The following is a 576,716-nucleotide window of genomic DNA, read 5'->3' as shown; positions in this document are numbered from 1 at the left end:
GGAATCCATTTTGTTTTTGTTTGTTTTTGTTCCCTGCTTGGGGGCCTTTAATAGCGCATTTTCCCGCTTGCTGCGTGCAAAATGCAGGCCTGTTGTCAATTGTCAGGCTGATTTTGGAGATAAATTGCTTATCTCTACTTTTCGCGGCTTAGCGTGCGTTTTTTTTATCGCCGGCACTAAGATTTTATCGCCATCCCTAAGCGCCGGAACTGATTGTTATCGCTGGCTAGCGGCACCTTGTTAATACGTCGCTACGGCGGCGATAAAAAAAAGACTTCGCCGGCGATAAGATTTTTCGCGCTAACAGCGCTTAGCGATAATTATTGCTATTTCTTGTTGATATACCCCAGAGAGAGTATGAGCACCCATGAGAAAATGCTGGTACTGACATACTTGAGGCATTAATGACTTTGCAGCACCTTTTGTATAGATACAGCATAAATTGCAAGCATCTGATGCAGGAATACTGTAAGTAATTTTTGCCATTAGGGGTTACGAATGGCATATGTGGGACACCCATGACAGAATGCTGCCAATGACACATCGGAGATCATTCTCAACATACAGGGCCACACCCATAGAAATTCTGAACAAAACAATTCACTGGATTAAGCATTGCACCCCATTACTTTAAAAAATCACTAGCGCACCAATTCTGTTTGAAACAGTGACAACAGGACACCTAACAGGGCATTTTAAAGGATAACAAAAAAATAAGGGCAATACTGAACTAAAGTGGTAAAGGACAAGTTTTTTTTGGCCTGGAAGGACAGAAGACAGGAGTCACACAGGAGCTGAGTTGAGAGAGAGTTGAAATGCTTCGCAACTAGAGAAGAAAAGGCTTAGCCTGCAATATGTGCCGTCCTCATTTTTGGAATGTGTGAAAGGTCAGATGCTGCATAGGATAGGGTTCTGGAAGAAACATGCTGAAGAAAAAGATTAACTGTTTTATGGAATGCACAGTGACAAATCCACAACAACTTGAAGATTGATCTTTTGGCGACTGAAAACGAATGGGTAGCAGAAATGTGAGAAGGGATGGCAGACTAAGGGGGCAGCCCGCTGATGAATTTCCAACAGTTTTAAGACAATAAGAGGGAAGAAAAGGGGTGGCGTAGTATAGCATATGGATGCAATGAGAGCAAGTGGAAAAAACACAACAGACCTGTTCAAAGAAAGAGATACATTTTCTGAAAAATAATCCAAGATTTTTTGCTGACACAGCCAGCGTGGGCTATAGGCCCAACTCCGCTGGCCACCAAAGAGAAGAACATATACTAGGAGGCCATCGATGGATGAGGGCCTCTGCTTCGTCACTTATTACTTTTAATTAGTATTCATCCAGAAGGCCAATGGCCAGATGCTCGACCAAGTGTTCTCTTGGGCAAAGCTCAGATAATCACTAAAGGCATTCATGATTTGGGTATCACCTGTGTAGGGCATCAGAGAGAAACCAAAGGATTCTATTAATAAAGCTAACAGGATAAGATCAGGAAAAAAATATTATAGGGCTCAAAGAGAAGCCCCAAGACACTCCACAAGTGAGAGGTTTGGAACTTGGCTGAAAGGGGGGGAGGTAGACTGCTTGTGACCCCTCAGATGCAAAAGAGGTAGGCCAACACAGATCAGCACCTTGAATCATACCTCATTCTAGTTGATTGATACGAATCAATCGATGAGCTCCAGGGGCTGCATTATGAAAAGGGTGTACTGCCACTGTTTGCAATGTAACGCACATTTAACCAGGTGCGCAAGGCCCAACTAGTTCTGTTTCCCTTAAATTCACCCTTTCCCTCTTCCTCTCTCCCAGACAGCCTCTTCCCTTTTCTTGCTGTGCGTCTACCCTTCCCACCTCAAACTTTCCCCATTCTACTCTATACTTCTCATTTCTCCTAAGCCTCCTACCTTTTGTCATTGGTTCTGTCCCTCTGATATCTACCTCTCCCCTTTCCCTCTACTTCTCTCTTTACCTCTTTCCCCAGTCTGTTCCATTTTCTTGTTGAATCTGCCACTCGTACATCCACATTTCCTTGCTCTAATCTATACATCCCCTCTCTGTCCCACTTACACCCACTTCCCCTTCTGAGCCCTACTCTCTAGTTCCCAGAACTCCCCAGACTCTTATTGTTTCTTTTTACAGCTACCTCTTCCTGTACCCTCTTTCTCTCTTCTCCCAGTCGCTTGCCTTCTCTTGCAGGTTCAGCCCCTCTTATGTCCACCCTCCCATCCGTCCTCTACTTACCTTTTTCTATTTTTAGATCTCGCCTACGCAGCACGCATGCGCTGCATAGGAGAAAGACCTTTAGCCATCAATGCACCTTTTAAGCCAAAAACATGCACGCGTTGCATTGCTTTTAATGGCAACGCAGGCACGTCTGCCGATTTCCTTGCGGGAGCGAGCTTTGACACCATATGTTTGTAATTAACTTGCAAACATATGGGTCCCCTGCTCGTTCCCGGAAGGGAAACAGGCGCAGGCCCCCTCCTGGCTTCCCTCCCCCTGCTGCCTTCTTCTTTAGCGCGAGGCGCGCGCGCTTTTTTACTTGTTTTTTTTAACTTTGAAACCGAGCGCGGTGTCCTTCACACCACGCTCGGTTTATTGATATATTTCTGAACTTTAGCATTGAGCGCGGCGCCCACTTCAAGGACACCGCGCTCAGTGTTGAAGTTAAGAAATATATAAAGAAACCAAGCGCGGTGTCCGTGAAGCAGCGCCACGCTCAGTTTTAAACTTAAGCATTTGCAATGCAATCGGATTGATTACATTGCAAATGCTTGTTAAGAGTGAGACTGAAAATCCGTCTGTTGTTCGCTTGTCACCTGTGCTTCCCTTGCATCTGCCGTTTACAAAGACCACTCTTCCATCTGATTCCTTCAGTTCCTGGTACGCTTCCGCTGCGTCGTTTCTACAGGAGTTTTGGCTGAGCGACGCCATTGTGAATCGGAGGCAGAGATCGTTAAATGAGGGGATGGCGACTTCCGCGCCTTGGTAGAAGTGCGGCCACCATCCAATCTGCTCCCACCACACCAATGTGAAGAAACTTCTGTGTTCTTTGTACCCGCACCAATTATTTAAGAGTCTGTTTCTGCCCTTTTAAAGTGCTCATTTCCTGCTTGGAGAATCAGCTTTGTCTCTGATGAAATAATAAGGCTGTGACCTTGCTCCAGGGTCAGACAGACAAAGATACGGCAGGCAGGGAGGGCCATGTGCCGCTGGTTGTGAGCACTGCTTAGGGAGCGAATGAACGTGTAAAGAGTGGACAGGCACTGGGAAGGAAAGTGTGCGTTTGGCGGTACAACCAAATTGTCCCATTTAATGCCCTATTTAATGCACAAACACATGAACATAAGTATACCACCTGCATAAAATTCAGACCACACGCCATCTCATCGTCCTAAGCTCCCTTGGACATCATGATCTCCAGTTGCCGTTTTGGAGCTCTTCTGGGCCCTCAAAGGCTCAAACCACTTTCCATTTTGCTTGAACTCAAGGTTGTGCCCACTTCAAACCAGAATCCAATTCTACCCCAAAACATTAACTACTACTGTGTAACTAAATGTGGAAATGTTTCCTGGGTCCCTGCCTTGTAACTGCAATAAAACAAACCAACCTAACATGCTTGACGATAATTATGTACAACATAAACCTTTCCATCTAATGTCAGTCATTCCACAACCCAGACCCTCCATGTACCAGTCCATGGTTACAATAACAAGCATTGGCATAGCCAATAGGTCTCGCCTTTGGGACCTTATAAGTGTTTAGCTATCAAGCACAATATCCTTGGTGCAACAACATCAATTGTTGCATGGCTAAACACTTATACGGTCCCAAAGGCGAGACCTATTGGCTATGCCAATGCTTGTGTCTATTGCCCCCAGTCTAACTTGTTCTTGCTGGTTCTGCCCATCTGTACCAACCTCCCCCTTCTCCTCTGCCGCAGTCTTACCTTTTCTCATTTTCTTCCTCTCTTACATTCACCTCTCCCCTGCATCCATTTTCTGCCCCTCATGCATTCACCTGTTCCCTTCATCCGTTTCTCCTCATCTGTCATTTCTCCCCCTGACTCTTACTTTCTTTGGCTGGTCCTGTCCTCATACTTCCATCTCTGTTTTTCCCCTCTCACTCTATCCCCAGCTTCACAGATTCTCTTACTGGTTCAGCCCCCCTACTCTTGCCTCTTACATTTCCTTCTACTTTTCCCTTCTCCTTTGCTTTTTACCTTCTCTTGCTGTCTATGCCCCTTTCCTCAACTGAGCTCTCCTCTCCATGCTCTACTCACCTCATCTCTCACCAACCTCGCACATTCTCTTGCTGCTTCTGGTCACCTACTCTTCTCTCTCTCTCATTTTCCTCTCCCTCTTTCCCCAGCCTCTTACCTTCTCTTGCTCGTTATGTCCTTTCTGCACTCTTCTCTTACCCCCTTCTTGCTCCCAAAGCCTCTTACCTTCTTTTGCTGTGTCTGTCCCTTTCTTTCTATCTCACTTTCCTCCTCATGTTCTACTCACCTCATCTCTTCTCAGTCTCTTACATTATCTGTCGGGTTCTGCTCTGTTTACACCCACCTTTCCCTTCTACGCTGTACTCCTCACATAGGATTGCTACCAGGCCAGTGTGATATACACATGACAAATATTTTTAACAAAAGGCTAATAAAAAAAGCTTGAAATCTCAGCAAAACTTGGAATGTTTTCTTGTTAGAAACATTCGGTATAAAATTATTTCCAAGCTTTTTATTTTAAGTTCTAACCGATAACTAATGCTAACAGATGCAGCATTGTAATGTGAAATGGGAATGCAGTGGATTTTACGCAAATTGATATGTAAGTACCACATCCATGCCCATCCAGAACCCTATCTTCACCTACCAATCCTCCACTTGAAATTCACCGCTCTCCTCCATCTTCCGCTCTGCTGATCTTTCCCTCAGCCCAAGGGAACAGTGCCCACTGTGATAGGAGTTCACTCCTTTTCTGATTACTGATTATTGGCTTGATTTCACACCCAAAGGACAGTTTAAGAGCACCTCTTGTCACTGTTGTTGTGAATATACAGTGGATAGGCCAAGAAATGTCTCGGCCAGGGAAGGAATAAGGATGAATGCAGAGGCTTTCTTGTTGCAACATCACTTCTTTAGAAGGGCCAGTGCAATACCCCGGATGCAGGGCTCAAGTCCTAAAAAAATAAGTGGGGGGACTCACCAAGTTAGGCAGAATGGGTGCGACATCACTGCACGTGACATCACTGCGCGAGACATCACATGTGGCATCACAGGAAGTGGCATCACAAACCATGACCTCACAGGAAGTGACATTAGATCTTGAGACCTCACATATGTTTAGCAGGTCTATCATTAGTACAATGGAGCGCATTACAGTTTTTATCAAATTAGATTTTGCCTTGAGGTTGTGCCAAAATATTGACACAACCCCAAAGCAAAATCTGGGCCTCAACTAATACATTTCTTTTTTTAAACCCTGCCACAAAGAAATTGGCAACAAGGAGAAACTTGACAGTAAATCTGTTCTGCTTAATTGGTAGCAATGTCTGTATTTAAAAATATCTTATGGGGTTAAGACACATGTTGCAGAGAGCTTTGTGTGCTAGATCAATTTCAGAGAATAATATTTATGCTAAGATAACTCTGGAGGATAATGTATTTGCTGGAGAGATCTGTGTTTTGCCTAGTTCTAGTTTTGGATCAAAGTAGCACAGAGGGTTAATATGTCTTCTGCAAAGCACATTATGTAACACACAGATGGACACATTTTTATTTTATGGAAATGGGTAAGTGGGTTACTGCTTTTAAGACAGTGATCCTTTTGTTACTGGAAGTTCATAAATTGGAATCCTTCTAATATAGCACTTTGGGGTCTAAAGGACATTTGGCTCCTACACCTTGTAACCTGCACTGTCTTATGTAACACATCCTTTATATTGATGTATACACATTTTTTTTATAAATGTCTTTATTGATTTGTTCCTCCAAATCAGCGGGTCATGTACAGAAACAATCATACATCTCGTCCACCTCAGCAGAGGTGGTAAACGTTTCAACAATAATACATGTCAGCGATTAAAACTAAGCTCGCATCTTCGGAGGTTTCTCAGTCTTCATTGTTCACTTCGTTTTTTTGCGATTCATCATAACTCAACTGTAATTAAACTCCCCGCCACCTCCCTTCCAGCCTCCCCTCAAACTCCCCGCCCCCCCAGTGCCACCCCTCCCCCCTTCTGCCGGGTCTGTATAACTTGAGGTCTATGCATCTTAGTGTTCATATTGGGTCTCCTTGAGTCTCTCCCCTATGACCTGGGGCTGTCCCCCCCGTGGAAGGCATCTCCTCTGACCTTTCTTGTGTGGGTTGTGGTGCCTGTCCCGCTATCTCTTGAATCATTGCTCCCCACGCTATTAGTACCTCGGGCAGTTTGTCATCCCTCCTGGTATTACACATGTGCCCTTCCTCTGCCAGAGCCCACTCCTTCAGATCTGTCCTCCATTTCGCCAATAGTGGCCCCTGCTGGGTTAACCAATGGATCGCGATGCGCCGCTTGGCTATAACAAGGCCCAGAACCAGGAACCGCCTACTTGTTTTACGTTTAGGATCTTGTGGAATCAAGCCCAGGAGACAGGCTCGCGGGTCCAGGGCAATTGTCCACCCTGTTATCTTGGTCAAGTCCTGTAGGACCGCCATCCAGTACGTCTGGATCGTTGGGCACGTCCACACCATATGTAGAAAATCCGCCTGAGCGTTACGACATCTAGGGCAGTGTGGGTCCCTGGAACTATCGATGGCCTGAAGCCGCCTGGGTGAGAGGTAGGTCATATGTATTATATTATACTGGATTTGTTTGAAGCGATTGCATACCGACACTTTCCAAACACTCTCGTGTATCTTTTCCCAGTCCCGTGGTGTGATCTCCTGCGGACACACCTGCTGCCATTTTTCTTCTGTTTTTAGGGGGCCATTCTTTTTATCATCCCGCAGTGCCCTGTAGAGCTGAGTAACAAACTTCTGCCCCCCATTTTGGTTTCCAGCGCCACTCTGGAGTCACGAATAGCTTCCAATATATCGGCCTTGTCACGGGCCGCAGAGCCCATGTGGGTCCCCTGCTCTGGGTCTGTTCTGAGGCGGTCCACCGAAGCCGGACCTGGAACCGTGTATTGCATAATTTTATTTGTTTGGACGCATCTAAGGGGTCGGTCCTTCCCCATGGCCAGCGCGGCTGCCTTAGGGTGCTTCCTGGTGTCCCCTCAGTTCGGAAGTCAATGATACCTTAATTAGTCCAGAGGGGATCCTCCAGGCGTACTACCTCGCCTCCAAATCGGGGCCCCGGGCCTCAATGTCGTTGACACTGTGCAAGCTGTCCCTTCCGCTGGACGGGGCAGTTATTTGGCACCACCGGCCCGCTCAGTTAGCACTGCCACTCGATTCAGTCTTTATTCACCTCCCCCGGACTGTGGTTGGCCGGCCCTCCGCCGATCCGTGGAGCGAGTGCCCCAGGCCCACTCCCGCACCACTTGGCCCCGCCAGCACCAGACCTTTGAAGTGATAAGATGTGAGCCTTTGTTTCCCCTCCATTGCATCTGGGTGTGACGCTTGCGATAGCTCCCAGCCAGGATACTCCAACAAAAAGAGGCCTCATGGCCCCTTAACTCCGGCTTTTGTTATGGGCAAAGCTGGAATCTGATAAGCCTCTTCCCCGCCTGCATGTGGCAGCTCAGAACAAAAGCGGACAACGTGCAGGCCCTGCTGAATGTGTCCCAGTGTCAGAAAATTACACCAGGACAAGATCAGCATATGTGAATTCCAGGAGAAGTAGGAAAGGAACATGTCACTCTGCTGAAAGTGTCCAGTTTTGCAGCATCGTAGACAGCGTCACCCTGCATCTACCCTTGACTCGAGCCCTACCCGGATGAACCTGGATTACCAACTGACAGCCCAGCTCAGCTGACTTCATCAAATAGTAGGGTGGTGCAGGGACTGAAGAGAAGCCCTTTCAGAGCAATTGTCATTGTGTGCATGAGCATCATTTTCCCCACCACAATGTTCTATGTTTGTGTGGGTTGGAACATTGCATGATTGACAATGTATGTATGTGTAAAAGTCCAATTGGTCGCACACTGCTCTACCTACCAGCGTGTTGCCCCAAAGAATTGTGGTCCCTGAAGTCAGCGTCGGCGGGTACGCCTATGCCCGAGTCATGAGTCCAAGAAAGTGTAGCGTTAGCCATCCCTGGACACGTGTTTCGAGGTAGTTGCCTCTCGTCAGCAGGGAGTAGGTGAGTGTGTAGGGTTGCTGTGTAGGCTGCTAAAATAAGTGTTCTCAGGTAAAGTACCTCTCGTAGCGCGCAGGTGCGTAACCATGAGCTCGTCAGCTCCACCGGCTCAAGGAGCCTGAATATTAACAAAAGTCCAATTGGTCGCACACTGCTCTACCTACCAGCGTGTTGTTGAGAGGTACTATACCTGATAATTTTTGGCAGTCTACAGCACCCCGCATACGTACCTGCTCCCTGCTGACGAGAGGCAATTACCTCGAAACACGTGTCCAGGGATGGCATTTTAAACTTTTTACTCGTGGCATAGGTGTACCCGCCGCTGTCACTACATTCTCCAGAATCCTATGGGGCTATTTGCTAGTATGACGAGCGGTGTGCGACCCACTTCGCATTTTGTATTTAAAGCTCCCTGAGCTATGGGTTGACGAGCCCGGATCCCGCACCCGCGCGCCGTGAGAGGTACTATACCTGATAATTTTTGGCAGTCTACAGCACCCCGCATACGTACCTGCTCCCTGCTGACGAGAGGCAATTACCTCGAAACACGTGTCCAGGGATGGCATTTTAAACTTTTTACTCGTGGCATAGGTGTACCCGCCGCTGTCACTACATTCTCCAGAATCCTATGGGGCTATTTGCTAGTATGACGAGCGGTGTGCGACCCACTTCGCATTTTGTATTTAAAGCTCCCTGAGCTATGGGTTGACGAGCCCGGATCCCGCACCCGCGCGCCGTGAGAGGTACTATACCTGATAATTTTTGGCAGTCTACAGCACCCCGCATACGTACCTGCTCCCTGCTGACGAGAGGCAATTACCTCGAAACACGTGTCCAGGGATGGCATTTTAAACTTTTTACTCGTGGCATAGGTGTACCCGCCGCTGTCACTACATTCTCCAGAATCCTATGGGGCTATTTGCTAGTATGACGAGCGGTGTGCGACCCACTTCGCATTTTGTATTTAAAGCTCCCTGAGCTATGGGTTGACGAGCCCGGATCCCGCACCCGCGCGCCGTGAGAGGTACTATACCTGATAATTTTTGGCAGTCTACAGCACCCCGCATACGTACCTGCTCCCTGCTGACGAGAGGCAATTACCTCGAAACACGTGTCCAGGGATGGCATTTTAAACTTTTTACTCGTGGCATAGGTGTACCCGCCGCTGTCACTACATTCTCCAGAATCCTATGGGGCTATTTGCTAGTATGACGAGCGGTGTGCGACCCACTTCGCATTTTGTATTTAAAGCTCCCTGAGCTATGGGTTGACGAGCCCGGATCCCGCACCCGCGCGCCGTGAGAGGTACTATACCTGATAATTTTTGGCAGTCTACAGCACCCCGCATACGTACCTGCTCCCTGCTGACGAGAGGCAATTACCTCGAAACACGTGTCCAGGGATGGCATTTTAAACTTTTTACTCGTGGCATAGGTGTACCCGCCGCTGTCACTACATTCTCCAGAATCCTATGGGGCTATTTGCTAGTATGACGAGCGGTGTGCGACCCACTTCGCATTTTGTATTTAAAGCTCCCTGAGCTATGGGTTGACGAGCCCGGATCCCGCACCCGCGCGCCGTGAGAGGTACTATACCTGATAATTTTTGGCAGTCTACAGCACCCCGCATACGTACCTGCTCCCTGCTGACGAGAGGCAATTACCTCGAAACACGTGTCCAGGGATGGCATTTTAAACTTTTTACTCGTGGCATAGGTGTACCCGCCGCTGTCACTACATTCTCCAGAATCCTATGGGGCTATTTGCTAGTATGACAAGCGGTGTGCGACCCACTTCGCATTTTGTATTTAAAGCTCCCTGAGCTATGGGTTGACGAGCCCGGATCCCGCACCCGCGCGCCGTGAGAGGTACTATACCTGATAATTTTTGGCAGTCTACAGCACCCCGCATACGTACCTGCTCCCTGCTGACGAGAGGCAATTACCTCGAAACACGTGTCCAGGGATGGCATTTTAAACTTTTTACTCGTGGCATAGGTGTACCCGCCGCTGTCACTACATTCTCCAGAATCCTATGGGGCTATTTGCTAGTATGACGAGCGGTGTGCGACCCACTTCGCATTTTGTATTTAAAGCTCCCTGAGCTATGGGTTGACGAGCCCGGATCCCGCACCCGCGCGCCGTGAGAGGTACTATACCTGATAATTTTTGGCAGTCTACAGCACCCCGCATACGTACCTGCTCCCTGCTGACGAGAGGCAATTACCTCGAAACACGTGTCCAGGGATGGCATTTTAAACTTTTTACTCGTGGCATAGGTGTACCCGCCGCTGTCACTACATTCTCCAGAATCCTATGGGGCTATTTGCTAGTATGACGAGCGGTGTGCGACCCACTTCGCATTTTGTATTTAAAGCTCCCTGAGCTATGGGTTGACGAGCCCGGATCCCGCACCCGCGCGCCGTGAGAGGTACTATACCTGATAATTTTTGGCAGTCTACAGCACCCCGCATACGTACCTGCTCCCTGCTGACGAGAGGCAATTACCTCGAAACACGTGTCCAGGGATGGCATTTTAAACTTTTTACTCGTGGCATAGGTGTACCCGCCGCTGTCACTACATTCTCCAGAATCCTATGGGGCTATTTGCTAGTATGACGAGCGGTGTGCGACCCACTTCGCATTTTGTATTTAAAGCTCCCTGAGCTATGGGTTGACGAGCCCGGATCCCGCACCCGCGCGCCGTGAGAGGTACTATACCTGATAATTTTTGGCAGTCTACAGCACCCCGCATACGTACCTGCTCCCTGCTGACGAGAGGCAATTACCTCGAAACACGTGTCCAGGGATGGCATTTTAAACTTTTTACTCGTGGCATAGGTGTACCCGCCGCTGTCACTACATTCTCCAGAATCCTATGGGGCTATTTGCTAGTATGACGAGCGGTGTGCGACCCACTTCGCATTTTGTATTTAAAGCTCCCTGAGCTATGGGTTGACGAGCCCGGATCCCGCACCCGCGCGCCGTGAGAGGTACTATACCTGATAATTTTTGGCAGTCTACAGCACCCCGCATACGTACCTGCTCCCTGCTGACGAGAGGCAATTACCTCGAAACACGTGTCCAGGGATGGCATTTTAAACTTTTTACTCGTGGCATAGGTGTACCCGCCGCTGTCACTACATTCTCCAGAATCCTATGGGGCTATTTGCTAGTATGACGAGCGGTGTGCGACCCACTTCGCATTTTGTATTTAAAGCTCCCTGAGCTATGGGTTGACGAGCCCGGATCCCGCACCCGCGCGCCGTGAGAGGTACTATACCTGATAATTTTTGGCAGTCTACAGCACCCCGCATACGTACCTGCTCCCTGCTGACGAGAGGCAATTACCTCGAAACACGTGTCCAGGGATGGCATTTTAAACTTTTTACTCGTGGCATAGGTGTACCCGCCGCTGTCACTACATTCTCCAGAATCCTATGGGGCTATTTGCTAGTATGACGAGCGGTGTGCGACCCACTTCGCATTTTGTATTTAAAGCTCCCTGAGCTATGGGTTGACGAGCCCGGATCCCGCACCCGCGCGCCGTGAGAGGTACTATACCTGATAATTTTTGGCAGTCTACAGCACCCCGCATACGTACCTGCTCCCTGCTGACGAGAGGCAATTACCTCGAAACACGTGTCCAGGGATGGCATTTTAAACTTTTTACTCGTGGCCTAGGTGTACCCGCCGCTGTCACTACATTCTCCAGAATCCTATGGGGCTATTTGCTAGTATGACGAGCGGTGTGCGACCCACTTCGCATTTTGTATTTAAAGCTCCCTGAGCTATGGGTTGACGAGCCCGGATCCCGCACCCGCGCGCCGTGAGAGGTACTATACCTGATAATTTTTGGCAGTCTACAGCACCCCGCATACGTACCTGCTCCCTGCTGACGAGAGGCAATTACCTCGAAACACGTGTCCAGGGATGGCATTTTAAACTTTTTACTCGTGGCATAGGTGTACCCGCCGCTGTCACTACATTCTCCAGAATCCTATGGGGCTATTTGCTAGTATGACGAGCGGTGTGCGACCCACTTCGCATTTTGTATTTAAAGCTCCCTGAGCTATGGGTTGACGAGCCCGGATCCCGCACCCGCGCGCCGTGAGAGGTACTATACCTGATAATTTTTGGCAGTCTACAGCACCCCGCATACGTACCTGCTCCCTGCTGACGAGAGGCAATTACCTCGAAACACGTGTCCAGGGATGGCATTTTAAACTTTTTACTCGTGGCATAGGTGTACCCGCCGCTGTCACTACATTCTCCAGAATCCTATGGGGCTATTTGCTAGTATGACGAGCGGTGTGCGACCCACTTCGCATTTTGTATTTAAAGCTCCCTGAGCTATGGGTTGACGAGCCCGGATCCCGCACCCGCGCGCCGTGAGAGGTACTATACCTGATAATTTTTGGCAGTCTACAGCACCCCGCATACGTACCTGCTCCCTGCTGACGAGAGGCAATTACCTCGAAACACGTGTCCAGGGATGGCATTTTAAACTTTTTACTCGTGGCATAGGTGTACCCGCCGCTGTCACTACATTCTCCAGAATCCTATGGGGCTATTTGCTAGTATGACGAGCGGTGTGCGACCCACTTCGCATTTTGTATTTAAAGCTCCCTGAGCTATGGGTTGACGAGCCCGGATCCCGCACCCGCGCGCCGTGAGAGGTACTATACCTGATAATTTTTGGCAGTCTACAGCACCCCGCATACGTACCTGCTCCCTGCTGACGAGAGGCAATTACCTCGAAACACGTGTCCAGGGATGGCATTTTAAACTTTTTACTCGTGGCATAGGTGTACCCGCCGCTGTCACTACATTCTCCAGAATCCTATGGGGCTATTTGCTAGTATGACGAGCGGTGTGCGACCCACTTCGCATTTTGTATTTAAAGCTCCCTGAGCTATGGGTTGACGAGCCCGGATCCCGCACCCGCGCGCCGTGAGAGGTACTATACCTGATAATTTTTGGCAGTCTACAGCACCCCGCATACGTACCTGCTCCCTGCTGACGAGAGGCAATTACCTCGAAACACGTGTCCAGGGATGGCATTTTAAACTTTTTACTCGTGGCATAGGTGTACCCGCCGCTGTCACTACATTCTCCAGAATCCTATGGGGCTATTTGCTAGTATGACGAGCGGTGTGCGACCCACTTCGCATTTTGTATTTAAAGCTCACTGAGCTATGGGTTGACGAGCCCGGATCCCGCACCCGCGCGCCGTGAGAGGTACTATACCTGATAATTTTTGGCAGTCTACAGCACCCCGCATACGTACCTGCTCCCTGCTGACGAGAGGCAATTACCTCGAAACACGTGTCCAGGGATGGCATTTTAAACTTTTTACTCGTGGCATAGGTGTACCCGCCGCTGTCACTACATTCTCCAGAATCCTATGGGGCTATTTGCTAGTATGACGAGCGGTGTGCGACCCACTTCGCATTTTGTATTTAAAGCTCCCTGAGCTATGGGTTGACGAGCCCGGATCCCGCACCCGCGCGCCGTGAGAGGTACTATACCTGATAATTTTTGGCAGTCTACAGCACCCCGCATACGTACCTGCTCCCTGCTGACGAGAGGCAATTACCTCGAAACACGTGTCCAGGGATGGCATTTTAAACTTTTTACTCGTGGCATAGGTGTACCCGCCGCTGTCACTACATTCTCCAGAATCCTATGGGGCTATTTGCTAGTATGACGAGCGGTGTGCGACCCACTTCGCATTTTGTATTTAAAGCTCCCTGAGCTATGGGTTGACGAGCCCGGATCCCGCACCCGCGCGCCGTGAGAGGTACTATACCTGATAATTTTTGGCAGTCTACAGCACCCCGCATACGTACCTGCTCCCTGCTGACGAGAGGCAATTACCTCGAAACACGTGTCCAGGGATGGCATTTTAAACTTTTTACTCGTGGCATAGGTGTACCCGCCGCTGTCACTACATTCTCCAGAATCCTATGGGGCTATTTGCTAGTATGACGAGCGGTGTGCGACCCACTTCGCATTTTGTATTTAAAGCTCCCTGAGCTATGGGTTGACGAGCCCGGATCCCGCACCCGCGCGCCGTGAGAGGTACTATACCTGATAATTTTTGGCAGTCTACAGCACCCCGCATACGTACCTGCTCCCTGCTGACGAGAGGCAATTACCTCGAAACACGTGTCCAGGGATGGCATTTTAAACTTTTTACTCGTGGCATAGGTGTACCCGCCGCTGTCACTACATTCTCCAGAATCCTATGGGGCTATTTGCTAGTATGACGAGCGGTGTGCGACCCACTTCGCATTTTGTATTTAAAGCTCCCTGAGCTATGGGTTGACGAGCCCGGATCCCGCACCCGCGCGCCGTGAGAGGTACTATACCTGATAATTTTTGGCAGTCTACAGCACCCCGCATACGTACCTGCTCCCTGCTGACGAGAGGCAATTACCTCGAAACACGTGTCCAGGGATGGCATTTTAAACTTTTTACTCGTGGCATAGGTGTACCCGCCGCTGTCACTACATTCTCCAGAATCCTATGGGGCTATTTGCTAGTATGACGAGCGGTGTGCGACCCACTTCGCATTTTGTATTTAAAGCTCCCTGAGCTATGGGTTGACGAGCCCGGATCCCGCACCCGCGCGCCGTGAGAGGTACTATACCTGATAATTTTTGGCAGTCTACAGCACCCCGCATACGTACCTGCTCCCTGCTGACGAGAGGCAATTACCTCGAAACACGTGTCCAGGGATGGCATTTTAAACTTTTTACTCGTGGCATAGGTGTACCCGCCGCTGTCACTACATTCTCCAGAATCCTATGGGGCTATTTGCTAGTATGACGAGCGGTGTGCGACCCACTTCGCATTTTGTATTTAAAGCTCCCTGAGCTATGGGTTGACGAGCCCGGATCCCGCACCCGCGCGCCGTGAGAGGTACTATACCTGATAATTTTTGGCAGTCTACAGCACCCCGCATACGTACCTGCTCCCTGCTGACGAGAGGCAATTACCTCGAAACACGTGTCCAGGGATGGCATTTTAAACTTTTTACTCGTGGCATAGGTGTACCCGCCGCTGTCACTACATTCTCCAGAATCCTATGGGGCTATTTGCTAGTATGACGAGCGGTGTGCGACCCACTTCGCATTTTGTATTTAAAGCTCCCTGAGCTATGGGTTGACGAGCCCGGATCCCGCACCCGCGCGCCGTGAGAGGTACTATACCTGATAATTTTTGGCAGTCTACAGCACCCCGCATACGTACCTGCTCCCTGCTGACGAGAGGCAATTACCTCGAAACACGTGTCCAGGGATGGCATTTTAAACTTTTTACTCGTGGCATAGGTGTACCCGCCGCTGTCACTACATTCTCCAGAATCCTATGGGGCTATTTGCTAGTATGACGAGCGGTGTGCGACCCACTTCGCATTTTGTATTTAAAGCTCCCTGAGCTATGGGTTGACGAGCCCGGATCCCGCACCCGCGCGCCGTGAGAGGTACTATACCTGATAATTTTTGGCAGTCTACAGCACCCCGCATACGTACCTGCTCCCTGCTGACGAGAGGCAATTACCTCGAAACACGTGTCCAGGGATGGCATTTTAAACTTTTTACTCGTGGCATAGGTGTACCCGCCGCTGTCACTACATTCTCCAGAATCCTATGGGGCTATTTGCTAGTATGACGAGCGGTGTGCGACCCACTTCGCATTTTGTATTTAAAGCTCCCTGAGCTATGGGTTGACGAGCCCGGATCCCGCACCCGCGCGCCGTGAGAGGTACTATACCTGATAATTTTTGGCAGTCTACAGCACCCCGCATACGTACCTGCTCCCTGCTGACGAGAGGCAATTACCTCGAAACACGTGTCCAGGGATGGCATTTTAAACTTTTTACTCGTGGCATAGGTGTACCCGCCGCTGTCACTACATTCTCCAGAATCCTATGGGGCTATTTGCTAGTATGACGAGCGGTGTGCGACCCACTTCGCATTTTGTATTTAAAGCTCCCTGAGCTATGGGTTGACGAGCCCGGATCCCGCACCCGCGCGCCGTGAGAGGTACTATACCTGATAATTTTTGGCAGTCTACAGCACCCCGCATACGTACCTGCTCCCTGCTGACGAGAGGCAATTACCTCGAAACACGTGTCCAGGGATGGCATTTTAAACTTTTTACTCGTGGCATAGGTGTACCCGCCGCTGTCACTACATTCTCCAGAATCCTATGGGGCTATTTGCTAGTATGACGAGCGGTGTGCGACCCACTTCGCATTTTGTATTTAAAGCTCCCTGAGCAATGGGTTGACGAGCCCGGATCCCGCACCCGCGCGCCGTGAGAGGTACTATACCTGATAATTTTTGGCAGTCTACAGCACCCCGCATACGTACCTGCTCCCTGCTGACGAGAGGCAATTACCTCGAAACACGTGTCCAGGGATGGCATTTTAAACTTTTTACTCGTGGCATAGGTGTACCCGCCGCTGTCACTACATTCTCCAGAATCCTATGGGGCTATTTGCTAGTATGACGAGCGGTGTGCGACCCACTTCGCATAATGTATGTATGTGTGTGTGTAAGAAAAAGGGTGAGGTTGGTATATGTGGTATGGCCACTGTGAGTGTGATATCCAAAACAAAAAAGGCCAGACTACTGGTTTTACCAGTTCTTGTACAAAATGTTTATGTGCTGGTCAGGGAACTCTTAGCCAAGCTGTACCCTCTTGCTTTCTGCAATTTGGTGGCTGCTATGACAACATTTTCTGGTGCTGCTTTTGCTACACAGCTCAACGATGGCCACAGTGCCGGATTGACCATTTATCCCATTGTGCATTTTCCCGGGCGGCTGGAGCCAGTGAAGGCTGGTTTTTGAGGGTGGAAAGCTACTGTCTATGTCTCCAGCTCCTGGGAATTAATGGAAGCAGACAAAGCTAAAAATGAATGCCTGATAGACAGACAGACAAGAATTGTTTGGGAACTTGGACTGCTTTTGGTTCCCAGTATGGCCCTGCCTGGTCGGTTAGTGTGTCACAACCAGCCAAAGAGTAACATATCTGGGAATATACAACTGGCCCGGCTGTCGCTATGCAAAGGCAAGGCTGTTCTTCCACACATTTTGATGCATCCTGCGTGCGTGTTGCCCTACAGCAGGGATACTCAAAGTACGGCCCGGGGGCCACATGCGGCCCTCCTGACCATTAATTGCGGCCCCTGGTGAACAGCAGCACTGGCCTGCTGTTCACTTGACAGAGCAGGAACATTTGGGAAGCTGTGAAATTGCCATACTTCATTTTCAGGTTAACTAACCTAAAAGTAAACAAGCAAAGAATGTTTTCTAGACAACTTATCTTTATCATGCATCTGCTTTGCGTACCCCTACGCCCTATTTCCACCACCCTGACCCTCCCCTGCTGGCATTGGTGTGGCCCTCGGGAAGCCAAAGACGGTACTTTGTGGCCCCCGGGTAAATGTTTGTGAGTACCCATGCCCTACAGTGACCAACAGGAAAAGTAGCACGCAGGCAGGCTGGACCATTCATGATTGGAGAGCGCTGCGCTGGGCACCGGTGGGCAGCGTCAGAGTCCACAACCAGACAGCAGCACGTTCCATGTCTTCCCCCTCTGCTCCTTGAATCGTGCAAGCGGGAAATTAGAACATCTAATCTAGTGCCTGTGGGAGTTTGGAGCTGTTCGTCAGCGTAGGTGCTGCACGAGGGCCAGCCCACACGTTTTCTTTACGCACACAGTGGGGCGCTCTGGTTACAAGTGTAACGAGTCTGAGGAGGCTGAAAGGGTGACGTAGGGTGACGCTGGTGCTGCGCGGCGGTCGAGGGACGGGAGAGTTGGAGTGAGAAGTCACAGGGAAGAAGGATTCAGTCACACAAGAGACATCTTGAGAGTGAGGCTCCGAGCGTGCCCAACACCACTGCGCACAGCTGGAAACTAGACACGAGTCACAACATTATTGTGTGCTGGTGTGACGTCAGTTAGTTGAGCTGAGTGGACTTGGGAGACGGGTCAACAGCAGGGACAGTTCAAGAAAATATACCGCGTTTACTTGCTTACTTATTGGTTGTGATGTTGCACTGCTTCGCGTTCTGCTTGCTGTGTATTTTGTTGTGTCTTGTTTCAAGCGGACCTGCTTTGCTGTTCGCAAAATGTGGAAGATATTCCTAGAAGGCGTATTTGAACCTGGGTGAGAAGTGCTAGCTGGCAATGTTTGGTGCGAACCTGCATATAGCTGTGTGGCCACAAACGGGACTTCTGCAGGGTTCTTGTGTTGCACATTATTCAGGTGTGTATCTTTAGTCCACGTGCATATGGTGCTGCTGTTCGGCCTTTACACAGTGACTGTACCATTTTGTCCTGTGATTGCCATTTAGAGAATGGGTTACGATGCCACAAAAATCGCAGTTGGTGCCATACAAAGGCGAGTAACACAACAATTGAATGATCCCTTCAAGACCAGAAATCTATGTCTTGGCGTAAAGGCCGTATTGCGCCATTAAGCCTTTAAGTGATGTTTAGAGTCCAGTATTGACCTCAGCTGCCACTGCAACCACATGCATGCTTAAAGATGGATTGGGTTCCAAGAACAAGTTTGGTACACTTGCATGGTGTTACAATCCAGTTGCTATATAACTTAAGACCTTTATTTACTTAGTTTGTATGTGTTTTGCAAACACCAGACTAGTCAATTATTTCGTATGGTATCAGAAATTTCATTTGAATTGCAATTGTAATAAATTGTGCTTTTAGCTGGATGAACAGGTCATGAGACTCAGGGTCTGACACAGGCCCGGCTCCAGGAATCTTTATTTGGGTGGGCCAAGGGTGCATTTGGGTGGGCCACTGCTGTCTCGATTTGTCGCATATATGTCTAATCAGGCCTGCTTCAGGGCCCTCCTTTATCTCTTCTTAGTCTTACAAGGCCCAGTAAAACGCACTCTTTTCCAAATCTCTTTCTAAATATTATCACTCTCAAAAAGTGTTTTTTCCATGTAATGTTCCTTTGATGGGAAGAGGAGGTTTCTGAGGTGGGAGTATCAGGCAAGTGACACTTCTCGGGCTCCCTCTCTGCGAGCCTTCAGGGAGAATCCCTCTTCATTACTACCTCCACCTGACCCCGGACTCTGCAACACACTCCCTTACAGGCTTGATTATCCACTACTCCTCTCCAGTGCACCTTATCTCACAGCTGACCTTGGGCCCAAGCCCCATATCCGGCACCATCGGGCTCCACTTTCATTTTTCCTGGTAAAAACATTAGTAAAATCACCTTCAAACTTAAAACATTGAATATAGCTGTAAATATAATTAGTGTGCACTTCAAATTATGTTCCACAGTAGCCCTTATGACCCGACTGCTAATTAATTAAACAAAAACAGAAAGGCCATGACAGGGCCGGCTTTAGCGCTGATGTGAAAGTCTTTTTTGGTGCCACACCAATAACCTCTTTCTCTGTAAATACCTTTACTACCACCTTCCAACAGTGGCCCTCATCCCTCCATGGCCCCCCCTATTGACCTTCTCCTCGGATTCCCTCACTGCCTCACGCCACAAGTGCCCCTCATCTTTCCATAGCCCCTCCCCCTCATGACCTCCTCCTCGGATTCCCTCACTGCCACCCTCCAGCAGTGCCCCTCATCTCTCCCTAGCTCCTCCCTCCACCCCATGACCTCCTCCTTGGATTCCTTCACTGCCACCCTCCAACAGTGCCCCTCATCTTTACATAGTCCCTCTCTCATATGCATTTCATTTGTTGTATAGCGCTACTCATATCAGTGAGTGTGTGTCAGTACTTTACACCACGCACACATTATACAGAGACAACGAATCATACAAGTATGTAAATCAGTCTATAGGGAATGTCAAATAAGCCAATGAGGATTACAAGGTGTATGAATCACATGTCATCCATACCGGTGGGCAGTATATTTTACGGGGGTTTGGTCTGGAGAAGCACAAACTCAGGATTTAAAGAGTACTCCAGTGGTTGGGGTTGGCTTTACTGATAAAAATGTATATAACTGCCCAAACATACTAATTTTAGCAACATTAGAATAATGAAAGCCTGAGGAAGTTCTAACTATATCACAAAAACAGAAAGCGAAGTTCTAACTATACCATTCATGTTTGTATGCAGCTCTTTGGTGACAGTTCATTGGTCAGTGTCCTATGTTAGGATTGTAACTTCTGAACTGCAAGCAACACAAGGATCTCTGTGACAAAGGCAGTAACCCACTGAGCTTCCACATAAAATACAGTTCATCTACATTTAAAAACTACTAACAGACAAATGATTGCTCTCCAGCAGGATCATTAATCACCAGCGTTATCTGGGTATTTTGTGTTGTCTTATTGTTGTCCTGCATCAGCCATGATAATGATAAAAACTGTTTAAATGAAGCACACACGAGGTATGTGTCCTGCTGGTCCTGTGCAGATTTATAAAAGAAAAATAAATAGTAACACATTCTCTTACCTACTACTCCATAAGTCAAACTTTGTGTCACAGCCTGATGTGATAAGCAGCTGCAGGGGTCCGGAAAGGTGAATCAAAATAAATAAACTTCTTTTCTCCTGCGCTGCATAGAAAAAGAATTATCAACGCAGCAAGACAGTAGGCAACGGTTACCCTTGTCAAAGAAAGGATTTGTCACCTTTCGCCATGTGGAGATGAAGGGATGAAAAAATAAACAAAGCCTCGTTAACATGTAAATGGTCTTGTAAAGACCTGTGAAGTACTCGGGTGAGGCTGCGATAATCTCAAAAACTGTCTGTGTGTGTCCGCCCGTGAAGCTGTCTCAGCCGGGCGCACACGCACATACAGACAGCCCTTTGAGCCCAATGCCGTTGCGCACCTGCCTTCAAGCCCTCACTGCGAGGGCTAAAGCTTCTGTTTGGGTGGGCCAGGCTCATGTTTGGGTGGGCCTGGCCCACCCGGCCCACCCGCTAGAACCGGGCCTGGTCTGACAGACAGAATATAATCCCAGGCTCCATAATAAAAGTGCCCCTTCTCCATTAGCGAATCAGATAGCTATAAACGTGTCCCGCATTTGCAAATTAGGGCAGTTTTGAATTTGTAAACACATGCTGTTTAAGTGTTTTGCAAGGTATTAGAGACTGCAAGTATTTGTGCCTGCTACAGACAGTGGTTGTGATAATATCAGGGAAACCAAGAGTAAAAACGGGCCCACCAGACCAAGAAACATGCCAACACCCAAAAATAAAATGGCCCATACACTGACCTATCAGACCATCCCTTTGGGCATTGCCAAATTGCCCGATAGGCCAGTCCAACCCTGTCGAGAGTGGAACTTCTTCCAGAGTCAATGGCCCTGGCACAAAGCCATCATGATCTCGACACAGGCGCAGTTTCATTCAGATAACAGGCCATGTGTGAGATGCTCCGCAGCAGCACTCATTGGATGGTCGACACTCCTTCTTATGTACTGTGCTTGAGAAGAGACTTGATGTGATGGAGAGTTTGTCTCAGCCACCATTAATGTGTTTTGACTGCATGCACTGCTCTGTGAAGAACAGAAATTCTGATCTAAAAAACATTCATGGCAGCCCAGTTTACGTCTAGGCCTGAATATTGCTCACAGGTATTCGTCTAGAAGCTCACAAAAAATGCCAAGGGTAAAGCCAAGTTGCTGATTCACAAAATCAGAGCTGTAGGACATTTCCCTCCCAAACAGGATTTGGCGATTTAGAAATTCTGCATGTATATTGGGATTTACGGATTTGAAAATCTAGAGCTAGAATTAGGGTCTGTGAGGTGGTGTTCCTGAGTGGCACTACCAGGCTGGTGATCAACAGCAAACTTGTAGGTATGGCAGTACTTAATTTGTAAAATATGAAGTGCCGGGGCCCTGAGCAGGAGGCCACTGCAGCTTGCGCCAGCCATTGCCCCATCATCGCTGCCAATGACGCCACCAAAACAACTACTATTTCTCTCGCCTGCAAGTGCAACAGTTCATATTATTCCAGGTCCCCAAAGCTAGAGGAATGGCTGGGGAGGCAAGTATTAGTAATTATCAGTGTATATTGTATTCATAATCAATAGGTGCTCTGCTCATTTCTAAATCAAATGAGCAGCGCCACCATGTGGCAAAGTGTCATATGTGTAATGTTTAAATTAAGTGCCGGTGCCGAGCCCCACAAACCAATTAAGTGCTGGTGCCAAGCAACAGAAACCACCGGCTCAAATTAAGCACTGAGGAATTTATATAGTGCTGACAAGACCCTTGAATATCAGAGTGCTTTACAGATTAAAAAGTGTAGCATAGAATTACCATAGCTGATTAAAAGATGATGCATGCAGTTAAATACAGAGACATGGAAATTAGCAGAAAGAAATGTTACCATATTAGTTACCGGACTGAAATGAGCAATTATAACTTTCCCAAAAGGATTGTATAAAAAACAAATGTACAATGATCCATGTTGGTTTTGTTAAAAAGAGACCCCTCACTGAGGGTTGAATCTACTAAAATCTGCTTGGTGTGCTAGTAAGAAAACCGGTCTTTTTGCAGGTGGCCCCCCACTTTTTGCTCCATATGGACTACTAGAAGCTGGTTTTAGACTCTGACAGTGCACTGAAGCCTGCTAACTAGGCCCCATTACAAGTGCTCTTTCCCTAAAACTGTGATATGTGAATTGGCAACCACAATTGGCAAGGACTTTAACCCCCTAAGCCCCTAGTATATGGTACCAGTGGCACCCAGGGTATGGGTGTTAAAGTGGTCACCAGGGCCTGAAACACCTGAGTGACCCAGTTAAACTGATGACAGCAATCCTGTCATTGCAAACTGCAGGAGCAGTGCAAACTGCTCGACCTCGACTTTGCCCTCACCATGTGTGTCAAAGTCAATGCACTATTTTTAATATATGCTGTCACCCCTAAGTAAGGCCTCCTGAGCCCAGAAGCAAGGTGCATTATATTAAAGGTATAGACATGTAAGCGAAAGCTTATATGTCCCTATAGTGGCCTTTTCCATTAAAGGCTTCTATAAGTGATCAGCGTTCTATAAGATGACATGGGCTGGCACCCGGGCAAACTCCAGGTCGCCAGCTCCATTATGGGACTGATAGAGCGAGATGGTGTTCTTTCATTTGTAGGGGTGCATTATAATCATGAGTAGTTCGCACCTACATTTAATCCTTTGTCATGTTAACCTGTGACACTAAAATGTGTACTGTAATATTATGATATGTGATGTGTTAGAGACATTTTTCATATAAACGTGGAGAAATTAATGTTGCAATACATGCATGTCTAGCTGAAAACATTAACGTGTACATTTGTGCTAACTGTTTGCATTTATTCACGTATCTGATGTGCCTATGTAACCTGTTGATTTAGAAATGCTCAGTGCAGGAGTGCATTTATATATAAACCCACGAGGCCTGGGTATTATTTTCTTATGTTGACTGATTTCTGTAGGCCTGAAGTGCATTCTCCCTGGTGCTCTTAGTTATAGAAGATGTTTGAATTTCATGTGCGTGTTAGATTTGTTCCTCTCTCACGTTTCTGTTGCAGGTGGAAAAATCCACCTTTGTTAGTTAGAATAACGCTTTTGTTTAGGAGTTAGGCTCATGGAGGTAAGAATACATTTACCCAAGAAAGCGCTGATAACGTGGGATGGATTTTCTTTCACACTGGAGAAGGCCTGGGAATCAAGGCCATCGAGCCAGGAGCTGGGAGTATCGAAACTAACTGGAAAATCACCATGAGGATCGCCCAACTGGATGGGGTGATCAGAAGATGAGTAAGGGGGCATGATCAGAGATTTTGGTGTTTGAATTAGGGGCAATGCCCTGGGGGTTGAGTCAGGAGAGGACAGGGGATCAATGAGGAGAGATGGAGCATATTAGAACGAGTTCTGTAGCCTTTGTCTAGTTGACCCATACAACGTGAGTGTACTTCTTAGGAAGTCTTCACATGCTGACACCTTTTCCTGACTTGCCTGGGGAATGCAAAGTAGGGATGTCACATTAGTGGTAGAGTAGGGACAGACTAATGCTTTTTATTTACGAACCTCCAATGAAGACCGATCTAGATGTGGGGGTACTTATTGCCTGTGTTCTGGTTTTGGAATTTGTCATCCGGTTCAGATACAACTGCCTATATAAAACTTAGCAGTAATCCCATTAAAGCAACCACAGACATTGTGGAGAAACGACTGAGACACTGGCTGGATCTTTGTCTGATCTCAGATCTAGAATTTAAATATCTGTTTAATGACAAGAACCCAATCCCTGTATCTACTGTCTTCCCAAGATACATAAGGGGGGGGGGTCCTTTGGGAAGACCCGTCATCTCAGGTATTGGGTCACCTACGGAAAGAATTTCTGAGTATTTAGACCTGTTTCTACCACCTTTAGTGGTTAATTTACCATCCTATATTAAGGACAAACAAGATATTTTAAGAAAAATTGCTGATGTGGAATGGATGGAGGGTCACCTGCTGGGAGTACGTTGAGGACCTTAATGTACGGTGGGGGGAGTAGAACTGGAATCTCTTCCTGATGTACAAGGCGCCTATGCCACGGAGATCCTTAAAAGTCAGGACCATAGCCTTAAAGTGGATCCTCTTGCGAACTTGGAGCCAATGTAGGGTTTTCAACTGTGAGGAAATCCGTGCCCTTGGGACAAGCATGAGTATTGCTCTGGCTGCTGCATTCTGGGCCACCTGCAGCCTTGCCAGTACATACTCCGGCAGCCCTAGGTGCAGTACATTTACGTAGTCCAACCTGGAGGCTATCAGTGCTTGGACTACAGTTTTCCTGTGTGTAATAGGCAGGAGGGGCAGAAACTGCTTTAGCATTTTCAACATGCCAAAGCAAGATCCGACAACTGCCTGAATCTGTGACTGCATGGAGAGATTCTCATCCAGCTTCACCCCTAAATTTTTCACTAATTTTACAGAAGTTGTGGGAGGAGACATGTCTAATGGCCACCAGTTGCGCCACACGTTACTGGGGGGGCGGCCGAAGAAGATGATCTCTTACTTTTCAGGATTACATTTAAGTTGATTAAGCTGGAGCCAATGTTTCCATTGTTAGTGAAAACAGGAGATGCTCGAAAGAGGAAGGAAGAGGACGACAGTGATACCGATGACAACTTGCTAGATAGGTTGCTAGCAGAACATCTTCCTTCATATAATCCAGATTCAGAAGAGGGAAAACGGGCACTCACAGAGAAAACAGGGGAACCACAGGCGACCTCCAGTGCAACAGTAGTGGGAAAGATGTCAACGGAAATGGAAGGAGCAGGGATGTCAGCACCGGAAAGTACAAGGACGCACGTAGTCAATATTCCTACACGGTTGCCAGAAGCCCTTACGGTACCGGTCACCATCGGACCCTTAGTATCGGTATACGATCCAAACCAAGGAGAAACCAGCAGCTAGTCATGGTCAGGAGTAGGGAAATAATTGATTCCAGAGGGAATTGTACTGTGAACGGGAATGCCATTTCTGATGCACATAGAAACTAGTACTCCACTGCCAGCCACTGCAGACTCCTCAAGAGGGCACGTAGGGCCAAGTGCAGTAAGGTCAGTGTCATTAGCGGTCTCGCGTTCTGATTTAAGGATGTGGGAACCTCCAGTCAGGGGACCCACGGAGAATGTGTCAGAGATGGGAAATGATTAGGGAATTTCTGAGAGTCAGAATGTTTCACAAAATTTGACAGAAGGGAATCCTTGCAGCAATCAGAGTAGCGACAGTGAAGAACTGAACAGTGCATTAAGTCAGGGAACAATCAGGGCAGCAATAAAAGCCAAGGTGTTAGATGTGGTGAGGATAATAGTAGCAGTAGATGAGATAATAAGTGGAAATTTGCCTCTGGAAAGGATAGAACTGTATGAACAAGATGAGCTGCTGTTTGTGGCGAACGATGTGACCCGTAAGGCAAGGAAGGCCCATGAGAAGCTGACAGAATTAGCACAGAGGTATGATGTGGATTTGTCCAAAACGAAAATGTTACAGGGAGGTCATAGGCTAAATTACAGCGATCAAGAGTTTTTTAGAGAAAAAGGTCATAGGATTGAAAACCCATATTCGTGAATTGATTGTAGGGATACGCACGTGGAGCATGCTTGACAAGTGGGAAGAAAAGTGGTCTAAGAAAAAGAGTGGCAAGAAGGGAATAGGAGACAAGTCCATGTGCCTTGGAGCAGGGGTGATTTGGCAGCATTTACAAATGATTTTCCTCAGCTGAGGGAAAAGCCTGTTGAGTGGTACAAGCAGGCTGATCACTTTGTCAAGATCTCAAAAGTATTGTCGGTTGACTTGAATACTTTTTTTGACATCGCGGTACCCAGCGATTTGTTATCTGCGTTGAAAATTGCTGTTGAATAGCCAACTTCCGAGCCTGACGAGACCCCATAATGCATTATCCTTCACCCATAGTTCTGAAAAAGTTTGAGCAGGTATTCACATGGCTACAGTCAAAAATGTTGCCACAGGATATTGATGGGGTTAAAATCGATCGAACGACCCAGGCGCCCAAAGAATCAGTACACGCTTATCATGAACGGCTCTTGCAACCCTTTAAGCAGTACAGCGGGCTGCACACATTATAATCGAAGGATATGGGACAGTTTGTGTTAGGGTTGATGTAAGAAACTGGCTCTATATATACTGCACCAAAGTGAGGTACAGTGTATAGAGTCCAAGAGTCTCCAGAGGTTTGGCAGAGGTTTAAGTTAGAAAGAACCTTACTCTCTAAAGTGGTAGCTTGGTCGAGCAGTAAGGCAGTATCAGAGGACAATGTAAAGCATTTGATGTACACACTCAGTCAGCAAATGGTTTCACACACTCAAGAACTGAACTCTAGGTCAATTGTTTTGTATAAAAAAAATATACTGTTGTTTTATTTCTAGAACCAAGCAAGTCAGGTACAGGTAAGCATATAAATACTTTGCACTAGTGATTGTCTTGTTTGAAAACAGTTCAGAATTGCAGTATAACTGGTACTGGTTTTGATTACAGATTTAAGAAAGCAGATTGCAACACATTGCATGTATAGTACATTCCATTGAATGGGCTTTTTAAGTAAAATGCAGTTAATTACTTTTCAGATTGCTTTTCTAACCACAGGACTGGATCCTAGATTCAGCCCTGGGACATTTCCTGAAAACAGGTGAGTAAATGCGTTTTGGTTTAAGGTATGATTTTTAAGGAATATTATTGTATTTCAAAAGTTGACACAAACCTTTTCACATTGAATCACCAATGTCTTCCTATGGGAAGAAATTCACTTAGCAGGTAAGTTAGGTTATCGTTACTTTTTCTTACTCAGTGCTGGATCCTGGATTCAGCACTGGGACATTTCCTGAAAACAGTTGAGAAAATTCATTTTGGTTAATCGGCTGATTTTTAAGGAATATTTGCAGTGTTCAAAAGTCGACAGAAACTTTTTGAGAGAAAAAGTGTCAATGTTATCCTATGAGGAAAAATTAGTTATCGGTTTCAAGGTAAGTAATCGGTCTTTTGAGTTAGGGTTCTGGGGTCAGACTCAGGGGTCTCTCAGGGTCAGTGATGCACAGTTGTTGCACCTCCAGCGGCACTCGGGCGGCCGGGTGCAGAGTGTTGAGGCCCAATGTTATCCTAAGGGGGACAGGGGGACTCCGGTTGGTGGCTGCTGGCAAGCAGGCCACAGGGTTGTGGGAGCAAAGTTCCTAGGGTTAAGCTCAGGGCACGTTGGGGACCAAGTTAGCACCAAAGGGGCACCCTCAGCGGCGCTAGGGCAGCCGGGTGCAGGGTGCAGTTTTGAGGTCGGGTGCCCTGTTGAATTCAATGGAGATTCGGGACAAAGGAACACTGCAGGCTCGGGGACGAAGATCTTGCAGGAGTGACCACCACTTCGAGGGGTAAGTTGAGATGTAGAGGGATGGTTAGGCACCACTGGGTTGGACACACAAGGCCGTGGGGCGTCGGGTGCAGGGTTGCCTTTAGATGTCGGATTTTCTTACCCGCTCCGGTTGCGGTAGGGGGGGGTCTCCTGGATTGAGGCTGCAGGTGTCGTCTGGAGGCTTAAGGCAGGTCAGAGGTCGCCGGATCTCGGGTCAGGATCGCCGGGGGGACCTCCTTGTGGTGTTTGTTCACTCAAACACAGGCCGGGCTCGGCGGGTGGAGAGTGAGCTGGATTCGCGGTTTCTGGCTGGCACCAGAAGCTACAGTTCAAACACGTCCGGTGTTCACGGTAGAAGCAGCTTGGAAAGTGAATGCAGGCAGGTCCTCTGGGGTTTTTGAGGTTGCTGGCCACTGGACGCGCCGGGGTTTTGCAGGAGCAGGTTCGAGGGTAGACAGGCCTGTAGGGCTGGGGCCAAATCAGTGGGCGTCGTCCTCTTGTTAGCTCTGCATGGCTTCTCGTCCTACTTCTTCTTTTTCTTTTCTTGTGGTTGCTGGATCTCCAGAAGGAAGGCTCAGGGTGCCCCTAAATGCTAAATTTAGGGGCGTTACAGGTAGGTAAAGGGCAGGGACTAATGGGTCCCTTCCCTGGGGTGGGTACACCCCTATTCTGACACTCTCCAGTGGGAGGGGGCAGGAGCCTGTCCCTGGTTGGCTGGGTCTCCCCATCCTCAAGATGGTATGGACTCGAGGTTGTGCTTCACCTCGCCTCCCCACCTTAGGGGTGGAGTTGGCAGAGGTGGGCACACCTCTCTTCCTCACTTTGTTTTTCCCGCCGGGTCTCCTGCCCAAAGTGGGGGGTAGAACCAGTGGGGACCAGTTGCTGAGTACAGCAAGTGGTCTGGAAAAGCTTACAAAGGCGGCATGCCTTTGAAGCTTCTCCTTCGTGAACCCTGCCCATCCTGGGGGAGGAAGCTTGGCACCTCGTCCCAGGATGTACATTGTTTCAGGTCCCTGAGAGCAGAAAGCTCTCGACCCAGGAGTCCAGAAACATGTCTGGTGATGGCAGCCTGCACAGCCACTCAGTCAGGTCACTGGTAGTTGGTCGAGTTTCTCTAAGATGCCCTCTGTCGTGCATTTTACATTAAATCCCACACTGGCATCAGTGTGGGTTTAATGTGCTGAGAAGTTTGATACCAAACTTCCCAGTCTTCAGTGCAGCCATCATGGTGCTGTGGAGATCGTAATGACAACCTCCCAGCACCATATACTCTGAATGGCAGCACTGCACTTTAGGGGCGGTGCGTCCATTGTGCGCTGGGGCATTGCCCACCTGTCACATGCCCCCATGGCCCCAGGGCCCATCGTTCACGCTCTACGCAGTACTAGTAGAAGAGTTGCGTCACCCACGCGGCTGTTCCGGGAGTCGGGACGGCACCTGACCGGGCCATGCCCACTTGCCTGGTGGTGACTGACAGGAGACAGCAAGCAGTGAGTGCAGCAATAGTGCGCATGTTCGGTTTTGGGCATAGTCGTTTTTACGACCAACCCAAACATGCGCACTACTACTAGCCACTGCCTTCCCCTTAGGAGAGCGAGGGACCTGGGTTGCGTGCTTTATGCATGCAGCAGCCCCGCCCCCGTCTCCTAATGGGCGGGAGGCACCTCTGCCCTCTAACCAATCCTGACGCTGCCAAGCTAATGCAGCGTCTGGATTGGCTGAGAGTGCTGCGCGTGGGTGGCACAGCAGCACTGCCACACTTGAAGCGCATATGGCCAATCACTGTGTGGCTTATGTGAAGCCATGCACAGTGATTGGCCATTTTGTGGTGACACTTGTCATGATGACATGACGCCCACGTTGTTGCAGCAGACCGTCACTATGCAGATACTCTCTGTACGAACACTGATCCTGCCACAGGGCCTTGGTGTGCCTCAGTACTGTTACCAGAGGTCCTCTGCTCAGTACCACGACTCCCCCTCTTCCAGCTCAGGTGTAACACCAGTACGAGGGTCCACACCTGTTCTGCACTCAGAGCCACCGCTCCTGCAGGTGACAGGGGTGCTCAGGATCAAACGTCTCCTCCCAGCCAGGCCCTTAAGCATAATGCGGGTTTTGGTCAGACCTCTGAGTTTCAGTGGCAGTATGTTGTCAGTAAGTCTTCTGCCTGGCCCCTTACATCCACCAGCCCTGCCTCTGGACGATGGGTCTGCCTTCACACCGAAGCCACGATGGGCTAGCCTCAGCTCTGCCTCTCCCTACCCGTACCGGCCTGGGGTGCTGGGCAGCATTTTCTGCTCATTGACATGCCGAATGCCCCGGGGGGAGATGAAAGACGGGCTCTGTCCTTACTCTGGGGTAATTGTGTGGCCCTGAAAGGACGCTCCACGCACAAAGGTGCAGCCACTTCAAACGGGCCTAATTGAATGCCTGCACGGGGCCTCCTGAGTGCGGGGAAAGGCGCTTTACAACCGCTCCCCAGAGGACCCACCTTCAGCAGACCTGCAGATGAGGCTTACTTTATTTGTGGGTGCTCTTACCGCCCCCATGCTGCTTTTACCATGAGAAATCTCACACTTCCCCTAGAAAGACGGGCATAACTATACCGACCCAAAGGACTAAAGCTAGCATTAAAGGACTGTGTACAAACGCACCCAATGCAGAAGTACTAATCTGTCACATAGAGACCATCTAAATCCAAACACCCCACAACCAACAAACCTAAAACAGTTATTATAACTGTTGAATTTGGATGTAAAATTATTTTTCATAAAGGTTCTCCTGTAGATAAATCGAATTAGCTCACTTCTCTCATCCCTTCCTGATTTTATAAATAAGAGATTCCATGTGAGACGTTTATTTTTGCAGCCTATTCCATGTTTATCTATGATTTGCCCTGCAGAAATGCTAATGCCGTTTCATCACATTTACATTTAACAAGCAGGCCTGATAAGCTCTGCGCATACTCGTATGCACGCTGTGAACAAGAGTGGAGGGATGTGGGGGTGCAAAGTGGGTTCAGGAACATTGATTTGCGCTTGAATTCTACCACTGCGTGTAGCTCACTTTGATTGGCACAATGTCACATCACCTGACAGCATTTTAGGGGAGCACAGAAAAAAGCACGCCCCTTTGGGGAGCCGTACCACCACGGTCCTCGCTATCAGATATGAAGGAAATAATTCCAGGTGCCAGGAAAGGATTGGTGATAAAACAAAATCATTTCTGCTTTCGTGGCAATGGAGTTCACCCCGAGGCAACCGCTTGGATACGGGCAGAACAGTGGCAGCACGTGATCCGGAGTGTAGAGAAGTTGAGCGGAGTTAGGTAAGTTTTCTTTATTTTAATTACCGTTCCCCGCGCAACACTCTTCCCCCCCACCCGCCCGTCTTGCCGCCCACAACTGGCTCTGCATGCACTTTGTGTTGTTGCCCTTTCCCGGCACTGTACACTCCCTCCCCATATACAGTTGCCCATCTCCGTGTCCTGCTGCTGCTGCCCCGCAGCTTCTGTGGTAATTCTGTCGCCCATTGCTGCACTTTACATTCCCACTCTTTTTAACTTATGCCTAGAGCTCCCTTCGCTTCCCGCCATTAACCAATTGAGTTAACTTGATCTGAATCGCTCTCCTTTTTGTTCTCTTGCACTCTAAAGAATTCTCGTGTCCCGACCACCACTTCTACCTTCCCCTTTCGCTCGTTTGCCGCCCCTCTCTCACTATCTCCCTATACCCCACCTTTCACTCAGCTGGTAATGCCGTTTACCTCGCCCTCTCTGCCTAGATATCCCTCTGTCTCACATTCGCTCCATCTCTTTTCTTTCACCCCCTTTCTCTCTTTCCTCTTGTTCTCTGTTTCTCTCTTGTTCAATTCTCCTTTCATTTCTCCTCCCTCTCTTTTGCTAATTGCTCTCCCACACTCTTGACATCCCCGCCTCTTTCTCTCGAAGCATGCTCTTCTTTCTCTTACAACACCCTTTCCCTTCACTTCTATCTCTCTATTTCTCTGCACTTCTAGCTCCGGTTTCCGTCTAGTCGGCCTTTCCCTTTCTCTCTGCCTGGAGCCGTCTATCATGGGAGTGTGTGTTTCCTTGATTTTCCTAATAGTCTTGCTGCCACACACTGTTTCTTCTTTTTCCATCCAAGTCCCTGTTGCTCCACTGTTCCTCTTTTCATCCGACCCCCTCCTTGCTCAGCTGTTGTTCTCATATGCCATCCACTTTGAACCCTCCCCCGGCCGCTCATTGGTTGCTTCCCATATTGAAATTCCATTTAGATTTTCTTGTTTCGCTGGGTGAATGAGCAGCAAATATGCAGAAAATAGCCAGGTCCTCATTGCTTTATAACAATAATACAGACCTTGACGATCACAATTCAAGTTGCGCCTAGATTTCTACTGCAAGTGGATTAACCCTTCAAGTATCGTAAATACTAAGAGGGTATTGAGGATTAAGTTGAGGGGGTGCATTTCAGTGGAAGTGTCTGGTAATTACATTTGTTTCGGTGTTCACAACATCTGGTACATAAATACAACCGTCACATAACGAGTTACTTGGTCTGGGATAGCTAAAATCATCAGAGGTACTCAGCAATGCATTGTATCTCGAAGTCTGTTATGAAGCTCTGTGGTTATACTGAATAAGCAGCTGCCTATGTTATATGACATCTCTTTGTTAATGTAATAACTGCACTTTCACAATTGCTTTATTAACCTTCCTGCTTTCTCAAATTTGTTTGAAAATGCACCATTTGTCCACTCTTTTTTCAAAATTTTCACGGGGAAAAACCCCCCGAACCCCTCGTAGGTTGTTCCGGCTCGCTCGCTACGCTCGCTCGCTAAGGTGCAGTAGGACAATCATTTTATTTTTCACCACTTTCAGATGTCACCAGCCGCCACTGCTGCACTTACAGGGCCCAGGGATGGGCCTGGGCACTGTAGAGGTACAGGGCTCATGCACCTGTACCCTCACCACTGGCATAGGGCACCCAGCTAGAGGGGTGACTGATGTATGCCAGGGCAGTGGTTTGTGGGCATGGCATACAGGGCTGTGTGCCATGTCGTCTCTTTGTTTTGTTCTGCACCCAGACACTCGGCCTGCAAAGGCAGTGTGTGTGTGTCAGGGTACAGGGCCTCTAAGGGTGGCACAATAAGTGCTGCAGCCCTTAGGGGCCTACTCTGGTCACAGTGCCCTGGGTACCTATGGTACCATTTACCAGGGGCTGACATGTGGCCAGAGATGCCAATTGGGTTTAGGCTTCAATGCAGTTTTAGGGAAGGAACACAGGCCCTGGGTACCTGATTGGCAGGAGCCCAGGACACACTCAGTCAAAGTACATCTGCAATTCAGCAAAACGTGGGTGCATACCATGCAAGAAAGAGGGCACTTTCTCATACAATCCCCCCCAAACGAAAGATAATGAGACTAACCTTGCCCTAGAGAGTCTTCATTATCTAAGTGGAAGAACCTGGAAAGTCCATCTGCATTGGTATGGGCAGCCCCAGGTATGTGTTCCACTTCAAAGTCCATTCCCTGTATGGAGATGGACCACCTCAACAGTTTAGGATTTTCTCCTTTCATTTGCGTTAGCAATCTGAGAGATCTGTGGTCAGTTTGAACCAGGAAGTGAGTACCAGACAAGTATGGCCTCAACTTCTTCAGGGACCAAACCACAGCAAAGGCCTCCATCTCAATGTCACTCCAACGCTGCTCCCTGGGGAGAAGCCTTCTGCTTATAAAAGCAACAGGCTGGTCTTGGCCTTCATCATGGGTCTGGGATAGGCCCGCTCCTATCCCTAGCTCAGAGGCATCAGTCTGCACTATGAACTGCTTGGCATACTCTGTAGCTTTTAGAATTGGTGCTGAGCACATTGCCTCTTTCAGGGTGTCAAAAGCCTTTTGGCAACTAACAGTCCAGTTAACCTTCTTGGGCATTTTCTTGGAGGTGAGTTCTGTGAGGGGAGCCACAATGGACCCATATCCCTTCACAAAATTCCTGTAGTACACAGTCAAGCCAAGAAATGCCCTGACTTGTGTCTGGGTTGTTGGAGCTGCCCAGTCCAGGATGGCCTGGATCTTGGGCTGTAAGGGCTGTACCTGGCCTCCACCAACAAGGTGGCCCAAGTACACCACAGTGCCCTGTCCTGTCTGGCATTTGGATGCCTTGATAGTTAGCAGGGCTTTTAAAACCTTCCCAAGGGGGATCAGGTGATCCTGCCAGGTGGAACTAAAGAGACCAATATCATCAAAATAAGCTGCACTAAAGGACTCCAACCCAGCAAGGACTTGATTCACCAACCTCTGGAAGGTGGCAGGGGCATTCTTTAGACCACAGGGCATAACAGTGAACTGATAGTGCCCATCAGGTGTAGAGAATGATGTTTTCTCTTTTGCTCCTGGGGCCATTCAATCTGCCAGTACCCTGCAGTTAAGTCAAAAGTACTGAGAAATGTGGCTGCCCCAATTTGTCTATCAACTCATCTGCTCTTGGAATGGGATGAGCATCTGTCTTGGTGACAGGGTTGAGCCCTCTATAGTCCATACAGAACCTCATTTCTCTCTTTCCACCCTATTGATGAGGTTTGGGGACTAAAACCACTGGGCTGGCCCAGGGGCTCTCAGAGGGTTCAATAACCCCTAACTCCAGCATCTTGCTGACTTCAGCTCTGATGCTTTCCTTGACTTGGTCTGACTGTCAATAGATCTTGTTTGTGACAGGTGCACTGTCACCAGTGTCCACATCATGGGTACACCAGTTGGTCAGACCAAGGGCCAGGGAAAAGAGCCCAGCATACTGTTGTAAGGCTTGCTTGCAGTCAGTCTGCTGTTGGGCAGAGAGGGTGTCTGAAAAGACAACTCCATCTACTGACCCATCTTTTGGGCTGTAGGAGAGGAGATCAGGGAGAGGTTCACTCTCTGCTTCCTGTTCCCCATCAGTCACCATCAGCATGGTGATGTCAGCCGTGTCATTGTGGAGCTTGAGGCGGTTCACATGGATAACCCTTTTGGGTGTCCTGCTTGTGCCCAGGTCAACTAAGTAGGTGACCTCACTCTTTTTCTCTAGGATAGGGTAAGGACCACTCCATCTATCTTTTAGTGCCCTTGGTACTACCTGCTCCAAAACCCACACCTGTTGCCCAGGTTGAAATTCAACCAGTGCAGCTTTTTGGTCATACCAGTGCTTCTGAAGCTCCTGGCTGGCCTCAAGATTCTTGGATGCCTTTTCCATGTACTCAGCCATTCTGGACTTTAGGCCAAGGACATAGTCCACAATATCGTGTTTGTGTTCCTGGTGAGGCCTCTCCCAACCCTCCTTTACAAGACAAAGAGGTCCCCTCACAGGATGGCCAAACAGAAGTTCAAAGGGTGAGAAACCTATTCCCTTCTGTGGCACCTCTCTATAAGCGAAAAGCAGACATGGTAAGAGGACATCCCATCTCCTTTTGAGTTTCTCAGGGAGCCCCATAATCATGCCTTTAAATGTCTTGTTAAATATATCAACAAGGCCATTGGTTTGTGGATGATAGGGTGTAGTAAACTTGTACTGCACTCCACATTCCTTCCACATGTGTTTCAGGTAAGCAGACATAAAGTTAGAACCTCTGTCTGATCCACCTCCTTAGGAAATCCTACCCTGGTGAAGACACCAATGAGGGACTTGGCTACTGCAGGAGCTGTAGTAGTCCTAAGTAGAATTGCTTCAGGGTACCTAGTAGCATGATCCACTACCACTAGAATGAATTTGTTCCCTGAGGCTGTGGGAGGTTCAAGTGGACCCACTATGTCCACACCTACCCTTTCAAAGGGAACCCCACCACAGGCAGTGGTATCAGGGGGGTCTTTGGGTGGCCACCTGTCTTGCCACTGACTTGACAGGTAACACAGGAGCTGACAAACTCCTTCACTTTTTGGTGCATCTGGGGCCAGTAAAAGTGGCTAACTAGCCTTTCCCACGTTTTGGTTTGGCCCAGATGTCCAGGTAGGGGAATGTCATGAGCTAAAGTTAGGAGGAACTCCCTCTACTTCTGTGGCACTACCACTCTCCTGGTGGCTCCAGGATTGGGGTTTCTTGCCTCAGTGTATAGTAATCCCTCTTCCCAATAAACTCTGTGGGTACCACTGACATGTCCCTTTGCTTCTGAAACAGCTTGCTGCCTCAGGCTTTCAAGAGTGGGACAGTCTTGCTGACCCTGGCAGAGCTCTTCCCTAGAGGGTCACCCTGGGCCCAAGAGTTCAACCTGGTAAGGGTCAAGCTCCCTCTGGGGTGTCCAAGTCCTCTCCCTGAGGAGAGGGGTCCTGATCTTGTTGCTGAACAGAGGTTGGTTTCCCAGTCTTCTTACCTTTTCTCTTGGTAGGTTGGGCCATTCTTTCAGGCTCCAACAGTTTTTCACCCTGCCTTTTTCTCTGTGCTCTTGTTTTTACACACACCAATTCAGGGATATCCAGCATTGCTGCATGGGTTTTTCGTTCAACCTCAGCCCAGGCTGAGGTTTCCAGGTCATTGCCAAGCAGAAATGCAGCTGGTAGCTTTGGAGAGAAAACTACCTGTTTCAGGCCAGTAACCCCCCCCCACCCCCCCACCCCAGTCTAATGTCACCATAGCCATTGCATGATTAGTGGTAACACTGTCAGCATTGGTGACTGGGTAAGTACGCCCAATCAAATATTGCTCAGGGGAAAACAGAGTATCTTTCACCATAGTGACACTGGCACCTGTATCCCTCAGAGCTTCTTATCTAGTTCCATTGATCCAAGGGTACTGTTAAGTATTTCTTTAAGTTGGGTGGCCACACAGCTACAGTGGCAACCTCAACATCCCCCTCTGAAATGAGAACTGCTTCAGTGTGCATCCTGATTTGCTCTGGACACACTGGGGCCTTGTTGTGAGGGCAAGACCTGTCTACAGTTAAGTGTCCCAACTTCTTACAGTTGTTACACCAGGCCTTTGAAGGCTCAAAGTTCTTCCCCCTACAGTGCTGTGGCACATTGGGAGTAGTTTGGGACCTGCCCCCCTTTACAGGTTTTTGGGGCCGTTTGGAAGACTCAGACTTTTTATCTTGGGGATTCTCACCACCTTTCCCCTGGGGAGGTTATGTAACCACCTTCTTCTGGTCACCCCCAGTGGTTGGCCTTGTCACCCTAGTCTTGACCCAGTGGTTTGCCTTCTTTCCCAATTCTTGGGGAGAAATTAGACCTAGGTCTACCAAATGCTGATGTAACTTTTCATTTATGCAATTACTTAATATATGTTCCTTCATAAACAAATTGTAAAGTCCAGTAAAGTCATGCACATTGTGTCCAGTTAACCAACCATCCAGTGTCTTTACTGAGTAGTCTACAAAATCAACCCAGGACTGGTTCTGGGTTTTGTGAGCCCCCCTGAATCTAATTCTCTACTCCTCAGTGGTGAGCCCAAATCCCTCAATCAGAGTTTTCTTCATGATATCATAGGACCCTGCATCTTGCCCAGAGAGGGTCAGAAGCCTGTCTCTGCAGTTACCAGAGAACAGCTCCCACAGGAGTGCCCCCCAGAGAGTTTTCTTCACCTTCCTCATTTCACAAGCCCTCTCAAAGGCTGTGAACCATTTGGTGATGTCATCACCCTCCTCAAATTTAGGGACAATCCCTTTGGGGATTTTAGGATCAGAGGATTCCTCCCTGTCCTTATTGTTAGTATTGCTGCCACCATTGATGGGTGCTAAACCCATCTCCTTTCTTTCTTTTTCTAGAGCCAGGAGTCTGGACTCTAGAGCCAATCTTTTGGCCAGCCTTGCTAAAAGGCTGTCCTCCTCATTGAGGCTGTCCTCAATGCCCTCACTGGAACCTGTACCACCTGTGTGGCTTCTAGGTCCCCAGGAGTTGATTCTTGGAGTTAAGGGTCTGGGCACCCTTTCCTCCCTAGGTATTATTGGGGGTGGGCTACCAGCCCTGCTTTCCTCATCCCCTTCCTCATCTGACTGGTCATCACCATTCTCAGATGGGTGGGCCTGGGCATACTCAGCCAGGAGCTCCTGGAGCCCTTGTTTGGTTGGATGCTGGCCCATTGGCATATTTAAAATTTTACATAAGGACCTTACCTCCCTGAAAGATAAGTGAAGGTAAGGGGTGAGGTCGAGCTCCTCAGCCATGTCCTGTATGATATCTTGGTTATCTTCACTAATAGCTGGGTTCTGTTTTTGAGGGGAAACATCCTTTACCACGCAACCATTACAATGCGGTATGGTTACATCGTGGTTTTTACAACGAAAGTCGTTACACCGACTTGCACTGGAGGGCGCTCTAGACTAAGGAATAGTGTGAATTACTATTCCAACACCTTCCCTACTGTACGTAGACTGGAGTTGGAATAGTAATTCACACTATTCCTAAATCCAGCGCCCTCCAACGCAAGTCGATGTAACGACTTGCGTTGTCAAAACCGCGATGTAACATACCGCGTTGTGATGGTACGCGTTGTATCGTCATACATCCGTTTTTGAGACATTCTAATAAAAAGTTCTAATCTCTCTACCCTTGACTATAGTGACTTTTATTTTCTAAAATTCTAAAGGGACTTAAGCAAGACCCTAACAAGACTTTTAGTAGTTTGGTAAAAATGCCAATTTGTAAAAATCTGAATTCTAAAGGCATTTTAAGAGTTCTGTCGTGTGATCAGATGGTAACCAAGTAGTGCCAACAAATGCAAGTTTGTGTCCCACCGCTCATCCACCAATGTAAGAAACTGGCTCTATATATACTGCACCAAAGTGAGGGACAGTGTGTATAGAGTCCAAGAGTCTCCAAGGTTTTGACAGAGGTTAAAGTTAGATAGAACATGGGTCGCTTCCCTGGGGTGGGTACACCCCCTATTCTGCCACTCTCCAGTGGGAGGGGGCAGGAGCCTGTCCCTGGTTGGCTGGGTCCCCCTATCCTCAAGATGGCGGGGACTCGAGGTTGTGCTTTACCTCGCCTCACCCACCTTAGCGGTGGAGTTGGCAGAGGTGGGCACACCTCTCTTCCTCACTTTGTTTTTCCCGCCGGGTCTCCCACCCAAAGTGGGGGGTAGAACCAGTAGGGACTAGTTGCTTAGTACAGCAAATGGTCTGGAGAAGCTCACAAAGGTGGCATGCCTTTGAAGATTCTCTTTCGTGAATCCTGCCCATCCTGGGGGAGGAAGCTTGGCACCTCATCCCAGGATGTGCATTGTTTCAGGCCCCCGAGAGCAGCAAGCTCTCGACCCAGGGGTCCAGAAACATGTCTGGTGGTGGCAGCCTGTGCAGCCACTCAGTCAGGTCACTGGGAGTTGGTCGAGTTTCAGGGGGCATCTCTAAGATGCCCTCTGTCGTGCAATTTACATTAAATCCCACACTGGCATCAGTGTGGGTTTAACGTGCTGAGAAGTTTGATACCAAACTTCCCAGTCTTCAGTGCAGCCATCACGGTGCTGTGGAGTTCGTAATGACAACCTCCCAGCACCATTTACTCTGAATGGCAGCACTGCACTTACAGGGCCCAGGAATGGGCCTGGGCACTGTAGGGGTACAGGGCTCATGCACCTGTAACCTCACCACTGGCATAGGGCACCCAGCTAGAGGGGTGACTGACATATGCCAGGGCAGTGGTTTGTGGGCATGGCACACAGGAATGTGTGCCATGTCGTCTCTTTGTTTTGTTCTGTACCCAGAAACTCAGTCTGCAAAGGCAGTGTGTGTGTGTCAGGGTTCAGGGCCTCTAAGAGTGGCACAATAAGTGCTGCAGCCCTTAGGGGCCTACTCTGGGTACCTATGGTACCATTTCCCAGGGGCTGACATGAATGAATGAATATAAGTTTTGTAGAGCGTGAACTTAGCCCAGGGGCATCAAGGCGCTGCGGAAAGAGATCAGAGTAAGAGATGTCTATAGAGTTCAGAGTTTAAAGGTTAGGACAGGTGAAAGATTAGGACAGGTGAAAAGCCAGGTCTTCAAGGACTTACGAAATGAGGAATGGGTTTCCAGAGTGGAAATTGGGGAAGGAAGGGACATGTGGCCAGAGATGCCAATTGGGTTTAGGCTTCAATGCAGTTTTAGGGAAGGAACACAGGCCCTGGGTACCTGATTGGCAGGAGCCCAGGGCACACTCAGTCAAAGTACATCAGCAATTCAGCAAAAAGTGGGGGCATACCATGCAAGAAAGAGGGCACTTTCTAACAGTTGAGAACTGAGATAAGCTTTCTGATCCAGCAACATCTGATCTGTTGGCAAAACAAGTCTGTGGACGAGATTGTTATGATCTCTGTAGAAAGACACCTGGAGCCAGGAGGTATTCTTAAGCCATCTTTATTCAGTCTCCAGTTCAGGTTACATCTGTCTCTACTCCAGCCAGCCTAGTGTGGTACCAGCCCCACCAGGAGCAGCCTCCCTAGCTGCTCAGCCCATCTTCAACTGCCAACACTCATCCACTCAGACACCCAGGCATTCCATGCATCACAGGCACACCAACATTCTATGTCCATCTCACGCTCTGGCTGAGCAGCTAGTGGCAGCAGGGCTGGACTACAGGTTAATCAATTAAGTAGGATATAACATTATCCCTTTTTCTTCAACGAAAACAAACATGCAAGTGAAAAAACATCAAGGAAGAACTATCGACAAGAAAAATAAATAATGGTACAAGTCCCACGGATGCAAACATAAAATTAAAACATCGCAGGAGAAAGAACCATTATACAAAGAACGGATAAGATAAATACATTTGATAAACAATATCTCCCATCCCTCTCTTAAAGAAATAACAAACATTTTGAAGCAAGAATAACATTACCCGAAATACATTTGAAGCATTATGCATTAAACACTGTGACGTAATGCACTACAACAGAAAGGGTAAAAGACCCCACACAACCAATGCCCAAAGTCATAACCTAGAGTAGCACTAAAGATAGCATACCCTACTACTACAATCCCATAAGAAAGGGAACCAAACATGTATATGGGTCGTCACCCATAGAAACTCCCGTGAAGGGATGTACATTAATAATGCGCGCAACTATTTATGGACTAAGCCAAAACCCAACCCTGTGTGAGGGTTAACCATGAAAAGATGTACATCAATACTGCGCGCAACTAACTATGGACTAAGCCATAACTCTAGCCTGTGTGAGGGTTAACCTAGGTACCATGCATATAAGGGAACTGAACCAATGTCCCAACCTCCTTGTGGAGATTACGTACCCCCATGTAGGAGTAGCCAAACGAAACTGATAAGAGCTCCTGACCCCCTTGTGGAGGTTACACACCCCATGTAGGAGTAACAAAACAAAACTGAGCAAAGGGATGTTACCCACAACCTTCCCTCGTGTAGGGAAACAGTTTGATGACCACCCACAGGACTAATGGAAGACCCTTCCACAAACTGTAATCCTGTGGCATCACGACATCAAATGTGCTGTAAAAGAAAACACATATTAACTGAATACACACTTAAGCACAATATCTAAACATGCCCTTCGAAAACAAACAAAGATGCCACTTTACAACCACCGGTGAGTGACTCCTCACCCGAATTTTGCCGTACAAAGACTTCCCCTGCGTAAAATGGCACAAAAACCACTGCACACCTACATCCAGACTGCACAAACGACTACAAATCTAAGCAATGCCAACCCTCTGACATGAGATATAGACCATACTGTAAGTGAAAATAATGGAGCATGTTCATGTGTACGGTATAACTCCCAACTTTGTTAAAGCAAACTCGATACACAGACAGGTTGTCATGACTTGCCAGATAAGGCTCTGAATAAATACAGGCAGCTAGTCTGAAACAGCACACTTGCAAACGCTGTCCAAATACATAAGTTGAAGTCACTACCAAAGTACAGAATTTTGTCACCCTCATGACAACTTCGCTGCAAAGATAAGCTGGTGGCAAAAAAAACAACACATAGCAAGAAAAATGGTTGTGACGTGTGGCAAGCAGGAACACTGTAGAATACCTCCGACATACATGAAACGGAGGATCTACATGAAACTTCCAAAATCGACGATTCCAGATGCTGTTCAAGTCGTGAAGACACCGCGTTGTCCCCGGCCCTCAAGTCGACCTTCACAAAACTTTATTGAAATCACTGTGGTTGTCAGAAAATCGCGTGGTTGGCAACCCTGCAGCAAACAGGAACTACGGAAAGGGAAAAGACAAAAGCGGCCGTCCACCTCAAGATGGCGGGACGCTGTCTACGTTGCTGCCGAATGGCTCAAGGTGCGTCCGTGCACCAAACGTCCACAAGAGCCAGAAGACGAAGGTGAAGCAGCCGTGCATGTCACACTGAAGATGAACACAGGGAACTGCGCCGCAGGACTGCACGCGACCAGTAGCTTGGCAAAGGTAAGCGCGTGCGTGTACATTTGAAAATGAAGGCTGCAGTTAAACTGACAAAATACCAAAGGGCAGCCAAGAACCGTAAAAACCAATAAAATGGCCTACCCCCATACTCGCACCAATAAAGATGATGGCAGGGAAACGTTGATTCAACAACTGCCTATAATAGCATGAGAACAGAATAAAAGTCCACTGCTAACTCTGTGCTTGGGAGTTACACGGCCGGTCTTCGTGCCTGCTCCAGTGCAGATAGGAAACATGACACCTTCCGTTTAGTGTCCTTACAAAGAGGCTGACCCTCATTTTCCCAAACCGCAATCTCCAAACCATCACAATCCAGGGCAAAGGTACTATTTGTGCACCTCCTCTCCTCACACGATGTAGCAAGAATACACAAATGTGGCAACAGTGTGCTTAACAATTTCTTCCATCTGAGCAGCCTGTACAAAGTACCACAATGTATGCCTTTTCCTTGATGTCACTGCCGTCCTAGTAGAACGATGCGGGTCACTGTGGTATTGGAGGCACTCCAAATCGCTGCAACTATCAATAAAGCACCCATAAATTCTCCATCTGAGCAGCGACAGCACACTGGTTCTTACATCTTTATGACTAAAACTCCCAAATTGTCTTTTTCATCCTCTTTGTGGCTGGAACACCATATGCGGTTGTAGTTGAACTACTCCTCCAACTCACTATAATCCTTTATGTTTGATGTGGCTGGAACACCAAATGTGGCTGTAGCTTAGCTACTCCTCCAACTCACTGTAATCCTTTAGATATGATGTGGCTGGAACACCAGATGTGGCTGTAGCTTAGCTACTCCTCCAGCTCACTGTAATCCTTTAGATATGATGTGGCTGGAACACCAGATGTGGCTGTAGCTTAGCTACTCCTCCAGCTCACTGAAGTCCTTTAAGATGTTTGTAGTATTCCCAGGCTGCAGTGTCCTTTTATGATGACACATCTCTGTGAGCTGTCCAATGGAAAGGACACTGGTGGGGCTGGCGCTGGCTTTCCTGGGAATTCTTTCTTTGTAGATTGTAGTTGCTTTAAGGATCTCTTAGTTTCTCCTTTATTTCCTTTATAGTTCCTTTGTTTCAGTGGTTCACCAAGAGTCTCTAGGGTTCAAAGTCCGCTCGTCGCCAAAATAAATGTTATGATCTCTGTAGAAAGACACCTGGAGCCAGGAGGTATTCTTAAGCCATCTTTATTCAGTCTCCAGTTCAGGTTACATCTGTCTCTACTCCAGCCAGCCTAGTGTGGTACCAGCCCCACCAGGAGCAGCCTCCCTAGCTGCTCAGCCCATCTTCAACTGCCAACACTCATCCACTCAGACACCCAGGCATTCCATGCATCACAGGCACACCAACATTCTATGTCCATCTCACGCTCTGGCTGAGCAGCTAGTGGCAGCAGGGCTGGACTACAGGTTAATCAATTAAGTAGGATATAACAGAGATCCTGTGACAAAATGGAGTTGAAGCATAGAAAATTGAAGGATAAACTGATGCTGGTAGAGATGAGGAATACAGACAGGGTAAACCAAGTGCAGTCGAGTGGAGGAATACTGGGATGAAGACAGGAAACAATCATGGAGGTGCTCAGAATGCAACGGGCCAGGGAAGAGGGAAGCCCGTAGATCCCAAGACAGGGATAGACGTTGGTACCCTAAAGAAAACTACTGTCTGTCAATATTGCACAGAATTGGGGACTGGAAGCGTGAGTGTAAACAGAATCCAGCCAATCACATTCAAGATGAAGAGGTAGTACAGGTATCGGAGGTTGTGAATACGATGACACGGCCCAGGTCCATGCAGGGAGGGGGCTTGAGTCCACAAGTGCAAGTTCCCCAGCCTCACAGAATTCCACAGGGAAATTGAGTGTATCAGCAGATGCCCTTTTCTCAAAACATCAGATAAATTCGACCCTGGCCCGTTACAATGACTGTGCCTGAGGGGGAAGAAGACTGTACCCTTGGAGAAGTCATAGAGGTAGACCAGAGAGGACCGTATGTGGAGGCAGATGTGGACTGTCATCCTTTTACATTCTTGATTGATGCTGGTGCTGCCCATTCTACTGTGAGGTCCACAGTAGTTCCAAACCTACCCCTCTCGGGAGAATCTATCCAAGTTGTAGGAGTTTCTAACAAAAGAATGACAAATCCATTGACAGACGAGATACCTGTGAGAATAGGAACCTTTCAAGATCGACACCAATTTGTGGTGTGCAATTGGAGTCCGGTGTGTTTGTTGGGTCGTGATCTTCTGTGTAAATTGAACGGCACCATTTATTGCACACCCAAAGGAGTGGAGTTGCAGACGAATAATGATGACATTGCATTCAAACTGGTGAACCAGAATCTCTGCATTAAGATGTTTTCCCTTTTGACGGTTAACCCCTTCGCTGCCAGGCCTTTTCCCCCTCCTGTGCCAAGCCTTTTTTTGGCTATTTGGGGTAGTGCGCGATGAGGCCCCTGTAACTTTGAGACCACATAAGGTATCCACACCAAATTTGCATCCTTGGGATTCTAAAGGTACTCAGGGTTTGTGGATTCCCCTGGAGGGGTCACAGAAATGAGCCAAAATACAGCAACATTTTGTTTTTTTTTGGAAAAATGGGAAAAACAGGCTGCAAATGAAAGCATTCGGGGTTTTCCCTGCAAAATGTTATCGAAAAAGGGTTTGTGGGGTTGAAATCACCATTTTCCCAGCTTTTAGGGGATACCAGACTTTTGTCAGAAACCCAACATTTTTTACACAGTTTTGGCATTTTTCTGGGACATAGCCTATTTTTGCTATTTTTGTGCTTTCGACCTCCTTCCAGTTAATGGTAGAAATGGGTATAAAAGCAATAATGGATCCAGGAAAGCTATACATTTTGGAGAAGTAGACAAAATTCTGAATTCAGTAAGGGGTCATTTGTGTAGATCCATCAAGGTTTCTTTATAGAAACTAACAGTTAAATATAGGATAAATTGAAAATTATTTGAAACAAACAGCCTTTTGTGTCAACGTTTTCACCTGTAACTTCTTCTAATTATGACAGCTCTTTGAGAGCAATATACCGTTACATCCGCTGGACATTACTGGTTATGGGGATATATAGGACTTGTGGGTTCACCAAGAACCCGACGAACCCAGAGCCAAAAACTGAGCAGCAACTTGCAATGGTTTTTATTATGTACTGGGTATATAGTAATTATTCTGTAAAAATGTGTACATGGAAAAATCGGTATGAAAGACACCTATGTATTTCTGAAATGGGAACAAAATATAGAGTTTAGAAACAGTAGATATTTGCACATTTCCGAAATTGGAAATACTCAAACTAGCATGAGAATTATCAGTCATTTTTTAGCATTACTTCTTTTTTACACAATGTCTTTCATTTGGAAGGCAGAAATGCATCGAAAGTCAATAGTTAATAACAGTTCCTTTACAAAACTGAATTACCCTAAGTCTTCCGATAAAAATGGTACCTCACTTGTGTGGGTAGACATAGTGCCAATGACAGGAAATGACTCAAAATCCAACGTGAACACACCACATTTTCACAATGAAAATGTACCCTTTTTTTGCGAAGTGTCTAGCTGTGGTTTTTGAACACTAGCTCTGCCGGCACCTAGTGAAATGTTGCAAACCTATACATTTTTAAAAACTAGACACCCAGGGGAATCCAGGATGGGGTGACTTGACTGCCGCCCACCAGGGTCTGTTACCCAGAATTCCTTGCAAACCTAAAAAATTGTAAAAAAGAACATTTTTACTCCACATTTCTGTGGTGGAAAGATCCGGAATCTGTGTGGATCTACAAATTTCCACCCACCCCGCGTTTCCCAAAGTCTTACAAAAAACATGGTACCTCACTTGTGGGGGTCGGCCTAGTGCCCGCGACAGGAAACGGAGCAAAACGCAACGTGGTCACACCTCAATTTCGCAGTGAAAAATTACCCTTTTTTGGCAAAGTGCCTAGCTCTAGTTTTTGAACCCTAGCTCTGCGGGCACCTTGGGAAACCTAGCAAACCTATACATTTTTGGAAAGTAGACACCCAGGGGAATCCGGGATGGGGTGACTTGACTGCCTCCCACTATGGTCTGTTACCCAGAATCCCTTGCAAACCTAAAGAATTGTCAAAAAACACTTTTTCCCCACATTTCTGTGGTGGAAAGTTCCGGAATCTGCGTGGATCAACAAATTTCCACTTACCCCGCGTTCCCCAAAGTCTTACGAGAAAAATGGTACCTCACTTGTGGGGGTCGGCCTAGTGCCCGCAGCAGGAAACGGCGCAAAACGCAACGTGGTCACACCTCAATTTCGCAGTGATAAAAAATGACCCTTTTTTGGCAAAATGTCTAGCTGTAGTTTTTGAACCCTAGCTCTGCGGGCACCTTGGGAAACCTAGCAAACCTATACATTTTTGAAAACTAGACACCCAGGGGAATCCAGGATGGGGTGACTTGACTACCTCCCACCAGGGTCTGTTACCCAGAATCCCTTGCAAACCTAAACAATTATCCCAAAAAACAAATTTTCCCCACATTTCTGTGGTGGAAAGTTCCGGAATCTGCGTGGATCCACAAATTTCCACCCACCCCGTGTCCCCCAAAGTCTTGCGAGAAAAATGGTACCTCACTTGTGTGGGTCAGCCTAATGCCCGCGACTGGAAACGGCGCCAAATGCAACATGGTCACATCTCAATATCGCATTGAAAAATGACCTTTTTTGGCAAAGTGCCTAGCTCTAGTTTTTGAACCCTAGCTCTGCGGGCACCTTGGGAAACCTAGAAAACCTATACATTTTTGGAAAGTAGACACCCAGGGGAATCCGGGATGGGGTGACTTGACTGCCTCCCACCAGGGTCTGTTACCCAGAATCCCTTGCAAACCTAAAGAATTGTCAAAAAACACTTTTTCCCCAAATTTCTGTGGTGGAAAGTTCCGGAATCTGCGTGGATCAACAAATTTCCACTTACCCCGCGTTCCCCAAAGTCTTACGAGAAAAATGGTACCTCACTTGTGGGGGTCGGCCTAGTGCCCGCAGCAGGAAACGGCGCAAAACGCAACGTGGTCACACCTCAATTTCGCAGTGATAAAAAATGACCCTTTTTTGGCAAAATGTCTAGCTGTAGTTTTTGAACCCTAGCTCTGCGGGCACCTTGGGAAACCTAGCAAACCTATACATTTTTGAAAACTAGACACCCAGGGGAATCCAGGATGGGGTGACTTGACTACCTCCCACCAGGGTCTGTTACCCAGAATCCCTTGCAAACCTAAAAAATTATCCCAAAAAACAAATTTTCCCCACATTTCTGTGGTGCAAAGTTCTGGAATCTGTGTGGAGCCACAAATCTCCATCCACCCTGCGTTCCCCAAAGTCTTACGAGAAAAATGGTACCTCACTTGTGCGGGTCGGCCTAGTGCCCGCGACAGGAAACAGTGCAAAATGCAACGTGGTCACATCTCAATATCGAATTGAAAAATGACCCTTTTTTGGCAAAGTGCCTAGCTCTAGTTTTTGAACTCTAGCTCTGCGGGCACCTTGGGAAACCTAGCAAACCTATACATTTTTGGAAAGTAGACACCCTGGGGAATCCGGGATGGGGTGACTTGACTGCCTCCCACCAGGGTCTGTTACCCAGAATCCCTTGCAAACCTAAAGAATTGTCAAAAAACACTTTTTCCCCACATTTCTGTGGTGGAAAGTTCCAGAGTCTGCGTGGATCCACAAATTTCCACCCACCCCGCGTTCCCCAAAGTCTTACAATAAAAATGGTACCTCACTTGTGCGGGTCGGCCTAGTGCCTGCGGCAGGAAACGGCGCAAAACGCAACGTGGTCACACCTCAATTTCGCAGTGAAAAATTACTCTTTTTTGGAAAAGTGCCTAGCTGTAGTTTATGAACCCTAGCTCTGCGGGCACCTTGGGAAACCTAGCAAACTTATACATTTCTGAAAACTAGACACCCGTGTGCTTCCAGGGAGGTATGGCTTGCGTGGATCCCCCAACGTTTCCTTACCCAGAATCCCCTGCAAACCTCAATTTTAGCTGAAAAAGTCACATTTTTCACACATTTTTGTGTGGGAAAGTTGTGGCATCACCAGGCTCACTCAAATTTCCCACCACCCAGCATTCCCTCGGGTCTCCCGGTAAAAATGGTGCCTCACTTGTGTGGGAGGTCCAAGTACGATCGACAGGCAAGGGCCCAAATCGTAGTGAGGCGACATCAAAATTGCCTATCTCAAAACCACCTGGTTTTTCAAGGGGGGTCACTTGGGTTTTTGGCCCGGTGCTCGACGGCCATCTAGGGAAACCTACCAAAACCATACATTTCTGAAAACTAGACACCCGGGGTCTTCCAGGGAGGTATGGCTTGCGTGGATCCCCCAACGTTTCCTTACCCAGAATCCCCTGCAAACCTTAATTTTAGCTGAAAAAAATCAAATTTTTCACACATTTTTGTGTGGGAAAGTTGTGGCATCACCGGGCTCACTCAAATTTCCCACCACCCAGCGTTCCCTCGGGTCTCCCGGTAAAAATGGTGCCTCACTTGTGTGGGAGGCCCAAGTACCTGCGACAGGCAAGGGCCCAAAACGTAGTGAGGCGACATCAAAATTGCCTATCTCAAAACCACCTGGTTTTGCAAGGGGGGTCACTTGGGTTTTTGGCCCGGTGCTCGACGGCCATCTAGGGAAACCTACCAAAACCATACATTTCTGAAAACTAGACACCCGGGGTCTTCCAGGGAGGTATGGCTTGCGTGGATCCCCCAACGTTTACTTACCCAGAATCCCCTGCAAACCTCAATTTTAGCTGAAAAAAATCAAATTTTTCACACATTTTTGTGTGGGAAAGTTGTGGCATCACCGGGCTCACTCAAATTTCCCACCACCCAGCGTTCCCTCGGGTCTCCCGGTAAAAATGGTGCCTCACTTGTGTGGGAGGCCCAAGTACCTGCGACAGGCAAGGGCCCAAAACGTAGTGAGGCGACATCAAAATTGCCTATCTCAAAACCACCTGGTTTTACAAGGGGGGGTCACTTGGGTTTTTTGCCCGGTGCTCGGCGGCCATCTAGGGAAACCTACCAAACCCACACATTTCTGAAAACTAGACACCTGGGGGATTCCAGGGAGGTATGGCTTGCATGGATCCCCCAACGTTTCCTTACCCAGAATCCCCTGCAAATCTCAATTTTAGCTGAAAAAATCACATTTTTCACACATTTTTGTGTGGGAAAGTTGTGGCATCACTGGGCTCACTCAAATTTCCCACCACCTAGCGTTCCCCCGGGTCTCCCGGTAAAAATGGTGCCTCACTTGTGTGGGAGGCCCAAGTACGATCGACAGGCAAGGGCCCAAAATGTAGTGAGGCGACATAAAAATTGCCTATCTCAAAACCACCTGGTTTTGCAAGGGGGATCACTTGGGTTTTTGGCCCGGTGCTCGGCGGCCATCTAGGGAAACCTACCAAACCCATACATTTCTGAAAACTAGACACCCAGGGGCTTCCAGGGAGGTATGGCTTGCGTGGATCACCCAACGTTTCCTTACCCAGAATCCCCTGCAAACCTCAATTTTAGCTGAAAAATATCACATTTTTCACATGTTTTTGTGTGGGAAAGTTGTGGCATCACCAGGCACACTCAAATTTCCCACCACCCAGCGTTCCCCCGGGTCTCCCGGTAAAAATGGGGCCTCACTTGTGTGGGAGGCCCAAGTTCCCCCGACAGGCAAGGGCCCAAAACGTAGTGAGGCGACATCAAAATTGCCTATCTCAAAACCACCTGGCTTTACAAGGGGGGGTCACTTGGGTTTTTGGCCCGCTGCTCGGCGGCCATCTAGGGAAACCTACCAAACCCATACATTTCTGAAAACTAGACACCCGGGGGCTTCCAGGGAGGTATGGCTTGCGTGGATCACCCAACGTTTCCTTACCCAGAATCCCCTGCAAACCTCAATTTTAGCTGAAAAAATCAAATTTTTCACACATTTTTGTGTGGGAAAGTTGTGGCATCACCGGGCTCACTCAAATTTCCCACCACCCAGCATTCCCCCGGGTCTCCCGGTCAAAATGGTTCATCACTTGTGTGGGAGGCCCAAGTACCCGCGACAGGCAAGGGCCCAAAACGTAGTGATGCGACATCAACATTGCCTATCAAAAAAATGATCGTTTTGACATAATTAGTTGTTTGTTTCTACAGGGTGAGAATTTTGGCACAATATTGCAAGGAAAATGTGACAGACATTTTGAGGTTTGCAGGACATTGTGGATAAAATAACATTTTGGAATTCACAAGAGAGACATCACCATGAACTCCCATGGGTTTACGACAATATCTACAGTTGGTGGGTTATTCTTACATGGAACATACACCTTGGCAGAGAAACTAAAAAGACAAAGATTCCTGCACAGCCATCTATTCCTCAAACACACACACACATACTGGTTTGATTTGGCACGAGGGCGAGTGATGGTTCAGTATATTAAATTTTATTAACAAGAGATTTAACAAAAATGAAATGCACTGTCAATAATTAAATGGACAAAAAACTGAACCAATGACTCGCAGCTCGTGAGCTGTAAAGCCACGGCAAGGCACCAACCGCTTTACAGGCCATTCAAACACCTTTCATACGTGATACACACAAGACCATTCACACCACCAGGCACAAAACCAACACATCACAACAGGCACAAAAAGGGACAAGGTACACCCTGCTTCAGGAAGACAAAAAAGACAAATATTACTGCACAGCCATCTAATCCTAAAGCACACACACATACTGGTTGGATTTGGCACGAGGGTGAGTAATGGTTCAGTATATACAATTGTATTAGCAAGTGATGTCACAAAAATGAAATGCACTATTAATAATTGAAAGGACGAGAAACTGAACCATTGACTCACAGCTCGTGAGCTGTAAAGCCACGACAAGGCACCAACCTCTTTACAGGCCATTCATACACCTTTCATACGTGTGACACATACAAAACATTCACGCCGCCAGCCGCGGGCCCATCACATTACAACACTCAGACCTGCAGACAGCGCCATTCAAGGGCCCATCACTTCCACACGCCCACATTCCTGACACAGCAACAACACAAACTGATGGATTGTGTGGAGTGGCGCTCAGCTAGCAGTGTGTGTAGTGACCAGCAGCAAGTCACTACTCACACACCGCAAAGCCGAGTGCCAGTCCACACACACCGCCAGCCAAGCGCCAGTGCACGCACATCGCCAGCCAAGCGCCAGTCCTCGCACATCTCCAGCCAAGCGCCAGTCCACGCACACCTCTAGCCAAGCGCCACTCCACGCACACCACCAGCCAAGCGCCACTCCACGCACACCGCCAGCCAAGCGCCAGTCCACGCACACCGCCAGCCAAGCGCCAGAACACACACACCGCCAGCCAAGCGGCAGTCCACGCACACCTCCAGCCAAGTGCCAACCTACACACACCACCATCACATTTAGGATTTTATATACAAAAAAACACAAACAAATTGCAAATAGATACAAATCTTTTAACACAAAATCTGAAACTAAATACATTGCACTAATGCCAACCTTGAAACGGAATAATTGTTTAAAAAAATACAGACCAGGCAGTTCACTTTACCACTCATGGAAGCTCCCAAAATTTCTTTTGCGTGTGGTATGCTCTAAAACAAGCAGGCATACACATCCCAGGGTTAGAAGGGCACCCGGGACAGAAATAACGAGAATCCTTCCGCGTATCTCTTGACCAACAGACTCTACATCTCCTAGTGGGAAAATCTTTTGAAGGTGTGGGAGGGATGTAATCAGGAAAGTGGCAATCTGTTCGCCATAAGTTGGCAGGGTATGCTCAGACGTGAGTCCCTTGCTCACTTTGCCACTGGATTCAAGCAAGCCTGGCTGAAGACGGCTGAAATGCCAGAGACCGGTCCTAGGAAGCTTGTTTCCGGTCCAGGGAAGACATGGCTTGGCAGTTCAGGCTGGACTGTTCCCATGAGGCACAGGGTCAGACTGATTTGCATATGGCCATGTCTGAACTGGGGTGGCAGAGTGGGCTAAAGAACGGTGGTGGATTAAACCCAGATCAGTTGACTGGGGGTGAGTGCTTGCAATGTTCAACACTCCGGCCATCCTTTCCTTTGGTTTTGCTTTGTTCGCCATAAGTTGGCAGGGTATGCTTTGCCACTGGATTCAAGCAAGCCTGGCTGAAGACGGCTGAAATGCCAGAAACCGGTCCTAGGAAGCTTGTTTCAGGTTCAGGGAAGACATGGCTTGGCAGTTTGGGCTGGACTGTTCCCATGAGGCACAGGGTCAGACTGATTTGCATATGGCCATGTCTGAACTGGGGTGGCAGAGTGGGCTAAAGAACGGTGGTGGATTAAACCCAGATCAGTTGACTGGGGGTGAGTGCTTGCAATGTTCAACACTCCGTCCATCATTTCCTCTGGTTTTGCTTTGTTCGCCATAAGTTGGCAGGGTATGCTCAGACGTGAGTCCCTTGCTCACGTTGCCACTGGATTCAAGCAAGCCTGGCTGAAGACGGCTGAAATGCCAGAAACTGGTCCTAGGAAGCTTGTTTCTGCTCCAGGGAAGACATGGCTTGGCAGTTCGGGCTGGACTGTTCCCATGAGGCACAGGGTCAGACTGATTTGCATATGGCCATGTCTGAACTGGGGTGGCAGAGTGGGCTAAAGAACGGTGGTGGATTAAACCCAGATCAGTTGACTGGGGGTGAGGGCTTGCAATGTTCAACACTCCGTCCATCATTTCCTTTGGTTTTGCTTTGTTCGCCATAAGTTGGCAGGGTATGCTCAGACGTGAGTCCCTTGCTCACTTTGCCACTGGATTCAAGCAAGCCTGGCTGAAGACGGCTGAAATGCCAGAAACCGGTCCTAGGAAGCTTGTTTCCGGTCCAGGGAAGACATGGCTTGGCAGTTTGGGCTGGACTGTTCCCATGAGGCACAGGGTCAGACTGATTTGCATATGGCCATGTCTGAACTGGGGTGGCAGAGTGGGCTAAAGAACGGTGGTGGATTAAACCCAGATCAGTTGACTGGGGGTGAGTGCTTGCAATGTTCAACACTCCGTCCATCATTTCCTCTGGTTTTGCTTTGTTCGCCATAAGTTGGCAGGGTATGCTCAGACGTGAGTCCCTTGCTCACGTTGCCACTGGATTCAAGCAAGCCTGGCTGAAGACGGCTGAAATGCCAGAAACTGGTCATAGGAAGCTTGTTTCTGGTCCAGGGAAGACATGGCTTGGCAGTTCGGGCTGGACTGTTCCCATGAGGCACAGGGTCAGACTGATTTGCATATGGCCATGTCTGAACTGGGGTGGCAGAGTGGGCTAAAGAAAGGTGGTGGATTAAACCCAGATCAGTTGACTGGGGGTGAGGGCTTGCAATGTTCAACACTCCGTCCATCATTTCCTTTGGTTTTGCTTTGTTCGCCATAAGTTGGCAGGGTATGCTCAGACGTGAGTCCCTTGCTCACTTTGCCACTGGATTCAAGCAAGCCTGGCTGAAGACGGCTGAAATGCCAGAAACCGGTCCTAGGAAGCTTGTTTCCGGTCCAGGGAAGACATGGCTTGGCAGTTCGGGCTGGACTGTTCCCATGAGGCACAGGGTCAGACTGATTTGCATATGGCCATGTCTGAACTGGGGTGGCAGAGTGGGCTAAAGAACGGTGGTGGATTAAACCCAGATCAGTTGACTGGGGGTGAGTGCTTGAAATGTTCAACATTCCGTCCATCATTTCCTTTGGTTTTGCTTTGTTCGCCATAAGTTGGCAGGGTATGCTCAGACGTGAGTCCCTTGCTCACTTTGCCACTGGATTCAAGCAAGCCTGGCTGAAGACGGCTGAAATGCCAGAAACCGGTCCTAGGAAGCTTGTTTCCGGTCCAGGGAAGACATGGCTTGGCAGTTCGGGCTGGACTGTTCCCATGAGGCACAGGGCCAGACTGATTTGCATATGGCCATGTCTGAACTGGGGTGGCAGAGTTGGCTAAAGAACGGTGGTGGATTAAACCCAGAGCAGTTGACTGGGGGTGAGTGCTTGCAATGTTCAACACTCCGTCCATCATTTCCTTTGTGTTTGCAATCTTTCAATCGAGCCACATCCTCCACCACTCCAAATCTAGGAACACTTGCCTGTTCCACAACAACAAGGCTAGCTATCACAGTGCTGAAACTGAAGAAATGTCAACTTTGACGCAGGAGAACACTCCTTGAACACAATAAAAGCATTGAAACTTGCTAATTCGAAGAAATGGATGGCCAACTTCTTATACCAAACATAAGTCTTCTGAATAGCAGAGTAAGGTTCCAACCTCTGATCTACTCTGTCAACACCACCCATGTGCTTGTTGTAGTCTAGAATGCACACAGGTTTGCGCACTTCAGCAACCTGACCCCAAACTCTCATCATGGATGGTAGTCAGCATGTACACATCCCTACTGTCCAGAAATGTTACAGCTAGTAGTTCATCACTACGCAAGGAACTGCACTGCCCCATCTGAAGTTTTTTGCAAACAAGCTCTTTCGGATAACCTTTACGGTTAGAGCGGATTGTGCCACATGCAAAAGTGTCCACTTTATACAATTCCTTAAATAATTGCACAGCAGTATAGAAGTTATCAAGGTACAAATGGTGGCTTCTGTTAAACAGTCTTCTAGCAAGATCCCACACAATTTTCTCTGAAACTCCAAAAGTGGACGGACAACCTGGGGGGTCAATAGTAGAATCTCTACCAGTGTACACACGAAAATTAAAAACATATCCTGTCATACTCTCAGACAACATATACAGCTTAATTCCATAGCGTGCCCTCTTGCTAGGGATGTACTGCCTAAAAACCAAACGGCCCTTGAACCAGACCAAAGACTCATCAATAGATATTTCTTTCCCTGGAGTATATATCTCAGAAAATCGATCTACAAAGTGATCAAGAATGGGCCGAATCTTAAAAAGACGGTCACAGTCACGATGATCTCGTGGCAAGGCCATAGAATTATCAACAAAATGCAGCATACGTAGCAAAAGTAAATACCGATTACGAGTCATAACTGCAGGAAATATGGCAGTTGCCAACAAGGGGCTAGTAGACCAATATGAAGCCAAGTTTGGCTTCCTTACCACACCCATCAATAAAGTCAAACCCCAAAACTTCTTAATCTCTTCCAGATTTGTGGGAGTCCACCGGGTAGCTCTAGACTGAGGCCTAAGTTTGTCACTGTTGTCCCTCAAAAACTGTTCAGCATACAAATTCGTCTGCTCAACAATCTCACCCAAAAATACATCATCCATAAACAACTGAAAAAACTGTATAGGCAAAAAATGTTCACAATCCACTCTACACCCTGCATCACCACTAAAGGCAGGCAACACCGGCTGCACCATGTTTGGATCAACCCAAAGTCCAGCACTTCCAGTAGGAAGCCTAGCAGCCTCAGACTTCAATCCAGATGCCTCTTGCACCATCGGCACAGCACTTTCCTCCTCTGAGACAGGCACTTCATCCGCACTGAGAGTTGCTTCATCCACACCAAGAGTACCTTCATCTGCACTGAGAGTACCTTCATCATCCGATCATTCCATGTGGAGAGAAAACTCACTGCCAGAATCTTCCCCTCCCTCCTCTCCCTCAGACGCACTGTCAGTCTCATAATCATGCTCAGAGGAAGATTCAAGAAGCATACCAACCATCTGTTGAGCAGTCATTCTACGGCTAGCCATAATGCTTACTAATAAAGGTAATTTGTCAAACAAGTCAACAACAAACACTTTGTAAAATAAGTAATAAACAAAAAGCACCTTTATCAAAAACACATATATACTCCAAAACAATACCACTCACTTGCCAGAGGCAGCTAAACTACTCACCACCACCTACTCTGCACAGACACAGTATGGATCAACAATATCCCACTAAAAAAGAAAGAGAAAAGAAATTACACATAAGACTATGCAAAACACATCGCAAAGAATTTCATGTTCAAACCACTAACTAAATATGCTGCCATTATGACATCACTTACAAAAAAATTCATTCAAACATCACAATATTACTCCTTTGGAGTAAATACAACAAAAAAAAAATTCTTACCAAAAAAATGCAACTACACAAAACTGCAGAACAACCACTGTCGAAACCGGAAACAGGAATCAAAAGCTTTAGACTGGAATAAAAAGGAGAAAAAAACATTAATGTCACATATGCATATAATGCTCCAGACCATCACGTACTGCACAAAATGTATTGCTTGAACCTCCCACTTTCAAGAAGGAAAGATCGATGGCCCAATCCTTTACAGGCAACGCGGCGAGAATATGGAACTCAGCCTCAGCTCCGGACCACCCCCTCTTCCCAGTCCTTCAAAACTGACCTCAAAGTTCTCCTTCTGCAAAGACACTTCCAAACTTAATTCACACCCTCTCTATTGTCTGATGGAAGTCTTTACATTATAGGAAATTCTGTTCTCCATGCCTATAGAAGTGCCTTCCCAGTGTGTTCCTGTGTTTTGAGTCTGCCATTTATTGCACTTTTATACCTCTACTTGTACTTTGTACTCTTTTGTAACTTGGACACATGCCACTTTTCCTCTTGTAACGTATTGTTTGCTACCTCTTGTATTTTGTTTGCTTTTGATACATGCACAATTACCACCATTGCCTCATGTAACGTAACGTTTTCTCTTGTTTTCTGAGTGTCTGCCATTTATTGCAGTATTTTACCTCTACTTGTATTTTGTACTCTATTGTAACATGCACACATCACTTTTTCCTCTTGTAACGTATTGTCTGCTACCTCTTTGATTTTGTTTGCACTTTAAAATATTTAAAAAATAATGTGGCCATAAGGGGAGCGACCCTTGCCTAAGGGGCTGCTACCACAAACAACCCCAAACCTAAAAAAAGAAAAAAAACCCTGGCGCTAGTGGCCATTCCTGCTGCACGATCGTGCAGCAGGAATGCATAAAAGAGACATCGGGGGCAGAGGCGTAGCTAGAGCTTGTGGCGCCCGGGGCAATCTCTCAGATTGCCACCCCTGGGGAGGGGGGGTTGCTGGGGAAAAAGGACGGCGACCACTTGAATCATCTACATCTGACATTAAATGACCATTCATCATGGTCCCCCCATTAAAGCAGTGCACTTTGTGATCTGCATGGTACATGTTCTTTGCAGCAGGCACATTAACCCTCTGTGCTACCTTTCCAGGAGTCAACCCTTCCACTAGACAAAACTCCATCTCTCTCTAGGAAGAACATTAATCACCAAAGTTATCATGACATTTTTATTGTTTCTGAAAATTGCTGGAGGCCAGGAAGGAGGAAGCAAGTTTTTTTCAAACCATAATATACTTGCAAACACTAGGCACCCACACGAAAAAGGTACCGGGTGAGGTCACACCGTTCGCATCGCCCTAACCTGTTGCTATAGGGTGTGCTGCTTCGTAGGCCTGCCCGCAAGACTGGAGATGAACTTCAGTATGGATTGTGGTGGACAGGCCGTCAAGGTTAACCCACAATTGACGCCACTAGGGTACACCTGCTTGTGCTAAGACATCAAGCCTTCTAAGGTCTAGTGGGGCCTTCTACGGTCTAGCATGGGAATGTGCTCCCTCAGTAGAGTGGTCTGGTGGACTGGTCATGAAGGCTGAACCCAGTTCCCCAGTTCCAAATTCAACAGCTCTGGCCATAGTGCCACATCCTTTCCCCCACTGAACACCATACTTCCCCACTGAGAGAAACTCGCACTGCCTTCAGCTATAACCTAATTGTGCCCGCTATAAACACTTGGATGTGGCTCAACGCAAATTATGCACTTGATAAGAGTAATATGCTGCCTAAAAAAAAGTAAAAGCAACCACTCATAGGGAATGCAAGATTAAGTAAAGCATGTGAAATGTAAGCAGAAACAACATGGTTACCTTAACGATCTCTCACTCACTATTCAGAAATCAGCAAGTGGTTTTACCTGAAAAGTTATGGACATGACTAGAGGGCCCTGAACGGAACCGTTTCAATGTCCATTGCTTATATCCTTACAAAACGTAAGCAGTATGGTATAAAAAGACAACAACAATAAACACAGAGCCATGGTACACATTGTGTTTTCCAATCCATCCATCAACCAGGTATTGCAGTACCCTCAGGAATGGTACACTTTCCCACCTGGGAACAACAATGCTGTTCAAAGAAAGACGAGAAAATGAAAGTAGCGCTTCACTGGCAAACTCTGTAAAGTGATGCTGATGTATTTGGATGTAAATAAAACCAATCTGGCCACTTTGCAACCCCTCTGTCTTGCTTTATTTTGTTATGTATTTATTTTTCATATTTAAACCTTCTATTTCTCTCCATCCTGCTGCACTTTGGAAGAGAAAAATGTCAGAAAAAAGGGCATTTCTCGGAAGAGTGTTTTTCTTTTTTGGATCCATTTCCCAGGGAAACAACTAAATGAAAGAAGGAAAGAGAGGCTGTGACTCGTTTCTTCAAGTCACGGTTTTCAGTAAGTGATGAGCAAGACAGAAAGAGAGGGAATAATAGGAAGAGAGGTGGGGACAGCTGCCAGCACAAAAAAAGAAGAGGACATTGCCCGAGTCCTATTCCCTCTCTGTCCGTCCCCGAACGTCCGCTAAAGCAAGCCGAGCCCTGAATGCCTTTGTCCTCCCCCAAAATAGTGCCCCCACCCTAACTACGCCATTGATGGCCGAAAATTCCCCCTCCCCAGCCCCAAAACTCACCATTCCTCTCCGACGCGCAAATGGCTTCCTGTGCGACGGAGAACAAAGGGGAAACCTCCAATGACGTCAGCGTGGCTCGCGCGCTGACGTCATTGATGACGCGGGAGGAGAGGGACCGGGGGAGGCAGGGGAAGGTCTTCCCCTGCCTTCCCAGTAAAAAAAAAAGGATCGACCACTCACGGGGGGAGCGCCAGCGCTTCCCCCGTGGGTGGGTGTCATGACGAGCTGGACTCGTCATGGGCACGTCGCGACTGTGCTCCATGACGAGTCCAGCTCGTCATGGGCACAGAACGGGTTAAAGACCTGCATACGACCTGAGGAACTCAGTCACTCCAGAAGTGTGGGATTTCACAGGGGAGGACATAGGACTAATCTGAGGGGTTGAGCCAGTAAAGATACAGATCAAACCAAATGCTACATTTCTGAGAATGCCCCAGCAAAACCTGACGCCGGAAATGGTGGTGGGAATCAAGCCAGTGATTGAATCCATGATCGAACAGGGGATTCTAAATGAAATAATGGGGAGTCCAAGTAATTCTCCTATAATGGGACTGCAGAAGCCAAGTGGGAAGTTCAGGATCGTGCATGATCTGCGAAAGGTCAACACAATTGTAGTTCCATGTTGTCCCTTAGTACCGAATCGATCAGTGATTTTGTTTCAAATTCCTAGTGCGCTGAGTGGTTTACTGTGATTGATTTATGTCAAGCATTCTTTTCGATACCCCTACACGAGGAAAGCCAATTTTTATTCCCTTCCCCCTGGAAAATCGCGTGCGTGTTAACGTGGTGTCGTTTCCCACAAGGGTACAAAGAGAGTCCATCGATTTTCAATCAGATCGTGAAAATGAATCTTCAGAGTCTGGTACTGCCGCAAAATTCAGTTTGTGTGTAGTACATCGACGATCTCCTGATCACATCAGAGACAGAGGACGCTTGCAGTATTGATACTGTCGCAAAGTTAAATCACCTGGCAGAGAATGGACACAAGGTGTCACCAAGCAAACTAAAGTACTGCTTGTCTGAAGTCCAGTATTTGGGTCATTGAATTGAGAAAGGCAAGCAGAAGGTGTCACCAGACTGCATTGCGGCGATCATGAACATGAATGCGCCTACCACACAAAAAGAAGTCAGGATGTTTTTGAGAATGGTTGGGTACTGCCGTCAGTGGGTCCCCAACTTCTCATTGACAGCAAAACCTCTACAGAGGTTGACACGCAAGGATGGGAGTGATCCGGTACCATTGGATAATGACTGTTTGGTTGCCTTTCTGGAGCTGAGAGAAAGCTTGTGTCGTGCTCCGGCTCTAGGAATGCCTGATTACAAGAAAGCATTCTTGTTACTTTGTTGCGAGAGAGGGTTGTACACTGTCAGTACTCACGCAGACTCATGGAGGTGTCCATAGACCAGTTGTCTATTTTTAGCTACCTTAGATCCAGTAGCTTCAGCATTGCCCGGATGTCTCAAGTCCGTTTCTACAACAGGAGTCAGCACTGATTGATGTGAAAGTATTGTGATGGGTCATCCTCTTACTGTATATGTTACACATTCAGTTGAGCTTCTGATCAAGAGAACCAAAAAGCAGCATTTGACAAATAATATACTCACAAGCTATGAGCAAGTCATACTTGCCTCAGAGTATGTGACTCTGAAAAGATGTTCTGTATTGAATCCTGCTACTTTGATGCCTATTCCAAATGTTGATGATAAAGATTGTGAAGACCATGACTGCCTTGATGTGAATGAACTATGCACCAAACCGAGACCCGACGTTGTTGATGAACCTCTGCCTGTATCAGATGAAATCCTTTTTGTAGACTGTTAGACCTGGCACCATTGGTGTGAGTCTCCCTTTCATTTTTTCGCTGTGCCTCCTCCGTGTTTTTGGTGATAGATGCTCTGGGCGCTGCGCCACTGCCATTCAGTGCCGCAGCGTGGATGCTCCCTGTGTAAAGATGACATATGAATTGATGTATCCCTGATTGGCTTATTTGGTCTACCTGTTAGTCCACAGTAATGTGGCATGTGTGTGCCCAGGGCTGGTAAACCAAATGCTGCTGGTGGGCCTGCAGCGCTGGTTTGCGCCACCCACAGAAGCAGCTTGTAAAGTGTGTCTCAGACCTGCCACTGCAGTGTCTGTGTGCAGTCTAGAACTATATATTCACATTAAAGGTTAAATGAAAAAACTTTTTTCAATACCTAGAAGGGTAGAGAGGTTTCAGAGTTAGAGTAACTTCTCCTGTTTATAATCAATTAGTCACTTAAATTACTCTAACAAATCAAAGGTGTTTGCTTCATCATCGGGTCAGACAGATCCCCGGTATCCCTTTATTTTTGGGTCTGTCTGGGCACTAGGGTCTTAGGACCATAAGACTCCCAATAAGACCCAATATTCTTTTTTAATAACCCAGACAGACCCAAAAATAAAGGGATACCGGGGATCTGTCTGAGGTGTTTTAATCCTTCAGCCCCCCCAGGTCAAAAAACTTCTAACAAGAGCTCCCAACACTGTGGTTGAGCCCACCCCGACTTATAGGCGTCGGGGTGACCCGATGATGAAGCATGACACCACTAGGGTGTGTGAGGGTAAATAAACAAAAAGGAAGATTTTCCTTGCTCACCTTTTGGTGAAGAAAAAATAGTTTACCTTATCTAAAATCCTTCACATCTCTCCCCACTAAAGTGCATCCATATCAACCACGTTTGATTTGTTAGAGTAATTTAAGTGACTAATTGCAGTCTAGAACTGCCATCTTGGCTGTGAAGTGCACCTACTTCCCAGCCCCTGAACCTTCACTTGGCATCATGTAAGCCACCCCTATTGTAGGGTGCATTGTATGCGTAAGGTAGGACATGCTCTGATGTGTGCAGCATGTCCTGGTAATGAATTACACCCAATTTCGTTTTTCACTACTGTAAGACTACCTGTTCTCCATAGGCCAGAATGGGAGGGTTGGCTATTACATTCTATAGTCCTAACTGACCCATAGAACATGGTAGAAAAACAAATTTAGTATGCCTGAGCTCAGAATATTGAAATACATCTTTTAGTGAAGTTAATTTTTATATTCTGGGTTTGAAAATACCACTTTTAGAAAGTAGGTATTTTCTTGCCTAAGCCTTCCAGTGTGCTCTGCTGTTATGTGTATTGGCTGTCTGGTTTTGGAGGGACAGGGCAGGCTGAGTCAGACCTGGGTTGAATAGAGAGATCTGCATTGGATTGTGGGGAGGGGTAGCTCCTGGACCTGAATAGGGCTGTGCCTGTCAAGGTGAATGCTGGCTTCACCACCCACTGTGCGTCTGATGGCAGACACCCTCTCTCTGAAAGGAAGGATGCAGCCTTGTAAACAAAGTGCTCCAGGGCTGGGCAGAACTGGTTCTGGCTGGGTTCAGTGACTTGTAGCTTCTAAGAACAAAGGGCCCGATTCACAGAACTAACTTAAGACAAAATCCTAAACTTACTACCATTTTGGTGTTCACAGAAGGCACTTACTCATTTCGGTATTCACAGAAGGCACTTACTCATTTCGGTATTCACAGAAGTTAGGAGTCCTAACTTTAGGACTCCTAAATGCCTTCTGTGAATACCGAAAGTCTTAAAATTAGGATTTTTCACAGTTTAGTAGTAGTATAGTAAGGACTCCTAAGTTTAGGACTCCTAAATGTCTTCTGTGAATACCGAAAGTCTTAAAATTAGGATTTTTCTCAATTTAGTAGTAGTAAAGTTAGGACTTCTAACTTTAGGACTCCTAAATGCCTTCTGTGAATACCGAAAGCCTTAAAATTAGGATTTTTCTCAGTTTAGTAGTACTAAAAATTAGGAGTCCTAACTTTAGGACTCCTAAACTGAGAAAAATCTTAATTTTAAGACTTTCGGTATTCACAGAAGGCATTTAGGAGTCCTAAACATAGGACTCCTAACTTCTGTGAATACCGAAATGAGTAAGTGTCTTCTGTGAATAGCAAAATGAGTAAGTGCCTTCTGTGAATACGAAAATGGTAGTATGTTTAGGATTTTGTCTTAAGTTAGTTCTGTGAATCGGGCCCATAGACTTTTAGGGTATAAATAGCTGTGCTGAAACACCTACATGTTGTATTGCCCCTGGATCTCAAGACCAACCTCTGTCCGTGGAACTGAAGGAAACTGCAGGAGAGGCCTGTCCTGGTGTTGTGTGCTGTTCCCTGGATTGGCCTGCAGTAATTATCATTGGACTGGAAAGAAGAGGGAAAAGGAGCTGTAAGAGAACTTTTTAATCTTTAACCTGCAATCACCCAAGGGCTAGAGAGAGAACTGGCCTCCTGACTGAAGTCTCAGGCCCAGTAGACTTCATTTCGTCGCTAAAGCCTGTTAGCGAGCCACCGCAGCCGAGGAGCCTCAAGAAATTCGTCGAACTGCTGCTGCCGAGTGCTCGCTGGCCAAATCATCACCCCGCACATTTGCGGGCCTCGAAATCATTGCTAAGGCCTGTTTGCGAGCCGCCGTCACCAAGATCGTGAGGAAAAACATCGCGCTGCTGCCGCTGAGTGCTCGCTGACCCGATCATCGCCCCACACGTTTGCGGGCCTCGAAACCATCGCTAAAACCCAGTTGCGAGCCGCCGTGACCAAAAGCGTAAGGAAAAACATTGCGCTGCTGCCACTGAGTGCTCGCTGACCTGATCATCGCCCCGCACGTTCGCGGGCCTCGAAACCATCGCTAAGGTCCGTTTGCGAGCCGCCGCAGCCAAGGGCGTGAGGAAAACCATCGCTATCACGCTGTAGCGGCATTTTGTGGATTATTGACATCAACATCCAGGAACTGTGAGTACAAGGGTCGCAGAGACAACTGCCCTGACTGAACTTTGCATTCCCCATTGGAACTATTTTTGCAGCATCAAGAGAGTATTATTTTTGTACAGTATTGTAGCTTTCTCATTATTTGGTCTTGTGATAAGCCTTTATTTAAAGATAACTACCTGTGTTGGGTCCCTTTGTAGTGTTTCTCACTGTATTACTGTGTATGGTCATTGATGCTTAACACACTGCCTCTGAGATTAGCCTAACTGCTTGTGCTACGTTACCACAGGGTGGAGCAGGGGTTGTCAAAGGGGTGCAGCCCTTCACTCTGACTTGGAAAAAAGGGTCCCTGCTTGGACAGTGGCCAGCCACTGCCAACCAGAGACCCCCATTTCTAACATAGACAGTTCATGCTTAAGAGACAATGAGGGTTGTCTGAGAGCAACATTAGCTGTCTGTACAATCTCTGGAGTTTTGGAAGCTGCTTGCTTACAGGGAGTACACTTGGCACAAGTAGCTGAAATCATTGCCTTGACACGTGCATGGCTGGTCTCTGATCAGATCCGAGTCACCATCTACACCGATAGCCAATAAGAGTTCGGTGTGGTTCATGACTTTGGACAGCTATGGTATCAGAGGGGGTTCTAACGGGGAATGTGTAAGACAACTGTTGGAAGCTTTGCAACGTCCAAAGGAAATAGATGTGGTGAAGTGTGGAGCTCATGGGAAGGGAAATGATTTTGTGACTCTCTTCAACAGGTACGCCGATGAGATTACGCGTTTCTGTGCTGACCAAGGATGCATTTTTGGGGGGTGTACACTGGAGAGAACACAGAGAGAACTGAGCTCAGCATGATGCTAGCCATAGCAGACACTTGGGATGAAGTCAAGCATCTGCAGGGAGAAGTGTCAGAACAGGAGGAAGCTGGTTGGATTAAAGCAGGTTGTGAGAAAAGAAATGATGGCATTTGGGGTTCAACTGATGGTCGAGCAGTGTTGCCAGATGATTTATTGAGCCCTATGGCGGGGCAGATTTATGGAGCAGTTCATATTGGAAGGGGTGTCATAGTGCGAGTGTTCAGACAAACGTGGTTCAGACCACGGTTTTGTGCATTTGCTGAAGCAGTGTGTCACAGGTGTGTTACGTGTCAGCAAATGAATGCTGGGAAGAAGACTGTGGTTGCCTTGAATCAAATAGGGAGATCTGGAGGTCTCTTCAGCAGGATCCAGCTTGACTTCATAGAGATGCCTAGGTGCAATGAGTTGAGGTGCATTCTAGTAGTGGTGTGTGTTTTCTCATGGTGGGTGGAAGCATATCCAACGAGAAGCTGGGATAGCCTCACAGTCGCGAAGTTGCTACTTAGAGAGCTTATACCACAGTTTCTGATTCCCAACCTAATTGGAGTCGGATAGAGGAACTCAATTCCACAATGAAATAATGAAGCTGCTTTGTGCTGCCTTACAAGTTGATCAGAGATTGCATTGTAGCTCCAGGCCTGAGGCATCTGGCCTGGTGGAACAGATTAAAGGTACTCTCAAGATGTGAAGGGCAAAGGTCTGTTCATACACGTCCCTGAAATGGCCTAATGCATTGCCTTTGGTGTTGATGAGTGTGCGTAGCATCTCCAAAAGGAGGACAGGACTCTCGCCACATGACATTCTAATGGGGAGGGCGATGCGCTTTCCAGCAGTGCCAGCGACAGCGTTGATAAACATCACAGATGATTTGATCATTGATTATTGCAAAGGACTGGCTGACGTGGTCCGTTCTTTGTCTCACCAGGTTGAGGCTGCGACTGCCCCAACCTCGAAAGATCTCTACCACGACCTATGTCTTGGTGACTGGATACTTGTTCAGAAACATATGAGAAAGAGCTGCCTTGACGCTTGCTGGAGAGCTCCGTATCATGTAATCCTTGTGACCAATACAGCTGTAAAGTGTGGAGGCTTGCCGAATTGGATCCATGCCTCCCACACCTGCAGAGTTTCAGGACCCCTGAAAGAAACAGCTCCTCTCCCTGAAGAGAATCCAGCCGTGGCTGCGTGGCCACTGGAGAGGACTAGCCAAGCTGTGGGGGTTGCTGACGATGCTGGTCACACACCAGAAGGAGCTGAGGGGGTTACGCTACGCAAGACCCAGATAGTGACTCTGAGGGAGATGGTAACGTTGCAAGTGGTACGGAGTTAGACTCAGCTGGAAGAGCTGGTGTGGAAGGTGATTGGGTGCAGAGGAGAAGAGCTGAGTTTGCAAGAGAATCGTGGCCTGTGAGACAAAAGAGGCAAAACCTGAGACTGGCACCCGAGAGAGATTTTGCTCCTGTGTCTGAAACGTCTAAATCAGAGCTAAGTGACACAGAACAAGCACAAGAGGGTCTGAGGAGAGCAAGAAGAGTGAGGGTGCCTTGCCAGAAGTACGCGGCCCTAAAGTAGATCTGTCTGGTTACAGATGCCGGGAGCAGTGGGGACGGGAGACTGAGGTCTTCGCAAGTGGTCAGCAGAGCTCCAAAACTGATCATTGAAATCAAACTCTTGGTCCCTGGAATAGATGCCGTTGGAGTGTTAACGATGGATGTACCAAGGCCTCTGATTTTGAGCAGGGTGCAAGTTTTGATTTTGCAAGATCTGTCTTTTACCACCTTTGGATATCAGCCACCGGCTCAAGAGGTTGCAGCAGTTCGTCTTGAAATTCTACAGAATGTCGTTGCTGAAATTGGCCTTGAGCTAGTGAGAGACTATTAATTCAATTGTGGACTGTGAATAACATTTGCCTGTAAGAAGATAACCTGGGCCTGAGTGGAAGAAGAATAAAGTTAGGGACTTCCATTAGAAGAAGAAAGAGGGCTAGGGAAATCTTTTGGACTGTGTAAATAACTGTACAACAAACTGTGAATTAATTTCCAGAACTCCTATGAACTGTGAATGAACTTTGCTGAACAGCAATAGGAGGCATAAAAGAGACTTTGTGTTGAATCCTCTTGCTGTGTGTGAGCAGTTGGCCTGGTATATGCTGTCCACTACTTAAAGTGGGCACCCAGTACCAGTCCAAACAACCCCTTATGGTGATAGGTTAAAGACAACCTTTATTGAGAGCTATCCTAGTGGTAGCTATGGAGAGCAGCCTTCAGGCTATGTCTTGAAGGAATGTAAAGCAGCTTGTTTTACCAGTCTATAATCTCTTGAATGACCAAATGAAAGGACCAAATGAAAGGACAACCATACCAGGTATATATTCTAAATATATGTATTTAAGATAAAACACACCCCTCTAGTCTCTTTATGAGGCTGGAGTTCGAAGTACTTAAGTTACAAGTCAGTATTCAACAGTAAAAGCACAAATACACATTTGGGCCCTAGGGGCGTACCAAACCATATACCAATAAAGTGGTATAAGGACCACGACTGAACTAGACACAAGGCCTAGAGCCTTTAGAAGCATTTGGACCCCAAGGAACCACCCAAGGTAGTGACGTAGGGGACCCATGGGGTCCAGGATATATGTTGCAGAGTTTTGTCCAGGGTAATCTTAAGTCTCAAAGACTGGGTTCCAATACTTATACTAAGTTTGGGGGTTGGACATACTCTGGGGATCCACCTATGGGAGGGTTTGGAAAGAGGGGTGGTCACACCCATTTCCTTTGTCCAGTTTTGTGCCAGAGCAGGGGCAGGTAGCCCCTGCAACTGGTTTGAACTGGACTGTGCACAGGGACACCAAGTGTGCCCCCAGTGCAGGACTTCAAAGCACCAGAGAGTGCTCCCGCCCAGCCCCAATACACATCTGCCTGTCAGGGGAGGTGGTTACACCTCCCTGGGTGCAGGAAACCTATTGTCCAGGCCTCCCCTGCTGGAGTTTAGGTCAGCAGCAGGAGGCCAGACCCATGTCTGTGGCAGTGTAATCCATTTTGTGATGCCAGGGCTCTAGAAAGTCTTTACCGGTTAGACCAGTGTGTACATGTCTCTCCCTCTAGAAGGGTGGAATGCTACCCCCGCCGCCAGAACTGGCGGGGCGGTAGTATTCCAAAGTGTTTGCCACCAAACCGACATGTTTCTGCCAGTCCAAAGTTAACATTTACCGCGAGGTTATAATGCACTTAAGAGTATATGGTCAAGCTGCACCACAAACAGCATCAGAGGAGGTACTCCGAACGCTGCAGAGGGGCTCTGCTCATGCAGGGGCACCATCTCACATAAAAACCAAGCACTCTGCCTTCAGGATTGTCAAGGCCTGCCATAGGAGTGACTTATAGGTTTTATATGTGTGTGCTATGGTAGTGATATAGGTAGCCTATATCACAGTAAGGAATGCATGCACCACCTTACCCAGGCTGCAGTAGCAGACCTGTGGTGTCATTTTGAAGTGCTTCCCAGGGGTGGCGTAATACATGCTTCAGCCCCTGGTAAGCCTCTGAGGTACCTATGCCCTGGGTACATAGTATACCATATACTAGGGACTCATAAGGCACTCCAGAATCCAATTAGAGATGTACCTAAGGTACATGGAAACCATTTTAGAGAGGAAGCAGCTAGGCAGGGGTCCTGATTAGCATGTCCACAGCCAGACTAAGGTCGAAAAACAGTGAAACACCAGCAAAAAGTGGGGTACCCATGTGAAACAGATCCTACTCTCCTACACAACCCCCCCCCCCCCCAACGCAGGGACATTAGACTAACCTTGACCAGTTGAGTCTTAATGTTCTAAGTGGAAATACCTAGAGAGTCCATCTGCATTGGCATAGTTACTCCCAGGTCTATGTTCTACTGTAAAGTCCATCCCCTGTAGGGAAATAGACCACCTAAGCAGTTTGGGGGTTTCACCCTTCATTTGTTTTAGCCATAAGAGGGGCTTATGGTCTGTCTGAACAAGGAAGATAGTACCAAACAAGTATGGCCTCAACTTCTTCAGAGCCCAAACCACAGCAAAGGCCTCCCTCTCAATGGCTGACCAACGTTTCTCTCTAGGGGTCAGCCTCCTGCTTATGAAAGCTACTGGCTGATCCTGACCTTCATCATTCAGTTGTGACAGTACAGCCCTTACCCCCAATTGAGATGCATCTGTTTGGACAATGAACTTCTTGGAGTAATCAGGACTCTGTAGAATGGGAGCAGGACACATGGCCTGCTTCAGGTCATCAAATGCCTTTTGACAGCTAGCTGTCCACTGAACCATTTTGGGCATTTTCTTAGATGTTAAGTCATTCAGGGGTGTCACTAGTGATCCATACCCCTTGACAAATCTCCTATAGTACCCAGTCAGGCCTAAGAAGGCTCTCACCTGAGTCTGGGTGGTTGGAGCAATCCAGTCCATGATGGTCTGGATTTTGCTCTGCAGTGGTTGAACCTGGCCTCCACCTACAAGGTGGCCCAGGTAAACAACTATCTGGCACTTGGTGGCTTTGATAGCGAGGCCTGCCTTTTGCAGGGTCTCCAAAACATTCCTCCCAGGTGGAGCTAAAGACAGCAATATCATCTAGATAAGCTGCACTGTAGGCTTCCAGACCTGTGAGAACTGTATTCACCAACCTTTGGAAAGTGGCAGGTGCATTCTTCAAACCAAAGGGCATCACCACAAATTGGTAGTGCCCACTTGGGGTCAAAAATGCTGTTTTTGGCTTTGCATCATCAGCTAGTCTGATCTGCCAGTACCCAGCTTTCAAGTAAAATGTCCTAAGGTACTTGGCTGAGGCCAAAGTATCTATAAGCTCATCTGCCCTTGGAATTGGATGGGCGTCAGTCCTAGTGAGTGCATTGAGACCCCTGTAGTCCACACAAAACCTCATCTCTCTTTTCCCACCACTGGTGTGAGGTTTTGGCATAAGGGCCACTGGACTAGCCCAAGGGCTATCTGAAGGTTCAATAACTCCCAAATCCAACATTTTCTGTCCTGATACAGTCCCTGACATGGTCAGGTTGCCTATAAATCTTATTTTTAATAGGCAGACTGTCCCCAGTGTCCACTTCATGAGTGCACCTGGTCGTTCCTAGGTCTACTAAGTAAGTAACCTCTCCCTTCTGTTCAAAAATAGTATGGGGTTCACTCCACTTGTCTTGGAGAGCTGCTGGGGCCACAGGCTCCAACACCCACACTTTCTGTCCTGGCTGGTAAACAGTCAGTACAGCCTTTTGGTCATGCCAGGCTTTTTGCAGTTCCTGGCTAGCCTCAAGGTTGTTTGTTGCCTTTTTCATGTACTCAGCCATCCTGGAGCGGAGACCAAGTACATAGTCCACTATGTCTTGCTTTGGGGGCTTGAGGGGTAACTCCCATCCTTCCTTCACCAAACACAATGGACCCCTGACAGGGTGACCAAACAAAAGTTCAAAGGGGCTGTAGCCAACCCTCTTTTGTGGCACCTCCCTGTATGCAAACAAAAGGGAGGGTAAGAGAATGTCCCATCTTTGCCTGAGCTTTTCTGGGAGCCCTTTTATCATGCCCTTTAAGGTTTTGTTGAACCTTTTAACCAAACCATTGCATTGTGGGTGATAGGGTGGGGTGAACTTGTAAGTCACTCCACACAACTTCCACATTTATCTAAAGTAACCAGGCATAAAGTTTGTATCTCTGTCTGATACTACCTCCTTAGGAAAACCCACTCTTGAGAAAATTCCCAACAGGGCTCTTGCCACCTCAGGTTCTGTAGTGGTCCTAAGTGGAATAGCTTCTGGGTAACTGGTAGCATGATCCACTACCCGCAGGTTTGAGGATCCATGGGACCAACAATGTCAATTCCCACCCTTTCAAAGGGCACCCCCACCACAGGTAGTGGTATCATGGGGGGCCTTTGTAGTGCCACCTGCTTTGGCACTGGCTTGGCAGGTTACACGGGAGCGACAAAACTCCTTTGTGTCTTCAGACATGTGGGGCCAGTGAAAGTGAGGGAAAGGTCTGTCCCAAGTCTTGTTCTGGTCCAGGTGACCTGCTAAAGGGATATCATGGGATAGGGTCAATAGGAAGCCCCTGAACTTCAGAGGTATAAACAACTTCCTGGTGGATCCAGGCGTGGGGTCTCTACACTCTGAATACAGGAGTCCATCATCCCAATACACCTTATGAGGACCACTTGCATTCCCAGCAGCCTCAGAAGCAGCTTGCTGTCTAAGGCGTTCAAGAGAGGGGAAGCTCTGCTGCTCCTGGCTCAGATCTGTCCTGGAAGGGCCCCCTGTCCCCAAGAACTCAACCTGATCAGGCTCAAGCTCCTCTGGGACAGTTCCTTCTTCAGGACTGTGAACATCTCCCTCAAGAGACTGATCGTTCTTCTGAGTCAGGGGGAAAGGCTCTGCCTTCACCCTTCTGCTCCTCCTCTTGGATGGCACTTGGTCCATTGTTCCAGAATCCAAGGTCTGTTCAGTTTCAGACATTTTGGCCTGTGACCTGGTCACATCAAACACATCTGCAGGGATGCCCAGCATTTCTGCATGAGTTCTGAGCTCTACTTCTGCCCAAGCTGATGTCTCTAGATCATTGCCAAGCAAGCATTCGACAGGTAGGTTTGCACTCACCACAACCTTCTTCAGGCCAGTTACCCCTCCCCAGGAGAAGTTAATGCCAGAGAATGGTCTGTTCTGGCGTTGCTAGCATTGGTCACTTGGTACATTTCACCAAGTATAATCTGCCCAGGATCCACAAGATCTTTTGTCACCATAGTGACACTTGCTCCTGTGTCCCTGAATGCCAAAGCCTGTACGCCATTGATTAAAGGCTGTTGCCTAAACTTGCCCAAGTTACTGGGACTCACAGAGGGGGTCCTATCCATGCCCCCATCACAGACAAGAACAGCCTGAGTGGTTTCTCTGACTAGGCCAGAGCCCAACTCAGTACCCAGAGTCAACCCTACTAAACCCTTGGCTTGTGTACTCCCACCACCAATTGTAACTGCCCTAGGGGGAGCAGGTGCCTTAAGGGCATTGGTGGGGGCTGGAGTATTCTCTTTGGACTTGGTGCAATCACTGGTCCAGTGTGTCTTTTGCTTACAGACTTTGCACCATGGTTTCTTTTGGCCTTTACCTTTGTTAGACTGTGAATCCCCACCTGAAGAAGATTTGGGGGGCACTTGTGAAGACTTCTGGTCTTTACCCTTCTCCCCACCCTTGTCAGAGTTCTTAGAATCTTGCTTCTTAGAGTCACCACCTTGGTTCTGTACCTTCTGCCTCACCCTGGTTCTGACATATTTGTCTGCCTTCTTTCCCAATTCTTGGGGAGAGGTCAGATCAGAGTCTACTAGGTACTGGTGCAACAGCTGATTTTGACAGTTATTAAGAATTTGCTCCCTCATTATCAGATTGTACAATCCTGTGAAGTCACACACCTTACTGACCAATAACCAACCTTCCAGAGCCTTAGCAGTACAGTCAACAAAGTCCACCCAGTCTTGATTTTGTGCCTTCTGGGTATCCCTGAACTTTAACCTGTATTGTTCAATGGTTAGGCCAAACCCATCTATCAGTGCACTTTTCAAGACCTGATAATCATCAGCATCCTCTTCTCTTACAGTGAGGAGCTTATCTCTACCTTTGTCTGCAAAGGAGAGCCATAAGATTGCTGCCCACTGCCCTTGGGGGACACTCTGTACTTTACAGGCCCTCTCCAAGGCAGTTATCCATTTGTGGATGCCATCCCCACTCTGGTAGGGAGGGACAATCTTACTGAGGTTTCTGTGGTCATAAGACCTCTCCCTATCTCTAGGGAAGTTGCTGCCACCATGGGACTCTAGTCCCTCCTTTTTTCTAGCTCTGTAGAGCTCTAGGGCTTCCTTATCTAGGGCCATCTGCTGTTTTCTGAGGTGAAACTGAGCTTGCTCATACTCCAGCAGTCTCTCTCTCCTCTCCTGGGAGGTTTCCCTCCCTCTGTGAGAACAAATAGAGGTCCCTACAGATGAGGTTGACTGGACAGACTCCCTTGAGAGAGATCTATCCCTTCTAACCCTACCTTCAACTCTTCCTGGAGGGACAAAGAGAGGAGCATTGTGCTCTTCCTCATCATCCTCGTCCAGTGGAGCTGGGTTGTCCAGATCCTGATCATTGTCATCAGTCTGGTCAGCAGCAGAGGTTGGGCCATGGGGAGTTCCACTCCTAGGTCCAACCTCAGCTGCTGCCCCACCCACTCTGCCTACCCCTTCAGGCCCACTAGGCCCTGAGAGATCATCCAGCCTGAGTATCTCCAAGAGATGCTGGGTGGTTGGGCTTTTTACCTGTCTTCAGCTTCCTAATAGAACATAAGGCCCTAAGCTGAGCAAAGGTGAGATCCTCATAGTTATAGGGGAGAAGCTCACTGGCTTCTGGCAGGGACCCACTGATTCCTGGCTGATTAGACATTACTAGTGTGGTGTGGTGTGGTGTGGTGTGGTGTGGTGTGGTGTATTGCACTACCTACACTAGTGTGACCTACTAAACTCTCTTGCGTTGTAGAAAGGGTGTGCTAAGCCCTTGACACACAACTCTAAGTTCAGTAGAACTTACTGTATACTAAGCTTGATATTATATGTACCTAAGGTACCTTTAGTGGTTTTCAGTTGATCAATTCAATTGAGATTATCTGGTAAAACAATAGCAAGCTGGAATCCCACACGCTGCACACCAATGAAAAAAGTTGGCCTGGTATATGCTGTCCACTACTTAAAGTGGGCACCCTGTACCAGTCCAAAGAACCCTTTATGGTGATAGGTTAAAGACAACCTTTATTGAAAGCTATCCTAGTGGTAGCTATGGAGAGCAGCCTTCAGGCTAAGTCTAGAAGGAATGTAAAGCAGCTTGTTTTACCAGTCTATAATCTCTTGAATGACCAAATGAAAGGACAACCACACCAGGTATATATTCAAAATATATGTATTTAAGATAAAACACACCCCTCTAGTCTCTTTATGAGGCTGGAGTTCGAAGTACTTAAGTTACAAGTCAGTATTCAACAGTAAAAGCACAAATACACATTTGGGCCCTAGGGGCGTACCAAACCATATACCAATAAAGTGGTATAAGGACCACGACTGAACTAGACACAAGGCCTAGAGCCTTTAGAAGTGTTTGGACCCCAAGGAACCACCCAAGGTAGTGACGTAGGGGACCCACGGGGGACGCGTGCGGGGTTAGAACACAGGCGCGAATCGCCGTTGGCTTCTATGGGGAAAGTTGCGGTTGGAAAATTACAAGTTAAGGACACTTTGAGGATGACTACAAGCAAACCCTTTTGGACTTAGAGGTGTCTAGGGCCAACACCCATGGAAGTATCGAAGTACTCGAGTTACCTCACCCAGGGAAGCCGGTTGCATAGGTGTCTTTTGGTGTCGGGTTGCGGCATTGTTTTCAATTGCAGCTGGCAAAGAAGTGCTGCTGCCGTGAGGAAGAGAAGTGTCTGAAGAGATCCAAGCCTAGATCAAGGATGGACGGAACCTGAAAGCAGAGGGGACAGAGTCTGGGTCACTTACCAGTGACCAGAGCCACGATAGTCCAATGCCCACAGATGTTGTGTGCTTCAGATGAGTTGATGGGTGTCTTGACTCTTCAGCCACGAGGTCCAGGAGGTGTCAACGATGACCAGGAGCTGGATTCAAGCTGTCCCACGAAGTTTATCAAGTGCTGCGGTGTCGGCGACCAGAATGAACCCAACAAGCCTTGGCAACGGCAAGTCAAGTGGAAATAGAAGAAAGACGTTGGTGCAGACCAGCAAGGTCTGGGGGACTCACCCAGCAAGGGTAAGTCAGGGCACATCTGGAGCAACCAGGAAAGCCCAAGCTGAAAAGGAGTTGCCTTCGTGGGGACCCACTAGCCAACGGGCTAGCGATCGCGAAGGAGCCTCAAGCAGTCGCACTGGAAACTGGCCCACGGGTCACTCGTGGAGTGGAAGCCAGAGATCTTCAGTGCAGTAGGTGCTCAAGGCGGGGGCTACTCTGAGCCCAAAGCACAACTTCAAGGAAGACCAGGAAGATGATGTACCTGCAAAAGTTAACGGTGTCCAGGGGTCACGGTTCCACGTCACCCACGATAGCCACGGGCTTCAGCTTTGCTGTGGACTCAGGCTAGCCTCGGGGAAGTCTGGAAATCCCCCTCTGGTGATGCAAAGACTTCGGTGTCCGGCAGGAGCTTCACAGTTGCAGACCGGACAGTTGCTTCTTTGGTGCCTGTCAAGCAGGAGAGTCACTCCTTGACCCCAAGGGAGATTTCTTCCATCTTCTAGTTGAAATAGAAAGTCTAAGGTCCAGGATATATGTTGCAGAGTTTCGTCCAGGGTAATCTAAAGTCTCAAGGACTGGGTTCCCATACTTATACTAAGTTTTGGGGTTGGACATACTCTAGGGACCCACCTATGGGAGGGTTTGGAAAGAGGGGTGGTTAGACCCATATCCTTTGTCCAGTTTTGCGCCAGAGCAGGGGCAGGTAACCCCTGCAACTGGTTTGAACTGGACTATGCACAGGAACACCAAGTGTGCCCCCAGTGCAGGACTTCAAGGCACCAGAGAGTGCTCCCGCCCAGCCCCAATACACATCTGCTTGTCTGGGGAGGTGGTTACACCTCCCTGGGACAGGAAACCTATTGTCCAGGCCTCCCCTGCCGGAGTTTCAGTCAGCAGCAGTTGGCCAGACCCGTGTCTGTGGCAGTGGCATACATTTTGCGATGCCAGGGCTCTAGAAAGTCTTTACCGGTTAGACCAGTGTGTACATGTCTCTCCCTCCAGAAGGGTGGAATGCTACCCCTGCCGCCAGATCTGGCGGGGGCTAGTATTCCAAAGTGTTTGACACCAAACAGAACATGTTTCCGTGCAGCCAGTCGAAAGTTAGCATTTACCGCGAGGTTATAATGCACTTAAGAGTATATGGTCAAGCTGCACCACAAACAGCATCAGAGGAGGTACTCCGAACACTGCAGAGGGGCTCTGCTCATGCAAGGGCACCCTCTCACATAAAAACCAAGCACTCTGCCTTCAGGATTGTCAAGGCCTGCCATTGGAGTGACTTATAGGTTTTATATGTGTGTGCTATGGTAGTGATATAGGTAGCCTATACCACAGTAAGGGGTGCATGCACCACCTTACCCAGGCTGCAGTAGCAGACCTGTGGTGTCATTTTGGAGTGCTTCCCGGGGTGGCATAATACATGCTTCAGCCCCTGGTAGGCCTCTGAGGTACCTATGCCCTGGGTACATAGTATACCATATACTAGGGACTCATAAGGCACTCCAGAATCCAATTAGAGATGTACCTAAGGTACATGGAAACCATTTTAGAGAGGAAGCAGCTAGGCTGGGGTCCTGATTAGCAGGGCCACAACCAGACTAAGGTCGGAAAACAGTGAAACACCAGCCAAAAGTGGGGGTACCCATGTGAAGCAGATCCTACTCTCCTGAACTGTGCCGAACCAAACTCAGAAAAAATGGAGTCTGGAAATCCGAATCATAGAGGAAAGTGTGTAATAGGCACACTCATAGTAGGAGTGATATTAGTAATAACAGTAGTCATTATGGTTTATGTAAAAATGTCACATGATGCAGAAGTTGAGGAAGTGGTAGTACAAGGAACGTTTACACCTGTTACTTCTAGCACAAAAGAGGGTATCGTAGAAGCTGAAAAGGCAATGCTAGATCAAACTAGTCATATGTTACACATAGATTTATTTAAAGGGTATTATATGCTTAATGCTTACGCAAAGCTGCTATATGAGTATGTCAATACGATGGATGTGAGAGATTGTTATGTGTGTATGCAATTGCCTACGTCAGTGGAGGAGGGTGTTCGTTATCATCACCTACCCCTGACTAATGGAATTTCATGTAGTTTATTGCTTAGTATGTTTTACGGCAAGGGTTACTATGAATATTATTTCTCCAACTATGATGCAGTGTTGTCTGAAGTCCCAGCTTACAAGCACCTGAATAAGTATGATTATTACAAGCGGGAAGAGAGAATAGGGAAGTATTTCATACCTACCGTTACCCTAGATACAGCTTATGCTCATCGTCATAATTTGACATGCTTACTAACGGATATAGAAAAGAAATGTATAGATCAAGTAGAAAATAGACATAGACAATTAGCTGTCAAGTTAAATAGTAGGCAAGGGAAGTTTGCATGGACCCAGGAGAAGTTGGCCCAATAGGCAAAAGGGAGTTACGGTCCCATAGCTTTAGATTTTGAACAGCGAGGAAAACGTTGCATTAGACAGGTGCAGACCTATTATGATAATATTTTTGTAGGACAAAGTGTGTATGATCACATCTTCACAATTGAAGCTACTGCGAAGAAGTTCTTGTAAGATGCAGTGCAAATGGTGCCCAATGTGTATTTTGTGTGTGGAAAGAATTCATATGTGTGGCTGCCACTGAATTGGTCGGTACATGCTATGTGGCTGTTGTGTTTCCCAAGATCTATCATATTGAGGATTTGGGCCCGTTGGAAGGTGGATTACATCATAGGGAAAAGCGAGGTGCAAGTGCAGGTGAGATTGTTGGAGATGTGTTTGGAGCAATGATACCAAGTTTGGGAGCAGTTTTGAATGATATAAAGATTAGAAGGGTGTCAACTATTGTGGATAAGCTGTCAGCAAACACAGCCCAATCTTTGTTGCTGGTGGACGCACAGATGATGTAAAAGAGGGCTATGGTGATGCAGAACCGCCTTTCTCTAGACGTATGTTGAGGGTCCAACAGTGCTGTACTTATATCCTAGACCATAGCAAGGATCTGAGGAAACATATAAGTAACATCACTGAGATTCCCCATAAGGTCCATGACTTGGCAACGGAGGGAGTTTGGGACAAGGTTGGAAAAGGACTTGGAAAGGTTGGAAGTTGGTTTGCAAACCTTGGTAAGTGAATCCTTGGTTATATCTTGAAACCAATCATCATAGTGGTGGTTTGTTTGATTCTTTTGATTGGATTTATAAGAGCCTATAAATGGCATAAGGCAGGATAGGCTGAAAGATCCCTTAGAGAGCGGGAGAGGAGAATGGAGTGACTGCAAGACAGTCAATACGATAATTTCAAGAGTCTAGAAAAGTTCCGGCAGGGAAAGCTGGCTACAAATTCTGTTTAGGTTGGTTCTCTCTACAGGGAGTTATAGATGGTTGTGATAACACTTGTCATCAGAGGGGGGACTGAGAGAGCGCAAGGGTGCTCTTTCATTTGTAGGGGTGCATTATAATCATGAGTAGTTCACACCTACATTTAATCCTTTGTCGTGTTAACCTGTGACAGTAAAATGTGTACTGTAATAATATGAAACATCATGTGTTAGAGACATTTTTCATATAAACGTGGAGAAATTAATGTTGCAATACATGCGTATTTGGCTGAAAGCATTAACGTGTCGATTTGTGCTAACTGTTTGTATTTATTCATGCAACTGATGTGCCTATGTAACCTGTTGATTTAGAAATGCTCAGTGCAGGAGTGCATTTTTATATAAGCCATGAGGCCTATGTATTATTTTCTTATGTTGCCCGGTTTCTGTAGGCCGAAAATGTATTCTCCCTGGTGCTCTTAGTCATAGGAGATGTTTGAATTTCATGTGTGTGTTAGATTTGTTCCTTTCTCACATTTCTGTTGCAAGTGGAGAACCCAGCCTTTGTTAGTTAGAATAAAACTTTTGTTTAGGAGTTAGGCTCAGAGAGGAAAAAACACATTTACCCAGGAAAGCGCTGATAACATAGGACGGTGTTCTTTCTCACTGGAGAAGGCCTGGGAATCAAGGTCATCGAGCCAGGAGCTGGGAGTATCGAAACTTTCTTGAAAATCACCATGAGCAGTGAATTCTTGACGTGCAGCACCAACTTTGTGATATACATTCTAGTGTGCCCATGCAAACTGAGGTATGTAGGTAGTACGACTTGCATGGTTAAGAAAAGAGTTCAGGAGCACCTACGGGCCATTACCAACAAAGATTTACATTATCCGATTGCCCGTCACTTCCAGGAGAAACACCAATCTAACAATTCTTTGTTGAGATTTTTTGCCATTGAACAAATCAACACACCCAAAAGGGGCGGTAATAGGGAACTAGCTCTTAAGAGAAAGGAATCAAAATGGATTATAGAACTAGAAACTAGATTTCCAGGAGGGCATAATCTTGACGAAGAGTTGGCAAGCCATTTATATGATGATTAGTTCTTGTATATACTGTTGCTTTTATTGAATCTGAATACTGTAGTGTAAATATTGTGTTTTTAATTGTGTGCTCTGTTTTCTTTTGTTGTTTTAGGAGGAAAGGAAGGGACCCTTCAATGGCACTGGTGGGCATAGTTTTCACGGGCACCCTACCCTTTTCTTCATCCAGAATCATCCAAGCACTCTCCAACAAGTAAAGTGACAAAACTTTTGGTTATTCTTTACCTTCTTAGAGACTCATAATTATCCACTTTTTTCTTGTCTTTCACGGGTTGGGGGTCTTTTATTTTGCATAGTTGCCTGGGGAAGTAATTACAGGATTCATGTAAGGTATCTACACTAAGCCACTAGAGCGCGTATAAAAGGGTTCCACCGATTGTGTATAATCAACAGTATTGTTGCAAGGGCACTTGCCGGTTAAACAATCTATGATGTTTGAACTTTAATTAGGCTCAAGCAATCGATACACAGGCATGTATAATCATGGTTGAACATCGTTGTGAAATTGTCTCATGGGTACTTATACCGTTTTTAATTTAGGACAATAGCATATACAGTATAATTATGTATCAATATGTGCATTTTGTTCAAGATCATACGTTTTGTGTATCATTATATACCAACTGTGGGTACTGTTCCAAGATGGATGCCAAAAAACGGAGCAGGAAGGGCTTGCTCCCAATGTAGTGCCTTTTCTATGTTTCCTGTTTACTTATACGAGTCTCGTAGCACTGTGAAAATCGTGTGATCAAGACACTTCCTGTGTCGAAACGCGTAGCGGTTCACTTTATTAAACCTCTATGGTTGCAATGGACTCCCGAGTGAGCGTCATTATTTGAAGTTTTTGATATAATATATATATATATATATATATATATATATATAGATAGATAGATAGATAGATAGATAGATAGATAGATAGATAGATGGATAGATGGATAGATAAAAATATGTATAAATATATATATATAAATATGTATCATCGATGCAATCAACTTCAAATAATCAACAGTGGCTATATGTTGTATGTTGGCAAATTGTAGTTTCAATTTCCTTTCTCACAATATTGTTTATGTATGTACATTTATACGACAAATAATAAACCTCATTTAGTTTTTAGCCAAAGCCATATTCCAAATGTAACCCCAGTGGGTGGTGAAAACTGCCGACTCCAAAAGGATGAAAAGGAAGGGAGGGTAAACATCACCAACAAATGCACATTATTACAGAAAGGTAGCTAATTCCTCATCGATGTTATGTCCCTGAGGTTGTTTCATGTTGAGGTCAAGAAATTATCTGCTTTCCAATTGTCTCAGGGATTTCTCACAATCACCTCCTCTTATGTTCATTTTCACCCTGTCAATCGCACAGAATTTTAACAAGTCAGAGTTACGTTCATGAAATCTCTCATAATGCCTTACTATAGGATAGGTACTGTCGGACTTCCTGATAGCTCGTAGATGTTCCAATCCTCATTTCTTAACAGGGAAAATTGTGAAGCCCACATGTTGCATATCACACAGGCATTTCAAAACATACACACATTAGCTAGAGTTGCACAAAAGATGCTCAGAAATTTTCTTTTGTTTACAATTAGGCAACAAATAGGAATCAAAATTTGTGGTCTTTTAACCAGTGAGTTCACAGTCCCAGGAATCAAGCAATCCAAGGCCTGCAGGATTCCTGATGCGGGGGGTGTTAGCAGGCCCGCCGGAGTGGAGACAATGCCATGTCCAGGTAGCCATGATGAGGGTCCAACTACAGTTACATGGTCCATTGGCGCCTCGGACCTGACATGAGGGAGAAGGCTTCAGCATAGAGGTCAGAATGTTCATTAGTTGGTAAGAGGCAGTGCTGCAGATGATCACAGCAAATCATCAGCCATTTGCAGTGTAACAGAGGGGTGAGCAATAGACAGTACACTCAGCCAGGAAATTTCAGATTCCACATTAGAGCAGGCCTCTTAAGACCCCTCCATGATGCAGGCCGTGGTGGGGTCCTGTAGATGGGATGCCATGGCCAGGGCCGAGACTCTCTCGTGGTGCGCCTGAGCAGATGATGTTGCCCCAGAGACACTAGCATTAGCCGTGTCTCTGGGGCATCTCTGGGCTTATCTACTCCATTTCCATCTGCCCCATTTGGGGAGGGTCAAGAGCCAACCCACGCAGTGTCGGGTCACTGTTGTGGGAGGAAGTGTGCTTCTGGTTTTCAACCCTGTCCATGCATCTCTGTGAGGAAGTATATTTTGCCACTTAACATTACTTTAAGTTTCACGGGGAACAAAAGAGAGTACTTCAGCCATTCCTCTTGCAGCTTGCGCTTCACGCCTGTGAAGGATGCTCTCTGTTGCTGGACCACCAGCGTGTAATCTGAAAAAAGGAGGTTCGGAGCATTGTCAAATGTGACACAGGCCATTCATCCAGTGGCTTATAACACTGTGTTGTGGTCCCTGAAGTCAACAGTTTAACCACCACAGGCCTCAGAGAAGCTCCAGGTGGGGGTATGTAGGCACTCTGTGTGCACATTCGACCATAAGATGGGTAGGCCTAGGCGGTGAACTCTGTTCTGTTTGCAGATTTTAATGCAATCTGCGGAGCACATGGAGTTCTGAAAAACTTCCCTACGCTTAGCGTAGCAGAGTTTTTACCTCGCTTGTGCTTGCCAACATTGAGAAGGTGAGTGTGAACAAGTTAAATCAAATGTTAGACCACCACATAGCGAGATTTCTCAACACCGGCAGACGCGGATGGTCGTGACCGCTCACGTCGAGAAACCTTCCGCTCTCGTTGAAGAAGCTGCCGCTCGAGTAGAACATCCATTTGAGTGTCAGAAAGAAGCAGAGCCCTCTTGCGTTGCGCATGGTGCTGTTCGCTCAGATTTTCTAGTGTGGGACAAACACCTGGCGCTAACAATCAGCACAAATGGCGGGACTGAACGCACTCTGCCACTTTCGGAATACTGTGTAGCACAGCAGAGGTTTGTGGTCTCTTTGTGGAACTCTGCGAACTCCGCCCAGGCCTAAAAGTAGGTAGAGAGTCCCTCAGGTGTTATTTTCGTAGAGAGACAGACTTCGAAGAAGGCCGTGGGGTCGCCTCCCTCTGCCCCCTCTGGGGAACCAATGATGTGGCTAATATTGCGGCTGGAACAAACCTCCAGGTCATCCAATTTTCCCTCCAGTTGCCAAATCCAACCAGTAGGATCTCCAACTTGCGTAGTGAGGGAGTGGGTTTTGGGCTGCAATTCAGAAATGGCAGATTCCACCCCTTTCACTCTATCCAAGAGTGTCTTCTGGTCCTCGCGCAACAGTCTCATTTCAAGTGATATGGCATCGACCCTGCCTCCAGGTCTAACTGTGTCACTGTGATGGCATTTACGATAGTATTTAGCTTTGCAGCCAACGGCTCTATGCCCGGCTGGGTCTGTTCCCGGGTGGAGCAAAAGGCAATACCCCCTCCACAATCAGGCCTCCACAGTAGTTGTGTTATGGATGTCCTTCCTGTCCACTGTCGCACCATTGCTGCCCCCTCATGATGGCCCCTCCGAGAACAAGGGGGGACCCTCTCAACTACAAGCAGCCCAAGAGTGGGGAGGCAACATAATATTCAGGCCCACCATACCCTGGAACCGCTCTCCAGGTCTAGTGACACCGGGGAGACAGGTGAAGTCTAGCGGTGCTTCTATGGCATGACCCTCTGCGGGGAAGGAATAGCGCCCCGCTCCGCAGGGGCCAGCAGTGACCCGGTCTGGGCACCCCACAGGCAAGGCAGAAATCCAGAGGGGCAGCGGCACAAATCTGTCACCAGGCCTGGATCACAGTCCACTGGGGGGAACCAATGAAGGAGAACAACGTCCAGATGGTAGACTCCATCAGCTGCATCTCCTAATCCCCTAAGGCCCCGCCCACTCCTCGCAAGGATCACCGTGTGACACTCAGATTCGAGGGGGGAGAGAAGGAAAAGTCCCAGCATGCCACTGCCTCATCCTCTCAGGCGAGGCGTTATCTGCCTGATGGGCCCAGAGGTCCTGCCACCAGACCTTCGATGTCACTGCCCTCGGGATCAACACATATGTAGGAGTGGGAGCCCCTAGGCCCCTTCTGGGCCGTCCAGAACTCTGAGGCTGGCCCTGCTATAACAAGGCCCCTCACCTCTGTCCACTCTCACAGGGGGATACTGTAGCACTGCGCAGCCCACGGCAAGGGTCCCTAGCCCCCTCCAAGGGCGTCCAGGCACACAGGGAGCTCCCACTTGCAGCAGCAATGTCCCTCCTTCACCTCCGCTCCCTTTGATGAGCTCAGAGGCCCTGCCACCGGAGCTTCACCACCACAGTCTCTGAGATTGCCACACTGTCAGCAGCAGAAGTCCCCAGGCCCACCCCGAGCCACCTGGACACTTGAGGGGACACCTGTCAATATGACTGATGGCCCCCTCCTGCCATGCCCCCAAGTCCCTTTGCATCCTTGTAGAGTTTGCTGTTTTTCACCATCCACTGGAGTTACAATTGGGAAATGGATCTGGCTAAAAAGTAAATTAGGTTTATTATTCGTTGTACAAATGTATATATATATATAAACAATGTTGGGAGAAAAGAAATTGAAACTACAATTTGTCAACGTCTGACATGTGGCCATTGTTGATTATTTGAAGTTGATTGCTTAGATGATACATGCATATTTTGATGCTTTTTTATGGTGAATTTATCATGTTTAATTTATACTTTATAGCAATTATGTAATTTTTTAACACTTGAACTTTAAGAACAATTGGAATCATGAAATGCACCTTAGGGATTTAGTAATACTGAAAACTTGAAGTTTAAGTTATTTTCTGGATTTGACATTACTACTGTGTATTTGTACCAGAAGGACAGTTGGGTATAGAGCACTAACGCAGCACCAGTATAAACAGTAACACCAGTAAATTTGCAGTAATTATGTAAATCTGTGCGCAGGTTCTGAAAACACCCACTGCCCAGGGGTGCTTCCTTTAAAACATGAAACAATCAATGCAATACTAGATCAGAACCGCACCACCTTTCTTGGCACAAATGCAAGAAAACTTAAATGCCCATGTTAATCCAATTGGATACAGATGATAAAAGAGAATTCACTTGTCCCAACAGTAGATTTGTAATCTCCTTTATTTTCAATCAAAAAACCTTCAGCCAACGCGTTTTGTCCCACTCAACTGGGACTTCTTCAGGGCTGAAATTTTACAAAAATGAATACATAAAACACTTATTCCATTCTAATATATACAAAACATAAAACAACAAATCACAAATTTACTTTTTTAAGAAGAATTTTTACCGAACATATTATATATTTACAAACTCATTAAAAGACACAAGTCCACATATTACCTTAAATTCTATATTTTTGCATCTACTGCACAATATAGTATTCATTTCATAAACACATATACAGTACACCAACTCCAAAGTGACTGTCTAGTAAAAATCAATTATAAACAACTGTAACGGACTCATTTTCGATAAGCCTCCAATTAAAATGAACTTTAGTTCAACAAGCATCAATTATAGAGGCATTCTTTTGCAAAAGCTGAAAATACTATAATAACTTAAGCAGCTTCAGAGATATGAATGTTATATTCAATAGGGAATAAGATAACCATCACCAAAAGGGCAGGGAGAGAGCACATCACCTAGAGTAAAGGAAAGTCTGCTAGAACCAACCAAACAGTCTTAAAACACCCACAGTGCACTAAATAAAATATATACACACCATAGAAAAAAGCACCCATATTTTCTAAATCAAAAATCTACATACCAATTGTATTGTTTGTACAAAAGCATTCAGATTGGGAACGACCATTCGGTATCAAATAACCAATAATCTTCAAAAGCTGATAATTCTGTCATATAAGCAAAGTTGATAAAATCAAACCCCTGCTGTGTTATAATATATGACATGTGACGAACAAGACATGTCCATAGGGCCTACCTCAGCTGTTTCATATGTTGATATATTTAAAGCAATCCAAAATGCATAATTAGTAAGGGTGGCTTTTCTCCAGTCCCAACGTTGTCCAATATAATAACCAGTAGCAGCAAAATAGTAAAACATGTAACAAAAATTCTTTTGATGCACATATTGATGGATTTTCTCCACCCAAAGGATGAGGTCCTACAAGGACAAGAGATGTGAGTCAGGACATGAAAGGCAATCCAAAGGTTTCCAAAATCATATAGTTTTTTATATAGCAATCAACTAGTTATCATACGTTATCAGGAGCATTATATATCGAGAACGCGACTGTTACCAACCGTTACACACGGTTTTCCAGTAACACAGAACCCAAACCCAATCAACAAGTGGCCACAGTAAGGTTAACCCACCATTTATTACAAAAGGGTGAAAATAGCAATAAAACCAAAATGGGGATACTTCTTTAGAACCCGATTGTCAGTATATTATATATCTATATGTCAGGCACAGTGAGCAAGCATGAGCCAGATCTGTATAAGAGAATCTGTTCACGTAGGGCACCGATCTAAACAGTGGCTGACTCAGTTCCCAAGTGAGACAAATAGATTGTGCACGTCCCAACCGAGGTGCACACAAACTGAAGTGAAGTGCACAAATCAAAGCACAATATGACCAACATGGGAGAGCTCAGTAACGCCATAGTAAAGGCGCCAAGCAAAAGACATACGTTGACCCAAAAAAACGCCCCCAAACTCCATTGTGTAATAGTAGGTATTACAGCACAACGCGATGCAAAGTAAAGATCATACCATTGGGACAATGCACTCAACCAAAAACAGATTGCATACATCAGCATCTAGAGTAGCCCAGAACGCTATGGAAATTGCGCCGTGAACGAAGCACGCTAACTGAAAGTGCGCTCGCAATCTCTGTTGTTTGAAAGTGTGTATCACAAAATAACGTGATACGCAATAGGGTACATATCATAAAAGCAATACACCCCTCGTACTAGGGTCTACGTCCCATTTACTTTCCATATAAACACCATACATAAGGCCCCCAGAATTTGCTCACCTGTGACCGTGACACACAGCGACGTCGCCCGGTTATGAGTAAAAAAGTGGATAAACACCAAGTCTCCTTTACGCGCTGCTATTTAAATATGACCTCAGGAAACGTGTGAACGCGATGACGTCATATCCTACCCATTTGCACTAAAACTCCATTATCTCCAGAGTAGGCGCCATATTTAAGTGGTGTAAAACGTTTTATTATATTTATAAAACGTTTTTGGCATACTACTATTTGAAAGCAACATCCAAACATGTAAAGAAACGATGTACGACGCATCATTATGTTGATAAAATCTCTTTTACGAATTACTATTTGAGTACAACATTCAAGTATGTGTAGACATGGTAACGTCATATTCTGCCTATTTTGTCTAAGCTCACTTATCCTAAAACTGAGCGCCATATTTAAACGGTGTGAAAAGCGTCAAAATATTTGTAAAACAGACACGGTGTTAACCACAATATGATATTAGTGACTAATTCAATATCATATTGTGTATTTTAGTCAATTTAGCATGAGATGTAAGTTGTCTATATTTAATAAACCAACAGAGTATGATCAGTAAAATAGCTGACAATACGAAAAAATTTAACAACCCAAGAGCGCACAAGTTGAAAGTTACTAAGAAACAATATCCTCTATTTATTAGATATTTGACCCCATAAAGATAAAAGGATCGGAGAGATAATATATGAAATGTGATAACAGCCAGGGCAAGAGTGCATATATATATATATAAAAGACACAAATGAGTGGTGCAGAGATAGGCGAAAGAAGAAAAAAGGATGAAAGGGATGGGACACACAGAGTATTTAGCTTCTTTAAATTGTCACATAAAATCAAACTGATATTAACAAGAGGAAGAAAACACATGTGCCTATCTAATCATTTACAGATACAGAGAATATACATCCAATTATGGGTACCCATCTAAGTGGACCGATGCAACTGTTTATTGATAAAAACTTTTCATCATTCAAAGTGTATTTATATTAGTTGATGTTTTGGCAACAATAATTCAAATGATGTGAACACTTGAAGTTAATTTAGGTACTTCTTCAGCACCATATACAATTTTAAACAAATTAACTGAACCCAAGCATCTGGTAAACAGAAATCCAACCATGAGAATAATGATATATGAAGAGCCCTTCGTATACAGAATCATAAATAGTAATGCATCTCATCATCAGTATTGTGTCCCATTTCAGTGCATCTCAAATGACAAATCCAACTGGCTTCCCTAAGTCTTAGTGCCAATTCACGATTCCAACCACGTAATGACACCGGGATGTGATCTATCCCATGAAACCACACTTTACAGACACCATCATGTTTCTCCCCCATGTGGTATGTCATGGGATGCCTTAAGTCATTGTGTTTGAGTGCACATATGTGTTCTTGAATACGTATCTTCAGGGGCCTCAAAGTACTACCCACATACATTTTGTTACACTCACAGCCCAGTATATATACAACATATTTTGTATTACAATTTACGAAGTGTTTGATGGTATATTCCTTATTGGTGTTATAGGTAAACCTCTTCATTTTATCCTTAGCTAGGGCACATACATTGCATGCATGACATCTAAAAAAAACATCCGGGGTTGTCGGCAACCATGTATTTGTCACAGTTCTTTTAATGTAACTGGGGCATAACATATTTCTCAACATTCTCCCCCTACGGAAGGTGACCCTGGTATTTATGGTCAGATGGTCCCTAAGGTTAGGTATGGCATACAAAAGGCCCCTATGTTTTTTTAGGATATTGAATACTTTACTGCTATTATTTGTATACTGGGTAGTAAATGACACATTAACATTGAAGTCATCATTGGGTTGTACTCTAGATTTCTTGGTTAGCATATTGGCTCTTGTAGCTTTACGTATCCTGGAATCAGCTTTTGAGAGGGTCTTCTCGGTATATCCTCGCGATCTGAACCTACTTTTGACTTCCTCAATGTTCTTTTCAAATCCAACCTCAGTACTACAATTGCGGCGAACCCACACCCTCTCCCCGTACGGTATATTTCTAACCACAGAGTTAGGGTGTGCGCACGCCGCATGTAGTATGCTGTTACATGATGTTGGTTTTCTGAAAATAGTACTATGGATACTGCTGTGCTCCACGTAAAATTTTGAGTCAAGAAATTCAATCTCGGTGGAGCTATACTGTATTGTAAGGTGGACATTATAAGGGTTGTCATTAAGAAATGTATGGAATTCAAGTAGTTGACTGACAGAGCCTTTCCATAGCAGTAAAATATCATCAATATACCTCCCCCAGAAGACAATCATGTCTATCCAGGGGGAAGCATATTTGCCCCAGGCATGCTCCCTCTCCCACCAGCCCATGAAGAGGCAGGCGTACGAGGGAGCAAACCTGGAGACCATCGCAGTGCCCTGCAATTGGTGATGCAATGAACCATTGTGCAAAAAATAATTTTTCGAGACAATAATCTCAATCATGTCCATTAGCATCTCATTATGTTCCATGTGATCCGCTGTTATAGTTTTCAAAAATTACTGTATCGCCATGCTACCAAATTGCTTCTGAATACAAGTATATAGACTGGTGACATTCATTGTAACAAACATAATATCAGCTGACCAAGAGAGACCCTCAAATTTCTGAAGGATGACCCTGGTATCCTATATGTAGGATGGCAAGTTAGTTACAAAAGGTTGAAGAAATTTGTCTACATACTGCGATAGACGTTCTGTGGGTGAGGCTATACCCGAAATTATGGGTCTTCAGGTGGAAATGTGCCCCCTTTATGAATCTTTGGAAGAACATAAATACAAGGTGCCACAGTATGATTTACTGTGAGATAGCCATGTTCCTCCTCAGGTAAAAGGCCATGTTCACGCCAGTCATGTAACCTTGAGTTAATATGAATTGCAAGGGGAGCAATTGGATTCGTGACTATCCGCTCATAGCAGATTGAGTCTGCAAGTTGTCTGTCAATTTCGGCCATATAGTCAACTGAGTTCATAATCATCACATTGTCCCCCTTGTCCGCTTCCCTGATAACAATTTACTCATCCTTCATTAATCTATCTAAGGCAAACCTTTCAGTTTTTGTTACATTTTGTCTTCGATTGGAATATTTATTCCGATTGTCCATTAATGTATAGATGTCCCTAGTAACCCTATCCCTGAAAAGGTCAATATTCACATGTGTATTATTGGGCATAAATTTAGATCGTACTTTAAGCCCACTGTTGATTTGAAAATCCTCTACGATATTAAGGTCTTCCCCAAGAGCCTGTAAAGAGAATTGCATGTTATCAGGAATGGTGAGCCCCATCTGTAGGTCCTGAAGGTCAGAGACAGTATGAGATACATTGGACACAGATGTTGTAAGAGGACGCTTATTAGATGTATTTGAAGCAAAAAAATATTTTAATTTCAAAAGGCGAGTAAATTTATACAAGTCAATCAAAACGTCAACCGAATCTCCCCACTGTGATGGGCAGAAACCCAAACCTTTCTGCAACAAGTTATTTTCCACTTGAGATAAGGTGCGGCAAGATAAATTAACAATAGTCAATTCGTTAGATGCATTTTTACCAACATCACCCTCTATGTTGTTTTGGATCGGGTTGTCATTCCTGCAGTCGTTTCTTTCTTTCTGTCTTTTTCCTCCCCTCCTTGTTTTTGATCTCTTTTCATTATTCTGTTGCCTAGCCTCAGCCTCTCCATTTCCAATAAAAAATTGGGTCGCCTTGGGGATGTTAATGAAGTAGCCACACCATTACCCGACAAATTACTGTCAATTGAAGAAATTGAACTGCTGCTTCCTGATATTGTTTCGGTAAAAATTCTTCTTAATAAAGAAAATTTGTGATTTGTTGTTTTATGTTTTGTATATATTAGAATGGAATAAGCGTTTTATGTATTCATTTTTGTAAAATTTCAGCCCTGAAGAAGTCCCAGTTGAGTGGGACAAAACCCATTGGCTGAAGGTTGTTTGATTGAAAAAAAAGGAGATTACAAATCTACTGTTGGGACAAGTGAATTCTCTTGCATCATCTGTATCCAATTGGATTAACATGGACATTTAAGTTTTCTTGCATATGTGCCAAGAAAGGTGGTGCGGTTCTGATCTAGTATTGCATTACTACTGTGTATGTATAAGCTATTAATTTTAAAGTATTAATTATGAAATTACTACTTATTGTATCTTGGTTTTTCATTCCTTATTGTAATGTGTATTACTAATTTGTAATGGTTTGTGCTTGCAAAGAAGATTACAACCCAGAATCAGAGATGGTGCAATGTGTCAATATGGTGGAGCCTTTGCAGCTCTGAGAATTTCCAGTCCTTTTTTATTGTTCACCAATTCATCACTTTTTGTACTGAGAGGAAAAAGGGCACAGACATTTTTGTGGAAGGCTGGCACCGAAACGCATCACATCTTTAAATAAATTATGGAGTCGTGATTCCTGGAGAGCTGGCTTTTCTGTTTGCATGGGAGCAACTGGGGATTTCATATTGTATGGAAACTGTACCTGTAGTGTGGAGTGGATGTGGTTGGTTTGTGCAGTTTGGTATGATTCTAATATCTTATATTGCATTACAAAAAAATTAGAATCACACTGAAAGAAATACAGGTTAAATCAATGTTATATTTAGGTAAAAATGCCACATAAAACATACAGTTTTAAATTTACAAAACCACTGAAAATGAACAGTAACAGTAACCAAGGGGCATATTATCAAGACAGGCGATAAAATTATCACCACTTTAGTGGCAGAAAACTACCTCTAAAACGGCGATAATGGGCTTGATAATATGCTCTATGGAATTCCAATTGAAGCTCAGGTTAGATGTCCTTGACATCTAACATGGGCTTCAATTGGAATTCCGTAGAGCATATTATCAAGCCCATTATCGCTGTTTTAGCAGCAGTTTTCTGCCGCTAAATCGGCGATAATGTTATCGCCTGTCTTGATAATATGCCCCCAAGTAACTGTAACTCGTGCCCTAACGCAAATATGACTCATGGCCCGACCGTGCACAGTTCTCTCATCAATACTTTTATTGCAAATGTTGCAGTGTTATTATCAATGATGTCATAGAAGATGTCATGACTGATGTAATATGTGGGCTAATTAGCAGTGCGTGGTGAGGGCAAGAGTTATAGTTACATTGAGGCATGAGTTATAGTTTCCTGAGGTAAGTATAACTATAACTGCTGAATTTCTGTGGTTTTGTGTGTGTAAAATCTGAACCTAACTATAATGTACCTGTAACCTTTAGATTTTTGTGTGAATTTCTAAGGTTTTTTTTTAAATTCTTTTTCCTAACTATAACGACCATGTAACCTTTGTTTCTTTAATGAATTTCTAAGGTTTTTAAATTCTATTTCCTAACTATAACATCCCTGTAACCCTGTAACCTTCGTTTTTTTGTGTGGATTTCTAAGGTTTTTATAATTCTATTTCCGAACTATAATGCTCATTTATCCTTACTTTTCAGTGGATTTCTAGTTTTTTTTAATGTAAAGTAATGTTTAATGACCATGCGCTAATCCAACCGCTGCAGGCGCACGGCTTTCAGCCTGCGGCCAGTCACTAGTCCAACTCCCCAAACGCAGCTAAATCATGGACCCCCACCCCGGGCTTCTTTTAACCTTGGGGACCCAACCCATGTGACCTGACACATTTTGTAGGGGAGTGGTACATGGCCCCCTCCACAGTTTTTGGCTCCGGGGACCCCATCCCACCAGGGCCTTACCTTATTCAAATGTGGGATCAGGCACACGGCCCCCCGGGCTGATTTCAGCCCCACAGAACCCCATCCTCCAGTGCCCAGCTAATTGCTAAAGAGGGAGGGGGCTGCACGGCACCCCTCCTTTCTTGGCCAGCCCTGGGAGATGAGGTCCCCGAGGCTGAAATCAGCCCAGGAAGGGGGGGTCGCGTGCCTCCCTTTAGTTATTGGAAGGGCCCCAGGGGATGGGGTCGCCAGGGCAAATATCGGCCATGAAGCTGTGTGCCCCCTCAACTTTTAATCATTAGCCTGGTGCCGGGGGATGGCCGAACCCCAGGAGATGGGGCCCCTGGGGCCGAAATCAGCCCAGGGAAGTGAGCTTCGCAACCCCCCTTCCCCTTTGTATTATCGGCCGGGCACCAGGAGATGGGGTCCCTGGGGCCAAAATGGGCCTGGGAAAGGAGGTCCTGCATAGCCCCCTCCCCTCAAATCTATACATCCCCCCCCTGGACCTGGCCCACCAGAGGGGCATTAAAAAAAGACAAGTGCAGGAAACCGCCCCCTTATGTTTTTTGGGGGGGGGTCACCCGAGTCCCAAGGAGGCTGCCACCACTTCCTTGTTGAAGTGGTTGTAGCCAATCAGATCTCATCATGAGATCTGTCAGAATGGCAGAGCATCCGTGTTGACATAAATCTTTTTTCTTTAATAACTCTAAAACTGCTGAATACATTTACACCAAACTACAAAAAGGGCTCTTTCGGGACCACATTTGGTGTAATACCATCCAGCGGTGGCACTGTAGATGTGTCGGGGCATGAGAAATTGCATGGGGAAAATGCATTGTGGGAGCCCCCTTTTTTCTCAGCCACTGCTAGATGAATCACCACAAAACTTGTTTGCATCTTAACTCGGACACTTGTCCAGCACTAGGGAAGACAGTTTTGAAATGTCTTCCCACTGCAGACAGCAAGAACAGTTTGGGATGAACTCAGCAAATGGGCACAAAATACAATTTTTTGCTTTGCAGTAGAATGTGGAAATTACAACTATGTTTGGATGGCACCCATGAGCACACCTGTTTTGTATATTTTGTTACCCGTAGTATATTCGAGACATGTTATGAATTTAATAGCAATTTGATGTACTATAGCCTTATTTCTTTTTAATTGTAACTTTATGCACTATGAGCTGTACTCACATCATGAGTCTTTATTTCCCTGGAAATTGTAAAGTCTTTCTTGTATGTCCATTAACAATGACTGGAATTGTTAATAGGAGAGAAGCACTTCAGGGAGCTTGAAGTGACTTCGAGGAAGAGCGTGTTGCTCAAAAAGCGTCAGTCATTAAACTGAATTCTCCTTTAATCCTTGAGTGTGGCTCTTCTCTTGCACGGCAACAGCACGTGAGTGTTTGCTAATTGAGATGCGTGACCTGCGCCCACCGAGCCGGCACCAACCTTGCGTGGTGGAAGAGGTCAGAAGAAACAGCAAGGGCTGTTTGCCAGGATGTATATTATATATATATTATATATATTACAGCCAAGAACTCTCCGAACCTCCACAGCAGCGCAACAGCAACAGAGGCGGCGAACAGAGGGAAACAGACCCTGATAGCGATGGCAGCTAGAATTTATTTTATATATATATATAATCACTGAAATTCTCCCCAAAGGTAAGAGAAAGTGGCACTCCCGGTATATCTTTCACCCTCTTTTATTTTATTACAAGGATGCACCAATCCTGATGCATTTCGGTCTCAACAGACCTTGATCACAGGTGACGGCACTCATGCACTGATAGCTACCACAGTCCCGCTTCCAAAAATGCAAAGTACTTTCCAAGTGGCTACCTTGTGGGTCGCAGATGCATGATGGGACCTGTAGTCTGCCACACAGTTCCATATAGCCCAAGTGGGCAATCAAATCAACTGTCCAATGCAGCAAAAAAAAATCATCTGTTGGAATAGCAGCCATAAACCGATAGTCTAGCAGTCCCCAACCTAAAGGCTGCTCGGATCCAAGCCGCGCTGGTTCACGGCGGCACAACAGCCTTATGTTGCTTCAAACAACTTCCTCCAAAAGTGGTCCAAAAAGGTATTTGTGGTGCTCTTAATGGTGGTGCAGACTCACGGTAGGACCACGCCATTTAACACAACTGAAATTCTCCTCAAAGGTAAGAGAAAGTCGCACTCCCGGTATATCTTGCACACTCCTTTATTTTATTACAAAGCTGCACCACTCCTGACACGTCTCGGTCTCAATAGACCTTGATCACAGGTGACAGCAATCATGCACTGATGGCTACCACAGTCCTACTTCCAAAAATGCAAAGTACTTTCAAGTGGCTCCCTTGTTGGTTGCAGATGCATGATGGGTCCTGTAGTCTGCCACACTGTTTCAAGCTAGTTTTGAAAATGTTGTGAAGATTCGTCAAATGGCGTCAAAGTTAGAAGCAAACCAAAAACGCTTTCCCTGTGGTAAGTAGGTCCTAACTATAACTACCTACTGGCAACCACCAGTGGGTAAATAAATATATATATATATATATATATATATATATTACCTACTGGCGGTCGCCAGTAGGTAGTTATAGTTAGGACCCTGTTTCCATAGGAAAACCGCAACATTCTATTTGGAATAACTTTGGCGCCGGTCGACGAATCCTCGCGAAATTTTCAAAACTAATGGGGCGCTACGCTCCGCTCCTACCCTGAAAGTCTCGGGGGGATTCGTCAAGCGGGGGCTGAGAAAAAAGGGGGGTCCCAAAACGCGTTTTTCCCATGCATTTTTCCATAGGACCTTTAGACACAGCTACAGCCCGAACGGCTGAACAGAGTTACTTGAAATTTGGCAGAGAGGTAATCTACAGGTCAAGGAAGTGCCTTTTGTAGGTCTGGTGTAAATCTGTTCAGTAGTTCCTGAGAAAATAGCATTTAAATCAATATATATATCTGTGGCAGCTTACGGTGCGCTTACCGTGCGCTTACGGTAAGCTTACCGTACGCGTACGGTGCCGTGCGCGAGCGCGATTCTGATTGGCTGTTAGATCTTAGTAAACAATCGAATCGGTCGAAACCAGGAAGCGGCGGCCGCCATTTTCTCTCTCGCACTCTGAGGGGGGGAGGAAAAACAAAGGTTGAAAACATGTAAAGGGGCAGGTTAGACAGCTCTTAACCACCTAGCCTTGATTAAGGTGTCCCAAAAGAACCCCCAAGGCAAAAAATTCAATTTTATATTTTTTCGAAAAAACGGCGATTACGCTTACCGTACGCGTACGGTAAAAATCAATTATAAAAAAAAAATTATTCACATTTTCCCCACCACGTGTGCAAAAGGTGCCCGCAGGGCACATTTTGTGCATGGCATATATATGAATGGAACATTTAATAGTTTACCTTTCACAACGAAGCGCATAATATGTCCTCCGTGTGCGGACAGTGCGCGAAGCGCATCGTGCGTACATGGCCCATCCAGCGTAACGTGGGCACGCGGTGCGCGTAGCGCACCGCATGCCCACCGTGCGTGCACGGCACTAACTGCGTAAAGTGGGCGCGCGGTGCGCGAAGCGCACCGCGTGCTCACTGTGCGCGCACGGAACGAACTGCGTTAAGTGGGCGCGCACGCCACGAACAGCGTAAAGTAACTTAGCATTTAAAAAACCGTACAAATTCACTGAAAAAACCATAGGTTTCACACACGTTATAGTTAGGAATTAGCATTTAAAAAACCTTGCAAATTCACTGAAAAAACCATAGGTTTCACACATGTTATAGTTAGCTGGACATTTTACTCATAAAAAACCAATGAAATTCCCCCGTTATAGTTAGTGCAGGCAACTATAACTCACGCGACCGCAATCCTCTGCTGATGACATATGTGTCTTTATGAAAAAAAAATATTTGTAATATATGTATAGCTAAAATTTAATGGAAGAAGACATGGGCAAATAAGTGTCTAAATACAGTATTAGCATCAGCAGAGGATTGCGGTCGCGTGAGTTATAGTTGCCTGCACTAACTATAACGGGGGAATTTCATTGGTTTTTTATGAGTAAAATGTCCAGCTAACTATAACATGTGTGAAACCTATGGTTTTTTCAGTGAATATATATATATATGATTTACAAAGTCCTTCACAATGCACAATAATGCAAGCAGCAGGAACAGACCACACCGTGGCTACAAAATAAAGTGCTTTATTCTTCTAACAGCAGCATGACGCGTTTCGACCGGGGAACCCGGTCTTGATCACATGACATGTACAAAGATCATAGAGTTTAAATAGCGTGTAGAATGCCGCCAAAACTGCTAACCACAAAATAAAAATAGAAAACATACTATTAGCAGAAAATCATTACAGGTCTGACATATTCTTTTGCGAGGGATTTTTCATCCAAACGTTCTAAAATTAAACCAACAGGCTAAAACAATAGATTTAAAATATATAATTCCATATATTGAATATATATTTTTTAATATTCTATTAAACCCCTGTAAACAGTATCAGCGAAAAAAATATATAATAAATATATCAAATACATATCAGAAAAATATCACGCTACAATAAATACAGAAAAATGGGGGGATAAAAATATCTTGGGCAAGTGCCCATAGACTGTCGGTAGAGATAGAGTTGCATGTAAAGCAGGTCAGACCTGTAAACCTGATTCAGTTTAACAGCTCAACGCATAATAATAAATCCACATAAAAAATTATTAATAAATCAACAGACGAATGTTAAAACATACTCGATGATGAACAGAAGAAAAATTCTGTGAGCAAAATAGTGCAAATGTAACAAACTAATAAAGTGATTGTCAAAAATAGCAAAAGTAACCCGAGCCCAGCACTGTGCAAGCAGATAATGCATCATAGTAGAAGGTTTGTCCATAGAGCAAATTCCAGAATTTAAGATAAGTAAATTCATAAAATATATACATTCATTTATGAAGAACAGTACAGAATAAATTCTATTATATAAATTATGTACTAAACAATCCCAATGGAAAGGGCAACGAACTGGACAAATACCTACAATCATATAGAATATATCTCAAACAGTAGAGTAGACAAAATGGTGGTATACCATGATTCCCGATCTAATAACCACCAGCTAAAAATCATTCCAATCACAAACACCCCATCAGTATCGAAAATAAAACCGGTAAAATCACAAGATAAAACCAGCTAAAAACGACACAGAAGGAGTATAAAATGATCGAAATAAAACCCAGCTTAGTGGAGAGAGAGGTCTAAAATCTAATATAGCATAAAATGTACAAGAAGAAAATTTGTATAGAGTAGCAATAACAAAAAAACGTCTACAGAATCATAATGATTAATCAGTTCAATCAGTCAAGGATATTAAATAAGGAAAGATCAATTCATTACACATTATAGGAAATTATGAAGGTCTTCCCCAGTATTTAATCCGTTAGGAATCTTGATGTACAAAAGTAAAATGTAGTGGCTTTCCAACTGTCTAAGTCTTTTTTCTCTATCTCCACCTTTCTTGGAGATCGGGACAGCGTCAATAACAAAATAGCTAAGATCTTTCAAGTTATTCTGGTGAACTAATTTGAAATGACGCGCTACTGGATAGCTTGAATCAGAGTTAACAAGAGCTCTGAGATGTTGCAGGATACGATTAAAAACTTGAAGTTTGGTGCTGCCTATATAGCGGAGATGGCAAGTGCATTGAAGCACATAGACTGCATGGTCTGTTTTGCAGGTGAAAAAACCTTCAATTTTGTTGATATCTTGACTAAAGGCATCACTATATTAACAAGTATTAACACCAAATTTACATGCCCTGCACGAGCTACATTTAAAAAAACCTTTCCGGTTGGAAAGCCAATTGGTTAATTTGTAAGATTCGGGACTGGCTTTGACTAAAGCATCTCGCATAGAAGGAGCCCTTCTAAAGGTTTGCCAGGAATTTCAGAAATGAGAGGAGCAAGGGTTATGTCAGTTTTCAAAATAGACCAATTAGACTTAAGGATATTCCTAATTCTTTTCTCATAACAACTAAAGGTGGTAATGAGTCGTATGGTCATGTCTTCATTATTAGAAGGTCTAGTGGCCCTTGAGATCGTAACATTAGTGTTAGAAACCTGAGAAGAGTCATTTATGATGCTCCTCAGTTTATGCATAGCATCATAAAGAACACCTCTTTTGTAACCAAGACCCAAGAATCTTTGAAAAGATTCGTCACGACATTTTTTACGATCAATTTCATTGCTACAAATTCTATGAATTCTTAGAAATTCCCCATAAGGGATACTTCTGATAAGATGTTGGGGGTGAGAGCTTGAAGCATGAAGGATTGAGTTACCTGCCGTGCTTTTTCTATGCAGTCTGGTTTTAATTTCATTATTAGCAACATAGATTTCGACATCTAAGAATTCCACTCTTTCTTTGCTAATAGTAGCAGTGAATTCTAAATTGAGATCATTAATGTTGATGTCAGCTACAAATTTGTCGGCAGTTTCTCTAGATCCGTTCCAGATAATAAACACGTCATCTATGAAACACCACATGTGAACAATGCTATAATCTAGGGCCACTGAGGCGTGGCCGAGGACATGCTCCTCCCACCAGCCCACATGTAAACATGCGTAACTGGGGGAGAAGCAAGCCCCCATAGCCACGCCCCGCAACTGCTGAAAAACCTCATTATTAAAGAGGAAATAGTTGTTACAAAGGCAAATCTCGATCATTTTGACTAACATCTTACTATGTTCATAATGACTGATGTTTCTATGAGACAGATAGTATTGAATAGCACGCCGTCCATCTTGGTGGTTGATAGACGTATAAAGGGAGCAGATGTCCATGACAATGAAATAGTTATTCGGATTCCAAAGAACATTATTCAGTTTAGACAAAAAATGACCAGTGTCTTTGATGTAAGTAGGGAGGGACTCCATGTAACTGTGTAAGAAAAAATCAACATATTTAGAAATGGGTTCAAGTAACCCATTCTGTGCAGAAATAATAGGACGCCCAGGTATAGGGGACACACCTTTATGTATTTTTGGCAAGAGATAAAGGGTTGGAGTAATAGGGTGATCTTTTTTCAAAAATAAATACTCCTTTTTATTAATTAAGCCCTGTCCTTTCCATTCAGATAAATATCTGTGAACTTGTTCTTTAACTCGATTGAGCTCAGAAAAGGAGGCCTTTCTATAACATTGGGAGTCGTTAAGTTGTCTTTCTGCTTCAGTAATATACACATCCCCTGGCCACAAGACCACATTACCCCCTTTATCTGCTTTATTAATAACAATGTCACCATGGTCATTGATCTTACGCATAAGTTTGGAATATTGTATTTCAGTATAGCTCCGCCGTTTACGATTTAAAGAGGTGGAGCGGTTTAGTTGTTTGAGATCATCAATCATACGGTCACTGAACACATCAATAGCATCCCTGGGCATCATGGGAACAAATGTGGAGCGGGGACAGAAGGGACTAAATCCCGCACTACTACTATGTATACCCATAGAAGTCAGTTCTTCCTGAGTACTGGAAGAGATATTATCACCAGTATTAGAGAGAGAGTGTAAGGTTTTCAGGTATATATGAAAGCAATACCCTTTCAAGCATAGAATACCGCATAAATTATGCAAAAAAAGAAGCACGGAACTTTGGGTAGTTCCCAAGTTTTTGTGGAGAGCAGCTCTTGTAAAGAGCACCCAATAACACTAGCGACACTCTAAATCTGCTCACCTCAAAAGTCTGCTTTCTAGCAGAGCTTTTAAGCATAGGAGTAGCACAGTGCTATCCACGCCAAGCAAGAAAGGGACAAAGTATTTTGCCACTTCTACGGCAAAGCCTCTAAGCATAGGATTAGCACAGTGCCATCCAAGCCGAATTGTAAAATTACAAAACCCTTGTACCACTCCAGTCACAGTATTACAGCTTTAGATTGGTAAAATAACAACCAAGTCAACCTGGAATGTAAAAAAGCAACCACTGACACGTAACTCAATGTCATTACAGCTCTTACGAGAGAAACTTTTTACCACAATATTATAATCACTATTAATAGGTATTATTATAACCTCCCTTCAGCTGTACTCATTTTGTTGACTCTAAAGTGAACGATTGGTTGGCTAAAACAATATTTTATTTTCTCCCACTTTATTGTGGAAGAATGGAGAGCCTTCTTACAAGCTACACCTGTTAGCCAAGTGTAGTAGTTTAAAAGATAGGCAAGCAAGGTCAAGCAGTGCTTAAGTTGTGAAAAAAATAATAAGTATATGTACACAGGCCAATGTGTCTCAAGATTGCACATCCTGCCTATTTTCTTCAAAGCGTTAAACTTTGTGAACCTTTATCTCTCTTTTGCAGGTTCTTTTTCATCCCCGTTTTCTTCCTTTCACTCTGTTTTCCTATTTTTCTCTGCCTCCATCTTTCTTCCTTTTCTGTCTTTCTTTTTCTCTTGGTTAAAGTCTGATGAAGAAAAATAAATCCTAGTCTGTCAAATGAGTGTGGTACCCACTACCCCCAACCACCTTGGTACACATTAAGAACATGTGTCAAGAGACCTGCTAAAGAGATCTATGTGTAGCCTGCAATATTAAGCCTACACAACTACTAAAATGTCTCAGTTGCTTAATGCAGCTGCTGAAGAGACCAGTGTGTAATCTGCAGGCCACAGATTTAAAACATAAAATGCTTGGAGGGTTAATGTGCCTACTGCAGAGAACATTTTGTAACTTGCTGATCACTGGTTAGAATTCTTGCTCACTGAACTTAGGAGTTTGTTGCAGAGATCTTTATACGATTCATGTTCAAAGCTCCAGCTCAGTCGGTTATAAGACAGATGAAGCCATTTTCATGTGCATATGGTTGAACTCGTATATGGCTAACTCAAGCAATCTTTATTTTTAGGTCCCTAAATAAAGAATTATAGATGGGTAACAGTGATTTACTGGGATGCTTTTAACCAATGGCCCACAAAATTATCTGGCTGGTGTTCAACTTCTATGCAGGCAGAGGACTAACCGGGGGGCTATACATAACACAGCCTCCCCTCCCAGTCCCATGTTAAAAACAAAATACACACGGTACTTCCACCTACCCACACCACATCTACATCATACCCGTGAATAACTGGACTTAGAATTCAGTTATTCACACTAATGCCTCTCTATGAAAGCCATAAATAATAAATAGAATTATTGTATTGTGCAGCAGTTAACACTTATTATGGAGCTCCACTGAAGAATTGAGTTTGTATTGTGCACTATGTAAATGGTCATTATTAGATTAGTTATGCATATAGACCTCGTAGTATCACACCTTGCATATATTGTGCATTGAATAGGCACTGTTTTCCTTGTCTATGCTGAAGGCATGAGGCAGCATTTCTTCCACATTTGCTGCTCTTCGTTATGTTTTAAACTCCCACTACATGTCACACACAATTTTTTTATTCTTTTCAATGGAGATTGCTTGTTTTCAACAGAGCTTGAGATTCTGGAAGCATTTGGCAACTCTATAATTACAAGAACACATTGTAATAAAGGAAGGACTGGGGGATAAGCAATCATACCTTAGACGAGACAGGGGCACTGATTCACACGTGTATCTTGTGTTTATTAAGGTGCAAGGGTTGATCAATTATACCACTTCACACAATTAGTACGAGTTAATATTTAGAATGATTACGTAATTAATATTTCATGCAAAAATAGAGAAGGTATAAAAAAAAATCTTTACCTGCTCCATCAATCCCCCCTTTGGTGATTTTTAACATCACCACAAATCCCACTAAATGTAAAAAAATAAAATCCCCCGGAAATGATTACTCAGTTCCCTTACACTTGGTTACGTTAAATCATAGTATCTCCCATCTCATCTTCTCTTGTTTTCTTGTACATGTTCTCTTTCCATTCTTCTAGTTCTATATCTCCTACTTCTCTTTCTCTTATTTCCTTCTCCTCTCGTTTCGCAACTTCTCTTTTTATTCTATTTTGTAATTTTCTTCTTTTTATACATACACATCCTAATCTTAAGATCAGTATTAGCATTTCTACACTCGTCACTGGTATTAGTATCTTACCCACAAATGAACTACCTAATTTTGTTAATAATCCCTTTATAATTGATACGCCTTTACCAAGCTTCTCCCAAACACTTTCAACCTCCAATGGAACAATTTCCTCATGCAAATCAGTTATATTCTTAATGTATTTCTTTAAATTTTGGCTCTCGTCAGGAATATAGGTACAGCAATCTTGTACCTCAGCATTCCATAGACTCCTCCCTCTTTGGCTAATATAATATCAAGGGCAAGTCGATTTTGCATAATCATGGCCCTCATGGCAACCATTTCGGTATTTACCATTAAGAACCCTCCAGCGGTGCTTGTCGATGAGCGATCCACAACTGTAGACAATTTTCTAATTTTATGTGCATTCAGAGATATTCCAACGGATGGTATCAGTGCTCCAAAAATACCAACTCTCCCTTCTTCTACGTGTTAGTTGTCTATCTATTTCGTGCAAACCGTCCTCTCCCCTTACCACATGAAATATTTTTGGGAAGACCAGGCCTAGGTAGCATGTACCATACCAGTGGTCCGGTAACCTATAATAAGCCCTGTTCCCACAGATATAATATATTCCAGGGAATACCGGATCATTCCCTACTTTAAATACCCATCCTCCCATGATCTTATATACATCATGGCATTCACTTGCACCTACAAAATAATTATCATAAACAGTGTTATCTCTACTGATGCACAATTTCCCTCTCTGAGGCCAATCCAAAGCCATTGCAGGATTTGTTTCTCTCTTTAAATGGTTTTCCCTTTCAGCATCCCAAAATGTTGTTTCCATCTTTTCCCCAGACACCTTTCTTTGCATCTTAATTCTCCACTCTTCTACCATGTCCAAGAAAGTCTTCTCTTCTTTTCTCAGACTAAGATTGTTCTTAAACACTTCTTCTAAAGTAAATTCTCTAGTTTCTAAGAAAAATTCACCTTAAGTTCTACCAGGAATCACCTTATTTAGTTCAGGAACTACAGGTACCTGTGAGAAAACATTATCTACATCAGTATAATAATATTCGAATTTCCCTGTTCTATGGAACAAGCTCGCTAATACACTACATGTTATTCCATATGTCAAAGGAAGGTGATAATAGGTGACACCCTCTGATACCGATGCAGGTAACTGCATACAAACATAGCAATCTCTAACTTCCATAGTCTTTACATATTCATACAGTAACTTTGAAAAAACATTATTAGAAAAATCAATTATAGACCTATCCTTATGGAAATCTAGTCTATCTACCAGTTTAGTCGCATGAGTATCATAAACCTCTTCTCTATCAGTGCTGTTCTCAGTGTGGCTTTCTACCCTTTCGAATGTCACTTTAAACGAAATTGTTATTGCTAATATGATCCATAGAAGCATTAGTAATCCTGTACAACAACAACACACTTTGCACCATCTTCGGAGAAACCCACATGTAGGTTTTCTACCTTCTGTGTTTGCCATTTCGGAAATGATCAGTGTCTTTTGACTTAGCCTCTTTTATTCACGACTTAATTTCATCTAAACCCAAGGCTTTAAGTGCCTACTTGGTTCTTTCGATTACGTGTCTTGTCCAGTATTTTAAATTCTCTGCATCTTTCTTTGTCACTTCAATCCGGAGTTTGGTTTTCACAATCTCTGTTCAGAACTTCCTGATCATCCGTCTCTTCTCTGATATCAGATATGATAACTCTCAGGATTTCCGAATCTTCTTCTTCTTCAACCACTTCCGGTACAGTCACTCCTAGGCTTCCTTGGCTATCTGCTTCATCTTGTATGTCAGGAAGTGCCACATACGTCCACTCCGGTGACTTGTACTTCTGGTTGGGTTTCTTGAATCTATTCTCTCTTTTCAAGTGTGCCTGATCAGTGTCTTCTGATTTCTCTTGACTAGACAATTCATTCACTTGTTCACCGTTAGGAGATCTTACTCTCGTCAGTCGGTATCTCAATCTCTTAAGTTTATTCGGCCAAATTTCCTCTTTCGACGGTCTTTTCAACCTGTTCCCCTTCTCACCTCGCTCTGTTTTCCAAGCTCTTTTCCTCAAGATTCGTCCTCCTTGGCCTTCTCCTTCACTTTCTTCTGATTCTGTATCGGTTTGACTTTTACTTTCTTTGGATTTTACTCTCAAGACCTCAGGTTCACTATCTACGGTTTTCCCTCCTCGTGTTTCTTCCATGCAATCTTCCTGATGACTAACTGTCCCTTCCTCTACCTGGATGGGTGTTGTCCCTACACCTCCTCGGGTGTCTTCCGCAATAATCTTACCCTCACTCTCTGTATCTAATTCCTCACCTTCTATTTCTACGATTTCAGGCGGAATTTCTCTTGTGCTTGCACTTGGTGCTTCTTTATCAAGAAATTCTTGTTCAGTTTCCTCAATATTCTCTTTTATTCTTTCTTGTATTCCCACCTGTTCAGTCTCTGATTCGGAGCTAGTGTCAGAAATTTCCAGTCGTCTCCTCAGTGGTATGTTCTCCGGCTCCGCAACTTGGCTCAACTCCACTTCTCCCACTCTTGAGTTTTGTCTTGTTATTGTTTCTTCTGACTCTGACTCAGAACTGGTATCGGACTCTTCCAAATACTCTTCCTCAGGTCTATTTATGGGACTAGGGATTCGAAGAGTATGACTAGCATGAATCCAATTCTTTACTCTGGCACACTTCACAGCAGTCGTCGTAGTCAGAATCACTTGACGTGGTTTTCCCCAGCGTGGGACCAGACAATTTCTCCTTCTATGCACTTTGATCCGCACCCTGTCTCCAGGACTCAAATCATGAGCTGGCTTCTTTTCAGGGGTGGTTGCATCCGGTCCAACTTGGTGAAACACAGAATGAATGGAATCAGCCAACCCCTTGCAATAATCCAAAACGAAGTCATCAGATATAGGCAGTAGTTTGTTGACAGGAATGAAAACATGTCTCATTGCTCTACCCATAACAATTTCATGGGGGCTAAGGTCAGTGTTCCTATCAGGAATCGACCTAACAGACATGAGCACCAGAGGCAAGACATCTGGCCATTTTAGACCTGTGGCCAAACACATTTTTCCCAATCTGTTTTTAATGGTGCCATTCATTTGTTCCACCACTCCAGAAGCCTTTGGACAGTAGGCACAATGTAGTTTCTGTTGTACATTCAATGCTTCACAAATCAATTTTATAATTTCGTTCTGAAAATGCTTTCCTCTATCTGACTCAATCGTTACTGGGAAACCAAATCTAGGAATGAACTCTCTCAATAGGAGTTTCGCTACAGTAACTCCATCACTCCTTCTAGTCGGGTAAGCTTCCACCCAACGTGAAAACAGGCAGACAACTACTAGGACATATCTTAGTTGATTACACGGGGGCATTTCAATTAGATCAATCTGCATTCTAGTGAAAGGACCTCCCTCCCGTCCTATGGTTCCCAAACTCACCACTGTTTTCCTTCGTGGATTATGTTGTTGACTTATAAGGCATCTTTGACAAAGGCTCTCAGCTACAAGCCAGAACTTGGCTTTATACCAGGTCTGTTTGAAAAGTCTAATCATGGCATCCCTACCTACATGTGCCTGTCCATGGCACATCCGTGCCATGGTAGAGATCATGCTATCAGGCATTACTGGTCTTCCATCCCGATAAACCCAAACCTTATCTACCTCGCGTGGTGCACATCCTGATTTTATCCACTGTTTCTTTTCCTCCTCTAATGCCTCTTCCTGTAACTGCCTCACCTCATCCCAGGTATTCACAGTGTTAGTAAAAAGCAAGGGACATGAGTTCATTTCCTTTTCCCGATTTTGATTCAAAGAGTTTTGGTTTCGCGCACAATACTGCAAATGTCATTTGCAAATTCGTTGCCCGCAGACACATAGTCTGCACCCTTCGAGTGGGCTGCGCATTTTACAACTGCGATTTGCTTAGGCAGCTGTATCGCCTCAAGCAATATTCCAACCACTTCTGCATTCCTGATCGGAGTTCCACTCGACGTCAAGAACCCTCTTTGTGACCAAATTTGTCCAAAATCATTCACCAGTCAAAATCCATACTGACTACCGGTAACCACAGTGACTCGCAGATTCTTTCCCAACTTACACGCTATGGTCAATGCAAACAATTCCGCAACCTGAGCTGATTTTACTCCTTTCAGGCAAGATGCTTCCAACACAGCCGCTACAGTACATACTGCATACGCAGCACTCAGAATTCCTTCTTCAGTTCTCAGACATGACCCATCCACATCACTTTTTTTCAGAGGCACATCTTTTATGTCCGGACGCGGCTTAGTGCAAAAATCAAGCACTTCCAAACAATCATGATCCACGTCATCCTTCACTTCCACATTCACAGCATCAGGTAGCAATGTTGACGGATTTACATTAAGGCACCTCACAAGGCTCACATTTGTAGCACCCAGAATGACCTTTTCATATTTAGTTAGACGACTATGCGTCATAAACTGTGTGTGGCTTCTTGTCAAAAGGATTGCAAGGTAATGGGGAACAAACACTCTCACAGGATATCCCATCACAATTCCTTCACTCTGCTCCAAACTCTTACAGGTAGCAGCCACTGCTTTCAAACAACCAGACAAAGCTACGGCTACAGGATCTAATACAGCTGAGAAGTATGCAACCGGTCGTCTTAATTTTACATGCCTCTGTACTAACACAGAGAGTGCACATCCATTTCTCTCACTGCAATAAAGCTCAAATTCTTTTTCTTAATCAGGCATTCCAAGAGCTGGTGCTTCACAAAAGCTGTCTCTCAGTTGGCTAAAAGCCTTCATCTCCTCTTTATTCAGTTCAAGGGGGTCTTTCACGTCACTTTTTGTCAAGCGTACCAGAGGTTTTCAATCAGTGAAAGGTTGCCGATCCACTGGCGACAATATCCCACCAAGAAACATTCTCACTTCTCTCTGAGTCATGGGTGCTCTCATTTCTTTTATTATCCTGATCCTGTCGGCAGTCACTTTCCTCAGTCCTTTCTCAATCTTATGACCTAAGTATTGTACTTCCTTCTTACAAAATTGTAATTTTGATGGGGATACCTTAAGTCCTCCATCCGCCAAATGATTCAACAACACAACTGTGTCCACCACACATGCCTCTCGCGACTTCGATGCCACCAATAGGTCATCGATGTATTGCACAAGCACTGAACTTTCGGGCATTTTCAAATCTTCTAAGGACTTCTTTAGAATCTGATTAAATATTGATGGACTTTCTGTGTACCCCTGTGGGATACGGCACCATGCCAAAGGACGTTCGCCGAACCGGAACGCAAACATTTGTTGGCTATCGGGGTGCAATGGGATAGAAAAGAAAGCACGACACAGGTCGATGACTGTGTACCATCACGCATCATGGGGAATCTTGATACAGGATTACCGAAGGGTTCGGTACAATGGGACAGCAGGGTACAACAATTTTATTCACTTTTCTCAAATCTTGTACTATCCTGAAACTTCTTCTTTACACCCATGATCGGAGAATTACATGGACTACTCATTATTTCTCTCAAAATTCCCTGTTCAATCATCTTGTCTATTACAGGTGTCACTCCTGCAACTATTTCTGGTGTCAATTTATACTGGGGAATATTCGGGTAGCTTACTCCTTCCTTTACGGTTATTTTCACCGGGTCTACTTTCTTCATCAGTCCCATATCTTCTCCTGTGAAATCCCATACTTCGGTTTTCACTGTTTTCTTCAATTCCTGAGGCAATTCCTCCGGATCAAATACAACAAATGCCTCAGTAATTTCGGGTTCCAAATTGGCCATTGTCATTCTATACAGTACATCCTCTTCCGGAGTTTCAAAGGCTATGCCATCAGGGGTACAGAAGATAGTGCAATTAATTTTACACAACAAATTTCTCCCTAACAAATTCATGGGGCGAGTGTCACACACGACAAATTGATGCATGTCAGTGAATTTCCCTATTTTAACTTTAACAGGATCAGTAAGATAAGTCTTTATCTGTCTATTTGAGACTCCTACTACTTGGATTGTGTCACCAGAGAGAGGAAGATTTTTAACGTCAGCTGATCTAGCACCAGTATCTACCAGGAAAGTAATTTTTTCATCATTTACCTTTCCATCCACAAAGGGTCCTGTCTGGCCTACCTCTAGAGTTGCGCCAAGTACGCACTCCTCTTCCTCTCCTAGGCACCGTCAATAACTCTCTTCTGACTCACTCTCATCACGCTGCAGCCAATACTGCGAAACAGCACTAGCGCGCGGTAGCTTCGTTACCTGTTCCTCGGTGTTGAATCCTGTCTCATTACTGTATCTCTGAGGATTTACGCTCTGTGGAAAAGGTGGTTTTGGCACTTGACACTGTTGGGTAACAACCTGCTGCTGTCGCAGCGGTTGACAACTCACCTCATTCTGCGCCTGTGGATTCAATGATGCATTATCACCATTAGCACTCAGGGGCAATTTACAATTTACAATGCCCCAATTTTCCGCAATTATGACATGACCATTTCTTTTTTGCTTCCTCTAAGCTGATTTGTCCCTTTCGTTATTGAATATTAGGCTTTTGTCTAACTTGGCCCATGCCATTAGCCTGCTCAATAAACTGGGCTTCTTGCCTCTCCGCTACCTTAACTTGTGCCCACATTGCCTTCTCTTTCAGTTTGCGTTGTTTTGCTTCGATTTCATCACTAAAATATTTTGCATGTCGTAACACTTCATCTATCTTTTTATTTTGCTAATCCACTGTATGCTGTTTGATCATTTCGCTTACCTCAGGACTTAATCTATAAACAAATCGATATACAAAATGACTTAAATCTTTCTCACTCAATTTCTCAACACCACTGTATTGCTTAAAACCTAACAGTAACCTTTCATAATAGGCGTGAACAGATTCTTTAACGTCCTGGTGAGTTCTATCAATTTTTACCCAATCGGCTTCCTTTGGCAGCACTTTTTTAAAAAAAAAGTAATTACATGTTCATATTTTCTCATTATTTCCGGATCAGGGGCTCCCGTCTTAGGATCCCTAGGGTACTCTTGAGTTGGCCAACCTATTGTAATCTTACATTCTGCCCATAAGTCTGCAGGTACAATTATATCAAAAAGACCATTCAAATCTATCCACAACACTTTTGATAATTTAACAAACCTTTCCACCTGTCGATACCACTCAACGGGTTTTTCTCTTAACCTTGGAAAATCATTGGTAAATGACAAAATGTCCTGTCTAGTCCAGGGGACATGCACATAACCCCCTCCTGGGATCTCCCTCATTGAACATTCAGTTACTACTGGCTCCTTTTCTCTTACTGGAAATGCTGAAAAGGTCTTATCTGTCGTATCCTCTCTTTTTTGAAACCACCTACTTTTCCACCTGTCTACATCACCCCATTTCCTTAACAAGGCAATCAGTTCTTTAATTTGAGTCAATCTCCCTACAGTATTCAGATTTTCAATATCTTTCTCAGAAAAATCCACTCTACATGGTTTCTGTAATGATCTTATTTTCTCAAAGTCAATCCCCATTTCACTCGCTGTCTCGTCAAGTTTCTCATGCAAACTTCTCGCTCTCCAAGTTATACTTTTGCAGAGAAACATTAGCTCCTCGTCCTGATATGCTTTTAATTTTTCAGTTGGAATGGTCCCTACTATTAATTCTTCCAAAGTTACTTTCAATTTTGCCCCATCTAAAGGTTGAGGTTCTGTATCTTTCCGCTGTAAACTTCTTAACCAATCACTTAATTCCTCAGAAGTGGGACCTACAGGGATTGTCTCGCTTCTTATTCTATCCGTATTTCTTTCTGGGGTTTCTGGTGCCAATTCTGTTGTCATCAGCGTCTTACTTGCTGAACTTTGATTTATAGTCAGATTTTTAGGAGTACTTAAACCTGCTGTTCCTGCCATTTTTCCCCATGCATTTCCTCCAGATCCACTTCTTTCTGTCTCGATACGTTTATTACTATTGTAGGGAACTGTTAAACAATGCTCACTATCTTTCTGTTTATCAAAGACAGGCATCACTGGCCCTATAGTTACAGGTACAGTTACTGCTTCCATATTTTTGGTTAATTCTCTAATTTTCTCAGTTAATTCCAGAGTAGTTCTAGCTAGTTCAGCCGAATTTTCATTTCCAGTCCTAACAGGTCGTGCCATTTCAGAGTCTCTAAATGGATTATTTTTCCCTAAATCAGGTGGCGTTTGCTCAAAATTTTTATTTAGCAGGGTTTCTTTTACTGGCGCACTCGGCGTCAGCAACGAAGAATTTGGTTGATACAGGGGAGGACTTTTATAAAACAGGTCCTCTAGCACTTCATCCTCCGATTCATTCACACCATACTTATAACCTTCTGACCCTGTATTGCTCCTCTTTTCTGTACAGTTTCTGCCACTTGTCTCTTCAACATTTCTCAAAGGAAACATACCATCAGTCATGTTTGCATTCCGCCATCTTCTGATTCGATCCTCATGACTTTCCTGACCACAATGTCTACCAAACATGTAATTATACCTTCTTCCGGTGCCTTTCCCTTTCATACATCTCTTCTTCCCACTTTGTCAAAGCCTCGAACTGAGTAGGTCTAGGTCTCGGTTCTAACCTCATCATTCTTTCTCTTAAGTTCCTTAATACAGCTAAACTAAACAAACCACTTTCTGGAAACGCTAGGACTCCATCCTCTTTTGTATACTTTGCCCAATTCTCTAGCCAAATACATGTATGGTACCCATATTTCGCGACCATAAAAGATGCAGGCGATTTCGGTGGAGGAAGTATCTGCCCTTCCCTAGTCACAATCGGCTTATCCTTTTTTAATAGACTTTTAATCTTTCCAAACCATGATTTTTCTCTTTCTCAGGTGGATCGTAGTACATCATTTTATCTTTCCTAGTTATGTATCACTAGATTTTTCAAATCACTTCCCTTGCGACTATTCCGTATTCTCTCCAATCCCAGTGCGACTCACACTAACGCACCAATCCTGTGCGGCTAAGTCACTCCTGAAGTTCTCCAATTCCATCGCGACTCACACTAACGCACCAATCTGGGGCGTCTATGTCACACTGGCAATTCTCCACTCCTAGCGCGGCTCACACCAATGCACTAATCCGTGAAAGCTTCGTCTCTCTTCGGCTGGCCAATCCCAGCGTGGTCTTTCTGACGTCAGCGTTTCTTGCTACTCCTGCTTCTGCTGACCCCTCCTTTACAAATTTTATCAGCAAACGTTTCTTACCATTGCATGTTTCGCTAAGCCAAAGAGATAGTTTTGTTCATTTACACAAGAATTCTGTATTTCCAGAAGGCAGCGCTTACCTCTACCCTACCACAAAATTATTCAGTTTCGCCGATAAAGTAGCACTTCCCTCTACCTTACTCTTCTAACAAGCAAAAAGGCTAACCGTTTCTCTGGGGATAAAACACATGTGGAGACTACACTGCTCCTGAGAATTAAGGCCAGAGTTTCACGAGAGAACCTGTTGCTATTGCACTCACACACATTCACACAGAAATGTCCCTAACGATAACACACGACGATGTCATCAACTCGAAACCAGACAATGCGTTGTGCGACTTCACTTGCCACACATTTCCCCGTGTACATACAAGGCAACCGGACAATACTCCGTGCGACTTCACTTGCCAGACATTTCCCCGTCTACATAGAGGGGAACCAACTTCCTACGTCCCGGAAGTCTTCAAAACAACATAAAATGCAACACGACTCAACATAGAATGTTAGAACATAAATCAATAATCACCAAACCAATGCAATAAAACCATACCTCTGCTACCAGAAAACTGCTCCAGCGGAAAAGGGCAAATTTACATATCCTCTCTGTGTCACAGACCCATCATCACACTTACTCATTCACACACACATTCATTTGTGGGGCCAATAACACCAACACACACACACGTCTCACTCGAGTCTGCACACCGGAGGAAAAGAAGCGCTGGACATGTGGGGGTACCTTGTTACCTATCGGGAGTAATTTTCTTTTATATTATATACATTATATACATTTGTACCTATAGAATCCTAACTTTAACATCAAGGCACTCCACCACTTGTTCGATGGACCAATTAGTTGGACTGGTTGATGGTGATTTAGAACCAGCTAAAACACATTTAAAGCTTAGGAACCTTTTGATTAGCTTTTCAATACCTTTTTAAAGAATCACAAACTCGTTTCTTATTAATCAAAGTTAGTTTATCTAATTAAGTCACTTTGTGTTGGCATATTCAGGACTACAGTTCAACAATTTCTCTTTTGAGCGATTTCCAGTCTTTGATCTCTAACATAACTTGGCATAACATATATATGTACCTGAATTTGGACATTGGCGACCACCTCTAGAAGAACCCGTCAACCCACAGCAATAAAATCCCTTCAGATGGAATCATCCTCTTATCATCAAAGAGAAACCCAGGTAAGTCCAGGAAATCTCCCTCAGCACGACGCAGTCCCCACGATTTAGCCAAGGGACCAAGCTATCGCACCAATAAACCAACAATCCAGCAAATCGATTCTCCACACCAACAGCCTAACAGCAATAAGGATAATGATGTTGATATACTTCTAAACCCCCCCCTTTTTATACTCTTTTTCTCCTTACTTTTAGGACAATGTATAACAATTTAGCGGTGGAAAGTGTTCTGATTTGCAAGTCTATTCAATATTCCCAGGTTTGCATGTTTCCCATGAGACCGGGCATGACATCTTCCCAATTGTATTCTTTTTTGTAGTTTCACAGGTGAAAGTTCCAAAGTAACAACATGTAAGCCTTCTTGTACAGGTCATTCATTGTCCCCTCAGTCATTCACATTAGTTTGGGTCTTGGCAGTCCTCCACGTTCCTATCCTTGGCAAGGAACATTTTGTTTCTCATCGGAGGTCGCTTGGAGACCTTCAGAGACATCCGAGTCTGCGCAGTGGACATCGCGCTCACATGACGGTGGCCACTTCCAAACTCCATTTTGTGTACTGCGGCCTGGTAGGCCCGAATGCCAACTTAAGCAAAAACAAACATAATAGTAATTAATATATGGAAATGAAGATTCTTATGTTAAAGCCTACATTAATCCCAATATATATTAGTATTTTCCTAGCGTGGAGCAACATTTAAAGCAATAATATTCACCATTCTGCAACACTGGAAGCACAAACCATCACAAAAGCAACATTAATCATGCAATTCTCTATTTCAACACATCCTACAGTTAGTTTGCGTACCATAGTTAATTATTTAATTATTAGCCATGCAATTAGCATTTTAGTCCCACGTGTATCTTGTGTTTATTAAGGTGCAAGGGTTTATTAATTGTACCACTTCACACAATTAGTACGAGTTAATATTTAGAATGATTACGTAATTAATATTTCATGCAAAAATAGAGAAGGTATACACATTTTTCTTTACCTGCTCCGTCATATATCAGGCATCTCCAACAAGTAGCTCATGAGCGTAGCTCTCCGGGTATCTGTAAGTAGTTCTTCTGAGGGCCATCAAGCCTACTAAAGTAGAATCTTTTGCTTGGCTGAATTAACAGATGTGTATCAAAACTGAAAAGTGTGTATGCAAAATATGTGTATTTTTAGAAATCATAAGCTGATGTTTGAAAAATGACTGAATTTCCTAAATAAATTTAAAACTGATATTTGAGAGATAAATCATGTAGCGCCAGGGAGACTTATTACTAATAATATTACTTAAGTTCCAGGAGCATGGCAACTATGGCTGTTATATATTAACCATGTAGAGGCAATTCCACATTAACAAAGCATTTTTACATTACTGCTGGCAACCCGTTCTCAGGAGATCAGTGCTGGTAGTCTTGCAATGGTGGCCACTAACGTAATCTTGGCCGATGTGGTCACTATTACAATTCTAACAATATTAGTAGCTCGGGATGATTTTCATTGAACAGAAGTAGCTTTTATTACTCTAAAGGCTGGAGATCCCTGTCATGTATCATCTTGAGTGTCATGCTGTGCAGCTTTCATTTGCCGTGCGACAGTGTTATGCAGTAGACTGATATAGCATCCTGCAGGCCTACAAGGCTAATATATAGACTCTAGCAGTATCTGAACTTTCAAAGTTACTCATATCTCAATGCCACCTTCATAGGCTATAAGGTTTGGTTTCAAATTTGTGAATTGTCACATACCTGTGTGCCATGCCAAGCATTCTGTAACAATTGAGTTTGTGAATACATATGTTAATAACTTTTAGTGTTAATAAATTCAAAGGATATCGTCCACTGAATGTGGCGTTACTTCGGGAGGGGGTCCGAATTCCTAGTTGTCTCAGTTCTTACAGTCATCTTCCCCTTCATCTAGTGGAGGATATTTATCGATTGTGTGCAGTGCAGATGCCAGTTCAATAGCGGATTGCAAACCCTTTCACATCTGTGCCAGGGATGGCAAGGCTTTCCGGGGTGTGTGTTCTTCTCAAATGCCGCCTACGGCACGAGCTAGGGTGACTCTCGGATGCGGTGGCTCCCTCCTGGCAGTCCATCTCCCCAGGTTGATACTGTTCTATCCAAAACCATGCATCCACAGGCTCCGCGGAGAAGTTGACGCATTACTCTGTCATCATCTTCAGCTGGGCCATAAAAAAAAGAGTATACCTCTGGCCGAGTTCAAACAGATGACTGAAAGGATGCTCTGCGACGTTGATCCCGAAGGGTGTAATCTGGAAAGATCATCACTTTAGTGTTCCCCTCTTTCATTTGACTGGCTGTTCTAGATGTATGTGATATAACATCTCTGTCAGAATATAGTTTCATATTTTAGTGACAGTTGGTTGGTACATGTAACCAGTCAATATAGGGGTGCAAGCAATCTATCGTATTTCAATGTTGGTGACCAATGGGGTCTGCTCCCATGCAACAGTTTCATTTACAGCAAGTCGCGTTACACCATGCGGTGTTAATCAATCCCCATGTGTCTTTTTCTCAGTTTAGGAGTAGTCTTACTACCCCTAAACTGAGAAAAATCCTAACTTTAAGACTTTCGGTATTCACAGAAGGCATTTAGGAGTCCTAAAGTTAGGAGTCCTAACTTTACTACTCCTAAACTGAGAAAAATCCTAACTTTAAGACTTTCAGTGTACACAGAAGGCATTTAGAAGTCCTAAAGATAGGAGTTCTAACTTTACTACTCCTAAACTGGGAAAAATCCTAACTTTAAGACTTTCGGTATTCACAGAAGGCATTTAGGAGTCCTAAAGTTAGGACTCCTAACTTCTGTGAATACCGAAATGAGTAAGTGCCTTATGTGAATACCAAAATGAGTAAGTGCCTTCTGTGAATACCAAAATGGTAGTAAATTTAGGATTTTATCTTAAGTTAGTTCTGTGAATCGGGCCCCTGATCCTTATTTAGGCATTAGCCATGCTATCCAAATACAGGCATGGTCACCTACATTCGTCCATCCCCACGTCAAAACGAGTTCTTAGAAACCAGACCCTTAAGCCATTGGGACTTTCCCTAGCTAGGATTATTGATTTCTCAAAGAACTCATCTATTATGCATGAACTACTATTCCTTAGGGGTTCATTCATGAGGTCTTCCTCTGCCCGACTTTACGTCAATGCTAACATTCCTAAGCACCTTCCTGGTATAAATATACCTTCCTTTACCATGGCAAACCACGGCTCGGCTACACAGCTCGATACGGCTCGTAATGGCAATTCGGAAGAATTTGACTCCCCCCTGACACACTGACCAGACGCTGTCATCCCTGCTCGCAGAGAATCCAGCTTCCAGTGTTCTGACTCCCTTCGTGGGGTGATAGAGTTTGAGACCCGGAAAGAGATTCCCACCTCTCTTATTCTAAGGTATGGAGTTGACTAGAACCTAGAGGGACTCTTGGCCTAAAGGCTTGGCATACAAATGTGGCATATGCAATACTATAGCATACAGCACCTACTGCTTACCTTGCACTACACTTAGGTTAGGTACACTGGGGTGGAACAATTTAGAAGTATCAAACGAGTATCCACTTTTTAACCTATGTTATTTATGTATATATATATATGAATATATGTCATAGCTAGAAGACAATGCTATTACAGTAATATTCCTTCTTACTGCTTACGCTGTGCGTATTATATTTCGCATACTGTCTTGCGATTGTAACAGCTCATATCTCTTACACGAGAAACAAGACTGTTCAATAAATCCTTTTATTGAAACGCTATCTATCTATTTCTGTGTAACTCTGAAGAAACGAAGCATGCGCGATTGACTAAGTGAAACTGTTATCTGTTGTTTCCACGATTCTGAGACATGTTCCGATTCTAAGGGAAACAAAGTTGTCATGTTTATGCGGTTGCCAGAAACTACTCCCTTCTTGTTTATTCAAGGAGTTTCTAGTGGCCTCTGAGTTAGCTGGCACACAAAGTAATTAAGTTTAATGTACTCGATAGAGGCATACTTACCTCAGTCCTATGCCACAACTATAATGTATATTATTCCAATGCGCAGAGCCTATAAGGGAAATAGGAACTACACTACATGGCACCCAACGGGTTTAGTAATGCTCTAATTTAACGCTAGATACTGAAGTAACTCAGTCGTGCTTTTCTCAGAGACCCCTACTCATAATACTTCATATGACGTCTGGAGTGGGTAGGGTTAATATCCACCATAGCTGAGTAGGACGAAAATCCTATGTATTAGCTGTTTGGTTTGTTCAACATTGTTCCAAAATATTGTGCACCTTATCTTTGTTTCCTTGAAACTTGTTCTACATTTTCTTTTTTAAAAACAATGTCCCAAAACGGGGATAATAATACCGTGACCGGTGAGGCTGTGACTAACCAAGTCGTAACAGCTTTTAATCTTACAGGTTTAAATGAAACCGATGAGAGTGTTATAAACATCCATCCAAATTTAAGGAAAGCCATCACTCTAAAACGTATAAAACATGGCCTAACACTGAGAGGTGGTAGAGCAATTTTTGTGATAGAGGCACATGAATCTTTTCAGACAGAGGTATTCTATTCATGGATAGTATTCCCAGAATCAAATCCAGTAACAAAAGTGTTTCACTTCTATAAAGAAGATGAACCACCCGAGGAATATATTCCTTTCGAGGATGATGAAATTCCACTCACATACCAGGAGCATAATCTCTGGTTTAAAGGTGCCCTAAAACATTACAATCACATTACCAGGCTCGGTCCACTAGGTAGACCAGGAGTAACATGGCCGATTTTAGCCGGCTACACACCTCATCCTGACAATGAAGCAATGTCAGACGAGGAATTACTTAATCAAATACAATAATTAATAGAATTACACAGTTAAACCACAACTGTCTGAAGGTCCTGAGAAGGACTCTATTAATCAAAATCCTACATCTTCTAAAAATGAGTGGGAAAATAACAAACAACATTCAAAAGAGAAACGTTCTCAATCCCGAGGTAGGTCTCCTCAAAAGGAGCCCTCTGAAAGGAGGTATAATCTCAAGAATAGGGATAATTTGAGAAAACCTGACAGGTATCAAGATACTGATACACGTTCCTCTCGTACCTTTCAAATAGCGTCCAGACATCCGAAAGAAGAGGACGGTCAGATCACAAAGAAGAACGCGTAAAGTCCAAAGACGATCAACACGTTCAGAAAGACAAACCAAAACCTCAATTTACTAAGAAGAAGGTAGCAGGTCTGAAGATCAGACATGCCGAGAATTCTGAGAACACAACTAAAGAACAGAGAATGGGCTCAGACAATGCTGGACAGTGCAGCAGAAGTAACAATAGCTCACCAGAAACCCTAGGAACTTCTGGAGATAGTGGACTTAAATGAGTACATCACTGTTGAGGCTGTAGACACCAGGGTTAGTACTCCACAAAGGTTATATGAAATAACACTCCGGATGGAAGGAGACATACCAAGAAAAGTGAGAGCACTCTTTTGGGAAAAAATGTCAAGGGGTTATGATATACTTCTAGCAGAACAGGACTGGCCACCAGAATTTGTCAGGGAGTGCCCACATGGCGAAGACATCATTATGGGCTAAATCAATGAGAACTAGTCTGTCAAGACGTGATGAGAAAACTCAAAGCTGTGTGTTGTTAACAAAAAAAGAAAGTAAGTCTTCTTTCTTTTTTTATGAATCCCTCACCCACCAACCTAGTTGGTGGCATGCTTCATCATCGGGCCCACCTGGTGACACTGAGTGTGTCCCTGGTGTGCTACAACGCCTGTATTACAGTGGAGCTGGTATATTTACTGAGTGTGCACTGGAGGTGACGTAAAAGTGAAATTTAAAAACTGTCCAGTGGTCCCATTACCCGAAATGATTAACTTTAATATTTGGGCCTCTGGCAGCAGTAAAAATAAGGCAACGGATGTAGGTAGAGTGGTATTTAGGAGACTCCTGCATCCAGTGGGTGGTCTACATGTTTCAGCCAGGCCTTTACTATAAACTGGCTTTCCTTAGGACCTACAAAGGTGAAAAGTGCGATCTATACTCTCTATTGTGTATGGATCGAAATATGTGTGGCACGCGCTAAGGTGCCCTATGTGTGAGAAGGCAGTTCCTTCTCAAAGCATTCACTAGCAATTAGCTATGAACGCCCCATGAGATTCCGGCAGAGGTACTGGCATACTTGTATGCTCTGGACCTGCTTTAACACCTATGTTGATGTGTCGGATCTCCGTAGATCTACGCGTGCTACACATATTTCGATTCATACACATTAGAGAGTATAGATCGCACTTTTCACCTTTCTAGGTCCTGAGGAAAGCCAGTATATAGTAAAGGCCTGGCTGAAACATGTAGACCACCCACTGGATGCAGGAGTCTCCTAAATACCACTCCACCTACATCCGTTGCCTTGTTTTTACTGCTGCCAGAAGCTCAAATATTAAAGCTCATCCCTTCGGGTAATGGGACCACTGGACAGTTTTTAAATTTCACTTTCACGTCACCTTCACTGCACACTCAGTAAATATACCAGCTCCGCTGTAATACAGGTGTTGTAGCACACCAGGGACACACTCGGTTTCACCAGGTGGGCCCGATGATGAAGCATGCCACCAACTAGGTTGGTGGGTGAGGGCTTCATAAAAAAGGAAAGAAGACCTTACTTTCTTTTTTTGTTAACAACACACAGCTCTGAGTTTTCTCATCACATCTTGACAGACTAGTTCTCATTGATTTAGCCTATGTCCTAGGGAATAAGGACTAGCTCTCTAATCCTCACTCTACCTTTGATATTATTATGAAGACATCATTATGCCAGCCTTCTCCAACCATGTTCCAATACACTTAAAACATACATATGCCAAGAAATGGGCAGTTGCCCAGGCCCCAGCATTATACAAAAATCATGTAGGATGGCATGAGGACTCACCTCACCACAAGATACAGTTAAAAAATCAACCTACTGCACAAAGGCAGTACCCAATTAAACAAGAAGCTAAAAAACAGATCAGGGAGATCTTAGACCAACTTGAATACCAAGGGGTGATTGAAATGTGCACCTCATCAATGAACAATCCTTTGTTTCCTGTCTCCAAACCAGACAATACATATCGTCTAGTTTTGGATTACAGACACCTGAACACTTGTTCTAAGACATTTGCTTTGCAAAATGCACACAGTACAGCATTAATGAATAACATTGTGCGTAAAAAATATAAAACCACATTAGACATTTCAAATTGTTTCTTTTGTCAAAACATAGCACCTGAAAGTAGATACTTGACAGCTTTCTCAATAAGGGGGACCCAGCGTCACTTTTGACGACTCCCTCAAGGGATCCACAACAGCCCGGGGTTATTCTCAGCAAGAGTAACAGAGTTTCTACAAATTTATGATGACGAGGCATTGTCATATGTCGATGATATCTATCTGACAGACGATCACCTGGATAGGCACTTGAACAGGGTGAATACCATTATACTGGGCTTCGCCTCTGAGGGCTATAAATTCAACTTTAAAAAATCCAGAATTGCCCATCTCAATGTCCTTTTCCTAGGATATGAGCTTTCAAGTGAAGGCAAAAGCCTGTCAGCTAACTTTTTAGAAAAGTGTGCGCTCCTCCAACCTCCAAAAACACTGAAAAACTTACAGTCGATTCTAGGTTTCCTGAATTTTGGAAGAACTTACATTTTAAATTATGCAGAAAGGGTTAAAGCTCTCTAAGAATTAATCAAACCTGATTTCAAAATCAAAAATTGGACACAGGAACACACAGATATCCTGCATTCACTACAAGCTGGCATGTTAGCAACAAACCACTTACAAACACGCATAAATACACGCAATTTAGTGATCTGAATAATTTCGGGTCAATGTGGATTCACCTACTTAACTTTTAATGAAGGTGAAAAAGTACCAATTGCATACAAATCACGTTTGTATACACAAGCGGAAATGCGCTTCACTTCAACAGACAAAATTCTGACAGCAGTTCAAACCGCTGTAGCAAAAGAAAGAGCTCTAGCTCAGGGGAAACACATTATTGTCGTGACTCCGGTACCAGCCTTAGAGGCAGTTACAAAAGCGAGCATTCCAAATGCAAAAGCTTTACATCTAAGATGGATACAATGGGTCAATTCTCTTGCTGCAACAGATGTTGAATATGTTTTTGATCCTTATTTAAAAACACAAGCATTCGTGCAATATGAACATGAATGTACTCTGCCTATTGAGATTCTCCCTCTTGATCTGTACGAATTTATAATTTATACTGACGGATCAGGACAACCCGCTATGGAAAGTAAGCAAGCTTACAGTGCAGCGTGCGCAATCGTTAAAGGTTGCATGCGCGATGGTAAATTCCGACCAATGGTCACTAAAACACAATCTCTAGGAGATTGTACAGCTCTGCGAGCTGAACTACAAGCATTCAAATTGGCACTTGAAAATACGGATCACGAATTCCCCACACTTATAGTGTGCGATTCTTTTTACTGTGTTCAATCATACAATGAATATTTACAGAATTGGCTTCAAAATGGTTTCAAAGATGCAAAAGGTGGCACAATCAAGCATAAAACACATTGGGAACAAGTAGTTCAGTTGCGAAATGGACTACAAAACACTCAAGTGATACACACGCTGAGTCATCAACGTGATGGCGTTCACGTTGTAGGGAATTCATTGGCTGACGAAGTCGCGAAGGGGGCTGTGCAAACGGCTTCCATAGCTGCGATCACTCGTTCAAAAACGAGAATAGACAGTGAGATATTATTGGCTGTCAATGCTTCAAGCAAAGGCAGCGGTGCAGCGTTACCTAAAAAGTTTCCACTCAAATACTCGTATTTAATTGATGCGAACAACGTTCCGTTTGCTCGAATCCCTGGAGTGGGGGATAGGGTAATTCCAAACATGGAACATAGATTAGGACTAATCCTAGCAGCACATGAAGGGATAGCCTCTGCCCATGCAGGTATTTCTGCCACAGTATCGTTATTAAAACAGAGATATTGGTGGCCCGGCATTAGGAAACAGACCAAAAACTATGTTTTGGAATGTGAAATATGCCAACAGATGAAAGTCTCTACAGTGAAACGTCCCACGCAGACACCCCTGTTAATTTCAGATAAACCATTAGCTTGTGTTTACCTGGATCACTGCGGTCCCTTGCAAAGGGATGGTAATTATAAATATATCATGGTCGCAGTGGATTCGTGTTCAAGGTTCCTATGGATGTGGCCTCAGCGCTCGGCTGACGCTCGAACTGTTATAAAAGATTTGCGAGTCTTTATCGGTACATACGCAATTGGCACACTACATTCTGACCAGGGCCCTGCGTTTAGCTCTCGAGCTTACAAAGAAGCCATGGCCAGTTTGGGCGTTGCATTGCGGTACTCCACTCCATTCCATTCTGAGGGAAATTCTGTTGTGGAAAGGAAAAATCGGGACATAAAGCAGTCTATAACAGCTAGGGTATTAGGTTCGGGTGATGGGTGGGTCAAACATCTTTATGGGGTCCAACGCTCATTAAACAATTTGCCAAGAAGTTCTCTGGGGGGTCACTCCATATGAGGTCCTATTTGGGACAAGAATGTGGGTTCCAGATCTCGAATGTAAAGGCACAGTGGTGGAAAATAAACCATTTGATATCAAAGATCGTTTGGCTGTTTTACAGGACTTAAATGAACTAAAAGCAACGTGTTCCTGAAGCCAACCACCACTGCGGAAAATCCAGCCCTCCCCGCAAGGCCTGTCTGGATCCCAAAGCTTGGGGATCTAGTCAGAGAGAAGATGGCAGACAAGAAGGAATTTGGGCCTTCTTACAGACAACCAGTACCTGTCCTAGCCATCCACGGAACAAGAACAGTACTTCTGCCGCCCCTTGCTGGAAAAAAGGAGAAAAGATTTGTGTCCATCGACCTGATAAAACCACACTTTGTGGCCAATACTAAGCAGTAGGCCTTGAGGACTCCGACTAAGTAGCAGACGCACTCCTCTAGCTACCATTCAAGAGGTTCAAACTGAAAGACTCATCACCATCGATGAGTCAGCAATAAGAAATGAAGGACTATGCTATGGAACTCATTCCTCTTGAAACCCAAATAACAGTTCATCATGATACACCTGTCTACATCAATGTAACACGTGATCAACTGGTGCCAGGGATTTCAATGAATCCTGATGCAATTTCAATCATTGATAGAACTGCCTCTGGCTATTTCATTAACTTTGATACGTTTTCTGAGGATCCAAGCGAGCCTGAAACGACGCCAGTGAAAAGAACTTTCAAAGAACAAGCACAATACTTTTTTCATCTCCTGAAAAAGTCTTATCTGGTTTCACCATGGATTGAACAATAGATTATTTCTGGATAACTTTTCTTTCTGCTTTGGCTAGCTTTAGTAATGACTCTGAGCATGCTGATAAATGGAAGATATATTCACTTGGACTCAGGAAGTAAAAATGTGAACTTACTTTTGAAACCACACAAATCATTCCATCGTGAAGCAAGAGACTTGTCAACAGTGAACATCACAGCCGTTCCTATACAAGATGGTATAGTTTGGGACAAAACGGATTATGATATATTTGGCCCGTCGGGAACTTTTGAAGATTCCACACTTATTTAAAATTCCATTAAGTGACTTTATTACCTCCAGTACCTATTCTGATGATTGGGACTTTGAGACTGTTAATAACATGATGTCTGATCTAGAAAGGTCTGCTGCATTCTCTAACCATGAATACTTAGAGGGTTCAACAGACTATAAACAGCTTTATTGTTACAACCACTATGGTCATCATTTCTTGCATAGATCTGCAACACCTAGAAATGTATTTATGTATAACCAATGGGAACATTGTCCTACACCACCAAGGGGTAGTTCAAAAATGTTTGCAATGAAGTTTCCATATTTTTCAGGGTACAATACATCCAATCCAGAAACATTTTACTTTAAAAATGTGAACAAATCAGGAACGAAAAATATGTTAACTAATACAAAACAGATTTATTCTGCAGCCTTTATTGCCCAACTGTATAGACAGGGTTTTGACTTTTGGAAAGACACAATTGACACAAAATCTGTCTGGGGTACAACAAATTGGCAAGTGCAGGGAATAGAAGCTTTGTTTAGAGCCTGCATCATCCCACAGCAAATAATGTTTTTGAATGACATTGTCCAACAAACGTCTTGCCTTGGGTTAGGCAAGATCAAAGACATGAACACACAGTCCATACCTACACCTGCAAGTAATAGCACTACACAGGGGGAGGTCGACGTACATACAATTTTACAAAACAACAGATCAGATCCTGAATGAAAAGAATGGTTGCTCTGGCCCTCAGACACAAACATCTGTCAAGAAAGATTCCTGAACAGAATACAGGGTTTTACAATTAACAGGCCAGACCCACGTTATGTTCAAAGACAGCATCCAGGGGTAGTAACAACATACAGTGTAGGAATATTATGCCTTGATTGGCTACAGTCATCTACACTAGAGGATGTGAAACAACACTTATCTTTACTTAAAGAAGGCGAAGACCTTAGGGATTTCTTGCTAGGTCCAAGAAAACCGCGTCAAAAACATTTCATATTTGCCGGCATCTATGTTGCTTTTAATGAAATATGGAAGGTTACCCAAGTAGACGCCGCAGAAAGAATACGAGAAATTGATCATATTAATTTAGAGAAATCTCTCGCTGTGGTCGACAATGGGTTAACGACTCTGTCATCCAGGATTTATTCACTGGGCAAGATTGTATCCTCTGCTATAGACATTGTAGAACAAGATTTGGTCCTGCTGCAACAAGGCCAGTCTCAATTACGTCCTATTCTGTTATTAGGCTGGACGTTACAAAACATGCGTGCAGGCTATGTGCCTTGGCATTTCATCAAAAAGTCGTCTCTGTTTGCAGAATACAATCTCAATGGTAAACAGATCGAACTGGTACAAAGGGGAGCAAAGTATACAGTGCTGAGCATTGAAAAACTGGAACAATTGCCATTTACAGTAGCAGAAAAACCAGCTACCAAATGGATCATTCATGGCAAAATAACTCTGCCTGTTACAACTTACCTGTGATTGATCCAACATTTGGCCAACTTTCAAATGGGAGTTTCCTCATGTTGAATGATCAGAGCTGTTGTGGCATGTTGCCAGGTATCCCATATCTAGTAACGGTTGGCTCCAGGGTCACTTGCTGTATGCAAGTTTTGTTCCCCCAAATAGACACAGTCAGGGAGTCCCCTTTATGGACTTTACTGAACATCTCTTCTATACGAATTGATACTTTAAGCAGAATGAAAGCCATTCTTTTACAACAGACCGTGCCTAGGACTTCGGCTGTGATACAGGCTCTGTTTCGTACAAACTGCCCTACACATTTCACAGAAATGTTGGGACGTATCTTAAACATGTCTGATACGAGCGGTATTGTGCATGTATTTAAGACCATATGTTTAGGACTGTTAACACCTTTTCAAGCAGTCCCCGGAATCATTCCAAACTTCTTGCACTCGGTGTTTGGTGGTCTGCCGCTAATTCTAGCACTCGTTGCAGGAATCCTGTTTTCCTTCCTACTACTACGCTATGGCAAGCCAATTCACCAGCGTCACTCCCAGCACCTTGGAGAAAGCTCTCCTGGAAAGGAAGTGTCATGAGCGCATAGTACAACTTTTGGGCTTACCTCATCTACGAGAATTAAATACCACATGGTTTCTGTCATTCAGACCAATCTGGCAAGATTGTATCTTACCTGCTGTTCTACGCTGCCTGCTTTGCAGTGAAGAATGCATGCTAGACATCTGTCTGACACTCCCATCAGTCATGCCAACGGATATCGATACTCTGCTGGACCCGATAATGGCCCACGCTCTGTGTTGTCCCCAGCAGCTACCAATCCTGATGACGGCATTCGTTGAGATCTCACAGACGCAAAATGCTACTGCTGAGGTACGAGATGGATCAACTGGCACACAGGTAACATCGGAAACGAACATTGCTACTGGCGATGCTTCACATCTATGTGCAGTTGATCTTCTAAACGAGGTATTCCAACTATCACCGACATCAGTAGATGATCTTTTGTCTACAGGAATAGAGGATTTCATGTTTTCACATGATCCTTACACTGACTTATGATTCGGCTCACAGTGTACCGGGAAAGCTATGAATTTGGCCTTCGTTTTTCAAAACAAAGGCAAAACCTTGGAACTTTTTCATATGATAATTATTTTTTTCTAAATTTGAATTTTGCTTTTTATGGCAAAGTAATCTGCTTACAGTAGAACTATTCATAGAGAACAGACTTCTTTGAACACTTGCAGGGACACATTGTCACCTTTAGTCACCACAATTTCATTTATGTACCATGACATGAAATGGCTTTGACTTTTTCTTCTTTTCAGAAGAAAAAGTCATACAATAATGAAAATACAGCCATTTCATTACTGTATATATTAATGTTCATTCATTTAGCATTTACTGTACACATATGCTTAGAATGGAACATTGCTTTGAATATGTACAGCACCTTTGCAGTTCATGTCGAGCAAAGGTTTTTAGCTACGACTTATTTTAGTATGCTTTTTACAAATGTTTTTAGCAACATGTGGTACTCAATTTGATATGTTTAGCATTTTAATGTTTAGCATTTAGTACTATCAATCATTCGAAAGTGGAGTGGGTGTTGTGTTTCCATTTAGATGCCCGTACATAGGATTTCCTAAATCATGCCCTTATATAGGCACAATTCGCATTGCCCTTATTTAGGCATAGAATCCTAATCCTTATATAGGCATTAGCCATGCTATCCAAATACAGGCATGGTCACCTACATCCGTCCATCCCCACGTCACAAAGAATTCTTAGAAACCAGTCCCTTAAGCCATTGGGACTTTCCCTTAGCTAGGATTATTGATTCCTCCAAGAACTCATCTATTACGCATGAACTACTATTCCTCAGGGGTTCATTCATGACGTCTTCCCCTGCCCGATTTTACATCAATGCTAACATTCCTAAGCACCTTCCAGGTACAAATATACCTTCCCTTACCATGGCAAACCACGGCTCGGCTACACAGCTCGATACGGCTCGCCATGCCAAGTTCGTAAGAATTTGAGTCCCCGCCTGACGCACTGATCAGACGCTGTCATCCCTGCTCGCAGAAAATCCAGCTTCCAGTGTTCTGACTCCCTTCGCGGGGTGTTAGAGTTTGAGACACAGTAAGAGATTCCCACCTCTCTCATTCTAAGGTATGGAGTTGACTAGAACCTAGAGGTACTCTTGACATACAGACTTGGCATACAAATTTGGCATATGCAATAATATAGCATACAGCACCTACTCCTTATCTTGCACTACACTACACTACACTTAGGTTAGGCACACTGGGGTAGAACGATTTAGAAATATCAAACGAGTATCCACTTTTTAACCTATGTTATTTATGTATATATATATATATGAATATATGTCATAGCTAGAAGACAATGCTATTACAGTATTATTTCTTCTTACTGCTTACGCTGTGCGTATATTTCGCATACTGTCTTGCGATTGTAACAGCTCATATCTCTTACATGAGAAACAAGACTGTTCAATAAATCCTTTTATTGAAACACCCGTCTACCTATTTCTGTGTAACTCTGAAGAAGCTAGGCATGCACGATTGAGTGAGTGAAACTGTTATTTGTTGTTTCCACGATTCTGGGACATGTTCCGATTCTAAGGGAAACAAAGTTGTCATGTTTATGCAGTTGCCAGAAGCTACTCCCTTCTTGTTTATTCGAGGAGTTTCTAGTGGCCTCTGAGTTAGCTGGCACACAAAGTAATTAAGTTTAATGTACTCGATAGAGGCATACTGACCTCAGTCCTATGACACAACTATAGTGTATATTATTCCAATGTGCAGAGCCTATAAGGGAAATAGGAACTACACTACAACCCCCCTTCCCACCACCAACAACCAGCCAACCATCACCACATGGAAACCTGCTACCATCGAAGACAGCACCACGACCATGATGAAAACCCACTCAGGAGCCCTCACGGACCCCTGCCTGCCACACATCTACCACAGAGCCATCACCGCCATAGCACTCGAGCTAGGCCAGACCATCAACGCTTCCTTCGAATCCGACATCTTCCCCGATGACTGGAAGCGGGCAAAGGTCAAGCCCCTTCTCAAGAAGCCCTCGGCCAACCCGACGGACCTGCAAAACTACCGGCCCATCTCTCTCCTTCCCTTCGCAACCAAAGTCACCGAGAGATTCGTCAACGCCCAGCTGACCACCTTCATCGAAGATAACGCCATCGTCGACTCCTCCCAGTCCGGATTTCACAGCAACCACAGCACCAAGACCACCCTCCTCGCCGCCACCGAAGACATCCGCATGCTACTCGACCAGGGCCACGCTGCGGCCCTCATCCTACTAGACCTCTCCACAGCCTTCAACACCGTCTCACACCGCACTCTCGCAACGAGACTCCACAACGCCAGTATACGAGGAATCGCCCTCGACTAGGTCTGCTCCTTTCTCTTTGGCAGAACCCAAATGATCAGACTCCCACCCTTCCTCTCCGAACCACCAGAGGTCAACTGCGGAGTACCCCAAGGATCCTCGCTCAGCCCCACTCTCTTCAACATCTACATGGCCCCCCTCGTCGCCATCGTCAGACAGCATGGGCTCAGCATAGTATTCTATGCCGACGACACCTAGCTCATCCTCTCCCTCACAAAGAACCCCGAAGACACCAGACTCTGCTTCCAGAAAGGAATGAAGGACGTCACAGCCTGGATGAACAACAGCTGCCTGAAGCTCAATTCAGAGAAGACAGAGGTCCTCGTCCTTGGACCCTCCTCCACCGCCTGGGACAACACCTGGTGGCCTTCCGCCCTCAGAAACCCACCCACTCCATCAGACCACGCCCATAACCTCAGCATCATCCTAGACTCCTCCCTCACCATGATCCACCAGATCAATGCCGTTGCCTCCACCTGCTTCAACTCCCTCCGCATCCTCCACAAGACCGTCAAGTGGATTCCCCCAAAGGCAGAAAGACCGCCACCCACGCACTCATAACCAGCATACTGGACTACGGCAACGCCCTCTACGCTGGAATCAACAGAACCCTGCTACACAAGCTCCAAACCGTTCAGAACACTGCAGCCAGACTCATCCTCGGAACCCCACACCATGAGCACATGACCCAGCACCTACAAGACCTCCACTGGCTCGCCGTCGAGAAGAGAGTAACCTGCAAGCTACTTACCCACGCCTACAAATCCCTCCATAATACTGGACCCAAATACCTCAACGAGAGATTCTCCTTCCACGTACCCAAAAGGAACCTCAGCTCCTCTGACCTCGCCCTGGCAGTGACCCCACCCATCCGCAGAACCAGAGCAGGCAGAAGAGCCTTCTCCTACATCGCAGCAAAGACCTGGAATGAGCTCCCAGTCAACATCTGACACTCCCCTACTCTACACACCTTCAGGAAAGGCCTCAAGACCTGGCTTTTCAACTGATCCGGAGCTGCCTCCCCTCACCTCCCCAGCGCCTTGAGACCCTTACGGGTGAGTAGCACGCTTTCAAAAACCCTGATTGATTGATTGACACCAATCACAATGCTGCATTGTGATTGGCTTAGGGGAGGGAGCCTGGCTACCTGCTTCCTGTTCCTGGAGTCAGAGGCAGGAGAGCAGGTGCAGAGACGCGGGACCCAGCTTTAAGGTAAGTTTATTTTTTTTGTATTCCTCCGTGCGTGTGGCCCCCAATGATCCCCCTGCGCCCATCCCTCTCCACCCCCCTACAACCCCTGCACCCGCCCACCACCCCAACGCCATGCTGGCCACCACTGATAGGAACCTTTCCTCCAGGGCTACAAGGCAATCTTTCATTGGTGGACCTATATGTAGATCTACTCACCAGGCTGGAGGTTGTGGCAAGCTTCATTCTGACATTCCGATGGTCCTGCGCAGACTTGGGAATGGAAACTGCTTTCTTAATCAAGCAGATAGGGGTATTGGTCAAACTCATGGTGGGGACTAAGACTTCTCGCTTTACTAGAACTGCGATGATAGATCAACTTCCAGCTTCTGATTCCAGGTGTAATGGATATTGTGGGATGCGAGGCAGTTTCTGAATGGTAATTACCCTTAATCGTAGCTTGATCAGCAGATAGTTAATATCCAGCGGAATTCGCTTGTTCGGATCATAAAGAAAAAGGTACTTATTTGAACAGTTTCTCAGACAAGTTTATATTACACATTTCCATTTTGTCACCCAACCCCGTCAAAAACCCGTTCAGAGAGCCATGGGACAAGCAGGAGCTACTGGATCAAACTGTGGGGGTTGAGGTCTTTTACTCCTTACCTCCTATGGGTCTGAGCAACTGGGCCAAGTACCCCTTCAGCACTTGACTGTCAGTGGCAGCGCAAATCAATTACTCCAAGCCGTCTATGGGGAGGTAGACACAGGGGGTGAACACAGGTTCACAAGTCAAAATACGCTCAGCAGTAGCAATAAATGATTGTCATGTCAAATACTTGCTTTTCTGAAAAAAAGGACTAAGTAAATACAAACACAAAAGTAAAATACAGCCTTCACAAACAATATGCACAGTCCCCTGATGTCGGAGTTCTAGTGTTTAACAGGCAGGTCCCTGAGTCTCACTCCCCTTTCGCTGGTGTTAGCGGTTATTCGCCTTTCACTATAAGAAACATTCAGCTTAAGCCCCACTAATAGTAGTCCCACTCAGACTCTCAGACTCTTCCAGCGCTGAAGCACTATATGGCAGGCAAGTTCCTCTGGGGCTGTGTGGTCCAAAAATCAGTCTTACTCACACCAGCAGGAATTAAATGATCAGAGTATCTGTCTCTGAAGCTGCAGTGGCTGTCTCAAGTAAGTTCTTCACATGCAGCCTGGGAGGGGCTGTGATCCAGTGTCCTTGAATTCCACACATTCAGTCCTGCAGAGGCAGTGGCTGGCAGGTCCTTGAAGCTCCTCCGATGATGGCAAGTTTCTCGGACTCCTACCCACATGTGATGACTGGTGTAACAAACCTGGTGCTGATCCTCATTCAGGGCTTGGGCCTACTTGGGTTACTACAGTTGTCTCCTCCTCAAGATCATGGTCTCTACCAGACCTTGAACCTTGCCTTGTCCTAGTGGCTCCCCTCTGGCATAGAGGGTCACCGTCCTCACCCTGTACATGGGTTATGGCCTGAGGGGCACAGCAGCAATCTTCACTGTGGACCCACCTTGCATACTGGGTCTCAGACTATGCTCTGCACATGGGCTTTGCCCCGATCAACATGGCAGCACTCTTCAGGGCAGCCCCACCAGGCACATGAGGGGGTTGCCGATTTCACTCGGCACATGGGCTGTGGCCCAGTCGGCACAGCAGTAATCTTCATGGCGGCCATACCTGGCATATGGGGTCACTGATCTCCAATCTGAACATGGGCAATGATCCGATCCCTGTAGCAAAGTTCAGGGCTCACTTCACTCCTTTGGCATACAGGGGTCACCAACCTTTCCCTGCACATGGGCAATGACCTAATTGGTGCAGCGCAGGCAGCGGCAGAAGCAGGACACTCTCATCTCTCCGCTCTTTGGAATTCATTCAGTGACCTTGGTTTGACTAAAATAATTTACCGGCCCTGATTTTTGTAGCTGAACAAACCACAGCTGTTCCTCGAGACACTGGCTAATTAATTCAGCCTTCCCATCTTTACCACGCACTAACGTGAAGTTTACCATAATTTCCCGTGTTGCCAATTCAAACCGCAACAACACTTGAATTCAGCTTGCTCACCTGTTAAATGTCCTGAAGATGATCTCGAACAATTGAGATCGAAACGCAGTCAACCCCCTACAACATGAACTCCTCTCAGTCTGTAAAACATTTTTGAGGAATCTCTATTATTGTTGTCAATGCGGTGTCTTTATTTTAATATCACCATCACCTTTCATGTCACCCTTATTTTCACTTACTGTGTGAGAACCTGAATACTATTGTTTTGGAAATAAATATCTGTTATAAACTGACATATATGTCTCTGTGCACATTAGAGGAATTCACTTCCTAATCTCCAACACAGTGCCCCCCACAGGGTCACTTTTTGTATGGACCTTTTGGCCACACCAGAACCATTGTTTTTCTAAAACACTTCTCCACCCCAGGTTCACGTATTGGGGCACCCTTGTTTCTCTCTATACATACCAATTGGTGCCGCAGCTGTCTCCTCACACCTCGCTAGAGTGATTCTAGAATACCCTCCTGGCTTTTGCTCACTCCAGCCCTCCTCTTTCTCACAGAGCACACTGGTCTTGGCAAGCAGGCAGGCACTGGTGCTACAGGCTGCAGAAACAGGTGGTCTTGGATTCCCTGGGTGATGTCCTCTCACCCAGCTGTGAGGCTGCCGCCCCCAGTCCTGGTCACAGGCAAAAGACTTGTAGAGTTTCTCCTCCTCGCTCAGCCCAACTGGCTGCTTGTTAGTTGACAATTTTGGGTGCCTCAAGCTCACCTTCTTAAAGTCCATTTCCAGACACAAAATGTTATTTACAGTCTGAGTCTTTGAAGTTTATGTTAGAGATCTGATTCCTTTTGAAGTGCCCTTTCTTCTGCCTTGCCCTTCCTTCGGAAGGGAGTATATTACAGCAGGAGTGACTCCAAATCTGATAACACCACAACACAGGCCATTAAAGTGACTATAGGTGCACACCAGGATGTCAGCCACAGTGATATGTGTATCAAAAGGTTACCCCAGGGCCTCAGCCCTATTCTTTATGATTCCCATATCAGCCGCATCTCCTTCCTGAGATGTGCTCATGGCCCTTCCTAGTGGCCACTCTGTGTATCCAAGAGCACCCTTTGAAGTATACTGAAGAGCCTGGCTCTCCTTTCCTCCAATGTGTCCCACCCAGGGCACAGGAATGCAGCATTCCACAAATCTGTCTGGGGGGATTCCTCTACCTCCTCATGTTCATCCAGTTAGCCCTGGGTCTTCCAAAATAGAACCCAGAATCTTTGGAACCCACAATGTATTGTACCATTCATAGGCACACTTACTTCTAGCACATATGCATATATCACACACTGCACAGCACTACATCTCCCATGTATTGTACCATTTACAGGTACACATACACCCAGCACATATATAGGGGAATATAGGAGTTCTGTGGATTCATCTTGGTCGTCCTCATCAATGTCTCTATAAGATGGTGTATGTAGTCTGTCCCATGTGTAAACATAGGGACTCTAGCTAGTTGGCTCGCAGTGCACCTAAGACTATACAGGATAATAGCCGGACAGCACTCCTAAGCTGTTTGGGGTCTAGCTTAGAGTGATAATACACAAGGTCTAAATCAGGAGTGTGGGGCTGTTGAGTCTGCCTCTCGTCTTGCACAACGTTCGCTGTCCTCTAGCACCTGTCTACTGGTCGTACCATCAGTCGTGTGTCTCGTTGTGTTTGCTGCTGTGCTGGCTTGTGCGTTGCCTCCTTATATCCCTGGTGCAGGCTAGGCAGACACTGCTGCCCCATTTCTGGGTGCTCCAGCTGAAGCACCCCAGCATTACCTGCTGGCATGGGAAAACTTAAAGCATCCAGTATATCCTCCAGCTTTCTTTCGGTCTAATTTGTCAGCTATAGTTTGGGGAAACAAGTAAGAAGGAGAAGGTGAGGCTGGGGTACACAAGCCTTAACTCTATCTATCAAGTGGTCGATTTGTTATTGGAGTCTCATTTTGGGTCTGAGTCATCCCATGCGTTTTGACTCAAGCTTTCTTTACTTAGCTTCCTCATATCAATCCATCATTTTATGATCCTTTAACTGGTTTCTTGGATTGCTTAAATGTTCTAAATCAAAGTTACCTTCCTCCGGAAATGACGTATTTCGATCTTCACCAGTAAATCTCACCCACTGCTTCAGAAGCCTGCCCGGGCTTTTTCTGTACTGGTGGTACAGGACATGAATGTGCGTCCCTTTTGCCAGCGGGCTCTTCAGCATGGGCGTCCGCAGGGGGGGGCAAGGAGGGGCACTTGCCCCCCCCTAGAGCGCCCCTCTTTGCCCCCCCCTGCGCACGCCCATGTGTAGGCCTCAGATTTGTTTTTTTAAACCCGTCTTTCTTTTGTGATTCAAGCTTTGATGAAATAGCTCCGGAGGGAGGCCTGGCGCCGGGGCTCGCCCTCAGGCAGGACATCACGGGGACCCCTCCAGGTGCTGGTGGTTCAAGGGGCGGGGTGATCCTCGGTGTTCAGATGGAAGCAGGGGGCTAACGATGACAGAGGTGACAAGTGCAGGCGCCCTGCAACCCACTTATCACCACCACGTGAAGAAAGAGGCGAGTGCTGGGAAAAGAACCCGATCAGATCGTCGACCCAACTTCCCCCCCAAAAAACGTCAGACCTAACAAAGAAACGGGCTGGGGGGGGGGGGGGATTCACACCCCTCAGAATGACAAATACCACTTCTAGCTGGACTCAGCGTGTGATAGCTCGGTCCGGAGTCAGCGGGTGATAGCTCAGTTAGGGCTTAGCAGATGATAGCTCAGTCAGGGATCGGCGGGTGATAGCTCAGTCAGGGCTCAGCGGGTGCAGCACAGTTAGGGCTCAGATGATTTACATTCATTATGCATTGGTGTCCACTGTAGGTTCAGGGTTGTAAGATCATAGTTTGATTACAAGGATATCCAGATACATTAAGTCTGCGTATATTGAACCTAAATAGAACTCATTTACAAAGCCTGCGCTTATGCTGCATGCAAATCTGGCATTAGTCTGAAACTCTTGGACACCCCTGATTTACAGGATACACCATACACCGTGAAGTAGCAAATGCATATGTAACTGCGTAATAACAGGGTTCTGTGTAGCAACAGGGTTGTGTATCTGACGTGAAAAATTGTATGTGTACAGCATTATGATTTGTTGTCATAGAGATGGGACATTAAACGCTGTTTAAAAATTGGTTCATAAAGGAGTTAGACCATGGACCCCATTGGCGTTAGATACCTCGGTCTGTTGTCAGAGAGATGCCACAATGTTAACAGCATTTCAGAAAGTACAAAGAGTGCTCCAGGTGCTGGCATAAAGGGCATATTTGAAACTGTGCTTTTCAAAGGGGTTGGGAACACTGACTGAGACATCCTAATCCTCTTTGCGTCGGAAGGTTATGTTAAAAAAGTGTCATGACGCAGCAAAGTTTTAAAGTATCTCCCATGTGTAGGCCGCAGATTTGTTTTTTTAAACCCGTCTTTCTTTTGTGATTCAAGCTTTGATGAAATAGCTCCGGAGGGAGGCCTGGCGCCGGGGCTCGCCCTCAGGCAGGACATCACGGGGACCCCTCCAGGTGCTGGTGGTTCAAGGGGCGGGGTGATCCTCCGTGTTCAGATGGAAGCAGGGGGCTAACGATGACAGAGGTGACAAGTGCAGGCGCCCTGCAACCCACTTATCACCACCACATGAAGAAAGAGGCGAGTGCTGGGAAAAGAACCCGATCAGATCATCGTCGACCCAACTTCCCCCCAAAAAAACATCAGACCTAACAAAGAAACGGGCTGGGGGGGGGGGGGGGATTCACACCCCTCAGAATGACAAATACCACTTCTAGCTGCCTCGTCATGGGGTGGGAGTGGGAAGATGTGCACAGCAGGGGGAAAGGGATGGCCAGTGCAGGTGACGCTTTTCATTTGTATAGGAATTTCTGCTGGCGTCATAGCCCAGGGTTTGCTGTCTGTGCACTTGTATAGATGTGTATTCCATACAAGTGCACATACAGCAAACCCTGGGCTATGACGCCAGCAGGATTTACTTTACAAAGGAAAAGCGTCACCTGCACTGCCATCCCTTTCCCCCTGCTGTCTGTGCACTTGTATGGAATACACATCCACAGCGCTGCTCACCAGATAAATGGTGAACAGGGCCATGGATCTGTCTCTTTTTGCATCCAAGGGCACCGAAGAGGAAGCAGAGGAGGCCCAGGCAAGAAGAAACCAGGAGACATTTGACCCACATCTATCTACACAGTGAGACCTTCAGGAGGGGCTGGATGCCAGGACGACAGTGCTGCTGATCAGCCCGACTCCACCGAATAGCATCAGAAGAGCAGGCAGCAGTTTTTAAGTAAGTTCCAGTAACTTTAATGCATTCTACAGCATCAGCATCACCTACTGGCTGCATATCTAGGTTACTCTAAGTGATCGGTGTTCTAGATTTACATGCATGGAAATGTCAAGGAGGACAGTCCCCTCCAAATATGCACATGTTGTGTAAACTTGTTGGGGCAGATTTACAAGCCCCTTGGGCCACTTTTGCGTCACTTTTCCCATGTTAAAAGTGACGCAAAAGTGGCGCAAGGGGCTTGTAAATCTGCCCCGTAGTGTTCAGTTTTTGGGGTGCCAGTGGGGTAATTTTAGGGTTCAGCGTGGTAATGAGTTTTGGTTGCCAGGGGTAATTTTAGGGTTCAGGGTGGGAATGGGTTTTGGGGTGCCAGGGGTAATTTTAGGGTTCAGGGTGGATATGGGTTTTGGTGTGCCAGGGATAATTTTTGGGTTCAGCGTGGTGATGAGTTTTTGTGTGCCAGGGGTAACTTTAGGGTTCAGGACGGGAATGGGTTTTGGGGGGCCAGGGGTAGTTTTAGGGTTCAGGATGAGTATGGGTTTTGGGGTGCCAGGGGTAATGTTAGGGTTCAGGGTGCGTATGGGTTTTGGGGTGTCGGGGTAATTTTAGGGTTCAGCGTGGTGATGAGTTTTGGTGTGCCAGGGGTAATTTTAGGGTTCAGGGCGTGAATGGGTTTTGGGGGCCAGTGGTAATGTTAGGGTTCAGGGTGCGTATGGGTTTTGGGGTGTCGGGGTAATTTTAGGGTTCAGGGTGCATATGGGTTTTGGGGTGTTGGGGTAATTTTAGGGTTCAGGGTGCATATGGGTTTTGGGGTGTCGGGGTAATTTTAGGGTTTAGGGTGGGTATGGGTTTTGGGGTGCCAAGGGGTAATTTTAGGATTCAGCGTGGTGCTGAGTTTTGGTGTGCCAGGGGTAATGTTAGGGTTCAGGGTGCGTATGGGTTTTGGGGTGTCGGGGTAATTTTAGGGTTCAGCGTGGTGATGAGTTTTGGTGTGCCAGGGGTAATTTTAGGGTTCAGGGCGCGAATGGGTTTTGGGGGGCCAGTGGTAGTTTTAGGGTTCAGGATGAGTATGGGTTTTGGGGTGCCAAGGGGTAATTTTAGGATTCAGCGTGGTGATGAGTTTTGGTGTGCCAGGGGTAATTTTAGGGTTTAGGGAATGTATGACCTTTAAGGGGACAGGGGCCATCTACAACTCACTTTATTCAATACAGCCAGCCTGGTGATGAGCAGAGTATTTAATGATCCCCATTTCTTTTTAGGAATGGACATCCCAAACTTTTTTTCAAAACGAAAATTGGATGATGTAGAATCTGATATTGCGGAAGCAAGAAAGAAATCTAGACATGGTGAACAGGAGGAGGCAGAAGAACTAAGCACAAGCAGTTCTGCAGGTCCACTTTCACCTCCAACGGAATCTAGCCATGATGTTGATGCTTCTGTAAATGATATTGGATTGTATTTTAATTTAGCAAAAAAACTAACAGACGATGTCAAATGCAATCTTCTAACAAATACGTATACTCCACCAGAAACGTATGACTTCAAGAAAGATTCAGGTGGAACACGCTGTTTCCGTCATGTGTGGATTAATCAATATTCACCATGGCTTAGCTACTCTCCACAACTGAAAGGTGCAATTTGCAAGTTGTGCACAGTTTTTCCACAGCCAGTTCTTCGTGGGATACAAGGAGCATTCATAACTAGGCCTTTCACTAAATATAAAGACTTCCATGAAAGTGCACGCAAGCATGTTTTATCGTCTTGGCATAAAAACGCACAAGTGGATGCAGCTCACTTTTTGGCGATCAGAAAGAAACCGGAAACAAGTATTGTTTGCCAAATAGACAATGCTGTGAAAAGGCATGTTGAAGAAAATCGGAAAAAGTTATTTCCAATTTTGTCATCTATCTTATTTTGTGGCACACATGACATTGCATTACGTGGGAAAAAAAAGTACATCCGGAAATGTGCAAAGTCTGTACCAATTTCGCATTGAAGCAGGAGATGTCACCCTAAAGAATCATCTGGAAAATGCACCAGTTAATGCACGTTATACATCTGTTCGAGTTGAACATGAATTGATTACATTATGTGAAGAAACATTAAGAGACGATCTAGTATCCTTAGTCAATAGGTCAAATGGATTTTCAATCATTGCTGATGAAAGTGCTGACATATCTGGAAAAGAACAGATGTCACTTGGAGTACGTTTTGTAGACACGACAAGTAGTACCGTAGCTGTCATCAGAGAAGAATTCCTTGGATTTGCAACCTTAAAAGAAATGGATGCTATCTCAATTGCAAATATGATTATGGATACATGTTCTAAATTTGGATTAAATTTAGAAAAACTCCATGGCCAAGGATATGATGGATGCTCTACAATGGCAGGAAAGGAAGGTGGCGTTCAAGCCATAATAAAGAGAAAATATCCCAAAGCTGCTTTTGCTCACTGTGCTGCACATAAACTTAATTTGGTTGTTAATGACCTGAATGCGGTTCCTGATATACGGAATTCTATTGGCACAGTGAAAGCCATCATCAAGTTTTTCCGTGAGAGTCCAAAAAGAAGATCTCTTATTCCTAATCTGCCATTGCTGAGTGAAACACGATGGACAGCAAAATACAAGAGCATTCGAATTTTTAGCTCACACTTTGAAGAGATTTTTGAGCAATTATGCTTACTGGTCACAACAGCATCAGGGAAAACACGTCAGGATGCATATCAATTGCAATGTTCCTCCAGCACAGTGAGCTTTCTCTTTTGCTTGTCCATAATTTCAGATTACGCATCAAGATTGGAATCTGTAAGCCAGGCTCTCCAAGCTGTTCAGCTTGATATCCTCAAGGTGTGTAATCATGTGCAAGACCTTCTGACTGTGTTCCGTGATCACAGACAAAAAGCAGAAGAGCAATTTAAGGACATTTTTACAAACGTTCAAACTCTGGCAGAAAAACTGAACATCGAACTTTGTCTTCCCAGACAGTGTGGCCGGCAAGTATTTCGTTCTAATTTTGGTTCCTCTTCTGTGGAAGAATACTATCGGCAGTCTATCTATGTTCCATACATGGACTCTATCATCGCATCATTAGAAAGCCGGTTTGGCAATGACAACAAGAAAAATTTGAGTTTATTCTCACTTTACCCAAAACATATGGCAAAAATGACACTTGAGCAATACAAATGCCATATTGCAAACATCAGAGAAATTTACGACATTGAAAACCTGGAAGCCGAAGCAGTCACATGGTTTCAGATCTGGTCAACAAAGGATGAGCAGTTAGACAATGGATTTCTGGATTTGCTAAACCACACAGATTTATTTCCATCAGTCCAGCAAGCAATTCTCATTGCTCTCACATTACCAGTGACCACTTGCACAGTGGAAAGGTCTTTCAGCACAATGAGAAGGGTGAAAACCTGGTTGAGGTCAACAATGGCAGATGATCGCTTATCGGGTTTGTGCATGATGAGCATACATCGAGCAAAAATTGATGGAAACAAACAACAGCTGATTGATAAAGTAATTGATAAATTTGCACAAGACTACAGACGTTTACAGTTCCTTTTTCGAGATCAGTACACTAACCAGTGAACAAAAACTGTATAAAACTACTACTCATTGAAGAATGTGACTGTTACATTTCAGCAAGACTCTACATGTTTGCAGTTCCTGCAACAGTTATCCAGGTTAAGTTTATATGTTTTATTTTCCAATTTGGAAGAGAACAGCTGTTATTTATGGTAATAAATTTGATTTTATGTATTTTAATATATTTAAGTTAATACATTTTCACAATAAATACACTTGTCACATATTTTAATTCTCATTTGTTTGTGAATATTAACACCAAATGCAGACTGGCTTTTCATGTTTTTTTTAATAATGCAGTTATAGTGCCTTCGCTGCCTTGATCATGTGTGTATGAATAATGTGGTATATTCAATAGCGGTGACATAAAAACAGATTAGAAATTGCTAATCAGACAATAGCAGCTTGATCCTTCCATGAATATTTTGCATCAGGTTTCTAAATCCTTTGCATGCCTGTGCTTTTTCACTTTTGGCCAAGAGCCGCTCCTGTCGGCAGCTGAGCTCTGCTTTTTTCTTTGGCAACTGCTAGAAGATGTGAATGATATCTTCCAAAGTCCACAAAAGAAAGAGACGGCTGTGGCACAACAACCCTATGGTGTATGAGATCATATGCAGCCTGCTTCCTGTCCCCCATGGCTCCTTCTGCGCCCCAGTGTTTCTTGTGCCCCACCTGGCACACATCATGTCGGACGATAGTGATGACGTTAACATTTTGCCCCCCCCTGGAAAAATTTCTGCGGATGCCTATGCTCTTCAGTCTTATATTTCTCACCCCATCCTCAGTTCACTTATGCATACATTATTAGGAAGCCGCAATGGTGTCTGCCAGCCTTTGGCTGCAGCTCATCAGGTGGAGGGAGGTGGAGTTGCACGGAAAACAGGAAAGGAGGGGTCTAATAGTTATCCACCTAACTGCTCTCGCGAAGGGAGGACGGGAAGTATCTCACACTCACGGTCACTGACTCTTTGCTTTTGGAATTTTTCTGGTCTCAGCTGTAAAGGTCACGGTCACTCCAGGGCATCTGAATCAGTGAGCATCTGACACATGCACATTCATCCTTATAGGGTCTATGCTAGGGGAGGGACACTCCTGCCTATCTTCCCCTTATCTGTCCTGTTTTTAGAGCCCACTTGCTCTCTACTGAGGGTTACATTTGCATTCTCCTAAGTCTTGGAACTCCAGAATGTACCTGCCCTAAATCAGTTTGTCCCTTCGTCTCCTACCCAGACGACATCTCAGATGTACCCAGCTTGCCCCCTCCAGGCATCAACATAAACTTGCAGAGATCTCACATACATCTTTAACCATGCTAATGCTGTCTAACGTGAACACATGTCGAGTGCTGGGCTGTGTGCCACCCTAGTTCTCCTTGAGAAATATTTCCCTTATCTTTGGCACCTGGGGTCGTTGTGTGTAGTACAGACCGGCTTTCTCCTCCCCTCAGCCAAATGGAGGTGGTTCCTGCCTGAGGCACCAGATTGCCAGAGAAAAAACATGAAACACCATAAGCCTATCTGGAGTCTGCACACATCTACTAGCAAGTGAAGCAAACCGCTAAACTGTGATGGAAGGCGGCAGTATGTCCTCTCGATTGAAGTGAGTCTCAGTCTGTAATACTAACCCCACCCTAGTTTGTATGGCTCTTATATGTTTTCAACATGCATTACTTTGAATGAAAACGGACATCACAAAAACCGAAATGCGGATTAGAAGTTGTACAACTTTCTTATGAGAAGAACGAAAAAAGGCCTTGAAAACTATATAAGAAATGTAAACTACCAGAAACCCAGCTACTCATTAATTAATCCTAGCTTAGGAGTGCCAGATATGAAAATGAGACTGAATATGCCAGAAGCAAGAATGCAGAACAGGGCTGTTTATAACACGGGAACAACACGAAAATAAAATGGCAGCTAATGATTTAACATTGTGCTAGCTATTATGGTGATTTTAAATACTTTTTGCGAAATTTCTCAATCACATAAATGACCTGATGTCATTGTTGGAAGAACCACATTATTTTGAAAACTAGACTTGAGAACACACAAATCAAGTCCTTTAACCACCTTTACTTGTCCCTTTGGCTTATTTTGTTTCAAAAGTGTGCCCCTTTGGCCTTACTTCTAACATTCTAGTCTTTCAGATGGATATATATTGGGAGACCAATAAATGGGTCAGAATGTGTGACGTTTCAGTGGCCAGTGACAAAATGCTAATCCAGTTATATTGCCTGTGTCTCCTGTCCAATGAGCACAGTCAACATGTTAGAAACTGGCTGTGATGCCAAAGGTCCAGTCAAGATTTTGCAGAAACAAGACTCACTCTTGTTCTCATAGAGTTCCATTGATTGTACCCTGGAGTGACATTTGTTGATAGTTGCAGTTTTCAATGGAAGTCTTCAGCCAAGAAGGGTTTCCAGAGCACCTGGTTGCTGACAATGGTGCCCATTTCTTTTAAATGGCATGGAAGAATTCCTGAAGAATTAACACATTGAACATGTCACATCAGGCTCTTTACCCAGTGCAATGGAGAGGTAGAATAACTCTGTGAGAACAGTGTAAAATTGGAATATTAGAATATTAAAAGGCTTACAGTAACAGTTCTCACTGAGCTACAGAAACAAGTATTTTTTATCTTTCCCGAGTTAAACAGTCAGCATTGCAAGCTTGTCCATATCGGCTGGAGGAATATTATATACATGTTGCAAAGGTATCCATAGAAACCATAGATGAAAAAGAAAGCAGACTGGAAGAGAAACAAATAAAGTTCAATTATGATATTAGGAACAAAGTGAAAAGGAATGATGTGAGTGATTTGGTGGCATCTTGAGTCAAGCTAATGTTGACAAGGGCAAACCCAAATATCTACATCCTATGAAAGGGGTCAAAGTGCATAAAGGATGTAATTGACCCAAGATGGGAGGTGCTCGTACATGAGGTGACTTTCTAAATATGTTAGGAGCAAAGACAATCTGATCTGTAAAGAACACAATGCAGAGGGTGAAGGCTCAAGTGATCTGATTAGGGACCTCCTTTGATGTCGTGCTTTTACAGTGGCGGAGTCGGCCGCTCTACCAATATCACCCTCAGAGATGCTGGTGACCTTACAGACTTTGGGGCTCCGGAAACATTGGCCCCACTGATTGGAAGGGTACTGTTACAGAAGGAGTAAAAATGATGTCAGGATCAGGAAACCCTTGCGGAGAATATTCCCGGAGTGACTATTTTGTGTAGAATGTTACAGAAGTAATTGCTGTACTTTTCTTGGTCAGTTTGTTCTATTACTTCAATAATGTTTTATTACTTCAAGGGAGTAAGGGTGTGTCAAATTGTTTACCCCTTGTTCTTCTACCATGTTATTCCTCCATTTTCTTTTCCTCCTATTCCATTTCACTTTCTCTCTCGCCACGGCTCTGCCATTCTGTAGGAGGCTTACTCATAATATGGTTATCTGCCGAGGTTCTTTTACCTTCTAATGTCAGTACCATGAAAAGGGGAGTACCGTGACCAGGGGAGTGAGGGTTCCAGAGGACACAGCAGGTGACAATTCATCCGGGGATGCCGATGAAATAGGATGCCTCTTTAACTGCCTCTTCACATGAAGCTCCCGCTAATGTTTGTTTTTTGTACCCATGTTCCCCTATTCCCTCTCATTGCAATATCCTGTTTATCACAGCAAAACGTTCACATGATTTCGTCTGTTCTGAACTTTTGTAAACATCTTGTTTAGCCTTGTAAAGCGCTTTGATACCCTAACGGGTCACGTTCGTGCTCTATAAAACACTAAATAAATAAAATGAAGATTCATGTTCTACTTTTACAATATTGGAGTCACTCACCATTTTAAAAGTTAGGTTTAGTATAAGGGTGATAGAGTGAGGGATAAAATTAGGTTGACAATGTTGGGTAGGCTTAGAGCTTGAGTTGGGGGGTAAAATGAGAGTTATGTCGAAGGCCAGGGTGAAAGTTAGGGATAGGGAAAGGAGAAGGATTATGACCTGGTATAGGATAAGAGTTATAGAGTTGTTTAGAGTTTAAAACAAGAGTTCTGATTAGGGTGAGTAATAGAGTTATGGTTAGGGTAATAATTAAAATTAGAATTAATAATAGTGGTAAGGTAAACAGTCTGAGAAAGGATGGTCAGTCATTAGGTTACTTTTGATGAATAAGAATAAAGAGACATTTGGAGTGCTGGTTAGGATTAAGGTAAGGATCAAGATTATTTCAATAGTAAGGCTCAGAGTTAGGGTTACACATAAGGGAAATGAAAAAAGGCTTAATTAAATGTATATTCAAATCAACTGATTGAAATTATTAACAATTTCAATATTTTTCAGTCACTTCCAGAATGTGAGAATTTTTAATATTATAAAAAGAAAATAATGATTACAAAATTACAAATATATTCCCTGTAGTGTTCCCCTTGGACTAATTAGCATATTTTAATAATGCAAAATAAATAGTTAAAGGCAATAACATCGCTATCACATACCAAGTTTTACCACCATCTTGAACTGATACCTAAAATCTTAATGACTAGCTAGTTTGTCCAAAGATAAATGTCTGGTGATGGCATAGGCATTCATTTTCTACTCCCAGACAACCTTCCTTTTTCCATGTCACCTACATCCAATAAAAATGTAATTTGATATGTGCTGTCCATTATACCCACTCAAGTGTGTCAAAAATCTTGTGAACAGCCTGACACTGAAAACAAATCTTTATTTGTTTGAGTAATAAAAATCATTACAAGTTTATTTCTTCATTTCTATGTATCCATCAAAACATACTCTCTAAGTCACAACGTCCACTCAAAAAGTAGAACCAATGATCACTTGCATGTAGGGGTTGGACAGCATGAAATAGAGCCCTGCAGACCCATATCCTGCTTTCAGACATCAGCATGTAAAGTGTCAGACAATTTGGAGCCCAAGGGCTACACTGATAGAATTACTTTAAAGTATTACCATAGCGTTTATCAGTAATACACCCTCACCATAAATGTGTTACAATAAAGTGTAGTGCAGAAAAGGTCCAACTAGAGAAAAGAAAGACCCCTAAGAGTGCAGTTGCATCAATTTTACCTATTCAACATGGGGGATCTGAAAGTGCTGTCTATATACTTAAATTGTTTTCGCTGTGCATAATACCCATCTTATGGTTGTCTATTTTCATATACATACTTACCCCCCAGGAAAGAGTAGAGACTCTTTTAAATCTATGCTTTACTATTCTGCATGTGTGTCAGATAATGCACAGCTTCAAAGGATTGATTCCAGAATCATATGCATGTATAACATTACCTCCCAGGACAGAGTAGAAATTCCCTTAAGTCTATGCTTTACTATTCTGCATGCACATCAGATAGAAAACTGCTTCAAAGAATTAATGCCAAAATCGCACACGTACAGGTTTATTGATAATATTAGTACTAGCAGTGTTCGTCCAGCTTTCCATCTGTCTTAAGTTTCCATTAATAAAATGCAGAATATTTGCTCTATTAAGCACGGACCAGCCATCTCAAGAGGGAATCATGCTATCAACTGGTCCAAAATTGAGGCGTATTCAGGCATAACAGTGCCAGAACTAATCAGAGAAGCAAGCTTAGGTGCCCCATGTGTGTTCACTTTATTTTTCCAAGAAGACTGTCCAATGGTGATTGCCTCACAGTTGTCTAATTCTTTAGTTGCCTAATCCATATATTTTAGCAACCAGCAGATCAGTGGTGCATCATTCCCTGGCGAACATGCTGTTATAGCTTTATCAACTGTACAAGAACCAATTCTGATGAAACAAGACCTCAAGAGCATTTTTTGATGATCCAAAAGACACGGACATATACAGATGACAGGGGCACAGGACTCAAATCGATACTCACATCCTCTACAAGTCCACAACATTTACAAGACTGTGCTTTGCAAATTCCGTCCGAAGTTAAGTAGGGAGTGCAACTAAAATAAATCTAAGTCTCAGGTACTTGGACCCTATTGTTTGTTTAAGGTTCATTCTGAAATAATGATGTGGCAAAGGAGAGGCGTATAGATTAGTTTTGGTATCCAAGGCCCTCCTATTTCAGCCAAATTAAACTTATTGAATTGTTTAATCGTGTTGTTCTGGTAGGTCTTCCATCTACAGGCCTTGAAAACATCCCAGAGCAGATGTATTTAGACCTGGCCACCGTGCTTACACATTGGGTTTTGCCTCCATCACCAGGTTCAATTCACTCACATATAATGACATAACACTATTACTCACGTTACCATGTTGGTTCACAATACACAGGCAGGTGCACTCGCTATGTTGCACACGGTATAATCATAGGTAAATACACTTTGGTGAACTGAAAATACAAGCATGTTCACAGAAAATGCAAGCACGTTCTCACGATAAGATTTAGCGTAACTGGACTGGACCTTGTAAGTTGAATTTAATGGGATAACACAAGTGAGATTGCACCGAAAGAACAACATGTTTGGAATGGATAAAGGGATTTGCATGTTACCTAGTCATCCACTATTGATAAATGATTAGACATGAGTTTGTTTGTGGTTTTCACATTTTGCAGTCATAAGGCATTTAGTTAATGGTTCACTCAAAGCATGATTCATGGCTAATTTATGGTTTTCACATAAATTTGGGGTTTTACGGATTGAAGTTTTGCAGAATATTGGTTTGCCTAACAAATACACATTGTTGCATGAGATGGTTACTGTTTAGATAAAGTAACACAGCCACAGCATGTATTCTATTTAAAACCAGTCAGTGAGGCATCTTGTATCTTTACACCATTCATATATCAGGCTTCCTCAGTTGAGAGTATGTTTTACGTTTCAGAAATATAAAGATAACTTTCCTTGAAGGACAGCTTGTCCAAAATGCATCAGGATTTGATTCACAACCAAGAGGACTTTAAATTGTTCACTGCAAATGAGCTTCATTTGGAAAACAGTCTGTTAAAATGAATTTCAAATGATTGCAATTTGAATAAACTAACAATTAGAAAAAATTGGCTTCACGGACGAATTATTGAAGTTGGGCTCAGCTCATCTCATGCAGTGCGGTCTGGGACTATATTAAAAGGTATTTTATAGTATACCTGAATGTTTTCAAGGCCTGTGGACAGGAGGCCTACCAGACCAGCACGATTAAACATTTGAATACGTTTTATTTGGTTGAAATAAGAGTGGCTTGGATACTAAAACTGATCTAATATTTATTTTTTCTACCCACCGGATCTTTGGCACCAACCACAGAATGTCATTTGATGAAATATCCAAAAGTGAGGTATAGTGTGCACGGAGTCCAGTGGAACCCCAAAGTTAGGCAGAGGTGAAAGTAGATAGCACCTTACTCTCTATTTGTGATAGTGTGGTCGAGCAGAAAGGCAGTATCAGAGGGTAGTGTTAAACATTTGTTGTACACACTCAATCAGCAAATGATATCACACAAAGACTGAACTTCAGACCAATTGGTTTTGTATAAAAATATTCTTTTAGTTATTTTATTTTCTAGAACCAAGCAAGCCTCTCACAGGTAAGCAATAAATACTTTACAGTAGTAATGCAGCTTGTAATCAGTTTAAATTGCAATTATATATGCACTTTGATTTGATTATAGTAGAGCTTCTAGTAATGCAATGTTTTTGATATACTGTACATGTACTTTGTATTGGCTTTTTAGTAGAATGTCAAGTAGATAACTTTACAGATTACTTTTCTTACACAGTGCAGTATACCTGGATACTGCACTGAGACATTTCCTGTAAACAGGTCAGTAAAAGCGTTTTTGTTATTTGGTTACAGTTTTAAAGGGTTTCTTAGATTTTCCAACTCCACACTTAGAAACTTTTCGCAGAAAAACAGTCAATGTTATCCTATGAAGGAAAATAGGGTTATCGGTTCAAAGGTAAAGTATTCGGTTGTGGCAGTTGGTATCCTGGGGGTATACTCAGGGGTCCCCCAGGGTCAAGGATGCACTCTTGTTACACCCTCAGCGTCACTAAGGCGGCTGGGTGCAGAGTGCTGAGGCCCAATGTTATCCAATGGGGATAGGAGGCCTCCGGTTGGTGGCTACTGACGAGCAGGCCTCTGGGTTGTGGGAGCAAAGCTCCTAGACTTAAGCTCAGGGCAAATGGGGGTTCAAGCCAGCACAAAAGATGCACCCTCAGCGGCATTGGGGCAGCGGGGTGCAGAGTACTGTTTTGGCTTTGGGCGCCCTGTAGCTTTTAATGGGAAGTCTCCAGTTTGCAAACAAACGGCAGGTTCGTAGACGAAGGTCTTCTAGGTGCAACCACCACTTGGAGAGGTAAGTTGGGATGGTGGGGGTTGGTGAGGCACCGTGGGTTGAGCCACCCAAGGCCGTGAGGCGTTGGGTTCAGGGTCGGATCTTCTTACCTGCTCCTGGTCACGGTTGGGGGGGATCTTCTGGTTTGAGGCTGCAGACGTCGGCTGGTGGCATCAGGCAGGTCAGAGGTCACCGGATCTTGGGTCAGGATCACCGGGGAGACCTCCTCTTGGTGTTGGGCCACTTGAACTTGGGCTGTGGGCGTCGGGTGCAGAGTGGTGCAGACTCGCGTACTTTGCCGGACCTGGAGTCTGTTGATGAAAGAATCCGGTGTTCACGGGAGACAGAGTCTTTTCTTTTGAAGGCAGGGCACGTCTTCGGGTTTCTTTTTTTTTTTTTTTTTTTTTTTTTTTTTAAAAACCTTTATTCGTGCATCTTAAAAGAACAAATACGGGCCTACAACCGTCAGGCCGGCCACGATACAGTAAAGCACTGATACCCACATTACAGCCCCCGTGCATCAACGGTCAGGATTAACAACAGGTTATGAGTCACATACTGGAGATATCTTTGAAACCCGGGGAAGGAGAGGTGAAGGTTAATTTTAAGTTTTTTGATAATTTTATCAGAGAAAAAAGTCAATGAAGGATAAGAGCAAAGTAGATTCGAGTCCGCAAGATAGCTTCACCACACGGGCGAGCAGCAACATCAGTAAGAACAACAATGGGAGTAAAATCTCAATCAGTGAGGCGGTGCAGAGATATATCAGGATAGTCACATGAGCAAGTACGCGCCCCTCCAGAGCCGCCCCCACTCGATCCACCCCACACCCGGACCCCGAATCGAAGAAAGTAGAGCACAGAGACATAAAAGAAGAAAGGCCCATAGAACTAATTGAGAACAGAGTATTACCCCCCCACCCTACACCAATGCGGAGGCTACGGCCTACCCCCCCCCCAGCATAGTGCCTGTCGCCCAATGAACCCGAAATATAGAGAAGAGAGAAAGTAGGAACAGAGTAAAGAAGGGAAGAAAACAGAAAAGAAGGTGGGGAGGAGCCCACTGGACACCAGAGCGCCCCGAACCATCAGCCAGTTATGGCCCCCACACACCGAGAGCCCTCTACGCCAAAAAACGGCATGCAAAGATACCATGGCACCACAGTTTAAGCAAGGGATACAAGTCGCGACGAGTGCGCGCAAAACATACATACAGTCCCAGTCCCAGGCCAGCCCGTCCATAAACCATAGCGATAGAAGTCAGTCTAGCCCTGGCCCGATCGCGGGCTTGGGATTAAACCAGCTCCTGCGTGAAGGCCCCGTGTCCCGAGCAGACAAAGACAAGATGGCCGCTTGTGAGAGGATGGTGAAGTAGGATCACGAAATGGCCGCCGACCACCGATTGAGGTCCCTCGTTGCACCACATAAAATCCAAACCTGGCAAGTAAGGTACAGGAGTTCCACAAAAAGGCAGCAGTGGGCCACCGCGGACGGTCCCTCGAAGCCGTTAGGTATCGCTCAGCAGGATAGCCTCGCGGACGCGGTGAGGCAGGGAACAATGAAGCAGGCAGCCATGACCAGGGGGACAAAGTATCCGCAGTTGAGGTGGAGAGCGGTGGACCCTGGGCGCCGGGAGCGCTAGATGAAGGCACCAGTGTAGCACAATCATACACCGCCGCTGCGTCCCCGCAAGAGGACAAGAGCACCGGGAGACCCACGCCCTGTGGATGACAAACAGTGCGCTCACGGCCCGCAGCCGACAGTATGGGGTCAAACCTCTCACTCAGCGCCTGCAGGCCAGCGCACATCTGTAGTTGAAAGTCCCGCAGGACAGCCAGAACGGAGCCGCATGTCAGCAGAAGCTGGGCCCCAACATCGGCAGCAATCCGGGACGGCACTGTGGAGCTGGTGTCCGGAAGAGGGAGGGCGAAGTGGGCAGCGGGCGAGACCGGAGTATCACCCCCCAGCCGCGAGCAGGCACTCAACGCCATGTTTTGCCGCTATACGGTGCAATGGCCAGGGGGGGGGGGTCGTGGCAAGGGGTCAATTCCCCTCAGGTCTACGCCGCAACAGGAAAGGCCGACAGTCGCTTATCTTCTCGCCGGTCCCCCTCGCCGCTGGCTAGGCAATAGGCAAAGGGGGCAGCAGCCCCCCGCAGCTCGGTCCTCAGAGCGGGGCAGGAGACTCACCGCACCGGGGCCCACCCCACAGCTCCAGCCCGTCAGGCACAGGGTGCAGAAGGTGTCCGGCCGTCTCTCCCCGGGCTCATCCGGCAACGATCCATGGTGCGAGGCGAGATCGGGACCGCGGGGCTCAGGTTAGCGCTAGCTGGTCCGGTAACTGCGGAGCTTCCAGGAGGCCGGCAAAGGCCGTAAGGGCGCAGGGTTTCAGTGCCGAGGACAAAAGCACCCAGAACTCGGGCATCCGGGCGGGTTGAGACTCCGGGAAAGCAGCAGCGCGGTCAGCGCGTCTTCGCACACGGTGCACCTCGAGAATCGGCGAGGATGGGCATCAGGATAGTAGTCCGAGGCCACGGACCGACGGAGCCGGGCGCTCAAGCGTCTGCTCCGGTCGCCATCTTGGCTCCTCCCCGTCTTCGGGTTTCTTGACGCTGCTGGCTGCAGGATACACTGTAGTTTCACTTCTGCAGGTTTAAGGTGGGAACAGGCCGGTAGGGTTGTGGCCTAGTCAATGGGCGTCCTCCTCTTGTTAGCTTCGGCATGGCGGTTCGGTCCTTTTTCTTCTTTTCTTCTTCTGGTTTATTTTCTGAGGAGGCAAGGTTCGGGGAGCCCCCTAAATACTAGATTTAGAGGCCTTACAGGTAAGTAAAGGTTGGGACCAATGGGTCCCTTCCTTGGGGTGGGTACACCTTTTATTATGCCACCCTCCAGTGGGAGGGGGGCATATGCCTCACTCTGGTTGGCTGGGTCCCCCCATCTGCAAGATGGCGGGGATTGAGAGTTGTGCTTCAACCTGAGGGGTGGAGTTGGCAGAGGTGGGCACACCTCTCTTCCCCACTTGTTTTTCCCGCCAGTTATCCTGCCCAGAGTGGGGGTCAGAACCAGGGGGTTCCATTTGTTGAAAGCAGCAAGTGGCCTGGGGAAGCTCACAAAGGCAGCAAGCCTTTGAAGCTTTCCATCCGTGGACCCTGCCTATCCTGAGGGAGGAGGCTTGGCACCTCGTCCCAGGATGTGCATTGTTTCAGACCCCCGAGAGCAGCAGGCTCTTGACCCAGGGGTCCAGAAACATATCTGGTGGTGGCAGCTGAAAGCAGCCACTCAGCCTGGACACTAGTGGTAGGTCGTTTTTCAGGGGGCATCTCTAAGATGCCCTCTGTGTGCATTTTTTATTAAATCCCACACTGGCATCAGTGTGGGTTTAATGTGCTGAGAAGTTTGATACCAGTGTAGCCATTATGGTGCTGTGGAGTTCGTAATGGCAAACTTCCAGCACCATATACTCTTAATGGCAGCACTGCACTTACAATGTCTAAGAATGGAATTAGACTCTCTAGGGGTACAGGGCTCATGCACCTGTACCCTCACCACTGCTATAGTGCACCCAGTTAGAGGGGTGACTGATCGATGCCAGGGCAGTGGGTTGTAGGCATGGCACACGTGGATGTGTGCCATGTCGACTCTTCACTTTGTTCTGCACCAAAACACGCAGCCTGCAAAGGCAGTGTGTGAGTGTAAAGGTCCAGGACCTCTAAGGGTGGCACAATAAGTGCTGCAGCCCTTAGAGGCCTTCCCTGGTCACAGGGTCCTGGGTACCCGTGGTACCATTTACCAGGGACTGACCTGTGGCCAGAGAGTGCCAATTGGGTTTAGGCTTCAATGCAGTTTTAGGGAAAGAACATAGGTCCTGGGTACCTGATTAGCAGGAGCCCAGGGCACACTCAGTCAAAGTACATCAGCAGTTCATCAAAAAGTGGGGGCAACCATTGCAGAAAGAGGGCACTTTCTCACAACTGTTACTTCAAATGGCAGGAAATGTTTTTTCCTCAAATCAGTGGAATTTCAATGGATTTCTAAGGGCCACCTAGTTATGCAAATGCTTTTATAGCCCAGATTGAAGACCAACACTAATGAAGATGAAAGTCGGATGGAAGTTCTAGAAATGTTTACCAGATACATTGAAGCAAATATGAAGTTCCTCAATCATAAGGGTGAACGTATCAATTTTAGTCACTGTTTTAGCAAGAAACAAGTCCCATATTTGGATGTACTAGTGACCTTACAGGGCAGACAAATCCTGACAAACATCTAAATGAAATCAACAGGAACAATATTCTTAAGTATTCGTGTTCTCATCTGGAACAACTAAACTAACATTTACCTTACTTAAAATTTGCCCTCATTAAAAGGGTAGTTTCCAATCCATAGGATCTGCAAGTAGCAATACAGGATCAAATCACTAGATTTACACAAAGAAGTTACACTAAGCCGATTCTTCCAAAATCCCTTGAAAGAACGCAACATTTGCATAGAGAGCAATTGATGCAGAACCAGCAGAAACCTTCACATACAAGAGCAACTTTTGTGTTGACTTATCAACAAGCAATGCAGCAATTAAACACATCATAAGAAAGAGATGGGAAATGTTACTGATTAAATAAGACTTTGGTACATTGCTCAAAGAACCACCACTGTTTGCATGTAAACTAACAAACAATCTTAAAGAATTAGCCATCAGCAAAATCAATAAAGATTTTTAAAAAGCTAGGACTTTTCCCTGGTACAATTTCATACATTGTCAAAACATCATCACTGGTCTAGTGCTATTTAATCCCCACAAAGGCATCCTCATCAAACTCTAACAGTATAGTGATTGTAACACAAACAACTACATATATTCATTGAAATGCCCATATAGATTACTCTATATTTAAACAACTTAGCAAAAGATGAAACTACGGATCACAGAACACAAAAGCAACATTCATCGCCAATCAGAGAAGTCAAGAATGGCTCTACATTTCAAAACTAACAAACATAATATTTACCAACTCAAATTTCAGATCACTGAACATAAAAAGATCAAATCTGAATATGAACTAAGAAAACAACTGCTTCAAAGACAATTATATTGGATAAAGAGACTGGATACGATACAACCAAAAGCTCTTAATGACTAAATAGAAATATCATGTTTCTTAGAAGACTAATAATTTTAATTAACTGGGTAATGTACCAGAATAGAGTATCAACAAGTATTATGGTTATTTGTATGGGTATTTTCATTTTATTATGTTTGACATTTAATTAATATGTTGAGAATAATCTTTGCTTTAATTAGTTGATATATCCACAAATCAATTATAATTGATGTCTCATAAATAATTGATTCCACTAAGCCTCTTTGCCTATTTAAAGATGGCTGCTATTCTCTCGTTTTGTAGTTCAAGTTCAATAATATTACTATTGTTATTTCATTTTGTACTTTTGACTGTTCTTCTAACATGTTGAAAATACATTTTCTCTTCAAATTGTTTGACTTCTCACAATTGAACATAGCTGCTTTTTCATAAGAATAGACGTTAACGCTTTTCCCTGAACGTTTAAAGATGATTTCTATTCTTTTTTTTACATGTCAAGTTATTTAGGCTGTTGATCCTTTTTTGTTGTTTGTTCTAGTGAGAATATTTGTTTGAATACTTCATTAATTCTATTCTATGTTAACTACTTCTCCCTCACTAGAGCCTTATCTCATAATTGTTACTAAACCCTTTCATAGGTTCCTGTTGACTAAATTTAGGTTTAACTTGATCCATTTTATTTTGGGTAGTTATCCATCATGGGCGAAACCAGAAGCGGGCCCCCCCCTGTAACTGTGATAAATTTTCTCAGCAAGACACTATGCACTTTATTATGTTTTGCGGGACATACAGGGACATAAGGAAAAAATACCTGTTACCAATGCTGAGAGAGGCTGGCTTTACTCAAGTTAGGCCTGCATTAATTTATCTCCAGCTCTTGGTCTCCACCCGCATCATCTTTTGTGTGGCCAGCTTTTTAGTGGCTGCAATTAGGATTAAGAAAATGAAAGCCCCACCTAATGCATTATTTTAACCAATTACGTCTTTTAAGTAGATTTTAACATGATCAACTGCCCTGCACTAACTAAAAAATGCTTTTTACTGTATTTATTTTTAGATACATGATTGTTCATTTTTATGTTGTATGTATGTAAATGTTATGTCTTTTATGATTATAACAAATCGAATAAAGTGTATTTGACTGACTGACTGACTACTTCATTAATTTACACATGGCATCCATTCTGGTTTGGCAGTTAAGTATCAGTGTTATTATGTTGATTGCTAACAACGCCATAAGGAAAATGTATTTAGACATGGCCGCTGTGCTTACACATTGTTTTTTACTTCAGTCACAGGTTTCCATTCACTGACATATAGCATCATAACACCCTTACTAACACCACCATGCAGGTTCACAATACACAGCCAGAAGTACTCGCTACCTGGCACACGGTATAATGAGAGATAAGCACACTTTGGCTGAACTGAGTATTTCAAATAAAATACAAGCATGTTCACCCAAAAAGATTTAGCACAGCTGGACTTGACCTTGGAGTTCCATTTGACAGAACAACACATGCGTGTTTGTGCCGAAAGACATAACATATTTGGAATAGATAAAGAGAATTGGATATCATCCACTATTGATAAATTTTTCAACATGAGTTTGTTTGTGGTTTTCACCTTTTTCAGTCTTTTAGTTTTTGACATGAATTTGCGGTTTTACATACACGAGTTGCAGTTTTGCAGAATATTGGTTTGCCTAACATATACACATTGTGGCATGAGATGGTTACTGTTTAGATAAAGTAACACAGGCACTGCATGCATCCTATTTAACACCAGTCAGTCAAGCGGCATATATCTTTACACCATCAATATATATGGGTTCCTAATTGAGGGTATGCTTTGCTTTTCAGAAATAATAAGATAACTTCCCCTGAAGGACAGTTTGTCCGATATGCATCAGGATTTGAATGACAACAAACGAGGACATTAAGTTGTTCACAGAGAATGAAATATATTTGGAAAATAGTTTGTAAAAATTAATTTCAAATGACTGTAATTTGAATAAAGAAACAATTGAAAGACATTGGATTCACTGATGAATAATCGAAGTTGGGCTCAGCCCATTTCCTATACTTAAGTCTGGGGCTAGAAGTGTTGGTCTTTTATAGCTTCTGAAAGGAGAGGAGTATGACAGCAGTAATAATTTCCCTCGTGACAAAGTTCATAATTCTTCAATGTTCTTTCAAAGGAGATGCAGATTGTAACTTTTCGAGCCAAGATCTAAAATGTACTATACTGTTTATTATTCTATTCATCCTTCAGCCCCATCTCATTAAGTATTTTGTTCAGGTTAAAAATGCCATTGATAATATTTATTTTCAGCTGTTCACATTGTTCTTTCCAAATGAAGTTTTTATTGAGTCTGGAACTGATCTTTTTCAGTCTTAAGTCTTGATTAGGCCAGATTCAAGTCTGAGTTGACTAATGGGTGAAATGTTTGGAGGACCAAACACAAAACGCATTGCTGCAATAAAAAAAAATTCTAGTTAGTTACGATTGGAATAAACTTCACCCCAAACAACTCTAAAATGGAAATACACATCAGACTGTTTAGGCTCCTATTTAGTTTACTTACATGATATTGGAATAATCTTTCATGGTCACAAATATCTTGCAGTTTTAGCTTAATTTGTTATCCTGCCACACTCCGAATTACAGATATGAGTCAATTAATGCTATATTTTCTCTTCCAGTCTGCCACGCATGGCTACAGGTCAACTTACCAAAGTGCACTATCTCTTTTTGTTCAGGTTCAGTTTTAATTAATTTTCTTCATTATATCTGTGGAGAAATGTTAGTGACCCTTGTAATCCAACTGGTGTGTGGTCACATAGTCCAGTATCATCTGTGTAGTGAAGAGGTCTAAAATCTCTCAACTGGCTCCCTTACGAGGGAAGAATCCAGCAAAAAGTTGCCTGCATGACACACAAAGCCCCAGATATCTTGCCCAGAAACTAGAACTCTCTTGGTGGGTCCAGATCATCCAGAAGCTCAAACTCCATACTTCTGAAACCTCAGAGATTCCGAAAAAGGAAAACTTACAACTTTCTCTGGGATTGCTCCAAGAATGTGGAACTCCTTGGCCTCTGAAATCATATTGAATCCCTCAACTGTATCCTTCAAGAAAGAAGTCAAAGCACTCCTTCTGAACAGATTTCTTTCTTGAGCCTGAAGTTTTCTTGACTATGATAATTCTGTTCTTATTGGTGTTATCTCCTCTGCTCTCTGAACAATGTAACACTTACCCTTCCTCTCTGGTCACTACTTTATCCTGTATGTTTTCCCAAATATGATATTATTGTTGTTATTGCTCTGCTTCTATACACCTGTAAAGTGCTCTGATACCCGCAAGGGTCATGTTTGCGCTATATAAAACTATCAAAATTTTAAAAAAGAGAAGGTAAATGTGAGGTACTTAGCTTCGGAGGAAAAGTTCTTGTCTCTCTTAAGAGTTTGCATTAGATCCACGTTGTGCAAATTAAAACAAAGAGGAGCAAGCATGCAGCTCTGCTTTAGCCCCCGATTTGTCTGTATTTTCCTGGTAACCGAGGAACTGTTTTGGAGCTTCATCCTCACCCAAATGTTGGTATGGAACAGGTGAATAGGAGTTAACAATGGGGCTGGAATATCCATCCGTATAATGTTCACCACAGAGTCTCTCTAGTCACTCTACCAAACGATAAGCTGTAGTTTAAGTAACGTCATACATTGAAGATCCTTGCTCCAATCCTTTTTGGCCCATTAAATTGATTGTCATGATGATGTCTAGCGTCTCTGATCCCTTTCTAAAGCCTGTTTGAGGAACCAATCGAATCTTTTTGCTGAACACCCATTCATGACACCCAGTCATCTAATTCCTCTGGTAATATGTGCGCAAAAACCTTTGCATCGCCATCTAATAGTGAAATAGTTCTATATTTTTGAGCAGTGTTTAAACTACCCTTTTGTGTATGGCATGTAGTATTGATCCCCTGCATGAGTCAGGAATTATTTCCATCAAAAGAGATGCCTTGTACATCCATAGTAGAAATGTCCCTTTCGAAGTGCCCAAATCAGTTTTAAAAATTGAGATAGAGCTCTGTTAGGCCTTGGGCACTATTTCTTCTGGAGGTGGCCGTGCCCTTATAATCTTTTATATCAAAAGGTGTCTTACAAGATACCTGGAGATCCCCCTATTCAGTCTATGGGGCACAGAAGAAATCAGATAGATACTGCAGCCAATTCTTTGCAACTGTGTTATTGCTTGTGGGATCCGCTTGCACTAATCCACAGATGAACCTACAAAATGTCTTCACATCATGAGATACTGCACTTTTGTTGTTGTCTTTCCATCTTTTTGACTCAAACATATCTTTTTGAGTCAGCTGATACAGCATGCTCTTTAAAGTCATGAAAGAAATTGCTCAACCTCCAGGAGCACCGCTCCTAAATCCTACCCAAGACTTCTGTGATGATATAGTCATCTACTTCCAGGAGAAAGTCTTGAAAATCTTTCACAAGCTCTCCCTTTCCGAGGAAACTGACCCTGCCGCAGAGTAAGCTTTGGCACCCTTACCTCCTATGCCTGCTCTGGCATCCTTCTCTTCTATTACAGTCCCTCGCATAAAGGAACTCTTACTTGGCCTCAAATCTGGTGCTCCTACGGATCCTTGCAGGGTGTTCACACTCAGACTCGCTCCCGAACTTACAGCCGATTTCCTGTGCAAAGTCTTTAATAATATTCTCTTATCTGGGCAATATCCGAACATCTGGAAGGAAGCCACTGTCTCACCTCTCCTTAAGAAGCCCAATGCCAACACTTCAGACTTGAAGAACTATAGGCCTATCTCCCTCCTCCCCGCCCCCACCAAAATGCTGGAAAGATTTATCAACGTTGAGCTTATGAAATATCTTGAAGCTCAAGACGTCCTGGACAGCTTTCAGAATGGTTTACGGGCAGGTCATAGCACAGAATCTGCCTTGGTAGCAGCTTCGGACTGTATCCACATGCAGGTCGACCAGGGCGGATCAGCGGTGTTGATTGTGCTCGACCACTCAGCAGCATTTGACACCATCTCCCCTGTTTGCATGCTTCAGCGACTGCGGGAAGCAGGAGTCACCGGGTGCGCCCTGCAGCTTCTTCACTTTTTTATGCACGGCAGAACCAATGTCGTCAGCTGTGGCAGGTTCAAAGCCAAGGCCTTCAGCCTTCCGTGTGGGGTCACCCAGGACTCCTCGCTCAGCCCCACTCTTTTTAATCTTTATGTGACCCCCCCTGGCTTCGTTGGTGAGATCTTTTGGCTTTCAGATCCTCTCTTATGCAAATGACATGCAAATCATAATTTCCATCTCCAATGATTTGCTGCTGGTTGCCCAAAAGTTCAATCACTGTAGGACCAGCATAATACGATGGATAAGGACAACTCTCTTAAAATCAACACGGATAAAACCGAAGTGTTGGTTAGCGGCCCTCAATCCTCGATTTGGTCTGCCATCTAGTGGCCCGAAATCTGCGGTCCTCTTCCTGTTCCAGTGACAGTGGCCAAAAATCTGGGAGTCCTTTTTGATGAGGGCCTGTCTTTTGATGCCCAGGTGAACCACACAGTTAGGGCCTGCTTCTATATTTTTAAAATTCTGAAGAAAGTGCTGCTGTACATTCCCTCGGAGCTACATTGGCCCACCATCATTGCACTAGTTACCTCTCAGTTAGACTACTGCAATGCATTATACATCAATGTCAGTCATAGGCTCTCTAAATAAGCTTCAGATGGTGCAAAACGCTGCGGCAAGGCTTATTCTTAACATCCCTAAACCCCAGTCCGCCAGGGAAGGAATCCGTGCCTTGCATTGGCTTCTGACCAGGAAGAGCATCACCTTCAAGGCTCTGAACTTGGTGTACAAAGCTATGCATTGTACAGGCTCATCACATCTCAAAACCTTGTTCCATTGGTACACTCCAGGCAGAACCTTGAGATCCTCAGAATAAACTTGTCTCTCCTAGATTTCGTAGGTCCAAATGGGGTGGCCGCTCATTTTCTGTGGTGGCCGCTAAGCTCTGGAATTCTTTGCCCCCCCGTATCACCGCGGCAGATTCACTCGAGGCCTTTAGGAAGATTTTAAAGACCTGGCTCTTTGCCTCTTACCTGGTTGGTGCTAGTCGCTCTTTCGTCTCACCCAGAGCCTTGATACCGTTTGGTTTTAGTGCGCTTTATAAATATTCATCCTATCCTATCCTTTTTCTCTACAACATTTTTTTGCACTCTGCTCTTAGGATTTTCAGATCTAATTTTGTTGAGGGAGTACCACTCCAGGCTTTTATTCTGGTAAATACAAATATTCAATTTTAGAAAACTTTTAAAATAACCTTTAGATCAGAATGAGCTTTTCCCACTAATTCATTTGAATGCTTCACATCGAACTTCCACATTTGCTCATATACTGCAAAGTATGCCAGACACCACAGCTTCGAAGTAGATCTATGTGGTTAGTGATTCTTTCAAACAGCCTCAGCTTTTACACAATAGCACTTTGTATGCTGACCTTTTTAACTCTGCAGGCTTGCAGGGGTGTAGCTATCAATGGTGCAGGTGGTGCAGTGGCACCAGGACTCGGGGCCTCCGGTGACCGCTTGAATCAATTCGTGTTTTTTTTTTTAATTACCAAACCATGACATGGGGACAATTTTGTGCGTGCACTAGGGCCCCTTGTGCTGTAGCCACACCACTGTAGATGCAAAAGGTAAAGTCAAACTAAAGGTTCCAGAATACATACAACTGTTGGCAAAACAACCAGAACTAGCTCACTGGGTCTGACATGACAGGGTGATACTTCGCAGCACTGACAGTGTGGTCTGCCACACTTAAAGAAAACATTAATTTTGAAAACTCAACTCAGTTGAAAGTCTATTTCATCATCCGCACAAAAGTTCCAGACACTGATTGTATTTGGTGCAAATATTCTGAAACTAATATTTACACAATCAGTGATAAAATGCACTTGATGTGTAGCAGCTAAGAGCACCATCCATGTGTGTGTGACCCCTTCAACCAGTTCTGCCATTTTAACCAATAACAAATTGCATTGTGGGTATGATAACCATGCTCTCTGTTTCATTGGAGATTGCATGTATGAGTCAATTTATCAGCCGAATGATTTCAGGGAGTTCTCGTGTTGTTTCGCTAGAACTGAACCAATGGGACTGAGCTCTCTTTTACAATAATTTCAAGAATGAAAAGCTGGAATGGACTGTGCTATCCCTGACGATCTAATGAGATGGAGTCACAGAAAAGCTTCAATTCTGGAATTTGTAGTATCACTTTTGACATCTTGCTGGAGAGATGTGACCTTCTTAGTGCAGGGTTCCATAAGAATTATGAATCCCCGGAGAAAGAAGTGATGTGTGAAAGCACCACAGGAAACTTATTGCAAGGGGTAGCAACATGTTTCGGCTGGGCATTTTTTATTGCCTGTCTGCTTTTCCCTTAAGAGTCCGTACGGCTCTTTGCTTTTGCCCAATCATAAGAGCTGCCAGAGTAGTTCAACAGAAAGGGTGAAAGAGGCAGTAGATTTAGATAGTGGGGCCAACCCTCCTCTTTCCCTCCCACCAAGTATCCAAGAGAGCTCTGTGTTTGGCGATCATTAAACAAAAAAGTGTCTGATGCCCTACGACAAGGGAGTATCCAGAAAAGTAAAATAACCACAACTTTTAACGATGTTGAGAAGGGCACTGAGTAAGCGAATGTGGCAAGTGAGCCTGGCTCTTGTTTGGGGGTGCTCCCGTTTGAGAATTGAGATGTAAAATGCATCATTTGGCCACATTGCTTTCAGAATTCCCCAAGAATTTGGTCATAATCTACTGATCTTTCTCAGAGATGTTAAAGGGGTCACTGCTCCCCAAGGATTTTTTTTAATGGGGGCTACATTATATATTTTACATAATAATTTCAACATGGAGCAGCTAAAAAAGCTATATGTTTCACAGGTGGCTGTGAAGGGGCAGTGTGTCTACCTTAGAGGTATGAGGGGTGAGATCCCCCAATATACGATTCCTTCTTTCCATCTTTCTCTCATCTTTCTTTCCATTTGTTGGTCTTTCTTCGTCCTTCTCTGCATCTATTAATCTCTCCATCCACCCAGGCCTCCATCCGTCTCTCCTTCCCTTACTTTCAATGGTCTCTGCTCAAAGTCAAAGTAGAACTAAAAAACAATTTCAAAGTTTTATGTTACACACAACTGCCCTTCAGTAGCCCAGAATTACCCCACCCCTTTCTCAAGCTGCTAAAGTGGGGGCTTCATGACCCCCTTCATTACAGGGAAAATACTTGCAGGCAGTTAAGGAAACTGAACATATTGAGACCCATGTTAGCCGCAGGTTTGAGAACTTTCACTTTCCTGAACTAGAGGACGCAGGAGTAGAGGCCAGTTCCTTTGAGTATGATGTGAGACCATTAGAGGAACGTTTCTAGGAAGATAAGTTAGTGTTGAAAGTGCAGAAATTGAGTGTATGCAGTCAATATGAGGTGTGTGTGTGTGTGATTCTGAGCAAATCAACTGAGTGATCTATTTTTCTCCATACCCAGCCCCCACCACGCCGAAGAGCTCACCTGGTGTTCTGCTGCATTTAGCATTTGCCCTGACCTTGATGTTTTCTTATTGGAGGTAGCCACCATGCCCAACTCTATATGTGCTGAGAAACTGCATAACAATGTGCGTATGTGCATTGATGCATCGCAGCAGGTCCAGACCATAAATTCATATTAACATATTTCAAGGCACAGATGCCTCCACTTGCATGCTCATGCCCAGGACTCTAAAATAGACATGTAAATTACGATTTGCAGACTGATGTCTGTGTGCCAATCTCTAGCTTCTTTTTTCCTAAAATCAAGAGGATCTTCACTGGTTTCTCTGTGTTTAATTATCTAGACCAGTGGTTCCTAAACTTTTTAACACTATGACCCACTTTTTAGAACGACAAACTTTTGTGACCCACATACATTTAATGGACATGAGGAGGAGTGATTTTTTTAATGTAATTAAAGCATCATGTGGTAGTGCATTGTCTTTTACAGACAGCGTATTTTTCAGTGAAATGCCCACTATTTTTGCACAGACATACAATTTTGCAGCTAAAACTATACAGCACACAAATGATTATGTCTGAAATTGGTTTTGTGTGAATATCATTTGTGTGTCTTGATTGCTTTTGATCATATTAAACTCTCTGTTTCCAGCACACTTCAGTATTTTATTTATGCGTCATTTTTGTTTTCCTAACTGTTGAATGTGTACAGTTCATTTACAGGTATTTCCACAAGGAAGTAGCCATTCGAGAGTAAGGAATAACTTCCAGCGGCACACCAAAGGATGAGTCCAATAAAGATTTATTGTCTCAAAAACCAAACAGTACGACGCGTTTCGGCGAAGCCTTTGTCAAGTGGATGACCTGTGCCCAATTACCCTTAGAAATAGGGGTTATGGTTTGTAGACAGTGAGAAAATACTATCGACATATCGGCACTTTTCGAAAAACAAAATAATTGAAAACATAATGCACAAAGTTTCCTCATAATTAAGAAAAACAATTGTATAAAAATACAGATGTATAATGTATACAGTCTCCTACAATTACATCCAATAAATCGGTCATTATGCAACGAATGTTCAATATCAATAAAGTTTTTAGCGTGAGGCAAGTGCCGTTTTGTATGGCATATAAATAATCACCTAATGACATTTCATTGTTACAAGTTGGCTAAACCATATGACTACGCATAGAGAAGTACATTGTGAATGCAAAGACGTGTTCTCTGATCGTGTCGAACCTATTTAGATCCATATATGATGGTCACTTTTATGAATACATAGAGTACAATCAAATCATAAACCCATGATTAGCCTATGAATGACGGGTAATGTACCCAGCTATTCCATGGTGCCAATGTATTTACAGGTATTTATATTTTGTTGTTTGTTGCAACAAAAAAAAGACATAATGCAGATTTTCCTTTCACGCATCCTGTATACCAGCAACATTGTCCCATAATTCACTTTAAAAACTCCTCTCACTTTGCAGACATAGAAACAAAAGTAAACACCAATCCCATGTTAGAATAAGCAGCAATTTGTCAGAAGACATAGCCCGACATTTGACCTATGTCCCCGAAGCACGGCAAATATGACAAGATAAATCACTTTTATTTACTGTTCGGATTTTCTCGAGCCACCAAAAATTGGTTCGCAACCCTAGGCTAAGATAAATATACAAATTAGAAATTGTAACAGCCATGTGAGAAGATGGGTCTCATTAACACAACACATTCTCTCGGAGACAACCACCATGTATCCAGCACCCCCTCTGCCTCCCAGGGATGAGGTTTCTTAGTTGACCTTCCTCTTGCTTTATTTAAAAGCAGGGCGCCTATGGGACTCCATCACCTACGCAGCTCTAGGATGAGAGCAATAATCACTGACCTCACGGGTCCACCGAATGGTCAGGCAAGCCTAAGATCCCTCTGGCGAAGTGTGGTTGTGTACCTGGCTGAATAAGAGTGCTCAGCCAGACCCGACATCCTGGCTAGTAGAGCAGGGCGCCACCTGCACCCATTGACACCCACGCAGGCTGGAAGCCCTGCAGAGCTAACCCGCCTTGGATGATTCCTAAACTGCCTCTTACTCTGGGGATTGTGCTGTCGAGCAGCCTCTCTCCATCCCCAGCATGTCCAGGACATAGCTGGACCTTTCTGAGGCATGTAAAAATACCATCATTGGAGCCGAGAACCATTGCTTGGATCTTTAATTTTGTATTTGGTGGCATAAAATTCACAATCTACTCAATAAAAGTGCATGCATAAACATACGTATTTGTAGCTCTGAGGGGTTAGCCCACCTCAGCAGTAAAAGAGCTCTGTACATAGCAAGGGGATAGGGAACAGGGCCTGGTGGCAATGAATCGAGATTATGAACCTAGTGAAGGAGGGAGAGCAAGAGATGTTCAGCTCCTGGGCCAGAGGGTGGAGGGACCAGGAGCCTTGCATCGAGAGTTGGGGAGAGGAGACTCGGAGGCGTGGCTAGCTCCCTTCTAATTGTGAGACTGATGGGTGAAGCTTGATGTGAGGGAGGATGCTGCTCCAGATCACTCGTGCAATAGGAACATGGCATGAATCAGTGTTCCTACATCGCAAACACATCTCTACTGAACCTTAGAATATTTTGCAATGATCTGTGGGAGGGTGGCGTCAAGGGTGAATTCAGGTGATTTAGCATTCCTGGTGAGTTGTGGTGTGAAAACCTCTAACCTCAGTCTTGGATTTATACTCACCTGTTGCCTCTTGCAAAAAGTACACTTTTGATTTGGCTTTGGCTATGGTTCAATTTGAAACGGGCACTTGACATCGAGACCTGTGTGAGAGCAGCAGAGGGCTTGAGTTATGTGAGGGTACTGGACACACTTTTCGTTACCAGAAGGACCTCAAAGACGTAGTGCAACCCCTGGTACTGTTAGATTGGACTATGGCACGCCGACTCCTACAGTCACACCAAAATCTAACCTAGTGCACGTGAGGGCCCAGCTTAACAAAGCAGCCAAGCTCATAACAGGAGAAAAATGATACAAACACATCGTCTCCACCCTCACTAAGCTTGGATGGCTCCCGATGGAAGACAGATGGTCTCACACACGTAGCTCTTCACAGGAGTACAGAGAAATAACTATAAAAAACATATCAAGGTCAGGAAAGGCTTGCACCCTATGAAGCTCAATCACACCACTACTGCCTCCGCCCCAATTTAAGAAGGAAAGGTCCCACACACCCTCCTTCTCCGGTAATGCACCCAGAATCTGGAACTCTACCATCTGAGATACATGCAGACCCGTCAATAATTCCCTTCAAGAAAAGTGTTGGGCAATACTGCTTGAAAGACACCTAGGCGCAAATGGGAAATGAGTACTTCTCCCATAATGTATGTAAATCAGAACTCTACTGCATACTACCATAGAGAAAAACAAACAGAGATCCTAACGCAGAAACTAATAGTGTGAATACTCTCCAGAGCCCGGGCTCATGCAAGCTTCCGAACCATGAAATCTACCACTCCCTAGGCTTTCTCTCCTATAGCCACCGGGACCATCTATGGATGTTATCATGTATACATCAGACTAGGTAATACATGCATAACATATATAATGTTTATTTTGGACTATGGAACATCTTCATAGCATGGTTCATAATAACTTTAGAGACTACGTAACCACCGTTACAAGATTAAAAACTGTAAAGCGTACCGTGTAAAGTGGGCTGTGATCTGATAGCCTCCTGTCAAGAACGCCCTATAAAACTCTCAAATTAAATGAACAAATTGGTGGTTGAGACGTTTACCCAATGCTGTCCAGCGCATGCTGATGGAATCGATGGAGTCTGAGCACAAAGAGGGAGGACACACAGCGAGGTCAGCTGAGAGGGACTAAGAGAGGTACATGTGTGAGGGCAGAAAAGATGGGGCATGTTTCCAAGCCTGAGGTTGTGCTGCTGGTGGGTTCAGGGCTGTCACTGAACAGCTCTTAACTGCAGAGGGACCAGTGAAGGGCCAAGAACAGAAGTGTGAGAGACCATAAGAAAGAGGGGGCGCTTATTCTGAAGACACCTTAGAAGCTCAGGTTTATAAACAACTTTAATTGAGGTTTCACGAGGAGCAGTACTAACTGACCTGCAGAGAAATTAAACGCCCATAAATAGTTGGCGAAGTCCAATAAGGCAGCAACATGAAGGGAGGAAAGCATCACATGCAGTGATGGGTAGGAACTGATAATGACACGGTCGGCAACGTCGCGTGCAGTGTCACTCGCATATGGAGAATTACGGGAAGGCACCAAAACATAGGTATGTTGGGTGGGGTTCAAACTAAGCCAGATCTCCGCACCGACCCAGTGACTGGTTAGGATGTCGGGATTTTGGTGGGGTCCCCCGCGGGACACCTGAAAACTGCAGCCCCAGACCAGCGGGTCGAAGAGACACACAGCGCTCGCTGCAGGTGAGGAAGGCGGGACAGGTGTCGGTGCGGGAGTGAGAGTGAAAGGCGCCTTCTTCCGTGCAGCAGCCGGAGCCTGTGCACACTGTCCCGGCCGTTGAAACGTGTGTCCACAACCCAGAGGAAATACACTCTTCCCCGGCCCGACAGCGAGGAGCGAGCAGCTTTTCCCCATGTAATATGTTTGAGACAGCTTTTATTTAGAGGCGGCGCTTAAAATTAAAAAAGAGAGCGAGCCGCGGAGCTGGGCGGGGAGGGACATTGTCCACTCGGAGCGCCCCGTGTGTGCCCCGCTAGTGCGCATCTTCGGGCTGGAGCAGGGGAGGGGGTCCGTGCATCTCCCCAGGGCGCATCTCCCGTAGCAGGAGGACTCCGGCGTGTTGGACCCGAAGCAGGGGAAGCCGCAGCACCCTAGGGCGCAGGGGGAGCACTGCGCCCCCTCCGCCGTGCGCTTTTTTATGGTATTTGTTTTTAGTTTTAGTTTTCTTCCTGCAGGACTTTGTGCGTGTTTTCCCCGGACCGTGCTCCAGGTTTCAGCAGCCCTGCGGTAGGGCTGGTTTGTTTATTGTTTTTTGATTTTTTTCCTTCTCCCCCTGGATGGTTTTTCAATGAAAAGGCTGATCATGAACAAGCTGTACATCGGGAACCTGAGCCCCTCGGTGACAGCCGACGAGATCCGACAGCTCTTCGGGGACAGGAAGCTGCCTCTGGTCGGACAGGTCTTGCTCAAGTCCGGCTACGCGTTTGTGGATTACCCGGACCAGAACTGGGCCATCCGGGCCATCGAGACCCTCTCCGGTGAGTGCGGCGCGAGAGACCCTCTCCTCTCGGGCAGAGTCCTGGGCAGGCTGGGGTATTGTGCCCAGGAACGGGGGTTAGCAAGCCACACCAGCCCCGCGCCTCGTCCCAAAGACAGCTCGTGTTTGTCCCTCTCTGCTGCTGTCCCCGTCCCGAGAGCCATGTCTGCCCCTCTCTCCCCACCCCTGGCCGGGAAGGCGGGTGCGCTGCCCGCAGCGGGCGCCCCCGGGGGCTGGGGGAGGGAAGGTGCTTGGACCCTGGAGTAAGGGTGCTGCCGCCTCAGGGTGGCTGTATGAGGGGACACGGGCACCCTGGCAGCCCCGATCCCCCACCTGTCTCCTGTGCCCTCCATTCGCTCCTTCGCACTTCTGATTTTTCTCTGATTTTTTTATCCGATTTTATTGGGAGGCCCCGGGGCCCGTAGGGGCCCGGCTTCCCGCTCAGCTGAGCTCTGCTGCTCTTCGGCCACCTTTTTACGAGGTGCCCTGCCCCAACTCACCGGGGGGCCCGAGCTAGGGGCGGCCGAAGGAGGAGCTGGGGGCCCGGCCGGGAGCGGAAGGAGCGGAGGCTGCGGCGTTCGCAGCGGAGACAGGGCCTCCTCGGAGGGGCGAGGGGCCCCGAGATACGGGGATTTCGCCTTCCCGAGAGACCCTGAGGGCCCCAGTGGCCCTTAGTATGTGTTATTGCCCGGGAGGGTGGGGCTGGTGCTGTTGCACACCAGGCTCTGGTTCCGGGGGCTGAAGGGGCCCGTGAGGGTCCCTCGTTCAAGGACTCAGTCCGCCCGTCACTCTGCCACCACTGAGTCCGTATGTGGCCCCGCACGGGCTGCGCAGCGGGTTGTGTGCTGGCTGCATGGTGTGTACAGGAGAGTTCGCCTCACCCTGCACCGAGGGAGCGTACAGCTCCTGCGTGCCCCAGCTCCATTGTTCCTCTGGGTGCAGCAGTTATTGCCCGTGCCCCACACTTCTCGGGCATAAAACACCCCGACCCTTCTCGCCACAGACGCGCCTGGTGTGCCCCTGACCCCATGCTGCTCACGCTGTGTGGCGCGGCTGTCATTGCCCTGTCTCCTCAGTGGCTTGACATGTGGTGACCATGCTTTGTGGTGATACAGCCAGGCCTCCACATGCATGCATGCCTTGCTGTGTGTCTGTCCTTTAGAGTGTCGCTGCCTGGCCGGCCAGACTTCCCTGACAGCCATGACCTCACCCAGATGTTTAACAGCAATGATCACCCGCGCTACAATTTACTTGACACCGTGACCGCCTCGCCCAGGGGTGGAACCCACATTCAGAGTGTTTACATGGCCCTCTTTCCCCTCAAAATGCCTGGGGTTCACGCTTCCTGGCGTGGGACAGCCTTGACACCCCCCTCACGGGTATCTCCCGTGGTGCCCGGTCTCGGGGCACGGAGGGTCGCGGCCCTCTCTCCTCAGACCATGCATTTACTGCCACTGGCTGTCACACATACTGCCACTTGTCACACATACTGCCACTTGTCCTGCGTTAACCATGGCCCCGACGCCTGCCCTGCACTTCTCGCGCTCACGGGTCTCCTCTTTTCCACCTGCCCGAACTCCAAAGGGCCTGTGAGTTCACGCGCTGCGCTTTGTGTTTACCACTTTGCCTGTATTCCCACTAAGCGTAATCACGTGACAGACAAAATGCCTGTTCCCCCCCCCCCCCCCCATTTGTCTTAATGCGCGTGCAGCGGCTACCCTTTAACTCTGTAAAAGCGAGTGTAGGAGAAGTATCTTTGTACTGTAAACATAACCTCACGTGGTCTTTCTGTTGTGCACTTATTTTAAAGGTAAAGCTGAGCTACATGGAAAAATCATGGAAGTCGACTACTCGGTTCCCAAAAAGTTGAGGTAAATACACGACTCTTTACTCCATTAAAGCGATATGTTTCTTTATTAATTATACATAGATGTACGCCTGCCTCGGTGTGTTGTATGCCCCGTGTCTGTGTATGCCTTTTGTGAGGTAAATAGAGCGCATGCGTGCTCGCGCTATACATGCACAATCGAGTGAACACACGCGCTTCCTTCTTCCCACCCACCCCTCCCCCCTTCCAGTCGTGCAGTACACACGCTGCAGCTCTGCGCGTCTTTTGCTGCACACGTCTGACGGTAACATGCCGGGTGTAATCGGTGCCACAGGCTCCTCCGGTGGCGGTAACGCACCGAGGCTGCCGGGCAGCACTCCTCGCGTTCACCTGAAGTTTACGGAAAGTGTCCCTTAAGGGATGCGCGTCTCACACCAGACTGCGGGCGGTGTCTGCAGGACCCACCCCCCTCCTGTGCTCAGTGCGTTACACGCCGAAGCGCAAAGAGCCTTTACACGGGGCTGTTTATTTGGAGGGAGAGTGACGCCGGTTGCAATAAACTACGCGTTCCTCCGCTGAAACGTCGGCGGATGCTTTTACACACACCTATGCTTTGTGCTGAGACACGACGTGTTCTCAAACCACCACAATGACCGTCGGTAGCAAAATACACGGACATTGTGTGCAGCGGCGGTAATTCAGCTCTGACCTTATTTCCACCTCAGATGCGGTTTCCTTACTGTCTGCTACCAGCTCTGCATCAGACTAACGACCCTCCACATACCTGGCAGCGAGCCCCTCATTCCCGCCCTCAGACTTTCTTCACAGCCCCTTTAACATCACGCTTCGCGATAATTCTGTTAAAGACCCGCATCGCGGCTCTGCGCGCAGCCCCTCTCAGTGTCTGGCGTCACGTGTGGTGTTCACAGCCTTCTGCTTTTCTTTACTTTCGGAATATTGTTTTGTTGCGTGGACTTTTGGGCGATACGGTATTCGTCTTTTGCCCTGTGAGTGGGCATGATTCACTCAGATTTTACCCGCTGTGTCCCTTTAAGCACCGGCCATGTCCGGCCCGAGACCACGCGCTGTTTTCGCTCCACTGCTGATTTCCGCTGATGTTTACAACGTTACTGATTTATAGTTGAGGAAGCAGAGAACGTGTCTGCCACATTAAAAACGCACAACATATGTGCTGTGTTCGTTATCCCTCCTACCTTCATAGACGGGACAGTGCTTGAACATTTTAATGTATGTTTTTTAATGAATGTTTATCATGTAAACAGTGCATAATGTAATCTTAAGTGTTTTGCGAACATAAGAGTTTTTGTTGCTTTGGTTTTGTTGGTATTTTGTTTAAAACGTTAAATTGATCAGGGCACTTCTCACTGTACTTAATAAATACATACATTTTTATACGTTTGTGAGGGAATCTTCTCCAAGCAATTATATTGAATTCATTATAATTAACAGCTGCTCTTGTGAACTTAATTGTGTAGTAGAATGCACTAACCTCAACAGTGAAGGGTTTAACCATTGGTTTAAGAATGGTTTATGCTGATCACCAGAAAGAAAATGTGCATTGGCTCTTGTACTTATTTTCAAACGTCGATTTTATACGCCGTTCGCTCTATACATTTCCTTGTAACGTACTGGGCATATTTTGGAAAAGGGGCATTTTCTTGGTAAAAACATCTTACGTAGCAGTTTGGTTTGTTTGGAAGGCTTGTTTTTGCAGAAAGCATTGGTTTGTGTAGTGCTTGTGCACGTTGTAAAAGTGGCACAGAATCATTTTGTTTTCCCAGTGATTCATTGTGTTTGTAACTTTCACACCTACACACACCTGGCGAGTTGGCAGTTCTGTATTATTTAAAATGCATCTCAGTTATGGAACTTGTTTGCCGTCATGCCATGTTTGTTTCACCACATCAGATTACACAGAAGGAAGTAGTCTGTCTAACAGAAAACTATTTTGTGCCATAATGTGGTTTTTTTCATGGTGTTTAAAAACATTTTTTTTTTTGTTCTCGCCGTTTTATCAAACTATTTTATAGAAAGTATATCTTTTTATCTTCGTGTGTCAAAAACATGCTTGATTTGAATTTATACTAATACAGTAGCAAGAGATCAGAACCGGTGGCTAATTTTGCTTTGAGTGCAAATGTAAATGTTTGTCTGCAGGAAATACTGCAGTTTAAAAATCGGACAGGTGACCGTCCCAAAATTAAAATACATGTTTCAAATTGATTATGTCTGAAATGTACTGTCTGCTGTTTTAAATGGACCGGATTTGTCAAGAGAAGCTTGTTTCAAATGTTGTGAATATTAAATGCACATATTTAAATTAGGTGCATGATAAGATAAAACCGTATTTCTAGGTACATTTTAACAAAAAGATTGACCTCACTTACAATTAGACCTGTCCTGGCGTATTTATTCACATTCACTTATTCACGCAATAAACTGAACACGTTTCATTGTCATGTAAATATTTTGAAAGTGGCTATGATTGCTAAGTTCTGAACAAGACACAGAGGTTTGAGAGCTAGGCATGCGCATAGGCCCTCCATCTTAAAGGAAAACATGTGTAATGCACACTAACTTTGCGACGGTCTACGTATGGATCTGGCAAGCAGTCAAGCAGACCAACCGCAGAGCAGAACAGAGCGCGAGCACCAATGAGTGAAAGGCATGGAGGCGAGGGAGTGCAATGCGCTGCTCAGGAGAGGAACAGGGAATCTTAAATGCTGGACAAGTGTATTCCTTACTTAACATTTGACATTAAAAATACCAAAGTGAAGCATCACAGTGCAGTCAGTTGTTACACATTTCTTTGCCTCTTTCCACCCTAACATTTTAAAACTGTAGTTCCAACCTGTCGCTGTCCATTTCTGCAATGTATCTGGATATAACTTTCAGAGGTGTGAGGAGTAAAAGGGAATTGGTACTTTAGGGTTTTGAGGATGGATTTATTTAGTTGATTTTGCTGGGAAACAAATAAGATACTTTTTGAGTAATTTGTGTTGACTTTCTTGCTTGCATACCCGAGTTAACAAATTCATTCCATAGCACGGTGTAGATACGTTTGGTTGTGAATCTCTTGTTTTCTCCGGGTCATGATACTTGTGCTGTGCGGCACTTCCATTGCTTTACTTCGGCTGCAGGGAGTTGGTAGAGGAGAAGAGGTCATTCGTTTTCCATGATCACTTTGAAAGTTTAAACTGGTGCAATTTCAAAGCTTTTTCCGTTCTTGTTTTGGTGATGTGTAAACCTGAGCTCGGCACTCGTCTGAGCTCTTCTTGCACATGTGTGGGTCAGAATGTTGGGTTTAGCATTTTTTTGTATATACTAACCCGCTAATTACATGACCTTTAATGCACCCAGTGAGTGTTGTATCTGATTCTGATAATTAATGCCAAGTGCTGGGCACTGTGATGATGGAAGCACTGTAGAATTTTGATTTTAAAAAGCACGTGGCTATCAGAAACGACCAGGTTTAAAATAATTAAAGATGATCATATTGCTTATTGAATATTAGTAAGACGCATGTTACACTCGCGTGTGACATGCTTGAAGTTCTGGTTTTGCAGGAGGTCCCAGCCTTTTAAGTCCTTCCAGGGCTCTAAGAAGGCAGGAACATGATTTCTGTTTGGGCACTCGGAGAGCAGTGGATGTAAAATGCTTCAATGCACTAACCTTCCAGGCTCTACAGATGGGTCCTGCCATTGACAAGAGTCCTGGAAATGTGGGTCACCCGTACAGAAGTGGCAATCCTGGATGGGTCATGAGTGTTGGGTGATGTGTGCTAGAGCGCTTGCAGCCCATTCGCAGAACACCAGGCGCGTCGAAGCGGCCAGGAGTGTGTTGCTGTTTGTGTGATTAGGATTGTAACAACACAGGTGTTCTGGGCATCTCGCTCTATGGAGCCACTATATCTTGCTCCGGGGTGCGAATTTGGTTGGCATCAAAGTATGACACGAAAGTTCACTGGCTCTAACACTTTCTATCTATGAGGGGCACATTGGAATACATGTGCCTTTTAATAAAAAGTGTCATTTTTGTTTCCTTTGGATTAAGTTAGTGACATTAAACTTTTAGACCACGAGTCCACTAAGAAGCCTCCATTTGTTTTTATTGGCGGGCACTCACAGCCCTCCCATTGCAATCTTGTGAAGCAAGCCATTCTTCTTTCAAGTTGAACAAGTGAATATAGTCCACTTTTTAGTTTTAACAGATGCTACTTTACATTCCTTTTATTCCATTCATGAGCTCCGGTTCAGCGTGATCCGCACCCGCGGCAGCATTGCACAGCTCATGGCTAGGGGGGCTGGCAGCCATGCTTTATTATCCGCCGCGCAGCCCCAGATGGCAATATGAGGACGGATGCTGTACTTTACTGTACTTTCATTCATCCTAGACTGACTGGGGGAGGAGGCATCATTCATTATGACATGGGAGGTAGCGGACCTGTTCTGGGTTAAGGTTTGGTGGGATGGGATGTCGATATTTCTTCAAAGTCAGCAGAATGCAATGATAATTGGATGCTTTTAAAAAAAATGTCTAATATTATAAAGTGTCAATTTAAGCTTGTGCTAAATGGCTTATGGAGTATTGGTGCCTGTGGCACCTGCTTCCGTCAATTGCTGGGCACAAATGGCAGTCACTGGGGTATTGCTCTTTATATCTTAAAACATATGGAAGGCTTCAGATCCTGGTCAGTGGAATTTGTGACAGAGATTTATACTTTTTCCAGATCTGGGTTTTGCCAGCACAGCTCTCATGTAGACCTATTGCTAACAATAAACATGGCTGGGGCTTTGGTCCTGCCCCTTTCAGCCTTTGGCCGTCTTCAATCAGCCTCTTGCAGCCATTGGATAGAGTCTTTGTCAATCACATCTTGGCTCAGTCTGTCTTTCACCGAATCATGTTAGGTGCCTGCGTGTATCTTCCACCTCCACCGAGTGCTTGCACTGACCTGCATGAGGGCTTGCTTTACAATAATAGCCATCTCTCCTGGTGCACTCCTGCATGTCCAGCTGTGATGTGCTAAAGCTGCATGCGCTGCCACATGGAACAAAGACCTGTTGGCTTCGTCTGATCTTGCTTTTCTGTGTCCCTTATCTGTTGGTTGACCAACCCCCTTCCTCAGCCCCACTTCCTTGAAAGGGACCAAGATATGTTACAGGGACAGGCTGCTTCCTACTGTTCAGGGAGGATGTGTCGTAGAACTTAGCAGAAATAAATATGTAATGATGAAACTGTTAGTAAGAGGCATATACATTTTAATGACAATTGGGATTTGCATTACCTTAGTAATATGTGATCCTACAAGTTTACTTCATGTATAAGGATACAGTCTTCAGTTCTTCTGTCCACGTGTTAAGTACTATAGGTGAACATAGTTAATAGTTTAATTGTTAAGGGAGAGAATGATAACATCGAATGTATTTAAAATGGTATGGGGTTGCATTCATATTCAGTAATGAGTATTGAAAGATGGTACAATTAGCTCATGCTGTGTCGATACATTTGCGTGAGGAAGCTCACGCCAAGTTCGTGCTGCAAGATGCGGCTGACGGACCAGGTTTTGATGTATTGTTTTGAGCATAGTTTAACCAGCTTGAAAAGACTGTGTAGAAATTCCGATAAAGAAACAGAATGATCTCTGGTTGAAAAATTTTACATAAAGTGAACAAATTAAATATCAATTGCTTTATTTATTTGTCTTAGCGAGGGACTGCTGGCTGATACCATCATTTACTTTAGTCGTACTATCAGCTTTGAAAAATAAAAATAATGATTTAACTAGTTTAAAAGTTGTATTCCTACCAGGAATATTTCATAAATATATCAGATTAAGGCACTGCCTAAAATAAATGCAGTGCAACTAGGTGCAGAAAGTTAGAGCTAGCTGTGACATTTGAAGGGAATGATTGCTGGATAATTCTGGTGGTAAAGGAAGTCCTTCCTTGTTTGGAAGTGAGGCACTCCTCAGATTCATCTAAGTATGTCGTGAAGTGTGAGATCACAACATATCATGTGAGATTTGTTCAGAGAATATGGAGAATATTGTCAGTCAACAAACGTTTTGCTGCATGTGTTACTTTGAGAAAGGTGTAAAAGGTTTTCTTATCTTTTGAAGATTGAAATGTCTTTGGGTTCTAAATTTCATTTTCGCTGAAATTCCGTTCTTTTAATTCAATAATTTTTTCTTGAGATTTTAGTGTGTCAAAGAAACAACTAAGAGAGAAACAACACAAAATAAAGCAATACAATTATTCCATCATAACAAAAACTGAGAATCCTTTTGTAACCTTAATTGCAAAATAGGTGTTGTGTTACTGCCCACACTCCAAAGCGCAGTGTACAACTGGTGAAAGCCTTTTTGGTTGTGTTATAATCTTAATATTGAGTCCATCTGCCACTTTTATAAATTACTGCTGTTTTATTGCTTTGCCAAGCACTATCGTGTAGTTAGTCCCCACTGCTTACTACACAAATATGTCTTGTGGACCCACAAAGAGAGTGCCTGGATGTACCTAGTTTGTGGTGTGAAATTTGCAGGCTCAGGGAAGCAATGTGAGCGGTCCATGGTGTCCGTGCCCTACGTGGTGAAAGCCCCGATTGTATTCTATCTTTGGAGTGTGCAGTGTGATTGTGTCACACACAAAGCATGCCACTCATCAGCTGTTGGGTTGCTTGAATGCTTGTACTTTCTACACAATCAATAGGTGCTGTGTTAAGTTTGCATCAAAAGTTACATAGCGGGAGAAGGGTGCTCCATTTTATCTCTATTCTGTATTATATCTTATTTTAACAGTGGAAACTAGTACTACCCAACGTGAACAGGCATGGCGTGACAAAAATAAAATGTTTCAATAATTTTCATAAAAAGGTTTTGTAATGCAAGGCAGCTAAACCAAAAATGGTGTTGCCCTTATATACGGTGATAATAACTCTAAAGTAATCAACCTGCTTGTTTGATACAGTAGATGAAACAGGAGCTGCAGCAACCCAAAAAATGAAGCACTTGCAAAAAATAAAATGAGGTAGAAATTGTGTACACAAAAGGCGACAACTGTGTGAAATAGCTCTATCTGCTCCAATAACTTTCACAGTTCTCAATCTCGTAGCATCTTTTATTCCATTTAAATAAAAAGCTTCGTTTCCACCATGTAAATGGTCTCCTCTTAAGCCCCTCCCAGGGGTCTCCAATGTACTGTTCCACTACTGAGATAAAGACGTGTTGCAGTGACCCTGCCCCAGTTTAATGCAGAATTCAGTACTTCGCTACAAAAAGTTACTTGCAACGTTAGCGCATTCATAAACTGACCAATTACTCAGGATTTGGGCTAATTGAGGATAAACCATTCTTCCAAAACAGCTAACACTGCCTACTGAATAAATGGTTGTAAGGTTAGTTAGGAATTGCTCAGAGCATGCAGATAAAGTAATAAAGTTTCCAAGTAGCCTGTGCCCAGATGTCAAATCCCCTTACTTGCTATATTGAGTACCTGCTCTAAATGAAAAGATTTACTGTAATAAGAGTAATTTACCAATTGGCTTCCTAACATTGTTACAGGGATTGATACTGTAATAAAATGGCTATTGCAGAAGGTTGACATTGATATTCCTTAAGTGCTATATAATAATAGCAAAAGTGGATGCTATTTATGACAGTCATTCATTAACCACCCATAATGCTGAGAAGACGGTGGACAGGAAGCCAAATGCCCCGTGGAAGTTGTTCTGGAGTGTGTCATCGAACATGTACTCTTTATCAAAATACTACAATATAAAAACAAGTTGGAAGTGAGGGAATAGAAGTCAAGTCTACACTGGTTGGGATACATCAAAAACAACTTGGAGTTCCCTTACAATAGAAACTGACCAGATTACTTGAAAACCAAGGGGGTTCAACGGGGGCTTCAGAGTAGAGCATAGTTTGATCATCCTTTTTACTGGATAATCAAATAACTTTATAAGGGGAACAGGATAATGTATGTTGCAATAAATAGCCAATGCCACTGTAGGAGATTAACATAGGTGCAAGAAAAGTGGAAGTATGTATAGAGAAAGCCCTTCTGCCCTAGTCTAATCGGGCGTGGAGAAAAAGTAACCCAAAATATCGCAACATACTAAAAGACTTGCTCAAGAAAATCTTTGATGTATTCCAACTCCCTTGTGGTCACGACCCATTTATTTGCCACATGGGGGTTTGCAAGAATGGAATGCCTTTTCTTTCATTAGAAAGGCTAAATCGAAAGGCAGTAAGTATGTAAAGAGCACAATCCCATAAGGTGCACATGGTCCAGGAGAAGTGCTCTTGACCCTGATGGACGCTACACTGGTGCTTCGCGGTGCAAAATGTGTGCTGCGGTCTACAGCATGGGTGCGCACTATGCACCTCTGCTGCACCTATGCAGAGCCTGCGACTCCATGTCAGAAGGGATATCTCTCCTATTGCTCTTAGATTCTGGCATTGAGGTGGGTGGGAGGACACATTTTATAAAGCAATAAATGCTAGTCAAAAAATTAGATTTTACGACTATTAAAATGAAGGAGTTGTGAATTGTATATGAAAAACGGGGCACTTAATATCCGGTGAAGGCTCTACCTCCTAGAGACAGTGGATCCTGGCTACACTGTTTTAATTTGTGCTGTGTCTGCAGCCTACCTTTGCCAGTGCATCCAGACTACCGCACAACTGGGGTGCAATATGTGACTTTAGCCACCAAGGGGGATTCAGAGGGTCTGTGGGACTGATCTTGCCCCTTCCCAAATGCCTGTCTCTGCCTCTTAAATTGTCTTTATTCCGCACACCCCAAGAAAGGTGCATTTAATCTGGTGCATGCTCTGTAATGAGACATGCAATCGTCAATTAGACCTCTAAGGCACACCAGTGACCAGCTGAGAGCAGCCTTATGGGAAGAAACGACAGTGGCTGCACGTGGTCAAAGTTTAGAGAGAGGAATTCCGCTTTTAATTCACAAAGCTTTTTTCGTGAACAGTTATCTATTATTTCTGGAAATACATGAGAAAATCACATTAAAATCTGGAGTGAAACATAACTATTCACCAAAAAATGCGAATTAGACCAGGAAATTAAGTGGTAATTCATATCTAAAAAGGGAATAAGACACACAAAAACATAGAACAACCCTTGTGAATAAGGCGTGTAGTGTACAGATCGGTTAAAAAAAGTGAGTTTTGCACCGATTTTCAAAGAGCATTTGCCGGTGCTCAGATTTAAGTGCGCTGGGTGTGCCCAGACATGGGTCCCGGCTTCACTATGCCACTGGATTCCAGCTAGCCTGGCTGATGAAGGGTGATGCCCCGAAACCGGTCCCAGGATACTTGTTTCCATTCCAGGGAGGACCTGGCTTGGCAGTTCAGTCTGGAATGTTCCCATGAGGCACAGGGTCAAGACTGATTTATGAAATGAAATCCAGTATTTGTAAAGTGCACAATTACCCGAGGGTGTGAAGGCGCTGGGGGCCGTCGGGAAGATTAAGCAAGCTATTGCCCAGTGTCACATGTATATGGCTGGGTCTAAATTGGGGTGGCATCGTGAGCAAAAAATACATGAATTTAACACAGATCTCTTGACTGGGGTAAATGTTTGATTTGCTCTGTATTCCGTCCATCATCTGTGTGTCTTCAGATTTAAATGGGTCCGCTCAACGGATGCAAGATGTGTATATATGTGGTAATCATATCACATCTTTTAATTTATTTATGTATTCTATAAAGTGCAAACTACACCCAACTCCGTTTTAGACAGTTGGATAACAATTTTATAGTGATATTAAAATTGTTGCATCAGTTGCAGTAAATCTATGGGGGGGTAGTAAAAATAAGACCGGGTTTATATGTACATTAAGTGAAAGAAGGAAAAGTGGACTTAACCCAAGGGTGAGATGTTTTTAACACTAAGCAGAACAAATGAGAGCAAATGTATAGGATGTGGTGAGGCTTATCTCCCCATTTTAACGAAACAGTATATAATACACACACACATATATTAAACACACACACACGGGTGGAATCAAAGATACAGAGCCGACAATCACTTGTTGGGATCTATAGATTCAACTGATGTGGGGATATACAACACCACTACATCTGCAGGAGCATCAGACCAATCTGAATAAACTTTCAAAAGACATAAAAGAGAAGTTATTCTAGTGACAGTGATGATTCCACAAGCGTTATTTTCATATTTAGATAGCAACATTGGGCATTTAAAAGGCAGAAAAGCAGAAAGAAGGGGGGTTTTGGTTCAAGAAAATATATCAATAGGAGGACCGTGAACGTGGAGTAGATATTGAGCTACAACGAAAACAGCTCGCTGTAACAGTCCTAGAAAGCATAGAGTACAGTGCACTTGGTACAAAAAAAAACATTGAATAACGGGTACATCCTGTTAAAAAATAGAAACCACAACATTGGCAAATCCAAAGTTTGAGATATACATATGTAAGAGGGACCAGAGCACTGGATTTAAGAAAAGGAGGTGCGATATAGTATGTAAAAAGAGGGTAAGCAGATAAAGTTTTAATATTAGGGCTCCGGTGCGTGGATCATGAAACTGCAATTTGAATTCCTCAAACATGGAGGCAAAAACAGTAAACGAGCACTGGACAGAAGCACAACTAACAAGGAAATGTTCAGTTTAGTTTTTTTTTTCAAGGAGCAGGTTCTTCAGGAATGATCTAAAAATTGGAACAAATATGATATGAGGTAGGAGTGTGCTCCTTATTTTAGTTGTAGTTCCCGAAAAGAGCTGCCGTCTTTCTTGAAGAGAGAAGTAGAGAGACCTTTTGTCTTTGGAACGCAGCGCAGGTGGACCTCCAGGTGAAGCCAGATTTTGGGTACAATATCTGCACCAGTGGATCTTTAAGACTATGTGTTCTCACAGAGCATGAAGCCTAAATGTGGAGCCATTGAAGGTGATCAAGATCAGGTGAAGTCTTTGGGCGAGTCAGGTCTCATGTGAAGGTGCTCAAACACGAGACAGCAAAATATATCTTCACCTAATGCAGCCACCATACCTGCCTCAGCTGTCTTCATACCTCAGGACCTCCTTATTAATGGGCAACAGGGTAAATGCAGGTTCCAGCTTCAAAAAAGTGCTGATGGCCATAAACACTGGACCAGATGAAGGGCAGACTCCTGAACCAGGCTAAAGAAGTAATAGATTTATCACGAGCAAGAGGCGGGAAAGCTGCAACCATTCGAACAAGGCCACTGATAACTGAAAACTGTGACCTTACCCCAGTCCCATAAAGGGAAAAGCCAAGAATGGGGGGAAGGAAGAATGCACCTCTAATCCAACAACTTCACCAGTACTGTGAAAGTTATCCCTGTAACTGGACAGGGTTGAAAGAGACTTGACAACAGTGGTATGGGTGGATAGTGAATGGGCACTCCATCTTGCGTGTGCCCTTGCCATCCTAAGGAACACCCAATAATCAAAGGGCATGGAAGGGACTAATGACTCCTGAAAAAGGTCCTGAGTCAAAAAAACCAAATGCTTACCTAAATGTTTCTCTAATTTAAATGGGGGTTGTCAGTTTTAACAAAGTTTTATCTTTATGGAAATTTTATAAATTCTGAGTAAATGAATTTCTATGAACTCGTTTTACCTATGAATTGTTGTTGTAATGATATTTTATTGTGCTTTTATGATTGTGAGAAAACAATCGAATAAAGCTTATTTTGATTTGATTTGACTAATGACTCTTCAATGTGAAGAGCCAGTGCAGTTGCCGGTTTCCCTGGCATTGACTCATCTTCATGGAATGAGGACTCTAATGAAGAAAAGTGACAGAGTGGTAGTTGAACTTTTCCTCTAAGCCCCGAACTCTTCATGACTGCTGTCAGTAATGCATTCGACTTGTTTCAGAAGCCACGTTTGTTCATTTGTCACGTTTTACATTGGTTTCCGTTAACCCCATTCCCACTGCATTTTTTTCCATGTACAGCGCAGAGGAACATCTGGCCCTCATGTCGCGGACCGCACCCCTGATTGCTGTCTGGTTCTAGGATATCTCCCTACCTTAAGCAAGATAGCAAGGGGCATATGTATCAAATTCTCTATTTGCGAATCTCATATAGCGTTTTTTGAGAATCGCTATTTGGGAATCGCAAACGAGATGTAAGTAAAAATTCGCAAATTGTTAGCGATTCCTTGGCATTCCTTAATTGCGATTAGCAAATTGCGACTCGCAATTAAGGAATACCTTCCCATTCATTCCTATGGGCCAAGAGGCCCATAGGAATGAATGGGAAGACATTCTCAATTAGCGATTCGCAATTAGAGAATCGCAAATTGAGAATAATTTCAAGGGTGCAAGGGTGTCATAAGGACACCCTGATGCACACCTGAAATGAGCATGTGTGCACATGTGGCGCACATACATGCCCTAATGGCATGTATGTGCGCCACATGGCACTTTGAAAAATGCCAAAAAGTGCATCTTTCAAATAAATCACTAATTATCACCAACTTGAAGTTGGTGGTAATTTGCGATTTCTTAAGGAGAAATCGCACAACTTGGGTGCTTGTTACATCGCATTTAAGGAATCGCAATTTGCAATTCCTTAAATGCAATCGCAAAATAGAGAATCGCAAATTTGCGATTCTCTCATTTGCGATGCCCTTTTGGGATGATACATCCCAAAAGGCCTTTTCCCGTTCGCAAATGGGCCGATTCTGTGAATCGGCCAGTTTACGAACGGGAAAATAGGCTTGATACATATGCCCCCAAATCTCCTCTCTGCGAAAGCATCAATATTGAGTGACGCCCCTATGGTCCCAGATTATGAGACCACACATCGAAGTACTAACGTTTGCAAATAACACAGAAAGAAAGGCACCGGAGAAGCATACACCTGGATCTCCGGGAAACCGATAAACAGGATTTCCAGCGGGTTTAATACAAATAACCTTTAGGCGTGGGAGGGGCGCATGACACATACAATATAAAGAGATAATGGTTCTCAGAAATTGCCTCACCCTTCTCAAATAAGGACGGTTACTAGGAAGAGTGACAAAGTGGTAGTTGAACGTAATCTAAGCACTGAGCTCTTTTCCGTGTTATCAGTTTTGCATTCGAGGTGTTAAAGAAGCTGTGTTCATTCATCTAATTTTCCATTAAACCCCCACACACTCCTTTTTAAGTCTCGCCTGAGGCAGCGTATGAGCTGTCGCTTGCAAAAATCTGTTGCTTATTTAACAAAAGCAAAAAAAACTCCAAAATAGGAACATTTAGCCCGCTTATTACTGACCATCTTTTGCATTCATTGTCACTCTTATTTTCTTCCTTTTTGCTGGTGAGCGCGTGTCAGAAAGTGTCATCTTCACTTTTCTCCATCTGCCTTTTTTCTTTCATGGAGCATAGATCAAATACTGATTGATTTCGTCATTAGTGTTCTTCCACGTTGCTTGTGCTCTGCTTGTGGTACTTTTGTTTATTTGTATTTAGCTTCTGCTTTGCAAGACAACTTGAAAGCATCAAAGTTGATGCTCACAGTTCCCGGTATTTCCAAGAACTAAAAGCAAACAAATAGCAATGGCAAAACTTTGTCGCATAAAACCAATGTTCGAAACATACATTTTGGCTGCCAGTCGATTGGATTGATGAAGAAGCTGTAAACATACCCCCTGCGACTGCTGCCAAACAGTATGTTTTTTCAGAAGTAACATTTGTGCTGTGTCACGTTTACTATTGTTGGTGACCTGTTTTATACCTTAGAAGATGTTTTATTCATCATCAAACACTCCGTATGTTCAAAAGGGTTATATTTCACCTTTACCTCTACCGATCCCTGAACCCATCCTTACCTCCCTTTACCTCTACCCATCCCTGAACCCTTAAACCATCCTTACCTCCCTTTACCTCTACCCATCCCTGAACCCTGAAAACATCCTTACCTCACTTTACTTCTACCCATCCCTGAACCCTGAACCCATCCTTACCTCCCTTTACCTCTACCCATCCCTGAACCCTGAATCCATCCTTACCTCCCTTTACCTCTACCCATCCCTGAATCCTGAAACCATCCTTACCTCCCTTTACCTCTACCCTTCCCTGAACCCTGAAACCATCCTTACCTCACTTTACTTCTACCCATCCCTGAAACCATCCTTACCTCCCTTTACCTCTACCCATCCCTGAACACTGAAAACATCCTTACCTCACTTTACTTCTACCCATCCCTGAACCCTGAAACCATCCTTACCTCCCTTTACCTCTACCCATCCCTGAACACTGAAAACATCCTTACCTCCCTTTACCTCTATCCATCCCTGAACCCATCCTTACCTCCTTTTACCTCTACCCATCCCTGAACACTGAAAACATCCTTACCTCACTTTACTTCTACCCATCCCTGAACCCTGAAACCATCCTTACCTCCCTTTACCTCTACCCATCCCTGAACCCTGAAACCATTCTTACCTCCCTTCACCTCTACCCATCGCTGAACACTGAAAACATCCTTACCTCACTTTACTTCTACCCATCCCTGAACCCTGAAACCATCCTTACCTCCCTTTACCTCTACCCATCCCTGAACCCTGAAACCATCCTTACCTCCCTTTACCTCTATCCATCCCTGAACCCTGAAACCATCCTTACCTCCCTTTACCTCTACCCATCCCTGAACCCTGGAAACCTCCTTACCTCACTTTACTTCTACTCATCCCTGAACCCTAAAACCATCCTTAGCTCCCTTTACCTCTACCCATCCCTGAACCCTAAAACCACTTCTCCTTACTTTACCCACCATCAGACCATAAAATCACCTGTACCTCCTTTTACCTCTACCCACCCCTTAACCCTGCTTGTAGGGGTGTTAATACATTAGTCTCTTCAATCCAGGTTTGTAAACGCTCCAAGAGTACACGAGCAAACATTTTTTGGGTGACGTCCAGGAGGCTTATGGGGCGATAGTTTGCTGGATTAAGTGGTGAGCTCTTTTTATAGATGGGGATAGTTTCAGCCCCGGCCCACGTAGGGGGCAACGCCATACCTTGTAGGATAGCATTAAATAATAGCCAGAGGTAGGGAGCCTAGACTGTGGATTCAGAGTGAAATAGATCACCAGGGACCTTATCCAGCCCCGGTGCTTTAGCTGGGATGAGCTTAACCAGTGCCTCTGTGATTTCCTTCATTGTGCAGGGTGGGACGTCTAGATTTGGGGGTTCTATATCTGGGGTGGGTGTTTCTACCCTACCCGCATCTTCTGGTGTCATAGAGTATAGCGATTTAAAGTGGGCTCTCCAGACTTCTTTCCCCAGGTTAGGTGCTATGGCTTGTTGACCTTCCGATTTCCCTGTCTTGCCTAGATTCCAGAAAGTTCTCATGTCATGGTTATCCAGTGCTATTTTATTGCTTCCCATTTATCGCTTTCCCAGTTCTTTTTGGCTCTGGCTACCACTTTTCTATACTGATCTCTGGCCCCTTTTAATCCGTGGTCTATCATTTGTTCTAATAGAAATTAAGAGGTCATGCTTTGCTGCCTTGGAGCATGGATTAAACCAGGGATGCCTTGGTTTGGGTTTGGTCCTTGTCTTGTTGTTAGTGTAGAAGAATTGGGCCAGGATAGAGAGCAGGTCCTGGTAGTTTTTGACAATTATCTTTTGGGAGGATAAAGTGATACTGGGTACTGGTAGTTTGAACACAGCTTCTAGTAAGGGGTCAATTTGTTGGTATAAAGAAGCACTTTTATCCAGTGCTTGAGTAAGTTCCCCCAGCGCACCCGCCTTCCCCCTGCAGTCAGTACTAGGGATGGATTGGATGTTAGCGGTGTGCTGATTTGACCTTCAGCAAACGGATATTTCTAAAACCAGGGGATCGTGGTCACTCTCGTTTGAAGGGCCAGTGGAGATGCTTGTTCCTCTGATACTGTCTCCCCTTAATCAAATAAGGTGAAGAAGAGCCGGAAGTTGTAGGTAAACTGACCCTACGCGCCGCGTTCGTATGGCTATTGCAGGGTTGCAATCCAGTGCTTTGAAAAAGCGCTGCCATTCACTTGTCATGTGTTATATTGTTTTCAAAGGTTAACTACAATGAAACCACTTCGAAAAAAAACGTAGACTTTCTTGATCACAATTTCCGGTTTACCAGATAACATTTTCTGGGTCCCCATTGAAATAAAATGTATGTCTATAGGCCACACTTAAATAACAAATGCACTGTATAAATACCCGGAAGTAGTGCCTTGTTTTGAAAATATAAAACCTTGGAAATTAAAATACTTGAATATCTTGCACCGAACAGAACACCACATCAACACATTCAATGTCATTGATAAATGCTAGGATTATTTGGAATTCCTTCTGGTAAAAAGTAGATGTGTATTCTAAAAATCAGAATGTCTTGATGATGGATGAAAAGTGCAATTAAAGTGGGCTATGTTTTGCTTGATGCACGCAGGCCTTTTTACTACCGCTGTTTATGTGTTCCCTGTAAATTATTTCATCATTGAGCTATTGAGTAAGGCTCCATGATTCATCCTTACTTTCGGATTTCCGGGTACCGCTGCAGCGCACTTCCTAAACTTTGGAATATGCTCCAGCATGTTTGGAAGAATGAGCCGTGGAACTGATGCAGCTCCATAGTGTGGGGGACGTTGTTAAAGAGGACAGACTACACAGAACAATATTGCAGTAGCTCTTGTGGCTGTCGTGCATTATTTTTGCTTGCTTTTTACCCTTTTTTAAATGTATTTTGAAGTTGTCTTTCATTTTAATCGGTTCAGCTTGTGCCGCGTGGTGGTGGCCATTTTGTGAGTATGGCTTTGCTGATTTCATGCCGTGACATCACTCAAGTGGTATGCGCCTCTCTCTTTGCGGTGTTAGTCAGCCATTGTTAATCAGTAATAAAAAATAGATCAGTCGTATTTACGACCATCTCGGCTGCTGGGACATTCTATACGGGACAAGCATTGCATTCTGTGAAAATGCCTTCAGCTCACCTTTTTCACTTCTATTCTTGGACAATCAAGTGCATGATTTAATTACTTTTATTTTTATCATGTTTGTGAAATTTCAGCTGTAAACACAGGTCAATGTGAAAGTATTTACCACAGCATGTGGTCAAATTTCACACGTTGTTTTCATTCCAGAGGAATTCTGCTCTTTTTTTCTTCAACTATAATGTGGAATGAAAACACTTTTATTGAACAATAACTATAAATTCCTATGAAACGCAAGAAGGACTTTTTGTGGCAACGCTTATGGGCACCTAAATGGACATTTCCTCTCAATACCGGAAAGATCCACAGAAATTTCCAAGTAGTCGCAAAATCTTATTCTTTAAATGGCTACAGTATTATGATTTTGTTTTTTGCAAATACCAGTGGAATGAATAGCCCCTTTTGTTTAGATTACACTTGAAAATTCCAATGACCACTCCAGCGGAGTCTGGGAATATTTTGGATGAGCACAGGGCAGTGTTACAGTCTGCAAAATTTCCCCTAAACTGGAGCACTTTCTTTTGAGGACATTCTGAAGAAAATAGATTCCTAACCGTCTCTAGAACATCCCACAGACACTTTTCTAATATGTACTGGAAAAATGATTAATAGTCATTGAAATTGATACAGAATGTAGAAGCATACAATTGACAAATCCAGGGAAAAATAAATGTTCTTTTCCTGTAACGTTTCGGTTAGCCTAGACCTTTTTTGAATTTTCTGGACATCTCTTTGAGCAGTTAAAAGGTCAGAAAGTGGAATAGTGCTGCAAGATTCAGATGAGATGTAATCTGTTGTATTTTCTTGGATCATTTGATAGATTTTAAAGCAGTTTATGGAGCGTATAGCGGATATTCTACTAAAATTTACTGAGTAATGTGATAACAATGAAAATGTAATTCCACGGGTATTGCAATAGAATGCAGCCTTTCTCCCATATGTAATGTTTTAGTAGCTGAAATGCTCATAAGAAGTGCTAATCAAAACTGGCTTATGCTACAGAGAGCAAGCAGGCTTAAACTATGTTGTTACCACACCAATCATCGGCTTGCCTTGAGTAGAATAAAGCAAATACCTTGTAATATAGAGACAAGTTCGGTCCTTCTAAGGTAAAAAATGATATTTTCTATCTGATATCTGTCCCAATTTAGCATAACAAAAAATGTAACCCCTCAAGAAAAACTTAGAAGGAAGTTATTGATGTTGGAGTCCTCTCAAAATTTGGCGAAATATTCATGACTGACCTTTGTCATTGTTTGAACTCTTTGGCCAGAGCATCAAGATATGTATAGCAGTATAACTTTCCAATGCCAGCTAGTGTATGCTGTTTTACAAGTAAAACGAGACGAGATGGAGTTCACTATGCAATCCCTTCTGGTCAAGAAGCTTCCTAGGGACCCATGCCAGCTGAGGGGCGATGACCCAAGCTCTAGCAACGCCATTGCAGGCATAAGCATCATCACTTAATGAAACTCAACCAAACCTTACAGCTGGTCCACAAAAACACGGTCCTGCATAGTTAAGGCAACTGTTAAGGAGCTGTTAGTTATTTAATGTGGCAGGATCCAATGTGATGTGCATGGTGCTCTGTCTAACCGTTAACCACCTGTGTAAATCAGTTTTTGTATTTTATTAGGATTCAGCTGACTGAATTTTACTGTAATAAGAGAAAAACATCCCATGCAGACATGTTGCGAATGTAATTAGAAAATAAGCTTTGGCAAAGCCAGTTGGTCTCGCTTTCGCACGCTGATGTGAAGGTTACTTTTTTTTATTGAAAGCCTACGCCAAATAAAATATGCTGCCTAAATGTGGCGGCCATGTGCTAGCAGTACAAACTTTAAATAAAAAGAGATGCCATTATATTTAATTCGAGTAGAATAGGTCGTGTGAGTCCTAGCAGGCCAGTGCATTTAAGAAGAGGTATAGAAATTATTTTTGGTGTACAGTAGAGGAAAATATGATTCTTATAGTCCAAAGAAAAGGTACTGCTGGCTTTGAATTACTTTAACTTGAAGATCTAGTTTAAACACACAACGATGACTAAAAAACATTAACAAGCAAGAATTTGATGTTGATTTGTAGAGCGTGACTAACCACCCATGAGGGTTTCCAGGCTGTTGAGCCGGTGAGTGGGCGTATGGTCTCCATGGAGTTATTGGAAGAGTCAGGTCTTCAGCTTCTTGTGGAACTCAAGTAGCGAGAAAGAGGCGCTGCTGTGGTGGAGGATGTTGTTCCAGATTTTGGGTGAAATGCGGGAGAATGAGTGACCTCCTGCACTCATTTTGGCATGTCGGTGGTAGGGTGAGGGGGTAAGAGAGTGAGGTGGAGTGTAGGTGTCTGACCAGCTGGTGAAAGTGTATGAGACTGTTGAGGTATGTCGGTCCAGTGTTGTGTAGCGTTTTTTTATGTGTGAGTGAGGAGTTTGACGAAAAGGAAGGAAAAAGCATTGGCTAGGTGAAGCTCACCAGTCCTGGCTCCGCAGTGAACTTCTTGTCGGATGTTCTCGGTGATCCTGCCCAATACCTCCACTTGCAATGGCTGAAGTGGGCTGACCAAATAACGCCATGCTATATGCTCTGGGAGTATGGGAGCAAAATATGTACGAAAGTATAATCGACTAGCGGACTTACCTACATTCCCTCTATTAATGCATGTAGATATATCTATGTATTTTTTTTATTGATGCTTTTTGTGATTGCTTCACCTATCTCTTTAGTCTCATGTTATCGTCAGGCCAGGCCTAAAAATGACCTACAGTTTTGCAAGTCTTAAACGAGGGCTTAAAAATTAAGTAATGTAACAAAATGATGCAGTCAATTTGAATTATATGGTAGCGCCAAATATTATAATACTTTTCGGTTGAAATTAGTCTAGACACTTTCCCATGCCAAAATCCAAAACCGAGGGCATAAAACAGCCACTTTGAAGTATCCTATTTGGCTGAATATGTGAAATATTTCTCTTCAGCTTGGACCGGCCTATCAAGCAGTAGGCCAGTGTCCTAATAACTGACCCGGAGTAGAAGTATTAGCGGTGTTTTTGTGGCAAAGCGTACTGGGTTCTTATTGGTTAATGCATTGCTACTGCATAAGCTGAGCTGAGCAAATCAGTTGCTGGGGCTGTAGTGAACAACCCCAATTATCCTTGTGCAGATACTTTAAAATCCTATCCAGCTTTGCACAATACCTCTGGTCCGATTTCCTTTCAAACGAACCATTTGCCACAAACTTTCCCACAAGTGAACCGCCGAGTTACTACTAAAGCAGTTTCTTTTTTAGGCCCAGGGACTCTCTCTCTTCCCAAGTGACCTGTTTATCTTCTTTTAATATGCTTTGTACAGCACTTGGGGGATGCAGGATCTGACTGTGGTCTATGGCTAGATCCGCCAATGAACTTTGTCAAAGTGAAAACGAATAGTTTTTAATTCTGTATAAAATCGTATGACCTGTTAAACAGTATCCGCTGCATCTATGTTACATGCATGTAATCAGAGTGAGATGTACTTAGTTTGTAAGTGACAAAAAGAGTTTGGCGATGAATAATCGGACATTCCTGTGTGTCAGTGAGTGGATTTACATATATATAGCGCTTCCTGTGAGGTGACTCACCTCCTGACAGTTAGGAAACTTGCAATATCTGGTTTCCAATAAAAATAAAAGCACTCCTTGCTGAGGCAGAATTAAAGACAGACCATTTTCATCATTTTCTCCTAAGCCAATTGGTAGTGTAATCATTTTTGCGATCTCTGATGTCTGCATTTTTTTTTTATTACTGTGCATTGTTTGTAACTTGAAAAGGGGGAATTCCGGCGGTTTTTAATTATAAAAATGCCCTTCCCTCGGGTCTTCGTTTACATTTTTTAAGGTCTATGTGAATAAACTGCATTTTGAAACGCCTTACGCCTTCCATAGAAGGCGTTCTCTTTCCCCTTAACAGTTTCTGAAAAGAATGCGTTGTGGTTCTTACCTGAGGGTGTATGGGACTATAACGTCTAGTGAGGATTTGTGGAACGTTGACAAATTTTGCACTTTGAAAGTTTGCAAACTTTGCCCGTGAGCAAAACTTCCTGCAAAACAATTGTTGAGAAATGCTTCATTAAAAAACATCTTTTGCTGGTTAAAGGGGAGAAGCTAGGTACTACAAATGGGTTTTTATAGAGTTCTTCTAATACAAAACATAATTTCAGTACTTTAGCTTTAGTTGCTTTTTTAACTTCACGAAGTTCTCAAAATGTTCATAATATAATAAAAAGCCATGACAACAGTGAAGTCCTGCAATCTTGCAGACTGTTATTGTTCACACAGGCTTCAGTGTTCCTGCTTCCTCCCAACTTCACCTGCTCCCCGGTGTATCATGGAAAAGACCTAGTGAAATCCGGGTTACGTGCCACATTTTTTTCACAGGTGGCCTTGCGGAAGTGTCATGGCAGGATCCTAGTCCTCGCTAAAGAACAGTGTTCCTTGTCACACCTTGACATGGCCTCCTCATAGAATGGAAACTATAGTCCCGGTCAGGTCACAGAGGAGCCGACAGTCTTGGTGAAAACCCAAGGATTCGCAGTTAACTGATATAGGTTAATAGTTGCATGTCAGAAAATCATATACAGAAATAGTGTGACATATATATTGTGTCCTGAAATGGTTTCCAAAAAATATTGCACATTGGGTGTACTTTTTTTAATTAACTTCGGTGGGGCAATCTTTTTGTATACTAGGATTAGTTTACGAAATGTGTTAGATGATACATCAGTGTACGATACTCTGGTACCACAGCTACTAAATAGCAAATGTTAAATAGTAATGGATATAGAGTTCTATTTGATATTTTTTTAATAGTCATCACATTTTTCTTGGATTGAAATTGAATTAATCAATTGGCAAATGTTAATCTTATGTTAGTTTATAAAGTCGGCCATTTAGAGTCATGAAGAGCACCTCGGTGCAATACGAATTATGATTACCTAGGGACATCTATTTGCAATATGAAGTGAATCTCTACATGTCTTAAATGAATTTACTTTGATTGTAATGGATTGTGTGACGTTGCAGTAGATGGGATCTTTTTACTCGGTGTAGAATGTTTCTGGCTGACGAAATGCTAGAATGCAGCATCCAACCTATGGCTACACCATACCACAGCATGAAGGAAACATACTACCACCACCAAAATTACACTGATCGGGGAGCCCCAAAAGTGGAATATACTTAAACCTTTTCTTTTCAAGGGTAATACTGTGAGAGCTTTTTTTCTGCAGGAGGGTATGCAGTAAGAACAGCACTCTAAATGAGATTGACTGCGTCTGATTTACGCCTGCTCAGTCACTGGATGTGGTGAGATTATCGTGACCTCCTTCACAAGTCTGTGTCCCAGTGTGAGCAACACAGAGTAAATTCTCAAGTCTGACACAATTAGTGAGGCATGTCTGGAGTAAGCTTTGAATCTCAGAAGCATGCCTGTTTTCTTAGTGTAAATTTAGCACTCTCAGAAATGGTTCCATCTTTGATTTGAAAATAATCAATGGACACAATTTCCCTATGGTAGAGCCATGGCACGAATTCAGCTAAATTCTGTGTCCCAGAGAAAGGCAGTAAGCTTGAACTCTTCCAAGCATAGATTGAGTTAGTGCTACGCATCTCTTACATTTATCAAGCAAATGGTGCATTTATATCTTCAAATAAATGTATCTGGGAGACAGTGGAGCAGGACATTGCCAACATCCAAATGTGAGAAAACAGCAGGTCTAAAGTAATTTTCTGAGATGTATGGTTTCACTTTCCCTAGTAAAGAAAGTTGGTAACAAGCCATGTTGAATTTCTTGTTCATTTATTTCTTCAGGGCCAGGTCTGTTTCCTGGGTGAATGTATGTGATTTAGTTTTGGGAGAAAGCTGGGGTTTAAATCCATCCAGATTCATATTGTTGGGCTAAATATGGACGAGTTGTTGCTTGTTTTTGGTAGGGGTGGGCGGTACTCGCAGAGTTTCACTCAGCAGAATTCTACCAAGTTACATAAAAATTCCGCAAGATTTTACGGAGTTCCGCCAACGGGCAGAAAATATGTAGCTCGCATGGCAATTTAGCACCTGTAGTGCGATCAGTGCTGAAAATCAGCACAAACTTCACCTTGCATTTCGCAGGAGTGCACAGCCTTTTGCGTTGATTTTGCTGCCGCTCAAGTAGAAAATCTACTAGAACAGCAGCAAATATACTCAAGTGGCAACACTCTGACAAGGACCACCCGCATTAAAAAAGAATCGTGCTAGGGGATGCCATACCCCGCTCGCCAGCTTGCATTTTCTACAGCTCGTGGGAGACAAATTCCGCCACAAGGTAATTGGCAGAATTTGGTCGGAACTGCACGTTAAAGAGTAACACGAAGTGACCAATTTTTTGACAATTCCATGGGCAGAACAAAACATTCTCCCCAACCCTAGCATTGCGCTAGCAGTAGAAATCCTGTTTTGGCTGGGTTACATGCAAGGCAACAATTTGGGCAGACAGCAGCATAATGCATACACCTTCTCCACTCTCTTCACCTGCCTCATGGTGTGCAAGGCTACACTCCTCCCAATTATGTCACTTCCGGGGCAGGGGTCTGATTTTAAATACTGCATGGCTCCAAAGATAGTCCTCTGCGGGCGATCCTCCACAGCATTCCTGAGGCTTAGCGGGATTATAAGGGGATCCAAAGGACTTTGGTGAAAAAAAACGACCACAAGAAAGAGCCCATAGGCACTTCATTCATGCCAATACCTCAGAAGTCCTTCTGGCAGGGCCCTGGGACAAAAGCAGTGGTGTCCTATTATTCCCATGGACGTTTGTGAGCCTGAGCAACTGGGGACTCTCCTTGTAACACTCAGTCTCTGTACGTGAGTTCTTTTTCCTGGACTGTGAGATCCAGATGTGGGGTGAACCCCCGGAAGGTTCAGCACCAGATGTTGTGTATTCCTGGTCCTCATTGGTTAGTCAGGTGGTCAGACAGCTTAGATTACATCATCACTGGCTGCCCTTGGATCGTCCGTAAGTTAACTCATTACCTTTACTAATGAGTCTGCAACATAACTTTCTCCAAACAAAGTTATATGGTCTCAGTCGTTTTGCTTGTGGACTTTTCTTTGAAGCATTTATTCAGTATAATCTGATTCAGGTGTGTATGCACCTTGCTATGGGATGTCTGCGCTATGGATGAGATGCAGGCAGTGTTTGCCCTCGTAGGGTGTCTGTAGTAGAGGAAACTTTCAAGTAGAGTTGTGTGTTGTCGGCCTATTGTTACATTTTTTTGGTATTATTGGTACCAGCTGTTATTTACATGTAGAATCCCCAGGGGCACTGTGTAGAGGTTTGATAGCTGGTGCCTAGATGGAATTCTGGGGGACTCTGCAGGTGATGAGGAGCATCTTAGACCTGGAGGTGCCCATGTGAATGAACTGGTGTCAGATGGATAGGTAGGAGGAGAACCAGTGAAGGACTTATAGCAAAATTTAGTGATAAACTCTACACATAGCTACACTTGAACACGGGCCAGGCACATCCGAGGATCTTTGCCCTGGGCATCACCCTCTAAAGTTGCCTCCAGCAGCAAGCGCCTGAAGCTAGGTCCATCGCTGAATTAAAATATTACTTGCCAACTGCTTAAATGGCTGGAAGTATCAAATAGGTCCCCATTGCTTGGGTGCAAAACATATTGCTGTCTATGGCCCCAAACATCCTGCATTGACCTTGCTTGTTAGGCCTTGAAGTGCATAGGGATAACTGGAGCATAACTTTGAGATAAGTTAGAGTCTGCCCCGAGGGCATTCTGCCTTTACAATTGTAGACCAGTGCAACACAGTATGCCGTAAGAAGCTTACCTCCCAATCTCCAGCTACTCTTAAATAATGCCTATATTCAAGACATTGCTTTCCTCAAAAATGCGAAACCTCATTGACTGAAATGTTAAGAGCCATGCATGGTTAGTGCGAAAGTCCAGTGTTACAAGAAAAAGTCATCACAACATTGTGCTCTGCTGTTCCTAAAATGAAGACTCGGTATCTTAATGTATCATAGTTTTATTGTACAATGTGATCACCAAATAATGTCTATAAAAAATAGTTGTATTTGCACATTTAAATGGTAGTGCTGCTTTTTATGTGGCTTTTTTAATCATTGCATGCAATAGAAGAAAGTAACAAATAATGGCTTAAAAAAGACTGGTGCGCCCGGATGTTTTACTTACTTGCGAAGTTCCTAGATAACCAAGGACAGAAGAGCCCCCTAAACGACCTAATTCAGATATATATTTAATAATGTTTTAAGCCATAAATATAGCCATATTTACAGCAAGCATGTTTATTTGTTTTTAGCGCTAATCCGATTAAAGACCTTCTCCCTGCTGTATACATACAGCACATGCTGAAGCCTATATCCACGCACAGGAGCTTATTACAGGTGAAATATGGCAGACTGGAGGCGCCAGCCAAGAGTCAGGAACGTTTTAAAGACGCGGTATAGCACTTTTGGGAGGAAATATAGTTCGTTGTTGGATGGATAAAAGTGCTCTAGAGGTTTCGGCGTGGGGCTGAAGGGACGGTTTCTCACCCAGCACAAACATTTAAAAGCAACTTGGTTGCAGTGCTCAGAAACGAGCTTTTATTGGAACGCGGTATGCCAGCAGCAGCCCAGATGAGCGTGGCTGGGAAAATGAACGCTGCTTCCTTTCCCTTCCTAGTTAGCTCTTGCTTCGAAAGCCCCCTACTTGGCGAAGAGACGCGCGAGCGGGACGAGTTTAATTCCCAGCCCGTGTCCCGGAGGGTGCACATTGCACGCGCTCACTACCGGAAGTGTAATTTTATGCCCGGAGGTTAAACTGACAAGGCAGGAAGATGAGAACGGGGGATTTCCAGCTGCATCGGTTTTCCTCTCGGACTTGACTGGGTTTCTGAGAGCGCTGCGATGTTGTACTTCTCTGAGTGTGGCCGAGCTGGGTGGGCTTCTCTGGTTGGCTGCTGAAACGCGCGAGCGACAGCCATGCATTGCGCACATTTACTCTAGGCCCCCATAGTGCCTATATAGGCAACACACCCTTTGCAAGATTAGCATGCACAATGGAATACATAAATACACAACACAATTCTGTATTGGGAAAATATTGCTGCATGTTTATTCCATGCAAAAGTATGCAACATGGTGGGTTAACTTACTGGCAATCCAAGGGCAGGCAGCGGTGACTGACCTACGCCGCTCTGCCCGCCTGGAGAGCCAAATTGCACACTAGCCAATCCGATCGGTGCTACCAGTTATGAGGGGATTCCCCCCTTAAATACCGTAAACCACTGGTTTACCACTTTACTCGCGCCCTTTTTGAAAACCACAATTTGAAGTGTGAAATGCTTAATATTAAGAAGTAGCAGTCCGCGGTGGCTCGGAGACTCTCAAAAGACTGCACGTTTCGGAAACATGTGCGAAAGTAAGCTTAAGTAGGCTCTGTAGGTGCCACATTATATAGTGAAATGTATGGAGTCGGCGAGCCATTTTGTCTTTTGGTGAAGTCACTTTGCACAAGTGTGTTTTTGTGTGGTACGGGTCCGCATCAACATAGACTGAAGCGAACAACAATGCTATGAGCAGTAGGTTTATAGGCACGTGTGCCAGGACAGGAATGTTCTAATGGATTCATGATATAAGGCTGTTGCAAACTGCTCGTAGAAGACCCCATTTGGCACCACTGTGTACTGGGTAAGGTGTCATAGTGTCCTCACACGCAAAGATTTGGTGTAATTTTCTTAGGAGTCTCTGTGCAAAAGGCAGTCCAATTTTGCTTGAGGATAAAGTGCCTGATTTACAAAGCACTTATGTAGTTGCTAAAACTCCAATTCTCGAATTCTTAAGGTTTGCGACCATAAAAGGGCCTTTCTTATAGTACAGTACCCCCTTTACGAATTGGATTTTTTTTTTTATCATTAAAGGGCTTTTGTGATCTTTTCCGAATTGCAGAGAGGCAAGAATACGAAAGGGACACCTCCCTTTCTATTTCTGATTCAGACAATAATGTATCAATCGCTTGTGAAGCAGCCATTTGTCGCCTTTTAATGGTCATTGGGTGACATTTTTCTGGATCCTGAAACCAAGTGCAGAATGGAAGCTTTCTTGGTGTTGAAGGCCTCCATTCCTGCATTGGCCGTAAAACACGGGGGAGGGAGGGTTTGCACATTGCAATCTTTAATATTCATTAGGTAGGTCTTTTGCAACAAATTTCAGTGTGTCCAATCAGTACACAGGTGACCTCACAAATTGCATTCTCATTTCCAAAGTCAGTATGCAAATTGCACATCCCTGGTTTCCGAATTGTAATGATACCCCAGGACTGATGATTTCTAATTTTGTCTCCCTCCCATGGCCCAGTGGCCTCTATCTTTGATGAGGCGTGCTCCGCAATTCTTGTGGATGCTGTACAAGCGTTCAAACGCAGTATTCTTACTTGAAAGGCATGTGTTAAAGTCTTTTCTGTAGCATCTACATTTCACCTTTCTGCACTTAAAACTGTTTTGTTGTAAAATGCAATTATCAGCACAGTGGCTCTATAAAGATGTTTTATTAAAATGATGCAAGATGCATCAAGAGGTGATTTGATATCAAATGTCAAGTTTGCCACTTTTAGTTACAGTGGTGACTCTGCCTGTATCTTGGGTTTGATTTACAGTAAGGACTGAAAGGGTTCATGCAAGCAGTGGATTGGCACTCCTGCATGGACATGTGGCTGCGCGTTTATGACTTTCTTTAAAAATAGGGCCTCTTTTTTTTTCTTTTCTACATGCTGTCCTTAATGGCTTTCCACTGTTTCTTCATTCATATTTTTTTTAAGTATTGGTATGGCTCAGACACCTTTTATTAAACGATGCCTTGAGAACCCCATTTAAGATGCATAATAGGTTAACAAAACTGTCTAACCTTTGTGTGGTTTTATTTTCAAGTTGCAATTACATTTTGGGTAAATTTTATTTTTAAAGCAAACAATTGTCCATTATTTAGTGTATTTGCCTATACTAAGAGTAATCTGAGAGCATATGAATAGCCGCATATTAATACATTATGCTTGTGTGCCCGTTTGTGTTATTAGCACCACTGTTCATATTGCAAGTGTAGCTGACATGTCCCTGTATTTCCATAGACGCTCCTAAACACTAAAAATGTTGCATTAAAAAAAACATATGGAACATCTTGTACATATGGCTGCGTATCTTGCCTACAGAGCAGACACACTCTATTCCCTTCAACCATACTGTGGCACTGAAACTGTCAGTCACAGGATTTGCTCTGCAGGGGGCTGGCCTTGCTTTTTAGGACAAAATAAATAAGAATACTTATTGTCCTTGAATCCAAACAACATGTTCTGGTTGCCCAGCGGTAGGAATTCCATAAGCTGGTAATTGAACAAGCATTTACAATGCAATGGTCTCGGCATTGTTAAAGTTAGAGCTATTGGCATTGCTCATGACATCATTTTTGTTTATGTTTTTGTTTTTAAAACCTTGCCTGGGATTCTGTGTTATGGAGTGGAATTATGTGGAATGATATTTTGTGTTGTGTAGTGGTATGGTGGAGTTTATCTACGTGGTGTGTTGATGAATTTGATAGGATTATATGGTATTCTGTGGCGTGGATTGGATGTATGTGGTGTGTTGTGTATATGTGTTGTTGAGTTGAATTATGAGGTGTGTTGTCGAATTGTGTGGTGTAGAATGGTAGTGTGTGTAATGGAATGGTGTTGCGTGGAACTGTGTGGCGCTGAATGAAATCATGCTGATAGGAGTTATGTGGCATGATGGCTCTGTTGGAAGGAATGCAAGAGAGAGGCGACAGAGAGAAGGAAAAGCTGGTAAGGATGAGAGTGCATAACATGGGAAAAAGACAGAATGAAGGGGAGAGAAGAAAAAGGAAGCAGGAAAAGTGGATAGAGCGGCAAGTGAGAGAAAGGCTAGAGGATGGAAGAGCGAGGGGGGCAGAAAAGGGAATGAAAGGAGGAAAAGGGACAGCAAGAGGAGTGCGAGAAAGGAGAAGGAAGAGAAAGAAAGGAGAAGAGTGGTAAGAGTAGAGGAGGAGGGAGGCAGACTCAGAACGGGGAGAGCTGAACCGGCTGCAGTCAGTGCAGTCGATGCTGGTCCGCACATGAGCCTCACTGAACTCTTGATGTAATCCCTACATGTTCATGTTAAGCTAGAGCTTTTGAACTGTGGTGTTCAATCCGGGGCTTTCGGATTTTCTTCCACCGGGTGGTATGCAAGGGTGCAGCTCCGGTGGCATTTGTCTCAGTTACCTGAAGCTGCACTCTCCGAAGGAGCGCTCCTTCACCCTGTACCAAGCTATGTATAAGTAAGATCCTTAAACAAACATGTAACGTAGTGGGAGAGGTAGCGGACAGGTGCAACAAGCAATGCACCGAGGATATGGGAGGTGCGACCATAATTATGAAAAATGAAGGGCGGCGGCCGGGAACAAAGTAGTGTACGTGTGATATCCAGCCGGCATCCTTCATTTACACAGTCCGAATCGCACCGTAAAACTCACATTTGTTGCTAAAACTGTAGCCCGGGTATACGCCAAGCCACCAAATACTGCTCTGTGACCCAGAAAAAAATATGGCAGTCGGCTCTGATGTGAGAGCATGCGCTGTAAAAATGTGAGGTCTAGCCGAGACCTAAAAATGACTGAAGTGCCAGTGTGCAACCGAGCCTCAGTAACACAACGCTCACAAAGGCAGCTTTAGAACATGCAGCTTACAAACGCAGCGGGTTTTTAAGAGCACAGCAGTCAACTGCAGCCGCGTTTCTGAGCTAGCAGAGCACGAACCACAGCTATCACAGGAACTGCAACCAAGCTCAGAAACTGCAACCAAGCTCAGAAACTGCAACCAAAGTCAGAAACTGCAACCAGAGCTCAGAAACTGCAACCAGAGCTCAGAAACTGCAACCAGAGCTCAGAAACTGCAACCAGAGGTCAGAACCCGCAACCAGAGCTCAGAACCCGCAACCAGAGCTCAGAAACCGCAACCAAAGCTTAGAAACCGTAACCTAAGCTCAGAACCCGTAACCAAAGCTCAGAACCCGTAACCAAAGCTCAGAAACCGCAACCGAGCTTGTAAGCAAATTACAAGTACAAGCAAGTTTGTTATTCGTCATTAGAGCCCATCGTGAGCACACCCGTAGCATTCGAGCTTCTGAGGACACACATCGCTGCACAGCGCCGGCGCCCAGAAACCGCAGCCGCACTGTTTATTACAGGAACGAAATGCGAACGAGGTTCCAAGGCTGCGGCAATGAAACAACAAAAGTGGTCGGAGGTACCCATGGAAAGCTTCGGCCACGCAAGCCCTGGTAAAAGCGTCTAGTCTGGAACGGTATATGGGTTAAATCGAAGTGCACGACTCCCAGCCCAGGGCTCTGAGCTAATACGGGTCACAGTCAAAAATGCCCACAGAACACAAGCCCCAATCTGACTTATAAACACGCAAACTGCAGCTAGGAGAAGCTTTAAAGCACTTGAAAGTCAAACTGCAGCCACCCGAAGGGCTGCTACGATTGGCTCCGTTTTATCTTGCAGAGGCTACCGTGCCCAGGAAGGTTCATTCACTCTTTCGCTTTGATCACAGACGTGCTGATATTCGGGCCCCCATGTCGGGTGCTGGCTCTGGCAGCCGTGCTGCGTCAGGCAGTGCATAATTTGCAGAAACGCCCACCCTCTGGTTTCGGCACTCTCCTCCCAGTACGCGCAGCCTGGCTCCGAGCGCCCTCATGTATCACTCAAGGGGGCGCAGAGCGCCTCTTCGGGGGAGAGGATGCGAAATACGAGCAGGCGCTGACGAACGGCGCTTTGAAACCGTGGTACGCGCTGCAATCAAACCCGGTGAATGGCAGTGTACAGAAACGGGGCGCATCTCTGCACTTCACACGAGCAGTCAAACGCGGCTGCGAGGGCTTCCAAAATAGGATCTCCGGCTAGAAAAGCGTCACACATAATGCCCCAAATAATTTCAAGAGAAACAAGCACACCACTGCCTTTCTCCGAGGTGAAGCAGAAATGCCTCGGAGAAAGGCAGCAGCATTTTCGGATTCGGGGGCGTGTTTTCGGATTCGGGGGCGTTTAAACACGCCCAGCGAAAAGCAACGAAAAAACACGCCCCCGAATCCAAAAAGGACGGGGCCTGTTCGGAGTGACAATCCTCTTCTCCAATGGCTGGCCAGCATTCAAGAGGCCAGCCAATGGAGAAGAGGAGAGAAGAGGGGTGGGTTCAAGCCCCTCTTCTCAAAGTCATTAAATCTCGCGAGCGAGACTGCGCAAGCGCAGCCTTCGCTAGCCGAGACCTAAAAATCGGGTCTCTCTTCACACCCCTGCTAGGAATCCTTCATCCGCCCTCTAGCATTTTAATAATCACCGGACCTTCAATTAACAGAAACATGGAGGCAAAGCGCTACGAAACCTCTAGCTACAGTGCAAACACAAGCCACCCCCAATTTAGAAAACTCCTGTTGGGTGTATGTCTAGATTGGTTTTCCTCCAAACATTGGTGATCACCTGGGTAGCAAAAGAGAAATATTGGATGGCCATGATCTTGCCTTTTTTTAAATTACTGCAGCAACACTCTTGTGAGTGCAGGTTGATATGTCAGCACTTTATAATTATCTTCCAATGAATCCCGCTGCTGTTCCCTCCTTTGGTGCCCTATTTTCCATTTCCTGATTTCAGGTAGAGCAATGCACCTTTTGATTTGAATTACCCAATCCTCCTGCATGTTTTCACCTTGGACACAAGCAGTTCAAAGTCCGCAATAAAGTGGTGATACGAAAAGTGTGCTGGATTTTAACAGATTAGGGAATCTTTTTCATTGCAGACTGGAGATTGGCATCCACTGCATCAGAATGATGAGGGGGTTTGCAGTTGTTTACATATAGGTATCGCATGACCGTGTTTATATAGTCTTTCTCCTTCCTCATTCCAGCTTTGAGTCAGATCAAAGAAATAATAACATGAATATTTAATTGCAGTTTAACTGGTTTTACCTGCTCATTGTGTTAAATCTAATAATTTAACACAAACGGCCTTCAGTGTATCTTTTTCAACACAGGCCATTGTTACTACTTTCTTTACAGGTATCTAATGGTCTGTTTCTTTTATTTGCTTCGGTTTTACTGGTGGGGCACACCCAGCTATTTTTTTTTTTAGACTTGTACTTTGGTGGAGCACATCTCTTAAGACCGTAGCGTTTTTGAACATCTAGTGAGAATTCTTTGTTAAAGTAATGTCTTGGAAGCATACCTTTTTTTCTATACATCCTGTTCTTGAGTTACCCAACTACGTTTGGCCTATCACCTGCAAGGAGCGGGAGTGGGTACTCTTACAAGATCTTTCATTGAGGCCAGCTCTCCCACGGTTTTCCCTAACCATACTAGTCTTTAAGTTACAAGATATTGCAAAATAAATCTTTGTCTCACATTTAGAGAAGAAACTGAAAAGTAGTCATGGGCAAAACAAATATCAAAATGTTCTTTATCTCACCATTTTGCATTTGAAGCCAGTCTGAAGAAACCTAGGTGGGAAAGTGCAAAACTGCTGCTGTGGAAGGCATTCGGGCACACATTTTCACGTACACCCTGTACCTCTGGGCTAGGTTTGCTACACACTCACTCACTCTTACACCTATTGGCCAGCTTGGAAAAGCAGGCCTTGTTAGGAATTGGTTAGAGACCACATGCAATGACCACAGGTGTGCCTAGGAGCCAGAGTTTAAAGTATGCACATTCATATTGACTTAATAATAAAGAAATCGGATGAAATCCCCATTTAGCAGAATTATTACAGCAATCTTTGTTATGATACAGTTGCTAGTTAAAACAATACTTCACATAGGTGGGTTTGCTTAGGAAATGAGCAAACCACAGCTGTGGCCTTATCAAATATGGAATGTTAAACTAAATATTTTTATTTATTTATTTAGTAACCATATGTATATAACGCATATCTAGCCACGTGGGCAATGGAGTGCTTTACATTTGTCAGGAACTAGAATGAATAATGTCGTAAATGAACTAACCCCATTTGAGAATACTCGGCAGTAAGGGGAAGTGATAGTGCAGATGGGGGAGACAGCAAATAGAGATATCCGGAGACGAGAGAACAAGAAGCGTTCAGGGAGTCTTACAGATATGTTTTAGAAGGAGGATCGTCATCACTCTCTGAATGAGTGTAGGAATTTTCTTCCGTCTTCCGATTAGCGGGGGTAGAGAGGAGGCTTTGTTCTGAGAGACAGAACATAAGACCATCATTGAGGCTATAGATATTATTCAGTAGGTTGGTCTTCAATTTTCTTCAGATGGAGAGTTGGGATTCATTCAGCCTGAGATCTTCAGAGACTGTTTCAGGTTCTAGGTGCTAGACACCAGAAGGCTTGGTTCGGAGCAGGGTTCTCCTAAGTGAAGACCATTTGTAGATTAAGCTTGCTATTGTGAATGACTTACTCACCGATGAAAACCGCCACTTACGCCCGCAGCCTCCCTGTATCCCAGGAGGGACTGACCGCCTGAGGCCCACGTTAACAGCTTGCAGCACCCGCTTCGCGGGTGCCGCTGCGCGGCGCTCAGGTGTGGGGTCGAGGCAGCAGGTCTACACCCAGCATCCAGCACCCGGGAGGAAGAAACAACCGTGTAAGGCAATTGGGGGCGAGTGAAGCAGGGACCACAGAGACCAGGAGCCCCTGCGCCGCACAGGTGTGCACGGCCGCACCCCCAGCAAGCCACGCCCCCGGCCGTCCAAGCGCTGCAGAAAAGCGAATCCTCCCAGAGCACAGTGGGACTTACTCACCGATGAAAACCGCCACTTACGCCCGCAGCCTCCCTGTATCCCAGGAGGGACTGACCGCCTGAGGCCCACGTTAACAGCTTGCAGCACCCGCTTCGCGGGTGCCGCTGCGCGGCGCTCAGGTGTGGGGTCGAGGCAGCAGGTCTACACCCAGCATCCAGCACCCGGGAGGAAGAAACAACCGTGTAAGGCAATTGGGGACGAGTGAAGCAGGGACCAGAGACCAGGAGCCCCTGCGCCGCACAGGTGTGCACGGCCGCACCCCCAGCAAGCCACGCCCCCGGCCGTCCAAGCGCTGCAGAAAAGCGAATCCTCCCAGAGCACAGTGGGACTTACTCACCGATGAAAACCGCCACTTACGCCCGCAGCCTCCCTGTATCCCAGGAGGGACTGACCGCCTGAGGCCCACGTTAACAGCTTGCAGCACCCGCTTCGCGGGTGCCGCTGCGCGGCGCTCAGGTGTGGGGTCGAGGCAGCAGGTCTACACCCAGCATCCAGCACCCGGGAGGAAGAAACAACCGTGTAAGGCAATTGGGGGCGAGTGAAGCAGGGACCACAGAGACCAGGAGCCCCTGCGCCGCACAGGTGTGCACGGCCGCACCCCCAGCAAGCCACGCCCCCGGCCGTCCAAGCGCTGCAGAAAAGCGAATCCTCCCAGAGCACAGTGGGACTTACTCACCGATGAAAACCGCCACTTACGCCCGCAGCCTCCCTGTATCCCAGGAGGGACTGACCGCCTGAGGCCCACGTTAACAGCTTGCAGCACCCGCTTCGCGGGTGCCGCTGCGCGGCGCTCAGGTGTGGGGTCGAGGCAGCAGGTCTACACCCAGCATCCAGCACCCGGGAGGAAGAAACAACCGTGTAAGGCAATTGGGGGCGAGTGAAGCAGGGACCACAGAGACCAGGAGCCCCTGCGCCGCACAGGTGTGCACGGCCGCACCCCCAGCAAGCCACGCCCCCGGCCGCAACACCCCCTACAAACAAAGCGCGGTAACGCTTAGCGGGACGCGAGCGGGACGCCGAGCGAAGCCCGGGCAAAGGGCGGGCCCTCTGTGGCCCTCAGGGGCCAGAAGAGGCTGGGCTGGGCCAGCCCCCTAAAATTGCCCTCCTAATAATACACCGCTAATAGTCCCACGACAGTTAGCCGGACCACTGGCTATCCCCTCGACACAACCTATATCTGCCTGTTACCACCCAATATAGTACTCCCCGTAATGAGGAAAACTACTAAGAAAACAAGGATGCCTACCCTAAGATCGAGCACAAAAACTAAATCGGATCATCCATCCCCACTACCGACCTTTACTGCCATCGACAAAATGCTCAAACGGACTATAGGGGCGGTTTCCGATGCCATAGCTAACACCGAGAGAAGAATGTCCTTACCTCCTGTAACTATCATTCAAGATACTCAGGATTCATTGATTAACCTATCAGAAGCTTCAAAAGACTTGGCAGAGGAGATGGATACTAGCCGGCCCATAACCCCACCATCCTTTGTGGACCTTCCTTGTGCCCAGCCACCCGCCGAAATCAGCAGGGATAGACATGGTGCACAAACAAGCACTCAAATAAACACTCATGATAAAGACATATCCTTTGCGGAAATAACGCCGCACAGGAAAGCTCACAAACAAGGGAGGAAAAAAGGTCATGTCAAACCCAGTAATCACAACTTGATCACGCCCATAAACCCATCTACACCGGGAATACCATGCTGGATAACCAACATGGTGGCGGATCTTAAATTAGACCTGGAGCATTCCATCTCGGTGCTGCTAAAACCCCTCATAGCAAAAATAGATAGACTGACTTCACTGGTCAATAACAAGGGGATTAGCCCGAAAACCTATCCTGTGCAGGAACGGGATTTGACAAAACTAAAGGACCCTACACCAAGAAGTTTACCAAGAGATAAGGCCTCTCTAGCAATCAATGGGGGGGATAAGCTAAATAATATCAGTATCACGCAGAAAGGAGCCCAGGAAAAACAAAAGGTCGCCTCTACCCCGCAAGCAGGCAAAAATAAAAACCAAACTTCTACGAGCAATAATAAACCTCCATCCGTACTTTTACAAACGTTAGAAAAACACAAGGCCCCAACCCACAAGGTGGTTTCTAAGTCCCCACGGCTTGCCATCGCGACAACCACTGACGATAAGACCACTGCAACATGCTTCAGGACAATCAATCTTCCGCCTGAGGCTCTGCCCCTTGTAGTCGTCCTAACAGGAATTCCCCCTTTAAAGGAGGGTCAACGGGAATCACAGATTGAACTAAAAAATAAATGCATACAGTGGCTGCAAATACATAGACCCTTGCCCCCTAATATCCACGGGGAAATCCTTGCAGTGAGAAGGGGTGAGTGGATTGGCAAAGGTATTAAGACCATCGCAGGGGATATCATTACGGTCAACTTTAGAGACAGGGCGGCTGTTAACTTCATCTGCAATGCCCCCCCGAGTCATACTCGTTCTCAAATTCACCCGGTTCGTCTATCCTACTTTTACCCCTTCGCACCTCAAAGGCCCAGGCAGAACATTGGCCCCGACAGAACATCGCATCTGGGTTTCCAACCTGGCCCACCGCAATGGCAAAGGCCAAACCCTGTATTCCCAACTTATGACTCCTCCATTACACAGTACGCCCACTGGAACAGGTTTAGTACACTTGAAGGGGTGGACTGACTGAGATTGGGCCGATCACCTTCTAAAATCAAATATAGGAAGGAGCCAACTCTACCACCAACAGGGATAAAAGATGGAGGCGACCAGGGCCAAACTGACGCTCTGGATCCTGTGCACACCATAGGAGGCAGCAACACACCATCGAATACTAACCGGGGAAAAGGGGAGGGGATAAATCCCACAATAGACAACTCCCTTTCTACTCACAGAAGAATCGCTACCCCCCACAGGCCGCAACTAAGCCGGGTTGCTGCACCCGCAACGGATAATCAATTAAAGATTTTGCAAGGCGAGGGAAAAAGAACACCCAAGGTCATGATTCATGACAATCTACTAATAGCCACCTGGAACATCGCAGGGCTAGCGGCCAAGTTCGCATCTCAGGACTGGCGCAGCTATATAAGTAAATTCCATATTTTGTGCCTGCAAGAGACCTGGGCCACTGAACCGCACGCTTATAGCCTGTAAGGCTATAAAAGCTTTTTTGTCCCTGCAAAAAAAGCCACCTCGGGGAGAGCAAGTGGGGGGCTCGCGGTCTATGTCAATCTAGACATCAAGGGCACCTGGTCCAACACCAAATGGGCCACACCCAACCTCCAAGTACTAAGGTTCATCTCACCAAGTTTAACATTCCTGCTTATGAACTGGTACAATGCACCGGCTATGACGGACAAGGGAATAGCCATAAATGAATTAGAAAACTGTTTGAGCTCTTTATCCAAGACACCAAATATCACGGATTTAATACTAATGGGAGATTTTAATTGTCACCTTTGTGAGAAACTAATACCCTTCAACAACGACTGGTCAAGATGCACGATCATGAAAGGCCCTCACTTTACCCATTCAACTGAGGGCTGGGATTTAGAAAGACTCATGAAAAGGTACAACCTAATCCAAATCCTAGACCTTGTCACATTTAACGAGAAAGGAGAATTAACTCCAACATTCAAAGGAAGAGGTTGTCACTCTTACATTGACTTTGCACTAGTCTCTCCCAATTTAAAAAGAAGCATCAGTACAATCATTATAGAGGCCAGTAGTTTCAGTGACCACAATCCGGTGATCATTAAAATGGAAGGTTTTGTTTTTTCACTCCAAAAGAGACCTGCCATTACGGAAAGAGTAGTGGACCAGGGCAGAAGAATTAAATGGGCCAAAATTGATGCGGACAGTTTTCACAAAAAACTATTACTCGAAGCCCCAGCAGCAATTGATAAATGTCTTGACCCCTGTGTAACCGGAGCTGAGGTGGTAAAGGCATTTGAAGAAATCGCACAGGTTGTAAATAACTCCTTACACACCCCAGGAGCTAAGAACAAAATGCCCCTAAACCCCCGCTGGTTTGATTCAAATTGTACAAAGGCGCTGAAAAACCTGAAGGATAGCCTTCATGCCCAACCAAGGGACAAAATGAAGGTGGCACGGAACAGAGCTGAATACAAAAAAGCTCTGAAGGCTCGAAAGCAAAGCATACAAAACCAGGCCTGGGAAGACTTAAGGGACGCCGCAGAAAGAAAAGATTCTATTGCCTTCTGGAAAGTGATCAACGCCCCCTTCTTCCAGGACCAAGGGGCTCCTAAAATCATGAATACTATTCTGCCGGATCAATGGCAGAAACACTTCCAGGGCTTATACAACCATTCAAACAAGGAATCCCAGGAGGAGCTAGCGGAGGCCCACCAGCCCGTAAAGCTAAATTTTACCCTGAAGGAGGTCGAACTAGGAATATCCGGGCTCAGCAAAAATAAAGCCGCGGGCCCGGACGGAATTCCACCAGACCTATTCCTAAGTAGACCCGAACTATGGGTTCATTTACTTATGAGGGTGCTAAACGAGGCAGGGGAGGTAGGCCTCCCCCAGTCCTGGTCAACGGCGACCATAGTCCCCATCTATAAAAAAGGCAACCGTGATGACCCCCAATGCTATCGACCTATTTCCCTCATCGACGTGTCAGCCAAGGTCCTGGGGCGAGTCATCCTATCGAGATTGCAAGATTGGGCAGAGGAGCAACAAATCCTCTCAGAAATCCAATACGGCTTCAGGAAAGGCAGATCTACCACCGATCAATGCCTAAATTTATACCTCCTGATTGCAAAATATACCATCGCCGGGAGGGGGTCTATATACATGGGGTTTATCGACCTTTCAGCGGCCTTTGATCGCGTAAACAGGAGAAAGCTCTGGGCTATGCTAAAGGAGCTAGGTGTGGACCAATCACTAGTCGACACTCTACAAAACCTACACCGGAACACCTCTGCAAGTGTAAGGTACAGTCAGGAAGGCAAAAAGACCGATCCCTTTACCTGCAATAGTGGAGTTAGACAGGGATGCATCCTTGCGCCCTTCCTTTTCTCTATTTACATCAATGCATTGGAAAAGGATCTCCTTAAGCTCCAAGTTGACTCACCCCAAATTGGTCATCGAGCAGTGCCCGTACTACTCTACGCCGATGACGCAGTCCTGCTCTCTAGAACACCTTTGGGACTGCAAAAATTAATTGACGGGTTTGTCAAATTCATGGAGAAACTGGACCTGGCAACAAACCTGGAAAAGTCCTACATTATGTCATCTGGGAAACCCACAAAAGGAACTTTCACCTACAACATCGGGTCACACAAAATAGATCAGGTCAAGTCTTTTACGTATTTGGGGGTGTTATTTGATCACGCCTTATCGTTCAAACCCCTGATCGAGAAGCATTCTACTAAACTGGCAGCTGCAGTTGGGGCAATCATGAGGTATGGGCAAAGATTAGGGAAATGGTCCCCCGAACAAATTCTGACCTTATACAGATCCATCTGTTGTGCGAAAGTAAGCTATGGGGCAGAAGTGTGGGGCTTTCTGGGCAAAAAATTACAGCCGCTCCAGACTGAAGAAAACAAATTCTTACGAAGAATATTAAAAGTCCCACAGAGTGTTTCGGCCCACATTATACACGAAGAGGTAGGAGAACCCTTTTTAGAGGATAAAATTAAATCCAAACCCCTCCTGGCATGGGTGAAAGTATGGACCAACCCTGAGGCGGCCCTTACGAGACAAATTATCGAGGACTGCCTCAAAAGAGACAAAGGCCACGTAATCCCCTGGCTGAAATTTGTTAAGAAGTCGCTAACAGAGATTGGCTGCTCTCAATACTTCTCAGCCCCACACTCTCTGCCCCGGGAGAGTAAGACCCTGGTTAAAAAACTTTTTCTCACACATTTGAAGACATCAAGGGCTGAAAAGGAGAAGCACAAAACCACTAATCACTTGTACAACTACCTCACTGTGAAGCAAGGGATGGAACCTTATCTGAGGGTCATGTATAATGCGCAGGATCGCTACCTCATGACCCGCTTCAGATTTAACATGTTACACCATATCCTTGCAGTACCATCTGGGTTCACCCACACAGTGGAGGAGAAGGGTACCTGCGGCTGCGATCTTAGATCTCCGCAGGATACCCTTCATCTCGTTTTACTGTGTCCTTTCTATACAATGCCAAGACGCAAGTTCCTGGTGGGAATCCTGAAAGAGCTAAAATTCAAACATGCAAAATTGGCGCTGAGATTCTTACAGGAAGCGGAGGACGCTTACACCCTGTTTTGCACGATAAACTTTATTCGAATTGCAACAAGACTGAGGAACACCAGAGACATTGGCCCCTAAAAGTGATCTGAACATTTAAATCTCTACAAATCCCCTGGCCCTCTACCTGAGTACAGAAATTTTAATATTTATATCTTTTAAACTGAATATCACTTGCTGTGTTTTTAATTTGCGCATATTTATACTGTATTTGTGCTTTTATGGTGTCTTTTTAAGAACCGAATAAAGATTATAAATTGTGAAAATTGTGAATGAGATTGTGGCCTTTAGGGGGGCAGTGGAGATCCTTCAGCGTGGGAGGTAATGCGATCTGCCTTCTAGGCTCATCCCACAAAAAGAATAGCTGCGTGTAGAGTGGCTCGGAGAAGAGCAAGTGCTTTTTTTGTTCAGACCGTGATTAGGTATAGCTCCCTCCAAGGGTTGCAAAGGCAGTTGCATCGATTGTGGTTCTGAAGTTTTCGGGTGGAATGGATGACTTCAGTTTCTTTAGAAGATGGAGCTGGAGTTTGGTGGTTTGGCTAGTTTAGAGGCATTTGTATACAAGCTAATGTTCTGATCCAGTGTGAAGTGCAGTACATTTTGCAGAATTAACTGAGGTTTGTGTGAACTCCATATCATTAGGGTTTGCAAGTCAGGCTGGGATAGGAGGTTGGTTGGTTGGTTAGTGGGTGGGTGGGTGAGTGAGGGAGTGAAGGAGAAATTTTGTGTTACAAGGGTTCATATTCAGGGAAAAAAACGTTTGTCTGGATTTTGAGATATTCTATAAGTATTTTTAGGGTTACCATGTCCGCACAGTTAAGTATAGTCATGTACACTGGGGTATCATCAGCGTAATGGGGGAATCTATATTCCTTCCATATTCAGTATTCAGCCTCTAGGCGTTTTATGTACATACTGAGCAGAAGGTTGGGGTGGGGGATTGGCCCCCGAGGTGCCTTTGATTCAGTGGTGCTGAGATCTGAACTTGTCTACTTTTACAATTTGAGATCCACACACACTAAAGGACTATGCATTCCATACCCTTTCTGGTTGAGAGTGCGTCTGGCAGTGTACTGTGGTGTCAAGTTTTGCTGATTTGTCCAGCAGTATCGGCAAGCATGCATCTTTGCCATCTAACAGGCCTAGTATGAATTTGGCAATGGCAAACTTTCTTAAATGTAAGTACCTTGAGAACACTGGGCAAGGTCATATGCATTGATCTAGCCAATTTTCCTGCATACAATGTACTTTGAGCAGGAGCTGTACTTTGCAAAATCTCAAACTGACAATAAAGATGGCCACGGGAGGCTGCATTTTGTCTACCGATATAACACCACCCCTAGTTTACAGCAGAGTCAATCAAGGGGGTGTATGTATGTATGTGTGTGTGGGGGGGGAAGGTGTGTGTGTGCGAGCGCGCGCATGCGTGTGTGTGTGTGTGTGTGTGTGTCCGTCCGTCTCCACTGCCTAAGATGATCAGAAAAATCAATGTAAGTGAGATGGCTCTCCATCATTCCTACCTTGAAGCGACCTCATGCATGGGCGTAGGAAGTGTGGGGGACGCGGGGGATATATCCCCCCCAGATTTTGGAGCGGGGGGGACACGGGGGACAAGGGTGGGGGGGACGAGGGGACAAAGGAATTTCCCCTCTCCCTTTTGTTATCGCAGGGCCATTAGCTACCATGCCTTATTATATTCTAGGGACTTAAAAGTAGTTCTAATCCCGCTGCCCTATTATGTACTAGGGCCTTATAGGAGAGGTCATGCCAATCATAGGGGTACCCTAACCCATAGTGCACCCTAGTGTATGTAGGTGTTTTCACTGTATTTTTAAGTGCCTCTTTCAGAATAGCACTGGCTGTTTAGGCAGAGGCCAGGGTCAGTCAGTCAGGTACCACCAGTACCAGTCAGCAAATAGTTGGGGAGTGCCCAGGGCGGCTTTGCAACACTAGAGAAACACAAACTCAGAATGTAAAACAAAACACCATGGTTGGGGGGTTCTCTTCAATAATCAGAATTCATTTCTATCCTAATGAACCCATTTTCCAACATTAGGATAGGGAAAGACTGGGGAAAAATCATAACGTTCTAATCTATACATTGAAGTTTTTATGCAGCTCTTTGATGACGGTTAATAGCTCACTGTTCAATGTTAGGATTTTAACTTATAAACTTCAAATACCAAAAGAATATCTCAGACAAAAGCAGTAACTCACTGACCTTTTGAATTAAAACTTTCACTAGACAAGCCTTCGATCTCTCTCAAAAAAAGAACATTAATCACCAAAGTTATCTTCACATTTTTATTGTTGCCTGAAAATTGCTGGAGACCAGGAATGCAGCAGCAGGTACTTTTCAAACCATAATGCACTTGCAAACACGACGCCCCCACCCTAAGTCAGCGGCCTTTGTTTGCTTTGTGCATTAAGATGAAAGATTCATATATATGTTTTTTTTAAACATTTGGTCTCATTACTATATAAATGTAAATAACAATAAAGCATACATGCAAACTGTGACTACATGCCTGCTTTCCTCAATATTTCACTTCGAAAGTATGCAATTGTATTTGTTTAACGGGCGGTGATTTGTATAGGGTCACTGGAAAGTGCACAAGGTTGTCCCTGTCCCCCCCAGAATTTTAGTGTCTCCTACGCCCCTGACCTCATGGATACGACTGTGTCGATGTTTTATACTGGGAATATCCCAAAGGCAGTGTTTTATGTATCTTGATGCTACGGTATGACCCATGGCGTGGCTCTTCCCAATCCATAAATTATAAACGCATATCTTGCTACTCCAGGTCCACGGGAGACCTGCGATTAGAGAGATGTCGGGCCCACAAGAGGCCGGAGGGCGGTGTCCGTGTGTGTGGTGAGTGAGGGAAGATTGGTCAATGCGGGGTTGCTTTTCTCGGCTGATTGTGAGCTAAGTCCCTGCTCAGCAGGCAAACAGCATGGAGGGGCGGAGTTGAAAGGAGGTTGCTCCCAAGGTGCACTCTTGTGTCCTGGCAGGAGGTGGGGGGAGGACAAGAAAGAGGGGAGTTGTGGGGGAAATGACAGTTTTACTCCATAAGGGTTTGTGTGAATGGCAGGCCGCCTCGGTGCTGGGGGGAGGGGAGGGCTCGCAAATAGCCTCCCCTAAGAACAAAGCTCTGGCGAAGACAATAATGATTCTTTGCTCACACGTGATAGGTTTCCCAAAGAGATGCTTACACATCCGCTCGTGTTCACGCTGGTGGCGAAGAGGATTAGCAGGCAGAGTCGCTGAATGTGTGCTTTACACCTGACGTGTATTCCTAGAACCGGAGACCATAATATGTGAATAAACCTCACCCTAGAGGGCGTGGCCTCGGAGGAGCAGCACGTGCTTTCACGGAAAGCGAGAGAGTGCCTGGAACAATCGACCTGCAGAAGAGGCTTTAACACAGAAACAGCGCATTCATTCCAAAAGGGGCAGAGCCACGCACGGGACACACAGTACAGGAAAGGCACAGTTAAAGTTGTGAATTATGCGTTGGAGAGGAAGCAAACGATTGGCAGACTGCTATTTGCTACCAACTCGTAGGATTATTTGTTTCATAGCCAATAAAGTAGCTGAACTAAATGCATCCTTCAGAGTTTACGTAATCTGCTTGTTCACAGTGTACATCCTTTGTAACATTCAATGTTTTGATATCATCGACTGCGTATTTGATCTTGAAAGTCACTATTTAACAAGAACGAGTTTTATTTTGTCAGACTTTCATAGTCAAAGTGATGGCTCAGATGTCATATTCAGTCCCCAAGAATGCTGAAATCTGTTAGTTATTTAATTACAATCCCAGTAAATAACCTCATCTTTCAGTTCTTTCTAAAGCTCCTCCTCCATTCACCTAAAACGCGTCGTCGTGCCGCTTTTAATGTTTTTGCTGGTCTGTGTACTGCTTGCCTATGCACGTGACGTGAACCCTTGAGCACAAACCCAGAGAAGCCGGCGTTCGCATGACTGCCTTTGTGAGAGGGGAGGGCGAAAGATTTAAATATGCTTTCAGTGTGGAAGCGTTTTGAAATGCGGATGACACGAATTAAATTATATGAAATAATTTAACAATCAAAAATATATTTTATATTTTTCTTGAGCATTCCCCACTCCTTCGCCTAACTTCAGTAGCTTTACAGAAAACAGAGAACCTGGAAGTTAACCTTGAAACCTGCGTTATCTGGTAAAAGTTGGCAACTCGTGACTCCGCCAGCATGCCCTGTACAATGGAAAAAGATATCCATACAGGTGAAGTGTACACTTCCCTCGCATTTCTTACCCAGCCTGTGAAATCTTGAAAGTGAAACCTTTCCAAACTACCTACTGGAAAAAAGTTGTCAGGCGACACATTAATAGCTAAAAGCATAGGTGTGTTCGTCCTAAGGTCACAGCACATTAAACATCATAAAGAAAGCAATTGTGAACACTGTGTATTGTTTGCTGTAACTGCTCGATTATCGACGTCTAGGTGCAGCCATCTGAAATTATAATTTGAAACGGTGTATATCATGGTGGCGACTGGATATTGCCACTGTTTGTTGGACTACCTCTCTTTGCGACCGCAAAGATTGTATTCTAATCCGGTCACAAATGTGTGCTTTCCCTCACTAACCTCTTCTTCCCAAATAATCCAGAACTATTTGCAAGTAAGAGATTGGTTTTGTATGCTGCTCCAACAAACCACAAAGAGAGACAACAAGAACTTGATGTGGTAGTTTTTAAATGGATGCTGATGGTCCCAGAAATGTACACGTTATTCACAAATGCCTAGCTCCTGTTTCATATGTAAGCTGTCATTTCATGTTTTAGCATAACATGTAACATGTTGTAAGATCTTATCTGCTGGGTTTGGTATGGAATTCCAAAACTCATTTGATAAATTTGCATATATAATATTTAATAAATATTTATACTTCGGATGAAGCATTCCATTAGCTTAAATGGCATGAAAATTCGTCTTTACTGTAGGATAATCTATAACATCTCTCATTATGAAACTGCAGCCAAAAATACAGAAGTTAGGTGTATAAACAAAATTAAAAGATTGTTTTGGAAACAGGTTTGGCTAAGCATGTTCACTATCAAACATCACATGGGGGAGTCAAAAGCCTTGAATGTTCACTCCACTTCCAAGCGTAGATTCAAAGATAATCAAAAGAGAAAGGTACCCAACCATTCTGGTTCCAAAGTCTCACAAGGAAGCTTTTTACGACCCTCTCCCACATGTTTTTGCAAGTGGTGTAGACCATCTCCCATGGCATATCCTAGTGATTTGTTTTATCATCTGGTCCCCTACCTGGAAAATGTTTGGGTAGGTAACACCTCCACCAGGAAGAATTGTTTCTGGAACTAGAATTAAGTGGAATCTGTGAAGACGTAATTAAAATTACCTCCTACTCCGAAAACAAATCTTTACTGTGCATTGGGATATGGATAAGGTTAAAAACAGATGTGTAAGGGATGAACTACTGATTCTTAACATCTCACATATTTAGGAAAATCGGTGGTCTACATGTTTCAGCCATTTCTTCCCTGTTGAGTCAACTGGCTTTCATCAGGACCTCGCTGAAACATATCCCTGTATCAGGTGGTGGGACAATACCCTCAAATTCTCTAAATCTGTTGCAAGAAGTACATTAACTCACAGTTCTTCAAGGATATTTTCTGTGACCCATGTTCTTAACATGGGCTTAGCAGTGCCCATTGGGTGCCGAAGGAGGCGGGCGGTCTTATTGTCGCACATTCGTCAAAGTCCCTGCCCGGTGTGTGCTCCTAGTGTGTTCTCCTCATCCTGCATATTATCGTTTTGTACACCACACATACTTTGGAACTAGAATTGTTGGGTTTCAATCTCTTTTGATTATCTTTTAAGCATGGTCACTAACATACTCTTCGCATATGTTTACTTGTGCTGGTTGCTCTCGTCCTTGAGTTTGTGAGGTTTGATGTCTGATGAATCAGCTTGCGGTGGCAGCATTTATTATCAAGAAATATCAAAAACGAGAATCGTGATTTACTGGGAATAACTGAAACAAAGTATCAAGCTCATGGGCAGTGATACCAGATCTACTAATAGCTGCCTACCAACAGCATTTTAAACATGGTTTGTTGGCACCCCACCACACTCCTGTTCGTGTGTTGTCCTTGGTTTGGCACTGCATATCAGTAGTGGTCTACCTGTGTTTGATTTCTTCACTGAGGGACTAGGTGGGATTGATGCTTGTAGAAGTTCTGTTTCTTAGCCAGCAAGGCCTTAGCAGTGCTTAGTTCCTGGCATTTTTTTCTATGTCTTTTAAAAACAAAATAGATGCTGAAAACTCAAGCTACTATCGCAGTACATTCAAAGGTATAGGAAGACAGAAATGAGGAATATGTGGTTTTGCTACAGGAGTCACATTTTGCTCCACAGGGGCAGCTGTATGTCTTCTCAAAATGGGGAGCCAAAAATGTTTTTGACTCTCCATCAGCTCCTATTCCAGTGGAGAGGTTATATTGATACACATATTGATGTTTTATTTTTAACTCAGAGGGGCAAAGAGAGCCTGAAGGGAAGTGCTCTGCAGTACAGGGAACTCTGATGTTCCTGCTAGTTACTTAGCAATAAATTTGGCGCATATGCTTTTTGACCAACATGTTTTGATGGCGTGCTTGAAATGTGCCAGGAAAAATCTGTCTAACATTTTATGGTGAGGGAATTTCAATCTTGCACTGGCTCTAGGTAAGCTAGACTAAGATGGATTGACACCTCATCACGGCTCATGGAGGTACTCGTGGTAGCCAACTTTATGGCCAGAAAGGCACATCAAGAGGAAACCTTTTCATTGTTCTCTTCACCACATGACTCCATGTAGACTATTGGGCCTTCCAAATGGGCTTGCCCTGTAGCCCAAGCCATCGCGTTTTGCCCCTAGACTCTTTCCAATCACTCCCAGTTTGCATTTGAACGTATTGTTTCAACTATGTGCCCTCTGGGTGGATTTTGAAGATTTCATACTGAGGCCTTACTAGATTCAGTATTTATAATGAGGTTAGCACATTTATCACTATATTCTTGTAAACCAATGTGGTATTTGTGCCAAAATGAGCCACACTATGGGAAATCTTTAAGGAATATATATGAGGCATAGAAATTTCCATGCAGGTCTGGGCTGCCCCAGTTCATGCATAAGCATTCATGGCTTTGAAGCTTGAGAATGTTTACAGACCTCGAAAAATCATAAAAATGTTACTAGACCTGCAGGTCAAGTGACCTTAAATAATCTACTCAACCTAAATATAATGCAATTGACCCATAAACTGGTTTCAAATTAGGTGATCCTTGGAAAAAAGTTTAATTCACTGAGCCGCCATTTTATTCTTTACCACATATGAAATCACCATCAAATACCCAGGTTCAGCATGTCTGCTGTACAAAAAAAACTTTTGTTTGATTTAATAGACTAAACGTTTGCTCCATACATACTACAAATCTAGCCACATATAGGATGCACATGACAGCTGACTTGCCTCTTAGTTCATTAACCGCATTGTCATCAGGGTGGGGGCAGGAATGTTTCTCAACTCATGTTAAAAAAGTTATCTCTTTTAATAAATACCTCCCTGAAGCATGAATTAGTAGCACACTTATATGCAATCAGCATATTTTCCATTGAAATGGCCACAACGTTTCCCTCTGACGTGATATTACTGATACAATTATATAGTTTATAATGTTTGGAAATTGAGTTTTTGCAAATATTTGTCATTTGCACATCACCAAGTAAAATGTTCTGGATTTTTTTTTGTTGTCCTATTTAAATCTTTGTTTGCATCACACTTTTGATTTTCAAAAAGAAAATCTTTCGTAATACTTGATATATTTTGAAATACTTGTACTATTCATTTTCAAGCTGTTTAAATGTTGTGTTGGTAAAAAAAATCTGATGTCTTACAGCCTTTTGTTTCACAATGATTGTCAGACAACTCACTTTACAAAAACATCTAACAGTAATAAGAGAAAGTAAGGTAAACACCATTTTCCAGGATAAGAAAAAAATAGTAAAAAGACAAACCGACATTTTGACCTCTGTCCTTGAACAGACAGCAAATGTGTCAAGATCAAAACGAGATTTAAAGGTGTTTTTATTGCTCATTCACTTTCTGAATGAACAGAACGCCTGTTCCTTCCAGCTTAAGTTCACTCGCCATGGACAAGTAGGTGCTAAAAATAACTTGACCTGATAAATCTGACTCGCTATTGCGAGTGACTGGCCGAGTAGATTTTTCGAGGCCTGTAGGGATAGTAAGGTATTAGCAGAGATTAACTCAACACTGCTCTCCTTAACCAAGGCAACAAAAAGAGAAAATGTCTTCTTGAACAAATGCGCGAAACCCCCTCACTATGATGAAGGAGAGAGGCTGGGCTGACCCCTGGTGTCGAGTCTTAAACATACCAAAGGTCAGAACATTGTGAATGAAGTCCAGGAATGCACGGGTCATAAGACAGTGGATGGTGAGAGAATGCAATATTAGCATGCATCAAGGGTGACACTGGGTACCTCACAAATACAACCGTGTCTGGACTGCCTCACACTGGTGTAGCTCGACGAGATTCTTAAACATTTCATGTCTGAACCATTACACATCTCTGAAATTAACGTTGCATTCGTTAACCTTGCTGGTAGGAAAGGGCCAGACTTGGATGGTCTTGTGACCCAGTTCTAAAAGAATATAATGATCTGCAAACTCCTTACCTTTTAGTTGTCCATGCAGAAGTACTGGAGAAGGGATCTCCCACTCCCAGTTCTAGAGAAGCAGTAAGAATGTGTCCCTGAAACTTGGAAAAGACCGTTTGTTATGACAATCCTACAGACCCCTGTCACTTATAAATAGACTTCACAAAATCCTTGATTAAGTCAAAGCTTATCGACTTAATCCTTTCTAGCAGGAGTTGTCTTGAGAATGGCATTTGTTTAGCCTGCTTGCTCTATTATACCAATCAAACCTGGAACTTTGGTTAATCTGGGTAATCCATGACACTGACAAAGCTTTTGACTTGATGGAATATCCCATTTACTTTTCACAGACTTCTTTTGAGGGGAATAATCTACTTCGGGCCTAATTACGACTTTAAGCGGTGCGGGGTTGGGCATCCCACCACCCATGGCCTGCCAAGAGTCGCTGCCACCTGCCAGATTACAAGTAATGTTGTGGTCTGGCAGGTATGCGGTGTGGCGGTCCCACTGCAGTGCGTCTTTCAAAGGCGGTGGTGCCTTTGAAAGAGGCACCGCAATGGGAACGCCACACTGGGTTCCTGCACGGCATGGACTTGAAAGTCCATGCCGTGCAGCAACCTGGGTGCATGCACACGGTGGGGGGGCATGTTGTGCCCCCCAGCATGCATCCCCTGGCTGAGGAGGAATAGGGCCCCCTTTGTTTCAGCACCTCCACCCTTTTTATGGAGGAAAGATCTCAAGGAAACCACTGACTGTTCTGAAACTTGTAATATGCATTGCGGTGCCGCAGTGACACCACCTGCATATTACATAACCCCTGGCGAAGCCGTTGGTTCAGTTGCGGTCCGACTGCCCAAGTCCCTGATAGGTTGGTCAGACCGCCAGTGTGGCCATGGCTGTACCGTCACCGCTGCGCCACCACGGGTCTGGTGGAACGAGGACCTACATGCTCGTAATTTGGCCCTACGGGTCATAGGTCTATTATGCTCTTGTGCCTCTGTCATAGTCAGACTTAATAATTACTTGCCTGTCACTTTGAGATTTAAAGGGGAGTTTGATATGGATGCCTGTTCTCCCCAATACTTTTTGCCAGTGTGATGTATCCGCTGACCTGCTTGCTACAAGAGCATCATGCACAGAGAGGTATTGCTTTCACAACTAGGTGGCCACCGAGCTCCGGGCCAAAAAGTAATGGGACCCCCCTTGCAAAACCAGGTTGGTTTGTGATAGGTAATTTTGATGTCGCCTCAATAGGTTTTGGGCCCTTGCCTGTCGCGGGTACTTGACCCACCCAGGGTTCAAAAACGACAGCTAGGCACTTTGCCAAAAAAGGGTCATTTTTAGGTCTCGCCTGATCCAGCGCATGCGCTGGTCTGGCCGAGACATTTAGTAGCTGCTTTTAAAAGTGCTACCAAATCAGCCACCAGCTTACTGTCACACGCACAAGCGCGTGCGCTGTTGCGCGCGCATCCCTAGCATGCTTTAGCGCGTAATCACGATCGCTTTCAGAGTGATCACGATGACATTCGCTTTCACGGCCGCGCGTGCGTTACTTTTACTGCCGCACGGCCAATGCTTGTTGTAATCTGTGTCCTGTAGGGTGTTGCTTTACGATGCGCAGTGACATTAGCCAGCGAGCGGCAGGCAGGAGGTTTTACAGCGATTTAGCGCAGGGTCACACAATGCCACCTTCTATTTAGAGGACTCACTCGTTAGTACCAAAACTCAGTCATATTTGATCATTCTCAACGTTTTCGGGAAATCGTTTTACATAAAATCTCAACCCTTAATACCAATCAGATTGGCAAGCACAGGTGTCATCCTTCGGCCCCAATATATACCCTCTTGGCTTCTCCGTACATGTTGCGCCGACGGCCTGCGAAATTCAGTACATCCTGTTCGTTTTTAGAGGAATTTAAAATGTGAGCAAAGATCGTTTTGTGCTGTACTTGACCTGTGTTCTCTCTTTTGGAAGAGAAATGCAACAGATGCTGGAGATATTTGGACAAATTCCAAATTATGTTAATGTTGTTATATGATTAGCGCATCGTAATTGTTATTTTAGCTTACATCATTTTTTGTTTTTATTTCTTTTTAAATTTACCAAAAGCGGCATGAAGCTGCGACTGGGGACTTGAGCGCCATATAGGCAGCACTTAAACTGAATGGACAGCACTGCATTCCCCTTTCCCATCAGCACTACTGTAGATTTATTTTTACGATAGTAAAAGAGTGTTTAAATTGTTAAACAAACACACACACAATAACTGTGCATTTGTATTCCGAATACGCTAATAAACGTACGTTTTAATGGTTAATGTAGGTTGCGAAAATGAAGACCTTGGTTCAGATCCCAGCTTCTCCGTTTGATTAAATGGTGTGATCCTGAGAAGATCACTACTTCCTAGCTTTGCTTCCCTTATGTGTGAAAAATTGATAGCAGCAAGAGGCAAATTTGTGCCTTCTGCTATTCATTCATCAATCATGCATTCGTCTATAATGCACACATTCACTCACCTAGCTAACATGCAGCCATACAGCCGAGTACCATGCTTTTACTTGTTATTCCGCCCAGTCATTCGTTCGTGTATTCACATACCCAGAGTGCATGAACCTCGCAGCCTAGTTCTCTCTCAGTCACCCATCTTTCTTTGAATGGTTGCTTCTTCCGGTTCCTCCTTCCGTGCATTTGCTGAAGTCCATTCATCCATTCAATACGTTTCAGTAGGTTTAATCCTCCTCTGGTTTGCAGGAGTTTGAATTTGAGCGTGGACAACTCAGCCTGCCTTCCTACAGAAAGAGTGCCATAAAAGTTTACTATAGTAACACTTTTTGTTTACAGCGGATAGAAATAGCGGAAGTCCCACTCGAGACACTACATAACAAGCATTGGCATAGCCAATAGGTCTTGCCTTTGAGAACTTATAAGTGTTTAGCCATACAACAATTAATGTTGTTGCAGTAAGGATATTGTGCTGCATAACTAAATACTTATAAGGTCAAAGGTGAGGCCTATCGGCTATGCCAATGCTTGTTCACTGTGAAATTGGGTTGTGTCCGCGTTGCTTTTTGCGCCGTTTCCTGTCGCGGGCACTAGGCCTACCCACACAAGTGAGGGTACCATTTTTCTTGGAAGACTTTGGGGGATGTAGGGTGTGTGGAAATTTGTGGATCCATGCAGAATCCAGAACTGTCCACCACAGAAATGTGAGGAAAATGTGTTTTTTTGGACAATTTTATAGGTTTGCAAGGGATTCTGGGTAACAGAAACTGGTGAGAACCAGTCAAGTCACCCCATCCTGGATTCCCCTGGGTGTCTAGTTTTCAAAAATGTAAAGGTTTGCGAGGTTTCCCTAAGTGCCGGCAGAGCTAGGGTTAAAAAACTACAGCTATGCACTTTGCAAAAATAGGGTAATTTTTCATTGTGAAATTGCGGTGTGTTCACGTTGTGTCTTGAGCCGTTTCCTGTCGTGGGCACTATGCCTACCCACACAAGTGAGGTACCATTTTTATCGGGAGACTTAGGGTAATTCAGATTTGTAAAGCAAATGGTATTACCTATTGACTTTCGATGCATTTCTGCCTTCCAAATGAACGACAATGTGTAAAAAATAAGTCATTTTGAAAAATGACCGATAATTCTCATGCTAGTATGAGTATTCCCAATTTCGGAAATGTGTAATATCTACTGTTTCTAAACTATATTTTGTTCCCATTTCAAAAATACATAGGTGTCTTTCATACCGATTTTTTTGTTTCCATGTATACATTTTCCCAAAATAATTGCTATATACCCGGTACATAATAAAAAACCATTGGAAGTCGCTGCTCAGGTTTTGGCTCTGGGTTCGTCGGGTTCTTGGTGAACCTACAAGTCCTATATATCCCCACAACCAGTAAGGTCCAGCGGATGTAACGGTATATTGCTTTCAGAGAGCTGTCATAATTAGAAGAAGTTACAGGTGAAAACGTTGACACAAAAGGATGTTTTTTTCAACTAATTTTCAATTTTTCCTATATTTAACTGTAAGTTTCTATAAAGAAACCTCGAAGGATCTGCACAAATAACCCCTTGCTGAATTCAGAATTGTGTCTACATTTCTAAAATGTATAGCTTCCCAGGATCCATTATTGCTCTCATACCCATTTCTACCATTAACTGGAAGGGGGTTGAAAACACAAAAAATAGCAAAAATAGGCTATGTCTCAGAAAAATGCCAAAACTGTGTAAAACATTTTGGTTTTCTGACAAAAGTCTGTCATACTCTAAAATATGGGACAATGGTGATGTCAGCCCCACAAACCCTTTTTTGATACCATTTGCAGGGAAAAACCCAGACGCTTTCATTTGCAAATTTTTTTCCCATATTTCCCAAAAAAAACTAAATTTAGCTGTAAGAGATTGTTTAAAGGTGAATCATATAAAATAGTAAGAATTAGGTGCAGGGCATGAACTATAAAATCACTAAAGGGTTGCTTATGCCTGTAGATATCAGCGCTCCTCCAGTTTAAGACCACGCCCTTCTGTACGACCAAGCAAAAGAGACACAATTGATGGACGGAATGCAGAACAAATCGAAACATTCACCCCCAGTCAAGAGATCTGGGTTAAATCCATCATTCTTTTGCTCACCATGCCACCCCAGTTTAGACCTGGCCATATGCAAATCAGTCTTGACCCTGTGCCTCATGGGAACAGTCCAGCCTGATCTGCCAAGCCGGATCCTCCCTGGACCGGGAACAAGCATCTTAGGACCGGTTTCAGGGTTTCACCCCTCCTAAGCCAGGATAGCTTGAGTCCAATGGCACAGTGAGCCCAGGACCCACGTCTGGGCATACCTGACGCACTTAGAGCGAGAAAGCAAAGTCACACAATTGATGGACGGAATGCAGAACAAATCAAAACATTCACCCCCAGTCAAGAGATCTGGGTTAAATCCATCATTCTTTTGCTCACCATGCCACCCCAGTTTAGACCTGGCCATATGCAAATCAGTCTTGACCATGTGCCTCATGGGAACAGTCCAGCCCGATCTGCCAAACCAGGTCCTCCCTGGACCGGAAACAAGCATCTTAGGACCGGTTTCAGGGTTTCACCCCTCTTCAGCCAGGATAGCTTGAGTCCAGTGGCACAGGGAGCCCAGGACCCACGTCTGGGCATACCTGACTCATTTAGAGCGAGAAAGCAAAAGACACACAATTGATGGACGGAATGCAGAACAAATCAAAACATTCACCCCCAGTCAAGAGATCTGGGGGTGGCTGGGTTCAAACTGGAATGGCATGGAATGGCATGGTGAGCAAAAAACCGATGGATTTAGGCCCAGATCTCTGTACTGCGGTGAATGCATGACATTGTTCTGCATTCTGTCCATCAATGGCTCTTTTTGCATTTGTCACCCCGAGTGGGACGGGTATGCTGGACGGGTATGCTCAGACGTGAGTCCCGTGCTTTCCATGCCATTGGAATCAAGCTATCCTGGCTGAAACCGGTCCTAGGATGCTTGTTTCCAGTCCAGGGAGCACCTGGCTTGGCAGTTCGGGCTGAACTGTTCCTATGAGGCACAGGGTTAAGACTGATTTGCATATGGCTGGGTTCAAACTGGAATGGCATGGTGAGCAAAAAAACGATGGATTTAGGCCCAGGTCTCTGTACTGGGGTGAATGTATGAAATTTTTCTGCATTCTGTCCATCAACTGTTGTTTTTGCTTCTGTACGACCAAGCTGATGGCAATATGCAGTGTGTCTGTTTCTCTCCTTTATCCAATTCTCCTTTCCCTGGGTCTACTCCAAACCAACATATTGTTAGGTGTATAGATGTGTGTGGTTTTGGTGAAGTATGGAAGCACACCACTTCTGTTGGATCTGGATGGCAAAGTTAGTGCATTCTGATCGATAGCAGGAGATGGGTATCAAGCCTACATGGCGCTCTAGTGAGCTGATGTTGAACCCTGCGGGATTATATGAGGTAGCTAGAGTGCACACATTTAGGATTGCTGAGACCACTGTTGTCCCCAACAGTGCATACTCCTACATCACGTTTACTATACTCTTGTCACTTTGCATAGATTGGATCCTTCCCTAAGCCCTTCATGATTCAGATGGATTTTATATCAGAATTTCTTACACAGTCAAAGGCGATACTTCTTTGTAACATGACTACATGTTGTAGTAAAGCACTAGCTTTTGACTTGGGAAGTAGTTCATTGCTCAGGTTGTATTTGCATTGTCGCCAGGTCCGTGCCATCTTTTGCAAACTATGGAACAAAATAGCATCCTTGTGCTTCACAATATTTCCAGGAATCTGGCACTTGCATATCCCCTTTTTCCTGTGATAGTTTTAAAGCATTAACTGCTATTGGTGCCATTCTGTTGCCCATAAAAGTCGCGGCATTCAGGAATTTAGATGTTCAAAAGAATTATCGAGGTTTAAATGCACATATTCTGAAAGTTGTGCAGCAACCATTATCTTGCAGAGAGCAATGTGTCCTAAGAAAACCACAGGGTATATAAGGCCATGTTCAGTTGACCCTCCAGTTTCTTTAGAATGAAGACCACATTTTCTTGGTGTACTTCTGCAGTACCATGGCTCACTTAAATATCTAACTGTTAATTGTTTAAGTGGCGTAGCAAGGCCTTAGGCCGACCGCGGCAGCCGAATCTAAGAGCGGGGGTAAATGGGAAGGGGGGGTGCTGTCAATTCCTGCGGCATCTGCCCCACGACGGCTGTAGGTAAGAGGGGTGGAGGCGCCGGCCGCTCCCCCCAAAACTCGTGCCGCTTGGGGCGGACCACTCCCCCACCCTTCTTGCGAAGCCACTGAATGGTTTTGTTATGTACTGCAGTGGGCACACCAACTAATGCATCCGCGCCAATATTCGGGAGAAGGTATGATGTGGATTTAGTCATATTTATGGATGGCCTCGATAGCACAGAACATCTGGGCTATTGTCCCAAGCAGGTCCGTTCCCTGCCCACATCTAGTCTTGGACACAAGAGTTTCTCAGTTTTATCTACCTTGGGTTTTCGCGGATTCAAAATATGTTATACCATTTTCTATCCTGGTCACCGGGTTGACTGAATTCTGTGTGACCCCCCATGTCGCATCCACCTATTTTTCCCCTTCTTGTGGCCTTATGGTCGCTTAAAATATTGTGGTCTCATTGCTGTCTCACTTTGCCTGCAAATAGCTTATGAGGGAGAAACATACCCAAAACTCTTTAACCAATTATTGTCTGCCAGACATTTCGGTGCTACCGCAGTCGCTTGAAGAATCAACATAGACTCCAGAAGCAGGCAGGATCAGACGCCGCCCTAGCTCATATGCTTCCATGGCTTGACAGTCCACCAGTGACCTCCTCGCATCCTGCCATGTTCTTCCGTCTAAAGTGACGCAGACGGGCATTATGTGGAGCCCACGTGCGCCATCCGGACAGCCTGGTCCCTATCATGGACATTTGTGCGCGCGACGAGCGCAGCTGTTCGTCTCTTTCTTTTCAATTAAACCCACACGTATAACTCGGAATGTCTTCGAGTTTGGACATGAGCTGCAAGCAAAGCACAGCTTGGATACACCAGCAGTTGCTTCTCTCTGATTCTCCGTGAAATTTCGGCTTAAACATATGGCTATGTAGTCCCATAAACAGCGGCACATATATGTGCCCTGCGCGAGTACACACATTCGCGATCCGGCCCCCGGAATTTTAAACAAAAATGCCCTTTAGCAATCTCTTCTAATGGGGGAGGGGGTCGGGAGAGGGTAAAAAAACCTTCTAATTGTTTACCACAACTCTCAAGTTTCCTTTAATGCTCATAAATATATATACATGCTCACTGATTGCCGTCGTCGGGATGACTTGAGGACATAGATGCTGGCCAAATGAGGCATTGTGCAAAGGAAATGGGAAGCATGTTTGTAAACTACTTAAGTAACACTCAGAGGCTCACAATGTGAGGCTAGAACACGTGCCCAGCTCGGACAGCTGCGTGTGGGCTTCGTGCAATCGAACTATTTGTAATTGATGAAGGGTTTGGTGTCAGGAGAATCATCTTGAGAAACCTAGATTAACAAATTACCCCTGAAGCTTTCCTCACTGCTGTAGTGCAACTTAGGAGGCCCCTTAGTACGTTCAAAAATATAAATGGCCATATTTATTGAAAGAGCTGCGCCTCTTCCCGCCCCATCAGCCCTGCGCATTGCAGATGCCCGTGTTTCTTGTGAGTGTGGTGTCGGCAGGAAACCACGTGAAAGGAGAGTGATTCATGATTTACTTTTTACTCCTTTTTGCAAACAAAAGAAGATGGCTGCGTGCCATAATGTACAGAAGACAAGAGTTTTGGAACACAGTTAACCACAGCATTCCTGCGTCATGTGTTTTTATTTTTGAACTGGTTACATATCAGCTTGGCTTTTAGTAAAAAGCAGTAAAACCAGCAGAAAAGAAGAGAAATTCTGCAAAGGGTAAATGTCCCGTGTTGTTGACTCACTTGCAGCAAGAATGATGTCACGAGGTACATTGTTTACATGGAGGAGCCCCTAATGCACGTTTTTGGTGTTTCTTGCTTACCTTCTGGAAGGGCCCTGCAGGGATACGACGGTGCTTCCCCGTGCGTGGGCCGGTGATGGTGGCTCTGTGTCATGTTTACTTTGGCCAATGCAGGACAGTCATTTGACAATCAGAGAGAGAAGAATGTGTGTCTGGTTTGGCGTGGCCATTGAGAGTTTACATTTGTCTGTCAATAGGATATTTTGCATCAATCCAGTGCTGTCTGAGACGGGTTACAGATATAATCTAATAACCTTCACTTTAGAAGACCCGTTTATAAAATGTCGGTGTAACTCGAAGCCCTGCAGAGTTTACCTCATGGGGTAGTTTCCAGGTACAAATGTGTGCCAAAAATGTACCAGGGGAAGAATGAGAATTACAGGTAATTACTGAAACATGCAAAACTCGCTCTAGTGAACACTCAGCTCTTCCTGCTGCCGGAACAAGAGAAAATACCAAATAAGAAGCACTTACTGGGCCTGGTAAACACCTCATCCTGCTGTGTCTGTGTTTACTGGGTCTGGTAAATACCACAAGCCCATTAGGCACACTCCTAGTTGGGCCACCTCGAAATTCAGAAAGGGGTTTCAGCCTAATTCTGGTGCCTCAGTTGTCACCTCACAGTTTTATTGCTTGCCATACACACTTGGATACAGGAAAGTGCTTGGAGCCGCCCCGTTGCTTACATTTGTTGACTTGTGTGGCACTCATCTTTACAGCCTCATAATTCGTCAAGGCGGGCCTAACATATTTCCTTCCTCTCTGTGGAGCAGGAACCAAACACTGATTGATTCAACCAAATCCGTGCATTTCTGCTCCCGATGTAATTGAGGCACTTTTTTATTCTTTTTTTTAATCTTTTAGTACCCTGCTAACAGAAAGCATGTGACTTGCAAAAACGTGCCCAGCAGGAATATCAAAATTGCAAAGATTTATTTTCTATAGTTAACTTTTTTATATTTTGGCAAGTCTTCTTTTCTCACATTGGACTCATGTTTTCTTTTGTTTTTGTTTGTGGGTGCTGTTCTCAAACATGACGATTATGTTACTGCAAAGCAACATTGTTTCTTTCTTATGTGTAATTTCTGAAATGCTGCTTGAACACTTAATCCAATCTGCCCTACACTCATCCGCCCCACTCCATTTCACCCCACCTTACCCCACACCATTCCGCCCTACTCAGACCAATCCAATCTTCCAATCCAATCAACTCCAATCCTCCCAACCCCCCACTCTAATCCTCCCAACCCTCCCACTCCAATATGCCTCACTTCAATTTGCACCACTCCACTCCAATCCTCCCAACCCGCCCCACTCCAGTCTGCCTCACTCCAATTCAAAACAAAATGCCCAACTCCAATACAAAACAATCTGCCACAACCTACTCCTATCTGCCCCACTCAATCCACCCTAATTTGCCCCACCCCAATCTGCTCATTCCAATCCAAAACAATCTGCCTCACTCCTATCCAACCCTAGTCTGCCCCATTCCAGTCTGCCCCACTCCAATCCAATCTGCCCACTCCAGTCTGCCCCACTCCAATCTATCCCACTCTAATCCAAAACAATCTGATCCAATCTTCCCCGCCCTACTCCAATCTGCCCCACTCCAATCCAAAACAATCTGCCCCAATCCAAAACAATCTGCCCCACTCTAATTCAAAATAATCTGCCCCACTCTAATTCAAAATAATCTTCCTCACTCTAATTCAAAACAATCTGCCCCACTCCAATATGCCCCGCTCCAATCAACAATAATCTGCCCCACTCTAATCTGTCCCACCCTAATCCAAAACAATCTGCCCCACTCTAATCCAAAACAATCTGCCCCACTTTAATCCAAAACAATCTTCCCCACTCCAATCCTAAACAATCTGCCCCACTCCAATCCTAAACAATCTGCCCCCCTCCAATCCAAAACAATCTGCACCACTCTAACCCACCCCACTCTGCCCCGCTTCAATCCTTCAGTCCACCTCACCTCACCCCATCCTACTCCAATCCACCTCCCCAATCTACCACACTCCAGTCAAATCGACCACAATCCACCCCAGTCCAACCCAGAACACTGCTCCACTCCAACACAGAACAACCTGCCACACTATGCCCCACTCAATCCAAAACAGTATGCTCCAATCCAACCCACTTCACCCAAATCTAATCCACTTCAATTCAATCCATCTCACCCCAATCCAAAATACCCCGCTCCAATCCACTGCACTCCAATCCACCCTAATCCAACCAAATACAATCTACCCCACCCCATTCCAATTCACCACCCCAATCCTATCCACCTCAACCCACCCCACTGCAAACCAATTTACTCCACTTCAATCCACCCCACCCCACCCCATGCCAATCCAAACCATTCCACTACTATTTACTCCACCCAAACCCACCCCTTCCAGTCCACCTCACTCTAATCCACCCCACTCCATCCCACCCAGTCCAGTCCACTCCAGCCCACTCCAGCCCACTCCACTCCAGCCCACTCCACTCCAGCCCACTCCACTCCAGTCTAGCCCACTCCAGCCCACTCCACTCCAGCCCACTTCACTCCAGTCCACCTCACTCTAATCCACCCCACTCCACTCCAGCCCACTCCACTCCAGCCCACTCCACTCCAGCCCACTCCACTCCAGCCCACTCCAGTCTAGCCTACTCCAGTCTAGCCCACTCCACTCCAGCCCACTCCACTCCAGCCCACCTCACACTACTCCAGCCCACCTCACACTACTCCAGCCCACCTCACTCTACTCCAGCCCACCTCACTCTACTCCAGCCCACCTCACTCTACTCCAGCCCACCTCACTCTACTCCAGCCCACCTCACTCTACTCCAGCCCACCTCACTCTACTCCAACCCACCTCACTCTACTCCAGTCCACCCCACTCTACTCCAGCCCAGCCCACTCCACCCCACCCCACCCCCTCCACTAAGTCATCGCACTACAAACCACCCTACTCTAATCCAATCCACCCCACCCCAGTCCAATCCACCCAAACCAATCTATTCCACCCACTCCTATCCACCCCAATCCACTTCATCCAGTTTCAATCCACCCGCTCCAAACTACCTCATCCAATGCACTGACTCCAGTCCACCCCACTCAATCCAACCCACTCTATCACAATTCAATACACCCCACTACCTCAATCGACTCCAACCCTCTCCACCCTGTTCCTTCTCACTCCACTCCAAGCTACTCTCTGCCACTGCACTCTACGACACTCTCTGCCACTGAACTCTACTCTCCTTTACTGAACTCTGCAACACTCTACAACCCCCTATGACACTTCTACTCCAACAAATCCAGTCTACGACACTCTACTCTGCCCCCCCCCCCCCCACTCCACTCTAGGACACTCCATGCCACTAACTTTTAGCCATGCTGAACTGCAACCACACTGGTGCACAACATGGCAAAGCCAATAGCTCTTGTATAGGCGAGACCTATTGGCTTTGCAACTGCTTGTTTTTTTATTTTTATTGGTTGCCCTTTTGTAGCCTAGAAATCTGCAATTGTGGGAGCAGCACCTCAATGTTTCGTACACCCCACATGTTTGCTCCAGAGGTTTGACTCCTGCACCCTTGATCTTGCAATAAGAGCCACACTCTCCTTGACATTAGGCCCAATAAATTAGCAGAGTGGCAAAAATAGTAACTAGGGCCACTCAATAACTAAGTTCTAGATCAATAAAACATTAAAGGGTTTTATTACCAAATCTCAAACTAGATCATACAGAGAAATGCAATGCATTGAAGGCTCAGACACAGAGTACATACTGATAATCATAATTATTGTAAGTCCCAATAATCGGCATAAATCATAAAAGGAACAGACAGCATCTCTAGCTATAGGACTTTCAAGAAAATCTATGGCTCCTCTCCAAAACCAAGGGGGTTTTACACTCATTTTATGAATAGGTAATAAGCAAAAACTGCAAACTCAGCTTGGCATGATTAGACTAATCCGAGTCTTCATAGAAAAAATTAAAACACTAATCCATTTCTAAGGCAGAGGAAATCTTCCATTCGCTTCCACAACAACAGCGTAGTTCGGAGATGTACAGCACAGTATGAAACATTTTCAAGCAAAGACTCAAACACCGGTGTTCTACAAGCCTACATCCAAACCTCCAGAGGGAGTGTCCTTCAAAATGCTACATTAGGGGCACAAAGAAAGTGTCATTCACAGTACATGCCTTCTAAGGAAAATAACCGATTGCGTCACAATATTCTATGCGCCGCAAAGACTGTGGGGAGAGAAGGCATGCAGGGGGACATTGATTGGGAGGGGTAATGAGCAGGAGCAAGATGAACAGAACGCCAAAACGGCCTAGATTTTAATAGAATGGTGTCTCTACGAAAATGGGGTATAAGTAAACTACATTAATAAATACTTCTAAACCTCTAAATAAGATAGGTTCAAGTGCAACATTATTAGTTCACCGACTATTCTCTATAAACATTAGTATTAAAAAATAATTGCTCATTTAGATAAAACGAACACAATCACAGTAATGGCTGACGCCAAGCAAGGATACATGGAAATGTTCAGTCGGTAGGGATACTGGATTGTTAGCAGGCGCCCAGTACATCCACATCAGATTCCAGCTGAGGTGTTGCAGTAGATCCTCCCTCCGTCACTTCCACACTCCGTGTCTATTTGCCCTAGATGCAGAGTTTGTCACAAGCCTTTGTATGCCCTTGGACCCCATATCTTTATTTTTTATTTTTTTGGGCACCTCTGCCCTCTTACACATTTTTCAGCTGCCATACACCAGTCAATATCTTTTTAACAGTTTTTCACTGCAGGAAAAGCTCCCTCCCAAATAGCATAGCCTCTTTCCACCTTGCTACCACCAGGCCAAGATTGCAAAACAGTTTGTTATTTAGGTGAGATTGCTTCACTCCATTTCACAAAGACAATTAGTGTTCAACTCTAGGGGGAATGACAGACACTCGTGCTAGGTACCCCCTCACTCACCCCTGGAAGGGTTCGAGGCTGGAGCAGGACCAATGTATATGAAAGTAAGTAGCGGATTATCCACAACCCGAGGGCATGAGTCGGTAGTAGCCTTGCTACACCCACCATGTGTGTTAGAAATGGAATCCGGCTCTAATAGCCACATCTCTTGAGCTCTGCGTCGCTCCCCCCACTCCTTGGCTTCCAGTTTGGCAGCCCATCTCTTCTTCCGCCTGCCTAGAGTATACTCTGAGTTGATTGTGATTTTTCTGTAAGGGATATTGCCTTTTTTAGGGGGGAATTCAGACATTATTCTGCTTCCGAATAGCAAGCTGTCTTCAAAGCAGGTGTTTTTTTTTAAGATGGTCTGTTTAGTGCGCCAGAGTTGTAGATATTGAAATATATCAGTACCCACCATTTTATATTGCTTCTTAGCCATTTGACCCTAGACATCTCCAAATTTACCGAACCCGACGATATCCCATTTCTGAAACCCATCTACATTTCTAGATCTGGCTCTAACACACGTAAGTGTCATTATCTGGACTTTTCTCCAACTGTTTAGTTGTGACTTTCCAGACTTTCATCATTGTTGGCGTGTGAGCTGGCAGACCCTTTCATCCCTTTTTGCTTTATTAGGTTGAGGTGTAGACCTGGGACCCATAGCATGTCTGTCTACCCTAAAGAACGGCGCTGCCAGTGGATACAATTCTCATTTGTTTACCACCACAAGTGAGGTTGCCTAATAGCATTTCTGAGGTTCAGGGAGGGCTAAAACCCCATCAAATGTCCCCTGCTTTACCATCCATTTTGGTACTGGGGTGGTCGTTTTGGAGCAATAGCACCTCAGCCTCCAGATGTTGTTAAGAATCCTCTTGAATCGTAGTAGGGCATGTTTTGGAGGACGTACAGAAATGTTGACAGTACCATCATTTTAAACAGGGTGGCATGTTCTAGGAGCCCAAGTGTTAGCCGTCTCAAGTGCCTCACATCCCTTCTAAATTTCCTGAGCACACTTTATCGAGTAAGACAAAAAAAACCTCACCAGGTTTGTGTGTGATGTTGATACCTGGGTACTTGCAAGCAGTGTAGTGCATAACCAGTGGGCATCACAGTGCTCAAGCTGGGGTCCAGGTCGTCATCAGGTAAAGCACAGATTTCTGCCATTTGATGCAAAATTCTGAGTATCTCTCTTATATCTCAAAGCAGTGTGTCTATGGCGTCCTCTGCATATAGCAATATTTTCTCATCCCAACTGCCTTCCTGTCTCAGGTCCTGGGCTGCTGCATCACCCTTGGTACAGAATACAAGAGGCTGTACAACCAGAGTGAAAATAATAAGTGATCGGAATCGTCCCTCTCTTGTGCCCTTCTCTAATTGGAAAGGGTCTGGCATAATTCCTTTTAACCCCGATCCTGGCAAAGTGTTCCCTGTATAGTCCAAATCCAATTCTCACAGGACTCCAAACAAGTAGGACCGTTCATGAGAGTCAAACATTTTGGTTGCATCTAGTCACGTGTCTGTGGTTCAGTCTTTTTTTCCAGCCTGGTACGAAGCCCAACTGATCAGGTTGCATAATAGTATCAATGACCTTGCCCAGATAGGTGGCAAGGATTTGGGCGAGTATCTTGGTTCCTGCATTTAGGAGGGAGATGGCCTGTAGAAAGAGCACTCATCCTAGGGCTTATCCAGGTTTTGGAATAACTACCACCCTAGCAATAGGTCGCCCGTAGAGTAGGCAACATTTACTCAGAAATTTATAGTTAGTTTGCTAGCTAATCCGGCATAGAGCTTAATTTGAAGGTTCCTGGCCTCGGGGCCAGTTGCCTTGCCAGTTTCCAGTTTTGTGATGGCCACTGTGATCTCCTCACTGGTTAGTTCTGCCTTGAGTCTCTGCCTAACTTCTGACGAGAAGCTAGATAGGGGCAAGTTTGTGCCGAAGGCCTGGTTGTCTGTGTCCTATGGGTACTCGTACAAAGTATTCAAGTGCAGGAAATAATCAGTGAAGGTTTTTTGCAATGTCTGCACTGCCATGAATTATCTGAGCCATCATCTAATTCTCACATTAATGCCAATAATTTGCTGGTTTTATTTCTCACTTCAAATATACGTTTTTTGTGGGGCCAGGAAGTAGATGTGTGCATCTTGTCTGGGTAACATCTGGTTTTCCTGTCGTTTAAGGTCTCGATGATAGCGCACTTGATCTTCATTTGTTTGCAGGTACTGTCTTCAAGCTGAAGGATATGACCCTTCGTTTGGTTGGCATGCTGCCCAGAACTTTTTCTTAATTGTAGAATCATAGGAGATTGCTTATCCTCTGATCATGGCCTTTTAGGCCTCCCAGTGAGTGATTGCCGATCCTACCAAATGTTTGTTTTCTGTAAAACAGTTATTGGTATTCTCACATAGTTTTGCCTTTTACTTCTCTGAAGGATCCAGATACCCAATTTTCAGCACATGAGGGGGAGAGACCCCTCAGGATATTTTGGCCCATACAAGGGAATAGTGAGAGATCCTCTGGACAGGAAACTCTCATCAGAAAATCTATGCAATTCCACCCGATGTGGTTACATAGCCTATTTGAGAAAATGTATTGTGGGGCCTAGATTGAAAGGAATACTGTCTGTCTCTCTGGTGTTGTATTCACCAGAAATCCACCAGGCCAGGGGCTCTGGTGAACTGCCACGGGTGGGAATCTGCTTCGCTACGCCCCGGGTACTGCCTGCCAATGTTCTCTGACTTTCTTAGGTTCAATTGTCCTTCCATTACAAAAAAAAAAAGGCATTTGCATCAGCAGGAACTCAACCCTATCCATAGATGTTCAATCACCATGGGTACCGATTTTAGTATGGCTACATCCATAGTGTCCAATGTATATCCTGAATAGACCAGTAGACTGTGTCCTCCCCTTCCCAGCATCCGGCAGCTGGTACCTTTGAGGTGTGTTTCCTACAGGAAGATCACATGTGGGTGGTTCATCTCTTGATTTGACTGCCCAGCTCATTCTCATTCCAGGATAGAAGTTTAATCGTGCTGTCTCTAGCCATCATAACTTCAGTCTCATGCCCCCAGCCCATTTTCTGGCCCAAACGAAAGCATCTAACTGCTAAAAATGTCTCAGTCCACACACATTGAGCAGCGCCATGCCATCCATCCAAAGTGCCCCACCACCATGCCTTCCTTTGCTGCAGGTTTCTAACTACCCCACATCCCACTGTATTATGTTTTCGAATACTGTATTGTACCCTCGCCCGGGTTGGGCTTTTTTTTTCTTTTCTCGTGTGATCAGCATTATCTGGTAGTGGCAATAAATCACCCAGGTTACTGTTCCTTCCCCTCCACACCTCTCATAAGCCCATTTTACTTCCAACCCATCAAACATCCAAAATCCAGCAACACAACTCAAACTATATGAATTCGGCATATTTGTCTCTCACATTTGTAATTCCATCTAGACAATGTAAATAATAGGTAGAAATCTAATAGATTATTTGGAACTGTTGCTTAGACAGCTTTGAGCTGTTTCCTACGGCTCACATAATTATACAAAATCTAAAAAGCAGTATAAAAAGAGGGGCTTCGGCTTCTTTCTTTGTTTCTGACCTTTCATTGGGCTGTAGTTGTTTATGGCTTATGAAGTAGGTCATGTGGTTATAATAGAGCCTGTGTCAAATGCAGCAGTAAGGAAACGCCAAACATAAGGGATTTACATTGTAACACAGAGCCTTTCTTACACAATTCTCTAGTTCAGGAGTGTTTAAAGGGGTCTAGTTTTCAGTGTGTGCATTTGTTTTAAATAAAGCACAAACTGAACATGAATTTAGTAAGTATGATTGCATGCTTTGTGGAGTGCTAAATTTCTAAACCACATTATCCGAAGACGGCCTTGAACACCACTGCAATGCTACCCTCAGACTTAAAGGCTGAAGGAGTATTATTGGGACTCCGCTCAGGCCCAGTAGTAAGGTGGCCGAAAGACACCAATGGTTAAAGGCTCCAATTGTCATAGCTACTGACCATTAATCCATGAATGCCCTCGCTTCACAGCCCCACCAGCCTAAACCACCTTCGACGTTTCCTCATGAGCTTCAATGGAGCTGCATTGTTTCTCACTTCCCCAGAAGAAGACTGCCCTGCACTCAGTCGCTCCTCATACCCCCGACAGTGGCAATGTAAGCGTCAACAGCTACAGTGCTGGGTGTGGCTCAAAATGCAGCAATAGCGCAATATAGCACTGCCAGCAGGAAAAGACAGGTACAACGAGGCCTGAAATGCTGTGAATTCTCTTATACTGGGATAGTTTCAGCGCCCAGATGTGTTGAAACATGTTGAATGATCTTTGTGGGGCTGCATGTGCAGTAAGTAAATGGCCAAGACACTGTTTGCTCCCTTTCTCTTCATCAGTTGTGATCGTAGTAAGTGTGGTTTTGAGCACTGTCGGGTTCCATTGCACTGCAGCCCCTCCATTCCCAGCGGGTGATGTCAGTGGTGGGTGGGCAGTGATGTGTTGGCACATGGGCAGTCCTACTGGCCCTGGCTGGTTACAGACCAGCTTCTCCCGTCAAGCTTACTGCACTGAGCATGCATGTGGTGTGCATGTATACTTTGCTGCACATGCCTGCAGAGGAGTTGAATGGCTTAATGGCTGGTGCATTGGAAATATCATCAGCAATGGAGAGTAGCTGCTAGAAACTTCTGCAGAGCTTTTCATGCGAGTCTGGAGGCCGAGATACTGAGCAGAGAGTGGGTGTCGGCAAGCACGTATGGGCAGGGGATGGGCTGATACTCTAACTGATGTATTTGGTGCTTACAATAAATACAGCTGGTTGTGTACATTATGTGGGGGGGAGGTCCGTGATCTGTGTGGAGGGTTTCGTATGGGGAGAGGCTTGCCTGCGGTCACTGGGAAAGGGTTTACGCAAGTTAGTCAATGGGCAGCTTGGGTCATTAATGCTCCAACCAGTTTCCCGGTTGTCACATTATGAAAAGAAGATGACTACTTTGGAAGGGTAGAGGAAGTGTAATTTTAAGAGTAAGACTCCTCCATCATTAAATAAGAATAACGTGTGACTTTTGCCATCACCTCAATGAAAACACGAGGGGAACTGTAAAAGCCCAATGGTAGAAAAACGAAACGCCCTAAATAGAGACAGCACTCTCAGAACACCAGTCAAACACTATTGGAAGCACTCACACCCATCACAAAGTACCACTCACATAATACCAAACACATTCTTAAATACCTCCTGTACTAGCAGTCTCACACTACCGACAGGATCCACGCCATCAATGTTGCAGTGACACACATCAATTTCAGAGGGATAGATGCTTTTTCAATGTAAATCCTTATGAGGGACTGTCTGTGTACGTGGCAGTCCTAAAAAAAACTTGAATAATCTCCTCGATTTAACTGTAATGTACTTGACCCTTATGCCGGTCTCAAATTGTGTGATTCTAGGCAAATATTTTATTTTACAGAGCCACCCTTTTCTTCATTATCACATTTGAAGCACATTCAAATATGTGTTCAGCATTTCTGCTGTACAAAAAACGTCTTTTGTTTGTTTAAATAGACTAAATGTTTGCTCCAGGTATAATAAGAATCTACCCACATATAATGTACACAATCCCTGATATGCCTCTTAGATCACCAATTGCATTGCCATCAGGGCAGGAGTGTTTCTCAGTTCAATGTTTAAAAACTCACTTTTCATAAATATATTACTAAAGCATGATATGGTAGCACACTATCATTTATAGACAGTAAATTTCCCATTGAAATGGCCAAAAACATTTCCATTAACATGCAATTTTACTGATAAAACTATATTGTGTATAGCAAATGGGTTTCAGCAAACAAATTTATCATTTGCACTTCACCAATTAAAGTGTTCTGATTTGTTTTCTTTCTATTCAAATATTTTTTCATCACACTGAATTAAAGAAAATGGGCTTCATAACTACTGAAATATATTTTGATATGTTTGTATAGTTATTTTATTAGCTATTTAAATGTTGTGTGTTAGGACAAAGACCTGACATCCCATGGTCCTTCATTTCACAGTCTTTGTATAGCAAGTCAGACAGTTCACTTTACAAAACCCTGGACCTCTACAGTCTGAGAAAGAAATGTAACTGTAAGAAATCCAAACTGACTTCTGACCTCTGTCTCTATACACAGAGCTACTGTGCCAGATAAAACAACATTAAATTTAAAGGCATCTTTATTCTTCCTTCACTTTCAGAGTGAACAGAACACCTGTTCTTTGCCAATAGCAAGTGGGCGAATAGACTTCTCCAGGTCTGCTTGTTTGGGAGGCGAAATTGAAGGTGCCACACTTGGCAAAATATTTGAGTTCCTGTCATCACTGGATCAGCAACAGAAATATGCTCCCTCTTACTGGTGATTCAGTACTATTAGTGGGGGTAGTCACACTTCTGTTTTAATGCATAATAAGCCTATTTCTTACTAAAAATATCTGTAACGTGAAATAAGCGTGGAAGGTCGTCTGCATGAAAATTTTACCTTGTTTATGGCCTTGTGTACAAAAGGCACACTAGATACCACTTCAATTTGCTGTCTTTACATTTTCTAACACCAGCATAAAAAATACGTGTTAAAAACATACCCCAATAATCAGGGTTATACTAAAGATTGCGTTAAAAAAAGGCCTGAGTATTACAGTGTGGAACACGATTGATATGCTTTCCAAAAGAAGCATCAGCAAATCCACAAGGTCTGACTTTCTAACCAGGTGCGATGGTTTATTTTTTATTTTATTGTGAGCATATTAACAAAAAGGCATGGTACCTAAATGTGACTGCCAAATGCTTGTAGTACAAAAATGTAAATACAAATCAAAAAGAATAATTGTCTATAATTTTATTAGAACATCAGGGAGTTATACTTAGCATAATTATATAGACCCTTTGATTTTGACTGAACATCATGTGATTTTAAAATATGATTCTTATTGGCTCAAATAAGCTAGTATTGACCTTGAACTCTTGTAATCTGAAGTCTTATTTTAAGCAAACAAGGATGATTTAAAAAAGCATAGATATTGAAAAGGAACCAACATTGGCAAAGTAAAGTGTTGTCCAGTCAGCAGGGCTTTAAGTGGGATGGAAAAACTGGGGGGTCTCTCAAAGGGGCGTGGCCAATGCAATTACGGGTGTGGCTGAAAAACACATACGCTAAAAATCTGTGCTGAGCATAGTGTGCCGCCCGACTTGTATTTTGCTGTTTTTTGTCATTGCATCCAGATATATTTATTTTGAGAGTTGTATATAGCGCTGGCTAGACCCGGAGGTGTCAAAGCACTTTACATAAGGTTCCACAGAAATTACAAAATTACATCAGTTACACGTTACATCAGTTACTAGAAAAACATTTCAAGAGAGTAGAAGACTAAATAAATGGTGTTTAGAAGGGGAAGGGGGTGGGGAAAAGGGGTAGGAGGTAGATCGGATGGAGAGACGAAGGAGAGTCTGCCCAAAGTCCGGCTGCGTAGGTGATGGCCGAGGGGGAAGTCCACAGCCCATCTCCTCTTTAGCTATCGGGTAGCTCCACCGGGCATCAGCCAAATAGCTAGGTCTCAACGGGAAAACAGTTAAAGAGCAAAGAGGAGGGATAAATGGAGCGTAAAGGCGAAAGGGGGTGGAGTAAAGGGGTAGGAGGGAGAATACAACGGAGAGACGAAGTAAGTTCTGTCCAAAGACCGGCAGGGTAGGTGACGGCTGAAGGGGTAGTCCACAGCCCATCTCCTCTTTAGCTATCAAGTAGCTCCACCGGGCATCGGTCAAAAAGCTAGGTCTCCACGGTCAGAGGTAGGTTCACAGATTCCGTATCCTGATGGGTAGGCCGGATGGGAGATGTGTTTGAGGACTGGCCAATGTAGACTAGTAGCACGGCGTGGTAGGGACCACTGTGGCTGGGCCCCTCTTATCTCTGGGGGCCCCCTTTTTTTGCTGCGGGGAAGGGAGGCGTCCGTGGAGAGTTGTACCTGATATGTGCCCAGGACCTTCTAAGCCTCTGAAATGGTGGGTCTCCTCGAGATGACTCATAGCGGCCATCTTGGGGTCAGGCATGGGCTGGTTGTTTCGGTGTCTCACTGTGCCTGGGCCATCTGTTCCTCGTCTTAAGCCCTGTCAAGGTGCCTCAATGACTCTCTCCAGTCTCTCCCCCCCACCCCCGCTGCGGGGGTGCCACCTGCGTGATCTCTCGTTAGGGGGGGGTCCCGGCTGCCATTTTAAAGTCAGGCAGGCCGAGACAGGAGGTGGTCGTTTTCCTTGCCCCCTTTCACTTGGTAAAACTAATGAATCATAATAAAATAAAAAAGATACCTGGAGGGTATTCTGGAGCATATCCTGGATCCGCTCTCTGCCCTATCGCTGCTGCGCATTCTGTCTCTGATGGGAGCAAGGGAGGACACTGTCGCCGGCCCTTCAGGTCCCCGCCGTTTACCCACCATGGGGCTGCAGCCTCACTCCTGCTAGCACTGGTTGGTAGAGCGGACGCCATCTTGAGTTCCGGCACTAGAGCTCCAATTGCCCCCACGGTGTCTCCACTGGAGCTTTAGAGGTGGCAATCTCAATATGCAAATGGGCTCAGCAGGCGCCCAGTTGTTCCCAGTCTCCAGGGGTGGGTGCCTCCTACCTGCAGATCGCACAAGGCTCCCAGCGCGGGCGGCTCCCGACTCCCGGGCCACCTGTCACCTGCCCAAGTAGGCGTACTCGCCGTCTCTGCTCATCAACTGGGCATATATGATACAAGTAACATCATACCTACCACAAGTCAGAACTATTGGCTTTTTCAATGGTTGTTATTTGCATAAGATAAATAAGCAGCAACTATGGCTTGTATATAATGAAAAAGCTTCCACTTAAAGCCCTGGTGACACCACGACAATGTTACTTCTCCCGAGTTTCAAAAAGAGAAGGGAAATCCAGGGAGAAAATGACTCTCTTTAAAGGATTTCCCTTTCCCTACAACGCTCACCACTTCTCCACTAGTGAGAAGTAAGCATTGTGAGCATGCGCACATCAATGTGCCTGTTGTCACTACAGTCTGGAAAAAAACGGACCACCTGTGCTAGGGCACAAAACAGAGCCCGATAGGGACCCGTTTCAAGGCCCCCTTTAAAAACTGCCGGTGCTCAGACCCAGTGAGACCCGGCACACTTAAAGCCCTACCCTTCAGTCCTAGCACTGAAGTGCACTTCTTAATAGGTGGATGTGCAGATGTTCTACGAACAGTGCTGTCAATCACAATTCAGAGAGCCTCGGGCAGAAGTGGGGTGACCCGCACTCCAGGCTGTACGCTATTGTGAACGGAAGCAAAATGTGGATATCAGTTAAGCAGACCAATGGATTAAGAGGTCCACTGACCATCTCTGTATGTTTGTGTATGTAGTTTTTTCATTGCTTTTTTGGGGGAGGATGGGGGGTGTTACACGTGGCAGCTAAAGCTACCTCTAGGCCAGACTTCACGAGCCGATATTCACTGAACAGGTCTGAGCAGGAAGTTATAAAATTCCTTGCAACAGTCCCAGCCGCATCCTTGACTTTCAGCAGAGAGGCCACCAATTTGGCCTAATCTCCCGCCTTACTGCAGAGTGGGTCCGTGTTAATAACTAAAATGCAATGCTTCTGGTGTGTCATGTGCTCATAAATGTAAGACTTGGCTCTCCGTGAATTTTCATGACTGTTATCTGTACTTTTACTTTAACGCACAAAATGCAGTTTTATAGGAAAGATCTTGAGAGAGTGATGCTTTCCTAAAGCAATAGGGTGCCACTGACATGTTAAAGATGCTGGTTGAATGTCAATAAAAAACGAGTTGTTTCTCGGGCCTTCGGCGCAGGATTGATTGCACATGGACATTCAGACTGTGTGGTACTAGACGTGTTCAAAATTCGGAAACCTACAGTACTTTGGACTGGGGGTGGGCGAAATCCTTTTTTTTTACAATTCGTAGTTAGCAGATGCAAAAATAAGGGTAATTCTACCGTTTCCGGTGCTTTTGTGCTCGCCTGCTGGGATCGGCAAAAAGAAAGTGAAATGCCACCGACATGCCCTGGTGAACAAGAATTGCTCATTCTTGGAGTGAGGAATGCGTGGAACAAGGGATTTTTTTTTCTCAGAAAACTTTATTAGTTTGTACAACCAACACTGTCAGGGGCCAGACAACATAATTACATCGGTGGCCTTTGCATGAATTACATTGTCCGACTCCTGACAATGCTCTTTAAAGCAATTTCCCAGCAGGGGGCTTATGTGTGGCACCTGATTGCTAGAGTGCCAGGAAGACCCTGCAGGTAGCTGCTACAAGCCGACATCCTTCCTGGAGAAGTTGTCTTGAAGTGAATTGTCATGGTTCGGGGCAATGTGAAAGACCTTCTCCAGCTCCTCACAGTTCCTCTAAAAGCAACTATGCATCTGGTTCAGGTTTTTTTTACTCCAAAGCCTACCAGACATGGCAGCTCTCTGGATTGCTGAAGAAATCTTTGAGACATTCAGAAAGCTTCCCTGGGAGTGCATTTCACCCATTGCTCACCATTGGCTTTGTGGTTTGTAACTCAAATTTGATTGGTTTCTGTTAGCTGGCTTTGTTTTAGGCTGTCCCACTTGAGTTGGACCCTCCCGTAGAGCATCACTTGTTTACTGTATCCTTCCACATGTGTTTGATTTCTCTAAACCGGCCTTTAAATCTTGTTCTTATCTTGTAACATTTGCTGTGCATTCACATGTCAGGCTCTGTCTTCCAAGGAAGCTTGGTGTTCACCTTTCTTTCTCTGTCTTCAAAGTGAGAAGATTTATGTGATAACCATGCTGGCTACTGGGGGTGTGCTGAAGGAAGGCTGTAGGATGTTTTTTAAATTTGTTGTGTGCTAGAAAAAAATGCCTGTAAATGAACTGTGCAGATATTTAAGCATTTAACAGATTTAGGAAAAAACAAATGAAGCACAATTTTTGGGGTAATTCTGAAGTGTGGTGGACACAAATTTTTTAATATAATTTAAAACAAATCAATACACTAGGTGATGACATTTCCACACACTGTGCGCTGTATACTTTTATCAGTAAAACTGTATGTCTGTGCAAATGTAATAGCCATTTTAATTGAATGTGTGCTGTCTCTAATGCCAGTGTGCTACTGCACCATGCATACTCCACTTTACAGCACTCCACTTTACTCTGCTCCACACCTCTGCGCTCTACTCTGCACCATTACACTCTACTCTGCACCTCTCTACTCTATGCCAATGCCCTCTACGTCACTCTACTCTGCACCACTATACTCTTTGTCACTATACTCTACACCACTCCAACCTAGGCCACTCCAGTCTACTCTGCACCACTCTACTCTTTGCCACTCTACAATACAGCACTATATGCCACTACACTCTATGCCAATGCACTCTTTGTACCACTCCACGCCAATCCACTCTATGCCACTCTAATATACTCTGCACCACTTTACCCTGCAACACTCTATACCACTGCACTCTACACCCTGAACTCAACGGCATTCTACTTCACTCTATGCAGCCCCACTCTATGCCGCTCCACTCTACCCTACACCACTTCACTTTACACCACAGCACTCCACTCTGAATCAATCTACTCTACACCACTGTAATCTACTCCACCCTGCGCCACTCCCCTCTACGCCACTCTACTCTACAGTGTCATAAAGTGCAGTGACATAATCTATGCTGCACCAATCCACGCTACGCCATTATACTCTGCATCACTCTACACTACGCCACTGCATTCTACTCCACTTTACTCAAAACCAATGCACTATATGCCAATGCATTCTACTCTAATCTACTATGCACTCTATGCCACCCTATTCTACTCTGCACCACTGTACTCTACTCCACTAATTGTCTATGGCACTCTACTCTAAATCAGTCTACTCTACACCACTCTGCTCTGTGCCAATACACTCTATGCGACTCTACTATGCACCAGGGCACTTTAAGACACTCTAGTCTGCAATGCTGTGCTCTCTGCCACTGTACTCTACTCTGCACCACTTTACTCTGAGCCACTCTACTCTATGCCAATGCACTCTACCCTGCACCGCCCCACTCTGCAACTTCACTCTACTCTGAAACAATCTACTCAACGCCATTCCACTCTACGCCATTCTACTCTGTACCACTCCACTCTATGCGTCTCCACTCCTATCTACCCTGTGGCACTCAAATCTACCTTGCACCACTCCAATCTATGCCACTCTACTGTCCCTGAATTCTACCCCTGGGCACACTACTCTGCAACACTCTACTCAACACCACTGAACTTCATGCCACTCTTTTCTACTCCGCACCACTGCACTTTGTGCCACTGCTCTCTACACCACTGCACACTGACCCTCCACTCTACAAAACTGCACTCTCCACCACTGAACTCTATGCCACTCTACTCTGCGCCACAGAACTCTATGCCACTGCAACCTATGCCACTGTACTCTACTCTGCATTTCTCTACGGCACTCTTATTGCACTCTGCATCACTCCACTCTGTGCCACTGCACTCTGCTCTGTACCACGCTACTCTACACCAGTGCTATCTACGGCAATCCACTCTACCCCACTCTTATATAAACCACTACACTCCATGACACTCTACTCTGCAACATTTCACTCTCCGCCTCTCAATCAATCAATTGGGGATATGTAGAGTGCACTACTCACCCGTGAGGGTGAGTAGTGGGGGAAGAGGGGATTTCGGGCAGCTCTGCTCATCCAAAAATCCAGGTCTTGAGGCTCTTCCTCAATGCTTGCCTGCCTCTTAACTCTGACACCCTATTCTGCTCTACTGCAATCTATGCCTACACTCTACCCTGCACCACTGCACTCTACACCACTTTACTCTACCACTGATCTTTGTGCCACTGCTTTCTATGCCACTGCACTCTACGCTACACCATTCCAATCTACCCTACGCCACTCCAGTCGAAGTCACTCTACTCTGCACCACTGCACTCTACACCACCATACTTTACTCTGCAACACTCTGTTATACCACTGAACTCTACACCACTGTATTCTACTCTGCAGCACTATACTCTAAGCCACAGCTCTATACGCTATGCCATTCCAATCTACCCTGCGCCACTCCAATCTAATCCACTCTTTACACTGCACTCTACACCACCATACTCTGCAACACTCTACACTGCTCCACTGCACTCTACGGCACTGTATTCTACTCTGCACCACTGCACTCTGCCACTGCTCTCTACGCCACTCTACACCACTGCACTCTGACCCTCTACTCTGCAACACTGAACTCTTCACCATTGAACTCTGTGCAGCTGCACTCCACACCAATACCACTCTACTCTGCATTCCTCCACTCTGCCACTCTAATATACTCTGTACACTGCACCACTCTACGCCACTGAAATCTATGCTGTACCCCTCCACTCTGCACACCTGTACACCCAGCCACTGCACTCTATGCCACCCTAACCACTGCACTCTACACCACTTTACTCAAAACCAATACACTCTATGCCACTACAGTTTATGGCAATCTACTCTGCACCACTGTAACACTCTACTTTATGCCACTCTATTCTACTCTGCATCACTGCATTCTACACTACTGCTCTCTACGCCACTCTACACCACTGCACTCCAGAACCCCTACTCTGCAACACTGCACTCTCTGCTACTGAACTCTGCATCACCCTACTCTGCCCTACTAAACTGCCACTGCACTCTACTCTGCACCACTGTACTCTATGCCACTGCATTCTACACCACTGCAGTGTACGCCAATGCACTCTACTGTACCCCACTGCACTTCATCAAACTTTACTATGCAACACTGCACTCTCCGCCACTTAACTCTAGGAGGCTCTACACTACTTCGCTCTTTGCCACTGCAGCCTATCCTGCACCATTCTACTCTACGCCACTTAACTGTACACCACTTTAATCCACTCTGTGCCGTTCCACTCCTTGCCACTGTACTCTGCCACTGCGCTCTGCCACTACACTCTACACCACTGCAAATTACGTTCCACAACTCCACCCTACTCTGCACCACTCTACACTATGCCACTGCACTCAGGGCCATTCTAGCCACAGGATTCTACACCACTTTACTCAAAACCAATGCACAGTTCGAACATAGGCCATTACCTAGTGAAACGTGAGACAAAGGGTCCTAGTAAATATTAAAGACTCGCTCTCTTTCTGCAAACAAGTGAGAAAGGGGGTTGCCTTTAGCAGTGCTTTGTTACCTCTCTTTCCAGAAGACCAAAAACCTGCTGCAGACTATATTGCCTCATGTTGATGAACAGCCAAGTCGGAGCATGTAAAACGGACAGGAACAGATTGTGGAAACTCCAACTTGGATAAGCACTAAATGAATTTTTTTGAATGAAAATCAGATAATTGTTGTCCAAACCTCCTACAGTACAAGTGATTAATAGAGGGGACACAAGATTTAGGGTCGTGTTAGACTTCAGGGTCTATCGTAACCATTATCAAACAAAAGAACATGGGATAGACAAGAAAAGAGAACAGCACAAAAAAGGCAAATACAATCAATCCGGGTGATTAGGAAATGGAGACAGGTGGGACATGTAGAGGGTTGGCAGGGAAAGGGAAAAGAAACCAGTAGCGAGGGAGCAGAACAAAGGTGAAGTTTACAGCGTAAAGGAACTAGGTGGAGGGGTTAAGAGGAGTTGGGGGGGCGCGATGGGTGGCAGTGGAGTTCTCCACCCACCGGAAGCACAGGAGGATATGTGAGCTGAAAAGTCCAGCTCTACTCATGAAAAACCAAAACAAAAGCTGAGTAACTTGCAGTGTATCGTCCTCACCCCAAAAAACACAAGTTCAAGTCCCAGTTTTACAAACTCAATCCTCCATCCATCGGTGGACATTAAATTGAGTAGTGCCAAGTTGGGTGATGTACAGTACTTCAAACATATTTGACCACTGTGTGCCATGGAAATAGAAGGCAGACTGAGGACCCACAAAAGTGTCTGCCTGAGACCATCTGTCTTCAGCATCCCCTTGCCGCTGAATTGCTGTAGCCTGAACCCTGAGATAAAGGGATAAGCTTCTTGCCAGGCTCTGCACCTGAGACCTGAAAGAAAGGACCAGCGGGAGCATCTGCAGACCAGAAATATAGAAATTGGATGCGAAGCAACTATCAGATGCTTGAGCCATAGCAGTTGGGTTCTACCATACCAGAGTTAGGTCCAGCATCTACATCCATTTAGGTATTGTTCCTACGGTATAACTTTATTCAATTCTTAAATTGTGGGGACTTTGTTACATAATGACAGAACCATCAAATGTCTCCTAGCTTTTAATCAAAGGTCCTAAAGATGCAGTCATGCAATAGAAATAGTCATCTCTGTGCTCTTTTAGGGCGTGCACCATTAAGAGTTACATTTTTTCCATTGATTGATGTGAAAATCCAGGCTCTCTTTTTATGTCCTGTTTGCAGCACCTTGCCTTTCATCACCGCTTCTTCAGCCCAGTTACCTTACTGCACCACAATGCTCTGTTGAAGTCACGAGCATTGTTCCAGTGGCCGTTTACAGCAGCTAATCCATATAATCTCAATATTCCCTCTTTTGGGAATAGTCAGCTAGCGCATGCCTGCCCTCTGGGCTACCATCACTCCCCAGGTCCACAGCGAAACATCTGGCATGTGTGCTGAGCTAGGGTGATACTATCCTAGAGGGTATGTTAGATATCATTGCTTCGGAAGAGGGATCCACAACTGAGAGCCAGGGTTCGAAAATACTCCTCTCCCTGTGCAACTAAAGCCCTCTGTTTAGCGACCCACCCCTTCTGGTGCCAAAGTCACCTCTTTGGCCATGTGTGAAAGAGTGGGAAACTCTTGAATGGTGGAAGTCCCAAGCAGCGGGTCCATTTTCCTCTGGAACTTGGCAATGGTTACAGCAGGATCCAATTGGTACCTGCTTGGGAATGGGCAGTATTGGTAGTTTACTTGGATTAAACCTTGAAGAAATGCCATCTTACTGGGTGCGTTTATTTTTTTCAAACGATAGACTCTCAGATTGCTGTGTCCTGATCATGATCAGAGACCATTACGGTCCATTTAACCTTGTGGCTGGAGTGGACAAGTAAGCATGTGGTTAGTTTGTGTATATGCATGAGGGACATGAAGGAAAAAAGGAATAACCGTGCTCATTAAGAAGATAAATTCTAAAGCATATGTCCTACCAAAATATTTTAGTTTTATTTCTGAAATAATTGGTCATTACCCCCATGGATTATACACCATAGTGGATCTGTCCATCTCTCCAGTCATGACCAAATTAAAGTTGCATGTTGTCATGTTTGTGCCTTTTTCAGATTCTTGAAACCTCTCTAGGGTTTATGTGAGAAATTGTCCCGATTTCTTTTGGGAGCCTGTACAGACGCACTATGGCCAATGAGGAGTTACCTGTTACTAATATATACCGTTTCCCTTTCCTAAGTGATTCCTACCATTTAAATACTTAATAAACATTGGTACTATTCCCGACCCCCTTTTTCAATACAACATACTAGATGTTAAACAGGGAAGCTTCTCAGGAAGCTTCTCAACTTTAGTCTTTTTTGATATCCCTTAACCGAATGCATTTGTTTAGTTAATTAACCATATTTTTCCACTAAAGGGGAGATTCTCACTTGCATATTTGGGCAGTTAGCCCTTCAACACTATTTGCCACTCTACTGCCCTCTGCCAAGTATCACTGTGCTTGGTTGACTCTGGTGAATGTGTTCATGGCCCTTCCCGTTCCCCTAAATGTAAACCCAGTAAGAAAATACTAATTCAAATTTTTAGAGAAGTTTGATATAGAATTTGATTTTGAGTATGCCTCATTATTTGGGAATTTTTGTCCATGATGTGTGTTTTGCAGAAGTAGCAACCTATGTTTTTTGGTGTGGGTGTGTGTGTGTGTGCGTGTGTGCATGTGTGTGTGTGTGTGTGTGTGTGTGTATATATAAAAAATATACATCCAGACATTATAAGTATTCTGTTTTATTTTAGGGTTTTGTCATTTAAAAAGAAGTAATGTTTTTGTGGGGGTTCATTTGCGTCGTGTATAGGGGCAATAGGGAGTTTTATGGTTCAGGGGTGGTTTGTGTATAGAGGTAGCATTCTTTTTTTAGGGATAAGGGGTGCATAGTTTATAGGGATAGTATGAGGTTTTTCGTAGTCATGGGTGGGGTAGTGTTAATGGACAGTAAAGTTTTTTTTCTCTTTTCATTTAGGGATCGGTAGTTAAAAGGGGTGTATATATAATACAGAACGGATAATTGTGTAATCTGGTCTAATATTGCGATCCAGGTTTTATGGTGATATCAAAAACCCTAAGATGGGACTATTGGACCATATATTATGTTACTCGTTATGCATTTTTTAAATATTACATGTTTATTCAAAAGTGTGCACTGACCGAAATTAATTTGTTTAGGTTTTGTATATCTTCCCAGCAAAATGTATTGATAAATCAGTAGGCAGTGGTAAGGTTCAATTAATTTAATGGTTCTGTGGATGCAGTGTTTACTGTATAATTATGGCTTTGGTGCATTTGTCATAGAATATGAGCCACATAATTAAAAAAAATTGTAGATTTCACTAAAATAGTTGTTTTTAGCTCAAATAGATAAAAATAATATTGCCAGAGATTGTGATGCATAATTTTAATTTTTTTCCTGCTTAATTTAGATAATCGTGCTGCAAAATTCGGTTCACCTTCCCGCACAACCCTAATACTTATGAAATTGTTAAAATTCTACTGAGAGGGTTAGCGTACTTCATTATGAGGATAAAATCCATATTTCACAGGCAGCCGTAAAATATTTCCCATATTTCATGGGTTCCTGTGATATATAGTTTTTTTGTACCATTGTATTTGTGCAATAAAAGCAACAAAGCATAACACGCACATATTTGAATATATGTAATCTATAGTTGTATTAATTTATAGTTGTATAGTTATACAAATTTATATTGCTATATGGGTGTCATAAATCTAACTTACCATATAAGAAGAGTTGTAAAGGTGGATCTATTATAAAGTACAGCGTGGTAGTATATCATCACAGTGTAATGATCTTGTAGTAACGTGCTGTGTTTTAACAACCCGCATTGTTATAACTGATATCCTTGGTTGGTATAACAATGTGGAACTCATTAGCCTTATTCTAGGTATATATTGAGAATGAAAATCTCTTATTAAAAAATAGCTTAAAACGGGTTTAGAGCCCACCCATTACTGACCAGTATCGACTGAAAGCAAGGGTTCAAAATGGTTGTGAAGGGGTTCAAGACATGAGAGACTGGACTCCATGCTTTAAGACACAGCAGAGGAACAGGAAGACTAGTTTGAAATAGTCTTTGGCAAGTCAGCAAAATGATAAGCGGGGCAATGTAAGTCTAGTAAGACAATTAGTCTATGGCGCTGGCGGCTGACGATGGAGTAAGGACCGCCCTAAGTGACGTTTCTTCCAGTGCTGACTGGTGTGTGAGGAGGAGCCGCACCTGCAAAGGAGTAAGTGATGGGGGAGGATGTTACTAGAATCCTCTGCAGCACTTGCTATTTGTAGCTGTAGTGTAGAGCGCAAACACACTGAGCATGTAATAGTGAGTCTTTTTGTGGTGTGTGTGTGTTTGGTCCCACCCACCTCCAGAATCTTTTGTTTTACCAGGGTGCAGGGCAAGAGAATTGCCCCCGGTAACCCCCCCCCCCCCCCCTACAGCAGAGCAGGCCAGCGCCCAGGTCTCTCCTTCCTGCTCTCATTGTTTGAACCTTACCAAAGCTCAGCCAATGAGAACAGGAGATGGTGAGCAACACTGCTGTCTGCGCATGCCCCTTCTCCCGACGTTTCCTCATTTCTAGCTGCCTTTGATCGCCCCTCCCCCCTCAGCATTCCTCCCCGCCTGGCTGATGTTCATGCCTGTCCTGGGCCCAGAAGGCAGAATAATTACGCAAATGAGTAGTTACAAGCTGACATTCGGCATCAAGCCTGTGCATTTACTGAAAAAGCGAGTGCTGTTGTGGGGGAAAAAGACTATTTAACAATAAGATGTGATGGACAAATTGAGCTAATTTAACCAAAATTAAAAAGCTGTTTTTTGTGTGATTGATTTTATTTGGCAAAAAGCGAAAAGTTAACATTTAGTCCCAAAATGTATGTACTTTTATTAAATGCCAGGCTAGTGTTTGGGGACCGGAGGAATGCATGTTAATAAATGGTGTTGGGCTGTATTTGAGTGGCATTTATTGCTGATGTGATTTCCTAAGTGACCATTTGCTAATGCGAATTTTATTTCATGACTCTCAGGGAGCATTTCATCATCTACATTGTTGCATCCTTTTACAGCATTACCATCATCCCTTCAGCCCTGATCCAGTGAGATGGGTGTAACCGAGGGGCTATGCCTCTCTAACCCGAACGATGGCTCCAGTGTTTTAACCTGTAAGACTTGTAAGCCTGAGGGCAGCTCTACTGTCTGCAGCCTGATATTTTGATATCTAAGCGATCTTTCGTTTTTGCCCACCCCGTACTTCCCAGTAGTTTGTAAATTAATAATATACTTTTGAGAATCTGCATGGAAGGAGCAAGATGCAAAAACGAAAGTAACTGGAAGATGTTACATTCATCTCAATGGAAGTCAAACAAAATGCATTTTTAGATTATTTAAACTGTGTAAACCCTATTGCATTTCAACCCATTTTCCGGGAAATTGTGATGACAAACGTGCTTTATTTGCCACCACTTACCAGAGTTTTTTCAGTAGTGTGAGATGAGGTCAGGTTGTTTTAGCAGACTAAGAAGATATTCCAATATTTACTGAGTCCCTCATCAGATCCTACTTTAAATGATGTAGTTTTTTATACAATTTATTTTCAAATTCAATTAAATGCAGGATTTGACCACATTTTTTCAGAATTTTCTGGAGAGGAAAAAACTCTGTAAGGAAATTCGAGTTCCTTAGCTTCACTCACTGGATTTAACGGTGGTTATTTACCCCCTCCAGTTTCCAAATTCACCAGCCACCTCTGGTGTCTCCCTTGTTAGAGAGGAGATCACAGGCGCCAGGAGGCAACAAGGGGGTTGTGTGCTCTGTATAAATGCCGTCAGTCAATCAACTTATCCCAGGGAAAAAAACAAGTTTCATAAACCCATGGTACTAAGACCACAGAAGTGGCATGCCATAAAAATGCAGATGTTTATGTAGTGGCAAGGCCCCTGAAAGGCCGCTCAGAGAATTCTGTATGAAGAAAATGGAAATATTAAGGCAGAAGCGAGACACCACCTCTCTGCTAAATGCTGAAATGTAACTGAAGGCACCAGCATTTGCAGGCCTGAGTGCTTCATAATGAGGATGTTATGCAGAACAGATGTTGCATGTTCTGTTCTTGAGCTGTTAGCCGGTGATTTTGCAATTCGTTTTGCCAAGGACATTTTTCAGTTCACCAAAATCGTCGGATATTTATTTTGCACAGTTAACCAGATCCCTGGGATTTCAGTGGAAATGGACGTTAAAGTGAAAAAAATGAGGCAACGATTTCCCGAAATTCAGATAAAAATGACTGTAGAAAACATATTTTTGTTTATTTGTATATGCATCAGTGCATATAGATAACCCGACAAGAGGTGCATGGACACAGTAGCTAGTCGAGTAAAATGAAATGCTTGTCTTTGTTCCCAAACTTAGCATGCACGCTTGTTGTTCTTGAAATTAAATTTAGATTTTTGATGCGCAGTAACTGCTCTGATGATGACCATTAATATGTTTTACTTGACCTCATGCAGTGCTCGGTCCCTCAACATTTGCCTGCAATAAAGGTCATGGGTTAATGAAATGAGCATTACACAAAGAGACTGGTGCTGAAAAACGAGTGTTTGTACAATGTTCATTTGTGGGCTTGCTTCATCTATATATTGATGGCATATTTTTGCTTTTCATGTTCTTTATGTGTGTGAAGCTTCAGAATCCTTGAGTCGGTGCCTATAGATACATCTTGCAATGCAGCCTGGTCTCCTCTGTATCCAATCGCAGACCACAACACATCCCACTTCTCTTACAGAAACTGGTGACTTTCGGGACACAGTCCAGACGCTTAGTACACGGGGCCTAGCCGTGCACATCCCCTGGCTCCTCAGCCTACCCCCGATCTCTTCAAGCTCTTGCAAATCCTTCTGACACGTAGCCCGGTAAGGCATTCATGCCTTACCCCGTGTTTATTCTCATTACTCTGCATAAAAATAAATAAACAATGCTGGGGTCACAAGCGATCACCCTCCTTCTTGCTTCTCACCCTGCACTGCAGGATTACCTTCTGGTATCGACGAACAAATCCATTGTTGTTGCACAGGATTTATCTTTTGGAGTTGGACTATTGTGAACCATTTCCCTAGGTAACAGGTACGAGGAATAGGACCCCACAGGATCATCTTAGAAGGCAGAAAAGGGGTTCACCCTCCATCGCCTGGGAGTATGTATTTAAGGTTTTAGAATGGGGGTGTGCAACGGAGGTCTAGATCCAGCTAGATTTAAATACATTTAATCAAAACGGAAAACATTTACATAGTCATGGTTTTATCCTGAAAATTTAGCATGAATCAAGCCCGCCTTCATCTACTTCCAATACTTTGGATCTAGAGAGTAACCGTTTTGGCTTAGCAATCACATGCTGAGTGAGGTTGTTATTCGAACAAGCATTGGTGATATCAAGACATGAAAGGTAGGGTTGGATATCTGGAGGATGCAACAAGGCATGAGATGGGCACCTCCATGCCTCTACATTTGGCGTTGTGATACAGTCACTAGACTATATGGTGAGTGTCCATTTCAGATAGAAGCATGATAGTGAGATGAAGACCACATGTCATGGTCTTCTATGTAGATAACTTGTGATGTACAAAGATAATCCTTATGCTAGGGTGTTGATGATTCCAAAAGCAATTGAGAAATGTAGTCTGGTCCCAGGCTTAAAATGTATCATAAGAAACGTATGCCTGTTCCCGTTTAAGAAAGTTGACACAAATAACTATTGGAAAAACCATTAGATCTGGAGTTGGCAAGCTGGTGTGATGGTTGATTATAGTTTTATTTTTTAATGCAAGTATATATCACAGAAAAAGAAAATATGCTATTGACTAAATGCGGTGACCATATTCTCCAAATAAAAATCAAAACAAAATTGACCATTGCATATAAGTTAGAGCAATACAGGTGTTTCCTAGAATGCAGGTGTACCTAAAATGATTTCAGAAATCCTTTTAGGCTTAGTGCAGATTACAGGAAGATGATTATTTGGAAAAAGTACTGTTGGTTTTGAACTACTTGTAACCTGAAGAAACAATTTAAACACACAAGGATAGCTAAAAAATAAATAAATAAAAAGGAAAATTAATAGAAGTATTTTGCAAAGTAGAGTACTGACCCTCATACCCTAGCAGTGAAGTGCTTTTCTTTTTAGACCGATATGCACATGTGATCAGGTAAAATACTGAGGTAAAATGCTGCCTCTCAGTGCAAGAGAGCCAGGGATTGGAGTAGCCTGACCTGTTTCTCGCGGCCGCTGACACAATATCACTGCAAAAAATATCGTTGATAAAAATAGTGTCAAAAATATTGTTTGCAACAATATCATGCTCCTCTACTTCTATTGATAAGTACAAAAATATCGGTAAAAAACAGCTGACACTAATTGTCCAAAAATATATTTATATATATATATTTAAATAGTAAATAGTTTAAAGTAGTACATGTTAAATAGTTGAATATATAAATGTAATATCATGTAAATTAAATAAATTCTACTAATATGTAATAGTATATATAAACGCACAAGCACGTTTGTATTAATATAAATATATATATATATAGGTATTGGGTCTCGCATCTTGTTCTTACAGTGTGTGATTGTGGGTTTCTCCGTGCCCATGCAGCGAGGCCACCCTGAAGGGCTTGGGGTTCCAGAAACGGGGAAACGCCTTTGGCTTTCTGTTGATGTTTAATGAGGAGCTCAGCCCACACGCGCCCCCAACCCACGAGGGACAACTACTACAGTTAAAAGGAACGGCGCGTGGAAGGGTGTCAGACGGGATTATTTCCTGTTATGATCGTGCCTGAAAGAAGCAGCCTCTCACAAGTCTCATTTCAACTGCAAAATTGATTTTCACTCACCTGCCTGCTGAATACGAGTCCTTAAACATGCATCAATGCCTGTGAAGAATAATATCTGCCAGTGGGGCTACAATTGTTGAAGGACTTCCAAAACACACTTGACAATATTCACAGTGCATTATGGGACCGGTGGTACTGGCTACGGCGGTCACGTGAGGCATTCAATAAATTACAATCGAGCGCACCTGGGCGCTTGCATTCCTGGTCCGTGAGCAAGGCATCCAGCCGAAACGTTGGACTAAAAGGGAAACAGGCGCTGCTCAAAGACTTTGAAATAAAGCCAATTCTAAGGTATTGGGTCTCGCATCTTGTTCTTACAGTGTGTGATTGTGGGTTTCTCCGTGCCCATGCAGCGAGGCCACCCTGAAGGGCTTGGGGTTCCAGAAACGGGGAAACGCCTTTGGCTTTCTGTTGATATATATATATATATATATATATATATATACAGTGCAACATAATAATACAAATATTGATCTTATTAATTTCACCATTTCTAAGATGAAAATGTATGTATATCAATGGTAATACATTTAAAATGATTTAATAATAGAATGTAAAATCGATATTTGTATTAGATGTTAATATATATATACTTGTCATGTGATCAAGGCTCTGCTGAGCCGAAACGTTATGACGACAATCCCAACGAAATAAATACGCACTTGAATGAAGGTCCGTGTCCGCTAGTGATTTTGGAGCGAGTGATGTCCATTGTTTCCTCTACGCACCAGCGGCAACTGGATATATTTGTGTATATATATATAAATTACATGCACAAAAACTGTAAAAAAATATATACAATTGAATAAAGAAAAATCTATTAATGTAGACAATAAATAAAATATTAAAAATTGGAAAATAGAAAGCATAGTTACTAAAAGTACTATAAACATTAAAGTAAATGTAACTACCAAAACACATAATATAAAACAATTAATGCTACAAAATCTATTTAACCAATATTATGAAAAGTATTGGAGTCTAAGAATATGAAAAGTTCTATTCCCACTATAATTTATGCAACAGTAGAGAAAGTGTTGGGATTTGAAGGAGTTAGATTTAGAATTCCTACTCCAGTCAGTTCAACGGTAGGGAAATCATTGGACTTTGAAGGGGTTAAATCTACTATTCACACTCCAAACAGCACAACAGTAGAGAAAGCCTTGGCTTTCGGAGGGCTAAAATCAACTATTCCCACTCCAAATAGTGCAACTGTAGGGAAAGTGTTGAACTCTGAAGAGGTTAAATTTACTATTCCTACTGCTGTCAAAGCAAGAGTAGAGAAAGTACTTCATTTCAAACACATTACATATATGAGTAACCCCATGAATGTAGAACAAATATTAAACTCTTAATATAAAAAATATTAATTAACATAAAAATATGCGTATTTAAAAAACGAAACTATATCATTATACATAATTGCTATTCAATAAAAAAAACGTATTACATAGTTGTTCAATTATTAATTCACTTCCCACTCTGTACCCCTACAAACCTAGCAGCATGGAACTAAAATAGAACTAAAAATATAACTATTCAGTGACTTACATATGTAAAATAAATAAAATAATTAACAATCAATAAATAATTGTTGGTTAATTATTAATTAACGTCCCGAACTATACCCCTTTAAACCTAGCATACCACAACTAAAATAAATTGAAACTAAATAAGTGTTGCACAATTTATATATTTAAACTTCAGTAGATAATTTACAAATAATGACTAGTTGTACCTTAATTATCACATCATTAACTTCCCTCCCTACAACCCTTGCAGCCCACAATTAAAATAGAAGTAAAACAAATAAGTAGTCAATAAATTAAATATGAATTAATTTTTTAATTGATTTTTAAATATGTAATCGTTACTTAATTCACTTACCACTACAAAGCTAACAGCCTGCAAATAACATATAATGAAAATAAATCAGTATTAAATAATTTACATAATAAACATCAATCATAGAATTAAACAAAATGTATTGTCATTCTTAATGAATTGTTACCTAATTAACTTCCCACCCTATCCCCCTACAAACTTAACAACCCCCACCACACTATAAATTACTTTTACTATATTTAATTCAAAATAACTCATAAAATTTTTATAAATCATAATAACACAACATTAATTTATCAACTAAAACACATATCAACGAAAACACATTAAAATAATTACATATTTTTAACCGCTATATTAGTGAAAGCGATATGAAAACATCAATATTATTTAAAACATTATTGCCTACCTTGAAAAATTATATTCTTGTTAACGATATTTGTGCATCACGATATTTGTCATAATATTTAATTTCCGATATTTCGGTCTCCTGATATTTTTAACTCAATACATTGTCCACACACTGTTGTTGCGTGCTGTATGTGGTGGTTGGTAGAAGCAAAATCTGATTCACATGTGGACAGACCAATGCATGGAGAGGGCTGACCCAATATCAGCACTATTCATTTCATAAGGCCGGTGAGACAGCTAAAGCCACCTCTAGGCTGGACCTGAAAAGGAAAACCTTTTCCTTTTAACCATAAGTTGCCCGAGGTTCAGGTGTATCCTCTTAAGTTTAATATCTCCACTCAGATGGAGAGGAGGACATTGGAACCATTAGGGCAGTTTGTCCAATTTTATTTGAAACTACCACTTTCTATTTTGGGTATGGATGAACAGAAACATTATAATGTGTTGCCATATGTTACGTGTTTCTGTAATTTGCTGACTCTGCACATTGGCCACAAATAATCAGAAAGGAACCTTTTTGAAAATGAGATTGCTTATTGAAGGAACTGTTTCCAGGGGAAAACAAGGTTCCAGAGCTTCATGTAGTTTTTTCCTTTTTGAACTCATTTTTCTGACTTCTGATGCTGCTGCTATGGCAGTGATTAAGTCCTAGGTTTTCAAGTCCTGCATGAAGAGTATGAAGCAGAGGAGGAATTGTGCATCAGATTCAGTTTACCCATGGGGCAATTTCTAAAGTGTGTGAAGATTTTCTTACAAGTAAAGAGTAACTTGTGAAAGCTCTCAGACGTGCTTCGTGTAACTGGGATTCAGTAGTCTATTTCAGACTTCGGTGTTGGGAGCAGGTTAATCTGCAGCCTGTATGAGACGTTAAAGGAACATACAAGAAAACATCAGGATGGAGTTTCACTGTGCACAAATGTTCAAGATTTCAAATATGATGATGATGAAATGACTACAATTCAAATTCGCTTTGCACTTGCAGGATCTCTATAACTAGACACAAAATGGGCTCCGCTAAGTCAGACGAATGTTCAGAAGCGGTGATCAAGGATCAATGTTTTGTGATCTTGCACAGGTGTGTGCAAATACACCAGGGTGTTGTGGGTTATGGCGAGTGACTTTTTTTGCATCAATAGTAAGTGCTTTTGCCCCATATTTCTGTAGTTGTTCGTTTTTTTTATAAAACCAGATTTTATTTTTTGTAATTAAAAACACAACATTAAACACAACAGTAAGTACAAAGTACACAGTGCAGTCTCATTATGGAAGTTCATCAACTCAATCAACTGAGAAATCATTATATCACATGAACTGCCTTAAAGTATTTCGGAGGGACAGCCCTTTGCTTCATAGATAGATAGGTTCTCCTCTAGGCAGAAACAGGTGGAGGGTTAGATGATTTCCTAAACTAGGCAAACTCTCTTTTGCAGATCAGGGTCCCAATACCAACCAGTTTGTGGTCTCCCTTGCTACCTCCTAAAAGTCTTCTAAAATACCTAATATTGCAATTTGGGGTGAAGGGTCAGCTAGTCTCCCTTTATTATTAGATTAGAAAGTATCTTAGACAGGTATTCCTCTATGCCACAGAATTTCAAGTCCACATAAAAGATGTGGTTACCGGTTATGTTACGAAGATTTTTATAGCGCGCTAATCACCTGTGAGGGTATCCAGGTGCTCCGCAGGTGGGTAGTTTGTATTCTCCTTTGAGATTGTTTGAAAATCCACGTCTTCAGGTTCTTGCTGAACTTACATGATGAGGATGCACTGATGTGCTGTGGGAGGTCGATTCATAAATTGGGGGAGATTTATGGGAAGGCAGAACCCCCTGCTCTACTTTTTTGTATGCGAAGTATGTTTGCTAGTGAGAGTCCGGCTGAACGAAGGTGTCTGGAGGGTTGGTGGAAGTGTATGTGGCTGTTGAGGTAGGCAGGGTCTATGTTGTGTAGTGCTTTGTATGTGTGTGTGTGTGTGTGTGTGTAAAAGGAGTCTGTTTTAAGTGCGCTTTTGTTTGGGGATCCAGTGGAGTTTCCTGAGGTGTGGTATAATATGGGTGTGCCATAGTAAGTTGACAATGATTATGGCTGCTGTATTATGGATGGTTTGGATTCTGTTTAGGTCTAATCACAAAACCTTGAGGGAAGCTTACCAGCTCTGCTTCGGTTTCTGGGGGTAAAGTCGATGGTGTTTAGAGTTGTTATAGGCTTTAAGTGGATGGGCAATACTCGCATAATAATTTGGTGAGCCTTGCACTGGTTCTAGATGCAAAGATGCAAGGAGGTTTCTGGGCTGGAAGCTGACCAAGTGTTCATGCTATGAGAGCAGGTCTGAGGACTTGCGTTGATATGAGAGTCTTGAAATCAGCTCTATAGCTGAGACATCCCAGACCTATTTTCTTTGTCTCTAGATGTTCTGTTGGATTTTTGCTTTTTGTTGGAGATTGTGTGAGGCCAAATACCTAGGGCCTATTAAACCCCTTACATTTTTTTTTACAGTTTCCTCCTCTACTAGGTACCCCGGGCAAAGGTGGGTGGGTGGTAGCGCCTGCCCATTTGTTGGTAAGTGCATGGAGCGGCAGCGGCCCATATCTAAATTGCAAAAACAGTTTTTTTTGCTGTTGGCGGTTGAATAAAAATCAACGCCTGCTCCAATTTATATTGCTGTTTTATGTCCAGGAACCCATAGGTTAAACTAGAAGAATTAGCGGTCTGTAAAATGCGTGACAATTTATACTCCTTCAGTACACAAACCAAGGATTTTTTTGAAATAGCTGAGCATGACTCCTCCGGTGCCGACCATAGGTCCTCCCTTCCTATCGCACGGAATGAGTCTCTGATAAAGGAGAACCACGGGATACTACCCGCCCCCAGAGTGGACATTGTAGCCTTTAATTCCTCTCTATAATGTCCTAGCTCTGGCGTACTCCACAGCCGTCTCCAGTAAAGCAGTGGGCGTGAAGCAATTAGTTCTGCAATGGGAAGGATGCCCAAATCCATCCTTAGTGGCGTTAAAGGAGTACTTTTGGGCAAACACAGGATTTGTCTCATAACATTATTTTCTGTTATAGTGAGGGCATTAACTAAGCTATCTTATCACCAGTTCTGTATTTCTTCTGTTCTGGGAGTGTTTCAAATTTTGTAAATATTGGAACTTTGCAAAGATTAGGCCTTCATGAACATTGAGCAATCACAAATATTAAACAGAGCTCTAGCTAGAAGCTTCTCTTTGCTGTATGACACTAAGTGAAATTACCGTACACATAATGAGAATAGCTAGTTTCATTTGGTGATTACCCTTTCCCATTTGCGTATTCTGTTTTTGTGCTATTTTCCGAAAACGTTTTAACATATAATGAGGTATTAAAAGTGTTGTATAACACAGCCTTGACTGGATATCGATAGTTCATTGCAACTGTGATATTTGGCACTGCACCTAATCTCGTTCGACACTGCCTCCGTTGAGGCAGGGTGCAGTTGCTGATCCACCCGTACCTGCAGAGCCACGGTGACGCAATGAAATCTTCTTTATACCGCAAATCATGTTTTAGGGGCACTGGTTGCTAGGGACCCTAGGCATCATCCCCTTTGCAGTGCTTAGTGGCCCTGCATTTGAGTGCCCTAGAGATCAATCCATAGCTTGGGAAGAGAGCAATGGAAATGGAGGGCATGTGGAAGTTGAGGGGATAGAGAAATACAGAGAATCAAAGTGCAGTACTGACCCTGCCCATTGAGCCTCTTAGCTATATTTCACCTGGCAGCTGACCGAGACACTTCAGTGGAAATTAAATTGTGAAGAACCAGTTGCGAGGATATTTGGCAGTGTCGGCCTGCACAGACTTGGGAGACCTCTTTTTGTCCACTAGTTGAAATGCTATGAGAGGGGGGCCTTTTCAGTAAACCAGAGCACAGGAGAATTGTCAAGGTGATGGTTGTCATAATGTCCCTATTCCTAAAGTGGTACACGGATCTCCATATTACAGCTTCTAAAGTCTATACTTCTACAACATAACTTTGGCTCATATCTCAATCCTAGATGTTTCTAGGACTACTGTGTGACTGCTTGATTTTAATTTTACAGTTTTTAGTCTATTGTCTAAATAAACACTTAAGGTTTCTAGGCGTAGATCTGGCTGGTCCCTGACCTAGCTTAAGCCTTGACTTCTCAACTCAGGGATTCGGTTCCCAAATATGATGCTCTCATAGCTTTAGGCGGAGTTTAATCTACATAAAACTCAGAAATAATGGTAATAATGCATGTTGTGTATTGTGTACTCGAGGGGATAATACTTCTTTGGATATGCATGAAGTTGTTAGTTAACTCGCAGTTATAAGTCATTTTCAGTTTTAAATATTACTAAAATATTGTTTTCAGTAATACTCTCAAGCTCATTGGGGCTTTTAATGAAGCCTATCCCTGCCCCATCAATCCACCAAGTCCTTTCTAGATCCACGCGGATGTTTATTTCTTGAAATCTATCTTGTTCCTAGGCTTTCCTGCAGGATGGCCTCATCTGAGTGAAAAAGCATCCATGTCACTTGTGTTTTACAGCACGCTTCAAGTTCCACAGTTTACCTGCCTACAGTTGCTCAGATAGGGGAGTGTTACAAAAAGAGAACTTACCAGCACCATATCTCTGTTCGTAGAAAGTAGACATCCTGGGCACTCCGAGGCTGGGACATTTTCATTGTACTTTGTGCTTCTCAAAATCCCCTGTGAGCTGCAGCATATGCCTGGAAACACATTAACCCATGGAAAAACATTGAAAACTAAACATGGATCCATCTTTATTGACGTAGTTCAGTAAACACCTATTCATAAATAAAATAATATGAAATATCGTAAGGGATAAAGGATGGTGTATCCCAGGCCTCTCACTGAGAATCTAATCTGAGTTAAAAATGACAGGAACTAGAGGAGAGACGGGAGTTGAGTGTGGAATTCAACAAAAAAGAAATGTGCAGTAAAATATTCTTTACGTAGCTTTGGTCGCATTTGTAAACCCACACGTTTTACCATTTCTATCAAAACTGTGGAAACGACGAATGCAAAAACTTGTTTTGTTTTCATTTGTTTCACTGTGTTTTTTATAGCTATTTATATTGGCAGAATTAAATGAATTGCTTTTAATCGTAATGAAATGTGGTAATTTATGTAGTACATTGGGTACGTTTTTTAACAATGGCTAAGTCAATGTAACTAAGGATTATTATTACAGTGACGTATTTAGAATGAAATATGTTGTTATTGCTACGCTTAATTGTTGTTTATCCTGATTGATATAAAAATCAAACAATAATTATCAATAAAAAATTGCAGATGTGAAGGTACAATAAGTATGCCCATAAACTAAAATGGAGATCACACGTTTTAAAGATTGCATCTGATTTTTGAAAGGTGAAGTGACTTATCCCTGAGCTTGTAATCTAGTCTTAATTTTGAAAAGCTATACATTTAATCGGTAGCAAAATCATGTGATATTGTCTTCCCATGCTTACTGACGGACAGAAAATATGCAGAGACGCCAATTGTAATGCTTCCTGAGTGTAGGCCTCCGTTTAGCCAAAGGACCGCTTAAATATACGAATATGGAAGATCTCCAATTAAATAAGCTCGAAGGGCATCATCACCTGCCCTTCTCGTTGCATGAGCAAATGTTAATGTGTGGATCCTATTGACTATTAATACCTGAGTTCTAGTGGACTATGGTCTGACATGCTATACATTTTAATTTTTCAATTTTACTTTTTTTTATCTCCACAGGAGTAGAAAGATTCAGATTCGAAACATCCCACCGCATTTACAGTGGGAGGTAAGAGGATTTGATGTATTCCCTTTTGCATGCTGTCCACGCTGCTTTTACCAAAATATCCACAGATGGTGTTCGTATGAATATACAGGTGCATTTCCTTAGCACTTTCATGTGAAAAAGTTAATTTGCAGATCAGGTGCTCTCTGCTACCTCATTTGACAAGAAGTAATCCATTTTTGATGTTAAGAGGTAAATATATATATTTTTTTAATTTGGATCAAATGTTGAAGGCGTTTTCTCTTGTCTGGACTCACCTCCCATGTATTGCCGTTTGAGGAAAGGAATACAGTTATTTACAATATTTATTCTTGAAAATCCAAGGGTTCAGAATATTCCTCAAGTCTCTGGCATTATTTCCTCGGATGCAACAGGAACTCCTCGTAAAAAAAAAAATAGTTAAGGTGTAAGAAGATAAGATATTGGGGATCCCCTAAGTAGCTTCAGAAGTATATTAACAATATATTCGGGGCTTCACGAAGTAATTGTTTAATGCACTTGTTGCATAGATTTGTGCATGCTATCAAATTAGCAGATGTTCTTCTTCTCATCGTTATGGGATTAATTAAATGAGTTCCAGCGAGTTAAGACATGATGACCTCTGCTACTGGAGCTTGAGGGGGTGGGGGGGGAGGTAAATCATCTTTTCCCTAACTTCTGAAAAAAAGGTTTGATTGTTTAAGGCTCTGACAGTCCTGAGGGTGAAGACCACAATGAGAAACCATGTCAAATTCTGAAGATGAGAGTAATGACACGAAGAGTCACATTGCAAGATGGCTGTAAACAGGCCCTTATCCCCTGCTTTCCCCTCTCCGCCAGGGATGCTGGAGCCAAAGTAATGTATGATCCTAGAGGGTCCTCTGCGTAATGGGGAATTACCAGGTGAATTGGGAATTGTGTTTATGCGGGCAACCCCTCTGTTTGTAGATCATGAATACAGTTGAGGCGCAACTGTCAATTGTCATCTTCCACTCCCTTAAAAACGACGCTGTCTGGCTAGCAGGAACCCTTGCCCCGCCAGTACCGTATTGCATTTACTTTCCCCTCCATAATGCCTAGAAACATCTTATAGGAGAGGGTGACCGGTTGTTCCAGAACATTCGAGAGCACGCTGCAGATCTTATTCCAATAATTCTGGAAAGTTACCCGTTCCATATAATGTGGAAGAAATCCCCGGGTATCTGCTCACATTTTACACGCTTCTGAGACGTACCTCTTCCCATCCCTCAGAATGGGTACTCACTAACTTTCTCTTGGGGGCCAAATTTGCAGTGTGGTTCATGGCCGAGGGCCGCACCGGTGGGGGCGGGGCAGTAGGGTGAGGGGGTGGGGCTAGAGCAAAAAAAAACTATGCCCATGAGGTTGAACACAGGCCCCTGCAGCGGACGCCTTCGTCCACTGAGCCACCAGACCCGGCATACACACATCTCTCTATCTATTTAACTATCTCTCTCTCTTTCTCTCTCGCTCACTCTGCTTGTCTCCCTCTCTCTCTCTGTCTCCCTCCCTCTTTGTCTCTCTGTCTCCCTCCCTCTTTCTCTCTGTCTCCCTCTCTCTGTCTCCCTCCCTCTCTCTCTCCCTCTGTCTCCCTCCCTCTGTCTGTCTCCCTCCCTCCCTCTGTCTGTCTCTGTCTCCTTCCCTCTGTCTCGCTCCCTCTCCCTCCCTCACTCCCTCTGACTCCCTCTGTCTGTCTCTGTCTCCCTCCCTCTGTCACCCTCCTCCCTCTGTCTCCCGCTGTCTCCCTCTGTCTGTCTCTGTCTCCCTCCCTCTGACTCCCTCTGTCTGTCTCTGTCTCCCTCCCTCTGTCACCCTCCTCCCTCTGTCTCCCGCTGTCTGTCTCCCTCCCTCTCTCTGTCTCCCGCTGTCTGTCTCCCTCCCTCTCTCTGTCTCCCTCTCTCTGTCTCCCTCTCTCTGTCTCCCTCCCTCTCTCTCCCTCCCCCTCTCTCCCTCCCTCTCTCTTCCTCCCTCCCTCTGTCGCCCTCCTCCCTATCTCTCCCTCCCTCTCTCTATCTCTCAGTCTCCCTCCCTCACTCTCTCCCTCCCTCTCTCTCTGTCTCCTTCTGTCTCCCTCACTCTGCTTCTCTCCCTCTCTCTCTGTCTCTCTCCCTCTCTCTCTCTCCCTCCCTCTGTCTCCCTCTGTCTGTCTCCCTCCGTCTCCATCTATCTGTCTCCCTCCCTCTCTCTCTGTCCCCCTCCCTCTGTCTCCCTCCCTCTGAGTCTCCCTCTGTCCGTCCCCCTCTCCCTGTCCCCCTCTCTCTGTCTCCCTCTCTCTCTGTCCCCCTCTCTGTCTCCCTCCCTCTGTATGTCTCTGTCTCCCTCCCTCTGTCTCCCTCCCTCCATCTCCCTCTCTCTGTCCCCATCTGTCTCCCTCTGTCTGTCTCTCTCTGTCACCTCACCCGCTGCTCTCACTCCCTGCTGCCCTCCTTCACCTCACCCGCTGCTCTCACTCCCTGCTGTCGCCTCACCCCGCTTGTGTCACCCCGGGCTGAGACTGCTTCCCGGGCACCCACACAGCGCACCCGAGTACTTCACAGGTCTTTAAAAGACCATTCACTTGTTAATGAGGCGTTGTTGTATTTCACCTCTTAGCGCCCCTGCATCTCCACTCAATCAGAGGGGAAATGCAGGGGCGCTAAGAAGAGGTGAAATACAACAAAGCCTCATTAACAAGTGAATGGTCTTTAAAAGAACCTCCCGGCCCCCATAGCCCCGCGCTGCTGCAACCGGCGGTGATCCGTTCTGCGATTTGGGAATGATTGATAATTCCAGTTGGACTGGTAGCTGCCCTTCCCGGCTTTATCAAAATTACAGGGCCACTTGGAATGAGGGCCCAAGCATTGATGGTGCATTAGAAATGTTGACTTGCCAACTGGGACGCTAGTACTTATCCGATTACACATCTGCAACATAGCCTAGACAGAACAGCATCTGTCAAATTGTTTTCCTGTTATTGTAACTGTGCTGAAATTGCGATAAGATGTAACACAGTATTAGAGTTCATTGTCTCAATTGAGACAATGTACCACTGAATAAGCGCAAGACGTGAGAGTCGGATGTACCTTACAGCATCTAGCAATGGTGAGCAAAAGGTGTCTTTAAATATATAATATATTTTGCTGAAAAAGGTTTATGGGAGTGTCCTTGGTCATGCGTGTAAATATTTGTTTCTGTTTTGGGCATTGTGAGCACTCTAGCAGAGGTCATGTTGAAATGGCTGTTAGATGAGACGACACCCTTTTATTATCTTTGGGAATCTCTTCTTCTGTTAAAAACGGCTCTGTCCTCATTTTGCCACTCTAAAATACCCACTCTCCTGTGAACGTGTATTCTCTCCATCATCCACAAACTCGGTTTTTATCCCTCTAGAACACTACTTTTGTTTCTGCAGTTTCCTCCTTTGGCTTCTCCTCTCATGTCTTCGTAGACAATCCCGAGACATTATTTTGACCTTTATAGTCTGCCTCTTCAAAAAACATTTTCTATTTATAACACTTAATCCCAAAATGGGTGTCCTAGTACTTTTTTTCGTCTCAACTCCACTATGAGCACATTGCTTTCCATCTCCTGTTCAGTTGTGCTCACACTACTTTGCCTCCATACCTACTGTACTCTTATGCCCATATTTTTTATTCCTCCAATCTCTGCCTGTGTAACGCATGGACTATTTTCTTGATTTTCGACTGACATTACACATTGTTCCTCTGTCTGTACACAAGGCCCACCGTCTCTTTTGACTTTCTCATCCACAAAACCTTCATTTCTGAGCTAGAACTAATCTCACATTGATTACCATAGTTTCCTCTTCCTTAGGTTTTTTACTCAATTTCCCCTCTACAAAGTACTCTGCAGCCACCACAGTTGCATCATCCCTTCACGTCACCATTTTCACTTGCATACCATTCCCACCATCCTTGATCCCTTTTCATTTCCATTTTCCCTGTTAATGTATTGTGATTAGAAACATTTCCAGTCTCACTTCCTGTACCTTTCATCTCTTATACCTCTATATTCATATTGGCTCCTAATGCTTAGCTTCACAGTTTTTTCTTAATTCTTTTAATCTCTGTTCTGCATGGACTCATTCTTATTAATTATACTCATTCAAACTCATTACTCGAAAGCAACACTCTAATTTGAGTATGTCTCATGCTCCACTGAAGTTGCTTTGTAATATTTATTTAGAAATTAAGGAGTTTTGTAAAGTGCTTACATGTCACCACACTGTCCACTTCAAAGCACCCCTAGAGTAGGAAATATGGGAGGAAAATGTCAGGGATGAGAGTCTAAATATTCAAACGTATGCTGTGCCAAACATTTGGGCAAGCAATTGGTGAAAGTCTTTACCTAGTGGGCTTAGTCAGATGGTGGGGCGAACGTTCCTGTGAACTGAACGGTTTTCTGGTCTTTCCTAAATTAGTTGTTTTCTTGACTTTTCATTGCAGATCGTAAGGTATTCCAGATGCGTAAGCCTATGCAGTTTATTTATTTCAGTTTTTTTAAATAAGTTGTATGAGTTAATAGGCATTTCTAGATATAAAAGTCCTTGTTGGCTGGTACAGTGTAGCCAGTGATTGGAGGTAGTTGAGGAAAAGATTTGTGTTATGCTTTAGGCATAATACCTAGTATTTTGAACTTGAACCGGGGGACAATGGAGGTTCACACTCCCACACTTGTATCCAGACAGAAGGGAGCTCTAGAGGTAAAAAAAAAATCTCGTACATGGCGAACACCGCGAAAGGCGTAAAGGAAGCAATTCCTTTTTGTTATTTAACCCTCACACACCCTATTGGTGTCATGCTTCATCATTGGGTTCACCCTGACTCCTAAAGTTCAGGGTGGGCTCGACCATATTTTAGGGAGCTCTTAGGAGATGTAGGCCAGGGGGACTTAAAGATAAAAATCCTACTTCGTTCCCCAGGTATCCCTTTTATTCTCTGGGATGTAGTAGATATTAAAACAGTAATAAAAACAGGTCTTTATGGAGTAATGGCCCTTTGACCCTAATAATCTGCCAACATGTTTCAGCCCAAAAAAAGGCGGCCTTATAGATCCTGGGCTTTCGTCAGGGCACAACAAGAATTCCCTCCCTGGCGTTGACCGAAAGTTATTCTATATATTTGTATTGAAGGAACAGAAAGCTGTAACCTTCGTGCAAAATATAATGGGGAGTATACTTATCTCCCTTCTTTATGTATGAGAAAGAGTTTGCTCTAATTGGGGGAACAAGTGTTTCTCACGGATCACGGCAATGGCAGCCTTGTAGTCACACGTACATCAAAGGTCCTGCCCCGTAAGAAACCTATTTGGTGTCCTTGTATCCCGGCTACTACCTCTAGAGCTCTGTTCTGTCTGGATACAGGTGAGGGAATGTATTTCTAATTGGGAGGAGGCATCCATGTCCTAACCTCTCTTCCCCCTTGATTGCCGGTGGAGGGACCTTCACTGACAGTGTGGTTTACAGACAATGGAGGTTCACCAGTGCTGTCGAGGTTGGTTAAAATTTTCTGAGGTGACGCCAAATTCTTGCTGCTTGGTTTTGAAGGTTTTCAAGCTTGCATAGTTACTGTGGCGGCAAACTTTAAGGAGGATTAGCACGCCTGTTAATTCAATGAGAATTTATAATGATCACTTTCATTTACCCTCTTACAACTCACTTTTCATTTATACTCTTAAAAGTACCTTGGGTGGCACAGTCATGCGCGGGTCTAGTTGGCACTACTTGTACAGGACCAAATACGTTATCTGGTTCAGGTTCTGTTCCTTCTGTAGGAACATGACCTGCTCAGGAAAAATCAAAAAATGTTGTTCTGTTATTCTGCCCCATATAAATTTGTATTGTGTATTCACATGCTGGCTGGTGTGCCATACTACATAATGCTAACTCACCAGAAAGCTGGTTACACTCATACATTCAGGGTACACATACACCTATTGCGTTTCTTTCTAGTGCAATGATAGTGTCTAACTTGCGTCAGTGAAGTAACCTCTGTTCCTTCTGTCTATCTGAGACAGACTCGTCGTCCCTCCTGAGTTTTGCTAGACTCCTTCTGGAGTGCCCTGTGATCTTTAAGCAGTGAGGCATATCTGCTTCTCTGACTAAGAATGGGTGACATTCCTTCGAATGTGCCTCTCTTGTTCTCCTACATGTGGGACTATGCCAGTGATCGCCAGCTTGTAAGTGCAAAGGCATGCTACAGTGGGAGGTGTGTTGGAAGAACCCTCCTATGTGGTGCGTGCTCCCGCTGGTGCACCATGGTTCAACCACGGGATTGGTAGCTCTAAATGGTGACATGCTGTGCATTGCCCACTTACTGTCTATCATCTGTGGCTCCAGCAACTCCTCTCCATTGTCTGTTCACCTGGTGGAAGTGGGATCCCTGACAGGGAGAGCCTTGGGAAATCATTGTGCCAGTGGCTTAATGAGGTTCTAGTGGCTGGCAGTCTAGCCATTAGGATCTCTCTGGCCACACCCTTCCACTCAAACTAGGGGCCCTAGTCCATCATTAGTTTCCCCTTCAGGGGTGATGACCGGTCCCGATTGCTCTGGCAGTAGCAAGTTAAAGGGCCTACAGGGATGCCCATGGGCAACACCCACGGGCATCGCACTGCTTGGATTCCTGCTCTCAACTCCAAAATAAGTGAAACCTACTGTAATGTTTGACTCCTACACTCCCTGCACATGCAGTCATCCATTCAGATAACCGCACAACCCTCTGTCATAAATGAACCCATCCCCCACTAATTCCTGCTTCATCCTTGTTGGAGGTGATAACCTCCCAATATGGCTTACCTGGTGTTCAGCTGACAAGGCACCTGCAGCAGCCCTCAAATTCTCACAGGCACATTCACACATACTTGCAGGGAAGGATCCCCACCACTCCTTAATGTTGTTTCTAATTTTTATAATATTGAAAGTGATTTCTTAGGTTTATTACTAAATTTTATTAAAGATTTTTGACATTCTGTATAGGGAAGCATATTTTGTACTTAGTTGAAAAACAAGTATATTATTTACAAATAATCTGGGTTTTCTGAAGATCAAAATCTTAAACTCTTTGACACGCTTGTCTTTCTGCTTCTGTGGGATCTCAAAGTTAGAAACTTTTGACACCACCTTAAATCATTTTAGTTGATGAATGGATGCTGTCAACATATTCTTATATTATTCTTTCTTAGCTCATCTTACATGGGTGTCGAAATGAAAAAAATACAGTGTCGCTGACAACCAATAAAACTAACACCAAATGTGCTTGGTATCCAAGCCAACTTCTAAGCATCAAATAGTTATGTCAGAAGAAACACTCCATGCTTCTAAAAGAAAAAATAGATCAGTTGTTAGAGACTGTATGAATATAAAGCAAAAATAATAAAGTACCACTGCCCTGGTCTACTATTTCTAAAGAGCCACTGCCTTGGTCTACTATTTCTCAAACCTTCAGTACTTACAAGAATTTTACCGGTTGCACCCCTCGTCAATTGCATAATTAATAAAGTAGAAATCACTATATAGTAATGCACAGAAATAGGACCATGGGTCAACCCCACCTAAGCCATTGCTTGTTGCAAGTGTCCTTTGGACCAGTTCATGTAACAGCTGTTCTATATTGTAGCGGTCAGCCATGATGTATGGACTTAAGCGGCTTTACATCTTGCCTGTGGCATGGGACAAACCAGACCAGGTTATATGAACCTTTGTATCACATGCGTGGCCCGCTGCTCCGGTGTGACGCACCATTAGAAGAGTCCCTTACAGGTACTGCTGCTGAAAAGAGGGTATCGGAGCAGGCAAAGATTTCAGGAGACCCTCCCCCACCCCTTGATTGGATTTTGATAGTTCACATAGCTGCTGCCAACTCTTAATATGGTAACTGAATGTGGTGGCCATCTTTTAAGGGTAATGTCAAAGTTCGTTTATGCTAAATAATAATGCCTTGAAATGCGATAGACACTAAAATACACAGAAGTGACAAAACATGATTAATCAGATCATACATATTCCTCAGTTATAAAACCCACCAACATAAAAAAAAGAACCGCTGCTTTCCAAGGCATACTATTGCTTGAGCCATAATTTTACCAACCTCACTATTAACTGGGTATTTAAGCCACCCAGTGAATATCTCTAAACCTCACTGATCAAGCGAATTCCAGTTTGCCCGTAAAAGAGCTGCAGCCAAAACTTTGATTAAGAGCCATAGAACAACCAATCCAATGTGGCACACTTTCATTTTTATAGCCTGAAGCCATACAGGTCTTGGATACAGAGTAACTGTTATTCCAAGAAGATGTAAACACTATAATCTAAACACTGAATAGGTATTTATCACTGTATTTTCCTCTTTCACCTCTATCCACGCGCTCGCAATCCTTTAACAAGGCTTGTTCTTCTTGTATCTTCCTGCAGTGGTCTTCTTACCAGCATTTGTGGTGAACCAAGTTTGTATAAAACTCGGAGTAGATTGCATGGATTAAAAGGTTCACTTGTAAGCAAATGCTTTAATTAAGGTGCCTTAATCCTCAATACCTTTAAGTGTGCTTTATGGCTTGCAGCATGGTCTGCAGCGAGCCCCAAAATCTGCCTGGCAAATTAACTTTTTTTCTACCAGAGACCACTGTTTTAAACTTCGCTATAGTGACCTCGTGGGCTAATTAAATATTAATGTCTCCAGTGCCTTGCGTTAACCTTTAATCTAATATTGTAGATTTAACATTGTAATTAAATGTTAGGTATATTTTACATTGTTTCATTACCATTACATCAAAAGTGATGAGATGAAAGTTGTCTGCCTGCCAAGCCCTAAGTGGCTGCCAACTATCAACATGTTAAAGCTGATCATACAGACTAGTGAGTGATAGGGCAAATCTGCACATGTATGTATGATTACTGAATGATACTGCTAACGTGCCTCTCAGACCCTGTTCATGGGGGATGCGGGACAAGCACCGGCTACAGAGTGGGAACCAGTGTGATTGGGGTCATTTGATACTGATGTTTTGGGGCACGTCCTACTGTGCTTCTGCAGACTGGGCCAGGTTCAACCCTTTCCTCACTGGACTCCCAGGTTAACAAGGGCAAGCAATCACCGACGTCTCAGGTTGGTAGTGTTGCGGTGCTTGTGCTCAGAGCTCAACAGGCAATCAACACATTATGGTGAATATCCATACCAGTGCTTACCTTTTCAAGAAAGAAAGAACCTCATTTACATAGTGGTACTCCGTACTCAACACTACTAGTAACAAAAGCAAGTCGGTGTTCAAGAGGGCTACTTTGGCAGGTGCTGTGTCCACCCTACTCCCTTCAAGTGCCACTGTCCCCAGGCTCTCTTCCCCAGTTCTGTGAGGTCCCCTTTATCTCTAGGGGTAAACCGTAGCAGGGTGAATATAGCACGTGCCGTTCAGTCACCCTCAAACATGAGTGTGCTCAGTCTTAATCTCTTACCCGGATGAATCTGTCCTGCTTGGGCCTCCTGGTACTCTGGGGTATGCTGGCTCACCCCAAGGCACACCTCTCTCCTCTGGCGCTGTGCTTGATTCCATGCGGGTGCCGGAAGCAGCAGCACTCAGATGGTGTGATCTCACCTGGGCTGGGTTGGGAGTGGCGTCCCTCGGTCTCCGAAGTTGGTAGTTCGGGCCAGTGCTGGGGCTGCTTGGACTGCAGATAAAGACCATAACAGGGCCTTGAGACACTTTGAAGTTGCAGCAGCACTCGGGCTGGTCCCAGCCTTGGCAGTTGTAGTTTGTCCTGGGCTGGCCACAACTTGGGGTAGACGCAATGCTCGCATGGGCCGACTGGCAATAAGAGATCAGAGCCCTGACAGGGCCTCAGCAATCACTTTGTTGCCGAGTTGTGGTTTCCACGTGAAGTCCTTGGAAAAACCATGGTGTGGCAGGAATGGACCTTTGATGCTCGGATCCTCCTGCATGGCTCTCCAGCAGTGTGCTCCTCTGGGCGACCCACATCCACTAATGGCACGCTGAACCCCGGTCCTTCTTGGATAGTCTCGCCTCTGGCAGGGTAAGCTGGCCCCTTCCCTTTAGGCAGGCACAAAGGCTCCTGGGTGCTTCTGGTTAGGTTCACAACTCCTTTATCAAGAGTCCAGGTGATCTTTCCTCATCTCTGGAAGTTTGACTATCCGGCAGTCATAAGCCTGTCTTGCACAGCAGCCATCGGAGTACTTTGCAGAGTACTCCCTTCCTTGGCCACAGGGGACTTGGAGCTGTAACAATGAAGTGGGTTAGTTGGTACTACCAACTCTAGGTGGACTCGTAAACTTACCTCACTGCTTCCAATATAATTCCTGGCAACCCATAAGAACCAAAACTCATTGATTAAACGCTCGAAAGCAAGTGTACTTTTCACTTTGGGAACCAATCCTCTCTGTTCCCAGAGTCTATCTTCCTCCCTCGTCAAACCGTACTGGTTCTAATGCCCCCTAAAATGTACTCTTCCTCAAGACTAAGTCTGAAGCTACAATTTAACATCTTGCCCCTGATACCAGTCCCAACATAAACTAACATTTCACTACCTGAGACAGAATTGTACTATGTTGTCATGTGGTTTTCGTATAGCACAAGCCTGCCAATTTAAGCCCATATTCACTGTGTGTTAAACACCGACTCACTCTTGATGCCGGTGTTTGACCCGTGTTGATTGTCACTTTGTTTTTTTAAATCTTTTTGGGCCGTGTGACCTCCCCACCCCCCTTTGCCTTTTTGGGCCAGTGTGACCTTCCCCAATACTCTTACTCCCCTTCCCACCCTGCCGACAGGCATATACCCACCTACAACTGCAGCGCTTTTTAGTTGTGAGCTGCAGTGCTGGCGGGGAAATGCTGGTCGGCAGGAACAATGCTGCACAAAGCCTGCATGCAGATCGGCCATATCATACCATACTATATAATGATAGGCCATACCATACTATGCAATAAAAGACCAAATCATACCACACTATACAATGATGGGCCATACCATACCATGACAGGCCATTCCATACCATACTACACAACATAACTTTTTTTTAAATGACAAAGTAAATGAATCTTGCATAGGCAAGACCCTTTGGCTTGGCCAATGCTTGTTTTTACCAGCTAACATACAGAGGAAAGCTACATTGTCAGTTCATGTCTGCTACCCCTGGTGAGAGCGAAGTTTACAATTTATACAAGTTCCTCAATTGGACAGCTACGTGTGCAGTTCATGCTGACTCCCTTACAGAGGAGAGCCTGACACACCTACACATTTGTAGAGATGCAATAATAGGGTTTCAGGTAGACTTGCTTGTGACATTGACTTTTCAGAACTCGGAGAGGTGGGCATGCAGAAGATGAAAGGAAGGAGTCATTTGAAAGAAAAGGAGTTGTCATCTGGACGTTTTAAGTCCAAGACGGTTTCCATGCATTTATTTATAGTAAGACTGTCGAGGTTTTTTGAGACTGCATGCACGCTGTAGAAAGAAACATTATTTGCCTGTGTTGCAATATCACTGTAGGCCTTGAGAACACAAGCAAACAACACCCCACCATCACGCACGGGTAAATAGACTTAAAATAAATATGTTTTCATTTCCCCATGAAATCGAATTGAAGGAAACCGCAAAACAGGAATGTTGCATTTTAAATGTATTTGCTAGAGATACCACGCTCTTAAAAATATATTATAAGGACATAGCAAAAGGATTCTTGCAGTGTTTGTTGTTTTCTGAGCCCCAGGAGTTTCAAGGACAAGCATTTCCTTTGGAAACCGCAAACATTTCTTTAGAGAATTTGTTGTTATCCATATAGTTGGATATATTATAGCAAATAGAAGTAAATAGAATTGCAGGATAAAGGTTACCATTTTAGCATGTGTTGTCTACAGCCTTCTGAAACTCCAGGGTGGCTCTTCGATGGCTTTAAAAAAAGCTAATTATGATAGTATTGTGATACTGTACACAATGCTTTTATTTCAAGAGGTGTAGCTATAATTGTGCTATTTTCACTATAATATTGATGTGAAGAGCAAGATGTATTTTTTAAACACGTTAGAGATTAGAGTGGAAATGATGCTCTTCTGTCGCTGTAGAGCGACAGTTCTGCGCCATGACTGCAGAAAGGACAACACATAATAGCATAAACTCTGCACTTTGTAGCTTCATTTTAGGTATTTTTTTAGGTCTGGTCTACCCAACAGTTTTTAGTGATTTCTTTGTTAAAGACCTTGTGGACCATCCCAGCTACTTACAGTGGGTTTAGAGCCCACCCATTGCTTGCATTGGTTTGCTATGTCACTTGCTTGCTTCTTTTCCCTGGCTTGCCTTCCTGTTCTTGTTCGTCTGCTGTAGCATAGCCTTTTTTGATTGGATGACTTGTATCCTTCCACTGATCACATTTGGGGAACTACACTTTAAATTTTTCTTTCAGCATTCCATGAGGTGCATCTGTTTTCTAGCTCTCTCATATGTGCTGTTTCCCCTTGTAAACACCATCTTTTTGCTGCGTTGTCCCGCTGACCTCCTTCCTTGTGTGCTGGTCCAGTGCTTTCCACGCTCCTCATCCATCCACTCCTAGTTGCTTCTTCTCAACTACTTCCCTCACTCACTCCTCCATTGCTGCCCCACCTCTCGAAGTCCTTTAAATATTTTTATTTTACTTTTAAGTTTTTTTGAGGGCTCCGCAGCTGTCCTTTGCTGCTGGGGCACTCCGCATGTAAGCTTTTAAAAATGTGTATTTACTGAGCTAAGCGGTGTCCACATTGCATCAGTAACTAAAAAACAAAATAGCAACTGTGTCATTCTGAAGGTGTGCTCATGCGTAGCGACACACACATAGGGTATTGCATATGCATGCGCCTATGGTAAAACACCGCCGCCAGTTGTGACTGCATCATCGTGCCTTTTTTCGTCGCAAGCTCCCATGCTGCACAGCGTTGGCAAAAACCAATAAGTCAGAAAGACGCAATCTATTGGCTTTGCTAATGCATCTTTTCCATGTAGACTGAATAGTGTCATAGCTAAAACCACCTGTAATGAAGTACTGCTCAATAGGAGGAAACTTTAGAGAAGTACAAATATCAACAGAAGAGATGGAATTTCAGAGAATTTATTATCTCCGTCTGTATGCTTCCTAATCACAGGTGTTGGTATACAACTCCATAGCAATTATTTATTTTATTGACCATGGAAGGATGGAAGTCTGAGTTGACCTCTGAAAAGAGACAGTAGGAGGAACTGATTCTCAGAGCATCTCAATAATGCATTCTTGAACATTGTAAGCGGGCCTTACTCCACCTCCACCTTCCCTGTAGACTGAAGTGAAACTACTTTGACCTCGGAGTGGTGGGCAAGCTCAGAAATACTAATTGCTTGTGTACCTAAATCTGCATAAAAGCCAGGTGCAGTGCTCTCACCAGCTGCACTGCATCGGTCATACTAAAGCTCTGTTTGTGAGAGGCTCATGTCCAGCAGGTACTCTGACGGCAGAACTTTGATGATTCACGCCCTGCCCTGACTCTTCTGTGGGTGACCTTCTCATGTGGCTACACCTCACAGCAGACATTATTCATAAGCTGCTCTGAGTCAGTGTGACGTGATGAAGGCTCCAGCTACTGCTGTCCCGTGCTTTTGTTGGTAGACAGCCTCCGGGCTCTGTTGGTCACAGTGAAGTTCAGCATGGGCTTCTTGCCATGCCAGCTGGCGCGTTTTCAGATGGTGGTGTGGCAAAGAGCGGTGTGGTGCGTTTTCAGATGGTGTTGCGGCAAAGAGCGGTGCTCTGGCAGCAAGAGCAAAGCATGTGGTGCACTGCACAAATGGCTGAAATGCAAACAGATCGAATGACTTGCAGTAAGCAACCCATGCATATTTATTCACAAACCTTGAGGCTACAAGGTGGCGAGCAGATGAAATGCCTGGGACGCATGCTTTATTACCAAGCTAAGTCACAACAGAGCTCTTATTAGATGTCACAAAGTCCACTTGTAACACCTTTGTTAAACAATTGCTCTACCAAATTCTCCAGTATATCCGATGTTCTCTTATTTTGTGGCTCTTGTGAAATCTTAGCTTGTGTATGTGTGTGTGTGTGTGTGTGTATATATATATATATAATAAAAAGCTATTGGAGAGGAAATTAAATTTATGGAACTAGATATTTTAGACTGTGCTAAAGAGCCATATAACCACTGACGAGTGGACAAGTTATCAAAGCACAGACTACATGGTTAACTGTGTGTACACACACACACACACACACTCCTACACACACACATTCACTCACTCTACACACACGCACACACTCCTAGACACAGCCGTGGAAGGAGCCCCGCTGCACGGTGATCAGACCCGCGGTGCTGCCAGTTGGTAGCAACCAGTGAGATGGACAGGACCGGAGTATGGCGGCATTAATGTGTTGCGGAGTACTGGGAAAGTGCCATACTACCCACTGGGGTTTTCTATTTTGAACTTTATTTGGCGAGGTGTGCACGGCAACCCACTGAAGGAAGACCAATGCACTTCAGATACCAGCAGGCAGTGCGAGCGGCCACGCCCACTGGGGCAGGTATCATGATGGAATTGGGTGCATTTAAACTGCAGTGACACGCCCGCAATGTTGTTAGCACATTGAAAAAGTGGAAGGAATACAAAACGCGTCTGGGCTGGACGATATATTTCTGTGTGCCATTTTATTCTGAACTCTTTGCGGCAGCCACCATTAAATATTGAAAGCAAGACCAACTTGTGTGGGCCCTTCCTTTTGCGGGTAACCTTGTGTATGGATATGGATATATATATATATATATATATATATATACACACATACAGTCACACATGACCCAGTGCACAGTTAACCATGTAGTCTGTACTTGTCCACTCGTCAGTGGTTATATGGCTCTCTAATATCTAGTTCCATTAATTGAATTTACTCTCCAATAGCTTTTTATTTTTTTCTGCTTAAATTTCTAAACTGTAACTCCTGATTTTAATGCCTGTCTTCTTTTTCTGATAGTGCACTACTACACGGTTTCTGTGCCATTATCTCCCCAGTGGCCCCCTTAAACCAGAGCCAGCCGCCTCCTCCGCTCCCAAGCTGTGTTGCCAGAGTGCAGAGAAGCGGCTGCAGCTTCTACTTTTCACAGGTTAACAAACTTTAACTCTGACTCCTAAAAAGAACAGGAAACTCATTAGATCACCAAAACGGGCAATTCAGGGTTCTTCTGAAACGATTCTCCCTAGTTTAATTTGAACATGGAGCAGTCTGTCACCTTAAGAAAATTCACAATTAGTAAATGTGTTTTAAGCTGTCCCGCAGAGGTTATATTTGGTGACCCATATTGTCTCCTCCTGAGTGCTAATACTTCGCCTCCTTCTGGCCCCCTTCTGTGCATGCCAAAGCCTTGGAAGCAATGGATTGCCTCTGTGACAAGACATGGTTGTTTGGTTGACACATTGTTTCCAAATAAAAACATTTGCACCATCTTCTAGATTTGCTAAAATTAGTTTTCTACAGCTCGCTGGACAAGTAGTCGTGGGTGACTTTCCCAAAAGTTACTAAGTGAATCGGTGCATTTCCACGAGTCAGTTCCATACAGAATGGTTTACCTGAAAGATGAACATGTCCTCAATGCTTACAATTCAGGAATGTTTGCAACTATCACGTGAACAGTGCACCCTATAATAAAGAACAACACAAAAATCAAAAAACACAGTTAACACAAGACAGGTCTCCTATAGTATTTATTGATGCAGAACAGCATATCCCGGGTACCAAAGAACAAGGAACAAGCATTGGCATAGCCAATAGGTTTCACCTTTGGGACCTTATAAGTGTTTACCCATGCAACAGTTGATGTTGTTGCACAAAGGATATTGTGCTGGATAACTGAACACTTATAAGGTCCCAAAGGCGAGACCTATTGGCTATGCCAATGCTTGTTGTTTTCCCTATGACAAAGGGACCGAGTCCCCAGTCTTGAAATGCAGGCTGAAACTTTCTCTACATGTTGTGGTCAGTGTTTTGGGGACCAGCTCCTTTTTTCTTTGCCCTCTCTTGACACATCACCTCAAAACTTTCCAGTAAGGAGATGAAGTGGATGAACCTCTTTTTGTAAAGTTTCATGAGCATTCATGATACGGCGCCAAAGTTATTAGCAAATGAATACATCCATTTCCAATGGGAAACTGGTGCTAACTAGAACTACAAAGTGGCGACCCCCCCTGTGTAATGTGTGTATAGTTTGTAGAGTGTATAGCGGGTGTGTGTAGAGTGTGGTAGAGTGTGTGTGTGCGTGTGTTTTTTTTCTTTTTATAAAGGCAAGGTCTTTGTGGCTCAGCTCTGACAGCTAACAATCTGAACATATATTTTAAAAAATATATACAACTAAGGGTGCCCCAGCATTAACTGAGGATGCCTAAAAAATGAAACCTTTCATTCCAAAGCAAGACCTCAAGCAAGTGGTTCAATCCATGGCAGTAAACAGAAGTGACTACAGTAATGCCTTCCAACACATCTCCCAAATGAAGGTTAGCCCCACTCTATGCATTCACGCGGCTCCATGTGAGGCGGATGACTACATCACCCCGCGCGAACGGATCTCCACTGGCTCCGCCCACCTTAGCTCAACCAAAGACTTATCATAGAAGCTCAAAATAGCTGGTGGTGGCTGCTCCTCCACAAACAAAATGGTATTGCGCCTTGAGGGCTCGAGTTATAAAACTAAAAACCCCAAGTCAACTTTCTCTGGACTTTAAGTGTGCCGGGTCTCACCGGTGCTGAGCACTGGCAGTTTTTTAAAGGGGCCCTCGAAATGGGTCCCTACAGGGCTCTGTTTTGTGCCCTGGCACAGGCAGTCAGTTTTTTTTCGGACTGCAGTGACAGCAGGCACATGGATGTGCGTGTGCTCACACTGCTCACTTCTCACTAGTGGAGAAGTTACAACAAGACATCATGCCAGGTGAGCGTTTATGGGGAGGGGAAATCCTTTAAAGAGAGTCATTTTCTCTCTGGATTTCCCTTCTCTTTTTGAAACTCGGGAACACCAACACTGTAGTGGTGTCACCAGGGCTTTAAGTGGAAGCTTTTTCAATATTATATACAAGCCATAGTTGCTGCTTATTTATCTTATGCAGCTAAAAACCATTGACAAAGCAAATAGTCCTGACTTGTTGTGGGTCTGATATTACTTGTTGTATCATATATCTGGAGTCAGTGACAGAAACAGCAAATTACAAGTCAGACGGCACACTATGCTATGCACAGGTTTTTTAGTTTATGTGTTTTAAGCCGTGCCTTTAATTACACTGGCCACGCCACTTTGAGAGACCCCCCAGTTATTTCGTCCCACTTAAAGCCCTGACCCCGGGTCTTAGATCCCTGCCCTTGCAGCTCAGTACGTTTCATATATTCACAAGCTGCAAGTTTACTGTGAAACACCTCGCTCTCCGGGACAGAACCACACCTGCAAATTGATGCTGTCAAACACGGTTGGTTTTGCTCTAATAAAAAACACACAAACTGTATAAGCCTGTTAGCATTCTAGAAAACCATGTACAAAAAAAAATAAAACCATGCATGAAAGGCCTCCATGTGAGTCATAAAATAACCGCGCAGCAGCCAGAACAAAGAAGAAAGAACATCGGCAGAGAGTGTCACCGAATCAGCATGAAAAATCACTCAAACTTCAGGCCCTGTGCAATCCTAGAGGAGCAAGCTTTATTTGCAGAGGCAGCACCTGCTAGGGTAAAGCCACCTTTAACCGTCCAGGCTACAGGAGTGATCTTCATTTGTAGAGGCAGCACCTGCGAGGGCCTACAAGAACCAACTTAAACCTGCCAGGCTGTAGGAGTGAGTTTCACCCGTCCTGGCTCGCAGGCATATATCCCGCACCCTTAGGGGTCACCAAGAGCTCATACTAACCCATGCAGCACATCCGGCACACCAGGTGTGCGTGCAGTCGCCCGTCCCGGCAGTAGAGGAGCCACATGGCCCCCGCCGTCTCTCCAAGAGGTGCCTGTGAGGTCACACTGTCCCCTGCGTGCACCGTCATGGCCTCGTCATCCTAGGGCTTCCAGCAGGGCCCCTGCTCATGCGGCGTTCAGCATCTCGGTTGGGCTCCAGCCAGTGTCTGACAGGGCAGCTCCACCCACTTCCTAGCAGGAAGTTCTTCTCGTAGTGTCGTTGAAGGACCTGTCATATGGCACAGACGGCGCTGATGTGGTGGGCACTGCATGCCCCTCTCGTGGTCCTCAGGCAGGAGCTGTCACGCCGCATGGTCTGGTTCGAGTAGAAGTGGAGGGGGTGAGAGCTCATAACTCAGGAGTCTGAAAGCAACTGGTACTATGATGAGTTCTGGTGAGAGACGTGCATGAAGTGAGTGGCAACACAGAGCTCTGATAAGGGGCCGGACTGAAGTGAGTGGCACCACAGACCTGATGAGAGATGGGTCTGGGAAGAACAGCACCGCAGATCTCTGATGAGGAACAGGTCTGAAGTGGCTGGTACAACAGAGTTCCGATGGATAGGTTTGGAGTGACTGGTACCACAGAGTTCCGATGGATAGGTTTGGAGTGACTGGTACCAGAGTGCTCTGAGAAGGGGCAGTTCTGGAATGATTGGCACCGCAAAGCTCCACAAAGGGACAGGCCTCCAGCGGCCTAGAACACCTTACAAAGAGTTCGCAGGTTCTGGACACTGACATGGTAGGCAGGTCTGGGAGTTTCTCAAAAGATTCTCAAATGGCGGGCACTGCTCCGACGAGGAAGAAACTTCTGGGCCCGTAGGGCGAACAAAAGATTGGCTGCCTAGAACACAGCTGCTGTAAAATCCTTCATGGCGGACCTCAGAGATGCACCAAAACCCTGGGACGCAATGGAAGGCTGGCTGGAGAGGCAGTGCCCTGACCAGTGCCAGCTCCAGTCAAGTTTGAAAGGGCCGGGTGTGGCTCAGACCCAGCCCATGCCCGGTCTGTGGTGAGTTATCAAACCCGCCCAGGAGTTCTAAGGAGTCCAAACTTCTTCGGTAACAACTGCAAAGCAGGCCATGTTCCTGCAGACGCTAGGTGTCTTCTGAGGCAGGTAAGGCTTATCTGTGCCATGCGTACAGGAAACCCCCGTTTGCCAGTCTCCTAAACTTCCTCTCCTGTGCCAGGGCTCGCAGCTGCCCTCCACCACCTCTCCGGTGCCTGTTCCCCCAGCACTGTCCTAATGCACACACACACTCTTCTCCGCCGGGACTCAGGTATGCAGGAACTTGCAACGAAGCAGAGCCCCAGGGCGCAATGTGAACCAGCAGCTCTCCGCAGGCCTATCAGGGCAGGTCTGTGCACACCCAGGCCCCATGTCCTACAGAGACGAGTCAGCAGGATACATGGCTCACCTGCACAGCAGTAGACACATCACTGTTAGCACATAGGGGTTGTGCAACAATCTGTTAGGCTATGCACAGCAACCAACAGGGACGTACACAGTGTGTACAACAATCGACTGTGACAAGCGTAGTGCGTACAAAAGAGAGGGACAGTGCATCCTCCTATTGGACGGTCACACAGTGTAAGGCAAACTACTGAGACAGACGCAGTGTACTACGACCCACTGAGGCACACAATGCACAACAGCTGACTGCGACGGATGTAAAAAGAGAAAAGAGACGTGCAGTGTGCATCTTACAACTGGGACAGCCACCTCAGTGACAGACGCACAGGGAGCTGCAATCACTCTCGGAGCCCAGTTACTGCCGCTGACCCTCATCTGGAGTTCGTCAGAAGAGCACCGAGAGCTCTACCCCGCCCCCTCTTTTACCGTCACTGGGGGGATTATTTCGAGAACTGTGTGTGTGAAGCTCCCGATGCCATGAGTGCCCCCCCCTTCACAAGCAGTCGCAGGACGGAATATAGTGCCCACGGTGCCATTCGACAATCTGGATTACGCCTGCCAGAGGGGGGGGGGGGTACACGATCCCTCAACAAGGCTCTACCGGAGGTGAGGGACCACGTCACAACCCCAATCCTAGGAGTCCGTGAGTGGTGCAGTCACTGCGGGATTCAGGAAAATAAAAATGTGCGCCCCATCTAAGTGGTCTTGAGAAATCGGAGGCCGGAGGATACAGAGTACCCAGGGTTGGCAGTGAAACTCCACCCGAACAGGCACCACGGAGCTCTGCGGAGCAGCGAGAGGTGCCGCCGAGAGCTGGGGCATGGCTGGAAGTCAAGCGCGAGAAGCAATTAACGAATAAGCAAAGCGTGAGCCATCTTCAAAGGAGCGGCTTCCAGGCTTTGTCCATCTACAGCATTTACCTTATGGGAGCGAGCAGCAGCAGGCGCGATAATTGCAAACAGGTGGCGCCGCTGCTCGCTCCCGCAAGCTAAATGCCGTACATGCACGAGTGCCCATTGGAAACAGTGCATAGCATGCACGAGTTTCCACAAAAGTACAGAGTGATTCCAAAAGGTCACTCCAAAGCAGCGCTTGCGCGCCGCATAGGCAAGACCTAAAAACAGAGTGAAATAGATTAGGCAGTACCACATAAATGCCAATGAGAAACGCACAGAGTCAGGGAGTGGCAAGACGCAACAAGACAAACTATTTTACCTCCCACACAGTCGATCAAGGACAAATGTATGCTCAGACTCATGCTCACAGCTGTGAATGGTCTCACTGTACACGTCTTTACTAGCCTCCCTGTTACCTCAACCACAGGCATGCCCTGTTGCTTGGCCATTCACAGTCTTGGCCCAGAAGCCTACCATCTTGCTACGCATCAACAAAATGGGGTCAAATGAACCCAGAACTCTTTTGCCAGCTCAACATGCATTGCTTGTACACAAGCCCAGACAGATAATGCTCCTTTGCTCGACGGCAGTCTCTCATAGGTGCTAAAGGTGTGACCTGAGATGTCTGCTGTGGCACTAGACTGAAGCCTTGTGGTGCTGGTGTGCATGCTGGCACATCACCCGTCACCTGCATAAAGAAATGAAAGGGTAGCACATGCTTGGGCCTGACTTAGGAGGTGGCGGACTGGCATTCCTAAATTGTATGGCAACTTAGTGCCATATGCATTATAAGCACCCCATGGCTTCCCGATTATGGAGCCTTCTGCTGCCCACCTCTAATAAAGCATACGATCTCCAAGTTCTTAGCATAATATCAGCATATTTCACCCTTCAAAGGCCTCCTTTGCAATATTTCTTCATCCCTCCTATCCCATGTCTTCAAACTCTGCCACACTGTATGCTTGCCCTGACGCCTCCTTGACCCCTTCCTTGCCTGCCCCACTGTGTTCCCTTTGTTCTTGCACTGTCACTGTCCATTTGATGCCTGCTTGTGTCTCGGTGGAGTTTCAAAATATTCTTTAATTGCACTGTATCCAAAAAGGTAGGTTGCCAGTGCTTGTGATGCTGTGGCTGCACTCTGCAAATTATGGTGTAATGCTAGCGCTATACAATGCATTCACTAAAATAAAAAATCTTTTTAAATGCGTACTTTACTTCTAGTATTTCAGATGCAACTGGATAAGCGGGTAGAAAACTCTCCTTCCTCAATACCGTCCCTGTAGGCATTCAGTGAACAGTCGACCCTAGTGCAGACCTTGTATATGTTGGGAAAGCCTTGCACCAGTGGCATTTTCACAAATGGCTCCTAAAAGAATCTCTCCTTTATCCCTACAGCGTGCACTGCCAGCCCACAAATTCAACTGCAAGCAATGTATATTGTGTTAACAGGGCCTATGGTCTGCGTTTCCGCTAATGCTCTGTTTTTGGAGGGTTGTACCGAAGAGAAAAATACACCATCTATATCTTGTAAAAACCTCCTAAGCCTATGCGTTCTATGCTCATCTGCCATTTAATGTTCAGTTAGTCCCTTGTCAGTGTTCGGAACACAGCAGGGACAGATATCTTGCTGAAGAAAGCCCTCCGAGGGTTAAAGTGGATGGCGGCACCAGCACCACGACCCTTCTTGGGTTTGGAGCTGGAAATTCATAAGGCGATCTTGGGCATTCCCCATGGTGACCCAAACAGAAAAGCCGGCAAACCATTACTAACGTTTTCGCTAGCCCACCTAACTTGTTCTTTTGAGTGGCAGGCTTCCTTCAAGTTCATCTGCCGGTTCCTACTGCGGCTCTCTGGGAGGGTCGACCACAGCATACTGCATGGTCTCCGGTACGAATCACTGGTATCTGACCCTCTGGTTTGAGGTTCTGCTCTGGGTCAAAAGTGACTGCAGCCGACTGGTCCCCTGTAGAGGCATTTTCTGAAACCACAGATGGTCCAGCAATTAAATGTTGTAAGCTAAATCTGGACACATTTATTCTTTGCTGGCTGCTCTGTTAAAGAACTTTAACAGTGGTTCAATCAAATTTCAAAATTATTATATTGGTAAAATTCCACATAATCTATACAATATGCATGTTTACATTTCATCATGCATTTCTCTTAAAAAACAGTAAATCTTTGAAAACAATTAAACTATTGCATCATCACTTTTGCAAGATTGCATTTGAAAGTTTAATAGAGATTCAGTTTCTCATGGTAGAACCAATACACCTGGTGCAACATCCATAGTATCACTTCTCACCCCTGCCAGGCACAGTGTTGTCTTCAATGATGTCATTTGAGATGTTGCAGTGATGTTATCAGAGATGTCATAGAAAATGTCATGAGTGATGTAATGTGTGAAGTAATTAGCAGTGGCTGGTGAGTGAACAAATTATACTTACTTTAGACCATGAGCTATTAGTTATTTCAGGACATGAGCTATAGATCACTATAATGGGTGAATTAGTGCACCTGGGTTGATAACGAGGAGTAACAGATGTGAAATGTGAGAGTTACTGATAAAAGTCAACTGAAGTTTGTGGTTTAAAGTGGCTCCTGTGAATAGGATGATCATCCACCTCCCGTGCCCTACCCACAAGAGTTTGGTGGTCCAAGGCTCCACATCCCAGCATGCATTCCCTACCGCTCCCCTGATAGGGAATCCAAGAGGCTGGACGCTTTGGGGAAGATGTTTTTTTCCACCAGCCTGGCATTGCAGACTGTGAACACTGCATGCCTTTTGGGCTGTTATTCCCACACCCGCCTTTTTGGAGACAAAGCGGATTCTGCTTTTGAGTGCTTCAAGGACTCTGGCTATGGCCAGGTCCTTGGGCCTTTTTGCGGCCTTATCCCAATCTGCTACTCACTCCTTTTGTGGCTACGGAAGGGACTGCCAGCCACACCAATTTCCCCACAGCCACCATGCCAAACATGCTCCCCAGCCTCTGCATGGATGAGGGTGCGTTACCCACAGACCTAGTGGGTTAGGTGGCTAGAGGTCTGGTCAGTCCACCATCCCCACAGCAGCTAGAGCCTCCAAACTCTCCTAATTTGCCCTCTTACCAGCATGAGCACCCAGTTGGTGACAGGATTCGCCGTCACCTGCCCACTGGCAGTCCATAACACAGACCAGTTGGGTTTGCATGTTGTCCGAAGGGATTAATCCCTCCCTTTCGAGTCAACCTCTCCAGCCATGCCGCCATCTCATGACCGGCTGACAGAGGATCATCTGTCCCTTCTCAATGAGGGGGTCATGCCTCTCTTGGCGAAAGGAGCTGTAGAGATGTTTCCAATGCCAGAAGTAAGCTGTTTGCTATTTCTGCTACTTTCTGGTTCCCAAAAAGGACAAAATCCGTTGCCCTGTTCTAGATCTGTGAGCCCTTAATCTTTTCCTCAAGAAGGATAAATTCATAATTCTCACGTTGGCTGTGGTCCTGTCTGCCCTGGAACTAGGAGACTAGATGGTAGTGTTGGACATGCAGGACGCCTATTTTCACATTCCCATCCTGCTTGCCCACCTGTGCTATCTGCGGTTTATGGTATGCCATGAGCACTTTCAGTTTACCGTGCATACCTTTTGGCCATACCAGCCTCCCTGGGTGTTCACCAAGGTGAAAGTAGTGGTAGCTGCTAATCTGGGGAGATCAGGGGTGCCAGTCTACCCCTATCCCAATGACTGACTACTGAATGCGAACTCTCCCCAGGCTGTTGTCTCCCACCTCTAGACTATGGCAAACCACCTGCACTCCTTGGGGTTTATTATCAACATGCTGAGGTCACATCTGACTCCCTCTCAGACGCTCCCTTTAATCTGAGCTGTTCTGGACACTGCGGTTTCGGGCTAATCCTCCAGAGCGGCAAGTCCCGGATATTCAGGCTGTGAAACTGATTTTTCATCCTCTATCCTGGGTTTGGGTGAGGCTGAATCTGAGGCTGCTGGGCCTCATGGTTTCCTGCATCCTGCTGGTGACACATGCCCGATGGCATATGTGGGCTCTGCGGTGGGACCTGAAGTTCCCGTGAGCGCAGCATCAGGGTCATCTCTCTTACGTGATCCAGATCTTGGAAGGAACTGCAAGAGATCTTCTGTGGTGGCTCATGAACTGCTATTGGGTCAGAGGCAGACCCTCTTCCGTCCCCAGCCAGATCTGACAATAGTGACGGATGCATCTCTCCTGAGATATGCGGCAGCCATCTGGGGGAGGTGGAGATCAGAGGACTCTGGTTTTAGGTGGAATCCAGATGCCACATCAATATGCTGTAGCTTTGTGCGATCCAAGTAGCATTGAAAGCCTTTCTACCTTCCATCATGGGAAGGTTAGCGCTAGTGTTCAAGAACAACACCACCGCCATGTAGTACTACAACAAACAGGGCAGTGTAGGATCATGGACCCTATGTCACGAGGCCCTGCGCCTCTGGACATGGCTGGAACAGCAGGTCATATCCTTGGTGGTTCAACATCTGGCAGGCACTCTGAACGCCAGGGCTGACTAACTCAGTCGTCGATGCCTAGTGGATCACAAATAGCATCTACAATCGAAGGTGGCGCAAGGTATCTTCCAGCAGTGTTGAGAGCCTTGGTTAGATCTGTTCATCTCTGCAGAGAGTGTGCAATGTCAGCAGTTTTGCAAACTGAAGTTTCCAAGGCGGCTCTAGTTCAGAGATGCTTTTTGTTTCGAGTGGAGCTCAGGCCTCCTGTACACCTTTCTGCCCATACCACTCCTGCTCAGAGTTCTCAAGAAGAACAGAGACGACCGGGCCCAAGTCATTCTTGTGTCTCCAGACTGGGCAAGGAGAGTCCGGTATCCCGAGCTACTGAGCATGGCCATCGCTCCTCTGATCAGGCTGTCCCTTCGGGAAGATCTTCTGTCCCAGCAGCAGGGGGAGGGTTCTTTACCCAAACCTGTCAACTCTCCGCCTTCTTGCGTGGTCACATCATTTCATGTAGGCCGATTAATCACCCTGCCTACTTTTTATGCACCCCCACATCCCTCTAAAGAAGAGGAGCGACTCCATCTCCTGGACTAAAAAAGAGTGTTGTCGTTCTACCTTGACCGCACATGAGCGTTCAGGGTGGATGGCTAACTCTTTGTGGTGTATGTGGATGCGAAGAAAGGTTGGGCGTGGAGAAGGCGAATCCTCTCTCATTGGGTTGTACTCTGCATTAAAATCTGCTACGCACTGTCCAAGAAGCAACCTCCTGAAGGTTGGCGAGCTCATTCCACCAGAGCTAAAGCTGCAACCACTGCGTTAGCACGTGGAGTTCCGGTCCCGAACATCTGCCAAACAGCTTCCTTGCACACGTTCACAAAACATTACTGTCTGGACAGTCAGAGCTGTAGGGATGGACACTTTGCCCATTCGGTCCTGCAGGACTCCCTTGTGTGAAATTGGATCACAGACCCTCCTCCCGGGATGTATGGCATGGGTATCTTTTCAAAGATAAGGAATTTGCGGCTAGAAGTCGATCAAATGACCAAGTTATTTACCTTCAGTAACGCTTTATCTGGTAGAGACTATATCGAACTGCATTTTCCTTACCGACCCACTGTCCTCCCCACTCTGAATGGATTTCTAGGGACAGGATGACCCCCTTCAGGGTCCTAGTTTTTGCACACCAGTGATTAGTGTCCTTCATGGCTTCGCGCTTCCAGCATGGAAAGTTATAAAAAGAAACTGATGTCAGCGCGCCGCGGTGGTGCCTATATAAGTACCGCGATGTCGCATCCGACGTGGACGATGTCACACTGGAGCTGATCGATGCCACCTACCTGCGTGCAGGCGTACTGCTCACGAAAAATAGTCTGAATCCAGTCAGATGTCTGGGGAAATTCAAAGGTAGGGAATCTGCGTCTCAATATAGTCTCTACCAGATAAGGCATTACCGAAGGTAAGTAACTCGATCTTCAAAGACAGCACTTTTTTGTTGAAATGGTCATAAATTTGCATAGACCTGCAGTTTTACTGGTAATATTATACAGCGCACAAAGGATGTATTGAAATCCACTTTCAGTAAATATTTATCATTTGTGCATCACCAAATCAAGTGTCTTGATTTGTTTTGATCCTATTAAAATCTTTGTTTCCATCAGACTTCACAATTACAACTTAATTTGTTCTTCCCAAATTGCGGATATATTTTGAAATGTGTATAGTTTGTTTACATGTATTTAGATTGTTGTACGTTACAAAAAACAGTTTACAGCCTTTCCTTTCACTTCCTGTACCCAAGCAACGTTGTCACCTAGGTCACTTTAACAAAATCCTTTAACTTTACAATCAGAGAAACAAAAGTACGCACCAGTTTCCGAATAGGCAGCAATTTGTCAGAAGACATAGCCCGACATTTGACCGCTCTCTTTGAATTCGCAAATGTGACAGGATGAAGATATTTTAAAGGCCTCTTTATTGCTCATTCACCTTCTGAACACAAGCGTGGTTATTTTTGGAGGTGGTACAGCAACCGCCCCCCCCCCCCCCCCCCCCCATTGCCCCCCTGCACTTTCGGTGCCCATTGACGCTCAGCACTCCTGGTGGACCTGTCTGTGACATCCAACATGGCGGATGTCCGTCTGTTGCTTCTAGACTGAGTTCAGAGGCTGCCAAGTCAGGGGACGTACTGGGATTGTTTGAGTCTTTCCCATTCAGCCGCCTCAAAGGGTGATGAAGCTTCGTAATATTCTTTCATCTGAAATTGAGGTCCCACGAGGACCTCAGGGCCTGCTGATGTCACCGCTTCTTTTAACATCTTTTTTTAAACCCCTGTTTCCTGTAATCAAAACAAATGTCAGCTCTGCCATTCCGTAAACAGTCTGGTGACGCATACAGTTAGTTGTGTGTCAGATGCCAAGGAGACAACTTCAAGAGCAAATGAATGAGTCAAATTGGAGGTAAGCCTGCTAGACTCTAGTTAGAAGTTACAGCTAAGGAGCAGTCTACCAACGCCCCCATTACCCAACCCATTCATCATAGTCAACTGAACCCTTTAAGGAGTCTAGGAGTCAAAAACTTGCATGTTCCACTCAAATCCTTGCTGCTATTCCATTGCATCTTGCCCTGCCCTACTTGAAGAAACGCCAAGGCCACTTTTCCAATGCACACACAAATACTAGTTCTCGTTTCGTAATTGGGCATGGCTGAAACTTCTGTGAAGCTAAACTTGCTACCAAAGAAGCGTCGCGAATACCACTCGCAGAAAACGGAGTGCTTTAAAGCCGGAAATAAAAAGCGACACAAGATGGCAGCAGAGGCTACGAAATCACGGTTTATGATTGCAACTGGAAGTCGAGCGTGTCGAGTATCTGCTTTGGAGGTGCAGTTGCTTTAAACATGTATAGTGTGCACTCTCGTTTTATTCAGAGCTTTTGAAGCGGAAATATTTAATTCATCCGTAGATATCGTTGGAGACACACTCGGACACTCATTATCTCTGAATTGTGAGCGCAGGCGAAGGCCAACTAGACATCCTACTAACATTATAAAAGTTACTTTTTCAGTTGACTATATTACCTTAGATCACTTTATTTTAGTTCAGCAAAACCAACAAACATTTAAATAAACACGACCTCAAAATACACCCCCGGATGTAGATTGTTACAATTGCTTCATTTTCTTAACAGCTTCATCGAAACCCAAACATTTTTTGCATGCATATTCTGAATGTTATATAACATGGTATATATGTTGCCTAAATTCGAGTGTCACTAAATTCAACCCATGGTACATTTTTCTATATTTTGCCAGATGGCGTTGACCATGTCACACTTTCACGTACCACTGTCTCTGTCCATGTACACTAGTCCATGCATCACCCCATCTTCTCACACCTGGTGCAGCAGGCTGTCTCTCCGCCTTTACAGAACGCTTGTAGAAGCTACAGCTAGTCCCAGTACAGCCAGTCCTGCTATTCCTAACTAGTTTGTGTTCTCCCTGAACATAACTCTGATGTTATCAATAGCAAATACATATATTTAGATACTTTTGTGTGTGTATATATGCAGGACACGAGAGGGGAGGAATGGTACACGCGATTTCCACAGGGTGAACGCCGTCCACCCTGCCAAGAATGTTGGCCCCACTGAATAATGTGCTGAACTCGTCCCGGGGTAATTTCCAAACACCGGGACCCTTTCAGCAGCGCCTGCACGTTGTCTGCTTTCCATCTTCAACAAGCAACAACGTGTAGGCGGGGACCGGGCTTTCTTATTTAAGACTCCTGCTGGGCCCATAACAAAGGCCGAATTTGAGGGGTCACCAGGCCTCCTTTTGTTCGAGTCTCTCGGCTGGGAGCAGTCAGGAACCTATAAATGAATGTACAGGATCTGTTACATAAAACAAAACAGGGGGATTTCAAGGTGTAGAAGTCACATATCATCTTCCATAACTCACTGTGCTATTATCCTCACAATGCGCTCAAACGTACATATGATAGACCTGCTAAACATATATGTGAGGGTTTTAGATCTGATGTCACTTCTTGTGATGCCACTTTCTGTAAAGTTGTGGCTTGTGATGCCACTTTGTATGATGTCATGCGCTGTGATGTCATGCGCCGCGATGTTGCGCACCCTGATGTCGCACGCCGTGATGTCACTTGCATACTGCCTAACTTGGTTAGTCCCCCCACTTCTCTTTTTTAGGACTTGTGCCCTGTATATATGTATAAATCTATAAATGTTTTCTCGCAAGGTTTGAGCTGACACATTTCCGAAAAAGGTAGCATCACTGGGCCCTGAAGGTACTTCCTGCCTTTTCACACCTTGGGCGCTGTGCCATGGTATCCTGCCCCAGTGCAGAGAGTCTTGTACTCGTGTGGTATGCTCTATGGAGAACCTTTAGTTGAAGCGATCTAAAACCGGCGTTGAAAGTCATTTCTTTGATAGCAATAGCAGCCTTTTATGAAATTGTCGACCCCAGGTCCGCTGTCATCTGGTTCTCAGGTGCCCCAGATGAGCTAACATAACAGTATTTACACATTTATATACCATTGATATAGGGCTTTTGGTCAGTTCCACTGCAAGTACCACAGTTTCAACCAGCGAGCAGTCAATGTAGATTTTTCAACATGTCCACTGCCTGGAGGGGGTTTTTCACATTCTTTTCCATTTCTATCCCGTCACAGCAGTAGCTGTCTATGGGATATTAGGATACCCACGTTATATATGCAACTGTAGAGAGTCTCCAAGGAAAGCCTTGCCCTGGTGGCCTCAGGAGGCCATCCGATGTATTGAAAAAATCAGTAGAGAGAGTTCTGTAGAACAAGTAAGATCCTGGGAAGAGTAATTTAAATAAGGCTGCCCTCCCTAGTAGTGACAAGGGGAGCGGAGCTTTCTCCAGTGCCATATGTTATTATCATTATTATTTTGAGTTTTATGTAGCGCCTGCTAGACTCAAAGGTATCAGGGCGCTTTACATGCTATGTGATCACGTTTACAAGAGGTACATGAAGGCATTTATAAGTCATAGTTGATCAATACAGCATTAAGTGGTTATAAAGTCACTTAAGTATAGCACAAGGCCGCATTGAGGAATAGCATCAGGGGCATATTAGGCAACTGATGGGACCTGTGCCGGGATGTTCACCCTAAAGAGCTGAGGCAGCTCTACGAGATTACACTCCCAGAACCCCTTCCCTTCTTTGGTAGTTTCTGTCCCCAGGTATTTGAATCCGTGACCGGGTATTTTAAGGAACAGCCTTCTCACCCACCTAACTGCCAACAGGATCAATTCACTCTAAAGAACCCAGTGTGTATTCCCTACTCCTTAAAAATGTAAAGCAGTCAAAATATAATGAACTAAGGTTCTGCTGCCTGCATCTGCCTATGACAGACTCCTGTCGGCCAGCGCATCGTTGGATCCCACACCAGAGGGTTCAGAAAGTGTGCCGCAGCCGGGGGGAGAGAGAGGCATCCTAGCTGCGTCCCTCTCTAGTTGTAATTGTTTGGGCCACTCTTCATTCACCCATGTACCCATTCACCCATGATGGCGTTGGTGTGCCAGAGTTTCACCCTATCCCATGTACCGAGGGCGAAAGTTCATCACCCCTGACACCCTAAAGATGGCGTGCCAGTTTATGGAAACAGATGCTGATTGACAAAGAGTGGCATACCTAATAACCAATCAGTAGTGGCCTGTTTCCGCTCCAGGCGAGAGGGCAGAATACAGATTCTCGTCAACTGTGAGGCATTAATCTGGTTTTATCCGGATGGATCAAATCCTCTGACTATCAAGAGTCTGTTATTCTATATATTCACCAGGGCTTTCTTATTCAGTAATCTGGCGGGATAGGGCAAGATATGACACACACTTGCTTCCTCACCTTATATATAATTGATGGACAGGTTTGCGATTTACTTAATGGTTCTTTTGAGTATGAGAGGGTTTCCGTACTTAGCAAGTAGTGTGTGGTGTAGGGAGCAGTCATCCTTTGTATTCCTTATAGAAGAGAGTGAATCCTTTGCTGTTGTGATTAGGCGTGCAGTTGAGTGTCTGGACATAACTACTACCTTCACTGGAGGTAAAAAGCAATATAGCCTTATAGCCTGCCGGAGCGGGCCATACCGGCTATTAAAGGCCCGCTGCAGCGTTAAAGGCCCGAGCCGATGGCGAGGGGCTTTAACAAAAGCAGCGGGACTTTAATAGCAGTATAGCCCTGCTACGAAGGGCTATAAGGCTATTAGAACATTCTGCCACTAGAGGGCAGAATGTTCTAATAAATTAAACAAAGGCTTCTCGAAGCTCGAGGGGATTTAAATCCCCTCGAGCTTCGAGAAGCTTTTGTAAAACATCGGAATGTTGCTCTGCGGGCCTTTACCGGCCTGTAGAAGCATGGAGCACTCCATTGTCTACAATGGAGTGCTCCACATTCCAATGTTCTAAATGTCCTTAATCCCTTGTCTGCTAAGCCTTTTCCCCTTTTAATGCGAAGATCTTATTTGCCTATTTGTTATAGTACATCGGTAAGCCTCTAACCTTTTTTCCACATAAGATCTCAACGCCAAATTTGCATCCTTTTTTTTTCAACGTCCTGCAAATTTTAAAGGTACCCAGAGTTTGTCGATTCTCCTGGAAGGGATTGAGAAAATAGCCAAAATATACCTAAGCTTTTTGGGGAAAAATAGGAAAAAAGTGCTCCACAAAAAAGCATTTGTTTTAAATCCTAAAAAGTGCATCAACAAAAGACTTGCTGTGCTAAAGTCACCATCGTCCCAGCTTTCAGGAACATGCAGAACTGAAACAAAAAAACTTTTTTTTTAGCACTGTTTTGGCATTTTGTAAAGAAGTAGCCCATTTTCCTAATGTTTGTGTTTTCAACCTTCTTCCTGTTGGTGGTGGATACCAGGGTGAAACCCATGGATGATCCCAGAAAGCTACAGATTTCTGAAAGGTAGTTAACATTTTGAATTTAGCAAAGGGTCTTTTGGGTAGATCCCTCAAGGTTTTCCCAAAGAAACTAACTGTTGAAATATAAAACATTGGAAATGATTAGGACAAAAAAACAGTAATTTTTGGCAGTGTTTTCATTTGTAACTTGTCACGATGGCTGATTTACAAAAGCCATATACCATTACGTCTGGTAGACCCTTCCGGTTGTTGGGATATATAGGGTTTGTAGGTTTCCCAAGAACCAGGGTTACCCAAAACCAACAACTGAACTGCACCTCAAAGTGGGTTTTCATTGTGTACTGGAAATAAAGCAATTCATATGGTAAAGTATAAAGATTGAAAAATGGGTATCCAGGAAACCTATTGGTTTTCGAAATTGGCACCTGATACAAAGTTTAGGAGCAGTGGTTATTTTTACATTTCAGAATTTGTGGGTGGCAATACCAGCATGTGATTCAGAGGGCATTTTTCAAAATGTCTTCTTTCTTACACATTGGCTTACATTTGGAAGGCACACATGTAGAGAAATACAGCTGATAATAACAAATGTTCTACTATTCTGTATTCTCACATATCTCCTCATAAAGTAAGCATCACTTGTGTGGGTAGGCTTAGTGTCCGCAACAGGAGCAAAACCCAACATAGACACATCAACTTTTTTGTACTGGAAACAGAACTTTTATTTTCAATGTGGGTAGCTGTGGATTTTGGGTTGTAGCTCAGGTGGCACCTACGGAACCCAGAAAACCTTCTCATTTTTTGGAAGTAGACACATAGCGGAATCCATGTTGGAGTAACTTGTGTGGCTCTAACAAGACTTTCTTACCCAGAATCCTTTGCAAACCTCAAACTAAAAACCCATATTTTCTTCACATTCTGTGAGGAGAATTTCTGGAATCTGTCAGGAGCTGCAAATTTCCTACCACCCAGCGTTCCCCCATGTCTTCCGATAAAAATGCTACCTCACTTGTGTGGGTAGGACTAGGACCCACAACAGAAAAGCCCCCAAAATGCTACATGGACACCTATTTCTCCACTCAAAGCTGACTCTTTTTTTCAATGTTGGTAGCTGTGGATTTTGGGCCATAGCTCAGCAGATCCCTAACAAAACCTAGCCAACGTGCACATTTTTGAAAACTAGACACCTATAGGAATCCAGGGTGGGGTGACTTGCATCACCAGGTTGTCTTACCCAGAAGCCCTTGAAAACCTCAAACTTTGACTAAAAGAATACATTTTCCTCACATTTTTGTGATGGAAAGTTTTGGAATTTGCAGGGAGCCACACATTTCCTATTACATATCATTCCCCTAAGTCTCCAGATAAAAATGGTACCTCACTTGTATGGGTAGGGCTAGGACACATGACCAAAAAGGTCCAAAAATGCAACTTTGATACATTACATTTTTCCACTGAAAAGGGACCCTTTTTTGCAATGTGGCTAGCTGTGGAGTTTGATCACTAGCTCAGACGGCATCTAAGGAAACCTAGCAGACCTGCATATTTCTAAAAATTAGACACTTAGAGGAATTTAGGGTGGGGTGATTAGTCTGGTCCCACCAGGTTTTCCAACCCAGAAGCCTTTGAAACCTCAAACTTTTGCTAAAGCATGGATTTTCCTCACATTTCTGTCAGGAAAGCATCTGGAATCTGTGGAGAGCCACCAGTTTTCCACCATTTACCATTCCCCCATGTCTCTCGATAAAAATGGTATCTAATTTGTGTGGGGAGGCCTAATTCTCCCTGCAGGAAAGGCCCCAAAATGCAATGTGGAGACATCAACATTTCCTGTCCCAAAAATGTGATTTGGCAGTGGGCTATTTGCGATTATTGGGCCAGTGCTTTGCGGCCACCCAGGAAAAGCTACTAAACCCAGACATTTCTGAAAACTCATCATGCAGGTGAGTCCAAGGCGGCGTCTTGCGTGGAACCCATAAAGTTGTCTTACCCACAGTGCGCTGCAAACTTCAAATTATGCTTTAATCGTACATTTTCCTTACATTTTTGAGTTTATCATCTTTATCTATCTATATAACTGGTATTTTGAGGTTTATAATTTTATAGCCCAGGCATCACAATTTAAGTGGGAGTTAAGTCGGCAAATCTTTTAATTTCTGAGACTAGTATGGCTTCTGAATGCAAAAGAACCTTAAGCGGGGACATAGTGTTCAGAGTGTAGCCTTTCGAAAACTCAAGCCTGAAAAGCAGTTTTCAGGTGGTCATGGGAGTTGAGATTCTTGGTTTCCTTATTATTATTTTTTTTTGTAGTGTGGAGAAAATCATTTGCCCACTTCACAACTTGGTTGATATGAGGTAGAATGGTGAGGGAAGATTCTAAGGCAAAAATTCACAGATTTTACTAAACAGAGAGTGATGTTGAGAAACTACTGCTGTCAAAACCCTTAAGAGAGGAGTGCAGTTTGTGCTAAGAAGAGATGAGGTGGGAGACTGCTTTCTAGCAGTTCATGCCTAAAAAATGTAATCCAAGAACAACTCTTTGTGAGCAGTGCAAAAGCATTGTTACTAAACTGGAAAATTGGATTTGCATTTGTAAAAAAGGGCCACTTAACCTGTTCAAGCAAACACACAGAAATAGGTTTGTGAATTGGGCACTGAGCGTCTAAATCTGATGCTGATGTGCATTTGCAGATCTAACTTTTTTATACTTTTATATTGCCCCATGGAGAAACCTCTGTCTCCAGTATAAAGGAGGTGAGACCCACCCTTTTTCTCACCAAGATAACACTGTTACTCTTGCCTCTGAGAAGAGTACATTTGTTATTGTGGAACACTACTTGTAAGTGGTATGTGAATAACCTCAAATTTAGGAATGTGTTATGTTCATCTAACTCCTGCAGGTGGTCTCACCCAGAAGTGCCCACAATTTCACCCTGACTCTACATTTGTAAACAAGTAGCATACTTGCAGAAATTCCCTTTTTGCAAATGCCCTTTCCACATATAAAATTCTGACCGTGTTTTTGTTAAAAACTCTTTATTCACTATAAAGAAATGCAATCCCATGTACAAGTTACTAAAAAGAGATCATATGGAATTCTAGCATAAAGTTAACACAGACTTGGATGTCATTCCATTACCATAAGCTACTTACCAAACTGCGACCCTTTGCAGGCCTGAGTAAAGAAACACACGATAACAAGACCTAGAACACAACGACAGAATTAGTGTGGTTGTAATTTTTCTTCAATCAGGATTGGGGATTTAAATGTGCAAACTGTTAATTTTATGCACCTGGTTAAATTCCAATGGTCAGTCGTGCTCAAAGATAGGACGGCCCATTGGGGCATTGCTATAGGCTGAAACAGAAGGATGGGGTAGCACAAAAGATACATTGTGAAAAAAAGGCAATGAGGTTCACTTAAGCTGAAACAGCTGCAGTAACCTCCTCCCTTGCGGTGAATCTGATCAACCACAGGCTGTGCAAAAAGAAGGTAACATGCAGAATCTCTTGTAGGACCGACACTAACAACAATGTGGCGAGTTCACCAATAACCATGCAAATGATATAAGGTCTATGTAGATAATACACACAGTGATGTGCGAGTTAAATTGGCGCTTCATTCTTGCAGATGAGTTATGTTTCAATTTACTGTTCTTATGTTCACCCGGAATGATACATCTATTTATTTTTTAGGTGTTAGATGGACTTTTAGCTCAGTATGGGACAGTGGAAAATGTAGAACAAGGTAAGATAAATGACCCAACTACTTCAAAAGTATTATCACATATAACTAATCTTTAAATGACAATCCAAGTTTAAGATGTTTGTCTGATGACTAGAATCTATTATCAGTAATTTACTATATAGCATTATATTTCATAGTCTAATCTTATAAAATGAATGAAAAATATAATGTTGGTTCCAATTATCAAGCACAATGTGTAGAGTACCAATTTTAATTGCAGTATTGCCCTATTGAGTTTCTTGTGTTCCCTTCTGCAATGGAAATCACTCAGAAAAACCTATTCATTCTTGATGGTTAGAACCATGAATTATTTATTTTCACAAAATTAAATTTGATTACCCCTGATTCCGCTTTCTTTGCACAATGTAGGACACCAGGCCTGCAAACAGCAGTACTTTATATATTTTACGGGACTGTGCTGGCACCTGAAACTATTTGAAACATGTTCAAATAGCTCTGCACGTTGCTTCATTGTCTCCCTCAAGGAGTGGTAGGCACATTGTTTACATGTTATTGGCAGGATCTCAACTTATGATGAATTTGAGTGTTTTAAAAGATCCTAGTCTGTGTTTGGTGCCTTATAGGGGTTTGACACAATGCACAGTTTCCCATCAAAATCAAGGTCCTGAATAAACATTCCTTTACAACCATCTTCTTTCAATGATGCCTTGGGAACATGAACTGGTGTGCACAGCTAAATGGTTTTTGATAATAGGGTCCAGAATATTCCAAGACTTGCTATAACAAATCCTCTCCATGATGATTGACCTTGTAGTCGTTAATTAAACAGACTCGGTCTTGATTTAGCAGACCAATTTTTGGGGGAGAGTATTATATAGCGCAAACTCGACCCGAAGATATCGGAGCGCTTAACATGAGCACCAGTTGCATTATAGATAGACACATTCATTTTTTGGTAGGCATGGGGGAGATTAAGTGATTTTCCCAGAATCACAGGATGTTGAGTGTCCCTGCCGAGAATCGAAACCCGGTTCCCCAGCTTCGAAGTCAACTGTTCTAGCCTTTATTCCACATCCTCTCATACACACATCTACATACACATCAAAAGGCAAAATGGAAAATTGAACATTATAAAATGCTATGTAAATGTGAATGAATTTGAAAGTGGAGGCTAAAAATGAAGTTGGTATATTTACAGCAAAACAATATGTTGAAGTTTAACATATCGCTTCGCCTTTAGAAATAAAACCACATTGTGAATAGCTTCAACCTTCTCATTAAAATGAAAATGTCAATTTTTGTGTGTGTATTAAATAAAGTTTCATAAGACGTGTATTTTTTATGTATACTGGGTTCTGTATTTTTGTATGTTGTTTTTTGAGGTCCAAATCATAGAAATTGGTAGGGCTAGGGATTCTGCTTCCAGGAGTGATTCATTGACGCTCTACAAAGTCAGAAGGTTAAGAACCACATGGGCAGAGAGATCCGCTCTTGACTCTCTTGCCTTTTCTATGTCTGGGACAATTATAGGTCTTCTTTTTGTTCTGTTTTTGTACACCTATTTGATAGTTGTGAACCCCTCAGTTTGCACAGTACAGTCTGTAATCATCTGTTTGATCTTTTAATAGCAACAGGTAGGCATCTTAACTGACCCACATAGTACTGTTGTTACCAATAAAGCCTATTGATCGTGACGCTGATCGCTTCCCTTTCACACTGAATCCGGTCTACGATCCTTATCGCAATAAGCAGAGATCAAAATAACTTAATTATTATGTAGCAGGTTTGGCCAACTCTGGTTTTGTGTGTCTGCGGTTGCTATTTCGTGTACATTGTATATGACCCACTGTTATGCATGGTTTTGTTTATCAGTTTTCTCTTCACTAACACTGGGTTCCCCTTTCTGCTTTATTTATTAAATATTCATGCCGTGCGACTGTAAAATCTTTCCAAAAAACATTCATAAGCATTACTTGTAAAATTGTAAGTTAAAGTGGAACCTTTGTATTCATTCACATAATCAAAGGTGCATGAGTGCATGTACTCCACCATGTAAAACGAGGCTGGAGCTCTCGCACATCCCAGTGTTCCATCAGCCTCGAGGCGGAGCCATCTTTATGGAAGTAAGAGCATGTGTCCTATTCTGTGTCTAATCCTGCACATCATCTCTGTGTAGATGGAATAGTGTTTCATAGAGAGATGTCTCCTCCACAGATTGAGAGGGTAGAGTAGATGAAGGGAGGGTCTGTCTTTTGGTTGCTGAAGGGCCGACCAGCACAGGGATGGTCTGCCCACCTTTCCTGGCTGCTGGTATTTCTCCAGTATTGCGTGACATGTGAACCATTATCTTTCAAGTAGTAGGGGGCTGCTGAAGTTCTACTACCATTTATTTTCTGTCCCTCCAATGGGCCCCTTATCCTTCTAAGAGGGACTCCTAAAACTCAAATCTCACCTCCTGTGCTGCAACAATGAGAGACTATTTCACACCGGCCCTTCTCCCCTTAGTCCAGCGGATGAGTACTGGTCTCATATTTGTACCTAAGGGCAACAATCTGGGCCTGTTGATGGATCAGTTTTGGGCCACTCAATTGACAGGAAAGCAAGGAGACATTCCAAAGTGAGCTCGAAGGACCACAGTTGACAGGTTTTCTCTTTTTCTTTATTTTCTACTATCTCTGCTCCACACATACTTTGTATACCAAACTTGAAAATAGGTAAAGGTTCTTTCTGAAGCTGAAGGCTCTAACAATCTAACTTTTCCCTGAATGTTGGTAGAAAGGTTGCAGAATTGGAAGGGTCTGTTACACGTTGAAATCAAACTGGTTTGGGGGCAGTCTTCACAATGGAAGAACACAATTTGTGAATTAAGTCATCGGTATGCATACCATCCCAACTCACAGTTTTCTTGCCTGGTTGCAAGAAGTTAGAACTGGTTATATGTCCAAAACTGGATTGTTTCCTCAGTTATGACACTCTGATCCTGTTTAGAACTGCTGTTAATGATCCAACTTTAGCAGAAGTAAACATGTATACATATTTAATTTCTGCAGTTCTCAAGAACTGGCCAATATGCCATCGCGTGTAGATTTTCTGCAGATGACCAAATCACCAATTACAAAAAACGTCTTTCCTTCTATTGTTTGTAATTTGTTCCCTTCCTCGACTTTCAAGCATGACTCTAATGTGTGTTTTTCTTATTAGGGGTGTTCCCTCTTAAAATCTGAATATATGGTCTGGTCGTAAACTAGGCACAATTGGTGCAGGGCTAACTCAGATACTTTGAGACTCCTATGTAGTGCATGGAACTTTTCTGTCCGCCCCAATTGAGGTCATGAAAAATTACTCTAGAGACTAAAAGAGAGAGAAAGACTGCCACTATCTCCTTAACAGAAGGTAATTGGAGAGGAACACAGCCTCCCAAATGATTTCTCATTACAGAATCAAAAGTGAAGAAACCAAAAATATGGAGACAAAATGCAAAATTCTGTGTCTGAATTTTCTTCATTTCGTGCACATCTACTTTAACACAGCCAGTCAGTCAAAATAACTTTATTTCGGGTTTACAACCCATAAAACTGGAAGATGCAATAAAACATATCAAATAACCACACTTGTGATGAAAAAGTACCATTTAAAACATCTCATTATGCTATTGTGAAGAAGCAAAATAACAGCAGCACTTATAGAGTAAGACTGGGCTTTATAAATGGCAGTGGGTTCAAAGATTGGTGTCATCCAGGGAGCAAATAGGTGGCGTGAGATGGCAAACACCACATATCTGCTAGAGTTATCAGATTTTTAACTATTCTCTTTGTGTCACTTCTGTCAACACAGTTATCAATTTGTAGCCACTTCATTTCTCGGGGAAAAATTCATTTAAATGTAAAACTATTTAAACGTAAAGTGTGGTTCAGTCTATTCCCATCAAGACTTACATTTTGATATTCTCTCCTTTAGGAGCAGTCTTTGGGTGAATGAGCCCTTGCTGGCGTTTCTGACCAGACTTTCCTGTAGCTGTAGCTTTGACTATTTTGTTCATTTTAGTCCTCATACCAGACAAAAGAGAGTAGAGGCTTAACCACAGCTCTGGGATGCATATCTGCTTAGCCACACCACGAATATGCCTCACCCAGCAAGTGACCTCTTGCCAGCAAGACCCTGTTCTTTCTGTAGATATTCTCTGAAATTGCTTAAATATGGGGTCCCCCCAACCTGTACCCAATGCAACAGTGGTCGGAGTTTGGCTAGAGTAGAACTACCATTAATGCCTAGGTCCTTCAATACTGATCGGTTGATGTAGACATTTTCAAGGAAACAAATCTCGCATGAGGATAGTGTTGTAGTTTTACAATATCCTCAAATTTCTCCTCTAGATAATGAAGTATTTTTGCACTGAGCTCTTTAAACTTCTATGATAATATTGGGTGACTGGGGGAAGTCATTCATCTGCATGATCTCTTGTAAAAACATATGGTTGTGCCTTTGCGCTGAGCCAGAAGAGATCTGGGCTTAGTGATTTCGTTTTTCCCTTTTAGGTCAGATGATATTTGTATCCACAGGTATACAGAGTATTGTATCTCTTGGGGCACAAACCATCTAACGTAAGGTTATTCTTGAGTATTTTGAGGTTTAAGCATCATTAGTTTTGGAGGCATTCTTGTCTAACCCTTTGAGTCTGCATAATTCTTTGAGTTTTGTAGGTTCTCTAGGCTGTCTGTGTTTTCTAGACCAGCAGGCATTGTCTACATATAGTAATGTGGAAAGTCTTGAGCCAATCAGTGATGGACAAATGCAGGTGCCCAAAAACTCCTCTTTACCATCCCTGCTCTTTTTTTTTTTTTTTTTGTAAGTGTTCCGTACTTACTTAAAGGCATATTTCTCATCCTTTCCTTGAATGTTTTCATCCGTTACTAGCTAGTATCCTTTGCATCCCACTTCTTCATCTCTTCCTTGTGTTCTTCATCAATTTCTTCACTCATTGTTTCAGGGTTTCTTTCTTTTGCACATACCTTACTTTCTCTATACCCAGCTTCCTCAAGCCATCCCTTCATCCTTCCAGACTGATACTTTTCATCATCCTTCTCCTGCCTTTATCCCTTCACATCATTCTCATCATTTTTTCTGCTATTTCTTCTTAACCTCTTTCCTTGTTCTCTGTTCCTTCTTTCCACTTCATTGTTTAATCCCTGCTTTTCTTTCTTCCTTAATGATTCTCTTGGCTTCACTTTTCTTCTTCGCTATTTAGCGTCCTCTTTCTCCAATGTCACCTGAACAGCCGGAACCATTGACAATGTATTATTCATATTGAGGAGTCGGCATTTCTTATGAACTTGCTATTGAAATGTGCCTGAAAGCTTCAAGGTCTAAAATCCTACTGGCTGCCTTTGGAAGTTTTCTTTCAGATTCGAAAACGTCCGCATGACTATCTTAATGATAGTAATACTCATTACTAGCCCATAAATATCACATTTGCAGTATATCCCGTACTGATTTACTAACTTCATTTTATGCCAACTGACATGACTTGATAAAACATGGTTTTTCACTTAACTTTATTTTAGCCTCGTTTTCATGGTACACTTGGGCTAGATGACAGCAGAGGTGCCCTGTGTTTAAAGGACAGAGTCAATTTTGAAGGGCACCAGACATCTCCCATCCTCCTGATAGGAAGCAGTTTGGTGTGACTCAATGCAGAAGTTGTGACAAAATTATGAAGTCTGACCAAGTGGGATGCTCGCCCCTCAGCTAAGACTGTGTTTGTGCAGTCAATCTGGCAAATGCCTCCAATCCTGAGGGCTTTGCAGAGGACTCTTTGCTTGCTTGTCAGCACTATTCGTAAAGGCAGTGGTGTAAGAGAACCCTGTTGGGGTGCCAACATTGAGAACCACTAACACCTATTGCAGGTTGCAGCTGTTTATGGTTAGTAAGAGGAGGAAAGGAAGTGGGAAGGGAACACTGGACTGGCGACAAGCAGTTCTACTAGCTAACGGTCGCATTTTCTTCTGCTTATCATTCTGGAACAGAATTTGAGGGGATTTTGAGAAAACATTTGGTATGAGTGTAAATGTAGTTTGTGTGCGATTCACAAAAGAAAAATTAGGATCTCACAAATGAATGAAAAAGATGAGTGAGCTTTAGCAGCTATAGTTATCTTTTACAAACTGTGGACAATCAACACCCTGAAGTGTGGCATCAAGACATGCTATTTCCGAAAGCATAGTTTGTTCTTTTTCAACAAAATTAGGTCCTTCAGTTCTCTGATAACAAATTCGTAACTATCGCTTAGTTTGTAAGATAGACCAAAAACGGGTACAGACAGGTTGAAATTTAACTAAAAACCCATCGGAAATCTTTCCAGTATATGAAATCAGCATAAGAATCAAAAAAGCACCGAACGGGATTTAAATCCCTTCTCGATCAAAGCAAAGGACCTTCCATTACCTCAGGTGAAGGCCCCTTCTCCTAGGAGATTCTTCTGAAGGCTTTTGAGGAGTTGCTATTGTTAAAAGACTTTATAATGATGGTGGAGAGAGGGTATTGCTATGACTCCATTAAATCTTCAGGTACAGGTAACCGCTAAACCTTTATACATATCCTGGGCTCATGGGGGACTACCAAATGAGATTGTCCATTGAAAAAAACAGGATTCTGGGTGAATAAATAGGATAGACGTTCCCACCTAAAAAAATCTGAATGATGGCAAAACTGACTTAATCAAAAGTCATCCTGATCACGATTATAATAGAAAATGAGTGAATGTGGTGATGTGGTTCAGTAGCCTTAGAATAAGAACAAACTGATAATTTCAGGTCGACAGTTGTCTACAAAATATTAGGACTTGGAAAAACCTTTAGAAATCTGACAGCATTGTACTAGAAATTGTGCACAGACATTTGTTCAAATTGTCTTTAGTCAAAGGTAAACATTTGTAAAGGCATGTAGCAGAGTTGACATTTTCCCCATCCCGGGTGTAGAGCCTAGTGTGTAAGACATTCACAATTTGAAGAAGACAGGCTGCAGAATAAAGTGATGTAGATAAACCTGTCGCCATCATCCCAGAAACTATACATCAATTAGACCAATAGCAGGATCCAAAGTTCACTGGACACATTTTTACAGTTTTGTCAGTGTCCAGGTTTCCTGGAGGGAATGAACATCTTTCATGTTATTGTCTTCCACGCTGCTTAGTCAGATAGAATCTTTCGGGGATTGTACAGGGTTTTGAAAATAATGAAGTGAAGACTCTTCGTCACCGCCAGCAAATGAGTGATCCTGGTGCATGTCTTGAATCCAAATCTCACATCCTGACCGACTTGGACTAATCAGTATTAATAACTTTCGAGTCATTGCGATCCTAATACTTATTCAGGTAGTAAAATATTTTCTCTTTGTAGGACTTTAAAAGAATGATATTTAATTAGCAGAGTGCCTCGGTAAATGTACTAAAGACTTTTCTGTAAGGGAATACTCCCACCACACACCAGTGCACGCCACCAGATCTTGGCAATCAACATATTAAATTCTGGTGAACTCAACAAATGTATTGTTGGTGCATTATAAAATTATATATTTTTCTGCTGAGTTTCTTGAGTTTTAATAGGTATTCTCCTCTTTCTGCTGTCTTTTCTTTGTGGACCTTGTAGTTCACTCGCCTTCTATATGACAATTATAGCCCCACCTTGGCTTCATTAACAGAATTTTCAATGCATTATGGTGCCGATTACGATCCTGGAGAAACCGGGTACGAACCGTCGGACGGAGGCTTTTCTCCGTCCGACACGTACCCGGTTGTAAAACTTTACAAACATGCAAGTACGATTCGCACGGAAACACCATTTCCGTACGAGTCGTACAAAACACCGACCGACGAAAATATACATACGAATGTGATCCGGGAATGCTCCGACGTGATGTCGGGACGCTTTCAGGCAGCGTTTCACGACCCAGGAAGTACGAATCGAACCGACAGCAGTCCGGACGGCAATATTTTTACGGCACCCAAAAAGTGCCGGAAAAGCGAAGTACGCCGCAAAACGACCAGATTAGGGGGCCGGGTACGTGCCGTACCCCCCCCAGCCCCCGTGAGGATGCGCCGAACCCCCCGTGCATGTACACCCGTGTACGTACGAGTCGTACCCCTACCCGTGTATGTACGGTGCGTACCCCCACCCGTGTATGTACACCCGTGTACGTACGAGTCGTACCCCCACCCGTGTATGTACGGTGCGTACCCCCAGCGTGTAGCGCTGGGGGTACGCACCGTACATACACGGGTGGGGGTATGACTCGTACGTACACGGGTGTACATACACGGGTGGGGGTACGACTCGTACGTACACGGGTGTACATACACGGGTGGGGGTACGCACCGTACATACACGGGTGGGGGTACGACTCGTACGTACACGGGTGTACATACACGGGTGGGGGTACGACTCGTACGTACACGGGTGTACATATATGGGTGGGGGTACGCACCGTACATACACGGGTGGGGGTACGACTCGTACGTACACGGGTGTACATACACAGGGGTTCGGCGCGTACATACGGGGGCTGGGGGGTTGTTCGGTGCATATGTGGGCACATGTCTCCATGGTTGCTATGGGAGTTCGGTGCGGACGGTGTTTTTTCCATACGGTTGTGACATCGGACGCACGGGATGGATCGTACTTGCGCGGTCGGACTTCACTTTTCACGTTTGTACGGTAAATCGTCCGGGGACGTGTCGGACACATTTTCCGACCCGAGGACGTGTGGGGAATTATTCCCAATGCGATTCGTATGGAGTTTTTCCCATGCGAATCGTACTTGGCAGTTTGTACGGCACTTGTACGATTCGTACGGTAAAAAGACCGGATACGAGTCGTACGGGGAACATTTTTCCAGGATCGTAATCGGCACCTCTGTCTCTCTATAAGGTGAGGCTGCATTCAAAGTCTGCATGCCTGATCTGCAAAGATCTTCTCTTAGTTGAAATGTTGCTGATTTTTAGTTTTGAGCCTAATATTTCCGTCTTTTGGTGGCTGAAATTGAGACACATGATCTGGTCTCATTGGGTGATGCCCTGCAGGCTAATTGTGCGTATTAATGGAATGCAAAGCTCTTTACATTCTTCGTTAAAGTTCTTTATTTGGGTATAGCGCCAACCTGTTTTGGCAACTATATGGTTGAGTGAGAACTAAAGTGCAGTGCACAATCCCCCCTTCAAAATGTGCAAATCCTTTTGCAAGGACTGCCTACAATTAGTCCCCCGACCAGGTAAAAATATATATTTTAAAAACCTTTTTAAAAAGAAAACTTTGCAGCACAATAAAAAAAGTAATTAAAAATGTGGTATACCTTTTTTTTTAAACGGGTCGTTCGACGACTGCCTCACGGTGCAGTCTCCCATCCGCTGCGCTCCCGCAGCCCCACCATCTTTTATCCTTGCCAAAAAGCAACCACTAGTGCATCAACCTGTGTCGGCAGCTCTATGGTTGAGCGAGGACTAAAGTGCAGGGAGCAATCCCCCTTCAAAGCGTGCTAATCTTTTAGCAAAGAATGCCTGCAGTCTGTCCCCCAACCAGATTAAGACCATTTTTTTTAACCTTTCTAAAACTGTTTTTAAAAAGAAAACTTAGCAGCATAGTGTCATTAAACATGCGGTATAAATCACAAATTGGGCCATTTGGCGACTGCCTCGCGGTGCAACATTTGCACATTATCATTCTTTTATGTATTTCATTATTACACAGTTATAGCTAAGGATCTGAAAAACCTAGGCTAGATAATGTCCCTTGAATTTATTGGGTCAAAGAATAATAAAATGACAAGGGGGCAAGCTTGCTGCTTCAATTACTCATCCGTTTTTGACATAGTAAACCAGGCTATTCTATTGAAACAAATTAAAACATTGGGGATTTATTCTCCTCTCTATAAAGCAAAACATCTCATCCAATTGAAAACTTGAATATGCATTAAGATAAGTAGTGGCACCAGGATCACTAAAAAGATACTAATCCAGCGAGGATTGAAGCATGGGTGCATGCAGGCCCATGTGTTATTTAATTTATATACAGCTGATATGGATTTGTGACTTGGAAAAATTAAGTGCAGGTTTGTGGATGTTTCAGTAGTGGATCACTAGTTAAAGTTAGCAAATGCCCACACAGTTGTTCGTTTGTGGGAATTTATCTAGTATTACTTTTCTCACTCCACTACTTTACACAAAGAAATGACTGCTTTTGGAATGTGAGAAAAGGGAGGAAACGCCCAGAATTGATGATGGTGCGTGCAGTAGAAGGCATTTTTCCACTGTAAAAATATTTACTCATGCAGAATTGTACACTGGTTAGAATTTTGCATTTGGAAATGCTAGATAACTACAAATGCATGACCTTTTCCGTAGCTTTATTTATTTGTAAATTTCAGGCAACACAAAATAAGCACATTTCAGGGCCATCTGTCCACGCAGAACATGATAAACATATTTTGTGAATTTCTATAATTGATTATAGAATTAAACATTAACCCACAACCCTTTCTATTGAGAATGAGAATTGGCATATTGTAAGAATCTCAGTGCGGTGTAAGCCATGACCATATTTCCACACAGACAGCTGAGTCCCTCTAAAAGTTCACAGTTGTTTATTTGTGTTCTAACCTCGCTGCATTGCCTTTCCCCCGTGTCTATCACATCAAAGAGCAGGAGGCATAAATAGATGCCTTAACTGGGGCTGTACCCTGGAGTTAGAAGGTCCACAGGATTTAAAAGAAGTACATTTTTGGGGTTTAGTTACTCGAGATCAGGGGTTGTTCTAAGAAGGAAGGTTAAATTGAGTGAGGGTAACATCCAAAGCCCACACGAGTGGCCCAGTTCACTCTGGTCCCTGCGCTAATAAAGTTCTGTGCTATTTGTAGAAATTCCTGCATTCCCTAAGTATATTCAGCAGGTCAGCCTGCCGAAATTTACTAGGGGAAAATGTTTTAAAAAAAAATATATTTTTTTATTAGAACAGGAGAAAACAAGAAAAGCAAATATTTTACATGTTAGTTTACATATCAAATAGCAAGGCCAATAAATTACGCAAGCATGTTCAACAATTAATAAAGAGCATTTCACATTACATTTTCGAAAAGCAACTGATAAAAAATGATCAACCTCCCACAGTCCTTAGCTAAAAACATCCTAACTGAACTAATTGATGTATTCAATTAGATTAAATACAAGTAACAGATAAAGTGACGAGTGCAAAGTGCAAAGATAAAGTGCAAAGTGCCATGCGCAAATTATTTTTGTTTTTTTAGAAATACCCTACCCTCTATAAAGTGCTATATGCAAATATGACTTGTATTTTAATTAATTCATAATCATCAGGCTTCAGCAATAGACACCAAATACCTCTAAATCTTGCTACCGCTCCTATACGTTTGGCATAGGCCTCTTCAAGTTTATAAGTCTTAGTCATTTTATTAAACCAATGTTCAATGCTAGGTTGTAAACTGGTTCTTCAATTTTGCAGAACAAGTGATCTAGCAACTGCAATAGCAATTAATATAAAATATTGCTGATTTTTTGTAAAGCATTTCACTTATGCTGAAGAAACATATGGCACCAACATGGCTGACGGACAGATTTCCAAGGATAAAATCTGAGAAATTTCCTCAAAAACCCTCTTCCAGAAATATTGTAATTCGTTACATTCGAAAAATATATGTAACCATCCCCCTTCCCCCTCTCTATTACAGCGAAAACATTTATTCGGGCAGGTTAAAAACATTTTAGAGGAGTAAAATATGATAACCATCTAGATAAAAAATTCATTCTTTTAAAATTAGCACCTCTAAGAGCTTTATTCGCTAAATCATTTAGCTGAGTCCACTCTTTAGTATTAAACTTGCAACCTGTCTCTGAATTTTTTGTAGTTCTTTTATCAGGACCTCTTCTAAGTTGGCTTTTTGATGAAGTAGCTGATACCAGCAGCCAACCCCTATTTACTATCTGCTTGACAATTGGCCTTATTGTCTCATCTTTAATTGCATAGTTGTTTTTAAGGAAGTTAGATATTTGTGCAAAGCTCAAGGCCAGTGCAGTATTTGGTGTATTGGTCTGAAGACAAACCGTTTCCCATATAATTAAGGAATCAAAGTTATAAAAATCCCTAAACTGGAGATAGCCCAGTTCTTGCTAGTCCTGAAAAAGCCTTCTAGAAAGTTTAAGACCTCCTAATGCCCCATCCTGTATTAGGATATAAGCGTGAAATAGAGGGATATTACATGATTTAAAAAATAACTACATTCTTTCTGCCAGAGTGATGATAACCTTATAACGCGTTTCTTTAGAAAGGTTTGCCAAACGTAGGAAAGCTGGTAGTCCGATGGCACTTTCATTCAGCATATGTATAAAAAAAAGTTATCAAAAACAGAATTTTCCTTACCCAATTGGGAGAACGGATTAAGTAAAGAAGCCTGATAATATGTTAAGAAATGTGGGAGTGTTAGTCCTCCTGAAGTTACATCAAGTTGCAATATAGAGAACTAAACCCTAGGTTGTTTATTATTCCAAACAAACTTCCTTATTAATTGATCCAGCTCCTTAAAATAATAACTCGGGATTTTCATGGGAAGGTTAATAAATAAAAACAAAAACAGTGGAAGTGCCGTCATTTTAACCATTGAGGACAGTTGCAACAAAGACCAATTGTCAAATAGCTTTTTAACTTTGGTAAGCAATCTAGCATAGTTCATAGAAAATAATTGTCCAAAATCATTAGTGACATGAATTCCCAGATATCTAATTGGATGCGAGGGTTTTAGATGGATGAGAAATCCAGAGGAGTCGTATTAAATGCTAAAACTTCAGTTTTTGCATGGTTGGCTTTATATCCTCCAACTTGTGTAAAGTTTTGAATTTCATCCAATACATTCTGTAGGTTATCTACCCCTGACTTCAGATATAAAATGATATCGTCTGCATAGAGCTTAATTTTGGCCATACCCTCTATAGGAGGGATGATACTTATGTTTTTCCAGATCTTCTCGGCTAGGGGTTCGATAAACAATGAAAATAAAAGAGGAGACAGTGTGCATCCCTGACGGGTGCCTCGTTTGATAGTAACTTTACCATTTACTAAGCCATTGATCATAATTGTAACTTCTGCCCCTCTATATATTTTTATTAACATCTGTATAAGTTGTTGTGGGAAATCAAATTTTGATAAAATAAAAAATAACGCACTCCAGTCTACCAAATCAAAAGCTTTTTCAGCATCCATCATCATAATCACCGCATCAGTCTGAGTAATAGAAAAATAATCAATTGCTTGCAATAAAAAATAAGTATTTGATGCCATTAAACGTCCAGGAATAAAACCGTTTTGATCACTATGAACCAGCTGTTGTACACAGGGAGCTATCCTTTTTACCCAATTTTCATAAGAAATTTATAATCTGTATTTAACAGACTGATAGGACGGTAGGAACTTGGATCGGCAGGATCCTTATCCTTTTTAAGAAAAACTATTACTACAGATTCCTTAAAACCTTTAGGAGTATCCATACCCTCCTTAATTTCATTAAACAACTTTACCAAAAAAGGAAGCAGTTCCGCCTGAAATATCTTATAAATTTCTACAGGAATCCCTTCTGCTCCACCATCTTTGGCATTCGCCATACTCTGTAATACTGCCTGTGCTTCAGGGATTCAAATTTGCGAACTCAATGCTTCTGAAAATTGCTCGGATAGCTCAAGTGAGTCAAAATATCTCTCAAGATCTACTTCATCCACTCCCTGCGTTTCTCCATAGATATGATCAAAGTGTGAGCTGAACACCTCACCTATACTCTGCTTATCCTCTACTAAGAGTCCGGTAGCTGGGTTTTTTATTTGAGAGATTAATTGTGCAGCTTTTTGTGATTTCGTGGACCAAGCCAGAAATCTACCAATCTGCTGACTCTCCTCACAATTTTTGTTGGTAGGCCTTACCTCCTGCAATTTCCTCTGTTAAAAAAAAGTCTTTCAGATTCTCCATTGCCGTAGCTAACTCTTGTTGCTGTGCCTTTATTATGGGCACTGAGGATCTGGTCTGTCTTGACAGCGCAGCTGTTGCCAGATAACTATGTGAGCATCACTAGAGAGGAGTTTTGGCTGTGCCCACATGTTGGGAGCCAGGAGTACATGTTTTGATTGGGAAGTCGTTGTGTGCTTCCACAAAAGCGGGCTTGCCATCCACCAGCTGTGATCATTTAGTTTACCAGCTTTCTGAGTTTTACATTTCAGGGGCAAACACACATAACATTGTAATGCTGCAAAAATGTCTTCGATAAATGGATAATTTATGGAGTTTCTTTCGCAGCAGCACAGATAGGCAGTCATTAACCTACATGGATTTTTTGGGTCTGGCTTGACAGTGAAACTGTTCACATGACCTTTTAGCCTACACCAATATTATTCTACAGTTCATTGCTTCCACACAAATACATATGCTAATTACTTGTATTGCTTCAAATTACCATACAACATTCCCTTAAGTTCAGACCTATTGGCATTGCCAATGATTGTTAATCTCTTGCTTCGTTTACCCTTTTTAAATCTCCACACCCACGTTCGTCATGGTTTTCCAAATTCAGTTCTGAGTGTTTCCTTCTATTCCACAACTTCTTTGTGCTGAGTTGAAGCATTCCCTGAACTGTCCATCTTCCTCAGTGCACCCATTTCTGTATTGGTAGACTACTTATGGAGGAGTCGTCAGGAGCGCATGTTATGTGGCCTTGTCATCTTGCTTTTGGCCTTTCCCACTTACTTCAAAACGCTGGTGCAACTTATTCCTCTCTCTGTACACCTCTCCACTGCTTCTCCTGGAAGGCAGGTAAAATACTGGTATTACACCAACAGATACCACAGCAAAGGTGCAAGTTTGTCTCTCACCTTTGCCTTCTTAAGGGTCATGGACTCACCCTTGGAATGCAGCCATTCTGGGTTTTTGTAGGGTGTGGACTCTTGCACACAACTCTTTTTCCAGCTTGTGCGTCTGCTGTTAGCATTGTGCTGATGTTTGCAATCACTTCCTGAGCGCTCTCTATGACCTGCCAGACTTGTTGGGCCATAAGGAGCAGCACAGACCACGTACTCACGTCTAGTGTGAACAAGCATTAGCATAGCCAATAGGTCTCGCCTTTGGGACCTTATAAGTATTTAGCCATGCAACAGTTGATGTTGTTGCACCAAGGATATTGTGCTGCATAGCTAAATACTCATAAGGTCCCAAAGGCGAGACCTATTGGCTATGCCAATGCTTGTCTCTTTTACACAGGTGTACCCTGAGGCAACAGTAGGATTTCACAACTGTGTTAAATATAGATTCAGGACGTGCACAATCCACCTCAAGACTTGTCTTAAATCAAGCCTAAAACAAAAGTAGGAGGCATTAGAGTTGGTCCACGAGATGAAACAAAACCTCTGCATTAAGTGTTTTCCAATGTGACTCTTACTTCACTTTATAAGTGTGGGTGTGTGTGTGAGAGTGTGAAAAAGTGTGTGAGAGTGTGAAAAAGTGTGTGTGTGTGTGTGAGAGAGAGTGTTTAAAAGTATGCGTGCGAGAGTGTGTGCGAGAAAGTGTGCATGTGCAAGAAGTGTGCATGAGCAAGCGTGCGAGAGCGTGTGTGAGTGTGTGTGTGAGCGTGTGTGTGTGTGAGAGCGTGTGTGTGTGAGAGCGTGTGTGTGTGAGAGCGCGTGTGTGTGTGTGTGTGTGTGTGTGTGTGTGAGAGAGCAAGGGTAAGAGAGAGCAAGGGTAAAAGAGAGAGTGTGTGAGTGTGTGTGAATGTGAGAGTGTGTGAATGTGAGAGTGTGTGAATGTGAGAGTGTGTGTGTGAGTGAGAGTGCCCCCAATATCATGTTTCAATATAGGACACTGATAATGCAGCCATTGGTCCAATAATATACATTCTAGACTATACAGGAAGAAAAGAACATTTTAGGACTACAATGGATACAAAGTGAAAGCATGCGAGCTTCAATGGCAGAAGATACATTCAGTTCCTAGGAAACCTCAGAAGGCTGCTTTCCACTGGAAGCAGACCTGTCCCAGTGCAAAGAATCGAGCTCCAAGCCTATCCCTTACAGCGTTGAGTAACAGGGTGCAGTGAAGGAAACGTTCAAGGCTAGCTGGTGTCCATACGTAACTGGAGGGACATGCTTTAAAAATACACATTTCTCTTCTGTGTTTATCTTCAAATCGGCGAATACATTTAATTGTAATTGCTTTTCCCAGAGTATTTTAATGCAGTAAAAAGCTGCCAAAATGAATTCACAATCGCGTTTTCTTACTGGTTTGGACTTCTTTTCCACTTATCTTGTCACCTTCCAGTTGCTCTGATTAACTTCTCTGTGCAGGAATAGAAGAAGGGGGTCCTTTAATTTAATTCCTCGTGCTTATTAACCAAACTCAAGCATTGCTCAGTGTGACGGGTATGCTAATGAGAAGCGGCACAGCAAGCAGCATCCCAGATTATGTGGATATAATAAATATATATATATATATATATATATATATATATATATATATATATATTCACTGTAAAAACCATAGGTTTCACACACGTTATAGTTACGAATTAGCATTTAAAAAACCTTGCAAATTCACTTAAAAAACCATAGGTTTCACACATGTTATAGTTAGCTGGACATTTCACTCGTAAAAAATCAATGAAATTCCCCCGTTATAGTTACTGCAGGCAACTATAACTCACGTGACCGCAATCCTCTGCTGATGACGTCAGATATTACATCACTGTATTTAGACACTTATTTACCCATGTCTTCTTCCATTAATCTTTAGCTACACATATATTACAAATATTTATTTTTCAGAAAGACACATATGTCATCAGTGATGTAATATCTGACGTCATCAGCAGAGGATTGCGGTCGCGTGAGTTATAGTTGCCTGCAGTAACTATAACGGGGGAATTTCATTGGTTTTTTACGAGTGAAATGTCCAGCTACCTATAACATGTGTGAAACCTATGGTTTTTTAAGTGAATTTGCAAGGTTTTTTAAATGCTAATTCGTAACTATAACGTGTGTGAAACCTATGGTTTTGTCAGTGAATTTGTACGGTTTTTTAAATGCTAAGTTATGTATTTATTTATTTTTCAGGTTTTACACCGTGCGCGCTCTGAGGGCACTCGGTGCGCTTCGCGCACCGAGTTCCCACGGTTCGCAGTGCACGCAGGGTGCGCGCACCTCGCGATTTAAAAACAAAAAAAATTGTTTTTTTCTCCCTTGGCGGTCCTTCTGTGACTCCCTGACCAAGGCTAGGGGGTCAGGAACTGTCCACTCTGCCCCCTTTTCACGTTCTCCACCTTTGTTTTTCACCCCCTCAGACTGCGAGAGACAAAATGGCGGCCGACACTTCCTGGTTTCGACCGATCCGAATGTTTACCGACATCTAACAACCAATCAGAATTGCGCTCGCGCACGGCAGGGTGCACGCACAGTGTGCGCACGGTGCGCGCGTATAGATATTGATATGCTTTTAAATGCTATTTTCTCAGGAAATACTGAACAGATTTACACCAGACCTGCAAAAGGCACTTCCTTGACCTTATGGCTACCTCTCTGCCAAATTTCAAGTAATTCTGTTCAGTCGTTCGGGCTGTAGCTGTGTCTCAAGGTCCTATGGAAAAATGCATGGGGAAAACGCGTTTTGGGACCCCCCTTTTTTCTCGGCCCCCACTTGACGAACCACCCCGAGACTTTCAGGGTAGGAGCTGAGCGGAGCGCCCCATTAGTTTTGAAAATTTCGCGAGGATTAGTCAACCGGCGCCAAAGTTATTCAAAATAGAATTTTGAGATTTCCTATGGAAACTAGGTTGTAACTATAACTATCTACTGGCGACTGCCAGTAGATTATATATATATATATATATATATATATATATATATATATATATATATATATATATATATATATATATATATATATATATATATATATATATATATATATATATATATATATATGTAGGGCTTGTTTTTTAAGAAAAAAACAGATTTCTCCTCTCCGGCAATTTTAATATATGCTCTTTGTGTGAGATCACATGTGTTTGTATGGCTCCTGGCATACGTGCCTTCTGTGTCTTGGCAGTGAGTGGAGAGGAGCATTTGACTTTTCAGAAAAGAGAAAACTAGAACGGACGCCGCTCACTGAACGTGAATACAAGTGGAGTATTGGGGATGCACAGGAGCTGCACAAGGGAAAGCAAAGGGTAGGGCAAGCAACGTGACGTCAAAAGGGAACATGGAGGTGCTGAGCAATGACTGTAACCGTGCCAGAGCGAAAGCAGATCCCAGCATGCACCAGTCACCATTAGGGGCAGTGAGAGTGAGGTATACAAACCAGTCACTGCTGAAGGAATGGGTGCAAAACAAATTGCATGCGTGCCCCGGTAGATTTACAGCCCTCTCTCTGTTTCTCCTTACTTACAATGTTTCCATCAAGCCTTTCTTTTATCTCCGTTTAATAAGCACCCGCTCAGAGATTTTATCTGGCAAAGTTGTGATCGCAGGACTATTAGTTCTAAACTTTGGGAGTGAACTTAAGCGGCTCTGTTATTTTAGTGATGACGTCTCGAGCTACAGGCTCTATATTCCAGATGGGACAGTTCAGTTCTACAAAGCAAGAATCCGTGGAGCACTGCTAAAACAAATAAATCAAAGCAAAATCAAAGCAAGCAAGACGCGCGGCCAAGAAAATTCTTTTGCAGCAACTTCCCCAACAAGCATTGGCCGCACGGAGGTGAAAGTGACGCGGCCGCGAAAGTGAAAGTTATCGTGATCTCATGCTTACTGAGGAAGGGGGGGCGGGTTGTGTGTGTAGAGTTAATGAGCCATGACGAGCAGATGGCGGCTGCGCGCATGCACACGCACGTAGCCGCAAGCTTGAGGCCAGCAAAAGCGTGTGGTCGGACTTTTAAAAGCCCACTTACTAAATGTCTCGCCAGAGCAGCGCATGCGCTGGCTCAGGCGAGACCTAAAAAGGTCGATTTATAGAAGACAGGTGCACATCACAAACATTTTACACTAGGCCTTTGCCTCACAAAACTAGACCTCACTATACATTGGTTCACCTAATTTCCCCCTACCCCAACCCTGAATTTATCACCCCGCCCCACTTTAACACCTTATCTTACAACTGTAACTCCTACCTCGACCTTGAACTGTCACCCTTTATAATGGTAAACACTTTGCCCTACATCTATTATCATCTATCTAAGTATCCTAACTCTAAACTTTTCCTTCCTCCAAGTTTAACTTTATGACTATCCCCTGCCCCCAATTGTCCTGCTTCCCCTATGTTCACAAACATCATCTTTAGGTATAACCATGTCAACTGCAATGCCTACTGCCTGCACCTGCTTCATGCGACAACAACTTATAAAAAACAATTCTTTGCGCACCTGTACCCCACCAAAACCGCCAACAATGTATTTAAAAATTCCCAAAAGGCACCCTGCTTTATAAAATCCTAAGCCACAATTCCTCCTTCTATGGAAGGGTGGGATGGGAAAAATTGCCCTGACAGCTAATGACTGTCACTGTTTCACCACAAAATGGTGACAGGGAATATAAAATGGCTGTTTTTAGACTGGGTGATAAAGCCCAGCACAACCCAGCTCAAACAAAGCCTAACAAGCTTAATGCAGCCCGGGCTGCACCATGTTCCAAACTCCTGCGGGGGGGCACAGGCACACCTCCCTGCAGTCAGCTGCCCTCCAGAACCCATTGATACAGAGGTGGTCATGCATGTTTACCCCCTCGGTCGTTGTCTGTAGTTCCACTTGGAATGTTTTAAGTTGGAAACGTCTGATCCCCTGCATGCCTGCCGTATGCTGCATCCAAAACCCGCCCCTACCTAGGTATATCTACCACCAGCATACATATCAAGGATAGTTCTAAGAATTATTTCTGAATTACCCCCTAAAAAAACAGTAATTTTACTTTATATTCTGGAGTGAAACAGCGGGGGTATATTGGCCTTGTTTATTTAAATCCTTAGTGGAACGTACCCTTTGAGCTCAATGTAAGCATGTGTAGGACAGTATGACACATGAACCATACACACTGTGTCCCCAAGGGATGAACTCTGACCTAAGTGCAGCCCGAGAGATGTAGTGTACACGTGCTAGCTTAAAGGCAGCATCCAACTGCCATCACTTTAGCCTAATAAAAAAGAACTAAGCTGCAGGGGAAATGATGAAGATTACAGCACTGGTCCAGATCAGGAGGAGTTAGAACTAGGTCTGTTATCACCAAAATAGCTGATTTCATTCTGACTCACAGCTGTGCTTTCCTGGCATCACTGCCAGTAATTCAGCTGCACTGGGACTTTTCTTTCAAATCCTATTTAGCAGCCCTGCTTTTTTGACATGCCTGCTGCTTACTCTTCGAATTGCTTTTATGCTGTATTAAAAAATGTTCCCTTTCTCTTGCTGCTCAGATGACTGATTAAAATAGGTCACGTTTTCTGTTTCAGTGCCTTCTGTTTGTCCCAACGAGCCACATCTACTCTTTAATTTTTCCTTTTAAGCACGATTTAAAGTCTGGTTTTCAAACAGCTGCCACATTTATTTATCTAATCCAAGTGTTCGTTTTACTTTATTTTCAAAACTTTGAAATTTATATTCCGTTTTCTATCTACAGTTTTAACTCTTGTGTTAGATCATGAAGAGACCAATCTCCCTCTTGTACAGTATTTCCTTCTTCCTTTCTTTCACTTTCGTAGTCTTCTGTCTTTTATCTAAGTGCTTTGCTCTGGCACAAGTGTTTCGTCCGTTCTTTTAATCGTTTTAAGTCATAAAGGCTTTTATGCTATTCATCGCATTTAGTGTTCATTCCTATTTGGCTTTGTTCTTCTCTTTAGTGCTTTATAGTGACAACGACCAATCTTGCCCTGTCTTGGGTTTGTTCACCTACTTTTATGCTAGTGTTTTAGCCAAAATAATCTGTCAGGATCTCTTGAAGGAGCAGTAGGATCTAGATCATGGGAAGCTCCACCATCCTTCTCAGTATAATGAATGGTAAGATCCCTCAAACAACTAAATGCATGACAAATACCTGAAATGGTGATTGGAAAAATAAGAAAAGAGGTTTGACATGGAACTCTTGATGGGAAATGTGGATTCATAACTTATTGAAGGTTTTTAACAACATTTATTGATGTATATTGGCATGTGTGTGTGTGTGTTTATAGACATATGACCTCACATATTACATCACTCATGGCCTGGTCCGTGACATCACTGATGGCATCCCTGATGACATCATCCGATGACTGTGAGTGTTTTATGGATGATTCAGTGGGTCTATGACTGTCTGTATAAGTGAGTGATTAGATGTCACAGTGAATGTATCGGTGAGTGACTGGCTGTGTGGTTTTCTGTATCAGTCTGTCAGTTGGTGTCTAAGTGACTGCATGGGTGTGTGAGTGGGTACATGAGTTACTGTATTGGTGAGTGATTGGTTTTCTGAGTACTTGTATGGTGGCCTTAGTGTCTGTTTCGGTGATTGAGAGGGTGCATGACTGCCTGTATGGATGAGTGATTCTATGGGTAAGTGAGTGCATGTGTGAGGGGCTGTATGAGTGAGTGTATGGTTGTGTGGGTAAGTGGATGTTTCAGAGGTATATGGGTGAGTAACTGGGTATGTGAAAGGCAGTATTGGTGAGGTATGGCATATATGAGTGGATATGTCAGTGACTGTATTAGTGAGTCAGTGGGTGTATTGAGTGGTTGAATGGGTGACCGCCACCGCCACCCCTATTCGGTTATCCAATGAACCCTCACTACGGCCAGCAACCACCTTGGAACCTCATGTACCACGCGCCTACACCGATGTACCATTTTAAACAGCACCAACAACCTTTTTTAGGACTAGGCCGGGGTAGGGGAAGAGGCAGAAGACGAGACGGTCAATCCAAACAAGTCCGGTGGCAAGATCCACCAGCCCCACAACAACAGGAACAAATGGAATTGAGGAGCAGGAAGAACAACAGGATCTAGTGGTAAATCTTTCCTAGAGTTCTGACTCCAATTGAAAAAAAGAGCACTCAACAGGGGTTTAGGGTTCGTACCTACACCACAGCTGGATCGTTTTCTTCTACATAAAGAACTTCATAATTTCTTCAGGAAGTTACGACTGCGAGCGTACTTCCAAGACAAACCATCTCAGGAAAACACCGATACCGGCTTATGTCCCCCCTCGACCTTCACACCACACGATGGCATCACCCCACACGAGATACTAACCTTTGAACAAGCAATCTTCAAAGAAGTGGAGAATATCACTGAGAAATCGCAGTACAACAACCTACCAGCAGCTGAGAGGGCAGCTATAAAAGCTTTGAATTAAGACACTACAATCACTATCAAACCAGCAGATAAGGGAGGGGCTATTGTCATTCTGGATACGTCAGACTACGACCGGGAATGTCTCTGTCAACTCTCGCAAGACAAATATTATAAAAAGATCAAAGGAGATCCGACTGGGAGACTGATGACGAGGATAAAATCTATTGTGGAATCAGCAGAAACACAAGGGTGGATCTCCAAGAATGAGGCAGATTTCTTGGTGAACTTACAACCCAGAACCCCTGCCTTTTACACTCTACCCAAAATTCATAAGGGGATTAATCCACCCCCAGGACGCCCCATAGTTTCGGGGATCGGATCACTACTAGAACCTCTAAGCAAGTTCTGTGATCACTTCCTTCGCCCTTTGGTGAAAAGAATACCGTCATACCTACAGGACACCAGACACGTGCTCAATTTACTACCTGACACTACTACAAGTGGAGAAATTGATCTTTTCATGACATTGGACGTGGAGGCCCTCTACACGATTATTCCTCAAACAGAGACACTTAGGGTAATAGAAGAACTCCTCCTTAAAGAAGAATGGATGTTTAACACCCCAGTGTCCTTCATAATGGACTGTGCCACCATAGCCATGTGCGAGAACTTCTTTCAGTTCCAAGACCAATTCTTTCACCAGACCCAAGGAACTTCTATGGGTAGTACATTTGCGCCGAGCCTGGCCTGCCTCTATGTAGCGGAATTTGAACGCCTCCATATAACAGATAACAACACCTACTTAACAATATCATCCTTTGGAAACGTTACATTTACGATATCCTTATCCTGTGGAAAGGAGACAGAGACATGTGACAGCTTTTTCACTTGGGTCAACTCCTTGGACCCCTATTTGAAGTTTACTCGGTCTACTTCCCCCCCACTGAAATTCACTTCCTTGACCTCACCAATATTCTAAGGGATGGCATCCTCTCCACTCATACTTACAAAGAACCGACGGGCCGGAACAGTCTACTCCTGTATGGGAGCCATCATCCTAAGGCCTTGAGGGACAACCTGCCCTTCGGTCAGTTTCTGCGCCTCCGCAGGAACTGTGGGACGACCACTGACTACAAAAGGGAGGCCATCGCCTTAAGCAACAATCTCAGAGCACGGAGTTACCCTGACACCATCATTAAAAGATTGAGTAAAAGAGCTCTCAACAACCACCGAGAGGCTCTCTTAGAACCTAAAGAAAAGAAGACGGAAGAAACATTAACATGTGTGACCACCTACACATCAGAATCAAACAAAGTGCAGAGAATTATTAGCAAAAACTGGAAGATTCTCACCACGGGCAAACTGTTGTTACCTAAACCAAGGTTTGCTAACAAACGCACTAACAATCTATGCGATATTCTGGTGCATACCCGTCTAAAAACTACCAAGTTGATCTCACAGGGGACCCTGTGGGATACAACACCAGTACGAGGACACTACCCTTGTGGTGAATGTGGAGTATGTAGAGTATGTAATCTCACAAAGGCGACTAAAGAACTTACCTTAGAAGCAGGGAAAGTCTGGACCCAAAAGAGCCATACGAACTGTAATTCAAAAAACTGTATCTACCTGATCACATGTCCTTGCAACTTGAGATACACAGGCATGACCACACGCCCCGTAAAAACGATGATCATGGAACACCGAAGCAATATACAATGCGGTAGATCTACCACTAAAATGAGCACTTACTATATCTCACACCGACATGGACTAAACGAACTGCACTGGACGGTGCTCGAAAGCAATCCCACCTGGTCCAGCCAAACACTTTTTGAAACTGAACAAAGATGGATTTTCCGTCTTTCCACACAAGAGAGGGGCCTGAACGATGACATCCCGTGGACAGAAATAATTTAACATTAACACAGCAGAGGCTGTACTTTAGAAACACCCAGCCCTTGCTGTTGACTCATGACACACACTGAGATCTATTCATCCATTCCAGTCTTAGTCCACTGAACACTGGTACTCCAGAGAAGGCGCGGCTGTTTTCCGTCTTCACTGCTCATGTAGACACCATATCATGTACCCTCCTTGCTAGTACCACACCCATTGCTGGTTGGTATTAGAAATAATTACTGATTTCCCTTTTCCTTAACCACTGGTTTATAACCCTCTAGCAGTTCTTCCAGTTTCTCGGGATTATCACCTATTTGTCACCAATATAGATTCCATTTATACCACCGACAGATATTGTCTGCCATGACTTCCTCAATGTGTTTTAATTGTCTGCGTTGGGTTACTTTTTCCACACCTGTATGTAGAAATCCCCTTGGGTAACATTAACATTATAATAGGTAACGTTATCTGCCACCACATGCAGCCCTTTTTTTTACTATTACTTAGACTCTTCACGGAGTCTTTCCTCATGGAGTCAGGCTTCACGTCCCGCGACAAGATGGCGCCCCCGCGGGAATTAGGTAACGTTATCTGCCACCACATGCAGCCCTTTTTTTGACTATTACTTAGACTCTTCACGGAGTCTCCTCTTCCTGGTTCAAGTATTCAGGCGGACCGCAATTGCGGTAACATTCAGGTGAGGACAAAACTCGTAGAGGCGAGCCCGCACCCATACTACGGTAAGTTCAACGCACATCCTCGGAGTGCTTTCCTTTCACCCGTTGAATCGCACCGTAGTCGTGGTTCATATATTTTAGGCCTTTGCATGTTGGCAGACATTGCGCCCTTTCTGTATAGAGTTGTACGTTTTTGCGCTATCCAAGACGTTTGTACACACGCCTCACATTTGGCTTGTTTTAAGTGAACGCATCCATACATTTTGGTATGTTTACCCGAGCTCCACAGAGATGTGATTAGCACACGCTTTGATTATGCATGATAACTAGGATCGCGCCCTTACTCTATGGAGCAATTAATCGGTACGTAGCAATACTGATACCACACGCGGCTTAATATTTCTGCGAACCGCTTTTATGATGCGTTTAATGCATATGCATGCAGACAGAGTTTACGGCCATTCATTATGACCTTTTCACTTGTGCTCCACAGCAGACGCTCCTACATACGTTATGAGCGTGTATGCAGGCATTGGTCGCGCCCTATTAATACGGAACTGGCCACCGGTGTCTCATACACAGTTACCACACTTTGGTGTATATTGGCACCATCCAACCTGGAACACTCCAGCTTCTAAGGAGTTGACTCTACGTTACGTGTCCACCGTTGATGAACGGGTGGTACCCCACATAGAGCCCCTCTGTCACGGGCTTCCAGTTTGTTTCCCGTGGGCACTTACCGAGGGTGCTAGCCCTACACTCGTTATCTATGCGGATTTTAACTTTCCATGTTTTTCACGGATCGGTTCACGACCCCACACGCCATGCTATATCTAGGTGGACATTCACACCGTTGCATGGTACCACCCATCTTCTCACTGCTCCTGGGGTGGCACTCATGTATGTTGTCTATGTCTATACTTGTAAATTCCTTTACCCCTTCTAATCTAGTGGGCCCGTTCCAGTGGTCGGGTCGTCTTTCCTTCACCTATGAGGCCTCCGGTCCTACTTTTCTGAGGTAAGACCTGATTGTGATACTTGTCCGATTAACCCTCTCATAGACACCGAATAGGGACTATCTCTTAGGTCCTATAGGACTGTTTTATCTTTACCTTCTTCATTACGTTAGTTCATATATACTTTTAACTTTGTCTTCTCCAAATTGTTTATTTTTCTGACTAGAGACCTTTTGCTTCTAGCATGGGCACCATGCCCACTCCTAGAATGTTGGATAGGTTTACCTCCACCAGTTGTTGATGGTACTCTCTCTCTCTCTCTTTTGCCCTCTCTATTTTTTGTCTCCATCTTCCTAGGCAGAGTCACTCTACAAGAACCCTGAATTAGGGACTTGTGCTAATTTGGGGTAGATCCCATTCCTTAACCGACCGACTGAGGTCACTACATATATAGATCTACCTACGGTCCTGAAGAAGTGTCGCTCTATCTCGGAGCAGTGAAGACACGAAACATGTTGACCCCAGTCAACTATAGGCTGCCCAGATACCTTGACTCGTTGTAGTAGCCCCACTGATTTTACTTAGTCCCAGCCCGACACCCCAAATAAATAATCAACAGGGCCAGGGCCTATTTCATTCACCTATATACACTAACTAGGAACCACTGACTTCCTTCACTCACACACACCCTTCACATACGGCGTTCTCAGATCAGAAGATCTCCGCTAAAGATGCCCCCAGGCCCGTTGGACATTGCAGCGCCAGTCCGACGATGAGCGCCCAATGATGAAGCATGACACCCTAACAGGTGTGTGAGGGCAGTAAGATCTAAAATACAGATCTCCCCCCGAGACCACAAAATTGCAGGCAGTTAGTGATCCTTATCACCTCGGCCTTAAGAGAGGAACTGTTTTCTTCTGATGAATCAAGTACACTCCTAGGGGCACAGGAATAGGACCTCATTAAATAACCATCTCTCTCGTCCCCCCCTTGATTATTCGCTAAAACAAGAGTACCTTATTTCCTTGAAAATGGCTGTATACTTATCATAGCAAACAATCTAAATTGGGTCATTTTTTTATTATACAGAATTAAGGTAACAACAAGCATATTTTGATATGAAATGTCATTTCACAAATTCACACTCGAGACAATATTGTTGCAGTATGTCTTTCATTTTTATGGTTGTTTGTATACCTTATTTTCTTCAAATGATTTAAACAACTCACCATCAACTTATTACCATAAAATGACCAAACTTTGTGATGCATCATCACCCACAGCCATGAAATGTGCTCTCACCACAAACACAAAACCTGGTTCTCATACGAGCGCCCGTCCTTACAGTTGAATATCAGAGCTGAACTACAATAACAAAGCTAAAAGAGCATACTCCTTAGACACTCACAAATTTGGTTGGCCAAAGAAAATTACTACACACCAGTATATATCAAGGTAATTTATTGTATGGTCAATTAAAGTCATTACAAACTCACAGAAACTGAATCCAAAAGACAAACTCAAAGGACAAACAAATAATAAAATACATTTAGAAACTATTTTCTAAAATCAGCAATCAGGACTGTGCAACTAATCTAAAATCCGACTGTATCATGTAAAGAAAGAGCAGTCATGAATCACTAATTTTATAGCGATTCCTACATGCATAGGCTTTTGCAATTCCTTAATTGTGATTCCTTAATAATCGCAATTAAGGAATCGTAAAAGCCTACATTGATGCATGTACCTGTAAATCCTTTAACACTGGTATGTCACCGTGACCATCTCAGACCTACTGTATTGAGAATAGCTTTCTCGCAAGGCAACCATCAGGTGTACCGTAATAAAATTACAAATATGTCAAAATTAAAATATAAAATCCCTCCTTAAAGGGCCTAATAAGGATTGTCATAGTGCAAATCTTCTATCCCTGGGGTTTGTTGGAGTGGGTCACCAACACCAAAATCCTTGCCTACTGTGGTAATCTGTGAGATTCGGTTAACATAATAGAAGCTAGAGCCTTTAGATTAGGGTAATACCAATCCTCCCTTAAAAGCCTGTTGCCTTTAACACAAGAAGGACTTTGTCATAGCTTTGCTTAATAAATTGATTACATTTGTGTAATCTAACATAACTTTCCCAATGGACCAATAAGGCTGATAGCTTGATACAATAATCAATACAGACCTACTGAAGTGTGTATACAGTTATAAAATTGCAGATATGAACAAAGTTACATTTGGCAAAACAATATATATAACGCCTGTCAAAAGAGCATAATGATCGATGCACAGGTGAGGGGGCTTCGAATGGCTGGGGGGGGGGGTTAGATCGGATCGCCCAATATGCCGACGATGTCCTGTTTTTCCTAATGGATCCACAGCGGACGGGACCTTGTATTCTCCTCATTATGCAGATTTTCTGTCAGGACTCGAGCCTATATATGAACACTAAGAAAACAATTCTTTGGCCCATTCACGGTGGCTCAGATATGGGCACCTGGACAGCAGACGTAATGCTGGCCAAAACCGGACTGAAAAACCTAGGGGTTTATATTTCGGACACTCAATCGGTGTTGTGGAATAAGAACATTGCCCCCATGTGGACGCGTGCACAGACAGAGGTGGAGTCTTGGGCACGTATGCCCCTTTCCATACTGGGTATATCAGCAATATTCCAAATGGTGACTCTCCCTCGCCTTCTCTACCAACTGCAGAAACACCCTTTTTAGATAGCAACCTCTGGTTCCGGCAGCTCAACTCCAGGTTGAGAAGCTTTCTGTGGCACGATCACGCCGCTAGAGTACCACTTAAAATGTGCTTTCAATCAACGTATTGCGGAGGCATAGCAACCCCTGATATTCAATCATATCACGCAGCATCCCACCTCTTGGTTTTGAATGACTGGTGGTATGGGAGAATTAGCAATGACCCGGCCTACCATGTAGAGATGGCTTATGGGAGATGTATTGCTACACATACTACTATACACGCTGAAAGAGCTGCGGAAGCAACCACCTGCTATGCGTGTGGTTTTCAGAGTGTGGAAAGAATCAATGCGCAGGATGGGGTGGTGGAAACGATTAACAAGGGAGACCCCCCTTTGGCAGAGCGGCCTTATGCCGCAAGTGTCCGCGTTAGTAGGGTTTAACCAATGGGATGCTAAAGGCTATAGGAATTTCCATGCTGGGAAATGTAATGCATGGTACCACGATGAGATCCTTTCAGGAACTCAGACATGAATACTCCATGCCACATACACAATTTTATTAATACTTGCAATTAAGACATGCCCTATCCCCATGTATTACACACATCTCTTCCGGAGTTTAACCCTATTGAGGCAAAGGTCTTTATGGGAGATCTGGGCGATCACAAAACTGCTAAAATCTACCAAACATTAGTGACAAACCTTTCCACGACTTTAGATTTACTTCGGGAGAAATTGCAGACGGACTTGGGTCCACTAGATAGCGATGATTGGACAGAAGCTCTGGAATTCCCGAGGTGCGCCGCAATTGCATCCAGTCTTCAACTTATTCAATTTAAGTATTTACATCGTACCTATTTTACCAGATATTGACTTTGGAGGGCGGGGCTGATAGACTCCCCTATGTGCCTGCATTGTGGCAGCGAGGAAGGTACACTTCTTCGTACAATTTGGAGCTGCACTAGGCAGATTTTGGAGAGGGGTTACTCGCTGTTTATCAGAAGTGCTGGGCTGGGACACACCTCTTTCTCCTAAGCTCGTTCTGTTGCATATCGCAGATGAAATTGGAGGAAACATCTACAAAAGACATCTCCTATTCTTGGGGATTACCCTAGCAAAAAGGGATATAGCAAGGGCATGGAAAGATCTGGACCCGCCTAAATTAGCAGTTTGGAGGAGGACTGGCCTCGACTGGTGTATTGGACAGGAACTGCCTATTTTTAAAGCACTGGGATGTCGGCAGAAACACTTTAAAATATGGAAACGATGGGCTGATTTTAGGGGTCTCCTATAAGAACCACCTCCACCGCAACCTGCAGAAGTTGAAACCATATAGAGATATGTCACAGGACAGGAATGTCGTTAGATCAGATGTGACGTACATGGTGGAGCTTGATGGGCATGATCAGAGGTTTGCTATGCAGTGTAAGACACAGATGTCAATAATGTTAGGGGCTGTCGTTTACAGACCCGAATGGTTTATTTTCTTGCTTTATAAATGCTATATAGTAGTCACCTGCTCGGAAACGGATATACTGCTTGACTTCTACCTTTACTTATTTGTAATGTATGTGATTACCTTATTTGATGACTTCCCGGGAGAATCAAGCTCCTTCCTGTAGTCAACGTCTGACACAGAACTGTTCTTATGAAATACGGACACACGTGATGCGTTTTATAAAAACCTTACAAATAGGTAAATAGATCTTGTAGGTTCCTTCAAGCTCACACAATCTCTCCCATCTTCTGCCACACCATCAGATATCGCAAAATATGTTTGTGGCAAATAACAGATCTGCATTATCCTACCATGCACTAAGTATTCATGAGTTAACGTCACTATGTCAGACAACTAAATAAATGTATTGTTTCACCCAAATTGCGAGATGGCATGTGGCATTATCACCGGAGCTGCTCACTTTGGAGCTGGGGAGATCGGTTCTAGTCTTGGCTCAACAGCTTATGAGCCGGGCAAATCACTTCATCTCCGCTCGCCCAAAAAATGAATCTGACCGTGTGTCATGTAAATGTAACTGGTGCTCAGTGCTGCAATGCTTTTGGGTCGAGTTTTCTCTATATAAAAGTAACTTCAAAAACACACCCACTCACCCAAACAAACCCACCCCCACTCCCTTCAAAACACGCAAAGGGACGCTAGCCCGCCATAGAAAATACGTTCACCTGGTTGCCCGCTTCGCTGTATCACACTCTACAGGCAACAAAAACTACATACATCAGGGATGCGAGCATACGAGGACGCAGACATTCATGGGCGTCCGCAGAAATTTTTACAGGGGGGGGGGGCTAACCTGGCAAATAAAGGGGTGTGGCTAATGTTAATCAATAGTGGCGGGGCTAAAATGGCAGACAATCAGGATCGGCTAATGCTCAGGCCAAGCTGAGAAAAACAAGCATTGGCATAGCCAATAGGTCTCGCCTTTGGGACCCTATAAGTATTTAGTTCTGCAGCAGGTCCCAAAGGCGAGACCTATTGGCTATGCCAATGCTTGTTGTTATATCTGGGCACGTTGAGAGGCTAGGAGACCGGGTCTCGATGTCGGGTTGGGAGCACAGTAATGACCTACTCAATTTGAATGCGTAGGTAATACAACCGGAGGGGTGAAATGAAAGGTTCATTACCAGGAATAACAGGAAGGTAGAAAGTTAGGCTGGTTAGAAAGGTAAGGAGGGGTAGAGGCAGGCATGGTGGTGAGGGGAGAAACAGATGCATGCTAGGAGAGCGCTGTGAGGGAGGGAGGCAAAATGGGAAGAGGCACTGAAAGGTGGGTCGGGTAAAGACAGTAGTGAGGCAAACAGAAGTGTAGCAAGGGGTGAAGGGTAGACAAAGAAGTGAGTTGTAGAAGAAAAAGATTCAGGTGCAGAGACATGTAAATCAAAGCTGGAGAGGGGAGAATAACGCAGTCGTAGAACATGAGAGGGCCAGGTAGAGAGAGGGAGAAGTGTGTCAGATGGGTAGAGACAGCTGAGGAAGAGGGAATAATAAAGACTGAGGTAGACAGGTGAGGTAGAGGGGTGTGTTGATATAAAGGAAGTGCAGAGATGTTACTGAAGAGGAAAAGAAGTAGAGGTATTGAGAAAGGAGTAAGGTACTAAAAGAAGTAAGGGGGTGAACAGAGGTAGAAAGAGTGGAAGGGGAGAGAACACGTAGAAGATGAATGGCAGGGTAAAGTGAGCGATCAGGCAGTGAGTGTGAGGAGTGGGATACAGAGGGATATGTTGTGGCAGTGAGCGCGAGGTGCGGGGTACAGAGGGATATGTTGTAGCAGTGAGCACGAGGTGTGGGGTACAGAGGGATATAAGGCAGTGAGTGGGGGTACAGGGGGATATGAGGCAGTGAAACACAGAGTCGGGACGTCCTGCCAGACATGATAGGGTGCATACTGGCAGATAGATATGTTATTGACACGAGTCTGTGTACGTTTTAGTGGGATCTGAAATCCGGGCTATGCTGCAATCTCAATTTTTGACTTGGGAGGATAATGCATCGACTCCCCCCAGAACTTCATTCAGAAGGCCCCTAAAGGAGGTTTTGGTGTCCAGACCTAACCACTCGTGCTTGTCGCCCGCAGCTCAAACTGGCCATTGTCATTCAGTTTGTGATAATCAGCCACAGACAGAATGACAATGGGCGGGAGGGGCTGCGAGGAGGAGTGCGAGGCGCCCCATCAGGGAGCTGAGGCCTCTGGCAGGGAACACCTCTGCAGCCTGCAGGGCCCGGAATGACGGACAAAAGGCGTCCGTAAAAGCATGGGCCCCTCCTTGCCCCCCCTGCGGACGCCCATGCAGACATTCCCAATATTTTCGTTAGACCAAGACATTCGACAGTTTCACCGTCTCCACGCGGTTGAAAATCGTTAGTCACGTAACTAGAACACCAAAGAGTTCATTACTTGTTAATTTATACATTGTCTGCCATGAAAATGCTGCAGCATGAACACTTTTTTAAAACACAGGTGAGTTATTTGCACCCCAATGCCATGTATGCCAATGGTCCCGATTCCGACGGGAGACTCCCGATTTGTGAACCAACAAACATGAACTGAAATTGACTTTGCTTAAGTACAAGGTATTGGCTACATACATTCCCCCGATTTTGTTTTCAAATCTCCCACTTCCCAGGTTGAAAGTTTCGTCATCTATGCAATACGTAAATATATGAAAGACTGGTTTATCAAGTTAATTGAAGTAATTCTCTACATGCGCATAGTCCTACGACCATACTTGGGAGAATAGCGCCACCTTGTGATCAGTTAACCCATGCACAGCATACTGAGACGCAAGGAGAGAAAATCAACCTACCGAGCTTTTACCCCAATTGTTAAATATCACACAGAAGAAGGCGAAGCCATACAAAAAATATCATTACTAATATTACCTTGATGCCACGCATTCCAGCTATGTAAGTAGCTCTTATTAAACAAGCATTTGCAATGCAATAGGTCTCGCATTTACGAGAGTTTGAGCTATTCATTGTAAATGATGATAGCATAAATTCTCGCAAATGCGAGACCTATTTCATTGCAAATATTTTTTGTTTACAAGCGCCCCTTGCCGTGCTTTCACGTTAATAGAGGCCACCCCCCCTTTCTTTAGATGAGCCTCGTCTAAAGAAAGGGGCGTGGCCGACTTTAAAGTGAAGGCGCAGTATGGGTCAATTTTACAAAAAAAAAGCATTTGTTTGTCAAGTTTACAAACAAATGCTTTGTTTTTGTAAAAGCACCCATGCCGCGGTTTCACCTTAATAGCGGCTGTGGACCTTTCTTTAGACGCAGCTCGTTTAAATAAAGGTGTGTGGCCTCTATTAACGTGAAAGCGTGGCATGGGGTGCTTGTAAACAGCAACAAAAAAGTGAATAAATAGTATTAAAAAATATTTTAAAACATGTGGCCGTATTCAGTGCTGCAAATAAACCAAAGGCGTGGCCGACACTGTGGCGTGCTATCAAAAAACAAGCATTGGCATAGCCAATAGGTCTCGCCTTTGGGACCTTATAAGTGTTTAGCCATGTAACAGGTGATGTTGTTGCACCAAGGATATTGTGCTGCATAACTAAATACTTATAAGGCCCCAAAGGCGAGACCTATTGGCTATGCTAATGCTTGTTTAATTTACTTGCCATTTGGGTTAAATCGTTACCCTGATTCAACCTTTCACACCATTCGTAAGTCCTAATGCATGTCAACAGCATCACACTGAGGAGCAGCATCAACAAGATGGCCGCTATTGATGAATGTCTTTGGGACATGTCTGTGATGGGTGAGAACGTTATAAATAATATGTATGGCATTATACAGAGTTTTATTCTGAATCATCAAAGAAGAAACGTTGATGCTTTGCATTTTTCATAATTTGTGATGCATTGCACATCTATTCCGGTATTCAAAATAGTTTGCATGAATAAATTGAGTGTGGCAGCGCAACAGCGAGCTCGCTACATAACAGTGAGGGAGAATGATCGGTAAAGCGCCCACTAGGAAAGACTCGGTATCCTACAGCCTACATAGTCCCTTCAGCTTTTCATCCTTCCAGTGTCAAGAAGAGAGACAACCGCTTATTTGGCGACAGTGGGATCTTTTCTGACGTGACTCGGAAAGCAGATAGTTTAAATACCTGCTAACAATAACCATTGTTTAAAAAAAAAAAAATAGTTGTGCTCCTGAATGTAGACAACACTGCATTACCAGGTGCAAACCTGAGGTGTTGAGAGCATTGCTAAAAGGAACTGCTGCCCGCCTGCCTAACTATCCATCATCCATACATTCATACCTTCAACCAAGAAAAATGGTTGTATACTTTATTCTAACTAACGGCTAGAATTAAAGCTGCTTTCGACATCTTTGAAGGAAAGTGTATTTTTGAACCTTGTTATAATGAACTGCGATTCTAGAGAGCATCTTTTATAACAACTATTAGCGAAGGGCATTATTTCAAAGGAACCAAGTTCCTCTAGTGTTTTTTTTTATTTTAGTGCTCATTCAACATTTAAGCGCTTTTTGGTATGTTTGGACAGTCTCAGAGCTCAGATATTTAACATTATGTAAATGCTTCACTTTTTAGCTAAGACTTAGAGTGTCTGGGACCGCGACCCTGGTGGTATCGGTAACCCATAAAATTGACAAAAAAGGCGAGGTGGTTGTCAAGCTGTCTTTATGCAGCAGGGGGCACTTTTTCAACACACAAAAACACTTTCTTACATTGACAGATTAGTGCACCACAGCACACACTTCCTGTTACAGAGATGCCGCACACAGACACAATGGGCTGCATTTCAAGGTAATGTTAAAGGGTACACGGCAGGGCCTGTACAACGGGGATGCATGTATGATGGGTGTATTTCAAAATGTCCTTTCATGTTTACAATACAAATCGCCTTTGCCCTCTTGCAGCATAAGGCACATTTAACTTAAAACTGTGCAACGTATTTTCAGATTTTCAGCCACAGGCTTAAGTTGGGCACGTTCGAGAATGAAACGCAAGTCCCATACAACTAGATAATCCAGAAGCTTAGCCCTCAATACTACTAAACTCGGATCTGTAATAAATGACCTCACGTGTCCCACGGGATGCACAGGTATTCGGGAAAGTGCTGCCTCTCAGGGCATCTGAAGCAGCACACACAGGTTTCAGTGCAGAAAGACTGGTCTCTTGGTCATGGCTAGATTTTATTTGGCAGATCTTCTAAAATGCTGTCTGCCTCTTTTATCCTTCCAAGGCTGATAATGGGTCAGCGCAGCGGGGCTTTAAAGCGTGTAGCAAAGAAGCAGGAGTCGAGCTGTGAAGAGCTAAAGGGGAACTTGGGAGCATGCATGCAACGCTGCACTTCTAGGAGGGTTACTGAAAAAGTACTGCCAACCCTCTGTGCAACCAAGTCTCAGGAACACAAGGCACACAAAGGCAGCTTTAAAACATGCAACTTACAAATGCAGCACATCAACTGCAGCAGAGCTTCTAAGCTGGCTGTACACGAGCCACATCTATCACAGGAACTGCAACCCAGCTCGGAAACCTCAGGGAGCTTGGTAAACCAAGCGCACGGCAGAGGGCGCAGGGACGGAGGGACTTCTGCAGGCAGACTGTGAGGAAGTGAGCGGGAAGGTTTGGAGGCGTGACTTGCGGCACAGAGAGCGGAATCAAGCGCAGCGGTCAGCGACTCAGTTTGAGCGAAGAATAAAAACAATCAGAGTACGGCGAGCTGTGCAGAACAAAAGAAATGTGCAGCCGACATTGTGAAAGTGAAAGCTGGGCATGGCATTTGTTAAGCAGGGGGAGGGGAGAGAGGAGGGGGCCTGCGCCTGTTTCCCTTGCGGAGCGAGCAGGAACCATCTGTTAATTATAAATAGATGGTTTGCAAGCTCGCTCCCGCAAGGGAATCGCCAAACGTGCACATGTTGTCATTGAAAGCATAGCAATGCGTGCATGTTTTTGCCTGCAAAACTCAATCGATTTCTAAAGGTCTTTTCCTATGCAGCGTATGCGCACTGCGTAGGCGAGACCTAAAAAGTGTTTGGAGAGAGTGTGTGTCTTGCCTGCAGCAGCAGACAGGTGCAAACAATTTAATCAAATGGAACATTATGACCTGGACATGTGGGGCACACTGGGGAGTGGAAGGCGTGCCAATTAGGCTCTGGCAATACTCAGAGAGCCAATGCCGAGGCTTCCGGATAGACCAGCAAGGAGGAGGGGATAGAGACTCAAGACTGGTGTTCATCATCGTTCCCATAATCCTTTTCTGCGTGGACTCAGGCATCCCAGTAGGTTAAGATTGGCAGGTTGCACAGCCCCCTTTTTTCCTTCTCTGTTAATAGTTTTACTCTTACCTCAGCCCAACATTCTAATGCCTGCTTCGATGCAAGAATTGCTGGAGCAGAGTGGGATTTCCCTCACATTGCCTGGATCCCCGCACGGGTGACAAGAAGTGCTATACAAATCTACTGATTGATTGATGTTATAGCATGTTTGGCTGATAAAAGCTCCAGGTCCAGAAATGTAGTCTTAACCTTGGATCATGGTTGAGGATAGATTCCCAGGAGGCAGGCCTCCATCTAGTCAAGTATCAGACATTCCTTCCCTACTGATGGCGTCTCAAAGGCGCCCTCCCAAAATTGTCCAAGGAAAGCACACTGCCACTACATGTGAAGATAATCTGCCAGAGTGTGCCGGCATGTAGGACAAATATCTGTGACCAAAACGGACCTGATGAAGCTTGGAGGGGGTAAGGTAGGCCCTTGGTGGAGTGTTAAATTGGATGCATTTGGAATGTGTATCTCGGGAGACCTTCTGTAGATACACCTGGGCCCTCTGCCATTTTTTCTCAGTGTGTGGCCGCCCGATCTCTCCTCCCACCAGTCCATCAGTGGTTGTAGGGCAATCCCGACGTGATCTAATAATGCTGTATAAAACCAAATGATTACTCTACGCCCTTCCCTGATGGTTTATAGGGTTTGAATTGGTGCATGTGGTATATGCTGGCGTAGCCCTTGCCCTCTTGTAGCCCTGTGCTATTGGCTAGCGCTTGGAAGGTCAGAGAGGTCACCAAGTGCACCAGAAAGCGCCTCACCAAACATCAGTAACTTCTACATCTTATTCCGATCTGCATTTTCCATTCCTACATGTCCATAGTTCGTCTCAGCGCCACACTTGTTACTCCCTTGTGCAAATCTCCTCTGCACTGTTCTGGTGAAAACTACAAAGCTCGGTTTGATTAAATACCCCAAAATAGTTGTTTGTTTTGAGAAATTGGGAATTACACTTCACACTGCGGTGAATGTACACAAACTGCAAGTCTTTCTTCTTCGAAATTATATTCAAGGGACCACCAGGGCCGCGGATATCCCTCAGTTGTTGGTCAAATGTCTACCCTGCACTTGAGCAGTGAGACGGGTGTCACAAAGTATACAACTCTCATATGATTTAATGCGAGTTATTACTTGTATTTTCATCCAACTATGAAGTAAAGTGCTACATGCTTGCATGCAACTCAACTTCTGCATATCTAAGGTGTCCCCTCCATTATGGAGGGATCGTGCAAAGCATCTCCAGGTAAAGTAGCCTTACTTTAAGCATGTTAGATCATATGCAGACCAGAGGGTAAAACATTCCCTTAATCCTTTCTAGGACGCACGTTCGACCTTCACCTGACTCCTGATTTGTGCCATTTTCTTTGTGCCATTGGTACCAATACTATGTGCTCAAGTGGAGCCGACTGGGGAGGGTGGGTGGGGGCTGTTCGTGTCCATCTATTCAAATTTGATAAAATAATATGATAAGTTTGTCGTATTTCATTGCCAATAAAAACGAAAGAATCCTTTTTACGAAGCAATATCGTTTGGACCATCATTACGTCACCTATCCGCAGAAAGTCCTTGATGGATTCTAAACTGAAACGGGGCAGCTTTAGCCTTATTGTTTACGCTTTATTGTTCGAATTACCTATAGCCAGAGTAAAGCCTGTACGTTTGAAATTATTAATGATAGTGTGAAGCAACACCAAGCGATGTGGTGTGGTTTGCCCACGCTTTATCAGATGAGATGGAGGGATCTGAGAAGATTTGTTGAAGTTCAGTCTTCTGTGTGTTCAGCTTAGAGGTTTGAATCTAAAGGTTTACGACAGCAGCGGGATGCCAAACTTAATATTATTTTTAGGTACATCGGAGTACCGTCAGCATATTGATGATAGCTGATGCTAGAATTATTGTCACTTTGTTTACCTGAAAATCTCCATAACCAAGTTGAGCAAGCTTGGAGCTAGCCAGGAATCGCACGATACGGTATTAAGGCGAGCACTGCGGTCAAAGGAACAAGACAAAGGCGAGTCAGGAGACACGATAGACTGTTGTCAAGAATGAACAGAGCCGTAATATTGTGCAGCATCGCAGTCTGTGTGCTGGTCAGGCCAGGCCTGTAACATAGGACCTGGAGCAGCATTCCCAATGGCATCAGCCGCCACCCACACTCCTGCACCAGGACCCTGCACGACAGGGACCTACTTTTCATGTCGCCTTTTTTGTAAATGATTGCGAATCGAGCCACTGGGTTCCAGTTCTATGTACATGACTCCATTGGTCCTCAACTAGGCATGCTCGTTACAAATACCTATACATGCGTTGTTTTCAAGCTATATATTGGTTTACATTCTCGCCCAATACAACATGTGTATTTCAGTATCCGCTTTGTCTTTTGGCTTTGTCGCTTGATATTTAAACTCTTCAGTCCTGCACAAGAAAACATCTATAAACATTCTGTGATTTTTCAACATTGTTGTCACATATGGAGTATATTTCTAGCATGAGACAGGTCTTTGATGCTGGACACCTTCTTTTGACGTTCTACACTCATTTTTGTGCAGAGATGTTTAATTTTAGAAACAAAACTCACAGGGCCCTGATAATGTGTCTGGTCTGTAAACAGGAAATGTATTTCCTCCCTTAATTGCCAGTTATTACAAGCACAGGGAGCTAATGTCAAGCTTGTTTTGTGAAATCACAGTTTTCCTTTTGGTAGAAAGAGTTTTTGGATAGAAAGATGTTCCAGATGACCTCTGGTTGCTCAATAACAAGCGTGTATCACTTCACATTTCAAAACAAGCATGTTTCCAGAGTTGAGCTACAGATTCTGGATCAGCTTTTACTATGTGTTTTGGAGCTATAGAGAAAGCCAACATGAGACTGAGCTGCAATGAGTGGGCTAGATCACAGCGCCATCCTCTACCGTTGATAGCACGCACCTGAGACACCTCTACAACTAAAAAAAGCACATACGTAACATTCCGCGCCTACTCCCTTTACAACGCACACACCCCCCCTTCTGCGTGCATGTCATCCTGAATAATGCCGCCGGACCTCCGGGTTGTCGGCTGAATGGCCGTGTTCTTATCTCTGGTGATGTACACTTGATTTAACTGCTTTACCACCTGGACGGTGAATGTGCGTTGTAAGATGACATAAATGTGCACAATAAAGGTTTTCAAAAAAAAAAAATGAGACTGAGCTGCAACAATACAAGTGTAACCAACTTTGTTTTTGATCTGAATCCGTTACTTAAGATGTACAGTAGTGCTGGACACTCCCACTGCACCACACTCTCAAAGTGCTGTTGCTTTCTGTCTTCCAGTGAACACTGACACAGAGACGGCGGTAGTGAACGTGACGTATGCGATGAAAGACCAGGCAAAAGTGTAAGTCCAGACTTTGTTTCTGTAAAGTGGAATGCTGGTGTGTTTGGGAATTTAATTACCAACTTCACATCATGACACTGCGAACTTTTATTATTTACTTTGAGATGTTATTTGTCTGTCTTTTAATGCTATTGTAAATGTTGCACCTTATGACTAGTATTGCTAAGAAAAGTTTGATCTACTCCGACAATTATTTGAGACAACTTTGATTTTGGTGTTCAGTTTATCTTCTCGCAAAGCCTTGTGCCTATTTGCACATCTACTTGACACACAGTGATGTGTTTTATTTAATTGGGATGTGTTTGCCACCCAAGGAATTGTTATAACACCTCTCAAAGCAAGAGCAAAATTCAACAACTTAAGAAACCAAAAATACATTGCAATGTAATTTGCACTGATAAAAGTAAAGTTTCTATTAATGACTCCACTCCCCTACTGCCTGTTGTCTCACTAGAAGGTGCCCTCTGAGGGTAGACCACATACAGGACAGAGGAGGGCTTTATCAGTACTGTAGGTACTTTAGGGGGGAATCCTGTGCTGAAAAAGAGAATTAAAATCCATAATCAAGTAGTAAGACTGTGCCCTTCATAAAGTCCAAGGACCGCCTCACACCTGCCTTAAGGCACTGCATTTGCTCCCTACAACGTTGCGGGCTTAGTTCAAAATTCTCTGCACCCCATACAAAGTGCAAGTTAAGCTTCAGTCAGCTGTCAGCAAACGTTTGCCACTCACTGCCTCCACCCCAAACCATAACCAGGATCATCTTTTTTTAATTTTTTTTGAGTGAGGTGAATACAAGGCGGGACTTGTAGAGGAATGAGCAAATAATGCTGTCCTCCACTCAGAATTACTCCACACACAGTGTTTTGAGTCCACTTCTAAAGTAGTACTTAGAGTTACTTGTTTAGGAAAGGTAAAACTAATTCCATTTGTATTCATCATATTTTATTGAGAGGAAAGTCATCATACAACATAGGTGTACTATGTGACATTTTTAGCAGTGATCAACATAACAAAAGGGTACCTACTATTTTGGGGGCTACCTATGCCTCAATACCATTTCCCATCGTCTGCCCTCTCTCCAATGCATGGCAGGCCAAATCCTGTAGGCCAAACAGTGAGTGATATGTCCACTACAATGTTTTGTTGTCTCAGCCTGTTCCTCTCCGGTCACCGTGTCCCTCAGTGTGTTTGTTCTCTGTTGAAGCTCGCTTCCGATCTGTCTTGCTGGCTCTGTTCTTGAAGTCTGAATGTAGGTGGCACCGCCACCACAATCCCTCTGAGACCCTGGCACAGTCGTGGGAAGGATATTGGTCTTTTGTAACCTTTTTGGTAACCAGTGCCATCTCTGTAGGATCTTGAAGTAGCTCAGTTTCAGGGTTTAAGCGTTTTTTCAACTGTTCCTTAAAAACCCTCATTCACGTTTTAGATGGTTCATGTGGCGGTATATCTTGATTCTCCGCCTAAATAACGTGACAGCATCATCATTGGGTTTAGTATTGTGCTACCTCCACCCGGAGGGAACCACTGGATATTTGCAGTAGTGATCAGAGATAAAAAATTGGATAAAGTGCTCGTGTGTAGTGAATCAGTGTGATTAAAAGGGGATATTCCCTCATGCTACCTAGACTATAATTTTTATTTAGGGTGTCATGCAGTATATATCTAAAGTATATATCTGATGGGAGCTAATTGATGCGCCAACCAGTATGTGACTATACATGGCAGCCGCAGGCCCCCTTTTTCCATTGCTGTATGTAATTTCCCCATTTTGAAATGTGGTGTCGGGCCTCCCACGACCCCCTTTCTCCCCACAAGAAGGTCTTCATTTTTTTCTCTGTGGACCCCATTAGCAGAGCAGGGATACACAGACGCATCATCATAAATATATATTAAAGTCTGGGCATGACTTTCATTTTTAGCAATGGTGATTTCTCCCATATTGAGAGATTAAAAAGCGTCCATGAGATTGATGTCGAGCATTACAAAGTCTTTCAGACGAAGAGACCGCTAAATCCCAAGGCATCGTAGCTGGATATCTGACTATCTAAACAGAAGATCATCTAACGCTCTGATCATCGCCTGTCATGTCATTGGGGGTGCCTAACATTTGTCCCGGTGTATCTTGTAGCCTGACGGGGCCGAAAGGTGTGGGATCAAGGCAATAAGAGCCCGAAGTGAGGACAGAGGGTCGATGAGTGTGACTAATATATCTTCCATGTACAGTGAGAGTTTATTTATCCCTTCCGACTTCCTTATCCCGTAAATGTCTGGGAATGCTATGACTGCCACTGCTAGGGGTTTCAGCGCGAGGACAAATAGCAAAGGGGCAGAGGGGACAGCTCTGCTTGGTGCCCCTGTTGATTGCAAACCGTATGGAGAGGTGGCTGTTACAAGCGACCCTTGCAGTGGGTTGTGTGTATAGTCTCTGGATACAAGTTTAATATTTTGGGCTGAGATTCACCCAGCTGAGCACTCTCAATAGTTAGGACTCACTTAACTCGGTCAAAGGCCTTCTCGGCTTCGAGGGAGACTGTCTGCTTCTCATCTTGATCATGGTGTTCCTGCCAGAGTATATGGGTATGTAATTAGAGGTGGGCTGCTGATGTTCAATGCGGGGTAAAGCCTACCTGGGGTGAGGTGAATGAGGGAAGGGAGAACTAGTATGAGTTTATTCGCCAACACTTTGGCCATGATTTTCATATCAACATTAGGGAGCAATATTGGTCTGTAGAGATGAGGGCTGTTTTGGCGCTTGTACTTTCGGATAAGATGCTGGGATCAGGTCATGTCTCTCCAAAGACTTCTCACAGGTGTGCGACAGTAGACCTTTATGTGGTGTGTAGAATTCTGCAGGCCACCCGTCAACGCCAAGTCACCTATGGTATGGGAGGCTGTCAAGGACTGCCTTAATCTCATTCACCCTGATGCCTGCCTCTAAGGGCCAGATGTATCAAAGAGTTTTACCCATTCTGTGTCTATGGGAAAATGTGTTTGTACATATGGCCCCAAGTCTCTACATTGGACTTGGGAGAGTGTGTTCATTCACAAATGTGTAAAGAACTCCTACATTGCCAGGGGCGACTCCACCGTATCTGAAGTGTATAATGTCTGGTGATTGTCTTATAAAGTATTCAGGCTGTCCATTGGACATGTGGGAGTGTCTTTGCTGGGGACTATTATGGCCGGGACAGCACGATAGGCTTCCTATGCCAAAGCTTCTTAGCAAGTAATCAGTAGTTAGTCTTTGTGTCTCCCAGAACTTCTCTGTCCGCTGTCGATCGGACAGTGGGTGGTCTACCTTGTCCAGGAATTGGTCCAGGTTCCAGTCCACCCCATAAGAATCAGCGTTCGGCACTGTTGCAGAATGTGAGAAATCTCCATCAGGGTCGATCTCTTGTTCTTGATGGGGCATATATGGACTCAATTAGGGGAGTTATGAGGGTGTGTCTGTGTCTGTGCGTGTGTCTCGATGCTTTGATAAAGACCTAGTGGCCTGAAACGTCCTTCCATGTTCTCTGAACCTGTAGTGGTAAGCCTTCCCTAATTGGAAAACCCACCCCCTCCTTTACAGTATGGTTTAGAGGTCAGAATGTTTGCCTCGTCTGGTATGACCTAACTGGCATGATATTCTCGCCCTAAACAGGCTCTTTAGTTTCTCACTCTCTGAAAGAGGCGTCTCTTCTATGAGAGCTGTGTCTTGGTGTAAAGACCCGGTGTAATGCAAGATTTCCTTTCTCTAGTTATTGGGCGAGCCCATTGACATTGAGAGAGATGATCGAAAGAGAATTTGCATTACACTTTGAGTTAGGAGAGTATCATTGTGAGGCGAGGGGTGTGTCCTAGTAGGGTGTATCTGTGCCTCAGGTTGTGATGGCTGTCAAGTACTGATGTGTGAAGGTTAGGACGTTCTTAAAAGGCACTAGTATGGAATGCAGGAGGGGATGCAAGTCTATCTTGGTGATGGTGTATTGGGGGGATGGAAGGAATGTGGAAAAGCAAATAAGCCTGTTGCAAGATCCAGGCTCGCTGCTTAGTGTTTGGTGATCAGTGATGGGTGCGCCCTATTCTGGTGTAGGAGTGAGAGGGCTATAGGGATAGGAGGGGAGAAAACCCCAGTGCTGTTACTGATGTGGGGAAAGACTAATCCTGTGGCCGGATGATCAGTCTTGCATGGGCCTGCCACTTATGATTGACATTATATCTGGCCTAAACTACTTGTGTTGATAAGGGGCGGCATTTGTTGGAAGTACCTAAAAGCCGATTCTAGATTCTAGGGACTATTACCTAGAGTCGACCCTGCAATATTCTGATAACTGTGAGTATCTGTCAGTCCTCCTTCAGTTTGACTGGGGAGATTTCAAGGGCAAGCAGGATTTATCTCTGGTATGAGGAGTTTTAGGCTCTGATTTAGACTTGGCCCGGTGAACCATTTTCTTGTAACTGCTTTTAGCCTTTGTGCTTCATCGGCCAGGGTTGAGACTGGGGCTACATGCTGGCTGGCATGTATCCCTCCAGTTGTCCCTGTTCCTCCAGTTCTGATGTCCTGTTGTCATGAGCGATGAGCATGGTGGCTGGGTCCAATAAGCCATAGCAAGTGCCGAGATGCTTTGGATGTGCTTCCATTAGAAGGCATTGTTTACGTTTTGTCATCATTTCTTGTGAGAAGTCTTGTGAGATGAAGATTTTACGGCAGTCGAAGGAGAACGGTCCCTGATATTTCGCCTCCATGATGATCGCACAGGCTTGTTGCTGGCAGAAGAAGCATGCTATGATTTGTCATGGGCCTTTCTTCCGTGACAGTCATCTCAATCTGATTGTGTGTGCCCTTTGGAATTCTAAGGGTGGATCAAATGACAGTTTAGTGAGAGTGGGCAGAAAGGACATCACTTTGTCTCCTTCTTTGTCCTCTGGTATGCCCACAATCCTCAGGTTGTCCCTGTGGTTGCGATCCTAGAGTTCAACCACTTTGTTCTGGAGGTACAAGTGATTTTGCTCCCAGTCATAGAGGTGGTAATTTTCTGTTCCAGTTGGTCCATCCTAGATTCCTTCATGAGGAGCCTAGTACTCAACTCTGTTTAGTCTTAGCTGATTGATTGAATGTCTGCAGAGGTTTTGGAGGTGGCCCATGCTACTTCTGTTAAAGTTGTGCACATGGCTGCATGTTCTTTCATAATCACCTCAAGAGGTGTCTCCTGCACCTCGTCTTTGGGTAATTTGTTTACTTTGACAGTTACTACCTCTGTGAATAAAAAGGTGTCTTGCTGGCTGTGATATTATTTAGGGGCTAAGGGAGCCAAGGCTGCGCAACTACAGTGTCAAAATGTTCGATATGTTGTGCCACAGGCCATCCGGCCAAGTGTCCCACTCAGCCATGAGGTGGTGTGAATGGAAGCACATTTGATGTTGAAGGTCAGCGTCTCCCCACTCTGCGCCAATCCAGTGTACCTCTGGCTTCTTTTGGTGCAGTGGGTTGGTGCATCTCGCAGCTGGAATGCCCCACAAGGGGTGTCACAGATCACATCCTCTGGTCAACCTTGGCGGATATTTCAAGCAGTCTTTTTCAGAGCCTTTATTGGGGGAGTTCTTGGGTCCCATATGTTTCAGTGCACTCAGTGGTGGGGGGGATGGGTAACTGGGGGTAAATAATTATTCCCTGGCCCCCTACCAGCCACCATGTCTATGCCACACCGCTTAAGGGGAAGGCGCATGTCTGTGGGTGACCGCACAGGCTATTTGAGGCTTGTGGGGCCCTTGAGGCCTCCTGTGTGCTCGCTATGGGAGTGCCTGCTGACTCTAGCGGACTCCCCCCCCCCCGAACGTTGGTGAGGCAGCTTGAGGGCAGTAAAGCCTAGAGACACCAATTTGTTGATTCCGCTTTCCTCGTGCTGCAGGGCGCAAATCCCCAGTGCTCTAATGGTGCAAAACACCAGCCAAGGTTCGGTGGCCTGGGCTTCGGAAGGCTTCTGGGCATGCGCTGCTTGTGATGGCCACTCCATTACAGATGCTGTGCTGTCACCGGGAGGCCAAAGCTGTCCTCTGGTGATTCTGAGTGCCTTCCCCATAGTCTTGGTTGTAGGGGGGCCATTGTATTAACAGCCGAGTTGGCCCATTAGAGGCCATGCATGGAGCTTCCCAAAAGGGCCAGAGATTAGCTGGGGACACCAGACACGCACCCAACCCCCAACTTATCCTTTTTGAATTCATCTATGTGAATCTTTTCTCTGAATGTCTTAATAGAGACATTTCTAAGAATAAATAGCTTTAAAAATAGCACAGTAGCCACAAGTGAGCATCAGTTGAGTGATGTTTTTTCTGGTGGACAGCTTCCTGGAGTGGTGTCCTGTTTTACTGGTTTACAGTCACTGAGGAGTCCTCATGACGTATTATTATATCATGGTTTAATCATACCAACAAAGTTTTATAATTAAGGCTTCAGGGTATATGGTATTTCTTGGCTCTACCAGAGGAGCTTTTCCTTTTTACCTCATGTTGTTGACTGTTTTGATGTATCATTCCGCCTTCTAGGATGTACTGACGTTGGATTATTTCCTAATTGAAATGTACACTCAACTGTTTGGCACATTATTTGTCTCCAATATGAACTGTTTTTAGCTCAACATCTAACAACGTCTGGGTCCCCACCAAGAAGTATTTTCCTTCTATGGTTTGTTTGGCCTTGGTAAAGCTCCTGAACCATCATTTCATATTTCATAAAATAGTGCAGGGAGGGCCTCTGTAAATTTTGTGATCATACATTATGCCCAGTTTGACAATTTTAGTTGTGTCTGCCTCTTCAGCCATTGGCTTGCTTTGGTCATCAACATTCAGCCATTGATTTGAGATTTTCTTAATCAGATCAGCCCAAAAGAGTATTTGTCCCTCACTGTCCTGCAACCAATGGCCATCTGCATCATTTCTCCAGGGGAGTGCTTCCATAGCAGTAGATGGTATGCATTGTTATCTAAAGCAAGGAATATTTGCCTCAAATATTGACATGAAGTGTCTGCCTCAAAAAGCAGTAAAATCCATGTCCTATGTAGCAACTTTCAATATGTTTTAGGCGTTATTGTCAAGAAAATATTTAAGCACTGTTTTGGTAGATGGCAGGTAAAGGGTAGGACAGCAGTTTCTGTTGTTCAAGTTATAAATGATCCCATCGGTGATGCAAGCCTTTTGTTGTTCCCTTGATAACTCTTCAGTGTATGTGATGAGAGCCAGGTACAAAAATCTCACACCTTTTTGTGCCTTTGTTGTTGGTGCTCTTGACTGAAGTCTACTCTGTAGGGAGGAGCATCATTCTACACACAGTCTGTTTCTTTAGAGCAGCCCGGAGAAGGCAATGGAAAGGAATTCCACCCCATACCAGTCAGGAGCATGCAGTCCTGTGAATTTACATCTCGCTTCAGCTTTGGCTTCATGAAGCTGAAACTCGCTGATCAATGTGTTGTTCCAATTCTAATTCTCTATAACCAAGGAAGGGAATGCTCTAATGGTACTCGGGTGATTGTGCAACCAAAGTAGGTGTTTGTCTTACAGCAAGCTTCCCAGAGGTGAAGGGAAATCACCCGAGTCAACCCCTTGCTGCAAGAGCTGATTACCTATCTCGAGGCGTCTGCCAGTAGAAGGAATGGACTTGTCAACCCTGCAGGAGGAGTGCCGGTCCAAGAGAAAAGAGTTGCAGAGTGACCCTGCAAGAGCTGAGACCTCTGGGGAGTGGTCTGTATACCGTGGTGGCAGCTGACCCAAACCCTCCAGTGCAATTTCTGGCAGGAATCATGAAGCTGCAGTGCGACTCGCGCCTCTGTACCTGATCTGTGAAGTTGCGGCATTCCCTGAGCTGCTGCATCCGACTTTTGAAACTTCAGCACGTCCCAAAACCTCTGCATCTGCACGCAGTGTGACCCAGAAGTGCTCTGCAACCTGAGATTTTGGCATGAAACTATGGTCCATTGGGTAAATTGAGAGATCCAAATCTCAAAGATATTAGTCTTGAGGTTTTCACCTTAGGTCTTAGTTCGTTTATCTGCAACTTCAAAATGAGTCTATGCTCATTCTGATTAGGGCTTGCTAGGCTGCCAAATGGAACCTATTTGTCTTTTATTGCTAAAGTAGATATATGCATCCTGGGCAAGCATCAATTCAGGATATTCTCTGTGGTTAGCATACCAATCTATTAGGCTCTATATAGCAGTGGTAGTGGCTTACATATAAAATAATGTGCATTTTCGTCTAAAATTCCAGTGGTTAAAGCACTTGTGGAATATGGTAGAAGCATTATTGCTCTAAGGTCACAACTTGGGACTTTAATGTAGTTCTCACAAGACTGACTGGGCCTTTGTTTGAGTAATTACATACTTGGAAGATGCAATTTCTTTCACAGAAAGTAGTATTCCCGGTTATAATTACTTCCTTTTCTAGGGTTAGGGAATTACAGTCCTTAACAGGGGAGGATCCTTTTATCCAGGTTTATAAGGATCTCTCTCTGGACAAACTTGGAATTCCCTGGCAAAAGTTGTGCGCCCATTCCATGTCAATCAGACCATTGACTTGCCTGGTTTTTTTCACACCCTCAAACAGTGGCAGAAAAAGGGCATTACACACATCAGATGTAAAGAGGGCTTTAATTTATTGTATAGAGCATAAAAAATCCAATTGTAAGACTGAGCGACCCTTCGTGGTGTTTGCTAAACCCTACTTGGAAAATCCAGTTTCCAGGTCGTGTCTTGCAAGGTGAATAGTAAACTGTATTTAAGTGTGCTCTACAGAGGTGAAACACACTCCTTGTACTGTACTTAGAGTACATTCTGTTCGTATGAAGAAAGGTACAAGGTCGACACCAAGGCTTTCCTGGAAAACATACTGCTTGCAGACTTGTGTAAGGCTGCTACTTAGACAACACCACAACCTTTCACAAAGCATTACTTTATAGATGTTCATGCAAGACACGAGGCTCAAGTAGGCTAAACTGTACTTAAACATTCTTCCAAACTACTGCCTCATCTGCTTCCACACCACCCCTTTAATGTGAGAACACTGCTTTGCAGTCTATTTCTCTGCAGCATCTCCTTAGCAAACTGCAGCACATGATAGGGAATTACATTTGGGGTGGAGGTGAGAGGGGGGCAAGAAAACACGCATGGCAAGGAAGCAAGCTTACTTACCTGTGAGAAAAGGTGGTCTGGGTGGCCCAAATCTCACCCATTACTACATCGCAGCTACATCGTGAAATGGAACAAGCACTGATCAAAAAGCATTGGTGCTTTATAGACCAAGCTATAATTGTCCTCCATATCTGGACGATTCCTTGGCTTCCTAGACAGCACCGCCCCAAGGAATTTACATTTCACTAGTTCCAAGGACCACACTAGCATCATGGGACAGGGTCAAAATTTCGAAAGGTTTATCCACCCACACCTCCCCTCTTACCCCAATCATTGTCAATTCACCATTTCCCCAGCCATGAGCGGTAATGCATTCCATAATTGGCAAGAGGCCAACTGCATGGGGTTTGGTGACCTCTTCGACCACACGTGTCTTAGAGACTTCCCTCGACTACTGGAAAACTGCTGCCTCCCAAATGGGGAACTCTGGCCCTATACAGATGTTAAGCACCGGGTTACTCAAACCCCTATTCACCCTATGACTAGTAGATCCCTCACCAAATTTGAAAAAAAGGCTGATCACTTAAACTGACAATAAGGGCCTTCTCTACAAAAGATATCCATTTCTGAATAAAGCTGAAGACACGAAAATATTCCCAGCTCAGAAAAAATGGGAAATGGAACTGAAATGCACCTTCCCTGCAAATACATTGTTGGATATCCTGCAGGGAGTCTGTATTTCTTTTTTTTTTAGAGCAGCAGGGAAGGAAGCAATGCACAAAGTGATGCTCTGCTGGTATTACACCGCTGAGCGGATGGCGAAATGGAAGCGCAGAGGCTCAGAACTCTACTGGCGAAAATGTGGGCAGGTGGGCACCATGACCCACCTCCTCTGATGTTACGGTAAGCTCAAGAGATACTGGAAAGCAGTGATGAAAGACGTCAACGAGATTTTCAAGACTGATGTCCCCAACCTCCCGAGTTTTCTCCTGTTAAGCATCACTAATGCACTAGCATACCTACCTCCCACCCACAAAGGGGAAGCCGTTGCGAAAACGCTTTGTGCGGCTAAATAGGTCGGCACTAAATGGGTCACCGACTCCGCCCAGGACCACCTGGATTGGTTACATAAACCATGGGACATTTTGAGGATGGAAAAACTCAGTGTCCATAGACAGTAGACTACTGCAATTTGACAAAATATGGACCCGTTACATTTGTTTCTTAGCACATGAACTGTGAGAGCTCACTTGCCAGAAATACCTCCAGATTCCCTCACTTTTCCGAGACGCAGCACATAGTCCTCCCCCTCACACTGATTGATAGACTTGACATAGGCTTTACACTCTTAATTAGTTGCAATTGCCATAAACAGTGGCTTTCAACATAGCCGTTGTCCTTGTAATAGAATCCAGTTGGACTTCGATTTAAATCCTTGTGCTCTTTAGAAGTAAGCACTTGAAATCCATTATCGAACAATTCTAGGTGTGACTCCTGATTCCAGCGTCCATAGACTGTAGACTCCCGCAATTTGACAAAATGTGGACTCCTTGCATTAGTTTCTTCGCATGTAAATCCTGGGAGCTCACTTGCCAGAAATTCCTCCAGATTCCCGACTTCTCCAAGACGAGGGACATAGCCCTCCTCCTCACACCGATTGATAGACTTGAAGTAGGAGCCAAGCAGCTTTTGTGGTTCACAGTATGCGCCAATTAAACCGTTCTTCTAGTTAGAAAAATTAATCAAACAAAACTCATAAATACTTGTATGGTTTTGTACTTTCCCGTTTGCCAATTAATTGCTGTATCTAGGAGCAGTGCATAACCTTTGTCAGACTCGTGAAGCCGCTCATTAATCTTGACCACTTCAGGTTGAAAGTAACTTCTGTGCCATTAAATCCAAAATCAGAAACTGAACAGGTGGCTGTACACCTGGATCCTCCACGTTCTTGCAAAACCCTATTCTTGTGACAAATGCATCTTCCACCTAAGCATCTGCTTCCCATCTAGGTTCTGTTCTAACTGCTGTTCATCTCACACATTGCACTAACAACCTACTCAGCGACTATCTCCACATCACTAAAATTGCCACCTTTAGGAAGCTTCCATTCCAGTCTAAATAAGTCTGAATCGTAATTCCTAGTGTTTGAAGTTCATTATGGGTGCTAGTGTCCCAACTTCCAAAACTTTTACTCTCCCCAGAATCCACTTTGTTTTCCAATTTAGAATGTTATCAACTACAAGTGTTGGGCCGATCTGCTGATTCACACTGAGGACTTCTCATATCTCATAGTCACCAATTAAGTTGGTTCTTCCTTTGCTTTATAATTGTCTAGCAATGATGATCACAGAAACGAAAGATTGACCTCTACCTTAAGTAATACGTCGCAACATGGATGTGATGTCTTTCAGGGAGTTTAGCAAGTTGAGTTCATTGCCACCTTTATTCATCAGCAACTTTATTCCAGAAACCTGGTAGCTCTGGGTATTCTGCTTGCATTTGGTTAAACCACCCTCTAATATGGTTGAAAGAGATTATTCTGTACCTCAGGTTGTGTACAGTAGAAGCAATACATCATGAAGTATTGTATTGGTATTATTTCTGAATTTGAAATTTCTTGATGTAATTTGTTATGTAGATCGATCCATTTTCAGGTTCAGATAGATCCATGTTTCGTAAACTCAGTAGTTAGTTTCCTTTGTTTTGATGTCTTCCTTTGTTTGGAGTAGATGATAATATTGTGATATGTTTTTATGTGACAAGATGCTCCTGCAGATGGGTTTCTATCTTATTTTCATGGTCCATTATATCTTGCAATCTGTGTTGAAAGAATATGCAGAGCTTTAAATATTGCAAACAGAAAATCTGAGCTTTCCACCCATCCTTTAAATTCAGAAATTAATCATCCCTACCATAGCTGTTTTGTTGGCTCTGATATTATGTAATCTTTGCAGTAACATTGGACTCCCCCAACAAAGGGTGCCTATTGTGACATTGCAATCTGCGTATATGCATTACTTATGATGGATCATACTATCCTAGCTCTCAAGAGTGTGTTGAATTTGACTTGGTTAAAACATTTTGTGTGTAGAATCTTGTATAGTAAGTATTTTGAATTAATATGCTCAAGTGGGGGCATTTGTGACTGTGAAATGAAGATTTCACTATTAAAGGCTTCAATCCTTTTTATAATGAGATTCACTATTCAGTTCTAAATGTGGGAGCTTCCGCCTTCTGTCAACTGTTTAAGATCTACTGTGTACAATAACAATACTTAAAGTGGTCTTTGGGTTAGACCATTTTCTCAACGTTTGTTAACTTTCTTGTCAGTTGCACTTGCATCCTATTGGTTTTCCTGCCTCTTCCTGTGCTTGTCCCTTCCTTGTATCACGGCTTCTTTACTATGCTTTGATTGGATGATATGTATTCATCCATGGCTCAAATCGCAGAGCTACTTTTTTCAATTTCTCTGAACACGTGTGTTTTTCTTTTCCCATATTTTATTGTTGCCCCCTCACACCTTATACTCTCCGTATTGCTCTCCACCCTAGAGAAGTTTATGAGCAGTAAGTAAATTAATAGTAGTTGACACAAAAAAAAATTCTAGAGGCTCTGAGACATTGACATAAAAGAGGATACTGGCATTAGCAGAGTCTTCAAACCTTTCCAGATGCCAGCACATGTGAGGAGGTTTAAGATATTCCCTGGTATAATATCGCTGTGCATAAAACTGATATCATGTCCCGGGCTGTTAATGCTCCTGCTGGAGGAATACCCAGATATTAATCAGAGCCACACCTGGTGGCGTAAGTAGCAAAAGATCTAATTCAAGCAGCCATCGCCAGAAGTGATTATGAAAACAATGCAGTCTTCAAGGGGAACAGAGCATACAGAGAAGGATATAGTTCGTGGGATATTCAATTAAAATAGAGTGAAACATTAACATATACAGCCTGTAAACCTTTTCCACAAGGTAGATTGAATTCCAACAGATGTCACCATCACAATGTGCTGTTTCTGCAGACAGAACGTTTCATTTAGAAAGTGGCCCACACCATGACCTTGTGTGGAGTGCTGGTGGTACTTGATCACCGAAGCCTTTCAAAATATTACAATTTCATAGAAATAAGGTGGTGTCTCTGCTAAATGTAGATTTTTTAATTAACATTATTCTGACATTCGTGTTAATTAAGCCATTGTCTCATCTGTGTCCTTCCCTAAACCCCAGGTACCAGCTACAAAAATGATGCAAACTGAATACTACCAGAGCGTTGAGAATTTAGACCGACAAAAACATCTGCAAAGCAGTTTAAAAAAGCTGCCTAGATATGTGACATACATTTTGGGTTGCAGCAGGTTAGCGGGTTATCCGCTGACGTGTTCCATGAACACCTTCAACCTGAGTGAAAACTGTCTTCGCACTGTTCAAGGCTAGCATACTTGCTCTGGTATGCAGATCAGCAAACTGGGTTGAGGAAACACATTTTTAAAAATCCCTACTGCTGTGACATTATTGTAAGGCTGTTTTGTACTGTCGTGGTGGTGAGTTTTGGGACAAAATACATTAAGAGCAATGTTTACTATTGCTTCCACTTGAAACCCACCTCTGTAGGTAATCTCTGCATATTAGTCTACAGTCAGCCCGTGATCCTTTGTCAGGTTGACACTGCTAAAGGGCATTCACAGGCAGTACTAGTATGCAGCTTAAAGTCCCTTCTGGATTGATAGATGTGATGTTTAAGGACAAGAGCCGTGAACAGGAAGAGATGCATGATGCACTAGCGGCTTGTGTGCATCATGCATCTCTTCCTGTTCACGGCTCTTGTCCTTAAACATCACATCGCAGATGATATAACAACGCCTCTAATCGGTGGCATCACCAAAGCAATCATGAATGGCATCACTGACTAAACTACGTACACCGGTACCAATATAGATATCACACGCAAGTTAACATTTCCAAAGTTGGACATTTGCTGCACTGATGATTGTGATCTTCAGAGAGAAACCCGGAATTCAGGTGGCCTACGTGGCTATGGGTACGGGAGACCTGTGATGCAGTACGACTCTCCATCTATGAGATAAACATCCGACCTGTGATGCTTTACAATAATGTATCAATGCGAGCTGCAGTCGCTCATCTGTAAATACTGGACCAGTGTTTGAGCGAAGAGTTATGTTAAAAATTAAATAGTCATGCTGTAATAGTGTGATTCTGCTAGGGGTGAGCGCTGAAATTTGGGATTTTGTTTGGCATTTGCAAGATGAACTATCTCTATTTTGAAAGAAACACTCCTGGAAAAAATACCTGGTGGGCCCTGATATTAATTTTCGTTTTGGTCTAGCAGCAATGAATCCCTTGCTTAAAAACAGCTCAATTTGTCTGTACTGCGTTGTTGTTTGCCAGAGACAGCAGTAGAACAAATGGTGTACTAGAGGTATCCTACCACAGTGCAAGGTGAGTTGTGCGGCATACTACCTTTAACCTTGGGGCCTGTAGTCGTGGGAGCAAAGGTATTAAATATTCCTTTCACAATCTTAAATGGATCATTGCAGCGATACATCATATTAAATCACTGCATTCCATGTTGTTCTACTGTGAATAAATACTTGGATGAAGTTTGTAAGGAGGATAACCCGTCTAATGTCCTTTTCCCATATATAGCAGTGTTTACACTCGAAAAATGTTATCTCGAAGAAGCAAACCGAAAGACAGCTAGAGCTGGGGAACAGTCATTCCATCAGGCATTGCTACAAGCAAAATTTAGTTTGTATCTTATGCAACAGATGACTAGCGTGTAGGCTGTGGTCCGATCTTTTACCAAGCTACAGTGTTTATCATGTTAAAGCAAGCCCATGCCATAGCAGTATAAGATATGCCTATATCACAAGGGATATTGCCAGTGTGTGAATCAGGGGGAATAGGTGAACTTTGCGAATAGAGCCAAGCCCGAGTCTTAAACTGATGTGATAAGTCGACAAAACTGGGGTGTACTTTAAATAGGGTGCTAGCTAAAATGAAACTCTATAGACACCAATGTATTGAAACGGTAAATGGTGTGCTTTTAATGCATTGTATGAGATTTTATGAGCCTGTTTAATAAAAAGATTTTTTTTTTAAAGATATGCTTATATTACAATGCTTTAACAGTTTAGAAAAGCAACTCCGACCAATATTGTATTAGCAATTTGTAGATCGATCAACGTAATAATAAACTATGACAATTTTCAGGGAGTGACTACAGCTCCTTAGTGAAACATATGTTGGCTAATAAACTAAGTACTGCAATCTCAGAACACGAAGATGTGAATGTTAACCTGATCATATTGCATAAAAAATGTAAAAAGAAAATAAACAACATAAAACATTCACTTTGTAAAGTTAAATAACAAATAAGGAAAGGTGTGGCTCACTGGTTAGAGGCGGCAGATCCGTAAGCAGAGAATCGGCCAGGGACCAGGGTTCAATTCCCGACGCGGCAGGGTCGTGGACCAGGGTCCAAACGGACTCGATATTTCTCGCCTCGGTACCTACTCTAACCAGGAACACACTCGGCAACTCTGGGCATTAGCTTGCCTCATCTCCACAACAGCCCCCCACATTCGCCAGGGATGCCTGGTTTCACCTTGGAGATACCCTGGAGGGACCATCTCACAGGGATAGCCAGGACGGGTTCCCCAGCGGTCTACAGCGCCAGGACGCCTCAGGGTAGCAGTGCGCTTTACAAGACACATACATTTACATTTAATTTGTCGCCATCTGCTATCTGTCAATGAAGTATGCCCAACCATAGGACAATCATCTCTTATTGCATTTAATTTTAGATTTTTAAAAGGGCCATAAGGCTACAAATTTACCAGTTAACCTAGTTTGAGCATGGATTTTAAAAACTCGCCCTGATCTGCACGATCCACTAAGCCAGTTATTACTGAATAAATCAAATTTGTTTGGATTTGTTTGTAAAATTAGGAAAAAGTTTTTGTTACATTTCTCCTTTAATCAGTTAGTAATTGTTCCACTTTTTAGGTCTCGCCTGACGCAGCGCATGCGCTGGTCTGGCGAGACTTATTGAGAGGGCTCCAAAAAGTGCTACCAGGCCAGCCTAGAGCTACAGTGCATGTGCGCGGGTGCGCGCGCAGCGCTTTACCGCGATTACTTTCACTTTTGCGGCCGCTCGCCGCTTTGATATTTGATTGCGATCACTTTCACGGCCGCATGGCCGCTTGGCATAGCCAATAGGTCTCACTTTTGGGACCTTATAAGTATTTAGTTATGCAACTGTTGCATGGCTAAACACTTATAAGGTCCCAAAGGCGAGACCTATTGGCTATGCCAATGCTTGTTTAATTTGAGAGTTAGTCTGTGCCATGCTTTGGTTCCAAAGACTGAGTACTTTCTTGATTCAGTCAACATCAGATTAATTCTGGATTTAAAAACTGTAAACTAAATACTTCATACATAGGGGTGTATAGAATGTTCATTTTTTAGACGGGCATTCAGAGCCCTGCGTAAACTCTGGTGGTATTAGATGTAGTAATAACGTTACCACATTGCATTACCACAGCATTCAGCATTCAGCATTTTGTGTAAGTGGAGGATTACTTGGGATAACCATTTTCGCTTACGTATATTTCATTAATGGGTGGTTTATTACAGTAAAGCTCTTTTGGGTCAAGAATGCTAGAAATGTTTAGTAACTGTTTTTACACATTTCTGCATTTGCCTGTAGGACAGTAAATGAGCAGGGAGTGGAAGGCTTCCCGAAGGAGCATGGAGTATTATTAGATTTTTAAAAGAAGCCCTTCTTGTACTAATAGCTGCTATAGTTTCTTTAAATTACAGACCATTTACTCGGATTTGCTGTTCCTACTACTGATGGAAATTGACCATTAAAACAACTCTACCACATTGAGTGAAATATAACCATTAAAGATAGCTAGATGTGTCCAGGGATGGCTTGTGTGGGTGGTTGTGGGACAGGCATGTGTGCGTTACCTGTAAATATGCTTGGACGTTTTGTATATTGCTGAGTTCAAATATGTTTTATATTGATTAAGGACTTGAATGTAGTGAGTACAGTAGAATGTGTTGGAAGTGTGAATGCTTTGTGGGGTGAAGCATGTTCCGAGGGTTTTACTTGAGTGGGATGTGTGTAGTTGACTATTTTGAGTGTGAGCAAATGTATTTTGGGTGTAGATGGATTGTGTGATGTGAATGTTGACTATAGCTGATTTTAATGCATGTGTGTTGAATTGAGTTTATGGGCTAAAGGGTCTTCTGTTGAATCTTTTATATTTAGTGCACATGACCTATACATTTAATTTATAGTTGCATTTTACTGTACATCCCATAACAATCTAAACCCATCCTGCAATATTACTTGCTCTCTGTCTGAGGGCAAGTGCATGCATGTACCCAAAACAGAAATTGAATTTATGTTGCTTTGCTATGCAATGTTAAAGATGGTTAACTGGTGTTTTTCGATGTGTTTCATTCAGTGGAGTTATTACAATTTTTGCACCTTTGTAACATAATTTATTTTCTCCTATGCAGAGCAATTGAGAAGCTCAGTGGACACCAGTTGGAGGACTGTTCTTTTAAGATCTCCTACATCCCGGATGAAGATGTAACGAGTTCCCCTCAGCCTACTCCTCGGACACGTCGTAGTGGTGGCGGCGGACACTCTTCCAGGGAGCAGGGCAATTTTGCTTCAGGGTCTTCTCAGTCAAAACAGCCGGAGTATCCATTGCGAATCCTTGTACCAACCCAGTTTGTTGGTGCTATAATAGGAAAAGAGGGATTGACCATAAAAAACCTGACCAAACAGACCCAATCAAAGTAAGTCTAGTGCACATTAGGATTTACATTACTACCTACAGTGAATGCTACCATCTCAACGGGGCTAGAAAAGGGTTCCACTTTACTTTCCTGTTTAGTATGTTCAATATTTTAAAATGTGGCCTGCACTGTAATCCACTATGGCACTATAAGAATATTAATAATTATTGGTAGAAAACAGTACTTGTAAATTAGAAGCTATTGTCTGCAATGGAAAATATTATGGCGAAATATGTGTTGCCATAAAGTTATGCAATATGAAAGAAAATACTTCTTTTGCTTCCTCGTGTGTTTTATGTTCCCTGTAGTAGTTTCTTATCTGTCAGTCTATATTTGTTTAGAAAATCATCGATCTTGCCACACAAGCTTTGCTGCACGTCTTCATGGTTTAGTGATGTTACTTTGTTTATTTATTTTATTTTATTTATTTATTTTAGCAACTTGTAGAGCGCCTGGTGACCCGAGGGCATCCCCGTGCTGTGAAGATTAAAACCTGCTGAGGGGGATAAGGGCGAAGGGTTTATTTAGGAAACAGGAGGGTTTTAAGTTTTTTCCTGAACGTCAGGTAGTTGGGCTCCAGTCTGAGGGAGCGTGGGAGGGAGTTCCAACCAGTGGACGCTTTTACAGAGAAACGTCGGCCTCCGGTACGTGTTCTCTTGAATTTGGGGATGTTGGCCAGGTGCTCGTTCTCAGACCGTAGAGCTCTCGGTGCTATGTAGGGGGTGACCAAGCCGCTGAGAATCGCAGGTCCCGATCCATTGATTAGTTTATGGGCCGTGCACATGGCTTTAAATTCCACCCTTTGGCGGACTGGGAGCCAGTGCAGAGCCTTAATAGCGGGTTTGGCGGATACTCTGGGAGGTACGCTCATGATTAGGCGAGCTGCTGCGTTCTGGGCTCTTTGCAGTCTCGCTAAGGTAGCTTCCGGCGCACCTAGGTAGACCATATTGCTGTAGTCTAACCGCGACATTATGAGGCCCTGAACTAGTAGTTTCCTGGACACGGGCGGTAGGAGGGGGAAGATTTTGCGATAGTCCGCAGAAGCCCAAGACAGGTCCAGGCCGTTTTGGCCGCTTGGGTCTTCATTGAGAGGTCGGATTCTAGCCAGACTCCGAGGGTCTTGATTTCGTGTTTCGGGGAGGGGATTTCCCCGAACACGTCTGGCCAGATCGCCGGGGGGATGGTCGCCCATTGTTTGCCCATGAGCATCACTTCGGTTTTGGAACCGTTGAGTTTCAATGACGATTCGCACATCCACCCGTGAATTTCGGTGAGACAGTTTGGTAATTTGTCTGGGTGGTCATCTAGTTGGGATAGGGAGACGACCAATTGTGTGTCGTCAGCGTAGCTCACGATTTTTATCCCGAATGGTGATACCACATCTTCCAAAGGGGCCATATACACATTAAAAAGTGTGGGGCTCAGGGAGGAGCCCTGAGGAACCCCGCTGGTAAGTGGAAGTGTGGACGAGTGGAATTCCCCGTCCCAGACCTGGAACGTGCGTCCAGTAAGAAAGGACTCTATCCAGTTGAGTGCCATCCCGGCATTGGTCTTCCCTTTGCCATTTGGGCAAAGGGAAGACCAATGGCCCAATTAAAAGATTAGTTGGTGTAATTTGCATCTGCCATTCTGAAAGATTTAGGTACTCCCTTTCCCTAGTTGTGAAAAACCTACCACATTTAGGGCTCCATTACAAATTCCGCGTTATCTCTGTGCGGAGATACTGGTGCCAAGTCAAAGACACCAGGTGGTAACTCCCCATGTGATATCTGGGATTACAAGTTATTTTCTCCTGAATAGTGAATAATATGTTCGAGGCATATGAGCTGCAGATCACACACTGTGCATAGATCGCCATCTGGTGTTGGGCCTGGATGTTTGCACTTGTTTTTGTATTGGAAAAGTCTTTGGAAGTCATGAGATAGCTGACTCCTCCTTTGGATCATAGTGCGCATGGGCATCGGCTCCATCGTCAGATTGTTTTTTCCGCCATCGGGCTCAGATGTGTTTATCGCGCTCCAGTTCGGGACCGTTACTGATCCAACTTTCACCGCGCAATCCTTCACCCTTTCTCCGGTATTGTTTCGATCACGATCCCTACTCTTTGCGCATCTCTTCAAGTTCGAAGTCCTCGATTCTGGTCGTCGACGAAGGCCTTCGGGCCTACCTAGGCCATTAGATCTGGCTCATGGAAAGGACTCCTTTTAAGAAGTGTCTTCAATGTGGATCGAAGTTTCCACACACAGATCTTCATGAGGTGTGTAACCTCTGCCTTTCACCGGACCAGGAGGCCAGAGACCGTCCAGATTGTGCCTCTTTCCGCTCCAAGAAAACCATTCGGGATCGTCGAGCTCGAAGAAGAATGGCTCGCTCGTCGACATCCATTCCCGACTACATCTTCCAGGAGGGCGTCGATGTACCAGAGCAGGAGCGGGTCGAAGAAGGTCTTGTCAGCGCCTCCGAGTTCGATGTCTCCGATGTCGAAGACATCACTCCTGGGCAGCGGGTCATAAGTAGTGACGTCGACTCTGACCCCCTCCCACCACCACCAAAAAAGGCTTCGGTAAAACCTTCACCTTCGGGCCTAGGTGCACACCGGGACAATACGTCTCACGCCCCGCCTTCGGGCACGGCAAAGAAGTCGACAAATAAGCCTTCAGGCCACTCGGGATCGAGTCAGCCTGCCGTCGGTGCCGAAACCCAAATCCCGGCCCCCAAAAAGAAACCGTCCTCCTCTTCCGTGCCGACCACTGGTTCCACATCAGCGCACTCGGCACCGAAACCTACTGGTACCGACCCCTCAATTCCGAAAAAGTCATCGGAACTGAGTAAAAAGCCACTTCCAAAGAGTACGGATGCTCAACCTTCGGAGCCGAAAAAACCTCGGAACAGAAAAAACAACTGGTTCCGCAGATTCCTTCAGAGACTAAAAAATCTCACGCTTCCAAGCCAAAAGCGCATAAATCCACTCCAGATTCGGTGCCTCACAAGCCTTCGGAACCGAAAAACGGCGCCGAAAGATCACCATCAACCAGAAGAGCTTTTTACTCCGGATCCAACCCAAAAATCTCTTCTTAAAGACCCAAGAACAGGTCAAATGACTCTCAGCTCCAAAAAGAGACCAATGGACATGCCTCTACCAGCTCCATCTCCACCAAAGAAGAGAGACATTGCAACATCTCCTCTCAGACTCTCTTCTCCACCTCCTCCTCTACCTCCCCCTCCACACCACTCCCCTACACCATCTCCTCCAGTGGACGATGATGACACCTCTGATGATGGGGGGAGGGTGCAGATGATGAACCACTAGGTGATCCTAGTCCGCCTCACACACCAGACCCATGGGACAATTATAATACACCAGATGTCCCTAATGTACCACAAGATGACATCTATCCCTCTAGACCTTCCCCCCCAGGGGACACCATAGGTTTCACCCAGCTTGTTCATAGAGCTGCACAATACCACCGGGTAGATTTACACACAGACCCTGTAGAGGAGGATTTCTTAATGGACACATTCGATACATCCCAAAGGTCCACTTCTGTTCTCCCTATGTTAAAAGGGGCACTCAAACACGCACCTGAGGTGTTCAAAGATCCTGTTAGGGCTAGGGTTATTAACCCCAGGATAGAACAAAAATACAAATCTGCTCCAGCAGACCCCGTTTACATCAAGGGACAAATACCATTGGATTCTTTAGTGATCTCCAACGTCAGAAAGAGGGCTAACTCACAAACGTCAGGGGATGCTCCGCCTCCCGATAAGGAATCAAAACTCTTGAACGCTTCTGGTAAACGTACAGCGTCACAAGCAGCCAACATTTGGCGAATCACCAACACACAAGCTTTGTTGGCTAGATACGATAGGGCACACTATGACGAGCTGGAAACCCTTTTGCAACACCTTCCTGACAAATAAAAGACTAAGGCCAACAACCTCATACAGGAGGGTAAACTCATAACAAACCCCTCCATTTGTTGCACTCAAGACGTGGCAGACACCGCCTCCCGAGCCATTAACACAAGTGACCTTCTATGTAGACATGCATGGCTGCGCATTTCTGGTTTCAAACCAGAAGTAAAAACTACAATACTTAACCAACCATTTGATCAGGAACACCTATATGGCCCTGCCGTGGATTCATCACTAGAAAAGATGAAAAAAGACACCGACACGGCTAAATCAATGGGAGCCTTGCAATCGCAAGCTCCCAGACGTTCTTTTCGTCACTCCTCTTACAAGGGCACCTCCAGAGGTTATTCCTCTGACAACCCCTCCACGTCCTATAAAAATCCCACCCAGACCTCATTCACCAGAGGTTATCAAAGAGGGGGCTACTGAGGCAATAATAACAAAGGTAGAGGCAAAACCAACAATACTCGCTCCGCCTCCACCCCTACCCAATGACTTCCCTCCACTCCCCCGGACCATTCCACTCCGGTCGGGGGAAGATGGCTACATTTCCTACCTGTCTGGAACAACATCACTACAGACAGGTGGGTGAGACAAATCATTCAATCAAGTTATTGTCTAGAAATCACCCCTACCCCTTCAAACATACCACCCAGACAGCGCCCAATGTCACCAGAACATTTATCGCTGCTAAAGCAAGAGGTACTTTCCCTCCTTCAAAAACATGCAATAGAACCAGTTCCCCTGCATCAGCAAAACACAGGGGTTTAATCCCTGTACTTCCTCATTCCGAAAAAGGACGGCTCCCTGAGGCCCATCTTGGACCTCAGACCTCTAAACCTGTACATACAATCAAACCATTTTTACATGATCACACTTCAACAGGTCCTTCCTCTTCTCACACAAGGCAATTCCCTTGCCACTCTAGATCTCAAGGACGCCTACTTCCATATTCCCATTCACACATCTCACAGGAAATATCCCCGGTTTGTAGTGGACGGTCAGCATTACCAATTCGAGGTACTCCCATTCGGAGTCACCACAGCGCCCAGAGTCTTCACCAAATGACTAGCGGTGGTTGCAGCTCACCTAAGAAGACTGTAAATTCACGTCTTCCCATACCTAGACGACTGGCTCATAAAAGCCAAGTCATACAACCAGTGTGTACATCACACTTTCGCCACAATCCAACTACTCTGCGACTTAGGGTTTACTATAAACCACGCATAGTCTCCCCTACAACCGTCCCACATACAACATCTCGGTGCTACAATAAACACCTCAAAAGCACTTGCATATCCCAGTCTACCCAGGATAGCAAGCATACAACGCCTCATAACAAAATTTCAGCCACAACACTCTCTTCCAGCTCGAGTGTTCATGCAGTTGATAGGGATGATGGCCTCTTACATCTTTATAGTACCTCATGCAAGTCTCCAGATGTGTCCCCTACAGGAATGTTTGGCACGTCAATGGAACCAGGCTCATCAACAGCACACATATCTGGTGTTGGTGGACGGCCGCACACATCGCTCTCTGCCGTGGTGGAACACCCAAAACCTTTCCAAAGGGTGACCGTTCATCGAGCCAGTTCCACAGATTGTGCTAACAGCGGATGCATCGCTCTCCGGCTAGGGAGCTCATCTATTACATCACACCATGCAGGGCAGGTGGACGCCTCAACAAAAGTTACTACACATCAATCACCTGGAGTTACTAGCCATATTTCTGGCATTAAAGTCATTCTAGAAACAAATATCAGGCAAAGCTGTCCTAGTCCGTACCGATAACATGACAGCAATGTACTACATACAGAAACAAGGCGGGACACACTCCCTACAGCTCTCTCAACTAGCACAAAGCATATGGAGATGGGCTATTCCCCAGAACATTTTTCTCCTAGCCCAACACGTACCGGGAGTCCAGAACAACATAGCAGATCTATTAAGTCGTCAGACGCAACAGATTCACGAGTGGGAACTTCATCCGCAAGTTCTTCAACCATTTTTTCACATGTGGGGGCAACCAGAGATAGATCTCTTCGCCACACATGAAAACGCCAAATGCCCAAGCTTCGCTGCCAGATATCCACACCCATTGTCCAAATGCAATGCGATATGGATGAATTGGTCAGGCAGATTTGCGTACGCTTTTCCGCCTCTCCCACTCATTCCACTGGTGGTGCGCAAATTGCAGCAACACTCACTGACTCTTAACCTAGTTGCTCCAACATGGGCCAGACAACCGTGGTACACCACATTACTGGAACTATCTGTAGTCCCGCACCAAAAACGACACCTCTCCTCACGCCTCTTAACCCAGAACAGTGGAGAGATCAGACACCCGGACCCAGCACAGCTCAAACTAGCGATCTCGCTCCTGAGGTCTTAGAGTTTGGTTACCTTAACCTTCCCCTTGACTGTATGAATGTTATCAAAGAAGCTAGACGCCCCACCACTAGAGCCTGCTATGCAGCCAAGTGGAAAAGATTTGTAATATATTGTCACAACAACACCATCAATCCTTTAGATGTGTCTATTCAACACATCATAGGTTACCTACTACATCTCCAAAGGTGTAATCTAGCATACTCCTCTATTAGGTTACACCTCGCTGCCATAGCAGCCTACTTACAAAATAGACAACACTTGTCGCTATTCAGGGTACCTGCCATCAAAGCACTTATGGAAGGCCTCAAAAGAATAATTCCTCCCAGGGTCCCACCCTCACCTGTGTAGAATTTAAACACTGTTCTCACAAGAATAATGGGCCCTCCATTCGAACCTCTGCACAAATGCGAGTTACAATTTCTAACATGGAAAGTCGCTTTCCTGGTGGCCATTACTTCCCTTAGAAGAGTCATTGAGCTACAGGCACTAACTATTCAAGAACCATTTTTACAACTCCTTCATAACAAAGTGGTTCTCAGAACCAATCCCAAATTCCTCCCTAAAGTTATTTTCCCCTTTCACCTCAACCAGTATTCTTCTCGCAACCACAAACAGTCGCAGAAAGAGCTCTTCATAATTTAGATGTAAAAAGAGCACTCCTTTATTACATTGAAAAACAAACGTTTTTCGCAAGACAAAACAACTTTTCGTGTCCTTCTCACCACCACATAGAGGCAACCCCATTTCAAAATCTGGAATTACAAGGTAAATTGTCAAATGCATACAAATTTGCTATCACAAAGCAAAATGTACACTATCTATTCCCCCTAAAGCCCACTCTACCTGAAAGATAGAGGCTTCAATGGCATTTTTAGGGAACATTCCCTTAGATGACATCTGCAAAGTAGCTACATGGGCTACACCGCACACATTCACAAAGCACTATTGGGTAGATGTGCAATCCAAACAACAAGCTAGTGTGGGCCAAGCTGTACTCCAAACACTATTTCAAACTACTGCAACAGATACTGGTGGTCGCCGCTAAGGAGGAGTACTGCTATACAATCTATGCATAGGGTGTGATCTGCAGCTCATATGCCTCGAACGGAAAATGCTACTTACCAGAATGCATCTGTTCTTGGCATGTAGACCTGCAGATCCACACACGCCCACCCACCTCCCCGGCTACCTTTATCTGTTCCCCAGTATTATCTTATTTAGATACAGCATACATGAGCATCTTTTCTGTTTCTCACAAAAACTCCATCATTTCCCTGCTGGCGAAAAAAGAAATCTGACGATGGAGCCAATGCCCATGCGCACTATGATCCAAAGGAGGAGTCCCCTATCTCGCGACTTCCAAAGACTTTTCCAATACAAAAACAAGTGCAAACATCCGGGGCCAACACCAGATGGCGATCTATGCACAGTGTGTGGATCTGAAGCTCTACATGCCAAGAACAGATGCATACTGGTAAGTAGCATTTTCCTTACATGGCATATGAAATACTGGGTCCAGTTGCACACGTTTTTCCACGTTCCGGGGCATATGAGTCCCAAATCTACAGACGTTTAGTACCGACTTGGGGCAGGTGGCAAATCTTGTAGAGCCTTTTTGGGGGGTGGAAGGAGGAGGCAGAACCTGGAAGGATCCTTTTCTGGTTCTCCCCTTTCCCCAACCCCCCAGCTGAAGGATGCGGGCTGACAGGAACCGGGTGCAGCAGCTGCCCCTGGAGCACAGCAGGAAAATCCAGGAACAACATTTTCGGGTCCGGAGTTTGTGGACCTGATAATTCTGGCCCCGGAACCACCAGGAAAGATGTAGTTGCCCGGAGCAGATTGCGTGACCACGGAAATCCTAATGGGTGACTTCCACCGCCGAGGCAGCTGAGGCATTGCTTTCAATGAGGCTGTTTCCTCCTTGAGAAAAGCAAGTGTGCGGTGGAGGAGGGGGCTTCCAGCAGAAGTTCTGCATTGATCTTGTTAAATACTGACATTTCCAAGGCTAAATGTGGGAAGTAGTACAAATATGCTCCTACATAGTGCTATAGTGTATGTGCCGTATTTTATGTCTTCCTGACATGCGGGGGGATGTTGAAATCCTCATATTCATTATATAGATTGCTTTCCCTTCCATATAATACAGGCATTGGCAGAAAATCATAAATCTTGATTTTATTCAGTGCTGCATGCTTGTATCGTAGTGTCCATTAACCTTATCTAAGCATGACATATGTTATTCAGTGAAGATTGCACTGTGACAAACTAGTAGTGACTTCACCAATTTATCATAATTTAATTGTGCAGTAATTGCCCACTTGCATATGTACTAGGGAATGCGTGGACTGTGGCATTATCAGTGCAGGGATATTGTTAAATCTTTGAACTACCTTTGCTCTGCTGACTCTCTCCCTGCTGTAGTATGGGGTAAAGGGTACTGTCCTAATTTGAAGAGAACATTTCCTCAAATGGTTAGTCTATCACCTTACAAATCTATGGCGAAGAAGGTGAAATAGATTTCCACACATAACTCAGACATTTTGCACTTCTCTTGGTTGCCCAGGGGTTTACATTTTCATAAACAGCAATGCTAACGCTGAGAGGACATGTGCTCAAAATCTTTGTTTGTAGATAGCTCCTAAGTTTTCTTGATTGATAGATGGCAATGAACTTTTTATAACTGAGACTTTTCTTACCAGCATGGGCCTGTCTCACTGGGATTCATCATTCATTCCCTTCCTCATCCTAGACGCTGCTTCCAGTTGGGTGTAACTTGGAGATTCTGATTACTTAGGTCTCTGAAAAATGATGTCTGTGACATGAAACTTTAGTTGAAAATGGCTTATGGCTAACCTTTCTAATTTGAAAACAGACTGCTTTGCATCACTCCGAAAACCGCATCTCTGCAGACATCAGTTAGCTGGTGATTACTGAAAAATCCTCTATTATCCTAACCTTTGTTTTGCTTTGTTTTTATATAGGGTAGATATTCATCGAAAAGAGAATGCTGGTGCTGCAGAAAAACCCATCACCATCCATGCCACGCCAGAAGGCTGCTCTTCAGCGTGCCGTATGATACTTGAGATCATGCAGAAAGAGGCAGAAGAAACAAAGTCGTAAGTGAGAACCGTTTACCTAAATTATGTTGTGTTATAGTATTTGTATAACTCCTTATACCACTAACAAGTCCCTGAAGCTCTCTCAGGGGAGCAGTAGGATGCGTATCCGATTGTTGTGCTTTTTGGCAGAGGCTGGGTTTATAATGTGGCCTTTGAGCAACCAATGTGGGAATAGTTTTGCTTTGCATGGGTGCTTATGTCGCTTGTAGATGCTCTTGCAAATAGTGTGATGCACAGAGGGGTGAGCGCTTCATTTGCATGTTTTGCTAATAAATAGTATGGTGCTGAGGCCAGCAGACTATCAGGAGCCACTGCAGTAATTCAGTGCATGTCTGACTCCTCATAGCTCGCACATGCACGCCACATCACATTATGGGGTCTTTGTCTAGTCCGCTGCTGCCCGTAGGTCTGTCTCGGGAGCCTGCAGCCTTATGTTGCTGGGACATCTCCAGAGGAGCTTTGCGGATATTGGCATTTCCCCCTGCATGGTCAGGAATGCTGTGATACCAGTGGCTCATGTGAGTAGGACAGCAGCAGTAACCACTAAGTGGAGGAGCCGACACTAGCACTCCATCGCAGAAGGGGCCGCTGCCATAGGAGCCATCCTGTGACTTGTGGTTCTTCTGCAGGCAGGAGAAAATGCTGCAGCATGAGTGGACTCAGTCAGAACAATGGCTATCATAGGCCGGAAAGGGTGCCAGCCTTTTTCTCTCTAAACCCTACTCACTGCCCCAAGACTTACCAGGAAAGCCTTAAAAACAGGCCTTTAACATCCACCTGGATACAGGCACCACACAGAAAGGAGACTCAAATAATGGCCCACTTATTTATAGGGGTCGGCGCTTTGGCAGACTACACCAAAAGACCCTCCCACTAAGAGATGGCAGGATCTTCCTTCAAAGCACAATTCCAAGAGTGGGAAGGAGAACAGGCATGGGCATTCCCATCAGCCTTCACTTTACAGTCCCCAGAATGGAAGGGAAGGGATCTAGTGGGAAGGTATAGAGGCCTGAAATCTGCCTCTTCTTTTTTGGAGGAGGCAGATTTTCCTTTAAACCTTCAGTGCCCACTTAGGAGAATTGCACAATCAGATATTTGATGGACTATGGACTTTTTGTGTGGGGATAGGAAAGACTTAATTCCCTAGGGTTATGAAACCTTAACCATGGACATACAGATACAAGTACAAAATCTCAAGAGAACCTTTCTATCACACCACACCTCCGTGTTCCAAGATTCACTGGCGTTGTCACATGCCTTTTAGTTTGAGCAAATTCTTTTACTGATGTAGAAGCAGACCGAGTTTAGTACTGGTTCGTCTGGGTCATTGTAAGGAAGTTATCTGGAATCAAATGGGTCTGTAGTGCTTTTGTAAATTCCAAGAGATCATTCATTTTCAGTACCTTTCCAGCTAGAATCTAGCGGCCTGAACAGAGAAAGTAATACCACTAATGCATATTCTCGTGATGTACAGTACAAACATGGATGTCTGTTTTGAGTACAAAATCCTATTTTGCATGCATTATCGAGGTTTCACTTGGAGGAAGGGGGATTTTGGGCCATTGAATACAATCATTATGTAGTGACTACTGCCACAGGTTTACTGTTTGGAAGTGCAGTAAATAATTGTGACATTGATATCCTCAATCAATGCTATCCATGTCATCATATATGGATGGATTACAGGGTTACTGAATCTGCAGGAATTTGCAAGTTGCTTATACATTTCAGATGAGGGAACATAGTAGAACACTAGATGTAATTACATTTATCACTTGCAGATTTGTGTGCTTCGTGGTACTTGTAGAAGATGCAAGACTTTAATAACTAATATCCCAATTATCTATAAAACAGCCCATACCTTCAGTGACTTCTATTTACCCTTGCCTACAAATTCAGGCACTGTCTGGATTATATTCTTAATAGGCTTGCGTTTGATTTAATAGGATGTATTTATGACTTTTGAGATTTAGGTTCTTGGCATCTCACTATAAGAATAATACCGGTTTACTCAGTGACATAGTGACATTACATACTGTAACAATAAAGATGTTAAAATGTTTTCAAACACCATTGTGTGTCATGCATGCTGTAGTCGAGTCTGCGCTGACCTAACACCAGATGGTAGACAAAGTGTTCATGGTGTCACCTCTGCCTACAGAAGTGTGGTTTACTGGCTCATTTCCTGGTTTTGGAATATTAAAACTTGGTTACTAACCCCCAGTTTTGACACTTTACTGAACGGTCTGTGATACGTGGCAGCTCACTTTTTTCTTTTATCCCCCCGTGCCTCAATTGTTAAATATGTGCAACTGTATTAGACAACACCTTATACAGTTGATTTTTAGAATTACATTTTGCCCGCTCTCCCCTTTTGTATATCACAGTAAAGGTGTGCCAGGAAACAACACACAAAGCAGCGAGGCTCCTGTTTAGGACCCCTCTATCCTGAAAGATCCTAAACTAGAGTAAACAACATGGTGATGGAAGGAATGCTTGAGTTTTCATGTCCGCCACTGACAACCGTTCAGGCCATACCCCAGACCATCTCTTTTTTCTCAATTGTTGCTGTTGGAGTATGACCAGTGTTGATTTGTATAAGACTGTTTCCTGTCTGAAATGGCAGGGTGTTATGTTAAGTGTAATACATTAAGCGCAGGTACGCATTACAGCGCTAAGTAGAATTGGAAGGTAATGCTATGTTCGAGGCATGTGTGGCTGTAGACATACAGGGTTTGCATACTCCTGCCATCTAGTTTTGGGTCTGAACGTTTGCATGTTGTTTTTCTTCGAAGAAGTCTTTCGAGTCACGAGGTAGAGTGACGACTCCTCTTGGTGATAATGCGCATGGGCATCGACTCCATTGTTAGATTGTTTTCTTTCCATTGTCGTGTACTGCCATGTGTGCCCACACTCCGGTTCGACGCAGTCACAGTGGTTTTTTCGGTTCATGCAACACTATTTCCCTCAATAGTATAGTTTTGTTCGCGTTTTCCATTCTTCATATTGAGGTATATCTAAATCGTTTGTCGAGTCTCTTCGACCATGGCCCCTACAGGGCTGTGCTCTTCGGGGCCTTTCTTTTGTCTCCATAAAGTTCTTCAGGGAATGCTTTGCTGGTGATAAAAACAGACACCCTTCCATTACTGCTCTCGCTGTTATGCAAAGTAGTCCTTGACCGACTTACACCAGGTCTGAAATCTGTGTTTATCGCCAGAACACAGAGAAGTGGATTGGGATGCCTGCTGCTCCTTCCGCTCCAGGAAAGCCCTTGGAGACCTACGAGCATGTCAGCTCGAAGTGTTGCGGAGGAACATCGAGGATAATTGAGACCTCTTCTGTCATGAAGACAATGAAGAAGATGAAGAACACCCTCAGCATTCGGCTGTGAAGGAAGAGTTGTTATCCATTAAGGACAGTTTCGGCTCTGAACTAGAGGTCGACCTGGAGATGGAGTAAGTTACACTGGATCAACAGTCTGAGAGTACTGTTCCCCTGTCCCTTAATAACATGTTGATCAGCCCAAAAGACATTTAGTTCCTCTGGAACAACATAGAGAGGCCCTCGGTCCACCACTGCCCTTTGGCCATGGTTGGCAACGAGCATCTACTTCTAACGCCCTGCCTTTCGTCTTGGTGCCGAAACACCAACCAAAGCCAAAGTGAACCCTTCAGCATCAAGGGCGTTGGTCCCAGGCCGCCGCTTGCCACCGGCCCGGCCCTCGGTGCCAAGCCAACCATCACCATTGAAGGCCATCATTTCGATACTGAGCGAAGCTTCAGTGGCAAAACCGAAACCTGTGTTGGTTCAGAAATCTTCAAAGCCAACGTCCAGGTTAGATTCCAGCAGGCCAGTGGAGCCAATTCTTCATATTCTCCAAGAGCAATTGAATGCCAAACAGAAGTAAATCTACAACCAGCCTCACACAGACTGTATCCTTGCTCAGCCTTTGGCTCCGATTCTTCCACCACCAAAAAGACGGCTGTCTTTCCAGGAGGCTCTGTATCTACTGGTATCACCAAAACACCTGAAAAAGTCAGACAAGGCCACCAACCCTTTGCCTCCTCTGTCACCCTCATCACCTCCTCCTTCACCACCACCACCAGCTTTGCCTTCTCCACTACAATCTATAGAAGACCCAATAGATATTTCACCTCCAGGATCTCCACAATGTGATATAGCTGGGTATGGTGGCAGGCCAGACACTTTTGAGGTACCACCACATACCAACCCCTGGGATACTTATAACATTACCATCCAAGGGACACAGACCCGGATCTATATCCAACCCATCACTCTCCTCCTGATGACTCAACATCATATTAGAAGCTTATAGGCATAGCTGCTGCGTTCTACGGCATACAACTCCATAAAGAGCCTTTAGAAGAGGACTTTCTCTTTGAGACCCTTTCCTCCACTCATAGGGCTGCACAGTATCTCCCTATGCTAAAGGGCATGCTATGACACATAGAGGACTTCTTTAAAGACTCTATTAGGGCTAGGGTTATAACGCCCAGAGTAGATAAAAGAAAATATAAGGCATCCCCATCTGATCCCATCTTTATCAGGGGTCATTTTCCACTGGACTCGGTTGTTATCACCAAAGCTCGTAAGCATGCTAACTCAAAAGCTAGCAGAGATGCCTTGCTGCCCAACACGGAAATCCAGAGAAGTGAAGCGGCAGGTAAGAGGGTTGAGGCACAATCTGCCAATCATTGGCATTTGCCAATTCAGTGGGCCTACTTGCTCGTTATGATTGTGTTCTCTGGGATGAGATGGAGGACCTGCTTCAATCTGCCCAGAGGAACACAAAACATTTGGACAAAAACTTGTCTCTGAAGGCAAGCGTATATCAAATACCTCAATTACACTGTGCCTGAGACACTGCTGACACTGCAGCTAGGGGTATCAACACTAGCATCTTGCTCAGACGCCACGCACGACTCTGTATTTCTGGTTTCAAACTAGAGGTGCAGCTGAACGTCCTTAATATACCATTTGATAAGGAACATCTGTTTGGTCCCCAATTAGACCAAACACTAGAAAAAATAATAAAGATACAGAGATGGCGAAAGCAGGGGGGTCCCTCCATCACCTACTCCCTGTGGCCCCTTATGCCGCCCCACCTATCGTGGAGGTTCTAAAGCAGCCTCTTTCAATACCTCCACCTCCTTCAACCGTAATCAAAGCCAACAAATCCCAGAGAGGTTATTCCCAAGGCTCCTACAGGGATAACAATGCCAAAGGCGAAGGTAAGGGTGTTTCACAACATGGAGCAACGCCGGCCTCCAAGCAATTACTTTTTCCTATCCCTCTAACCATACAACACCTGTCGGAGGTGGCGTACAAGACTTCCTACCCACATGGCAAACAGTTACAACAGGCCAGTGGGTGTTGAACATTATCCAATGTGGCTTTTGTCTGGAGGTCATTACCACTCACCCCAACATTCTACCTCGCTATCACTGGAACATCAAACATTGCTCAAACAGGAAGTTCAAGCTCTTCTCCTCAAAGGAGAACCTGTCCCTCTATGTCATCCGGGTTTAGGGGTATACTCTCTATTCTTCCTAATCCCCCAAAAGATTGGATCTTTACATCCATATCTAGACCTCAGGCCCCTAAAGGAGTACATCCTATCAGAACACTTCCACATGGTCGCCTTACAAGACGTGATCCCTCTTTTCCATCAAGGCGACTTTATGGCTATACTAGACCTAAAGGATGCCCATTTTCACATACTAATACACCATGCACATTACAAATATCTCAGGTTTGTGGTGGGTGGCAAACATTATCAGTTCAAAGTTCTGCTTTCAGGGTGACTACTGCACCTCGGGTATTAGCCAATTTCCAGATGGTGGCAGCAGCCCATCTGCGCTGGCAAAAACTCCACATATTTCCATATCTGGACGATTGGCTTATCAAAGCCGACACTCATCAGCAACACACTCAGATTTCAATAGATCTGCTTCAACACCTAGCTTTCTCCATCAATGTCACCAAATCTCACATTCAACCTCTAAAAGTTCTAGGGGGTATTCTAAACACACAAGTTGGATTAGCCTATCCCAATACTGTCTACTCGGCACACATGCCAAGAAAACGAAAAGGGAGCTTTGAAGCCGTTAATACTCAGCACGCATGCTGCTCGTACACTGCGCTTTTTGAGGGACGCTGTGACGTTGTTGGTTTTACACAGGCAATTGCACGAAAAGTGTGGGATTTTGGGTCATGTGGCGTTAATGTCATGACGCTGTGTTAATGTCATGGTACGCACATGCGATGCACCTTGAGATTAATCGAACTCCTAGCTGAAGTGATGAGGGGTGAGCAAATCATTTTTTCAAATAATCAGGTCCGGTCCATTCGCGCTCTCAAAGATCAGTGTATGAGGCGCTTAACGCTCAAACCAAGTCGTGCTCACCCGGCCTCTCTCGTGGTTCTGAGGTCGATAGACGGTGTGACATGTAAAAAACAACAATAGCGCTATAAGGTATTTATAGTGTTACGAACCAGTGCATCGACTGGATGGTCAGTGAACTAAACACCTGCCGCTGACGACATGCAGTGTTCTATTCTTTATGAGTTGAAATGCTCTATATATAGAAAGCCTCTGTCCTTAAGCCCTTAGAAGAAGCAAATTGTCTACCATGAGTATTATGACCTCATTTTGCTACAAAATTTAGAAACGCCGAAGTGCGGCATATATTGCCATATAGTGATAGAAAGTTATTAATATTACACCTATGTGCCAATGACACTTACGGCATAAAGAAGTGTCCGTGAGGCTGGCGGTGACAGCAGTACACTGGAGACTCGCAGGCATGTTGTTCAAGGCGGCTCTCAGTTCGGCTTCTCCCTTAAAAAAAATCTCGTACCCCTCAGCGTCAGTTGGGCAGCGGTTGTGGCCTTACGACCACAGCTGCCGACTTTAGAGCCGGGGAACCAGGTTCGACCCTCGGCGTCGGCTAAGTGTCCTGTGTTTCTGGGCAAATGACAATCTCCCCGTGCCTACCAAAAATGAAGGTGTCCTTGTGTAACGTAACTGGTGCTCATGTAAAGAGCTCCAATACCTTCTGGCAGAGTTCGCGCTATGTAAATCTGCACATAAAAAAAATTACCACCGACCAGCTCCCATGCCACCACTTCCGGAGTAAGGAGGGAAATGGCGCCAATAATTTTTTCAGCTTCTATATCCAAATACAGAAGTTACAGGCCCCCGTGTGCAGGGCACTGAGCTGCTGCTGTGCATGCTTTAAAAATAAATCTCTGTAATTTACCTTTGCTGACACATTCATTGGTGTTTCCATAATATATGGATTTATGAAATTTGGACGCAAAGTAGCAGCTTTTGTTTATAAATTGAACGAGAAGAAAGTTGCTGAAGCCCTCGAGATGAAAGATTCAGCAGTTGATGCCCTCAATCAGGCAATTACAGATGAGAGCAAAGTACTGTGGCGGGTTGGACGCCATTGCATTTTTTATGCCAAGAGAAACACCGTTCTCATGGTACTCAAATCAAATTACCGGGAAGGCTTCTCACCGTTCACGACGAGGCGCAGATGCGCTTAGACTATCACGACAACCTGCAGCACATGAAGTTCCGCCGAGAGCAAGGTGAAGGTGGCATGTTGAAATGGGTGGAGAAAAATGTTATGCAGAGTATCTCTGCGTAATAGGAGAAGGAGTACAGTAAAGTGTATTTCGGGCATCAAGGCGCTATCTGAGACTGTATAAGCCAGCTTGTAAACTTGAGACTTCACACCTCCATGTGAGAGAGGAACTGGACTTGAGCTGTTCAGATACCGTGCCCTATAATAATATAAAATACATATATATTTTTACACCTAAGAAAGAAAAAAGAAACATGATGATGATATACCCTGGACCCTCTATTTGAGATTGCATTGGCATAGCCAATAGGTCTCGCCTTTGGGACCTTATAAGTGTTTAGCCTTGCAACACTTGATGTTGTTGCACCAAGGATATTGTACTGGAGAACTAAACACTTATAAGGTCCCAAAGGCGAAAACATTGGTCTGTTATTCCTATAAATATTATTATTCATATCTTGCACAAATAATTTCACAAGTGCACAACAATAAAAATATGTTAAAAAACCATTATTTCGCCTGCAGATTTTATGGACTATAGTGCAAAGTAAATATAAACAATAGTAATAACAAGGTAAAACAGTCATTGAACAAAATACAAAAATGCTATTACATAAAATGTAGATTGCATTTACAAACATGTACGCCTACACTTACAAACTTTTTGCTTTACGTGCATTTGCTATATAAAAGTAGCCAACAGGTATCGACTTCCAGATTTTCAATCTTTAGCCATGCAACACTTTTTTACTGCACAAATATCTGCTGGATAAGTAACCACTTACAAAATACCAGAAGTGAGACCTATTGGCTATGCTAATGCTTGTTGTATTGTTTTTGTGCCCTTCTGTTAATTCCGCCCGCTCTGCTCTCCTGTTTCCCGCCGCTGCGGCCCCGCCCCGCGCTCGCCCTTTCATCCCGCTCCCAGCTGCTCCTCCCTCCCACCACCTGCGCCTCATCCCTGGTGGCCTAGTGGTAGGCCATAGGTATCTGTGTGCTCGCTCTGCCCCTTTTTTCCCTGTCTGCCCTGATGTGATTTTGCATTCGGTTTTTGTATTGTAATCTGTTTTATTCCTCCATTATTCCTTTTTGTATTGTTATTGTGCCCTTCTGTTAATTCCGCCCGCCCTGCTCCTGTTTCCCGCCCCTGTGGCCCTGCCCCCGCCCCCCTGGTCGCCCATTCATCCCGCTCTCGCCTCCCAGCTGCTCCTCCCTCCCACCTCCCATGCTTATGGCGGCCACGCAGCGGTCGCGTGCAGCGGGCGTGCTGCTGGCGTGCCAAAGGCACGCCTAAGGAAAGCCCGTCCGCGCCTGGACCGTGCCCAGCGCCACACCCCCTGGCCCCCGCGAACACCACAACACCTGACGGCGCTATGATGCCAGCACCCTCCATGCACTCAACACCGGCCGATCACACACCTGCTTACGGGCAACCCCGAAGCGCACCCAAGGACACTTCTCCTGCCGGAACTGCAGCTACACCAGCCCCCAAATCACCACTGAATCCACCGGGGTAGGACGTAACAACCTCTGATGCATTCTACTCCACACCCGCACCGCCCTCAAAAACGCCATTGAACTCTGGGACCTACTCGACTACTCCTCCCCAGACGTCGCATTCCTGACAGAGACCTGGATGAACCCCTCCTCGGCACCCGACATCGCCATAGCCATCCCTGACGGCTACAAGATCACCCGCAAGGCCCGCACCAACGGAACAGGAGGCAGAATCGCCATCGTCCACAGAAACACCCTCAGAATCTCGACCAGCACGGACGACACCCTCAGCACCGCCGAACACCCGCACTTCCAGATCCACACGGACCCCAACACCACCCTCAGAGGAACCCTCATCTACAGACACCCCGGCCGCAGTTCAGCGACTCCATCGCCGACTTCGTCAGCATGCACAACCTTGCATCCACGGACTACATCCTCCTCGGAGACCTGAACTTCCACCTCGAGAACAACACCAACAGCAACTCCACCACCCTGCTCGACAACCTCAGACTCAAACAGCTCGTCACCACTCCCACCCACTCCGCCGGACACACGCTCGACCCCATCTACTCCTCCAGCAACCACATCACCTTCAGCCACACCACCGAACTCCACTGGACCGACCATCGCTGCGTCCACTTCACCTTTGAGAAGCCTACCACACACCACCGCACACAACGGGCCCCCCGCCGCAGCTGGAGCAAAGCCACCGAATACCAGCTAGTCACCATCCTCGCCCGAAACCCACCAACGGACACGACCGACACTGACTCCGCCGCCCGCAACCTCAGGCAATGGATCGACTGCGCCAACACTCTGGCCCCGACCAAGAAACCCTCGAACAGACGCACCGACAGAAAAGCCATCTGGTTCACCGCTGACTTCCAGGCATCCAAGCAGGCCTGCCGTAGGCTCGAGATGAAGTGGCACCACGATCTGACACCGGACAGCAACATAGCCTGCAAGAGTGCCATCTGCAGACACCACCAACTCATTCGAACCGCCAAAAGGACCTTCTTCCAAGAGCGCCTCGACAACAACGCACACAACAGCAAAGAGCTCTTCAACAACATGAAGGAACTCTCCAACCCCAGCTCCAACTCCAATGCCATCCCGCCATCACAAGACCTCTGCGACTCCCTAGCCACCTTCTTCCACCGCAAGATCGCAGACATCCACGACAGCTTCAACAACCAGGCCCCTCCCCCCCGACAGACACCGACACCTCAGACTCACCGCACCCAGCCACATCGACCCCCTGATTTCCTGCACGCACGTCAACGACGATCATCACCAGCTCCTCCGAGACCACCACCTTCCCGGAGAGCTGGAAGCATGCCGAGATCAACGCCTTACTCAAGAAACCCAAGGCAGACTCCAAGGACCTCAAGAACTTCCAGCCCATCTCCCTACTCCCATTCCTGGCGAAAAGTCATCAAGAAGATTGACAACAGGCAACTGACCTCCTTCCTCGAAGAGAACAACATCCTGGACCCGTCCCAATCTGGATTCCACAGCACCGAAACAGCCCTCATCGCCACCACTGACGACATCAGGGCCATGCTGGACAACGGAGAAACCGCGGCCCTCATCCTCCTGGACCTTTCGGCAGCCATCGACACCGTCTGCCACCACACCCTCCGCACACGCCTCCACAATGCAGGGATCCGCAACAAAGCCCTGGACTGGACCACCTCCTTCCTCACCGGCAGAACCCAGAGTCTCCGCCTCCCCCCATTCGGTTCTAAGGACACCAAGATCATCTGCAGCGTACCCCAAGAATCGTCCCTCTGCCCGACACTTCCACGACTACATGGCACAGCTCACCAACATCGTCCGATCACATGACCTCAACATCATCTAATACGCCGACGACACCCAGCTGATCCTCTCCCTCACCAAAGCCCCCACCACCGCCAAATCCAACCTCCACGAAGGAATGAAGGCCATCGCCGAATGGATGATGAACAGCTGCCTGAAACTGAACTCGGACAAGACGGAGGTCCTCATCATCAGATCCACCCCCTCCGCCTGTGACGACTCATGGTGGCCGGCCGCACTGGGAGCTGCTTCGACGCCCACTGACCATGCACGCAACCTGGGGGTCATCCTGGACTCAGCGTTGTCAATGCCCCAGCAGGTAAACGCCGTCTCCTCCTCCTGCTTCAACATCCTCCACATGATCTACAGATGTATCCACACCGGAACCAGAAGGACGATCACCCAGGCCCTCGTCAGCAGAAGTCTGGACTACAGCAACGCTCTCTTCGCAGGAACCTCAGCCAAACTCCAAAAACGACTACAACGCATACAGAACGCCTCTGCACGCCTCATCCTTGACATCCCGCACCACATCACAGCCCACCTGAGAGACCTGCACTGGCTCCCTGTCAACAAGCGGATCACCTTCAAACTCCTCACCCACGCTCACAAAGCACTCCATAACACCGGACCAGCGTACCTCAACGAAGGACTCACCTTCTACACCCCAAACCGCCAGCTTCGCTCCGCTAACCTCGCCCTTGCTACCGTCCCCCACAACCGTCAAGCGACCACCGGCGGGAGATCATTCTCCCACCTCGCCACAAAAACCTTGAGCACCCTCCCCATCTGTTTGTGACAGACCCAGGACCTACTGGGCTTCAGGAGACTCCTCAAGACCTGGCTGTTCGAGCAGTAGCAACAACCCCGACGACCCCCCCCCCCCCACCCTAATGGGTGAGTAGTGCGCGCTACAAATGAATTGATTGATTGATTCACAACATTACTGGACCTCTCTGTGGTTCCCACGAGAAGCTTCCCAACAGGCCAGACCTTCTCATTCTGAACCATGGAGAAATCTGGCACCGAGATCCCAAAGCTCTCAACCTGAGGTCACTTGAATCTACCATCTGAATGCATGGCTATTCTTAAGGAAGCCCGTAGATTTACCACTCTAGCATGCTATGCAGCTAAGTGAAAAGGTTTGTTTGTTATTGTCATTCAAAACAAATTGATCCTTTCAATGCCATTGTTCAGAACATTGTCTGTTTCCTGCTTCATTTACAACTCTCTGGGCTAGCATTCATCTCCGGAAAGTTATATCTCGCTGCAGTAGCTGCCAATCTGCAAAATAGGCTACACATGTTTATTCAAAATACCAGTCATTAAAGCTTTCATGGAGGGGCTTAAGAGAGTAATTCCACCATGGGTTTCACCTGCACCCACCCGGAATCTTGATTTTTGTTCTTACTCGACTCATAGGCCCTCCATTTGAGCCCATGCATACCTGCTCCTTTCAATTTCTTTCTCGGTAGGTGTAATTTTTAATTGCTATTACCTCACTTAGATGTGTTAGTAAGCTCCAGGCATTAACCTTAGAAGAACCTTTCTTACAACACCACAGAGAAAGGGTTGTCCTCCGTACCAACCCTAAATTTCTCCCCAAAGTTGTCTCTCACTTTCACCTCATCAGTCGATTGAGTTACTGTATTTTCCCTGAACCAAATGTAGTTGAAGCGAGGGCTCTCCACACATTAGTTGCTAAGAGCCCTTCGGTCCTACATTTAAAGAGCTAAAACTTTTAGAAACACTAAACAACTTTCTCCCCACCTTATAAAGGAAAGCCTATATCCAAATAAGGTATTGCCAGTTGGATAGTCAAGTGCATTCAACATGTTACTCTAAAGCCAAAATACCTCTACTTACACCTCTTAGAGTACACTCCACTCAGAAAAAAGGAGCATCTATGGGTTTCCTAGGAAACATTACAGTAGCTATCATGTGCAAAGCAGCTATATGATCTACACCTCACACTTTCACTAAACATCGTGTGGATGGTCTAGCACGCCAACAAGCTAATGTAGGACAGGCAGTCCGTTTCCGAACATATGCAAAGCTCTTGATTTGCCACCGCTTCTGAGGAAGACTGCTTTACAATCAATGCAAAGCATGTGTATCTACAGCCATACATTCCTTGAATGGACTAAGTTACTTGCCCTGTAAGCATCTGTTCATGGCATATAGTGCTGTAGATTCAAATGCTCCCACCCTCCTTCCTGGACACTTGCGGCTGCTGCAGTTTACTTCATATATACATGGACATCTCTTTACTTACACTTACTTTAAATTCCATTCTCACCTGCCCGTGGGAAAACAATACAACAATGGAGTCGATGCCTATGCGCATTATCACCAAGAGGAAGAGTCACTCTACCTCGTGACATGAAAAACATCTTTGAAGAAAAACATCTTGCATGCATCCAGACCCAACACTAGCTGTCAGGAGTATGAAAGAATATGAATCTACAGCACTATATGCATGAACAGATGCTGACAGAGTAAGTAACATATTCCATACTTTTTTTATTCAGAATTGCACAGTTATCGCAGTACATGTGATCTCATATAGTCAAAAAGCATTGAGAAAATAATAAAGGATTATCATGCATATCAGACTACCATTTCAGCCGATTACACGGCACCTGGACGTGTCCATGCTTCCGGTCTTGGAGTAGCACTATACATCACACTTATTTATGTTTCACATGCAGTACAATTCCCATGAAAATGAGTTATACATGTACAGTACAAAACAAAAAAACATGGCAGCGATAGATAGGCGGGTGTTTGTCCCTAAAGAATCCCTTGATCAGGGAGCTGGGTCTAATTATACATTCAAGTCTACATCCTCCAGCTTCCGGGGTAGAAAATATTCCATACTTAGCACCGGTATTACTGCAATTGATAAGCTTGCCTAAACAGCCAAATCTTAAATTTGTCCTAAAACTCAAAACGTGTGATAACGTAACGAAGGAGGCAGAGAGTTCCAGATTATTTTAGGCTTGTACAGAAAAACTGCCACCACCTATCTGTTTTTTGCAATTTTTTGGAACAGTTAATAAGTTTAAGGAGGAGGCACGAAGCTCCCAAGCAGTAAAGTTGTTCTAAACTCTTGATTTTAGAAATTGAGAAAGGCCATTAAGATGATACAGCAGACCTTAAATTTAATTTGAATGTCTGAGGACTAATGAGAGAGCTCACAGTGTAAAGTATTCTTAATTTCATCTGAGGTATAGGTGGCTTTTCCAGCATAGTAACGGGCCCTTGGCCCTGGCCTGGTGCAGGTAGGCTTGTCTTTGGTGTGCTAGCATCCACGCCATGGCCAAGTTTAAATAAGTCAGTGGAGAAAGATTGCGATCAACTAGAGCACGTTTCCAAAATTGCTGCTCTAAGATGTACTTTTCCTTAAAAGCAAAAATGGCCACCGTACTAACTGTGCAAGGCGGATGAAGATGCCGCAACCTTACAATAATCAAATGCTTGGATAAAAATTATGGTTGGAGCAGACAGTCCATGATCAATAGTTGAGGCGTTAACATAAAAACAGATTCAACCACAACGATATTTAAAACCGATCCTTCATGTAAATCAAACTGTGCTTAATTACAAAATAGCAGTGCTTGTATTAGATCAACTTCAAAACAGTACCAATGAGCAAAAAAGATAGAGTTAAATGCATTCCTGAATGATTACCAGTGGCTGAGATTAATTCAAGCGTTCTACCTATCACATTGTTTGTAGTCCCCAAATCCTGAACTTCAGCAGCACCGGATCCCTTGGTCAGCATTGCCAGAGGAGTTGGACAGTTCAGCACATAAGCCTAGAAAGAGTTGATCAGTTCACTGCTGCTGAGTGTGAGTAGCTGCTGAACTGAGGCCTCCACTCCACCCCTCCCATGCTGCGGTACCCCGCAAACGGTCGGGGAGGGAAATGGCACCTGATCAATGCTGCAACCTGAGTTGAGGCGGAGTGCCTCCTTTGTCGTTCCCTCCTTTACTGGTTCGAGCTTTGGGTCTCTGCTAGTTCAGCCATGGTGCCATGGTGCAGCTAACCGGGGCTCTGCCATCAGAAACCCAGTGGTTCTTCCTCCTCTGCATGAGACGAGGGAACCACAGTAGTTGGGGATTCAGAACACTCCCCTGTTTACATATTTAGGTATCAATATTTGCAAAGCGGGAACTTAGCTAGAAAGCAACAGTGTGCTGTATAATATGTGGATGTTGACAGATTACCTACATCAAATGGACATTCACATATTTGAATTACAACAATTCAATTTCACATACTTACAATTGCATTTGCCTAACCTCATGCAGTTTTCAGGCTGGTAAAAGGCTGCGTTACAAACTCAGATGCCAAAGGCAGCAGCTTTGCCACTGGGCCACATTTCTTCCCCCAGCCACCGCACTCGAAATGACCCTCATCTCTGCTGCCAAATTCTCAAGCTGATTACAATGATAAGAAAATGGTACATGACTTTGATCATCTAGTATTACTATAGTTAGAATAGCAACATTGTTGTGCAATGTAATATTGTAGCAAAAAATGTTCTTAACAAGTAAAAATGTTAGTCCTTTTGCAGCTACATATTCACCCTTTCATCATGGTTTCTATAATCCTTTGTCAATCGGACCCCACAACCCATATCTTTCCACCTTGTATATGTTTTACACCCTCATATCCATTTTGTGTTCGAGTAGACCCTACATTGCAATAAATTAATACACTGACTTTTGAAATTCCGATCACACTAATGGTGATAGATTACTTTAGAAATACTGCACATTACCTAATGAAATGTATCTCATAACATGGCCCACTTTACGATCGTTAGTTAATTCTTTTTAGCAGCCGATGTGGTTTTTAAAAGTTTTCAGTGATGGATAGGTTTTTTAGCCATGGCATCCGTGAAGCTAAACTTATTTGGAATTACAGGACATGGCATTGCCAGTGCCAGAGCTATATGACATAGAGACCCTGGGCGAGGTCTGGTGATTTGGAGCATGGCTACAACCGGCTTCATTTTCTACGGAGAAAAGAAAAAACCTTTGAAAACTCCTTCATTTTTGGAAATGTACCATGACTCCTGTTCGCTTTAAATTTAGACCATGTAGTAGCATCCTTTGCAAGCATTTTCAAAATGCATTGCAGTCCACCACCATGAATGATAAAAATTGAACAGTCCCGATGAGGTTAATAATTTCCCTTTAGTGGAAAGAAGTTGAGAATGTCTTAACACCCATCAGGCGATTGTGTCTTTGCATTAATACATTCAGGGATAGTTCCCGTTTTAATATCTTGATTTTTTTTTTTTTTTAGCCCTGAAGAAATACTTCTAAAAATCTTAGCTCACAATACCTTGGTTGGAAGACTCATCGGTAAAGAAGGCCGAAACCTAAAGAAAATCGAACAAGACACGGGGACCAAAATAACTATTTCACCGTAAGTATCACGCCTCGTAACAAAATGACTGTGTGGTTTTGTGCTTGCATTTTAAGCTGTACTCATCGGCCAGTGTGCCAATAACCATCTAATCAGTTCAAAGGTTCTAAAGTTTAATAAATGATGTGTGACAGGTTTGTGTTTTAGTAAAGAAAAGAAACTACCCCCCCAAATCTGATTCCACAAACCCATATTTGCTTCACAGCTGCCTAAACTAGTGAAGACTTTCACAGAGTTAAAATGATCCCTTCTGTATGTTCATGAAAATATTAGAAACCTTTTAGAGTGTGCAAACATTTGTAAAGACTTGCCAAGTTGTATTGAGTTCAGGGTCACAATCTCAGGGAAAGGTTTTTATCCTGCCATTTAAGGTGGTCCTTTCCAATTTCTTTTGACTTGGCCCAAAGAACCTAGCATCTACGTTTGTCTTAATGGTCAGAAGTTTCTCATATTTGCACAAAGGTACTGACTTTGGATATGATTGTGATATATACAAATTGATGTTTTAAAACACGAATATGATAGCCATCACAATTGCAAACATTCGCTTTATGGTCAATCCTTCTTACTAATGATTGTTTTCATATTTCAGTAAACGAGGCTACTAATTGAAGTGTTAGTTGTCATATCTTTGTGAATTTGAGGATTATGAATTTTAAACCCAATCCGGTTGACTTGGTCGTGTGCTACGTGTACAGTTTGGGTAAAATCAAAACCTCCAAAGTAAATTGCACACTGCGAAATTGCTAGTCAGTTAACATAACATTATCATTCTAGACCGCTGTTTTGGGTTCCTGAGCCTAATATAAGCAGCAATCATTCTTTTGACAGTTTTTCTATTTCAATTGCGCTTTTTTCTTTTCAAGACTACGTTCCAGAATCTGACTAGATTTACAATTCCTTAGCTTCATTTTGAGCTCACCTCACACCAACTCTAATCAAAGCATTTGCTGTTCTACGCTTGCTGGCCTTTTTAGACTGCAACCCTATCCTTCATATAAATAGACTGCAAATATGGGTAAATTTGTAAATGTCTATATATACTGGGGAGGAGGTATTTAAATGCACCTTGGATGAGTGTAGAGGCAGGTCCAAATGCTACAGAGGGTTCAAGAAAATATGTGAACAGATTAGAAGGAGGCGAGGACAGTAAATGGAGGAGTTTGGGCTAACTTGGAATAATTTGATTGAGCGCCTGGAGAAGTGTCCTCCATAGCATGCAGGGTTTTGAGCAATGAGCCTATTCATACAGGAGGGGTAGGTAGTTGTGACAATTACTAAAAGATGTGGCACAGTACTCAACTAGTCAGGGTAGAAAGTCTACAGAAAGAAAGCTTGTTCAAAGACTGGTGCTACCACAGTGAACACCCCTGGTACCTGCAAGAACAATGATGGTGTTACTCGAAAGCATAGCAAACCACTAAATCTTAAAACAAAATACTGGAGTACTCCAACAAATTGGTTCAATAGCACTGTTTGAGAGCAAATAACCAGAAAAGTCTGTCCATAAGACCAAGGTCATGTGATATATTTTCGTGGTCTTTATTGTGTTTGCGCACTTCCAACCAAGTACATGATCATCAGCCGACACATGTTTTGTCCCCATTGGACCTTTGCAAGGCGTGTGACTACAAACTGTATTTCTTATTCCTCTACAATAATAGTTGAAGTAAGAAGATATAAGTGCCAGAGTATGAGTTTCTTCTAGGTGATCTGTGCTGCGGCCAATTGGATACTTCCTTATAACAACACTAGTCATTCTCATTGGTTTATCTTCAATACTTTCAAGCTCACAATGAAGTGGTGTTGCTATTCAGTCATGGGCGACACCGGTGTAGAGCCCTGATAAACTCTGTCCTATCCTTCGCCAAATGAGATGTGGGCCAAAGCTAATACTTTGCCGTGTGTCACCAACGGCAGAATAGCAACACCAGTTCGTTGTGAGCTTGAAAATATCTGTGCTGCCTTTTGATACTGCAGCGAGTATTGCAGCAGGGAGTGGTAGCAGCTACCTTGTCAAGATGGATGGACCCACGCAGAGAGGAGGCTCTGAGGATTGTTGAGCGAAACAAAATTGGAAGGCAGCTACAAAGTTCTATAATTGGTGAACTCCCCAAACCTTGGGAGACCCAGCATGGCAAAACCAGACTGACCGAGGAGGAGAGTTACTAATGGACTTTATGGAGGCTTTACACATGCTGGAAAATAGACACAGTTTAGTGAAAGTAACTATGTTTGATATGGAGATGGGGTGCTATAGGCCAGAATTCACAGAACGGAGCAAAATATTGACAGAATTTCCCAGAAAACATGCAACAAATTAAAGCTTGGAAAAAGCTATGCGGGTGCAAATAAAGTTTTCTTCATTCCGGAGTGTACTGCTTCTACCACATAACATGTGGAGCTGAAAGTCAAGAGCCATGGAAAACAGAGGTATAGCTGCCATCCTCTGCTATAGCTCTGTTCTTCGGGTCACTACTTTAAGACATATTCTAAATAACTTGGCTGTAGCCCTGCATGAGTATGCTCACTACACCCAGGTGTGCCTAACAACCTTTTTAAAAGATGACATCAACATCCTAAGAAACTGCGTACCCCATCTACAGATAAGGTTGCAGGAGGATTTCCTTCTCTGAACTCCATGGCCGCACAACATCTCTCAAGAATAAATTTGACCCAAAAAGTACCAGCCTTATCTACCAAATCATTAGAATTCACACTAGATGCAGCTCTCACAACTATCCCTCACACAAGCAAAGGTGACAAAATCAGCTAACGTTCAACTCCACACTCTGAGATTTTGTCACCTCTTCTCCTTATCATCCTAAAGCAGCCATCAACATTCTAGTTATCGCAAGACTATGCTCCAATAACCGCATACTAGTAGATGCTCGCCAAACATCCAATGTTCCATTCAAAGCTTTACTCGCTTACTGCTGTTATGCCGACTGGTATGTTGGGCAGGGTATTTAGGGCAACAATGAAGGACCTCCACTTCTGTCTGTCTCTGGCCAGGTTCTGTATCGTGGTACAGGGTCTTCATTTCTGTTTCCACTGTTCGCCTTCAGGTGTACTTTGTCCTGCCTCTCTCCCGTTTGGTTTTTGGGGTCCAGTGGAGTGGCTTTTCTTGTGATGGACTCTTATTCTTTTCTGATGGTGTGTCCTATCCATCGCCATTATTTGTCTCCTAATGATGGTGTCCACAATCTCTTACGTGCACCTGGTGAGCGGTTCCTGGTTGGAGATGGTTTGCGGCCAGAAAATGTGCAGTATTCTTCTCAGGTTACTGGCATTGCTTTTGTATTCCTTGCATTCTATTGTTGAATATCCATGCACTATCCAGTGAGCTTCGTAGTTTTTCAGTCTGTGCTTTTGGTATAAGTGTGCTTGTTGGGGTGTCAGCTTTAGGTCTCCGGTGCAAAATTAAAAAGTTGCCTAGGCACTAATCCTTACATGGGTTTGTGTTCCCCATTAGCACTGCTTTAATAGGTCCCCCAGTGGGTTTCTCATTCTTAAAACGTTGTGCCATACTTCTCTGAACGTTTCTGCATCTATTAATTTAATGACTCTATTTGCTTCTAAGTTAATTTCATTAGTTATTTTTTTCATTTTGTGCATGCTGTTTGTTCCTCAATCAATACTGCGTTTAGTGTCCTTCTCCCCGTAGCGCATTTCGGACTTAATGCAGTCCTTCGTCAGGGGTCCTGTTACCCAATCAAAAACAATAGATTATTACCTATAAACAATATATCTATAAACCATGGAAATATCTCCATTTAAATTCATGTTGCTTATAAATAGTTCACTGTTCTATTATAATGTGTTGCCATAATAATCTGGAAAAATAATCATGGTTGTAAATAAAAGAAAATGTAACCCGCCAGCATTCCTGCCAGACTTGTAACTTTATTGTGAGTTTATTAGGGTTTGTTTGTAAATTTTTATCTTAGGTTTATTAACATCCATTTCTTTTTATTTTTAGGAAAGAGAGATGTTGTATTGTTACGCGTGTATAATCCATGCACGTGCTTTGCAATTCTTGTATACAGCATGCGGAATCCATAAACGCGCTATGTGCTTTTTGTAAACCCTTATGTTTGCTTTCAATATTGTTCATATGTGTTCTGTTGCCCTGGTTTCTACTGTTGACCAGCTGACTTCTGTAGTAGGGGATCTCTGTGTATAGTCATAATCATGTGAATAGTCCCGCCCATGTGCGTGGACCCCGAAGCACTTCAATAGATATATAGTCTCTTAAGGTGTCTTCCACTGTAGTCCTGCATAGACACTTAAGAGATAATAAAAGACAATAATGCAGCCTGAACACACCCGGCTACTCTGGCCATTACTTCATCCTGAATTGAAAAGGATAGCCAGGTAACAGTCAAATTCAACTATTTCACTAAGTTTCACACATAGAGAAACTCCCCTTCACAAAAATACCTTTTTCATGATAGAGATGAAGGGTTGGACAGACAAGCCCCATAGGCTGCCATTATATGTCTGCAAATGGATACCGTGCCTTTAAGGATCCTTCCAGAGACCCTCGGTACCCCATGATGCACAGCCAAAGGCCAGTTACTTTCAGTTCTTTTTTCCGGCTCCTGATAGCAGGACCCTGGAGCGTTAGCTCTTCATTTTTTGAGCTTTTTATTAACTTTAAGTGATTATTTCTGGATTTTTGCAGTTTCACTTGACATCTTTGGCCTTTATCTACATTCTGCTGTGGTTTTTTGGCAGAATTTCTGCAGTTTTCTTGTCTCTAGACTATCTCTATCTGACAAGTGCTTTGACTGCAGTTGAAATAAAGGCCAAAGCTGAAGCTCACAGAGTTTGTATTCTGTGCTTGCCTGTGTCTTATGTCTTTGACACCTGTCTTCTCTGTAAAATCTTTTCCAGGCACCCTGCGGACAGGGAGAAGATTCGGCTCCCAGGGTTGGAACAGGGAAGATTTAAGGCATCTTCTTCAGCCTCTGGGTAAGGAGAGGGTAGGTCCTCTACCAAGTCCCATGCTGTGACCTCTGGGTTTCTCCCCAGTAGGAACGCGACGTGCTTCCGGTCAGCATCGAGGACGGCGGGACCGGGACTCCGGTCAACACAACGTCAAAAGCCGACGTCGAGGAGTAGACATCGTGGAGATGATCGACGTCGCAGTGAGGATCGACGTCGAAGTGATGCTCAACGTCGAGGTGAAGTGGTGCTCGATGTTGAAGTGAAGTAATGCTCGACGTTGAGATGCACTAGTGCTCGACGTCGAAGTGGACTAATGCTCGACGTCGAAGTGGACTCGACGTCGAAGTATAGTGATGCTAGACCTCGAAGTATGGTGATGCTCGACGTGTAAGTATAGTGATGCTCGACGTGTAAGTATAGTGATGCTCGACGTCAAAGTCGGGGTGAAGTGATGTTCGACACCGTTGTGACGGTCGACGTCGTAGTGATGGTGACATCATAGTGATGGTGACGTCGTAGTGATGGTGACGTCGTAGTGATGTCGACGTCGTAGTGATGGTGACATTGTAGTGATGTCGACATCATGGGTGTATCGAAAAAAAATAAATATATATATATATATTGACGTCGAGGGGTCATTACCGGCGCTCGATGTCTAGGTCCCGTTCCAGGCCTCGCTCCGTAGTGAGCCTATCCTCATCGGCGGGGACTTCGTGTTCCCGGCAACGTCGACTCTCTACACCGAGCAGTGGATCGATGTCAAGGAACCCTTCTGATGGGGAGTCTGGGGCTACTTACACGTGGTCCGCTCGTAAGCGAGGGACGTTGGTCCCTTCGCTTAGTTTGGAGTATTCGCGTACCTATTCGCGTATGCCTCAGAATTCTCTCCGGCTCCTCCCCCGCCCACCTCCTCAGGGACCTGTGGCTCCTCAGCCTGCGACCCCCCCCGTGGAACCTTGATGACCTAGAACAAGGTCTTGTTTTGGGGCGTCAGTCACATGGGCTCCGCTGTCTTCCATAAGGTCCCGTCATCTCCGTTATGGAAGGTCTCGGTTCAGGCATGCCAGGGATGCATCTTCCACGAGTACGGGTAGGTGCTCTCCTACTCTTACGAATTTCCCCCTTAGCGGGTTGTTCACTGGTTGGCGGTACTTAACTTTCATCCACTGCCACCTGCCAGGATGTTCTGGCTTCGGAGCTCCCTGTACAGTCGACATCAGTGATGTTTAAGACTCTACAGATGAAACATACAAAAAAAAGAAAACAAAAGAATTAAACATTTTTTCGTCCACTGCTTCCGTTGGTGCTGGGTTTGGAGGAACCGGTAGTAGTACTGTTTAATTTTTTCTGGAGTCGGACCCTTCCTTCCTCCGGTTGGACCCTACTCCTGACTTTGTCACAGTGGTGGCGGCATGCAAACAGCATGCTGTGGCCCGCTGTTGCTGGGCCGTTGTGATAGATCCCTGTGTGAGTTCCTCCACCAATTTGTGAATCTCCTGCCCAGAGACAGGAGGAAAACCTTACAGGAGATAGTGTATAGGGCCTGATGGTTTCGGTTCTAATCATTGGCACTGCAGCGGTTATTTCGCTCCGGGCAACCCCCGGGTATTGCCATGGTTTTGTTCTACGGCGACATACTTGTATTCGTCTGACATCTCTGAAGCCTGCGGCACAGCAGTGTGTTTCTAATCTCCCGTTCTCTGGCGCAACTCTTTGGCTAAAGCAACAAACAGGGGGTGTTAAGTCCGTTCATAAGGAACAGTAAACCACTGAACGCTGTGAAAGAGTGTAAGGAAACCTCCTCAGATAGTTTGTTCAACACCTGGCGGGAGTTAAGAGTTTATCAGCCCACCCTTACTGGCGGAGCTTCCTCATCTGAGACTCTAGGGGTCACGGTCTAGGCCCACAGTGTTGAGCCGACAGGCCCTGCCGGGTGCCCAACCAAATACTTCCCAAAAAAAAGGAAGGACTCCTGCCAAGGTGTGTGTTCAAACTAAGAGGACTCTAGTGACGTGCAGTGCTCTAGTGTGAATGTGAGTTAAAAATGGCTACCTGGGCAAAAAGTATGTTTATTAGGAATTGTCCAGGTGTCATGTTTTAAAAAAACCAAATAGTCTTAAAAAATGACTATTTCCTGGCTCAGTCTAATAAGGTCGACATGTTTCAGCCGATATGGTCAACTGACCCGGCTTTCTTCAGGACCTAAATAAGATGGAGATAAAGGCTACTGCAGGGTAAACACGTTTAGTATATAAATCGTGAAAAACAATACTCAAAAAGTGAAGATACAATAATCAGGTAAGGCTGTGGCAATGGCCACCCTACCGGACAAGCAACCTCGTGCTTGGACGGGAGAAAAGCCTCACCTCACCCGGCTGACTGCTCGGAGATGGAGGCACTGCTCTGTCCGTCGGTACTTCAAACCAGACTGCAAGGTCTTTGGCTCCCATGAGGATAGTGAGGTGGCCCGCATGAAGTCCGAAGCGCAGGCTTTGAAGGCTGTAGGTTTGGAGAAGCATGGAGAACGGCTTAAGGCCTACCACCCTTTCCAGCGGCATTATTCCTCCCAGATTTTTTCTGCGGTCTCGGGCCGCCATTTAATAATTCAGGACAAGTGGGTGCTGAATATTGTGCGCAGTGGATACGCGACTTTACCAGTTCTCCTCCATCAATCCCTCCAACTTGATCACGCTACATGCGCGAGTTGTAGAAGGAGGCCAACACCCTCTTCCAGTAAAGGAAGATAGAATCAGCTCCTCTGGGATGGAAAGGAACGGGATGGTACTCACTGTTCCTTCCAGTGTGCAAGAGAGACATGACCGAGTTTGGACCCGTGATCGACTTGTGACAAGCCGACACGTGGGTTCAAAGAGTAAAAATACCGGTGGTCGTCCCTGCATTAGATTTACCCTCAACTTCATCAGGGAGGCTGACTATGCACATTAGATCTGCAGGACGCAGATTCTCACGTACCCATGGTGGGGAAAATATTGCAAGTTCCTGCTTTTCACAGTGGGCAACAACCATTATCAGTACTTCGTGCCGCCTTTCGGCATGAAGTCAACACCTCAGAATTTTCCATATGCAAGAAAGTAGTGGCTGCGCATCTGAGAGGGAACAGTATCTTCGTCTATCCGTATCTGGACGACTGGTTGATCAAGGCAGCTACTTTCAGGTAGCGCGCCTGCATTTCAATCAGACTTCCAATCTCTTACTTCGTTTGGGTTTCCGCATCAACTTCACGAGATCTGTCTCGGCTACTGTACCCTGTCTACAGCACCTCGGAACCACTATCGATGCACGCACAACAAATGTGCGTCCTTCGTAAGAGAGACGCTCTTCAATCCTTCGGAAGGCTCAAGCTCTCATGATCATGCCCTCCCCAACGGTGGGGCCGGTCTTGTCTCTCCTGGGCTTTATAGCTCTATGTGTAACCCCTCTCCAATGCACGCCTACATATGAGACCCCTGCAGGGATGTCTGGAGGCTCAGTGGACCAGACCCTGGGGGTTTGGGAAGACTGGATTCAGCTGTCACGAAAAGCTCTACAGTCCATCCGCTGGTGGTGTTCTCCACGAAATCCCTTCTGGGGGATTCCCTTCCGCAAAGAGATGTTCATGCAACCCTTAGTGCTGGTTGCTTCTCTACATGGCTGGGGTGCGCATTCGGACCGTCTTCGGATACAGGGAACATGGTCCTCGAATGAGACCAGGTTCCACATCGTCTTTATGGAGTTTCGAGCAGTCCAGATGGCGCTACGCCGTCGTTTTCACACCTGCTTCCTGCTTGTCCAGATGGTCAATACGACAACACTGTTCTACCCCAACAAGCTGGGGGGATCCAGTTCTCGAGTGTTGTCTCGGGGATTCCAGACAATCTGGCTTTGGCTGTTAGCCATGAGCCTGACCAGCATGGCAATTCTCCTTCCCTGTGTTCACAATGCTCAGGCAGGCGCTCTCGACAGACTCATTCACGTAAACCACAAATGGGTCTTTCACGTCGAAATGGTGCGTGACATATTCGAAGGATGGGATACTACGGGAGTCGTTCGGTTCTCTGCCGCAGGAAACAGCAGATGCAGCGACTTCGCCTTCAGGTTCTGCCACCCAGGGACTCTGGGGTAGGCTCTATAGTTCGACTGGTCAGGCGGTTTTTCTCTACGCTTGTCCGCCAATTTTCCTGATTCAGACGTGCTTATCAAGTTCTCTCTCTTACGGGCCTAGATGGTCCCCGTGACTTCGGAGTGGCCCCGTCAGTGGTGGTTCACAGACCCACTCCACCGGTCTCATCTGCCATTTTCTCCGTCTTTGGTGCAGCCGGACCTTCTGAAGTAGTTTGGCGGACAGAGGGTGCACTCCAGCCTCTTGTCGTTGCATTTAGCGGCAGGGCTCCTGAGCTCGTACAATGCGGACATTTGAATCTCCATCAGGCCTGTATGGAGATTTAAAAAAAAAAAGGATGAAGGTCAAGCTTCCATCTACACGCATGTCCAATGCGCATGAGAGACAAGATTTTACATCTGGTGTGTTTTTAAGGACGTGGATCCTGCCTCCTGTAAGGAAGATGTCCTCCTTCCTTCCTTACTGCTCTTGGCTCGATCTGGTTTTCATTGTCATCCCATGGTAGTTCATCTGGCAGTTTTGACTGTTTATAGGAAATGTCCTTCACAACATTTTGTTTGCAAATCCCAGTCATCGGAGATTTTCTTGAAGGATTGACGGAAGTGTTTCCTCTCATTCGGCGCCCTTCGCCTTCCTGGGAATTGCATGTAGTCCTGTCACAACTGATGAAGGAACCCTTTGAACCCTTCCGTAGGGTTTTTTCTTCAGCATTTGTCCTGGACGACTGCGTTCATTGCGGCCGTAACTTCTGCCCGCAGGGTCGGCGTGCTTCAGGCTTATGTTGTACAGAACCTTATACGGTTTTCATTCCTCTAGGGTAGTTATGAGGACTCAATCTTAGTTCCTTCCTAAAGTTGTGTCAGAGTTTTATGTAACAAGTACTGTTACACTGCCTGTTTTTTTTTTTGTCATAATCCCTCTTCTCCTGCTGAGAAAGCTTGCTTCCCTGATGTTAGGAGGGTCTTGTAATTCTATTTTTGGACAAGAATTACGATATCTGTAGTTCAGAACAGCTATCTGTAATCTGTGGCTCCGTCTGAACTGGTATAGCTACCTCCGAACTATCTGTTTCTGGATTGCTTGTTTTCCTGTATTCAGCTGTGTTATCAGAAAGCTGACAAGCCTTTGCTTAGTGAGCCTAGGGCTCATTTTTCCTGAGGTAAAGAAGCTGCTGTGCCTTTCCTTCGTAGCGTACCTATTTTGCCAATTGGAAGTCAGTCCATACCTTTGCTAAACACTACTGCCTGGACTCTGATGCTAGGGCAGATGCTCAGGTTGGGCAGGCTTCGCTGCAGATTCTATTTGCACCTTAGTGGGTGTGTTTGTTTCTTCCACCGCTGGGGTTGTTTTTTGGGATGGTCTTGCCATTCTATTCACATGATTATGACTATACACAGAGATCCCCTACTACAGAAGGAGTAGTTTCTTACCTGTAACTCCAGTTCTGTAGTAGGGGGTATCTATGTGATAGTCATAAGCAACCCGCCCTCCTCCCCGGTAGATGAAACAGTGATATCCTGATGTGCCAGGCCTTTCTTTATACACCTTCAAAAAGAACTGAAAGTAACTGGCCTTTGGCTGTGCATCATGGGATACCGAGGGTCTCTGGAAGGATCCTTAAAGGCACAGTATCCATTTGCAGACATATAATGGCAGCCTATGGGGCTTGTCTGTCCAACCCTTCATCTCTATCATGAAAAAGGGATTTTTGTGAAGGAGAGTTTCTATGTGTGAAACTTAGTGAAATAGTTGAATTTGACTGTTACCTGGCTATCCTTTTCAATTCAGGATGAAGAAATGGCCAGAGTAGCCTGGTGTTTTCAGGCTGCATTATTGTCTTTTATTATCTCTTAAGTGTCTATGCAGGACTGCAGTGGAAGACACCTTAAGAGACTATATATCTATTGAAGTGCTCCGGAGTCCATGCGCATGGGCGGGACTATTCACATGATTATGACTATCACAGAGATACCCCTACTACAGAACTGGAGTTACAGGTAAGAAACGACTCCATTCCTACTTGATTATTGGTCTGGAAGGAAGCGTTTCCAGAGGCTCCCGCCTGCTCTTAGTGGGCGCATGTATTTTACTGAAATATAAAGCCTCACTTTCATGGCCATCATTTATTGTGGCTTATTTGACCTTTTAAACTCCACACCTGCCTTGTGGGATAAACATAGGGTGACTTATTAATATATAAAAAGGGTTTATTTTGACAGGTCAAATTAAAGTTTTTATACTGCTATAGTCAGGTTACAATGGTAGGCCTGTGGCCAAATTTGCCCTGCCATTCTTTTGGGTGGAACGGTAGATGCAGCAGTCCACTAACACCGTTTAACTTCGAGACCCTGAGTACACTTTGTTACCATATAATAGGGACTTGTTGTCAACTTAAGTATACCAATTAGGAGTTTGCCAGTTCAACAATGTTTAATGGTTGAAGCAGAGGTACTTTTCATACTGGCATGCACAAAGATCTAAAGCCAGGAAAAATATAGCGCCCAGCCTAAGGCAAATAAAATGGGCTGGCCATGTAGAAATGCTGATTTCCTACGTTCATTGTTTCTCTTGACCTGTAAATGACAGCATTTTCTGATTGCTTGTGTACATCCACTTGAAAACGAGTATGCTTTAGTTTCAGGGCTGCTTGGTCAGTCCTTTAGTTTTAATTTTTCCCATTTCATTTCTTTGCTTCTCCTCTTTTTATTTTAATCTTGAAGAGAATAATACAGCTGTCCAGGCAATTCTTGCTTGCCGCTCATTTAATCTGCAGTGCGCTGCATCCCACGTGGTCGATTTCTCTCAACCAGGAGACCATTATGAAATGTTGTTTCACTGGGTTACCTTTCCAAGATGGCCAGCACGTTAGTTCTAATTGTGGGGGCCATGCTAGAACTTTAAAGCAACGACAATCTATTTAGAATATCTCTGTAAGACGGACACCCACTGCAACGTTTAATTTTATTATTGCAATCATATGCACACCATGTCATACAGCAGCATGTTTTCGTGTTTTCTACTTGCATTCTGTTAATTTATCTTGCATATGTTGTTGAGTTTGTATGTGTTTTATTGCACAAAAGACACAAAGGCTCTTTCATTCATAAGCCAGGCCTATTGGCATTGCCAGTGTTTGTTTAAAACCTTTTCTGGACACAGGGACTGGGTCCCTGAATCCTGTAATGGAAGTTGCAACATTTTCTTGAGCTGTTGTAACTGGCAAATCAGGTCACAATGTACTGTGTTATGGTCCTGGATACGCATTGGCTGACTGGAGAAAAGTCTCTACCAGCCAATGGAATTAGAGTATTTTTTCACTTTTAGTACCATGGGTGTCTGCCAGTACATAATGTTCCAGATGTCACTAACCTTTCCTTTCCTCAAGAGTAACCCCTTCATGACCACCTCGAACTTCTCCTTAAACTTAAATTTCTCTGACAACCAAACAGATTTACACCAATTAATGAAAAGGACATTTTCTGGGTAAAGTCCTAGGTTGGTGCCAAATTTGGTGTTATTCCGTTCACCTGTTTTCTCTGCCTCAGGTGGATGGGAGGAGCTGAAGGAAGCATGTGGACAATGGAGGGTGGGTGGAGGGGCTGAGGAAGCAAACCAAGAAATACACACACAAGAGAGGATGGGCGGGAGGGCCTGAGAAAGCACATGGGCAAATGAGGGTGTGTGGAAAGAGAATGGGAAGAACACAGTAGGGGGCAACTACACTAGGGAGACAGCTCGAAAAATGCATTCCTATAAAGAACTAAAACAAAACAAAAGTAGAGCCTGAAAAAGGGCACCTGTTTTCTCTGTATCAGAGAGAAAAGTTCCCATGCAAATTAGCATGGTAAATCAATGTTTTGGGGCAGCCCTTTATTATTAGCCCAACTTAACAGATCAGTATGAAACTTTCCATGAAGTAGCCGTAGAGAGAACTTTTTAATTTGGGAATGTTTCATGCAGATTCGTTAAATAGCATCAAATTTATTTGCAATGCAATAGGTCTTGCATTACTAAAAGATAGAGCGAATGGTTTTGCTAATAATAATGCAGTGCCAGTAGCTCAAACATTCAGTAATGTGAGACCAATTACATTGCAAATGTTTTTCACTATTTCCCCGTTAAAATTGGCAGGTAGACCGCAGTCCTCCCATCTCTATCACTGTCTCTACCAACAAAGGAACCAATAAAGAAAACTCACTTGGAGTCGCCAAATGTCTGGTGTGCGTAGCCGCCCATTCCTAATTGCCCTTAGAGACAACTGATAATACAAACTTTGTCATTTGAGATGTCATCAGTGATGTCACTGACCATGTCATGAGTGATGTAATATGTGACGTCATCAGCAGTGCATTGCGGGGGCGCGAGTTATAGTTAGCTGAACTAACTATAACGGGGCAATTTCACGGGTTTTGTACGAGTGCAATGTCAAACTAACTATAACTTTCCCTAAAACCTATGGTTTCTAAGGTTTTTTGAATGCTAATTCCTAACTATAACGCGCCTGAAACCTATGTTTTTTCAGTGAATTTCAAAGGTTTTTTAAATGCTAGGTTCTAACTATACCTACAGAGGTAGGACATGTGATGAAAGAAGAAACAACGCAAAGAAAGAAAAAAAAGAAATGCAGAAAGAAGCAACAGATGTCCTCATAGACGAAGAAAAGTGCAGGAAGAAGCAAGACATGTGCAGAAAGAACCAACAGAGGAGCAGAAAGAGGCCTTGTTACAAAATCATCCTGTGCCCACAACTTTTTCAGACGGGTACTGGTGTTAACTGACTCTCACTAACCAGGCCTAGAGCCAGTGGTATGCTAAAAGACACTTAGAATACAGTGAAAACACCTACATACACAAGGGAACACTATGCGTTGGGGTACCCCTGTGATTAGCATAACCTCCTCTGTAAGCCCCTAGTATATAATAGGGCAGAGGGATTAAAACTACCTCTTAAAACGCACCACGGGGTGCGATTGTACACTGGTGAAGGGAGGGGGGAGCCTGAGGTGGCGTGTACAAACATGCCCTGTGGGCGTTTTAAGTTGGGGGATAAAGTCCCCTTGAATCCTGCGGGCCAACTAATCCACCAGGTATGTCCAGTAAGTAAAGGATTTTGCAAGTATAAGAATCTTGCTACGGAGCAACCTTCCCTAAAGGCTAATGCTACTAATTTTAGATAGATTGAACTCAATTTACAAACCATTTTATAACTGGTGATATTCAGTATCAAAAAACAATTTTTACATCAACATAATTGTTTTTCAAAATAACATTTAATTATTGTTTAAGTCACAATAATATTTTGCTCATTTCAATTGTACATGGGTCAGAAGTTAATCATATTCATGCTCGCCCAATGCATTTCGGGCCTTTTAGCGGCCCTTCTTCAGGGGCAAATCTAAAAACAAATGAAAATAATTGCAGTCATTTTAACATGTGAGTGCAGATAACAGCTGTTACACACCAGAAAACCTTTTAGGTCTCACAATACATAACGTAAATGTATTATGAAATACAGACATGATGCTCATTTTTTATGGATCTAAAAGAGTCAGAACGTAATCATTCTGTAGAAAAAAACACCCTGCAGAAACCAGTCACCCAAAGTGATGAAATGATACACATAAACACGTGTTTAGGGAAAACCCCACGAAGCTGAGCATACCTGATAGCCATGTAATTAGACGCTCTGTAGAACAAGAGGGAGAAAAAATACCCATCCTTAGCAAAAAGAACAAAACAAACTCTAAAAAGTCGAGACTCAAAATATGGAAGTCGCCCTTAAACTAACCTTAACTCTGTAACTAATTCTCGAATACTGATGCCGCCGAACGGTATCTTAGTCTCAATAAAGATTACTGAAAGAAAAAATCACAGGGGCGAATTACCATCCGCGTTGCTGAACACAATACCGCTGAAACTGCTCCGGTTTACAAAGAGAGCATCCGCTCACCTTTTTAGAAACTCTTCGCATTAAACGGTACCAGACCAAACTCAACTTGTGCTCCTCTACCGATGTGGAGATGGGGCTAAATCATAACGAATCGCAAGAGTCCGCGCTTCGTTTTTTTTGTTTTGTTTCACAGCCGGATCCGCGGATCCTCCGCGCACCCTGCGATTTAAAAAAAAGTATATATTTCTGGGGCCCTGGGGAACCTTGCGTGACCCCCTGAGCAGGCCTAGGGGGTCAGGGTGTTTCTACCCTGCCCCCTTTTTGTGTTTTGCGCACAAGATGGCTGCCAACACTTCCTGGTTTGGAGTGTTGACAGCCAATTAGCATGAAGCCCGTGATCGGGAGGGTGCGTGGATCCTCCGTGCCTCTAGATATCACTATCTTTATTTCTTCATTTCTCAAAAACTACTGAACGAGTTTACACCATTTTTAAAAAGGTCGCTTTCTAGCCAAGCAGTACCTTTTTGCCAAATTTGGTGTATTTCCGTTCAGCAGTTTTTGCTATAACCGTGTCTAAAGTTTCCTATGGCAAAATGATGTTTTGACCACTATTATTTGAATTTCTCAGGAACTACTGAACGGCTTTACACCATTTTAAAAAAAGGGCGCTTTCTGAACCAAGGGCTACCTTTTCCAAAATTTGGTGTAATTCCGTTCAGCACTTCGGGCTGTAGCCGTGTCTAAAATTTCTTATTGGAAATAACATGGAGAAAACGTGTTTTTCTCGGCCCCCGCTTGACGAATCACCCCCAACTTTCAGGATAGGAGCTGACCGGAACGGGCCATTAGTTTTGAAAATTTCGCCAAGATTCGTCAACCGGCGCCAAAGTTATTGGGAATAGAATGTTACGATTTTCCTATGGATAATAGGTCCTAACTATAAGTACCTACTGGCGACTGCCTGTAGGTTGTGTATATATTCACTGAAAAAAACATAGGTTTCACACACGTTATAGTTAGGAATTAGCATTTAAAAAACCTTGCAAATTCACTTAAAAAACCATAGGTTTCACACATGTTATAGTTAGCTGGGCATTTTCCTCGTGAAAAACCAATGAAATTCCCCCGTTATAGTTAGTGCAGGCAACTATAACTCACGCGACCGTAATCCGCTGCTGATGACGTCGGATATTACATCACTGTATTTACACATTTATATACCCATGTCTTCTTCCTTTTTTTTTTAGCTATACATATATATATATTTTTTTTTTTCAGAAAGACACATATGTCATCAGTGATGTAATATCTGACGTCATCAGCAGCGGATTACGGTCGCGTGAGTTATAGTTGCCTGCACTAACTATAACGGGGGAATTTCATTGGTTTTTCACGAGGAAAATGCCCAGCTAACTATAACATGTGTGAAACCTATGGTTTTTTTAGTGAATTTGCAAGGTTTTTTAAATGCTAATTCCTAACTATAACGTGTGTGAAACCTATGGTTTTTTCAGTGAATTTGTACGTTTTTTTAAATGCTAAGTTACTTTACGCCGTTCGTGCCGTTACGTGCCCACTTCACGCAGTTCGTTCCGTGCGCGCACGGTGAGCACGCGGTGCACACCGCGCACCCACTTTACGCTGTTAGTGCCGTGCACACACGGTGCACTTTGCGCACCGTGCACGCACGGTGGGCACGTTACGCTCAATGGGCCATGTACGCACGGTGCGCTTCACGCACCGTCCGCACAAGGAGGACACATGATACGCTTTGTTGTTAAGGGTTTTGGCATAAACTGTTAGTATTTCTAAAGCCATGCGTGCACACTGCGCTACGCGATGCGTGCGCACACGGGGGGATTGACATTGCTATTTGTTTTTAAAGCATTTACACCGTGGAGGCACGCTGCGCGAACCTCGCGGAATTTTTTTCATTTCTATAGTGCGCGCACGCTTCGCGCACTCGGCGATTTACCGAAAAAAATAAAAAAAATTTAATTGCCCTTGGGGGACCTCCTGGGACACCTTGACCCCTGCTAGGGGGTCAGGAACTGTCCAGCGTGCCCCCTTTACATGTTTTTCTCCTTTCTGTTTGACCCCCCTCTCAGCGCGAGAGACAAAATGGCGGCCGACACTTCCTGGTTTCGACCGATTCGAATGTTTACTAAGATGTAACAACCAATCAGAAGTGCGCTCACGGACGGCCGAGTGCGCGCACCCTGCGCGCACGCTGCGCGCTTATAGATATGTATATTGATTTAAATGCTTTTTTCTCAGAAAATACTGAACAGATTTACACCAAACCTGCAAAAGGCACCAAACGGACCTTATGGCTACCTCTCTGCCAAATTTCACGTAATTCTGTTCAGCCGTTCGGGCTGTAGCTGCGACTAAAGTCCCTATGGAAAAATCCATGGGGAAAACGTGTTTTGGGACCCCCCCTTTTTCTCGGCCCCCGCTTGACGAATCAGCCCGAGACTTTCAGGGTAGGAGCGGAGCGAGCGCCCCATTAGTTTTGAAAATTTCGCGAAGATTCGTCAATCGGCGCCAAAGTTATTCAAAATAGAATTTTGAGATTTCCTATGGAAACTCGGTCCTAACTATAACTATCTACTGGCGACCGCCAGTAGATATATATATGTGCGTATCCCACTCCTTTGGTTCCTGGTTACCGAGCCAATGCAGCGCTCCTCGTGGGTGCGTAGCCCTGCGGTCGAACCACGCCGCTTAAAATCCCCCAGCAATCCCTCCGGTTTGGAAGAAAAATTGGGACGCACTCTCAGCAACCTTGTTTTGCGCTTTATTTTCTCAATTATTTCACTTCACGGGATACAGGCATGAGCCGATCTACGCGTTTCGGTATCACAGATACCTTGCTCACGATCAACTGTTACTTTGGGTCCGCCCCCTATAAATTTACTTGTTGTTACATCATTTCCTGGCGATGACCCAATCTCCCTTTGCATTATGGACAATGTAGTTTTGTAAATTTCCCATGTTATATGGGAATTGCATTTTACAAATTAAATTAAATTAAATAAGATTAGTTATATATCACAATGGGGAAAAATAACAGGGGTAATATGCAATGTCTCTTTTATAATAGCAAAAGTTCATTTCTTTTAATATTTTCAGGAAAGAAAATTCATTTTTCATATTCTTGCGCCATTTTATCCCCTCAAATCGGGCATGTCATTTAACTGACAATTGTCATTTTCTTTATTATCATTGTTGCCCCTCCAGTGGGGATAAACCTGGAACGGGCCATTAGTTTTGAAAATTTCGCGAAGATTCGTCAACCGGCGCCAAAGTTATTGGGAATAGAATGTTACGATTTTCCTATGGATAATAGGTCCTAACTATAAGTACCTACTGGCGACTGCCAGTAGGTTGTATATATATATATATATATGTGTGTGTGTGTGTGTATATATATATATATATATATATATATATATATATATATATATATATATATATAGTATATATATAGTATATATATATATATATATATATATATAGTATATATATATATATAGTCTTTTGTGAGTGTCAGTGCCATTTCAGCCTTCATTTTCTTAATGGCAGTCTTCTTCAGGACAAAAAAAATTGCTATGATTGCAATAAAATACTGATCCAATCTTATATTCCTGGGGAGCAGTCTGTCTACCCTAAAATCTTCAAAAATGCTTAACTGAATATCAGTAGTTTATTCAATCTTAATGAAAATGGAACTGGTAAGTGGACAAAGTGTAAATCAATAAGCCATTTGCATGCGCTCGGAAATAAATTTTAGCTCCTACTCCTTTCAGCTTCCTATTTTTCTTTCTGAAATGACATTATACTTATCATTACTGGTTGTTAGCAAAAACAAATTGCTCTTTAACCCAGTTTCTCTTGTCCTGACCCGAAGAAAGTTAGGGTGCTTACCAGACACCAGGAGCAATAATTCCAAGAGGAACCCTGGGACTGGGATTCTGGCCTGTCAAGGGAAATTGTCCAAAATCTTTAAGATTATTGAAAACTCACACATTTTAACGGAAACACATTGATATTCAGTCCCCTTTTCTCACCTTCATTGTCTGTTTCAATTTGGATTTAAATGTATAATTCAGTGATAGAAAATGTTGACAGTCCATCTGTGGGAATGGTGTAGTATTGCCGCTCGCCCTTCCTCTCGCACTCTTCTGTAGATGTCCTCACAGCTAACAGAAGGCAGTAAAGCTTAGAATATTTTGTCCCTGAAAACACAGATTCTTCCAAGAAAGGCTAATGAATTAAGATTATGAACTAGTATTTGTTGTTTATACTGACACTAACACAAAAAATTGAAGATGCGTGTAGCCAGTTGGAGACCTCTGACATTTTGTGGGAAAATTCAGTGTGGGGTAAATTGAGTCACACCAGCATTTTAGTTCATCTTTACTCGTCACTTCTTTTTGTGTGTTCTATAAGAACCCATTCTGGTTTTGTTCTTTGAGTAAAAGTGCCGCGTAAGCTTACTAGTATGTAGTAACCTGTAAGACTGCTCCGCCAGCTCATTGAAATCATTAGTAGATGGTAGCAGAGGAATTATCAAGTCAGGCAACACAGCCTCATTGTGAATACCAATCGGCTGCTTTTCACTAACTGTATCCACAACTTTTTCACACTGAATTTTCAGAAATAGGGATGATTTGACCTTGAATCATCGTTGATCTATATCCTTTCTTAGGGTGTTCGTTAGATGCTTCTTTTTCATCTTCAACTGTGTTATTGTAGCTAGAAATAGTCATTTTAAATGTATTTTGTAATTTGGATAGTATGCAAATGTTTTAGGACTTTTTTGTATTATTTGGACATAGTCCACTGGTATACAAGAGTAATGTATGCACTGCATAACTTGGAAACAAGGTACCACCGATCAGTCAAATAAATCTGTATTCTACCATTGGGCACTTTTTGTGTCATCTTGAACTAAATATATACACAATCACTTTGATTCGTCATTTAATGGCTAAAATCTAAAGCATGTTGAAGGTTAGCGCAAGGCTCATAACTGTTTTTTTTTAACATTTAGTTTGCAGGATTTGACTATCTATAACCCTGAAAGGACCATTACTGTAAAGGGTAGCATTGAGGCTTGCTCGAATGCCGAGGTAGAAATCCTGAAGAAACTCAGAGAAGCCTATGAGAATGATGTTTTGGCTGTAAACGTAAGTTACTCAGATAGTTTGTTTCTTGTTTATTCCTTGCTCTGTCCACCTTCGTTAACTATGTGTTGTGCTTGCCTTGCTTCACACACTAACATCTTCCTTAAACTCTCTGACTTTTGAGCACAAACTATTTTTGTTTTGAAACCTACACTTCTGTTAGTCGCCATGCCTCTTATTTATGTTTTACTATGTTTTATTATGTTGATTTGTGGTCGAAATTGGCAATTAAAGGGAACATGTTAAAGAAAGACAGCAGGCAAAGTCTAGATCTGCTCCTGGTTAAACTAGATTATTTTTCTGCACTTCACTTCACGTCTAATTAGAATCTATAGAAGCTTTGGTGAGTAGTCACCCACAACATGGACTTAAATAAGTCCTGTTATTGTGCCGCTACTTATCTCAACAAGGTTTTCTCCCCGAATCCCACCGCCTGGAAGAAGTTCTGTGAAGTCCAGCATTTAGCATTTATCATTCATGTGCGCCAAGGCAGACCCAGCTTGCCTGGTATTGAGTTTACTTGGAACTAGTAAACACAATTCAGAAAGTAAGTACTATGAACATTTGTTTGGCAGTACTCTCAACACAGACTAAGTGCCACAGCACCCTGAGGCCACTCCTGTTTCTTGCAAACTTAAAGTTCTTTGTGACACAACTTTACAGTTGTGATCCCACTATACAGGCATTGGATTTAAGAGAACTAAAGATTCCTCCCACTTAAGAAAATTCTTGAACGAATCTATTTACTAAATAAGCTTGATTCACACAGTAACAAAATCAATTTAGAGGAAATATGCATGAATTAAGAGCATACACTGAAGGACATCTTTGTGCACCTGACCATGTATATATCCAGACAACGTTCGGGAACTCCCCACTCATCAGAAGACCTTCTTCCTCATCCTTATTTATATTCTAGTGCATGGCCTTAAGTGGCTTCAACATCACAGTCTCACGTTGCCACACATTTGCCCAACTCTGGCCTCTACTTTTTCCTCTTCCCTCCGCATACCATTGGCCTGAAGCTCTGTCTGTTTAAAACAGATTCACCCATCTTCCCTCTTCTCCTTGTGATGGGCCATGCCAAGGTAGTATCCAAAACTCTCATCTGGAATGCTCATAAAGTAGTCAGTATCGCAACATCTGGACATAATCCACGGTGCTTTAGCCATTATAATGAGAGGGCCAGCAAAGGATGAGTTATTCACTGCATCAATTAAACACTAATATCATTTATGTGGTATTTATTAGGAAGGACTTTCTAGTCCGAGTTTTCCTAGGGAAAATTAATAAAATTGTGTGGAACAGCTGTTTACCACACCAATTTACACATGAATATGGATTTACTACAAATTTACCTCAAACAGTTTTCACCAATGTTTTCCTGGTAAAATATCCCTCAGGAAAATTGTGGGTGTTTCAGCAGTCGAAAGTTACTCTGCGTGCATAATCAAGGTCGTTGTCAGCCTGAGGACTCATGGTCATGTGCCTGGGACGTTTCCACCCATTTGAAGAGGCCGAACAGGTATAGAGCCCTCTACTACCTCCAGATCTCCCACGGTGTTATTACTAGAAGCAGAGTCCATGGCCTACATGTCACTCAGGACAGAGGCCATGTAGGTGTCTCATCCCGAGGCTGTAGACTGAGTCGCGAGTCCCTTCTTTATTCCATGGGCACCACTATCTCTGATTTGCCTTCGTGGTCTGGCAGTAAAACCCAGATTTCTCTTTTTACCACGTGCTCTGGCCCAAACATCTGCCACTGTTCCTCTAGGGTCATGTGATTTAAAGGCAGCAAGCAGGGCTGGCTTCTCAAAAGTGGCCTCAGAAAATGACAGAAAGACACAAAAATAAGCCCGTGCCAGAGAAACAGAGAATTGTGCCCATGTGTGCCTCCCTTCTGGCGCTGTCCCCTCCTTGAAATCTATTTAACAAATCCGTAAATAATTTTAATGATCATTATCACAGTCTAGTATTCACATTAAAACCATTTTAATTTGCAAAGATGCGTGATCAACAGTAGTCAGTTATATCTGGGGGGGGGAAATCTCTAAATCCCTTCATTATTTGGCAAACTCTTGCTCTCGTACAGCTGTTCCTCGGCTTGATTGCCCCAAAGGAATATTTGTAAAAACGTAGTTGTAGGATTCCCAGATGTGAAACTCTGACACCTTCTCAAGAGTAACCACAATTATTTACAGTGTAGGTGGATCTGGGAATCCTTCCTCTTACAGTAGCTGAATGGGAGGGTCTCATAGCTCCCTTTCGTGTAACCCACTGTAATGTGAGCAGAAATGTCCACATCTTCACTCATAAAACAGGTGAGGGATGTCTTTGGTTGGGATTTGGGATTTTACCAGTGGCAACTCGCCGAGAGTGTGCTGCGGTGGGGCGGGGTAAAACAATTTACATTGCGCGCGCTGCATTGCCGAGTTGGCGTTGCAGCGCGCGCAATGTAAAAAAAAATATTAATTCATTTATTTACTTACGTCCCTTCGGCCATATGCCGGAGTTTACTACCCGCCATCCCGCAGCACACACTCCGCGAGCCGCCACTGGATTTCACCATTACTTAATTGTTGACTTTTGTGTCTTAGTTGTGCAATGATATAGACCACGAGGCAGGGCGAATGCTTAGCAACGTTAGAAAAACATGCAACTCAAATAAGGGCCCAAGAAATATTCAACCAGGTCTCAGGGTGTGAAGCGGCCTTCAGAGATTACACAGGCAAGAAGTAAATAGCCTTACTATACTGAAGTGAGATTTCAGCTTGAAGCTGAGTGTTCAGAATAACGCTCCTGAGGTAAGCCACTGAGAAGCGGTGTCCACAGTACCTAGAGTGAATCGAACGCCTTTTGCGTCTCAGAAATATGTGTTCCAGGTAATTATTCAGATCTAATAAGTTAATGACTGTGAGCTGTTTAGAAGGTCCTATCACAATAAATAGCAGGCATGTTTCCAGGATGCTCTAGAACAGTGGTTCTTAACCTTTTGATTTATGTGGATCCCCACTTGACCATACTGCAATCTGGGGGATCCCCACTGAATAGTAATTGGAAACAGTGAACCCCCACCGATTCATTCTCTTTGATGCTCTTGCATTGTCCCGCGAATCAAACGGAGGATACTACTTAATTTTCTTGTCTCTAATTTCTGATTCTTTCACATTTACTGAAAATTTGGCTTTTTTCTTAGAATTTATTAATATTATAACATTTTCCAAGCTGTCGCTGACACCCTAAGCAGGCTTTGTGATGGCCTACGGGCCCGCAGACCACAGGTCAAGAATCACCGCCTAGAAAGTAAAATATAATTTAAAAAACTCAACTGGCAGGGGTGCAGAAGCAGTTAGCTGAGAGTTTATATTTAGTTGAAGTCCCCCCCAGAGCATCCACATCCTGGTACAATAGATGCTTTGGAGAAGATGGAGGAGCCCTCATTCTCCCTCCCTAAGTTAACCAAAGCCTCTCTTGAACCCCTTAGCCTGGACTGCATGCTTTCTTATTGTGCGCCCAGGCTTGCATATACATCTGGGCCTTTCATCAAATTGTACCCCTTGACTCCCTCCCTAAATCAGCCCCTTCTTCAGTGTTGGTAGCGGGTGAGAGTTTGTGTCCTGTATCATTTGGATTGCTCCGAACAGTGTTATGGCTTTCTCATAATGTTATCATAAAGTCATTTTATTTCGTTATTTCCAGCAACAAGCAAACCTGATTCCTGGGCTGAATCTGAGCGCTCTCGGGATCTTTTCAACGGGACTGTCCGTGCTTCCTTCCTCAGCTGGGTCTCGCGGGGCCGCCGCTGCTCCATACAGCCCCTTTTCTGTAAGTACTACCTGGGCGTGGTGCACTGTTGTAATATACTTCCAATTTATTGAATAGTATTTGCGAAAATTGGATATAAATACATCTGTTTTAAGTTGGAAAAATGCTTATATTTTAGATTTCAATAGCATAAGGTATATGATGCACTGGAATCTGTTATCTGTACACCACCACACCGCCACAGCTCCAGTACAAGAAGTTTACACTACCACCCCGCCACGGCTCCAGTACAAGATATTTACACTACCACACCGCCACGGCTCCAGTACAAGAAGTTTACACTACCACACCGCCACGGCTGCAGTACAAGAAGTTTACACTACCACACTGCCATAGCTCCAGTACAAGAAGTTTACACTACCACACTGCCATAGCTCCAGTACAAGAAGTTTATCATACCGCCACGGCTACAGTACAAGATGTTTCCCCAAGACACCGCCACGGCTCCAGTACAGGAAGTTTACACTACCACACCGCCATGACTCCAGTACAAGAAGTTTACACTACCACATCGCCATGGCTCCAGTACAAGAAGTTTACACTACCACACTGCCATAGCTCCAGTACAAGATGTTTACACTACCACACCGCCACGGCTCCAGTACAAGAAGTTTACACTACCACACCGCCACGGCTCCAGTACAAGAAGTTTACACTACCACACTGCCATAGCTCCAGTACAAGATGTTTATCATACCGCCACAGCTACAGTACAAGATGTTTACACTACCACACCGCCACGGCTTCAGTACAAGACGTTTACACTACCACACCGCCATGACTCCAGTACAAGAAGTTTACACTACCACACCGCCATGGCTCCAGTACAAGAAGTTTACACTACCATACCGCCACGGCTACAGTACAAGAGTTTTACACTACCACACCGCCACTGCTCCAGTACAAGAAGTTTACATTGAATATAGCGCATTACTACGCGTGCTATTACCACGCAGTAGGTTACAGCGCAGCCGTTACAACGACAGCATTGTTACCACGCGTAGTTTTACATCGCAAGTCGTTTCTACGACTTGCGCTAGGTGGCACGCTGGACTTAGGAATAGTATAAATTACTATTTCTACTCCAGTTAGCGCAACAGCAGGGAATGTGTTGGATTTAAAATCCAACACATACCTTGGACTTGCATACCCCCAGCGCAAGTCGTAGAAACGACTTGCGATGTAAAGCCACGCGTGATAACAATGCAGTTGTTGTAACCTCTGCGTTGTTACTTACCTGCGTGGTAACAGCAGCGTTGTAAACGCTGTTTCCCATCTACACTACCACACCGCCACGTCTTCCCTACAAGAAGTTTGCCCACACTATCAATAATGATGTTAAGTTACGCCAGTTAGCCATGTGTGACTCAGAACCCCTATTCACATTGTGTTAACCCTGAACCTCATCAGATGAATTCTCCAAGTCTTAGTTTCTTTGCCTTAGTGACTTATAATCCATTAGCCTTTCTATAGCGGTCGTATTTTCCCTAACACTAAGTGAACGTAATATGGGTGCATAGGAAAGGATTTAGTGAACAACCATCCGTGCTCTAGGAGGTACCAGGCGGAGGGTGATGTTGTCTATGTGGCCAAAAACAGCAAGTACCAGATACTGTGGCAGTGTTTCTACAGCACATATAATGGAGTAGAAACGAAACAACGTATGGTCACATGTTTTACTTTGATTGTACAGGGCACACTTTGGTGTGTTTGATGTAGCACCCTAAATGACCAAGAGTATGGCCAGACGTGGGTCCTCTGCTCACTGTGGCACTGCAACCAAGCTGCGCCCAACTGAAGAGCCCTGGATAGGCCGCAATCTGTCTTGGGTTGCTTGTCTTCTCGTTCAGAGAGGACCTGGTTTGGAAGTTCAGGCTTGGCTGTTCCTATTGGGGCAGGCCCCAACTGAATTGCATATATCTGGGTCTAAACTGAGGTGGTAAGCGGGACAAAAGGACAATAGGTTGTAATGCTACCCTAAGAAATTACCAGTGATTAGATTATTTACAAGCATTCCTCTCCTCACCTTTTGTGTGTTTGATTGTATTGGTGCCCATCATAACATGCAGTTGCCAATCATTCCTTTGAGGCATAAGGGCCGCATATGTTGTTTCTGATTTATATTTTTGGCTTTTTTTTCATGTACTATTTATTGTATGACCCTAAGTGTTACATGCATTTTGAGTTTGATAGCGTCTTTAGCTTTTTGAATGGACTTATTTAATTATTCGTACAGAGAGATGGTATGTGGAAAATTGTGAGGTAATTCTCATGGGTCTTCTCTCACATTGCTTCTCAGATGATGTGGATTATTTCTCACAATAGTTGTGGGATTCACTATAAAAGCAATAATTTATCACTCGCAGGTAGACGGGGACATGTCAACTCGGGCAATGTGTTGTCTAGACTACGTCCTGGCTTGTCAGAAATCTAAACTGTTCTTGCAGGCAGCTCTGGGCTGCTTGTCTTTAGCGATCAGGAATCCAACAAAGAATATGCACACCTCCCAATGGTGAACCTTTCAGTGCTAATCAACATTAGCTAGGATTTATATAAAAAAAAGTATGTGCATTTAATATAGAATGTTGTCTGTGTTTATAATATTTACTCTTTGCTCATTTATGATCTCTAATTTATTTTAATATCCGCTAAAATTTTTTTAAATATGGTTCTATTTTTCCACGGACTTTTATTTAGTGCAAACCTGACCCGAAGGTATCCTGTTTCAGAGAGCTTTACATGAGCACCAGTTGCGTTGCATACGGACTCATTCATTTTTGTGAGGCACGAGGAGATTACGTGATTTTCCCAGAAACACAGGATGTTGAGCGTCGTTGCCGATACTCGAACCCGGTTCCCCAGATTTAAGGACGACCGCCCTAGCCGTTAGGCCACATCCTCCCCATTGCATTAAATGGGCTTCAAATGAAACCTTCTAAAGTAAAGCTTCATACTCTTGTGTGTGATCATGTGGGTTTGGGAATGGTTGTTTTCAGGCCTGACTCAGCAGAGAAGTGTCATCTGAACTCTATTATCGCATGCTGGTTGATAAAATGGAGGATCGAAATATCTGAGCCACCTATGCCAAATTTAGGAAAACCTTTGATGGAGATTAAATCATACAAAAAATGTTAATGTATGCTGTAGCAGTTTGAGGTGACTGTAGTGTGACAACTGGCACACACACATTAAATTCGGTTCCCTGGAAAAGGGAAAATTAAAGTGGCTCGGTACCATTTATATAAGGCTTACAGAGGAAAGAGTCCAAGGTATGTGCAGAAGAAGTGGGTCTTGTGTTGCACCCCGACCACATCTCTCAAGTTGGTTCACACCCCTGCAAACCCGCAAGTTGATAAGCATCAAACCTTGACATATTCCTCTTATGAAACCGCCCTCTTGTCCATTTGCATAGAGCACAATAGTGCTATTTGTTCATCACTGTGGGCCTTACTAACACTCTCTTCAGACAGACCTTTGTATCTGGGTCCCTTTTGATATCCCTCTAACAGAAGACCCAGGTGGCAGCAGAATTCATGTGCCTCCAAAGGTCCTTATCTAAGCTTCCTATTCCATAGATACAGCACTGGGGCATAAATGCCAACACCCACGGGAACCTCTAGGACAAGAGGAACAGTCAACCACTGAGAGCAATAATCTATGCCACTGCAGTGTAAAAGTGCTTTGAATTGTGACAGGTTGACATTATATAAAAAAAGAAAACATTTATGTAAACAAATCACCTCGTACTGATCCAGATTAGCCTGGAGTCTTCTTCCAGTAACTGATGGAGATGACCCTGCGCTCTACATTGTTGACCCGCTTCGCAGATAGCTGCATATGGAAAGTAGTGTTGAGGAAATTGAAAAAACTGAGCCCCGGAAGAGTACCCCCATGAGACTTACCTTTATAGATGATGCAAGTAATCAGGAAAAATCTGCAGTGATAAAGATGAAGATCCTTCTTCTCCAGAACATGTGGAATTTTTTTGCAGCAGTTTTTAATACAGCATATTTGTGAGTTTTTTATTTAGAACATTTGCATGACATTGTTTTATTGATCTTCTACGATAAAGACCAGGTTGCCGTGGTCGAGATTTTAAGTTGTGGCCTAGTGATCACACTGGTCATCAGCGAGCAGTTAGCTGAGTGAGACATCTTACTGTCTTGTGCAGTGCCAAATGCCACTAAAAGCCACTTGTGGGTGCAAATAAATTGGGCACCATAACGGTAGGCATGCAATCAGTCATATAATATGGTATGCTCCTAACAGTTCAAATATGGAGGTAAAGCAATTATTAATGTTTGTATGAATAATACATTTGAGACTACAGAGACAGCTAGAAAGATACGAAGAAAGAAATACCGTGTGAAAAAGATAGAGTGAATACTGAGTTAATCTCCACTTATATAGTCAAGCCTCCAATAAAGATTTCCTAGTGTGAATAAAATTAATCACGTGTTCTTGCTGTGGTGATAAATGTAAACTGTTTACTTTCTTTCCTGCAACAGAGTCACTCGTCCTATCTCCCGGGCATGTATGGAGCCTCCCCAGTCGGTGCATTCCCACATCAACACTCAGTAAGTACAGCACTCTTTGGTGTCTCAGTAAACTGATCACTTTGCTGGTTTGAACTGAGGGTAATAATAAACTATCATAGTTTCATACATTTTTTATTTTTTTTATTAAGAGATACTAATCAAACAAATGCGTTTTAAATCTAGTGTTACATTTTGAGCCCAAATTTGTGGTTCTTTATAGACCCATATGGTGTTTCCAAATTTGAACTTTAAGATTGTTTTGCAGTGTGAATCACTTCTAGATTCACATGTTGTGCATTTATTCAGCAATTTAGTGGTTGATTCTGGAAGATTCCTTTTCTTCCGGGCATCAACCAGAGTAGGAGTCATGTCGACTCCCTATGAAGTCAATAAGGCAAAAGGTGTGTGGTTGCCATTATAGATTATTTTTTTCCATCATTTGTTTGATATATACTTGTTTCCATATTTGTGTATTGTTTTGAAGTTCAAATTGTAGAAACTGTGTAGGCCAGGGTCTCTGGTTTCCAATATTAATTCATTGGAGGTTCAAAGAAGTCAGAGGGTTAGGAGCCGCGGTTTTGCAGAGTCTTTGGTAATATTTGAATAGGTCTAGCTGCTAAGATGGTTGTTTCTGGGTGGGGACAAGAGATGGTTCAGATTGTAAATATTTTGACGGAAAGTGCTGAGTTTATTTTTTATGTGAACCACAATATGTCTTAGAATGACGTCAGTAAAACTTTGCAGCAAAATAATTAAGGACATTCCCTCTTTACTAAACTCTGGCTGAAATACTAAACCATTGATTTTTACAATGAAGATTTGCTTCTTTTTAATCTGATTCATCATAAAATAATCTATCAAACACTAATGTTTCCATGGAGAAATTTGGCACCCGCCTCTGCACGTGTAAGGCCAGTGATCAAACGCTGCCTCTAGTCTTGACCCACATGAGCGATGTATCACCAGTGGAGGGCGCTGAACTGCAGGCACTTACAGATTGTCCAAAATAATAAAAACAAATGCAACATACTTGTCAAACCGCCGACCCATATCGAACGGCCTGGCGTATGGAAGATTTTTGCGGTTGCAAAGGTTCATGACTAGTTTCTAATATCTTTGCAGTTCGCAATGCACACACTGCAAACCCCTAATAATAGTTTGGAAAAGGGGTGTGACATGAGCGTCACCCGCCCTTTATCGTCTTTCTGTGCGATGTATCAATATTTTATCAATGCAGTTGGTGTCGCAAACCATTGATTGGTTAACAAAGTGGGTGGTGCCTAGCCTCAAAACGACAGGTTTCCCTTTGCTGCATGTTCACCCTAGTGCCTTTCACACCATGTCAGCGTGTTTTTTTTCATTGCAGCACTGTCTCTCCAATTCATTTGTCAGTGTATTTCACAGCATATCTGTTATGGCATAGTTCCTTTCCTCAGACGAATCCTCGTAGTGTCTAAATGAGCCAGTTTCAGTCACCATTCTCTGGCGGCATCAGGAAAGGAGGCACACATGGCACATGGCAGCCGCTGTCTTCCTTGCTTAATGCTGCTAGGTACCGAATACCGCTGGTGAATATTGGTGTTCAGAATCTTATAAGAAGTTGTGGATCAAGAAAACCTGGGACATGATAGAGATAAAATGGTACAAAAAACTTGCACTGGATTGCAAATAAATCTGCTTCAGAAGGGATGAATGGTTAAAAAATGCACTTCATCTATGGGTCAGCTAATCACCAGCAGAAATCAAGTAGCCAATGTTGATGCGAGTCTGTTGATTAGTAGGCAAAAACCGGACAGGTTGGATAGGTAAAAACCGGACAGGTTGGATGAGGAATGATGGACATTAGCGGAAACCTATGTTCCTCTGGTTTCCTCATGCAAGGTTTTTCTACTGTGGATTTTCTATTATTATTTTATTTGAACCCACTCTCCTGACGGAATTTGATCTTGAGCAAGACCAATCAAGATGAACTCTAGAGTTTCCAACGAAACTCACTCTAGGATCTTTTTTTCAATGCATAAGCTTTATATCAAAGAGTCTGACACTCCCTTGGCCCATTTGGAATTGAAGCTAAGCCAGGACTTTGTTTTTAATTTCATCTGTTTTTCAGTTCCCAAAGGTTTCAGAACATTCCAAATTACACTATTTCCATTGAGATTAATTTCTTATCCTCTTTGCTTTCACCATAGGCATATCAGCTTTAGTCCTCATTAAATATACTTGTGCTGTGATGTTAGCATCTTTGGCGGCACACCTAAAATCAGTAGGTTTGCCAAAATGCAAAGTATATGAAAGCTGTTACCAGTTCAGTATTTAAAAGATTTTACCCCAGACCCAGCACCCCAGACACATCCAGCCAGTTGAACTTGTTGTTTGCTCTCTGACTAGCAGGCAGCCCCCCTCCCCCCATAGTGGCCCCTGCCTTCATTGTGGAAGCTTTTTAAGTGGTGAAAACATATGATGGCAGTTCCGTGTGGCCTGACAGCTGTGCCGTCATTTAGGTCATTGTCGAAGATCTAGTTCAAGTGTGGCTCTTTTTCAGACATGGCAGTGAATTTTCCCTAACCGCTAGAAGTATTCTCCAGAATGTGGGGGAAGATTTAAGGCCTTACCGCCATATATTGGTTGGTCTGCGCATCCTGATACACCATCCAATTTCTGTTTGAGCACCTGTGCATGCAACCTATGTGCCAGAAGACGCCCTGCTTTGCTGCCCCTGCATAATATTTTAGTTTAGCGCATATTCGCCTTGTCCATGTCTAAGGCCTTAAATTGCTTTCTGAGTATCGTAAGCTGGCGCCGTACCCTTGTGGCAGCCAGGCTGCTTATGGGCCTCCTCTAGTTCCTTCACCTGTCCCTCTAGCCTGAATTGTTTGTCCGCTCTAATTCTGAGTCGGGCAGCGACAGCTATAAAGCTGCCTTTTAGCACAGCCTTCAGGGTATCCCAGAAGACGGCAGTGGGGGTGTCTGGCATGTCATTGGTACTGAGGGCGGTGCTAATGGTGTCCTTAAGCTCAGTTAAGGTCCAATTGTATGTCATTAGTTTATGATTAAGGTGCATTGTACGAGGATGTGATCTTGGGCCTGGGATGCGAAGTGTAATAGAGATGGACGAGTGATCAGAAATGGCTGCCACCCCAATGTCGACTGGCGTGGTGGCTGCTGTGAAATTTGGAGATGTCTGAAAGTATTCGATTCTCAAGTCTGTTTAGTGGGCCACTGAGCATAGTCGCCACATGTCCACTAGACCCTTGTCCCCCGCCCACCGAAGTGCTTTCCGTGTGAATGCCCCTGTCCGCCCTGTCCTCTGAGCTGATCGTTCCAGAAGTGCATCAGGGACTAGGTTCACATCACCTCCAATAAGAGTTTTTGTGTAAGGGGTACCCACCAGCCAACCCACAGCATCCAGGAGGAAAGCCTCCTGATGTTCATTCGGAGCATAGATGTTAATGAGAGTAAATGTGTGAGTATTCACTGTAATGCAGAGTGAAAGGAGTATGCCTGCTGTCTGGAGAACCTGAGTCGAAAGTGTGTGGCCAGGATTACCGCCACCCCTGCCCACTTTCCCAGACTCAAAGAAAAGTATTGACGTTCAAACCATCAGGACCGCATGCGTTTCCAGTTAATCTTAAGAAGGTGAGTTTCTTGTATGAGGCCGGTGTCCCATTTAGAGTCTGAGCATCTAAAAAGCTCCAGATGCTTTACTGGAGCATTAAGGTCCCGGATGTTCAAGCTGAGTATTTTAACCATTTACTAGGATGTGTAGTGGCGCCAAAGATGAGAACGAGGCTGAGGTATCTTTGCGTCTACCCCATTGGGCCTGACTAGCCCTCACAGCACGGAATGAGGACTCCATTGGGTGAGTAGTTGAGCAGAAGGTGGGGTCAGGTGGAACATAACAGTACAACTGGAGCACTCTCCTCCTGGGAGCACAATGAAAGAAGTGCAAGGGGACCATGTCGTCATCAAATGAGTATCTCCGAGCTTACGGTGGGATGAAATCGGAGCTCTGACACATTTGTTGAGGATGTATTTGTGAAGAGAGGGTAAGGCAGCCCAGGTCCTCAAATCAGAGCAAGGGGTGGACCCTAAAAGCTTAACCAGTTCAATCAGAAGTCTATTCGACCCATCCCTCTGCTAATTGCTTTCATGGTCCGACGCAGTGCCTTGGCATTGTAGTTGGTGTAGTGAGACTGTTCTCTCCTTACTGCATTCCGCATCCGTGGGCTTGCCAGGTTGTCTGTTTACCACCCGTGAGGTATGCCGTGACACGCTGGATGAGTGTGCCAAGCTCCGCGACATCGAGTGGCAGGCCTCTTCCTCTTATGATGCCTCTATGCCCAGCACCGATCAGGCCTCCTCCATCGTGCATATGTGTCTCTTTCCGTATGAAGATGACCCAAAGCAATGGGCCCGGATTCCCTTCTCCCACTGAAATGTGGTGTTTGGTCAGAGCACCCTGCGATGCTGTAGTGTGATGGGGGACAAGTCTCTGAACAACCATACTTTCACTCCTTCAAATGTGATTGCGTTCTGATTGTGCACTGCTGTCATGATGGCTTATTTTTAGCGGTACTGATGCACGTAGGTCAGGATATATTGAGGCATGTTAGTGGATTTGGCTGGGCGACACTCCCTGTGAATGTGATCTAGAACGATGTCTTTGTCCACAAATTCTGGCGCAACATGAACAGACGAGTGACCTAGACCTCCAGTTTCCCACAGTCCACCTGAAGAGGAACCTAATTAATTCTAATGTTGGATCGGCGCGATCTGTGTTCTCGATCTTCCAGGTGATATCGCGGGTCCTCATTCTTGTGGCACAGTTCCAGTAGTTCGCGTCTGTGCTAATCAAGTTCCCCCCTCTTGTATCACTGGTTTGTTCCAGAGTGGTTACTCTTTGGCCAAGATCTCCCAGGTCTCTCTTAATGTCCCTGATATTTGTTGCCATTTCTTGCTTCAGGGCTGCTATATCGTCTCTCAGGGTACTGATGAGGGTCTCTAAGAAGGCGCAGGTGAAAGGGGCTTCTTCCTCCGGACCATCTGTACCAGCTGCAGCAGTGCAAGTGTTCAAGGCAGGGAGGTGTCTCAGTGTTGGCCAGATTTTTTGGGTGGGGGCCTACTGAGCATGTCCTTCAACTAATTGTCCTTTTTAGTGCGGTGAGTGGTGTTGATGGCACCAAGTCAGGCCCACATAGGTGGGCGGGTTGTCAGAGAATGTGGGGCTATGACACCCCCCTCTATTGTGGATGCTCCCACGTAGGTCCACTCGTGGAGCGAAATGAGGGTGCGCGACCCCAGTATCCCAAAGCACAGGGGCCCCTCTAGATGTCTTCCCTTGCAGTGGGACCCTTTATTCGGCCTTAGTGTGTCAGGCCCCCATGTGAAAGCTCTCACCTGCATTGCTGGAGGTGATCTGGGGCGTCTCTTTATTTAGTTTCTCTGGAGGGGCCTGCCTGTCTCTGACCCCAGAGGTGTGCCATCCGCCGAGCCGCTCACCCGGGGCTACTGTTTGCCAGCAGATCTGCCGTTCACTGCGGTCAGAGCGGTCTGTCTCAAGAGGGCCTGAGACCCCTGGGGCAGCTGATGTGGTGAGTGCCCCTGTGGCGTGAACAGAATTGCAGCGTCGCAACAGGGCTACCTGCCCTAAGGATCCTGCGATGGGACCCCCAGGGTCACACCATCTATATTGCTGTCCCCCAAGTGAAGCACCAACACCAGTGGGCATAGTCCAGGCCGTTGTTGCTACCGCCAAGGCCGTTGTCTCTCCCAGTAGCGCTGCCGCACTCTTCTCTGCACGTTGCCTGAATTCTACAGCGAGGGAATAGCCAGGCTCACACTGTGCTGCATCGCAGGTCTGACGTCCAGGAGCGCCATATATCGTCTCCCAGTGCCGTTAGGAGAAGGGCGGCCTTGTGTCAATCGCCATTTTGCATGTGCTAGTGTCGCCACTGCCTCCGGGCTGCCTGCTCTGAGGGTCTTAATGTGGAGGCCCCACAGCTGCCACCAATCGATGTGCTGTTTGTGGGATAGAGCACTGAGTTTAACGGGCTGATTCCAGTCAGCCGCTACCACCAGGGCCAGTGCCTTAATCAGCAGAGCTCTCTCTCCACGAGGCCTGCTGTTTGGTCTCTGCAGCAGGGACACAGCCAGGCGTCTTACTGCATACTTCACCGCACAGGATCTCCATTTTAGCAAGCAGGAGCCCTGTGGCTGTTCATTGCAGGGCCATTAGAACGAGGGCCGTACGATGGCTGCCATTTTGACCATCCCAGCGCCTTCACCACTCAGGCCCGGAGTCTCAATGGCGGTTGTTACCGCAGTCGCCGATGTTCACTGCCGCCACCCATCGTAATCATAGGGCTTCTTCCACTGACTGGAGCTTCTTCTGTGACCCTGGAACATGCCAAACTCACCACTTGGCAAGGGCTGACAGTGGAGCGCTGTGAGAGTGCAGCTGCTCAGGCATCATCTTGGACACGCACCTCCGGACATTCTTTTTAGCTGCCTGTACCTTGGAAGATGACGCACTAGGCCTATTTTTGAATATCAGAATAAGTTCACAAAATGAATGATGCACTGCTGCTTTTATATACAGCTTATTCAGTGAGAATTTGTTATAAAATGTGCACCATTTTTTATGTGTTTAAATTGTGTTAAGTAATGTTTTAAATCTTTGCGATAAAATAAACATATGTATACGACAATACGGACCGATTCGCTTTAAAATCTCTGCTGTTTGTCTCTTTGTTTTCTTCAGGCACCAGAACAGGAGATTGTTTACTTGTTTATCCCAACTCAGGCCGTGGGAGCGATCATTGGAAAGAAGGGTCAACACATTAAACAGCTAGCAAGGTTTGCTGGTGCCTCAATTAAAGTAAGACTGGCTGTGTTAGCTTTGAAGCTAAACACCCTCTTTTTTTGTTTCCTTTCATTATGGTCTTATAAATGCTGCAGAAGGGTGTTGCTCATTTCTGATCCCACCAACCCATATATTCGAGCAGACATTATTCAGCTTGAGTGCTTGGTTGCTCAGCACAGTGTGAGAAATTGTGGCATCTAGTCTTGTGTTCTAGCCTGGTGTGGAATGCTGAGTCATGAGGAATGTGTGATATCATTAGTGTGAGTGTTCTGTCTAGACAGTTGGGGACTGAGCCGGTTACATTCTAGCTCCTAGTGGGGTTTTATTATAATTTGTTCTTTTAAGTACCTCCTGTATCTGCCGGCCTCCTCAGTCTCCTTAGCAGCCTACTACTCCAAACATAACCAAAACCTATCCGTATCACTCAGATCAATTTAATGCCCTATCTTGGTCTTCAAATAAAGAGGCAACTTTCTCTTTTTTCATGGTTTGGAGCAGTGCCAAGGTAGATGTGTCATTTTCTCACTCCAAGTGCCATTCAAAAGCAGAATCATTGCAATGTCTCACTGCTTACCATGTGATCACCATTATACCTTTGGGAAAATCTCTGGTTGTCAGGCCTTGAAATAACCACCCCCAAGTCCTTGTAACATTGTTCATGAAACTAATATTAAAAGTCTAATATAGTGTTCTCCATCATGGGATCATCATTGACAGGCTCAAAAATGTACAAACGTATATGTTCGAGGCATATGAGCTGCAGATTCCACACTATGCATAGATCGCCATCTGGTGTTGGGTCCGGATGTATGCACTTGCTTTTGTCCTGGAAAGTCTTTGGAAGTCACGAGATAGGAGACTCCTCCTTAGGATCATAGTGCGCATGGGCATCGGCTCCATCCCCAGATAGTTTTTTTTCCGCCATCGGGTTCGTATGTGTTTCTCGCGCTCCAGTTCGGAACCGATTCCTGTTTCGACGCGCAATCCTTCACCCTTTCAACGGTATTGTCTCGATCGCGACCCTAATCGGCACGCATCTCTACAAGTCCTCGATTCCGGGCCGACCTGACCTGAGCATCTGGCTCATGTAAAGGACGCCTTTCAAAAAGTGTCCTCGATGTGGGTCGAAGTTTCCCCTCACCGATCTGCATGAGGTGTGTAACCTCTGCCTCTCTCCCGAGCACGAGGCCAGAGACTGTCCAGCTTGTGCCTCTTTCCACTCGAAGAAGACCATCCGGGATCGACTAGCTCGAAGGACCATGGCTCGCTCGTCGAGTTCGATCCCCGACATCTTCCAAGAGGGTGTCGATGTACCAGAGGAGCGGGTCGAAGAAGTCCTCATCAGCGCCTCCGAAGCCGATGACTCCGACGTCGAAGAAGTAACTCCAGCTCAACGGGTCGTAAGTAGAGACGTCGACCTCGACCCACTCCCTACCACAACAAAGGCTTCGGTCACACCTTCACCTTCGGGCTCAGGTGCACACCGACACACTGCTTCCCATGCCCCACCCTTGGGCCCGGCAAAGAAGCCTACCAAGCCTTCCGGCGACTTGAGTTCGAGTATGCCAGCCACCGGTACCGAAACCCAATTATCGGCACCAAAAGAGAAGCCCCACCCATCCTCGGGGCCGACCGCTACTTCCACCCCGAAGCCCTCGGCACCGAAGACACCGGCCAGTGACTCCCCGGCACCGAAAAAACACTCGGAGCCGACGAAGAAGCCACTCCCCAAAAGTTCGGACTCACACTCTTCAGAGCCAAAAAAAAACATTGACACCGAAGAAGCACACAGAGACTGGTAAACCACACGGCTCCGGGCAGAAAAAAGCCCTCGATGCCGACACAGTCGACACCGAACACCCAACATTCTTTAGAAGAGCTTTTTCGACCAGACCCTCAACAAAAAACTCTAACTAAAGACCCTAAAACTGGTCAATTAACCACTGGACATGCCTGCACCAGCTCCACCACCTAAAAAGAGGGATATAGGCACATAACCTCTTAGGGACCCTTCTCCACCTCCCCAACCTCGTTCTCCTACGCCATCCCCTACACCAGTAGATGACCCCAGTCCACCAGGTTCCCCTGACCCCTGGGATGACTATAATACACCTGATGTCCCTAATGTTCCGCAAGAGGACATCTACCCCTCTAGGCCTTCCCCACCAGAAGACACCATGGGTTTTAATCAGCTGATACACCGGGCTGCCCAGTACCATGGGGTCGACCTACATACAGAACCGGTCGAAGAGGATTTTTTAATGGACACTTTTGACACCACCCAAAGGTCCACATCCACCTTACCCATGCTCAAAGGGGTTATTAAACACGCTACAGAAGTATTTAAGGACCCTGTCAGGGCTAGAGTCATCAATCCTAGAATTGAGAAACAATTAAAAGCTGCCCCTACAGACCCAGCTTACATTAAGGGCCCTGTTCCATTAGACCCCATGGTGGTCTCAAATGCTAGGAAAAGGGCTAATTCACAGACATCAGGTGATGCAGCTCCGCCCAACAAAGAGTCTAAACTCCTCTGGCAAAAGAACAGCGTCACAGGCAGCTAACATTTGGCGCATCGCAAACACTCAGGCCCTGTTAGCCAGATACAATAGGGCTCACTATGATGAGTTGGAGTCCCTACTCCAACACCTCCCGGACAAATACAAACATAAGGCCAATGACCTAATACTGGAGGGTAACATTATCACCAACACCTCCATCCGGTGCGCTCTCGATGTGGCAGATACGGCCTCCAGAGCAGTAAACACAAGCGTCCTTCTCCGCAGGCACGCGTGGCTACGCATTTCCGGTTTTAAACCTGAGGTGCAAAGTTCTATCCTCAACCAACCATTCGACCAACAACACCTTTTTGGCCTTAATGTTGATGCATCGCTTGAGAAGATGAAAAAGGACACAGACACAGCCAAATCAATGGGAGCCTTGCAATCTCAAGCTCCCAGACTTCTTTTCGTCGCTCATCCTACAAGGGCAACTCCAGGGGATACTCGTCTGATACCCAATCCACCTCTTACAAGGCTCCCACCCAATCCACCTTCACCAGAGGTTATCAGAGAGGAGGATACATAGGCAACAATAACAAGGCAGAGGCAAGACTAACAACACTTGCTCTGCCTCCACCCCTGCCCAATGACTTCCCTCAGCTTCCCACAGACCATTCCACTCCTGTCGGGGGAAGACTACAACAGTTCCTTCCTGTCTGGACCAACATCACCACAGACAGGTGGGTGTGACAAATAGTGCAATCAGGTTACTGTCTCGAACTTACCTCTACCCCCCCAAACATTCCACCCAAACAGCGTCTAATGTCAGCAGAACATTTGTCACTCCTGAAACAAGAGGTAATTTCCTTACTACAAAAAAGTGCAATAGAACTAGTTCCCCTGCATCAACAAAACATGGGAGTTTACACCCTGTATTTTCTCATACCAGAGAAAGACGCCTCTCTGAGACCTATTCTAGACCTCAGGCCACTAAACCTATACATACAATCAGACCACTTCCACATGGTCACACTTCAGCAAGTCCTCCCTCTCCTTTCACAGGGCGACTTCCTAGCTACCTTAGATCTCAAGGACGCCTATGTTCGAGGCATATGAGCTGCAGATTGTACACTTAGCATAGGTCGCCATCTGGTGTTGGGCCCGGATGTTTGCAGTTTGTTTTTCTTCTTGGACCGTCTTTGGAAGTCACGAGTTTGGTGACTCCTCCTTCGGTCCGTACTGCGCATGGGCTTCGGCTCCATCCTCAGATTGTTTTTTTCCGCCATCGGGCTCGGATGTGATACTTCGTACTCCGGCTTCGAACTTCTACGGTTCCAGCCTCGACGGAAAATCCTCGATTCTTCGAGTTCCTTCATCATCTTCATCTCTCGAAGCGGCACTTTTTCCATCCCGTACATCGACACCGGCCTTCGGGCCCTCCGCGACTCCGGTCCCGGCCGATGGAAAGGACTCCGTTTAAAAAGTGCCCAAAATGTGGGTCTAAATTTCCCCACACCGACCTCCATCAGGTGTGTAACCTTTGCCTCTCTCCGGAACACGAGGCTCGAGACTGCCCCGCCTGCAAGTCTTTTCGATCGAAGAAAACGATCCGAGATCGAAGGGCTCGACGCACCATGGCGCACTCATCCTCGACAGCTCCACCGGACATCTTCGGAGACGACGCCGAAGCTTCGGGGCAGACACACACCGAACTGGGAGAAGACATCGTCAGCGCTTCCGAGGCCGACGACTCCGACCTGGAGGACGTAACACCAGGACAGCGGGCCGTGAGTACAATGCCCCCTCCCAGCCCCGCACCGAAAACCAAAGAGACTCCGGTTACTCCCTCGCCTGCCGGCCTGGGCAAAACCAAAACCAAAGCCTCGATCACCCCACCTTCGGGCCCGGTGTCGAAGCACTCAAAGTCTCACGGCAGCTCGGGATCGAGCCAGCCGACGCCCGGTGCCGATAAACACCACTCGGCACCGAAGCCTGCAAAATCCAGCTCGACTCCGAAACCACCGGTGCCGAAGCCTGGACACTCGGCGCCGACCAAACACAAACAGAAATCGGTCGGCACCGACGCTCCGGCGCCGAAACAGCATTCGACGCCGAAACACACGGAGACCTCCAAAAAGCAGGGCGTACACAGAACATCGAAACCTCCGGTTCCGAAATCGCCGGTGCCGACAGACGACTCGGCGCCATTGGCTCTGTTTACACCAGACCCTTTACAAAAGACTTTGTCCAGAGATCCAAAGACTGGCCTTTTGACTGTGATTACTAAGAAGCGTCGCCTTGAGGCTCCGGCTCCTCCTCCTCCACCCAAAAAGAGGGACTCAGCTACTTCTCCCCTTAGAGTACCCTCCCCACTGCCACCCCCCCTCCCACCACCACCCCCTCCACCTTTACCTCACTACGATCCGGCCCCATCCCCAGACCCGGATGACGGGGACCCGGACAATGACCCAGGGGACGCCCCAATGGATCCCACTCCACCAGGGACCCCAGATCCATGGGAGGATTATAATAACCCTGATGTACCCAATGTACCTCAAGACGACCTATACCCATCAAGGCCGTCTCCTCCAGAGGACTCTTTAGGGTTTCACCATTTAGTGCAGAGAGCAGCACACTACCATGGGGTGGACATGCACACGGAACCAGTGGAAGAAGACTTCCTACTGGATACATTTGATTTACAAGATCGTTCCACTGCTATTTTACCCATGCTTAAGGGTGTCACCAAGCACGCTACAGAGGTATTCAAAGACCCTGTCAGAGCCAGAGTACTAAACCCTAGAATAGAGAAGAAGTACAAGGCGGCACCCACAGACCCTGCATACATCAAGGGCCCTACTCCTCTAGATTCCCTAGTTGTCTCCACAGCTAGAAAGCGGGCTAACTCCCAATCCTCAGGAGATGCCCCACCACCAGACAAGGAATCTAAACTTCTGGACGCGTCTGGTAAACGCACCGCCTACCAGGCTGCAAACATGTGGCGCATTGCAAATACACAAGCACTGCTTGCGCGATATGATAGAGCACACTATGATGAATTAGAGGCTCTTATGCAGCACCTTCCAGAGAAATACAAACGCCAAGCTCATGACCTGATACAGGAGGGCAAACTAATCACAAACACCTCCATTAAGTGTGCCCTCGATGCAGCAGACACTGCTTCTAGAGCCATAAACACCAGTGTCCTGCTTCGCCGCCATGCCTGGCTCAGGATATCAGGGTTCAAGCCTGAGGTCCAGACATCAATACTTAATCACACCTTTGACCAGCAAACACTCTTTGGCCCAAAGGTAGACGAAGCGCTCGAAAAAATGAAGAAAGATACAGACACAGCGAAGTCTATGGGAGCGCTCCAGACCCAAGCCTCTAAGCGTTCCTTTCGACGCTCGTCCTTTCGTGGCACAGGTAGAGGCTCCTCCACCGATAATGCCTCTACCTCCTACAAATCCCCTCCTCAAAATACCTTTTCAAAGGGCAACCAAAGAGGTGGTTACAGAGGCAACAACAATAAGGGCAGGGGCAAAACCAACAATACAAGTTCTGCCACCCCACCCGCACAATGACTCCCCTTCGCTCCCCCCAGACCATTCCACTCCGGTCGGGGGCAGACTACAAGATTTTATCCACGTATGGGAGTCCATAACATCGGACAAATGGGTGACCCAAATCATTCGGTCAGGGTACTGCCTCGAGCTAACATCTACCCCACCCAATATCCCACCAAGGCACCGTCCAATGTCCCAAGAGCATTCCACACTGCTCAAACAAGAGGTACTCTCGCTCCTCCAGAAACACGCCATAGAGCAGGTACCCGGCAATCAACGAAATCTAGGGGTCTACTCCCTATATTTCTTAATCCCAAAGAAAGACGAGACCCTCAGACCCATTCTGGATCTCCGGCCTCTAAATGCCTACATACATTCAGACCACTTTCACATGGTCACCTTACAACAAGTCCTCCCACTCCTCTGCCAGGGAGACTTTCTCACAACACTGGATCTGAAAGACGCGTACTTTCACATTCCAATACACCCCTCTCACAGAAAATACCTCAGGTTCGTGGTGGACGGGCAACATTACCAATTCAAGGTTCTCCCCTTCGGGGTCACCACTGCACCACGGGTGTTTACCAAATGCCTAGCAGTAGTAGCAGCACACCTCAGACGTCAACATGTTCACGTCTTCCCTTACTTAGACGACTGGCTCATAAAAGCCGCGTCCTACCACCAATGCGTGCAACATACAAACAGCACCATCCAACTGCTTCATCAGCTAGGCTTCACGGTGAACTACCAAAAGTCCCACCTCATACCATCTCACACAAAGCAATATCTCGGGGCCACCATAGACACCTCAAAAGGTATTGCCTATCCAAACTCAGCCAGAATCACAAGCATTCTAGCCTTACGCAAAATATTCCTTCCTCAACACTCTCTACCAGCAAGAGTGTTTATGAAGCTCATAGGGATGATGGCGTCTTGCATCTTCATAGTGCCCCATGCAAGACTCCACATGCGTCCACTTCAGGAGTGCCTAGCACAACAGTGGAACCAGGCCCAGGGTCAGCTGACGGATCTGGTGTTGGTGGACGGCCGCACACATCACTCTCTGCAGTGGTGGAACACCACAAACCTTTCCAAGGGACGGCCGTTCCTGGACCCGGTTCCCCAAGTGACTCTAACAGCGGACGCATCGCTCTCCGGCTGGGGAGCGCACCTCTTACACCTCACAATGCAAGGTCTATGGACGCCACAGCAAAAAACGCTCCACATCAACCATCTGGAGCTTTTGGCGATCTTTCTAGCCCTAAAATCTTTCCAAAAGCAGATTTCAGGCAAAGCAGTCCTCATTCGCACAGACAACATGACTGCGATGTATTATATACAGAAACAGGGGGGGACACACTCTCCCCAGCTCTCCCGCTTAGCCCAGAGCATATGGAGATGGGCAATTCCCCAAAACATTTTTCTCCTGGCACAACATGTTCCAGGCGTACAAAACACCATAGCAGATCTGCTCAGCAGACAGACTCAACAACTACACGAATGGGAACTGCATCCACAAGTTCTTCACCCATTCTTCCGACAGTGGGGGCATCCTCAAATAGACCTCTTCGCCACCCACGAAAACAAAAAATGCCCAAGCTTCGCCGCCAGATACCCACACCCATTGTCCAAGGGCAATGCAATATGGATGAACTGGTCAGGCAGATTTGCATACGCCTTTCCACCTCTCCCACTAATTCCATTAGTGGTCAGGAAACTACAACAGCACTCCCTCACACTCATTCTGGTAGCTCCGACGTGGGCCAGACAGCCGTGGTACACCACGCTACTACAACTATCAGTGGTACCACATCAAAAACTGCACCTTTCCCCATGCCTCCTAACCCAGAACCATGGAGAAATCAGGCACCCGGACCCAGCTCAGCTCAACCTGGCGATCTGGCTCCTGAAATCTTAGAATTCGGGTACCTTAACCTTCCCCCTGATTGCATGAACATCATCATGGAAGCCAGACGTCCTACCACTAGAGCATGCTATGCCGCAAAGTGGAAAAGATTTGTAATGTACTGCCGTAACAATACAATCAACCCTCTAGATGCATCCATACAACACATCATATGCTATCTGCTCCATCTTCACAGGTGTAACCTGGCGTATTCATCCATACGCCTACACCTAGCAGCGATCGCTGCCTATCTACAAAACAGACAGCATTTGTCACTCTTCAGAGTGCCCGCTATTAAAGCCTTCATGGAAGGCCTCAAACGAGTAATTCCTCCCAGGGCACCACCCTCCCCTGTATGGAATCTAAATTTGGTCCTTACACGACTAATGGGTCCGCCCTTCGAACCAATGCACAAATGTGAGCTACAATTTCTCACCTGGAAAACAGCTTTCCTTGTAGCTATCACTTCCCTTAGAAGGGTTGGTGAAATACAAGCGTTCACCATACAGGAACCTTACATACAAATGCATCACAGCAAGGTCATACTTCGAACTAATCCGAAGTTCCTGCCCAAAGTCATTACCCCCTTCCACCTCAATCAATCAGTGGAATTACCTGTCTTCTTTTCGCAACCCCAATCTGTTGCGGAAAGGGCCTTACACACACTAGATGTGAAAAGAGCGTTGCTATATTACATACAAAGAACGCAACCCTTCAGGAAGACCAAACAGTTGTTCGTTTCCTTTTCTCCACCACATAAAGGCAACCCCATCTCAAAATCAGGGATAGCTAGGTGGATTGTAAAATGCATACAAATTTGCTATCAGAAGGCAAAGAGAACATTATCTGTTCCCCCTAAAGCCCACTCTACAAGAAAGTTAGGGGCTTCTATGGCTTTTCTAGGGAATATACCCTTAGATGACATATGCAAGGCAGCCACATGGTCTACACCGCACACATTCACAAAACACTACTGTGTAGATGTGCATTCCCAGCAGCAAGCTAGGGTGGGCCAGGCTGTACTAAAAACACTCTTTCAAACAGCTGCAACGGATACCGGTGGTCGCCGCTAAGGTTGGGTACTGCTATATAATCTATGCTAAGTGTACAATCTGCAGCTCATATGCCTCGAACGGAATATGCTACTTACCAGTATGCATCTGTTCTTGGCATGTAGAGCTGCAGAGTTGTACACGCCCACCCGCCTCCCCGGCTACCTGTATCCGTTCCAGTCCATCTTATTTAGATACAACACACATGGGTTTCTCACTGTTATTACTACGCTCCATCATTTCCCTGTTGGCGAAAAACAATCTGAGGATGGAGCCGAAGCCCATGCGCAGTACGGACCGAAGGAGGAGTCACCAAACTCGTGACTTCCAAAGACGGTCCAAGAAGAAAAACAAACTGCAAACATCCGGGCCCAACACCAGATGGCGACCTATGCTAAGTGTACAACTCTGCAGCTCTACATGCCAAGAACAGATGCATACTGGTAAGTAGCATATTCCTTCCATATTCCCATTCACGCAGCTCACAGAAAATATCTCAGGTTTGTAGTGGACGGACAGCACTATCAATTCAAAGTACTCTGTTTCGGAGTCACAACAGCACCACGGGTATTCACAAAGTGCCTAGCAGTAGTCGCAGCCCATCTAAGGAGACAACACATTCAGGTCTTCACATGCCTCGACGACTGGTTCATAAAAGACAGCTCGTACAACCAGTGTGTTCATCACACTCACGCGACTATCCAATTACTCCACGACATGGGGTTCACAATAAACCACACCAAGTCTCATCTGCAACCCTCTCACACTCAACAGTACCTCGGCGCCACAATAGACGCCTCAAAAGCACTAGCCTAACCCAGTCCAGCCAGGATAGCAAGCATTCTCGGTCTCCTGCCCAAATCTCAGCCGCATCACTCTCTTCCAGCTCGAATATTCATGCAGCTCATAGGGATGATGGCCTCTTGCATATTCATAGTGCCTCACGCAAGACTCCAGATGCACCCCATACAAGAGTGCTTAGCACGCCAATGGAACCAGGCTCAAGGTCAGCTAACAGATCTGGTGTTGATAGACAGTCGCACTCATCGCTCTCTGCAGTGGTGGAACACCAAAAACCTTTCCAAAGGGCAACCGTTCCTAGAGCCAGTTCCTCAGATTGTCATGACAGCGGATGCATCGCTCTCCGGCTGAGGAGCTCACCTATTACATCACACCATTAAAGGCAGGTGGACACCTCAATAAAAGTTATTCCACATCAATCACCTGGAATTACTGGCCATATTCCTAGCCTTAAAAGCATTTCAAAAACAAATATCAGGCAAGACTGTCCTAGTCCGCACGGACAACATGACAGCCATGTACTACATACAGAAACAAGGCGGGACACACTCTTTTCAGCTCTCTCAGCTAGCACAGAACATATGGAGATGGGCTATACCTCAGAACATTTTTCTTCTAGCCCAACATGTCCCAGGAGTCTAAAACACCATAGCCGATCTGTTAATCCGGCAAACGCAACAGATCCACGAGTGGGAACTCCATCCACAAGTTCTTCAACCATTCTTTCAAATGTGGGGCAACCACAGATAGACCTCTTCGCCACCCACGAAAATGCCAAATGCCCAAGCTTTGCCGCCAGATACCCACACCCATTGTCCAAAGGCAATGCGATATGGATGAACTGGTCAGGCAGATTTGCGTACGCCTTTCTGCCTCTCCCACTCCTACCACTGGTGGTGCGCAAACTACGGCAACACTCACTGACTCTCATTCTAGTTGCTCCAACTTGGGCCAGACAACCGTGGTACACCAAATTGCTGGAACTGTCAGTAGTTCCGCACTAAAGATTACACCTCTCACCACGCCTCTTAACCCAGAACCGTAGAGAGATCTGACACCCGGACGCAGCTCAGCTGAACCTTGCGATCTGGCTCCTGAAATCTTAGAATTCGGTTACCTTAACCTTCCTCCTGACTGTATGAACATCATTAAGGAGGCTAGACGCCCTACCACTAGAGCCTGCTATACAGCCAAGTGGAAACTATTTGTGATATATTGTCATAACAATAACATCAATCCCCTAGATGTGTCTATCCAACACATCATAAGCTACCTACTACACCTACAAAGGTGCAACTTAGCCTATACATCTATTAGGCTACACCTCGCTGCCATAGCAGCATATCTACAAAATAGGCAACATTTATCACTATTCAGGGTACCTGCCATCAAACCCTTCATGGAAGGACTCAAAAGGATAATTCCTCCCAGAGTTCCACCCTCACCTGTGTGGAATTTAAATATCGTTTTCACAAGACTAATGGGACCTCCCTTTGAACCTCTACATAAATGTGAGCTACAATTCTTAACATGGAAGGTTGCTTTCCTAGTGGCCATAACTTCTCTAAGAAGAGTTAGTGAGCTACAAGCACTAACTATTCAGGAACCATTCTTACAAATCCATCACAATAAGGTTGTTCTCCGAACTAATCCTAAATTCCTCCCTAAAGTCATTTCTCCCTTCCACCTTAATCAATCTATGGAGTTGCCCGTATTCTTCTCGCAACCACACACAGTCGCAGAAAGAGTTCTTCATACTTTAGATGTTAAAAGGGCATTGCTCTATTACATTGAGAGAACACAACCTTTTCGAAAAACTTAACAACTTTTCGTTTCTTTCTCACCACCACACAAAGGCAATCCCATATCAAAGGCCGGGATAGCCAGATGGATTGTTAAATGCATACAAATTTGCTACCACAAAGCAAAACATACTTTAACTGTTTCTCCTAGAGCCCACTCTACGAGAAAAATAGGGGCTTCTATGGCATTTTTAGGTAACATTCCATTGGATGACATTTGCAAAGCATCTACATGGTCTACACCACACACGTTCACAAAACACTATTGTGTAGGTGTGCAATCAAAACAACAAGCTACTGTGGGCCAAGCTGTACTCAAAACCCTATTTCAGACTACTGCAACAGATACTGGTGGCCGCCGCTAAGGAATGGGACTGCTATACAATCTATGCATAGTGTGTAATCTGCACCTCATATGCCTCGAACGGAATATGCTACTTACCAGTATGCATCTGTTCTTGGCATGTAGAGCTGCAGATCTACACACGCCCACCCGACTCCCCGGCTTCCTTTACCTGTTCCAGTATTATCTTATTTAGACACAGCATACAAGGGCATCTTCCTGTTTCTTACAAAGCTCCATCATTTCCCTGCTGCCGAAAAACAATCTGGGGATGGAGCCGATGCCCATGCGCACTATGATCCTAAGGAGTCACCTACCTCGTGACTTCCAAAGACTTTCCAGGACAAAAACAAGTGCAAACATCCAGACCAAACACCAGATGGCGATTTATGCATAGTGTGTAGATCTGCAGCATACTGGTAAGTAGCATATTCCTTATTTCACTTTTGGATTGTCATCTCAATCTGGAACGCACATAATGGGTGCAAGATTGGTAGACTGGGGCGGTAGAGGTGCAATGCAGAGGATATGGATAGGATGTATTGGACAACTTCCCAAGCCCAGGTGGTAGTGTATGACAAATGGGTGTTGTCCAACACTCGCTCAGTGTCCATTTTTCTGTTTGTAAATCATCTCCTGGCTGCAGAATGTTGGGTGTGTTCCCATTGTTGGGGGATCAGCTGGTGACGGAGACAGTACAGGAGGTTGTATGCCAGAATATCAAGCACAATAATATAGCGGTAAAAAATACTGTAGCCAGAATGTTGACTAAAAAATAGTGTGTAGGTATGTATAGATTTACTAATTAACCTATACATCTGTGTATCTTACAGATACATATATTTATTGTCAAGGTACCTATTTTTGTAGTTGATATTATGGAAAAAGTATGTTTTCCACGATATGTACAGCTCAATATTCTGGCACTGTACCATACAGAGAGTGAGAGAGACGCAAGAGGGTGACAGGGACTCTGTGACAGTGAGCTTGAACAACATGGCTAGAGAGACAAGAAAAAAAGGGAAGGAGACAGACTCTGGGAAGACTAGGAGAGGGGCAGTGAGATGGGCAGGTTTTGTACTTTGTTTCATTTACCTGGCTGTGGATTTAGAAATGGTAAATTCATAGGGAAGCCAGAGATTGGTGATGCAGCATACATCTAGCTCTAGTGGGTGAGTGAGGCAGGCATTTCAGCTGCCAAATAAATCTTCCAGACATTGACCTTGTCACTTCTCTGGATTCTATTACCTCTTCCTCACCTCTCCAAGTGGGCACAGCTCCAGACCAGTACACTTACTGCATCTATGGCTTCTTGTCACATGTTCTACTTTTTAGCTCCATTTTGATTGTAGAGTGCTCCACTCTAGTATTGTAAATGGAATATAATATCTGTCTCCTGGTTTGTGAAGTTCTTTTTCAGGACCTTTGCATCTAGTGAGTTGCTAGAGTTCTGGGTCATGCTAGGTCGACCGAGGAGAAACAGTAACTTTGATCCTCCTCAACCTCTTGTCAGCCTTCAACACCGTATCTCCCCACATACTGATCGAAAGACTCCATCACATAGGCATCCAAAGGGATGCACTCAGATGGATGACCTCTTTCCTCACCGGAAGAACCCAAAGCACCCACTTTCCGCCTTTCACCTCTGAACCCAAGGAGATCACCTGCGGTATCCCGCAGATCTCATCCCTCAGCCCTACACTCTTCAACTCATATATGATACATCGCTGGCCAACATAGTCAGATCCACGGTCTCAACATAATTTCTTATGCACCCAACTCATCCTCTCACTCAACGATGACCGCACCACTACCAGAACCATCTTCCACAGATGCATGACAAATGTCGCCGACAACAGCAGCAACACATGAAACAACTCCTGGGGGCCATCAAACCTAGGACCTGCACCCATTCCCTCCTACCATGCCAGAAACCTCGGAATCGTCATGGACTACAAGCTCACCATGAAATCACAAATTAGTGCCATCTCCTCCCACCGTTTCCTCAATCTGTGCTTGCTACAAAAGATCTTCAAGTGGCTACCTCTACTCATGAGACACTCTGTGACGCAGGACCTTATCACAAGCCGACTGGACTACGGCAACACCCTCTATGTAAGAATCACCACACACCTACAGAAACGTCTGACCATACAGAAAACCGCAGCCAGAATCCTCCTCGGCCTTCCCCAACGAACCCATATCACACCCCAACTCAAGCAACTCCACTGACTCCCTGTACAGAAGAGATGCTAATTCAAGCTACTGACCCATGTGCACAAGACTCTACACACCCAAGGACACGCCTACATTAACCACCGCCTGTACTTCCACCAACCATCGAGTAGACTACACTCTGCCTCCCTTTCACTTGCCCATACTGCCCGCATCTACCGAAGCAGAAATGGAGGATGCTCCTTCCCCCACATCGCCGCAAAGACTTGTAACAGCCTCCCCATGCACCTCCGGACCATCCTCTCACTTCTGGAATTCCAAATGGCTTTTAAGACCTGGTTGTTCGAATAAGCCTTCGGGACCTACAAGACCCTGGATACCCTATTGGGTGATAAGCCACGCTTTTTAAATCCTGATTGATTGATTGAACCTAACCATCCCCTGGTTGTCATAAAACAATGTGGAGACAATCAGAGTTATTTTACCTGACTTATTTGAGGAATTTAGATACACTGAGAAGCTCCACCTCAATGATAGCACAACAAATCTTGTCAATAATGTGCAAAAGAAAAGTTTCTCATTACTTGGCTAAAGCTTTTTGGGAGTTGCAAAGCTTAAGGTTCCCACATTGTGAAATGCTAATACCTAGCCTACTTGATTGCTGAGAATCTGGATTCATAGAGACATTGAGACTGATGTGCTCAAAGATATTTATAATTGCTAGACAAAAGCGATGAATTCCTTCAAATCCTACTAGACTTGTCTGCAGCATCTGATAGTTCACCAATACCTACTACACTGCACTATGTCCTTCGACTTCAGAGTTAGAGGAAAAGTATTGGAATGGTCCAAATCATATCTCAGTCAATGCGTCCAGGTTATGCAAATAAACAACACGTTCTCTCACGCTAGAAAAGCTCCCTTTCGGGTCCCACCAGCCTCAGTACTGGCATCCTCTTTCTTAACTTATACATAGGCTTGCCAGTGGACATTATAAAAACCCATACCGGTTTTACTGCCAATATGTTCATGATTCACAGTCCTATGTAAAAAGTCAATAATGACCTGATCAGTTGCCTATATCAAATACTGCATATCTAAAATATGAAACCGAATGTCCTTTTTCGCAACTCAAGCTAAATCAAAATATGATGGCCTTCCTGATTATGAGCCATGGACCTAACTTCCACATTGACTATTTGTAATCCGTATTCATTGAATCAGGTTTACTGATTAATGGCTTAAAATAATTTGCAATTCTTAACCCCTTAGCATCATAGTCAACAGCTCAGTTTAAATTCGTGCATACAGCATGGAGAAAAGAGGGACAGTCCAACTACTAAAACTACTGCTATCGATTTCGTGATTTGCAAAATAGTGAAATAGTCAAAAGTGCCTACGAAATCTGGGCTCACCGCATTCCTGTACTTCTTCTAATGCACTTCGACCGCTGCTTGGGAGACGGGCACGTTTCAATTAGTTTCATTCCACATAGAACATGTTACTCAAAAAGTCGTGAGTAAGTCGCACCCACTTCAGAAGTAAGACACAACTACTCCTATATAAAGCATTTTGAATTGGTCTGTACTTTTTTTATTAAGATTTTATCTCAGATTAGGTTCTGCCCACGTTCACTTGCCTTCATTTGTTGAAACCAGTGGTGTATCTTAGATCCTTACAGGTTAGGTTTTTACTGTCGTCCTACTGTTTTAATTATATTTATTTTGAAGCACTTTTAAATGCAGCAAATAAGGCCATAAAATGAGGACACAAAAAAACTCGTTAAGCAGTTTGTTAATTGGAATGACTCAGAGCTCTCAATCGCTAGATTCCTATTAACCACAGTGCAGTTTTAATATTAACGTTTGTAGGGAGCACGCGCGGTTGTCATTCATCCAGATGTAGCACCTCATTACATGAAGTGAGGAGGGCCCTGTGCCTCTGCTTGTTTCCTCCAGGCTTTCAGACGTCTGCAAATATATTTACAACCTCCTCATACCCGGTCTGCTTTTCTTTGTGGCGCTGCACTGCTGTCAGGCATAGAAAGGGGGTGAAAAAGTAATTTTAACATAGTTTAGTGTGCCACAAAGGAAAGTACCCAACATCTGTTTTCCCTTTATTTGCATCCAAATGTTATTCCCTTTCCTCTCTTTGTCCAACCGCTCCACAACCGCTCACAAATGCAGATCCCAATAAGGTTCAGTTAGTATTTTCAACCTTATATCTAGTTTAGATTAAAGATATCATATGAACTTTGGGCCATTAGCTGTTTAATATCGGAGTCGAAAGAAATTGCAGTTAAACAAGGAATGCTGTTCTCCAGTGGTGCCCCCGACTTAAATGGTGCCCCTTCCTGCCACCTACAGTAAGCAGAATAGTAATGAATATTACTCAGGTGTCCTAGCCTGACTGCATTGTTATATATGTGACTTGTGCACTTCCACATTTCTGTGCCGCAGTAATAGCGGCTGTTTGTTATATATTGCTTGCTACCCCGGTGGGATGTCTTTGGCTGTTGTAACAGATGTTTGTGTTACCAAGTCTGTAGCACTTGTGTTTTCAACCTCAGTAGGAATATAGTTTCCTACATATTGTTTACAGAAATATTGTCCCAATGGCCATACATTCTCTAATATTAACTCCACTGAGATGATATTTTTGTTAACGACATTTAGGACAGAATTTTTCAGTCCAACTATCTTTTGGTAATGAAATTGTTGTACCATATTGATAAAGGCATTTACTGTTATGACTATCCTGGAAAGGGGGGGGGGGCTGCTAGCAAAGGGACTGTGGTGGGAATAGTCTCATATTTGGGGTGTAGACTGCACACAAAGCACCTGTAAGTCACATAGAGGTGGGGGCTGCATTGTGTTATGGTTTATTCCCACCCCATGTCACTGATCTGCCTAGAGCAATATTTAATGTGCTTATATGAGCCTGGGTAATGCACCTCCACCCACTAAAATCCTGAGCCCTAGGGTGCCTGAAAAAGAGGCTTGGTGTCCTACAGCAGATGGCTCTGGGACTTAGAACTGCTAGCCCCAAGTCAGCACAATGCCTCAGAAAACAGGATGACTAGCAACTGTGTGCTATTGTGCTTGGCTAAACATATGCTCTAGAAGTTTACCACAAAGGAGAATATTGTAAACAAACACTCTCAGATACTTTAAACATGCCTATTTCCAAGTGGAATACTCTGCTAAAACAGTTTCCATTGATTTAAGGCTAAATAGGAATGATGATGAGTTAAATAAAGTGCTTAGTAATGCAAAATTTCAATTTTTGTGTCGCAGGATTTTAATTTTTGTGCTGCAAAATTTGCCTATCTATGCCGCGAGATCCTGGGGGGTCTGACTATCTTGGTTTGGACACAGTGCTTCACAGTTCTGATTCCAAACCTTCCCATTCTCAATACTAACCATTTTAAAAATCCCACACTCAGAGATGAGTAAAGATGGAACTTCCTTATGCATGTCATCTTGCAATGTAATCCTAACCACAGCTCACACCTGCACAGTAGTTTATTACAAGCTTTACATCAATCCGAGTTTCTTTATGCACTTCCCTGTAAAGCCAGCTCTTGTCCACGCTACACAGTCATACCCTCTTGACACATCTACCTTCTCAAACAAACAAGTCAGTACACATTATGAAACTGTTTCTACCCTGTTAAAATCTCAAAAGTTTGAGTTTTACACTTATTTGGCATTATGTGTGGATTATTTCCTTTCATTCGCTACTCTTTTCTTCCCAATTCTTCACACTGTTTAGCCCCAGACTGCAGAATTCTTAATTTTACCATTCATGCCTGGATGGAGTAGATCTCATTGTATCTGCTACTTTTATTTCCTGTGGGATCAGTCGTGCACCATTGTCTTCAATTCACTTGGGTATAATTCTCTATTGAATTCACTCTCCAAAAATGCAGTCACTTGCAAACTCAAATTGTCACACACACCCCAGGATAGTAGAGATCTACTGTTGCCAGAAAATATGTAACATAGCTAGTCTACAAATTGACAGGCGTAGTGTGTTAAGACCAGCCTTCTCCCATGGTCCACTACTTAATTTCACAAGAACAAAAGGTGTTGGGGAGACATGCATGCCCTTGTCCCTTTGTAAAGACACGTAATTCCCTCACATCTTTGTGAATTATACCAGGTTGCATCTCATGAGCCCCCTATACCAATATCTCTCCTACTCCACAGGGGTACATGATTATCCTCTCATTAATGTGCCTCCTTGCATTCAGGGCTACTCCTTTTCCAATTAGGACCTCGTAACTCCTTCCTGAATTCTTCTCTTCTCCGGCCTTCTTTACCAATATACTTCACTACTGTTTGTAGACATTGTCCCCACTTCTTTTTCACTACCAGAGCCTCACACACCTAGAAACCTTTCACTCCGTTTTCATCATCCATACAATCCTTAACGCCATTTTTACTAGCAGCTGAAAGTCGAAACAATCTATCAGCTTCTTTGACAGCTAGTGAACTTTGAAAATCTTGGGGCACAATAGCATCAACCACGAAAAGTTCTTGATATCTGAAGGGGCGCTCACAAAATATGTCTATATCTTGTGGGGCATCCTTCATAGAAATCCTTGAATATATGTTGTGAAAATGGTGCATTTTCAACACAGTTTCCCTAATATTTCGGAAAAAAATCATAGGTCTGAAACTCTGGATCAATAATTTCACATGGCCTATCTTTTTGGAAAAAAAAAGTATACACATATTTTCACTTCTACATTCTAGCTCCTTTCTTTTTTCCAACCTTCTTCTTCCATATAACTTCTCAATAATATGATATGGTCGACAATATACTCAGAAGCGACACAAAGGAAGAATTAAGTTACACAGATTTAACAGTCTAGAGGCATACACAACAGCAATTTACAGAAGCGAACTAGCACTGTAGTTAGGAGTGTGTAAAGTTAACATTTTCTTTTTTTTCTTCTCAAAGATTCTTATAGCCTGTCTAATAGAAAGCTGTCTTTCAAATCAGACACGACTCTGGGAAACAATTTTGGGATCATGATAAGATTTGTCAAGCTTCTTTTGTAGCACTTTTACATCGTTGAGGAGTTTAACAGTAGTTCTTTCTGCTTATGTGTCCCCAGATCGCCCCTGCCGAAGGTCCTGATGCATGTGAAAGGATGGTAATCATAATTGGCCCTCCAGAAGCCCAATTTAAGGTGCATGAAAAGATCTTTTTTTTTTTTTTAAATATATGTATAGAAGGTGAAAGTCTTGATATAATTCTTACAGTCCTTACTCAGGAGAGATCCTGCATTCTAAGATAACTATAGGGACGCTTGTGTACAAGAAATGCATTTTTAACTGGTCCACGGGGAGGAATAGTATATCCTGTGGAGGCACCTGTGACATGACAGTCTGGAGAGCTTATACAAAGTAAATACAAGCCAGGGATGTATGATTAAACCACTACTGCCTAAACCACGAATTCCTCAACCACGATGGCTAAACAACGAACCATCCCAAACCCCTACTTTTTTTAGAACGAGTTCCTAAACCACGATAAAATATTTAAATTACACACTTACTCCTCTTTTTTTTTTTATCTGCATGGTTGACATTTTTTATAAAAGTAATCTAATAATATATTAATTTAAACAATGTATTTGTGGGGGGAGACCCCCCACACCTCCCATCTTCCCTTATTTTCTGAGTCCAGAGCATTCCCAGTTATGCTGTGCCCCCGACGTTGCTACAAAGCTGGCATGATTTAAGCTGACTGCATCCCCGCGCTCCTCATAGCCCACCTGCCTGGTGGCTGCAGTGCCAAGTGATTTATGCCAGGAGTCGATGAGCGTGTCAGGTCAGTGGGGGCGAAGGGGAGTGACTACCATGCAGAGTGTTTCTCTGCAGCAAGGAGACTTCAGAACGAGGAAGAGCAACTTAAATAGCTTTATTTCTTCTTGCTCTGGACTGAAATGCACACCTGCCCTGTCGTGCATGTGCATTTATCATTTTGACATTACTTAGAAACAGGAGTCACAACTGATGCTTCTCTTTTTGCAGTCATAGGAGAGGGCTTAACTAAAGTGTGTTGCTCCTCGCTACCTCAAACGTTTCAGGCAGACACATATTTGTAAGTTGCTTAATTGCAAATGTAGAAGCCTTTCGTGTCAGGCCTTGGCAGTCTTAGATCGTTCGTGGTTTAGAAAAGTTGTGGTTTAGGAAAGTCGTTGTTAAGGATTTGCGTTGTTCAGGTAAGTCGTAATTTAAAGTTTGCTGTTAAGGTTGTTTCCCACAAGCCAGAGATAAGAGGCAGCATCAATACCATTGCCAAAGCTACAAAAAAGAGAAGACATTCAAGTATCAGAATTGGGTAATGGATGAATCCATGCCCTGAGATCAGGCTGTAAAGACTTGGTGATTACCCAGAAGGAGTCTCAAGTGCACCAGCAATAGAATAAGATTTCTTGCTAATTTGAACGACTGGGTGCCCGTAAGGTCCGGCTATCTAAACACTAGTATATATTAAACTGCAGAAGGAAAACAAATGTCATCAATCTATCACGCAGGAATGCTGTGTTGTTTGTACATATGTATATCCAGTCCACCTTATTCCAGACTTGTGGAATGTATTATCAGGATTGCTGGGGATGGAAGCATGTTTTTGCACTGTATATAAACATCACTGAAATAGGAGTCTAATACACATGTATGTTAGTTACCCGGTTCGGCTCCTGAGGCCTCATTCTCTAGTGTAAGAACTCCATGCTCAAGCCTTGGACCCCAAAGAAGTAAATGAGACGTTTTGGCCTCTGTTGAGATCATTGGAGCTTCTTTGATTTCCTGTGAATCATCTCTTCTTTTACTGAAGTTGAAAAGGATGTGTTACCTGGGCATGGGACAAAAAATGACACTTTTCTTGAAAGACGGAAAAGTAATACATGAATAAACGTTTTGCTGTCTCCATACTGGCATATAGCTCTTTTCTACACATCGCATTATTTCTATATTTAAGCCCCGGTTCAACAATAGTGTCTGTCCCTCCATTGTAATCCCCTTCTGCAATGTAGCCTCCGTCAGTAGCCTTATTCTGATAGTCTCCTATTTCTGTACTATTTACATCTTACTGGTGCACTTTTCTTCCTTAGATGGCAACCTAAAATCTTTAACAACTGACACTAGTTAACCTTGGTTGTCCAGGTTTCTTCTTTGTTTGAAAATGTTTTTCATGAATCCCGTAATGTCCTTTTCTTCTGACTTTGTCATCAGCCCCAGGAGCCCTAAAGAAGGCATGGTAATGATGCAAAGTATTGTGCTTCTTACTTTGATGCATACAGAAGAGAGCCTCAGGGGTATCCCAGTAGGACCATATAGCATTGTTCTATATGGTACAACTGGCAATGAAAATTAAAGATTGCTTTTGAAGATACTGGAGAGAAATACAAAATAGGGGGAATTAGAGAAAGAACGACCAAGACAGAACATTATTCGACCTAATTGACAGAAGTGAAAAAACTGAGGCCTCTTTTAGAGGCTGTCATGGGACTCATCTGGGTACAGGAGGCCCTCCTTCTTGCAGAGTACTCAATTTAACGATACAATTTGGTGAAAGTGCCAGTACAACAGAGACACTCCCTGCGAAGTTGAATGCCAAGTCAGCCACCATTATATAATGCAGCTTGCGTGGCATTTGTTTCTGCTTTTCAAAAACAAACCCCCAAACTGACAGCTTGTTTCTAAAAAGTAACAAGCATTTGCAATGCAATAGGTCTCGCATTTGCGAGAGTTTGAGCTATTGGTATTGTAAATGACAACGCCTTTTATTTATGTGTTTTGAAAACTTGCAAATGGTGTGTAAATACGCACTTTCTACTTATAGAAGCAAGGCTGGAAGTAAAAGAGGCGCAGTTACTGCCAGCCTTGCTTCTTGTAAGCAAGGACTATAAACACCGCTTGCACGTTTTCAAAATACATAAATAAAAAGCATTGTCATTTACAATGCCAATAGCTCAAACTCTCACAAATGTGAGACCTATTGCATTGCAAATGCTTGTTTTAGGACTTGTGCCCTGTTGCCCATGCATGTTGTGAACAGCTGATTAACTCCTGTACATTTACAGCTACCATAGTGGACCCGTTCAAGAAGGTTATGGTTGGGTATGCCCTTTCTTGCAGTGCCTACTTGCTGAGTCACACTGCCAACAGCATTAGGCTTGCTGTGCTTTTTGTGCACATGATTCCAACGTTAAAAGCCTCACTAAATGTCACAAGCCTGCCCCGCTAAGCGTTGCAAGCATTCGCCAATCCGCTATCACTGGCAGACCGCCCATTGAGTGTAGCACCACCCCATGACCATGTAGGCGTAAGTGCCCCTGCCGCGTCTGTGCAGACGCCTGGTGGATTGCGCGGCTACCCTATGTAGTGTGCTGCCACCCAGTGTCTGGAGCAGGTGTCTCCTCACCCCGGTCCGTGCTTCCACCTGACCCGTACCTCACAGTCAACAGTGAGATTTGAAAAATAATTGGCGGTTAACGATTAATTTTCCCAGTGGCTTTCACTTTTGGAAATCCGAAGTAAAGTTATTTTTGGGCTAAAAAAATGTGAGCCTCCCGTCTGGATGGGGAATGTTGGCATGTGTTCCCGTGCTGTCCCACAGTCGCTAGTTTCAACCCCCTGTGGCTACCACTGCCACCTGTGAATGACACCCACTGGCTCTCACCTTCTGCTTGGCTTCCGACTTCACCTGTAGAAATGCCATGGCGCGAGCCCGGTGCGCCGTCAACTCAAGCTTTCCGCTGTTCGACGACTCTTTTTCCGGCTTTTCGTTCCCTTTCCTCCTCTGTTTATTTATTGTACGCGTGCTGTCCTTATGTTTACCCCTCCTTCAATGACTGGCAGTAAACAGAGTGGAACTGCAAACAGAAAGCGAAAGCTACGGAAGGGACGTCCCAGCAGAGGCGGGAGACAGCCGAGTCAGTTGGAGGGAGGTGAGGCGAGGAGGCGGGACCTGAGGAGCGAGACGAGTTAAGTGGCGGCCAAGCTAGGTACAGTGAGTCTGTAACAACGATCAACAAGACGCGGTCAGCCTGAATGGTATTTTCTCGTTTACGGACAGTTCTTGAAATGTAGGGCATTAATGTCAGCTGAACAGACACATTAACCAGGCGAGCGCGCGGTGGGTTTGAGCGCTCGAAAGTTGAGACACCTGCGCGTGCTCATCTGCTGTCAGGGGCAAGCTCCGGCGTAAGCTGAAAGACACGCCATGCGCGTGCCCATGTGCTGTCCGGGAGCAAGCTAATAGACATGCCGTGAGCATGCACATCGCCTGTTCGGGCGAAAGTGCACATCTCCTGTCCCCCTTCCAAACTCAAATCGACAACAATAGATCTCGCTAGCGACAGCGATTCCGGCTGCGTCACTAGGCGAGACCTAAAATAGGAAATGTCCCTAACATGCAGGGATTGTTCTTCGGGACATTTGTATCTTTTCCTGCCCCTGTCGGGAAACATCGGTGTCAGGTGCAATGTCGTAAAGATGACATGGTGACCTGGCGATCCTGTGGCAGACATGCTACTGGTTAAGGTTTTGTTAACTAGTCTTCTAACGTGCACAGCTACTCCGAGGAGTGTCCCGGCGCAGTGAAACCAACTTGACGCTTCCCTGTTGTAAACTCAGCCATTCCCCCACCTTTAAATAAGGTGGGGATCCATGGGTTCGGTAGAGCGGCAGCCATGCCTATTTATGGTTGAGCTCCGACTACTACAAAAGCTAATGACCCGCTGAGTCATTGTAGGAGTGTTTGGAGCATACATAGAAAAATATTGTGTGAGCAGCTGTCGAAGTGCATTAAAAACAAGCATTTGCAATGCAATAGGTTTTGCATTTGGAGTGTTTAAACTATTAGCATTGTAAATGACAATTCCTTTTATCTGTTTTGCTAATTAACACATAAATAAAAGGCATTGTCATTTACAATGCCAATAGCTGAAACTCTTGTAAATGCAAGACATATTCAAAAAAGCGGCTGCCATTGTCCCGGAAACTGAAAGCTTGTTGAATGTTGCAGGAAAGCATGTCGTGCCTGCAGTAGGAGAAACCCTTTAAAGAAAATAGTGCTTACAGACTAAAAAAGACGTACCGTGTAACACGTGTAACAATTGAAGTAAAAGTGCCAGTCCTAATGAGAGGTTACAAATTAAGACAGGGCGGTACTAAGGAGAGACTAACAAGCCTATTAACGAATCGGAAGCCAGCATTTACGAAGGACGACACAAGCCAATGACAAATATGGGCGGGGCTTCTATTCCATACTTCAATACAGCATACCAAAGAGCAGCACAAGTGCTGCCCAGACACAACCTAAAAATTATGGGAACTGTAATGCTGGATGCTGTGGGGTGGAGTCAGTGAACGTGGGAATGAAGTCAAAGGTGTGGCAAAAAAAAATAATATTCTATAAGTTTTATTGGTCTTTCATCTTAAGGTTGCTACATACAAAATAACACATAGCTCATTTGGGAAATACATAAAACAATGTTGAGTTAGTCAGTGGGAAATGCACTATAGTATATTATGAAACCTCTACTAGTTAATGCACTGCAGAGGTCTGGGTGTTCCAGAGAGCCACAGAATTAAATCTTGATTCGTGCAGTGGAGAATAGTGACTTGTGTAGTCTTAGTGCAACGAAGTCTCAGCCTGTGACAGAAAGCACTGTGAATGTTTAAGTCATTATTTTTAACTTGCATTATACACAGTATAAGGTAGACTGCTATAAGGGAAAAGGGAAGACAGCATAAGGAAAAAAAGGGCACATTTGTCAAGAAACACAATCTGGAGATAGAGGGAAACAATAACAACTGGCCTTCATTAACCCCTTCAGCGCTGCGCGGATTTCCGCGCAGTGCTGAAGGTTCTGAGCGCGGGCGGTGCCATGACGGAACGGTTCCGTCATAAGCACAGCCCAACCGACGTGCATGACGGAACCGTTCCGTCATAAGCGTCGAAGGGGTTAAAGCACCAGATTGGTACAAAAAACAAAGGTGCATATAAACTTTATGTTCGAGGCATATGAGCTGCAGATTATACACTGTGCATAGATCGCCATCTGGTGTTGGGCCCGGATGTTTGCAGTTTATTTTTCCTCTTGGAAAGTCTTTGGAATTCACGAGTTCGGTGACTCCTCCCTTGGTTCGTATTGCGCATGGGCTTCGGCTCCATCCTCAGATTGTTTTTTTCTGCCATCGGGCTCGGATGTAATACTTCGCGCTCCGGTTCCGAACTTTCCAGTTCACCGATCGACGCAAAATCCTCGCTCATCGAGATCCTTCAGATAATAAATCATCTTAATCACCTTCTCCTCGGCACTTCTTCGATTCCAGTCGTCGACGGCGGCCTTCGGGCCTATTCCGGCTCCGGTCTCGGCTGATGGAAAGAGCTCCTTTCAAGAAGTGCCCTCGATGTGGGTCCAAGTTTCCGCACACCGATCTCCACGAGGTGTGCAACCTCTGCCTCTCCCCTGAACACGAGGCTCGAGACTGTCCCGCCTGCAAGTCTTTTCGCTCCAAAAAGACCATTCGAGATCGACGGGCTAGACGCAACATGGCGCACTCCTCGACCTCCGCTCCAGTCGACATCTTCGGGGACGACGTCGAACCTCCGGGACAGCAGAACATCGAACAGGAGGACGACGACCTCGTCAGTGCTTCCGAGGCCGACGACTCAGATGTGGAGGACATCACCCCGGCGCAGAGGGTCGTGAGTACAATACCCCCTCCCACACCCACGCCGACACCCAAAAAAGCTTCGGTCACACCTTCGCCTTCGGGCCTAGGCAAGACCAAGGATACTGCTTCTCACACCCCACCTTCGGGCCCGGTAAAGAAGCCTATTAAGCCTTCCGGCAGCGCGGGCTCGAGCCAGCCTACCATCGGTACCGAAAAACACCCTTCGGCACCGAAGAAAAGATTGGCCTCCATCTCCACACCGAACCCAGTACCAAAGCCTTCGGTGTCGAAACCTGCCCTGCCGGTGCCGACCAAACATCACAAGGCCCTCGGCACCGACACTCCCGTGCCGAAGCCTTCTTCAGCACCGACCAAAAAATCGGAGGTCCCAAAGAAGCACGGCTTGGACAAGCCTAAAAAGCCGTCGGCCCCGAAAACTTCGGCGCCGACCGAACAACCAGTGTCGCAAGAACTTTTTACACCGGATCCTCTCCAAAAGACACTCACCAAGGATCCAAAAACTGGACTTTTGACATTGTCTACAAAAAAGAGACACTTGGACAAACAAGCTCCACCTCCACCTCCAAAGAGGAAAGACTGCTACCTCCCCTTTCAGAGTGCCTTCCCCTTCTCCTCCACCTCCTCCACCCTCCCCACCTCTACCCTCTCCACCCCCGCCTCATCATTCCCCAAGCATGTCTCCTGTCCCAGACGACTTAGGAGACCCATTATATGATCCAGCAGATGTGCCACAGGATCCCACCCCTACTGGATCTCCAGACCCATGGGACGACTATAATAATCCAGACATCCCAGATGTCCCACAGGATGACCTTTACCCATCTAGGCCATCCCCACCTGAAGATTCCTTGGGTTTTCACCACCTATTACAAAGGGCGGCACACTACCACGGGGTGGAGTTACACACTGACCCAGTGGAGGAGGATTTTCTCCTAGACACCTTTGACGACACACATAGGTCTACTGCCATCCTACCTATGTTAAAAGGGGTGGTTAAACATGCACCGGAGGTCTTTAAAGACCCAGTCAGGGCCAGGGTCCTAAACCCCCGTATAGAGAAGAAATACAAAGTTGCCCCCACAGACCCTTCATATATTAAAGGCCCTGCACCATTGGATTCCCTAGTGGTATCTACAGCTAGGAAACGCTCCAATTCTCAGGCGTCAGGCGAAGCACCACCACCTGACAAAGAGTCCAAGCTCCTAGATGCGTCAGGGAAGCGCACTGCGTCACAAGCCGCCAACATATGGCTTATCGCCAACACGCAAGCGCTATTGGCCAGATACGACAGGGCACATTACGATGAGTTAGAGACCATCATGCACCATCTCCCTGAAAAATATAAGAACAGGGCCAATGAATTGATCCAAAAGGGAAAACTAATAACTAATACCTCTATTCGCTGTGCCCTAGATGCAGCAGATACAGCCTCCATGGCCATAAACACCAGAGTCCTTCTACGTCGCCATGCCTGGCTCAGAGTTTCAGGTTTTAAACCTGAGGTACAAGCCTCTATATTAAATCACCCATTCGACCAAGATCATCTATTTGGCCCAAATGTTGATGAAGCCCTCGAAAAGATGAAAAAAGATACTGACACAGCGAAATCCATGGGAGCCCTACAGTCACACACTCCTAGGCGCTCCTTTCGCCGCTCTTCCTTTCGAGGCACGGGCAGAGGCTACTCCTCGGATAGTGCCTCCACGTCCTACAAATCCCCTCCTCAATCTACCTTCACAAAGGGTTATCAAAGAGGCGGATACAGAGGCAATAATAACAAGGGCAGAGGCAAAACAAATACCGCCCGCTCTCCCACACCTCCTACCCAATGACTTTCCCCCGCTCCCTCTAGACCATTCCACTCCGGTCGGGGGCAGAATACAACTTTTCCTTCACGTCTGGGAGACAATCACCTCAGACAGATGGGTGACACAAATTATTCAGTCAGGGTATTGCTTAGAACTAACATCTGCCCCCCCCCCCAAACATTCCACCCAGGCACCGCCCTATGTCTCAAGAACATACTGCACTGCTAAAACAGGAGGTGATCTCCCTCCTGCAAAAAGGAGCCATAGAGCAGGTCCCCATTAATCAGCAAAATTTAGGGGTCTACTCCCTGTACTTTCTCATTCCAAAGACAGACGAGACTCGACGACCTATCCTAGATCTCAGACCTCTAAACACTTACATACATTCGGACCATTTTCACATGGTAACCCTTCAACAGGTTCTCCCGCTTCTTTCCCAGAACGATTTTCTCACCACTCTGGACTTGAAAGACGCATACTTTCATATTCCAGTACACCAGTCTCACAGAAAGTACCTCAGATTTGTGGTGGACGGGCAACATTACCAGTTCAAGGTGCTCCCGTTCGGGGTAACAACAGCACCAAGGGTATTCACCAAGTGCATAGCAGTAGTGGCTGCACACCTCAAAAGACAGCACATTCATGTCTTTCCCGTATCTGGATGACTGGCTAATAAAAGCCACGTCCTACGAACAATGTGTGCAACATACCGCCGCTACAGTCCAACTACTGCACCAGCTAGGGTTCACGGTGAACCATAAAAAATCCCACCTGGTACCATCACACACAAAACAATACCTTGGTGCCACCATAGACACCTCAAAAGCCATAGCCTATCCCAATCCTGCCAGGATTGCAAAGATACAGGCTCTGCATCAAAAATCTCAACACTCTCTCCCAGCAAGAGTGTTTATGCAACTGATAGGGATGATGGCCTCTTGCATCTTCATAGTGCCACATGCAAGACTCCAGATGCGTCCACTCCAAGAGTGCTAAGCGCGCCAGTGTAACCAGGCCCAGGGACAACTGGCAGATCTGGTGTTGGTAGACGGTCGCACCCATCGCTCTCTGCAGTGGTGGAACACCACAAACCTTTCCAGAGGTCGACCGTTCCTGGACCCGGTCCCACAAATAATCCTAACAACAGACGCATCGCTCTCCGGCTGGGGAGCTCATCTGTTACATCTCACAGCACAGGGCACATGGACGCCACAACAGAAGTTACTCCACATCAACCATCTGGAGTTACTAGCAATCTTCCTCGCCCTAAAATCCTTCCAGACGCAGATTTTAGGCAAGGCAGTCCTCATTCGCACAGACAACATGACTGCCATGTACTACATTCAAAAGCAGGGGGGCACCCACTCTCCACACCTCTCTCAGCTAGCACAGAGCATGTGGAGGTGGGCAATTCCACAAAAAATCTTTCTCCTGGCCCAACACGTCCCAGGAGTCCAAAACACCGTGGCAGATCTGCTCAGCAGATAGACGCAGTAGATCCACGAGTGGGAACTTCACCCACAAGTTCTTCACCCGTTCTTTCAGAAGTGGGCATCCACACATAGACCTATTCGCCACCCACGAAAACAAAAAATGCCCAAGCTTCGCTGCCAGATATCCACACCCTTTGTCCAAAGGCAATGCGATATGGATGAACTGGTCAAACAAATTTGCATACGCTTTTCCACCTCTCCCACTAATTCTATTAGTGGTGCGAAAGCTACAACAGCATTCCCTAACACTGATCCTAGTAGCTCGAACATGGGCCAGACAACCGTGGTACACCACATTGCTGGAACTCTCAGTAGTACCACACCAAAAGCTACACCCCTCACCATGCCTCCTAACCCAGAACCATGGAGAGATCAGGCACCCGGACCCAGCTCAGCTCAACCTTGCGATCTGGCTCCTGAGGTCCTAGAATTTGGATACGTTAACCTACCCCCTGATTGCATGAACATTATCAGGGAAGCTAGACGCCCTACTACTAGGGCATGCTATGCTGCAAAGTGGAAAAGATTTGTTGTTTACTGCCACAACAACACAATCAATCCTTTAAATGCGTCCATACAGCACATCATATGTTATTTACTCCACCTACAAAGGTGTAACCTAGCATATACTTCCATTAGGTTACACCTCGCTGCCATTGCTGCTTACTTACAGAACAGGCAGCACCTATCACTCTTCAGAGTGCCTGCCATCAAGGCCTTCATGGAAGGCCTCATAAGAGTAATTCCACCCAGAGTACCACCCTCACCGGTCTGGAATTTGAATATAGTTCTCACACGGTTAATGGGACCCCCTTTCGAACCATTACATAAATGTGAGCTCCAGTTTCTCACATGGAAAACAGCTTTTCTAGTGGCCATCACTTCCCTCAGAAGGGTTAGTGAAATACAAGCACTCACTATACAGGAACCTTTTCTCCAAATGCATCAGAACAAGGTTGTACTCCGCACCAACCCAAAATTTCTACCCAAAGTAATTTCTCCATTCCATTTAAACCAGTCGGTAGAATTACCAGTCTTTTTCTCACAACCTCAAACTGTTGCGGAAAGAGCGTTACACACACTGGATGTAAAAAGGGCTTTACTTTACTACATCCAACGCACACAACCTTTCAGGAAAACCAAACAGCTATTTGTCTCCTTCTCTCCACCACATAAAGGCAACCCTATTTCTAAATCAGGGATAGCCAGGTGGATTGTAAAATGCATACAGATTTGCTACCACAAAGCAAAACGAACGCTATCGGTTCCCCCTAAAGCCCACTCTACAAGAAAGATAGGGGCTTCTATGGCTTTTCTAGGAAACATACCACTAGATGACATATGCAAAGCAGCCACATGGTCAACGCCGCACACTTTCACCCAACATTACTGTGTAGATGTGCAAACCAAGCAACAAGCTACTGTGGGCCAGGCTGTACTCAAAACACTGTTCCAAACTACTGCAACGGATACCGGTGGTCGCCGCTAGGGTTGGGTACTGCTATATAATCTATGCACAGTGTATAATCTGCAGCTCATATGCCTCGAACGGAATATGCTACTTACCAGTATGCATCTGTTCTTGGCATGTAGAGCTGTAGATCTATACACGCCCACCTGCCTCCTCGGCTACCTGTATCCGTTCCAGTCTTATCTTATTTAGATACAACACACATGGGTTTCTTTACTGTTACCACTACGCTCCATCCATGCGCAATACGAACCAAGGGAGGAGTCACCGAACTCGTGACTTCCAAAGACTTTCCAAGAGGAAAAACAAACTGCAAACATCCGGGCCCAACACCAGATGGCGATCTATGCACAGTGTATAGATCTGCAGCTCTACATGCCAAGAACAGATGCATACTGGTAAGTAGCATATTCCTTCTCCAACCAGCCGTCTAGCAGTTTTCCAACCATCTTGTCAAAGGAGCCCATATACCCATCCCTGTGATTCTTGATCTCTGCCCCCTTCTGGCATATACTGCAGTTTCTAACCTAAAAACGTCTCGGAGTCTCCCCAGCCATTGTTGTCCCGTAGGGGGTACAGGATCAAGCCAATGGGTGGCCAAACAGTCGGAACACTGTCATAGCGACATAGAGAAAAGTTTGAGCCCGGGCAGGTAGATGAGAGCTGCTCACCCTCAATACTATCAGCTGGGATGTCATCTCTACTCGTTGTCCCAAATGTCATTCAAGGATGGCATCGACTTCCCTTTTGATCAGGCCCAGCTCAGGGCAGGAAGCAAACATGTGCACAATATCTGCCGCAGGATGACTACAACATGGACATGTTGTCCCCGCATCTCCTCCCCACTTAAAAATCTTCTCTGGTGTTATGTAGAGATTAAACCAGGTCTTAAAGCATTGTAATTGGAGATTTGTAGCAATACAGGAGGTTTGGGACATCTTTAAGGAGTCTTCTACTTTCCCCGCTTCAACCTGTAACTGCTCTTGCCACCGTTCTGGATGTTGGGTAGATCATTCGACATTGTCTCCATTAGCTTTTTATAAATCCCACCGACCCTTTGAGTAGTATCTCAACCAACATCACTCGATCAAAACCGCTCCTGCCTCCGGTTAGCCTTCCTAAGACATCTCTTATCTGGAGGTACTTAAAAAATTGCCTATTATCCACCTGAAAGTTTCTTTAATTACATCAAAAGTGCTCATCCCGGTTCCATCTATAATGTCCACAATCATCCTAACTAATTTGTTCAATATTTTCATAAATCCATCATTAAAAATGCTGGGGAGTGATTTATTACCATACAGTGGGGTATATGCATAGATTAGGTCCATACCGAGTCTTTTACGAACAGAAACCCAGGTTTTAAAAGCACACATTAGTGTCTGAAATTTCACTCTTTTGTGGTACTTAAAATCGGTATAATATAGGAGACAGACCCTGGCCCCTGACCCTAACAATAAATCATATATTGATTCAGGACCCACCCCCTGTGATTGCTCGAGTTACACCCCGATTAGGCTTCCTAATTTGGATAATATAGCAGCCCAGTGGTATAGCTGAAGGTTCAGGACTACCCATCCTCCTCTCTCCCTGGGTAGCATAAATAATTTGAGGGCTCTCCGGGGGCAGCCATTGGCCCAGAGAAATTTGGTTAATAGCTGGTTTATCGTTTTGAACCATGTATTATTAATAGCCAGTGGAATTGCCCTTACAAAATTTAATATTTTCGGTAAGAACACCATTTGGATGACATTGCACCTCCCCACAAGGCTTAATTTAAGATTGTCTATACGCTGAAATTCTGCTTTAAATTTAGGAAGGAATGGTTCCAGGTTCTTTTCCACAATCTTAAATACTTCTACCATTATCTCGACTCCCAGATAGGTTGCCTTCTGAACAACACCAGGGTCGCTAGCCTGGAGTCCTTTGCCTAATACAACAAGAGTTTTGTTGGAGTTAAGGCGATACCCCGAAATATGCCCAAAGACCTCTGCTTCCCTTTCAATTTCAGCTAGTGCTCCAAGTGGGTTAGTGGTCATGATGGCTAGATCGTCGGCATACGCCAAGATCTTAGTGCTCCCCCCATCATTGTGTACAGCTAAGATCTGATTATTATCCATAATTCTCCTGACTAAGGGGTCAATGTACAGAGCGAATAGCGGGGGGAGCATGGGCACCCCTGATGCATCCCCCTTCTTATTGACACCGGACCTGACAGTTCCCCCATGATGGCGATTCTGGCCACCAGATTCTTGTACATTACTGAAATAGCCTTAATGAAACCCGCACCGAACCCTCTACTCTCAAGAGTTGCCCATAAAAACGGCCAGGAGACCCTATCAAAGGCTTTCTCCGCATCGAGCAGGATCAGCCCGATAGGGTCTCCCGTAATATCTGCCACATCAAAGAGAGCAATTACCCTCTGGATATGATCAATTGTGCTTCTCCCCGGAACAAACACATTTTGGACAGGAGAGACTAGTTTTTTAACCACTTCTGCTAACCGGTTTGCCAAAATCTTGGCATAGATCTTTACATAGCTATTTATTAGCGCTATATGCCTATAGGATCCCAGGTCTTTTACCGGTTTCCCTTTTTTGGGAAAGACCCCATATTAGCCGACCCCCAAGAGGCAGGCGCCCTCTGACCTGCCTGGGCTTTAAGAAAGACTTTAACCAGTAGTTCTAATAAACAGGGAGCCCGTTTTTTACAAAATTCTCGCTGGAATAAGATCGGAGCCCGCCGCCTTCCCGTTAGCCAAGGAACTAATTACACCTGCAACCTCATCCGCCGTAATGGGAGCCACTAGTGCTTCTCTCTCCTCCCTAGTTAGCCCTTCCCCAGGCATCTCCGCTAGATAATCCAACATCTCTTCCTTACCTCCCGTTGTATCTTCAGTATAGAGTAGTTGATAAAAGGTTGGAAAGCAGCCCGAATGTCTGGGGCCTCTGAGACTCCCCCCCCCCCCCCCCCCTTGAGGATCGTCAATTACTACAATAGCTCCCTGAGTCACCCTCTGCCTAGGGCGTATTGCAAGCTGATGTCCCACTCTCTCACTACATTTGTACATTTTGGATCTCCACGCTGTATATTTCCCTGCCGCTTTCTTTGTTGAGATTTCTAATATTTTAGATTTGGCTAGGGCTACCCTAGTCTGTGCCTGGCCCACCTCTCCCCCATTGATAATAGCCGCGACCAATTGTGTTTCTGTGTCCACTAAATTAGCATAAAGTTCCTGTAGATAAAGTGTAGCTGCTTTCTGAGTCCTCCAGCCATACCTTGAAGTTTCCCCCATTATCCCTGCTTTCAGGGCATCCCATACGATATCCTCCAGAGTGCTACCCTTATTTTCAAATATAAATCTCGGAACCCATGTTCTCATATGTGCAATGTACTCCTGATCAGATAAGAGTGCTCTATCAAAGGTCCCCCGTGGTATTTCCCGCTTTAAGGCCTGAAGTGGGATCTCAAGAACTAGCGGATTATGGTCAGACATGACCCGAGGATACTTAAAAATCTGACAGTTAATCAAGAGACTTTGGGACACAAAGAAATAATCAAGCCTAGCATGTGTCTGATGTGGGGCTGAAAAAAAGGTGAAGCCATAGTTTTGGAGATCCTGCGGGGTCCAGGCATCCATAAGCCCATGCATCTGACATAGATCCAACAATGATTTAAAATCTTTGGGCTTACGTCCTTTGTATAAACTCAATTGCAACTTCATTGCATTAATCCTCAAATTTATGTTGAAATCCCCACAGATAATCATTGGCAATGGCCACCCAACTAATTCCATACTTAACCAATTAAACAGAGCTGAATCATCGAGCACTGAGCCATAAACCGAACAGAGCGTGAAAGAGAAGGTATCCGCATTGCATAGAGTAAGAGCCCATCTGCCAAAGTGATCCGCCTTAGAGCGTGAGAAGCTAAAACTCTTCCTACGAGCCATAATAGCTACCGCCTTAGTCCGTGTACCTTGAGTTGTGGAGGAAATTAACTGGTAACCTGCTAGTCTGCCACCTTTTGCCTCCCCGCTTCAATGTGTGTCTCCTGTAAACATATTATGTCTGCATTCAAATACTGAATATCCTCATTAATCCTACGTTTTTTACGCGGGCAGTTCTAGCCACAAATGTTGACTGAAGCAATTCTAATCTTACCCCTTGCCATTTATAACATTCTCTATTGACATAAAAAAAAAATTGTTTACCATACCAAATGATTTCTATGCCATTACATGTATCTTACCCCAGTGAACCAGCCATACCCCCTGAAGAACCCCCCCTGCCCACCCCCACCCTACCTAGCGGCAAAAAAGGTCAGAAGATCCTTGTGATGCCTCCTGCATGATGCTGCTTCCCACCACCACCCATCAAACTCCATTTTGCCAAAACCAAAAAAGAAAAAGTTCAGTATGTCAAATATCCAAATATTTCAGCTTTAAGAGTCCTTATGGCCCGAGACTCCTGATATCTCTCGTAGAAAATCTTGAGCTCGTATCTCCGAAGAGAAGACCCTTGTATTTCCCCGGTGGATAACCTTAAGCCGGGCATGGCTCAATAAATACACTTCACAGCCAACCTTTAAAAAAGGAGAGATAAGTTGGCAAAGCCTCCACTTCCTTTCGACCGTTGCATGGCAAAAGTCCGGCCAGACAATAAAGGAGTGGCCCTCCGCTGAGCGCCTTGCTTCCGGGCGTGCTTTGTCAAAAACTGCTTGTGGTAGCAGAAAATTGCCCAGAAAAATTAGTATTGCTCTGGGTTTATTATCCCCTTCCGTTTGGCCCTTCTTTTCTTCACCATGAGCGGGAAGCGATGTACTCCCGAATCCCAATCCCAATGTGAGAGTTCGGGAAAGCCGCCCTTCAGCAATCGAAGCACAAACCCTCGGATGTCTTCCCCCTCTGCATTTTCCGGAATGCCCAGTAGCCTTAGATTATTAAGCCTTTGGCGGTTCTTAAAATCTTCTAGCTTCCACATGACCTCCGTCATCCTTGTTTTGTTCGATGTTACTTGTTGGGTAATATTCTCTGCTCCTGTTTCTAGTGTCATCACTCGATCTTTCAGAACCGTTGTTCTTTCCGCTATTTCTGTACAAGTTTTGTTCATTTCCTGATGGCCCCTTGTATCAGCTTAGTTGAATGGTGAGCACTCTTATGCTCCTGTCGAGCCTTAGTTTGGATCTGTTTGAGAGTTGAGTAAATAAGATCCATTGAGGGGGAGGCCGCAGTGGTGGATGACATTAGGGTAGATAGATTGCTCTCTCCTTGAGTAGCAGCATCAGGAGTCGGTCCATCATCAATATCAAAGTGCGAGGTAGAATATTCCCATTGTAATTGCCCTGAGTGGCTTTGATCAGAATCAGATTGAGATGCGCCCAGGTTTTTCTTCCCCCTTTGATCTTGCTCCACCGCCGCTTTTGAGTGCTAGGGTTAGAGAAGGAACTGTCTGAATCCACCTCCTCAACCAGAGAAACCTCATCACCGCTAGTGCTACCACTAACATTGGAAGGTTCAGAGTCCTCATTGAGGGAAAATAATTTATCGCCACCTTCAGGGGTTCCTGCTGATAAATGCAGTGCCAGAGGCGGTCTAGAGTTAGCACCTAATCCGTCCTTAGAGACCTGCTCCAGATCTTTCCCCCCTTGTTCTCCCACTTAGCCACTTGTCTCCACATTTTGGGATTCCCCTTGTGTAGTTGCCTGTGTGGTGGCCCCTTGGTCTAAATTTATGAGAAGAGAGGGCACCAGTGCCGTACTTACAATTGTCGAGGCTGCAAGACCCTCACCGCTTGCCGCCGTTATGTGTTGAGTCTCGGTGACACTATTAGTGGCACTATTGGTGATACTGTTGGTGATGTTATCTGCGGCACTTCCAACAGCTCCAACGCGCTGATCGCCTCTCACCTGGCTCTTCGCCTGAATCTTCCCTCGGCCCGAGAACATTCCCGGAATCACCTGCAGTTTAACTGACACAGCGCTCTTCTCACTTGGACGCTGATCCCGTGCTTTCGCTTCCTGCCGTTGCGGGTGTAGCGTCTCCCGTCTTCTTTCCACCAGGAACCCCTCGGCTCGCCGGGAGGCCGTGCTGACTTGTGGCCGCTTCAACTCTGTTGCCTGTTGCCCTGGTGTCTCCACGGCCCCACTGAGACTTGGGAGCCCTTGGCGACATGTTGCCTCGTTGCGGGTGGCGGCCCTGGAAGCCCGCAGCCGAAAGTGCCCTTACTGCAGTCCGGATTAGGAGGTAAACTAAAATGCTCACTTTGCCGTATGGACGCTCCAGTGCTCGCCTCAGCCCATATACCGAACAGTGTCTGGCCATTGCATGTTATCTAATACTCTCTCGCCGGTGTCATCTCTGAATTTCCCCGGGAGTCAGATGGGTGGTGAATCGCAAACTCTCACGCAGCCGCCATCTTGCCCCTCCTACTTTCAATGGAAAGATTTTGAAATAAAAAAAGAAGCTGATATCTTTGCTGGTCGGTAAAGGGCAACTTCTGAAGACAATTTTCAAGATAAGAAATTGTTGCCTGCTCCTAATTCCTAGTGACAATCATGGGGCTCCTTTGAAAGAGATAGTTTTCAAAATTATCATGATCGTTGGGGTAGAGCCTCAAAACACTTCGAATCGGTCTCTTCATATTGGTTGGTAACTATTGAGGATGAGCACCGTGTGATTATGAGGATCACAGCTCACCCCCTACCCCATTAGCACTATTTCTGTTGGCTAGTTCTTAATTTCAGTTTAAACCTCTGAATAAGACACACATTCAAAGAATAAACCAGCAAACAGAAAAAGAGAACAGACTTTAAGAAAAGTGCAATTTTTTCACAAATAGTACAACGTTTAACCACAACCATATTTTAGGTTCCGTTAAATATCAAACCAACCAGGTAAAAAATAAAAACAGGTCAAAACATTTTCAATTGTGAGATTATCAGCCTCATAAATTCTTTAATAAAGAACAGTCTGGTGTCCACAGATACGCCTTTGATGGTGAAAGTAAAGAAAACTAAACTGACACAAATAAACTGACAAGATAGCGGTAGTTTAGGCTTCCATGGTGTCCCTTAAAGTCCATAAACTCTACGGGTATATTTTAAACATTCCAGGATCCTTCTTTCAACACCACCTTTTATTATCCTAAAAGGCAAGTAACTTATAGACAATCTGATTCTCTTACTATATGCCATGTAACATTAGAACTGTTTATGTTGGTGGGAAAACCTCTCTGTATGAAATTAGCTTGTTGTGCCGCAGAAGGGACAATAGCAGTGATAGTGACTTCTACCATAGCCAGAACGACATCGATACTAACAGGAGCCTACTAAGAGCCACACGATCTGACCAAAGTAACCACAACAGGAGTTGCAAGAGAAGCTGGGACCTTGGCAGTGATAGCAACTCCCATCACAGCTGTGACTCCTGTAATGATCACAGATAGCAGCATGACATGGACAGCAGCTTCACTGACCAGAGCTGATACCATAGAAAATATCACAGTTACTACCAAGCCATAGACAATAGCAGCAACAGCAGCTTTAAAAGCACCCTACCATGACAGGGACAGCAACAACAGCTGCAGTAGCAAAACCAGTGACCACACTTGTAACCACAACACAGAAAACTTAATTGATGAGAGCTAGTACATTAGCAGATATAACAGCAGCAACCACCGCAGTGACCACTGTCACCACTACAGCCGTGACCACAGTTTCAGCCTCAACAGAAACAATGGGATCAAACACAAATGCCACCACAGCACATCAACATAAGTGAAAAAGCTTCTGCCACAGCAGTAACTATAAGAGCCCCAACAATAGCCACTACAGCTGTAATTTCAACCCCCACCACTGGAGGATAGTAAAAGATACAAAGACACTAAAAAAGATGAAAAAAGATACTGACACAGCGAAATCCATGGGAGCCCTACAGTCACACACTCCTAGGCGCTCCTTTCCCCGCTCTTTCTTTCGAGGCACGGGCAGAGGCTACTCCTCGGCTAGTGCCTCCACGTCCTACAAATCCCCTCCTCAATCTACCTTCACAAAGGGTTATCAAAGAGGCGGATACAGAGGCAATAATAACAAGGGCAGAGGCAAAACAAATACCGCCCGCTCTCCCACACCTCCTACCCAATGACTTTCCCCCGCTCCCTCTAGACCATTCCACTCCGGTCGGGGGCAGAATACAACTTTTCCTTCACGTCTGGGAGACAATCACCTCAGACAGATGGGTGACACAAATTATTCAGTCAGGGTATTGCTTAGAACTAACATCTGCCCCCCCAAACATTCCACCCAGGCACCGCCCTATGTCTCAAGAACATACTGCACTGCTAAAACAGGAGGTGATCTCCCTCCTGCAAAAAGGAGCCATAGAGCAGGTCCCCATTAATCAGCAAAATTTAGGGGTCTACTCCCTGTACTTTCTCATTCCAAAGACAGACGAGACTCGACGACCTATCCTAGATCTCAGACCTCTAAACACTTACATACATTCGGACCATTTTCACATGGTAACCCTTCAACAGGTTCTCCCGCTTCTTTCCCAGAACGATTTTCTCACCACTCTGGACTTGAAAGACGCATACTTTCATATTCCAGTACACCAGTCTCACAGAAAGTACCTCAGATTTGTGGTGGACGGGCAACATTACCAGTTCAAGGTGCTCCCGTTCGGGGTAACAACAGCACCAAGGGTATTCCCCAAGTGCATAGCAGTAGTGGCTGCACACCTCAGAAGACAGCACATTCATGTCTTCCCGTATCTGGATGACTGGCTAATAAAAGCCACGTCCTACGAACAATGTGTGCAACATACCGCCGCTACTGTCCAACTACTGCACCAGCTAGGGTTCACGGTGAACCATAAAAAATCCCACCTGGTACCATCACACACAAAACAATACCTCGGTGCCACCATAGACACCTCAAAAGCCATAGCCTATCCCAATCCTGCCAGGATTGCAAAGATACAGGCTCTGCGTCAAAAATTCATATCTCAACACTCTCTCCCAGCAAGAGTGTTTATGCAACTGATAGGGATGATGGCCTCTTGCATCTTCATAGTGCCACATGCAAGACTCCAGATGCGTCCACTCCAAGAGTGCTTAGCGCGCCAGTGTAACCAGGCCCAGGGACAACTGGCAGATCTGGTGTTGGTAGACGGTCGCACCCATCGCTCTCTGCAGTGGTGGAACACCACAAACCTTTCCAGAGGTCGACCGTTCCTGGACCCGGTCCCACAAATAATCCTAACAACAGACGCATCGCTCTCCGGCTGGGGAGTTCATCTGTTACATCTCACAGCACAGGGCACATGGACGCCACAACAGAAGTTACTCCACATCAACCATCTGGAGTTACTAGCAATCTTCCTCGCCCTAAAATCCTTCCAGACGCAGATTTCAGGCAAGGCAGTCCTTATTCGCACAGACAACATGACTGCCATGTACTACATTCAAAAGCAGGGGGGCACACACTCTCCACACCTCTCTCAGCTAGCACAGAGCATGTGGAGGTGGGCAATTCCACAAAAAATCTTTCTCCTGGCCCAACACGTCCCAGGAGTCCAAAACACCGTGGCAGATCTGCTCAGCAGATAGACGCAGTAGATCCACGAGTGGGAACTTCACCCACAAGTTCTTCACCCGTTCTTTCAGAAGTGGGGGCATCCACACATAGACCTATTCGCCACCCACGAAAACAAAAAATGTCCAAGCTTCGCTGCCAGATATCCACACCCTTTGTCCAAAGGCAATGCGATATGGATGAACTGGTCAAACAAATTTGCATACGCTTTTCCACCTCTCCCACTAATTCTATTAGTGGTGCGAAAGCTACAACAGCATTCCCTAACACTGATCCTAGTAGCTCGAACATGGGCCAGACAACCGTGGTACACCACATTGCTGGAACTCTCAGTAGTACCACACCAAAAGCTACACCCCTCACCATGCCTCCTAACCCAGAACCATGGAGAGATCAGGCACCCGGACCCAGCTCAGCTCAACCTTGCGATCTGGCTCCTGAGGTCCTAGAATTTGGATACGTTAACCTACCCCCTGATTGCATGAACATTATCAGGGAAGCTAGACGCCCTACTACTAGGGCATGCTATGCTGCAAAGTGGAAAAGATTTGTTGTTTACTGCCACAATCAATCCTTTAAATGCGTCCATACAGCACATCATATGTTATTTACTCCACCTACAAAGGTGTAACCTAGCATATACTTCCATTAGGTTACACCTCGCTGCCATTGCTGCTTACTTACAGAACAGGCAGCACCTATCACTCTTCAGAGTGCCTGCCTTCAAGGCCTTCATGGAAGGCCTCATAAGAGTAATTCCACCCAGAGTACCACCCTCACCGGTCTGGAATTTGAATATAGTTCTCACGCGGTTAATGGGACCCCCTTTCGAACCATTACATAAATGTGAGCTCCAGTTTCTAACATGGAAAACAGCTTTTCTAGTGGCCATCACTTCCCTCAGAAGGGTTAGTGAAATACAAGCACTCACTATACAGGAACCTTTTCTCCAAATGCATCAGAACAAGGTTGTACTCCGCACCAACCCAAAATTTCTACCCAAAGTCATTTCTCCATTCCATTTAAACCAGTCGGTAGAATTACCAGTCTTTTTCTCACAACCTCAAACTGTTGCGGAAAGAGCGTTACACACACTGGATGTAAAAAGGGCTTTACTTTACTACATCCAACGCACACAACCTTTCAGGAAAACCAAACAGCTATTTGTCTCCTTCTCTCCACCACATAAAGGCAACCCTATTTCTAAATCAGGGATAGCCAGGTGGATTGTAAAATGCATACAGATTTGCTACCACAAAGCAAAACGAACGCTATCGGTTCCCCCTAAAGCCCACTCTACAAGAAAGATAGGGGCTTCTATGGCTTTTCTAGGAAACATACCACTAGATGACATATGCAAAGCAGCCACATGGTCAACGCCGCACACTTTCACCCAACATTACTGTGTAGATGTGCAAACCAAGCAACAAGCTACTGTGGGCCAGGCTGTACTCAAAACACTGTTCAGAACTACTGCAACGGATACCGGTGGTCGCCGCTAGGGTTGGGTACTGCTATATAATCTATGCACAGTGTATAATCTGCAGCTCATATGCCTCGAACGGAATATGCTACTTACCAGTATGCATCTGTTCTTGGCATGTAGAGCTGTAGATCTATACACGCCCACCCGCCTCCTCGGCTACCTGTATCCGTTCCAGTCTTATCTTATTTAGATACAACACACATGGGTTTCTTTACTGTTACCACTACGCTCCATCCATGCGCAATACGAACCAAGGGAGGAGTCACCGAACTCGTGACTTCCAAAGACTTTCCAAGAGGAAAAACAAACTGCAAACATCCGGGCCCAACACCAGATGGCGATCTATGCACAGTGTATAGATCTGCAGCTCTACATGCCAAGAACAGATGCATACTGGTAAGTAGCATATTCCTTCTCCAACCAGCCGTCTAGCAGTTTTCCAACCATCTTGTCAAAGGAGCCCATATACACATCCCTGTGATTCTTGATCTCTGCCCCATATACTGCAGTTTCTAACCTAAAAACGTCTAGGAGTCTCCCCAGCCATTGTTGTCCCGTAGGGGGTACAGGATCAAGCCAATGGGTGGCCAAACAGTCGGAACACTGTCATAGCGACATAGAGAAAAGTTTGAGCCCGGGCAGGTAGATGAGAGCTGCTCACCCTCAATACTATCAGCTGGGATGTCATCTCTACTCGTTGTCCCAAATGTCATTCAAGGATGGCATCGACTTCCCTTTTGATCAGGCCCAGCTCAGGGCAGGAAGCAAACATGTGCACAATATCTGCCGCAGGATGACTACAACATGGACATGTTGTCCCCGCATCTCCTCCCCACTTAGAAATCTTCTCTGGTGTTATGTAGAGATTAAACCAGGTCTTAAAGCATTGTAATTGGAGATTTGTAGCAATACAGGAGGTTTGGGACATCTTTAAGGAGTCTTCTACTTTCCCCGCTTCAACCTGTAACTGCTCTTGCCACCGTTCCGAATGTTGGGTAGATCATTCGACATTGTCTCCATTAGCTTTTTATAAATCCCACTGACCCTTTGAGTAGTATCTCAACCAACATCACTCGATCAAAACCGCTCCTGCCTCCGGTTAGCCTTCCTAAGACATCTCTTATCTGGAGGTACTTAAAAAATTGCCTATTATCCACCTGAAAGTTTCTTTAATTACATCAAAAGTGCTCATCCCAGTTCCATCTATAATGTCCACAATCATCCTAACTAATTTGTTCAATATTTTCATAAATCCATCATTAAAAATGCTGGGGAGTGATTTATTACCATACAGTGGGGTATATGCATAGATTAGGTCCATACTGAGTCTTTTACGAACAGAAACCCAGGTTTTAAAAGCACACATTAGTGTCTGAAATTTCACTCTTTTGTGGTACTTAAAATCGGTATAATATAGGAGACAGACCCTGGCCCCTGACCCTAACAATAAATCATATATTGATTCAGGACCCACCCCCTGTGATTGCTCGAGTTACACCCCGATTAGGCTTCCTAATTTGGATAATATAGCAGCCCAGTGGTATAGCTGAAGGTTCGGGACTGCCCATCCTCCTCTCTCCCTGGGTAGCATAAATAATTTGAGGGCTCTCCGGGGGCAGCCATTGGCCCAGAGAAATTTGGTTAATAGCTGGTTTATCGTTTTGAACCATGTATTATTAATAGCCAGTGGAATTGCCCTTACAAAATTTAATATTTTCGGTAAGAACACCATTTGGATGACATTGCACCTCCCCACAAGGCTTAATTTAAGATTGTCTATACGCTGAAATTCTGCTTTAAATTTAGGAAGGAATGGTTCCAGGTTCTTTTCCACAATCTTAGATACTTCTACCATTATCTCGACTCCCAGATAGGTTGCCTTCTGAACAACACCAGGGTCGCTAGCCTGGAGTCCTTTGCCTAATACAACAAGAGTTTTGTTGGAGTTATGGCGATACCCGGAATTATGCCCAAAGACCTCTGCTTCCCTTTCAATTTCAGCTAGTGCTCCAAGTGGGTTAGTGGTCATGATGGCTAGATCGTCGGCATACGCCAAGATCTTAGTGCTCCCCCCATCATTGTGTACAGCTAAGATCTGATTATTATCCATAATTCTCCTGACTTAGGGGTCAATGTACAGAGCGAATAGCGGGGGGAGCATGGGCACCCCTGATGCATCCCCCTTCTTATTGACACCGGACCTGACAGTTCCCCCATGATGGCGATTCTGGCCACCAGATTGTTGTACATTACTGAAATAGCCTTAATGAAACCCGCACCGAACCCTCTACTCTCAAGAGTTGCCCATAAAAACGGTCAGGAGACCCTATCAAAGGCTTTCTCCGCATCGAGCAGGATCAGCCCGATAGGGTCTCCCGTAATATCTGCCACATCAAAGAGAGCAATTACCCTCTGGATATGATCAATTGTGCTTCTCCCCGGAACAAACACATGTTGGACAGGAGAGACTAGTTTTTTAACCACTTCTGCTAACTGGTTTGCCAAAATCTTGGCATAGATCTTTATATAGCTATTTATTAGCGTTATATGCCTATAGGATCCCAGGTCTTTTACCGGTTTCCCTTTTTTGGGAAAGACCCCATATTAGCCGACCCCCAAGAGACAGGCGCCCTCTGACCTGCCTGGGCTTTAAGAAAGACTTTAACCAGTAGTTCTAATAAACAGGGAGCCCGTTTTTTACAAAATTCTCGCTGGAATAAGATCGGAGCCCGCCGCCTTTCCGTTAGCCAAGGAACTAATTACACCTGCAACCTCATCCGCCGTAATGGGAGCCTCTAGTGCTTCTCTCTCCTCCCTAGTTAGCCCTTCCCCAGGCATCTCCGCTAGATAATTCAACATCTCTTCCTTACCTCCCGTTGTATCTTCAGTACAGAGTAGTTGATAAAAGGTTGGAAAGCAGCCCGAATGTCTGGGGCCTCTGAGACTTCCCCCCCCTTGAGGATCGTTAATTGCTACAATAGCTCCCTGAGTCACCCTCTGCCTAGGGCGTATTGCAAGCTGATGTCCCACTCTCTCACTACATTTGTACATTTTGGATCTCCACGCTGTATATTTCCCTGCCGCTTTCTTTGTTGAGATTTCTAATATTTTAGATTTGGCTAGGGCTACCCTAGTCTGTGCCTGGCCCACCTCTCCCCCATTGATAATAGCAGCGACCAATTGTGTTTCTGTGTCCACTAAATTAGCATAAAGTTCCTGTAGATAAAGTGTAGCCGCTTTCTGAGTCCTCCAGCCATACCTTGAAGTTTCCCCCTTTATCCCTGCTTTCAGGGCATCCCATACGATATCCTCCAGAGTGCTACCCTTATTTTCAAATATAAATCTCGGAACCCATGTTCTCATATGTGCAATGTACTCCTGATCAGATAAGAGTGCTCTATCAAAGGTCCACCGTGGTATTTCCCGCTTTAAGGCCTGAAGTGGGATCTCAAGAACTAGCGGATTATGGTCAGACATGACCCGAGGATATTTAAAAATCTGACAGTTAATCAAGAGACTTTGGGACATAAAGAAATAATCAAGCCTAGCATGTGTCTGATGTGGGGCTGAAAAAAAGGTGAAGCCATAGTTTTGGAGATCCTGCGGGGTCCAGGCATCCATAAGCCCATGCATCTGACATAGATCCAACAATGATTTAAAATATTTGGGCTTACGTCCTTTGTATAAACTCAATCGCAACTTCATTGCATTAATCCTCAAATTTATGTTGAAATCCCCACAGATAATCATTGGCAATGGTCACCCAACTAATTCCATACTTAACCAATTAAACAGAGCTGAATCATCGAGCACTGAGCCATAAACCGAACAGAGCGTGAAAGAGAAGGTATCCGCATTGCATAGAGTAAGAGCCCATCTGCCAAAGTGATCCGCCTTAGAGCGTGAGAAGCTAAAACTCTTCCTACGAGCCATAATAGCTACCGCCTTAGTCCGTGTACCTTGAGTTGTGGAGGAAATTAACTGGTAACCTGCTAGTCTGCCACCTTTTGCCTCCCCGCTTCAATGTGTGTCTCCTGTAAACATATTATGTCTGCATTCAAATACTGAATATCCTCATTAATCCTACGTTTTTTACGCGGGCAGTTCTAGCCACAAATGTTGACTGAAGCAATTCTAATCTTACCCCTTGCCATTTATAACATTCTCTATTGACTTAAAAAAAAAATTGTTTACCATACCAAATGATTTCTATGCCATTACATGTATCTTACCCCAGTGAACCAGCCATACCCCCTGAAGAACCCCCCTGCCCACCCCCACCCTACCTAGCGGCAAAAAAGGTCAGAAGATCCTTGTGCTGCCTCCTGCATGATGCTGCTTCCCACCACCACCCATCAAACTCCATTTTGCCAAAACCAAAAAAGAAAAAGTTCAGTATGTCAAATATCCAAATATTTCAGCTTTAAGAGTCCTTATGGCCCGAGACTCCTGATATCTCTCGTAGAAAATCTTGAGCTCGTATCTCCGAAGAGAAGACCCTTGTATTTCCCCGGTGGATAACCTTAAGCCGGGCATGGCTCAATAAATACACTTCACAGCCAACCTTTAAAAAAGGAGAGATAAGTTGGCAAAGCCTCCACCTCCTTTCGACCGTTGCATGGCAAAAGTCAGGCCAGACAATAAAGGAGTGGCCCTCCGCTGAGCGCCTTGCTTCCGGGCGTGCTTTGTCAAAAACTGCTTGTGGTAGCAGAAAATTGCCCAGAAAAATTAGTATTGCTCTGGGTTTATTATCCCCTTCCGTTCGGCCCTTCTTTTCTTCACCATGAGCGGGAAGCGATGTACTCCCGAATCCCAATCCCAATGTGAGAGTTCGGGAAAGCCGTCCTTCAGCAATCGAAGCACAAACCCTCGGATGTCTTCCCCCTCTGCATTTTCCGGAATGCCCAGTAGCCTTAGATTATTAAGCCTTTGGCGGTTCTTAAAATCTTCTAGCTTCCACATGACCTCCGTCATCCTTGTTTTGTTCGATGTTACTTGTTGGGTAATATTCTCTGCTCCTGTTTCTAGTGTCAACACTCGATCTTTCAGAACCGTTGTTCTTTCCGCTATTGGATGACGTTAGGGTAGATAGATTGCTCTCTCCTTGAGTAGTAGCATCAGGAGTCGGTCCATCATCAATATCAAAGTGCGAGGTAGAATATTCCCATTGTAATTGCCCTGAGTGGCTTTGATCAGAATCAGATTGAGATGCGCCCAGGTTTTTCTTCCCCCTTTGATCTTGCTCCACCGCCGCTTTTGAGTGCTAGGGTTAGAGAAGGAACTGTCTGAATCCACCTCCTCAACCAGAGAAACCTCATCACCGCTAGTGCTACCACTAACATTGGAAGGTTCAGAGTCCTCATTGAGGGAAAATAATGTATCGCCACCTTCAGGGGTTCCTGCTGATAAATGCAGTGCCAGAGGCGGTCTAGAGTTAGCACCTAATCCGTCCTTAGAGACCTGCTCCAGATCTTTCCCCCCTTGTTCTCCCACTTAGCCACTTGTCTCCACATTTTGGGATTCCCCTTGTGTAGTTGCCTGTGTGGTGGCCCCTTGGTCTAAATTTATGAGAAGAGAGGGCACCAGTGCCGTACTTACAATTGTCGAGGCTGCAAGACCCTCACCGCTTGCCGCCGTTATGTGTTGAGTCTCGGTGACACTATTAGTGGCACTATTGGTGATACTGTTGGTGATGTTATCTGCGGCACTTCCAACAGCTCCAACGCGCTGATCGCCTCTCACCTGGCTCTTCGCCTGAATCTTCCCTCGGCCCGAGAACATTCCCGGAATCACCTGCAGTTTAACTGACACAGCGCTCTCCTCACTTGGACGCTGATCCCGTGCTTCGCTTCCTGCCGTTGCGGGTGTAGCGTCTCCCGTCTTCTTTCCACCAGGAACCCCTCGGCTCGCCGGGAGGCCGTGCTGACTTGTGGCCGCTTCAACTCTGTTGCCTGTCGCCCTGGTGTCTCCACGGCCCCACTGAGACTTGGGAGCCCTTGGCGACATGTTGCCTCGTTGCGGGTGGCGGCCCTGGAAGCCCGCAGCCGAAAGTGCCCTTACTGCAGTCCGGATTAGGAGGTAAACTAAAATGCTCACTTTGCCGTATGGACGCTCCAGTGCTCGCCTCAGCCCATATACCGAACAGTGTCTGGCCATTGCATGTTATCTAATACTCTCTCGCCGGTGTCATCTCTGAATTTCCCCGGGAGTCAGATGGGTGGTGAATCGCAAACTCTCACGCAGCCGCCATCTTGCCCCTCCTACTTTCAATGGAAAGATTTTGAAATAAAAAAAGAAGCTGATATCTTTGCTGGTCGGTAAAGGGCAACTTCTGAAGACAATTTTCAAGATAAGAAATTGTTGCCTGCTCCTAATTCCTAGTGACAATCATGGGGCTCCTTTGAAAGAGATAGTTTTCAAAATTATCATGATCGTTGGGGTAGAGCCTCAAAACACTTCGAATCGGTCTCTTCATATTGGTTGGTAACTATTGAGGATGAGCACCGTGTGATTATGAGGATCACAGCTCACCCCCTACCCCATTAGCACAATTTCTGTTTGCTAGTCCTTAATTTCAGTTTAAACCTCTGAATAAGACACACATTCAAAGAATAAACCAGCAAACAGAAAAAGAGAACAGACTTTAAGAAAAGTGCAATTTTTTCACAAATAGTACAACGTTTAACCACAACCATATTTTAGGTTCCGTTAAATATCAAACCAACCAGGTAAAAAATAAAAACAGGTCAAAACATTTTCAATTGTGAGATTATCAGCCTCATAAATTCTTTAATAAAGAACAGTCTGGTGTCCACAGATACGCCTTTGATGGTGAAAGTAAAGAAAACTTAACTGACACAAATAAACTGACAAGATAGCGGTAGTTTAGGCTTCCATGGTGTCCCTTAAAGTCCATAAACTCTACGGGTATATTTTAAACATTCCAGGATCCTTCTTTCAACACCACCTTTTATTATCCTAAAAGGCAAGTAACTTATAGACAATCTGATTCTCTTACTATATGCCATGTAACATTAGAACTGTTTATGTTGGTGGGAAAACCTCTCTGTATGAAATTAGCTTGTTGTGCCGCAGAAGGGACAATAGCAGTGATAGTGACTTCTACCATAGCCAGAACCACATCGATACTAACAGGAGCCTACTAAGAGCCACACGATCTGACCAAAGTAACCACAACAGGAGTTGCAAGAGAAGCTGGGACCTTGGCAGTGATAGCAACTCCCATCACAGCTGTGACTCCTGTAATGATCACAGATAGCAGCATGACATGGACAGCAGCTGCACTGACCAGAGCTGATACCATAGAAAATATCACAGTTACTACCAAGCCATAGACAATAGCAGCAACAGCAGCTTTAAAAGCACCCTACCATGACAGGGACAGCAACAACAGCTGCAGTAGCAAAACCAGTGACCACACTTGTAACCACAACACAGAAAACTTAATTGATGAGAGCTAGTACATTAGCAGATATAACAGCAGCAACCACCGCAGTGACCACTGTCACCACTACAGCCGTGACCACAGTTTCAGCCTCAACAGAAACAATGGGATCAAACACAAATGCCACCACAGCACATCAACATAAGTGAAAAAGCTTCTGCCACAGCAGTAACTATAAGAGCCCCAACAATAGCCACTACAGCTGTAATTTCAACCCCCACCACTGGAGGATAGTAAAAGATACAAAGACACTAAATGACTACAACAGTGATGACCACTTCTGCCACATCAATGGCCACTGCTGCCACCATTGTAGGGCCAACAGAAACATCCTCAACTGTACCAACAGTGCTGCCAGCACATCTTGGACCGCAGCAGCAATCACAGCAGGAGCTACAGCAACAATCCAATGTACCGCGATGGTAGAGACCATAGCTGCATCATTTGCACTGACAACAGCAACAATCACAGCTGCCACTGTAGCAGGAGCAACAACAGCTGCTATCATAGAAGGGACGACAACAACAGCTGTAATGAATACTACTGTGAACACAACAGGGATCACAAAAGCAAAACACTACAGCTCCCATGGCATGAACAACAACCGCAGCAGCTACAACAGCTGCAGGTAATACAGGGTAAACCGCAGTGATCACAGGTGTTGACTCACCAGTCACAAAAGCAGGAACAATAGCATCAACAACAGTTGCCACTGCAGTAGCTGCAAGCAAGGCAAGGACCAAAGCATAGACACCAGTTGCCACCATGACAGGAGCCAAGCATTGATGAGAACTGTACTGGAAGTAGAGACCACAGCTGCCACCATTGCATCAACAATAGCAATGACAATAGCTTCTGCAAGAGCAGGGAACACCGCATTAGTAAGAAGAGCTGTGCTCAAAGCCACCACTACGGTAGCAAGCATAGCAGGGACCAAACAAGTGACAGAAGCTTCTACCACAACGGGAACTACAAGAACAACTCCAGCTGACACAGTGACAGGAGCAGCAGCTGTAACAACATCTGCCACCGTAACAGTGGCCACAGTAGCAACTACAGATGTAACAATTTCAGGGTCTAATTTAGCAATCATCAGGCACACCAGGAGCAATGACAGGAGCCATCAAAGCAGGGATAAAAGCAATGACTACCGTTGTAACTGCAGAGGGTAGCTGCTTCTACAGCCAGGCCGATGGCAGCCCGCAGCAGCCATTAAAGATAAGCAACATCTGCCACTGCACCAGTATAAGCTGTAATCACATCAGGGACTACAGTAGCAACCAAACCTACCACCACAACAGGGAACAGGGCAACAACCGATGACTGCAACCACAGCAACAATAGGAGGAGCGGTAAAAGCTGATGGCGCAGCTGGGGACACAGCATCACCATGGCAAAGAAAACCAGAGCAATCACAGCCAGCTGCAGAACAGTAGGTACCACACTAGCAGCTAGTCCTGCAAACCGCATCAGGGAATATAGTTGCCAATATGGCAGGCACAAAAGTAGCAATAAGAGCCACCAGCTAGGCAGGGACATCAGCAGTGAATTGTAACAGCAGGAAGCAACCGCTTCAGAAATAGCTGCCACCACAGTAATTAGTCATACCCACAACAGCCACAATAGCAACAGCAGGTGCCGGGGCAGCAGCAACAGTATAGATTACAGCAGCCACCATAGTTTGAATCATAGCAGTGATTACAGCCACAACAGGAGCCACAGTATTAGCCAGAACTCTAACCATGACAACAGCGGCAACAGTTACTTCTACCACAGTTTGGGCCACAGCTACCACGACCGTATCAGCAGCAGCAACGATAGTTGCAAGCACAGCAAAAATCACTGCGGTGACAACAGAGTCTATCATAGCTGCAACAACAGCACAATAGTAACCTGAGCTGTAACTTCTGCAATGACAGCAGCTGCCACGATGGCATGGACAACAGTAACTTTCAGCACAGCACGGTCAAGGCAGTAAAGCTGCTGACAGCACTGTGAGGACCACAGCAGCAACCACAGATCGTACTACAGCAGCAGCCACATCTGCCATCACTAGGGGAATAAAAGCTTTCACAGTAGTAGTGATCACAGCTGCCACTACACCAGCGTCACTGCTGTCAACATGACAGGCAAAAATAGCTAACAGCAATAACATTGACAACAATTGTAACCATAATAGGGACAACAGCAAAAACAGCTGCCACAACAGGAGTAACCACAAAAGTGATATCAGTCGTCCGCACGGAAGGGACAACAACTGCAGCTAATAGCAAGACAGGGACAACTGTAGTGACCAAAATTGAAACTGCTAATAAAAACAGCAAAGGCATGAGTGGATGAAGGCTTACATTAATTTCAGCTGCAGGTAATTACACTGGACCATATTCCAGTCAGTCATTTGTTTTTCTGTCTGTGTCACAACACAGAAAGGCACCACCAGCCCATATGCCTTGGTTCTGCTACAAAAGGAACAGTCCACCCCAAACTGCTAAGCCATGTTCCCTTTGAATGGGAATACCATCAATCCCAGCATATTTCGGCTCCAACTCTTGAGTAAGCCAATGCAGTATATAAAAGTGGCTGGATTTTATGATGATTAAGTGTGATTTCAGTTTTAATAAGAAATCAGTTGTCGGCTGTTGCTAGTAGGGTTTTTACTGTATGTGTAGTGGATGATGACACATGGTTTGGTGTAAGAGGACATCATTAATGATATCTGGGCATCTTCAGTGATATGTGGATGTGAACAGTGGACATTCTGTTCTGGAGCTTTTCTTCCTCATGGCAATTTATGCAATCCAGGGTTTTGTAAAGGGCTGTCAGGCCATTTGTTTGCCAGAAAGTCTTGAAGTTGCTTGGCATTAAGGTTGAACAGAGTGAGTGTTTGGGCCAAGGTTTGAGTTTTAGAACTTTCCTTCGAAGACTGGAATTGTGTTGAGCCATGGGATGTGTTGTAGTGAAGGAAGGAGTGAACTAGATAATTGTATGTTGAGAAGGTTTGGCACAGGCTAAAAGTCAGTGTAAAGTTAGAGTGCTTGAGACTGGTGAAGGCAAGGACTGTTGATGTTGAAAACCTCATGTAATGGTGTGTGTCTCTTATTCTCTGCATGGATAAAGGCTGATTGCCAATTTCAATTGAAATATATAGTGCTAATGTTGTAAAATCAATTGCTTTGTTAAGGTTGTCTGAAGTAACATGATGGATGTTTTTTTATTTTTATTTGGGTATTCAAGAAATTTTTAGCTTTTAAAGGTTCACGTGTTCATGGAATAAGGCCTTTACTAGGTTTATGGTCAAAGGGTTGCCCTAACAGAAGAGTAACATTGTAGGTCGGGTTGATTGAAAAACCATATTTGCCTGGGACAAAATTTCAAGCAAGGCTCTACATCTGTTGGTCATTTAGTCAATAGTCATGTCCTAGAGCGCCTGTTATTGATGCAGCTAATTCATGGGTGGCCTACATTGTGAAGAAATATCTATTGCAAGCTCATCACTAAAAGAACCAGCGTGAATTTAGTTCTCAGCAATGCCACTGCAGGTGCATTCCAGAGACCTGTGCATCTTGAGGAGCAGCATGATCGTGACTACCTGTAAATATAATGCATTGACATTAATTAATTAATGGGCTAATGCTCGGTCTGGACAGATTGTGTCATAGAACATTTAGAGCAAATTGTTTATTGACCGGCGTTTCTTGTATTTCCAGGCACAGGGCCGAATATTTGGAAAGCTGAAAGAGGAAAACTTCTTTAATCCAAAAGAAGAGGTTAAACTCGAAGCTCACATCAAGGTGCCTTCATCTGCTGCTGGCCGAGTAATCGGGAAGGGTGGGAAAACGGTATGTTGCACATGATTTCTTTTTTTTTTTTAAATATCCAAGTTCCGAACCTGCTTCTTGTAGCCTACTCGCATTCCCACTTTAGAACTGCAGTGCTAACTCAAATCACTAGAAAAACCAAAAAGTTAGTTATCAAATATTAATACACCATATAAAGAAGCAGACAAGACTAAATAATATTTAGATTTACCCAAAAAAATGTTCAATGTACATGCACAGCAATGTTAGATTTATCAAAATGTGTCCTTTCTCACCTCTGATAAGGGGGTCTTTTGTCTTTTAGCACTTGATTTGATAGATTTCACTGGCACTGTGGGAGCGACTTGATTGCCTCCCCTCATGATTTATTAATTCAGAAATCTTTGCACGTGGTCTAAAATGGCAACATTTTATTCTATATGATTCTTTAAGGTTTGAGGGACTGTATGCCAAGCGGTGGTTATGGAGGTTAACAAATGACCATTCCTAAAATATCCAGAATGTCAACAGATATGCACCAGTTTCTCTGTAGAATGAAAAAATGCACCTGCTCCTCTTTTACAGCTACTCATGTGTTACTGTTGGGAAGTAATCGTTTATTCCACAAGACCCAGGTAATGGAGCAGGTTAATACATTCTTTGTGAGAAGTCTCTATCGTAACTTCCCCTGGTTCAGAAAAGTGTGGCGAGTTTGGGTGAGAAACCACAGCCAATTCGCTTGTGTTTTACTGCACATTATAGCACCTTACAAAGCCTGACACCAAGGTAAATTATTTGGGTGTGATAGTTAGGACCCATTTTGAGTTTTGCCTGCAAAAATGGGGTCGGCCTTTTGCCTCCTAATTTTCTGCCACTTGTATCTCCACAATCATACTCCTACAATAATAGGGAAGTAAGAAATTCCAAGATAGCTAGAATTCTACCAGCAAATGAGAATACATTTTTAAACCCTCAGCTGACTACCAACATAATAGATAGATTTTGGCTCTTTGTTTGTAGGTGAAGAAGCACCATTACATAGAAAAAAGATTCCAAATGTACTACCTCTATGTACACCCATTGAAATCCGTCTCTTCAGCTGAAATAAAGAGTATCATTTCCAGTCAAGAATAATGTGAAATTTGCAAAATCAGAGTTCTGGTCTAATCTGGCTCCAGAAATCATCCTCCTAAAAGCAGATGTTCGAGGCATATGAGCTGCAGATTACACACTTGTGCATAAATCGCCATCTGGTGTTGGGCCCGAATATTTGCAGTTATTTTTCCTCTTGGAAAGTCTTTGGCAGTCACGAGGTCGGTGACTCCTCCTTTGGACCGTATTGCGCATGGGCTTCGGCTCCATCCTCAGATTGTTTTTTTCCGCCATCGGGCTCGGATGTAATCTTCGCGCTCCGGTTCCAAACAGCTTCCAGTTCGACGATCGACGCGCAATCCTCCCCCCAAATTCGCGGTATTGTTTCGATCGCGATCTCCCCACTCGACGCGCCTCTCATCGGCAACACCTTCGGTTCCAGTCGTCGACGGCGGCCTTCGGGCTTACCCAAGCTCCGGTCCTGGCTAATGAAAAGGACTCCATTTAAAAAGTGCCCTCGATGTGGGTCCAAATTCCCCCACACCGATCTCCACGAGGTGTGCAATCTCTGCCTCTCCCCTGAACACGAGGCTCGAGACTGTCCGGCGTGTAAATCCTTCCGGTCCAAGAAAACTATTCGGGACCAAAGAGCCAGAAGAACCATGGCACACTTCTCGACGGCGATCCCGGACGACATCTTCGGCGTCGACGCTCCAGAACAACACACCGACGAGGGACTTGTCAGCGCATCCGAAGCCGACGATTCAGATGTGGAGGACATCACTCCAGCACAGAGGGTCGTGAAACTAATCTACCCCCCCCCCCCCCCCCCCCCCACACACCCTCACCGGCACCGAAAAAGGCTTCGGTCACACCTTCGTGCCTAAGCAAGACCAAAGACTCTGCTTCCCACACCGCACCTTCGGGACCGGTATAGAAGCCAATTAAGCCTTCGGGCGGCTCGGGCTCGAGCCAGCCCACCGTTGGAGCCGATAGACACTCTTCGGCACCGAAAAAGAAACCGGCCTCCATCTCGACACCGAGCCCCACACCTAAACACTCTGGGTCGAGACCCAGCTCCTCGGCACCGACCCCATCTTCGGTACCGACAAAAGCACACAAGGCCACTGGCACCGACACTTCGAAGCCGAAATCCATCTCGGCACCTACTAAACAATCGGTGCTTTCCAAGCATGGTTCCAAACAACGAACCAACACCGATAAACCTAAGAAACCAACGGCCCCGACGCCTTTGGCGCCGACGGACCAACCAGCCTCTCCAGAACTATTCGCACCGGATCCCTTACAAAAAACACTAACTAAGGATCCCAAAACTGGACATTTGATGCTCTCTATCAAAAAGAGACAGTTAGAGAAACCTGCTCCGCCTCCACCTCCAAAAAGGAAGGACTCTGCTACCTCCCCTTTCAGACTACCTTCCCCACCTCCACCACCTCCTCCACCTTCCCCTCCTCCACCTCCTCCACCTTCTCCACCCCCACCTCATCATTCCCCGATCCTCATCCCCGGATGATTATGATCGAGGGGATCCATATGATGACATAGGGGATGTGCCCCAAGATATACCTACAGGGGACCCCACTCCCACAGGATCCCCAGACCCATGGGATGATTATAATATCCCTAACGTCCCACAAGACGATCTTTACCCTTCCAGACCTTCTCCACCAGAAGACTCCTTGGGGTTCAACCATTTACTGCAAAGGGCGGCACACTACCACGGGGTAGATCTCCATACCGACCCCGTGGAGGAGTATTTCCTCCTAGATACGTTTGACACCACACATAGGACTACCTCAATATTGCCTATGCTCAAGGGAGTTATAAAACATGCGCCGGAGATCTTTAAGGACCCAGTCAGGGCCAGGGTCATTAACCCGTGCATTGAAAAGAAATATAAAGCCGCCCCAACAGATCCCTCCTACATCACAGGGCCAGCGCCACTAGATTCCCTGGTAGTATCCACAGCACGGAAAAGGGCCAACTCCCAGGCGTCAGGCGACGCACCACCACCTGACAAAGAGTCTAAACTCTTGGACGCATCAGGCAAGCGTACTGCATCTCAAGCGGCCAATATATGGCGTATCACCAATACACAAGCACTACTAGCGAGGTATGACAGGGCCCATTATGACGAGTTAGAAGCCATAATGCACCATCTCCCTGATAAATACAAAGCTAGGGCCAATGAGCTAATTCAGGAGGGCAAAACAATTACTAATACCTCCATACGTTGTGCCTTAGATGCAGCAGACACAGCCTCTAGGGCCATCAATACTAGTGTCCTCCTCCGTCGCCATGCCTGGCTAAGGATATCAGGTTTTAAACCGGAGGTACAAGCCTCCATCTTCAACCATCCCTTTGACCAGGAACATTTGTTTGGCCCAATAGTGGATGAAGCCCTAGAGAAAATGAAAAAGGACACTGACACGGCTAAATCCATGGGAGCCTTACAATCTCACCCTCCCAGACGCTCCTTTCGCCGCTCTTCCTTTCGGAGCACATCCAGAGGCTACTCCTCAGACACCGCTTCCACTTCATACAAATCCCCTACTCAGTCCACCTTTACAAGGGGTTACCAAAGAGGCGGCTACAGGGGCAACAATAACAAAGGCAGAGGCAAAACAAACACCGCCCGCTCTGCCACCGCGCCTACCCAATGACTTTCCTCCACTTCCCCCAGACCATCCCACTCCAGTCGGGGCAGGCTCCAACATTTCCTTCTGGTCTGGACTACCATCACCTCAGACAAATGGGTAACACAAATAATTCGGTCAGGCTACTCCCTAGAACTAATATCTACCCCCCCAAACACTCCACCCAGACAACGCCCAATGTCACCAGAACATCTACTGCTACTCAAGCAGGAGGTAATCTCCCTCCTAGACAAAAAGGCAATAGAACACGTTCCTACCAACCAACAAAATATGGGGTCAACTCCCTATATTTTCTCATATCAAAAAGGGACGAGACTCTACGGCCCATCCTAGACCTTCGGCCCCTAAACAAATACATACACTCAGACCATTTTCATATGGTGACGCTTCAGCAGGTACTTCCGCTGCTTTCCCAAAACGACTTCCTCACGACTTTGGACCTAAAAGACGCTTATTTCCACATTCCAGTGCACAACGCTCACAGGCAGTACCTCAGATTTGTAGTGGACGGCCAACACTACCAATTCAAAGTGCTCCCGTTCGGAGTCACAACCGCACCATGAGTATTCACCAAGTGCTTAGCAGTGGTGGCAGCACATCTGCGAAGACAACACATTCATGTCTTCCCATACCTAGACGACTGGTTCATAAAAGCCAGTTCATACAATCAGTGTGTACAACACACACACACCACGATCCAGCTACTTCACCAGCTGGGCTTCACGGTAAACCTCAAAGTCCCATCTACAACCATCCCTCATAAAACAATATCTAGGTGCCACTATAGACACCTCAAAAGCGCTCGCCTACCCCAATCCTGCCAGGATTGCAAGCATTCAGGCTCTACGCGCAAAATTCATAGCACAACACTCCCTTCCAGCTCGGGTGTTTATGCAACTAATAGGGATGATGGCCTCTTGCATCTTCATAGTACCTCACGCAAGACTCCAGATGCGTCCTCTCCAAGAGTGCTTAGCGCGCCAATGGAACCAGGCCCAGGGTCAATTAACAGATCTGATGTTGGTAGACGGTCGCACCCATCGCTCTCTGCAGTGGTGGACCACCACAAACCTTTCCACAGGTCGACCGTTTCTGGGCCTGGTTCCCCAGATAGTACTAACCACAGACGCATCGCTCTCCGGCTGGGGAGCTCATCTATTACATCTCACCGTGCAGGGCACATGGACACCTCAACAAAAGTTACTCCACATCAACCATCTGGAGTTACTAGCGATCTTCTTAGCCCTAAAATCTTTTCAAACACAGATTTCAGGCAAGGCAGTCCTAATCCGCACAGACAACATGACAGCCATGTACTATATTCAAAAACAAGGTGGCACACACTCTCCACAGCTCTCTCAGCTAGCACAGAGCATATGGAGATGGGCCATACCCCCAGAAAATCTTTCTCCTAGCTCAGCATGTCCCAGGAGCCCAAAACACTATAGCAGATCTGCTCAGATGACAAACACAACAAATCCACGAGTGGGAACTCCACCCACAAGTTCTACACCCGTACTTTGAGATGTGGGGGCATCCACAGATAGACCTCTTCGCCACCCACGAAAACACCAAATGCCCAAGCTTCGCCGCCAGATATCCACACCCATTGTCCAAAGGAAATGCAATATGGATGAACTGGTCAGGCAGATTTGCATACGCTTTTCCGCCTCTCCCACTCATTCCACTAGTGGTGCGCAAACTACAGCAACACTCCCTCACACTGATCCTAGTAGCTCCAACTTGGGCCAGACAACCGTGGTACACCACACTGCTGGAACTATCTGTAGTACCGCACCAAAAATTACGCCTCTCTCCACACCTCTTAACCCAGAACCATGGAGAGATCAGACACCCGGACCCAGCTCAGCTCAACCTTGCGATCTGGCTCCTGAAGTCCTAGAATTCGGTTATCTAAATCTTCCCCATGACTGTATGAACATCATCAAGGAAGCTAGGCGACCCACCACTAAAGCTTGCTACGCCGCCAAGTGGAAACGTTTTGTTGTCTATTGTCACAACAACACCATCAATCCCCTAGACGTCTCCATTCAACACATCATAGGCTACTTACTCCACCTACAAAGGTGTAATCTAGCCTATACATCCATTCGCCTGCACCTCGCAGCTATAGCAGCTTACCTACAAAACAGGCAACATCTATCGCTCTTTAGAATAGCTGCCATTAAAGCCTTCATGGAAGGCCTTAAAAGAATAATTCCCCCCAGAGTGCCACCCTCACCTGTGTGGAACCTAAATATCGTTCTCACCAGACTAATGGGGCCTCCCTTCGAACCATTGCACAAATGTGAACTCCAATTTTTAACCTGGAAAACCGCTTTTCTCGTAGCCATCACTTCCCTCAGAAGGGTCAGTGAGATACAAGCATTTACCATTCAAGAACCTTTTCTACAAATGCACCATCACAAAGTTGTTCTCCGTACCAACCCAAAATTCCTCCCTAAAGTCATTTCTCCTTTTCACCTAAACCAATCTGTAGAACTACCAGTATTCTTCTCACAACCACAAACTGTTGCAGAAAGAGCTCTACACACACTAGATGTCAAACGAGCCTTACTCTACTACATCGAGAGAACACAACCTTTCCGTAAGACCAAACAACTGTTTGTCTCTTTCTCTCCACCACACAAGGGCAACCCCATCTCCAAGTCGGGGATAGCTAGGTGGATTGTCAAATGCATTCAGATTTGCTACCACAAAGCAAAACGAACGCTATCCGTTCCCCCTAAAGCCCATTCTACACGTAAAATAGGGTCTTCAATGGCTTTTCTAGGAAACATCCCATTAGATGATATCTGCAAAGCAGCTACATGGTCAACACCGCACACTTTCACTAAACACTATTGTGTAGATGTGCAAACTAAGCAACAAGCTAGTGTGGGCCAGGCTGTACTCAAAACATTATTTCAAACCACTGCAACAGATACGGGTGGTCGCCGCTAACGGTGGGTACTGCTATATAATCTATGCACAAGTGTGTAATCTGCATCTCATATGCCTCGAACGGAATATGCTACTTACCAGTATGCATCTGTTCTTGGCATGTAGAGCTGCAGATCTACACACGCCCACCCGCCTCCGCGGCTACCTTTATCTGTTCCAGTTTATCTTATACAACACACATGGGCATCTTCACTGTTTATTACTACGCTGCATCATTTCCCTGCTGGCGAAAAACAATCTGAGGATGGAGCCGAAGCCCATGCGCAATACGATCCAAAGGAGGAGTCACCAACCTCGTGACTTCCAAAGACTTTCCAAGAGGAAAAACAACTGCAAACATCCAGGCCCAACACCAGATGGCGATCTATGCACAAGTGTGTAGATCTGAAGCTCTACATGCCAAGAACAGATGCATACTGGTAAGTAGCATATTCCTTTTTTAAAAGAAGAATTGATACAATATATATCCTGTCTCTTGCCAGCAAAGCTCTGAAGTGCGGGAACGTGCTAGTATGAACTCTAATGCTCCTAAGGGCTCCTTCCTTCTCAGCTAACATCTCCCGGACCAATCAAGGCATACTCTTGTGCGGTCTGTAAAGGTAAAAGTGAATACAACTGGAAGGTCTATAAAAACACAAGAACAATAACGACCTGACCAGTATACAAAAAATAATATCATGGGCATGGCTTGTTGGAGCACTGAGCAGTAATAATACTATTGCCTTGAATTCACCATTTTTTTAAGCATGAATAATATTTGTGGATGGTGGCAAGGATTGATGAAAGGAAAAAAATCTAAATTCTCAGAACCCTGCTCTAATTCTCTGCGAGAAACTTGGCTAACAGAAGCTTTAAATGTCAACTCTTATATGTGTTCAATTGCCCCATTGTGCTAACAAATAGAGGTCATGCTAATGGGGGCCTAACTATTCTACTCCTTATCGAGTATGAGTGGAAAACGCAAAGAATTTCACTAAAACAAATTCCTCCAATGTTTTAAAGATCTCGCTCCCAAATTTGTCACAGCCTTGTGGAAATTTTCTCGTAGCCTTTAATGTTTATGTACCACCGGACAGTCAGAATAATTGCATTTTTATAGAAATGTTTGCGACAATAAAGGAGACGTTAATTCAAAATTCTCTATTGCATTGTTGGATCTCTATCAGTTTTCTGAACTCAAAGAGAGCTGGAATATACCGGAGGCTTCTTGGCCAAAATATATCAGGAGCAATAGATGAGGGGTCCTTCTTTGGGAATAAATAAAGTTACTTGAAATGATCCCTTCAACGGCTGAAAATATCCCAATATCCCAGCAATTGTAGCCAGACGTGGCCTCCTTAGTCCTTTTGTTATCGATTATACAATTACATCTTATGCAATCTTTAATCTAATATCACACTTCTCTGTAAACGATACACCATATAGTGACCATGCGCTCCTTTTTTTATATGGCGAAATTAGCTTCCGAAAGTGTAAGTGACTGGTCACTGGATGTGACTACATGGACTGGGGATATTCATCAAAATAACAGAAAATTATATTTAAATCCTCACAACGTGGTTACGTTTAATGAAATGGCTGCTAAATTCCCAACTGCCCAGAATAAGGCATTGACGGGCAATCTGGTCTCCACTTACAAACTGTTAATGGCTTACGTGTCCCAAAGGATAACATGGAAAGGCAGTTATCAATAAAATAAAAAAACTAATCCACAAACCATACATATTTTTTTCTCTAGTTTGTAAAAAGCAATAACCTCTTTAAAAGTGAAATGGAAATACCACGGTAGGATTCTAAAGTATAGACACAGGACCTGCTTTGGACTTCCTTACACCAAGCGGCTTCAAAGAAACATTCACTGGCTTTTTAGTGCATCATTACCCTCAACTCAGGCCTGAAAAAGGGCCAGCAGCAAAAGCAAGGGTTTGCAGTTCCTAAAGAGGAGAGAAACAGGGGGAGGAGAGTGGGGTGGGGGTGTTACCAGGTGCCCACAAGGGGTCAAGATGGTAGAGGTGGAGTTGCTCCAATTAGGAGGAAGGGCCCTCACACACCCCGGGGGTGTCATGCTTCATCATCAGGCAGCTCCTCATTGGGCCGGCGCTGCAATGCCCGGCAGGCCCCGCGAGGGGGCTCTTTGCCGGAGGTCTTCTCCTTATGCCGATGTGAAGTTTAAAAAGTAGTAGTGGGGCATATGTGTGAAGAGTAGAGATGGGAAGGTGCTAGAGATACTTTTGATAGTACTATCTGTGACTACACACATCCTTGAAAACTAGTTAAAGTAACTTTTTTTTAATACCTTCTGTATTTTTTGTCATGCAGTAACTTCAGATGTATGGATCTTAATCTGTGCCAAATAATGGAACTTAGAACTCTAATGTGCTCTATGCCTGAGGGTGGGTTACTGTGCTCATCCCAAGCTAGTCGCTTGTCACTGAGCTGACTCATGCCAGCTCATTCCTGCTTCCTCTACTTTGAGTGGTCAATGTGCAGCTGAGGCAAAAATGGAATGTTGTATCGTTTATTGATTCAAGGAGGTGGAGAACTAAGAATACTGGTGTTACTGTGGTGAATAACCTTTACTTGTTCAAACTAATCACTTCATTTCTACAAATCGGACGGTTTCAAACAAAGAGTTACACAGTGGAGGCAGAAGTATGAAATCCAGTGCATGATTCATTTGGAATTTTTGGGATCTGGTAAAACTGGATGCTTTCAGTCTGAATAACACAGCTCAAAAAGCAAAGGATGGAATGCTTGAATTAAGCATACACAAAAAATGCCTTGCAGAAGAATTGGGATGATTGCCTACACCCAACAGCAACATCTGAACAATCACAGTATCCAAATGGAAAATCTGGTCTTGAGAATATCATACCATATCTCTAACAGCTTGTGACTATCGTCTCTAAGAAGGTATGAGTTTTTAAAACAATGGAGACAAACAATCACACTCCCACCTAAGTGGCATGTTTCATCATAGGGTAGCTCCACATCCATGCCACATTTGTGGCGGAATGGATGGCATCGTACCTGTTGGGAGCTCTTGAGGGAATGTATTGTTGTTTCCTTGTGATAGTTTTGGGATAAAAACATTTATGTTGGAATGAGGGTGGCTTGTTTTTATTGCTAATGGTCTGGTGCATTGAAATGAAATTAAGATGTTGGTCGGCACTGCTGTCAATAAATGAAAGTGAGTTGGGAGAACCAAATACCACATCATTTGTCTGGTCTGCAGTGTGGGTAACCCCAGGGATTAGGTTTCCTAAATTCATTGCTGGTCAAACTGAGTGACAACGTTTCCAAGATTGCGTAGGTTTTAATGTTGTATGGCAGTCGTGCTTAACCTGTGGTCCAAGGACCCCTGAGATCCATGCGGCCCACTCAGGGGGTCCGCAACTATTTTACAAAATTAAATAATATTAAAATAATAAATTACAATCAATTAAGTATATCCAAATAAAGAAGCAACATTGAAACATTGGACACATACTATATTTGAGTGTTAAATAAACAAAACATTTCCATATTTGAGCATCTGTTTGGTGTACACTTGTCACTCTAATTATTTTGAAGGTTAAATCATAAATATTGCTGAGGCCGAGGGTCCCCAGTTTCCATTAATTACTTATTGGGGGTCCCCGGATTCCAGTAATGATTCATTGGCAGTCCTCAGAAGTCAAAAAGTTAAGAACCGCTGTAATTGATTGTACTTAGGTGCTCAGTAGCTGAGGCGGAATGCGTAAGTGAACATTGGTAATGGTGATCAGATTAATAGTGATTCACATTCATGGACTTTAGTGGCCTCTAAATGTTTGGTCAAAAGTGGATTAACAAAGAAGCAAAGAGGGAAAAGAGAGACTGAGAGCCCCCCATTCGAAACTCAATACCAACACACATCAAATATTAACACCCTTTCAGATTAATTCATGTAACGGTAAAGACGAGTTTTGCAGCGTGAATCTTTCTGGATTCACTATGCTGTGCATTATTCCACCACCTTGTGGTTGGGTCCGGAATTGTAGTCTTTTTTTCTCTTTTTTTTTTTTCGTGGCCAAGGTGGGCGTCCACATACCACCATTTGGTGTCCTTCACGACGTCGACACGCTTCCTCCGGAAGCTCCCACCTTTGGTCGCCATCCTCAGATTCTTTTTTCTGCCGTTGGGTCTGGATTGTCACCAAAGAGTTCCAGTGTTTTGGAGAAAGAATCGACAAAAAGTGGAAAAATCAACGAAATCACAGTTTTTTAGCATACCCGACTACAGGTTTGGTACAGGTTCATCGGAGAATGCGCACACAGGGAACTCCCTGAGCGCACAAATGGACAAAACACCTTTCAAGTTTTGCACCAATTGCCACCACAAATATGCCCAGAAGGACCAGCATCCAGTCTGCAACCTCTGCCTGCCGCTCGACCACAACAGCGAGGACTGAAACGCGTGCTCGGCGTTCACACCCAAGACCCTCAGAGTAAGAGAGAGCCAGAGAAGAGCGAACCACACCATGCAGGGGCCACCGCCATCGCTCCGAGACTTGGGCCTCTCCAGTGGAGAGGAGGACAACATCCCTGAAGGACAGGAGGACTGCACTATCATCGAGGTCCAAAAGAAAATGTCGAAGGAGGTAAGAGAGCTGTCGCTCCCAAACACTCGACCGACACTCGTAAGAATGAAACAAAGTCCTCGAAGGGAGCATTGCCGTCGAAGCACTCGGTGAAAGCAACAGCACCCAGGGACAAACAGTACAGCGAATCCTTCGAAAAAGACTCCCAGACGGCGAAGACCCATGAAAAACCTAGGTCATCGAAGGAAGCCCCCGAAAAGGGCTCCTCGATGCCAAGAAAAGAAGGGTCAACAAAAACTTCGACGTTGATGTCAACGACCTCGAAGCGAAGCGCTCAAACTCTCAACAAGCTGTCGAGATGGAGAGGAAGAAGAGGAGGCTCGAGGCCGAAATGGCGAGCATCCTGCAGCGGAAAAAGGACTTCAACAAAAAGATTAACCAGTACACCATTCCGCCGAAGTCCGCGAGGTCGAAAAGGGCGGCGAAGACACTGAACCGCCGAAAACGTCTGAATCGGTCGAAGAACAGGAGGAAGAGGCCCTGTATTACTTCGAGGGAGAAGGCGAGGAGGAGCAGCAAACCTACCAGGACTTGACGTCCTCGGAGGTGCAAGACTTGGAGTGGCATGACCTCGACGCCGAAATACCGGAAGAATGAGTAGACACATACCCTTCAAGGCCTTCACCACCAGACGATATAGGGATCTATATTATGGTGGTAAAGAATGCTGCAGAGACATATGGAGTGAAATTGGAGGAGGAGAACCCCAAAGCTTGTTTTCTCCTGGAGACTCTTTTGCCTACACAAACAAGGAGTCAATTCCTGCCCATGCTCCCTAGTTTGCTGGACCAGGGCAGAGAGGCTTTCAGGGAGCTAGCTGTATGTAAATCAGTGACCCTGAGAACAGAAAAGAAGTACAAGCACTCTTCAAAGGACCCTGCATACATTCAAGGATCAGTGCCAGCTGATTCAATAATTACTGCAACAGCTAGGAAAAGGGCCAATGTGCCCACAAATGCCGGACCACCTCCTGACAAGGAGAGTAGAAGAATGGACCTCATTGGGAGAAAAGTAGAACGGAGTGCGGCGATTCAGTGGCGCATCGCCAACTCAAACGCCCTAATCGACAGACACGCATACCAGCACTGGGAGGAAGTGGGCAGCTCCTGAAGCATCTACCCGATCAGTACAAGCAAAGGGCAGTCCACCTGGTAGAGGAAGGGAAAAACATGGCGAACACATGTTTAAAGTCGGCCTTGGACGCGGCGTAGATGTCCAGCAGGCAGATGATGATTGAGGTGACAGAGAGAAGGCACGCGTGGCATAGGATTTCAGGCTTCAAGCCTGAAGTATAGAACAACATCCTGAACACACCCTTCAACGGAGAGCAACTCTTTGGCACGCCAGTTGACGAAAAGTTAACCCAACTCAAAGAAGACAACGAAACTTCAAGGTCCATGGGAGCACTGCTGTTTAGAGGGATGAGAAGGGGTACACCCTCAAGAAGGCCAAATGGTAGGGGAGGCAACCAACCGAGTACCTCGCACTAAACCTTCCAACAAGGTTATCAAGGAAACAGCCAGGGCCAGTAGCAGCAGGGACAGCAGCAGCAGAACTGGCAGTACCAGCCATGAGGCCAGTCCTTTTGAGGTCACTCAAACGACGAGGACAGGCACGGAGAGGAGGGCAACTACCCACCTCCAAGTGACTTTGCCGTAAGGCAAATGCCCACCCAGACAACACCTCTAGGGGGGCATCAAAACAGAACACAAATACAGACTAAGTTCACAAAACAAACAGTTCCCCAAACATATAACACCAGTAGGAGGCAGAAAAAGGAACTTTGTCCAGGAATAGAAGAAGGTCACAACGGACAAATGGATACTAAACATAATACAATACGGCTACTGTATAGACCTAGAAAAACAACCTCCAAACAAGAGGACAAACAAGGCACACTCGGCAAAGGAACTTTCACTCTTGCTACTAGAGGCACAGGAACTGCTCAACAAGGAGGCAATAGAGATAGTGCCGTACAAGGAAAGAAACAAGGGGGTTTATTCCAACTACTTCCTCGTAAGTGGACGAAACACTAAGGCCTATTCTGGATCTAAGGTTCTTAAACAAGTTCATAAGGACAAAAAGATTCAAAATGACATCTCTGCAAGAAGTAATACCCCAGGTATAGGAAGGGGATTACATGGCAACTATAGACCTAAAGGACGCGTACTTACACATCCCCATCAACAAGAAACACAAACGCCTACTAAGATTTGTGATCAACAAGACTCACTACCAGTTCAGTGCTTGCATTCGGACTCAAATCTGCTCCAAGGGTGTTTACAAAGTGCCTAGCAGTGATAGCAGCACTCCTAAGGAGGCAAGGAATACATGTATACCCTACCTCGACGACTGGCTCGTAAAAGAAGGCTCCTACAGCCAGTGTAAACAGCACATCCAGCAGGTGATACAAACACTAATCCAACTGGGGTTTTCAATCCATTGGGGAAAGTCTTCAATAGAACCGGAACAGGTGAAGATATTCTTAGGGGCAGAGATCAACACCAATCAGGGCAAGGTGTTCCCCATCACAAAGAGAACTTTGGCAATACTGAAGGAGACACGTTTCTACCGCAAGGGGGAAGCTCTGACAGCGAGGACAGTGAGCAAGCTGGAATGGATACAGCAGCAATGGTCACAGGCAACAGGAAGTTGGGAAGATCTTGTGGTTGTCACACACGCAGTGCATCAGGAAATAGCGTGGTGGAACAAAGAAAACATGTGACAGGGGAAACCATTCACACAGCCAACTCCAAAAGTGACCATCACAACAGATGCCTCCCAGCTGGGGTGGGGCGCACACGTGAACAAACTCAAGGTGAGGAGGATATGGTCGCAGCAGGATGCGGTCAAACACATCAACTACCGGGAGCTAAAAACTGTGTTCCTAGCCTTAAAAGCCTTTCAAAGGGAGGGATACGGAAACAGGGTGTTGATCCAAACAGACGACACAACCACCATTTTCTACATCAACAAACAAGGAGGAACACAATCTGTGGCACTATCAGGGCTAGCACAGGAAATATGGACATGGACCATTTCACTAAGAATAGACCTGCTGGCAATACATCTCCCAGGGAAGGACAATGTGGAAGCAGACAGACTCCGCAGACAAACGTCAGCTTCCCAGAAATGGGAGCTCAACCAACAGGAAATAGAGAAACTGTTCCGTAAATGAGGCACACCGCAAATAGACCTATTTGCAACACACCAAAATGCAAAATGCCAACACTTCGCATCCAGACAACCAGACCATCGGTCCCAAGGGAATGCGCTATGGATAAGTTGGTCAAAGACATTTGCATACGCTTTTACCCCGATACCACTGAAACACAGGGTACTCAACAAATGCAGGATGAGCAATACTAATAGCACCTCAGTGGGCCAGACAGTCCTGGTTCTCACAAATATTAGAAATGGCGCAAGCACCAGCACACAGATTCCCAAAGAGAAGGGACCTGTTAGCAATGCAGAACGGAAGGGTGCTACACCCTGAGCCAGAGAGCCTCAGCCTAGCAGCATGGCTCCTGAAGAGCTAGAATTTGCACACCTCAAACTACCAGCAAGCACAATGGCGGTGCTCAGGGAGGCAAGGAGACCTACCACAAGAAAGTGCTGCGTAGCAAAGTGGAAAAGATTCTCCGAATGGTGCATTAGGGAGAAACTATGAAGGAAAATTACAAAGGAATCAGCAGTACTAAAATACCTAACGCATCTACTACAAAGTAAACTAAGCTACACATCCCTAAGGGTGCACTTAGCGGCAATAGTGGCTTACACAAGAGGAGAAACAGGAAAGAGTTTCTTCACCTCACAGGTAGTAAAAAGATTTCTAGAAGGGGCAAAGAGAATTGCACCTCCAAACAGAATGCCAGCAACAGCATGGAACCTCAACGTAGTGCTAACTCAATTGATGAAGGCACCATTTGAGCCTATTCACAAAGCTACACTGCACATGCTCACGCTAAAAACAGCCTTCTTAGTGGCTATCACATCGCTACGAAGGGTGAGTGAATTACAAGCGCTAACACTTCAAGAGCCCTACCTGCAAATACACAATGATAGGATTGTAATGAGAACAGACCCACACTTCAGGTCAAAGGTTGTGTCATGATTCCACATCAACCATACAATTCAAATACCAAGTTTTTTCCAAAAACCTACCAAAAGCACAGAAAGGGCGCTACACACACTGGACGCCAGGAGGGCAGTAATGCACTATATAGAGAGGACAAAGGAGTGCAGAAAAACAAAGCAGTTCTTTGTCTCCTTTGCCAGCAGTTTTCTGAGATGACCAGTCACCAAAAATGCGATTGCACGATGGATTGCACAAACCATACAACTCTGCCACAAACAAGCAGGACAACAGTTACAAGGAGCAGCTCATGCTCATTCAACAAGGGAGAAAGGAGCAACAATTGCGTTTCTAGCAAACACACCTATCCAAGACATTTGCCAAGCTGCAACATGGTCTTCAGTGCACATGTTCTCTAAGCACTACTGTGTAGATATTCAAATGAACAAGGAAGCGCAAGTAGGACAGAAGGTCTTACAACACATATTCAGTAACCAGAGCTCATCTTCCACCCAGCCACCACAATAACGACAAACCGTCACAAAGTCTATGCACAGCATAGTGAATCCAGGAAGATTGAATAATGTATAGTTTCTTACCTGTCGGTGTAGTTTTGCAGCTTGAACACTTTCTGGATTCACTAGCGATCCCACCCTCCTCCGCCAGAAAGGTGATACATGAGGAAGAGGATTAAAACAGGAATAAGACTTTAAGAGTTAAAAGAAGAGAAAAAGTAACACAAGACAAGAAAAGAAAAAAGAATCCGAAGATGGCGAACAAAGGTGGGAGCTTCCGGAGGAAGCGTGTCGATGTCACGGAGGACACCAAATGTTGGTATTGTCGATGCCCACCTGGGCCACGAAAAAAAAAAATTAGAAAAAAGACTACAATTCCGGACCCAACCACAAGATGGCGGAGTAATGCACAGCATAGTGAATCCAGAAAGTCTTCAAGCTGCAAAACTACACCGACAGGTAAGAAACTATACATTATTCAATCTGGTTCCTGTGAAGTGTGTAAATTCTCTAAAAACCAAACAACTCCTATTAGGTGTTATGCCATTGCGTGGAAGAAAATAGGAGGCACCTCACGTAAGCTACCACATTAAGCCGGCTTTGCTTTCCTCATAGGTCTCACTCCTTTATTTGCAGAAAAGTCATCCCCCACAACACACTCACATGCAAATGGGGGGTATTTGGGGAGACCTGCAAAGTATCCAAAAATATCACCCTGCTGTTTATTGTGTCGGGCCCTTGAAGGAATAAGAGTTCAACACCAAAATTAGCACCCCACAAATCCCTCCCATGAAAACATGTACTGGGAACTGTTCAACATTTTAATAATCCAGAACCTGGCACATAATTAAAAGGCAGACCACATGTTCTGACCGATTACTATGGATGGCCAACCTCTTTCATTGCCACATGAGATTGGAGCAATTTCATTAGAGCTAGAGAACCACTAGCTCACCCAGATTCCACCGGGTGAATGCATACAAATGGACAATAGCTTCAGCTGCTAAATGTACACACACACACTTTGTTTGCTACCTGTGATGCTGGTGGCTCTTCCAGACAGGAGTCCAGGTGGACTCCAGGAGTGGTAGTATGAGGTTTTGAGCCCTTGATACGTAGCCTAAGTATGTTTAGCAGTGGTTTCCGATAAAAGATTAGAAGGTAGACAATGGCCAAGATCTGATATAAGGATGCTTAGTAGTGATTTTACAGCATGAGGGAAGTGAGTAAGATGATGAAGATGTGGTAGTGGTAGTGTTGAAGAGGGGAAGCTCTCTATGTTGACACAGTCTCAACCCTACTCACCATAATCAATGTCTCCCTCACGAAGGCATCTTTATAAAAGCTCTCAAGGCAGTGTGTTTTCAACTCCAAGACCACATCAGTGTTAACCATATCCTGCACGACTACCATCTTGCTTCAGATCAGGTTGCAGCAAGGACACCTATACGTCATAGACAATGTTCTCTTGACCTCTGAAGAAGATGACCCTTGCCTTCTGATATTGAAGATCTTCTCAGCTGCCTTTGGCAAAGTCAACCATCCTACCATTATATACACTCTTGAGGCTCAAATCAGATTCACCTACAATGTCCTTCGCTGATTCCCCTCCTACGTTTCCCATCAACACCAGTTTGTTCATATGGGCACCTCCAGGTCCCAAAAGATCCCTATTACCTTTGGAATCCCTCAGGGTTCCATACTGTCTCCTGCTCTCTTCAACCTTTAAATGGAGTTGCTTGTTGCTGTACTCACAAATAACAGCATCAAGATTTGCCAATATGCTAATGATGCACAACTTTACTTGAAAGTCTCCTCTGCTTCAGACATCCACTGCCTCAAACACTGCCTGCCCGTCATCCAGACCTTGATGTGCAGTGCCTGTCAGAAGCTCAACACAACCAAGATAGAATTCATTTTATTTGCCAAGAACTAGAAACAGTTCAAACCTGGCTCAATAACATGAACATTGCCAAAACAAATAAGACCGCCTGGAACCTGATGTCTTTTGAAAGAAAAAACAATAGTTTCTTCTAAAAAAGCAACTTCAGCTCTGCTGTTTAATCTTTTGTACTCTCACATCTGCATGATGATAATGCCCTGCTAATGGCCTCCTAGACTCCACACTAGCACCCCTTAAGGGCATCCTACACACCACAGCATCTTTCATTCAGGACTTGGAAATAATATGATCATTTCATCCACATCCTGATAGAACTCCATGGCTTCTCTTGCTGGCCCACACCATCTTCAAAGCCAGCTACATCATTTGCAAAGCCATCACTGATCAGCATCCCAGTTTATCTTCCAGACACGCTCTCCATCTCTGTGGTTCTATGCACACTCTCCTTCAGGACACCATCAGACTACAGACTAAGAAGTGTAAAAAAAAAGGAAAAACAAGACCACAAGCACCCAGGATCTGGAACAACATCTCTGTATCAGTCAGGATCCCCGGACACTGCTCCAATTTCGAAAGAGTTGAAAACTCACCTGTTTTAAAGAACACTACATCACAATGCATTAACCATCCACAAACCAGCTACCTCTCCCATCATTTGTTGAGCTTATGCTTCAGCACTTAACTGCCTTTTGGCTAGGTTTGTTTTTTATAGAAGTACCATATCCCTGCATACATACATACATACAATGGGGAGACCATTAAGGAGGATTAAAGCATGCAGAAAGTTGGAGAAAAGAGCAACGAAATAGGGGTGTACCGGAGGAAGCAAGATGATATGGAGCAGTGGTCAATGCGTAATTAGTTTTTTTACCAAGTTGGAGTTTGAGAAAGTAGGAGTGTTGAAGGGGTTAGATTTAGGATAGGAGGATAGGCATTATACAATAGAGTAAATGGTAAGGTGCAAGCATGGTTAGGCATGTACTATATGATTTCTAGGATGTGGTAGGTATGGCCTGGATAAAGGAGGGTGTAGTTGGAGTTAGAGTAGGAGTGTTGGACCTGAAAGCATTAGTATAGGAATAGGTGTGCTTAGGAGGGAGGGGGAGGTTGAATAGTGTGCAGGAAGGGTCCGAGGGTAGGGCTGGTCTCTTTTTCTTATCATGGTTCCTGTTGCGATGTTGGTGGTCTTTTCTAGAATATGGTATTTCACAAGGGGCAATTTAATGTTTGCACGGAGGATCTGATAAGTTTGGGTGACATAAACAGCCGGGATAAGCAGAAGCCGGGCCACCAGTGAGATCAAAGGAGAGCTTTGGTTGGAGAGTTGTTCGCTAGCATAAGTTGTACCAAATAGTATATTTGGCTCTATGTGGAATAGATAGACGGGTGTGGTAGGAGCACCACTGTCCTTGATGGAAAAGGTTTTTGACTGCGACTTGGTCAGTCAAATCCCATTTGTCTGAGGCTGTGGTGGTGGATTCACCTTGGGATGAGAGATGTGGTCAGGCAGAAGTCACTTAAGCACATACGTGGTGAGGGTGGGGAACAACCTTTACAACGCAACTTTTACAACGCACTACCTTTACAACGCATTTTTTACAACGCATAATCCATTACAACGCATGACATTACAACGCATGACACTACAACGCATTTTTAAAAACTACCTTTACAACGCATTCCATTACAACGCATACTACCATTACAACGCATACCATTACAACGCATAATATTACACTACACTATCCAACACTTACCCTACTGTTGCACCCCCTGGAGTTAGAATAGTAATTTTTACCCCTATACTATCCAACACTTACCCTACTGTTGCACCCCCTGGAGTTAGAATAGTAATTTTTACCCCTATTCTATCCAACACTTACCCTACTGTTGCACCCCCTGGAGTTAGAATAGTAATTTTTACCCCTATACTATCCAACACTTACCCTACTGTTGCACCCCCTGGAGTTAGAATAGTAATTTTTACCCCTATACTATCCAACACTTACCCTACTGTTGCACCCCCTGGAGTTAGAATAGTAATTTTTACCCCTATACTATCCAACACTTACCCTACTGTTGCACCCCCTGGAGTTAGAATAGTAATTTTTACCCCTATACTATCCAACACTTACCCTACTGTTGCACCCCCTGGAGTTAGAATAGTAATTTTTACCCCTATACTATCCAACACTTACCCTACTGATGCACCCCCTGGAGTTAGAATAGTAATTTTTACCCCTATACTATCCAACACTTACCCCACTGTTGCACCCCCTGGAGTTAGAATAGTAATTTTTACCCCTATACTATCCAACACTTACCCTACTGTTGCACCCCCTGGAGTTAGAATAGTAATTTTTACCCCTATACTATCCAACACTTACCCTACTGTTGCACCCCCTGGAGTTAGAAAAGTAACTTTTACCCCTATACTATCTAATACTTACCTTAAATGCAATTTAATATTATGTGTTGTAATGGTATGCGTTGTAAAGGTATTATGCGTTGTAATGGAAATGCGTTGTAAAGGTAGTTTTTAAAAATGCGTTGTAGTGTCATGCGTTGTAATGTCATGCGTTGTAATGGATTATGCGTTGTAAAAAATGCGTTGTAAGTGCATGCGTTGTAAAAGTGTGCGTTGTAACGTCATACATCCGGTGAGGGTTCTTCCCATCAGCAAACAAAGTGACACGACCTGCATATTAGGACTGTCCTGTTCCTAAAGTCAAGAGGTGATGCTATCCTTCAGAAACCACAGTACAAAAAGTAATGGGTCCGTTCAGTTTTAGAGCTGACACTATTCTGTTGATAAACTACTGATCCTATAGAAGTACTCACAGTAGAGGGGCTGTGAGATCTACAGTATGCATAGCGCACACTATCGTTTTTAGAAACCACAGTCTGTAGTGGGTCTGTGGGAGCTTCCAAATGCAAATGTGGTGCTAGATTAAAGTAGACAGAAAAATTCTCACAGTTGGTGCCTGATGTCTGTATAGCAGCTGAGTTAACACTATCCTTTAGAAAGGACAGAACCCACTGTAGTTCTCCTGGCAAAGGCCTAAGGGGGTATACCCAGGGATCCGGACTGGATAGATTCTAGCCTACTCTACCAGACACAAACTGAGAATGATTTTCACTTTGCTGACTTTTACCTTGATGCCCAAACTGGACATCCTAGAAGGAGGGCTACGTAGTGTCATGAGAATACTTGCATAATCACAATGCAATTGTGCAGGCAACACTCAGGCAAAGGGGAGTTTGATTGAGGGGATGAAAGGTATAGAATGATGAAAATTAGTGTAGGGAAGGGGAGAAGGCAGGCGGAGCAGTAATGCAAATAATTTACACAAATTGGAATATCCACAAAAAGCAAAACACAGGGCATATGCTATTTACCAATATAAGAGTACAGAATTGCAGTTGCTATAGGACTAATACAGGAATTTGAAAACCAGCATAGCTCAAAAAGCACAAATAGGAAGTAGCATGCAGATATTTTACCTTGTGCACATTTCACTCTTTTTGTGGCACAGGACAGAAATCAAGGGCACAATGCATACCAAATTGTTCCATATTCATATTTCTAATGGATATTTCTATCCACAGATTCCGCACATTTAGAACATTTCCCAGGGATTAGACTAGAGTCAAACATTTTCATAGTAATGCTCTCTCACGCCTCTAGGTGGCATTGCTCCGCTCTAAATTGCCCTCCTTCTGCCACGGAAGTCTCTGGAGTTCCCACTTACAGTGTGCAAGGTAACAATGTCCCTTCTAAAAACTACCGGCTTCAAACCATGCTGTGACTACAGAAAACAGATGTCATTCATGGGCCCACTCAGGGTGTGTTGTTGGTGTTTGAGCTTGGGGCATGATTCCAAGTCCTGAGATGAGTGCACACTCATGCACCTAAAGGCAATGCAGGACTGCAAAGCTGTACATCGTCCGACACAGGAAGAAGTCACAGGCCTCCTGCATCCTGCTCTTTCTCCAAGTCGAAGGTCCAGACCTGCTCCCGCAAGAAGTCGTCATTGCGGTAAATGTCCGCTGGTATATTGATGTCCAAGCGGATACATAAGAAAGCAAAGCGGAACTTACCCCTATCCCACCGCTTGCTATCTAAATAGAAGTTGCGAGTGCACAAAGATTAGGTTTTGTGATGTTTTGATTAGTGTGCTTTGCATTGAGGTTCATAAGTGCTGTTTGTTTATTGAGCTGGTGTACACATGCCCCCTAGGATATTGCCAGCAAGATTTTGCCGACATTCCAGGAAAAACTTAGATCCTCCATGGCTCAGACCATCCAAGACAGCCAAGTTGCAGCCAAATACGTGATTCATGCTGGTCTTGATACTACTGATTGTCTGGGGTGAGCAGTAGTGTGATGATCTGTCTCTATGTGTGGCGGTATCTGGCAGGTTTCTCAGGAGGCTTATAAGCCTCCCTTATTGATAGGCCTATACGAAAAAGTGTAATATGCCTTAGAATGCATTAAGGAGAATAGGGCCGTGACCCACTGTCTTGGTCAAACTGTTTCCTCACCAGTTCAAGAAATTCTGAGGTAACTCCAGGGGGTTGGAGTACAGACAACACTTGTCTCCCTGGCAGGCAAAATGCAGGTCACCACGGGCATCAGCCTTCCCTGTTCCCTTTCCCTGCAACAACAGCCTCTGAGCCGCTTTACTTTGCCTATTGTGGCACACTGCCACCCTGTGGGGGGCTGGATCCAGCACTTCTTCCAGGGCAGTGATATTTCGCATCAGACAGATGGATCCACCAGATCGTGCTGCATGGCTCTGCCCTATCCTTTCTTTTTGCCCCTTTGCATGAGGTTTACTCTCCAAAGGAGCCATTGAGTGGGTTCCGGACTCAAAAATAGGAAGGAGTTGTTACTCTCCATTTCCTTGTGCTGAGGAATGTTGTAGGACTTAGGCCTATCTTACATCTTTGACCTCTGTATGCCTTCCTAAGGAAAGGCAAATTCAAAGTGCTCTTGTTGGTCCAGGTTCCGTCAGCCCTGGATGTGGCCAACTGTATGATGGCTTTGGAGCTGCAGGGCGCATATTTTCATATACATATTCAGCAGTCCCACGGACACTACCTGCAGTTCAAGGTAGGTCAAGAGTATTTTCAGTTTGCCTGTTGACCCAGTTCCTGAGGCGGAAAGCCGGGAGCTGGAGGTACGAGTGTTGAGAAATACTTGATTGTTTTTAAATACAAAAGCTTACTTTTACAATTGTGTGGTGTCACTTAAACGTGCTGCTTTTAAACTGCACCAACGCCAGGACTTGATGGAAATTAGCGCACAGCTGCTCTAAACGCTGTTGACGCTTCTCATCAGCCCCAGCGGCCGCCATCAGACGAGGCGTGCACGCTGACCACGCCCACTTAGGCCACGCCCCCTCGATCGCACTATATAAACGCTGAGCTCCAGCGCACCGGCAGACTGTTGACCCAGTTCCTGAGGCGGAAAGCCGGGAGCTGGAGGTACGAGTGTTGAGAAATACTTGATTGTTTTAAATACAAAAGCTTACTTTTACAATTGTGTGGTGTCACTTAAACGTGCTGCTTTTAAACTGCACCAACGCCAGGACTTGATGGAAATTAGCGCACAGCTGCTCTAAACGCTGTTGACGCTTCTCATCAGCCCCAGCGGCCGCCATCAGACGAGGCGTGCACGCTGACCACGCCCACTTAGGCCACGCCCCCTCGATCGCACTATATAAACGCTGAGCTCCAGCGCACCGGCAGACTGTTGACCCAGTTCCTGAGGCGGAAAGCCGGGAGCTGGAGGTACGAGTGTTGAGAAATACTTGATTGTTTTAAATACAAAAGCTTACTTTTACAATTGTGTGGTGTCACTTAAACGTGCTGCTTTTAAACTGCACCAACGCCAGGACTTGATGGAAATTAGCGCACAGCTGCTCTAAACGCTGTTTACGCTTCTCATCAGCCCCAGCGGCCGCCATCAGACGAGGCGTGCACGCTGACCACGCCCACTTAGGCCACACCCCCCTCTGGTCAAATATGTGCATCCACAGGAAGCGCAGCGGACGAGCGCAGCGGGAGCGCCTAAGGCAAGCCCGTCTGCGCCCGTCCGCGACCAGCCGGGACCCGGGGCCATGACCCCTGGCTCCTGCCTTATCCAGAGCAGAACCTACAGCTCGACGACCTTACATAGCATAGGCAGGACTATTACTCCCCAGTGCCCTCATACCTTCAGACCCACAGAGCTACCTGCCCGATGTTCAGGGTGCAAACACTCTTTCTACGAAACCCCCTTGACCGCGGCTCTAACGTACCGTATGTACGCGCTCAACTGCCGCTCCCTACCTAAACACAGCACACAGATCTCCATGCTGTTGGAGGAGGAAAGAGCGGACGCGGTATTCCTAACAGAAACGTGGCTCACTGCCCACTCCGAGCCAGACGTGGTAAAAGCCTTACCCGTAGGATATTATATCCTCAGAGTGGATAGACCGCTAGGGAGAGGCGGAGGTCTGGCGATCATCTTAAAAGACCAGTACCGATGCCGTTTTACAGCAGGAACCATCCCTGAGTGCAGAATTCTGTATAGAGTTTCATGCCAACAGCACTTTTTCTGGCACCCTAATCTATCGCCCCCCCGAGCCTGCAAAAGAGTTTCACAGGTCTCTTCCAGAAATTACAACGCAAAGAATCCTTTCCTCTGCCAATCACACAATCTTGGGTGATTTCAACCTTCACTTTAACTCCCCCTCAGACCACATTGCTCACGAATTACAAGAGGACCTGGAAGCTCTCCAACTGCTCCAACTGGTTGCTGCCCCGACCCATGATAAAGGCAATTTACTCGACCCCATATTCAGTAACTGTCTGAATCTAACTGTGGATCCACCCATCCCCCTCCCATGGTCAGACCATTTCTTAATTCCTTTCTCCTGGGTAAAACACAAGACCCCCCAGCTACCTCCCCAAACCACCACCAGGAGGAACTGGTCAAAACTCCCACTAGAGCTCTGGATGAACTGGATGAACAACCTAGACTCCACGCGCCCGCTACCCTGTCCCGACCCCAACGTGGCAAACACCCACTATGAGAGCTGGATCACTCATTCGCTAGACGCGATCCTTCCGCATCGTAAGTCCTTCGCGAAGAGATCACAGAAATCCGCTCCCTGGTTTTCCGACTCTCTAAGACAATTAAAACGCATTTGCAGACAACGAGAGAGAGCTTGGCGCCTAGACTTCCTCCCAGATAAGAAGACTGCCTACAAAGAGGCGATCAGATCCTACAAAGAAGCAATCAGGTCAGCCCAGGCAACCCATTACTCCGAGAAAATATTAGAAGCAAAATCCAAGCCAAAAGAAATCTTTCAAATTATAAAACAGTGCTCCAATGTCAATACGGCCCCTCCACCCATTAAAACCCAGGACCAATGCAACGAGCTCGCGGACTTCTTCTACGAAAAGGTTCAAAAAATTTACTCTACATTCCCTATCACAGCCACATCCCTGGACTCGAGCATCTCACCTCCCCCTAGACCGCCCCCTCACCCAGACCAGCCCCCCCTTGAGTACTTCCATCCTCTGGATCTGGACACCTTAAGCAAGGTGGCCCAACAAGTCAAGTCGGGTTCCCCTTGTGATCCTGCCCCCCCAGAGATCCTTATGCGAGCCAGCAAAACCACCCTGCCCGCAATTCTAGACCTCCTCAACACCTCCATATCTGCTTGTTCAGTTCCCATGGCTTGGAAACAGGCCATGGTGCGGGCACTGCTAAAAAAACCCAGCCTAGACCCAGACGACCACGCCAGTTATCGCCCCATTTCACTTCTCCCTTGGGTTAGCAAGGTGTTAGAGAAACACATAAACGCGCAGCTGGTCCAGTTCCTGGAGGACCACTCTCTACTACATACTTCCCAGACAGGCTTCAGACCAAAGCATGGTACTGAAACCGCCTTATTGGCAGTCACCGAAGAAACCAGAAGGATACTAGACCAGGGAGGATCAGTGGCAGTGATCCTCCTTGACCTAAGTGCCGCCTTCGATACGGTCAGCCATACCACCTTGCTAGACCGTCTCTATAACATCGGGGTCTCAGGTGACGCCTTAAGGTGGTTTGAGTCCTTTCTGTCTGGGAGGTCGTTTCAGATCTTCGATGGAAAGACAGTATCCTCCAGGAAACCCTTGAGCTGCGGAGTGCCACAGGGCTCTTCCTTGAGCCCTGTGTTGTTCAACGTCTACATGAGGCCGCTGGCGGGTGTTGTCGAACCGTATGACATTAAAATCGTGTCATATGCCGACGACACCCAGCTTGTGGTCTCGCTGGCAACGGAGAACAATACTCACTCCGCAGCAGACCTGTTAAACTGCCTAGTGGACGTGAAGGGATGGATGACCAACTCCTCGCTTAAGCTGAATGGTGAAAAGACGGAGCTCATGCTCCTGGGACCAACCTCTCCTGTGTCTTTCACCTCCCTATGGCCCAGTGCCCTGGGTCCCCCGCCCACTCACAAAGAAAGTGTTAAAAGCCTGGGAGTATGGCTAGATAACAAACTTTCCTTCTCCACCCAGGCCAAGAAGCTGTCCGCCACCTGCTTTGGCCTACTCAGAATTCTGAGGAAGGTGCTCCCGTTACTTCCCCTAGAGGCCAAAAAGGTGGCAGTCCAAGGTCTGATTCAATCTCGCCTGGACTCAAATAACGCTTTATACTTGGGGGCCCCGGAGATGACCCTCAGGAAATTGCAAATTGTTCAGAACTGTGCAGCACGCACTTTGCTGAAAATTCCACGGACCCAGTCGGCCAGACCTGCTCTGAAGAGCCTCCACTGGCTGCCAGTGAAGCAGAGAGTGTCCTTCAAGGCGCTATGCTTGGCACATCGCACCTTTTGGAAGACGGGACCTGCCATAAACACTGGCTTGGTTACCCCCTACCATCCTAAAAGGAACCTCCGGTCTTCGGAGGCGTTCCTGGCCGTTGTACCTAGGGTGAAGCGAGCTAGGTCTGGAGGCAGGCTGTTTTCTTTGAACACCGCTAGGCTATGGAATGCTCTTCCCATCACACTCCGCTCCAACCCTGACCTTCTTGCATTCCGGAAAAACCTAAAGACACTGTTGTTTGTTCAATCCTATGTACCTTAAGCTCCCTCAGTCACTTTCCCTCTATCCAGCGCTTGGACGCCTGCGGGCAGCAACCGCGCTCAATAAATACTGTTACAATTACAATTACAATTACAATTACGGATACTACCTGCAGTTCAAGGTAGGTCAAGAGTATTTTCAGTTTGCCGTGCTCCACTTTGGTCTCACCAGTGCCCCTCATGTGTTCACAAAAATGATGACAGTGGTCATTGCCCATCTTCAGAGTGTGGGGATGCCAATTTTCCCCTATCTTGACCACTGGCTATTGAAAGCGGGTATGCCAGTTAATTGAGGACCACCTCCAGATGACTGCCATCCACTTGACATTGTTGAGGCTCTGAGTCATTCAGCCAAAGTCACACCTGACTCCTTCGTAAATTCTTCCTTTTATTGGAAGTATTCTGGAGATGGTGCAGTTCAAGGCCTTTCCTCCATCACAACTAGTCCAGGACATTTGGGCTATTATTATTATTATTATTTATTTAAATATTTATTTTTAATAATATTTTTTGGCATTGTATATATAGCATGAGAACTTAGCAGAGCAAATTAGGCTACAGTAGTAGTGCTACGCATAATGCGCAGGGCTTTTGCAGATGATAATATATTAACTAATTTATGAGGCCTATGCAATAGTTGCTTCAACCTAGAAAGAGGGCGTACAAGTCACACCACACCTTTAGACAGCTGTACACATCAAATGGAGATAAATCCCTCAGCATTGCAAATGAAGTTCTATAATATTCAAAACTAACAAACCTACCCACGGTTAGAGCTTGGACAGAAATAAACAAAGCCAAGGGGGGTGAATAGAGCTGGACGGCATTGACCGCATAATCCTTACGGCAGTCAGAATAACTTTGATCCAACTGAATGCTAGTCATATCAGCAGTAATGGTGTGGAGGGAGTGGGGACTGTCGACCCATTGTAGGGGTACCCAATTCACACAGTTAACTGTTTAAGGAAAAGGCATAAATCATCTCAAAACTAAATATTGGCTGACAGAGAAGCGTCTCTGGCGGTAGTGTGCAATCCTTTGGTTCATATTTTTGATTCCAGCACAGGTCATCTCAGTTTCTAGCGATTGCATACTCCTGCAGACCTCAAGCCTCCTCCCTATGCAGAGTTTTGCTTTTGGCCATGACCCAATGTAAGGCAGAATACTGCCTTGTCTCGAACTTGGGAGCAAGCTATGCCTTTGATTGCATAGTAGCTACCTGCTTGGCCAATGGCAGTGATAGATCTGAAAAGCAAGCACCTACCTTATAGTTTTTGGGTCTCTTCTACAATCTTAAAGCACAGACCTTCCAGGAGATTGGGCTGCTTCATGATGGCTGTTGGTCATTCCATCACTGCAAGCCAAAACTTCCCCAAGGTCAGGTAGTCCCAAAGCATACAGTGAAATCTGGCAGAGAAGGCATTGCAGTGTGCACAGGAGGCATAAAATTGATCAATCTTATCAAGGGATAGATAGGCTCTACGTAAAATGTTAAAATGAGTGAATTTAAATTTAGGGTTTTCCAAGACAATTTGTGGGTATGCCACTGCCCTGGACCACTCCTTCTCATGAACTACTCTCCCTAATTCGAAGGGTTGAAAGGATTTAGCTGTGTGGTGTTGGGGGGATCTGTATAGCCAACTAACATGCTTCCTGCTATTACACATGAGAGATAGGGGCTAGACAGGGAAATGGATGTTGGGTTTTGAATCAGTAATAGACAATGTATTCCAAAGAACATGGATCAGAAGTCCGTGTAGCAGGAATTGTCCCCATTCAATTTGCCGTAATCTATAATTGATTGAAACGGCAATACCTGGCTATCTCAAACTAGATCATCAAGGGGCATTATACCTGCCTCTCCCCAGCATCGTCGATGGGTGTCAGTGTGTCTCCCCCAGTACTTCGGTAACCCAAGCAGGGGTATGACAGGGCCATAAGAGAAGGTATGTTTGATGATAACATTCTGGCATAACAGTGTAACTCTATATGCAACATACACTCAAGCTATAATCCAGATGTTACAACATCAGTCCTACATCTCTTTGAGAGCAGTTCTGAAGCTTCTTGGCCTCTTAGCCTCATAAGTCCCATTTGTTACCTATACCAGGTGGCATATTCAGGCTCTGTAGTATAATCTTAAATCTAAGTGGGCCCAGCAACAAAGAAATCTGTTGCCATTTCGGAGGAAATTGCATGAGATTTGCAGTGGTCAGTGCTTGTTTTGGGCTAATGGTTGCAAGCCGGCCCCACCGGGACTTATTTTGGGGGCCCAGCATTTCTTTTTTCTTATCAGACTTTGTCCCAGAACAAGAGAAAGAAGAACAAAGAAGGAGAAAGTGAAAGACAAAAAAAGGGGGAAAGCAAGGATGAAAAGAACCTGCATGAGTTAGATAATGGGGGCAGAGTGTCTGGGGTGAATTAAAGATGCAAAGGTGAAATCAAGACTACATAGCCTTGCTATTCCCCACACTGATATTCAGTTTCGTCTGCCGCAGACGTCTGAGCAAAACTATGGGCCCGGCACTTATTCTTTTGAAAATTGAACACTGCGTGGATGCCCAACCCTAATTGGACCAGCAGCAGCACTCTCTATTTCTGACCCAGAGCTGATGGTGGCGAGGTGGTGGAGAACAGAGGACTCTGGAGGAAATGTGGCTCTGTTGGAGTGACAGGCTGTTCAGCTGGCACTGAAGTCCTTTATACCATCCATCAAGAGAAGGCTGGTGCAGGTACTCGCATACAGCACTACCGCTATGTGGTACTGCAAAGGCAGGGCGGAGTGGGGTCATGAGTCTAGTGCCAAGCGGCGCCTCTGGTGTTGGCCTCAGCATCGGCGCATTTCCCTGATCATGAATTAACAGATGGGATCGCTGAATGCCAGGGCAGAAGAGCTCAGCCGGCAGCGCCTGGCGGATCATAAAGGGCATCTGCAACTCAAGGTGGCAGAGGGTATTTTCCGACAGTGGGGTAAACCCAGGCTAGATATTTTCACAACCATAGACAATGTGCAGCGTGAAAACATTTGCTCATTGGAGTATCCACAAAAACTCTTACTAGGAGATGCACTCTGGCTGCAGTGGAACTAGGGGCTTGTGTATGCTTTTCTGCCACAGCCTTTCCTTCCCTGAGTTCTGAAGATCAGGAACAACTGGGTTCAAGTCCAACCAATGGCTGTGGATTGGAGAGTGTGGCACTTCTGGAAATGAGCATCTGTCCTCCCATCAGGCTATCATTTCAGGTGGATCTTCTGTCTGAGCAATAGGTTGGGGTTTCCGCATCTGAACGATATACACTTTCATGCGTGGAGACTTAGCCGCAGCAGTTGGCTGCGTTTGATCTTCTACTTGATGTTGTGGATGATGTATCCAGCGCTTGGACGCCTGCGGGCAGCAACCGCGCTCAATAAATACTGTTACAATTACAATTACAATTACAATTACGGACACTACCTGCAGTTCAAGGTAGGTCAAGAGTATTTTCAGTTTGCCGTGCTCCACTTTGGTCTCACCAGTGCCCCTCATGTGTTCACAAAAATGATGACAGTGGTCATTGCCCATCTTCAGAGTGTGGGGATGCCAATTTTCCCCTATCTTGACCACTGGCTATTGAAAGCGGGTATGCCAGTTAATTGAGGACCACCTCCAGATGACTGCCATCCACTTGACATTGTTGAGGCTCTGAGTCATTCAGCCAAAGTCACACCTTCAGTAACACTTTTTGGTGGATACTTTGTCTAACTGCAGATTCCTCTCTGCCTTCCTACCTCCCATTTTTGGCAGAGTGGTTTTATCTTACCATCTAAAAAGGTCCCAAATTTGAGATCTGCACACTAGTACCTCCAGTATTTTTGTGCTCCGTGTCCGAGGGCATTGAAAGAGTCAAGCAAGAAACTGACATTGGCACGTATTGGTGGAGCTAATATGCAGCTACATTCCATCACTTCCAGGGTGGAACAAAGGCAGTGTTAGAGCCGCACGGTTCCCCCTACTGGCACATGGGAGCACTGCCACAAAAAATGAGTGGCTCCAGTCTGGCACCTGTGGGAATATTCTACAGGTGAGGAATTGGCGGTTAGACAGAGTATCCACCAATAAGAGAGTTACTGAAGGCAAGTAACTTGTCCTTCTGTTAACCTCCTTTTAAGAAGATGGTTGTTTCTTGTACTTGATACGTATGTTCATAAATTAAGTGACATACAGCGATTTGTGACAGTAGGGTTTTACCAGATAATATATTGAAGGGCATAAATCACCTGCTTCACAAAGATGCTCCAGTTGGAAATGTGGCTTCATGAATTACTTCTTTAAACATTTTTCACAATACTGCTTTAATATGTCTTTCTTGTTCGTTATCAGATAATACATTTTCTTCTGCCATTTTCATTTTACTTATACAAATTCAATAGAGAAATCATATGACAATATAAGTGTACCTTATTTGTTTTCTTTCACTTAACTGCCAGTTCTCATATTCTCCTACTGTGATTTAGGGTTGAGAATGCTTGTTGTTCTGGTTTTTACTACAGTTGTTGTTCCTTTTGAGTTACAGTAATGTGGGTGTGTGTGTATATATATATATATATATATATATATATATATATCTTGGGGGGAAAAAATCAAGAAATCTATAGATTATTGTGCATTATAGTGTGTGTGTGTGTGTGTCTGTGTCTGTGTCTCCCCCCCCCCCCCATCCCAACAAGCACCTTCCGCTCCGTGTAAATAATGCACTCTCAGGGCTCACGCCGAAGTGAAGTTTAGGAAGTTTATTCCGCTCTAGCGTTGTTGGGGATTCATTACTGGTTGCTCTCCCGGTGCGTGCACCTCCTTCCACGGGTTGTGAAGAGCGTTTCTGGGTTGGATATGTGTGAACATATATATAGAATATAACTCACTATACTCTTGATTTCTTTTCTCCAAGAAACTGTAGTAGACTTGCATGACAACCTACTGAAAAACTTCATAATAAGAAACATCAGTGATATCAAATTGAATCTTCTTTGTGTGGTTAATAATACTCACATTCAATAATCCAATCCGACTTGTCATTGCTGCAGATGTAATGCTACAGATGTACATTTTCAGATCTTCTATATCTTCATCAACACTGTTGCAGATGTTTTTCCCCAACAAATCTTATTTGCAAACACCACCTGGTCATCAGTAAAAGGACCTGTACCTGTAATTTACCAGTATTTAGTAAAAATCCACAAAACTTTATCTCTAATTCAAGAAAACCATATTTCCACAGAATTTGGAAGTAGCTTTCTACTGATTCCGGGAGTAGCTTGTTACTGGACGGCCTCTACGTTTAGGCAGGGCGTCAGTGTTAAAGACAGTCACAATGCCTCCTCTTTTATACATAACCCAAAAAAGCATTATTGACTATCCTGGCGAATACTTAAAAAAATTAGAGTAGTGAAATAGGGTTGTATGACGTTCCAATTAACAACAAATATACAGCTGCCTCATGGTCGTCAGTACACACGTTCACAAAACACTACTGCATTTATGTACAGGTGAACAGAGTGGGACAGAGAGTACTAAAACATCTGTTTACAAACTCAACCTCATCTCCAGCCTAGCCACCACAGTGAGGAAAGTGAGGACAGTGAGGAAGTCAATGCACAGCACGTGAATCCAGAAAAGATTCACAATGCAAAACGAAATGGTTACTTATCTGTAGAAGTAGTTTTGGAGCTTGAATGCTTTGCTGAATTCACATGTGACACACCTGTCTACTCCTCAGGAAATGAGGCGGGACAAGTAAGCACGGAACTTAGAGGGTACAGACAAAGGAAGCCTACAGGACATTAAATAGACAGACAATCGCCAAAAAGAAAATCTGAAGATGGCGACCAGGCAAGGAGACTTCTGGGGAGGGCGTCTGACGTCAGGAGAGGCTGGACTAAGCACTAAATGGTGAGGTACGTCGTGGCCCAACAACAAAAACAACAAAAATAGGAGGCACTGCTATACAAGAGGAGAGTTCCGGACCCAACCACTAGATGATAGAATAATGCACAGCATGTGAATACAGAACATTCTTCAAACTGTAAAACTCCTTCTACAGGTAAGTAACCATTTAGTTTTCTGACTTGGATGTTGCATTTTAAACACTTGAGCTCAGAATTGAGTTACATTTGTGTATTAATTCTAGTGAGGTTGTTGCCAGATGCTTCCTTAAGCAGATGCTTAAAATTACAACTATACATTTATTACATATATGGTAATTTTAATGGAGGCTGCAACAAATATAAATAATATTCATGTATTTGCACCAGTACAGTAGCATCATTACAGCACCAACCTGGTCAAGCAAGTTAAATACAAAATGAGTTTATTATGTCAGTGCATTATAGGTAATAGTTTTATCAAATGTGTGTTGATAAGAAGTATAATAGGGAAGAGCCTTAATCAGGACTGTGTAGGCAAGAAATAATGAGAGAATACTTTCATAAAACGTGTCAATAAATGTTGTTGAGTTCAAAACCTAGAAGTGACCGGAAATATATTTTAGTGTCGATTAGTGTTACAGCGAGGGCGAGGCTCTCCTGAATCCTGATTTACAACTTAACCAAATCAGGAATACCACTTCTCCCCTACTTCCAAAAATTCATGAAGACGTTGGGCACCTTCCAGGGTTGACTGTCAGTGGTTTTTACCTGAATCCTTGGTTAGATCCCTGATAAATTGTATTAAATCTATTATTCAAGACATTCAGTTTTTTTGACACCCAACACCCTTTAACTAGAGTATTCCCTCTGAGGCAGCACATCAGGCACGATTATCACACAAGGAAGCAGAGTAAATTCTATGGCTTTTTTAACATAAGACTCACTATTTTTTAAATTTAAATTGGCGAGCCTAGAGGCAACCAAATACAGGCATGGAATTGAAATCGGTTGCTGCTTTGCACCAGAACTGGCAGTTTTTCTCTGTAAGCTTTTGAAAACAGATATATGCATGCAAACAATCCTTTTCAGTTAAACATTTGGACATAATGGGTCGTGAAGCCCTCCAGTCTAACATGCATTTAACTCTAAATAGCGCAACAAATAAAAATAATAAATTTCATTTCAATTGACCAGAGCTCTCAATAGAAAAGGGTCAGTTGGAGGCGAATACTAAAATGAATGAAATTCAGACAGTTTTATATTTTCTCTCAGTACAAGTGTATGGAACCTAACTCGGAACCTAAACTTGTTAATTTCAACAAAAACTGATTTAAGTAGCAGGTGACAGGATCTTCTACTGGAGAAAGTGAGACGTCCTTGAGGAGAAGAGGTCTTTCATTAAATCAAAAACCAAGTTAATTATTCTCTTAAAATCCTGCTTCTAGTTGCCAACACTGTAATGCCTTGTAGGAATGTGCAAATGTACTACTCTGAATAAAAAGGTCTCTGGACCTACTAGAGTTGTGAAACTTAGCAATCATAATCATGGCTAAACAACACTTCAGACCATTGAAAACAACTTCCATGTTTGATTATAAAGTATGTGGGTACACACAGTGAAATCAGATATCAAAGCAATAACTGAAAGACATAGGGTTATGATTGTTTTCACTCATTCAAATGTGAAAAATAATATAGGATATATTCCTTAAGTTTGCAAATGGCTCTGAGATCTCTTAAAGAATTCTATGAGTAGCTCAATATTCACTCCTGTGTCCTGCATTTAGAACTGAGCAGTATCTGTGATTAAAGAAACATTTTAGTATGATTATTTACTATTTAGGATGCACATAGTCCCACACAAGGCAAACCAGTAAAAAAAAACATGTTGCATTATAACCACAATTCCCCAAGGAATCTGTCAGATAGTCTCCCACTCTGCCAGTTTCTAAGATAATAATGAACATGTTCTAAGAAAAAGGAGAGTAGGAAGCTGGCTCTCTATATAGTGCACCAAAATGAGGTGCACTATGCAGAGTGTCCAGGTTAGTGTATTGGGGCTTGCTTTAACAATCCCACTGTGCTCTATTTGTGGTAGTTTGGTCGAGCACCCTTAGTGCCTTATGTGTTAGCTGCATATTCTGTGTTTCTCAAAATCGCTGTCAGATTTGAGGCATGAGCCTCGAATACAGTAATGTTATCCTTTGGGAGAAACAAACACTGTACTGGATCGCTTGCAAATGCCTTACAAGGTCCTTAGAACCACCAGCAGTTCTGGTGTACCTTCCTTTGTGTGTCTGGGTGCAGAGGTGATGGTCGCAAGGGTAGCCTCAAACGCTACTGCTGAAGTCTATGAAAAAAAAAAGGTGTTTTGTCCGGCGGGCTGATTGCGTTGGCGGCTCTCACGTTTTGGGGCGACCTGGAGATGGGGACAAAGCAGGACATCGGGGCCAACCTCCACGATGCCCTCTCTGGTGCTTACATCCCACTTCAGTTTATCGCTTTTGGCGGTGTTAGTGTCCGGGCCACACACTGAACAAACCTTAGTTGCTTCAAGAGCCCGGTTGGTGGACCCGGTGGTCAGATGATCGGTGAATCGGAAGTTGCAGTCAGTGCCTGCAGGCTTTAGGGCAGAGGTTCCTCCACTTCAAGGGAGATGCTTGCAGTCCTCAAAGGCTTATGGAGGATGCACAGCTGCAGAAGAAGTTGGGTCTTTGTAATTGTAGAGACAGGAGGAGGCAGCAGAGTTTAGCTCCAAGTCCATAGATAGTGCACAGTTCTTGCGTTCTTCAACTCTCTGTCCTTCTTTAGTCAAGTGAATCTCAGTTCTGTGTGTTGGGGGGCACCTAAATACTGAATTTAGGGATGTTAAGGGGAGTGAAGGGTAATAGCCAATGTTCTACTTACCCTTGGGGTCACTGCACACCCTTTGTAGGTGATATGGTGTGGTAAACTTACACAACACCCCACACTCAGCCCACATGGCTTTTAGGTAGCCAGACATGAAGTTACTACCTCTGTCTAATACCACCTCCTTAGAGAAGCCCCCTCTTGTAAAAATACGTATGAGGGGTTTGTCCACTGCATGAGCCGCCTTGACAGTATTAAAGGGAATTGCTTCAGGGTACTTGGTGGCATGATCCACTACCAACATCACAGATCTGTTCCCTGAGGTTGTTTGGGGGTCAAGAGGACCAGCAATGTCAGTCCCTATCCTTTCAAAGGGCACCTCAACCACTGGTAGTGGGATTAAGGAGGTCTTTGTTTTGCTAACTGTCTTGCCTCTCACCTGAAAGGTAACACAGGATCTGCAAAACTCCTTTACTTTCTGGGACATACCTGGCCAGTAGAAGTGGGTGACTAACCTACTCCAAGTCTTTGTTTGGCCAAGATGCCCAGCTAGGGGGATGTCATGTGCTAATGAGAGTAAGAACTCTCTGTATTGCTGAGGCACTACACCTCACCTAGTGGCCCCAGGTTTGGCATCTCTGGCCTCAGTCTACAGGAGTCCCTCCTCTCAATAGTTTCTATGGGAGCCACTGACATCTTGCTGATTTTGGCTCTCAAGAGTGGAACAGGGCTTCTGTCCCTGGCACAGATCTTCCCTAGAGGGTTCCCTGGGCCTAGGAGCTCTAGCTGATAAGGCCCATGTTCCTGGGGCTCAGTTCCCTCAAGGACTGACCGGTCATCTCCCTAAGGAGAGGGGACCTGAGCTTTTGTCTCCTCAGACATTGGTTTGCCAGACTTCTTTTAGTGGGGGGGAGGATTTTTCCAGGATCCAACTTCTTTTTCACCTTGGGCTTTGTATTGAGCTCGAGTTTTTACACACACACATTCAGGTATTCCGATATGGCTGCATGGAATCTTAGCTCTACCTCAGCCCATCCTGAGGTCTACAGGTCATTTCCTAGCAGACATTGGACTGGAATTTGGTGGACATGACCACCTTCTTTTAGCCAGAACCCTTCCCCATTCTAACATCACCATTGCCATGGGATGGACCTTGGAATGGTTATCAGCATTGATGACTCAATAAGTTAGTCCAGTCAAGTGCTGTTCTGGGGTTATGCGTTTTTTAGTCGCCAAGGCGCTAAGTCCACATCTAGCCCACAGTTCTTGCGTTCTTTTGCTCTTCGGTGTCCTTCTTTAGCCAGGTGAATCTCAGTTCCTGGTGTCAGGGGGCCACCTAAATATGGAATTTTGGGGTGTTAACGGGAGTGAAAGGCAGTAGCCAATGCGCTACTCACCCTAGGGGTCACTGCACCCCCTATACGACCACTTCCTGTGGGGAGTGGTCATAACCCTGTCTCAGAATTCCTAATTCCACCAAAAACAGGATGGTGGAATCCTTGTTTCGTGGAGCCAGTCAGGCAGCTTACATTAGGGTTGTGACTAGCCTGGTGGTGCAACACGCCCACTAGCATAACTAATTTCCCACCAGTCCTGGTGCTAAATGGACCCCAGGGTAGGGGATGGCATCTCCCAAGGCTGGGGAGGCCAGGGTCTCATATCAAAGGCGGCAGGGTTTTTGAAGCCCCTAGCCTTGATATGCTAAATTATTAGCCATCCTGGTGGTGGAGGTGTGAACACCTTCCTCCTGAGGACACATTGTTTCTGACCTCAGAGCATGGGCTTTTACATACAGGGTGTCAGAAACGGCTGATACCAGTCAGCCAGCACACTAGATAGTGTAGCAACACTACAGATTTGTTAAGACAGGGTGTTTGATGCCAAACATCATAGGTTTCAGTAAAGCTATCATGTAGCTAGGGAACTCGTAGTAACCAGTGCCCAGTACATATATTTAAGATGTCTTCCCTGTTCAATTGTACCATCTAGTAATTGAACTAGACAGCACAGGTGCATATGTGCTCATGCAGATATGCCGTAACATGTAATATAATGCACCCTATCTTAGGACTATAAGGCCTGATGTAGGAGTGACTTACATATATTACATGCAGTGACTTTGACATGGCACACAGTGAGTGCGCCATGTTGTGTTTTACCTCATGGTTTGCACCTTGACACACAGTCAGCAGTGGCAGGCTGCATGCAGGTTGTATGGGGATCCCTTACAGTGGCACAATATATGCTGTCGCCCTTGGGGACCCTCTTTGCTACCCATGTCCTAGGTACCTGGAGTACCACTTACTAGGAACTTTTCAGGGGTGTCGAAGTGTGTGATAATTAGACAATTTTACCTTGTTTTAGAGAAAGAGCACTGGGGCCTGGTTAGCAGGACCCAGTGCATTCCAGTCGAAAACATTAGTACCAGTGACAAAAAGTGGGGGGTGACCATGACAAATGGGGCACTTTCCTTCAAGGACTACTTCATAGAATCTGAATAAATTTGCCAAAAGCTGATCAACCTTGTGTTTTCAATTAACAAAGGGTGTAGTTTAGAGCCATATAGACTTGAATATATATATATATATATTTTTTTTTTTAATGGATCCCCATTGCTGTGTATTGCCAGTTTCTGTCTGTAGGAAAGTGCCCTTTTTGTATGGTCGCCCCACTTGTTGCTCCAAGTACTGATGGTTATGTGCCTGTGCTCTGCCCCAAAACTGATATGTTCAACTTGGTAACCCCAAATTGCCAAGTATTTTACCCCCATATAAGTCCCTAGTATATGGTACCAGGGGTACCCAGGGCATAGATGGTAAAGGGGTCCACAGGGCTGTACCACGGTTGTGTATCACCCTGAATGGCCCAAGCAAACTATTGACAGTAGACCTGCCATTGCAGACCGCAAGAACAGTGTAAACTGCTCGAACTAGGCTGTTCCCTCACCATGTGTGGCACAGTCAATACACTATTTTTATATATGTCTGACACTTTTAAGGAAGGCCTCCTGAGCCCAGGAGACAGGGTGCAGAATATTTAAGGTGAGGACATATAAGTGCAACCGATATGTCCCTATAGGGTGTTCCCCATTGGAAACTATTATAAGCGTTAACAGTCCATAAGATATCATGGCTGCCACGCAGCCATTCTCGAGGTTGGCAGCTCCATTATGGTACTGCCGAAATATCTCATATTTGGTATAACACAACAAGCCTTCCCGCCCCTGGCATGAATCCCATGCCCTGGGTGATGTGGCATGCACCTAGGTGGCTACCTTAGAGGTTGCCCACCTGGTTGCCCTAGCTTCGCGGTGCTGTGGCTGGCCAGTCCGTGTTTCCCGCACCTGCTGCTGCCAATACAGGATTCTGGTCTCCTGCCAGGCAGTGTGATCACTCAGGAAAAAGGCTTGAGATGGAAGGAGTTCACACCTCCCTCCTCCCAAGCAGGCTAGTAAAGGGGCTAATCATAGCGGTGAGGTTCAAAGGCTGCACCACCTCTGATATGCACCAGGGCTGGCTCCCAGTGGCGGAAACAGCTTTTCCCCTGCCCCAGGCACATTTGCACCCGGGCAGGCGGAAAATTAGTTATGCAAGGAGGAGGAGTTATTTGCATCCCCAGAAGGCTAGCCACACCTCCAGAGTTAGCAGCCTGGTATGTAAACTAAAATTTGATTTCTACCATCTTTAGGAGTGGCAGAATAAATGGTTTTGGGTAGAAAAGGTGACCCACACCCCCTTGATGTCACCTCAGGGGCAGACTAGCTGCAAGAACTAGCTGCCCATTAGTTACAAGGACCCACACTCTTAACTCGCCTAAATCTAGGATTTAAGAGACACCCCCTCCGACACCAGGACCTCTGTTCTGAACAACATGCCTCAAAGAGGACAGAAGAAGAGCCCTGCACCAGGGACAACAAGACTTGTCCAAAGCAAAAGAGGGATACCCTGCACCTGTGGCAACTATCTTGGAACTATCTGATCTAGATTCATCCTAGGCTATCTCTTGGTTCCAATAATCAAAACACATCCAAGGGCCAAAGGAGAGTTTAAGACCTGCAGGGGTTTCCTCCCCTAATAAGAGTATATTAACCACAAGAAGAAACCCCTGGGTCTACAGAAGAGAAGAAGCCTAGTAATGATGGAGTAATGAAAGGACGCTTTCCCTCACCCACCAAAGGTGGCATGCTTCATCATAGGGTAACCTCATTGCACCGTGAAGCCTTGTGCGGGCTACAACCCCCTTTCTGAGAGTGAGGAACTCAGGGATGTTTTGAAAAGAGGTGCAATAATTACATTAGAAGAGCCAGGTGTGATGAGGGCAATAGAGCAAATTAAAATAAGAATGTGATAGCTAAAACTAGCTCCATGGTACGCAAATCTCTTTATTGGTGCGTCCCTGGGCCAGGATTAAAAACCAAGACAAGGCAGGAGGGTATTCAATCTCCTAGGTCAAGAAATCATAGGTTAGTGGTAGGTCAACATGTTTCAGCCTATTACCCTCAACAGAGGTGTGGCGGCCTTCTTCAGGACCTAACATAGAAGCTTCTGCATTATAACATGCTCATATACAAAAAAATAGATAACTAAGGTTTATACAAAACCAGTTATCTTTGTGGCAGTCCACATAACCAGAGATCCACTGGCGGTTTTTCACAAAAAAAAAATTATGTGCATCCATTCCAAATTACACTGTAGGAACTAGATATCCAACAAGGCCTCCCATTACTTGTGATAGCCCCTCTGTACACATAACTCGCCCACAAAATTTCAAATCCGGCATCGTCATAAATGTATTTATAGCCATCAAAAATATATGTATAGCCATCAAAAATAACATTGTTCTTGGAAAAGACAGTTGGGCTTACCAGCTAATATCGTGGCTCAAGTTTACCCTGGCGTGGTGCTCAAGGTATCATCTGTCCTAAGTAGTGGTAGGAGGACAGAGACAAAGCAAAAAAGATTGGCACAAGAAAAGAGAAGAGAGACTTATGGAATTTCATAATTCTTTACAGAGTCTGTGACTCATATATACACTCACATGATTTGTATATAGTTAACCACTGTCTAAATAGACATGAGGTAGGTGACTCCTAGGGAATCGAGGTAACCTGTGGTGAGGAAAAGAACAGCATGGATGTTCTTTGGCAGTGACACCTCTGTGTTAAACAGGGAATAGATGATTTCTAACTAGATAAGGTAATATGTATTGAAAGCTGTGGCAGCATAGGTTGTGCTCCCCCTTTTATATACAATTGAAGGAGGGTTACATGAGGGCAAAAACCAAAAGGTTAGTAAGTAGTTTTGGGGATGTGTTTGTTACATGAGGGCGCAGAGGGTCTATGAGCAGTTTTGGGATTTTTTTAAGGGTATAACTGCATGAAGGGTTTCCATGATACTGTTCTTAAATGCATTATAGTTTCCATCCACTGTGCTGTCAGGATCACCTAAATTGGGCAGGGTAAAGCACCTGCCTTATATTGGTTCATAAGGTTTATATCAGGCTGTACCAAGACACTGTTGAGTGAACACGGACATGGGGGGGGCCTGAGATCGCTTCCATGAAGATAAAAGATTACAAGTGCATCCAGTTTTGTTCATGTGGGTATTTTTATTACACCTGAAAGAGGGGCCTTGGGCACCACCCAAATATTAATTTCTTTGAGTACAGATTTTAATTGGGCAGAAGTTGTACGCTTCCACTGAAAGAGTGCTTACGCCTCACGTTTTGCCTTGTAAGAGAGGCTCTGCTACAGCAGAACTTAGTTGGTTATGATGACCAACCTTTGATCAAGGCTATGGACTGTTCTGTTTATTAGGAAAAGGGCAACAACAGCAGTAGGTCTAACCTATTCATTGTGGAAAGTGCATGTGTTATGGCTTGGATCAGGTTATGTGTGGAATGTCACGTATGTCACTTCGTGATGTCATGGTATTCCATGCACCTGAAGGTTCCAAGATTTTAACAAGGGCCAAGCAGTTGGAAGATTGTTCGCTGTCTCGAAGGGTTGGTGGACTTATGCTGTAAGCTACAATAAACACTTCAAATCATCTCGTGGAAGTGTTCTCATTGCTGGAACTTAACAGCATGTTAAAGCCAATATGCCTTGAAAGGTAGATTGTTGAGTTTTAACGGGGTAACCCACATAAAACTACCAGACCTGGGTCAGTATTACAATGCAATAGAATAGTGGTCGTGGTAGCAGATTATTTGACAGATTAATAGCACAAAAGCATTCACCACTCTTATTTTATGATGCTCTAGTCACATTTATTTCAAAGATTGACAGGCATCAAATGCAATATAAATTCCACACATTAAATGGCAACACTGTTGCTCCAATAGATAGGAGTGCAATAGCTATTTACAGTGCTCTTGATGTGAGGGAAAAAGCAGGTGGTATAGATGGTGGTGAGGTGAGAAGTGAAACCATGATCAAGTGAACGCAAGATTCATATTGTGAATGCATTGAAGATTATGTAGTCTGTTTTAAGCAGTCTGGCAATTCACAGCATCAAAAGTGTCAGTAAATTTTGTAAAAAAAGTTTTACATAAATATTAGGCAGACTCTATTAACTGACAACAATGCAAGAATTAAATGCCTTTGTAAAAATGTTGTTGAGTTCGTGTTTTATGTCTCATTATTGGGAACAATGGATAGCCAGCTACTAATAGTGGTTGTGCAAAGACATATTCATAACTATCTACTGAATGTAATGTTTCAATAGAACTGAATTACAATATTTATTCTTAAATATAATTATTAATTCGGTGGTTATGGAACTGAAGCAAGCGGGGATAACAAACTGTGTTAAACAGTAGTTATTGTCACATGAATGTATCATATCAATACCACATTCAGATGCTGCAGGTATGCTGGTATTATATGATGTAATGTGCTCTGAAAAACTCGGATCAAATGCTCACTTTTACGTGCATGATTAATACTCTATGGCTGGGTTAAATACATTTCGCCTAGGATCGGCATAAATGGGACAGTGTGCAAATCTGGGGCCATTTTTCAAAAACGATTGACTACTTAAGCCAGTCCATAACTCGCTTAAAAAAAGCAACCGTCCCAACCCAAGTTTAGTGGCAGGACCATTACTTTTGCAAGTGGCCATCCTTTTGAATGAAGAGGTGCACTTTTAATTATTTCATTGAGAACGCTGTCCATGAGCCAAAAAAGCCAGTTAAAATGAGCACTATCTGCTCTCCTCCCATGATTTTGTTATGCTCTAGATAGAATTGACTTATTACTGCGACCCTGATGGGATCACAGATCAAGCTTATTATTTACAACCTGGAGTTATTTAAATTATATATGCTTAGTCTGTCTGTGAGCCTAAAAAAAGCCTGGAGCAAAAAGATGACCTCAACACTCTCCGTAGAACACTACACTATTAAGATTGTCATGTGTTTCCTGCTTGGCCCAGTGTAGTTTTCCCTATGTTGACCTAACTATGCACATTGTAGGCCTTATTTTCCTTTGCACATGTTACTATATGAACATGCTTGCCTTTGTACCACATGTTACTTTCACACACAACCTGCTTATGTTTTCGAGTTCTGTTCCCTTCCTGGGATTTAGTCTAAACATCAGCGAGGTCAAACAACGTCACTTATTATTCTTTCTGGCCGGGCACTAGCACCTAGACATAGTGCAAGAATGCAGCTGTTTATGTGCAAACATGTCCTATCACACAGAGGAGTACATAAGCCCCGGATAGACACATGGAACGAGAGTTCTGAGACCAGAGCACTGCATCCGCTGAGATGTAGAGTGTCCATCTGTGTATGCTAAGCTACGGGGTCTGCTGGTAATCCCAGAGAAATTTCATATAATCATTTAAGTTTGGTAGCAGGGGAGGAGGGCTAGTTCACTCTGTCCTACAAAATGACAGCGCTTTTCATGGTATTTGGATTATTTACTATGCTAACAGTATTATTGCTATGCATTTGTTTTCTAATTTTGGCACGTATACTGCATTTCAGAGCAGAATAGTTTGAATAAATTTTCAAAACTTTCTTCATGTCTCCTGGTGATCTCATTGTGGACAAATATGAGTGAGAGAGCGAAAGGGTGTGTCCTGTTACTGTGATGCCTGCGAGGGTTAAGAGTGTTGTGTTCTGAGGGTGCCAATTCATTTGTTCCTCTGGTAAGGTTAGGAGGGCAAGTGAGGCACTACAGGTAGTCGGACTCGGGTTCAGAGATACTGAGGTGGTATGGTGACTCACTCCCTGCATAATGATGTTCTATAGTCCCAAGCATAGTTCTGTTCCAGAGCAGAATCTCTGCAACAGTATGATGGCAATTTGCAACTGCGGCCCTGGTGGGATCACAGTTAATTTGTATATCAATATTACATTTAGAGTGGCAGCCCATATGCATGTAGTGCACAGCACAGAACAGTGACTTTAGCAGTCCAAGTTTTCTGTTAAACGGTAAGTGCAATTCTTTGTTACCTTAGTTACAGCCCAGCCATACATAAGTGAGCATGACAAAAAAAACATAATTTCTCCAGCAGTTTTCCTAATCACTGTGTCTGTAACAAATGTTTTCAGATACCTATATGCTATGTATCATTCCAGTCCTGAGTCACCAATCTCTCGCTGAAGGAAAACTTAAACTAGTTCCAATATAGTTGTATTTAGTCATAGTAGCTCAAATAAACACACTGTTATGCCTACTCCCCCTCAATCAAGCTCTGAAGAGATTATAGACAGAAATACCCTCTAGATCTGACCTCAGCATCATTACCCCCACAGGAAACAGGACCTGAGCTGCCATAAAGATAAGACCTCACAGATCAGTTCGTTCAGAGAGCCTACCTGCATTCAGAGAAGTGGGGCTCATCTATACCTCTCTGGGACAAAGGTAATCAAGTTTACCATTTAAAGAGAATAGATGTTGGGGAAGTAGACGCACTGAATGGGTTAATGTTACTGATAGACATCCCTTGTTTGCTTTATCATAGATTGCCATATAAGGACAAAGGTACAGGTGAATACAAATTATCCTTAAACACACAAAGATATTCCGGTCTATTTCTGTTCTTCCCATTTCCCTTTCCTCTTCCCCCTCTGCCTTCCCTGTGACACTAGTCAACTCTAAAATGTATCTCCGCTCAGTCACTGGTTTTGCATTTTGCATCCTTTATTGACAGACATGTTATGAGGAGATTCCCTCCCAATTGCTTGCTAACTATCCTGACGAAGGCTCAGCTCTGCTAGCCGAAGAGCTGAATGCATTAATGCTAACTAAGCTAATATACTTAATACCTTGTTAACTATGTAATGAATATTATCCATGCTTTGCAGCACCCTGGTTAGTGATACTATAGTCTTGCAGTTATGTCCCATCATAAATGCATGGCATATGCCACATAAACATGATCACATACACTATGTGTGATTTCTGTATTGAATGTATGCCTGTAATGCACCGAAGGATACAGAGTGGCTCCCTTATTCCATGCAGTCTCATGCTTGCGAGATAGTGGAGTACAAAAACAACTGTAGAAATTACATATCCACAGTCCCAATGACATATTGTAAAGTCCAGGGCATAGTAATAATTTGCAATAGAACAAGCCCTGTATTGATCTCATTAGCGCCTGCAGCAGACATCTTAAGGTATGTAGCCACTAAAATCAGCAGCAATGTGGCAAACAAATTGCAATTTGTGAGCCCAAATGCTAGCATGAGCAAGTCTCTTGAAACCACCCTATTGGAAGTCATACTCAATAACTATAAAGATGTGATGCCAGGCCAATGACCATCATTTCTGTGCGATTAATTTGAGCCCCAGGTGATTCAAAATACTGCAACTACCTGAGAAACCATTTGTTTCCACTCAGAAACATTCAGTTCTTTAAATGCTCTACTGCATTCTCCCCGGGCTGTGGCAAGTAGCATGATCATGTAGACCTCAGACACCTCAGTGCTCCAGCACCTTCGTACTTTGTTCCGGTCTATGTCCCTCAGGTCCCCCAACTGAATTGCCTCGTTGTATACCACCAGCAAGTGGGGACTGGAGGAAATTTGGCTTCATGTTCTGGGGTAAAACGAGTATAAGTTCCATAACAGCGGTGTTTTACAAATGGTAAACCATAAAAACCGATGCAGCAATGCAGCTTTGCATGTTGGCAATGAGCGTGACGGGCATGGCAGCGCTTCTTTACGGGATGAAGTGCGATTGTGGTTCTCAGCATGACAACTGAGTTTTACGTGTTTGGGCGAATGTGAAAACTGGACTAGCAATCGTGCTTTAGGGGGTGAGGGTAATCATGGCTTGCTGCTTGAAAAGTCTACTGCACATGCTGAACGAGAGTTATTGTGGACAGTGGTAGAGCAGTGAGGTGTTGAAAAACATTGTTGGTAGCGGCAAGGCAATGTTGCCGTCCATGCAAGGGTTCAGAATAGATACAGGAATGGCAGTGGTGCTCTACATGGTCATTCTAGGCAGTCGGTAGGAATTGTTGCATGCCAATGGTGTTTCGCTTGCCAGAGTCTGCTTTGGATTGGGGAATGCAATGGTGCTTTACATTTAGGAGGCCGATAAGCATAATGCAAGGGCAGAAGGGATTTAAATGCTGGGAAAATTGGACATGTCTGTAGATGTAATTAACATAGTGTATAGGATAACTGATTCTGAGTGATCAGTAACCTAAGGGTAGTAAATGAACAGAAGTGTGTCTTCGAACCCTGATCAACAGCCCTACTTCCCTGCCACAGTTAGCAGACATGGCCTATACAAGTGTTGAGTTTCCCATACTGCTATACCTATGCATAATATGTTCTGTTTGGCTCAGTCTTTCTCGACCAACTGAAGGTAAAATATGTCTCTCCAGACAGGCTGTGAATTCCTTAGCCTTTGCTTTGGGCTCCTTTCTAAACACAGTCTCTGATTTCAACAGGACAAAGATGCACACATATTTCACCTTTACTCTCACAAGAAAATTAAACACCGATTTTCAACTGTTAACAAATATTCCACTAATTTCCCACATTCATCTTGGCATCACTACCTTTGCAGGGTTACCTGACACTGCTCTCAGCCCCCCTCTTTTTTAAGGTAATATTGCATTTTCCTCTACTAGACTTATTTAATCAGTGGTAAAGCTTGACCAAAGTACTCCAATTCTGTGTAACTGTTCAGTGGCTCCCCATCAAGGCAAAAATCTAATTTAACATTACTGCCTAGTCTATATAGTTCCACACATAAACTAATGGAGCCAAAGGTGGCTCAGAAGCAGGGATTCTTGGGATCGGGAAGTGCCAAGATTTAGAATAGTCCAAGTCGAAACCAGTGCTTCACCTCTGCTGATGCTTTCTTCTGGAACTCCCTTCCCGTGGACCAGTCTCGGAACAAAATCGTCCTTCAGACAGCAGTTAGAAATGAGCACTTCTCATTTTTTTTTTTTTTTTTTTTTTTTTTAAATTATTTTTATTGCAGGAATTAGTAAATCTTTACATAATCGGCCAGCATTACATCTCAAGCCGGAGCGTTGAAACCCAACTCTCCGATCCCCTCCGGAAGTTGCTTACACAGCCGTTCAGCCCACAACCCTGGGGTCGGGCGGCGAAAGTCCGTGGGGGCTCAGGAGGTTGTCGAGGTCGGCCCGGAGGATTCGTTGTCCTTCATCTGCTTTTCTAAACAACCCTATAACTCCAAAAACACCCCCCCACCCTTAAAACCCCCCAATCCTAGAAAAACCCTCCCCCCCACCGCCATCAGCGCGCGGCATCATCCGCAACCAGATCTGCTTGGGGACCCATGGGGAAAACAATAAAGCTGAGAAGTGCAACCGTCTACCGGGACTCAGGGCGCGCCGCTATCTCATGTTCGGCATCGCCGGGGGCGCAGTACTCCCTAAGGGCCTGCACAAGCATCTCCCACTCCAGCGCTGTCTCCTCGGCCTTCTCGTTACGCTGCCTCCAAGCTAGCTGGTATCTAAGCGTACTCTCCCCCGCCGCCCACTTCAAAAATTCGCTGTGCCATCGGCTCCCTGTCGGGCCGGTCCGTGCCTTCCAATTCCTGGTCACCTCTCGTTTAGCAAGGAGCAGCCCCAAATCTATGAATTTACTAGATATTTTATTCTTGGGGGTGTGAGGGAACCAATGCAGGAGACCCACCGCCGCATCCAACGAAAGAGATCTCCCCGTCGTTTCCTCCAGGGTCTTCCCCACTTCCTCCCAATAGACCGACAATCCCGGGCAGGCCCACAGCATGTGGAGAAGGTCCGCCTCCTGGGCCGGGCACCTGGGGCACTCCGCTGAGGCCGCCGCAAAATATCGCCTGATTTTCACCGGGGTCAAATATGCTCTATGGAGCACATAATAGTGGACTAATTGAAAGCGGGCGTGGCGTGTGCCCTTCCAGGCACGCCGCACCAGCTGAGCCCAGGTCGTCTCTGGGATCTCCTTGCCAATGATGAGCACTTCTCATGTGGGGCATATTGTATTAGATAGATATTCAATATATTTTTATTAATACTTCAGGTTACCTCTTCATTGACTTTATTTACAGAAAAAGTCCTAAAATCTCAAACAAGTATGAGACAAATGTTGAAGAAGGACGCAAGTTTCAGCAAAGAAATGTGGTTAGGAGGAGTGTGGCAATAAGAACGTCTTTTATAGGATCCGATTACAAATAACGTAACCCCAGCCTTAAAACGAATAAAGCGGACAGAAGAAAAGACATAAAATGATACACTCATAAATGCCAAGATGTTGCAATGGGAAGGCGGAAGGGAATGAGGTTAAGAAGAATAAATGATTTAGGAAATAGAGGATGAGACAATTTTAAAATGTTCCAAAGAGCGAGAGGACTATTGAAGGTGAGTAAATGTAAAAACCTACAGTTTAATCAGTTAGGACCATTTTAATGCAATGATAGAAAAGATAGTAAATGCCTGATTTAGAGTTTGGCGGAGAGGGTACTCTGTCACAAACATGATGGATATCGTGTTTGCCTTATAACAAAATTCCATAGGATATAATGCACTTGTAATAAGGTGGACGGGATAGCCGTCACATTTGTGACGGGGAAACCCATTTGCCAAATTCTAAATTGGGCCCTCAGTGCATTAGAGTCCTCACGCTCACATATACCCATTGTAGTGGGGCTACCTCATGCATTCGGGTATACAAAAATATAACATATATTCTCTCAAAGCAAATAAGAGCAAGTGTTAGAGGAGGAATTGGAGTAAAACAGGATACTTGGTGAACAATGATGGTGTAATTTAGATCTTGGTCGGCGGTGTTCTTTGTCTGTATGACCAGCCATATTGAGATATCATGTCTAGTATTGGGGAATGCCACAAGTTATCTGTCACCATGGTTGATTCACTTTTGGCAAAGATAACTGTCGAGTGGGGCACCCTGTTTATTTTTGGCTCCCTGTTCATTCCTTTTTCTTTTTTAGAGACAGACCTTCAAAGCTTGGATTTAGTTCTGAATAAAATAATGTACCTGATGTACATGGAGATTTCTCCCTGCCCACTGAAGGGGGGGGGCACAGCTGGAGGGAAGTGCACTGTTCACTGGTTATTTTTTTTCTACTACCCTAGTCCGCCATGTCTCGCAATGCCAACAGGCAAAACATGCATCTGTGGCAGCAGTCTGAGACCTTTGATTGATCTAATAACCTGGAAAAAAAAGAAAAGAACGTACCTTTTCTGCAGGAAAGCAGCGTCCGGATTGGCCTGAGCGCCAGCAACTTGCGCTCCCAGGCAGACTGAGAGCCTGTACCAGCTCTCCCCAGCCCCAGCAATGCAGCTGGAGCTCGAGAGAGCTTCACTGGGCATGAGGTGTTTGGTCGCCTGAGAGAGACGGCCAAACTCCTCATGTGCAGTGAAGGGAGTGTCTCCCACCAGCGGTGTCATCCCCTGGACCCGCCCCCAAGACTCGACAGAATCCTAGGGGCGGGTCCAGGGGATTAATAAAAAATAATAATAAACGGTTTAAAACTTATTTTATTATTGTTTTATTTGCTGGTGGTGGTGGGGCAGCGCTCCTCCGCTCTAATGGAACGGCCGCCGCTGTCTGGTTGGCATGTAGTTTTTACCATTGGATTGGCTCTATACCCCGCACAGGTCTACTGAAGTGCACATCAACTGGCAACCATTATGCATACAGTTCAAATATGGTGCAAATGTTTACAAAATTACAGTTGGCAAAACAATATTCAACATTCTCAACAGGGCCTAACAAGATCATCAATGAGCTAATCTTGTAAAATGTCAACATCCTGTAGCATGGTGGAATAACAATTCACTATTAAAGGGTGATTGGCTTTAACCACGGCTTTTCATAAAAAAACAGGCCTACTACATTTATTATAAATCTTCTTGATAAACAGACCTGACCTACGGCTTCTGCCACAACATTTCCCTACACATCAATCAGGCCTATAGCTGGTAACGTTGGAGGGCCACCATAACCACCACAGTACCAGGCATACTGTCGTAAAATTACAATTGTATAAAAAAATTACAATTGGCAAAGCAAAATACTGTCTCTCCTTAGAGAGCCTAACAAGGGTTATTATAGTGCATATTTTCTATTCCCAGAGTATATTCGGGTGGGTCACCAAGACCTTTGCCTACTACGGAAATCTGTGAGATTCCATGTAACAAAATACCTGTCTACAGGCTTTAACACAATGTAATGGCAATCCGTTCTTAACATGCTAATGCCTTTAACACATGTTTTTCACAATAAAATGGTCAGTTCTGGTGCCTTCATCTTAACTGTCATAATAAACAAATCAAAATTTTGGAATCCGGCATGACTTTTTCCTTGGAACCGATAAGGCCTATGCCCTTTACCATTAGCTTTACACATGAGTCAACATAGGCTTATACCAGAGCACATAAACAGGCAACCATCATCCATAGAGTTATAAAATGACCAATATGTAGAAACATAGTTTACAAAACACATTGGTCCCCTCTCAATAGGACCTAACACCAAACATCTCGGTGAAATCCCCAGGTTTTCTCGGAGTGGATGGCCAGTGCCTAAACCCATGCAAACTACGGTAATCTGTGAGTTCACATGTAACAAAATACCAGTCTGTAGCTCTCAACACAAAGTGATAACAACCAACTCTTAAAGGCTTTCTGACTTTGACAAATCACAATAAATAAGCTAAACCAAGTGCCTTTGTCATAACTTTCATAACAAGGTGATCAGACCTATCGCATGCGACATAATGTTTCCCAGTGCACCAATGAGGCCTATAGCTAGTCACCATAACCAACTCACATATACTGTTTGAGTTTATGCTTTTCCACAAGGAAAACCATCAGGCACACAGTTATAAAATTAGGTAGGTATACAAAATTACAGTTGGTTTAACAAATTACTATCTCTCACAGAGCAAATCTTCTATACCCATAGTTTGTCACAAGGGTAACCAGTACCAAAACCCTTGCCTGCTATGGTTGGTGAGATTTCATATAACTAAATACCCATCTGTAGGCTTTAATAAAGAGAAATAACAATCCATCCATATGCTTTTTCAAAATAAATAAGTCAGGCCTAATTACTTTCTCTTAACATCTCATAATAAACAGATCAGGCCGATAGCCATGGTCATTGGCTTGCCACCATAACAAACTCAGTCCTGCTGCATTGAGTATAAGCTTTACCACAAGCCAAAAATTGCAATATAAGTAGTCGTTTTAATGGAAGCACACAAATTAGGCCCAATCAAATCCTGTATTCAGGGGACCCAACATACGGGTGGAGACTCAGCAACTCACAGTAGTACTCCCGATCGCTCCTTTTTGTTGATCACATAAAGCTAGGCAACAGCCGTGCTGATAAGCCAGAACTGAAAAACGATGTAGATTAGCATAGCCTGGGCTTCCCATACTACTACACACAGATGACCTCTGAAGTTTAAAGTTAATGATGGGAGGGGAGAGTGATGGAACTAGAAAACTGCAATACATTCATTATGACTGGCCTCCTCCCATCTGTGCTGTTGCCAGGGAAAAAGAAACACCATTATGTATTTACCTAAGAAGACACTGTGACAGTATTACAGTGTCGTGCGTGTGCCCCTAAAAGTTCACAGTCTGTCCCATTGTAAGCCTGAAACTTTTTATACATGTTAATGAGACTTCTCTAGGCAGCCATACTGCTGCTGGCTCACGCAGCTGGATAAACAAACAGACAAAATCACAGCTGTGTGGAGGGGAATCACGTTTCTCTGTGGATGCAAAACCAATTCTATCCAATCAAAAATTGTAATCTTGTCCACCCACATGGCGGCAAAGCCTCTCTCTGTACTACTCCAAAAGGTTATTTTAAGTTGATCACATAGGATCTGCCAACATCTGCGCTATCAATCCAGGTCTAAAATTATGGAGAGAATTTTCTAATGTCCTTACTCAGTTGTTTTATAGTAGCCATTTCCATACAAGATTTTCTGCTGAGGATAAATATTGCTCCTGTGCAAAGTGTCAGACTGTTAACCATTCAAATATTTCATTAGTTCACTTTCAGAACTACCTGTAACCCATAATGATGTTGAATGTTTGTAAAGATCTGCAGACAACCTCTACAAAACCCCAATATAGAATAACGGCCTGGCTTATAATGTGGGATTAGTGTGAAAACACGTAGCAGGAAAATACCAGGTACTAAGTTCCAAGGGTTTCCATGCAAAGTTCTAATATGAGTTGGCATGCCTGTGCCATTGTGTCAATGTCTCTAGGAATTCCTTGAAATCACCCCCATCCTTCATTTCTGCTTTTGGTCAATTATACTTAAAAATTAACAATTTACCCCATAATTTCCATATAAATGTTTAATGACAAACACCCTGAGAAGTTGTTTGATAGGTTGTATCCAATTTGGCCATTGTTCTTCACCCAGTGTGTTTTGGCACTCGTATTCTTTGTTGGAGAACCACTAATCCTCTGTAATGCTGTATTTAAATTATGTATAGGCTTCACAAACCCAATGCTCTTTAAAACAATCTATTTTCTACTAATTAATACATTTGCCACATTTTTTTCAAAAATTCCTAGAAGGCGATGCCCTTACCAAATCTTCTCCACTTTGGAATGCTGGTGATTGTGTTTAAAATGGGTCATTTTGTACTGTTTATTCTAGATGTTTATTGGCTTAGGACATTTTAATGTAGTTCTCTAATAATTACCACATTGCATTTACAATCGTGACATTTTGAATAATATAGGTTTTAAAAAAAAACAAATTCAGGTACAGGCAACCCATATGCTGGAAGGGGATGGAAAAGACGAAACGGGAGATCAAAATAATGCACAAGGTTGAAGTTTTTTTGGAAGATAATATGTCAATATTAGAATTGCTTTCAGGAGTCCATATGCAGAGACAGAAGGAAACGTGATCATGGACTGCTTGAGCAAAGGCAAAAAGCATGAAACAGTGCCCAAGCCATCAGCATAAAAGTGGCATCCATACCCACAGGGGGAGAGAGTGCTTCAAACTCCACAAATGGGAGTGTGTGCTGGAAAGACAGAAGGGATTAAACTCTGAAAATTGGGCACAGACTGTCCTTACATCTGATTTCGATTCCACAGCTATAATTTTGCTCCAAACCCACAACAATATCCTATGTGTTTTTCAAAATGTTCTTAATTTTTAATTGAGTTCTTTTTTTTTTAGAATGTTTTATGGACAATTGTCTAAATAAACTTGTTTTGTACCCATTTGTAACATGGAAGAATTTTTGCTATGACTTTATTCCGAAATACAGCTTTCACCTGTCAGTAAAGAGGAACACATATGTAATAAAAAACAAAGCATTGTTAAAAGAGCTTTCCATTCTTACATGCGAAACTCTTAAAGGGGAGGTAAAATCATACAGGAAAAAAAGCTGGAGGCTTAATAGTTTTTCTCTGGGTCAATTTTATCTCTTGCTGTTCCCAGAATGCATATATTATATAGACAATGGGGCGACCCTGTGTCCCTCAGAACCTGGGTATAAATGATGTTCCCAGAATGCAGGCTGTAGGCAAAAGTAAGTATATAAAGAGTGTTGCTTGTTTTTATCATTCAGTACTTTTTTACTGATTTGAATATTTCTATTCTCTTGAATCATTTTATCATTATTTAATTCAGTTTAATATATTTCTAATCGCCTGATAAATTAAAGATTTTTTTCCTTATTTTGTAGGTAAATGAATTGCAGAATTTAACAAGTGCTGAGGTCATAGTACCACGAGATCAGATACCGGATGAAAACGAAGAAGTCATTGTTAAAATATTAGGACACTTTTTTGCCAGTCAGGTAAACACATTTTTGTTCAGAGTGTAATATTGTGAGACGGCTACAGTAGGAGGTTTTTGTAAACGGTTTATAATCCCTATTGTGGTAACAGAACCATTGGTTTATTGCAAATTGTAATTCCCAGGACTACTTTTACTGCTGCTAAATAGTTATCTGTAAATAATGTTTACATTTCGAGTTTAAATGTTGACAGCAAGAAATGATCATGAAAGTTCTTTTATTAATGAACTGGTGTTAGATCTGCCATTGACTGTTCTGAAGACCCTTTTGCTCCATGTCAATTGTTTAGTATTTTCAAGAGACATAAAAAAACACTTTCCGCTATGGCCTTAAGAACCATGTAAGAATTGCGCTCTTTTGACATGGTTCCAAGACACTTTTTAAGCACATACATAACACTAACTCATCTGCCTGTATCCACTCACAAATCTATTTTCTTTCAGGCTTTCCCATTGTATCATCACAATGATTTCTTCATTGTCAGCCTCTAGCCCTTGAGAAGTCAGTAAAGAAAATGTGATGTTTCCTACTACTCAGTCTTTCATCTTACACTCGCATACAGTGACCTTTCAACAGATTACAGAAACACAGGCTTGCCCTTCGTGCTGTTTTAGCAGTATGGATCTTTAATGTCTTTAATGTCCCATGCTTCCTTTCCTTTGTAACCTTGTATGTGGATGCTGAACATTCTTTACAATAATGTAAACTAGTTTGTGGGCATTGTTATCAGGAGTTCTTGACAATGACAGATCGCTTAAACAGGGCAAACCAGGACAAATCACATGTTTTAATTCTATATCTATCCGCAGTCTATTTCTTGATGGGTCAACCTAGGCGAACAAATGACCCAATTAGGCAGAGTGCTCATATTTCTCCGTATCGGGCACACCATGTCCCCCTTCCATAAAGGCAAAATTGTTTAACTCCGGTTTCTTTTCTTTCTAAATAAGGTGTGCAGAAAATTATTTTTGACGCTATTCAGCGTGTCAAGCAATAATAGTTCCAATTTGTTCCACTTCTTAACATTAGAATATAGTCTGTCAAATAGACTTGTAGTGTTGCATTTGTAGAGTGCTATATTAATTTTTAACAAATACCGCCAGGTAATTAATTTATTTCCTCTTGTCAGGTAGACATACATGAGGCTTCTGAAAGATGCAATTTATTAGGATTGAAGGTGATATTTAGTCACACTGATTTAGATTGGTTAGACAGAGGTGTAGCTGTAGCCTTCATTAGGCACATTATGCTGTCTACCCACTTGCGTGTTTACAACCTCTAACTAGTGGGGCCTTAAAATTTAGATTTTCCTACAAACCTTGTGCCTGGGACTCAAATGTACAGACCAAACATTAGTAGAGTTAAAAGGCACCCCTCACAGTTGCCTCTGTATAAATTCATTTCTTCATTTAACCTTCTATTGAGACCAAGCTTCTTTTTGGGAGCTGGAATAGTTGCAAATCAGAGACTCTCGAACTTAGGATGGAATTTTAAGTTGTCTAGCACTTATCCAAAAATATAAATGCCTTGATCTGATCAACAAAAAAAATTGTACATTTACACGCTGAAGATCACAATCTCAGAGAGATGTGACTTTACTCATTTTTGAGATTCAAACAGTCTACACCTCGACAAGTTTGCCTCACTCTACTTCACCCGACACCTTCAGAGGATCACTGACTACCTTTCGGTGCCCCTAACGCCTTTCCAGACACTTTGGAAACCACAAGTCCTTCCTTAGTGATCGGTTCAGCACCGGAGAATTCAGACCAGAAGGGGGTGATGAAAGGACTCGCCTTCAAAAATTACCCAAGGATGTAACTCCAGTTATCTGTGGTTAGATCATCACAATCTCTGCCTCTCCACCACCAACACGATGCCTTATGTGAGTCCTGCTTGCCTTCTGCTCCGAGAAGGGCTCATAGTGAAACGCCCCAACAAACAACCTCCTTCGCTTCAGACAGTTTTGAAGAAGAGGTAGATGGCACCGTGTTTACTTCATCTCTCCCTGGAAGTGATGATGGAGCCTGATTTAAGCAGCACCCGTACACGTCAACTTTCGTTTCTTTCATTCTGCGCCTTGATACACAAATCCAGAGTTCTTCCCCAACTCTTTCCACATCCGTTTTTGCTTATAAAATTCTAATTTTTTCTAATGTGCAAGGGAACCAGATTTCTTCCTAAGGGCTTAAGCCTTTTAGGCAATGTCACAGGCATTGTCCTGCAGTGTGTGTCCTCTTATGAATCCAAAGGTGATCCAAAAATGCAGATCAAACATGTACATCGCCAAATACCAAAAGAAGTCTTGGAAGTACCCCCGAAGTTGAGGGCGTGGACTTGTTCCAAACCTCAGGTCCGTTCTCACGACAGTTTCTCGTTGTGGTCCAAGACTTCCAGTATGTCAAAACGGTAGAACAAGAAGGCTTGACAGGTTTCATACTAGTCCCACCACTCAACCTGAGAAGTCACAAGGATGCCATAGTGCCTTGTTTTGATCCCTGACCCCCACTAGGGATCTGATCCCACAACTTATCCTTATGCACCCTGAGTTTTACAGACCATTAACAGCTGCACAATAGATTGAGGCCTTTGCAGAGACCATGTTGCAAACTTTTAGCACACTCCCTATTGAGCAGCTTCAGTCCACAAGGGTCCATGGAGGCCTCTAAACAGGTTACAATCAGCAGGTCCACCGTCTGTGTCTCCTGACCTGCCTTGGGTTCTGCTCAAGTCAACTCCCAATCCCAAATTAAATCCAAGTCGGCCTCTGTGACATAGCCACTGGTGTTGGAGGACAACTCCATTCCCATTCTCCTATTTGACTCCGAGTTGAATCCATCTCTGCCCTGACTGAGATTGCGTCACAAAACCATACCAGCACAGCCAGCCCCAATTCAATTCTATTCCAACAGAACCATACCTTCGCCATGAAGCTGCACCCCTGTGCTCAACTGGTGAGCTCCTATTCTGATTACAGTCAGCCAGCCTATGGAGATGAAGGGAATTATTTCCCTCCGAAATTTGACTACATGGACTTGCAGGAGACAAGTGCGTTGGATACTTTCCCAGATACTGAGTTGAGTTCTAACCCTGGGCCATTAATGGAAGAGGGCCTCCTTTGCTGTGGTAATGGGAATGGCAGCAGAGGTACTGACCTTTCAGCTGCCGACTATGGAATTCAAAACTAGTGTCCTGACAGAGGTTTTGTATCCGATACAGCCTTCCTCTGAGCCCCTAATACTGTTTAATTAGGACACCCTACTGAGCACTTTATCTAAACCTGCAGGTGAATTGGCAGAGTGTGAGGCACCATAGACCTGTGCCAAGCAACCCGTACTTCTTAACACATCACTCTACACCATAACGTTTGGTGGCTTCCACCAGTATGGTGAACCTTAATTATTTTCTTATGACTCTCCCAGACAGAGTGTCCAAATGAACAGATAATATTGGCAAACAGGTGTTTTCCTCACCAGTCAAGCCCTCCGGTCAGTCAATAACAGTTGTTTGCTGGGGAGATACTACCATGCATTATGGGACATGGCCGATGAGATTTTCCCAGCAGACCCGAGGAATTTCAGGCTAGACCATTCAAGATGATCAGGATGCAGCCAGATTCATTATTCGTTCAGGACTGGAAACTACTGACTGATTGGGCTGGCTAGTCGGCGCAAGTGTGGAGCTTCGGCATCAAGCTCGGATATCATCCATTGTCATCTATCTTTGGGGATTTGCAGGCCTCTTAAACAGACTTGCTATTCAATTGATCTTGCCTGTTGGGCGAGAAAGCCAATTCAGCACTGGAGTGCTTCAAGGAAGGCCAGGCCACACGAGGTTCCTTAGGCCTTTCTAGCACCCCAGTCCTTTCTGGGTCAGACCTGGATCAATCAGACAACTGCCAGGCCAGTAGTGGCAGGGAACTTCCTAGTCCCCAGCCCCTTCGACATCAGCCACCAAGCTGCTTTATTCGCCCTTAGTGCCTCACGACCACCTGATGGGAGGCTGGATCAGACATTTCCTGCAAGGGTGACAAAATAAAATATCACATCCGACAGGTGGGCCTTCAGACCTTCAACGAGGTTGTGCCCTGCTATTCCTTATCAACCCTCCACATCTTCCAACTACAGAGTCTTTCAGGGGAGCACCTGTCCAGTTTGATCAAAGAAAAGAATTGCAGCCTCTTTGAACAAAGGAGCCTTAGAGAGGGTCCCGGCCTCAGAAATAAGGACTGGCTGTGACTTCCATTATTTCCTCGTACTAAAGAAGGAATGAGGCTTTGATCCTTTCTTAGATCCAACCTCTGAATGCCTTTTGCTTAAAGACAAATTCAAAATGCTCATTCTCTGTCTGCCTTGGAATCAAGCGACTGAATAGTGGCTTTGGGCCTGCAGTATGCCTGCTTTCATGTACCTATCCTGCAGGCCCACGGGTGCTAATTGCGGTTCAAGTTGGACCAGGAGCATTTTCAGTTTGCTGTGCTCCCTTTTGGCCTCACCAATGCTCTCTCAATGCCTTTCAAGTATTCACGAAAGTGATGGCGGTGGTCACTGCACACCTTCATGGGGTTGGGGAGCCCAGTTTTCCCTACCTCAAAAATTGGCTGTTGAAGGTGGGCTCTCCACAGTTGGTCATAGACCACCTCCAGATGACGGCAAATCTCTTGACATTATTGGGGTTCACAATAAATGTGCTGAAGTCACACATGATTCTGTGGTGGAAGCTCCTTTTCATTAGAGCCATCCTAGATAGGTGCAGTTTCAGACGTTCCCTGCTCCATGACAAGTTGAGGACATTTGGGCTATGACCCTGATGTTTCAGCCTCTGTTCTGGGTCTCGTTGAGAATGGCTATGTAGCTTTCTGGTATCTTGGCATCCTTCATCCTGCTTATCAGGTATGCCAGGCGGCATATGTAGGCTCTGCAGTGGAACTGGAACTCTCAGTGCACCCAGCACCAGGGAAACCTCTCGGATGCCATCCAGTTTTTGGAGAAGACTGTAAAAGACCTGCAGACATGGCTACTCAACCAGAATTAGACCAGTGGCAGACCCTTTCCCTCTCTCAATTACAGCTGACTGTGGTGACTTATTCATCACTGCTTGGTTGCAGAAATCTTTGGGAGAGGTGGTGATCATAGATCGGAGACCCAACTCCATAGCTGCCTGCTGGAGTAGGGGGCCATTTGCATGGTACTGTAACAAGCTGGATGGGGTGGGGTCTTGGGTCCTGTGCTAGGAGGCTGTTCACTTCTGGAATTAGCTGGAACGACTGGGCATTTTCCTGGTTGTGAACTACCTGGTATGATCTTTGAACACCAGGGTGAACAAAGTTAGCTGTTGGCACCTAGCAGATCACGAGTGGCAATTGCACCTTAAGGTGGCACAGGGAGCATGCCAGCAATGGGAAGAACCCTGGCTGGATCTTTTCGGCACCGTCATGAAAGTGCAATGACAAACATTTTGTGTGATGGAGTTTCCATGAAGGCTCATTCTCTCCGAGACGCTTTCCAGATACAGTTGAGCATGGAGACTCCTGTACGCCTTTCCACTGCTGCCTCTCTTGCACAGAGTTCTGAAGAAGATTAGGAGGGACTTGGCCCAAGTCATCCTTGTGACTCTGGAATGGGCAAGGGGAGTTTGGTACTCGAAACTTCTGAGGATGATCATCTGTTCCCTGATCAGGCTATCACTTCAGGAGGATCTCTTGTCACAGTAGCAGTTCAGGATCCTGCACCCGAGCCTGCACAATATGCACCTCCTTGCATGGAGATTGAGTGGCAGCAGTTGATTATGTTTTACCTTCCTCCTCAGTTGGTAGATGTCATTTTTCTGTCAGATGTCCTTCTACAAAGTCTGTTCTGCGCGCTGGGACAAGTTTGGGGCCTGGTGTGGAACCCACAATGCAGACTCTTAGCAGTCAAAACTGTCAAATGTCTTGTAATCCATAGCCCAGGAAGGACTAGTAGTGGACACTGTTAAAGGTTATTTGCCGGCCATTTTGCATTTGCCACAGCAAACATCTCTGTGCAAGTCACCTGCTGTGATGGGGTTTCTAAGAGGTTTCCTGACAAATCCTTTGTGATGCCTGTGATACCACAGTGGGACCGTAATTTGGTCCTCAGGTTAATCATGTGCACTCCCTTCAAACCATTGCACAGCTGCCCATTGCATATGCTGACTCTGAAGTCTTAATTTCTAGTCGCGTTAACTTTGGCTCTTAGCATGAGTGAATTCAATCGCTTTTGGTGCAGTCACCTTATACCATCTTTTATAGTATTTGAGGGCTAGGGTGGGCTTATTACCAAAAGTTGTGGCAGCTTCACCCCTTGAAAGAGTAGAAGGGACCCGATTGGCTGGATCACCTTTAGCTCCTTCATCAATTGCACCAAAGACCATAGGGTGAACAATCAGATTTTTGTTGCATTCTCAGGGGTAAAGGATGGCAAGACAGTGCATAATAGGACACTGTGAAGGTAGATAATCCTATACATTACAATCTACTAGACACTTGCAAAGAAGCAGCCTCTGGAAGGACTGAGGCCCCATTTCTACAGGGCCAAGGCTGCTACCACTGCGCTGGCCTGCAGAGTGCCTATCCTTGACATCAGTCAGGCTGTGATATAGGTGTGAGTGCAAAAGTTTGCGAAGCACTACTGCCTTGACAGCCAGGTCCTATGGGGAGATGGTGAGGCTTAATGGTTAGGGCGGCTGATTTGAAGCTGGGGAACCAGGTTCAAGTCTCGTTGGAGGCTCAAACATCCTGTGATTCTGGGCAAATCACTTTATCTCCCTGTGCCTAAAAAAATGAATGTCAGACTGTAATTCAACTGGTGCTCATGTAAAGCCTGATACCTTTGGGTCGAGTTTGTGCTATATAAAACTGCAAAAATGAAAAATGGGTAGGGCATTTTGGTCATTCAGTCCTGTAGTTCTTTTTGGTCTGAGCTTTTCCACAGACCCACCACCTTTGGGAAGTACTGCTTTGGTATCTATTTTAAAGGTGAAGACTCTGCAGTTAGACATATCTATCAGAAGAACAATCCACTTACCTGCGGTAACACTCTTTCTTCTGATCAGTCCGTACTGGGATGTGGCTTTTCGGAAAGATGGTCTCGTGAATTTCTATTGTACAGCACACCAGGCTCCACTGCTGCACCCCACAAGAGTGCCTCGCAAGGCAATTATCAAAGGCAGATTGTTACTAAAAATATGTAGTGTTGACAAAGGCCAGCATTTATCAATTCCTGCACTGGTGTAATAGCAACAACTTATTGTAGGTGAGGCCTTTCTCAGACCTATTTCTGTATGTTACCATTCCCACAGGCACCTCCCTCGTGGTACTGGGGAGCATATCTCGACACCCTGACTGTGCAGGTGGTGTGGTCCCCCAACACCTCAGTCGCCACATCAACTACGGGACCTGTGGCAAACCCTCAAAAACATCTTCAAGTTCATCCGAGGGAAGGTAGTCGTCTTTTACGTAGATAATATGATAGCTATGTGTTTGTTGCATGAAATAGGGTGGCACATGCTCCCCAAATACCACCCACCCCCAGGTCTCATTCCTAGAGCAGGGGCTTTGACATTAGGTGATCTGCCATAATATCCAACCCCTAGCGGAGCATTTTCCTGGGTTGGACAAGGGCTTTGCAGACCTACTCAGCATGGGGCATCAACAGGTCTACGAATGGGAACTCCATCTACAATTCATACACAAGTATTTCCAGCATTAGAGCACCCAACAAATAGGCCTGTTTGTCACCCCAGAAAATGCAAAATGCCCTAACTTTGCCTCCTGTTTCCCCACCCACAGTCCATGGGCAGATCTTTGCCTACACTTTTCCTCCTCTGGTTTTCCTACTGTATGTGGTGGTGAAAATGACACAACTGTCTTTGCCCCTTGTCCCGGTGACCCCTGCCTGTGCCAGGCAGTCATGGTGCTCCATGCTTCTGGAGAGTCCCACACCTCCATGAGATGTTTTTTGCTGAGAGCGGACTTTCTCACTCAGTCACAGCCAGATCAGACACCTGTACCTTAGACACTGCAACCTAGCGATCTCACACGTGAGGTTCTAGAGTTGAAGTATCTAAATTTCCCCCAGGAATGCATGACCGTGTAGGGCCACCACGTGGGCCTAATACATGGCTAAGTTGAAAAGGTTTGTTCATTACTGCCTTTCCAAAAACATTGACCCCCACCCCAAAGCTAAACATTCAGAATATTGTCTGGTCTTTTACATCTGCAGAAATCGGGCCTCGCCTACACATCATTATGCCTACACTTAGCATGCAAAATAGGGAAAATGTATCCCTCTTTAGAATCCCAGTAGGCACTGCTTTCAAAGATGATCTTTAGAAGGTAATATCTCCTCAAATTCCTCCTGCTCCCATATGTAAACCATAATACAGTTCTCATGGGGCCACCCACTTTACACTTGTGCGGCAGCCCCTTCCAGTTTCTTTCTTGGAAGGTGGCCTTCTTGGTGGCCGTAAGTTTCCTAAGGAACATTAGCAAGCTACAAACACCACTTACAAAAATTATGCGTTCATGTTCAGATAGAGGTTTTCTCAGGACCAATCTCAAATTTCTCTCAAAGGTAGCTTCACTGTTCCACCTCAGTCAGACCACAGAGTTCCCAGTATTCTTTCTTCAACCAGATTCAGTAGGAGAAAGAGCTTTGCTAGATGTCAAACGAGCTTTTATGTACTACATTGAAAGAAGCAAGCCTTTTTGTAAGTCTGGTCAACTCTTTGTAGCCTTCGCAAAACCGCATAAAGATCATCCCATCTCTAAGGAAGGTATGGCAAACTGGACAGTAAAGTGCATCCAGATCTGCTACCACAAATCTAAGAAAGTTTTGCCTACACCCCTAGGGCACACTCCACTCTTAAGAAGGGGGCAACAATGGCTTTGTTAGGAAACGTTCTGCTGGCTGACATCTGCATAGTGGCCACTTGATCAACATTGCACACTTTTACCAAGCACTATTGTGTAGACATTGTAGCCCGCCTGCAGCTTATTGTGGCCAGACACTTTTAAGGATTGTGTTCCAGGCATGTGCATAATCTACTTGCTAGCCACCACAAAAGCACTGCTTTACAGTCTATGCAGAGCATGTGTATCTACAGCCTCACATGTTGTGAATGAAAAATGTTACTTACCATGTAAGCATACATTCATTGTGTGGAGTGCAGTAGATTCATATGTGCCCACCTTCCTCCCTGGAAGCTTGTGATGATTGCAGATCTCTTTATTACTCAGTCGATACTGCACAATACATATGGTGCACCACCCTTGGCTCGTTCAACACTCTATATACATTCTCACCTGCTGTATGAAAAAGAATCTAACATGGAGTTGGAGTTGGTGCCCATACACATTGTGGACCAAAGGAGGAGTCACAACCCATCTTGTGACGCAAAAGGCTCTTTGAAAAATGACAGGTTGCAAATGTTTCAGCCCAACCCTTGATGTTACCAATATGCAAAGTATGTGTATTTGCAGCACTACACTTAATGAACAGATGCTTACAGGGTAAGTAACATTTTCCTTCCTTATGGAGAAACCCCTTTCCCCACACCCAAGCCAATTTGAAGGATAGTTTGACTTCCTCCATACCTGGAAGATTTACCCTTCCCGTTGATGGGAGTAAATCTCCGATCTTTTTGAAAATTAGAAGGGGAAAACCAAAACCAAGTTTGAGTGTGTGTACAAACGCACAGATCATTGTAGGTCTGAAATGCCCACTCACTCATAAATCTATTTACTTATACGAATCTTTGTGTGAGTAAAATCCTTTGTTAGTACAGAACCACATTTATAAAATGGTTTTGCGCTCATGAATGAGACTACTTGCCATGGTTATGCTTGCACTTAGCTTTGTGAAGTGATCCCTATTCATCTGTCTAACTTTGGCTTCTATATCCAAGCACATTTCAATGTAAAATCAAAAGTAAAAGCTGATTGCCCACCAGCAGAGGAGATTGCAGGATCACTCAATTGAGAATTCCTGACGATCTGGGTCACAACCTTGCTCCTTATTTTCTGTACATTGTTGTAAGTTGGAAAATAATTGGTTTATTTTAAATCTTGATGATAACACATTGCCTGAGGCACTTTCAGATCACCTTGTCCCACCCTGTCTTGTAGCACCTGGGCCCAGGCCCAAATCAGTGTTGTCTTATCTGAACTGTTTCCTGCAGAGAGTGGCACCAGGCAATGGTGCCTGCTCATGCTATTGGTCTTTGCCTTTGACAGTCAACTTGCTGACAGTCTGGGTCAGAAGGGACAGCCTGGTTCAAGGCTTCCAGTGGGATGCTAGCCTAGAAGACCAGGTGTCACTGATGGACTGGCAAGAGATTTATGGAGACCTTCGACCTCTGAGGGGGCCTCTGGCCTACTAGTAAACTGGGACAAGTCGGTCATTGTCCTGGTACAAGAGGGGGACTCTGTAGCGGGTTTAGGGCTGCAACTGTGAACACATGTCCAAAGCTTCAAATACTTAGAGAGGTACATCTCCACTGATACAACATTGTGCTGCAAGATTAACATCTTTTGGCTGACCTGCGGGTGATCTTAGACATAGGACACCCTACACTGGTTCAGGATGCACTTCCTAAGATGGCTGTACTCCTGATCGATTCTTTGATACTGTGTGGGCCATGTCAAGCTTCTTTTCATACCGTAGAAGTCTCTGAGAATTTCCAGTTGCAAATGTGTCCAGGCAGTGTTTTGACAGCAGCTTAGGGATGGCCAATTTGCAGTTCTAGTAATAGGACACGCAGTTGTCTATCATGAAGGACTGACTTTGTGAGTCTAGGGATGAGCCAGCAATCCTCTTAGAACCGGATCCGTTTGATGGATCATCTCTGGCATGCTGTTTATATGGCTCCCACATTCCGAGGTTCCCTGACCGCGCCTTCAAGAGCCACACTGGGCTGTTGTCAATGGGCACTACGCTTGAGTGGCTGTCATAGAGCACACGGTTGGCACAGGTGATGCTCTGCTGATGAGACCTCATTAGTATTTCTAAGTTGAGGGATTTATGGAGCCCTGGTCACTTGAAATCCTTCAAGATGCAATTGGAAGAATTAAAGTTTCACCAATCCCATTTTTTCAGATATTTTGCTGCATGCACTGGACCATAACCATCCAAAGTTTAGCCCTCTCAAGGCTTGTATAGAAATACAGCCACTGGGTAGGTGCTGGATCTTTCAAATCTGTTTCTTACAAATACTCAACACACCAGATTGGTTCACAACGCTGTTAAGAGCAGGGGGTAGTGCCCTGGAAGACATAAAGGGACAGAGACTAGGATGATGCCTTGTGAAATCAAAATCCAGACATGCCTTCACCTCATCCAATTCAAGTTCTTGAGTAGGTACAACTATGCCAGAGATAGATCGAGGGTGAAAGAAAGGTTCGAGGCATGTGGGCTGCTGAATTCATATCTGTGCATAGATCGCCGCCTAGTGTTGGGTCCGGATGATTGCACATTGTTGTCCTGGAAGAGTCTTCGAAGTATCACGAGATAGGTGGCTCCTCCCCTGGACTACAGTGCGCATGGGCATCCCCTCCATCCTTAGATTGTTTTTTTCCGCCATTGGGTTCGGATGTCCTAATCTTAGCTCTTTGAGTTATTTAGGCCTTTACATTCGTCGGTATTGTTTTCGTTCGGCACCAAGTCTATTTGTCGAGGGCGTTCTCGAGTAGATCATCAACGATGGAACCAAAGACATCGAATAGCCCTTTTAAGCGTTGCCCTCTTTGCAACGCTAAGTATGCTCGCTTCGACGTGCACCCGGTGTGCAACAAGTGCCTCTCTCCAAACCACGACGAAGCCACCTGTATGGCGTGTTCCAGGTTTCGATCGAAGAAGACCCTTCGCATTCGTCGAGCAGCTCGGCTCGAGGCGCAGAAAGCGACGCCGAACCCGGACAACATCTTCGGGACAGAAGATGAGGAGGTCGTGGACCTTGAAGTTCGGGGGGAGCTATCGGATCCGGCTTCGGAGCGAGAATCCGACTATGATGCCGAAGACGAGCGTATAGTAGACGAACCGGAAGATGGTGTCGTCGAAGAGGTAGGAGACGACGAGGAGGCCCTTGGGGCCGAGGAGGATGGCTCAGAAGATGAGCTAGGCCCACATGTCGGTACAGGGCCCAGAGAGGCACTCGATAAGGCACAGGTCGAGGGATCGCCACAAGGCCTTACCCAAGATCATTCTTCTCGTTCTACAGCCCCGCATAAAGGCCCGGCTACGAACTACCCTAAAGAGCCATCGGTATCGAAAGCGCCATCATTCGATCAAACGAAATCGAAACTGAAGGCACAGGCCCCGAACTCGAAACCGAAAGTGAAAGAGTCTCTCATCGGCAACAAGGCCTCGAAGCCCTCGGAGCCGAACAAACAAAAAAAGGCCGTCGACGCACAGAGATCTCATGGGGACGTCGAGCCGAAGGCGGCGCCAACAACCAAGGTCAAGGTTGCCAACCCGAAAAAAACGGCGCCGAGGATCGTCGACACAAAAATACAGAGCGACTCGCGATGGCCGACCCATCCCAGTCCTCGTGTCGAGAACACGGCGTCTGGTTCGGGGTTAGATGCCACGTCCAAAAAGGTATCGAAGGAACGTGTCGAATCAACAACACCGTCTCCCTTCCTAAAGAAGAAGGTGTCGGAGTCGTTACTCCGCATCCACGACACGGCTTCCATGCTCGGCGCAAAAGCACCCCCGCAGCCGAAGACGGTCAGCACAGTTCACATCGCGTCGACGCACATAAAATTCGGACTACCACCGGCGGTACGACCGCCGATGTTCGACGCAAAGAAGGGTGCCGAGCCGCAAAAAGGGGTCGACCCGAAGAAACCTGTCGAAGCACCAACAGGAATGCCAATGGGACACAGAGCTGTCGATGTACCTCAGGAAGATGAGGAGCCAAGGCAGTTTATCGATGCCGAGACTGGTAGACTCTCAATATATAAAAGAAAGATACTGCCAGAGAAATCAATGGAGCCATACAAAATTCCATTGAAGAAGAAGAGGACCACATCACCAGTTCTAGTGGAACATGGTCAATATTATGACCGGGAGCCTCAGTCATTCTCACCCACACAGTTTGATGTGGATGCAGGGGATGCTGGTGATGTTGAGGACACTTATCCTGTGGACACTGACCCTGAAGATCAAAACCAACCTTGGGTGGACGATATTGGTACAGGGGACCCACGTACTGCTCCAGACACACCGGCATATGTGGTAAAATCATCTCCTACTGAGGATACTGCTGCTTTCAATGCCCTGATTGAGAGAGCAGCTAAAAATCATGATGTACAGCTCCACACTGATCCTATTGAGGATGATTTTCTGATGGATACCTTCTCTACCTCAGAAAGATCTGTTAAGACTCTGCCCATGCTGAAGGGGGTCCTAAAACCGGCTCATGACATTTTTAAGGAGACCACAGGGGCGAGAGTACTAAACCCTAGGATTGACAAAAAATATAGGCCAGCTCCTGTGGACCCTACCTACATAAGAGGCCAGTTGCCTTTGGACTCGTTGGTGGTGTCCAATGCTCGGAAGAGAGCCAATTCACAGACAACGGGTGATGCTCCTCCCCCTGACAAGGAGTCTAAGGTCTTGGAAACTTCGGGAAAAAGAGTTGCTGCACAGGCAGCTAACATCTGGAGAATTGCCAACACTCAGGCACTTCTGGCTCGATACGACAGGGCGCATTATGATACCCTAGAGACACTGCTACAGCACCTCCCATATCAGTTTAAGGAAGGAGCAGAGTCGCTTATTACAGAAGGGAAGCTCATAAGCAACGCTTCCATTAAGTGCACTCTTGACGTAGCGGACACTGCAGCTAGGGCTATTAACACCAGCGTCATGTTAAGAAGGCATGCTTGGTTGAGAATCTCAGGATTCAAACCAGAGATAGAGACAACGATACTCAATCAACCTGTCAACCCTGACTCCCTTTTTGGCCCCGAAGTTGACACCACCCTAGAAAAGATCAAAAAAGATACAGAGACTGCAAAGTCTATGGGGGCTCTGCAATCACAGCAGTTTCGGAGTGGGTCCTTTCGTCGCTCTAGCAACAGAGGACCATCTAAAAACCAGAACTCCCAACAGTCGCAGTACACTAAAGGAGGTTCACAGACCACCTATAATAAAAATACTAGAGGTGGATACCGTGGAAACAACGTCAAAGGCAGAGGCCGAGGGAACAACAGATCCAGGTCCTCCGCCACCAACAAACAGTGACGCCTTGTCACTGCCCCCCGACCACGTAACACCTGTCGGGGGGAGACTCCAGGAGTTTCTGCCGGTCTGGAAGTCCATCACTACAGACAGGTGGGTGAGAGACATTGTCCAGTACGGTTATTGTCTGGAGCTCACATCCACTCCACCAAACATACTACCAAGACACCGTCCTATGTCCGCAGAGCACTTGCACTTATTCCACCAGGAAGTTCTCAGTATGCTCCAAAAAGGAGCCATAGAACTCGTGCCAGCAGAAGAACAGGGATCAGGAGTGTACTCACTGTATTTTCTGATCCCCAAAAAGGACGGGTCTCTCAGACCCATACTGGATTTACGACCTCTAAACCGTTACATTTTCACATGCTCACCTTGCAACAGGTGCTGCCGTTGCTCAAACAGGGAGACTTTCTCGCAACACTAGATCTCAAAGATGCGTATTTCCATATACCCATACACCCATTACACAGACAATATCTCAGGTACACTGTTCTCAATCAACATTACCAGTTCAAAGTCCTCCCTTTCGGAGTAACAACGGCACCCAGAGTGTTCACCAAGTGCCTGCCAACAGTGGCGGCGCACTTAAGGAGACAGCACATACATGTCTATCCTTATCTGGACGACTGGCTTATCCAGGGAAAGTCGGCCCAGCAGTGTACCAACCACGTAACCCACACCATTCACCTTCTTCACAGCCTTGGCTTCTCCCTAAATTATCCAAAGTCCCACCTTCAACCCACCCACGTACAGCAGTACCTAGGCGCGACCATAGACACTCTGGCAGCCAAGGCACAGCCCAATTCAGTACGGATCAACAGCATGCAGTTGCTCATAAAAAAGTTCAAACCTCAACACTCACTACCGGCACGAGTGTTTATGCAGTTGATAGGCACGATGGCCTCCTGCATCTTCATAGTCCCGCACGCGAGGTTACATATGCGCCCGCTTCAGGAGTGCTTGGCACGTCAGTGGAATCAGGCTCACGGACAATTGCAGGACCTAGTGTTGGTGAGCGGTCGGGCATACAACTCTCTGCATTGGTGGAATCCACAAAACCTTTGCAAGGGCCGACCGTTCCAAGAGCCTGTCCCACAAATCATACTGACGGCGGACGCGTCTCTCCAGGGATGGGGAGCTCATGTACTCAATTACACAGTGCAGGGACTATGGACGACACAGCAAAGGAGGATGCACATCAACCTTCTGGAACTCATGGCAATCTTCCTTGCAATGAAGGCATTCAAAGTACACTTGTGGTGGAGAGGTGTGGCTCACTGGTTAGAGGCGGCCGACCCGTAAGCAGAGAATCAGCCAGGGACCAGGGTTCAATTCCCGACGCGGCAGGGTTGTGGACCAGGGTCAAAACAGACTCGATAATTCTCGCCTCGGTACCTACTCTAACCAGGAACACACTCGGCAACTCTGGGCATTAAGCTTGCCTCATCTCTACAACGGCCCCCCACAGACGCCGGGGATGCCTGGTTTCACCTTGGAGATACCCAGAAAGGGACCATCTCACAGGGAAAACCAGGACGGGTTCCCCAGCGGTCTTCAGCGCCAGGATACTCCATGGAGTCACAGTGCGCTTTACAAGTACACCCACATTTACATTTACATTTACTTGTGCAACAAAGTCGTGTTGATCCGGACGGACAACATGACCGCCATGTACTACATACAAAAGCAGGGAGGGACACACTCCCCACAGTTGTCTCATCTGGCTCAGAGCATGTGGAAGTGGGCCATTCAGAGCAACATCTTCCTCATGGCGGAACACCTCCCGGGCAAGGACAAGCAGATGGCGGATCTGCTCAGCAGACACAGCCACCAAATACACGAGTGGGAGATACATCCATCAGTACTCCAACCGTACTTCCAACGGTGGGGTCATCCAGAGATAGACCTGTTCGCCACAAGGGAAAACGCAAAATGCCAAAACTGTGCCGCCAGGTTCCCACATCCACAGTCGCAGGGCAATGCAATATGGATGAACTGGTCAGGCAGATTTGCGTACGCTTTTCCCCCAGCACCATTAATACCGCTGGTGGCACGCAAACTGAGGCAACACTCAATGACGCTCATCCTGGTTGCTCCAACGTGGGCACGCCAACCATGGTACACCACGTTTCTGGAACTCTCCGTGGTACCGCATCAACGACTACGGCTAACACCCACGCTTTTAACGCAGAGCCATGGCGAGATTCAGCACCCAGATCCGCAACAGCTGAACCTGGCGATCTGGCTCCTGAGATCTTAGAATTTGGCTACCTAAACTTGCCTCCAGAATGTATGAATATCATCAAGGAGGCACGGAGACCCACTACCAGAGCCTGCTACGCGGCTAAGTGGAAACGATTTGTCATTTATTGTAAAAATAATGACATCAATCCGCTGGATGCATCAACGCACAACATTATCTGTTATCTCTTACACTTATACCGATGCAATCTAGCATACAATTCCATCCGTATACATTTAACCGCACTGGCAGCTTACCTTCAGAACAGGCAGCACCTCTCACTGTTCAAAGTGCCTGCCATCAGAGCTTTCTTGGAGGGACTCAAACGTGTGATTCCTCCAAGACACCCTCCTTCACCAATCTGAAACCTAAATGTGGTCCTCACCAGACTGATGGGACCACCTTTTGAACCTCTACACTCTTGTGAGATTCAATTTCTAACATGGAAAGTAGCTTTCCTAGTTGCCATTACTTCCCTAAGAAGAGTTAGTGAACTTCAGGCACTAACCATTCAAGAGCCATTTATACAGGTTCATGCCAACAGGGTCGTACTACGCACCAACCCTACTTTCATGCCCAAGGTAATTTCGCAGTTCCATATGAACCAATCCATAGAACTACCAGCGTTTTATCCTAATCCTGAAATGTAGCAGAGAGAATGCTCCACACACTTGATATCAAAAGAGCTCTCCTGTACTATATTGACAGAACACAAAATTTCAGGAAAACAAAACAACTGTCTGTTGCCATTTCTCCACAGCACAAAGGCAACCCCATTTCCAAAGCAGGAATAGCTAGGTGGATCGTTAAGTGTATACAGATTTGCTATGAAAAAGCTAAGCGCCCACTAACAATTCCTACAAGAGCCCACTCCACACGAAAGTTAGGGGCCTCCATGGCTTTCCTGGGAAATATTCCTTTAGAGGAGCTATGTAGAGCAGCCACATGGTCCACTATACATACATTTACCAAGCACTACTGTGTAGATGTACACTCAAGACAGCAGGCAGCTGTAGGACAGGCTGTTCTCAAAACTCTTTTTCAGACTGCTGCAGCTGGCACGGGAAGCCGCCGCTAAATGGAGGGACTGCTATATAATCTATGCACAGATATGAATTCAGCAGCCCACATGCCTCGAACCGAATATGCTACTTACCAGTATGCATCTGTTCTTGGCATATAGGGCTGCTGACATTCATTTCGCCCACCCTCCTCCCCGGCGCCTGTAGCAGCTGTAGCATTCAGTAATTACTAGTTAGCATGGTCATCATTCACTGTATTACACTCCATCTATGCCACAATGGCGAAAAACAATCTAAGGATGGAGGGGATGCCCATGCGCACTGTAGTCCAGGGGAGGAGCCACCTATCTCGTGATACTTCGAAGACTCTTCCAGGACAACAATGTGAAATCATCTGGACCCAACACTAGGCGGCGATCTATGCACAGATATGAATGTCAGCAGCCCTATATGCCAAGAACAGATGCATACTGGTAAGTAGCATATTCGACTTCTTCCATGTGACTTGGAGCTGCCTGGTGAGCCATCACTTTTGGCAGATAAGATCAATTCTTGCTGAGGTGCTGGTACGTCATGTAAAGCTCTCCACGAAGTTAGGACTTTTTGGTGTTGTTTAAGTGGGGAGGGTACACAACACACTTGCATCCCACTTGGACTGGGGTGCCTCCTGGCTAATAAATATTTTGGGAATAGAGACCCTCATTTTCTTTTAAATGTTTTGCTTTAGGTTTGCCTTCATTAACAAATCTTTTGTAGTTTGATGTGATCCACCATTCATCCACTGTATGAATGACATGTTGTAATAGTAAGGACTACCAATTGAACGCAATCTAAATAACTGAGGGTTTTGTTACTGGCTGGAGATACTGAACTGACCCAGGGTGGACCGATCAGACTTTTCATGTCACATATTATTTGAGTTGATTTGTACATATGAAAGTAAATGTTGGTATGGTAGTCCATGTGTATTTTGTGCAAACAGATTTCTATTTTTGTCTTTCAATAAATGTGTGTATTTCTGTCGCAATAGACTGCACAACGCAAGATCAGGGAAATTGTACAGCAGGTGAAGCAGCAGGAGCAGAAGCATCATCAGGGAACGACCCTTGCATCACATCGCAACAAGTGAATTATAAATGTGCCAGCGAGCAACAGCCTATGAATGTAGCCCTCCCAACACCAAGACAAGATACGACAGACTGGGAAACAAACCAAAGACTATCCTGAGTCAGCCAAGGGCTGGAGCTCTGCCTGGACCTACAGGGCAGAAGAAAGTGGTTCTCACCATGCAAGCAAGGGCTGCAGCAAGAGGGCCCTGCAGTCCCTCTATTTCTCTTCTCCGATTACATTGATGACATGTTATTTCTAATCAAACTATGCGTGACGCTATCCCTTTAGTTGGACTGACATAGGCTTAAGTTACAAAAAACGTACGAGTTATGGTAAATCTTTTTTTATCTGATTTTGTATTTGTATGTACATGTTAGAGAACTTTTACAATACAATCAAGTGATCTGCAATGCAAACTAAGATAGCATTTGCAGAAGTAATATATTTTAGAAATAATTTATCACATAATGGAACTAACAAAGTTTTGTTTTTGTTGATTTAGATTAAAACACTAGCTGTTTGGGGCTTATTTAACTTGGGATAGAGTTGAGGATATAATTTTTAGGATTACCAGCCAGCACAGTATACAGAATCGAAGAGATCCTTTTTAGGACTACCAGCCAGCAAAACTATATATAAGGATAAATATAAGGCATAGATGATGATTTATTTATTTAGATTGTTAAAACAAAATGAAAAACATTGCAGTTTTAGTAGCCTTTGTGAGTGCCAACTAAAGGGATATCGTCCCTTAGTTAAATAACCTTTTTGTATCTAACTCGCGGTTTATATTTTTTCCCTTCCACTTCACAGGTTTCAAACTGGCTTTTGCATACTTTAGAAGAAACATTTTTCTCTCTTTCTCACTTTAAAGTGGTTTAAAATCTTACAGCAGGACATGGCTTCCACTTTAGATACATACCTTAAAAGTGTGTGTACAGGTGCGTATGTGTGTGTGTTTGTGTACATATAGTTCTGTGTACAGTGTTTTAGGCACACAAACTTACATTAATTCATCGACTGGACAATATCTTAATTAGGGTTAAGTAGCCTCAAAATTGTATTAATTTGTTTATTTCTTCTGCTGGATGTTATATATGTATAGAACTATCATGTGTGTGTTTTTTCACATTTCTCAATGGTTTCAAAATGTATAATGCACATGAAACATACAGAGGGGTTGTCAGTATTTCCTTGGTGATGACGAGGCTTCATGCCACTAAGTCACCAGTCCCTAGCCTTTAATTTATCGAGCTTTATAGATTATTTTGTCTTGGATCTCCATTGAACTAAACTAATTTGACTCAAATGCCAGAACATAATAGTTTCTCAAATGTGGTTTCCCACTAAATAATGTGCTTTGATCATCATTAAGGATTCCATGAATCCATATAATGCATTTCAGCTGCCTTAATGTACCCGAAAAGCCCCTACATTTGCCTATTATGGTGGCTATGCTTCCTTAAGCCCCTAATGTGCTCATTATAAGAGGAATGTTGACATGGTGATATCACCAGTGACATTGCACTTTACTCCAATAGTGGCGCTGTGGATTCAACTAGAGCATATCCCCGAACCCCTCTGATATCAGAATGCATTTCCCTAGGATATAATGGAAACATGAGGAATACATTCAAGTCACCAGTTACTTTCAGAAAGGCAGGGGTCTTCTAAGACTGTTCACTGAGTCCAAGGATGGGTTTTTATTTGCTTTGAATCCACACATCTAGGTAACATTCAGAGTTCCATTTTGAAGACCTATTTTCAAAACTCAGGGGGCCCTTGTTCAACACCCGAAAAGTAGATGCTTGGTAGAAATTAAATCAAAGGGCTATTTTCTAAGAAGTGTGTATTACTAATGTCTCAGTGCATGGCTCTCAAGTCTCTGGTGCAGTTAAAGCATTTTCTCCTTTTCCTCCTTCTTGGCTGTAACAAAGGTCTTCCACCCCCCCCCCCCCCCCTATTTTCTATTATAGTAACTAACACATCAAGTTGTGTGTTCTACTGGAGATGAAATACTGTCTGAAACCTTGAATATATGTTGTATTTGACACAAGGAATGCCTTGTGCCTCAACAATAAGGGGACATCCAGTGTACAAAAAACTGATTTCCCTACCCAGTCATGCATTGCTAATAATAAAAAACAATAGGCATTCCAGGAGTCCCTTTGTTTGCTGGCTGCCTATAATGTGAGATCGAACGTGACATCGTTCCCTAGATGGCCGCTTTAAAACAGCCACCCCTTATTCAACAAATGGTGATTGGAGTTATGAACAGAAAGTAGTTCTTTGAACTTCAGCTATATTTTTATTTCTACTTGTTAAACCAATCTTATCTAAACCAATTGCAGAAAATGGTAAATACCTTTTTATCGCTGAGTTTGTCAAGTTCGATATTTTCGAAAACATTTGTCTGCTGAACCTGTCTGTGTTTTTCAACACAATTAGGTTTATTTTGAAAGTATTCTTAAATGTTTTCATACTGCAAGAATATTGTGTATGAAGATGTTGTGCCATCAGTGATGCTGCAAGGGATCATTTTCCAAACGTTCTTAGGAGAGGCGTTTTTAGCAAATGCCACATCACACGTCTTTGTTTCACCCTTAAGGGTATTATCAGAGCAGTGGATTTCCAACCACCTTGGCATTGTTTGCTGTTTAGAAATCTTCAAATTTGAATGCCTCACTCTAAACTGGTGGTTCAAACAAAAAAGGAGTAATAATAAACTACATGACTTTGCAGATAGCCCCCTAACACATGCTGAAACCCACATATCTGTTGCATACAAAGAAAACAAAGATCCCTTCTAAGAGTCAATACTTATTCCAACAAAAAGCTACATCAGTAGTGTTCAAAACGTTATAGTTATTTACTCTGTGAATACCTCTTTGTTTCTGATCCAAGTGTGTAAATTGGTTACTGTAGTCTTTATTAAAACTACCGGCACAAAGAAAGAGAACTCCACTCAAACAGAACCAAAAGATACAACAGTGAACCAGGCAAACACTCCATAAGTAACCCAAACAAATTTACCAAACACTTTCATCAGATATAATCTAACCAGCAACATCTACAATCAGTCTTTGCTGAAGTTAACACTGCAATACAGATCTTCATGCTGAACTGAAAGTGTAGGCCATGTTTGGTGATATGCACAGTAAAGAAAAACCATATCTCGTTGCAGTGCTCCATGTTTTGTGTACCCGGATGACAAACATGGTCCGGTGGCAAGTAGTCATGGTTCAGGTGCACTGAACAGTTCCATAAAACATGAACCATGGCATGAGGTCATAAATGCTGCTTCATAAGTCTGTGTAGAGAACTTATCCTCCGCATTTGGGCAGAGTCTGTGTTCTCTAGTTGTACATGGTAAACAAAGACCTGCTTTATTGACCTGTGTGCCGAAGTTAAACCAAGACTGCAATCCATATTTGATGCACTTGAATGACAAGCAAATATTACAGCTGTGACCTTTGTTTCTTGCTCTTGGTTTTTAGATAATTTTTAAATTGTCCGTAGAAATACAGAGGGAAACCCAAGGAAATGTGTTAGTAACATGGAAAACCAAGTCTTTTTTTAAAAACAAAATTCTAGTTGCCCACTAGCCATCTGCTTACTGATGTTTGAATTATTAGATTTGTGGATTGTCTTGAAATACACAATTGTATTTCTAGCAGTTCAAAGACCAGTACGGGGGCATCTAACTAAACAACTTTTCACACAGTGGTTGCAATGCAACAATGATTCCCCGCCAAAATATTTATTCTCACTCTTCAAAAGATGGGCGATTTCAAATTAAAAACTTGTATCCAATTCAACTTAAAGTTCACTGATCAAGCAAGATTTGAATGACCCTGTTTACAAAACGATGAGTGAGTTTGTTTGCTAAGAAGGAAGCATTAGTGCAGTGAAAAAAATCAACTCTCACTAATAGTTTTATTAAATCATCACACAAGATGATGTTGCTCAGGAGTTATGTAGAACTATAGAACGTCTGCAATAACATTAATGACAGTGATCTGGTATTCCCCTAGACCTTGGCATGCACCATATCACTAATAATTTACATGATAATGCATCTGTAAACCAAATAATTTTGTAGAGTACTTTGTTGCAGAATTTAAGACACTCTATACCTACAAATGTAGCTTTTTTAGCCCAGAGTTCCATGTTATGTCCCGATTAGCTAAGAAAAAGCAAATTTTCAAGTGAAATGATGTAATAAACGGTTGTGGCTCATATTTCATACTGAAATTTAAGTCATTAAAATAAGTTTCAAATGCTTATGATCATAATCCCAAAAGTGTAATCTGGAAACGGATAGAAAGATAAAAAAAGAAAATTATTAGAAAAATGATTACATTTGGGCTAACATCCACCCTAATCCCTGGCCCTAACTTACCTCTCACCTTAAGCCTAGCATCACTGAGCATAATACTTCACCCTAACGCCAACCCTAGCCCTGTACACTAACACTAACAGTAGTCCTGAACTCTAAAGGTATGCCTAAAAAGCATTAGGCATGACCCTAGACCAAATGATAATCCTCTACATAATCCTAGCCTTCATGATCAGCATTATGCTAGCTGTAAAATAAAAAGATTAATGGCCCCGTGCCTTTACCCTAATATTAATGCTGATCCTAAAAACTGAACAAATCGTATTGCAAGCCTCTTTTTTTCTCTCTCTCTCTCTCTCTCTATATATATATATATATTACCTACTGGCGGTCGTCAGTAGGTAGTTATAGTTAGGACCTATTTTCCATAGGAAATCCGCAACATTCTATTCCCAATAAGTCTGGCACCGGTTGACGAATCTTCGCGAAATTTTCCAACCTTTTGGCCAGCTCCGGTCCGCTCCTATCCTGAAAGTTTCGTGGTGATTCATCAAGCGGGGGCTGAGAAAAAAGGGGGATCCCAAAACGCGTTTTCCCTATGCAATTTCCCATAGGACCTGTTGACGCAGCTACAGCCCGAACTGCTGAACGGAATTCCACCAAATTTGGCAAAGAGGTAGTCCTCAGTTCAGATTCGTGCCTTTTGCATAAATGGTGTAAATCCGTTCAGTAGTTCCTGAGAAAATTAGACTAAAAAAGATAGACATATCTCTGGCCTCGGAGCATCCGCGCACCCTAAGCGCACCCTCCCCGAACCAAGCGCGCACCCTCCCAATCACGCGCTGAATGCTAATTGGCTGTCAAGTGTCTGTTTACATTCGAAACCAGGAACTGTTGGCAGCCATTTTGTGCCTCGGTAGAAGCAAGGCTGATTAAGTAAGGGATATAAGTGTGTGAAAGATGTAAAGGGGGCAGGGTAGAAATACTCTGACCCTCTAGTGTTGCTTAGGGGGTCCCAGAAGGACCAACTGGGGCCCCCTTTTTTTTTTTTAACGGCCAAATGTATATATATATATATATATATCAGTTATGGTCAATCCAAAAACCGATGCTTCTTTTGAGTTATTTTTACATGTTTTCAAGGCACAAAAATCCTAAATCTCATAATTGGAGCTAACATGAAGACCTCCATAAACTGCAAGGTGTGTGTAGAGACTAAACCTTCAGCTGTGTAGGCTCATATAATTTTTTTAACAGATTGACAGACACTTTTTTTCCCTTTAATGTCTCACTGAAGCATTCTCTCCACTCCATTGGTGCCAAAATCGTAAGAAAAAGTTGACTAGGGTTAATTATAAATTTGAGGAATCTGTGGAGTTTAATGCCAGGTCTGGTGACTCCGTTACTTATACCTTCACTTTTGTGACCTATGTTTGACTTCAAGGTCAAAGGTGCAAATCCCGACTGTTCACATCCTTTCAACACCTATAGTATGAGAACCATTGAGTTGGGAAAGGAAATCCATAATATTCAGATTAAAGATGTCTCGATGGGTGAATGTGTTATTTTATAAATGTACATTATGTTCTTTAGGTACATAAACCCTCACAAAACAGTCTGGATTTTTAAGTATCTCAGCAGATACATTTTTAGCAAGTGTATTATTAGAATATGTAAACGAAAAATAGAATTCATAGTGGAGTAAAATTGAAAAGACAGACATTTTAACTGCCAGATGAAATAAATTGTACGTAATGGTGAACGACAAAGCTTTTCTAAGATTAACAGGTTATTTTGATCTACCGCACGGAACCTTTTTTGCACCAAAGAGCTTCCTTGAACCTTTAACGGTGTGTGACCTTTCAAAGCTCGACCGCTTGCAACCCTGTGCAGCATTTATGAGCAAGTTTTCCAGGTGTTGTAATGGCGCTGCTGATGAGTTTTTCAAAAAAGAAAAGCAAAAAGCTAAAAGTGCAGGGTGGGGGAACGTTTCATGTAGAGGGAAAATCATTTATTATAAGCAGAGGCAAGTGCCTGGTTTTTGGCGACCAGGCCACACTTCTCCATTCCTTGATTCTGGAAGTTCCGGGACGACAGGCTTCCACTATCGCGGAAGTTGACACTGCCTGAGTAGCAACGATTGCTGTCCAACCTACAGGTGTGAAAAACGATGTCAGCGAGGAAATACAAGTCTAGCTGCTGAGTTGCATCCCCCAACCCCTGATCCCATTATCCAGGCCCTGAAGCCTCTGAAATCCAGACATGGAAAAAGGATTGTTTCAAAGTGCTAAAATATTCTCTACAGCCTAATTGGCCCATACATACCGAGTAGCACATCCGATTGCAGGGATTGGATGGATTGAAACTAGCCCATCTCTGTAAATTGGGGGAATTTTGTACTTCTTTATGAAATCCGAGCTTTCCCACCATGCTTTCTTTGTGCAAAATACAAGAACAATTATTGTAACTGTTCCAGTAACATTTGGCTCGATCCTCAAATGGACAGTGAATTGGCTCAGGAGGCACAGTAAACCTAGGTTCATTACAACCAAGCTGGATTTTTTTCATAGGTTATCTCCCCGCGCCCCCCTTTTTACATTCACGAAAATTGTTGAAAAATGTGGTGTTCCTTATTTTAGAAGCACCAAAAAGGGTGCAAAATCGCTGCTCTTTTATAACCATAAAAATTCATATGGTCGAATTAGCCGTCAATCACACTGAGACACTTGCAGGATTTGTCTTTTAATTTTAAGGTATAATAGGGTCTGTCAGACAGATTACAAGTATGTCTTCTGTTACAATTTAATTATTTTCAACCTGTATTGATTTAATTCTTAGAACACTAGTAATATAGAAACTCTCATTTCTCGATATCTCCTATTAAAACCAACCTAGCTGTAAAATTAGAACAACCATTGAGAAAGACAGAAAGAGCACACACATGTCCTAACTTTAAAATGTATTATCCAAAATGTCATGAATAGTGAAATGGGAAACGTACTGATCCATTTTAAGGTAATGTGTCAGAAATGAGTGTGTGCGCACGCATGTGTGTGGTACGGAAATGTTTTCTGGTGTTTGTGGTCCTATATTGCCATCTTTGGGCTAGGTTTTTTAATTTTTTATTCTAATATATTGCTTTCAGGAGTAGAGGCTAAAAATGCCAACAGCTGAACACACCCAAGTTCCAGATTGCTGTGAAATAATGATTGGTTTAGCCTGGGCACTTCTAGGAGCATAATTAGAAACCATGAAGCAAAATGCATTGTGCTTTGAATTATCACCACAACCCAAAGGTGGCAGTTTTAGACCATGTTACAAGTTACCTATTACGTATTTTTATATAACTTATTCATTTCTAGTGTTCCATGGTTTGAAATCTGTGATTCACGGTAATGCATCTTTTATGTCAATTTAGGAACAACTGGTTATGTGAGAAATTCAAGACCGAACTTGTAATATTTAAAATGCAAAATAGTTGACATTGTAACATAATGTGAATTTCACTACTTATGTTCATTGATGGGGAGTGGAGCTGCTCATTGGCAGCCAGTGCTTGGCCATGACTGAACAGAGAGATAATTGTGATGACATCTAGCCTATAGCCTTTATGGTTTATTCACATTGTTTTAAATGGTCAAATATGTTGCAATGCAATGTTATAATGTTTGTTGCACATGTTGCTATACATTTGTTCAGACCTGTATGTGTATATATTTGTACACACACACACACACACACACACACATATATATTCTCTCTCTCTCGCACCCACACAGGTATTATCCAAAAACAAAATTCAAAAACTGGGAAACTGTTTATTTTTTTTACATTATGTCTGTGGGACACTGCCACCAGTTTCAAGAGAAAAGATTGTTTTTTTTAAAAAGAAAAAATAACTGCAAAGAGGTTGTTGGCGCAGGGCATGACAGTGCAGATTTTTAAAAAACTTTAAAAATGAAAAAAAAAATCAAGCAAAACATGAAAAAGAAGAAAATCTACCTCAGGGTGTTGTCGTACCTCAGCACTTAGTTATTTTCTTTTGTTTCCCTTTTAGAGATTTTGTATGCTTTTTAAGACTTACTAGTCTGAGCAATTTTTTTTATTTTTTTAATAAAAAAATGAGTTGGCAAAAAAACTACAAAACAACAATTTACTTGCAAACTGCGGTTAGTAAGTAGAATGCAACTTTGCCGAAAGTATTTTAAGAATATATATTGTAATTTTATCACATCCTGCTAGCTGTGATGCAATTGAGGGGGAGGGGGGAACTCTTCAGAACATTTTTGTTTCATTTTATTTTTTTTATAAACCTTCAACATGTTTATAAAAAACTGAAAAGTAACAATAAAAAGGTCTGAGAAAACATTGGACAGCAAAAATGCTGAGTTTCACAGTAGGTTAAACGGTTAGTGAGTTTCTAAAGCTGAAGGACGAACATGTACCAGTTTTCTTGTAAAACATGCCATTGTACCAACAGACTGCAATGCCAGTTTCCTTTTACTGCAAACAGTGTTCTGTGAAAAAAATATATCCAGCTAACAAGAACCTGATGTTATTTTTTATTGCGTATTACAAGCAATCATAGCTGTTCTGAATCAGTTTGCTGCAGGGCGTAAAGACGTGAAATGCATCATAGTTGTCCAGTTTTCAAATTGATTGTGTGACATTTTCATGGTTTCAGTGAACGCATGAGTGACATTTTACTGCCAAATGTGTGACACTTCGAGTGACACTTTCTCATAAGTAAAACAAGTAATGAAGTGCATGTAAAGAGATAAATATGATAAATGAATAACTTTTAAGCCATGAGAATCTGTAAAAAGGCAATCGAGCTGCTGTGAAACCCTTGAAATGGAAGGTCAGTAACCTACTTCCCCTTTCTTAGATGATCTGGGTGGAGAGGGGAGTTACCATAGTAACGCAGTTTAACAAATTAAGCTGTTCACAGAGCAGCCTACTAACAACTGGACATTCCTTCCGTTTAGAAGCTAAGGGCATGTGGGTCCTGAGTAGCGATCCTGGATGGAAAGCCACAAATTAATAAATAGCAGGCCTTCATCTCCAAGCATCTGCACTTTAAATTTCAGAAACCTAAATAGAGGAGAGTTCTACAAATCTGCCACCTGCACTAGCCTCCTGCCTCTAAGATCATCCTCCAGTCCCTGAGTCACCCTGATGCTGCAGAAGTCCTAACTTCTAACCAGGCTCCCAGGGTTGACTGTTTCAAATTCCTGCAGATCAGAGTCCAGCCAGGTGCTCTGTGCTCAGTGTGCACATGGCCAGGGACATCTTGTGATGATTTTGTAATCACTCTTACTACCCTCCCGCCCCTGAAATCATATATCTCTCAGTCCCTCCAGCCTCCATGATGCTGCAGTGTTCGCCTCATCTACAGCACATGGGACGGCCCCAGTGTTGCTCTGCTCTCATGCGATCTTGCCAGGATAATGCTCCCTTCCCCCCAGGGCCCATTGTTGAGGTAGAGTAAACAAGCTCTTCAGCCGCAAGTGAAAATAAATGTACTTGTTTATTTCTTTAAGTAAGCGTGAGTGTAATGAGTCCACAACCTCTCCTCTGATGTCCCTGGTGTCACTGTTCCAACAGAAACTGTTCCAGCAGAACACCTAGGCCGCGAACACGGAACGTGAGCCACACTTTAAAAGAATACATTTGTGCTCCTGAGCGGGAGCACAAGAATACATTTGTGCTCCAGAGCGGGAGCATGGGGCAATAACAAGTTGTCCTTAACAAAGACACAGGACAACTTGTTCACATAACCTCATCCTTCCCTTTTCAAACAACTGAACATGAAACACATAGTATGGAAGGAAAGTGCAAAGAGAGCGTTCACAATGAAAGAAAGAAATCCAGTATCACATCATTTAAAAATTCTTGAACTTCGGAGGAAATGAAACATTTCGAGAAACTCTCTAGACGGTTCTAGAGCTAAATACAGTATCAGATCAAATAAACCTTGAATTTGGGAGGAAATTAAACATTACAAGAATCTTGTAAACAGCTCTTTTAATTGAAGGCCTTGGCTCTCTATTAGATGTACACAACATTGAACTGCAACTAGTCATCATTGAAAGGCATATAAGAATAGGTATCATGAAACACATGAGGCCCCTCACTGGCTGAACTAGCACCACCAGTGAAAAAGGAAGAACCACAGGTAGAATGAGGAGCACCATCCTTCTAAGAAACATCTCACAAGGAACTTCCCACATTATTCTCAGTCAGAACCCCACCTTTGTTTTTGGCAGCTGTAATTATTTTTTAAGCTTGATCCTGAGTAATTGTCACCAGACTCCTGCTCCACCATCCTCTCCCTTCCAAAAGAAGAGCACATTTAGACACTTTGACCACTCTAACAGGTTAACAGGTAGAGTACATTTTGGTTCTCCTTTCCTGACTCTATTAAGTTTTTGAATGAGAACCCAGTCTCCAACTAAATACACAAACTCCTTGGCATGTTTTTTATCATCAAAATATTTTGTAATTGCTTCCTGTTTCTTCAATACTTTTTCTCACATTGTCATAATTAGTATTAACTTCATTGTCATATGAAAACTCTTTAATCCATTCTGGACACAATTTGCACTGAGGTTAACTGTTGCGTAACAATTTGAACGGAGATACACCAGTGGTACTTTGTGGTGTAGTGTGATAGCTCCAAACTTTCTCTCTTAGACATTTCTCAACTTGCATGCCAAAAGATAAGGCAGTCTTTACCCCTTCCCTCAGCACGTACTACCAAACCATTAAAAGGCTGGAGAGTACAAAGCCACCTGCAAATGTTTAATTCCCAATTTCTTAATAAAGTATGTCATTTGATGAGACTTGAACTGAGTGCCGTTATCGGTTCCAAGCTCATTTGGAGGTCCCTCTACGTCAAATACATTGTAAAGAAAAGTAATAACAGATGTTGTGTCAGATGTGGAAACAAAACTGAAATAAATCCATTTGAAAAGATAGTCCAGAAGAACTATCAAATACTTCTTATTGTTTGGGAGTAGTTCATAGGGACCAGCAAAATCAATTGCAGCTTTATCCTAAGGTGCATTAGGCAAAGGAACCATATGTAAATTTAATTCAGTTGTCTTCCAATGTTTGTCGGAAACCAAGCAAGTACTGCAACCTGACACTCATCTATTCACTTGTTCATCCAGTACAGGCCACCAATAATATTGCTTTAACTTCCAGATGGTAGCAGTGATACCCAAGTGACCTTCATGGGCCTTATGAAACAACAATTCTCTTAACCTGGTGGGTGGTACCAGCAATTCATGACAAAGTAAAAATCCCATCACTACAGATAACTCATCCGAAGCTTGTGCAGATACTTTGAGCCCACCCTCTAGATTCCTTTCCTTAGGCCACCCGTACCTGACGTGTTTAACAACCTGTTTAAAAGTGAGATCATCACTGAGAGCATTCAACCGCACTTCCCTAGAAATAAAATATTGTTTGTCTGCAAAATTTCTAATAAGAACCACAACACACTCTGCCTCCTCTTCAGAGCCATTCAACGTATCACAAACAGGCATCCTAGACAGGCAGTCAGCCCTGGTGTTCTTACCACCCGGTAAATAGTGTATCGTAAAATTGTTTTCCTGTAATTTCGATAATATATGAACTATCATGGCAGAAGCTTTGCCAGTGCCATTGCCATTAAGCAGGTAAATATGGGGTTTGTGGTCTGTGAAAACATACAATTGGTTACCCCACAAAAACATCTTGAAATTTTCAATCGCCCATGCACATGCTAGAGCTCCTTTTTCGATTGTGCAGTAGTTAAGTTCTGCTAAACTCGGCGATCATGAAGCAAATGCAATTGTGTGTTCCTTTTTATCCACCCATTGGGCCAAAATTGCACCTAATCCTAACTGACTGGCATCCACAGTCAAAACAATAATGGTGCCCAGCTGTGAAGGCCGATAAAATGGGTGCTGAGGTAGTAAAAGAATTGGTCTTACAAAAAGCCTCATTGGCTGCATTGGAGCATTCAAAAACTTGCCTTTTTCTCAAAGATCTCCTAAGGGTTGTACCACCAAAGCATTCCCATGTATGAAACATGAGTAGTTTTCACACACAAACCTATAAATGAGCTAGGTTTCTCTTTGTTGCATGATGCTGTTGAGTCCTAAATGGCGCAGACCAGGTACATTTTGGGTTTTATACCCTGATCTGAGATGCAGTGACCAAGATAATCCAACTGATTAACCATGAATTTACACTTTTCCTTCCTGAGGGTGATTCCTATGTTCTCAAAAACTCTAAGTATCCTTTCTAAAATTAAATTGTGTTCTCTAGCACTTTCAGCAAAGACAAGTACATCATCTTGAAACGCCTGCACGCCCTGAATGCCTGGCATCACTGTATCCATAATCCTTTAGAATACACTTGCTTTGGAGGCCAGACCAAAAGGCATGCACAAAAACTTTAAAACAACAGAAAGTGTTAGAAATGTAGTATGGTCCTGGCTCTCCACAGCAAGTGGTATTTGATGATAGGCTGATCTGAGGTCAGCAATGAAAAAACATTGCCCTCCCCAAATTGGCTAAAAGTTCCTGTACTTTGGGTAATGGGTGACAGTCAACATTAATGTTTTTGTTGAGAGTGCGAAAGTCCACACAGAGATGAATCTCGCCCATTTTTTTCTTCTGGATAACAATTGGACTGACCCATTCAGATGAATCAGTTGGTTGAATGACTCCTTCACTACATAGCTTATAAAGTAGTGTTTTGAGATTTGGCCTAATGCTTAATGATACCGACCTGACCATGTTTACCATGGGAAGGGCTCCTGCCTTGACCTTGATTAAATGCTCGAACTTTGAAATGTTTCCTATCTTATCACTAAAAATATTTTGAAATTTGTTAAGCACAGTATCCAAATTTATAACATCATCAGTTTCAATAAAAGAGATGGAATGGTCAGCTAACACAATGGGATTTTCCACACCAGGTATTAACATGATCCCAAGTCTGGCCAAATCCTGCCACCCGTTGATGTTCCTGCCTTTAATTGCAACATACGTTTTACTAGTGATTAGCCTTCCTAAACAAGACAGGGTATAAATAAAGTACCCTAGCATTTCAATGACTTCACCAAAAGCTTTGGGGTCAGCAGCGGCCGCCATAAACAAAGGTTGGCAGAGCAGGTGTGGTCACGTGGGAGGGGTCACGTTGAGGGTGGTAGAAATACATTATCTTCACGCAAAAAAAAGTACCATTTGCCGTCGGCTGCCTTCAGCACTGCTTCGCATTCACCGCCTCTCCTCTACCTATGTCCCAGCAGCCCAGGGACCCAGACTCCCATCCAATCCCCGTGCTGCAGAGCAGCGTGGAGATTTTTCTATGTAGGCAGGAAAGACGCCCTGCTCAGACCAGGGAGTCCCAAGTGCGCATGTGTGTTTTGGTCGGCCTGAGACGGCTGGCTAAAGCACATTTGCGCACATAGGGAGTGGATACACAGCACTCCTCCTCCCCCTACAATGCCTATGGCCCACCCCTCCCTACACCGCTGGCTAAGAGCCAGCAAATGCAAAATAAAATAATGCAAGAACATGATTTTATTTTACAATTGCTGGCTCTGAGTCAGGCAGTGGGGCTATGGTCCTCCGCCATTGTGAATATCAGTTTTATCCAGGGATCTTGTAGCCCATTTTTCCATGAAAAGGACATCTGAAATGATGGTAATTATAGCGCTAGAGTCTGCCATCATGTCTATGGACACTTACACCATGGTCCGTTCACTTCAGACTGAGAGGCGTTATCAGAGGAACCAGTTAATAAAACCTTTGAAAACTCTTTATGAACATGAATCAGTGTTGAGATCAACAGTACTTATTCTCATTGTATTCCTGGAACTCCCGCAGACAGACATAAAGTGGCCAATCTTGGCACATTTGTTGCAATGCTTGTTACTAGCTGGGCAATTTGGATTTTTTCCAGTGTGTGACCTTGAACCACATCTAAAGCAAGAGTTGTGTATTTTTCTGAAAAAGAACTGTACGCGAATTGGTCATGTATACCTATGTCCAGAGCATTTCCAAAATTGCAGGTAGAGGCCAACAATCTAGGAGCAGAAATGTACCCCTCAACAGACTCTGTTCCCTTCTAAAGAAATTAAATCATTCAAGCAAAACACTTGGCTCCTCAGAGAACTTTTTAGTGAGCCTAGACACGGCTTTCGTGGAGACATTCCATCCTTCTTGCGCTCCGGCTGGTGCATCTACCTGTGGCAGATTATTAAATATTTGCTTCCCCTCATAACTAAGGTGACCATTAAGAAAAGCAAGTTTGCTTTTTGCATCAAATTTCATAGCATCATTGGCAACCAAGTAATTTTTAAAAGATTTAAACCAGTAGCAGTAAGACAATGTGATATTTAAAGCAACTGATAGCTAGATGTCATAAAAAGAAAGTGAAGAAAAGGGGAAAAGAATGACTAAAAACAAAAATATATCTTAGAGTAGGTCATTATTCAATTTAGATTCAAATACAAGCAAGACACATTAGACAACCATCAAAATAAGGATTGAAAGTTAAATAAGCAAACCATACAGTCAATGTATAAAAGCAAAGCAATTAATGCCATGGAAATCTAAATGGTGTGCCTGTCACCGAGTGTGTTGGCACACAGACAGAAATCATGCCGAGAAAGGTGTACCCGTCACCGATTGTGCAGGTGAGACTTTAGACAGTACCTTAAGGGAAATCTTTCCTGACTCAAGATGGTTGCCGCTGTGGACGTGTGACGTGCTGACACTGTTTGGGCGCCTAGCAACAAAGACGCACGAGAAGTACAGGTTTCACCGGAGGAGCGTGTGATGCAGTGCTTGAGGCAAAATTTCAGCGATGCCTCCTGAAGATGCCGAAAGACTTGACAGAGTTGCTCTGTTGTCCTCGCTGGGGAGGAGCAAACCCGGGAAGAAGGAATGTAGAAATTCTCCAAATTCAGAGAAAACGACGTCCTTGATAAGTCTGTGCTGGTTGGTGGGCTCAATTACCGGCCATTCTTGTCACCAAATGTTGAAGTAGAATAAACAAGATCTCCATCCGGAAGTGAGTAGAGAGTGTAATAAGCCCATAACCGCTGCTCGACGTCCCCGGTGTCACTGCTCCACCAGACACTGATCCAGCAGAACACCCATGCCGCGAACACAGAACGAGAGCCACACATCAAAAAAATGCATTTGTGCCCCCGAGCAGGAGCACAAGAATATATTTGTGCTCCGGAGCGGGAGCATGGGCCAATAACAAGTTGACAAATGACAACTTGATCACATAACACCCATCTGCAGTAGCCTGCCTCGGAGATCTTCTCCTACGGAGTCCCTCCTGTCCTGATGATGCACTGCTGTGCTAACTTCTTCCAGGTCAAGGACTCTGTGTTCAAGTGACCTGCACAGTGTTCGTTCCCCATCTGATAGTATAGCCACACTCCCGGCGCTCTGCTCTCTTCAGCTGAGCTTGACAAGCAGGGACTATCATTTTATTGACACAGTACTCTCAGGCCCCAGTGGCACTTTGCAGCAAGTGGAAGAGCTTTCCTTATTGTGCACTTGCAGCAGCACTTGCTCCTTGCTGCTCTCGGTGCTTAGAGGCTGCTTCCGGACCTTTTTAACTCCGCAGCCTGGTATGAGCATCCCTGGGTGCAGACACTTGAGTGAACTGGTTTCTCCTTCCTTCGTGATCTGGAATCCAGGGGTAGGACAGAGACGGCATCCCTTACCACATCACTGGCTGCAGAACGTTAGTGAAGTCGAAAACATCGCCTCAGCATGGCACACCCGCTGCCACGGATACTCTGAAGCAAGACCTCACCTGTCCACCCAGAGAGCCAGCCTAGAGTATGATTCCCTTCTGCCACCTGTCTGCACATCAGCAGGAAACAACTTTTCAGCCAAATCAGGGCACACCAGGTCAGGAACAGCACCGGATCAGTAATATGCAGCCACAGGAGGAGACGAACATAAGAATGTTTTTAGATGTGGTTTCCAAACGCACATTAAAAGGGAGAGGCAGTGTGCAGCTAGGAATGTGGTATGTAGGTTGTGTAACAAGCCATAGCACTTTGTTAAGGTGTGTCAGAGTATGGAACTCTTGGGGCCATATTTATCAAAAGGTTACGTCGCTTTTGCAACACGCAATGTGATGCAAGAGCGAGGCAACCCCTAAGATGTGATTGATCAAGCTGAGCAAAACCCTTTGCATGGTCCTGAGTGGCTTGAATTGAAAAATCGGGACTAACGCAATCTAGCGCAAATCGCTGCGTTTCTTCACTCAGCCACAGGGAGGTGTTCCATGGGCACTGCTCGGGTGTTCCCACGCAACACCCATGGATTTTGATACATTGCCAGATTTTCCAATACTGGAGTATGCCAAAACGCTACATTTTCCCAGGGGGAGGCATAACAAGGAGATTTAACTTTATTTCTCAGATGCCTTAGTGGAATGTTTTTGTGCAGAATGTTGAACCTTCCTGCACCAAAACAATCCCGCTTACAATGCCAGCACCCTTGCATCAGGGTGCAAGAGCACTTGGAAATGGAAGGAATGTGCCATATTGTGAAAATACGACACATTCTTGCCCTTCTCCTGTAACGCAGCACAGCAAGGTGATCTCTGCCGTGATTAAACCCCTCCTACAGCCCTAGGGAGTAAGGGCCGTTAGAGGAAGACCTCTAATTCTGCCCACCTAATTTAGATAGGCAAAATTAGAGGTCAATTTCACTGCCTGTCACCGCCAGGAAATCTCTGGTGGTAGGTGCAGTGAACACTGCTAAATGCTCCCCTCGCCATGCGAGAGGACTCCCATGGCGAGGGAAGCATTTTCTTTTTCAAAAGAAAAAAAGAAAACAGATGGGTGCATGGCTCCGTCATGTTCTTCTGATAGAGATTGTCAAGCATCACATATCTGAGGACATTGTAGAGTATGGTGTATGTATATCATCATTGCATAGCTAATTACTTTGGTTGAATATTATTGCAGAACAAGTTTTGTTGTGTGTAATCATGCTTTGAGTTAAATTACATGCTGTCTAAAGATACAAGTTTCTTAATTATCTGAGCCCCCGGCACTGGGAGTCTTAATAGTATTATCACAGCCCACCCGTCTCTCTACAACAATGCAGAACTCATGAACAGCCTTCATAGCCCTCAGAATGGTAGTCGGACTGAGCGTGCACCATTGTTTACAAGTATCTCCCCAGGAAGTCCAAAATCTCACGAGAACTGAAGCTCTCATCTGCCATCTTGGGTGAGGTCATGGGCTCTGCCTATTTAAACTTTGACCAACTGCCGAGGCACATTTCGCATCCAGAAATTCATCGAGTATGGACCTACCTGCTCCTGCTCCTGTTCCATGTCCAGGCCTCGAAGCTAGCGAATCCTCAGACTCCATCGGTGGTCTCTGCTGCGAATCCTGAATACCTGAAAGAAAAAAAGACCGAGATTGTAAGCGCTTACAAAAACAAAAAAGGTGAAAAAATAACCACTCATTTTGCGCGCAACAGACAATAACGACTTACCATAATACAACGAACCAACTCTTTAGAGTTCTAACTCCTGCATGCTAACGGACTTGATATGGTATCATGGTTGTTTCAATGGGTGCCAAGACAACCCAAAAGTTTATTTGATTTCATATTCTCCATGCAATACAACGAATTAACAACTTTGCTATAAAACAAATAACACAGTAAGAACAATTTGTGGGATAAACTGATGCTGATAATGCACATTGCACAATGGAATTATTTGGCAGAAGTGATGCAACTTCTGTAGAACAATCATGCATAGCAAACCCAGTGATGTTTAAAGTATGTAATGTGTTTGTGGTAATGAGTATTTAGTGTAATGGTACAAGTATCACTGTATGTGTATGGGATTGTGATCTGTATATCTTTCAGTAATCTACCATAGCTGCTCTTCCCAGCCCGAGAAGTCTTGTGAACATCCCAATCCTCAACAAACAGTCTTCCAGTTGATTGCAGGTACCACTCCATACAGTCATAGATTAATGTTCATGGTGGGTGGATGAGGGTGTAGATCACACACAGAGCATTCTAGTAATTTCACCTATTTTTTCAAGGTCGATGACAGGATGATGTGGCCTACACAATGTGACCAAGAACACGAGCGCCTGAAAGGCCCTCCTTTCTGAGCCTTGACCGTAATTTAGTAATTTATGGAGTAAGTTAGAATTCCTGAATGAAAGGTAGGGAACTACGAGGTGGGTCCCTATCATCTCTATAACACTGTGGTGCAAGGCAAGGCCAGGTAAGATTGCATCACTGTACCCTGTCAGAATGCGAAGCCCAAAACCTTGACGTTGAACAGACAATATGGACCCACAGATATCCCTGCAAGATTTAGCTAACTTGTAAGCAGCCATTCAGTTGGAAAACACAACACTAAAGCAAAAAAATATTTCAATCACAGATTAATTGGCAAGAAGATATCATCCTCCCACTCATGGGAAAACAAAAATGCTTTTAAAACCTCCCAGTTTCTCTGGTTCGGGTGGTGCCTCCGCATCCGCTAATGTTGCTTCTCCCACACCACCTACATGGATACAAGTTGTAACCCCTGTGTCTGTTCCGTTAGCCCTGCCAGAGCGGTTTCATGGAGATAGTGAGAAATTTGGCATCTTCATGAACCAATGCCCCTTGCTTTTCATGGCAAGACCAACAGTGTTTCCCCATGACCGCTACCAAGGTGGCTTGTATCCTTTCTTAGTTAGGTGGTGACGCTGCGATGTGGTAAATTCCGTCAGTCAAACATGATGATCCTCTATTATATAGTTTTAGATATTTCATAGAGGACATAGAAAAGCGATCCGTTTGTCACATATTTTTACACACAGCCGAAAATAAGTTATTAAATCTAAAACGGGGATCTTCGGATCTCTTACATTATGTCACACTCTTTAATTGACTTGTAGAAGGAAACTGGCGGGAGGATAAAAGTATAGCTATCTTTTATAGGGGTCTTAAGGACAAGCTGAAAGATTTACTATCAGATATTAGAACCACATGGAAACTGCAGAATTCATAGATCTAGTGGTCAAGTTAAATCATCTAATTTTAGTAAGAAAGGTGGAGAAAGAGAAACATCCCGATCACAAGGAGATAATTTTTCAGAATAGAAATTTTCGGCTCTCTAGCTAAGACCTCGAATGATTCCACTGAACCAATACAAATTGGTTCTGACAGAGGACCATTGTCCAAAGATGAAAAGGATAAGTGTAGATATTGAACCAGTGTCTCTATTGCAATAAAGCAGGACACTTTGTTAAAGAATGCCAAACCCCTCCCCAAAAATTGAAAGTGTGTTCTGGTGTTTCCACAGCTGCCGCTTCTCAAACAACTGAACCGACAGAAAAGTAAGTAACTCCGTAAATGACTAATTTAGCACTTAAGATGACCTTTTAAACTACATTATTCTGGCCTAACAATATTCTTTTTGTAACATTCTGCTTCCTGTCCTATCTGAAAGGTAGAAGACCTAGTTGATTCTGTGGTCACAGGGAACTTTATTGACACCCAATTGACCGCAACCTTGGGCATTAATGTCCTTGCCAAGGAAAAACCTGAAAAGGTACGAGCTCTAGACGGCACAGAACTGACATCTGGTCCCATTCTATCACACAGACATTGCTCATGAATTGAGATAATAACCATAGAGAGCAGATCTATTTTGACATCATAGATGCACCACAATTTCACGATTCTTGGCCTACCATGGCTGGTGAAACATAACCCAGATATAAACTAGCACAATCCACTCATGTGATGGCCATAGGTTCTGCATTCTGTGAGCAGCTCTGTTATGTAACAGCAAGCCACACTCAAACCATTCAAGAAATAACTGAATCTATCTCTTTGGTGGACATACTGCCTGAAGCAGATTTTAGCGGATGAATTTGATATAAAAAAAATAATAATAAAGCAACCCTCTACCTCCGAGTACTTAGCCCAGTAGTTCCCAAACTGTGTGCCACAGCACCCAGGTGCACCGCCAAAACCAGCCAGGGGTGCCGCAGTCACTACAAAACTATCAATGCTGCACTCCATGCTGTTCAGCAGTAAGCTTAGCAGATCGCTTCAACAAACTGCAGTCCTTATAATACCCACTAGATGCCAGTATGAGCACACGCATCAAGACTTGGGAGCAGTGGAAGCATCAGGATACAAAAGAAAACTACGTTCTTCAGTGAATTTTCATCCAGCCTTTCTGGACAGCTGGAAACCCTTGCAACAGCAGATCAGTGTTGTGAACCATGTTTGAGCAAGCCGGAGCAAAAATAATACTTGGCCTCAGCAACAGAGAAACTGCTGGAGCACACTGAGAATAGCTGTGCTCAGGCTGGATGTGCGGTAGGCGACACTGGCTAAAGCTCTTGCTGCCAGTGAAAACTGGTGTCACTTTTCTAAATAACATATAAGGTACATTGAAACAATGTGTTTTTTTTTTTTATACAAATTGTACTTTAATACTTTAAAAGGGCTGGTAAGGGTCAAAGATTGCGCCTAAACTCACCTCACACAGAAACAGATCAGTAAAGCTTAATAACTAACGAAAGCATTGTCATCTCCCATCATGGCACAATAAATGTAGGTCACACAAGAATTTGGTTGAAATTGCTGCCACAATGAACAAAGCAAGGCTCTGCAATTTCATGTAATCTGCCACTCTCCCCCTCTGAAACAGAAATTTAAAGGGGTGGTGGCTTGGAGACAACATGAATGGAGGCAGCACAGCGTAAGTCCTGCCTGCTCCGCGTCTCAGCATGAGCAGTGATCAGCCGGTGGTGCATGAACGAGTACAATCACCAAGCTCCTAAATGGGATGGAGGCAAGTGTGTGGCTTCTTTGAAGTGAATGTGTGCATAGCTGTTGAGATTCTGCTGCTCCAGTTTAAGGAGGAAGGCGATTGTGGGAGCAAGTGGGAACTGTTTGATCTCTTGAAATCTGTCTGCACCGGCTTTGAGGGCCAGCTACTAGGCAAGAAGAGACATTTAAGAAACAACTTCACTTGGAAAAAGGATATTAATACATCCTCGTGCAACTCTGAAACACATTTTTTTAAATGGCTGTAAAAGGACACAATACAGCCATTGCCTTCACACTAAAGGGATAAACTTATTATTCAGTAGTGCACAATGTACACTGGCAAAATGCCTCTGCGCCCCTATTTTTTGTACTAAAAAAAGGGGGTGAGGCACGTAACCTGTATTGACTACTGCGCCATCAATGACATTACCATGAAGACCAGGTACCCCTTATCACTTATCCCCGAATTGCTACACAAGGGTAAAGATGAGGTAGTGTACACCAAATTAGATCTACGGGGCACATACCACCTAATGAAGGTTAGGAAAGGAGATGAATGGAAGACGGCCTTCCAAACCAAGGTTGGATTGTTGGAATATAAAGTAATTCCTTTTGGGGTTTGCAATGATCCAGCTGCCTTGCAGTTTTCCATAGATGAAGTTCTTATAGAGTTCATCGACATATGCTGTGTGGTATACATCAATAATATTATCATATATTCTTAATCCATGAAAGATCATGGAAAACAAGTACCCGCCATCCTACAACAACTGCGTCTTTACCAACTGTATGCCAAACTGAAGAAGCGAGTTACATAGTACTGAAGTAGTCTTTTTGGGTTACATTCTTGGGCCCAGTGGAATAAAAATGGATGGTGGAAGCGGTGTTAAACTGGCCATGCCCCGCAAACTTAAAGCAAATCCAAAGCTTCTTAGGCTTATCACCGCTTTATTCATAATTTCTTTGAAGCAGTCATTCCCATTACACAGTTGTTACGTAACGGTGTGACATTTGTTTGGGATCCTGCAGCTGAAGATGCCTTCCAAATCCAAAAAAGGAAGATCACAGAAGCCCCCATTTTGGGTCACCCTGATACTAAGCACCCATTTCTGGTTGAGGCTGATGCTTCCCAAGCGTTTTTGTGGAAATCCTTTCTCAACGTGACCAAATCACAGGGCAAATGCACCCTGTAACGTAGTATTCACGCCAACTGCTTCCAGCAGAACAAAATTACCCAATTGTAAATCAAGACCTACTTGCAATTAAATCAGTTTTTGGAGCATGGCAGCAGTACTTGTTGGGTGCAAGACACCCTGTAACCATTTACACAGATCATCGCAGTCTACAGTTTTTGCATTCTGCTTGTGCCCTTACAGCCAGGCAGTTATGCTGGACTCTATTTTTTTTAACTATTACAATTTTGTGATTACACATTGACCTAGAAGAGAGAGTGCAAAAGCATATGCCTTATCTCAGATTGGCAAAACAGAACAACCTCCGCTCAAGAAAGAATCAAAAAATCATCTCTGTAGAACATTTTCAAGGAGGGACACTCACTTTCAGCTTCTTGTAAGATTTATCCAAAGTAATACATACTAGGTAATTACAGGACTGCTTACAAGAAGAACCTAAGCTACAACAAAAAGATGATCTCCTAGAATATGGGGGATGTTTATTTTTACCAAGTTAAACATTGCAGGAACAAGCTCTCCAATTGTGGCTTGATACAGTACTAGCAGGACATCCGTGATTTCAAAAGACATTACAGCTTGTAAAACAAAAGTTTTGATGGCGATCGATGCCCAATGATGTGACGCAATATGTAGAATCCCACAATGTTTGCGCCAAAGGTAAAGGCCCCATGGTTCCCTTAGTGGGTTATTACATCTGGTCCCTGTGCCACCAAAACCATGGCATACAATAATCATGGATTTTGTAGTAGAGCTCCCCAAAACAGCCACAGGTTACACCACGATCTTAACTATTGTGGACCATCTCTACAAGATGGCACATCTAATAACATTACAGAAACTCACCACAGCTATTGCTCTCTCAACGATCTTCCTACAAAATAATATACACTTACATGGTTTATAATCCGTGATTATCACTGATCGAGTATCCCAATTAATTTCCATATTCTGGCCTTGAATGTCAAAATCATTGGGCATGGACGTGCGTCTGTCATCCAGTTACCACTCACAAACTGATGGACAGGCTGAAAGAACTAACCAAATCATTGAACAGTACCTCTGTTCTTTACTACTTACTTTTGAAGAAGATTGGTCAGAGTTGTTGTAGGAGGTGGAATTTGCTTACACACTAACACTGACCATGCCTCCATAGGCATGTCACCATTTATTTGTCTAATCCGAGAACATCCACAAATGACCTTTTGGGAGGAGTCCCCACACAGTCCAGTCCCAGCAGTACATGATTATCATGCATGTATCTGATATCTCCTAGAAAAAGCCAGTTTCCACTTAGCATAAACTAAACAAGCTTACAAAGCCATGGTAGACAAACATTATCGCCCAGAACCACAATACAAATCCGGGGACAAGGTATGATTATCACCCAGGAATATTCCCCTAAATGGTTAAACGAAATTACTCCCCAAGTTTATTAGACCTCCTAAAATAACTCAGGTAGTGAACCCTGCTGCCGTGAAAACTGAGTCTCACCCCCATCATTGAAATACATCCAGTATTCCATGCCTCATTGTTAAAACCCTGGCATCCCAACACTAATAGTACCCAAACCCCACCCCCAGTTGAAATTGAAGGGCATACTGAATATGTGTAATAGACTATATTACAAAAAATTAATGGGAACAATACACATAACAGAGCATTCTAGTAACTTCCCCTACTTTTCAAAGGTCGACAATAAGACAATGTGGCTGGGAAGATGACATCCTGGAAGGCCATCCTTCCTGGGCCTTGCCCATAATTTCCGAAGTAAGCTACAATTCTCGAACGAGGTGGGTCCCTATTGTCAGTGCAACAACATGGTGCAAGCCAACAGGTAAGGTTATATCACTGTACCGTGTCAGAGACTTCTAGCCACAGATTCCTCACCTTTTGATAGATACCAAAGCAAAAACTATTTAGAGGCTGGTCTGCGAATGGATTCACACCAGAAAGTCCTGCAGGACTGAGTGGGCAAAATGTCCTTCCCAGCAAATCTGTCTGTCCAAGCAATAATGCAGTGTGAACATATGGAGAGACTTCAATTTAGTTGCCTGGCAAATGTCTAGTTACAGAGAAAGGGTAAACCCAAATAAGCCACTGGGACCTGGGTCCCAGTAGAACAATTCTTAGGAGCACACAGGATTAAAGCATATTAGGCATGAATACACTAATACACTGTGGATATATTGTTCAATGTTATTTCATCACACTGAACATCTTTGAATGTTTATAAATCCGCAAATTACTAAAAAAGTTGTACCAAACAAGTGCTCTATGTACGGGGGAGAAGAGAAACAGGGGAGAGGTAATGTGCATCAAGTGAGGGTTGGAAAAGTGTAAAGGAAAGGTAGTGATATTTTATTCATCACATAATTATTTACAATGAAGACGGGTTTCTTAGGCCCCACATTTAGATGACACAAAATACATAGCCATGATTAGGAGTACACTATCACAGTGAGAAAGCACTGTTGATCAAACTGGCATATGACAATAACGCAGTCGACGTTTCGACCCCCAAAAGCAAAGTAGGCCGCTTAAATCCTTAGGACGGGGTCTTCCTCAGGACTGAAAATGGGGCACCATGTGCCACCCTCAACTGGATGAGGGTAATGTTGTAGTTGGGCCAGTAGGCTCCAAAGGACGAAGAGCGGATTGATGGCACTTGGATTAATTAATGGCGAATCTGTCCCTGGGGAACATCCATTAAAACAGGGAAATTGTATTGCTAAATTAACTTAGGCCTGATTGGACTTCAAGGTTCCAATTACGCTGTATGTAAATCTAAATGGGTCGAACTCGGTCACAACTTCTGAAGACCCCACCGGGTATTTCCAATCTGAAGTCTTCAAAGTGCATCCATCTCTGTCAAGGGAGATGGATGCATTTAGATTTAGTTCCAGAGGCCCAAGGCCACCTGGAATAGGGACCATGAGCCCACTTCACACTGTTTGTTGTAGTACTACTTGGCCGTAGTGATGTCCGTGAGCACCTGCACCAGCCTCCCCTTGAAGGACGGTTAGAAGGTTTCAAACGCCAAGTGGATGGCACTCAGTTCCAGAAGGTTGACCTCTCCCTGGTGGTCGTCCCAACCCAAAAGCAACACATCGGTCACCACTGTCAGCACTGGGTGGGGAAGGGAGAGGGGTCTGTCACTGACTCAATAGTAGTCCATTAACCACCGCTGCAGATTTTTTGTAGTCTCCACTGAAATGTAAACGTTGTCAGAGAGGTTCTCTTGATGCTGGGCCCACTGGGACTTCAGATCCCACTGCAGAGCCCATATAAGCCACCTGGTGTGCTCAAACAACAGGATGCAGGTGGACATCAGTCCCAGCAGCTTCAGAAACCTCACTGAAATCCAGGATCAAAGCTGAAAGATCAGGTTCGTAGCCTGAAAGTCCTAGACTCTCTTTCCCAGGGGAAATACATGAAACCGAACCATGCCCAAAATAGGTCCGATGAAGAGGAGCAGCTGAGAAGGAGTCAGGTGTGACTTCAACACATTGCTAGTGAACCCCAAATATGATAGGAGGCTCACCATAGTCTGGAGGTGGTTAACGACTGCCTAGGAAGAGCCCGATTTCTACAGCCAGTCGTTCAGGTAGGGGAAAACTGGCACACCTGACCTCTGAAGGTGTGCTACCACCACCACCATCATTTCCTGCAGGTCTAACACTACCATCCAATCTCCAGGGTTGAGGGCAGACAAAACCTGGGCCAGGGTGAGCATTTTGAGTTTCTCCTTCCGAAGCCATTGTGAGAGTGCAGATCTAGAACAAGCCAAAGTCCTCTGTTCTTCTTGGGCACCAGAAAGTAGCAGGAATAAAATCCACATCCTACTTCGGGCACCAGCACTCTTTCAACAGCCCCTTTGGCCAAAAAGGCTTGCACTTCCTGCCGTAAAATGGAGAGTTGGTCCTTCGTTGCCCTCTGATGGACGGTGGAAGGTGCAACGCAGAAGAAAGAAAGGGTAAGGCGTAATCCCTTGCGAACAATTTGTAGGAGCCCCCTGTCTAACATGATTGGTTGGCAGCCTGGAAAGAATCAGTGGATTGTACCTCCCTCTGGGTGGCTGTGTCCCTGCAACAGCATGCGAAAGAAGGAAGGGAAAGGAGCAGTGGAACTGTTGCAGTTGGCATGGTTGGGTACAAAGGCCAAGAGAACGAGCGGGAGCCCTTCACTCTTTAAAGCACTCAAGACTGGAATCAGTTTTTTTTCCTCAAACAGATGAGTTTCATCAAAGAACATGTTCATTAAGGAGGACTGGATATCGCCTGAGAACGCAGTCGATCACAGCAACGTATGGCGGCAAAAGGCAATGCTCGTGCCTATGGCCCACCCGCTGGAATCTTTTGTGGACAAGCCACAATGAATAGTGAACTGCATCACAAGAATCTTGGATTGCACTCCAGGGCCAAGGTCTTCAGGCAAACAAGGGAGGACTTCTGCCACTGAATTCCAAAGGGCATGTGAGTAGCATCCCAAAACACAGCTGGTGTTATCAGACCAGACGGCCAAGCTGGTAGAAGAAAAGATAGGTTCACCAAATGTTTCAACTCGCTTAGATTGCCTATCAGGGGGAGTGGTAGGAAATGGATTGGGATTACAGTAGCTTATGGATACCTACACCATTAGGCTTTTTGGCGAGGGCCGATGTTAAAAAAAAAATGCTGGGTCATCAGGAGCAGAGCGATGGCTTCTGGCAAATTGTCTATTGACTGGGTATCCAGAGGAAGGTTTGGCCCAAGCCCACAAAAGGGTATCCATCAATGCATCAATTAAAGGGAGATGGGGCTCAGAAGATATTTGCCCCAGTTGGAGGACTTCCCTCAAGCCATTCATTTTAATCTCCAAGGTGGTGAGCTGGAGGTCAAGTACTTTGGCCACCCTGTGGATCACCATGGCGTAGGAAGTGCATTCCTCTGTCTCTGGTCCAAGGGGAGAAAAAAGACCTGTGATTGTGCTGGTATCGATGCCATTAGCCTCTTGTATGTCCTCCTACCAGTTGTTGTCTTGTTAGGGCTGAGCGAATGTATCACCCAGGTCACAGTCATTATCTGAATCAGCCTCACAAAGGGAATGCAAAGAGTGCTGTTGAGGGTGTGGTTATTCAAATGGGGGAAAGCGGTGCCTCAGACAGATTTGGGAACACCCAGACTGGGAACACCCAAGCATCCACCCATTGAACTCCTTCCCAAGGCAAAATAAAGAAAGGCTGCAACTTTACCAAGCAGTGCAGGGCCATGCAAGGTGGCCTTGCTATGCTTAGTCAATCTTTCATTAAAGATTATTAAGATTTATAGAGGCAAAAGCTACTCAGAAGAGTGTCCCGGTGCTGAAAGCAAGTCTGATCCCAAAATAACATTGAGAACTAAAAGGCTGAACTGAAAAGCCATGTCTTGAGGAGTCTCTTGAAAGTTGTAAAATCACTAGAGGCGTGTAGCTGGACTGGGAGGGCATTCCACTTGCTGGCAGCCATATAGGAAAAAGAACTACCACCCCACTTTTCCCGTCTAAAGCATGGAGTGGCTACCAACAGAGCATTGGATGAACACAAAAAATGAACTGATTGGTAAGGAATGACTCTTTTGGACAAATACTGAGAGCCTTTAAGATAATAAGCTCTGTGTGTCAGAATAAGAACTTTAAATCTCACCCGCTCTTTTATGGGCAACCAGTGCAGTTCTTTTGAATCTGGTTCGATATGGGCTCTCCTGGGCAGGGGTAACAAAAGCCTGGCCGCACCATTCAGCACCAGCTGTAGTCTCTTCGAAAGGTATGCAGGAGGGACCCAGTATAGCGAGTTAGCTTAATCCAGCCCTGATGTAATCAAGGTATGGATCCCCGTCTTCTGCTGCTGAGAGGGAAGGAGATAAAAAAATTCTTATAGCAAGCCAAAACCGGTGCCTCCCACCCCTGCTCCCAGTGGGGCAAAAGAAGGCATGGTATCAAATTTGACCCCCAGGTTGCAAGCGACAGTAGTAGGGAGAGGAGGCGGGGGAACCTCCTTGGGACAAAAATTGTTATCCCAAGTGGGCCGGGGGACCCCAAAGTGCAGAATTTAAGACTTATTGGTGTTACATTGGAGACCACTGCTGATCGGCCATCGGAATACAGAAGACAGGCCTGGAAGTTACACAGTGCATTAGAAGAAGTTTTGTCAAAAGTAAACAGCAACTGTGTATCATCTGCATAAGATATAGTCTGTACTCTGAAAGATTCAACAGGGGTAGCCAAAGGAGTCATGTACACATTAAATAGTGTAGGACTTAAAGCAGACCCCTGAGGGACCCCATAGTGCAGTTGTTTAGGATCGGAGGACAAAGGGACCTTCCAAACTGACTGAGACCTATTTTTCAGAAAAGAATAGAACCAGGCCAAAGCCTAGCCACAGACCCCAGTGGCCTCTAAGCGCTGCAACAGTGTCTCATGTGAAACTGAATAAAAGGCAGCAGATAGATCAAGGAGGACCAGAGCTACTCGTTTATCCTGGTCCACTGCTAGCCTTTTTGTACCCGAGACTTCAAGCAGTGTGGTCTCCGTGCTAAAGCCCGGGCGGAATCCCGATTGCCTGGGATGTAGAAGAGCATTATGTTCGAGGAAAGCATAAAGTTGTTAATTTAACAACTTCTCCAAAATATTGGAAAAAGATGGCAGCAAGGAGATAGGGTGAAAATGTGTCACATTAGTCTTATCTGCCATGGGTTTCATTAATAGAGGAATCAGTTTAGCCTGCTTACAGCTGCTGGGCACTGTGGCCAGACTCATAAACTGATTTATGAGCTGATTTAACACCCGGTTAATAGCCGTACGGCTAGCGAAAGGAATATATAGGGGGGGAGGAGGGGGAAGGATCCTCTGGAGATCCTGATTTATAAGCCCTCAAGGTCTGAGCAGATTCCTCCAGTGAAATCAAGGCGAATACCTGGAACCTTTGTTTGCAGGAGGGCATCCTTTCAGCCTGCGCTGTCAAGGTGACACTTGTTCTCACCCGTGTCGAGTCCCTGAGATGTAAGGCATCAACAATGGTCTGAATTTTTGTATCAAAAAAGTCTGACTTAAGGATTGCACTGCCCTTGTGACATTGTGTGAGACGCAAGGGAAATGTGATCCAACGGTAAATCTGGACCCTGGGGAATATTCAAAAGGTTAGTAATCTACAGATACAAGTCTCTATCAGAGCTACACCGCATACCTTGAACACAATGATAGATAACCACAGACAGGGCAGGGGCTGTGATTTTATGCTCTCCTGTACCAGAATCTGCTTCATAGTTGCACATGAGGTCTAAGGAGGCTACGCAAAAACTCCTGTCAATCAGCTGTAGGCCCCCTGGAATATGCTCACATCAGAAGAAGAAACGACTGCGAGATCCTCTGTCATTGTACCACACATATAATGTAATAAACTTTGAGGCAGCACTCTCCTTTGCTGATCTCCCAAACCAGCGCTGCGCAGCATTTGCATGATTATCAAAATCCGGCATAATGGTAACAGGTAAATATGGTCATAAGCAATCTAAATTGCCCCGGATACTCTGCATATGTAGAAAATGGTGGACACTCGTGTGCAGATGGGCAAGCACGACTCTCAAGGCGCCGGAGGAAAGGATGGTGGTCCAGATGTGGAAACTTTTGAAATTGTAGGAAATGACCACCTTTTGTGGGATGTCCCCCCAGATTATTGCCTTCACTTTTCCACCCTCGGTTTGGCACAAACCAGCTTCATATTATCCAGTAGGTGGAAGATCTGGTTACCTTAGATCAAACAAAAATAGGCAGACAACGTGCCCTGGATGAACTGAACAACTATAACACCGCCAGTAGGCTCTCAGCTAATGTCAACAAAGCCAAGGTCATGGTCTTCTGTTGATATTCAAAATAAACATAGGTGGGGGCGTGGCTTGCAAGGCCTAGACAGCGGGCATTTTTTAGGGGAGCTCCCTGCACCTCTTTTAAATCTTACTGAATCCGGCACCAGGGTTGTGGCCCGGATGCCATACAGACTACCCGGGGACAGCCTGAAGCCTGGGTGACGGTCTCAAGTGGGTCAGCCATCTCTTGGCGAGGAACGGGCCCGGCTGTTGTGTGAATCCGGTGCAGGGACTGAACCCTAGACAAGATCGGCCTTGTGGGTGCAGCACCTGGGGGACAGACACCGCGAGCGGTTCAGCAGAGGCCACCGGGCGTATATCGGTAAGGGACCACTGACTTTTTCTTTCCTCCCCCGGTGTCCTCCAAGGGTCCTGCTTGAGCCCTGGAGGAAGTGGGCTCGATTGGGCACACGTCCGAGTGCAGTTCTGAGGGCCCGGAGCAGCGGTAGGTTACCATTGGGGGGGCTTGTGGCATGGGGGCGTGCCCACCCGTTTAAGGTCTGCCTGGTGATCGATGACCATGGATTACCTTGTCATCTTGGGTTGGCCCTTCTGGACTGGACGACCGATTGTGCCCTCCTCTCTATAGAGTGGTAAACATGTGGGCCCATGAAGTTCCTGAGGTGTACCAGGCATACCACCCAAATGACAGTCCCCCAGTTGAGGCAGGGGTTAAGTCGGCCTGTGCCAGTGGTGTTCTGGACTGCTTACGGTGCCTTGAAGAGGTGCCAGATCAGCGCCATGGTGAGAGGGGAACCAACTGTTCATGTTGCCCCCCTGATGCTGGAGGAGGTAGGGGAAGCACTGGTTGAGCTGAATCCTGGTAAAACCCCGGGCCTAGTGGAATGTTCCCATAAATATCGAAATGCCCTCATGCCCCGGTTATTAGACCTCTATTTGGAGGCAGGGGACTAGGGGAGGTTCCCCCAGGAATGGATCTTGCCACCAAAGTAATTTTATACAAACCTGGTTGCCCCCCAAAGAATGCTTTGCCTCTTATAGGTCGATCTCGCTTGTTAATAACAAACTCAAAATATTCCCAAACGTGCTCGCCAACAGACTCCTACGAGTCATCCTGGACCTGGCCCATCCCGATTAGAATGGCTTTATGCCGCACCGCAGAACGGGCACTGCATAAGACGGCTGCATATAGTGCTGGCCTGGCACACCGAGATCCAAGAGTCGTGTGCCCTCTTGGTTATCAATTTTCAGGAGGCCTTCGACTCGGCTGACGGAGTATTTATAGACCAAGTACTGCAACACATGGGCTTCAGCCTGAGGTTCACACGCTATGTAAAACTCATACACTCTTCCCCCTCTCCACAGATGACAATCAATGAGACTCTCTCTGACCACTTCCCCATACACAGAGAAATTCAGCAGGGCTGCCCCTTTCAACAGTAGTTCTGCACCCATGTAATCGAGCCCTTAGCGAAGCTTCTTAGATGTGATGCACAGATACAGGGCTGGTGAGGAGGAGGGGTGAGAGGACAGAATAGCGCCATATGCGGATGACATCTTCCTTTATTAGATGTCCCACAGGACTCGGGTCCCTGAATGAGGATAATTTTGTCTCTTTACAAAAAGGCCTAGGGATTACACACTAACGTGGCCAATCACTCTTAATCTCACTAACAAGCGGGGCAGAAACCATGAATTGCCAAACATAGATCCCAGTCACATTTCTCAACTTTCTCTATCTTGGTGGCATGTCTAAGCAGAACCCGCCCTGACCTGGTTGATAACCTTCCACCACTTCTGACCAAAATTAAACATCACATTAGGTCTTCAGGGCACCTCCATCTCCTGGTTCTTGGCTTGGTAGCCCTAATTAACATTATTTTGCTGAGATTTTGTTCTGTAAACTTTTATACAATTGTATCCCAGTGGCATGGTTCCAGGCTCTTACGACAACTATTGGATCCTTCCTCTGGGCAGATCACGCCCCCTCACATTACCTGTGACAAATGGTTCAAGTCGACCTTGGATGGGACCTTGGCATGGCTGACATCTGCCTGTATTACTAGGCCTCATAAATATTGCTTATTAAAGACTGGAGGTATGGTGGCTGTGGAGACCCGGCCTATAAACTGGAGCTTTCCCTGGTGAGACTGGACAATGCACATCATTTGCTCTTTGAGGGCCCTCTCCCCTGCTTCCTCCCCGAATCTACCAGGGTGGTGATTTTCACTTGATGAATGGTGTTGAAACGACTGGGTTGGAAAAAGAAAATCAACCAAAAGATCCCTCTGTCAAGTGTCCCGCCTGGAAGGCTTCCAGAAATGGGACAGCAATGGTAGTACCTACCTGGGTGACGTGTGGAGGGAAATGTGTCTTTTTATCACATTCCAAAATTTGCAAGCATGGTTCTCATTTTCCACTATACAGTTCCTCAAGTACCTACAGCTGCAACATGCCCTGGATTCCCATTGGGAGGAACTCTTTAACATCCCCCCCACCCCCCCCCCCATAACCCACTCGAGGCCAAACTGCTTTAGGACCCACTAGGTAAAGGAGGGATTTCACAAATATATAAATCACTGATCATTAATTCTCCTGATAAATTTGGCCTTCTCAAACAAAAATCTAAAGCCTAGGTAGGCCCCTTAGATGATGTGGACAGGATGATGCACTAATGGCCCCCAAATGATTGCCAGCTCCACCAGCCTATGGCTCATCCCGCTCCATTATCTGCATGCTACATACCTCACCTGGATGTGGCTCTGAAAGGTGGGTAGGAGAACCACCTCACAGTGTAACCGGTGTGCAGCCCCAGGCTCTGAATTATACCATGTTGTGTGGTATTGTGCCAGTATTGCAAAGTACTAATTGACCGTTGGCAAGGTATTGACCGAGGTACTGGAGAGGCAAGTGTAATTTTCTGCTAACCTGGTGCTGCTGTAAATCTTGGAGGACCCTGGGAAGACCGCACATTGGTGGTCGTGGGCACATTGATCTCTAGACGTGCGATAGCGTGCTACTGGCGCCCCATGCACCCTCCGAAGATCACAGACTGGCACTTGGCAATGGACTGGTGCTCCAAACTGGAGGAGCCTATCTCCTGGGCCAGGCTCAGCTCACGTAAGCATGCCAAGATATGGGGTCGGTGGTGGATTTATTCTGGACTCAGCGGAGCTACATTGATTGGGCGAGGGGGCAACCTGTGTACTGTTTATCTACATATGAATTCCGGTCTGTGAATCGGGATGGGGTCCGATTGTTTGTTTATTTGTCATTGCAAAATTATAATAAAAAATGTGGTTATAAAAAAAATAAACGTAGGCACTCTTGAGTTCTTGGGGCAGTTAAAGATCCGCCCATTAAATATCACCAAGGGACAAAGGCAAATCCTGACACAGTGGAAATGGTGATCCAAGCAATCTACAACTCAGCGAACAATCCATGGTCAACAAATTTAGCAGCAGCCTTTCAAGAGCAAACACAAGACTAATCTTAACGCCACTCTCTCTTACCCAGGGCTAACATTCATATTGACAAAGCAAGCCCTGGTACTCTCAAGGGAAGCAGATCTCAGAAAATTAAAATCAGCTGCAATGTTTGACCCGATTTACAAATCATATCAAATAGATTGCATTCAGCCATATTATAAGACTGCTGTAAGCAGGCTGTGCAGATGTAGCATCTTGTGACCAAGATTTCTGGTCCTCTTTATCAAGATCTACAGAGCATCCTGGTGGAACAAACCAGCTTTCTCCCCGCACTGCAGGTTTTGTGACTACAGGCGCAAATCTTTTCTGATGCTCTTAATTTCTACTGACACGTCACACTTAAATTAAACCGATCTTTTTTTAAAAGTTTTTATTTGTAGGTGTGGTATCTGTGACAACTGGCTCTCAAGGCAGCGGTTGTCTTTGGATAGGAGGTTCTGGAATGGTGGGGAGTTGAAGGAGATCTGTACTGGAGGAAGACGTTACTGTTTGCTCTCCAATAAACCTGGGGGAAGATCCACGAGGAAGTGCCACAGCGTGGCACCACAAACACTTTGGCTGCGCCATGCTGCTGCTCTTCTGAAGCACAGGGATGCGACATATTTACAAGAATATGTCGCATCTCTGTGTTTCCCCCTGCGCTGGCGCACAAACTGCAGCCATGCGCTGGAGCAGTCACCCTTGCACCATGGTGCAAGGATGCCTGCGTCGTGGGGAGATTGTTTTTGTGCAGGAAGGAGCACCTTCCTGCACAAAAACAATCACTACAGGCATTTTCCTCTTGCAATGCGTGCTGTAGAATGCAGCACGCATTGAAAGATGAAACAAGCATTGGCATAGCCAATAGGTCTCGCTTTTGGGACCCTATAAGTATTCAGTTATGCAGCACAATATCCTTGGTGCAACAACATCAACTGTTGTGTGGCTAAACACTTATAAGGTCCCAAAGGCGAGACCTATTGGCTATGCCAATGCCTGCTTTTTTGTTACACTTGTTTGTCTCTAGTCTGATGGTTTCCTTTCTGCGGGTGTGAGCCACCAGGGGTCATATAGGAGGGGTACTAGTCGTGATAGCTTGAGCATCACAGCACTGTCTGAAGCCTCCGCAGACCTAGTCATACGTTTGCAACTTATGCAGAAGTCCCCCTCGTTACACTCTATCCAGAACCCCCATGCACACGCCCAGTAAATGTGTGATTGTCACAGACTGCCAATTAGATGCACATAGTCCACAACACTGCTAGCGTGAAATGTCATCAAGGAAAATCGATGGTGTAGCCTTAAGTTAAATCTCCTTTTTTCCTTAAATAGAACAAATTTACATGATAAGACTTATTTTTCTCAGACCCACTTACAATAGGTGTGGCGGGTGGGATAGTTCACATCGTCACACAAACAGAAGCACAAGAATGCACACACACACAGAAACTGGCACACACAGAAACAAGGAAGCAAGCAGGGGGGTAGTGGAACGTATAAATAAGCACACACAATGACAGACACACAGGAACGGACACAAGAACACATGTAGACACAAACGGGGAACGAACTTGCATTC

The 576,716-nt window shown here is 44.6% G+C and overlaps 2 protein-coding genes, 1 long non-coding RNA gene and 1 pseudogene across 3 annotated transcripts; 3 read left to right on the top strand and 1 right to left on the bottom strand.

Annotated features, from left to right (window-relative positions):
• Positions 1-84,191: 84,191 nt before the first annotated feature.
• Positions 84,192-86,145, bottom strand: LOC146857963 (uncharacterized). The gene is made up of 3 exons (XR_014979633.1): positions 86,078-86,145; positions 85,019-85,201; positions 84,192-84,259 (listed from the first exon to the last, which is right to left on the bottom strand). It is a non-coding gene; the product is annotated as an uncharacterized LOC146857963 (long non-coding RNA).
• Positions 86,146-137,317: 51,172 nt separating this feature from the next.
• On the top strand, positions 137,318-138,988 carry LOC146857962 (52 kDa repressor of the inhibitor of the protein kinase-like). The gene has a single exon (XM_085647084.1). It carries the CDS (start codon positions 137,318-137,320, stop codon positions 138,986-138,988), a length of 1,671 nt encoding a protein of 556 aa, XP_085503210.1.
• A 26,154-nt stretch (positions 138,989-165,142) lies between these two features.
• IGF2BP2 (insulin like growth factor 2 mRNA binding protein 2) lies at positions 165,143-545,792 on the top strand. The gene is made up of 16 exons (XM_085648719.1): positions 165,143-166,181; positions 167,991-168,051; positions 261,543-261,591; positions 296,906-296,957; positions 336,622-336,685; positions 354,344-354,628; positions 363,915-364,049; positions 380,309-380,431; positions 400,453-400,588; positions 404,285-404,410; positions 408,919-408,987; positions 415,709-415,825; positions 435,082-435,156; positions 468,710-468,841; positions 522,699-522,812; positions 541,371-545,792. Exons 1-16 carry the CDS (start codon positions 165,992-165,994, stop codon positions 541,467-541,469), a joined length of 1,827 nt encoding a protein of 608 aa, XP_085504845.1. The 5' UTR covers positions 165,143-165,991; the 3' UTR covers positions 541,470-545,792.
• LOC146857961 (ATP synthase peripheral stalk subunit b, mitochondrial pseudogene) lies at positions 371,237-371,792 on the top strand (annotated as a pseudogene).
• Positions 545,793-576,716: the final 30,924 nt, after the last annotated feature.

The sequence above is a fragment of the Triturus cristatus genome, chromosome 3_2, assembly GCF_964204655.1.
Source record: "Triturus cristatus chromosome 3_2, aTriCri1.1, whole genome shotgun sequence".
Lineage (NCBI taxonomy): Eukaryota > Metazoa > Chordata > Amphibia > Caudata > Salamandridae > Triturus > Triturus cristatus.
Note: the sequence above shows the minus strand (reverse complement) of the source record. Positions and strands in the feature narration are given on the sequence as shown.

What these genes read in the sequence shown, in the direction of transcription:
- LOC146857962 (XM_085647084.1), top strand. Translation starts at nt 137,318, where the DNA reads ATGACATTGCATTACGTGGGAAAAAAAAGTACATCCGGAAATGTGCAA.
- IGF2BP2 (XM_085648719.1), top strand. Translation starts at nt 165,992, where the DNA reads ATGAAAAGGCTGATCATGAACAAGCTGTACATCGGGAACCTGAGCCCC. An exon ending in AGTGGAAAATGTAGAACAAG is followed by an intron (nt 296,958 to 336,621) that starts GTAAGATAAATG and finishes TCTGTCTTCCAG; the next exon opens with TGAACACTGACACAGAGACG. An exon ending in ATGATGTTTTGGCTGTAAAC is followed by an intron (nt 400,589 to 404,284) that starts GTAAGTTACTCA and finishes CGTTATTTCCAG; the next exon opens with CAACAAGCAAACCTGATTCC.